Raw genomic sequence first — 566,073 nt, forward strand, 5'->3', positions numbered from 1 at the left:
CCAATATTTTTCTTGCCCATTCTGTCAAAGTAAAGTGTCTACACTTTATATGCTAACTCGGGGTGGGCAAACTATGGTCTGTGGGACTGTCTTGCCCGGCCCCCGAGCTCCTGGCCTGGGAGGCTAGCCCCAGCCCCTTCCCCGCAGCCTCAATTCACTCGCTCTGCCGCCAGAGCAAAGCTCTGGGCATCTGGGCTGCGAGCTTCTGGGGCAGCGCAGCTGCAGAGCCCGGCCTGACCCAGTGTCTGTGCTGCGTGGTGGTGGTGGCAGTGACAGACTTGAAGGTGGCAATTTTGCAACAAAAAACTTCAAAAACAGACTCCAAAGAGAGACTGCTGAACTCAAATTAATATGCAAATTAGATACAATTAACTTAGGTTTAAACAGAGACTAGGAATGGTTGGGTCATTACACCAATTGAATCTATTTCCCTATGTTAACTTCTCCTCACATCTTCTATGGGTCATCTCAATTATCACTTCAAAAGTTTTTTTTCTCCTGCTGATGATAGCTCATCTCAATTGATTAGACTCTTCCTGTTGGTATGACTACTTCCACCTTTTCATGTTCTCTGTATATATAAAGCTCTCCTGTGTGTTCCATTCTATGCATCCGAAGAAGTGAGTTGTAGCCCATGAAAGTTTATGCTGAAATAAATTTGTTAGTCTCTAAGGTGCCACAAGTACTTTTTGTTCTTTTTGCGGATACAGACTAACACGACTGCTACTCTGAAACCTAAATTATTGTTGTATGTAAAGTAAATAAAAAAATTAAAATGTTTAAGAAACTTCATTTAAAATTAAATTAAAATGCAGAGCTCCCCAGACCGGTGGCCAGGACCCGGGCAGTGAGAGTGCCACTGAAAATCAGCTCACGTGCCGCCTTTGGCACACATGCCATAGGTTGCCTACCCCTGGCCTAATCCATTTAATCTATCTGAAACTGGAGTTCTAGCTAGCAGATGTGGGTAAAGGTGTCTAAGCATTTACATTCTATTGCTCTGTTTTCAACTGCTCAGAACTTTACAAAACTGTTACTTTTTGGCCTGAAATTTACCAAAATTGGCCTCTTCTTGGGGATGATTTTTTTCCCTTGAAATTTTGAGCAAAAACAGTTCCGCCATTTTTAAGAATGAGAGGGGAAAATAACATTTCTCCCATTATTAAAATGATTGTGATTTTATTTTTAAGAAAAATCAGGTCTGGAACTGAAGTAGGCAGGAATAGGAAGCTAAAAGCTGGCAGGAAAATTGCCTTTTGGGAGAAGCGCCTTTCAAAATTGTCATGACATTTGGTTTGAATTTATCACATTTATGAAGATTTGAAAATTGTACTTTGCACACGTACAGTCTATTTCAACATTAGCACTTTACTATTTGAAAAATAGGCTTCATGGGGCATGCACATGGCCTTATTAGCTGTACAGTTTAAAAGTCAGTGAATCTGTGCATTACATTGATTTGAACAATAACAGGTGTGGTAAGGCAAAAATCAGTAAGCAATATGGTGCAATAATCAGTAAGATGCAAAGTCAGTGAAACTCTATGATATCCACACATGGCAGTTAGGACTTAAGCTTTTCGGCTGTTTGAAAAATCTGCATAGTACACTGAATTCCATGCAATTTATCTTCTTTGGAATAATTGACATGGGGAATATTTACACTGCAGCTGGGTGCGTGCCTCCCAACTCTGGCAGATAGACACACACTAGGTCTAACAATAGCAGTGAGGATGATGTGGCGTGGGTGGTGTTATGAGCTAGCCACCTGACTATGGGGTACAGCGGGCTGGTACTTGGGTGGCTAGTCTGTGTCATGAAATCAACACTACTATTCTTAGCAAGCTATCTCGAGCAGATCTATGGCATGTCTGTCTGTGCATGCTTGTACCAGATGTCCCATTTTTAAAGGGACAGTCCCGTTTTTTGGGACTTTTTCTTATATAGGCACCTATTACCCCCAACCCGCATCCCGTTTTTTCACAGTTGCTATCTGGTCACCCTAGTCTCAAATATTCTGTGTACCAAGGACTGCCTGAGAACCCATATGCTTTGCTTCACAGAGTCTCACAAAACCTGTAGTCAAATCTCTCTCTCTCTCTCCTCACTACACCTATGCCAGAGCTCAAAACCTAATTTTGTCTATCTCTATCCCTAGATCCTAGAATACTGATCTATCAGTCCTAAATACCAGAGGGTTACTAACCCTCCTTAGAGACAGAAAAAACAACCCTCTTGTTTTATATAAGAACCATTCATACATCATCTCAAAACATTTCACATGCCATGGAAATCAAAATGGGCCTTGAACTAGGAAAGTTAAAATATGCTCCCAACTTCGCCCTCTTGCAACGAACATATTTTTAAGACGGCAAATATAACAAATAAAGTAAATTTCATGCATGGTGCAATATGCCTGATTTCAATGCAATTACACCATGAATTAATTTGGGTATAATGATTAATTTTTTACCTCCCTCCCCCCACTCCCCTTGTATGAGAACTATAGAGATGGAGTTAAATATAAAAGGAAAAGAGACCAGGAATCCCCTGCAGACCACTGTGAGATTTTTTGAGCTGCGAGCATCTTTTTAGACATGCTAGAAAAGATGACGGGGCTGTGTTTTTTAATAAGAGTTACAAAGAAAAAACATTTCCGTTGTATCTTGAGAAATTTGCATGCACAATTCTCAGATGCTCAGCAGGTTTACTAAAAATGTGCTAATTATCTTATCAGAGGAAGCAACTATTTCCTCTACTGATATTCTGTTGCCTTGTCATGGGCACTGGCACTTCTAAATTGCTGTTAATATTATTATTTAAACCATGTGTCCGTTTGGTGTGCTGTTAAAGAAAGGATTTTATGTTCTTGTTACATGCCCTGTTACTCATCACAAATTCTGAGGTTGTAACTTGTTACTCAGATTATAGTCACTGGTGAATCATAGATTGTCCCCTGGGAGCTGGCAGACAGTCAAATTCTGACGCCGTTACTCTTTTTGAATTGCAGCACACTTCAGAAATAGTCTTGGTAAAGCCAGTGGAGCTACTTGTTCAGAAAGATGTTATCTAATTTGAGTCAGGGTGTTAGAATCTTTCCAGTCCAGAATATTTTGCACCTGATCCTGCTTTCCCTGGACATCTAATACTAAATGTGCCAAGATTTTCAAAAGCAATTAGCGATTTCCGGTGCCCCAGTTTGTAGGGGCTCTTCCTGAGACACCTTAAAGAAGGGACTGATTTTCAGAAAGTGCTGAGTCTCTCTGAAATGCCAGCTCCTTTAAGGTGCCTCAGATTGGACATCCAAAATCACTAGCCCCTTCTGAATATCTTGGACTGTTGGGTATGCAAGGAATAGAGGCTACACATTATAAATCTATTAACACGACATTTGTTCACTGTTTTGTTTTAAATTTGCAAGACCGCCTTTAATGGGACTTGGTATTTTATATAATTTCATCTAGACTCTCACACATTACACAATTAAACCTCACATAATCCCTGGGAAGTCAGGAAGCATTATCCCCCTTTTATTATTCCCTTCCCCATATGGAATACCAGTATAAGCACCTTTATACTGGTATAACTGTGTCCACACTGGGGTCTGGTCTACACTAGAAAGTTTTGTTGGCATAACTGTGTTAGTCGAGGGGGTAAAAAAAACAACCTCAAAAAACCACACATCCTACCCCATATAGCTCTGATGGAAGACCTCCCAGTGTAGACACAACTATGCCAGGAGGAAAGGGCTTTGGTCACATAAGTAATACTTTTCAGGGAGGGGACATTACTATGCTGGTAGAACTGCTCCTTCTGTCAGCATATACCGCCACGTCTACACTACCCACCAGATTTGTGGGTAGTAATTGATCTATCAGGGATTGATTTATCGTGTCTCGTCTAGACACAATAAATCGATCTCCGAATTGACGCCCATACTCCACCTCGGCAGGAGGAGTAAGTGGAGTCGACGGGGGCGCCGCAGCGGTCGACTTGCCACCGTGAGGACGGCCAGGTAAGTCAAACTAAAATACTTTGCGAAGCTGAAGTTGCGTATCTTAGATCGATTCCCCCAGCGTAGACCAACAGTAGGCTAGGGAGGTCTGACTGGATACCTATACAGATATAGCTGTATCAGCAGACCCTATGTAGTTAGTGTAGACAAGGCCTTGAGAGTGGAGGGGGAGTTTGCACCATTTAACTATATTGGTATATTTAAAGGGGTATAACTTTTTGTGTAGACAAGGCCTTAATGGCAGAACCAGGGAAAGAGCCTTAGCCACAAGTTATGTGCTTAGTGCAAGAATCACTTGGTGAAATTCAATGGCCTGTGTTAAGCAGGAGGGCAGACTAGAAGAACATTATGGTCTCTTCTGGCCCTAGAATCTATGAAACTATGAACCTAGAGTCCTGGCTCCACTTCCGTGCTTTAATTACCAAGCAACACAATGTGGTTCTCCTTCCATTTTCTTCCAATCCAGTGGTTCCCAACGTGGTGCCCGTGGGCGTCATGGCATCTGTGTGCGCCCGCGTACTGGCTGGCGGACAAGCATCTGCCAAAATGCTGCCAAAAAGCGGCATCATCAAGAGGCGTCACTGCCGAAATGCCGCTGATTTTCGGCAGCATTTCAGCGGCGACACCTCTTGATGTTGCCGCTTCTCAGCGACATTTCGGCGGATGCTTGTCCACCAGCCATGGTCCTCGGTGGCTCATTGTCTGGCGCCCACCAGCCGGAAAAGGTTGGGGACCACTGTTCTAATCAGTGCTTCTTTGTGCCACCAAACCTTATCAAGGGGAAATATAGGGATTTCGATACTGGAGCATCCCAGCTGTCCAGTTAATCTAGATCAGTGGTGCCTATATTTTCCCTGTCGTGCCCCCCATTACCAGTAATGGGATCTGTCTTTCCCCACCCCCAATTACTGCACAGTCGGCTCAGCAGAGGAGCTTGGGCTGAAGGCAGAGCTGGGGCAGAATTGGGGATGAAGGATGAGCTGGAGCTAGAGCCGGAGGTGGCCTGGAGGTGGATCAGGGGGTGGAGTGGAGCTGTGGGTGGGGTTGAAGCTAGGTTGGGGGCAGAGCAGGGCTGGGTAATACTCTCTCCCTGCCACCTGTGGGGGCTGGCCTGGGCCCCACCGTGTGCCCCCCCCCCAGTCTTCTTCCACACACCCCTAGGAGTGCACATCCCACAGTTTGGGAACCACTGGTCTAGATTAACACTGTCCCCACCAGGGGCCTATTCCCAATTCTTCAAAAAAATGCAAAAATTATTCTTAATGCATTGAACTAAGTGCTTGATATCATATATAATGGTGTGGAGGAAGGGGATTATTGCCTGGTTTTTGTAGCTAATCAGTTTTTGCCCTGGAACATGAGGGCAGATAATCATAACCTTTGTAACTTCTTCACCTAGGTAAGTTGCATGTTTTCTTATTCGTGTGTAGAGGACTGCAGTTACTTTTAACTACAAGAAGTCTGAAGGGTTTGCAATATTCCGTTAAGTTAAGAACAAAAGAAAAAGTCTGGTATTGGGTGCAAAATTTCTAAAATGACCCATTTAACTCCTAAACTAATTACCATGTTTACTTGTAAATTCTCAGAAATTGTATTCTGTACTATAATAATAATTAATAATTAACAACAACAAGAAGAACTCCTAGTTCTTATGTAGCATTTTTCATCAGTAGATCTCAAAGCGCTTTACAAAAGATGTGAGTATCATCCCCATTTTACAGATGAGGAAACTGAGGCACAGAGCGGGGAATCAGTTTGTCTATTATCACCAAGCAGGCCAGTGGCTGAGCTGGGACTGGAACCCAGGTCTCCTGAGATCCAGTTCAATGCTATATCCAGGAGGCAGCACTGCCTACCAAAGAACAAATTCTGAAATTTTGGGGGAGGATGCTGTGTATTTTTCATACATAACAAAGAAGTTGAGTCCCTGCTTTCTATGAAAAACTCAGCTCTAACTATAGAACCACAGTGTTCTGTAATAAAGATCTGATTCTTTTCCAGTATCTCCATAGATCTGGATCAGTTGATTTCCTGAGGCAATGAGTTCCAGAAGTTGATTAACACCTTTGGCATGGAGCATGGTTTCCTGTTGCGTTAGTCAGGATTACAACTTCCTGACAATGCACTTTCTTTTAGTCTTTGAATGTTTACCCGGCAATCAGACAAAAACCTATTGATTTTCCCTTTCAAGGAGCAGGGCTGGCTGTACCTTCCTTAGAGTGTGGCGTATTCTTCCCAAGTATGTCTACATTAGAGATTTGCACTGGTGTGTGACTAAATCCATTTACTTAGACTGGTGCAAGTTTTCTAATACAGCCAAGCCCAAAGCTTGTTTTTTGCTACTTAACTCTGGGTCTGGAAAACTACTTAGATGATTGGGAATTGAAAATTAGGCCTGTTAAATGCACAGTTGTTGTATCACTGTAAATGTGTCAGTTTAGGGCTGTGATTGTTTAAGTGACACCGTTTTACTAGTACAACCTCTAATGTGGATGCAGTTATATTGGTATAGCTTATTCCCCTTTCTGTACAGGAATAAGCTATACAGTGGTACATTTTTGGTGTGTAGACCAGCCCATAGGGGGATGAGGATAACGCTAGGATCTAATGTAATTCCTGATTTGAACACATTCACTTGGATTAATTGAAAGAACATTCTAGTTAGTAAAGGAGAAGTTCAAGAATGTCCTAAAGGTGGCTTTGGGGATGGCAAATATTAGCAAACTAACACACAAAAAGACAAAGAAAGTCACCGGACTGAGAACATTTGATCAGCCGCAGACCTGGTGCAAATGCTCCGTCTGACAGTCTGGGCCCATGATATGCCACATTCCCAGGGTCTTATCCTAAGGAGTTCTGCAGTCGATTTCAACAGCAATAGGAGCAAGCTCGTAATTATTATTGCAAACCAGGGCTCTTTCCGTTTGCACCTCAGGATGCAGGAGGCATCATGCCCAATTGAAAATAGCGTTAACGTTTTTGGTTGTTTCTGTGGGAGGTGTCTCTGTGTCTGATTTTGCTCCCAGTTATACCTCTGTAAATCAGGAGTAACTCCACTGAAGTCAGCGGAGTCACAACAGTGTAAAACTGGGGTAAGTGAGAGGAGAATCAGACCCAGTTGGCCTGATTCCCCATTGTTGTAGACCCCGTAAAGTCATCTACATCAGTGCAAAAGGGGAGCATATGCTACCGTTCTGATCTGGGTAGTGTTTTGCACCCTCTTTCCACTCACATTGCACTGGTGCAAATGACTTCATGAGGTTCAGGGCTACAGAGACTCAGAGCCTATTAAAGGCCATCTGCTCATTTCATTGACATCAAAACTGCCATTCATGTCAGGGATCAAGATTTGGGCCTACAAGCGTATGCTCCACATTTGTTCCTATATTCCTGAGCTTTGCACCTGGCAAACCTCTGCACCTTCATACCATTTAAGGTATATTAATGCAGGGGCTGTCTGACATTTTCATAGCATGTGGACCACATCTAAATAGACAGCTTGTCTCCTCCCGCCCATTCGTGATCACTGAACATGCCTTCAGCAACAGTGGATTGCGTAATGTGGAAAGGTACTGTGAGGAAAGTGCTCCTCTATTTTCAGCTAACTTAATACAATGTAAAACTGCTCCTGATTGTCTTCCTCGTCGAGTGTTGGGGCGGATGCACTGATGACCGTGGCATAGAGGTTGTTGCTAAGCTTGAGCTGAAGAGTCATAAGATGCTCGTTGATCCCCACAGGAAGCTACAAAAGACCATATAGTATGTCACTGAGAAATGACACTAAGACTGAGCGTGCATGGCTTCCAGTCCCTGTCAGTCCAGACTGAGGTAGGATCTTTTCCCCTCCACCCCATGGGCTCCTGTTTTCTTTTATTTCAAGAAATTGAAATCATTAGGAGCTGCTTATAGGTTATAGTTGCAACAAGTTCTAGAAGTCTTCACTTCCAGTGCCCTGCACTAATCACTAGATTCACTGTCTACTGCAGTTTTGTTAAAAGAATATTTTCCATCCCGCTTTCAGGTGGCCAGCCATGCTGTCCTTGTGCCTCTCGTGCTCCCATTAACTCCCCAAAATTCAGGGGTGTTTTGAGCTAGGGTTGTGGTTTGGGGCCCATGTTTATGTGTCATTCCCACTTTCACAGCTCACCAGTCCCCATGCAGGACATAAATTACCTGACCGCTTTGCCTTATGAATTTCAACTACTGCAGAACAACACTGATACCCATAAAAGAGTCTTTTGAACCCAGTTCAGGATGGCGAGCATGTTCTGCATCAAGCACTGAGAGTGGGAACATGTTGATTATGCCACCCCCTTGACACAAACCTAAAACCTGTCCTACTGAAACCTCCAGTGCTTGTTTCTCTTTCAATTCCTCTTCAGGAATGGGCAGAAAGGATGTGCTCATTTCCTTCCTGCCTGCCTGAGCACTGAGTGAGTTTAATTTTTAAGGCCCTCACTAGTCTGTTTTTTAGCTACTTTTCTGGCCTTCCAGCTTCATGCTCTCTTATGTCTCAGGGGATGGGGCTATTGGTGCCTTAGTCTTGCAGGGAGCTTCAGAGGTAATATCTGTGACTGCACTTGTGACCCTGAATGACTTAAGCAGTACCGTGGAATTAGCCTCCTATAAAGCAGGCCCTAAAAATTTTATATCAGAAGTGCTTTTGACACAAGGCAACATTTCATTTGATGTTTTATCATTGGAGTTATTTTTACTCTTCTATAATTATTATTTAGTCATTTAATCTGTATTTAATATTATAATGTTCTAAAGAAGCTTGGAGTGCCATTGCATCAGGACCAGAGTTCCTGATTCCAGAAATTTGTCTCAAACTTTGGGCAAAGTTTGAGGAATAAGGGCTTGTCTACACGGCGAGGTTTTACCACTTATACCTGTGAAAAATTGACAGCTGTTAGGCCCCTAGTGTGCTGAGACTACAGACTGTCAAGCTGATTTAACAGTGTCTCTGTTTTTCCTTATACTCCCCAGTCTGTCTATCTGTACCTGTCTGTTGCCACTTACCTTATACTTAGATTTGAAATGCTTTGGGGGGGGGGGGGGACTATCTTTTTGTTCTGACTTTGTACTGCACCTAGCACTGCAAGGTCCTGGTCCATGTCTAGGACTCCTAGGAGCTACAACAATACAAATAAGTATTTGTACAAACACTTATGCTCAAATAAATTGGTTAGTCTCTAAAGCGCCACAAGTCTGCCTGTTCTTTTCACGGATACAGACTAACACGGCTGTTACTCTGAAACAAATAATAATAAATACTATCCCAGTATAGTTAAACGGATATAGTGGTATAGCTCCCAGAGTACTCTGGAATGAGAGTCTTTTTTCATTTTAGTTTAAACTTCCTCCAAAGTGACATAATGTAACTGATAAAAGGCCCTTTGATACCAGAATAAGAGTGTCTACATGTGGAGTTAGACTGGTACACTTATACCTGTCTAAATTCCCACCCTGGCTCATATTGGTGTAACGTTCCCATGGTAGACAAGTGACTTGCTGCTTTGGATCAGGATTTTGGGGCCATATGCTCTTCCCTCTAAAATGTTCTCACTTGTAATCCCCTTGTATTTTAAGTTCAGATCTGGATCTGAATACTGCTTTTCAGACTTGTCTCTAAAGGACGGGTAGACAGATTCATAGACAGACAGACTGGTAGATAAATGGATGTGCATAGCCATAGGGATGGATAGATGGTGTGCCCGGGGATGGATGGGTAGATAGATACTTTGCAGATGGATGGAAGGGTGTGCACGGGGAAGGGGAGAGAGAGAGAGAACTCGGGATTCTCCAGCCAGGTATCATGGGCAGGTATCCAGGGGAGATTGCTGCCTTCTGAGTCATTACTCACTGAAAGCCCCCTGCATGAATAAAAAGCTCTTGTATGTGTTTCAGAGTAACAGCTGTGTTAGTCTGTATCCGCAAAAAGAACAGGAGGACTTGTGGCACCTTAGAGACTAACAAATTTATTTGAGCATAAGCTTTCGTGGGCTACAGACCCACTTCATGGGATGCATGTAGTGGAAAATACAGTAGGAAGATATATATATACACAGAGAACATGAAACAATGAGGGTTACCATACAAACTATAAGGAGAGTGATCAGTTAAGGTGAGCTATTCTAGCACTAGAAAAGGTTCAGAAAAGGGCAACTAAAATGATTAGGGGTTTAGAGAGGGTCCCATACGAGGAAAGATTAAAGAGGCTAGGACTCTTCAGCTTGGAAAAGAGAAGACTAAGGGGGGACATGATAGAGGTATATAAAATCATGAGTGATGTTGAGAAAGTGGATAAGGAAAAGTTATTTACTTATTCCCATAATACAAGAACTAGGGGTCACCAAATGAAATTAATAGGCAGCAGGTTTAAAACAAATAAAAGGAAGTTCTTCTTCACGCAGCGCACAGTCAACTTGTGGAACTCCTTACCTGAGGAGGTTGTGAAGGCTAGGACTAGAACAATGTTTAAAAGGGGACTGGATAAATTCATGGTGGCTAAGTCCATAAATGGCTATTAGCCAGGATGGGTAAGAATGGTGTCCCTAGCCTCTGTTTGTCAGAGGATGGAGCTGGATGGCAGGAGAGAGATCACTTGATCATTGCCTGTTAGGTTCACTCCCTCTGGGGCACCTGGCATTGGCCACTGTCGGTAGACAGATACTGGGCTAGATGGACCTTTGGTCTGACCCGGTACGGCCTTTCTTATGTTCTTATGTATGAGCTATTATCAGCAGGAGAGAAAAAGAACTGTCTGTAGTGATCATGAAAATGGCCCATTTTGAACGTGTGTTTCCTGGGGGAAGAGGCCCTCTGCTGGGCAACCCTGAGAAAAACCCTTTCTGCTTGACAGGCTCCCGTCTCTTGTGAGGCGCCCAGGTGTGATACCTGCAGGGGGCGCCAACATCTCACGTTTCTTCTCCATCCCCCTGGGGCTTGTGGCTGTGGGTTCTCGGGGGAGGGGGTGGGGGGGAGTCACTCAGCAATGCACAGCTCACCAACGGGCCGCCACCTCTGCGCTGGCAGCCCAGGCTGAAATGCAGCCCCCAGTGAAGCCAGCTGGAGTTTGATTGCAATGCAGGGGGGGGGGGTGGAGAGGGGGGTGCGGGAGAATGGCTCCGAGCGCCTGTTGGTCGGTGCGGAATGCGACTGGGACCCTGCAGCCGGTCCGAGAAGGGGGAAGGCCGGGGGGGAGGGGGGAGTTCAGTGCGTGACACGTGTAGCCGCATCGTTATTCCGCTGGAGATGAGCTAGTCCCGAGCGAGACGCCGGCGGGAGCCGGGCAGCCCCCGGAGGCGGAGTGCTGGAGGGGATGCTGAAGATGTGCAGAGTCCGGATCAGAGCCAGGACGATGCCCCCGGAGCACGGCGGAGCTGGGCTTCCCCTTGACGCTCTTAACTCGACCTCAGCAGCCTCTGCAGGGGCCCGTTTTGCGTGGCCCCTGTACTTTGAACCCCGTCCACCCCAGGGACCCCGGAGTGCGCTTTGCCCCCGGACACCTGGTGCCTGCGCCCAAGGAAACGCTCGTGGGACTCAGCCCAAGGGCAGGAGGGATCCGGCGCGTCCGGGGGGGTGGAGCCTGGGGGGAGGGTCCCTGGCATGGATCATGTGTCCCAGGCGGGCAGTGCGGTGGGGAGGGAAACCCGCAGCTTAGGTGGGAGTGGAGGCGTGGGGGGCGAGGAGGAGCAGTTTATTAGGTGATATGAACTCTTCCAGAAATGTAAATAACAGATGTGGCCGGTCTGAAAGGAGACTGGGTGCTGCTGAGTGTGCGGGAAATGAGAGAGATTTTCTTTAATCCGTTACCTGTGTCCGCCCTGTACCCTGCTCTCTCTTTTACATCGACAGCATCTATCTAACTATATGTCCTTTCCACTGCTCCCTCGCCTTTGCATCTATCTATCTATCTATCTATCTATCTATCTATCTATCTATCTATCTATCTATCTATCTATCTATCTATCTATCTATCTATCTATCTATCTATCTCCATACACACCCCACTATCTATCTATCTATCTATCTATCTATCTATCTATCTATCTATCTATCTATCTCCATACACACCCCACTATCTATCTATCTATCTATCTATCTATCTATCTATCTATCTATCTATCTATCTATCTATCTATCTATCTATCTATCTATCTATCCCCAGACACACCACACTATCTATCTATCTATCTATCTATCTATCTATCCCCAGACACACCACACTATCTATCTATCTATCTATCTATCTATCTATCTATCTATCTATCTATCTATCTATCTATCTATCTATCTATCTATCTCCATACACACCCCACTATCTATCTATCTATCTATCTATCTATCTATCTATCTATCTATCTATCTATCATCTCCATACACACCCCACTATCTATCTATCTATCTATCTATCTCCATACACACCCCACTATCTATCTATCTAACTATCTATCTATCTATCTATCTATCTATCTATCTATCTATCTATCTATCTATCTATCTATCTATCTATCCTTTACTCTGCTCTCTCTCTCTCTCTCTCTCTCTCAGAGCTGCCCCCACTACATATCTCTCCTTTGCAGTGGAAAAGGGGGTTAACATTAAAAAGAAGTCTCTCTGCCTCTGGAAGTGTGTCTGTGTTTGACATAAAAGCGAGGTCGGAGGTTTGGGTTTCATTATAAACAAAGGCAGGCGGCAGCCGCGGGGTGAGACCCCCCCCCGGAATGTGCCGGGCTTTTGATGCCACCGGCGGATCCCCCCCCCCCGCCCCAGTCCTTTCTGGGATGCAGCCAGAAAAGAGGTCCTACCCCCGGCGTAGCAGGAATCCCTGGGATGCAGCGCCGGGCCCTCTGGGATCTGAATGCTGCTGCGACCCGAAAGGACAGAGCTCCTGCTAACGGGCTCGGACCAGGGGGCTGCGAGAAATTCCAGCTTCTTCTGAGCAGGAGAAATGTGTGTGCGGGGGGGGGGCAAGGAATGGGATGGTTAAAACACTCCGCTGGGACCCAGGCAACCAGAAAAGCACCCGCCTGGGGACAGGGAGGGGAGGGGCTTGAAGGGTTTCCAGCCTATACAGGGTTTACAGTTTGGTTCAGTATCTTTCAGGGGGGGGCCCCTACAAATTGTACAGCAGCACCCCTGGGCATAAGGGGCGGGGACTGAACTGGGGGGGATGGGGCAGGAGGGTTTAAATAGGAGGTGCTGGCCTGGGTGGGGGCGTTGGGATGGGGATGCTGGAATAGAGGGGCGGGGGGGGCGGTTGGGATGGGGCGGCTGACCCAATGCACCGCCGCCCTTCCGCCGTTTTGAGGATTCACCTTATTCCAGCACCCAGCGGATAGTCAGCGGGGCACAGACCCTCCCCCCTGCACGTGTTAATAGCCACAGCACCCAGAGCGCCGAGCTCTGCAGATGACTAGGGAGGCTATTGCATGGCGAGGTGCCTCTGGTCATCCCCGGTCTCTGTCTCGCCACTCTCTCTGGACCGTATTCCCGTGGCTGTCTCCGATCCCCTTCCCTTTCTGTGCTTATTGTTCAGACCAGGGGGAGCGGGGTTAATATTGTCCTGGAGGCTGGGGATCAGAGAGTGCGGTTAGCGACCGCTGGTTCGGATATTGCTGCTAGTGTGTGTGTGTGTGTGTGTGTGTGTGTGTGTGTGTGTGTGTGTGTGTGTGTGTGTGTGTGTGTGTGTGTGTGTGTGTGTGTGTGTGTGTGTGTGTGTGTGTGTGTGTGTGTGTGTGTGTTGAAAGTGCGCCACCCTAACCTCTTCCCCCACCCCAACGAGATCGAGTCTGTCTTAGCGATTCTTTGAAAACGCAGCGAACGTTTAAATCACATTTTGGAGTGAAATGAAAACATCTCTTCCCCCCTCCCTCCCTTCCTGGCTTCCTACAGCGATGCTTTCATTTTCCTTTCAATTCCAGGACCTGCTAAACCGAGAGCCACTTGGCAGCTGAGAGGGAGTTTTTGTGTGGGAAAATAATAATAATAATAATAATAATTAATAATAAAGACAATCACGCAGAAGTACAATAGACAGGAGTGATTTGGGGAAAGTAATTTAGAACAAGCCTTCCAATAACTTTTTATGACCAGATTCCTCAATTTTAGCCCCAGATCAATAACAGCCCCCATCCAGCGGATTCCTCAAGCTGTGGAGAGAGGCACATTTAGGGAGGACATTTGGGATAATGGGTGGGTTGAGTTTTTTTTTTAAGGTCTGCGGGCTGGAGTCCTGGAGGGGGCCATGTTTTATCTTCCATCCCTTTCCCCTGTACGTGTATATATACATATATAAATATCTGAACTTAAACATCTATACCCACGTCTGTACACACTGACATCTGTGCAGTATACACCTAGATCCAAGATTTTGTCTGTCTCCATCTTCCTGATCCTTTCCTTATCCATGTGGATCCATCTAGTGTGGGTGTACACACATCTACATTACAACAATTTATTTCCTGAAGCAGAAAAAAAATGATGAACAAATCCTGAACTCCTAATGAACTCATTGAAAGTCTGAAGGATTTTGCCCTATTGCAAGAGATTCTTTGCTGCTCCCAAGGACTAGACAACTTTACACTACAGATGTTTTGGAATTTGCTGGTGTGGTGTTTATGACGAAATCAAACACTATCTCGGTGTTTTCTATTCTGACAGCAACTCGCCTTCCAAAGAATGCAGGTTGCTCTTTGGTTTATTCCTATCTAACCCAGATGCTCCGAGTATTTCCCACTGTTGACAGCCTTTTCTTCAAAGGGGTGTCTTCGGTGAACTACCCATTAGGGTAAAAAATGAGCTCTCATCCTCCCGCATTTGGTTTGGGAAGAGGAAAATTATTTAAACAACCGCATCTCCATGAAATGCGGGGAAGTGGGAGCGGAAGGCAGAGCCTCCTGCTATCTGAAAAGATTGAGTTATTCTGTTCCAAGAATTCGGTGAAGGACAGTTTCAGATATGTATGCATATATAAACATATACACACAAAGATTGATTATATTATATTATATTATATTATATTATATTATATTATATTATATTATATTATATTATATTATATTATATTATATTCACCCTTACAATTTATTTTACCCATAAATCATTCCCTTAATAACAACAACAATAATAATAATTAATAAAGCCTTATTTTCCACAAAATGTAATTGTCCCACTTTTATAGGAAATAAGGCTATATCCCTCTCACTGCTGATATATCTCACTAGATGTATCAGCAGCAATGAAAGGGATATAGCCTCATTTCCTATAAGTAAGTAAGTAAGTAAATAAGTAAGTGTGTGTGTGTGTGTGTGTGTGTGTGTGTGTGTGTGTGTGTGTGTGTGTGTGTGTGTGTGTGTTTTCAAGTTATAAACCCCAGCCTTTCCTCGGGAGGGAAACAGTGAGAGAAAATAGAAAAGACCCAGGCTCATTTAGCTGATAAAATAATTTATAATTTTATCAAATCTCTTAAATTAAGGGGGGCTGGGTGCTTTCTCTCCTTATTTCCCTCCTGAGAGGAGGTTGGGGTTTATCATTTGAACAAACTCAATGACTTCTTAAAATCGATCAACAGCCGTGGAATAACAATCAGGCGTCCAGGACATGTATCAGGTAGCGTTCCAGTCTCACTATTTTTTAATTTGTAGCCACTTCGGCACATGTTGATAAACATTTTTTAAAGGGGACACCCTGTCTGCCGCATTTCGCCTGCAGCAGATAGCTGTGGTTCTTTGGACCATGTTCCTTTAAAAATCCCTTTGCCTTTTTATTTACAATAAACACATTTTTGCTAATGAAACCCTCGCCCACTTGCAATTTCCACCCCCTCTCTTCCCCAAACTCCATAAAGCCCCTTCTTTGCATATCTGAGCCCTGTTCTGTTGCGCTGGGTTCCCCTGAGGTCAAAGGGTCACTCTGGGGGCAGCAAGGTCATTGTATAGCCATCATGGGTCAATAAGCAACTGGTCAGGCTCTCAATCCACATCAGGCCTTGAAGAGGACTGGGAAATGGGAGAATCCATTCATAATAATAATAACCTTGTCAATCAATAACAGGCATGAGAAATACTTTGTAAAAGGTAAAAAAAAAACAACAACCCAACTTTCCTTTTCGAAGTTTGACAACATTAAACTTTGCACAGAATGTTATCTCCAGCACAGTTTAAAAAATGCTTCCCAACCGCCTATTCTTGCTGCTATAATAGAATTTTTCCCCCCAAAAAAATAGATTAAAAAAGATTAGGCATAAAGGGGAAAATAATTGGAGAGATGATTTTTCTGTGTGATTTACTCAAGAAAGGAATTATATACAGAGAAAATATTCTTCAAGGGGAGAAGGCAATGTGGCCAATCTTTCCTTTGCAAAAATATGTATTTATTAAAAATAATTAAATACGTGCTTTATGCCTTAGCATGCCCTTTTAGATTTACATATATTTTGTTTTGATTTTGTAGTACACTTTTAATTGCAAGCAATAGTTTATAGTATAATCTTGCACTAGGAACAAAAATGTAACTGTCCAACATTCTTTTAATCATAAATTAATAAGCAAAATAAAAGACTAGAATCAAGTCAATGATTTAAAGGAAATAAGAGACATTTATGAGATTTTTTCCTTCTGATCTTTGTGGACCAGATTGAAGAAACACAAACTAGGATTTCTCCAGATGAAGTTTGTTAGAGAGAGAAAGGTCTGTTTTTACCATTTAATAACCTGCAAACTTTTTTTTTATAAAATGAATGTTTCTGTCTAAAAGGTGCAGAGGCATGAATTTAAAAAAAAAACCAGGAAGATAAACAATTAAATCACAGTGTAATATGGAAAACCTCAAAGGCAGATAGAAAAATGATGCAAATTCTCTTCTGGCTTGAAGATTGATGCATGAAATCGTCTTGGGAATCTACAAACTCATTTTTCTTGTCTCTCTATTTTAGAGGTTTGCTATTCTTTGAAAAAATACTGTTCTCTCCATTGGCATCAAGAATAATGTTCAAAGGCATTGGGGGAAAAACAGGAGTTAAAAATGCAGGGAAAATTGAAAGTTCCCCCTTCGAAATTCTCATTGCTTGTTCCAAACGAGCAGAAATTAACAAACATTTCCACCATGTTTCTAAAAAACAAACGAAGGTTTTCCTTCAGGAAGAAGGATCTTTGTTGACACCATTAGGTTTGATCTAGTTAGGAAAACAAACAAACTTTTTTTAAGTGCTAGTGTTTATTACTGTATAATTCCCTTCAGCTGTTCTCTAGGAAATGGGGTTTCTTTTAAAAAATATGGCGAATGGCTATTTATTAAAAAATGAGATAAAGCAGAAGGTATTAAAGGGCAGACTGGGTTGTTTTAATTTACTTCCACGAATGATGCATTTTTTAATTCACAGAGCTTCCCTCTCCCTCAAATCACTAAAACATGCCGATGAACTATGAAGACAAATAAAACTCAAAAGATACATTCCTGGTAAGAATATAATTGCATATTCTAAACCATGAACTGTATTGATTAACTCCTTCGCTAATAGGTTTGAACATATCAAATCTAAACAAGAACAGGACCTGGTTAGCAAAACACAGCTATGGTTCTATTATTTGTTGCTGTTTATATCTAAGGTCTTGGTTTTTACTCCAAGCAAGGTTTTTAATGTGTTTGGAATGGCACCATTTGGTCTGAGGCAATCTGTTTCTCTGGCTAGGCCTTTTCCCTCCTTTCAATCCAGCAGTTTTGATTCTATTACCCAATCTTTATATTGTCTTGAAACACTGTTCTCCGAGCAAAGAGTAGGGGATAGATAATAACAAATAATGTGACCTCCACAAAGTTGTGAAGCAATTCTGAGCATGTGAAGAGTGCGATTTTACAAATAATTATCCTTTTCTGGGATATACACAAACAACAAAAACCCAAGCAGATTTTGCAGCTTTATGATTCGCCAAGAAGAAGAAGAAGAAGAGAAGGTGGTGGAGGAGAGGGAGTGTTGTCTACACATTAATACCTAAGACAAAAATGTTGTGGTAGCTCCCCCTCACCCCGCAGATCCAGGATATGAGAGAGATGAGGTGGCTGAGGTGATATCTTTTACTGGACCAACTTCTGTTGGTGAGAGAGACACCTTTTCCAGCTAGCTCCACAGAGCTCCAGTAAAAGATATTACCTTGCCCACCTCCTCTCTCCAAGAAAAAAAAAGTTATTCCAGTAATGGTCATGAGTTTCACAGCACAAATGAAATTACACAAGCACCCTGACACACAAACACACACAACGAACTAGGAGCTGAAAGAGTCGCCAAACTAGTCAACTTCTGTTGCTTCCACACGCAGATTACTGCTATGGAAATAATCAGAAATACTTTCCAAGAATTAATTTTAGAAGCTTGGTTCGATTAATGGGATTTATTGCAATCTTATTAAATGCTGACAATGCTCTTAAAGGTTCAAAACAAGGAAGATGAGCATTTTGCAGCTTGTCCTGATTAAATTGTTAAACGGACTGACTACAAACTGTCCGCCGGGAAGAAACTTTCTGAGTAAAATAGGCAGAGCCTGGGAATAATTATATTTTTGATGTAACATAAAAGGGTATCTTTACTGCTGAATAAGACTTGACAGCATTTTAACAGAGTATATGTGCAGCTGGTAGCATAAAGGTGAAAGCCCGCGAAAGGGGAGGTATTTAAAAAAAAGTTACATGCAGTTCAAGTGTGTGTGACACTTTTATTTAAGGAAACCTTTCAAACCCACCCGATAGCATTCTGAAAAGTTCTATAGCTTCACCCGAGCAACCCCCAGAACTGGCATGGATTTGAGGGTTTGAACGGTTTCTCTTCACTCACAATTTCTTCAATTTGTAAAATGTAACAGGAACTTTTTAAAAAATAGCCAGGGTATGAGGTGATTTGTAGAAACATTTTCATCCAAGACAGCTTAAGTACCTGTCAGTAATAATTGCCCCAGATCCGACTATTAAATGTCTTAAATCGTGCCTTATATTCTCAGACAGTGTTTAGCTTTTAGGGGTACCTGCATAAATGCTGTAGATTAATTCACACGTCTTAAAAAAAATCTTAAATAAAAAATCACAGTTGCAATATTTTCCTGGACCTCCATATTTAAACAGAGGGTTATTTTCCTGTCTCCTGGGATCTTCCCCTGCCGTAGGCCTGGGTTCTGTGCGAAACTACTGGGTGCTGAGTACTTTTTGAGAATACACCCAGTCATGTAAGTACCTACATGGGAACTGTTGTATGAAAACCTAGCCTCGGAAATCTCTGCTGGAAAGGAATAAGGTCACGTTTTCCCTGTTTTATGAGGCTCTTCGTGGACTGGTCTTGGCACTACACAATTTAGCTGCTTCACAAGATTATTTTCAGATGAAAAAAGGAAGACACATCTCCACATTTAGGGGGAAATCCTGGCCCCAATGAAATCAATGGGAATTTGGCCATTGAATTCAATGGAGACAGGATTTCATCCTTAGCTTTTAACCACAGTTTAGATTTGTTTTTTTTCCCCTTGTGTCCCTGAACTTTTTATTAAGCATTGGCTCTCTTTGTAAATTATTCACCGTATGTGATACATGCACACACACTCTCATCCAGCTGTGTTCTTGCTTGCACCTGTTTTTTTGGTTTTTGTTTTAACACATCTCCTCGGTTGGTTGGTTGGTTGGTTGAACTCCGAAGGGTGTTGAACTTGAGAGATCTGCAACTGAGTTTTCAGCTGTCCGAGCACAACAAAACAAAACAAAAAAAGAAACAATCGCCCACGTCCAGTTTAAATAACCAAAAAGGGGCGGGGGGAGTTCCAGTGTAAACAACACCAAGAGAAATTCCAGTTTTGATCTGTGGGTGTCTTAAAAACGACCATAACAGACACGTCTTGCTTTTCTATCACTTTGATCCAAGCCAGGTCTATTGTGTCCGGTCAGATTGAGAATTAAGCAAGAAAAGAGGTTTAAGCCTGCCCCGAAGTAGATTTCCTCCTCTTCTGGGATGATCCAGAAGAAAATCCCAGTGCAACTTTTTAACACTGATACCACTTACAGCTCTGTTTGCAAGGCTGATACCATTTCTGGGGAGCAACATTTCCCGTCGATGCCAAGCTTGCTGAGTTCGCTGCTTAAATTCCTTCGGTCCCCCACCCACTTCCAGCCCCAACCCTGAACCGTGTATTCCTTTGCACGACTGTGATTTGGTGCTAGGAGCGCCATAATCTTCTTTTGCGCTACTAAAGCGATCCTGTTTTATTCTGAAAATGTGCTGCACAGGGATGTAGCCCTGGCTGACAGCATTAACATATCTGAGGAGAGATTACAGAGCGGAGTCCAGATTCCGGCTGGATGGACTCCAGCTATAATTGGAAGCCTTCGGAGATTTTTTTTTTTGAGTTGTTCTGTCTATAAACCCATTTTAATAGCTGCCCTGAAGTTCACTTCATTAATTGGTGGCTGGGACTGAATGGGAGGGGGAAGGGAAGTAGAGACGTGTGTGTGTTTGTGTTTCTGTATGTGTGTGTTTGTAACTGTGTGCATGGGTGTGTTAGAAATATGCACGTCTCTGTGTGTGTATGTTTATAATGCAACGCTTACAGAGCACCTCTGCATACATACTTTGTTTTTGCACTTCCGTGGCACCAACCTTTGTGCATGATTTAAACCTCAACCTTCCTTCTGCTTATCAGCTCTCTCCTCTTTAGCACCAGCTTAATGGCACATGTATAAAATTTATCAGCACAAACTGGATGCTAAAAAGGGCACCAGACTGAAGCAAAGTCTCTCCTTTATTTTGTCAATCAACTGCAGCTGCGCATTTCCTTCTTCCCCAACTCCTCTCTCTCAACAGGGACAGAGAGGTGGTGGTGGCGTTGCCTCTATCGCATCCAGCAGTCTCTAGTGTCCCTTGCAAATGTGAATCTCCCCAAAACCTGGTCACTTTTATTGCTTCCTGCGGAAACAGGCAGACCTACCAGGTCTCAGGGAGAAATCTCCCAGCTCTGCTTTATGAATCAACATCACCCTGGCCCATTGTCCTTGCCATTCACGTGCAAGGGAGTGGGTGAGAGGAGGCAGAGATTGGAAAATTCACCCCCCCCACACACACACACCCGCACACACACACACTTTCCTCCCTTGCCCGGAATTTAGAATTTAGAACAAGGGAGGAAGGTGCTGGGGAGTTCTCTGCCCATCTTGCAAAGCACACTCCCTTGCAATGATTTCATCTTCTTGGCTGCCCAAATAACTGTTGCACGAGGACGAGAGATAGCCAGCGAGCAACCCATTTGGGGTGGGCGCCCGTTTCGAATCAAGAAGGGCTCGGGTGACCCTAACCCTAAACATCAGTAACCTATGAAAGCCCTGATCCACCTAATAATGGCCAAACCCTGTAATTCAGCGCTCCACATGACCCAGCGGGGCGGGGGAGGGGGCGCTCAGGATTGTGCGTATAATAATCGATCCGTGGCGATGCAACCAGTTAGCCTTCAAATATAAACGTCAACTAGTTTACAGGAGGTTAAAAATGTTTGTGTGTGTACACATCAAACCACAATGTAGTGTGTAAAACACCACGGTGTTTTGATGTGTACACACACATGCATTTATACATTCGGGGTGTGTACACACACACACATATAGAATATGGGAGTACGCAGATTGTCTGTGCACATACAATATACATAGACACCACGGTGTGCTGGTGTGTACATACACCTATGCAACATTTTATCAGCCCCTACAACATTGTGTATGCTTTAAGCTTGTCAGTCTATATTACCAAGGCTCAATTACTATACATAGAAACACACATTATAGATCAATAGATCAATAGATATAAAACTTTATCTACAACTAAAATATGGTATAATGAGGCTCAAAACCTGCCTCCTTATATCGCCCTAGATCTATTGTTTTATGGCCTCTGGCCTATCACGCCTGCCCCTCAGAGCTCTTTTCTGATTTTCGATCGAAGATCTCAGCCCCCCTTTGCCGCCAGGGGAAGTTTGTGGTGTGTTGGAAGTTCCCGTTTCATAACTGGACCCCTCCCTCGCAGGCCATGAAACTGTGAATTAGCCAGTTGGACAGGGCATATACCAGCTCCCCATCCACACACCCCTCTCACCTCCTGCCCGTCTGGGACAGAGCCCTGCTTAACACGTGGGTAGAACGGCTCTAGATTTCCGTGGAAACAAAAACACCAGAGATCTCCCTACTTATTTGCGAAGGGAAACTCCCGTCTGACTGACCTGTTTCATGCAAACGGCTTCTTTTGTGATCATCCCCGATTTTCCTCACTTCTCCCCCTCCCCGCACACACAACAAATTGCAGCAACAAGCTGCAGTATGCACTAGCTGGTCCCTTTCGGTCCTCTACGATCTTAACTAACCCTCTCCTCCCAGCCAAACAAAAAGAAGAATTTTGTGTTTGTGTTGGATGGCGGAGCTACACTCACAGGAAACTCGCTGCATGTACAAACCGGGGCTGAAGAATGGGACGTTTTCTTTTCTTAGCAGGGCCATTAGTTTGGTTAAGTGTGTACGTTATTAAAAGCAAACCTCCCCATATCGATTTGTGCTTAAAAATAGGAGGGTTTCGGTTAGGATGCGGGGTTTTGTACCGTTTTAAGTAACGGGTCAGCAAATTACATTTAAATCAGGCGAGATCAGTCCCAAATTCAAAACTACGTTGGGTTTATTTTCATTTTTCCCCCAACACAGATACTCAGGAATGCGGCCCCTCCTCCGAGGGGGTTGCTTTTAAATGAGGATAATTTGTGGTCGATCAGACATAGAGCTTCACAACTTAATACAGAACGAATAATAATTTATTGTATTATTCCATGACTCATACTGGACATGGAACAAAAAGCCGGGAAAGAATAAACACAACCTTTCATTGAAAGGAGGCTAAAGCTGGGACTTCCCTTCTCCCAAAAGTTTCCGAGGTAACTAAGCCCCCAAAATAAGTGGCCTCTGACAAAGAGTTCAAACTCCCTTACCAACCTCGATGGCGTCAGTCAAATAGCGCGAGCAGGTTTCAGGTTTAGAAAGAAATGGGTTCTGATGGGACGATTTCTCCTTTTGGGTAAGCATGGATGGCTCAGGGTTACTAGCAGCCAGGCCATCACATGCCAAAGAAACCCTGGGATTTTAAGTTTGCCGTGAAGTGAAGCCACGTTCCAGAATCATTAATTCTTTAAACATAAGTAAATAAATCAAACCGAATCCAGAAGTTTGGAAGAAAAAGAGGAGAAAAGAGGAGAAAAGAAGATGGGTGAGTGAAAAAGAAAAAGGAACGCATCTTCGCTTGTTATTAATTATAATTATTATTATTATCAAGGCTATCATCATTCAGAACAATAAATATAGTAACTGGCAATTAACAAGCATTCTACTTCAGTTTAAACGATGAACGGTTACAGAGTCAATCCTGAACTCAAAGCAGTAACTTTTCCTATTTTTTAAAATAGGTTTGGCTGAAAACCTAGGAAAATTGCACTTTAAAGGAAAAGGTAAAATCTCGTAAAATAATTCTGCATAAAGAGGCTAAAATAAATTCAGTATAAAACTACACATAGATGCACCTATAGCTGCTAAAAAGGTGATTTCTTAACAAGGAAGACAGCCTTAAAATTACCTTGAAAAAGCAGCATACGTGTTTTAAAATAGTGCATCTATGAATGTACGTGTGTGTTTTTAATGTTAGCATGCATATTTATATAAAGAAGCACATCTATTTTTCCGGGCTGTGTGCATATACAAATACATTATGCATATATACCATCTGCATCAAATGTACCTATAGGCACAGAGTCAAATCTGCCTCTCCCCATCTAATCCCGCAACGCGCTTATGTACCGCTTGATATTTGTCTGCCTGGCAGCAGCGTGGCTGTTAAATGAAAGGGGTTTTTTTTTATGAGTGTTTTACATGGGGGTGTGTGTGAAATGTTGGGGTTTTATGACATCACATGGCTAAAGTACCCAATCAGCTTCCAGGTTTGAGAAATTATTTGGTGGGGTGTTTCCTCTCATATACTGTACTCCGGGAGCTTGTCTTTAAGAAGGAAGCCCAGCGAAAGGTGGGAGCTACACGGATTTGTGTGGTCCGTCCCCCACCCCCCCTGCAAGATCCTATTTTCCTTCCACCACCTCCACCTCTCTCTAGCTTTATTTTTCTTAGCGGCTAACTGGCATCGCCCAGCGAAAGGGGGACCGGCTGGCTGGCTGCTTTTCGGAGAGAGGTTATTTTCGAAGCGGAAGGTGGGGGGAGTCTTGAAGGCGGCACGATGTTTGGCTTCATTATTTTTCTTTCTCCCTCTCTGCCTTTTTCGGCTGGGGAGGGGGAAGGGGAGCCATCTAGCCCCAGCGCAGGAGGAGGAACTGGGTATTTGGAAGATGTCACGAACCATTGACTGCAGCGTTTGAAAGGGAAATCCACGGCGGCGCTGCTTCCCCCCAACACACACACCCCTCTTCTCCCCTTTCTTTCTGCGGGCTGGAGTTTGTGATCGAGGAGCGGGAACGCAGATGCCCTTCTCCCCAATGACCCCTGGGGACCAGCCCAAGTGAATGCTCCTTGCACCATGTTCCTGAGCTGCGAAGGGACCTTCGGAACGGTGCCAGCCCCCGTGGGTTACAGCGGGGGATTCCAGACCGGCTACCAAGAAATCGAAGGCATCAACCTGGGCTACTTACAGATCAATGGCACCCAGATGTTTGCTTTGGCGCAGGTCCTCAGCGACCTGTTTAAGGACATCCCCAGGACCACCATCAGCAAGAAGATGGAGACCCTCAAGATCAAGAGCCGCCGCTGCGATCTCCGGGAGCTCCGCACCCTCAAAGCCATCCACTCCGTGCCCACCCGCGCGGTGAAATGCTCGCTCATTTCCAAGGCGGACCTGGAGGCGCTCTGCACCTCCTGCAAGAGCCTCAGCCCCAGGAGGAGGAAGAGGAAGAGGAGAGAGCAGCTGCTGCGGCCGGGCCCGCCGGATCTGTTCGACTGCCCCCGGCAGCCGCTGCGCTCCTCCTGCTGCACCCAGGAGCCGGGGAGCTGCGGCGAGCTGGCCCCCGCGCCCCATCACCCCCCGCCCGGGCTCTTCCAAAACTATGACAAAGCCACTCGGGGCCGGAAGGGCTACGGCCTGGGGGGCCGCGGGGGGCTCTTCGCCGGCGTGTTGAGCGCCTACCCCCGGGACCTCCAGCTGCTCCACTCGGCAGCCCGCGGGGCGCACGGAGCCGGGCGGGCGCCTCCCCAGCTGGAGCCCGGCCGGCCCAAGCGCTGCTCCAAAGGGCTCTTCCCCGAGGAGAAGGGCCAGGGGGCGGCCAGGAAAGGCCGCCTCTTCCCGGGCTGCAAGAGGCAGGGCACCTCGGCCGGCTACTCCAGCGACTCGGATTCCAGCCTGGACTTCGGGGGCTCCAGCCCGGCCACCTCCAGCGACTCGTCGGAGGAGGAGGAAGACACGTCGTGCAGCAGCGAGGAAGGCAGCTCCTCGGAGTCGGAGAGCAGCTCCCTGTGCAGCGGGGACTCGGTGCAGAGCACCCGCTACAGGCAGGCGGCTCTGCCCAGGTTCCAGCAGCTGCCCCACCCCCCCAGAGAGCCCAGCGGCGACGAGAGGCTCCCGGAGCCCCACAAAGCAGCCCTGCGCCCCGATCCCAACCTCCTGCTCCTCTCCCAGCAGCTCTGGGCCAGGACTCTGCGAGCGTCAACTTTGGAAAGTTTGAGGCCGCTTCCAGCCCTGGGAGCCGGGGCCCAGCAGCAGGAGCCGGAGCTAGCGTGCGCAAAGCAGGAGCCCCCCTCCTCCCAGCCCTCCCCGGGCTGCAGCTACCCTGGGGGGGACCCACCACAAAAGGCGGGAGGCTGTGGGGAGTCCGAGCCCTGCGCCAAAGGGGAGGATTTGCACAAAGATGCCTCGAACAATGCAGCCTCGTTAGGCCCCAGTGACCAAGCAGAGAGGCAGCTCGCTGCTTTAGCCGGGCGATCTGCTTCCCAAGAGCCAGCCTTGGGCTCAGCTCCTCCGCCCTCAGCTCAGGAATTCGCAGGGAGCCTCAGCCCGGCTCCCCAGAGGGTTTTAGGGGAGCCCAGGAGGGAGCATTTCGACAGGCTCATCAGGCAATCCAAGCTGTGGTGTTATGCAAAAGGGTTTAACGCGGATGGGAAAAGTTTGCGGCCCGGAGGGAGGACGGAGCCGTGCAAAGCGGCCGAGCTCCAAGGCTCCGGCTCCAAAAGCGCACCGAGCCCAAGCCCCTTGTCAAACAAAGCTTTGAGAGGCAATGGCTCGGAAAGGAATTCCAAGCGCAGACGCCTTGCCAGAGGCGCTGAGGCAGAACGGCAACAAAACTCTGCTAAGGGGAGGCCACAAAAGACTCCGAGGAGGAATGCCCCAAAGGGAAAGGCCCACTGCAAACGCCTGGCCAGCGCCGGGCCAGCGCCAGGCAGGAATTCCTTCAGCCTCATGGGCAACTTCCCCTGCACCCCTTCGCTGGTAGTGGGGGAGGATGGGGATCTGCGTCCCGCTGCCTCCCTGTGCGTAAAGAACTCCTGCGCGCTCTCCAAAACGCACCCGCTGTGGAGCTGGCAGGTGGGCGGCAGCGCTCTCCCCGTGCCCCCCAGCCTCAAATTCCGGGGCTATGGCCTGGAGGGTTTCTAAACGAGGCCGGATGAATGTTCGCCAGCCGGGTTTACATGCAACAGTTGAGGGAGGGGGCGAGGGGGATGGGAACCGGCTTATTCCCAAAGGCCCTAGGGATCTGAAGTGCCCAAATTTTCAGGAAGGGCTGAGCACCCCAGCTTCTCACCCACCCCGAACGCCCTTTAAGGTGTCCGACTACCCCAATCAAATGGACCCCCCCAAATCACGTTAGGAAACTTTGGCCACATATATCTACTGCTGGAAATTTGGAGAGGGGAAGGAAAGGGATTTCAACTCTGGTTGCAGCACGATTTCTTTTTTGGGGGGGTCCAGGTTTCGGGGGCTCTGTGCGAAAGTAAAACACCCGCCTGCCCCCAAACCAGGCCAGCGGGAGGAATACCTCACCCCCTTTACATTCGGTGGTTTATTCCAACCAGGGTGATATGGACTTGAACACTTGAATATTGAATGTTCAAGTGGTCCTGCCCTCCCTCCCCTCTCCAAGTTAAACGAGAACTGTCCCTCCCTTCCCATTCACCCCAAGTTAATTGTATATTGTCCCTTCCCACTTCCTCTGCGTTTGTGGGAGAATTTAATGCTGTCAGCCCAACACACATTAAACTGATCTCATCAAAGCTTTCTCTTTAAAAAAAAGCTGAAGCAAGAAAAGAATGGATCTAATTTCTCCTTTCCTTGATACATGCATTGGGTTAAAATAATAACGAGCACATGCCGAGAGACCGAATGATCTCGCCTATGGAAGAAATACCCCCTCTTTTGCATTAATCAATCTCATACGAAAAATTGCAAGCAGCAAAAGTAGTAAATAATCTATTTTATCTACCAAAGAGAAAAAAAATCCCCCCCACACACTAAAAGAACAGGGAGTTCTGTCTGCAAAAAAAAAACAACAGGCGGGTTTCAGAGGAAGTTATTGGAAACTGCTGCATGTAAATGAAAAGGAAAAAGGAGTTGTTTGCTGGATACCCTAAGTCGGATAGCCTAAAGGTAGCAGGCCTGGAAAAGCTTTATTGGCACAAGAAATAGGAGCCAGGAGCATTAGGGATAAAGTGCAGATGGACAATTTGATCTCTATTAACTTCCAAAGTGGAATGCGGAGAAGAATGTTGAGAGAAAGTTTCTCTTCTCTGTAAAGGAAATCATCTCTCAGTCTAACTCTTCTTACAAACCAGTGTCTTTGGAACGGGCCCTTTCGACTCTTTCTCATTTGATTTCACCCCTCTCGGACATCAGAGTTCAACTGGCTCTGAAATCTGTTCTGTTTTGGAAATGTTAGACAAATGAAAGCGAGCGTTAGGTTTTTTGTTTTTCTCCCACTCCTTTGCAGCGTAAAATATTTTCAACAAAACGCGGATCTGACCCAGTCTGAGACCATGGATTCCCTCACTTTCAACACATTGGTGTGAATGTTTTAATCCCCCCCCCCTCTATAGTGTTATAATTGACTCCAGCAGACATCCTATACACGGGGTTTAACTTCCAATAGAAAGAAAGAAAGAAAGAAAGAAAGAAAGAAAGAAAGAAAGAAAGAAAGAAAGAAAGAAAGAAAGAAAGAAAGAAAGAAAGAAAGAAAGAAAAAGAAAAGTTGTGGATCATTATAGAATTATAATCAAAGCAAATAGTCAAACCTGGCCACCGGTGATTTAGATTTTTAATGTCATTCCATCGTTGGTGGAAAACATTATGCATATTATAGGCCAAAAATATTTTCTCTCCAATAATTTTTTTCTGTTAGGCATATTGAATTATTTTGATGCTAAAAACATTCGTCTGTGGGTTTTTTTCTTTGTTTTGCATTTTTAATTGATTTTTTCCTCCATTGAAACAAACTGCGTGGGATTTCTCCTATGCCTGTGCAATAACTGTGGAAGGTTATAAAAATCTGCTGTCTGTGTGCGTGAGAGAAATACCTGTTCTGTTGGAAGTCTCTCTCCCTTCTGCAGTTCGCTCTTTCTAGCAGACTAAATCCTTGTCTGCAGGGTACACACGCGCACAAAAATGGAGTCTTTTATTCTTCGCATACATATACTGTGCTGGTCGTCCTGGCTGCCCGAACAGGGGATTTGAAAAGCAAAGCCCAGGAGAGAGGGAAAGAGGCACACATCGAGAGAAATAATCTTGGTTGTTTTCCTTTGAATGTCTTAAGGGGAATGCAGTTCTCCAACGCCTGCTCCAATCTGCACATTTTGCTTCTGGACTCTTAGCTGCAAGATCCAAAGCAGATTTTAAAAAATGTGTTTTCCAGGATTTGTTTGGGGTTTTTTGGGGGGGGGGGAAGAAAGGGGGAGGAATTTGCAAACAGATTTGTGGCGTTTGTTAATTACAAACCACTGTTGTTTATGCAAGAGCTTGGGATAACGTCAACAAAGACGCACACACAAAGAGAGGGAGGGAGGGAGAGAGAGATCAGTTTGAAATATTCAAAAAGTCTGCAAGAGGAGTGCATGGCTGCTGGGAATCTCAGGCTCCATTCCGAACGTGTTAGCTAGTTTTTCTTTAATTATATGCCTGGTCCTGAAGCCCTTGGACATGCAGATCTCCCAGTGAAGTGAAAATGAGAGAGAATTTGTCTTTTTTAACCTGGATAAACTGAGCAGAAAAGAGACACTTTGGCTATCAATGTTGCTAAAGCAACAAACAACAGTAACACAAATAACTCAGGAATATTCTCTAAGGGATATAATCACCTCAAAAAGTGTGTGGGTATATATGTGTGTGTTTGTGCCTGTGTACATATGAAACACACAGATTGCATACACGCACTATTGTCTATGCACACACATACATACATTATATAATGTGATGGAGGCTGTGAATACAATATACCTCAAAACTTCCTCTCTTCCCCACAACACGCTCGCCTTGTATACTTAAGCAACAGACACCCTGTTCTGTGCTAAAGAAATACGTTTCCCCCTACTCTTTGTTTACATGTTGCAAAGAAATTGATCCCAGCCAGAAACGTGAAATAATCTGCATAGCAATTCTCCATTTTCTCTCCCAAAAGGTTTTTTTTTAAAGGCTTGTTGCAATGCAATACAAAAAATAAAAAGGAGAAGCCAGCCGTTATTTGAAAGCGTGTGGTTTTAAAATAAATAAACAAGCAATTTAGTAATAAGATCATCATCATAAAAAGAGTATATGGTGCTTTATCGAAAAGAAGCAAACCCCCCTGGCTAAAAGTCACGAGCGCAAAAGGCCTGGGACGATTGGAATGTTGAGAAGCGTATTTGTATTTTGGAACAACAAATAATCCGATTGCACCACTGGAGTCCTTAAGGGTTAAATTATATAAGACTCCTTTATAATAAATTTTATAACGTCGCTTTGTTTCCAAAATGGGTGCAAAAGGAGGAAGAACCGATTTTTTGTTATTCCATTTTGTTTTCCTAAAAGCGTTGGAACAGATAGGAGGAAAATCAATGACAATATCTTCTTTAAAAAAAACTTTTATAAATGGCTGGCTGCCTTTTTTCTTGTTTTGTTTTGTTTTGTTTGTTTACAAAAACGCAGTTAGTTTTAGACTCAGGAAAATCTCAGCGTGGACATGGTGGGTTGCTGCATGATTTAAGGGTTTATTTTGGGGAGGATGGGGGCTTACTGGATTTTCAAAGGTTGGGCCCTTTGCTCTACCTCTGCATAATTGGATATGCAGTTTGGGAGCAGAGCACAGAACAAGCTCTCGGTTTTCATTTAAATCACTTGAACTCCGCAGGAATGGAGGTGGGTTAAATTAGACTTGACCTGCTTTGCTGATCAATCCAAAAAGGGGAGGGGGTGGGGGGAGTTCTGCACACAGGATTTAAAGGCACAGCTCTCCGTTTTTCCTGCAAAGGGGGGAAAAACCCACCACCAACTTGTCAATAATAACACACTTTCCCTCAGTCCAAGGAATTAGAGAATCGATGTCATTTCAGAGGTGCTGAGGTGGGAAAGTTTTTTCTCCTGGACATTGGTTCCATAGATAAAGTTTCTCTTTATATATAAAATTTATCCCCAGGAGGATTTTGGGGGAATTATAATCTAGGCATTTACCTCTGTGAATTCTTACACGAATCAGGCAGAGAACTGGCCACGTCTGAAACTGTCCCCCTGCTGTGATGAACTTTTATCCAACTCCAGAAACTGCATTTCCTCTGATTGCTTCCCCCCGCCCTTCAGTTTGAAACTCGTTTTAAAAATATATCAGGGGAGGGAGTTGTCTTTTTTTTCCCCAACCGTATATTGGACTTTTTCTTAACTTTATTTATTTAAAGTTGTTGTAAGTATATGACTATGAAAGAGTGCTACTCCCTGCGTGCAATATGGAATCGAGGCTGAGGAATAAATATCTTTTACAGAGCTAAGTTGTATATGGCCCTGGTTTGTGTATGTTAGGGAAGGGGAGGGGTTGATGGTGTGTTTCGCTGGTTTGTGAGTGTGTGTCTCTGTGCAGACAGAAGGTGTGTGCATATTTCTGGGTCTTTGCTTTGTTTATTGGGGGGCGGGTTGTGTGCACACACTTGGAGGTACGTGCCTACAGGAGGCGTTTGTCTGTGTCAATGGGTGTGCTGGATTTGTGCGCCTTTGTGTACACCGGAGGTGCAGGGATAGCTTTGGGTGTTTGCTTTGTCTGTGTGTGCCTGCATATTTGTGTGTGGTGTGTGTACGAAGAGCGGTTTGTGTGTATCCTCCGCACGAGCCAGCAATTCCATTGCTTATGTTTACCTTGTGTTTGTACGTGTTGTGTCTACGTGTGCATATGACTGTGAGACGGGTCTGCATCTGTGCTTGCCTGTCGTATGTGGATGTGTGAGAGAGAGAATGGTTTTATGGGAGCTTGGGGTCTATTTGATTAGCTTGTGTGTGTGTGTGTGTTTGTCTGGCTTGCATGGGTCCGATGGATTGTGTGCGTGGCCGTTTATGGAAGGCTTTCTCTGGACAAATGTCGCCTGAATGAAACATTTCCCCTAAACATTCCATCGCAAATCGGTAGCCACTTCCGCCTGATTTGTAGGCCAGCCACGAATACTCACAGAATCCAGGAATTTCTCTTCGAGGGCCAGGGGACTTGCTGCCTCGTCTGGAATGAGCGAAATCTTTTCCCCCGGAAAACCCACCAAAGAGCGAAAGATCTCGGTTCCCGAGACTAGCAGCGACAAATGTAAAAAAAACAACAAAACCCACCCCACGGTAATAATAAATAATATAATAAACAGTGACTCTCAGAACCAAAGAAAACACAGGGCTTCTGGTCTGGCAAGGGCTTCAGATAATATTGCCAATACAAACGCTGAACCTCAGATTCTGACCTGGAAAACGTCCATCCAGTTCTTTTGTTTCTCAGTGGAAAAGGAATCAGGCAATCGGGGGGCAGGGAGCCCGCAAATCTTGACGCGATTATGTATTTATTGGGGTACATACAGCGCCATCAGCCTTTGCCCCCCGGTAGGCAGGAGGTCAGGCTAGATCAGAACACTGATCCTTCAAAAAAAAAAGGGTGAACCCCCCCAGTCTATATAATTGCCAACAAAGATTCCCCCGCGCCCCTTCCTCCTTCAAAACTCCTTGCACGGAGCGAAGGAGTCAATGTCAAAGTTATTCCCCCCTCCCCGGTTTAAAACCTCTTCCCATCGAAAGGCAAAGCTCGGGAACATGCAGGGATCCGGATACGTTCCCAACCCCGTGCGAAAGGCCGGTTCTGCCGAGCGAGAACGCTGGGACGCTGCTGCGGACGCAGAGCCTGGAGCGGCAGGCTCGCCTCAGATCTCAGCCAAGCCAAATCACCCCCTGACTGTTATTAGCTTTTTAAAAGGGGGTCATTTAATAAGGATGTTAATTATCTGCACACAGCTTCCCAAGGGAAAGGGGGGAGGGGAGAATGCACCCACCAGCCCTCAGTAAATATTTTGAGATATTTCAAGTCAAAGGCTCATGGGGAAATATAGGGGCTAAGGGCAAGGTAGGGAGGTGGATTGTAGGGGGCAGTTTCATTTATTTAGTTTGGTGTCAGGTTGTTAATGATAAATTAGATAGCTCAGGGCGGGGCTCGGGAAAACACCAAGCTAAACACCCCTAGGATCTGTTGGGTGGGGGAGGATAAAGCTAGGAGGGGGGTTGAGGGATTAGATGTCACTATAGAGGCCTTTAATTTACCATGTTTACATGTAGTCAACAGAAGAGACTGAACAAGGGTTTATTGTGAGTTATGAGGGTCTTTCTAACTTCTATGTTTTCAATATGGCCCTATTTTAAAAAATGTAGTGGGTTTTTTAAAAAAAATTATCTGCACATTTTTCCTGGAGGTAGGAAAAACAAATCAACCCAACAATCACACTTTTGAGGCTCTCTCAGCGGTTGCATATCAATGGTAGAGTTGATGCTTTTAGCAATTGAGAGAAATTAGCCTAAATGAGGCCATATAGGAAAACACACACCCAGGAAAATAATATAAAATCAATGACAAAGGGGAAGGGGCGGTAAAGGTTTGTCCTCCTCATTCCTTAGCAGAAATCGGGGCTGCAAAGACAGGACAGTAACTTTTTAAACTCCCGACAACAAAACGCTGCAAACCCCAAAACGTGGCCTCTGTCTTAACACATAAAATAACCCCGCGGTCCTCAGAGCTGAACCGTCCAAAACGGAACATTCCTCAGCCGGAACTGGGCTCCCCGAGCTAAATGAGCCTTTTAAAGAAAAAAACGAAGCAGCAGCAATTAATTCAGAATCGTTTTTTAAAACAAACAAAAAAACTCCGAGTGGAAACCTTAAGAGCGGTGTCTGGCGGAGTTAGGGAGAAGCAACCGGAGCACAAGGATGGAAGGAAACTGATGATAGTTTGTTACTCCTGTGTGCAAACCGATTTGTCCCGTGGGCTTGTTTAAACAGAGAAGCGTCGCAGGGGAATTGACTGTAGTTTGTTACCGCTGGCTACACACGATGTCCATGTTGTACCGCTTGGGGTGTGGCTGTTCAGTCCAGGCTGTATTTAATTCTCACCGAGCTTTTCTGCTTGATTATGATGTATTTCGCCATTGCCCTTCGATCTCCTCCCTGATCGAGGAATTTAAAAGCAAAATTCTCCACAAAATTCAACAACTAAAATCGCCACCCCCTCCCGGCCGACGAATATTGCAAATAAATACCGCCTCTGCTCTATTTTATTACAAAAATAATCCGACCCCCTTCCGTGCACTGAATAGCTCAAAGCGCTCGCGGATTTTATGTTTCTTTCGACCCTTTCCGGGAGATCGTTAAGCCTTTTTAATCCATTTGAAATATTAAGGCGATTTCTTGTAATTAATTCATGACAGTGATTTTTTTTAATGTAAATAAATTGCTTAGGACATTTGGAATTTTGCACTGAAATGACACTTCATAAAAAGAAATACCATCAGACTCTGGCAGAAAATCAGTGCGATTTGACTGGTAAATTACAGAGAAATATGGGCCATATTTTTGCAGACCATCCTCCAGAGCATGGCAAATACGCCCCTTTGGCGTCAGTTAAGGGCTGCTGCATTTAGCCCTGACGCACCAGGGCGTCTTGCCGATGCAGAGAATGATGCAGTTTTTTAAATTATTCTTTAACTTCCCACTAAAAACTCACTTAGCGGGAAATATAAAGAAACCACAAGAATGTGTCAAGTATCAGAGGGGTAGCCGTGTTAGTCTGGATCAAGAATGTGGCTGTTCTGCTCCGTAGCTGTTTAAAGGTGGAGATGCCCTCAAACAACGGCAAAGCACAACAATGCTGGAAACAGGTTCTCCATCCAGGGCTGAACAGAAAGGAAGTCTCAAAGACTAGAGCTACAAAAATGGCCCTGTAGCGTGTAGCCAATTACAGAACCAGTTTCTCCTCCCTTGGTTTTCACACCTCAACTGCTAGAACAGGGCCTCATCCTCCCTGATTGAACTAACCTCCTTATCTCCAGCCTGATTCTTGCTTGCATATATATACCTGCCCCTGGAAATTTCCACTACGTGCATCCGGCGAAGTGGGTATTCACCACGAAAGCTTATGCTCCAATACGTCTGTTAGTCTATAAGGTGCCACAGGACTCTTTGCTGCTTTTACAGATCCAGCCTAACACCCCTCTGATAGGTGTTAGGAGAGGACAACACACATTTATAATAGGCTAGATTAGACTCCAAAGCTAGAGAGTGACGCCAGAGGGATGGATAGACAGACATCCAGACATGTAGAGCTGAAATCTAGCATGACTCCGCGTTCTTATCTAGGGGTGTTTCTTCTGGGTTGCTCCTGCTCTCAGACCTGAGTTTTCATTTGGCCTCTCTCTGTTTCTTTTGAGACTAACCCTTCGGATCATGTCCCGTCTCCCAGCTGCCGGCTTCCCTGGTTGGTGAAGGGTTAAACGTGCTCTCCTGGAGAAAGCTTTTTGCAGTTGCAAAGAGGGAGAAAAAAAAAATCCAAGCCCTTAAGGTTGATAGTGACAAAGGCCCTGGGAGGTGCAGTAGACACAAATAGGCATTGGTGCATCAGGTTTCAGCAAAGAAAAGAGCGAGGGTGGTTTTTTTGGCGGGGGAGGTTAGTTTAATTTGATCACTTACACACAGCTCCATTTTTTTTCCTGTACATTTGCTCCCGGTTTTGATACCGAGATGTCGTGTTTAAAACCGACTCGATTCTTGCATCTGTCCAAGTCTAGAAAGAACCTGGTTTTTAAAAAGCAACTCCCTTCTGTCTGAAACGGGTTATTTAGCTTAACCTGAACCCCTGGCCTGAAACGTGCGAGCCCCTTGCTATTGTTCACACAGGCACTGATAGGTGAATGTCTTCAACAGCCACGGAGGCCTCCTAATAGGTGGGAGACAATAGATCCATGGAAATCAGGCTCGGTCTAATCCTCCGCTCGCTACTTTGAGAGTTGCCATCGCCAAAGGGGGGAAACGAAAGATTAAGATAAGAAGAGGCCATTGTGATGGCTTTCGGAAATACACCTCCTGGAAGCACACACAATAAACACACTGTGGGCGAAAGCCCGTCTTCATTGAAATCCATGGGAGATTTGCCATCGATTTCAGCGGGGCCAGGGTATTCCCCTCCCCCCCCACACACACCAAGAATAAAATAAAACCAATCAAGCCACCACCCTTGTTGATTTGAACGGCACCAGGACCAAACCCAGCCCAAGACTTTGCAAGAGGAAAGCTGGTTTCGCTACAGAACTACTGGGGGCGAGACGTTGTCATAACACTAGGGGAAATCATAGGAGCTATAAAGGATGAGAGAAGAAAATCTGTCAGGCCTCAAGAACGTGTGTAAATCCCTCACCACTGGGGCGACACTCTGCATGTTGCACCTTTTCCACTCCAAAGCGGCCTTGGAGGAGGTTTTGTGAGTGAAAATGGAACTGGTCCCTGGCCTCTTTGGGGAGTTAAATGACTGTTTTGTAGCGGGGCATATCAGGTTATACCCTAGACGCGTGGGTTTAGCTTTCTCCACAAGAGCTCAGAGCCAGGTTTTCACAGGACCAGGTTTAAACACGAGTGCAGCGCTTCCTGTGCTGGGGTCTTTGGAAAATCTGACCCCAGTCCTGGAAATATCTGGCTAACACATGTCTCCCTCCTGAGCCCAGAGTAGCTCCTAAGGCTGGGGCAAGAGGGTAGGGATGTAGGCAGAATCCTGGCGGGGAGAAACTTGGGACCCACCCACAATTTAGGATGTGATTTTTGTGTTATTACTATTTTAACTCGTGTTAAAACAGGTTAAGAGCCAGGCGCTGCCGTTTTAGCCCGAATTCCCATTGACCTCAAGGGGCATTTAGCTGGAGAAATGACAGCAGGGTCAGGGCTAGGTGGGGGCAGATTCACCGCTGAAGTGGAAGAATGTTGCAAGTATTTCTTCGTTTGAATTGGGGGAGTGGGAGAAAACCTGACCGCTTCTTCGCACCCTCCTCTCCAGGAAGCAAGGAGTGAGTGGGCACTGTGGAGCCCTGTGCCAATGTCTCCCCAATCCCAGTTTGGGGTGATGGAAGAAATCATCTCATCCCCCGCAGCCCTCCAGAATGTGCATGGATGGATGGGTGGGTGGTGTGTGTGCAGAAAGGGGGTATTGAGCTGGAGTTTAGTGGGTGCGATGGGGAGGTTTAAAGACAGAATGTCCGATCCTTTCACAAACCTGCGGCATTTATTTAATTGAACGAATTATTGTAATGACAGGAGCCGTGGAGACGTGGTCCCTGGGACGGAGGCAAAACTGCTGTGCAGGAGGGGGGCTGCTTTCCCCAAAGAACCTGGGGGCGCTGAGCTCTTTGGAAGCCTGGGGTAAAATCCTGGCTTTAGGGATGGGAATTTTGCCGTTGACCTCAGTGGAGTCAGGATTTCCTCCTTGCTTGTAAGGGGAAAATCTCCCCCCTTGTTTAGGTGCCTGGCTGGGAGCTGGGAATCTGGCCCTACAGCGCTAGCTGGCTCCGGGCGAGATTTCAGCTGCCTCTTGCATTCCCTTCCATGGGGGGTGCCTGCGCTCCAGAATGAGGTGGCAGGATTGGAAAGTCCAGTTGTTTATTCTAGCGATAGGGCAGAGCGGGGGGTGTCAGTTTTCTCTCTATCTTCCCCTCAAATCTTTGCAGTTTGAACTTTGTGAACTCTTCGCCTGAGAACAGCTGGGCTCGGGGAGAATGGCACCCCCCCTCCCCCAACTCTGAAACATCCAGCTGTGCTCTTTGGGTGGGTGGGGGTGGTGCGGAGGGAAGGGAGGGGGAGGGCCTGTAGGGAGCGGGAGGGAAGAGGGAGGAGGAATAAACCCTTTTCATTTGGTAATAGGCCGATTAACAATGCTCTCTGGGGGCTTCCCATCAAATTTATCACCCTATAATCGCAGAAGCCAAATAGTCATCTGTCTTTCTGCCTGGCCCATTCCTCTGTAGAAATATGGCCTGCTCGGGCTTCATACATACACCCGTGCACGGGGGCTGGCCGGGCCAAGGTCTCCCCCCTCGTTTTTCCGGCTCTCCCGTGTTAAGAAGCCAGGGTGGGGCCCGTTGTTTTCGTTGCGATTTTCGTGCATTTATTTATTTTGGTGCAACCACTTTCAAGCTGAGCCGGCGGCTGAGTCTGCAAAAGCGCAGCGCCTTGGTGAGGAGGACGAGAAAGGGGAGGTGATGGCAAAGACAACGGGAGTGGGGGTACATGGTCCTCTCCGGGTTGTTTCCCAGGGATTTAGGACAACACACCCCAGCTGAGAATCTGCCCTGCGCTGTGTGCCCAGGGGTGCTGAGGAGGGGCAGAGCAGGGTTCCTTGGCTCACCTGCCTCCCTTTGGAATACATCCTCCCTTGCAGCAGAGAGTTTTGGCTGCTCTGGTGTTTGTTTGGACTTTGGTTTTTCCTTGATTGCTGTTTTTTTTTTAACAGCCAGTCCATGAAACCAACTCTGCCACCTGGATTCTTTCAAGAGACGCCCCCGCACGTGTGGGTGAAACCCCTTTTGGGGGAGAAAAAGGGACAGTTCCGCCAATAGCCCTTGGTGACAGAGCATCCTCTGGTGTAAATTGTCCCAGCTCCTCATTTCTGTGGGAGCTGAAACAATTCAACTCAACCTTTTTCCTCTTTGAATATCAAGAAAGACAATTCAAATTCGAACTCTATCAGAGCTGATCCCCACTCCCTGTACCCCCGCCCCCAAATTAGCCCAGAGTATAAATAAGAGGGACAAGGTTTTAAACAGGTTTGAAGACACAATAACATGGGTATGTGTAAAAAGTTTAGAATATTTCTCTAGGTAGGTGTTTACACTCATATTTATGTCTACGTGCGCATAGAAATAGACACAGATATTATTGGCTAAAAGATGTAGCCAGTTGGTTCTTAAAAATGTTCAAGAAGCCAACTTAGCCAAATGTATTGTCCAAAGACAAAGCAGGACAATATGAAAAGGAGACACGCAGACCCTCCTTCCAGGAAGCAATTCTTGTTTCCCAGCGTGTTTGCCTTACACACAAGTGTGCCTCAAAGATCTGCATTTCAGCTAGTAGTGTTTATAGGATGATTTATGGCACAGTATGATTTTACAAGTTACAGCACTCCTCACTAGGCTTTAAAATCCAACCCAGAAATTCATAACAAGCCCTTAACTTGTTGTTGTTTGGTTCTGGCCTATTCTTATCTTTGGTTTGGATACTGCAGCTGGTGGTAGAGGTGCACCCCAACTTGTGCCAGACACACCATTCATGTATCCTGGCTGTGACAGGCTTCCCATTTTCTAATGCCAGAGCTGATTTCAGCTCTGCAAAGTGCTGGGGCATACTTGACATGGGTGAACAGAACTGTGGGAAGAGCATAATACATTCAGTTAACATAACTTCCTAACATCTATCTATCTATCTATCTATCTATCTATCTACCTATCTATCTATCTATCTATCTATCTATTATTCTTCTCCCACTCCTTTGCATCTATCTCTCTAGCTAATGTATATTATATTGATACCATGCTCAAAGTTTATGGGAGCCACGTTTGTATAATTTTGGTGGTGCCCAGAATGGGTCCAAGCAGAACTGTCCCATCCATAGGACAGACTGAAGCAACCGCCCCAGGCCCTGTGCTTTGCGGGGCCCTGTGCTTCAGGGAGATGCGGGGTACAGGGCGTCTGGGAGGATCGTGGGCGTCCTGGTGCCAGCAGCAGCGAGCAACCCAGCTCCAGCCTGCCTCTGCTTTGCCCTGGCAGCTCCCAGTGTCGCTCGGGGGACGGGGCGGAAGCCTAGGGTGACCAGATAGCAAGTGTGAAAAATTGGGTCGGGGGTGGGGGGTAATGGGTGCCTATGTAAGAAAAAGCTCCAAAAATCAGTACTGTCCCTATAAAATCAGGACATCTGGTCACCCTACGGAAGCCAGAAAGAAGCGGGGTGGGGACTCGGGGGAAGGGGTGGAGTGGGGGCAGGGCAGGGGCCGAGCAGGGAGGGCTGTGGCTGGGTCACTCACTGCTGCCAGTGCAAGGCCCTCCGCTAACCCCCCAGGCCACCCTGGACTCCATGTCCCCCTGAAGCCTGGGCCCCCTGAAAGTGCAGGGCCCCCCAAAGCACGGCCTCAGTCCGTCCTATGGACAGAACCCCTCTGAAAATATAAGCCCAAACATTGGTGGAGCCAGGCCCACGTTCCTGAATATTAGTGGAGCACAGGCACCATGGGCCCATATAACTCGCCCCCTATGTGCTCAAAATATTCATGAATTTGACGTATACTACACCTAAGATATAGAGAGGTGTAGATCTTCAATATCTTTTAAGTACACGTGTAGCACCTGGTAAATATCTCCACTAAATGTATAGTGTTGTAAGCACAACCTCTACTGCAGGCTCCCAGCTCCTTTCTCCACGCTGTATATATTTGTATTTACAGAGCTCTCGTGAGTAACTCGTCCCCTGTCACTCAAGGGACAGGAGAAGAGGGTGGCAAGGTCTTCTGTTAGGTCCCAGAAACTCTCAAGGAAACTGCGAGGGCAGGAAATTTCTCCAGGGAACCCCCCTCTGCATTTATAGGTGAGCTAAGGAAAGAGAAACATGTGTCAATGCAAAAAATATAACTGCCATCTAGGAAACTCAAAGGAGAGCCTCTCCTCCAAAAAATAAAACATCCCAAGGGGGCAGACCTGTCTCTTCTAGTTTAAAACAAAACCAGGCAGAGTCTTGGGGGTCAAAAGGGAGGGCTTTGCCGGACCTACCCCCAGACAAAGATCCCTTTGAATCGAATCAAGCTGAGAAAGAAAACCCTTTCCTGTGTGTTTTCGCAGGAGGGGAGAGGGGTTAGGGTTGCCCTGGAAGGTAAAAGGAAAAGCGATCCCATTTTTCCTGCTAACAAAGAGATCTTTATAAATGCTTGGAGGGGGGGGGGGAATCCCAGATAGGAAGGAAAAGATGTTGCTTTTTCTTTCTAAATTAACAATGCAAAAGGGGGTGGGGGGATTGTGTGTGTGTGGATGTTTGAGAGGAGCAGATGTGTGTTGTGTGCTATGAGGCTGTATCTGTCAACAAATGCACAGGCTTACTGCGGACAAAAGTCAGTGCATTCTAATTCCAGATGGGTTTTTTAACAATGATTTCAGATTCCGGGCCCCCGTCCTGCATAGCAAACCTTGCCTTCCCTGGAGAAAAATGCAGGACAGGAACAACCATGGCAGGATCTGGCCCAGCATGCTGGTGAAGAGTACTGGAGTGCGTAGATTTCCATCCTGAAGCACCATACAGAGAGAGCAGAAAGCCTCACCTGAAACTCTGGTTCACACTGTTTGTGCAGTTGTGAGCAATGGCTGAGAGAGAACAGACGAGTTTGGCAAAATAGCAATGGGTCTGGGAGCCCAGACTATCAAACTGACCTTTTCGTTTTCAGGACAAAGAGTTTTAGGTAGGGAGGGTTGGGCTGTTTTCTTTTCCTATTTGTGATTTGTCCCAATTGTGACTGTAATTTTTGGTTTGGGGTTTGAAGTTTTTACTTAATAAACATGACCAGAAAGAGCATGCGCCTTATAGGAGCTCTGTGCAATACAACAGGGCCCTGACCTACTCCCATCAGAGCAACAGGGGGTTTTTGCCATTAGCTTTAAAACATACCTTAGCCTGCCAAAGTCCACAGGAGGGACACACACAAAAATTGTGCAAGTGGGAGACTTAAATGCTGTCAGATCCCTTCCTTTGGTGTAACTTTTTCTAGGGGAAGAATGGTTCAGTGGCTAGGGTGTTAACCTAGGACTTGAGAGACTTGGGGTCAGATCTCTAGACCAGGGGTGGCCAACCTGAGCCTGAGAAGGAGCCAGGATTTACCAATGTACATTGCTAAAGAGCCACAGTAATACATCAGCAGCGCCCCCATCGGCTCCCAGTGCTTCCCGCCCACTGGCAGCCCTGTGGATCAGCGCCTCCCCCTCCCTCCCCGCACCTCCCGATCAGCTGTTTCATGGCGTGCAGGAGGCTTGGGGGGGGGGAGAGGAAGGAGTGAGGGCACGGCAGGCTCAGGGGGAGGGGGTGGGTACAGGTGGAGTGGGGATGGAGCCTGTGACAGAGCCAGGGGTTGAGCAGTGAGCACCCCCGGCACATTGGACAGTTGGCGCCTGTAGCTCCAGCCCCGGTGTCGGTGCCTAGACAAGGAGCCGCATATTAACTTCTGAAGAGCCGCATATGGCTCCGGAGCCACAGAATGGCCACCCCTGGACTAGACTCTCTATGTAACCTTTGGGCAATCACTTAGCCGTGCTGTGCCTCAGTTTCCCATTTCCACAGTGGGGAAAATAGCACTGCCATGCTCCACAGGGGTGGTTTCAGAGTAAATACTGGGAGGTGCAATGGTGGCGGGAACCATATAAGTACCTAACCTCCCGCCCCAGATCTATCACCTCAGCTTTGAGATTCCTTATTTCTGAGGCAAATAATTTTCAATAATAAAACTGTGTGGGGTACAGAATCTGGATGGATGGCTGAAGCCTGAATGGTAGCATGGCATAAATGACTGCACCAGGTGCAGGGGTAAGGGAGAATCAGACCCTGGGGCTAAAAGGAGTCGGGTCCTTCAAAATGAGGCTCATCTGAGAGGTGTGTTTAGTGCATTAGGTCACAAACTTGCATGAACAAAACTAAATTGGCTTTAATTCATGGAATGAAAGGTGTAAACTAAAACTGATTTAATTATTTCTGTCCAAGGTTGTGTGCTGATGAATCTTTCTACACCCAGTTCTTGCACCAATTTAACTACATTGGGATACGATGATTTAGGTAAATTGGTGTTACTCTCTAGTGTGGATGCAAATATAGCCATAGGAAAGTGTTTATATAAGGTGTTTATATAAGTGTTTCAATTTGCTATGCCAATGTCAACACTTTTAGACCGATAAAGCTGCTTCCACACTAAAGGATTTCATCAATTTAATTGACCCAGTTTATATCCCAGTTTATAGTCCAATTGGTGCAAGACCTGTGTGTAAACCAGCCCTTACTAGCTACTTACTACCTTGGAGGATCTGGGCCTTTGGATCTACACACAGATTGTTTTATATTGATATATCTCTCCGCCTAAATCAAAATAACTAAACTGCTTCACTACTAAGGCCTTGTCTACACAGGAAAATGGTAGCACTGGTATAGTTAAAGTGGTGCACCTTTAAATCTTAGTCCAGACAAGGCCTGTTTCATTTGGAAGCTATCTATGGTTCTCTGTAGCTTCTGAGCCCCTTCCAGCAGTGCACTAAGCGATGGGACTAACATCTGTCACATGTTGTTTGTTCTGTCATCCTCTCTCCAGGGGGAGAAGCGTGTGCAGTGGAGTGCCGTGTTTTGGTAGGGTTTGAGGGGGTTAGTTGTTGTTTTTTAAAAATACACGTTGCTCTGTTAGAGAAGGGGAGGTCACAGAAGTGCACCCGGCACTTGGAGCAGGAGGAGGAGAGGTCTGTGACGGTCCTTAGGATTTAAATTGATTTAGTGGCAGTGTGGATACTTTGCCTTTCCAGTATACCCGCACCAGGGCAGTTACTGCTCTGTTTCGAGGCCTGGACTACATGCAGTTTTTGTATTGATTTAACTACTTTGGTTAGGAGTGTGATTTTCCACTAAATCATTTGAATGAGAAGTTCTGCAGTTCTCCCTTGCATAGAAATACCTTATTCCCCTTGCAGCAGTAATCTACACTGGTACCAGTATAACTACCTCCACATGTCGGGTATTGTGCCACTTTCACTGTTCTGGGCTAGTTTGGGACACTTTTTGTGTGTAGACAAAGTTTGATCACTTAATAGTTTGAGGGGGGGAAGACGCCAGAAAGAGCCATTGCAGATGCCTCCTGTACTATCCTGAAAGAAGCCCTTATCTTCAGACAGGCCTCTTCCTGCTTCTCTGATTGTTGTTTCCCTTGACAATTTGGCGGACATGTCCCCATGTCTTAAGAGGCGACTGCACACCAGGGTGAGTTCAAAATAAAGCAACAACAAGATTGTGGATTGTTTTCATCCAGCCATTTCCCTCGGCGAATACTGGGAAGGGAGGGAAATTTCTTTCAGTTTTGATTGAAGAAAAAAAAAAAGAGGTGAAAAAAAGTTTTAAAGCAATACCTTTGGAATTCTCTCCTCCCCCTTGGCCACAATTCCTCAAATCAAGGGTTTGTGGTTCTTTCCCCAGAGCGATATTTAAAGCCACTTAGCTCCAAATCCTTGGAAAATGGGATTTTATTTGATAGCAATGGGATTATAGATATATGTAGAGAGAGAGAGAGAGAGAGTGAGCTACAGCATCGGCACAGCTGAACCCACACACGAGGGCTGAGAACTAGGAGACTGAACTGCTGCTGGGAATCTTTGCACCCCAGAATCCACCTCCCTCAGGTGGGGTCTGTCCCGCAGATCAGCCCCCTCCCTCCCCCCCCGAGGTGCAGCTCTGTCACTGGCTGCTAAATGCCTCAGTCTGTCCCCAACTGCCAGTCGCCATTTCCCCCCTCCCTGCTTCTTCCCACCCTCTATTGTTCAAATCCCAAATCTTTCCCCTGCTCCTCTCCCTCTTTCCCTAGCCCCCTCCCCAATTCAAACTCCTGTCTCTCTCCCAAGACTCCTTTGCAAGGAGAGGGGAGAAAAGAAAATGACCCTCTCTGGACTCTGCAACACAAAGGTTCCTAGTTATTACCCCAGGATTGGCCGAACTCATCCACTGATTTCAGCCAGTTCGAGTTAACAAAACACAGATGGTGTCAGGGAATGTCTTAACCCACCCGCCCCCCTTTACAAGGTTCCCAAACACCTGAATTTATGAAGCATTTAATCATCCACCCCCCTATACTACCACCCCCTCCTTTCAGCTGCAGATGTTCAGCTGGGGTCAGTGTTAATACAAAAGGGGAGGCGGAGAGGGGGGCTGTTTTAAAAAAAATAATTCCCCATGTGGCCTGCTCTGGGTTATTTTCCTGGTGATCAGGCTCTACAAAGTGAGCCTTATTTAAAAAAAAAAGTGAAATGATCCCTGCACGCCCAGAGTACGGAGGGAAATGGAATCAAGACGCGCCTCTCACTCCACACCCTGGATTTTCTCAAACAGGGCAGATGCGGGGTTGTTTCCCCAGTGGATTGGGCCTGATGCGGGTTCACAAACCCGAGTCTTTGGGCGGTTGTGTTTAATGACCCCTTCAAATCCCAGCAGCTGATCAGGGAGTCAAAAAAACTCTGCAGCTCACACGGTCCAGGCGGAAGGGAGAAAGGGTTTGAAACAGTCCCAGGGATGAAATAGTTCATAGGAATGTGGACTGTGAGAAACTGCTTTCTCCAATTTAGCACTTTTCTGGGTGGGTGTGTGTCTGCTTGCCTGGGGTGGGGGTGAGGGCGGGTGATGAGTGTCCATAGAGGAGTTAGCCGTGTTAGTCTGTATCCACAAAAACAACAAGGAGTCTGGTGGCATCTTAAAGACTAACAGATTTATTTGGGCATAAGCTTTGTGGGTAAAACACCCACTTCTTCAGATGCATAGAGGGGTGTGTCTGTGAGTGCTAGCAGGGCGTCTGCTTTGTCGGCAAAAACACCAGCCCCACCCTGGATCGTGGGTAGTTCCTGGCGAGGGATGTGATTGGGGCAGAAGCCATAGGGTGTAGGGCTTGATTCTACCCTAAATCTGACACACATACCCCTTAGTCCAGGCGAGGAGCTCGCTCCTAGCGATTTCTCTGACGCTGAACGGCCTCCAAAAAAGGATCCCACCCTGCCCCCAGCTGCTGCTGTGTCTAGAGTCACCCGACGTGCACATAACCCCAGAGCTACAGAGCCCCGCTACACAGAATCAGAGAACTGGCTTGGTGGGCATCCAGCTCTGGAGCTGCTCTTTGCAATCTGCATGGAGACAACCCAACACACCTTTAAGCCCTTGTATTGTGAGCGAAGGAGAAAGGCCCTCACTCACCTGTACCTCAGGACCTGAGAACCCCCCTAGTAGGATACTGACTCTAGAGAGGACCCTCAAAGGTTTCATTGGAAGGTTGGGCCCTAAAATTCCTTTGAGGCTCTGATCCCAGGTCAACCTAGAACCGACTCCAGTCTACCTACTCCCCCACTTTGTTCTGTTCAACCTCCCAAGCACCGACCCCTCCCTTCCAGCGGTGAAATACTGTCCCTGGGAAATCAATGGGAGTTTTGCCAAGATTTCACCCCCATCAGACACCTCTGGAGCTACAGAAATTAACCCAATGCTGGGAATTATCCTCTTCACAATGAGAAGATGGGGACCCTAGTATTTTTTTAAGAGACACTGTAAGGCTAAAATACAATTTCTCTCTTACTATAGACACCCGAAATTATTAAAGCCAAAGACATTTTTTTAAAAATCTTGTTTGTTTCTCGCCGTGTTTGCCCTTTCTCCCTCTCAGACTGGTTAGTCAGTTTCACACTTGTGCTTCTAGTCAGTTTCCGAAGGGTCCTGCACGAATAGGGGATGCAACAGACTGGGCTGCCGGAGAACATTTAAAAGCAGCTTTTTACTTGACTTGTCAAAAAATACTTGCAAAGCTTTCGGGGGGGGGGGGATATTCTGAATGTCGTGCCCCGTGAATCCGATCGAATCCCCTTGTCATTTCTAATTTCCCCATTTGCAGGACAAAAGGATTCTCCCCCCATTTGTCTCCAGCCTATCAGGAAAAACAACAACCACCCATTCTTCGAGCAATTCATACCCACAAGTTTTAACCTTCTAAGAGAAGAAGCTAATACATAGGACCCCGCTGCAAAGCCCAGGGAAGTTAATTTAAACACTCCCATATACTTTGATACCGCACCCCCTCGCCCAAGGAATAGTCTGATGCTGCAGGGGAAGAAAGCGAATTGAAATGCTCAGGAATGAAAGGGCGGGGAACTCAGATACCCGCTGCAGGAGTTTCAATCTCCTCCCCTGTGATCCCGCTCAGGGCTGGGGTTGGGTGCCTTTGCCTGGGAGCGTATTTGCCATGCACTCGGGAGGGTCTTCTTGTTCCGGGTGTATGAAAAGTTTCTCCCTCCCTGCATTTCATTTCATGTATGGGGGGGCAGGGAAAACAGATCCAACACCTGGCAGCCTGGATTTCCTACCTACAGGCAAAGAGGGTCCGGCCAGGTGACTGCCCCTCCTGCCGTGCTAAAGCGTCCTAATTAAACCGCTCCATCCCACTCAGAACTTGCCAGATTTCCCCTGGGAATTAAGGGGGTGGAATGAGAAAAGTTTCCAACTCCTCGGGAGAGGCCTGGTTTAGTATGTGTTTTAGCCCCCCCTAGTGACCGCGGGCGGACACTGCAGGTTTAATTTCTGGCTCCTAAGCAGGTTCAGTTGAACTAAGGGGGAGGGTGTCGTTTAAATAGGAGCCTTGATTATTTTTGACACCCCATCCCCGCTCGGTAAGTAGAGAGCTCGGACGGTCCCTTCTCCGCCTCCCAGCATAGTGCAAGCCCCGTGTAAAAAAATGTCTACAGGCTCGTTCCCTGGGAAATGGGACCCCCAGAGTGACCCCCAGAGCAACCCAGCTCTGTGCAGGGGGCTGGGACAACTTGTGTAGGGGGGTGCTGAGAGGCATTGAACCAAATGGCAACCCCCCTCTATGATGGAACCCACTTCAAGCCAGGGGGAGCGGCAGCCCCCAGCACCCCTAGTGCCAGCATCTCTGGCTCTGCGTGTCTCTCCCTGGGTTGTTCTGCAAAACCATCTCAATGCATCCTTGCACTTGCCTACCTGTCAGGCTGTGGTTGCTGCCAGGGTTAGCCAAGCAGTAACTCCTATCACATTGGGGTGCAAACATATCCCCGGGGCCCTGGCTACCAGGCACCAGTGCTACATTCACCCACAAGGACACTACCTTTAGACAGCTCTTGTCTCCCTTTGCCCCAGATCCTCGTAGCGTACCCCATTCCTTCTGCACATACACCCCCTTTCCATTCTGGCTCCCCTTGTCCACTCCCCCCAGAACCGTCCCGCACCCCGCAGCTCCCCATCTTTCTTGGCTCCTCCCCATCTCCTTTAGGCCAAGAGCGCAGGGGATTTCTCCCACCCCCTCCCCCAAGCGGCGGGTGCCCAGCCGGCACCGTAAGCTCAGCATGGGCCTGGCAGAAGAAATAGGTGGCTTCCTTTAGGGCTGCCTGCTAATTTCCCCATAGCTCAGGGGGGCCCTCCATGCTGTATGTGTGTTGGGCAGAGGGGCTGAGAGCAGAGCCAACGCAGGCTGGAGGCAGGGTGGGGAGCTGTATGGAAGGGATGGGGGATGGGAGAAAGACTGGATACTTAGACTGTAAGCTCTTTGCGGCAGAAACCACCCGTTTGTTGTATGTTTGTGCAGTGCCTGGCGCTCTGCGTCCTGGTTTGTGAGTGGGGCTGCTCGGCACTCCCACAACGCAAATAATACATAATCATTAGCGCTGTCAATTAAGCGTCGTTAATGCAAGTGATTAACACAAACCAAAATAACTAGATTAAAAAAAAATAGTCACGACTAAGGGCAGTTTTAATGGCCCTGTTAAAAAGAACACCCATTTAAAGGTACTGTAAACATACATTTTCAAATATATTGATTTCAATCGCAGCACAGAATGCAAAGTGTGCAGTGCTCTCTTTATAGTCTTATAATAAAGTTTTGTGAGGTTTTGTGAGGCTGGAAGTGATATTCCCTGGCTCCTCCAATATAATTTCCTGGCTTTTTCCTTTTCTGCAGCTGGGAGTCTCATCCCCAAACATTGTCCTGACTCCTGCGCCCTTTGTGGTTCCACACTGCTTAGCTGTGACCAGGTGAGTGGAAGGGACTCGTAACTCCTCCATGGTGGCCTTTCCACCCATCCCCTGTAAAGAGAGTTCAGGCCCAGGGTCAGTTGATTTTATTATTTATAAACCTGAAGACCCCAATCCTGCAATCAAATTGACAGGGGCACGCCCTTGCAGCCAGGAAGTCTGCGGGACACCATCCAGGGAGAAAGTCCTACCCTTCCATGCAGTTCCGGTCGCAAACCTGGGGCCTTCGTAAAATTGATATATATTTCAGCTCACATGAGCTGAATCCTACTCTGCATAATCCAGCTGTCCAGCAGCAGCTTCTCCTTTGATTGTGAATTATTCTTTCCCCTAGGTTTGAAGGGACAATTATGATAATTTATTGATGACACTGTATTTGTATGGCCCCCATTACGGGGGATCTGGGCACAGTGCAGCCTTTGATGTACTATCCTCACATCAGCCCTGTGGAGGTAGGACAGTGCTGTCACCCCCCCTTTACAGAGAGGCCCGTGGGCCCATGGCAGAGCAGAGAACTAACCATGCAACTCCCAGCAGTCTGACCATTGGCTTCCTTCCCCACTACAGTGTCTGCCTATATAGTACAGGGCACAGAATGTCACCCTGCACCGAGCCCAGCACCTATAGCATAGCTTTCCAAAGGAGGCCCACTCTTGTATCATACTGAGGAGCCACACACTTTCCTTTAGCAATTTACTCTTTGTCATTAGATGCGTGCAAGCTCTCTGGGGCAGAGGCTGTCTGTTCTATGCATGTACAGCTCCAAGCACAAGGAGACCTCTTGGTGCTAGGCCAATAGACCGATAAAATAATAGGGTTAGCACTTAAGCTAGGGGTATGTGAGAGTGGAGTTTGGGGGAGGCAGCGTGGTCTATTAGTGTTTCTCAAGGACCGGTCCGTGGACCCGCGCCAGTCCCTGAGATCCCCCTGACACAGTATAGTTAGGCAGCAAGCCGGTCCCTGGTATCAAAAAGGTTGAGAACCACTGGTCTATTAGATGGGAGAACTGGACAGGGGGTGAGAGGACCTGGATTCTATTTCCAGCTCTGTTGTGTGACTGCTTCACCCCCTCTCCCATCCCAGGCCATGTCCATCTTTACTGTTTAGAATGGGAATGCTTGCGGGCAGGGACTGTCTCTATATGTACAGCACCCAGCACACCGGGCCCCTGGTCTCAGCTGGGGTCTGTACAACGCCTGACACAATATAGTCCTGGTCCATTTCTGCAGCTCCTGAGCTCTACTTAGAGGTTCTTCCTCAGAGGTTTTTAAGGTCAGGCTTGAGAAAGCCCTGGCTGGGATGATTTAGTTGGGATTGGTCCTGCTTTGAGCAGGGGGTTGGACTAGGTGACCTCCTGAGGTCCCTTCCAACCCTGATATTCTATGATTCTACAGTAATACAAATAATAATTGATAACAATGGAGTTCTTTTTCAATTAAATGCAGCAGCTGGTGGCAGCAGCAATGGCCACAAGGTGGCATCCTCTGCATGGCTTGTGGGAGAGACTCCTAGGAAAAGGATGGAGCTGGGTGAGGGTTGGTCATGGAATTGAGGGCCGGCTCTTTTGCTCTGGGTGGCATTGCTGGTACAGTCAGGTTTTATTTGCTCAGCAGTGGAAATGTCTCTGCCTCATTCCATTCACTCAGCAGAGTGGTAATGTTGCAGCCAGGAGTCCGGCAGCACCTTAAAGACTAACAGATTTATTTGGGCATAAGCTTTCGTGGGTAAAAACCCCATTTCTTCAGATGTGTAACACAGGGGATGGCCGGTGTGGGAGATACCTGGGCGGTGGGTGCTTCCCCTGCCCAGCTCCCAGGCATAAGCCAATTCCCAGCTGCTCTTGGGAGGAAATTCCCGTCCCCTCTGGTTATTCCTATGGTTCAAGACTGCACGATTGGCCAGGTGCATAATGTGCCTGGGCGTCTCTCTGGGAAACATCTTGGTCAGGCCACGTCTGGAGGCAGGAGCCTAGACGAGCGGGACCTTTGGTCTGTTCCAGCGTGGTCCTTCATCTGTGCCACTCCTCCATCACTCCTGGCAGTGACTCCTGCTGGTGGACAGGCTGGCAATGGCTGGAGAGGTTGAGATCTCCCTGGGAGCGACTCCTGCTCCCCAACAACCAGCATTCCCACACCGGACCCCACACACCAGACCCCTCCTGCTGGGGCAGACTGGAACTGGAGTAGCTGCTCAATCCCCACCACAACCAGCGCCCCAGCTGGGAGAGACTGAGACTGGAGGAACCAGGAATGTTCTCCCTCAACCATTTAATTTACCTCTAGTTAAAATATATCATTGAAATGGGGTCTGCGGCATGAGCCGATGGAGGGGAGGCAAATAGGCGGTGAGAGGTGGAGATACCCGATTGCTCCCCTTTCCCCCTAGCTCTATCCCCTTCCTCTTGCTTCTAAGCTGCATCGCGCAGCCTGCTGCAAAGACCCAATGCCATGGAGTGAGTGGTTCCCACTCCGTGGGTGGTGACAAGGGCTGAAACAGGTTGAGCACCTAGGTGCGGCAAACAGCCAGGGGGTAGCGGGTGACACATGTCATGATTGGCCTCCTCTCCCAGCTGGAGTTGGGAGAGCAGAGCAGCCCCACCCTCTGTCTCAGCGTCCCTGCTGCAGGGGCACAGCCTGGCTGCTGGTGCTGCGGGGAAGGCTTGGGACCCAGAGGGGAAGAGCCCTTTCCTGGTAATGAACGACGCTGTGGTGCTGGCGTGGGGGCCTCCGAAGTAAGCGCTCAGGGCCTGTACCTCCGTGAAGGCTGGGAGGGTGGCGTCCCCCCAAGGCGCAGCTCCAGTCGCTGCCCATTTGCCCACCTGCTGCGTTAGCAGAGGCTGGGCTGAGCATTGCCGAGCTGAGCGACGAGGCGGGGAATCCTCCAGGGCAGGTTTCACCCGCCTCAGGGACCCACCATCAAAACTTGAGAGTAGCCTCTGCTGGTCGATGTCAGCCATATGACCTCCCCTCCTGGGCAGGGAGGTAGCCATTGGCCTGAGTCCACACACAGCCCACCTGTGGGCCTTGCAGAGCCTCTGGCTGGCCCTGCCTCTTTCCTTCTCCATTTCTAGAACATAATGGCTGTACTGGGTCAGACTCATGGTACAGGGTCCTGTCTTTGGACTGTGGCCAATGCCAGACGCTTCAGAGGGAATGACCAGAACAGGGCAATTATCGAGTGATCCATCCCCTGTCGTCCAGTCCCAGCTTCCGGCAGTCAGAGGTTTAGGGATACCCAGAGCATGGGGTTGTGTCCCTGACCATCCTGGCTAAGAGCCGTTGATGGCTCTATCCTCCAGGATCTCATTTAATTCTTCTTTGAACCCAGTTATTCTTCTGTCCTTCACAATGTCCCCCGGCAACAAGTTCCACAGATCCACAATGCATTGGATGAAGAAGTACTTCCTTTTGCTTGTTTTAAACCTGCTGCCTCTTATTCTCATTGGGTGACCCCTCTTCCTTTCTACCACCTCATTTCTCCCCCATCTCAATTGCCGCTGTCCCCACCCCCACTGTCTAGCTCCAGCGCATCAGAGAAATCTACGTCTCGGGGCTCATTGGCACTGGAGCTTTCAACCATCAGTGCCCAGCTGTGGCTAGAGCTGCACAAGTGCCAACAGGTGGAGCCACTTTTCGCACTGCTCTGTTTTCACGCTGGGGTTAGGCTGCCCCAGTGCACAGAGTAGCTGTGCCTGTCTGCACTAGGGCTTTGCATGGGTGCTGCTGTGTAGGTGACCAGGCAGCGAAGGTAGCAACCGGGGCAAGCCCCCAGTGCCTTCGGCATTTCATAGGATGCCAATCGCCGCAGCAGCTACACGTGACGTACCAAAGTCCATCCCCTGTTCTTAATTCAGCCTCTGGTCTTGGAGGAAGTGGGCGCCTGACCAAGCAAAATCCTCAGGAATCTAATGGTGCAAATTAAACATCTCAACCACTCACTGAATTAATGTGCCAGTTATTGCAAAATTTAGAAGAGATGAATTATTTAGAGCCATCTACCCAAGCTGAGGAACTCCCCAGTAGGCTGGTCTCACTGAGACTCGTCTTTTGAGCTGTTAGCGAGAGCTGGGAGGGAAACAGTTTTCCCAGCCTGGGAGAATTTTTGAAATAACAAACTTTTCCCCCTTCCTGAACCAGGACAAAAAGCCTTAATCTCGACAATTGTTGTGAACCAAAAATCCTCCCCCCAAACCCAGCTTGGGTCAGTGGCCACGTTTTGTTCCAATCACTTTTAAACATTTTGATTTCGACTCTTTAAAATCTGTCTACTAGACACGAACTTGGATTGCAAAATAAAAAATGATTTCAAAGCACCACATGGAATTTTGCTGTTAAAAAAAGGTCAAAACAGGGTATTTTGACAAGTTTTGCCATTTTTTTTCCATCCCAAAAATGTTCCAAATGGAAAATCGGTCAAATTGACCCAGTCGCAGGAGCAGTTTTGGTTTGGACGAATTGGCGTTTTCAGACAAAAAAATGTTTCCTTGACAACTTCCCAACTGGCTTTACTGTCAGCTGCTCACCGAACTGTTTAATAATCAGTCCGGGTTTATTAGACTCTCACCGCCACTGCTCCAGAAATTGCAACCTGTTGCATGGGGTGGCCATTCAGGCCATTGAGGTTTGGCCCGGCTGCGACGGAGGGGGAGGCTGGGCCAAACCTGAGTGATGCTACAATCCCACAGCCCCATCACAATGACACTTCGTTTGGGGACCCACTCGAATAGGGGGCCCGGTGCAAGCTGCCCCTTTGCCCTGCTCCCCATGTTCACGTGTACTGACCACCCACCTGCTATGCCCCGGCTTTGGATGAGCGAGTGAGTGCGCTCTGGTGGCAGGTCCTTTAGCCTCTCTCTGGGTTCTGCTAGAGGAGCTCCCCAGGGGGAGCGCAGGGGCCTTCTTGTCCCAAGTCTCCATGTGTGTCCACGAGACATTGCCGGGTCGACTGCATCCTGTGTAACTTGCTACTTACCCACCACACTCGGCCCTCTTCAGGAGGAGAAGGTGCCACAGCCACAAGCCAACGGGTCGAATTTGTGGGATTCCAGGATCATGTGTAGCACACAGAGGTCTCAGTCAAGATCAGAGCCCGATTGTGCTGGGCGCTGCCGCATACACATGGTGCGAGACAGTCCCCGGAGAGCGAGAGAAGGCAGGCAAAGGAAGGATGATTATCTCCATTTTACAGGTGGGCAACTGAGGCACAGAGAGATTTGCCCAAGGCCGTGCTGGCAGTCAGTGGCCGTGGAATTGAACGCAGGCTTCCTGCATCCCAGCCGTAACCGGCAAAGCTGCCCTTCCTCTCCACAGAGCTGCGGTGGGGATGACATTACCCCACTGGGTCCTAACCACGAGGCTGCAGGCAGCCTGGAAAATGCCGTGTCCCCAGGTTTACTGATGGTGTGGGAGGGGTTCAGTTCATCCCCACTTATTGGACCTGGGCAAATTCCCTGATTCTCCCCCACCCCCCACCCCTGCAATGAGGCTTCTGAAATAAAAGCCACGTCGAAACCTGGAATAAAATTAATTAGGGGGAAGAGGGAAAGTCATCTCTTCTCGAGAGCGCCAAATTCCATCACTATGGAAACGAGAGGAGAAGCCCGGTAGCTGGCGCTCTCCTGGGGCCTAGAGGCTGGCGGTACGGGGCGAGGCGCCGTCTCATCTGTCTTTCTTTTGCCTTTTCTCTCCTTTTCTGGTCCATTTGTTTTTCTCCTCGTTTGAAATTTTGTTCAGTGATTTTAGCATTAGCCCCAAGTGCCAGACCGGCAGCTCTGGGGACCCGGCCCTTTGTTCATCAGCAAAGCAGGTAGAGCAGCCAGAGAGAGAGACTCTCTCTCTCTCTCTCCCCGCTCATGTCCAGGGAGGGCTGAATTAAAGGAATCTGCCGCTTTAGGCAAGCCCCCTGGAGCTCCACCCCTGCACCATGGCTCCGCCTCTTTTTGGGGTGGCAGCAGGTTTCAGAGTTATGCTACCTGGGGCAGCGCACACCTCTCGGAGCTCCCGTTCCAGGCTGTCTACAGACTCAGGCAGGCGTCCGTTACACTTGGTTCGGGTTTCCAAGTTTTTTCTTTGCGTCCCCAGGGGCTAGGAACAAACAAAGCTCAATTTTCTTTTTAAGACAATGGAAGCTGGGATTCATCACGTGACTCGAGGAGCTGGGGCCCTAGACACAGGCCTGTTGTGGTAACGCCTCACCCCAGCCCTGTCCGGTTTTGGCGTGCTGCCCTAACGAACCAGGATCTCCAGAGCCTGAAGCAGCCTCTCCAGTGACTCCCAACAGGAGATCTCCGCAAGGGGTGTTTGGCAACGTCCCTACTCAGTCCTGGGCAGCCCATTCCCCTGCTGTACGTGTGTAGGTGGTTGGGCTGGAGAGTCGGTCCTGGCTTCCTGCAATACCCTGGACTCGGGTAACGCCTTTCTACCTGCGGGGCTCGAGCTGCGAGGGAACGCAGCCAGGCCGAGGGCGGCAGAGCAGGAGGTTGGCCTTACAGCTAAGGCATTGGTGGGGGATGTGGGATCAATGCCTCCCTCTGCCCCCAATTCCCTGTGTGATCTAGGGCCAGGCAGCGAGATCCCCCGCGGTGCTTTTGAAAAACCCGCCACCTGCCTATCTGCATCTGTGGGCACCTAAATAGCTTGAAAAACCTGGCCCTGGCTTTCTCTGGGCCTCCCTTCCTCAGCTCCTAGTCATGGCCAAGCTGAGACAACGCGCCTAAGGTCAGAACGGGGGAGTTCTGTGTCTCAGCCTCCCGCCTTGGAGGCTGGTACGAGAGAATGGCTAACCCAGCGCAGATTCCCCCGAAGGCTCCTTGCTTCGCTGCACCCCGTGCATGTCCTCTGCCTTCCAGGGAGGCTGGACCTAGATCAGCCAAGGGAGAGATTCTGTGGGAAGGGCAAATCAATCAATAGGGGTGGCTGGCGTTGCATGTGTCCTCCCACCTTGGCAAGGACCTGGGCCTGGTCGCCTCCAGACCTGGACAGGTAAGAAGCTGGCATCCATCAGCCCTAAGAGTCTCCACTTGCCATTCAGGTTATCCTAGGCCTGGCCGGGCATTCATAAAAATACCTGCTAGTTCCCAGCCCTCCATGCTGCTGCTGGCTGCATCAACCCTCTCAACTTTTGGGAGCCATTGGTTCAAATCCTGCCAAGATCAAGTTGGCCCTTTATCATTCCAAGTTGTTGAGCAGAGAGATTTCATGTGGGTCTTCCTGATCACCGGAGCAGGAGTTTTCCTTTCTGCACTTAGGCAGCCTGTCCCCTCCACCCCAGAGGTGGCTGCATTGCAGTGACTCTGCCTAGAGCTGCCAAAGCATTTGTGGGAGGGGAAAAGTGCTATGTCAAATAAAACGTAATTAGTCCGAAGTGGAATGTTAATTGGCAGCCTTAATTCCAAGTGTTGCTGGCGCCTCCAGCGTTCAGACTGTGCTCAGGGGTGCAAAGCTAATACGTGGGTCACGTGACCGTTGCATAGGTAGGGGCTGTAATACAAGGGACTGGATGGTATCTGGGGGAAGGAGGATGGGCTTGTCTGGTGAGTTGGGAGATCTGGGTTCCCATCCCCCATCTGCTTTTTCTGGTGCCTCATTGTGCGTGTACCTAAAATGGAGTTAATGATACTGAGCTGGCCCTGGCTTTGCTAATGAATGTGCCCCGAGACCCTGGGATGAAAGGGGGCTGCATTCGCTGTGTCCCCAAAACACTCTCCCCCAACCTGGCTGCATTCCAAGCCAGGCTGTACCCTCTGGGGGCTCCATTCGGGCTTGACAAATCCGGGAATAGAAGCTGGGTCTGGTGCATCGTGCCCCAGGTATACAGCCTCAGGTATTTAACGAGCCCAGGGTACGTCTACACGGCAGCTGGAGCTGTAAGTTCCAGCGTGGGAGACGTGTGCACACTAGTTTGGATTGGGATAGCGCACTAAAAATACCAGCCTGAGCAAAGCTAGCGTGCATCTGCCTGCCTGAGCTGGATATTCCACCTCCAGCTGCAGTGTGGACGTGGCCTAAGAAACTTGCCTGGCTGCCAATACCATAGGCTCTGAGCACCTCACAGTCTTTACTGGGGTTATCCTTAAGCATCCCTGGGGGGCAGGGCTACTTTCCCCCTGTTACAGATGGGGAACTGAGGCACAGAGAGACTAAGAAACTTGCCCAAAGTCATCCAGGGTGGGGAATTGAACCTGGGTCCCTGGCTAATGACCAAACCCCAGCCCCAAAGACATTTGCCCAGGGGATAGTGATTGCAGAGTCTTGCCTTATCATCTGGTGGCAGCCTGCCATCTTCCTGGGCACGTTGTGTGCCTTCTCCCCCTGCCCAACTGGTCCCGTCCGGAGTAAGTTGGGGTTCTTGCTAGTGCCACGGTGGGGTCCTCTTCTCCAGGAGAAAAGTGGGACTGGGCTCCGTGTGTTCCGGTTACCTGCGTGCCTTGGGATCCACACGCCAGCACTGGGGCTGCCAGGCGGGGTCCCAGCCGCTGGGGTCCTGCCCTTTAGTGGGCTAGTAACAGGACGCCAACCCCGCTCCCACCTGGGAGCGCAGCACAAGCCACATGCCAGGAATTCAGTTCACTCAGGGAGCTAGCAGAGATCCTTTTGGTGCCATGGGCACGGATGACGTGTCCAGCCAGCATCTTTAGCCAGGCAGAGAGAGCATGTGCAAACACTGGGGGGGCTGGGAGAGTCCATGCCATCCTTGCAGGAAGACACAGATGGTGTGTGCCATCTGCCCTGGCTCCACCGGCCAAGGAGAGCGGGTTCTCCTTCCTGCCACCCTCCACCTCTATTGCTGCCCCCGGGTAGCAGGCAAGCAGCAACCTGGCACTTGACTGGGGGCATCCATCCCCTTCCCATCTCATCTCCATCCTCCAGCAGCTGGTTTCTATAGCAACCTGGTACCTGCCTTCCCCCACGGCCCTGCCTTGCACCTGATTCTAATTCACCACATTGTTCTCCTGAGGCCATGGGGCTATAAATATCTCTCCACACACACTCCGAGCAGGCCGGGCGGAAGGGCAGGGTGGAGGGCCGGGGATGCACACACATCTGGGGAGGGGGCAGGGACTGACGCTGGGCTGTAGCAGCGCTCCTCCACGTTCACACAACACACTCTCTCTTGCACACTTACGGGCCTGCACGTGCAAACGGGTGCACAGGCTGCACCCCTGGGGAACTTTCACAGCCGGCTTTGTGCCTGGCTGCCACTAGCTTTGGACGTGAGCTGGGATGGCCCTGGACTATGGAAGTCCTAGGCAGAGGGCAGAGCAGGGGTGAACGGAGGAGCCCACCCTCTGGGACAGGGCTTTCTTTCCAGAGACACTACATCCTGCACTGACTCTGCATCCCCGTTCTCCGGTAGCAGAAAGGCCCTTGGCTGCTTTACAGATAGCCTCAAAGTCAGAGCCAGTGGGCCGGCAAGTCAGGAGCCCTGGGCTCCCCCCGGCTCGGCTGGGTGACCATGGGCAAGTCACGTCCCCGCTCTCTGCCTCAGTTTCCCCTCCCACCCTTTCTGTCTGTTGTCTGTTTTGAGCAAGGGCTGTGTCACTCTCGGGATGGACTGGCCCTTTCGTGGAGTTCTCTCTGGGGGGGTTGGTCTGATTTCTTTTCTCGGTGCTACCGCAACCATTACATCGCAAGCAAGGCGCTGACAATACAGTTGGTCAGGAGAGAAAGACTCGGCCGCCCTAGGTGTTTACAGACTAACCACAAGACACACACAGAACTATTCTGGAAGGCAGATCGCACAGACCCTGCACAGCGACTGCCAATGCCCCACCAGCTCGGGTTGGCCCTTTAAGGGACTAATTGTGCTTAGTCCCCACCAGAGTCTAATTAGCTGCCATCCAGGGGCTGGGGCTGGGGAGCAGCCTGCAGACTGTTAGTTAAAAGCCAGGCAAGCAGCTCAACTGGGAGTGAGACCTGCAGAGACCAGGTGAGTTCCTGGAGGAGGCAGTGGCTGGTTTGTTTCTGTGATCTGGTGCTGAACTGGTTTGAGCTGGAGAAACAAAGCTCACCCTGGCAGGAAAGAGACTGAAATCCTGCTGCTGGCGGACGTGTTACTTAATGCACCGAGTGGTGAGCCAGCCCCAGTGTCTTACAGACTCTCTCTCGATTTGTACTCACGGGACCCTTGTCTCAGGATGTCTACACAGGGGGGAGTATGTTTGTAACTAGGGTTAGCCCCCCACTGTTCACTAACTTGTGTTAAAATAGCAGCGAGACATGGCAACTCAGATGAGCAGCTTGACTTGAAGCCTATATGGGAGCCCATGGTTGACCCTGAGCCGCTAACCTGAGTTAAAAGCTGCGTTGCCGTGTGCTAAGAACACACTGTGCATTGCAGTGGATGCACACCCACAGTTGTGGCCTCTAGGTGCTACTGTAACATACGTAGCAGCCTTGCTAAACTCTCCCCATGGCAACCCCCTTCGGCTGATGGATGAGCCCCTTCCTTAGGGGACAGTTGCTCCGTGTAGCTGTGAATCCCTCTAGGTGGACACCACTGGCATGTAATGCTGAGGCCTGGTCTACACCAGGAAATTAGGTCTAATAAGATGGGAGGGCCAGATGGGGTCAGACCAAAGGTCCATCTAGCCCAGTTTCCTGTCTTCCAACAGTGACCGATGCCGGGTGCCCCAGAGGGGATGAACAGAGCAGGGAATCATCAAGTGATCCATCCCCTGTCGCCCATTCCCAGCTTCTGGCAAACAGGTATTTCCCTCACCCGCCTTGTCTCTCTAGGCTCATGGGAAATAGTCCTGCTTGTCTCTCCAACAGTAGAAGCTGGTATCACTCGATGCAATGGTGCAAGTCTGCCATGGATCCCTTTGTGGTGATGGCTGGAAGGATCGGTTGGCTGCACCCCCCCAGGGTGCCCGAAGCCCAGCAGCCAGGAGGCGTGTGTCCGCTAGTGGTGCGTGAGAGAGCGTCTAAACGAGCATTGCGGTTTGCCAGGTCTTTACTTCCCACCTGCCTCCCACTCCCTCATCTCAGCAGCTGCAATGTCTTTCCGCCCAGCCAGGATCGGAGCCCGGGCAGCTTTCACAGGGCCGCGTATGGATCGCCAGGAGAAGAAATTCGTCCCTGAAGGAAATGGATAAGAGTCTTGTCCCTGCTCCCCCTGCAAAGCTGCCTCTTCTCTGAACTCTGCTGAAAGTCGTAGCGTCTTCCACTTCCTCCAAACGCTGCAGTCTTGAGCCTCTGCAGCTGGGAACCTTTCACCTCCACTACAAGAGCAGCCACTCAAAGCTGCAACGTCCTGGATAAAAGGTCGCTGCCGAGTGCGGTGTGCATTTGAACTAAGTACCCGAGCCAGGCTGACCTGATGTCTGCATAGAGAGATGGAGAGAAAAGGCTGCCCTTGTTCTCTGCCTGCTTTATGTGTCGTTCATCCTTTCCCATCAACCCCCCTCTCTCTTTAACAGTAACCCCCAGCTAGCATTTGTCAGCCGTACATCTCAAAGTGCTTCCAAAGGAGGTCAGGACCATTATCCCCATTTTACAGATGGGGAAAGTGGGCACTGAGAGTGACAGGGAGGAAACTGAGGCACCAAGAGTGACAGAGACTTCAGAGCCAGGAACCCAGATCTCCTGAGTCAAAGGCCGCTGCTCTATCCACTAGGCAATCCCCCCTTTTCTTAGCCCAATCTTTTCTCTTTGCCTATCACATCATCTGGATTCGGGTGACCCCCTTCCCCTCAGGGCTGCACTACGTACGGATGTGTTCCCCTGTCTCATCCCATTCCGGCTGCACTGGAAGAGCAGGTGCAGTCTGTCTCCTGTAGCTGGCTGTCTGTCTGTCTCCTGCCTGCCTTCAGTTCCCAGGCTCTGATCACTCAGTCTGCGGCTCGTTAGACTGCGCCTCTGATTTGCACAGTTAATATTTAATCGCAGATCAACCCGACAGGTTTCTCTCTTCAGCAGTTTGTAACCTAATGATTGTTTTGTTTCTGAATGCCGGCGTCACAGGAGGCTGTTTGCTGATAAGTTGGGGGAGGAAATGCAGTCTTCCGCACGCACCTCAGTTCTGTTGCGGGGCCTTGGTATTTTTTTCAGCAATGTTTTTTCATATTCAGGAGGGTGGGTTCTTCCTTTCCCCCCAGCACACACACCTGACTGTTTGATTCTTGACTGCCCCAGGGAGATTAGATACAAACAAACTCACTTCACACAGGCCGCCCCACAGCCTTTGGCTAGCTCTGCCTTCTAGGGTGGGTTGGGCCCCTTGATTAGTACCTGCTAGCTCATTATTACCCTGTGAAGTCAGTCTATCCCCCTCCTCCCCACAATCATTCTCTGGAAGCTTCACTCAAAGGTTTCTATGGTGGGGAAGGTTTCGGTGCTTGGGGTCTGCCCCGTGTCCCCGAATAAGAACCCAAATGGAATCTGCTCAGTCCTCGAGGAAGCGTGGGGAACTGTGTGCAGACTCGCAGGCATTATGCGTCTCTAGGCTCTCAGCTCTCTGGGGTGAGAACTGTCTCTTTGTTCTGCTTTTGTACAGCTCCTAGCGCACTGGGGACCTGGTCCATACCTGGGCTCCTTGGTGCGACTGCAACATAAATAATAAAAACTTGAAATCCGTGATGCAAAGGAGGGGTCTGCTCCGGGCTAATCTTTAAACTGAACCCAGACTCGAACCAAACCCAAGCCCACCCGACCCGACCTGAGTGGGTCGAGTCATTTTCCAAACCAATCCCAGACCTTCCCCTGGACCTGAGTCAGAGCCGCCACTGCCTCCTGGCCACGGGGTTGTATGTCCTGCATTTGACAGCCCCTGCTGCACTGCGTGTGTGCCACACAGGAAGGGACGCTGGCCCTCCTTGGCACGCGCACTCTGCTGTGCACCCAGCGCAGCGCCAGCCAGGTGGTGGCAGCTGGCAGGAAAGGGTCACACAGCCCCCACTGCAGCGACCCCCTTGCCAGGAGGAGAGGAGGCGACCCCCGGACAGCTGGGTTGTTTTCTGACCCACCCTGAACCCGACACTTGTAGTCAGGTCCCGGTCGGGTCGGGTTGCAGGGCTCTAATGCAAAGCAGTTGTGCTCCCAAGAGCTCCCTCTACTGGCAGTGATGCTATTTTACCCATGAACCCCAGCCATGGGCTTGATTGCACTAGGTGCCAACAGAGGGTCCCTGCCCCAGAGAGCTTCCAGACTAAATAATAGAGGAAGATCCAACCTGCCTGCCTCCTGCATAAGACCCGCCTCCCCTTTGGCAAACACTGCTTGAGTTACACTGGCGTTTGCTTTGTATAAGCAGGGTCTGTCGCTGTCTCTGGGTATGACCCTGGAGCTCAAGCATAGGTCGCAATGGCAGATGTTCTTGCTAGATATAAGAACACCCGGGCCACCTCCTTCCTTGCTTCGGTTATTAGAGGAAACAAACTTTCATTTTAAGCAGCGACCGCAGCCAGCATTTAATTAGCTGCGGCTGGCAAGCCAGATCCTGATAGGATCGCATTCAAGAGGAAGGTGATTGGCATTTCTATCCTAATGGCATCTTATCAGGGAAGCCTGTGCAGCAGGGAGATATGCAGGGAGCGCAGTGCAGGGTCAGTGGTGTCCTTATGCCAGCACAGAGCCCTGCTGCAGGGTTTCTTCACTTGTCCTTTGGTTTTGAGGAGCTGTATTTGTATGTGACTGATACTCTAGGAAGTGACGCAGTGAGTGCTGGACAGAGGCAGATAATGTACCTGCTTCCCACAGCGTGCCTCCAGTTTTGACCCATAGTGACCCCTGTTGTGCCAGTCCTGGAGTAGTGTCAGTGCAATGCACGATTAGACTGCAGCGCCCAGCCTCGTCCAGGCCTCTGTGTCTGCCCAGGCAGGGACTGAACCTGGTATCTTCAGTGCCAAAAGCCCAGGCCTCCACCAGTTGTGGGAAAGGAGCAACTCCCTTAGTTGGTAGCAGTGGTAGGCTCTTATCCTCTATATGGACCAGTCACTAGAGGGTGATATGACCCACTTGGCCAGCCTGTTAACAATGCACCTCAATCCTGACCCGCAGCACTTCCTGCTAGTCCATCTTCAGGCCTTCCTTGAGCAGAGCCTGTGAATCACTCTGACTGTGTGGTGACTTTCGTAGATACAATAGCTATCGAGTCCTCTCTAGATTGGGACCATCCAATCCTGCACTTCCCTTCAGCCTGCTTGCTCCCCCCGCCCCCAGCCTTGCAACCTAACCTTCTGCCTTCCACCACTCCCTCCCTTTCGGTGCAAGTTTTCACCACACACTTTCCAAAGCCCAGGCATGATCCACTGGTCCCATCTATTTGGGCTACTCTGGGTCACCCCAGCATTTCATCTCCTGGCACTGGTGCCCTGCAATGCCCCTTCTGGCTCTGGGGGTTGGCGTGCCCTGGATGCTCTGCTTTAGTTTCCCCTTGACTGAGCATGGGACTCGGACTCAGCAGATGTAGGTTCTATTCCCAGCTTTACTGGTGGCCTTGGGCTCCTTTTCCTCACATGTAAAATAAGGATAACGAGCCAGCCCTCCACTTGTAAAATGCTTGGGGATCTCCCGATGACCAGCATTTGATCAGAGCGAGGGGCTGTTCTCATTAGTGACATACGCTGCACTGAACGTTGTGTTCACAACCTCTGCTCTGACCAGCCCAGCTTCTATGGCCTGGGGTCTGTGAACCCTTGTCAGCTAATTCCCACCGGCTGCAGCAGCTCCAGCCCCCTAACGCGGAGCTGCAGATGCTCAGAAATCCGGCTGATGGGCTGGAGCGCAACCTGCTTCTGCTTTCAAGGTGTAATTTTCTAGCCATTCCCTGAGAGGCTGCAGCAGCTCGAGAAAAACACAGTGGGAGAGATTGCTGCTCAACCAGCCCCCTCCGTGCTCACAGGGGCCTTGCAAATTCCCCCACGAAAGGATTCATTTATGTCCAACCGGCCTCCCCCACCCATCTGTTCTCTTAAAATCCCAGCAGCGTGCCTCTCCCATCCCAGGGGAGCGAGGCCAGTGCAGGGAAGCCGGAACGCTTTGTTCACGGTGCAGGGGAAGTACCAGGAGCATAGGAGGGAGCTGCCTCCTAGCAGAGAAGTGAAAGGGGATCATTTAACCCCACTACAAGATCTCCATGTTGTTTCCCTGGTGGGAAGGCAGTGCTGCCTAATGGGTAACGAGGAATCAAGGGCTCTTGGGTTCTATTCCTGCTTCACTGTTGACTTGTCGTGTGACCTTGGGCAAAGTCGCTGCACCTCCCTGTGCCTTGGTTTCCCCATATGCAAAAGGTGGATAATACCAGTCTCCTATGGGAGGCAGGGGCCTTAATTCCGGTTTGTGAAAGTTTGAAGTGTTGTTAGAGGCAGGGCCAGCCCTCTGTTTCCAAACAGTCTCACAACCTGGCGATCACTGGGTTTTTCACTGCAGTGTGGATGTACCCTCAAGGTATCTGACTAGGCTTCAGATAATCCTGGCTGGACAAAAGGGAGCTGCTCCCGGTGCTTCCCCTCTCTTGGTTTCTGGAAGGGGGAGCAGCTGCTGGCATTGGGGGAGCTCTGAGTTTGGAAGGGGATGCTTTAGAGGGAGGGCGAGTTTTAATAGAGCTGAGGTTATGGGTAGTGGTAAAATCTAGGGCAGATCAGCAGACTTAGCAGGGCCCTGTGCATTCCTAAGATGCCCTGCTCCCCAATGGCCAGCCCTGGCTGGGCGGTCGGGGAAGGATTTACTGCCAGACGGGGGGAGATTTCACTCATCTCTGCAATCAGCAAAGCCGCTCGTTCTAACAAGAAAATCCTCTTAAAACTGCAGGAAGAAAGACAACCTTGTTAAGCAGCTGGGTTTCTTTGCTGCACATCAGATGGCCGCTGGGACAGCTCAGCTGGAACGGGGGAGCCTGGGAACAAGGTGGAGGCAGAACTGAAATGCCCTGATTCTGCTAATGGCAGGGAGGGAACTGGAGCCCTCCGGAGCAGGAGAGGAGAAGGCCCCGTTCAGGGAGCGGGCGGGGCGAGAGAGAGCCGGCAGGGAGCAGAGAAGGGCTGGAGACAGGAAAAGCCATCAAGGGGTACAGGAATCGTGCCTGGACTCCCAATGCCTTGGTGCCGACGGGCAGTGCCAGTCTGATCCCTGGCAGGGGGAAGCTGGTGTCAGCTGGCCATGAAGGGAACTCAGCTGCTGGGGTCCTATAGCAGGGAAGGGAGCTTTTATCATGGAGCAGGGACTAAGCTGAGTCCAGCCAGGGAATGCCGGGCGGGGGGGAGGTGGAATCCTTTTGAACGTATTGGGAAGGGGGCGGGAACTCGCTGGGCAGACCCTGCCCCATTAGGGTGGCTTGTATTTGCCAGATGATTCAAGCTGCCTCTGTCTTGCCCGTGCCAGGAAAGAGCAGACCAAGGCTGGCAGTTGGCTTCCTTTTGTACCTGCTCAGCATCAGCTGTGCCACTGAAGGAAGCCAAGGAAAGGCCAGGAGGCCTGAGCCTGCCCCGTTGACTTCAGCGGGAGTTTGGCGCTCGCGGGGCTGAGCGAAGGATCACCCGGAGCCTGCGTTCAACAGAGAGGGCTGTGGGTGGCGTATGTGACTAGGGAGGACCTGAGGAGGCCTGGAGGCCGGCTCCCAGGGAAAGGGGGTGAGGAATTCTTTGCTGCTCTGTAACAAGGTGGCTTGCCCTGGGGCTGGGCTGGAGAACTGGGGCCTAAGCCAAGCAGAGTACAGAATGAGCCCCACCTGGGGGCAATCAGGCCCCTCCCTAAGGAGCAGAAAGTGTCTCTAGGGAAGAGGGAGGAGCCAGGCTGAAGTGGTGATAGAGCCCACCGGGGAAGAGCTGCAGGGGGAATTTGCTAGGGGGCTTAGAGTAGGAAGGAAAGCTTGGCCTGCCAGCTGGGGAAAGACCTTGACTAAGCAGGGAAGGGACTGGGAGAGCCAGGGGGAAACTTAAGAAGGCTTGAGGTAGGCGGTGGCCTGTGGCAAACCACAGCACTGGTGAAGGAGCAGGTCCAGCTGTGCAGTACAGAGCTCTGGGCCAGAACCCAGGCTAAGGAGTGGGGCTGGGTTCTCCTACCAGCCCCAGGGTTATTGAGCTTGACAAGGGGGCTCTCGTCTGAGCCCTAAGATAGGCTGGGGAAGAGCCCCAGAGAGGGTGGAACTCAATTGGGCTCACTGTGACCCTGGGAGGGGAGGACGTGGGATGGTGGCCGAGTGGCCGGAAGAACAATGGCTGTCGCTAGCTGAGTTGCAGCAGCTTTTGTGTAAGGAGGGCAGCGTGCTGCAAGAGGCTGTCGAGGAGCTCACCCTATCCCAAAGGGTTTACAGCGTATCTAGTACAAGGCGGGGAGGGTCGGTCTCTGTTGGGGAGATGCTCCCACAATAGTTTATTTGCATTACCATGGCACCTAGCGCAGGACCCCATAGTGCCAGGCGCTGCGCAAACAAAACAAAAAGACGCATGTATAGTGCATCCAAGGATTTCAAAGCACTTTGCAGACTAACTGAGCCTCTCAACCTTTCCCTTAAGATCTGGGGTATTCTTCTATGGAGGGGAAAGCTGAAGCATAGAGGTGCAGCGATTAATTCAAGGCCATACACTGATTCAGTGACAGATGGGAAGAGAACCCAGGAGTCCTGGCTCCCAGCTTCCTTGCTCTAACTCGTAGCCCATGCTGCATGGTCCAAGGGCAGAGAAATGTACCGGCATGACCATACAGGTATAATTATACCAACGTTACTTCTCTTCTCGTTTAGCGCATGCTCCTTCCAGAGTGACATAAACTAAACCAGAAAAAGTCCCTCATGTTCTGAAATAAGTGTCCACATGGGGCATGATCGCAGCATAACTAGAGTGGTGTGAGTAATGCTGGTTAATTTCCCTGTCTAGAGAAGCCTTTAGTATGATTGTTGTTTGATAGAGGGCCTGACAAAACCTCTGGCTCGGAAAGTCCAGAACTTTGGGTGTATTTGGAAATCTGGGCTGGGATATGAATTTTCTCGATAATGAGCTGGGGATCCAAAGTCCCCTAAACATGGGGCTTTTCTGGATTAAGGTCGGCATTTTTGCCATGTCAGCCCTTCTCTTGCTGCATGTTAATACAGGAAAGAAATGATATGAACGGGCCAAGTGGAGGCTGCAAGTTTGGACTCTTTGAGATGCAAAACCAGTCCTGCCCCTTCTCTGAGCCAGTCCTGGTTCCTAATGCCCCTGTGTCCCTCCCCCAGCCCCAACCCAATACCGAGCTTTCTAGCAGCTCTCAGGTTCCCTGTCCTGCCATGACCTACTTGTGCTGCCTGGTGCCTGGAGACCTTTGCTCGCTCCGTGCGCCAGGGTAAAACCTGTCGGGATGGAAGTCTGCGTGCTAATCTGGAGTTTGATGCACAGCACAGGTCAGTGATTTTTTTTTTTTTTTGTGAAGAGGACAGGGCTGTAATGGCCTTGATTGTGGTACTTGTGTTGTGTCTCCTGCTGCTGCCTCCCTCCCCTCCCCGAGTTAAGGATCTGGGTTTGCAGTACTTCCCCCAGCTCCCCTTGCTGAGGGAGCTCTCTCTCCTTCTCTCTCCTCCATACAATTCAATTCATTTTGCCTACAGGCCTAACAGAGAGCTGGGGTAGGGGCCGGGTAATGTTCTTTCAGAGCTTGCTGTGTACACGTGAGCCGCTCCAGCTCTGCTGCTCCCAGTGGAAATCAGACATGTGGACAGGCTTGGAGGTGGACTGTCGGCGTCCCAGATGGGAAGGGACAGCAAGAAGGCAGTCGGTCCCTTTGTGAGACAATACCATCTATGTGAATGTGATAGCCCCGGCTATCAACATCTGCCAATACATGTATTATTTAACTGGTATTAAACCTTCCCCAGTTACTGAGGAAAATACGCTGCCGTGTCCTCCCATGCTCAACCCTATATGGAGCTGGTGGCATAATCTATCCAGGGTTTTCAAGGTTTTCCATTTGATAGTCTCTACATCCAGCTCAGTTTCTATAGCAGTGATGTCCGTTTAACTCCCCTCCCCCAGCCCTTCATGCAGGAGGATGGGCTTTCTTGAGGTTAAAGCAGATGGTTCTGAGTCCTGGGTGCTGTTCCTGTCTTTGCCACTGAGCCTATGTGATCTTGTCCTCCCATCCGCCGCTCTGTGCTTCAGTTTCCCCACGGAGCCTGGGGGAGAATCAGAACATCGCCCCTCAGGAGCTGAGGCTAAACTAGCTGAAACCTGTTGAGATCCTGTCTGATAGGAGGGGCTATTGAAAAGCCAGATCCTGCCACCTTTCATCAGGGGGACGGTTCCACTCAGCCTGAGCAAGTGGGGAAGAATCTGGCCCTGTGGGATTAGAACTTCAGTCAGTGCCTGGTGCTTTGACTCCACAGGTGCAAACGCCCTGGATGTTGGCAATGAAAGTACCTCCCTTAGGTCAGCGGCAAAGAGTTCTGTGGCACCTTATAGACTCTCAGACGTATTGGAGCGTGAGCTTCGTGGGTGAATACCCACTTCGTCAGATGCATCCCACGAAAGCTCCTGCTCCAATACGTCTGGTAGTCTCTAAGGTGAACTCACTGCCGCTTTTACGAATCCAGACTAACACGGCTACACCTCTGATATTTGACTCCCTTAGGTTAGTGGCTCTCAACCTTTCCAGACTACCGTACCCCTGTCAGGGGCCTGATTTGTCTTGCATACCCCAAGTTTCACCTCACTTAAAAACTACTGGCTCACAAAATCAGACATACAAATACAGACGTGTCACAGCCACACTAGTACTGAAAAATTGCAGACTTTCTCATTTTTACCATATAATTATAAAATAAACCAATTGGACTATAAATATTGTACTTACATTTAGTGTAGGGCATACAGAGCAAGATAAACAAGTCATTGTCTGTGTGAAGTTTTAGTTTGTACTGACTTCTCTGGAGCTTTTTATGTAGCCTGTTGTAAAACTAGATAAACGTCTAGATGCGTTGATGTGCCCCCTGGGAGACCTCTGTGTACCCCTAGGGGTATGCGTATCCCTGGTTGAGAACCACGGCCTTAGGCTGCGAATTCTTCCTCCTTAGAGGATGCGTAAGCTGATAAACTTCCTGAAGTAAAGAACCTGGTGGATTTCAGGAGCGTGTGTGTGCTGAGTGGACAAATGTGCAAATCTCCTTGGGGAGTGTAGGGGATGTATCTGAGGCTGGATGTATGTGTGAATGTTGCAGGGGGGAATTGGGTGCATTATGTAACTGGAAGTGTGTATGTGTGTACATGGAGATTGGGGGGATGGGGCTGTGCTCGTGGGTAAGCACGTGTGCACAGGGGGACAGATGCGTGTGGGATGTGTGTGTGTGTATGTGAAACTATATATAAAAACATGGGCAAAGCAGACTCGGGTGCTTCAGAAGCTCTGAGATCTTGCAGCAAGAAAGTTTGAGAAGAGGTGACTGCGAAGCCAAAATGTTGTGGGGAAGGGATGGGATTGAGGGGTTCTGTCTTGTGGAGAAAGACTAGTGGGTCGAGGGAGGCCCTTTCACTTGTGACGTGTTCCTGCTCGCAGAGGCCAGGGGCAATACCCGTAAATGATGTGTATTTCAGTAGTGCCCCAGTGCGGGATCAGGGCCGCACTGTTCTAGGTACTGTGCACATAACAAAGAGAGTCCTTCTCCCCCAGAGAGCTTATCACATCCGGGCAAGGGCATCAGGACACCTGGTTCTGTTCCCTCGGCTGCCACGGACCTGCTGGGTGACCTTGGATGACTCCCTTCTTCTCTGTGCCTATTTCTCCTCCCGCTGTCTGTCTGGTCTCATTAGGTTCTCGGCTCTCCTGGGCACGGGGTCACCCTGCGTGCACATGTAGGGCTTAGCATACAGATCTGGGCTGCCAGATCTACTGTGATACAAATCGTAAGGGAGGCTACTACTATGGGCGAGGACGTAAGCACCTGACCCACTCTGCCACCGCGTCCCCTCGCTGCTAGCTAATACTCGTGTGACTTCTCACACACATTTATGCCTTTTTAAATATATATTTTTTACCTTTAAAAGGTGGCAGCATTTCAGCAAAGGGCACAGACGGGTGGGAAGAGTCAGTGCATCCGACGGCTGGCCTGTCCTGTCTGAGAAGAGCTGATGGGTCTCTAGCCAGATGTTCCTGGGCAACAGCCCATTGCATGGTGCCACCCTCGCAGCTGGTGCTCATCAGCTCCCCAGGTTAGCAGTCTGAGTCAGGAGAGGTTCTGGACTGAATGGAGCCTGAGCTCACTTCTTGGCTGTGGAGGAAGCGGCTCTGGGATAGGGCAGAGGGTGCTGGTGGGGAGGTTTTCACAGCTGGCTCTGTATTAGCTAGAGCAGACAGGCCTCCCAGGTGTGTGCTGCAGCGGCCGAGACTGCCCTGTTTTACCTGCAGGGGACACTCAGCCTCTGGCATGCTCTGTGACACCCACCCCCCGCTCATCTTACCCTCCCCCTAGATACTCCCACCCACCCAGCTATCTGCAGGTTGAGACCAGCCTGCCCTTCCCACATTGCCAATGGCAGGAGGGTCCTGTCTGGGTGGGTGGGTGGGGGGCCTCTGGTGTGAAATTGTTCTAGGCTGTGAGCTAGCCAGGGCAGGGCCTGTGAGTGCCTAGTGCAGTGCGGGGCGGGGGGCTCAAGTGCTGCCACAGTAGAAATAATTAGTAACGCATCCATAGATCTCTTGTTGCTCTCCGTTGTGCTCTCCCCAGAGGTGGCTGCATTTCAGTGGGATTAATCTCTTTTGCGGGGTTTGTTGTGAGGCTTAATTAATTTAATGACTGAAAAGTACTTTGAGACCCTTAGATTAAAGGCACCATAAAAAGAGCTAAGTTTTACAATGAACTGGCTGGTACATGTCTCACCGCCACTCTCTGATGTCATTGGAATTGCTCAGCTGTGTGCCACATGCCCTATATAGCTGAGGGCGAGTCGCCTTTAGCTTAGGTGTCTGGGGCTTGTGCTCTTCGAGCAGGAGGATCTGGAGTCTGTCCCCGCGGTGACCATGAAATTCTGTATTTGAGAGGGTCGGTGGCAGCAATCCCTCTCTGGCCCTGGCAAGCTAGCGCCCCAGACAGCCGTGCCGTGAAAGCGGAGCCCTCGCCCGCTCTCAATTTATCGATCCCTTGTTTCCTCTACGGTTTGACTTGTCCTAAAATGTGCTTTTGCCGCACCCTGCCCCCTCCTTTGCCTTCTCACACGTGAGCCGCCCACCCCGCTCCCCAGTCGGGCAGCTCCTCTTTCATTTGCGCTCTCTCCAGTTTTCCCAGGGCTGTTACCTGATACGTGTAGCGGCTCCACCCTGTACAGAACAGCCAACACCGTCCGCACCCAGCTTACCCTGGCTCCTGAAATTACAGGTGCTAGATGCCGAGACCACAGCTGCTACTTCGGCCCTGCCACCGATCCCGGGAGCAGCCTAGAACTGGGTCAGTCCTCGACCTCGCAGCTGGTGAGTAAATCGCTGGCTGATTAGGGTCTGGTTCAGAACAAAAGGGGGTGGGAAGAGGAGGCGCTGAGATGAATGCGGGCAGCCAGGAATGTGACTGGAAGGTGAAGTTGATGGTACTTGGTGGGTTGTGGGGGATGGAAGGTGAAACTGTGTCAGCTGGAAAGTGAAGCCGGGGGTCCCTGTGTTCTGGGCAGGCTGTGGGTGGGAGGAGCATGATGATAAGTGGCTGGGGGACTCCCTGAGAAAAATGGAAAAAGTGTTGAGTCTATTTTTCTCCTCTGTTTGTTTGAAGGGAAGCTGGTCCTTGTTCTCCCCAGGAGGGTGATGGTGGCCCACCTTTTGGTCCCACAGTTTGATTTAAAATGAAAAAGCTGCCGGGAGGGGGGGCTCTTGTGGAGAAGGGGGGAGTCCACTTAGCTGCCTGCACTGGGAAGGCAGCACAGCTGAGGGAAGCTCTTAAGAGCTGCTCGTGGGCCATTCAGCTCTCTCCTTCCATCCATTTTTCCATCCTTTCCTCCCTCGGTTCATCTCTCCCTCCTCTCCTCTCCCGTGAGACAGGCTTTCAAACCAGCTCTGCAAAGGGTCCTTTCTTGGTACTTCCCTTTCTGCTGACAGCAGAGGCTTTTCCATCCTCTGGAGTGCTGCCACACCATAGAATTTTAGCACAGTATTTGCTTTCTTAAAGCCCCAGCTCCAGGAGTCATGTGCTATGTGAGAATCTCAGCTCGAATTTTTTTTAAAAGAAAGTTTCTAGCCATCATAGCAGCAGAAAAAGCTTGGCAATGTGACACCTGAAGGCTCAAAAATGAGGCAAATTATTAATTGTCTTTAAAAACCATGAGGTTTTTTTTTTTTAATCTTGCAATTGGGGCCTGACTCCTGAGTTTTGAGCATTTAGGGGTGGCAATACTGCACCTCAGCCATCTGGCTTGGGAAATGGGAATTCCCCTTGTAATTCCTAGCTGTGTCTGCCAGAAAAAGCCTGGCACCATGGTATCGTGGCACTTGTGTTGTTGCTGGTCTGTTCCGTACCAATCAGTGCATCAAGTCAGTCCAGTGTTTTCATCAGCAGTCACTTCACTCCAACATGTTTTTAATGGCTTTTTGAAAAGAGAAGATGGCCTCGTGGTACCCTGTGCATAAAGTTATTGGAAGGAGACCAGCGTAGGTCCATAACCTCTCTGCTGATGAGGATAAAGTGCTTGTTTAATACACTTTAGCTTTCAAATATTTCTCCTTAATGCGTGTTTGAAACGACTCGAGCTCAGAAAGGGATATGGAACTTCGCCGCTTCTCTTGGATTTGCTACGATTAAAGCGCCAGCCTTTTTGTCTTTTTTGATGCTGAAGAGTCTTGGAACTTTCAGCTGGCCGTTCTCCTCTCCAACGTGGAGGGTGGCCCCGTCACATCTCGAGGGCTCAGGGATGAGGGTTTTTTTGGTGGAAGCCACCAGTAACTATGCTGGGTTCTCGTATGCAGACTCTAGGAGAAGCCATATCCACCACCTCCAAGAAGCCTGGATGGTGCCAGCTGTCATGAGGCAGTGTGAACAGAGCAAGAAAAGGTTGCTACAAGGAGGAGGGAGAAGAATTGTTCTTCTTAACCTCTGAGGACAGGACAAGAAGCAATGGGCTTAAATTGCAGCAAGGGAGGTTTAGGTTGGACATTAGGAAAAACTTCCTAACTGTCAGGGTGGTTAAGCACTGGAATAAATTGCCTGGGGAGGTTGTGGAATCTCCATCATTGGGGATTGTTAAGAGCAAGTTAGACAAAAACCTGTCAGGGATGGTCTAGATAATACTTAGTCCTGCCTGGAGTGCAGGGCACTGGACTGGATAACCTCTCAAGGTCCCTTCCAGTTCTATGATTCAATGGACTATGACTCAGGAGACCTGGATTCTATTCCTATCCCTGCCACTGCCTGTTGTGTGACTGTGGGCAAGTCACTTCCCCTCTCTGTCCCTCAGTCTTCCCATCTGTAAAATGGAGATAACGGTACTGACTTCCTTTTGTGAAGTACATTGCGATCTACTGATGGAAAAAATGCTATAGAAGAGCTGCTGGTGGTGGTGGTGTTTGTTGTCCAGGCACAGGGGTATGACTGAAGGTTCGGTGGAATAATAATCTTAAGTTTCTTGGTGACCTAGGGTGACTGTAACATTCTGAGTGTTACTGTATGAGCATTTCGTCTTAAGGTACCTGCATTACCTTCCCATACGACCCTGATTAATATCACTGATGACATGAGTGTAGCAGAGTCAGTTTATTCATCGAGATTTGTCTGTAACCTGACCCACTATATATCTTAACAAAGTTCTGACAGGGTTGGAAGTCTGTGTTTGGGACCAGGGAGGGGCTGTGTCGGGACTGAGAGGCATCAGCTCAGCGACGTGGGGGAGTTATTACAGCACCCGTTAGACTTAGCCCCGACTCTCATCAGCATTTCCAGCTGCTTGATTTTACGGATGCCCCAACCATGCCAAAATGCCTCTAAACCCTCGTAGATGGACCTGGGGATTGAGTTGCTGATGAGGGAGTAGTTTTTGGCCAGGCTTGTAAATTTCTCCCTGCTTGTCTGTGAAATGCAAACTTCCCTGGGCAAGTCGGCCACCGGCTGGGCTTGCTGCATGTTTGCCTTGTGTTCCATCAGGGTGTGAGCCCCCCCAGAGGCTGGGAGTCTGCCCTTTGCAATGTGACTGCCCCAAAGGACGCTCCCTGCCCCACAGACATTCAGAGACGCCCACTCAGACTCGGCCCCTAGCACAGCCAGCTAACACCAGGCCACGGCTGCCTCCTGCACACTCGGCGCGGGGGCTGGCAAATGGCATTTCAAGCCTCTCGGAGAATCCTGGCATGGGGATTCAGTAGCCAACAGCGTGAACTTCTCGGCCAGGATCATGCAACGTTGGCAAGAGGCTTCTGCAGTCGGAAGCTTTGCTCGGGGCTCAGTATATGCCACCCTGGCCCCTCTCGTCCCAGGCGGCCTCTGTGGGATTTGGGGAATCTCAGACCTTCCCAAGTTTTCTTTTTTGGGGGGGTGGGTGGGAGGGGTCAGAACTTGCAATTAAATGATAGATTTTTAAGGCCTGAAGGGACCATTAATTCATCTAGTCCGAGCTCCTGTACAGCGCAGGCCAGGGAATCTCAGCCACTTACGCCAGGATTGAGCCCGTTCACGTAGATTCCAAATCTGTGGGTTGCTCTTCAGTTTCAGCAGCACCTCGGGTCTGTCTTTCCTTCCCCTTTCCCATTCCCTCTCCCCAGCTGGTTTTCCACCTCTTCCTTTTTTCACCCCCCAACCCCCACCTGCAAACACCCCCCTGCCCTGTGGGGCTGAAACTCTGCGTCCCTTGCTGCCTTGTAAGAGCCCATCTCCTGGGGACGGGGAGCAATTTCAGGCTAATGAAGCTGGCATGGGAGCGAAGGAGAGAGCCTCCCAGCCATGGCGGCGTAGGAAACGCAGGCCCATAGCTATAGGGCCATTGGCCCATTAAGATAACAGGTGCCCATGCCTGAGCTGTCTATGCTTCCTCCTGGGGACAGCTTCCCCCCTCCTCCCCGACAGCCCAGGCCCACAGCACTCTGCAATGGGGCATTTCTCTGTCGGGACTCACACATCAGCTCAATCAAGATGCACTTCAGTGGAGCTGGAAAAGGCTTCAGCCCCTCAGAGGTTCTCCTAATGGAGCCAGAGATTTCACTCTCTCTGTGCCCGCTGGGCACTCGCTCTCCTGACTGAGCAGCTAATACATCCCCATCGCGGGAAGAGTCCTCCAGCCGGGGGAGCGCAGGGGCTCCTCTCAGGCATGCACGGGAGCTGGTCCGGAGCTGGGAGCTCGTCCGCAGCACTGGCTGGCACGGGGAAAGCAGGTAAGGATGTGGGTCCTCAGACGGCTTTCCCCCTCCTCGCTCTGCCTTGTGACAAGCACTGGCTGGGTGGGAGCCCCTGGTTCCTGCAATCCCAGCGGCAGCCGTCCAGCAGCATTGGCTGTGGGGATGCTCCCCGCTCAGCAGGGGTCACTATGGAGGATGGTGGCATGGGGAGACAATCTCTGCCACCCCAGCCCTGCCCTGGCGTGGAGGCCTGACTAGCAGGGTCACAGGCGTGATTATGTAATGTTCGTGTGCTCTCAGAGGTGGGCTTTCATTGATTTCCTTTTGGCGAGGCAATGTGACCTAGTGGATAGGGCTGTGGAGTGGGAATCAGCAGAGCTGGGTTCTCTGCTGGCTCTGGGGCAAGTCACTTCATTGGTTTTTTCCCACCCCCCTCCCACGCTTTATCTGTCCCCAGTGCGTAATTTGTAAGGAAAGTGGTGCTAGGACTCAAGCCCTTTTTATTTTTTACCTGCGTAACGGATGCGGCAAGCCTAGAGGTGCCGGAGCTCGGCCCTGGCCCAAATTAAGCACCGTCTGTCTCATCGCTTTCAATCGTAATCTCTTTAGGGCCAGGGCTGTGTCTTGCTAGGCACACCACCTGCCACCACGCTGCCCCAATCTCATTTGGGGGTTCTAGATGTGACTGTAATGCTCTGAATAATTAGTATATATATCAATTCCCATCTCCCCCCGGGGGGGGCATTCATGGAGGCTTAGGCAGGCAGTGTGCAATGGATAGGCCATCTCTGAGACATAACTGACAGCTGTCAATGCTATCCGGGGAAGCGATCAACAAAAGGAACTTTTGCTGATGTGGTTTCTACCCCCATCTTTTGCTGAGATTGTTCCTGATCGATCTTTCGAGCTAAATCGGTAGCTGTCTCCTATGAGAGGCTGGTGAGAGATTCTGAGCATATAACCCCCGCTTCCCCATGGAGAACACATGAGATGTCCTTGCACCCCGCAGGTATGCGATGTAAATGTGAAGGCCGTGTCAGGAGCCCATGTATGTAGGGGAGATCCTATGCTGGCTAAGAAGAAAGTGGCCCATTATTAACAGTTTGCAACTCGTGCCGTGTGGGAGAGCCGGGCGGTGGGATATTTATCATTGTCTCAGACATGGCCTTGCCTCCTGGCTCCTGCTGCCTCTGCCGGAATCAGCGGTAATTACACGCTGCCCTTATTATCATAATATCCTCCTGGCATTTAGACTAGACACCTATCTCAGAATAAAATGTAGGGGCCTTTAAGCGAGAGGGACAGATCTCCCAGCACATTAATCTATCATGAGCTAATGTGCTTCTCCCGTTCGATCCTTTGTACATCGCCGAGCCGAGCGCGCACACACGCACGCGCTCCCACTCTCACGCGCTCCCTCTCTTGCACTCCAGCCTGCGGTCTCCCATGGTTGGCTGGGCCTGAGCCACTGGGAGAAAGAAAGGAAAAGATCAGAGAGCGAGCGAGGAAAGCCCGGGCGATAATGGGAAATACACCCTCTCAAGGCATGTCACTCTCACTATGTGCACCCATTCTTAAGTAGCAGGTATTTTTTTTTATTTGTGTGTTTGGGTTTTTTTTTCCTTCCCCTCCTCCCTCCAACTGCTGGTACGGTGTGGTGATGCCGTGGGGAGCTGGTGCTGCTGATGCCGGAGTGGTTGGCTTTGAAGCTGAACAGAGGAAGATCAGGTGGGGGGTGGGGGAATCTTGGTTTTAAAAGGGGAGGGGGTTAAGCCCCCTCCATGCAGTGACAAGGTAGGACTCTCCGGCTACCCGCTCACCTGGGGGGAATGGCTGCAGATGTGGGGGGACTGGGCTACCAGGGGATGCTGGCTGTCAGATGAAGGCAGCAGGGGGTGCTAATCTGGTGCTTGTGGCCACTGCTGGTTTTCAGTGTTGTGCTGTTGTCAGGGCTGCTTGGCTCCAAGGGGATAAAGTATCTATAGAACCTGCTGTCCTAGAAACCTTGTCGGAACGAGGAGTTGTTGGTTTGGGTTTTTTGGGGGGGACCGGGGGGGGGAAAGGAAGGACGTGTGCTTTTCTCTCTTGCCTTACAGCAACGTGGTTTAAGTGCTGTGCTGTTTGCTGGGTTCCGAATTTTCCTTTCTTTCCCTGGGCTGGCGGTGATGCCGTCTGCTTCATTAAATAACAGAGACAGATGGGGTGCGGGAGGGTGGGGGCTGGCTGGCTGGCTGGTTAATACCTGGTTTCTTGGCTTTTTCCAAGGGGGTGGTGGTGATCAAAGGCAGTGTGCAGAGCAGGCAATCCGGCTGCAGGTCGCCCGGGTGAGTTATTTTAAGTGTCCTTTAAGGAGGTGGAAAAATATGGCCCATCACAGGCTTTGGGGGGGAGGAGGGAAACTTAAAATAACTCAAGCTGCTCGCCCCCTTCGCCACCGTGACTCGCGGTCGCTTTGCTCCTGGCGTGTGTGCAGAATAGGAGAAGGCACATTGTTCCCTTCACTGCGTTGTGTGCGAGTCTGGGCGGTGTCAAGGCCGGGGTGTTCTTCACAAAGGGGTGTGTGTGTGTGTGTGTGTGTGTCTGTCTGTGAGCACGCAAACTTCACCAGCAGGTTCCCAGGATGTTGCCACACCAGCCCCAGATTGGAGCGGTCGGACTTGCCGGCTGTGTGTGGGTTTGGTTGGAACCCCCAGCTCTCCTCCCCGGTGCTGAGGGGGGGGGCAGTAGGGGACGAGGAGATGGATTGCAAGGTGGGAAGAGGTGAGGGGCATGCTGGTTGCTAGGGCCCCCGTTCTTTCCTTCTCTGCTTGGGTTTTAGCTCTGGGGTGTCTCTGTCGCTCTCTCTGGGCAGGTTCCCAGGCAGGCAGCGTTTTCTTTCTTTTGTTCCCTGGTCTTTTCCCCCTGGTTGCTCGAGCTCTGATGGAAGTTCTGTCAGCCCGGACCTCTGCCTCTGAGGCCCCACGGCTCGCCCCGCCAGCAACCCCTCAGTGGTGGGGAGCAGGCAGGGAGGCGCTGCCCCCCTCCCCTCAGAAAATAGGCTGCCGTAGTCTGAGGCGGGGCAGGGTACATGAGATTCCCTAAAAAGGTGGTGGTGGGGGGAATAAGCAGCAATTGCAGACCCCCCTGAGTGAGACCACTCACTGGGGCATCGTTTGGGGTCAGAGCTGGGAGAATATTCCCCCCTACAGTTGGGATTGTCCCTCTGCCCCTGAACTGGTGCTGGCCCAGCCCAAGGCTCCCCGTTCCCTGCTGCTCCCTCGACACGGCTGATGGCCCTGGCTCCTGATGTCTGTGCCGGGTAACCCGGCTGGTGCTGCCCTTTCAGGAAAGCGGCACGCTGCCGAGGCGTGTTTACACCAGGCATGCAGAGCATAGACGCTCTCGCATGTCCCTATCGGTCCCCTGCTCTCCCAACCCCGCTGGGACTAAGAGCACAGTGCCCTGGGAGGCCGGAGCCCAACCCCCAAAGCAGGCCCCCCTTGCCTGGAGGATGTGGGCGTGCCAGTGTCACACCGACAGGCCCCAGTCGGCGGCGGGCGGGATCGAACCTGGCACTTCTGGAGCTAAATGCCCGAGTCTGTACTGCGTGAGCCAAAAGCCACGTGGCTCTTAGCTAAGGCTGTAGCAGGCTCATTAGTCTCGACGTGGTCTCGGTGCCACTAGAGGGGACGGAGCACCACACCCAGGAGGTGTGTGGGTTACCCCAGTGCCACGGCTGGCTGGCCCCGGGTGCTTCTCCCAGCCCGGTTGTCTTCTTTCCTTCTCCTCCTCCTCAAAGATTATTGTCCTAGTTATTTCCCCAAAACTGTCCCTGGAGCTCCCAGCCTTCAAAGACCTTTGGAAATGTTTCCATACTTGCTTCTTGACAAGCCCTGGATTCCCCGGGAACTAGCTTGTGGACTGCAACCTGCATGGGAGCCTAGTCCCCAGCCCCGCCCCTTCTGCTTGAGGCCCCGCCCCTTCCATGCCCCCCCGCCCAGAACCCTCACCACCACAGTTGCCGGCCCCCACCCCAGGCTAGTGCCCCCAGCCTATGGTACCGAGAAGGGGGCTGGTGGCTATAGGTGCCAGCTAGTGGCTTTGTGCAGGGAGAGTCTTATTCACTGTCCAGCCAGGAGTAAGAGACAGAGACTCCTCCCTCCTGCTCTAGGATTGGGAGGGGGTCATGTCCGTTCATTCAGTCCTGGGAGCCCCCAATGCGGCCCCACCCCAGGGCCTTTAAAAGTCTGCTTTTACCCTAGTTCGCAGAGCCATTGTCAGCAATGGGCACCCCTGAGCTGGTGCGGCTGAGGCCAATTGTGTAACTCTGTGGCTTTGAGAGGCAGGATGGTGGTATGGTTTAAGCACTGGACTGGGTGCCAGGAAATCAGGGTTTAATCCTCAGCTCTGCTACTGACTCCCTGTGTGACCTGGTAAAGTCACTTAATCTCTCTGTGCCTCACTTTCCTCCCCTGTAAAATAGGGGATAATAATCCTTCCTTCTCGCCCGGTCTGTCTAGTTAGACTGTCAGCTCTTTGGAGCAGGGGCTGTCTCTTGTGAGGAGCATGTGGGGCATCGATTGTGGTTGGAGGCCTCTGGAGTGACTCTGATGCAAAGAACAGCGGTAGTAATTTGCTCCATCTGCACTAGTAGTTATGTTTTCTCCATGCCAGTTCATGGGCTCATTGCTGACGGCTCCTGTCAGATTCCTAGTGTAGCAAGGGGTCCTGGAGTCAGTAGCTTGAGCTGCAGCGAGAGGGGTAGTTTGGCTTTTTGTCCCTTCAGTCCTGGGTTTACCTGACTGCGTTCCACTAGCAAAGCCCCAGCCGTCCACCCGCTCCTGGAGTGAAAGGTCCATTCCCTTTCCCAGGGTCACTTCTCTCCAGTAATGGTCTATCTTGTGCTGAGGAACAGAACCTCAGGGGATACCACGCGCGGCTGAGGTAGCTTATTAGTATCAGATGTTTAGAAGACCCTTTGGAGCTAGCCTTGGTACCAGGCATCTGAGTGAATCCACTGTTTCAAAGAGTCTCATCGTAACCCAGCACAGCTGCCTCTGCCTTTTGTGAGGGTAGGGAGGCCTGAAGCCCCAGCAACCCAGGATTTAATTATAGAAACCGATTCTTTGCTGTACATCGATCTGTCCTGCGCTGTCGTTGTCAGAGCGCGCACAGCTGCTTCCCACCCTCCCCCAGGGCAATGACCTCCCAGCACACACGCTAGCCTCTGTGCTGCCAATCGCAGGCCAGGATGGGGAGAGAAGAGAGCCGACCTCCTGTGCAGCTGGGGGAGCTGGGATGGTGGGGTTGGGGGCGGGGAGAGGATTTCCTTTTAGGCTCAGAGGAGGAGGCAGGTGGGAGATGGAAATTGGCGTCCCCAGAGTGCTGAGTGGATAGTGGGCGTGTGTGTGAAATGAAAGGTGGCGGTACTGAGTAGGAAGTGGGGTGTGTCTGGGATGACGGGGAGCGTGGAAGGGGGTGTGCTGCAAAGTGGTCAGGCTGCATAGGTGTGCGCCCTGTAGCAGACAGGGTTGTGCACTGCATAACCCTCCCCTCTGTCCCGTTCCCGCTCGGTGCTGCACTGACAGACCCATGGACAGGCTCCCTCCCCCGGGCCCCACCGAGGAGAACGTGTCCTCCCCTCGCTTGTTTTTGACAGTCTCCTCTGTAGAAATTGCCTCTCTCGCACGTCCTCATCTCCCCACCGCTGCCCCCTTTGCAGCCGCTGCCTGCACACCCTGCCAGTCGCCCCCGGGCGCTCGCTGGGACCGTGAGATGGGCCTGTCCTGCAGGGCTCTTGGCTGGCAGGATCACAGGGCTCGGGTGAGTGGGCAGGCCCTCGCCACAGGCCCTTCTGCCTGGCTGTCTCTTTAATCTCTCAGGGATGGGAGGACAGCCTTGTCGGCTTGACGTCTCCCTTCGATAGGCCGGGCCTGTTCCCTGCTATTTCACAAGGCCGATCTCTTCCCTGATTTTTGAAGGACTCTCACCTCACCGGTCCCCATAGGGGGATGCCCTTAAATGGGATGTAGCTGAGATGTTGGACTGTAATCAAAGCAGTCTGAGGAGAGCTGAGGCTTGTCCCCTTGGGGGTTTGGCTCAGGGGAGGCGAAGGGGCCTCTGCCTGCACCCGAGGGTGTTGGAACTGTGGCTGGGAGCTGAGTTGCCTAGTCTCATTGTGGGGTGGGAAGTTCAGCTCGATCCTTCTTGGGTTCTTATTCCATTGAGGAGAGGCTGCGGCGGCACAGCAGGGGACGGAGCCAAACTGCCCTCTGTGTGGTCTCTAGACTGCTTCTGTTTGTGCCAGCCGAGTTCCTTTATCCCTGCTGTGCCGCATGGTTTGCACTTCAGCTGGAAACCTGTTTGACAATGACTATAAAGCCATCAAATCACCCTTGGGCCGGGGGAGGTGGGAAACGCACCATTTCAAAGTGCAGGGAGCTGGAGAGTAAATGAACTTTGCAAGCCCATTGGAGAGGGCCGTAACCCCCTGCTGTCTGCAAGGTTTCCTCTCCCCGTGACCATCTACTTCACTGCATTCAGGTTCTTGTGTTGTGCCCATCGGCTTGAGCTCTGACCGTGTTAAGCAATGGGACTAGCACGTCACACATAGGGTTGGTTCTTTCTCCTTTCTTCCCTGCTTTTACAACAGCCCTTTTGGGGGAAGTGGCAGAGTGTGGACCTGGCCTCACCCCGTTGAGAGCTCTGGGCGTGTTGATCGCCTGGGTCATGCCATGTTGTGTGCGGGGCTGAAGAAACGAGGTTCCTGAAGGTGGTTCGACTCCGGCTCTGCAAGGCGAGAGAGACCCCCACCCACAGCCACCCTTATGCTGTGACCTGGTGCCCCAGCCAGATTTGCTCCTGCAGCTGGACTACACTTTTGAACGCTTCCTCGGGGCAGGCGCTGTGTTGGCAGGGGTCGGAGGCCATCTTACAGCTCCCTGTCCTGTCCTGACGGCGCTAGCACGAGAGGGAGAGGCCACGGGTGGGAACAGGGTGAGCCTTTTCCCCGGGCTCTGTCCGGTTTGGAGCGGGGACGTGGGTGTGGAATTGTACCAGGTTCCGAGGCTGTCGGGGTTTACGCATGTGCTCCCCTAAGGGGGAAGCTCATGTCTCCTCTTGCAGAACTGGCCCCCTCTGCTAGGGAGAGGGGAACACGTGGGCTTTCTCGCATCCCACCCACCCCCTCCAAAAACCCAACCCCGTCCTCCTGCCCTTTCCATGCTGCCAGCTGGGGGCGGAATCTCAGTCACCTTAGAGCTCCCCTTGTTCAGCCTGAGCCGGGAGGCTCCCCCCATATAGTTCATAGAATATCAGGGTTGGAAGGGACCTCAGGAGGGATCTAGTCCAACCCCCTGCTCAAAGCAGGACCAATCCCCAGACAGAGTTTTACCCCAGTTTTGTAAGTGGCCCCCTCAAGGATTGAACTCACAAGCCTGGGTTGAGCAGGCCAATGCGCAAACCACTGAGCTATCCCTCCCCCCACATGTTCTACCCACAAGGCTGCTGGCGGCCATTAGAACTCGGGGGCCCCCGCGTGAGGCTGTCGCTGGTTGTTGCAACCCTGCCGGCCCCCGCATGCTGGAATGCTGCCCTCCCCTCCCAGCCCTGCCCCCACCCGCGTGGGGCTGGCATCTCCACTTCCCCCCGCGGTCCCCCATGTTCCCCTGCACCTCACTTTTTTGACAAACTTGGGCATTTGTCCCATTTGCTCAAGTCAAAAACAGGACAAATACCCCCTTTTGCGTGCCCCCCCCCAAAGTCAGGGCTTAAAAAAGGGACTGTACTGGCCCAAATGGGATGTCTGGTCACCCTGTATCCCCCAAGAGGATACCTTCTCCCAGCAGTGGCGAAAACCCAGGGGGCTGGAAGGGGTGTGTGTGGGGCTTGCTTTTCCCTATCAGCTGTGCTTGCCAAGGTCCTCATTAAAATCCTCCCCCAGCCACTCGCCTACTGGCAGGGCTGGGGCTGCAGGTGCGATGATGCTCAATGAGACACTCAGCAAAGGAGCTTAAATGCTTGTTTAAAACGAATTATTCATTTGCTTCGATGGGGGGTTGGGAGGAATAATGAAATTTTGCTGTCAGCTGTTTTTGTTTTATTTTTTCCCCTCCTGCTGCACGAGTTCCACTCTCCAAGCACAGGCAGATGAAGGGTTTCTTAATTTCCTTTCACACAGATGGGCTGCTGGGGCGGGGGTGGGGAGGAAGAGGAGGGAGTGGAAAAAACCAACTTGTGTGTTTTTGGGGGCTTTTTTTGTGTTGTTTTTCCCCATGCCGTCATGGTCTGATGACATGAGGGAGGGTGGCAAAGGAGATGATGCAAATGACTCCACTGCCTCTCCTAGCTTCAGCCCTGACAACCCAGTAGCTGCTCCCTGCCCCCCAACCAAGGGGGAATGTCACTGGGCGTGGAAGGGGGGGGAATCCTTCCTTCACTTCTGCCATGGCTCCACTCCCATCCCGCGCCCCCTATGCTCCCGCTGTCAAGGAGCATAAAATCCCGGTCACGTCTTGTCTGGGAGACCTTTCTGGAAAACCCATGAGAGCCGTGGCCCCCTCTCTTGCTAAAGTACTTCTCTGGGGCCCCCCATGGCTGTCATGTCAGAGCCCCTCACGGTCTGTAGTGTGTTTCTGTGCTATCTTCCCCCATTTTACAGATGGGGAACTGAGGCACAAAGACTCGGCTAGACCTACCTGCGCTGGCTTCAATTTAGTTAGCACTGGTAAAAGTAGCGGTGAAGAAGCAGTGGCACGGCCTGCCTGGACCCATAGGTGCGTTCCCAGCCCTCACTGCCACATCTTCTCTGCTACGTTAGCTGGGTTAAAGCTAGCGTGGCTGGGCCTCGCTGAGCCGCAGCAGAGTCGTACGGTCAGGGACTTGCCCAAGGTGACGCAGGAAGTCTGTGGCAGAGAAGGGAGCTGAATGCAGGGCTCCCATCCTGACGGCTGGGCCATCCATTTGCTCCTCAGTCAGTCCTGAGCCGAACGCCCCAGCAGGGTGCCAGGGGAGGTCACTGGGCTAGCAGAGAAACTGTAAAAGAGGCTCTGATGAATACCATGTTTGAATCTCCCATGGCACTTTTGTGCAGGAGCATGGCCCTTAACACCCTGATTCTGCCCTGATTCCAAGGGGAATTCGTAGGCTCCGTTACAGTTCCTTTCCTGTTCTCAAACGTCACTGTAGTGATGCTGGTAGATGTGCACCACCTAAGCTGGACAGCAGGAGCCGCAGCGGGGTGCGGCTGACTCTTGGTCACCGAAAGTTTCCTCCTTGTGGTTTTATTCTAGGGGTCCTTAGAGCACCCAGCAAGAAGAACAAAGCTCCCCCCGAAAATCCCCTAGCCTAGCTGTCATGGTGCTGCTGCCCCCTGTTGCCTCAGGAGCTCAGCGCCTCAAATATATTTATCCCTATAATGTCCCTGTGGGGTTATCCCCATTGTACAGCTCAGCAGCTGAGGCACTGAGATACTAAGTGACTTGCACAAGGGCCCACGAACCCATGTCCCAGACTAAATAGTGGACCATCCTCCCAAGCCTAGGATATGACCCAGCCATATAACGTGGACTCCTGTCTTCTCCGGAGGGAATTGACCCCTAAGTTGTGGGGCCTATTCCTGGTGTTAGGGTCCTCCCCACCTTTGCAGAGCTGGCTGCATGCCCCCGCAGGAACCACCAGCCCTAGAGGTGTATCCAGGGCAGGAAGGGGTCATGGCAAGCACATTCCTACACCCTAGCTGTTCCCAACTGCCGGAAGAGCCCCTGCTGCAGCCTACGGTAGGGGCTGAACTGACGGGAACGCAGACGCTTGCTGCAGCAACCGAGGGGTTTTCTGTCCCCCACCCCCCTTCGAGGGGCAGCGTCTGGCTAACATTCTTCCACCCACCTGGTGCTGTCTACACCGGGGCTTAACAGCATGAATCTTCTGCACCCCTGAGCGACGTAGCTGGGTGGAGTGAAGTTTGAGGTGTAAACCAGGTGGGGTCTGTGGTCTGGAGCTCTTTCTCCTGCTTTCCCTGGGGTGGGAGCTGGATTGGCGTTGTGACAGGGGAACCCTGAGCCGGGAGGAGAGCCCATGCAAGAGGCCGCGGTGGAAATAATCCAGCTCCCCTTAGCCTGGGGCGCTAGCTCAGAGCTTCAGCAGTCAGCCCAGCAGCAGGTGTGGCGTGATGTCTCCCGTGTTCATAACCACACAAACGCAGCTGCTACGTTTGTGCGTGAGGTGCCCCTCCTGGAGAGGGCAGAGAACGGGGGCTGGGGGGTTCTTCTAGGTAGCCAGGATGGCTTTGGTGGGGATCAGGAGAAGCAGCGAGTTTGCCAGCCTCCCTGTTTTAATTGGCTCCCTAGATTTATAGGCTTCCACCTTACAGCTTGTCGATTGGCTCAGGTCCAGGATCCACCTTTGAGTTTTCACGTCCCTTCCACGGACTGTGGCATCCGTATCCTGCTCCAGATCGGACCTGGGACTTGTATCCTCTAAAGCCACTGTCCCCTCTCGCTACTGCCATATCAAAGCATGGCCTCTCCGTCACTAACCCATTTAAAACCAGAGCGGACAAAGTGCCCGAGGTAGAATCCTGGCCCGGCTGCAGGGGGGATCTCAGAAGTCATCAAAATCTCATCCCGGGTGCTCTTGCTATTGTTCTCATTTAACGACCTACTCACTGGGGGAAGGTGAGGGCAGGGGTGGGGGGGGACCCTAAAGCCCCAGTCCACGGTCACAGGGTAAGGCAGAGGCAGAGCTGGGAACCAGAGTGGGATGTGGGAGAGGGCTCAATTCCCAGGGCTGCCACAGATCTCCAGTGTGACCCAGCGGGAGTCACTTAGGGCCATATTTTCAATTGCGCCAAAGTGATTTAGGAGCATAAGTCCCCATGGCTTCCGGTGGGATTTAGGCACCTTTGAAAATGTTACTTGTGATCTCTCTGTGAAATGGGGATAACAATACCTCCTTGGTATGTCTTCTCTCTTCACATTGTGCGCTCTTCAGGGCAGGGTCTCTCTCTCGCTGTGTACGTACAGTGCCTAGCGTGGTGAGGGCTGGATCTTAGGGAGGAAGTGGGGAAAGGCTCCGGCAGCAGACAAAGGCCTTTCACTGCGGCATGGCGCTGCACGGTAGTGCCTGTGCTCTGCACGCTGCCCTACGTGTAGACATAGCCTTAGTCAGGACCTCTAGGCACTGCACAATTTCGGATCCCCTGCTCTCACCTAGTGGAGAGCTGGGCCCCGCAGCCATCTCCTAACCTTGCGGAAGGGCAGGAGTAGTGCCACTCTCTGCCCACCCGCCTCCCGGCCCCCCCATTCCCCGCTGTCTCCGCAGGCTCTGAGCCGGGCTGAGTGACACAGTAATAGGGGGCGAAACAACCACCTGTCAGTTGACTTTCTTTCCGCGGCTGCCATTACGCTTGGCAAGGGCAGAATGGAAGATGAATCAACTGTCCCTTCCCCTGTTATTTGGAGCAGCCCTGTCACGGCACTCGGGGCTTTCCATCTGCCCGGGCGGCTTTATGCTAACGAGCCAGGCTCGCGCTCAAAATAAAAGTCATTTTAGATCTTCATGCATGGAAACATCCAGCACTTTCCTCCTACTATTATTAGAGTCCAATCTCCGGGGTGAGATGCGGGGGCTCGGATGAAGCATCTGACCCCAATGCAGAAGGCGGGCCGGCCCTGAATGTGTTTGTCTAGGCCCACAGTGTGATGCCAGGGTCTCTGCAGCACCAGGAGCTGACAGCCACCCGCATGGGAAGCCAAGGTTTTGAAGTGACCAGTGGAGTCTGGCCCTTCAGGACAGCCACATGGGGGGCTGAGCGTGTTGGAGGTGACCGTGTTACCTGGAGGCTTGGCTAGGTTAGACCTTGATTCTCTTCCTGCCACTGACTTTTAGGCAAGTTGCTTAACCTTTCCATGCCTCAGTTTACCCACCTGTAAAACAGGGAGGATGCGGGGTGTGTGCGTGAGTTTATAAAGCACTTTGAGATCCTAAAATAAAAGACCCTGTGGAAGCTCAAAGCACGGTGTTCTCATGAAACAGGAAAGTGGATGCACAATCAGCAAGGCAAAGCTCAGAGGAAATCCCCTCTCAGCGGCAAACCAACAGGCCCCAGTGGCCATTGCTAAGCACCGTGCTCAGCCTTTGAATGGTTCCTGTTAAGTCTTTGCTGGTTGTTTTCCGGGAAGGAGAGAAACCAGCTGACTGCATGCGAAGCTCTGCTCCCCCTGCGATCAGTGTCTCTTCTTGGCAAGAGAGGCAGGAGGCTGGGGAATGGTGACTTCTCCAAGGAAAACCGTCCATGTCGGTTGCTGTGGGGATGTTAACCGGCTGGAAGAAGAGGGGATGGCTGGTTTCAATTCTGCCCTTATACAGGCAAAACTCCCCACTGACCTTCAGGGAGACCTTTGCCATCCCCAACCCCACACCATGCAGCCGATATCCGGGTCCAGGAGAACCGAGAGGGGTTCTCCACCCCACCTGTCACCGATAGGGATCGCTGCTCCTGTTCTGTGTGCAGCATTTCCTTTCCCCAGGAAGCAGAGCTCTCCAGGGCACGACCACAGCCTGCTGGCCCAGAGAATGAGGTGCTGCGCTTAGGAATTTAGCCAAGAGCTCCCACGGGGCAGTGCTGGTTAATGCTGCGAGGACGGTCCAGCATTGTAAGTGATTGTGCCAGTGTTTTCCTTTGGTCTGAAACTGGTTTCCACAGCACGGCACCCTGAAGAGAGGAGACGGTTCTTCAGGCTGCCCGGCCTGTCAGGAGACAAGGACAAACTGGGATCATTTGGGCATCTCTTGCCTAATCAACTCCCTGCCACTGCAGTGGCCTCACGTGTCGGTGGCACCGTGGGGCATGTCGAGAATGCAGCGGGGAGGCGTGATTCTCAGCACAGGCAGACAGAGAGCAGAACTAGCAGCGTGGACAGTGCAGCGCTGGCAGTGGTTTGGGCTAGCGACCCGAGCTCGGGCCCAGGGGGTCGGGCAGGCTTGGACTCGGGCAGCTAACCTGAGCTGCTGCCCGGGTCGCCATGTCCGCACCGCTATTTTTAGCACACTCGAGTCTGTCTGGCCACACTGGGAATCCGGCTGCAGTGTAGCCGTAACCTTGGTCTTCCCTGTTCTCTGCCTGTGGCACACGGCCGTTTATTCTCCTGAGAGCTGGAATGCTTCAGTCAAAGTCATTGGGTTTCAGATGGGGGAATCTGGGTGAAATGCAATGGCCTGTGATGTACAGGTCAGACTAGATCTATTGCTCCCTTCTAGCCTTGAATTCTGACGCCGTGAAACTCTGTCCTAGGACGTGCTGTGGGAGTGGGACTGACTGAGGTAGAGAACCAGGCTGGTCTTGTCATGAAGGCACCGTGCTGGAGCTTGGAAGATCTGGGTTGAGTTTCTGGCCCTTCCATCAACTCGCTCTGAGACCTTGGGCCAGTCACTTAATCCTTCTGGGCCTTCATTTTTCTTATTTGTGCAGTGGGGATGTAAACGGGTCCCCCTTGGGTGTTTTGCCCACCTGTGGGAGCCCCCGGTTATAAACACTAGGTGGAACCCCCTCAGGCCCCATCTCTTGTCCTTGCAGGTGGACTCTGTCCTTTCCAGGCCTTCTTATATTTCTTTACGAGAGGAGAACCAAAAAGGAAACCAACGTTCCAATGCGGCTGAGAATAAACTCTTCCCGGGGCGGCTCCAAAGGAGGAAAAGGCCAGTGCTACCCCTTGAATTCAGGAGGGGCCTACGTAGCGGATTTACTCGAGTCCTTCTGGCTGGGTCACCGAATCCGGCTCTCCCTATCAGGCGTACCCTGGGGGTTCGCTGCACTCCTCGTAGGGCTGGGGGGGAGGGGTCTTAGGCATGGGAGCTCATCCTGCTGTTTCAGGAGCCAGTCCAGCTGCTTCTGGCTCCGGACGTCCTCCCCCACCGTTGATGGCAGCCAAAGGCCTCCTCCCTGCCATTCATGATTGCATAGCACAGTGTGGATGCGGTAACACGGCTGGAGACCTGGTCCGGCGATTGTAAACCCAGGTTCACAGTACAGTGTGGATGCTCAAACATGGCCGTGAAGCACCGAGTCCACAAGCCCCCCCAGCTTGGTTGTCTTAGATTTGAAACTCTTCAAGGTGGGGACTGTCTCTCACTCTGTACGTACAGCCCGCTCCCCCCCCCCCCGCAATGAGGTCCTGATCTTAGGGCTTGTCTACGCCTAAAATGCTACAGCTGCAGTGCTGCAGTGTGGACGCTGCCTACTCCGATGGGAGGAGTTCTCCTGTTGGCACAGGTAACTGACCTCCCCACTGACCTGGTGCTGTGAACATCGGGTGTTAGGTTTGTCAGGGGTTTGGCCCCTGAGGGGCCTAGTTATACTGGTGTAAAATCCTAGTGTAGACGGGGCTTAGTGGCTGCTATTGTATTATATATAAATGAATAGTTGCCTGTCATGCTTTGGCGTTGTGTCTAAAGAACCTTGATTCTCCTGCTGATTCTGCTCTGGGGTGGGGCAGAGAAGGGCCCAATTCTGCCCCTCTTCATCCCCCGCACGCAGTGCTGGGAAGAAGCGCATCGAAAGATCAGATTCTACCCTCTCCTCCCCTTATTGTGTCACTTCACAGCAAACGCTGGTTCCTGGCCATCCACCCGGCAGGCCCGTCTCCTCTTGTCCCCTGCAGCGGTGTCCGCGGAGGGTTTCAGACGGCGGGACCCTTTCCAAGGCACCGCTGGGGCGATTAGGACCGTTTTGCTTTCCGGCACTGCCTGTCTGTTTTCATCTTCGCCTTCAGTTCAGACATCTCCCCCGCTGAGCATCCCCAGCACCAGGCGACCTCCTGTTTGTGGCATCGCAGCAGGGATGGAGAGCGTATGCAATGCAGGCGACCTCAGTCTGCAAGGCCAGTGGTGTGTGCAGGGGAGGGCAGGCCAGGAGGGAACCAGCTTGGATGAGTCAGCAATGGTGGGGGTCAGCAAGGAGCAGGAAATGGAGCAGGACTGCGGTCGGCGCAGGAAGAGAGAGCCAGTGGGCTGCGGTGTCCGTCTCCCTGCAAGTATCGGTCCAAGCTGCCCCGCTAGCAGCCGCAGCTGAGCGATGGCTGCACGGAGACCTTGGCCCTGCCCCGTGGTGCGAGGTGGCTGCATCGCACTGGAACCACGAGGGGAGGCGGGTGCGAGGGGGGTTAAGCGTCGCACTGAGCGCTCGTGGGTGCGCCGACGTTGCATTGTAAACCCAGGTCTGTGGGGCCCGGGCTCGCAGACACGGTGTTTCCAAGCCTGTGGTGGAGCGTCCCCCCGCATGATGAACCTGGGTGTCCAGCTGCTGGACCCGGGTCTCTCAGCTGTGCTGACGCATCTCTGCACGGACTTCCTGACTCCTGTCCCCCAAGGGCTGGGCTCAGCCAGGGCGGTGCAGGATCCCGTGTAAAGGCGGAGGACGGGACTCTGAGACGAGCCCGATCCGCAGCCAGCCTTGGTTTGGAGAGAGGGGGAGGAATTAACTGCTACTCTGCAGTGAGACTGGGGCTGGGGGGGAGGGAATCAGAGAAGCTTCACCTGGAATTTGGCCTGAGCCATCCCCAGGAGACCTGCCGGGCCGTGCTGCCCACCAGCCGCTGCTAGGATCAACCCAGGGCTGTTCAACCCAGGGCTGTAAATGCTTTAGATGAGGAGGGGGGAATAATACCTGAAGTTTGTAGGGGCTGATTGTTTGCATGAAGATCCCCCCCAACGCCCCCGCAACCCCCCCATTCTCTAGTCCCGTGGAGCGGGGCCGACACACGCTGGGTTTTCAATGGCCCCAGGAGCTTACGCCTCTCGCCAAGGAAGCCACTGAGCCCCCAGGGTTGAGCTCGGGTGATTAGCCCCCCCACACACACCGGCCGAGCTGCAGCGTCCACACCCCGATTTTTACGGCTCGAGCTCCGAGTCTGGCTCCCAGCGGCCGGGCAGCCAGAACAGAGGCCAGGCGGGAGCCGGGGGAGAGTTCTGCTAGAGCTGCCCTCCCCTGGCCAGTCCCGGCGCAGGGGGAGCACTGGGCATGAGGGGGATACACGGAGCTCATGCTGCTGGGACACAGCCCTGAGACGCCCCAGGGGTTCTTGCAGCATCCAGAGCAGCCTCGGCTCCCTTGGACTTCAAGCCCTGCAGGGAGGCCCCAAATCTCCCCCCCCATCCCAGCCTGCACTGGGCTCACTAGCATACCTAGGAAAGATTCTCTAGGGTGCTGTGGGGAGGGAGGCCTCCCTAAGGGGGAGGCCTCCTCCCCCTGCCCCCCCACTAAAAATCCTCGGGCTAATCACCAGACTGGGGCGGTGCAAATTCCCAATCCCACTGGTGCCTGGTTCTCCCACTGCAAACTCTCTTCCTTGCTCTCGGCCGTTGGGCTCCCGGTCGTTTATATTCAGCTCCATCCCCTAGGCCAGCGCAGCCGCGTGAATCCTGCCATTGCTGCTGCTGACCCTCTGATGTGAAGCGCGTTTGCTTTATGGCTCTGGTGCTGCTTCCCAGCTGCCCTTTGATTTAAAGAACGGGGGGGGGGAGATAGGGGGTGCGCACCCGCTTGTGCAAAGGCCGATCTGAGCGCCGAGCCGTGCGAAATAGCCCTGCCACGGTCGTAAAGCCGAGGAGCAGAGAGAGAGCGAGAGAGAGACCCACGCTCGTGAGCGCAGGAGGCGGCACTGGCAGTGCCTCAGGACTGAGGGAATCTGTCTCATTTCGGGGAAATTAATGATTCCAACATAATTTGAAAAGCATTATATGGCTCATTAAAAACACATTGCCCAGACCAAACAGAGCGTCTGCCGGCTCCTGGGCCTGTCAGCCTGCTTCCCAGCCCTGCCTCTCTGTGCCAGGCAGGGGCATCCCCCACTTCCTGCTAAATGGGGGCGGGATGGTGGGGTTGGGGGCTCTCTGCCCACCCTCCCAGCCTGCTAAGGAGCAGGGATGGGAACGGGGCTGAACTGGGAGTTAAAGCTGGAAAGGGGGGACGGGGGGTGTTGCGTCCCCCAGCGTCATTCCGCATGGTGACATCACAACGAACGTGCCCTTTAGGGGAAGCGAAGCCACTTGAGATCAAAGGCCAGTGCCCCACACACCCGGCAGGGGTGGTAGCCAGACAGCCACAGCCGCTGCACCCCAGGTCGTCCCCCCCTTTGTACCTAGAACCCCCTTTTGCCACCCCCCCCCTTGAATCTTGAGGCCGGCCCTTCAGTGCTGAGTCATTGAATTTCCATGTGTGCCTTGGCGTAGGGGAAGGGCTGTGGGGGCAGCCGGAGCTCCCTGTGACACAGGCAGGGGTAACGCCATGGGTCAGGCCCTACCAAATTCACAGCCATGCAAAAAGGATCGCGGACCATGAAATCTGCTCTCCCCCCGTGAAATCTGGTATTTTGTGTGCTTTTACCCTATGCTGTACAGATTTCACGGGGGAGGCCAGCGTTTCTCAAACTGGGGGTCCTGACCCAAAAGGGCATTGCGGGGAGAGGGGGGGTCACAAGGTTATTTTGGGGGGGGTCACGGAATTGCCACCCTTACTTCTGCGCTGCTGCCTTCAGAGCTGGGCGGGCGCAGAGCGGTGGCTGCTGGCCGGACGCCCAGCTCTGAAGGCAGCGCCCCGCCGGCAGCAGCAGCAGCGCAGAAGTAAGGCTGGCAATACCATCCCATGCCACCCTTACATCTGTGCTGCTGCTGGTAGCGGCTCTGCCTTCAGCGCTGGGCTCCTGGCCAGCAGCCGCCGCTCTGCACCCGCCCAGCCCTGAGGGCAGCGCTGCCACTAGCAAGGTAGCAGTACCACAACCCCCCCAACAAGAACCTTGCGCCCCCCCAACTCCTTTTCGGGTCAGGACCCCAACAATTGCAACACCGGGAAATTTCACATTTAAATAGCTGAAATCATGAAATTTACGATGTTTAAAATCCTGTGGCTGTGGAATTGACCAACATGGATTGGGTAGTGCTGTAGCCATGGGGCCTGCAATCCGTGCTCTGGCTGCACAAGGGTGTGAGGGGGCCCATGTGACGTTCCCTGACCGGAGCCCTGTGGGGTGGGGGGGGGAATTGGCTCTCCACGCCCCCTTCCCAGTGCAGCCACAAAGCGCCCGTAGCAGCCGCCTCGGGAGCGCTGGGTGGGCAGCCGCGGGCGGGAGTGCTGGCGGCTCGGTCAGAGTCAGAGCGTTTCTCTCCCGGTGCCTGGCTGCTGCGGTGCTGATTTCTCTCCGAGAGGCTTTTAATGGTTCCCGAGGTCTCCACAGGCTGAAGACAGCCAGCGATTGCTCCCCCCGCACGCCCCCCCTCCTTCTGCTCGCTTGCGCGCTCTCCGTTCCCTGTGTAGGGCTGGGGGTGGGGAAATCAGAGAAGAGAACAATTTGGGATTTTTCAATCTTTCTTCATCCGCTGCACTGCGTGAAAAGCAAAGCCTCTAAAGGACACTCAAGGACACTGCGAAGGAGAGTCCCCCCCTCCTCTCACATCCCTCCGTTCCTGGAGGAATGAAGAACAACGCCCAGATGCTGCCCCACTAGACGCACTCCCCCCCAGCCCCCATGTCTCCCTGGCTTTAGCCCTTGCAGGTCCCGGACTGCGCCGTTCGCTGCCGGGGACTCACCTCTCCCGAAGGCGAGCACTGGGCTGCAGGGGCCAGGAAAATGGTGGGCTTGCCTAGGCCCCGGGGCCCCTCGTGTTGTTTCTCTTTCCCTCCTGCCACCCCCCGGTCAGACCCAGGCCGTGCTGTGTGGAAAGGCAGCGGCCCAGAGCTCGGATCGGCCTCCTGCTGTGTATTTGGGTAAACAGAAACTCCTGACATTTGCTTTGTGATTGTCCGTGGGCGAATTCCCCTTCGCTTGCATCTTGGGGTGGGGTCGATGGTGAGGCTGAATGCAGAGCCCAGCCCAGCTGCCTTGGCTCGGGGTCGCAGCCCCGTGGCAGTCGTCGTGGAGGGGAGTTTTGCAGAACCGTGAAACCCAGCCCAGCGATGGGGGCCGTGATCCAGCAACGCCCTTCCATGGGATTGCTACACGCCTGCTTAAAGGCAAACGTGCGCTTCAGTGCTTTGTTGAATCAGGGCCCGTAGGAGGAGGGCTGGGAGCCAGGACTCGAGTTTGTTGCTGCCATTGGATCGCTGTATGACCCTGGGCGAGTCACTCAGCCTCTGTGCGCGTCCGTTTCTCAAGCAGGAATAACTCAGGGCCGGGGGGTGACGTTTCATTCACAATTATTAGCCCTCTCCCTTTAGGATCCAAGCCCTCCGAGAAGGGGAATCCGTGTTCTTTCCATGTCACCGGTGGGGAAACTAAGGCACAGAGCAGGGAAGGGACTTGCACCTAGCGGCTCAGTGGCGGAGCTGAGCCTGGAACCCAGTTCTGACTCCAGTTTGGTCCCTCTGTGACTGCACTGCTCTTTGAGACCCTTGGCTGAAAGATGCAATAGCTGGGCACAGCGGCATTACTGCAAACTGGAAATTCCTGGACCCGTCTCTCCTTTCCCCTCCCCAGCCAAGAACCAGAACGAGCTCATCCCCCGTCCCCCCGCCACACACACACGGTGAGTCGCCGTGCCAGCACAGATCCATAACAGGTTAAAAGCAGAGGCAGGGCTGTATCACTCCATTCCTGCCGCAAAGTCAGGGAGAGAAAGGCACAGGACGGGCTTAGGAGCTCTCCGTCCAGTTTCCCACTCTGCCACCCGCTCCCTGGGTGACCTCGAGCAAGTCCCTTCATCTCTTGGTGCCTCAGTTCCCCGTCTGTGAAATGGGGATAACGATTGTTCTTTCCTCCCACCCTTTGTTGGTCGAGTGTGTTTGGACTGTAAGCTCTTTGGGGCAGGGGGTGTCTCTTTGCATGTGCAGGTACGTCCCACAGTGCAACAGGGCCCTGATCTCAGTGGTTGGCTATAAGGTAAAGACCTTTGAGGATCAGGGCCCGAGTGCTATTGTAGTAACTACGACAGCTGCAACTACTCTCCTAGCACATTATCCCGTAAATGATTAAACCTGACCTACAAAACCGAGCAGGGTCGCTTAGGGAGCCGTTCCCATTGTCGGGTTGGGGTTTTTTCCCCATTGTGTTTTGTTTGTTTACACGCTACTTTGCAAAATCCATTCACGAGCCCGGATTCTCCCAGTTCCTGGTGTGACTCAGCGAGGTCTCACCTATGCTGTGGCCACAGCCTCATCCGGGCAGGACCCAGTTATAAAAAAGCTGTAGGGTAGAAAAGAGCAACATTTTGAAGCCTGGATGCATGAAAATTAGGCATCTCCATGCTTATCTATTCCAGTTACTACCCTCGACTTACCAGTGACCAGCCAAGGGCTGACCGCCCTTGACACTGTGTGCAAAAAATTACAAGAACGAATTAACCCCATCACCCTCATCCCCAGCATGATAACTCCAGCAATAACCCCCAGCGAACACAATTTAACTTAGCCCCTGCCTTTGCCTACAGAGGGCCTGCTTCAGCAAAGCACTTAAGCACATGCGTGTCTCAGAGAGGTTTTTAATGGCTCCCGAGGTCTCTACGGGATGAAGACAGCTAGCAATTTCTCCCCCCATATGCCGCCTCCTTTCTCTCACTCGCATGTTCGCTCTGTTTCCTTTCCACTGGATCTGCAAGGAGGGGGAAAGAAATCAAAGGAGAAAGAAATGTGGATTTTTCAATCTTTCCTCATCCACCTGCTTAAGTCCTATTGAAATCCGTGGCCTTGTCTTCTTACCTTATGTTATCTAACAGCTGCTAATTAACCTGAAGTCAAATCTTAGTGAGGACAAGGCGGTTTGTAGCTTTCACACGTAATAGCAGGTCAAGGGAAAGGCTACGGGAGAACCTACCATTTACCTGGACCTGCTAACGGGTTAAAACTACAACTGCCTCGTTTCCACTAAGATTTTACCCTGTGTTGGTTCCCACGTGTTAACTAGCACATGCTAAGAACATACCCCTTTGCCTAGCGTGGGACTTGTGTGGGCGGAAGTGCCTTGCTCAATCAGGATGGACTTAATTAGTTGCTGATTTGTAGCCAGAGTCCCACCCCGCCTTCCCTGCCTCTGGCCCAGGGAGGAAACTTGGGCTGTTATGGACCAGAACAGCTTTAATTTTTGCAGGGCTAACGAGTGCCCACAACGTCCGCTGAAATCCCCAGGCACTCGCACCTTTCAGAAAAATCCGGCTGCTTTTATTTAGGTACCGACCGGCAGGGACCCAAGCTGGAAGGTTTAGAACCTGGCCCGAGCCTTGGCGCTCCCAGCTCTGCGCTAGAACCTGTCTGATGATTTGTGTTACATTAACACCTCGCGGTCCCAGCTGAGACCAGGGCATTTGGCTAGGGGCTGCGCAATCCGAGGCCCTGCCCCAAATAGACAAGGCCCATGAAGGATGGGAGGAGAACTGGAGGCATGAAGAGTGGAAGTGACGTGCCCAAGGTCATGCAGCAGGTCAGTGGCAGAGGGGGGATTAGCATCTAGCTGGTCCCGCTCCAACTCCCTACCCTCTGGGCTTTGCTGCCACTGTAACATATCTGGCATATGGTCACCGGCTTGGTTCTGGTTGCAGTGTAGATCGGGTCTCACTCGATGTCACAGATCAATTGATGTATGTTGTCCCGGTAAAGGGGGTTTATCACGCTCCCCGTGCTCTATTCATTGGCCTGGTTACGCCGTTCCTGGGGGGAGGGAGGGGACTCCCGGAGAAGGCCCTGGCCTGCTTTGCCACTTGTCTGACCCACAGGGCCATGACCCAGAAAGGCAGTGATGGAAAGACTGATGCCCCTGCGAGGACAGCGGGGATCAAGTGGGGGGGGGGGGGAGGGGAGTGGAGGAGGGGAGAGAAGAGACTGTCAAGCAGCAACAGCAGAGATGCACAAGGCGAGCGGAGCTGGAGCCAGGTGCAGCCCCCCCCCTCGCCCCCCACCGCTGCCAGCCCTTAAAGAATGAGGCTCTTATGAGAGCCGAGGCCTCCCCCTCCCTCGCCCCCGAGCCACACAGCCTTGAACCACGCAGAAGGGAGAAGAAAACAACAGCCCCGGTCCCTAAACACAAAGGATCAAAGGGAGGACTGGGGCAGTGTGTCCCATGCGCCTGGCACGGCTTGGACTCAGCAGCAGCCCAGTCAAAAGGCTTTTTAGTCCATAAGCCAATCAGGAAGCTGGGGGGAGAGTCCTTTAACCCTCCCGTGTTTCCACCCTCAGATGGGGTGTGTGTGCCCACCCAGAGTTCAAAGAAGAGCCTGCTTGACGCTGGGGATTCATTTGCTCATAACGATCATGCCAGGGAGAGGCCAGCTCGGAACGATACGGGGATCAGAAAACCAACCCGAAAGCTGCGATTGCTGAGTGGTTGCTGGGAGCCACAGGCAGAGTTTGTCCTGCAGAGCGGGGCCTGCGGCATGATGGCTCCCGATGGTGGTGAGGCCGTGGGATCTGCCGTGATGATAACCATGCCCGGCTCGGCAAATGGCAGGAGCCAGGCGTCTGCATGTGGCAGGATGGAGGCGCGCGAACCCGGAGGGTGTAATGTCACCTGTCCTGAAATGTGCATCGTCTCCATTCCGACCGTGTGTCCCGCACACGGGCGCCAGGGCAGACAGTTAACCCCCATGGTGGGGAAGGCAGACGCAGCCTTCTGTGAGCAGCAGTTTCTGGCTGCTAGTTTAGGCTTAGCCATGTCCCAGCTCCAACTTGGGCCTCTCCATGGTCCGTGCCTTCTGGGGCACCGCTGTGGGGATTCCCAGAGCATCACTGTCCTGCGAGTTCTCCTCCGCTGGAGAAGGGCCTTTGAAAGAGACCTGCTCAGCCTTGGGGCTGATAGGGAAGCCAAGGGAGAGGAAGCTGGAGGATTTATTACAGAGCTTGTCCAGGCCTTAAGGGAGTAGGGGATTGTCTGGTATGTTTTGTGAAAGTGGCTTATTCATAGTCTCCCCTCCGGGGATGTGGCAGTCGGGGCGTAGGATCGTGCTCATAGCCGGGAGTTTTTCCTCTCAGTTCGGTTCTTCTTTTGCTCACCACTGTGCCCTGGTGTTAATAGTGGATCTGCAGGCACTTGGTCCCTGGTGCCTCTCTGTAAGGCAGGGCGTGTGGCCGTTTCATTAGCTTCTTGCAAAAGCAAGCGCTGACTTCCAGTGTGCATGTTTCTGGGCCCTAACCACAGAGTTGGGGGTTCAGTGATTCCCTCATTCCCACTGCCAAAAAAAGAGGCCTGAGGCCAGATCCTCCACTGGTGTAAATCGGCATAGCCTTGTTGGTTTCAGTGGAGTCATACCAGCTGTGCCAGGTGAGGTCTGGACCCAGCGGCGTATTATCACCTAGGCCAACAAGGCCTAGGCCTAGGGTGGCAAATCTGCAGGGGCGGCAAATTTCCTCGCACCCCCTCCCCAACTCCGCCCCTTCCCCAAATCCCTGGCCCGCCTCCTCCCACCTCCCTCCCAGGCTTGGCACGCGAAAGTGCTGGGAGGGAGGGAGAAGCGAATAGCGACGCGCTTGGAGGAGGCGGAGCAGCGGTGAGCTGGGGCCCGCGGGCGCGGGGAGTAACCTGGGTGGGGGGCCGGGAACCGCTCCCCGCCCCAGCTCACCTCCGCTCCACCGCCACCATCCCCCGAGCGCGCCACAACTCCCCTTCTCCCCCCTCCCTCCCAGGCTTGCCACGGGGGAGTGGAGGTGAGCTGGCGGGGGGGGGGGGGGGGCGGGGGCTAGGGATGGCAAATTTGTTAATCTGCCACTGTCTGGACCCTAGTTTTTAAAGGTGTTTATTCTTCACCTCTGGAGAGTTCTGTGTGTTTCTAACCTTAGCCCCCAATATATGTGTGTGTGTGTACACCCCCCCCAAAGCGCTTGTGTTCATAGGTTTCTGGCTTTCCTCCATGGGCCTGGCTGTGTCTTCGGGCCCACTGCCTGCTCGGTGACTCCTTGCTGCGACTGTGTGAAGGGATCAAAGCAGGCCATTGACTCTCTGGCTGTTGATGTACCAGCGGAGCGTCTGAACCCCGGCTCATGTAGCGATCTTCTGTTTGTAGTGTGTGTGTGTGTGTGTGCGGGTGTTTTCCTAGGTGAGGGAGCAGTGCTCGCTGTGTGTGGACAGGAGGAGGGAGCTGGCAGGCGTGCGAGTCGTGTCTGTGTGACTAGTGGTAAATGGATCTCTCCACCCGGGCTTGGGCGTGTGAATGGTACCACGTCTGTTCTGTGTGTCTGTGCATACGTGTGCCGTGGTCCTTGCCCGCTCATTACATGTAGTCGGTGATGAGCTGGGAGCACGAGACGCAATACTGTAAAACTACAGTCGTTCTCTCCTTCCCGTCATTCGCTGATTTTATTTGAGTATCAGATCCTTTCTCCTGCTGCTCTTGTGTTTTCTCTCCGTTTAGCCTGATTTATTCATTTATCCTCTCCACCCCTCCATCCCTGGCAAACTTTGCCTTCTGGGTCGTGTTCATTCATGAATTTCCTCCTTTCCTGTCCTTAACCAGGGCTCCATCGAGTTGCAGGTGGAAAGAAGCCAGGACTCTGTTCCCTTTGTTTAAAGTCACCAGGTTAGTAAATATCGGGGGGAGGAGGGCGGGCAGTGTCCCCCCCGCCCCTCTTGTTGAATGTTTAATGTTTCACCTCCACTTCCCTCTCCCCACCCCCAAACTCTCAGCTGACTGTTGCCGTGTCACTCGGTGCTGAACCCTTCACTGGTCTCGGCTACACTCCGTGGGAAGCCTGAGGGCAGGTGCCCCGGAACAGTATTTTCAGATATTAAGGCAATGTGAAGCCAGCACCTGCTACTTGTTGATGTGGGGGGAAGAGCCTGGAATGTGGGATTTTATGGGCATAGGCCTGGATTTCGGTTCCACGAAAGCCACCACGTCCCCCCTCCCGGGTGGAGGGGGCAAGTCGGTGGCGGGTCCCTGCTTGGAAAGTCATCTTGAGTTCTCCCAGCTATAATTGCCCTCACCTGGGCTCTTGTCCCAAGGGCCGGTTCTGGTTGGCCCACCCTGTGGCCGATACTGCTGCTGATGGAGCTCTGTGTGGGGATCTTCTGGAGGAGGGCGGAGCGGATACAGAGAGAGAAACCTCTAGCTCCAGTTGGCGTCGTGTGAAGAGGCAGAAGCCTTAGCCAAGCAGTTGTGGCAATGTGCAATGCAGGGAGCGTTTAAAACAAAAATCAGAAGAAAGCGAAATTCACCGGAGTCTGTTCAGCAGCAACCCCTGCTGGGTCTGTCAAAATAATAGATTGTATTTGTAAGGCGTCTGTCGGCCTCCAACATTCTGGGTGTTCTGCCTTGCGAAGAGACGGCTACAGCAAAAAGTTTGAATTTTTTTTTTATTTATTTAAGTGAAAACTGCATTAGACTCTTGTCAATCAGGAGCAGGGGCTAGGATTTTAAATAATAATAATGTGTCTCCAAATCCATCGCGTCGTGCTGCTGTGTCTGCTGGCAAAAGACACGCCTCGGTCCCGCGGTGCTCCTGCGCTTTGCGCAGTCTCTAACGGGCGGATCTCTGTGATCTCACCCTCTGAATGTCTGCAAAGCGGGAGGTAAGAGCTACAGTCCTCCTCACGTGGCTTCTTGCCCTTTGCCTCGTTTCTCTTCAAGGGTAGATCCAGAAATGACACACGCCAGCTAGCGTCACGCAGTCATCGTTCGTTGTATGTATCTTAACTAAAGCCTTGGCTAAAATCCTGGCCCTATTGAAGTCCCCATGGGAGTTTTGCTGTTGACTTCGGCGGGACCGGGGACTTCACCGCTTGCTTCCTCAGGGGTTTTAGCCGCTTCTGTAGCTGCACTAGTGTCAATACTGGGTCTCAAGTATCAGAGGGGTAGCCGTGTTAGTCTGGATCTGTAAAAGCAGCAAAGAATCCTGTGGCACCTTATAGACTAACAGACGTTTTGCAGCATGAGCTTTCGTGGGTGAATACTGGGTCTGTCTACACGGCAGTCAGAGATGCAGCAGGTGTCGACACACCTGAGCTTGCTTGGATGTAGCGAGCTCAAATAACAGTGAACCTGATTGTGACTGGTGGGGAAGGACTGGAGGTACAACAAGCAAAGCCAGCAAAATGCTGGGGGAGCCAGGCCTCCTTGCATGAAGATAGTGGGAGGAGAGTCCAACCCTTGGAGGGAGGTTGGAGAGGAGGCTGTGGGCTGGGGTCTTCCCCTGTCCCGAGTTCTTGGTCGGGGGCACGGCATGTGAGCCACTGAATCTAGGCCGGGTGTCTAGGGCAGGCATTGGTTTTGCTTCATACTTGGCTTGTGACCTTCTCAGGCAATTTCTCGCCTCAATTTCCCCATCCATAAGATGGGGTGAATGTGACCTAGCCGCTGCGCTGGGGCTAGTTGTTTGGGGGCCTGTTTGAAATGTCGCTGTGCTTAGGCTTGCCCTGGGTCTGCGTGGGAGACTGAGAGCGGGGGTCGGTTTTTGCTTTGCTGCGCTCTTGAAGAAAGAAGGGAAGGACCAGCTGCGTGGGTGCAGAAGCAATACTGGCCCCTAGTCCACAGCTCCGCCCTCTGGACGGAACATCCAAGACAACGGGACAGCGGGATACTATTTACTGTTGTCCGTGCAGACGGCTTGTAATGTAACCCATTATCCTGACATGTGCGTGGGGCTAGCCGGTTAGGAGAGCAGTGAATGCCTGGTCCCAGTGTCCACGAATCACGCTCACCCTCAGTTGGGGTCTGCAGGGGTGCAGCTGCACTGCCAATCCCTCCCCTCCCCACAGCAGCGAGTCTCAGAGCCAGGTCAACTGGCTCAGGCTCGTGCTACGGGGCTAGAAGTAGCCGTGTAGAGGTTCCCGTGCAGGGTGGAGCCCGGGCTCTGAAACTCAGCAAGGGGAGCGGGAATGTCTGCGTAGCTATTTGTAGCCCCAGAACGCGAGCTGGAGTCAGTTGACTCAGGCGCTGAGACTCCCTGCTGCATTTTTTTTCTCCAGTGTAGACATATCCTAGGGCTCTGTCTACCTTGCACACTAAGGTTTGAGCCCAAGCCTCGTTTCCATCCACACACAAATCAGGCTGACTCAGGTCAGCGAGCGCTCAGGAGAAGGGTCCTAGGACCCTGCTAGGGGGAGGGTCAAACCCAAGCCCTGCTAAGACTCGGCTCCAAGCCCTGTCATTTTGCAGTGTAGACGCAGACCTGAGTCGGACGTTCTGCTCAGTGCAGCACGGACACATCAGTGTGGCTGTGAGACCCGGGTCCAGAAACTGTAAACCTGGGTTTCCAAGCTTTAGCAACATGGAGTCCCCAAGCCCAGGTACCCTAGACCTGGGTTTATAATGCAGTGTGGACACACCTTGCATGTTACCGTAATACACCTAATAATAATAATCCAATCGATGCATTGGCTCAGTGTCTCTTCCCTTGGGCGTGACACGTCCCTGTGCTGTAACGCATCGTCCTGCCCAGAGGCTGGGCCAACCCTGCGTGCCCACTGGCTGCATTGTGGACGCGAGGAGGCTCAACAAACCCAGCCCACTTTCTCCAATCACCTGAGAAGCCAAATGAAAAAAACACCCACCAAATGCACGGTGGAAAACAAGTCATTTTCCAACCAAGCCATGTGCTGACCAGCTCACAGCACCCTTGCTAATAAGCCCCGTCGGCCTGTACTTCAAAGAGACGGGGGAAAAGACCTGCTACGTTTTTCTAACAGCCCTGCCGCAGGGTGTGCATCTGCCTCTTTCCTAAGAGGCTCATCAGCTGCCTACCTGGCCCCAGACCACTGGCGGAGCAGATGCCTAGATCTGGCAGTCAGCAGGAGCTGGCAAGCTGAGAGTGCCCTGGGCTGGTCATGGGTGGCAAGGGCGGTGGAAAGGGAAGTCGGGTGGAAAAATTCCACTTCTTGCTCCCCTTCATCCCAGCAGCTCGTTAACAATTTCAATAATTAAACGCCACCTGATTTGTGTGGCTTGGTCTCCCATTTAGGAGGCAGCCCTCTTGGCTAAATTCGCTGTCTTTTTTTTATGGCGCTCACGTTGTTCTCGTCCAAGGCAGATCCTCCTTTTGGCCGGGATGAGTAATTGGCTAGAAATGAACGAAGGCCGTCAAGAGCTGATTGCACCTTATTACCAGCACGCTCAAATCCCAGTCCGGGAGCCGGGCGAAGGGCTCTGGCAGCTTCGCAGCAGCATAGCTGATACCTCTGCAGCCCATGGTGCTTGCTAAGTGGCCCAGTCCTTCAGTGGAGGCTAATGTGAGCAGCGGTGTATGGGACGAGGTCTTACTCTGACCCCACTTGGCTGGTTGTGCTTGTGGATAATGATGAGATCTGTGTGAACGGCTAGGATGACGTGTGGTGAAAGCATCTTAAGAGACCTTGGGTCAGTTCCCAGCTCTGCCACAGACACCCTGTGTGACCTTGGGCGAGTCACTTAATTGCTCTGTGCCTCAGTTTCCCCATCTGTACAGCACAGATAATAATAATCCTTCTGTCATCTGTTTGGCCTGTCTCAGTACAGCGCCCGACATAATGGAACTTCAATCTCCATCTGAGCGTGTGGGCGCTACTATAGCACAACTAGTATCAGCATCAGTCCCTCCTTTGCTGTGATGGCTACTAACCCTGGACAGTGGCTAGGCCGCTGGTATAGGGAGAATCATGGCCTATCCTGCTGACTAGCATTGTCTCCTTGTCTCCTTCCACTCCCCTGTCTATGTGTGTCCATCTTTGTTGTATACCGACTGTAAGCTCCTTAGGAAGGGACTGTCTTTTTGTTCTGTTTGTGCAGCGCCGAGCACGGGGGAGCCCTGCTCCAGGATTGGCGCTTCTAGGCACTACTGCAGGACAAATAATTGATTAATAGAGTCACAGACTTTAAGGCCAGAAGGCACAGGCACCGACTTTCTCATTTCCCCAGGGGTGCTTGGCTGAGAGGCTTCTGAAACGTTTACCCCTCCTATTGCTTTCATAAGGGCCGGGGCATTAACCAAGGTTTAACTCTGGGAATGTTCCCATTAAGGACTTCAGATTCCCAGTGCAGTTTCTTTAATTCCCTGCCCTCAGCATGGCTGTGTGCCCTTAAACCGCTGCCTCACTGGGACGCTGACCGGAGAGGGTCAGGGCCAGCCAGCCCCTTGGGCAGCTCCATCCTTGGGCACCTTCGCCCGGTCTGCAGAACATGCAAGAGCCGGGGAGAGTTATGAGATTGTTTGGACGGCCTTCGGAGACGGCTGAGGATCGGCACCGGAAGGGTTAAAGTCGCCCGCTGGAAGCCAGCGATTAAAGGCTAGGAAAGCAGGCCTTGTGGTGATCGACTCCAGGAGCCCAGTCTGTTTAGCCTAACAAAGGCAGGTTACGGGGTGAGGCGCCTTCATGGGGAACAAATAGGGACAGTGGCCTCCTCAGTCTCACAGGCAAAGGTCTGACACGATCCGATGGCTGGAAGTTGAAGCGAGACCAATTCAGACTGGACACAAGAGGCGCTGGATATTGGAACGACTTCCTCCAGTGGGGCGGGGTGGGTGCTCCATCACTGGCCATTTGGAAATGAAGAGGGGCTGGTTTTCGAAGGGAGATGCTCTGGTTCGAACCGGAATGAATTCAGGGAAGTCCTCTGGTCTGTGTGACGCAGGAGGTCAGTCAGTGATCACAGCGGCCCCTTCAGGCCCGCTGGCCTTAGGAGCCGGGTTCTGGTCCCTAACTTGCTGTTTGACCCAGTGTAGCCAGCTGCCGGGTGGGTCTCAGCTTCCCAGTGGGCGGTGGGAAGCTTTGCTGAGTCCTGTTGGCAAAGTGTTTGGAGGCCCCAGGGTGGCTGGGGCTGGAGCTGTGCCGAGTAATGATGCTGAGGCTGTGGGACAGGAGATTCCCCTCTTCCCCAAGCGCTGGGAGCATGTGTGGGGCCCGTCCTCTGGCCTGAACTGCTCAGGGATGTTGGCCCAGCCCTCTCCTTTCCCTGCACGCACGGAAATGGGGCATTAATGCAGCTGATCCCATCTAATCGCCCTCCCCTGGCGAGCGACCCAGGGAGGAATAATTCACAGCGTCAACAGCTTCTTAATAACTCTGTGCTTCAAGTCAATTTCCAGAGCGCTCGTTTGCCTTTTAATTAAAATTACCATTTTCCCAACAAAGAAAAAAAAATCAACAAACCAACAACAAGCCGGCCTAGCCTCCCTCCTCCTCTCCTTCCTGATGTGGTCTAACTGCAGCATCCCGCTGGGACCACCTCCTGTCGTCTGTCGCATCACGGGCAGCCAGGCAGGCCTCGCCTCTCGGCTCCTGTCTGTGTTACTAAAAGAAATGCAGTGACTATAGGTGCGTTGGGCCAGATCCCCGGCTGGTGAAAATCAGCGGCGTGATGGTTATTCACACCCAGCTCCAGGACGGTACATACAGCATCAATTTAAACTAGGCCGGCCCAATGGTTGCAGCAGTAGCCTAGGGCTCGGGTGGACCTGGCTTCACTTTTCTGGCTTGCCCCAGATGTCTTGCGTGACCTTGGGCAAGTCACTTAGCCTCGCTGTGCATTACTTCCCTATCTGCGGAATGGGGATAACAGCGTTCAGCATTAGGCAGGGGGGTGGCCTAGAAATCGTTCGGGATAATAGGGGTTTCAGGATCCTGCTTCTCGCAGCCCTCTGTGGCCCATGTGTAATGCAGTCAAATAAAGCCGTGTCTTTTAAAGGAAGAATTGGAGCTAAATTCTGCTCTGCTGTTTGTGTGAGTGAGGTGCCCCTCGGACTCCACCCGAGGCGGCTGTGTGCTTATCTGAGGGCAGAACTGTGTGATTGGGGAAGAATGAATTTCCGGTGGTAAATTGCAATAGAAAGCCAAGCTGGTCAGAGGGAGGGCGCCGCAGGATACAGGACAGCCCACCCCAAGTACTGCAGAAATCTTGACTGGAGCCTCACCGCCACCGCTGCGATGTAGAGTTGGTTCTGCTTAATAACAGCCTCGTTTCTGCTTCCCAGTTTCAGAGGGCGAAGACTATCAGCCCTAGAAATCTAGCTCCCTCTCTCCTGCTGACGCCCCTGAATTCATCTCCCTCAGTAAACTCCGTTGTTATTTTTAATTGGCTTCTCTAGACTCTTGGCTGTGACTCTAAGCATAACACAAACCCCAGGCCGCCCCGGATCGTCCCCGGGGGAGTTCAGGGAGTGTGTCCCAGGCATGGGGGTGCCTCTTTTAGGTGGAGGAAGAGGATGAGAGCTTGTGGTGAGCCGGGATGGGTGAGGTTAGCCCTGGGACCGGCCGAGTAGAAGTTAGCAAGTGAATGAAGTGGCTGAAGTGGCTCAGCGGAGGTGTGGCCACACGACCGACAGCCAGAGGACTGTGCGTTGACGCTGGTTAGAAGAGTGCTGAGCTCACTCTTTCCAGCTGGCTGCGCCATGGCTGTCACCTTTCCGGCAACCTTGGGGAGGGTCTCCTTCCTTATCAGCGCCTCTCCAAACCAGAGCGGAGGGAGAGACGGTGTTGCTGAATCACATCCAGAATCTGGGGCCGGGGCGGGTTCCAGATTCCTATGGCCGACATGAGGGGAAAAGCCAAGACAGCCGGTTCTGAAGCTTGGTGTGACCAGAACCCAGGTGTGCAGGTGGGGGTCAATGAGGGATTAGGACATAGAACAGCGAGCGGCTGTAAGACGCTCCCCTCCTGACCTGCTCGTGTTTCACACCTGCTTTGCACTGGTGTCCGTGGTGACACGAGGTGCAGGATGATGGGGACTCAGGCCCGCCGTGTTGTAGGTTAGATTCTCAGGGCTGCCGGGGGGGCAAGTGGGGCAATTTGCCCCAGGCCCTGCAGGGGCCCCCACGAGAATATAGTATTGCAATTTTTTTTTAATGGAAGGGGCCCTGAAATTGCTTTGTCCCAGGCCCCCTGAATCCTCTGGGCGGCCCTGTAGATTCCCAAGGGCTTTTCCCACTTCAGGTGCAGTGTCTCTTTCACCATGGCCATGCTTTTGGCATGGGTGTAGTTTGGGGGGGGAGCCAGAAGGGGGAAGGGAGGTATTACCCCCAGCTGCAAGCCTCGGGCAGGTGTGGAGTTTGCACCCTGATGTGCAGCTCCATTGGCTTGACTGGCGGCGACCCCCCCAAATATAGAAGTCAAACTACACCTATGGATTTTGGGCACGCTGCCGACTCCCAGACCCCTGGTCTGTAGCACTAGCGCTAACTGTAGGCTGGATTGAAAGGATCTCTCCCCCTCTCCCCAACTCCCCTAGCCTGCTTAGCGGCCCCACTTCCACAGACTGCTGTTTGCGCTTTCAGCTGGACAGCTCAGCCGTTCACCGGCTGACGCCTGGCGACCTGTGCTCTGTGCTCCTCATCCTGCTGACACGTTGTCTAGGCAGCTTCAGGCCACGTCCAGGATCTCTTTCCTCTAATGAGAGCTATGTAGGGCACTTGCCACTACGGTGAAGGGGAGTCAGAGCGAACCAGCCGGGTGGGGGTGGCATTCCAGGAAGGCCAAGCAGCCTCTTGGCTGGGGCAGAGATTGAAACGGGCGGTGCTTTTCCTCTCCCCCCTCCCTGCCAGGGAAGGAGCACAGCACGGGTCCCACCTGTGTCTTCTAAGTGACAAAGCAGCTGAGCGTTCCCGCACCCAAATGCATCCCGAGGTTGTGACAGCGCTCGTCCGCTCGAGGTCGTTCCGCTCGCCGGGTTGCAGATATCACATAGGGCATCTGACATGCCGGTCGGGCCGTGGGCATCGCAGGTGCTGAGAGGTGATGCACGGAGAGTCCTGGGTGCTGGGATGTTGTTTATTAAGACGGAGACCAGACTTACAGGGGGAAGGAAAGGGTGCTCTCTCTGGAGGAATTTGAGTTTTCATTTGAGCTTAGAAAGCAGCCGTGCTTTCTTCAGTTCTAGATTGTGCTGGTTTCCCCCTGGATGTGCCGGTATCTGAGTCTCCTTGCTAGGAATTTGCTGGTCCCCAGGGCCCCCCAGCCCTGGATTATCTGAGCTGCTCACGCCCCGTAGGAGGTAGGGAAGTATCGTTCCTCTCACTTTACTGATGGAGAACTAAGGCACAACGAGGGACTTGCACCGTGCCACATGGGAAGTCCATGGCAGAGCTGGGAAATGGAACCCCGTTTTCCTGAGCCCCAGGCTTGGGCTTTAACCACAAGGCCACGCTTCTTCCCACTGTCACTAAAACTCTCACCACATCCGGCCGGGGCTCTCCCTGCAGCAGAGCACTGGGCACAGCCTGCGTACAGAGGCAGCATCTAAAATCTGGCAGAGCCAGAGGTTCACACTTTCAGCCTCAGCATCGGTTGTTTGCAGGTCCCAATCAAGCCTGCCAGCCTGGGGGTCACACCCATTTTGCACAAGCGGGTGCCCAGCTGCCTGATCCGGTGCGTTTGCACGGGCTGGTGCAGTCGAGCATGTGTGGACAAGGAGGGGGAAGGGGAAATGCATCCCTAAATGGGTGTTACTCAGAGTGCTGGCGGGCCTGCATCTCCTTTTGTCTTCGGCAGGGAGCTGAGACCAGCACCCTGGGTTACACCGGAGCCCGGGATCAGAGCAGCAGAGTGAGCAGTTGCAAACCATAGAAGGGCTGTGGAAAGGGTGGGGGAGGGGTAGGATCAGAGAGGAGCCCCCTCCCCCCCCCGTTCCATATTCAGAAGTATCTGCAATTCGACACTGACAGGTGCAGGGCTGATGAGCTTCAAATCTGTCAGTGCTGTTGATGTATCTATAATTACTGTCTGATGCGCCGGAATTAGACTGAGCGCTGAGTAGCTTGATGCAGACACTGGTGCCCTTGACTGCCAGGGTCAGGTTTAGCCGCAGGGAGACTGTGCATGGAATTGAACCCCCAGGGGGCTGACCCCCCCCACACACACACATTAGGGGAAGGGCACCTGGTGGTTAGTGCATAGAGTCACCCCCATGGGGTGTGGCACCACCACTGCAATAGAGAGAAACCCCAGGGTATGGCTGGGGGCTCACAGGTGGCAAACGGGATGTTATATTGAACTCGTCCCCTTGCCAGGTGATGTGCAATAGATGCACTGGACGGTCGCTAGGCTTTGTCGGAAGTGGCAGCCCGGTCTCTGCCTCTCCCTCACTCTCGGGCTTCTGGGTGGCTCATCCCTGGTCTTAGTGGACAGCTGGTGGGTCTAGGAGACCAGCCTCTCCTGGGGAAATCCTTGCTCCCCGGAGGCGTGGCTTGTCTTCCCCCCCTGTCCTCGGAGCTGGGGATCCCAGCACTCCGCGAGGAAGCTGCAGTTAATAATAATGCTGATGACAGGGCTGAAGTTTTACCAGCATCTCAGGAATTAAGCTCGGTCATTCTGATTTTGCACATGGAGGGAAAACGGACACGAGGGAGAGGATTTGAGAAGCACTCGGCAATGGCTACCTCTGCTCCCGCTGACCCGGGCTGGAGCAGTGCGAGCCCAGGGCTGGAAATCCTGCCGGAGCGGGGAAATGCTCAAGGTCTCACAACGAGGCAGCTGGGACTAGAACCCAGGAGTCCTGAGTCCCTGCACTACCCACCACGCGCGCAGCATGGTGTAAATCAGTGTAGCTCCAGGCACTCCTGATTTCCACCCGCTGAAAATTTGGCCTTTGGCTCCCACACTCCCCTTACTGAGGAGCCGTATGAAAAAAGCTCCCTTTGGCCAGTGGCTTCAGATCTGTGCATGTTTGGTTTGTTTCAGGTCACCGGTCAATCTGCACAGGGGGCATTTATCAGCCACCCATGGTTCTAGCCCAGCTGTCTCGTAGCCCCCGCCATACTCCTCTGTACACACAAGCCTCCTCTCGCCAGCCATTCCTGACTTAAGTGAGGGCTGCCCCACCCTGTGATTAGGAATTGAAGCCCTTATCGTGGGCCAGGGCCTGTAATTCACATCACAAAACCCAATACATGGGAACAATTCGCCATCATTAGCAGGAAGAGAGAGTCCGGAACCTCAATTAAGCTATTTGTAAATTGTTAATTTAAGCATTTCGCTCAGATGCCTTAAATTGCTCCCTCCCGTGGCTTACGAATGGGTAAAGAGCGCAGAAATATAAATGGAGCAGTGGGGAAATGGCATTTAGTTACCGTTTTCGGCAGCGGTAATAATACTGTAGCTAACAGAGCTTTGATTTAAAGCAGAGTAAGCCAGAAAGATCAGTGCACGAGCAGAGCCTGGCGAGAACTGGGACGCCTGGAGGATGGGGACAGCTCAGGATCCTTCAGCAGACTCCGAGGCCAGGCTCCCCTGACTGTTCCAGAGGTGCTGAGCGCTCCCAGCTCCAGCTGATGGAGCTGTGAGGTGCTCAGCACCCCTAAGTGACTCCGAGAGCATGAAACCCCCAAGGTCAGAGAGTTCCCTGCTGGTTAAGGAGCTAAACGGTCCCTGCATTGACCCAGGCATTCTTTGTCAATAAACCCAGGGTAAAGATTATCCCAGCCCCCCGTTGCGCTAGGCGCTGTACAGACGTAGCGAGAGACAGCCCTTGCCCCAAAGGCTGGCAGGAGAAAACAGAGACACAGAGAAGACAGATGCCTGCCTCCAGCCACGCACAGAGCCCAGGGTCTGGTGGCCTAGCCAGCAGGCCATGCTTCCTTTTGTATTGAGTGTATCAGTGCTTCTGTATTGTATTAATACAGGCTTCCCCCCTTACTAGAGACTCCCCTGATCAGGAGGGTCCCGGCCATCGGACCCCACGGACCCAGCCCACTTTTCATTTCCAAGAGCTGGTGATTCGTGTCGGTTTATGTAACAGAGGCCAAAACACTGCAGTCTTGCCTAGCTGCCTGGTGGAAATCATGGTCATTTATAACTGGGGAAACAACTCCACGGGGTGCGTTTGCTTCCCAGAGCGGCTGGGAGGTCACCTCGCCCGGTGGCTAAGTGCCTCTTTTGTCTGTGTCCCGGGAAGTGACTGTAATAAACTGTCTTTCTTTTACCTCCGGAGCTATTGTGTTCCAACCAGTGCACCTGTTCCGCTTCACCCCCTCCTCCCTCCCGTCTGTTCTGTGATGCTCTGACTCTTAATGATTGCGAGCCAGATCCTCAGCTGGTGTGAATCGGCGCAGCCCCACTGACGGCAATGGAGTGGCACTGATTTATTCCAGCGGAGGATCTGTCCCTGCATGTTCAAAGTGCTACACGCAGGGGGGCTTTAGCAGCAGGGCTCCCTGTTAAATCTGTCGGGGAGCTTCTGACTAAAAACTCCTCCGCAGCTCTTTGAAAAGCTACCCGGTAGGGCGCCTTGGCTGAAGAGGAGGGGAGAGTGTGCGGAACCTGTTCTGCCTGGTTTGGCACCCTGAACGCCAGCCCTGCACGCACTTGCTGAGTGTCTGCTGGTAGCGGGAAGATGCTTTCAATCCTAGCTCCCAATCTGGTTGCAGTCAGGCTGGCGGAGTGAAGGGTTGGGGAGATTTCTCATCCCCGCCCTCCCCATAAAGCAAAGCCACGCCTGGAAAGGATATATTTTTCCCTTCCAAGTCCTTTAAGAACATAGCTTGAGTGCAGACGGCTGAGTCTCTCCCCCGGGCTTCTTGCCACCAGCTTGCAGAGGACTAGCACTGCCATCGCTCCAGTATTTCAGTCCAGGGGTGGGCGGGTCAGCTTGTTAGACACTGGCCGCTCTCCCTGCTTTACACACATCTCATCCTGAAAGGTGAGTCCAGCCTGCCGTCAGCCTGCCCAGATACAGCCTTGCTCTCGTCCTGGTATCCTTCGCGTTCCCCTCCGATGCTGCAGAGATCATGGCTCCAGCCACGTGCCTGTCATTCCTTCGATATGGCCGGCATCCCTTGTTTGATTTCTGCAGGCACAGAGGTGATCAGTTGATTTACGACTTAGAAAAACCTTTTAACACTTCCCTCTCTAGATTGGGTCTATTTATTTTGCATCATCAGGTTCCTTGGTGCTGTACGAACACCGAGGAACGCATGGTCTTTGTCCCTAGGATATTGCAGTCTGAATTAAATAGATGATCCACTTGAAACACATTAACACACCAGATGACTGGCGAAAATCCAGTCTCAAAGCAGTGTTAAGAGATTCGATATAGGCTAATTATATCCTTCACAGATTAGCATTTAAACCCTATGCTGCCTGTAGGATCCGCAGCCCATAATTAATTCTACACCACTTCCAAGATGATTGGGCAGAGGTGCACTTCTCAGCATGCATGGTCTTGATCATGCACTTTCTTCCAGTAGTATCTAGAATGTTTGTGTGTTCTGAGTTTGGTACACACTTCCTGCTTCCTGATCACTGGATGATTCCCTGTTCTCTTCACTCCCTCTGGGGCACCTGGCACTGGCCAGTCGGCAGACAGGACACTGGGCTAGATGGACCTTTGGTCTGACCCGGTGTGGCCGTTCTTATGTAAGGGAATCTATTGCGGGTTACGCAGGACACCAGCAGATCCTATCCCAAACCTCTACTGGAGCCTGCCATAAAACGATGAATCATTCCCTCCAATCTGAACAGCTCAAAGTGCTTCAGAAACAATAACGAATTAAGCCTCCCAAGCGGGTAAGGATCTTCCTCATTTTACAGCTAAGGGAGCAGAGGCAGATATGCAGTGACTTGCCCAAGGTCATGCAGTATGTCTGTAGCAGAGCTCTGGGAATTGAAGCCAGATCTCCAGCCTTGCATCTTCACCGTGGGACCTGCACAAGGTGGGTTCGAGGTGATGCTCGGTGCAGATCCTGGTTTCTGTTCAGCAATGTGCTTCAGGGTGCACGCCGCCTCTCTGGGGCTCCCTGTCTATTCATGGCCCCCCTTTGTGGGAGCAATATGGGGAGCAGTTTCTAGAGGCAGGGCTTGGTTACCGCGTCCCGGCGTTTTAGCCCACACCTTGCCAGGTGACGATGATCTATAAGGTCAAACAGTGCAGCAGGCAGGCAGTGTCCATAAATCCCATTTCCCCGTGTTACAAACACAGGGCCAGATCCTGAGATGGGGTGAGCACTAGCCTCTCCCATTAGCTTCCTCCCTCAGAAGAGTCCTAGAGCACCAGCCTGCTGTCTGCCGGGCAGAGGGGGGATTATTGCTGGGGCTGGCCTACTCCCCACGGCGACAGGTGTCAGCGTGGGAGAGGGAAGGCACCTCTGTGCTCTGCTAAAGCTTCCCTAACATGTGGCCCAAAGTCCCTTCCATCCACTGCTTCTGGAGCCTGTTCACACGAGCTCTGACAGTCGCACTTTCCCTGCCCAGGTCTCCCAGCAGGTCAGTATCATGATTTCTGTCTTATGGACGGGGAAACTGAGGCCCAAAGAAAAGAACTGACCTGTCCACAGGGGTAGAGCTGGGATTAGGAGCTTGGTCTCCCGGCTCAGTCCACTGGGCAACACTGCCCCTTAAGCATCGCTGGAAATAAAAAGAACCAAGATTTTTTATATAAAAAGAAGGTTAACAAGGCTACCCCTAGTTTCCTTTCAGAATGAGAGATGAACAGGAGGGTTCCCCTCCACCCCAGATCGATACCCACTGGCCCTCACCTTCTCCCGATAAAGCGCTTCCCTCTCTCCGTGTGAGCTCTGGCAGGTCTCTTTCTCTCCGTTGCTCAGCTGCCCACACCAAGCCCCCTTTCTCTTGTGGACAAGGACAAACGCACCCTCTCTCCCCGCTGCGCCGATAAGGCTCTGCCTTACTATGCGGGGTGCGTTTGAAACGCGGCCTGTCACATTCATTATCATATTCCCCTCGTCCTGCTGTCACTACACATGAGTGCAGCCTTCAAGCCAGTGAGTTTTCAGGTTATCAGCTCCCGGGTTTAAACAAGGTGTTGTTGTTATTTATCTCGCGGCTCCTGACATGGAATGGAATCTGTTTTTCTGTGCGGTTCGCCTCGCCGTCTGTCTTGTGAGGTGACAAAACAGCGCCGGGCAAGTGCGTTTTGACTCCCATTGTCTAGGACCTGGGCAGGAGCGGAGATGAGGCCACAGAGGGTGCACAGCACGAAGACCAAGAGCCCTGGAGCACAGATGTGTTGGGGACCCTCTTGATTTGACCCTGGCGCTGCCGTTTTCACATTGTCATTGCCTAGGGTGCTGTCTACACTACGAGGGAGGGCAGTGAGTCCCCTGCTCCTGTACATCGAGGTAGTGAATATAAACAGCAGTGTAGCCATGGGAGCACTGGGAGCCGGGTCCGGCTTCAGGCAGGTTTGTACTCCTCTCACTGAGCTAGCAGGAGGACGGGAACACGAGGTAGGGAATCACCCATCTAGTTCCTAGTGTGGACGACGTAGCCTGAGAAACACGCAGGGGATATGGCCAGTGCCTTAGAGGTTCCCGTCGAGATCCGAACCCCACAGTAGTTTATCCAGCAGGAAGCGTCTCTTACAGCCTCAGTAGGCCAGGCAGCCAAAGGGCAGGGAGAAAGGAAGGATTAATATCCCCATTTCACAGATGTGCACAGAGAGATTAAGTAACTTGGCCAAGGTCGCGCTGGGAGTCACGGGAATTGAGCCCAGATCTCCTGGGTCCCAGTCCAGTGCCTTAACTACAAGACTCCAGCAGAGACCTTTCCTCTCCTGGTGACGGAGCAAGAAGAGGGAATCCCAGTGATGAGTGAACCCAGAATGCTCCTGGATGCAGTTAAGAAGCCCTGGGGGTGCATGCAGGGGAAGAAACCCAGGACTGAATGAAGAATGCCTCCTTTTCCCCACCCCCCCACACAAAAGAGGGTGTTTCCTTCACGGTGAGTTCCACCAGCCGAGTGGTACAGCTTGGGAGTGTGTGAACAGGTGTGTGTGGGGTGGGGGAATCAGAGTCCGAACCCCACTGATGTCAGTGGCATAACTTCTACAGATTGTGAGCCACCTATTAGTCATTATTATTTGTATTGTCACTCCTGGGAGCTGCAGTGCTGAACCAGAACCCCATTGCGCTAGGTGCTGTACAAATACAGAACAGAAAGACAGTCCCCTCCCCACCCCAAAGCGTTTACCATCTAAGTGGTGTGTAGCCGTGTTGGTCCCAGGATAGGAGAGAGACAAGGTGGGTGAGGTCCTACCTTTTATTGGTGAGAGAGTCAAGCGTTCGAACCGCACTGAGCTCTCCTTCGGGTCTGGGAAAGGTACCCAGAGTGTCACAGCTAAGCACAGGATGGAAGTGACTGTTAAGCATAGGGAGTTAACACCCTCTGCAAGAGAGAACCTTTCCCAGACCTGAAGGGCTCTGTGGCTCTCAAAAGCTTGTCTCTTTCACCAACAGAAGTTGGCCCAATAAAAGATATGACCTCACCCACCTTGTCTCTCTACACCAGGGGTCGGCAGCCTTTCAGAAGGGCTGTGCCGAGTCTTCATTTAGTCACTCTAATGTAAGGTTTCGGGTGCCAGTAAGACATTTTAACGTTTTTAGAAGGTCTCTTTCTATAAGTCTATAATATAGAACTAAACTATTGTGGTACGTAAAGTAAATAAGGCGTTAAAATATTTAAGAAGCTTCATTTAAAATTAAATTAAAATGCAGAGCCCCCCGGACCGGCGGCCAGGACCCGGGCAGTGTGAGTGCCACTGAAAATCAGCTCGCGTGCCGCCTTCGGCACCTGGGCCATAGGTTAGCTACCCCTGCTCTACAATCTAAGTGTAAGTCAAGAGACAAGACCGTCTAATGGGGGAGTACGAGGTAAGAGTGGGACAATATTGGTCAGCATGATAGACGGTGGTCATAGAAGGCTTGATCTTGTACCATTGAAGTCAATGGGAACGTTGCATTGGCTTCAGCGGGAGGCAGATCAGGCCCTCGGGGCAGGTTTCTGCAGCTCAGGGCCGGGATGCAGCTCCAAGGGCAGCCTGAATTGTGTTGCTAAGGAGAGGACTCCCCCAGGTTACATCCCCCGGCTGGTTTTGGATTCCCTGCTCTCTGTTTGAGAAGCAAACTCCAGCTCCCGAGAGGGCGCGCGACTCAGGCTCTGGGAGCTGCCTGGCCACTGGCTTAGTCCCGAGGGCAGATACAAGCCTCACCGGGCATCTTTAGCTGCTGGATCCTTTCTTTCTACGGGAGGTTTTGGGGGCAGCGGGGGAGGGTGAGCGTATTGGCTCTCAATCTGCCTGGGGAGGGGAGCTGGAGCATATGCTCTGGATCGTTCCATGAGCTCAGCCCCACCCACCACCCGTATCCAGTTGGCAGGTCCCAGCTCCAATTGATGACTGTCAATTCAGCTACAACAGCAGGCCCTGCCAGCTCCCCCTGCCAATGCTAACCTTGGCAGATGTTCCCGTCATCCTACTCGTTTGGAGCCTTGATTTCTCTCTCCCACAGATCCCTTTCCTCTGCCAAAGACACCGAGCCGCCTCTAGAGCGGGCATTGCGTCTCCACGGCACTGCTGAGCTTTAAGGACTCTTCATGATTCAAAAGTGCACGGTCAGCCTTCAGCCATCCCGGTAGCATGTGAAATGACATAGACCCCTGGCTATGGATGGAGAGCCACTCGGCCATACAGCATTGAAAGGGGCTTCATGGCTTTATTGGGCTTAGTGTCACTTCCTGACTGTTTCCAAGAGGAGCTAATCCTGCTGGTTCCAGAATATTGTAGACCTCTGAGATGCAAAAGGCCTTATTGTCCATAGATCCATCAGTCCGTCTTGCAACTGAGGCAGGATCGTTCCTGTTCAGGTGTTTGGCCAGTCGTCTTCCATGCGTCCCAAGCGATGGGTCATCTTCCACTGACCCTACGCTGTTCCCTGGTTGGACTGATCTTGCCATTAGCAAATTGATCAGCCTGGGTCCCCCGGGTTCTAAGGATTTACCCCCTCTGTCCCACTGCTGCCCCCCGGCCGTTTTACACCCTTGAGGCATCATGTCTGCCTTCCTCGTGGCTGTTGAATCAAGACATACTGGTAACCACTGGGTCCTCAGTGGGAAATCCGAGCCCCACTGAAATCAGCGGGGCCAGAATTTCACCCGTTTGAGTCTTGCCTCCATAATTCAGTCCCCTCAGCCCCATCAATACGTGTTTTGCTTTAGTGAATTCACTCCCGTCAACCTGCCTTGAGGATGCTCAGAATTGAACGCCCTGATACCGAGTTCCACCTCTTGAGCAGCACAGCCCGGGGGGCGGGGAGGAGGCACCGGAGGTTTGGTGCCTTGGGAACGGCTCCAACTTAGGTTTCCTGCATCATTTCCCTACAAAGCTAGCACCAGAGCAGGCAAAGCACAGGGTAGGCCAGACACTCCACCCCCGGTACAACCCAACCCCGCTGGCTGCGGGGGAAGAGATGGTATACAGCTCTTGTGCCAGCAGTGGGAAAATTCCTAGATGGGGGTCTTGGCAACAGGTATACAGGGACTGCACCCCAGCCCAGAACTGGGGCTGAAATCTGTATTCCAGGCACATCCCTTTCCTAAGGGAATAGATGCTCTTAGCACAGGCAGACCTCTTTTGGCCAGCCAGGCTCGAGGGAAGGCTAGTTCTCAACCGGGAATCTCTTTGTTCTCTTTCAAGACAAGCTGGAGCAATCACAGTCCCTTTGGGTCTGCGGGGGAATGTCCTGTCTCTGCAGTCTGGAGGCAGAACTCGCATGAAGACGTTGCCGTGTGTGGTCCGGCAATTGATATTAATGGGGTTTTCGAGCTTCACCCAAGCCTGAGCACCAGGAGGGGAATTTAAAGCACAGCAAAGAGACAGCACCTTTCCCCAGGGGACACTGATAAAGGAAAAAGCCTTTCTCAGGCCAGTTGGTGGCTCAGCTGCATGGGTGTGAGACATGAAAGGCCACTTGTTGGTGTCGTGTGGTCACCAGGGCACTGATGCTTTGAGCACCAGGCCCTGCTCCAGGGAAATGGATTCCAGCCCACCCCTTTCCCTTCCACCAGGGATGCTGAGAATCAGCTCCCCGGAGCGTTCTGCATTCGATACACGAGCCCAGAACCTCCTTGGGCCCGTTTCCCGAGAGTAAGGGGGTTGACTCCAGCGCTCTCGGCTAATTCTTTTCTGCCTCCCTAAACTTCCTCAGCAGTTTCAGTGGGATCTGGGGGTTATTCTCCGCTGCTGGAGCTATTAACCGACCGTTGCTGTGCACTGCTGAATGGCAGTTGTGTTCTACCCCAGAGGTAGCTGCACTTCATTGTGGGGGAAGAGGGTCCCTGACTCTAGTTTCGGTAACATGCAGGGTGTTCTTGGTGCCTCATACACACCAACATACATCAGCCTATCTGCTGTGTATCCTGAGTGGTGCGAAGCTCCTGCAAATCTGGGCAGAGCCCAGTGGTAGGCGCTGTGTGATCACAAACAAAGGCACGTCTCTTGCCTTGAAGAGTGTACAAGGACAGGACAAGACATGCCGAGGAAATATAAGGAGGTGGCCTTTATATTGCAGTGGCACCCAGAGGCCCAACTCCGACTGCAGCCTCTTTGCGCGAGGGGCTGTGCAGAGACGTGGTGAGAACCAGCCCTTGTGCACTGCTGAAGGGCTCACAGTTGAAACAGACAAAGGGAAAGGAAACAGAGCGAGACAAAGTGACTTTCCCAAGGTCAGGCAGCAAGCCGGGGTCCTGAGTTCCCCCCAGGCGGGAGCCCCACCCTCTAGCCTACACTGCCAGGAAAGGTAGCATTACTCCTACCTGCCAACACTGCGAGAGGTGGCCCAAGCCGGAGAGTTGAGCAGAGGGGGGTGGACTTGTTTCTGCAGCATCCAAAGGAAGCCACAGACCAGCTGATCCCGACCAGCTAATACCATCCAGTTGCCAATAATGGCTCCCCTTTCCCCACAAGCAAAGCAAAAGGTACTGCACACCGTTCTCCCTTGCGCCCCAGATATGCAGGGCATTTAGATTCCACTGCCGTCTGGAACAAGCCCTTTGGACTGCGGCTGAGAGCAAAGCCGTGTCTGGTAATGCAAGTGCAAATGCAGAGAGGAAACTCTGATGGGTTTGCTGCTTTTTACCGGCCTCTCCCAGGAGGCCACCTTGTTTGCACATGGCTTATCTCCCAGGCTGACCACGTCCCCGCTAGGGCAGAACGTCACCGAAAAACAGGCTTGTTGTGTGCACGGAAGACGGTCTGTTTCTCGCCTCTTTCCACCCCACTGACTGCCTCATCTCGGATGTTCTTTAATGGCCCCTGGGCATGCTTGGTTGCCAGGTTCATGCAGCGGGTCTTGCTTCAGCTTGATCCCAAGCATCTAGCACCTTGGCAGGATGTTTTCTCCTTACCTCCCTGCCAGCTCCAGAGCAGGTTTGCAGGAAGCGGTGGCTTTGCCATCCCTCTGGGAGCTGGAAAGATGTGCCCCCTCACAGCAGCCCCTCCCGCTTGCTGCCCCCCACCCGTCGGCATAGCCATGCTAGCGAGATGGGCAGAGCTGGGGTGGGTGCCAAGGCAGAGAGACTGGGCGGTTGTGTGGTTACGGTGCGGCATGTGGGCTCAGGAGATCTGCGTTCATGTCCTGATTCTGCCACCAATGCCCTGTGTGCCCTTGGGCAGGTCCCACTAGATCTCTGGGGGCCTGTTCCCCATCTGATGGGAAGGCGAGATAAGCTAAACTGGAACAGGACACCCAGAATAAGCGTGTCCGCACATGGAGTTAAGCAGGGTTAGTGCCAGCAGCCTGATCACGGTTGACATCTGTAAGCGTGACTAGAATACAAGCGATACCATAGCTATGTTCCTTGTCTAGATGGCTACCCAGCCAACAGGCGCCTGCAATGGGTCGCTTGCGGGGAGTTCCCATTGTGTTCTAGGGTAGCTTTGTCAGCTGTTCTCAGGGATCTCTAAGGCAAGAAGTTGGACGTTCTCAGGGCAGTTTGTCACCCACTCTGGCTGGCAGCGACCCTGGAGAGGGCATGGACTGACTGAGCCATGGAGGCTGAAATGACTCCTCACCACCTAAAGGTGCTCAGGACGGAGGCATGTTGGCAGGCGGAAGCCAGCCCTGCTGCTGCCTGTGTTGTACCTGCTCTGTGGGTAACTACAGGGTAACATCAGAGCTGCCAGTCAGGCCGAAAGCGTAGTTCAGTGGTTAGGGGGCCAGGGTGGATCTGGGAGACCTGCATTCAGTTCCCAGCACTGCTGCAGACTTCACGTGAGGGGAGTTGCCTTACCAAGTGGGGGGTCAGTTCTAACGAGACAATTCAATTAAAGTGGAAGTGAGCTATTATCAACAGGAGGAAAATCACTTTTGTAGTGGTAATCAGGGTGGCCCATTTCAAACAGTTGACAAGAAGGTGTGAGTAACAGTAGGGGTAAATTAGTTTTTATAGTGACCCATCCACTGTCAGTCTTTATTCAGGCCTAATTTGATGGGGTCCAGTTTGCAAATTAATTCCAGTTCTGCAGTTTCTCATTGGAGTCTGTTTTTGAAGTTGTTTTGTTGAAGAATTGCCACTTCGAGGTCTGTTACTGAGTGACCAGAGAGGATGAAGTGTTCTCCGACGGGTTTTTGAATGTTATAATTCTTGATGTCTGATTTGTGTCCATGTATTCTTTTGCGTAGCGACTGTCCGGTTTGGCCCATGCACATGGCAGAGGGGCATTGCTGGCACATGATGGCGTAGATCCTTTACGGTAGCACCTAGGAACCCTAGCTGCGGTGTGGAGTCTCAGGAACGGAGCCTCAGCTCTGCAGTGTGATGCCCTGACGGCTCCCCGCTCGTTAGTCTAGTGGGCTGGAAGGTCGGCTGCCTCATCTGTAAGCTCGTCAGGGCAGGGACTGCCTCTTCCTACGCGTTCGTGCTGAGGCCCTGATCTCTACCAGGCCCTCTGGGCACTTCCGAAATACAGCCCATAATAGTCACCGTACAAATGCATTGCACGAGACAGGCCTGGCCCTTAAGAGACGAGAGAGACCAAGCGGGGGGGGGGAAACCGACTTGCTCAGCACACGTAATAAGGCGAGCTGGGAAGGGAAGCCAACGGCCTGGATTCCCAGCCCAGCACCCCCGCCACATGGTGACGCTGCCGCGCCAAGGAGAAGGGGAAACCACCCGTGTCCCATGGAGTCCTCGGCTAAGCCAGAACCTGCACTGAAATGGGGGTCAGCGGATAGTAGAACAGCTGCCATTGTCTGTGCCAACAATGCCTCATCCCCGGGCTGGTTTGAGTCCCCTGGCAGTGAAACCACGACTGCAGTTCAAAGCCTTCGAGCTGTTCAGTTCTACCCCTGGCACCGTTCATCTCTAGAAGGCGGGATTCCCCCTTCCCTTTCCCTTCCCCCCCTCGCTCAGCACGAGTCCCCGCTGCTTGCGGAGTTTAACAGTCTCCTCCCGGCAGCACGGCTCAGGACATTGCCCGGATGGAAGCAGGAGCGGTCGGGTGAGGCCCGTGTGTGGAGCACTTGTATGGCAGGCGCGATGCAGACGCTCTCTTAGTGCTATTTATCCTGGTCATTATGGTATTTGGTTGGGGACCAGCAGAGAACAGGGCCCGCTTGTGCTAGGTGCTGTACAGAGAATGAGACATCCCTGCCCCAGAGAGCTTACAGTCTAACGAGCGTTCAGCTAGCACCGCCACTGGTGGCTCCACGATTCCCACACGAGGGTCACTGATTTCAAACGCCGCTGAGTTCGGCATGTTCTAGCACTGAGAGAAGGTGAGGGCTTGGAGTCAGGACTCCTGGGTTCTATTCCCACTGAGACGCCGGCTGGTCTCGGGCAAATAGCTTCTCCTCTTTGAGCCTCCTAACTTGCAGATCACTCGAGGTCTCTGGCGGAAAGGCTCTCTGCTATAAAGCGCAACTCACTCATCTCAGCACTGGGTTATCTAGGTGACAATCTAGCCTAAGAGCAGAGTTGTAGGATAGGATTCAGGATACAGGGCCAGGGTCTAACTTCTCCCAACGTGGCCTTGCTTTTCCCCTGACATGAGCGTGCCTGATCCTTACAGAGCAGGTTCTGCAAACAGCACCTCTGCACGCTGCTCGGCCGCACGCCCCCCGGGTGCAAAGAGAGCCAGGCTTCTTTCGGAGGTCGTTTTAACTCCGCTGATTGTCTCGGGCTTTGCCCTTAGTCAGAAAGCTGGGGTGGGGGGAGGTTAGGGGAAAGGGGCTGGTTTGCCAGACCTCTGCCCAGTCCTAGAAACACAGGGATAGATTTCCAGCCTCAGCAGCATGCCTCTCTGCTTCCACCGCCCGCCGGGTGCAGACACCGAGGGAAGAGGGGAACGGGTGGGAAAGAGGAGACAGAGGTTATCGGGTTGGGGAAAAGGGGAGATGGCTAAGAACATGCCAGGGACAGTGAGAGGGAGGTGGAAGGCTACAGAGAGAGGCAGGAGAAGTGGCCGCAGAATCATAAGCCTGTTATCTGTGGATTTCTCTGCCGTGGATTGTCTTTCAGTGCACGCCACGCAGTCAGGTGCACCCAGGGAGTGTGCAAACCAGGGAGTGTGCAAACCGTGCCACGCTCGGCACTGAACTGGCAGCCTCCCCCTTCCCCCTGGGAAGGGCCCGGACAGGGAAATGAGAGGTGGACATGGTAAGGGAAGCAGAACCGTACCGCCGCAGCAGTCCAGTTAAAAGGCCACCTCCGAGCAGGTGAGCGCTGTCTGAACAAAGGCTGCTTCATCGGCTCCCGGCTGGCTGATCCGCAAAGGGCCCTTCGGCGGGTTTTAAATCTGCGCAAACTGGTTTTTAGAGAGATGCTGAGGCCGCTTTGTTTTCATCTGGCGATTTGATCCTTTCAGCAGGTCGTAATTCAACTCTTGTCTGTTCCTTCACCTGGCCTGTGTGAAGTGTGTGTGTGACCGTGGGCATGTGGCTTCTGTGCTCTGCTGGAGTCACTGCTGCTGCTGCTGCTGCTGCTCGGGTCTTTGGCTGGATTTTATTAATTATTATTATTATTTTTATTCAATTAACATCACCGAGCAGCTCCCCCCCCCGCGGCTGCTACGGGGGAGGGGGGTGGAGACTTCCCAGGCGATCCAGGGAGAAGGGGAGGAGACACTGGTGTAGAGAGACCCTCCTGCAGTGATCTCGTCAGACCCCATGGACTACGCAGGGTCAGGCCTGCCACGTCCCTGGGCTGCTGCCAGGAATGGGGCTGGTGATTTAGTAAGAGATGCTTTTCCCCCCTGGATGGGCGCTCAGCCCCGGGGACGGCCGCTGCGCTGCTGGAGCTGGCATCTTCCAGAAGAGGCATGATACCAGCGTCCGGAGCGCCGCCAGCCGTTCAGACATCCCGCGGGAACGGCTTCGGCCCTGGCCTCCTGGGTGAATTCCAGCAAGTCCCTCCTGCTCCGCCTGCTTGGAATTCACCTGCCGTCTGGAGCCGATGCTGCATCCTGCACTCGCTGGCCTAAAGCCTTGTCTGGCATCGCCGGGCCCTGTTAGACACCTGCCGCATGCTGCCCCTTGACTGCGCTTCTGTGGCAGGTGACGAGATGCTTCTGTGCCTGGTTTGCAAAGCGCTTTGGGACCCTTGGTGCTGACAGGCCTGAATGCGAGACGGGGATTAGTCGAACAAGCGTCTCGCCCCCTGGGAGCAGCTACGGTCCTGCCCGGGCCCCCCAGCCCTAGAGATCTACTTCTCCTGAAACTCCCCAGCCAGCTCTGCTCCCTGGGCGGGTTTCCCCCTCCCAGGCACGGGGGCCTGTGCCCACAAGTAGAATGGCCTGAAGCACCGGGGGTTGCGATGGGCAGTGGAGGGGGGGGTTGGATGGGCTGGATGCCCTCCCCGGTTCAGGCAGAGCTGGGGCCAGGCTGCTGAGTTATATCCAATTCAAATCCTCCCAAAGCTTGTGGCCATTCAGATCTGGGGCTTCGTCTGGAGTCTGTTTTATCCCGGTTGAATGGGGAGAGCCCCTCAGTGGCAGGGTTGTGAACCTGTGGGGGGAGGCAGGGAGGCCTGGTGGGGGGGACACACCCTCGGGGGGGAGGACGGGGCACATGGTGGGGGCGGAGCATTCCTGTGGTGGGGGAGGAGGAGCAGGCAAGTCGTGGAGTTCACAGGATTCACATGGGGCGTGAGAGTCATTCCCTCTCCCTCTCCCTTGGGGCAGGGGATGCCCTCGGTATGTGGAGGAGCTTGGCAGTGCCAATGGGAGCAGAGCCTGGCTCAGGCTGAGAGCCCACTCGCCCGCCTGCAATTGGGCTCTGGACTCCATGCCAGGGACGCTACCCTGGCATTGCTGCCTGGTGCTCACAGCTGTCCCAGGCCTGCTGCTGCACCTCCTCCGTTTCCAGATGTGTCGGGCATGATCCGGCGGTTCAGCCCCCTTCTCCCTGGCCCCGCTGCCCGGCTTGGCAAAGGGAACTGGCACTGGCTCTGGGCAGCAGTCTGCCCTGCCCTGGCCGGCCCCACTCCTCAGCACAGCGCTGCTCGGACCCGTGCGCTCTGCTTGGATGTGGCTGCGGCTGGAGGGCATTTGCAGGATGGCAGGAAAAGGGCTGAGTGGCCTGTGTTGGGCAAGTGGGGCTGGGGAACCAGCAGTTTGCTTTGGCTCCTCCAAGATCCTCATTCCCCTGGTTCTCTCCCCCACACTAACCTCAGAAGCCCCCCAGGTCCAGCCGACCTGGCCTGGAGAGACTGAATGTGCTTCTCCTGGGTGAGCCAGGATGGGTCACCGGACTCAGGATAAGACCTGTCCAGCTGACTACACTGGTTCCTGGGACCCCTCCCAGTCCAGGAGCCTGGGACCCTATTGGCCCCGGGAGCACCAGTTCCTTCCTTCCTTCCCCAGGGAGAGAGCTCAGATGGAGACACCGACTCTGGCTGTGCGGAGGTGGAGGCTGGAGCATCAGCCTTTCAAAGGTTCAGTCTGAGCCACGCACTGGACTGCCCCTGCCTTGGCGTCTCTCCCCTCCGCGTCAGCACACGCAGGTGAGGGCGCGTCGCACGCTGGTGCCCCGCGGGGAAGGGCAGAGAGGGTGGGTGCAGAGAGGCAGTGGCTCAGAAAAGGACGTTGTATGCTGGTTTGCCAGACTCCGGTGCAGGACACAGCTAGCTAGAGCAGCCTGGGGGTCGCTGGCCCTGGCTGTAACCCCGGGGGCCGTCCTGGCCGTGCCCATATCTGTGGTGCGCACTCCACCCATCTGTGAGTTGAGGCCACTCCAGAACAAGAAGTTCCCCGCAGAGCCCTGGGCCTGTGGGCACGCCGATGAAGGGCGATGCCCTCCGCCGTCTGTCCTTGGCACCGAGGCATCTGCTGAACGGACGGCAGAGCTAACAAGCAGGTGGCATTGCCTGCCTGTCACTCCGTCCCCACCCGCGTGCTTGGCCTCCCTCTGTTTTTCTGCAGAGCCCACAGAATGACATGTGAGAACAGGCGCGGTGGCTCCACAAGGATCCCAGAGTGCTTTGGGGGTCAGAGCGCCGATCCTGCTGCCTTTACTCCGGCAGAACCTCCCTGGGGACCAGGCCTCATTGAGAGACTCAGCGGGCCTGTCTACAGCCTGCAGCAGCAGGTCTCAGAGCCGGCTCCACAGACCGGAGCTCAGAGGCCTGCAATGCGACGCAAAGAAAAGCCCCGTAGATGTGGCGTCTGGGACTGGAGCTCAGGCTGTGAAGCCCACCCCACTCCCTTGGCTACAGAGCCCCAGCCTGCCTGTCTGCAGAGCAGACCCAAGTCTGTGGACCTGGGCTCTGGGGCTCGCTGCTGCTTGCCATGTAGACGTCCCTAATAAGGGCCTCGGGACTTGGCACTCTGATAACCCGTCGGACCAGTTTCAGCCCCGGGAGTTGGGCCTGCTTGGTGGGAGGGCTGAGTGAGACCACAGGCTTGGTCCTCCAAGGTGAATTCACCGAGTCCCCCAACGGGCCTCTGAGCGTTACCCCCAGTTCGCAGAGGGGGGAAATGCCCCGAGAGGCCTTTGAATCACTGCAAGTGAGGAGCAGCGCTCGCTGGGAACAGATCCCAGGAGTCCCAGCTCCTGGGTCTTCCATCTTGTCAGACCTGGCCTAGTTCACCTGCCGCTGACATGCAGCCGCCTGGGGTGTGGAGCACAGCAGCTGACTAACACCCCAGGGGAACGCACTTCAGGGCAGTAAATGAAGGAAGATTCTGCACTGAGCTGAAACTATGGGGAGGGAGAGGGTTAGTGAGGCAGAACGCCGTGATCTGAGCTGGGATTCGGCCAGGCTAACTGTGCCCAAAAGCGTCGGGGACCCGCAGTGGCCACAAAGGGTTGCAACCGCAGTTTGGGAACTTAATATGATGACAGGGGCTGGGCACCTGCAATGCCCTTGGGCGGGGGCTCAGCGTTCTCCGGCTGCCACCCAACAGATACAGCCGAAAGTGCATGAGCAAACGCAGAGGCACGTGGCCTGACCTGCAGAAAGGGGCCACTTGTCACTTAACAGGCCTGTCTGGAAAGGCCCCAGGGAGAGATGGCGGCCCTGGGAAAAGTAGCCCTGTTAGTTGGGGGATGGGGAGAATAGGGACACTGGTTTGTTGAGGGGTGTATCAGGGAACTGGCATGGGGGGGGCTGTAGCCAGTCTGGCTCTCCTGCGCAGGACAGAGCCATGGTGTAAGAGAATTGGACCTGGCTTGCTTTGCTTTGGGGGAAAAGGGCTCTCAAGGGGAAAAATGGTCCTGTGGTTATGGGGCTGGACTGGTCCTTGGGAAATGGAGGTTCAATGCCGGCCTTTGCCCCCAGGGCGAGTCACTGAAGCTCTGTGCCTCAGTTTCCCCAACTGTAAAATGGGGATAATGATCCTTCCTTTCTCTCACCCTGGGGTTGGGTCTGGTTAGACTGTAAGGTCTGTGGGACAGGGACCATTTCTTGTGTGTTTGTACAGCCCCTAGCACAATGGGATGCTGAGCACAGCTCGCGCCTCTGGACATTCCTGTAATGTCAATAGAGAGAAAAATCCTGGTGTGGTAGGATGTGAATTGACTCAGTGTGAGAGGGCGGGATAGTTAGTTTGTACAGGGGAGGCAACAAGTTTGAGTGAATACGGCACTGACTAGAAGGCAGGACTCCAGGGTTTCTGTTCCCTGCTCTGCCACTGACCTACTGTGTAACCTTGGCCAAGTCACTTTCTCAATGCCTCAGTTTTCCCATCTGGACAATGGGAATAATCCCCCCCACCCCGGAGTGACCTGAGGATTAATATTTGGGAAGCGCTTTGAGATTTCAGCTGGGATCTGCTGTGTGCAAAGTATTGTTGTTCACTTCCCTCGGGGTGTTGGTGGGGGCCGGAGGCAGGCCGCGGAGGAAGCCCATCAGGTTGCCGTGAGCCTGGGGGTTGGATTATCCCTTCTGCTGCCTGCAGCACACGCATGGCAAGACTCCGCCTGCGACAGCGAGCGCAGCTGCAGACTCATGGAGGGCCAGCGGCACCTAGCAATGGGAGCTCCCCCAGCACCGCAGCCCCCAGGGCTCACATGCAGCATCTTGGCCCTGATCTCTGCAGTGAATTGTTTCAGCCTGGGAGGGGGTCATGCCGCGAAGGCCGGCGTGACCCCCAAAGGCCAGGGGTGTTTGGAGCAGGGGTTTCAGGCTGGGCCTGCCCACGCCAAGCTTGGGAGGGAGGGAGAGAGAGGAGCTTTGCACGGCTGTGACAAAGCAGGAGAACAGGGCACTTCTCCCCCCAGCCCCATATGCCCCCTCCCCAGGCCTTTCTCCCAAGGGGCCAAGCTGGAGCTCAGCTGGAGAGGAGGGTTCTGCAGGCCTGCGGGGACTGTGTCTTTAAGAGCACAGAGCCTGCCTTGAATGCAATCAGCTCCGCCTGGGTAGCCGCGCTCCCGTTCCTAGCACACACAGCTCCCCGCTGTTGGCCAGGGGGTGGCGAGGCTGTGGGCACGCAGGCAGCGGGAGGCCAGGGCATGGGTGTGCACGGACGCCTGGCACCCAGCCCGCGTGACTCCTTCGACGGAACACACTGACATTTGAGGAGGACAAAAGAAATACCCAAAGAAACAGAGGGAGCTTTGAAAGGACCGGGAGAAAGAGAGACGCAGCAGGCGAATCTAACGGGGCAGAGGGGGAAAGTTCCTGGGCAGGGAGAGGATGTGAGCAGAAGGGCTGGCCGGGAGCCGGAAACATGCCATGGACGCTGGCAGGGAAAGTGGGGCAGCAACCGGCAGCCATGGAGACAACCTCGCAAACACCCTGGCAGATCCCCCCTCTCTAGCTCAGCGACGGGAAAGGGGACTGGAGGCCAGCTGGAGCCTGGCTTCTGCACTGGCTCCCTCCTGCATTGACCGGCGAGGAAGGCCGGCTCGCGCCCTCCCACCCGGCTTTCTCCAAGGATCGGATGTCGATTGAACGTGACAATCGCCGCGTGGTTAAACGCCACCCGATTCCCGGGCATGCACTTGCTCGAGGTCAGTGCTCATGTAATCAGGTTTGTGACAGCCCACCTCGCCGGTCGCTTCCCATGAATACATGCTTAATAATGAACCGCTCCTGTCATTAATTAACATAAACAGCTAATGGACCTCGAGATGTCTCCTTAGATTTAACTTGACAGAGATGGCATGTTGCTTAAAATGCCAGGCGATTAGTAAAACCATAATTTAATTTGGTTTGAACATATGCGACGAAAGGCGTGTGTGTGTGTTTGTCTCACAGAGTTTGGGGTCTTGCCTGGGAGCCGTCCCCTGGTTTCTCTTCAGCCCCATGCAACCGTGGTTCGCATCCCCACGGCGCTTCCTCCGCAGCGTCGCTGAGGTTTGTGTAGTGGACACGGAGGACAACCGAGCGCAGTCCCCAGCCCTTGACACAGCGGCCCCCCTCCGTCGGCTTTTCTCAAGACTAAACGCTCCCTGGTTTTGAACCTTTCCTTGGCCTGCAGCAAAGTTACATTTCATGGGGGTGGGGGCGGAGGAAGTTCTGGGGAAGGCTCAGCTGTGGGGGACGGGGCCCCTGGAAACGCCCAGGTGAAACTGACAGCTCAAGGTGAGCTCAGAGCGAGTAGATAGCAGCAAAGACCGTGCCACGTGCGATTCCAAATGGGGTTGGCTCTGTCCTGGGGCGTCTACGGCTGAAGGTCAGGCTGTTAGGCGAGTAAGGGGGAGGCCGGCGCAGTTGCCTTTGTCCTTCTTTTGCTTGGCTAACCCTAGCTGGCTGGACAGCTAATTGCAGCTCGAGGGAAGGACGTGGGTCCAGAGCCAGGTGGATTCGGTTTGGTTTTAGCTTCTAATCATGCACCTTCCCCTCTGCTGTCCCCTGCAGCAAGGGTTATTAAAGGCTGGAAGGGGCCGTTGTCCCCTCGCGTTAAGGGCTGCTCATCAGGGATGGCAGATATAAGAAGGGACAAGATCTGCTTTGGTAGCAGTGTTGTTCCTAGGAGCCCTTTGCGATCTCAAGGGCTACATGCCACCGGGACAGGCTTTTCCCTAGCATCTGAGAGCGCGCGCGGGAGAGAGTGCATTGATCTCAGAGCAGTTCTTCAGGCTTGCTGGCTGCTCCAGACAGCTGGCTGCTGTGCGGAAGGGATAGCAAGCGATGTCTGCCCCCGGGGGGGAAATTCCCACCGGTTCCATCACGGCTCGCTCTCGGTGAACGGGCCCAGGAGGGGTCACCACTTTTGGTGGCCGCTGCAATGGGTCATGGAGTTGCATGGCAAGGCGGCTTTGCGGCGTCGGGGTTGCCCCACAGGGACATGAGGGGGAGAAGCGTGGCTGCAAGGCGTTCCTGAAGCGGGTGTATGTCTGGAGGGGGCGGGGGGAGACCATCGCCTCCATGGTTCCCCAGCGCTATCTCCACCACCATTTAGACTCACCTCCCTGTGAGCGCTGGGGAACCTTCCTGTCTTGACGTTATGGCCCTTCTCCAGCTCACCAGGCCCTGCCTTTCACATTGGATTTCTTACTGTGCGGTTGCCGGCCTCCATCACCCGCTTGCCTGCTTCTCCCATTCGTGCTTGGGAAGGTCATGCCAGCAGGGGCAGAGGGTGGAGAATGTGTCCTGATGTAAACGTGCCCCTTACAGATGGAAGGGACAGGAGTGGGCCCTTCCCCTAGACCATCTGAAACACATGCTGCAGTGCCCCATAGCTGAGATGGGGTTTAAGATGGATCAGACCACGTCTTTCCCATCAAACCCACCCGCCAAGTATTTCACTGGCACTTGCCAGAGGCAGGCGGTATCAGACTATCAGGGTTGGAAGGGACCTCAGGAGGTCATCTAGTCCAAAGCAGGACCAATCCCCAACTAAATCATCCCAGTATAACAGCAAGTAGGCAGCAAAGCCGCCCCAACCTGCCAGCTCCCCCCTATAAACCAGAGCCAGTTCTGCCCACTCCTGTCTGTACCAGTGCCGAGCTCATCCCCCAGCTAAAACCAGGCCTCTCCTGCCCTCCCTCCACTCAGCATCACCCGTCCCCATTTTACTGATGGAGAAACTGAGGTACCCAGCAGTGAAGTGACTTCCCAAGGTCATGTAGCGAGGCAGTAGCATAGCTCTTCCTGTCTCCAAGCCCCGTGCCCTAGCCACTGAGCGATGCTGCTTCCTCATCTCATTATCTGTATTATGGTAGGGCCTAGGAGAGCTGAACTGAGTTCAGGGCCCCATTGTGCAGGGTGCTGCATAGACACCTCGTAAGAGATGGTCCCTGCCCCAAGGAGCAAACGGTCTCACTAGAGAAAGGGTGGGAGGAAGGAAAGCTACTGATCCTCACTGGGGAGCTGGGCGGTCAGAGAGAAGTGGCCAGGCTGTCAGAGGAGCCCCAGGCTGCATCTCCAAGTGCTCAGACAGCAGCACCCACCCTTGAGCCCAGATACTCAGAAAAGCTCAGCTCCCATCTGGGCACCTAAACCAGGGCCAGGTTTTCCATAAGAGCTCCGCACCCAGTGCCTCCCGCTATGATGCTGCTGGTCAGGTTGTCAGAAGGGCTCCTCCGCTCCTGATGTGCTGAGCTCTTGCAAACCTGCCGGCTTATTTTGGCACTTCCCTGGGAGCGGAGATCTCTTGCAAACCTCCCCCAATGTCACTTGCCCAAGGTCATAGGGGAAGTGTCTGGCAGAGCCACGAAACTGAACCCAAATCTCCTGTGTCCTCATTCGGTGCCTTAGCACAAGTCCCCCCCTTGCTCGGCTTGAGACCCAGGGGGCTGCTCTAGTGCAATACAGAAGCTGGCTCGGTTGGCCCTAAGCTCTCTCTGGGTATGTAGATTGGCTGGTCCTTGCTTGCAGATGCATTTGCTTTTGATGAAGTGCAGCTGTGCAGTCAGAGCCCCCTCGTCAAGCTGCTGCCAGGCGGCTGTCAGCGAGCGCTTAGCGTGACTGTGCTGACGGCTGTGGATTAGGGGACGTGATTAGCTGGCCTGAAAAATGTGCACCAAGTGCATTTGGACAAAAAAGAAACGCTCCTAACCCGGTGCGGAAAACCACCTTCCCCACCGGAGGGGGGAAACCCGCCATGCCGTGGAGGAGACATCTCCAGGCGCCTGTTCCCTGCAAGTGCTGGCTTCCTGTCTTGATGTGAACTGCTTGCCTCACCCTGCCCTGCTCTTCACATTTCATTTCTTGCCATGCGATCGCTGCCTCATGCCCTCACTTGTCTGCCGGCCTCCCATTCGTGCTCGGGAAGATCACGCCAGCACGGGCAGAGGATGGTCGTGGGGGTAGGGCCCTGGCCAGGAACTTGGGATCAATTCACTGCCTCACCCTGTGACCTCGGGCAAATCACTTCATCTACCCTGGGCCTCTGTTCTCCCACTGTGAAATGGGCATAACACCTGCCAGCAACGCTGTGAGGCTAAACTCCAGGAATGCTTGAGAGGTCCTCATGGGAACGAGGGATTTCCAAGGTCTTAGCTAGATCCAAATGCCTTCTTGTAAAGGCATCAAGCTCTGCTGTGCTGTGACACCTTCCCTTCGCTCTGGAGGGGGCCGGTGACTGCTGACCCCTCCCTGCTTGGCCTGTCTCTTCCCGTTGCATTGTGTCCCCAGCTTCGACTCGGAGCTCTCTGGGGCAGGGGTGCCTTTGTGTGCCCAGACACAATGGGGCCCAGCTCCTGGATGGGAGTCCTGAGCTGCCACCGTAATAGAAACAACAAGCTGCCCCCTCTCCCCTGTGGCCAGCTGGAGGTTGGTGAGAAGCGCTTGTGAGTCTGTGGCGTGTCCCAGCACCGCTGGCATCTGGGCCAGCCCCTGGTTGTTCCCATTTTTCTTTGTACTGGAACAGGGACAGCGGCCTGGCTCCAGTTAGTGACTCCGTTCGGTCAGAGTGTCCTTAGGGGAAGGAATGGCCCTGTCGGGAATTGATTTTCCATCTCTGTGTGCATCCTCTCCAGCCCCCTCCCTCCCCTGCTCTGTCATCTCTTCTCTTTTGATCCCTCTTGTCTTTTCCTCACCCGCCCGGCCGCCTCTGCTAACCAGGCTGGATGCAGAGCAATGCAAGGCCCTGCCCTGCTATGGCGAGATACGGCGCATCCCGTCAGCTCTTTGAGGGGGCTGATCCGGCTGAGTTCCCAGCAGCAATCCGGATGCCCCAGTTCCCGCTCAGCCACAGCCAGTCCGGATTTGCTTGCCATCAGCAGCCCTTGTGGAGTTTAGTGTGGCTGTTCTGGGCTCCTCATTCCCCTGCAGGGACTCTCAGTAAATTTCCCTTCATTTTTTTTTAAAGCATTCCAGATCCGCCTCGGGAGAGGCAGGGCTGTTAGAGAGCAGCCGTGGGGGTTAGCGGCTCGAGCAGAGAATGGGATCCAGGAAACTGGCATTCTGGTCTCACCTCTGCCACTGACTCGCTCTGCCACTTCAGCCAAGTCACTTACTGCTCAGTTTCCCCACTGCTAGGAAGGGGATAATACCGACCTCATTTATAGAAGCTTGTCAGTCTCTTAGAGATCATGAGATGAAGGGCACCATAGAAACCCAGATTACTCCAGGTCCCCAACCCCGTAATGTTAGCAGTGCCCCTGCATGGACCAGCCCCTCCCCCCCCAAGCCTGTGTTTTAAAGATGAGCTGATGAAAAATGGATAATAACTAGACAAACAGACCTTCCCCAGGGGACTGATTGGGGTGACTCAGGCCTTTCAACTCCCCCAGAGCATTTAGTGTCAGACCATTTTACAGGTGGATCAGAGGGGCCACCAGCGTTCCCTGCCTGGCTTCTGAAAGGAAGCTCGAACCCTAGCTGGATCCAGTCCAGGTTTCGGTAGAGATGGCATGGACCAGATCCAAACTGGTGGGAATGGTGAGAGTGATGGAGTTCCATAGGGAGCACTTTATGGGACTTGTGTATTACTGAAGGTACCCTGCCAATCCGCAACAGACAACAAAGCTTCCTCTGACCTCAGTGGGGCCAGGCGTCCACCCCTAAAATGCTCTGATTTGTAAAGTAGTTGCAAAAGGACTTTGTCCAGGGGTCTGGTCAGGGGGTCTGTAACGGGTCAGGATTCACCGCCGTGACGCCTCCTGCTGGCCATCCTGGGAACTAGCTCTCATTTCTCCAGAGCACCCTCATCTAGTGGTGTCGCCCATCGTCACTCTCGCCTCCACCTCTAGGACCCACGTCACTCCCCGGACCACAGCCTCCTCTTCTGGACACAGCCCTCCAATTGTGCCCCACTCACTTCTTTCCCCCTTGCCGGGGGACCCACCACTCCCCTCAGAGGCAGGTGGGGGGCAAAGGCAGGGACAGGACCCAGGCCCACTCGCTACTCTGGGTCCCAGCCCAGGGACCCTATAGCCGGCAGCCACATACTGTCCCTCCTCCTCCTCCACCATCTGTTTCCCCGGGGCCACTTCCTCACAGCCCCAGCACCTTCTGCGCCCTTGTATCAGGCCTGAGTCTGGCGCTCCCTCTCCCCTGCCCAGCACTGCTCTGTCCATGGTGCTGCCACGCTCAACCCTCCCAACCGGGCAGGTAGCCAGTCCTCCTCCCTCAGCCTCCAGAGAGAGACTGCCCTGCTCTGCTCAGCAGCCCTTCTTATAGGGGCCAGCCTGGCCCTGATTGGCTGCTCCACTAAGTCATCTCCTTATTGGCTGGTTCAATAAGCCCTCTTCTGATTGGCTGGGTTCTGCACCGCCTCCCCTTCTTCTGCCTGTGGGGGCAGCTACAAGCCTGAACTAAGAACTTTGCCATCACTGTATGGGATTGATTCCATTTAACCAATCCTAGCTCTTGTCTCTGTCTTTTTCCTTTTATGAATAAACCTTTAGATTTTAGATTCTAAAGGATTGGCAACAGTGTGATTTGTGGGTGAGATCTGATGTGTATATTGACTTTGAGTCTTTGGGATCGAGAGAACCTTTTTTCTTTTATTGGGGTGTTGGTTTTCATAACCGTTCATCCCCATGACGAGTGGCACTGGTGGTGATACTGGGAAGCTGGAGTGTTTAAGGGAATTGCTTGTGTGACTTGTGGTTAGCCAGTGGGGTGAGACCAACATCCTCTTTGTCTGGCTGGTTTGGTTTGCCTTAGAGGTGGAAAAACCCCAGCCTTGGGCCGTAACTGCCCTGTTTGAGCAATTTGTCCTGAATTGGCACTCTCAGTTGGGTCCCGCCAGAACCGCATCGTCACACCAAGTAAACAGGGTCGCCTGGGCCTGCTTGCCTCTCTTCCGTCCTCTGGCCCCCTCTGGCTGGAACCGTCTGGTCAGGTCACTGGGGTCCTCTCTTTGCAGCCCGTTGTCCTCCCACTGGCCAGAACCATCCGTGACTCCCGAGCTGGGCCTCCGGGTCACCAGGTCACCAGTCGCTGGGGTCTCCATTCTCCAGGCCACTGGCTGGGGTCCCAAGTTCTGTCGTAGGTCCTCTGTAACAACAAACTCCCTCTCCCACCACCTCATCAAACCAGTAACACCCAGGGACACCGAGTCCCATCCCCTCTGCAAACATTGGAAAAAACAAGGAAAACCCAAGGAAACCCCCCTCACTTCGTCAGAACCTCCTGTCACAGTTTGGCTAGTGGGTTGCCTGTGTTTCCCAGTCACGGCTTGGAGCCAGGGCCGGCTCCAGGCACCAATGCCCCAAGAAGGTGCTTGGGGCAGCCAATGGAAAGGGGCGGCATGTCCAGGTCTTCGGCGGCAATTCGGCAGCAGGTCCCTCGGTCCCTCTCGGAGGGAAGGACCTGCCGCTGAATTGCCACCGAAGAATGAAGCGGCGGTGGTAGAGCTGCCCCCGAAGTGCCGCCGAACGCGCCCTGCTGCTTGGGGTGGCAAAACCGGTGGAGCCGGCCCTGTCTGTAGCGCCAGCAATCAGCATTCCTGGTGCTACGAGGCCTGAGCCTGGGCCTGGAAATAAGGGACCCCAGGGGGTGATGGGGAAAGCTGGCAAGTGCCCTAAGCGGAGGGGAGAAAGCGCCAATCTCCAAATCCCTCCCTCCTCCAGCAAGAAGACGGGGCAGTGGAGGCTCGCTGCTCCACCTAGCTCGCCACCCTCTTTGGAAACAAGGTTGTGCTTGCATAGGGCAGCATGTGTGCTGAGTTTTCTCGAGCCTCAGCTGTAGGCCAGAGCAGGGGCGACTGGGCTGGGAAGGCGGGAAGTTGATCCCGAGCATCCATTGATTCCCACTGAGGGCGAAATCCAGCTTTTTGGATCCCCATCTCTCGAAGGCACAACCTGGCGGAGATTCCATGTCTCCTGCCAGGAAGGGATGACGGAGGCTGAGCCCCCTGGAAGGGGGCGGGCCACAGCGCCAAAGCCGCTCCTGCACCGTTGCTGTGCATCCGACACCCCAGAGAAAGGGCCACATAGGGCCTGGCCGGGCTGATCTGTGTTGTCCGTGGCTGCCGGGCAGCGAGCCGAAAGCAGAGCCACGCTGCGTCCCGCAGAGCCTGCGAACCACCACACCCGGCCCTTGAATGTTCCAGAGAGACAAGCCACTCGAAAGCTGCTTAAAGTCCCCATCTCCGCCCTGCAAGCAAGGCCTGCCGCAGAGGCCTGTGTTCGCTCCTGCGCCATTCTGCGTCCCACCCCTGCCGGAGAAGGGCCCTTCCAATGGAAACCTGCGAAAGTGTCCCCCACCCCCACGCCTGCACTTCCACCCTGCCGAGCGTTAGACTAGCAGACCCTGAACAAACCTGTGAGATGAGGGTGGAAGTAGCTACCCACGTGGAGCAAGCTGTCAGGAGTCTGAGTGGAAACACTAAGCCGAGGAGACAGGGCAAGGCTGAGACGCCAGGCTTAGGATGGACAGGGCTGGCTTCATGCTTTTCGCTGCCACGGAGGCTGAGCAAGCAGACCGGGCGCTCTGCGCGGTCAGGGCTGGGGGCATGGACGCAGGGAATCCCGCCTGTTGGAAAAGCCTCTTGGGAAGGCACTTGACTAGTCAGTGCTCAAGTTTGTCAAGGGGGCACAGCTGTGTATTGCAGGAAACCCAGCACTTGGAAAGAGCCTAGCCTGGCAGCTAGGCCTTGGAGCTGGGCGCCAGGACGCCTGGGTTCTATCCCCAGCTTGGGGAGGCAGTGTGGTGGCTACAGCAGGAGGACTGGCCGCTAGAGTGTCATGGTTCTGTGCCCAGCTTGGAGGGAGTGTGGGGTAGTGGTTACAGCAGGAGGCTGGCAGCTGGGACTCTTGGGTTCTCTTCCCAGCTTTGCCAGTGACTGGGGGAGGTAGGTTAAATCCTTCCCCTTCCTCGGCATCTGGGAAGGGGGGTAGTGCTGCCCTGGGAGATGGAAGTTGCTGTCATTGTGTGCTACCGGCTGTAGGGGATTTGCATTCCATGAAGGGTTTGACAATCAGACGAGAATTCTTCCCGCTCGCTCTCCCCACCCAGCTGGGTTCTAAACTGAAGAGCTGCACGTGGATTTTGTGCTGCTGAGAGGCGCCAGCTGCAGAGCAAAGGCCTCGAACCACAGAGCAGATCCAGCCAGGGCAGCACTGGGGCCCCCACATCACCCACCCGCTGTGCCTCCCCCTGCTCAGGAAGGATCCGGCCTCTACAGCTGAGGAGAGGGCAGTATCCAGGGCCTTTTAGTCCTTGGCGTCTCTTCTGAAGCTGCCAGTGAGGAGGCCCAATTAATCTAGCCACCTTTAATGGCCAAACACTCAGGAACTGGGCTCAGCCCCATCAACTTGTTGCATGTAGGCTGTTGAGCATCTGGCAGATGGTAACCACAGTGGTCACTGACTGGGGGATTTCTTCCCAGTGCGGGGGCAGCTTGGCTCCTGAGCTGGGAGTCCGGATACCTGGGTTCTATTCCTAGCACTTCCACAGGCTCATTGCATGACCTTGGGCAGGTCTCCGTGCCTCAGTTTCCCCCAAAGGTAGATCAAGCCCCTTTCTTTGTAAAGCGCTTTGACATCTCTGCATGGGGGTATGATTTCATCAGTGTCGTTGCTTCATTGTCACCGGGCCTTCCTGGGGAGATGGCATCCTGTCTTGCCCTGGCCTTTGGAGATGAGAGGAGGCAGAGCAGGGCGGGGGGAGGAGATAAATGTCTGTGAAATGGGAAGGCAACAGATTTAAAAGGAAACACTTTTGTACACAAGGCAAAATTAGCCTGTAGAACTCACTGCCACAAGATAGCGAGGCCAAAAGCTTAGTAGGATTAAACAAAGGAGGAGATATTTATAAAGACAATGAGCGCATCCTCGGTTACCACAGAGAGGCTAACAAAAGTGTGTCTAAGGGCTGTAAACCCTCATGCTTCAGGGCCTAAGGTCTCCACTAACTGCTGGGGATCAGGAAGGAACTTCCCCAGTGGTCATGTTATTCCATAGTTGTCCTCTAGGGGGATTCTTGCACCGTCCCCTGCAGCATCTGGCACTGGCTCTAGCTGGAGACAGGATCCAGCCCCTGGTTTGATCTGGCCATACCTGAGTTGTTCCAGGAGATGCAGCCCCTGATCTCCATTGCTTTAGGAGCGAATGGATTATGCAAGACGTCTGTGAGCTTTCATTCTTCATATTGCTCTTCCCTCCTCAAATAAGACAGCCCTGGGGCTCAGGGGGCGGGGGGAGGGTTGTGTTTGTTTTAAGGACACAAACTCTCTCTTGATGCTCATGTGCTGGGACAGACCCATTCGAGCAGGCAAAATATACATACACAAGCCTACGTGCGCGGCCTCCGCTCGGGCTCACGCACAGAGCACAGTGAGTTCACTGTGGATGTGCAGCCAAACGCCCCTCACAATCCCAACCCCCTGCAGACACCCATTCACCTCCCCCACGATGCACACTGTGGTGTGGGGCACCCCCTGCAGTCCTCGAGCAAAGGGCGCGGTGGCGGAGCCATGTAAGGATAGGCTGCTGGCTTGGCAGTGATTGTGGGTGGTTGGGTTTGTGCGATGGGTTGGGCTGGTGGGTTTTTTTGGTTTAATTCCCTCCTTGTGCTTATCTCTGCCTGGCAGGGGGATGCGTTTGCTGACAATTCTCCTCCAGTGCAGGCGGCCGCTGTTCTCCCGACTCCGGAGCCCTGGCCTTTAGATCAGTCTCCAGGGCTGCTGCTTCAGAGATAGACCTGGGCACAGCCCGGTTGGCTGGATCTCTGCAGCGCAGGGGAGTGACTCCTGAGGCTCAGAGATAAGGATCTATACAAGCCGGTCCCAGGGGATCGGAGCACTTCAGATTTCAGCTGGGCAACAAATTTTACTGCCGTCGCAGGCGCTTGGGTGCACCTCCCTCCTTGACTTCATACGCATTATTCTTCCGGGGTTTTCGGTGTTGCCCTAGTGCCCAGGGCCCCGTTGTGCGAGGCGCCGCCTGGGTGGTGGTGTGCTGGTGATGGGGTGTGATATTCAACAGGCACGCTGGAATCAGGCTGCACAAGCACGGCTCAGCCTGAGTCCGTCCAGGCGCCGGGAAATGGGTGGCGTCTTGCGGTGAAGGCACTCGGGGTCTCTGGGCTCAGTTCCCAGCTCCACCACAAATTCCCTGTGTGACTTCGGGCGAGTCTGGGCCTTGGTCCCCACTCTGTGAAGATGCTGCTATTTCCCTACCCCAGAGCAATGGGTTAGTGTTAGCAGGGTAACGACCTGAATGTTTGCAATAGAGCCTTAGTAATAGATAATTAGCCCCACTGGATACCAAGAGGATCTGTGTGGACAGAGGGTAAAATTGTCTGGTTCTCAATGGCCAGATTTATCACAGGCCAGTGCTTCTCCACTTCTGCCATGCCAGGGCCTCCCTTTCCCTCCTGGAATCCCCTGCCAGCTGGCTGGGATCTAGCCTGGACCCCCTCCCGTTTAGTAATAAGGGCAAGGCCACGTGGTTTCCATCCCTGACACCTGCCCCTCATCTGCTGGGGCTCCCGACCCCCAGGCTGAGACCCCCTCCCTGCTCTAGGGACAAATTGGAGGCTTTTATGTCAGGTTTCCAGCAGAAAGGAGACTGCGGCCGCCGAACCCAGCGCCAGGCCACGTTTCTTTGCAGATTGACTTTAAATAAACAGCTCCGGCTGTTGAAAACCGTTGGCACTAATCAGCTCCGTTCAGCGCGTGGCAGGGTGATGGGATAATGGGAGCTCGCATTCCTCATCTGATTCATTTGCATTCTAATTTGCTCTTCAATATGTTTTTTGATTGGGGGGGGAAAAAAGCCTGTCGGTGAGACCCAGGCGAAGCTTTGTGGCGGCTGATAATCGGGCAGCGCAGCATGGAGCATGCTCAGTATGGCCCCGCAGCCGCACCGGCTAACCCGGGTCCGAGCATTGCTTTAGGCGGAGAATTTCTGATCAGCTGGTCAATCAGCAGCAGAGTGGACAAAGCACTTGTCAATGTCCGACGAGGACCACTCCTGCCCGGGCAAGGAGAGACGAGTGGGTGTGTCCGGTATTTGGTGCAGTATCTCGCAGCCGTTCCTGGATCTCTGCTCATCACGTTCCTGCGATGGAGGGACGCGTTGTCCCCCTTTCACAGATGGGGGAATGAGGAATAGGGTAGATTAGTGACTTGCCCAAAGAGCTCATCCCACGTAGCCTGCCTCCCAGTCCGGTGCCCTGCCCCTCCAGCCCAGCCTTCCTACCCTGGACTCAACGGACAGTTAGACCCATTCTAGCTGCAAGGCTGCGGCCTAGTCTCAGCCACTGTGGGATACTGTTCTGGCCATCAGCCAAGCCCCTGGAGAAGACGGTTTGGCAGGAGCTGTGTGTGAACAGTTTCCCACCCCAGGTCCCTCGTGCACACAGCCCAGGGGCTAAGGGAGGGCAGAGCCCAGGCCTGACGGGGGCTAACCCCAGGGTGCCGGGCAGTGCTGAGGACGAGCACTCTGGGGTGCCATAGTTCGTCTGGACGTTGTCCTCTGGAAGAGGCGGCTGTGGCTAGCCGAGGTGAAGCTGAGAACGTGCTCGTTAAGATGCTGCCGCCCTTCCCCGGAGTAGCACCTTGTTCTGGGAACAGGCCCAGTTCACCACTGCGGGGCACCTCGGGTAGCCATTTGCACAGTGGGAGGAGGCTCCGATAGCGCTTGTGTAAGCGGTGGCACGAGGGGCAGGGCCCGTTGACTTCAGCGGCCCCGCCCAGCATGAGCGAGTCCGGCTACCAATCTGCGGGGTCCTGCGCGCAGGGCGGGCTGAGGCAGACGCTCGGTAACCGGCTGTGGCTGACTCCCAGCAGCGGGACGAGCGTTACTATGGATATCTCTCCTGCCGGGCTTGTTGCCTGAGCTGCCGTCCCAGAACGCTTGTTAATGGCGGTAATAAAAATACTTCCTCCTTTCCAGGAATCGCAGCGGGCGGAGAGGGGCTGGGTAGCAAAACAATCTACTCCTCGAGGGAGGGGCACCAGGAGGGGCTGACAGCTCTCCGGGCAAGGCTCCAAATACAAGGGGAAAGAGTGCGAGGTGGGTTTCGAGGAGGGCATTGCAGAAAGATGCTGTCCTGTGCAGGGGGCAGCTGCAGGGTGTTTCTGGGGCTGCATTTTGGGGAGGGCAGGTTCAGAACGGGGGGGGTGCCTGACAGTAACTTCTGCCTCCTGCCCAGTGATTGGCAGATCCAAGCTGTTTAACCGTGAAGGGAAGGCCGAGGTATTCCTTTGCCTCAGTGCCCACGCAGCTTGCTAATGAAAGGAGACGTTACCACATCGCCCGCAGCCAATCTCCTGCCAGCTGGACTGTCTGAATCGACTGCCCTTTCCGGCAGCGTCTCTGCCCCTTGTCTCAGTGCCAGTTCCTAATGGGCGCCATCTTGCCAGCAGTGCTTTGACTGGCGTTCCCCAGGATCATCAGCCTTCCAGCTCGTCTGGGTGGGATCCAGCCTGTGCCACCGTTGATTAATGGTCGCCAACAATCCTGCCACTGATGCTGCCCGAGGTAGATCGGAGAAAACCTGGGTCACTTGCATGGAGGGGCCCCCCGTCCCTGCCCTGCCCTTGTCGAGACTAGCGGGCAGAGGTTGGCTGGTAGGAGAGCAGGGCCCCTAGCAGCTGGCTCTGGCCCGGAGGGCAGCTGCCTCCTCTGGTAGCAGTGAGTGGGGCTAGCAGGTCCCCATTGGCCGGCACTCCAGCCCTGAGCGTGAAGGAGCCCGGGCAGGACAGGACAGATCCCCTAGTGCCTGTGGGCTGGGCGGGGGCTCACTCACTTTCCATGGGCAGCGTGGTGCGCCAAGTCCCTGGGTCATTCCCCACGGGCTGGCACTGCCCCGGTGGAAGCATCTTTCCACAGGAGGCCGTGACACACTCGAGCCCCGGACCGTTCCAAGAACCGCGGGGTGCCCCTTGCACGCTCGCAGCACGCCTGGCACCCACACGCCCACGTGTATCGCAAGCAGCACCCACGGGGGCCAAATCCTGACCAGGTCTGACTTGCTTTCCCCAGCTCTAAACTGCCGTCCTGTTTGATGCCAACCCGGACGGTGTAACAGTACAAGCGGCGGTTCCTCCCATTTCGCCATCTTCCCACAATGCACGGCTCCTGGGAGCCCTGGGACGGGTACCCCGTGGGGATTGCAACTGAAGTGGCTTCAAATGGCTCCAGCATGGACATAGGGTGAAACCTCAGCAAGGCAGAGCGTGTCTCAGCCTAGCTGGGGTGGGCTGACTGGGCTGATCTGCTCTGGGGCCCTCCAGCCGGAAAAACCAGCCAGGCCAACTCAGTCCTCCCCACAGCTGGCTCTGCCCTTCGGCTTGAACCACCAGGCAGCTGGCTTAGCCGCGCCGGTTAGGCAGCTTTCTGAGTGCAGGGCTGCTCGAGCCGGTTCTGCCAAGCTCGTTCCATCGGGAGCGGCTCTGTTCCGTCGGGCAGACCCAGCACCAAGGGAGAGGCACCGGGTGAGCCCTCTGGCACAGACGCGGTTAATTGCGGCCCATCAAAACGCTCCAAGTCAGGGATCTGCCCCTCTCCCATCGCTCCCTCACTCCGACCAAGTTCCCTCCTCTCACGTTTAACCAGACGGGCCGCGACGGCGCAAAAGGATCCTGGCACAGGACGGTCGGCACAGGCGCCTCCATGACCCTGCAGCAGCAAAGTTGCACGGAGAAAGAGAAAGCGCTTCCCGGGCTTTGGAGGGTTCGGTGGTGCAGGTGGCAGGAGAGGAGAGGGAGCTGGGGGGGAACCAGCTGCAGGGTTGCAGGCAGCACGGCGTGGAAGGGGTTATCTCCAGAGCAGGGAACTCCAGCCGCTGGCACTGCATCTCCACAGCTGCAGTGGTTCTGAGGGATACGAGTGCATTGCTTTCTCTTTCTTGCTTCCCTAATGGCGGGGCAGGGAGGAATCTTGTAGCTCCGAGGGGTTTCGATCTCTCCAAATGCACTCTCTCCTCCGTGCTGCGTCCTTCCCCTTTGCCGTCTGTTCGCTCCCTTGGACAATTTTTCATGTTCTGCTCGCGGACGCTGCTTTCATGGCCCGCATGAGCCTCGCTGCCTCATGAAGATTTATGAAGCTGCAGTAATAAACTGTGTTGGAAAGATCCTCTCGCTGATCATCCCCACTGAGCGGCCCCTGATGACATCCCACCAGGGACCGTCTGCGCCGTCCCTCCCTGGCACATCTCGTGGGGCGCTGGCGCTATGGGGCTAGGTGGCTTTTTGGTGGGATCCTCCGTCGTGTCCTTTTGAGAGGGCGGGGAGATGTAAAAGGACAGCGATCGCTGGGGCTGTGCGCACGGTTCCCGAGGACTCAGCGTCTCTCTGAGGCTTGCAAGGAGCAGGGCTGGCGCTGCTGCCTGGCGTTCAGGCAGAGGGGGCCATGGCTGTGTCCCCAGCACGTGCCCCATAGGACCCTGGGGCATGGCTCCCCTGCGACGGCTGGGGAGACACCTTGGTCAGCAGGTAAGGGCGATGGATGGATGAATCAGAGGAGAGTTCGGGAGCTTCCTTAACCCACCATCTGCTGGGAAGCAGGGCCAGGACTCTCCCTGGGATTGCTATTGTCGTCGTGGGGATTCTGCTGCTTGCCAAGGAGCCTCTTTCCACCCTGCCAAGGGAGGGAGTGCGTGTGTGGGGTGGGGGTCTCCCTGCCCACCCCCCCCAGGAAGGTGGGGGTTGTGACCTGGAAGCCATCCGTCCTTCACAGCAGCACCCCCCCGAAGCCAGCTCAGCGCTCATCCTGGGTTAGCCAGCGGGTAAGCGAGCGCTGCCGGGACGTGGGGGGACCTGCTTGTTCCTGGGCATGTCCCGGGAGAGAGAGCTGGAGGAGGAACCCCCCGAATGCACACAACAGCACCACGGGGGCGCTGTGAGTCGGGGCGGGGGCATCAGGCCTGCCTGACTGGGGGAGCTGGGGGCTTCTGGAGGAGGCTTGAAGCAGAGACGGCTGAATGCTGGTGGGACCCCCGAGGGCGGGTCTCTAGAGGAGGGGCACCAGCCCCCGAGAGGATCGTGTGGTGGGTAACTCCGTCCTGTCTCCCTTCCCTGCCCCGCTCCGGGAGGCTGGTTCGGGGCCCATTGGCCGTCGCGCGGCAGGGCCGTTCTGGTGCTGTCAGCCAGGCAGCTCCACTGCGCAGACTGGCCCCAGCGCCGCCTCCTCGGCGATCGTCCCCCAGCGAGAGCCTGGACCAGCCACGCGGCTGGGGGAAGTCTGGGCTGGGGAGCAGGACGGCCGTTGGGAGCCTGTGTCGGGGAAGGGAGCCATGGATGGAGCTGGGAGTTGGAGGTCACCCCGCCCCCTGGTTTCGTGGCCAGGCGTGGCAGAGCCGAGCCAGAGGCTGAGCCATCTCTTGTGGCGTTTGTTATGTTTCTCCTCCTTTCTCGTCAGGAAAGGGTCGGCAGAGCCCTGGGGGCGGGCCCCGAGGGCCGGGTGATGCTGCCCAGATCAGCAGAAATCAGCCCTCACTCCACGGGTGCTGGGACCTGGGCGGGGGACGGCTTCCCCCACCGAGGGCTGATCAAGCCAGATGTGAGCTGCGAGGTCGCCACACAGGGCACCTGGCTGTGCCCTGTGTCTCCGGAGGGTTTCTCACGCTCACAGCCAGCCCTGAGCATCCTCCCCCAGGCCCGACGATCGCTCCCGGCTTTGGGGGCAGCAAAGGGTTAACGGCGGTCAGGACTCACTAACCGAGCCTGTGACGCTACCGCCCGGGTGACCTGCAGCCAGCGCTGGGCTGGAAACGGGGACCCACTGAAAGGCTGAGTCCCAGCAGATGCCAGCGCTGATGATGTCCCCGGCCCTGAGGCTGCAAGGCTCCATGCCTGGGCTGCCACCCGCCTCGTCTCTGCTGCACCTTTAACGAGGGCCCCTTCCGGGCCGGGCTCCATTCTCCTGTTTTCTTTGGGGGAAGGAATGAAAATATCCCCCCGGTCCCAAGAACCTCCCTACCCTGGGAAGCCCGAGCTTCTCCTCTCCCCCTTGTCATCATGCACGATTTATCACGGCTGGTAGGGAAGCCCGGAAGAGCGCTGAGCGGGGCCCCATTGTGCTAGGCTCTGTACAGACATGTTGCAAAGGCAGCTCCCCCCCCCCCCCAGCTTGTGGCCGCCGCGGCAGGCTGGTGCTGCACGGGACGCCTGGACTCCAGGCCGGTTGCAACCCAGCCCATGCACTGGAGCCCTGGGCTGTCTGCGCCAAGGAGAAACATCCTCTCCATAAACTTTTTTGCTTAATTATTCTCAGGGTGGCGGCTGCCTCAAGTTGGCCGTGCAGCCAGCAAGACCCGGCCTGGGCAGGGCACCATTGCCCAAAGGGCTTGGCAGGCAGTTGAGAGGTATTGGCTGCTGGGTGGGAGAGGATGGGTCCAGTGGCTGAGCAGCAGAGGTGGTTTCAGAAGCTGGAGGTACCATTTCCCTCCATTCAAGCTTATACAACCATCAACTGGGCCGACTTTGTGGCGCACTCATTAGCTGCAGCACCCCCCTTCCCTGCTATGTTCCCACTTATCCCACCTCCAGGACCTAACCTGGGGTCAGTTTCAGGAAGCCCTGACAAACTAATGTGCTGGGGTCAATCGCTTTCCCCGCTCTCTGACATGCAGCCACCTCTAGGGTGGAGCATGGCAGCTGTTTGGAACATCTCACAACCGTAGGATGCATGAGCTTGAAAGGAAGAAAAGAGAAATTCTGCTGGGCAGGGAGGATTTAGGTCAGTGGAATGTAATTACCCCGGTTTCACTTTGGCCAGGAAACACGGATAACACCCTTGTTCTTATGGGATCGTGACAGACCACATGTGGGTTAGTTCCTTTCTCACAGCCAGGCCCCAGGGGTCTCCCATCCACATACAAACTCAGCCTGACCTCGTTTAGTCTGGGAGAGCTGCAAGGCTCCCCACACAAAGTGGTACAGCCACAGGCCTCTGCAAGCAGCTTTGGCCGTGGGGAAAAAGATGGGGAGGGGTGGGAATAATATGGGGGGCTTGGCCTGGAGATGGCACCCAGGATCCGATGCCTGCGGGGGTACTGCCCCCTCCACTTGCTCATCATCCTCTGTCTTTGGAGACGAGGGGAGCTGGGATCTGGAGGGGGGAGAGGGGCCCTCGTTGGGATTATCTGCCGGAACTGTTCGCCCGGGGCTGCTCCTCTAATGGCCGCGCTGGTGGGTACCAATGTGTGGCTCCTGGGTTAATTGCACCGACAGACCTTTCCCTTCGGTTCCAGCAGCCGGACCCCCAGCGAGAGCCCTTGTGCATGGGGGGGGGTCTGCAGGGAGCTGGGGTGGGGGAAGGCCTGCCGAGCAGAGGGGCCCCCCAGCCCTGCGCAGCATGGCTCTGCCCTGCCTGCGCATCGTGCAGGGCTTTTTAAATAACTCTTTTTAGCAATGGGGAGAGAGCCAGCAAGCTGGCGCGTTCCACCAGCAGAGCGTGTAATTAGGGAGCCGGGAGCTGCATGCTGATGCGCTGGCGATCGGTGGGTGGGAGCTTGGCACGGTGCCATTCCCTAGGGCTGCTACTGAACTGCCAAGCAGGGAGAGGCGTCCCGGACTGCAGCACGAGCTCGCCCTATCGCCGGCCAAAGGAGGCAAGCACAGGGCAGGCTGCAGCTCCATTGCAATCCCATTGCCTCCCGTCCATTGCAATCCTACCTCCTCCCCCAGCCCCCACAACCGCCCAAGGAAGGGGAGAGGGTTTCCTGGCAGAAACGGCAGTGTTGCCTCCAGAGCGGCTTGGCTGCTATTGCACGATCGTGGGCTCTCTCGCACGCTGCGGGTGCGCTCTCGCATGCTCCTGCTTCAGCCACGCAAGCGGGCCTCGGTAAGGAGGCTGCATGCTGGAGTGGCTGGAGAGGAAGGCTAGGACACCTGGCTTCTCGTCCCGATGACGCTGGTGACTTGCTGTGCAGCTTTGGGCAAGTTGCTGCCCCTCTCTGTGCCTCAGTTTCCCTATCTGTGAGACAGAAGGAGAACCTCCCCCTGCCATGGGGCGGTGCAGGGACGAATTAGGTCGAGTTTAGAAAGGACTTTGTAGTGGAAGTGCCTGCTGGGACTGATAAGTGATTATCCTGTGAGGTTGGCCACCTTTCCGTGGTATCTCCCGAGGAGGCTGTCTGTCGTCAGCCGCTCCCTGCTAGCTGTGCACTCTTTGCAGTGCTGCAGCATCTCCCCACACTGCTGGATCCAGGCTCTGCGTTTCTCTGACCCGGGCTTTGATTGTTTATTGTAGGGCCTAGTCCAGTGCGGGACCGGGCAGCTCCTCCCTCTCTAACTTCTACAATACAGGTTAATGACAGGGAGCCCGGACTCCTGGGTTCTGCTCCCAGCCCTGCTGCTGATTTGCTCTGTGACCCTAGGGAAGCCACCCCGTCTTTCCCTACCTGTTTCCCCACCTGAGGATGGGCTGAGAATAGGTACCCGCGTCCCAGGGGCGCCGTGAGCTTAGAGGCATTGTCTGCAAAGCCCTTTGAGCTCCCCGGCGCAGGAGAGGGGCCGGTCTGATGAGCTCTAACAGCGCTCCAGGCTGGGCACTGCTGCACAGGACGTGACGTTCGTGTCTAATGAACGGGGAGCAGCAACCAGCTTCGTACCAGGACAGAGACCTCCACTCACTGCATTGCCCCCTGCATCCGCGCGAGACACCCCAAAGGCCAGCTGCCCGTGGAGCAGACAGCGCTGGGGACGCCTTGACAGCCCGGCTAGTCCTCCCTGGGCTGCCTCTGGCCCAGCTGGGTATGGCCCCACCGGGGAATGGCCAGGTGACACGTTCACTGTAGGAGCGGGCGGTGGAACAACACTGGGGAGCTCATGAGCTCATCAGTACGGATCCAATGCCCGGCCTGGCGCTAGGGGGCACTGTACGTTGGGGGAGACAAGGGGGGGTTAGTCCTTCACTGGAAGCGGTAAAGCAAGGCTTTGACACGAGGTCACGAAAGAGCCCGTGGTTCTCTCGGTCAAGACCGCCCTGTGCTGGAAGATCTGCCACGCCGGAGGAAGCTGGGGCGCTCGGTCTCGTAGCTGGGAGTCGGGGCGTGGACCTGCCCGAATCCCAGCCCGGTAACTCCATTCCCCGCCCGGTTCCACGCAGGAGACGCGGCGATGGAGGCAGATTCTCCCGGAGGCTGGAGTCCCCGCTGGACTCTCCCTCTGGAGCGTGTCATAGGCCAAAGCTTCCCCCGGCTGCCTCGGCTCGGAGGTGCTGTCACCAGCCATTAGATCTGGCACCAGCCTGCCAGGTGACCCCTGGCTTTTCAAGGCCAGGCTAGCTGGGCAGCCGGGCTGGCTTTTCCGAATCTCTCTCCTGAGCAGCTGGGGGTCGGGCCCAGCCCCAGAGAGCTCCAGAGAAGGCCGTTCCCCTGACCATTTTCCAGCGGCCCAGTTGAGCGAGCTGCAAGGAGGCCAGGGTGAAAGCCTGTCAGAGGGACCCTGCTGCAGCCCAGACTCGCTGCCTGGATGTGTCCTCTGGGGTTAGGCAAGGCAGGCTGGCTGGGTGGGATCGAGCAGGGGAGGGCGGCGTGTGGGACATGGGTGGGTTGCAGTGGGGGGGCGGAGAGCACGGCATCTTGCAGTGAGCAGTGTCCTGGAGAGAGAGGGGTCAGGGGCCAGGAGGGGCTGCTGTGGAGGGGTGGGCAGCTCAGCAGGCCGGGGGGGGGGGGAAGGTGCTGAGGGAAGGAAAAGAAAGGAGATGTCGGAGTCACCTTAGCAGGACGGAGTGTGGGGGGGATTTAACAGACATTCTGGAATTTGCTGAGGGGAGACAGGCCCTAAGCTGCCCTCCCCTTTCAAGCCCCAGGCGATCTCCGCACGCAGGGAGTTCCGGTCATTAATTACCACTCGCGTTGTGTAGTAGGCTCGGCACAACTTCACTGGAAATTAAAATCACGATGTGCAGCCAATGAATTACCCATGGCTGCAAACCGGCAACCCCCCCCACTACTTTCTGTGTGATTGCCAGTCCCCCACCCCCATGCTATCCTTCTCCTTTGCAAAAAGAGGGGCTAACGCACTCTGCAAATGACCATTGGCTGATGGGGCGATTGACACAGAAATGACGTGTGGTCCGGGGGTCCCAAACACTGGGCCAGGAAAGCTGAATTCAGTTGCCTGCTCTCTGCCTGGGGGACTTGGGCCAGTCACTTTGCATCCTGTGCCTCGGTTTCCCCATTTATGAAAACAGAGTTAATTTATCCTTCCCTCCCTTACTGGGGTGTCATGAAGTGCTTTGATGTTTGGAGCTCTCTGGGTAGAAATGGCTATAGAAATATCAATCTATCAGCCAAAGATGAAGGAGGGCTGGGCTGATGGTTAAGGCATTAGCTGGAGACTCAGGGTTCAATTCCCTGCGTGACTTAAGGCAAGTCACTTAACAGCTGTGTGCCTCAGTTTGCCATCCCTAAAATGGATATATCAGCACTGCCCTACCTCACAGGATAAATACGCTATGGGTTGTGAGAGGCTCGCCTACTGCAGGAATGGGGCCATGACCAATGTTCTTATTGCAATGCAAACACTGCCCCCTAGTGGTGAGAATCACTGCTTGCCTATGTATTATAGGCACTATACTGTTAACAGCTGGTGGAGATTCTCCTTCAGCCCTCTATCCAGCTGTCTCAGCCAAGAGCCTTAAGCTGTGTTCTGAGGGTCTCGTGTTTGTGGGGGCCGAGCGCTCCAGGGGATCTCGGAGGGGAATGCTGTCCCAGCTCAGCCTGCAGAGGTGTAGGGGCAGGTCCCCGCTGTGCATGGAGAGGCGCCCTGCAGTCTGGATGCTTCCGAGACAGGGGCAGTTTGCTCTGGGTTGAGAGGGCTTTCCTGATCTGAATGCTGAGAATCTGCTGCTGGCGTGTGCGGGGGGGGGACTCCCAGTGGTGACAGGTTCTGGCACTAAATCTCTAGAGCCCTGTCAGCACCGGGCGAGCCGGGGAGATGTGAGATCTGCTAGAGACAAAGACCCAGCAGCAGGCAAGGTGAATCCTGAGGACGAGCCTACAGAGAGATCTGGGGCACGAGGGACCTCGGGAAGGGGAAGGCGTCTCCCTGGGCCTAGGTGAGCAGGAAGCGTGCGCCTGGCTGGGGAAGTGCGAAGAGGCGCCTGTCGCCGGGTGGGGAGCGCGTTGCTTCCACCAGCTGGACCTTAGCCTCAGAGCGGTGCCAGTGGCCCGAAAGAGTCCCCCTCCCTCCCCCATGCACTGCCCTGCATTTCATTTTCTTTTTGGTCTGTCCGTTTGTCTGTGTCCTTCTGTGTGTCTCTGCTCCGCAGCAGCGCTCGGGCCCTCGTCCGTCATGGGTCTCTGACTGGTTTTGGTTTCAAGTCGATCGTCAGCCTTTCATCCTGAACGTTGTGGTGTCTGTGGTTCCCCTGCCCTGTCCCCCTCTATCGCTGTCCCGGGACGGCGGCCCTGCAGCCTTCAGCCTCCCCTCTCCCCTCTCCTCTGCTGCAGTCTGTCCCAGGACAAAACCCTGATTGCAGCCCCTGACCCTCTTTCCTCCCTCCCCAGGCCAGAATCCCCCCATGACCCTGTCCCCTTCTCCAGAGCCTGAAACCCACCCAACCCCTCTGTTTGCACCTCAGACACCAAGTCCTCCTTTGGGGGCCGAACCAGTGGCAGGGAGGGGAGCGTAGGCAGGAAAGGGGCAATGCCTTGGGGGTGGGGGGGCTGTTGCTGGCGTCTGGTCACCGAGGACAAGCCCAGGACTTTTCATGCGGCTCCTATCCGAGAGGCGATTTAAAGAGACACTGTCAGATGCTTTAACCACAGGTTTAGAACTCACCTCCCTTGCTGGCTTAAAACACATCCCCCTTGGACGCTGAGATAATCTCCTTCCCGAGTCACTTGTCCCCCCCACCTTTACCCCCTCCTCCCACCTTGGGTACTGGGCTCTTTGGAGAACCTGCCCCTTATTTAGCTGCCTCAATGGGAGCCCAGCTCGTTTGGAAATGGGGGGCGAGCCCTAATTCCCCAGCCTGGGCAGAGATGAAGGAGGGAGCTGAACTCCCCACCTGCTGGGCGTCTCACTGGGGCCCCTCTGTGTTTTATTGATGCCATTTGCTGCCTGGCAGCGGAGCAGCGAATGAATCCAACCCATTCTGAGAGACTGACAAAGCGGCCAATGCCTCCTCGTCAGGTGTGACCCCCTCCCCGTCTCGACCACTGGAGAGCCCCCCTTTAAATCTGACCCATCTGAGAATCCAATGAGTGGAGTGCTCTGTCTCCTGGCCACCAGACCGAGGGGGTGCCATAAACCGGGGTGCATTGCATGGCCAGGAACCCAGGGTGGAGCAGCCTGTGCTTAGTATTTGCCTTTAGTGCCCCTCCGCCTCTATTCAGCTGCTGTGGGGGGGTCGCTCTGCCTTTAGCCAGGGCCAGTGAGGAGCGCTGAGCAAGGTGGGACCCGGGCTTCAGGCATCGGCCTTTCACCTCTGGAGAACGGGGCTGCCACGTGAAGGAAGTCTGGTGGTTGCCAGCCAGGGCCTGCCTTGCCCATGCCCTGCCCCTTGGGTAGCAATCAACATGGCCACACAGTCTACACTGCAGCTGGGAGGCTGCTTCCCAGCCTGGGTAGAGACCCACGCTAGCTCATGCGGTAACGGAGAGCCAGGCCCCTAGTCCCCATCCCCTGGGCATTGTACAGCCACCAGCCGTCCAGCCCAAGCTCTGCTCAGGGGCATCCCAGAGCTGAACTAGCAGGGTCTGGCTGGGGTACCTGGATGGAGGATCTGGAGCGTGGACCCTGTCCCCGGCCAGCCAGTGCTGTCAGCCCCTCACTTCAGTTCCTGGCTGCCAGCCCTGACCAAGCAGCTCCACGACAGGTTTCCTGCCCCGCCCTGGCCCCTCTCGATGGTCGCCCCAACGACCGAGGCATCAGGCCGAGGGCTGGCGGAAAGGTCCCTGACCCCAGCTCTGCTCTCTCCTCTTCCCCCACCCCGTGTAGATCCCGAGAGGACTAGCACACACATGATCTCGGCGGACGATGCGGAGTACCCGCGGGAGTACAGGACCCTGGGGAACGGGACCCGGCGCTTCTCCAACGTCGGGCTGGTGCACACCTCGGAACGCCGGCACACGGTGATCGCCGCCCAGAGCCTGGAGGCCCTGACGGGACTCCAGAAGGCCGAGATGGACCGCAAGCGGGACGCCTTCATGGACCACCTGAAGAACAAGTACCCGCAGCACGCCCTGGCCATCCGAGGCCAGCAGGAGAGGATCCGGGACCAGGTAAGGGGCGCTGTGAGCTCTAGCCCAGGCCTGGCGGTGGGGTCTGGCAGTGGAGTCACGTCATGCATAAAAGGGCTGGTGGGCTCGCTCGGGGTCTTGCCAGCAGCCGTAGGCTTTCCCCAGGCTCGCCCAGGGTTGTGAACGCACTGCCTCTCTCTAGGGGGGCACGTGGGGGTGGGAATTGGACCCCAGGGGTGGGCTGGGGGACAAGCATTGGGAGCAGATTTACCTGTGTGAGGAGCTGGAGGTGTGTGTGGGGGGATTTGATCTCTGGTGGGGCCTAATGGGCATGCAGCGGGGGTGTATTTATCCTCTCTATGAGGAACCAGGGCCATGGAGCCCCCCCACAATGGATCTGTCCTCCGGGGGAGGGGAGACCCCAGCCCAGTTCTCTCCAACCTTCACTTGGGTTGGGGCTGTGAGTAGTGGCTGGCGAAGGCTGGAAGCTAAATTGGCTGAGAGCCGAGCCCCGCTGCTCCCTACCTAGCCCGTGGCGGTCAGCACCAATGCCCATTGCACACCTGGACTCTGCGTGGCCCTAAACACCCTGCTCGGGGCCTCCTCCCTCCAGAGCACTTCTCCCCTCCCTGTGGGTGCAGGGGGAACCTCGAGAACTAGATCACACCGGCCAAACCTTTCACCACAGCCCCCGCCTCAGCGACGAGCCCCAGGCTGCCCCTTAGGGAGGCGTTTCCGGCCCCCTGTTTTTATTAACCAGCCCCATAGCCCTCCTGCCATGGGTAGCCCCAGCGTGAGGCTGGGAGCCTGGAAGCCGCAGTGGTGGTGGGTGTAGATACGTATGTGTGTCTCACAGGCCAGATTGCCAAGGGCTCAGCACCCAGATCTTCCGCCCGGCTCAGTTTCCGTTTATGCACCTAAATAAGAGACCGATTCTCCCAAGAACCCAGCACCCCAGGGGCACCCGATGTGCTGAGATTTTTGGAAACTCTGGCTGTGACTGGGGGAGAGAACCCGGCCCCAGGCGTTTCTACAGCTTGCTTAGAGATAACAGGGCTGAGACAGGTACTGAGGGTTAGTCCTCGTTTGGACAGGCTGTTACCAGGACCTGGGGCTTGAAGCCTAGAGTGGCAGCCAGACGGGAGCCTGCACGGTAGCTCCACGCATTGTAGAATTGATCCTGTTCGTGTCAAACCGCCTCATGCCGTCGGCGGGCTTGGAGTGCGGGGGGGAAGGCCCGGTCTGGGTCTGGTGCGGGGATTCCCCGCTGAGCTTGAGTGGTTCGGTGCAGGCGCTGAGCATCGCTGCTCTGGACTCAGGCCGCGCCTCTGATACAGCCTGGTCTGTAATTACCTGGGTGTAATTAGCAACTGGCCCCCAGTGTGGGCCAGCAGGAGGGGAGAGCAGAGCCGCATCTGCCGGGATCTCCGTAGTACAGGCTGCGTTCTAGCTCCCCCTTATCCGCAGGGCAGGGACAGCATGGGCAAACTCCCCCACGGCCATGCACCGCAGCGGGGAGGCAGTGTGACCCCATGGGTAGCGCGCTGGCCTGAGACTCAGAAGACATGGGTTCAGTTCCCAGCTCAGCCACTGGCCTGCTGGATGGCCCTGGGCAAGTCGGTTTGCCTCCCCGTGCCTCAGTTTCCCCTGACACTGACCTCCTTTGCAAAGCCCTTGGAGATCATTTGGTGAAAAGAGCTAAACAAGAATAACAACCCTGACCATCTGCAGGAGATCAGCTGCCCTGATCTGTTCAGTGCTTGGCTTCTGTGCTGAGCTTACCGACAATGTGGGGGTGGGTGGGTGGTGTTACGGCCTCTAAGGAGTGGGTCACAACCCCTGGAATGGAGCTAGGTGCAGCAAGCTGTATATCCCATCGCACATTCCCTGAGCCCTCTGTCCCCGCCTGCCCCAGTCCCAGCTCGGCACACAGTAGCTGGACGTACGGTAGCGAGGGAACGTCTGGTGCTTGCTGCGTTTCAGCTCTGGGCTAGCGACGAAAGGAGGGAGGCTCTCCCCTTCCGCAGCCACTCAGTGCTGTCACGGTGGCACACGCAGGGTGGCTGGTTTGTGACCCTCTCACAAGCTCTAGTGCAGGGCACGGGCCTGGGACTCTCCCTAGCGCCGAGCTCGGGGGATGCCGCAGCAGTTCTAGGCTGCAGAGCTGCCCGCCGGTGGTGCTGCCATAAGTTAGGGCTATTTCGGCCCCTGACTAGCCTAGAAACCCCAGGGCACAAAGCCCCCTTTCCCCCACGCTCAGAGCTGCGACTGTGGGTCTGGCTACACTGCAGTCAGAGGGGTGGCTGCAGCACGTGTCGCCCATGAAAACAGCAGTGGCACCTCAGCAGCACAGGCGTCCCGGGCGGGGTTGTCTGGCCCTTGGCTGCTTTCGTTACGTTTACATGCTCAGGTTCGTCTACACGTGCTACAGTCGCAGCACAGAATTCCAGCAAAGGCGGCCGCCCGCGCTAAGGAATCATCCATCCGTGTCCCGGGCGATGGGAAGGCATGAATCACCTCTCAAGGGCCCGGGTACCCCCTGAGCCCTTTGTGAGCTCCCCACCGCGTTACCGTCCTTTCCAACACAGGTGCTTCCTCTGCTTAAGGGGCCTTCAGCAAAGCCATTTGAAAACAGCACCTAGATGTGTAGCAGAGGTGCGGAGGGTCCTTTGGGACACCAGCGTTCCAGGCACCAAGCTGCCGTCATGTCCCGGGGGGTCCCAGTTCCTCCTGCTTTGGTGGGGCTCACCTGGGGATTGCTGGCAACGCTGCCCTCCCTGCCAACCGGTTCGCTAAAAGGGCCCCAGGGGGGAATTTGGCAGCTGCACCTGGTGACTTCGGGTATCTGGTGCGACCCTGCGTGCGTCAGCAGGAGCCTCTGGAATCACAGCTCAGGAAGAGAAGCGGCTTCTGCAGGGGGCCTGAACCCGGCCAAAGCAGGGGAGCGGCTGGGCTCGGTGGATTCATGCTCTGCTCTCTGCTGCGGTGAGTGCAGGCTCTGCCCTGTGCCACCAGCTGCAGTCAGGCCAGGGGGTGCCCTGTAGGCGGGACGGGCAGCTGAACCCCTAGCAATGGGGTGGGCAGCAGAAGAAGGGGAAGGAGGTGAATGGGGCATAGCTGGAAATGGCAGCATCCCAAAAGAGAGTGGAGGGCGAGGGCATCTGCTGCTTCCGGATTGGCTGAGAGTTCGTGTCCTCCCAGCATGCAGCAGGATAAGGATCAGGGCATGCTCCCCATCAGCCCCGGGACTGACGCTAGCCAGCAGGCCTTCGGTAGCAGGGCTGGATTGTGTCCTGCCCCTGCACTGCTCCAGCGGGCCCTGGGGCTGGGACGGCGGCTGCGAGCTTGGCAGGATGAATGAGAACCCGAACCCCGCCGGTCTCTCCCCGCACCTCAGCGAGTCTGCTCGGGCGGGGGGGAGTCCTGGCACGGCAGGGGGGCTGCGGGCCAGGACTGAGGGGCATTCGCAGACCAGGGGGTGGGGTGGAGGGAGAGATGCAGGCGGAACGGCAGGTGGTGCCAGGAGTGAGGGGCATCGCCAGAGCTGTCTGGGCTCCAGAACCGGAACAGCAGGCGGCGACGCGGGTGAGGTGCATTGGCAGAGCTGCGTGTGCGGAGGGGAAGGGATTCAAACACAGCACCTGTCCGCACTCAGTTACCAGAGCCAGACTGTCAGCGATGCCCTGCTCCATGCAATCATTCATTCCCAAATGAAAAGACAGTCCCGACCCTCCGCCCCCCAAGAGCACGGGCCTTTCACCTGCCTTTTTCACCCGGTTCCTCCCATTTGTGCTTGAGAACCAGCCAGGACTCTCTCCCAGGGCTCTCTCCTAAGGGTTCCACCTGGAACCTACATGCCTCTTGCATGGACTGCAGCATCCATTAGAAAGTGGTGTGGTCTTGTTAGGTCCTGTTGTATCTCAGCGTCATAAAATCCCACCCCCGTCTCACCTCTTCCAGGGGCCATGGGACAGGGCATGCGACTGGCAGCAGGGTGGGGTTCAGAGTGGAGCTGGTGCTTCCCCTGCTCAGTCATCTCTCTTCTAAGCTGAACAGTCCCAGTCTTTTTAATCTTTCCTCATACGGACGCTGTTCCAGGCCCCTAATCATTTTTGTTGCCCTTTTCTGTACCTAATACATCTTTTGTGAGATGGGGTGACCAGAACTGCACACAGGACTCAAGAGGTGGGTGTTCCGTAGGTTTGTGTAGTGACATCACGATATTTTCTGTCTTAGTATCTATCCATTTCCTAATGGTTCCTAACATCCTGTTCGCTTCTTTAACTGCCGCTGCGCATTGAGCAGATGTTTTCAGAGAATATCCGCAATGACTGCAAGATCTTTCTCGACTGGTAACAGCTCATTTAGACCCCATCATTTTGCATGTATAGTTGGGATTCTGTTTCCCAATGTGCATCACTTTGCATATATCAACACCGAATTCTATCTGCCATTTTGTTACCCAATCACCCCGTTTTGTGAGATCCCTTGGGAACTCTTTGCAGTCAGCTTTCGACTTAACTCTCTTGAGTCACTTAGTATCATCTGCAGACTTTGACACCTCATCATTTACCCCCTTTTCCAGATCATTTAGGAATACGTTGAAGAGTGCTGGTCCCCCTACAGATCCCCAGGAGCCCCGCTATTCGCCTCTCTCCGCTGTGAGACCTGATCATTTATCCCCACTCTTTGTTTTCTGTCTTTTAACCACTTACCGACCCAGGAGAGGATCTTCCCTTGGATCCATGGCTCCTTACGTTGCTCAAGAGCCTTTGGCGAGGGCCCATGTCAGAGGGTTGTTGGGAAAGGGAGATGATAGTGGTCCCCTTTGTGAAGCGCTTTGAGCTGATGGAAAGTGTTATCTAACGGCGAGGCATTATGATCATTCTATTCCCAGGCAGCATCTCAGGGAAGGGGAAGTTAAGGTCGTAACTCTGTATCAGGAACTTCAAAAGGGGAAAAAATATTTTATAGACACCAGCATTCAAACAAACACACACACCTAAAGATAGAACATTCCACCTTTGGTCTGCCCCCATAGCTCATTCAGCCTTTACTCTGCCCTCATGTCCATGCCGGCCCTGTGCATCTTCCATGTAACATACACATCTGTCTATGACCCGTGTGACAGCTAGGGGACAAATCAAACCCCAGATGCCTTGCCAGGAACCTGGAAAGCTGAGGGCGATCTTTGAAATTCCGGGTCCTTTGCCATTTTGTCTGACAGCTGTATTATTCATGATGTTTCTTTCTAGTAGTGCCCAGAACCTGAAGCTCAGATCTGTACGCTTTTGTGCTAGGTTCTGTATATCCATGGCAGCCTGCTACAAAGAGTGTACGGTCTACATACACCAGGCAGACGAAGGAAGCGTCACCATCCCTAGATATGGAGGGGGAGCGGAGGTACAGAGGGATTTAGTGACAGGTTTCACCCACGGGGTCTGTGACAGACAGAGCTGGGGATCGGACTCAGATCACTTGCGCCCTGGTCTAATATCTTGCCAACACAAGCAGCCTGCCACCAGCCAGCTGTTGTAGGCGCTAATGCAGCCTCCGCTTGGCTAATATTTCACTGTGTTTTCCAACAATAAGTCTCTTTCTTTCCTGCACTTACCTCCCCCAGACCGACATGCTGAGGAATTAATGGCACCCTGGACTTTAAAGAGCCTTTCTTGTGGTTTATGATCTGGCTGCAATGATGCTTTTGGCCTGTGCCAAGTTTCCTGCCCGAAGCAAACGCATTGTTCCTTTTAAATTGGATCATCTGTTTTGTCCCAAGCCAGCTAGTTTCAAGGGGGAAACTGCTGGGTCTCCCATGCTCCAGACGGCTGGCAGACCTGGGCGCTAACAGGATGCTGCAGATGCGCAGATGGCAGGTTTGGGAGTGGGCAGAGATCTCTGAGCGTGCTCGAGCTGAGTACAGCCCGTCGGCATTGCCCAGGGCTCACTGGGTGGGCCTGCGGGATCTGAACTGAGTAGCCTCAGTCCAGTTCCCAGGGCACAAGTGTGTCTCCATCACATAAACCACCCCCACAGTTGACACTATTGGGTTGCCCTGGTTGGAATCGGCAGCAGCGTTTCTCGGGCATGGCCAGTCCTCTCTCCCCTACGGGGTTGCCCCAGGGTTGGACTGAGGAATGCTTGCCCTGCTGCTCATCCTCTGGGAATCAACCAAAGGACTCCAGTCCCAAGCCCTGTCAATCCAGCCCTGAATTCACAGCTACAACGGCGGAAAGGGACCAAGGGCGGTGAGCAGAGGGGAGCTGGAGAAATTCCAGCTGGGATGAAAGCAGCCTGGGCAGAAAGAAATAGAGCATTATAGGACAGCTTGGGCTCCTGTCTCTCCAGTCAGGAGGTTGATGTGGCAGTGGTTTGGGCTGCATCGAGTCCTCCGGGTCTCTGTTTGTCTTAATTCCCTCCAGATTGAATCTACACGTGGTGGGCAGGGGGTGTAGGACACCAACTTCTTTCCCTCTGTCGAAGTGGTTTCCTTTCCAGTGTGCCACCCTCCTGCTGGGCCCGGACCCACAAATCAGTTTGGATCAGTGGCTATAACTGTTAGGTTGTGAGAACAGATGGGTTTTGACCCTGACCTGGCCGTTGGCCAGCACTCCCATGGTACTTCCAGGAGACCAGTTGGGGTCACTGATTTCATGGGGCTCCATGCAGGACTCACTGGGCAAGGTTCTCTGGCTTGTGTTCTGCAGGAGGGCAAACCACGTGATCAGGCTGGCTCCTCCGGGCCTTAAAAAGCTGTGGGTGTGTGATGTCTTGGGGGCCTAGTGCAGAGGGCGCAGGACATGGAGACGTGGCTTCTGTTCCTGGCTCAGCCATGGGCCTGCTGGGTGACCTGGGGTGTGTCACATCCCGGCTCTGTGCCTCAGTTTCCCCATCGGTCACACGAGGATCACGAGGCTGACTTTGTTTGTAAAGTGCTTTGAGGTCTGCTGGTGACAAGCGCTAGATAAGAGCTAGAGATTTGTTTGTGTTTGATCATTTAAAACACCGTCTCCCGGTGCCCCTCTCCACCCTCCCCTTGTTTGTTACAACTGCCTGTCGTGTATCACGCTGAATGGGATGGTCAGGCCTCTGGGGGAGGCGCCATGACTTCCTATGTCTTTATACAGCCGCTTGGGCCCTACCGTAATAATCTCTCTCACCACAGAACTGGTGCAGCACCCTGCACCTGGAGTGACGCCACCCTGTGGGGGGAAAGGGCAGTGCAGTCTCCATGGCCTCTCCACAGAGACGCCTAATAATTAAACCACGATTTGAGGACTTCAATAGCTCAGACATAGGTTAGGGGTTTGTAACAGGAGTGGGTGGGTGAGATTCTGTGGCCTGTGTTGTGCAGGTCAGACTAGATTATCATAATGGTCCCTTCTGACCTTAAATTCTATGATTCTATGAATTTAACAACCATTGGGATTATCTTTACGGCCTTCCCCAGGGGACTGAACCGAAGAGCTACCCTCCTCATTTCACACAGGACCCAAACAGTCCCTGTTGACCCAGGCCGGATTCAAGCCGCAGACCCAGGGCCTGTCCTCCTCTGCTTCTGGGGAATCCGTGCTGCGGATAGGCTGGTGTAGAGATCTGGCTTCGTGAAGGAGAGTGACATGGCCAACTCTGAGTATGCAAAACTCATTATTCAGTCTCCTTGAAATCATAAGATTAGCTTAAAAGTCCCCCCCTCCCCCAGGATACACTTTGGGTTCTTCTTATTTGCCCTCTGGGGCGTGAGCCTTTGGGCATCATGAATTCAAGCTTTTCTCTACAACCACAAGGGCTAGAAACTTCCTGTTAAAAAAAAAAGCAAGCTGAGAGTCTCTTGCAATCACATGACTCCAGGAGCTGGGGCTTTAAACCCCAACTTGTGACAAAATCGTGAGGCTGGGCGCATGAGTGCCATTGGGACTTCTGCCCCTTGTCCCCCATGCAGAGTGAGAGTAGCTGATATGCTTTTGTCTATGCTCCCCAGACTTGAAAATCTGGGGTTGGGGCAGTGCATAATCTGTGACGAGCCCTTGCCTCTAAAACTGATTTCTGTACTTTGGTCCGTAGGTGCTTGCTTGGACCAGCAAGACTCAGTGCTTCTCCCATCTTCTCCCCTAGGGGGCACCAGTGGTTCTGGGTTGCAGCTTCCCTCTGAGTCGGCTGCTCCATGAATGGTCTGGTGTTAAGGCAGGAGAAGATTTCTGGGCATGCTCGTAAGAGCCAGTGCATCAAAATCAGAGTAAGGGACCAGCTGGAGAAGTTAGGTTTAAGCCTCTTCTACATGGTGTGTTTACAGACTGTGACTGCTGTTCACCAGTGTTATCACACGGCTTCTTCCGACCTGTGGGGACAGAAACCACCGTATGCAGGAACCAGTGCTGAGCCCCGGCACCTCTGGGCTTGCTGCATCCGTTATGAATGTTAAAAAATGGCTTGAGCTCCAGCACCTCTTTCATTACATATTAAGCACTGGCAGAAACTATTGGCCAGATCCACAGCTTGGTGTATCGCAGTGTAGCTCTGCTGAAGCCAAGGGCGCTCCATTGATTTGCCCCAGCTGAGGAGTTGGCTGTGTTCTTAGCCACTTTTAGAATATGCTTTCTCTGCCTACGTGAACAAGGAGAAAATCCAGATTGTTCCCCCAGTGTGTTCTCTGGGGCATCGCTGGGGCCAAACAGACCCCTGATGAAAGCAGTCTTTCTGTCCACAGAGGCCTAGCAAAGCCAAGCCTCTTCCTTATTATCTCCAGCCTGCTCGGTGCAAGCAGTGTTAATTATTGATCGCTGTTTTATCATCATCAGTCCACTGTTCAGGCTGCACTCATTAGACATTGTACAGTGAGAGTCATGCATCGTCTTTGAATCCATTCCGTTCCGCACTGGAGATACAGGCCTCCCCTTTCTAGTCAGAGGGAGCGATTTCTTGGTAAATAACTTGAAATGTTTCGGTTATTAACACAATAATAAAACCACCAGCATTTGTGGAAAGCCCCACCTGCTTGGACTCAGGCACTGAATGATTTCTGAGGATTGTTATAATCGGGTGGAAAGATTTTCTGGACTCTAATGGTCTGTTTTTTAAAAAAAAAACAAGACTATGTAAATCCATCACAGAGGGGGAAACTTATCCTTGTGGGAAGAGCCCGCAAAAGGTGCACTGTAGCCATAAAGCCCAGGTTTTAAGTGAGATTTAGGTAATACTTGAGGTCTTCAAACCACGATTTGAGGACTTCAATAACTCAGACATAGGTTAGGGGTGTGTTATAGGAGTGGGCGGGTGAGATTCTGTGGCCTGCACTGTGCAGGAGGTCAGACTAGATGATCATAATGGTCCCTTCTGACCTTAAAGTCTATGAGTCTATAATACAAAGACCTTCTGCTGGTGCACTGCCCAGGGGTGAAGCACAGCCAGAGGCAGTAAAATAAATACAACCCATCCTTTTGGGGGGGGGCAGAGTGCTCCCCCATGGGGTGGTGCACAGATTCAGAGGTTCCAAGGCCGGCAGGGACCGTTGGGATCAACTCGTCTGACCTCATGCATAACACAGGCCAGAGAACTGCCCCCAAACAATTCCTAGAGCAGATCTTCTAGAGCAACGTCCAGTCTTGATTTTCACCTTGCCAGTGTTCAGGAATCCACCACGACCCTTGGTAAATTGTCCCAATAGTGAATTACTCTCACTGTTAAACATTTACGCCTTGTCTCCAGTCTGAATTTGTCTAGCTTCAATTTCCAACCATTTGATCATGTTAGAGCTTCCTCTGCTAGACTGGAGAGCCCAGTATTAAATATCTTTTTCTATGTAGATACCGATAAGCTGATAACCACTGAACATTACTCCCCGGAGTCCTGCCTGCCACCCCCTCTCCGAGGCAGAAACCAGCAAACAAAGAGATGGTCGCATCCGCGTTGGGGGAAAGAAAACAAGCATTATTCATCTTCTCCCAACGTGTTAAACAGTTGTGAAGAGTAAATGAAAATAGCGGGGTTGGAACCAGTGGATGCCAACCTTTAAATGACATTGAGTTGCAAACATGATCGAAGCCTTTCTGAAACATTACAGACTTGCTCATATTTTTAATATATTAGCCATTTGGCAGGGGGAGGCTGCTGGGTAATTTAGAGCCCAATTTTAGCTTGTTGTTTAAAATATGATATACGAGAGAGTTTACCAAACCGGATCTGAATAGAAATGTTTTGGAAATGTCAGTGTTCCATTCAGAACGGCAGCCCCCAAAGCATAACACTGTGGTGCTGATCACGAGAAATGGAAAGTGAGAGCAATATTAATATTAATCATATGTATGTCTATCATAGAGAAGGAAAGGCGGGTGCACACAATCCCTGCAACACCCAACAGGCCGTCAGCAAGTCTACAGCGAAGGCCAAGGCTGCAGCGAGCTATTTGAAAACCCAGATGGGCGAGAGCTTTAAATGGCAGGTTAACAATAAACAGCGGAATGAGACAGGGAAAGTGAAACTGACTAATAGACCAGATTAGCCCCCCCGTCTTCCTGTCTGTCTGAGGTTTGGATTGAGTTCCCACCCCCGCAGTACCAAGTGCTGCCCGCAGCTGGAGGAAATGCGGGAAGTAAGCAAACACCACGAAGTTTTGATTTTTTTTTAAATTCCTTTTTAATGTATTAATATAACACAGTCAAGAAATGGACCAATCTCCCTCCAGATGTGTCCCTTTAATACAGCCTGAGGAAGGGGTTAGTATCATTGGTTATTGTGTGTGGTACCGTAGCAGCTGCGAACGAGGCCCGGTTGCACTAGTGACGGTCCCTGCTCGGAACAGGTTACAGTCTGCGTCGATCAGATAAAGGGTGGGAGCGGGAAAAGGCCCGGTGACAGAGCTAGGGTTAGAATCCAGGTCTCCTGACTCCCAGGCCAGGGTGGGCCTTGTCCGTTCGCTCACGTCATCAGCACTGTCTTTAGCTGGATGTGGGCTCAGAATGGCAGATGCGTATCTCCACTCACAAACTCCAAAAGAAGGTTGTTTTTGCCTCACGCAGCAGGGAGACGCTGAGTCCATCCCCACGGTCAGCATGAAATTCCAAGCGGGTTCCTTCGAGACAGCTGGAAATAGGGGGACCACCTAGCAAGTGTGAAAAATCGGGATGGGGGTGGGGGGTAATAGGCGCCTAGATAAGACAAAGCCACGAATATCAGGACATCCGGTCACCCTAGCAGGAAAATGTGTTGGCGCAGTGGCTAATACCCTCCGAAACATGGCACTTCCCACGTGACGCCCTTGTACTGTGAACCGCCCATCAGCCAAATGGCCTTGCTTCAATCCGAGTGGGGTCAGAAAATTACAAATGTGTATAATAATAATAATTGCCAATGAATTGCAATGGGTGACCCTTTCCCCTCTCCCCTGCTCGTGACTCCCAACCATCTGAATTGCTTTTAGAATGGGCTTGTCAGCTGAGATCTTCCCTGGCACGGGCCAGCCGGGAACACGGTTGTGCAGACGAATGATAAACCCCAGAAAATAGAGGATTACAAACATCCCCCAGACTGTTACTCTGTCAATACAGACACACCAGCAGTAAACCCCTAAAGCTTCCCCTCTTCTGACGCCCTGCAGGTTGCAGGCCGCAGCGTGGGCTTAAATACAGGAGGTGGCTAGAGCAGAAATGTGCGATTTAATAGACTAAATAAAAGTGTATAAAAGCCTGGGATTTAAGCTCGCCCAGTTTTGCTGCAGAATAAAAAAGGCTGAGGCGGAGAGTTAGTGTACTGGTGGTGTTCTGACAACAGCAGATTTGCAGCTGCCCAGAATAAATCCGACTTTAGAATAAATAAATATATATCAGCAACCGTGGCCAAGCTAAAATATATATGTGAAAATCCAGAGCTCTGTCCTGACTCCTGGGCTTTCTGTCTTGCAGAAGGAACCCAGAGCTAGCCATCCGCATGATTTGTTTGCTGCCAAGCTTTTAGGGGCGCGGGGGGGCGAGTTAAACTCTTTCCCATGCTAAAGCTTTCAGGGTTTGCTTGGCCGCTGCTGGCTGGAAAACAGAAGGATGGTCTTGTGGCAAAGGCTGGGGCTTGCATGCGGACACTCTGGGTCTGATTGCTAGCTCACCTGGACAAGTTCCTGTGCCTCAGTTTCCCCATCTGTAGAATGGGGATAATGATTCTTCCCTCCCCTCCCAGGGCGGTTGTGAGGGCAGATTCCCTGAGGTTTATGAGATGTTCATATACTATGTGGAAGCCAGAAAAGGGGAGGGACATCTGCCTAGACCAGTGGTTTTCAACCTTTTTTCATTTGCAGACCCTTACAAAATTTCGAATGGAGGTGCAGGCCCCTTAGCCGTGGTCTGCAGACCCCCAGGGGTCCACGGACCACACGTTGCAACCCACTGACTTCGATCATGAGCTTTCTGGAGCAGGGACCATCTGTCTGGTCTGTGTATGGACAGCACCTAGGCCATGGCTAGGGCTCCAGGGTGCTACCGCAATACAGAGAGTCGATAATCCTCATACAGCCCCCCCCCACCCCATCCTGAGCTGGTGGGAGTTGAACTTTCAAGGTTCAAGTGTGTTTGAAAGTAGGGGGCAAGGAGGCCACCTACTGCTAGTGTGTGTGGGTGGGGGGAGTACGGGAGAGACTTGTCTACTGTGTTAACAGAGAGCAGGAGGAGGGGTGAGGCCCCACAGAACACGCAGCCCCTGCTGCTCCCATAACTGTTAGCAATTTTTTGCATGAGCTGTTTTTAATGGTACTTTGCCCTTCTTCAGAAGGTCTGTCATTTACGGAGCTCCTGGTGCTTTACGAGCAGCCGTTCAGCCTCTGGTTTGTTCCCAGCTCGAGGTGAGAGTTTGGTCAAGTGCTCGTAGCTCAGGAGAGAGTCAGGACTCTCCTGGGTTCTGCGCCTCGGTCTGTCATTTCGTTGCCTTATGCCTCAGTGTCCCCATCTGTAAAGTGCAGCCCCAAGCATGCAGACACTATTATTACTTAGTATTTGTGTTACTGTAGCCCCCAGTCATGGACTCCAGTGTGCCAGGCGCTGTACAGTCCCAGGACACAAACGCGGACTCTGCCCGAAGGCGCTTGCCCCAAGGAAATGTCATGGAGTCAGCCCCCCCAAAGACACATGATGGCTAAAAATAATCAGTGATGCACTCTGTTTATTTGCCAGGTGTGTGTCAAGCCGCTGGGAGGGTCACACTTCCACACATTTCTCGAGCTTGTGAAAAAAACTGAAAAGCAAGCTGAGATTTTCACCTAATCCCAGTGACTCCAGTAGCTGGTGCTTTAAGAAAGGGAACGAGACTCGAGAGTTGGGCTCTGACTGAGCTCCCGGTTGGCTGTGGAGATAAATGCACCACTGGGTTGTAAAGCTCGGGCGATTCCTCCGGAGCACAGAGCAGAGAGAGGTCATTTCCCATGCAGCTGGCTGGGTCACCCTGATCACCACTGGGGTGTTACCGACTCTTAACCCCCAGGGGCTTCACTGCCTGCTCCCCGGGTACCTGGGCTCAGAGGGGCAGCATTGCACGGGGACAGTGAAATGGTGGAAGTGAACATTAGCTGCGCAGCCCTTTGAGGAGGCATGGAAAGCGGGAAGAGCTGCTGGGATCCTGGTAGGGTAATACAGCTGCCTACCCCACCTGCAGTTTCTCACCCTCTGGGGTATCCTCTTCCCCACTCCCTATATCACATGGCCAGTGTGTGTGCGCCTTCCTGAGCTCTTACTATGGGGGTGCTGCCTGACCTCCCAGCACTGTGGGGCACCCGCCAACGGGAGGGACACTGACCCTTGCGTATCACCCCCTTCCCTGGGTGGTCCCTTCGTTGCTTCTCTGCTCCCTCTCTCCCCCGTCTCTTTTCCTTCCCCACTGACGTAGGGTCTCTGTCTGGCACTGCTGCATGGCACAGAGACACCGGGATCATACACATGGCCCATCGCCTCCCCTCCGTGACGTCCCTTCAGAACGCACGTCATGGTTCAGACGGAGGGTCCCCCGTCCGTCTGTAATCACAGCAGGCGTGGGCTGGTGTCTCTCCGGAGATACAGAGGCGAGGCGTAGGGTGCTGCTGAGGGGACCAGGGCAGCCTAGGGTGACCAGATAGCAAGCGTGAAAAATTGGGACGGGGCGGGGGGGTAATAGGTGCCTATCTAAGAAAAAGCCCCAAATATCGGAACTGTCCCTATAAAATAGGGACATCTGGTCACCCTAAACAGCCCCACCTGGGGCTGGGCCGAGGTTCGTCCTTTGTGCCATCTCTTGGGCCGTGTGGAGGCGTGGAAAGCGGGAAGAGCTGCTGGGGCATTTGTGGAGGGAGCTGGTTGTGGAGTTAGTGGTCAACATTCGGAGACCTTGTCAGGGCGGGAGGCAGCCCTAGAAATGGGCCCTGGTGTCAGATCCAGCTCACGGTAGGGGGCCTGGTCGTGTGTGGTACAGCCGTGGAGACGGGCCCAGCTGTGTAGAACAGCTGGCCTGGCACTTGTCCATCTCCCGACCCTTCCGAAGGGATTGGACTGGTGTGAGACAGCCACTTGGACTCAGGCAATGCACTGGGTCCTGCTCCATGGGGGTGGGACTGGTACCACTGGGACCCTGCCCCTAGGGACACGTGGGCTTGGGGGCTACCAGGGGTGGTGAGCCGTGGCACTCGGAGAGAAGGGGAAAGAGGCAGAGCCCCAGCGAGGAGGCTGGCAGGCACCTTGCTCAGCTGTCTGTGCTCCAGGGTGGGCAGTTCCAACCGCGAGCAAAGATTTTGGGACGCGCAGAGCAGATTTCCGCCCCCTGCCAGGCTGGGCCGACCACCCGCAATGGAATATCCGGCTGCTAATAAGCTGCTGCACTTCATTATCAGCGCGTGCCAGGGGGCCGGGCCGAAGCATTTAACTCTAGTCTCTGTGGCTTGTGCGCTGAAGGCTCTTTTAAGATCTTGAAAGCACCAACTTGGGTTTCTCCTGCATAATTTTTGCCTGCATTTGCACGGCTGTCATGGTGCCTGCGCCTGCCTCCAACTGCTCCAGCGTCCCTGGGTGTGTTCTTCTGCATGCGTGTGTGCATGACCCGTTCTTCGTGCAGACCCTTGCTTGGGACTCTGGGCAGGGTCTTTTAAAACCATCCCAGCCCAGACAAGGTGAGCCCAAGCTCTGCAGTGACCCCTGCTGGGAGAGCTGCAAGAGCGACGATTTCCCCCCCCTAATGCCCTGCAGCAACGCTTCTGGGGCAAGGGGGGCTGAGACTGGAGGGGGAACCAGCTACCCCATAGCCTGTGTTCTTATAGCATTCCCTACAGCGCCCCCTGCTGGGGGAGGCTGGGATTGGGGTTGCCAGAGCTCCCCCCATAGCCAGTGCCACTGCACCACCCCTGCAGTGCCCCCTGCTGGGAGAGGCTGGGACTGCAGAGGCCGGGACCTCGCCCACCAGCCAGCTCTCCTGCACCATCCCCAGCAGGGATAGTCAATAGGTGAGCCACGGGCCAAATCCGGCCCGCCAGATGCTTTTGAACAGACCCCGAAATCTTTTTATTTACTTGTCCTTGTTGTTATTTGTTAATTATTTTCTCTGGCGTCTGGCTCTTGACTGGACCTTGCCCAAGAAATTTGGACCGTCACCAAAAATAATTGCCTAACCCTGCCCTGCGGCGCCCCCTACATGGAGAGAGCGGCACTCTCCCGCAGTCCCAGCCAGTGCTCCTGCCCCATCCCCTGCAGCGCCCCCTGCTGGTAGAGCCAGGTGCTTCCCCCCCCCCCCGCCTGCACCATCCCCTGCAGCACCCCCTGCTGGGAGAGTCAGGCGCTCTCCCCCCCTGCACCATCCCCTGCAGCGCCCCCCACTGGGAGAGCCAGGCGCTCCCCCTGCCCCTGCCCCATCCCCTGCAGCGCCCCCTGCTGGGAGAGCCAGACACTCCCCCCACCCCATCCCCTGCTGCGCCCCCTGCTGGTAGAGCCAGACACTCCCCCCACCCCATCCCCTGCAGTGCCCCCTGCTGGGAGAGCCAGGCACTCCCCCTGCCCCTGCCCCATCCCCTGCAGTGCCCCCTGCTGGGAGAGCCAGGCACTCCCCCTGCCCCTGCCCCATCCCCTGCAGTGCCCCCTGCTGGGAGAGCCAGGCACTCCCCCTGCCCCTGCCCCTGCAGCGCCCCCTGCTGGTAGAGCCAGGCACTCCCCCCGCCCCATCCCCTGCAGCGCCCCCTGCTGGGAGAGCCAGGCACTCCCCCCGCCCCATCCCCTGCAGCGCCCCCTGCTGGGAGAGCCAGGCACTCCCCCCCCCCCACCCCCGGCCGCGCCCCCTGCTGGGAGAGCCAGGTGCTCCCCCTGCCCCATCCCCTGCAGCGCCCCCTGCTGGGAGAGCCAGGCGCTCTCCCCCCCGCTGCACCATCCCCCGCAGCGCCCCCTGCTGGGAGAGCCAGGCGCTCCCCCCCCCCTCGCACCATCCCCCGCAGCGCCCCCTGCTGGAGGCGCCCCCCCCCCAGGCTGCCCCATCCCGGCCAGGCTTTGCCCCCGGGCCGCGGGCAGGGCAGGGCGGGGCGGGGGGCTGCGGCTGGCTGCCCCCGCTGGGGAGGCGGCGCGTTTCAGCCCTGCCCGGCTGCGGAAAGACAGGTGGAGTCCCGGTTGCCATAGCGACCGTGCCCTTATAAGGGAAGCCGCCCGGCCGCCTCGCGCTGCAAAGGGCTGCGGGCGGGCGAGCGGGCGCGCGCTGGGTGCCGCGGATGGAGCCGGGCGCTGCGGGTCCAGTCCGTGCACCCGGCGGGGGCGGGGAGCGCCGCCCCGGGGCCTCCCCCCGCCCCGTGCCCCGCCGCCGCCGCCGAGAGAGCCGCGGCGGCCGCTGCTGACGATGGATTTATAGACACTGCAGCTCCCATTGTGCGGAGCCGGCTGCGCGGCGGCAGGAGGCAGCGCCGGACCCGGGCCAGGTAAGGAGCCCGGCGGCTTCAACCCGCCCCCGGCGCCGCCGCCCGAGCAGGGCTGGGGGGGTCCCGCTCGGTCCCTGCGCGCGGCTGGGTCCCGGCTTTGCAGCGCGGGCGGGGGGGGCAGGCAAGGAACGGGGGTTCCCCCCCGGCTGCCAGCCCACCCGGCCTCCCGCCCACATGGGGTGCGCTGAGCTGAGCCCTGCGGAGGGGTCTAACCCCGCCCTGCGGCGCCCCCTGCAGGCAGGGGCTAGGGGCAGGCCGCTGGGGAGTCCTTCTTTTAGCCTGTCGTTAATTAGTGCCGCAGCTCAGTGGCGGGTGATGGGCTCCCACCTTCCCCCCCCCCCGCCCCATCCCTTTTTAGAGCTAGAACCAGGCGTCAGGAGACTGGGGTGTCCTGAGCAGGGCTGCTGGGGGGTGGTGCCCCACAGGGGCCCCCACAAGAATATAGGATTGCAACTTTTTTTATGGAAGGGGCCCCCCGAAATTGCTTTGCCCCAGGCCCCCTGAATCCTCTGGGCGGCCCTGGTCCTGAGACCCTGCAAGGCCCATGGTGTCGAGTCCCCCACTCCACCTCCCCACTCCTGCTAGGTCTGGCTTCAGAAGCCACCCACCTCCATTCGGCCATCTCTTCCGCCTGTCTGCCCCCCAGCTCCCTTCCGCTCTCTCCGGCTTTGGCAGCTGGGATTGCTAGAGTTTAACGGGTTCCTGGGGGGGCGGGGAGGGGGAATAAAGTTGAGGGAGGCCAGAGCAGGCAGTCGCTGTCCTGCAGATTGGGCTCCCTCAAACTTGCCTGGCCTGTTGGCAGGCCGGCCTCCTACTGAAACCGCCATTAGGTCCCCCACGAGGTGCACAACCTGTGCCCACGCTGAGCTCCGGATTGGCCATCGGGAGCCAGGTAGATTGAGAGCCAGGGTTCTCGTAAGATACCATCCATTTAACCACACTCGGGGATGCCAGCCAATCTCCTCTCTGTCCTCTGGCTCTGAATTCACTGGACTGGAAAAGCTGCCGAGTTAACAACCAACCTAAACTCCGACCCTTGTTAATGCAGGCAGCTCTGCCTGGATGAACCGGGCATGCAAAAAGCCATCTGTAGCATTGGCATGAGACTGGCATCCATCTTGTGGCACCCTGCAAACGCAAGCCAGCAATGTCCTGGCCTGTGAGCTGCTCTGTACAATCAAGGGATATTGGGGGGGAATGGTTGCCATCCCCTGATGATCCTGTATCTCCCCCCCTCGGTTCAGGCCTGATTCAGAGGGGCACTTAGGGATCTCCCTGTCAGACCCCGGGGAAGCTGAGGCTTGGCACAGTGTCTGTATTTTTGACATGAAAAGCAGAGCCGTGCTCCCTTCGCCCCCTCTCCTCCTGGAAATCCGTGCTTCCCTTTATCACAAACAATCCTGATCGGGTGTATAAGTTTAGTGGCAATGGTGCCCTGCTGTAGAAACAATCCAAAGCAAATCCTGCTCAGTGGGACTTGCAAGAGCATAAAAGAGACAAGAATCGAGGTGTGTTATTTCCCTTCCCAGGGGCCTCCATCCTATTGCTCCTTGGAGGTGGAACAATGTGCCATCACAAACTGCTATAGTGTGGAAGGAGTGTGTGGGGTGTCAGGAGGGCTTGTGTGCATCGGGATCCCCGGAAGTGCAATGCTATCTGGCTCTATTGATCGTTCCCACTGCGTGCAGTTCCAGGCTGATTAAAAAAGCCACAGCCCAGAGTTCAGATGGGAATGAGGTCATTGGGAGTTGAGGGTCATGTGTCACCCTGTTTCTCACTGGATTTTGTGTGTGCGGTGCAGCGGTGTGGGAGGAACAATTTTAAGTGATGTAAAAGTGGATAGTAAATGTGGTTCCATTAGTGAAACTGATCGCAGCCCAGGGGAGGGCATTACCGAGCGGGTGGGATTAATCTGCCAGGGAGACACTGAACAAATCCCCATTAGGAATGATATCAGACTTCATTCCAGTGACAGGCAGGACGCGTCTGGCGCATTCTTGGTAGCGACAGTCAGAGCCAGCCATTCGCGAGGACGGCTTTCGCTTTGTGCTTTTGAAAATTTTGTTACCAGATTTAACGGGAGGATTATGTCCACACTCCATCAGGGCTCTAGGTCTGGAGGGTGTGCATGCGTGTGTGGCACTGGTGCTCCTGCCCTGAACACATACCACGCACAAGGACATGTGTATGCATGCACACACAACACGCATTCTGGCTCTATGCGGAAAGTTTCCAACCCTGCTAACGCAGTGTCTGTTTGTGGGGTTACCAGCACTAGGTATTTGCTAAATGGGCTGCTGGCTGGTGCTCTGTTGGCAGTTAGACCAGGGGATACAGCATTAAAATTCCCTGCAGCAGGCGGTGACCTATCTACCGTCAGGTTCCCACCCACAGGTTCAGCTCCACCATTAGCAATGCAGGAATCTCCTTTGAACTGGGGCCTAGTGTATGGGGGGGGGCGGGGGCGGGGGCAGTCTCTAGGAAGGATGCTAGCAACCAGTGTGTTTAAATAGGGCTGCGCCTAGGATGGTTTCTTGGATCAGTGGGAATGGTTCTTCTCCTCCCCCCCCCCCCCCGCCCATAGGAACTGTTGTCCTAATAACACATTATGGGGACTCTGAAAAAGGGGGCAGGTCTCTCGCATGGCTGGGTCACAGACACAATATAATCCCTGCCCTCCTTCAGGAAAACCTGCTAGTGCTAAGCAAGGGTCTTAAAACACAGCTGTGGATAGAATCATAGATCTTAGAGGTGAGAGAGACCAAACAGAACAGCCAGCCCAACTTTCCACCAATGCAAGGGAATCCCAAGTGATTTGGGCTTCTTACCTCTGTTCCCCACTCTAGTGAGTGTTCCTGGCAAAAGGCATCAAGGGCACTTGGGAGAAACAGGCTGAATCTCTCTTAAGCAAGTGGACATCAAATCAAGGGTGGCCCTTGCCATGCATGGGTTTGCGGGCAGGTGGGGGTGAGGCACACGAGGTATTGCAGCCTCTTGCAAGCAACCAAGTTCTACCTTGTCCTTGTCAATCTCCCTTGTGTTCAACCAGCTGCATTTTGCAGTTGTCATAGCTGCGCTGCAGTTTGATCTGCCCGGCTACTTCCTGGTTTCCCTGCCCAGCCGGAGGCGGCTCTGCTGACCTGCCCTACCCACTGCAGGTGGAGAGGTAGTCCTGCAGGAGCCGATTCACTGATCCTTGCACAGTGGTTTGTCTGGGTGTGAAGTGAATGTAGAAGGCTCCCCGGATTACACTGCTTCGCACTGGTGTATCTGAGCGCCCCCACTGCCTGCAGGGTAATGAGCAGGGGCTCCTTCTGGTTCCAAGGGTGAGGATTCCTCAAGGAAGTGAGTCTGTTTAAAGTCATGTGGGTGGTGAGGTGGTCACATTCTTGGGTGGGGAGGGAGGGAGGGAAAATAAGCCGTGCCATGGACAATTGACCCTTGGCTTATGTGGCCTGGCCTAATGGCCCTCACCGCTTAACCTACCCAAGCGCTGGAGGAATATAGGGTTCTCCCAATTGCACCAGGCAACCAGTCTATCAGGTCCAATATTCATCAATTTCCAAAGCTCCTTGCCAAAGACTCACTGGAACACTCAGACTCCGGTGCAGCCCCTGCGTTTATCATGATGATTATTCCTCACATATGCGCACCAGGGAATCGATAGAACAGGTGCACACGACCCCTGCCCCAGAGAGCTCTGCCCTAGGAGTGCACCATCTGCAGCCTGTGGGAGTAGCAGACGAGGACGGCGGAGATGACTGAGGTCAGGTGGCAGAGTTGGGGCAGTGCAGTCCCATGGTTATTCAGCCCAGGTTGTGATGTGCTCAGCTTGGTAGTGCAGTGATTTGGGGGCAGGTGGGGGGTCTGTTTTTGTAAGCAAATGCATTTGTTGACTTGCTTCATATGGGCATCATGGTAGAAGCAGGGCTTGACTAAAGCCGGGGTGGTTGCTTCATGCCCACAGATGGGATTTTCAGCAGCACTTGTGTGTTTCAGGAGCACAAGCCACACTGAGTGTCAAGGGCACCTGTGCTCCTAAGTCACTTAGGTGCTATTGGACATCTCCGGCTATAACTCTACCGGGAATTACAGCTGCTGAATGAGGGGCTGTAGGATTTATAGTGAGAGCTGGAGAGGGGTGTCTAGGGTAGGTGGGTAGAGTATGATAGACATGTTGGGTTTTTTGTTTGTTTTGTTTTGTTGTTTTCAATAGCCCATCGTGGTTTGGTTTGGTTCAGGGTCTTTCCAGTGCCCTGGCTGGAGCATAAATATTCCACTCTAAGTTGCGCATGGAGGATGCCTCCTACAACTTAAAAACGAGTTAATTAAAAAAACCGACCCCCCCCCCCCCGCCAGCTGACCGTGTCCCTTCTGTTCAGGGAACTGTGCCATGGGGCGTCTTAGCGGGAACGAGACACACGCTCTCCTGCCCTGTTTATCATTAACAGAATCATACTAAAATTGCAAACCACGGGCATCCTGCTGTGATCAGCCCAGCGACTCACTCAGATTTCATTTCCCTCCTGTTTTTACCCTGGGACAATTGCTAGGACTGGATTTTTGTGTGTCTCTTCCTTTTCTACAAATGGTTTTAGCTGCATCCCCTGACCCCGCTCCTCTTCTCGGGTGTGTGGGTGGCTGTGGGGTGGGGTGGGGGGATTGAGCTCCTAGTTAGTCTGTCATTTTACAGCCTTGTGGACATGAATTTCATTGTAATTATAATTTCTGCCTGTGTAATATTTCATACCTTCTGCATCGCTCTGTCTGCCGTGAGCAGCCTGTTTCATCCGTTTGTAACAAGGCTGTCTTTCAGATCCTCTCTGACCATTATCTGCCTTTGATGCTTTTGAAGAGCCAGAGATATGTTAATTTTACCTTTCCTCTCCCTCCTGGCCTCCTCCCCTCTGCAAAATCCCTCATCCTAGCCAGCTGCAGCATTATTTGCTCCTGGGCGGGGGTTGGGGCGTTCGAGTTCTGCTGGGTGCTATCGCATTCCCCGGCCAGCGTGACTGAGTCATGGCTTTGGTGGAGCCGTGCAGAGGGAGCTCTTCTACCCGGAGTTGGCTGCTTTCCTGGACTAGGACAATGGGCGCCTTTGTTGACCTTTTAGCCCTGATGCTCTTTCTAAAGACTCTCCCCCTCACATTAGTTAAGAGCAGAGCCCAGTTAAATAAATACCTGCCATAGGGACAAGGGGACAGTGCCCCAGGAAGGCGACAGAAAACCAGTCCGATGGCAGAATGGATCAGGCAAAAAACTAACTTGTGCTGTGAGACGAGGTGCGTGAGGCGATCTCGTTTATCGGCCCAGCTTCTGCGGGTGGGAGGGCCGAGCTTACACAGAGCTCTTCGGGGCTGCCTGGGAGAGGTACTCCCAGGTACAGAGTGTTTAGCTCAAGCAGTTAGTTCATGTTCTAAGGGACCATCCAAGCTAACAGCTCTGCAGTCGTAGGACAAAAAGGGGGTTTAATGGGTTACAGATGGTTGTAATAAGCCATAAATCCAGTGTCTCTGTTCAGCCTCTGATTTTTAGTGTCTAGTAGAGTAATGAGTTTAAGCTCCCCGGCCTGTCCTTTGGACGTGTGGCGTGGCTCTCCTTCGAGGCTGAGGAGTGATCGCTCGGACATGGTGGGATTGCTTTGGGGAAAGCACTTGCCCCAGGAGACAGGGTGTTCTTGTCTCTGACCATCGTGCCGTGTGAACCGTAGCACCAGGGGCCCTAGGGAGCCGGACAGAGCCCTCTGAAATGAATACATTTAAATCGCGACAGTCCATTCAGTCCGCTTGGCCCTGGAGAAAGGAACCCGACTGACAATCCTGGAGGTTTCTATTTCTCCCCAGGCCGGGTGCAGCCTGGGCCCCTCCCGACCACCCCATCGACCTGCTCCAGTCCTGACCTGGAGGGCCGAGCTCCATTTCCAAACCCAGTCCTGCTGCCAACCAAGGGACCAGTTGTGCCAGGGTCGCGGAGTGAGACCTGACAAGCTCACTTCACGCAGGACACCAGTTGGCAAGGACTTTGGCTGCATTTGAACTGATGACTTAGAGTCCAAAGGCCCTTGTTGAACAGGTTTGGATTCTCCATTTGGCCAAGGTTCCTTTCTTTCCTGCCATCCTTTTATTCCCCGCCCCCCCCCAATTTATTTTTTATATTTGTCCCGGCACACACTCCTTCTTTTCCCATCCAGCCTCTATCTGTTGTCTCCAAGATATTCCTTTCCGGCAGCCAGGGTCTGCTCATCCCAACATGCTGCTCTCTTGTTTCGGGGGCTCCGCTCCCTCCGTGCCAAGGTAAACTCACCCTCCAGGAATGAAGCGCGTACCTGGAACTCCAAGAGAGAGCTGGCTAATCTCCCAAAGTGCTCAGCTGCAGAGGCGACTGGGCTGGAAGGAGGGGGTGACAAGACATTGAGGCTGTATTGGCACGGACTCTGTCACGTTAACTAGATCAAATGATTTCCAAGGTGTTCTCGACTCAGGCTCGCTCTCCTGCCGTTTGGGCTGCCGACCCGATCGCTGCTGGTTTAATGCGGAGTGACTGTGTATGGCGGGGAGGGGATTTGTGGAGCCCGCATGCGATAAGCTTGTCCACTCATGCTAAAACAATAAATAATATAAACCCAGGCCCGGCAGGGAGATAGGATCAGTAATATGAGGGGCTGAGGAAAATTACTGAGGCTCTTCCACTGCAAAATAACGAGGCTGCAGAAGAAAAGCCATTGCATCAGCGCTTCACCCATCCTCTCTGCTGCCAACCTGACCCTTCCAGACGGGTCATGGCTGGCTCTCCCGGAACCTAGACGTTCCAGCCAGCTCAGGATCATCCCCTTAACCCCCCACCCAATCACCGAGCACAGCATGGGCGGCGGATGAACCCCCATTTGGGGAGGCCTGGCCCTGCCCCCTGCCAGAGCCCTGAGTCCGTTTCCCTTCCCTCATGGCTGAAAGAGTCCCTGCTGGCTTCAGGGGAGGAGGCGCCCCGGGATGGAGCATGGGCAGGATCCCGATACCTGCCGCCCATGGAGCACAGAGGCATTTCATTACCCAGCGTCATAGTCTCCTTCCTGAAAGTGGGCACGTCAGAGGTTTGCCGGCCTAACAGCCGGGAGGTGCAGTGGAGAGGGCACAAGACTGGGACTTGGGAAACCTTGGTTCTTGCCACTTGACTCGCTGTGTGACTGTAGGCAAGTCATTGCCCCCTTTTGTGCCTCAGTTTCCCCAGCTGTAAAACCCAGGCTAGTTAGTGGTTCCAATCTCCCTCTGCAATGAGTTTTGACGTGTGTGGATGAAAAGCGCTTGGTGGTATTAACTCCAAAATTTTAGGGGCTTTTACTGATGGTCGGCTCTGGGGTGACAAATTGGAAGGCTGAGGCCACCACCTCTTATGCCTCTAGAGGTTCTGATACGCTGCCTGTGGCTGGGAGATCCCAGTGACCCCATGTTGTAGAGACCCACTGTGACGGATCAAAACAGGCAGGAATGGGAGGCGGGGGGCGTGTGGTCCCTTGGATGGCTGGCTAACATCACCCGGACTCTGCCAGGGCTGGGCAGAATGGAATTCTACTCCCACCTCCCCCTCTGGCTGGCAAGGGCTGTTCTCCCGCTGCACCCACCTGGCTGGGGCTAAGTGTTGAATCCAGTCTGTGGCTTCAAAACTGAGCTGAATGAAGCAACCACTTGAGGGGACCAACCAAACCACTTGTTAAATGGACTTGGGCCTTGCGATGAAGGTAGAGCCAGATCACGCTCTTGTCCGTTGGAGGTTAGTTTCGGGTGATTCAGAGACGCTTGCTTTAATAAGGGAGGACTCTGGGACACACTTCACTCTGTAAGGCAGATACCGCAGTACCCGGCATCGGGGGATTCAGATCTGGGCTGCCGAGGGTGGCCGAGCATGTCCTATAAATTGCTTCTGAGTGCGGCCCAATTTGAAACGTGTTTAAAATTCTTGAATGGCATGTTGATCCCCACCTGTGATCAGGTACCTGCTACCATCCTGAGCTGCCTATATGGAGGAGACACGCTCTTAAATTTGCACTGGTGTCAGAGCATTGATGTAAGTGTGTGGATGTGGGATAACTACCCCCAGTGCAAAAGCCTAGGAAAGCTGGATACATGTACAAGTGGGTTCCAGGATAAGTCATTGTGGTGCAAGCCTCATATTACATCTGCGCTGGGTTTACACTGCCCTGCAGGGAACCCCAGGACAGCCAGGGCTGTACACTGTGGAATGTTGGCGTTGCCTTTCCAGTTCTCTCCCCTCTCCGGGCAGTCCCAACACAGACGTTTGTGTTAATTAGTAGTTCTGGAGGATTAAAAAAAAACATTTTGTAAGTTTCGGGCTCCTGGTGTTTGGGAAAAGCTTAACAGGGTAGCTTTGGTTCCTGATGCTGGCCGATCTAATAGTTCCTGGTAATCAGGACTCCTGGGTTCTACTTCTGGTTCTGCCTCTGAGTCAGAGTGCGACTTTGAAAGACTTCTGTGACTCAGGTCTTATCTGCATGAGAAAGCTGCACCCATCTAACTTAAATCTGATTTAGTTTGGCGGGTGCAAAGCCTTATTTAGGTTAAGACGGGCTTGTGTCAGTAAGGAGCTGATTGAAACTACGCTGCTACAAGCAACTCTTAAGCTGAAATAAGTCTGTGCGGGGTTTTAAGTCAATTTGACTAAACTGATTTGCAGAGACACCTTTAGTTCAGCGGTTGCTAATTTGTGTGTAGACCAAGCCTCAGTTTCCACATCAGTAAAATGGGGCAATACACCTGCTACCTAACCTCCCCAGGCTCTCTGTTTGCAGAAGGTTTTGAGACCCTTGGATAAACACTCTCGATATAGGCACAACGTTTTCTACTTTCTCTATATCCCTAGATCCTGCTGGTGGGAGAGTTTAATCAGCTGTCAACATTTCCAGGGCTTAAGGGCCAGTGAAATATCAGCAAGGGTCCTGCCTTTTAGAAGGGGAAGCATCTTACCTCTTAGGGTACCTCTATGCTGCAGTAAAAGTCCTGCAGCATGGCTGTGGCTGGCCCAGTCCAGCTGACTCTGGCTCTGCGGGGCTCTTGCTAAAGAATCCAGTGTAGACATTCGGGCTTGGGCTGGCGCCCGGGCTCTGAAACCTGTGATCCAGGCTTTGAGAGTCGGTGCCGCAGGATTTTTATTGCAGGGTAGACATACTCGTAGCTGCACCAGCATAGACGTGTAGAAATGAGGGGCTGGAAGGGACCTGGAGAAGCCTTCGAGCCCTCTGGAAAGCATGGGGGTGATGGGCAGCCTGGGAGAAGAGTGGGGAGAGGCGGGGGGGGGGGGGAAGGCAGGAGAGCCAGGACCATTTGCCAGCTGGTGTGCCCTCCCCTCTGGAGCTGCTGTGTCAATGGGGTGAATGCTATGAGGCCTTGGGTCAAAATCCTGGAGTCTTCCCCTCCTACAGGGCGATTTCCATAGATTGTCCCTGTAAAGAGAGCGCTGCCTCCTTCCCCCACAGGATAGGTGGCTTTTACAGGCTCCAGGAATGCAGAAACTCCTTTGTTCTGCAGGGAGTTTGTTTGCCTGCAGGGAGTTTGTTAGCTTGGAGGCAGTCCCAGATTGGCTTATATGGCCCCAGTCTGGGCTGTATTGACACTTGCGACACTGGCCAAGGGTTGCAGGAAGCCTTTTTTGATGCCTGTGTCAAGCGTGTCCACTCTCACTCCGCAGAGGGGTGTGTCTGAGCAGTGTTCTAATGATGTTCTCCATCTGTATTTTCAGTTACCGGGTTTTGTTCGTTTCCCACTGGACTTGTATTGTCCTCTAGGAGCAAACAGGCCTCAGATACCCACCCCCTGCACAGGCCGTGCCAAATCTGAGCCACACCAGTACCTCATTGAGCCGTGGGCTGGGCAAGCGAGTGCACCCCAGGGTGCTTGTGTCCCAGCTGGCTGCCCTTATCTGGATTCCACCCCCGCTCCCGGGGCTAGCTCCAGCCATGCGTGCGTTAGAGCCAATCATCTCCTCTGCTTCCTGAGAGCAAAGTCACACTATCGGCATCATGCGGTGCCTTTTCCGTGTCACTATCTCTGCTAGCCAGGGCCTTGGGGGCATAGAGGGATGATCACTTCCTGGCCCTTAATCTCCTTGGTTAAAGATCAGGAACCAGGTTCCCCTTGGGCACCTATCGCTGCCGGGCTGTGCAGCTGGAAAGCACGCCCTGGGGTTGTGGTAGATGGGGCTGGCATGCTGGGGAATGCCAGGGAATCCTTAACTCTCCCCTGTCCTGCTTCCGCTGCCAGACTGCACGGACAGCAGGGGACGAGCATTTAGTCTGCTGCTTCGCTCCGGACTGGGCCCACGTGATGAAGGCAGCCTTGGCCAAACCCCAACGCAGAGCCCGGGGGGCCTTGGGTACTCTCCCTCCCCCTCTCCGCTGCCCTTTCCTGTGCTAGCTCAGTGGGCACTGGGTGCCAGATCTCCTGTGGGGACAAATCCGGGCTAACCAATAAGGGCGTTCAAGGGAGGTTTAAAACCATCTACTCTCCCCTCCCTTAGTCGTCAGCTGGCCTCCTATAAATAAGGCCCCACTTCATTCGCAATATTGTGGTCCCCGCAAAATTTGGCTTCCACTGCAGTTTGGCTTTTAACTCGCTTATTTTGCACAGTCCACAGTTTTGCACACATTCTGCGTGTGCAGTTGGTATTGCACTACCACTCAGTGCCTATAAAAGGTAAATGGCTAAAAGGACCCAACTTGATTTCTACAGCAGTTAAGACTTTTTTAGTCTTCTGAATTTTGTACTGTACCAGTCACTTTTTTAACTACTGTAATATAGTTGCAGCAAAATGTCTGGTTATAAAAAAAAAAAAAATTCGGAGGCATAACAATACTTGTGTGTTTATATCCTTCCAGCAAATTTTTCTTATATGAATAAGTCTTCTCTGACTTACCGCTATTAACGGTCCATTATTACTTTTCCATGATTTTCCATGTCTTGTCCGCATCTCAGCCGCAAGTATTTGAAGCTCACCCTGCGATTCAACTAGGGCCTTATCTTCAAGGACATGTCTACACTGGTGCTGGAAATGACCCCTCCAGTTCCAGTGGACGCTAAGAGAAGGATCCCATGGCCTCTGGTTTGCTTGGCTATCCAGGAACTTGTGTGCTATAATTGAAGGCCAGCGCCTGTCGTTCGCCAAAGCATGTCGGCTGGATGCCAGCAATGCTCCTAGCCTTGCAAACGCTCTAAAGGAGAACCAACTACTTCTGCTCTGGTCCCTGCTCTCAGGATCAGCCCTGCAGGGGTTGCTGGGGACAGAAGGATGCATGGGGGCCGGAGGGAATCCCTTTAAAAGAAAACTTCCCTGGAGAGAGACCCGCCCAGCAGGGAAGCCAGCCAAGGAGGGCAGTGCCAGGTGCCTTTAGAACAGGGTTTCTCAAACAGGGGTCCCCGCTTGTGTAGGGAAAGCCCCTGGCGGGCCGGTGTGTTTACCTTCCCCGTAGCGGCTCCCAGTGGCCACAGATTGCTGCTCCGGGCCAATGAGAGCTGCTGGAAACGGCAGCCAGTAAGTCCCTCGGCCCGCACCTCTTCGTGCAGCTCCCATTGGCCCCGGGCAGCGATCCACAGCCAGTGGGAGCCGCGATCGGCCGGACCTGCAGACAGGGCAGGTAAACACACCGGCCTGTCCCGCCAGGGGCTTTCCCTACACAAACGGGGACCCCTGTTTGAGAAACCCTGCTTTAGCAATATCTGGCATGAACTTAGTGGGTCATCCTACTATCCAGGCCTGGCATCACAATGCCCCCTCCATTCTTCTGTTTGACTCCTAACCTGCATCGAACCCTCTTGTGTGTTTGTCCCCTCTCGCCTGGCTGCATGTTCCCCTGGTCCCCCAACTCCCGCGCCTCCACCCACCAAGAGGCAATAGCAGCATGATGCTAAACAAAACACGAGGGAGGGGACTTTAAACAGAAACTAAACCAAGCTTCATCTGCCGGTTTAAAGTCAACTGTTCTCCAAGCAGCATCTTAATGGTATTTTTTTTGTTTTGTTTTGTGTTTTTTTTTTGTTTTGTTTTTGTTTTGTTAGCAACCCAACTACTGGAGCTTTAAGGTCAGTATTTCTGAAATTTTTTTTCCTCACGCTTCTGTTTAAAATGCATGCGCTTTTTCACCCTTTCTCCATTTCTGTGTGCGCAAGTGGGGGGTGGGAGTCAGGGATCTCTCATGTTCAGCTAGTTCTGGGGTGTGATTCAGGAGCAGTTGACGCTTGTGAGAAGGATACAGCTGCTATTGCCAGGTTCTGCAGGATGGGCTCTGGTGTGTCTGAGTCACCTGCGGCTCCGTTACACCCCTTTAAATCCACAGGCAAAGCACCGCAATCGGTGTCTGCTCTGGGTTTACACCCGTGTAGCAGAGGGCAGAATCCTGGCTCCTTGACTCTGGGAAAAGAGCAGCGAGTGGAGACAGAGGTTCAGGCCATTCCAAGTAGGCTCAGGAATCCAGTTCAAATTCCTCACCCAGGTGCTAGGTCAAGGTCCTAGACGGCAGAGGATAATTCCCATCCTCAGCCTGTTCCTAGTCCATCCACAGACTGGAGGGTTCCAAATACAATCCCTCCCTCCCCTCTGATCTGCGTGTCACCATTTTCACCACTCCCCACCCCCACGTGCAGCCTGCTGAGCGCCGATCGGCTTGCACGATTACACCGCACTGATCGGCTTCACTTGCTTCTTGTGCACAAGCATATTGTGTTTGGGGTTCCAGCGGGGTGGGGGAAGGGAGACCTTTTTAAATCCCCTCTCCCACCCCCAAATGATTTGTGTGTGGCTGGGGGTGGGGTGGCTCGAACCCATGTCTGAGCCTGGGTTTATGGTGCAGTAGAGACATACCTTGAATGAGCTGTTGAAAGGCCCCGGCCTCTGGCAGGGTTGGACCCATGTTATGCAACTAGCACCTGGTTTGTAACAGACTTGGAAAGAAAATAATAAAACCAGCCCTGAAGTACACTCGAGTTCGCAGCCAGGAAAAGTCTCTTTGGCTCCTCTGCTGCACTGTGGTGCCATGGGGGCCTTGAGTGCCAGGAGATGTGCGAAGCGTCTGGTTGTGAGCTGCCACACCAGGGCATAGGCAAGGCTGGTCAGTCCGCTGGGAAGCCGACAATCCGGGTTAGGGTTTAGGATCTCATCTGGTGGGTGTCAAAGCCCCTGATGTGACCAGTTCTAGGCGCTGTGGGATGGCGAATGTAGCATATTGGAACAGACCAGCCTAGGATCCTGCAGTGCCCTGTCCCTGACACTTCAGAGGAAGGCAATAATAATAATAATGCACCTGACCAGGTGGGTGGTGCTGCACATGGGAGGGGAGAGACGAATTCCTTCCTGGCCCTTCTAGCTGCCCAGCCAGTACCCTGAAGCATGAGATTGGAGTCCCCTTAGCGGAGATAACTAGGAACGTGGAGAGGCAACTTGGCCTAGTGGTTGAAGCAAGGCTCTGGGCATCAACTAGCTTGCTTGGGTGTGGCTTGTCTCTGCTCCATGCCTCCGTTTCCACCTCAGTAAAGCAGGGAGAACACCTGCCTCCCTTCTGCATGGTGCTTTGAGCTCCCCAGCTGGGGCTGTCTATGTAAAGCTGCCCATGGTGCTGTGTAAACGCTCGGGCTGGTGGTGTTTAGATCCTGAGTTGACTAGAATATTATCCGCTCCCTGCTTGCGTCTCCCCACCGGCTCCTCATCTCCTGCCACGTAACATTCGCACCCCTTATCCCGTGCTAAGGCGCTGCAGAGCTCTCGGAAACCTCCCCTCACGGTGATTCATACAGTGACCTTGAAGGGAGCAGCAGGGGAGCCGCACAGGCTCCCACTTCGACTGGCCCTATGGGCAGCGCCTCGCCAGAGCTCCGGGGAAGAGAAGGGCCTCGGTGGCGGTGTATTGCCTGTAGCTGGGCCCTGGCACCGGTGCAGGGGAAGTACCGCCAGTGTGACTCTGAGCCAGGCAGACTGAGCTAAGCTAGGGATGGGCAGTGCTGTTGCTCTGAGTCTCTGCCTGAGGCCGATCAGGCTTTTCTCCCTCTCTTGAAATCGCTGCTCCCCCACATCCCAGGGATCTTACGGGCTGGTGCGGAGCAGGGGGCAGGTGGAAAATGAGCAGCAGCGGGGACGTGATGTGGGGTGGAAACTCTTCAAGGTCATTCAGACCCTTCTTCCCACTGGAGCTCGGAAAACCGTGTGCACTGGTGCCGCAGCCCTCTCCGTTAACCTTCCAGGCAAGGTAACAGATGACGCCGGCGTTAAGGGTGCAGTAGGAAGCCTGAGGAACAGGCAGCGACAGAAGATCCCACCTCCCATAAACCAGCTCTGCCTCCAGGCTTCACCCACAGCGTCTGGGTCTCCAAGCAGCCTGGAGTTCCAGCTCTCGGCTGGTCGCTCAAGGCCGGTTTGGTTAAGGCCGTTTAGAGCAGAAGGCAATAGAAACGGTGATAGTCCCTGTTCCCCTCTGAGGAGTGACTCCTGCTTCTTACCCTCCGCAGGAGAGGAAGGGGCAGGTTGCTGCTCGGGCACTGGACGGGGAGTTCTGAGATCTGGGGCCGGTTCCAGACTCAGCAGATGGCCTAGGGTGAGTCACTCCAGCTCCCTGTGGCTGCTTCCTCATCTGTAAAATGAGGCTAATGATACATGCTCTGCGGCAGGGGGTTAACTCATGATGGTCTGTAAAGGGCTCTGGCATCCTTGGACCGAGGGCAAAGTCTTTATTTATTGTATTGCTCTGGGCATGGTCACCCCCTAAACCACAAACCCAGCATCCCAAAAGGCCCCTCCTGGCAGGGCTGAGGACCCCGGCTTCCCCACTCCTCACTGGCAGCGCCCGGGCCAGCCTTCGCCCCATTGTTGTTGTGCAGGGAAAAGTTGGCCCGTTTCACAGAATCTTTCCTCCCACCACCTTGCCTGATGAACTGTGTTGGCTGAGCGAAGCCGTGGCAGCCTGCCAAGGTCAGCAGTGTTGCCGGGAAGTCTCAGTGTGCCATCTCGGCTCGGGTCTGGCAGGGGTTGTGCCGTGGGAGGTGCCTTTCTGGAGGACACAGCCTGGGTCTTTGGGGCTGGCGGGTGATGTTCCCTCTCAGTTCTGGCTGGGAAGGAGAGATTTGTGGCATGGCCTAGCAGTGTCCCTGGCTGGATCTCCTAAGGGAGGCTGTGACCCACACCACCTATGGGAAAGAGCATGAAGGGTTAAATCACACTCTGCCATGCAAGGGACGGTCCCCAGCTCTCTGACCTCACTACTCAGAGGGGCACAAGCAATGAGGGCTCAGCCAGGGGGAGCTGCTCCGTCTGCCTAGAAAAGGATCTCCAAGAGCAGATGCAACAGGCTTCTCCTGCAGTTCCTGGGGATTTTCCAGCTGCCTGCTTTTCCCCCTGGCCTGCAAGAGACCTTTTGCACCCCTGAGCTTGCATAAACATAGAGATCACCAGGGCCCAGCCAGCTGAGATCTGGCGTGCCATAGACCCCCTGTCCCTAGCCTGTTGGAGGAGGAGGATGCAGTGGGGATGGGGGCCGTATAGGTGGCTACACCGACAAGGAGGCCCTCCTGCTGACATGCCCGCTCCTGCCCAGCATGGGGTCTCTGCCAAGGACCTGTCCCCCACCATCCTAATGCCAGGCCGTGTAGGGTGGAGCCAGCCCCAGCTCATCACACGTATGACTCATCCCATCAGTCAGGCTGCCCATCAATCCAACCTCTCTCCACGGCTGTTGTCACAGAGCTTCTGGTCTCCTTGTCCCACTGCATATTTCCGAGTCCCTCATCCGGCCAGCCTGGCAACCAGCGACCTTTCGGTTACCTAGCAACCGCAGCCCAGGCAACGGGGATGGGGCGAGCAGAGATGTCTGCCAGGGCCCTTAGCTCCTCTCGTCAAATAGTTTGGAGAGTTTGATCCTCTCGACGAACTTTCTCATCTCTCAGCCCAAGTGGCTCTGCAGGTCCTCCTGCCCCCTCCGGGGCGTAGCTGGCAATGAGGCAGTCGGCAGGAGCGGAGAGCTCATCCCAGGATTGAGAACACGGCTAGTGTGAATGAGGCTGGATCTCCAGACAGGGCGGAGATCCCACCCTTGGAGGACAGGGCATGAGCTTGGGGAAGCCCCCGCCCTTCCCCCATCCGTGCCCTGGGCTGCCAGGGGCTCGGGGTGTCTCTTTCACATAGAATGGGAGAATTTGGCTGGTGTGAAAGACAGAGGTGGCTAATTTTTGGTTTAGAGCGAAGCAGGATGCAGGCAGCCTCTGTGCAGGCAACCTCCATCCTGCCCTGCTGCTCCTCCAGTCCTGAGCATCTCATACACCACTCTGCCAATGCCCATCAATCCTGATCCACAGCACCCAGTGTTCACTGCTCTCCACACACAATACTGCCCCTTTAGCCTTCTCCTGCAACTGTTCTGGGCAGAGACTGCTCTTAAAGTCAAATTTTGTTTGCGATGTTGACAAATTCCTACTAAGGAGAGGGATGAGACCTCCTGAAACTCATGTCACTTGTGGCCTGAACAGCGAGCAGAGACAGGGCGCAGCACAGGTCCCTTTAGTCCTTCCTGGAAAACTCCCGTTGAGCCCCAGAACTTTTGGAAACTTCAGATGAAGCAGAATAAAAGTTACTGAAACACCCTGTTGGAGTGAGGAGGAGGAGGAGAGAGACAGTGTGCATTGCTGCCCTCTGCTGAGTGCAACTGGACTGTCTCAGCCCTGTGTCATGAGCGCTATACCGCTAACAGCAAATGGAGATTCTCCCTTAGCTTAAATGGCAGGGCCCTGTGCTTGCTGGAGCAAGCTGGGTTCTGTCCCACTTTCCAAACTGCCCCAGTCTGCAGCATAACGTCAGCTAGGAAGTCCTGTGTGGGCAGAGATTTGTTCATGGAGGGTAGGGGGGTGGGACTCCTGGAAGCATTTCCCATTCCGCTGGGGACTTGAGGTGTTTGCCTAGCCGATCCTAGACACAGCGGTGATATTTACTCGGCGGAGACGGGCAAATACCAAGCAGGTTTAGCTCCTGTAATCCTGCCCCTCCTGCTCCCGAATGCAATAAATGTTCATTCCCATGCCCTCCTGCCGGCCTTTTGTCTCAGCTGTGCTGCTCAGGCCTTTGAGGAGACAGGCTTTTATTGCAGGATATTTGGGGGGGTGTTATTATAAGAAGGTGAAGGTGTTTGGGTGCAGCTGCATGACTCGCGCCCCATCTGCTGGCTTGCCCAGGGATGCTTGGGGGCAGGAGAAATTTCCCCCCAGTGCTTGCCAGCCTGTCTGAGGGGGAGGGGCTCATGGCAATTTGGGGCTTTCCTGGGGTGGGGGGGAGAAATCCCCACCAAATAGGGCAGTAAGGTTGGTGCTATGGGTCTCCTGCCCAGGGCCCGACCTAGCACCAGAACAGAGGGAGCCCAGAGGGGACAATCTATATGAGTGAGGGGGACAGATCCTCAGTACCCCCTGGGGGCCAACCCTCCGGCCATGCCTCAGGGGTGGGTCCGTAAGTACTCGCCAGCCCAAGTCAGGGGCTGCCCACCCCCCTCCCCACTTTTTCTCTGATTTCCAGGCATCCCCGGGTAGGCTGCAGCAATTTGCTGTTTTCGGGGGCTGAAGCTGTGCGAGGGAGGCAGCGTCACTGGAGAGCAGAGAGATTTAATGAGGCCTCAGCTTAACCCAGCTGATGTAGGAACCTGCCAGGGTAAATGTCGACAGGACTGCGGAGGCAGCGGCAGCCGAGGCTGTAATGGATTAGAAGCCTGAGAGTGAGCCGCAGTCTCCTAGCACGCCTGGTGCTGGCTGCAGACGTGAGTGGCCTTGCCAAGTGCACTGGGCAATCCCACCGGGGCCGGGAAGCTGTGCCATGGGGGCACCCTGCCTGCCCCAGCCTTGCGGGATGAGCAGCCTGGGGATGGGGGATTCTCTCGCAGCTATCGTCTTCACAGAAGAATCCGTGATTCTCGATGGTTCTGTCCCCTCCCTCCCCCAGGGCTGGGGATCCCCCTGTTGGTAGGTTGTGCAGTGGGATAGGAGCCCAGGTTCGGGGTATCTCCGCACACACCATCGCTAGTGCCAGGACCTTGTCACGCCCCTGGGCGGGTTAGGGGCCCGTGTCTGTTGGTATCTACTCCCAGTGAATGGGAATCCAGGTCTGTGACTTCCCCCCACCCCACCATGGGGGGCCAGGGTGTCTCCTTTCTGCTGCACGTCCCCCACGAGGCCATCTCCCTGACCACTCTGGAGGAGTCACCAAGCCAGGCTCCGCTCTCTTGGGGACCCCGTTCCCTCTCATCTGGCTCATCCCCAGGGGTCAGGCGTGCAGGCCGGGGCATCTCCGCTCCCTGTTCATTCCCCGCTGAGGGCACTTGCTGGGCTCATGGGGCGTGAGCTGAGAGATGTCAGGAGAGAAGGGAAGGCACCCCAATAAAAAGCTGCTGCAGCAGCAGTGTGGCGGGGGGCTCCCAGCGGGGACGTGTGCCCCTGGATTCAAGGAGAGGGAGTGAGTTGGGAGGAGCGGGGAGCTGTTGGTTTAGCAATTATCACTGTGATCTGAGGGTCCCCATCTCGTCTCCACGGCAGGGCCAGGCCAGCTCATCTTCATCTCCCTCCTTCTCCCTGTGCTTGGCACTGCTTCCCACTTGCCAGATCTGGACTGCGGGAGAGTCAGGAGAGACAGCTCTGCCCCGAGAACCCTCTTTGGGGATGGCCTTGCGCTCGGGGGAGGGGGAAGCACCAGTGGCTCCCCCTTCCAGTCCTTTAGCTGGAGAGGCTGCGTGAGGCTGTTGCCTCCCTCTCTGCTCCTGCTGCGGAACGGGGAGATGGGCATCGAACCCGAGTGAGTTTGTCAAACGGTTGCCTGGTGACTGAGGCTGGGCCTGCTTGGGGGGCCATGTCGGTCTTGGGGTGGGGGCCCCTCTGCTGCTGTCTGACTAGAGAGGCCCCTGATGGGCTTTTGAAGGGGAATCCCAAAGTATCCTCCCCTGGGAAGGGAGGTGCAAAGATGGCAGCCTGGGAGGCCTGGGGGCTGCAGTGCTGCAGGATTTGGTCACGTTGCCCTCACCAGCCTGCAGAACACCCCCCCCCCGCCCCCCGAGCAGGCAGGTCGCGAGCTGTGGGGACGGGGCTGCTGCCCAGCCCTGAGCCACCAGCCCGTGGCTGTGAAGGGACCGTCACCAAGACGCACTAAGGTGGCAGGAAACCAGCTGCTGTTGCTATTCATGAGGCTGCAGAGAATCGAGGCTTTTAAATATTCAGCGGGTAGGCAGAGGAGCGCAGGGCTGCGGGTACCTGCCCGGGGGGGGATTGGTGCACAGAGGGGAGCGAGCAGCCCCCCATGCTACCTACTGAGAGGGCTCCGGTGGGAGCAGGGAGCCTGGGAATCCCAAGGCTGGGGTCAAGCTTCTCGTTCTTTGCATCTCTCCTGCTTGCTCCTCGCTCGCTCGTTCTTTCTCTCTCTCTCGAGTTCGTCTTTATTTCATTTTCTCTCTTGCTGTTTTTCTTGTTCTTTCTCTTTCCCTCTCGTTCATTTTCTCTCTTTTCTTTCCTGTTCCCTTCCCGTCCCTCCCTCTCCTCTGCTGCAGAGCTGAGCAGTTTGCCTGTGCACTGGCAGTGATGAGAGTGGACTTCAATGCTACCAGGACCCTTGTTTCAGCCTCTTTAACCTCTTTAATAAATACCTGGTGGGGCCCCTCCCAGGCTGGCGAGTCCCTGCCCACCTCCCTCTCACATCTGGCTCCCAGGGGCACATCTGTTAGCCGAGGCCCCTTGCGTTAGTCAAGGGGTCCAGTTTACCCACTAAGCCGATTTTTGCATTAATCCAGTTAACATTGAGATCGGGATTAATTCCGGGTTAATCAGGATAATCCTGACAAAATGTTGAGCATTAGACGTTGGCTGAATTATTGTTAGCCTGAGCAATGCACTTTGAATTCGGCAGCGAGACCCAGCCGGGGGGGAGGAGGCGGGCGAGGCTGTGATCCGGAAGGGGTGAGAAGGGGGAATGTTGGAGCCAAACTGAGAGCTTTAGAAACCACCCGGGGGGGGGACGTCTCCTAGGGATCAGCCTGCGCCCCCAAACTAGAATGGGCCCCGATCAGAACACCCCTGAACTGCAGGGCTCTTTAGCCTCCGCTGTGCTGCAGCCTGGGGCCCATCTGGAGACGTTGTGGGGGAAACTCTGCCTCCTGATTATTTCTCTCCCCCATTTCTCTTGTGCGCTTCCCGGTCCCCTCCAGGGCAGGAAGTAACGAGCTGGGCTCGGCATTCTCACTTCTCACGCAGTGTGGTAGTGGAGCCGTCGCGCATGGTCCACTGAGATCAAACCAGGCCTCGCCGCACCGAACAGCACCAGCTGTTGTCACGGGGGCTAAGAGAACATTTGGCTGGGGTGGCGACTGAGGTTGGGTGCGATGGTGAAATTGCTGACCCCCTCCCTGAATGTTTTCTACAGCATCTCCTCCCCGAGGGGTCGCCAGTTACTGAGCTGTGGCTATATAGGTACTTTGCTGCACTACAGAGCCTGGTCCCTCAGGCAATAGGGGTAGAGCTCAGATCCTGCTGCTCCAAATCCCAGCCCCCACCTAGCACTTGAGCTAAAGAAGAATTTCTGTTAGCAGTATAGGGTCCATGACACACCGTGGAGAGGTTCCGATTCCAGCCACTACGGGGTGTGTGTGTGTGTGCGCGCGCCAACCCCGATTTCAACGGTATTTATGCTCCAACTTCCAAAGTTAAGAGCCTAAATACCTTTGAGGTTCTGGGCCACAGTGGCTCGTTCATGACACTGTGCACGTCCCCACTGAAATGCGGCCACCTCTGGTGTGGGAGTAGCTGGCACAAAGCACACTGCATAAAGGGGCAGAGAGGTTTAGACCACCAGGTTCACTTCTCAATGGCCGGCCCCTCCCGGGGGAACGACTCTCCAGCTCTGGGACATGTGGGAGGAGGGTCGCACCTGCAGTAAATGGCTCGAGAACTCAGATGTCCCCTCTCCAGATGTGTCTTGACGTCAGTGTTTGAGCGGAGGCAGGGAGCTGAGTAATGAGATGGCACATCTGGTGCTTAAGCCTCTGGTCCTTGGCTTCCCTTCTGGAGGGGGCATTTCCAGGACAAAACCGGAGCTGCAGATCCCAGCCCAAAGGAGGGGGTGCGTATACCGGGCGACATCCCCACCCTGGTCCTGGGCAGGCGCTGCTGTCTGGGAGAGAAGTTTGGTTTTGAAAGCTGGCTGAAAGCCGGGGAACTGTATTCCCTTGGGAGCCACCGACAGACAGAACTAGTGACGTGAGGTGGAGTTAGTGTCTTGAAATCTTCCCTACAAGGCTGTTCTCGGCAGGCAGGGGATTTTGAGTATTATAAAGGGAACGCTTGGTAGATCCCCATCATTGTAGTGTCTCTCTGCACAGCTACACTGCATTGCAGTGCTGCTCTGCCGCTCCATGGTGCACTGCTACACTGCCCTGTACTGCCCCAGTGTACTGCACTGACATGCCGCACTGCACCACTACACCATGGTGTGCAACTGTGCTGCACTGCCACACCTCAGTGTATTCGTGCACTGGCACACCAAAGAGTACTACTGCACTGCCACACCCATGGTGCTCTGCTACACGACACCACCACATTGCAGTGCACCACCACACTGCCATGCTAGAGTATATGACTACACGGCCACACCACAGTGCTCTCTGCTCCATTGCCTTGCAACACTGCACTGTACTGCAGTGCTGCCGTGCTCTACTACACTGCATTGCCCCATTCCATTGCACAGCCACACCTGCAGTGCTTGCTACACTGCACTGGCGCACTGCACTGTGCTGCAGTGAGACAGTGCTCTGCAGCACTGCACTGCCTCCCTGCTCAGTATTGCTATGTTAGACTGTGCTGCTGCACGGCACTGTCACAAAACAGCTCCCCATAGCTGCAAAAATTGGAAACGGTTTCCCGATTTCCACCTCCCCACCCCCCTTTCTCTGCTGAAGGCTTGGCGGCCTTTCCCACGAGCACCATTGGTGTCTGGCCCCATCTCTATCCCAGAGCACTGGACTGCGATAGGACACTGGGGCAGGAGGTAGCTGCCTTGTTTCATAGGGAGCCTTCTAGCGAAGAGTCTAGGGGACATGGAGGGCCCCAGAGGCCGTGATGGGTGTGAGTGGACTGTGTGCAAAAGGCGTCCTGGGTGCCAGTATCCGTCACTCTGTGCTGCAAGCCAGGTAAAACAGGGCCGTGGGCTGGGATTGTCCCTTTGTCCTCCTAATACCTCCCGGGCCTTTGCTATATACTGTCTGCCTCTCGCTTCCCTAACGCTCACGGGAGCTTTTTAAATGCACCAGCAGGATTTAGGAGCACGTTCCAGGGTGAGTCAGTGAGACTTGTGCTCCTAAATCCCATGGCTGAAGCTGAGACATATGCCACCCCCCCGCCACCCCCCCACACACCTACTTCCTGGGAAAGGACCTACTAGCAGAGCAGAGCCAGCCCAGTTGTGAGATCTCCCGTTACTGCTCCTCTCCCAAAACACCTGACTGCACTGGTGTGCTATCAGAGCGCGTCAATAATGGAGAACAAAATGGTGTTTGTCAGAAGTGAACGAACCCCGTGTCGTGTGTGAGGCTCTGGCCTCGATGTGCCCGCTGCTGTGCTGCTGTTCCTTCGCAGCGGGGCCCCTGGCACCAGTGCCTGGTGGTGAGGGGCAGCTCCCCGGGCCAGGCTTATCATGGGAGTGTGTGTGCGCATTGTAGGGCTTAGACTGACCCTCCTTTAAGTCCCTGCTGTGCTATCAACTCTGTGAGATCTTGACAGGTTGCTTAGGCCCAGATCCTTAAAGATGTTTAGGCACCTAACCCTCATTGGTAACCTTGGGGAATCTGGGTCTCGGTTTTCCATCTGTAGAATGGGAATAAGGTATTAGTTGTTTTATTGCAGGTCTGTGACTATATTGTAATAGCACATTTTTATTGCTATTAGATGTATTATGGTAGCACCTAGATGCTGTCATTGACCTGGACCTCATGGTGCTAGGTGCTGTACATTTATATTGCTATTAGATGTATTACGGTAGCACCTAGGCACTCAGTCATGGACCTGGGCCTCGTGGTGCTAGGCGCTGTATAAACACACAATAAAAAGCCAGCTCCTGCTCCAGAAACCCAACAATCTAAGCACGAGACAAAAGACAACAGATGGATATGGACAGTCAGGGGAGTTCAAGGAAACAGTGAGACAACACTGGTCAGCGTGGCAGGCAGTGCTCTCTCCACCCCAGCAGCCCTGCCGGGGCCAGTGTTTGGGGAGGTGTCGCAGCAAAGGAGAGTTTTGAGGAGGGATTTGAAGGAGGTCCATGAGGTGGCTTTGCAGCTGTTTGGGGGGGGTGACCCCCAAGCCTGAGAGGCTGCAGGGGAGAGAGTGGGGGATGGAGGCGGGGATCATGAGCCCATCGGAGGTGAGCAGCATTGGCGGCTTCATAGCAAATGGGAAATGCTAGGGAGGGTGGAAACCAAGCCCTTAGTGGCCGTGTCTGGGATACGGATACTGCTTTGCCACGACCTGGACCCCAAGTCATTTCACACAGGTACCCAGACAGGCAGCAGCACCTTGGACTGGGCGGGAGGTTTCCTGTGACATTTCGTGAGGAGGGAGAGAAAAAACATGCAAGAGAGGAAACATTTGGGGCAAAATATTTGTGAGTCCTTCCCCCTCCCCTTTATTTGCAACCAGCATTAGGGGCTGCTTGACATTTTAATTTCAATTAAAAGGGTGGATTTCCTCCTGCTTTTTTGAACCACCTCTACTGACAACTTTCTTCACTGGCTGGGCTCCCTTGCTGGGCTCAAGCTGCCAGCCTAGAGCTGGAAGGCTGCTGAGCCCAGCATCAGCCTCCAGGGCTCCCCAATCTCCCTGCGCAGGGAAATGGGCGATAAATAACCAGGTTTGTTCAGGCCGCGTCCCAGCTGTGCTGAGATCGCCCAGCTCCGTCAGTCCCATCCCTTTGCATTCTCCGCATTCTGAGAGGCCCGGCCTTCAAAGCAAACCATCCCTGACACCCACCGGGGAGAGGATGTCTCTGGGGGTGAGATTTCACACCAGGTCAATATCTCTTTCAAATGGATGAAACTGAATAGCCTCTGGCCTGCTTTGGCTGGGGCAATCCGGGCAGGAGCAGCAGGGGAGTCACAGCTGGGGGGGCAGCGTAATGGCTTTTCCAGGTGTCGAGGAGTAGGGTGCCCAGCAGCTGTTTTTTCCATCACCTTTGTGCTCTGAAATCCTGCTTAAAATGCCACTTAACAAGGAAAAATATCTAGGCTGGGCGGAAATAAAAAACCTGGCCCTGGGCGCATGGATATTAACCTTCAGCTCTTTCCCTCCTTAAAATGGTTTGCAAATATTGACCGACTAATCCTGCCAGCTCCCCTGTGCATGCCCGAAACCAGCTGGAGCGTAAGTGCCACCGCCGCCCTCTGCAGAATGGTGTCAGAACTGCACAGCTGTGTGTCATAGTCTCCAAGCGGCTACTGGAGTCTCCTCCAGCTCAACCGGGTCGAGAGTCTGTGCTTTTAGCGCAGGAGGATTCAAGTGCTCCCCGTGACATTCCCGGCAGCCATGGGGGGGTTGGTGCAGTGTTACCATCCTTGTGTTACCAGTGGGAATGATGCCCCGTGTCGGAGCTGGGTTCAGAACTGTGCTCAGATGGCTGGAACGTGCCTGTCTCGCTACAGTAATTATATGGAGCCCCTCACAATCGTTGATCTATTATTTGCCCTCACATCCTCCCTGGGGGGCACGGCTAGGGTGTGTCCCCATTGGACAGGTGGGGAGCTGAGGCACAGAGAGGCTACGGGCTTGCCTACGCTACGGGGACTCTGGCAATAACCCTGCAGCGTGCAGCAGCAGAAGGGGGTTTTTCCTTTGCTGTAGGAACTCCACTTCCCTGAGCAGCAGTAGCGTTTGTCCATCGACCGAGCCGCGTCTATACTGGGGGTTAGGTCAGCTTAGCTGTGCCGGTGACCAGATGTCCTAATTTTATAGGGACAGACCTGATGTTTGGGTCTTTTTCTTATATAGGCTCCTATTACCCCCACCCCATCCCGATTTTTCACACTTGCTGTCTGGTCACCCGATGTGCCAGTCGGGGGGTGGCTTGTTCACCCCTCAGGGGGATGTAGCTACATCAATCTAAACTTTAAGTGTAATCCAAGCTTTAGTCACTAGCCCAAGTTTACCCACCAAGTCAGGGGCAGAGCAGGGAACTAAACCCAGAACGTCCTGAGAGCCAGGCGGGTGCCCTGGCCATCAGGCCATCGTTCCCCTCCCGCTCCGGCTCCTTTCCTGTGGTTAATAGGATCATTTTGCTCCTTGGGCACCTCATGGCCCGAGCAGAATGCTGCCTGACCTGCTTCAGGATGCAAGAGAGGGAAACTCCCGTGGGCCAGGCGGCTGGGAGAACGGAGCAAGGGATTTCAAAAGCGAACGGGGACCAAAGGAGGGGGAGCCGGGGGGCGTTTGATTACCCGATCGAAGTGCGGCAGGTGACCTGGCAGGAAGAGAGCAAAGATGGATTTGGGACAGTGTCTGCTCCGTCTCCGTTTTAACTCCTGCCTCTGACGTGCTGAGCACGAGACCAGGATGTAAATGTTGTTCGTGGTCCAGTGGCACCTGGTCCCAACCGAGATCAGGGCTCTGTTGCGCAAGGTGCTGTACAGACCCCCCCGCCCCCCACAGAGCTTGCCGTCAGAGGCACCAGCAGCACAAACTGGCCCAGGGAAGTGGCAGAGCTCAGAGCGGAAGGCAGGTCTCCTGTGTCACACTCCAGTGCCTTAGTCACTGGACCACCCGAGCCCCCTCCCTGAGTAATGTGCCGGGATCGGTGGCTTCGGGGTGCTAGGCCACAGGCCCATCCCTTGAGGTTTAGCCACCTACTGAGCTGCCAGCCAGATCTTTTCTCTGAGGCCCTGGAGAGAGGAGCACAGCTGGAGACAGGTCTGTTCTCGTTGTCTCTAGAAGGGCCCAATCCTCCAGGGATGCGGAGCTCCTGGGTCTCCTTGCCGGGCTGAGGACGCTCAGAGCCTCACCAGATGGGTGGGGGGCGTAGTCAGATGCTGGCTTTGCTGACGGGAAGGGGATTATGGGGAGTTAATCCAGCTCAGTGTCTGACCAGGAGCTGGAAAGTGTTTTTATCTACCCGGGAAATAACTGGTTGTGCCATAGGGCCTGGCTGGGCCTGCAAAGCATGGATGAAGCAGAGCCCATTTTCGTGGGCTGCTGCCCCCATCGGCACCCCGGCAGTGGAGACACAGATAGTCCCAAAGCTAGATGTGTTCGCTGGGCAGCGGCTGGTGGAGCAGAGTGGCCGGCAGGGCTCTTTAAAGGGCTCCGTCCGTCCACGCAGGGGCGATTTATTGCCAGCCCAGCTGTTCGAACACATTTCAGGCCATTATCTCTGCAAACTGTGACCGAATGGAGCATGAAAAGGGGAGTTTGGGGACGGGCGGCTCCAGTGCTGCGAGCCCCAGCCCCCCCGCAGCAGCTGCTCCCATCTCCCGCTGCTTGGCCCGGGCCCAGCCACCGGATCCGGCTCGGGGGCTTTGCCTGATGCCAGTGGGGTCTTTGGGGGCTCGTCTGTTCCGGATGCAGAGTCAGGTCTGTGTTGCCCCTCACTGCTTTGGGGTGGGGGACTTGGGGCTAACCCGGTGGGGGCTGCTGCTAGGGGCTGGGATCCCAGCGACTCTGCGGTGACCGGCTGGGCTGGGGAACGGCGAGGGCTGAGATTGGGAACCAACGTACGGGGGGGGGGGTGCGTAAAGGGAGGGGTTTGCGCCCTGCTTAGTTTTCCTTTCATTGCTAATTTAATTCTCAACAGCTCTGAAATACAAGTGGACGCAATATATGTGTGTGGGGGGGCAGGGAATCTGGGGGATCCCCCCAATGTCCAGCAAAAGCTGGTTCTCCAGTACAGACTGTGCTATAGCAACTGGGTGCCCCCAAAACTGTCCTTAGCATCTGCCCTGGGAGAGCCAGGGGTCAGGACAGGCTCAGCGGAGGCGAGGGCTGCAGTGCAGACAGGGTCACCAGATGTCCTGAGTTTATAGGGACAGTCCCGATTTTGGGGTCTTTCTTATAGAGGCTCCTAGTACCCCGCACCCCCATCCCGATTTTTCACACTTGTCTGGTCACCCTAAGTGCAGGTGTCACTGTTGCACCTGTGCTGATCTTTTTGCTCCGTCTCTCTGGCTCTGTTCGGAGCATGGGCCTTGCTGCCTGCAGTGGGGAAGTGCACGGAAACGGCGAAGCAGTGGGACCTCCCAGAGACCACGCAGGCCTGGCCCCGGAATAGCACCATCCCAGCCAGCTGCTCTGTGCCCGTCTGTCTCCTGCCCGACCGCGGGGAGGCAGTCAGCACGGTTGGCACTGATAGTAGGATCGCGGGGCAGCCTGGTTAACCCCTCGCTGGGCCGAACGGGTGTCAGCCCCTCCCCAAGCTCTTGGCCCAGGCTCTTGGCAGGCTCCGCGGCTGAGCATTTCCTTGGCGACCATGCCAGCTAGAGACTGACGTTCGGGGCTAAATGAAAGCTCAGGTTGTGGAGGACAAGGTGGCCGCTCGGAGAGGTGCCCGCTGTGCAGTATGGGCTTGGGCCAGCTGCTCCCGAGCCCTGGCTGGCTCCTTGTTTGGCAGGCACAGCCATTGCCAACTGACTCTGAATTGGGACAGCCTGGGTGGGGGGCGGAGGGGAGGAGCAGGGAATGTCCCTACCCTGGGGGTGTGCCGAAGGGCAGTCCCGCATTGCTTTGCAGGGTGGGTATCTGCCCCCAGGGCACATGCCTCTCCCATTTGCCCTGCAGGACCAGGCTGGAGTGAGACTGGCTAGAATATATTAACTGCCACAGGAGCTAATGGGAGCTGGCAGCCAGCGGTGGGGCGCTCGCAGATCCCCCGGGGGCGGGATTGCAGCGAGTGCAGTGCTGGGGTGGGCTGGCCGGGCAGGCTAAGCCTTGGGGGAAGGGTCTCTGTGCGCGTGGCAGTGAGGGTGGGACCCTGGCGTGGCACTCGGGCTGGGAGCTCAGAGCCGCCTAGCTCTGCTAACCTGCCCCTCCCTCTCTCCCGCATCAGCCTCTAAACCTCCTCACTGCTGCCCCCGACCCCGGTCCCTAGCCCCATGCTGCCCCTCATGCACAGAGCAGCTCCCCTCCCAACCCTTCTGCAGCCATCTAGGTGCCGATGCCTCCGCGCCGCCCTGCGCCTGTCGCCCAAGTCCCCTGTTTCTCTGACTCATGGGGGCGTCAAGCTCTGCGGGGCCTGGACTTTGCCTTGGCTGGGTTTGGGGCCAGGTGGGCTTCCCAGCGCCCTGGATCTGGGCTGCGGCGGGGGCGCCAGAGGGGGGCGAGGAGACAATACCGAAGCAGAGTGGCTGGCGAGCCTGATGCTCTGTGTCCCTCTATGCTCCCCACCCATCACTTGAGCTGGCGGGACAATCCCACGCCCCACCGACCCCCGTTTATCCCCTCCAATTGCACCCCAACTTACAGCCTCCCCCACAAGTCTCCTCCGCCCGTGTGGGGGCCTGTCTCTGTTCCTCCAGCACGGCCTGTTTAACACAGCAAGGCCATGCCAGCCCTGGCAGAGGGGAGTAGGGCTGGGGAAGGAGGAAAAGGAGGGTGGGGGACGAAGGAGGAGAGAGGCAGCCTTACCTAGCCAGGCAGAGAGAATGAAGTTGTTTCTTAGCAGACAGGAGAGAATTGTTGGAGGTTTTGGAAGCGAAGCGAATGGCTTAATTGTATCTTTTTTTTTTTAACTCTGGGAAGAAGAAAAAAAGACACAAGCGACCCCCTCCCCCCTTTGCATAAGAGGCTTAAACAGCGGGGAGAAGCCAGCAGGCTGCAGGAGACCAGCGGTGGGAGAGTTCTGTCTCTCTCACCACCCTCCAAAGGCCAGGTGTGTGGGGGAGAGCATTGCCCGTGTATTACACAGGCCCTTGGTAACTAGGTTCCCTGGGAGAGGAACAGCCAAGGACGTCTCTACTCTTGGAAATTTCCCAAACTAGCTATTTCTAGAATAATTATTTTATCGTGGTAAATTTCCACCTGCTGCTCTGCTGCCCCCAGTAAGTGAGCTGAACCTGGAGAGGAAGGTGGGTCCAGTGGTTAGAGTGACCCCTGGGAACTCTGAAGACCCAGGAGCAAGGCCTTACTCTGCCACAGACTTCCTGTGCAGCCTTGGGCGAGTCATTTAGTCTCTCTGAGCCTCAGTTCCCCACCTGGAAGATGAAGGTGATAATATCTCTGTTCCTCGCAGGGCTGTAGTGAGTGCGTTCAGATAGTGTGTATGTAACCAGATAGAGCTTGTGCATTCTCTGTACAGACCACACACTTTTGTATTACAAGGAGTAGCATGGGGCACCCCTGTTTCCTGATGTCCGCCCTCTAATGCCAACTTCCAAGAAAATTCCCCTGTGTGGTTAGACTGCGGAACTCACTGCCACATGATCCAGTTAAGGCCAAGAATGTAGCAAGGTTCCAAGAGGGCGTGGATAACCAGCATCGGCAGAGTTACAATAGTTAATGCAGAAAGAAGATATTAAAGCTCATGCTTCGGGGCTTGAGACAATCTCTGTTAGGGATCAGAAGGAGGCCTGTGTAAGGGGTAGATTATCCCACCTCTGCGCACTGTGGGGTTCTTACCCCTTCCTCTGAAGTAGCTGGTTCTGCTCACTCTGGGAGACAGGGTTACTTCAGCTCGTCATATGCCTCAGTTTCCCTTTCTGTAAAATGGGGAGAACATCTATTTAATGACAGAGTGCTTTGAGATCCTTGGGTGATGGGCAGCTCTTAGATCCCTTGTTCCCCCGTCTCCGACAGCCTGGAGATTGGAAAGCGAGGGACTGGAGCTCTGGGCCAGGGGTGGCGATAGAGGAGCGAGTTACATTTTGCTCTCCATCCATTATCCTGGCCTTGCAGCTTCTGGTGCCCAGCGTGGGGTCAGAGGTGGCAGCGAGGGGCCCGGGAGTCGCCCTTCAACTGTGCTGCATCTGCCGTGGCAGCTGACGGCTCCAAGTGCCAGGGCAGTTGTGTGAGTGTCCCACTCCTGCTCCTCCAATGAATAGCAAAGCAAGGTCCCCGGGCCCCACCTGCAGACTCTCCCAGCAGCTGCAGGCTGTGGGGCGGGACTCCTGTCCATCTGTCCACCCAGCGCCTGGCGGATCTTTGCACAGTGACCGACTCCCTGCCACCCCCAGGGGAAAAGCCAAGCCGGCGACACCAGGGCCAGGCACACCGGGCCGCTCCTCGGCCCTGCACGTCTCAGCCCATCTGTCCCTCTCCCTCTGGGGCCATCACTCCAGGGAAATCCGGCCTGGCTGGAGCAGCTGTGAGATCTGCTGGCCAAGGAGGAGCAGGCTGGGAAATGGCCATTCCTCCCTTTAGGGGGGTCAGACTGCCGGGGGGAAGGCGCTGGGCTGGCTCCCCAGTCGCCTCTCCCACACAGCACAGCAGGGGTCAGCCCTGGCTGGTCACAGCTCCCCTTTCGTGCCCTGCCTGGGCCTCTCTTCTCCGGGTTCCCACCCTCAGCTCACCGGGGTGGATTCATCCCACTGCCCTTGCTGCCTTCCTGGCTTCAGGATCTCTTTCCTCCCTGCTCCTCTTGTGTCCCTTCCCAGCTGCCCTGGCACTTCCTTCCTCTCTCTCTCCTTCCCGCACCCGACCTGGGGCCCGGCGGACACTGGGTCAGTCCTGACTCCTTGCTGGGGGAGGACTGAGGAGCCAGCCTGTGTGTGTTCTCCGCTGTCACAGGCAATAATCTCCCTGACCTTGGTGCCTCTGCCAGAGATCCCCTGCCCGGCAGCGCAGCCCCCCGGCGTCAGACCCTCCCAACAGCAGCTGACTGGTGGCCTGGACCAAACAGGCTGTGGTTTTGCTTAGAGGCAATTCTGTGCCCTGCCCTTCCTTGTCCGCTCTTTAGCGAGATGCTTCTCAAATGCAGACGGACGTGCTGCCTCTGTTGTGGCGGTGGGGTGCCAGGCAGTGCCAGCGCCCCGCTTTGCAAGGGGTTAATCGGACGGCTATTCCCGTTCCCATGAGATCACAGTTTGGCAGGCAGCTCGAAGCCTGGCCAGCCCTGGCTCTGGGCTGTGCAGCAAATGAAAGGCAAGACGCTGCCTCCTTTGCTTTCCGTACAGGGCTCTTGAATTAAAATCTCTGCCGCGGCCCCTGCCATCCCCGGAGTGTGTCACTCACAGCACATCATCGCTGGGGCATAACGCGCCCTCAGCACAAACGCAGAGCCGCACCCACCACCCCTTTGGCCGGGGGGACGCAGTGGGACCTATTAGCCCTGGGTGGGATGCACGGGTCAGCCCCCGCAGGTCACTGGGACAGAAAGCTGAGGGGTACTGGACCGCTTGCTGTCACGGGCTGGCTCGCAGACAGGATCAGCACCCCCAAGTGAGTCTGGACTCTCTGAAGGACTCAGCCCGTCGGCTGCTGAAAATGTCATGGGGGAGCTGCAGGGAGGCCGGGGTGTTCACAGGTGTTTAGGTTCCTGGCTCCTCTTGATTTCAGTTGCTTTATAAATCTGGCCCTGGCTGGGGGTGCTGAGCCCCTGAAAACCTGCCCCCCAGCATGAGGCCACTTAAATCCCACTTAACTCTTCAGATCTGAAGTGGGAGGTAACTGACGCCCAAGCCTTGTGCATGGGGGTGAATTTCATCCCAAACTCCCACAGCACTTTTTGGTGTATCTCGTGCCCTGATTTCCGCACAGGGAATTGAATTCTCTCAGCCGACATTCCCCCCCCACACACCCCGCAGTTCACTCCGCACCCTGAATCACAGCCTAGGGTGCAGGAGCCGCCGTGGCCAGCCTGCGAAGTGACTGGCTGTGTGTGCTCCTATGTGAGTGCATGCACGTAAGGATAAATAACCACGCTGCTCTGGTAGCACGGCCGGAGGCGGCTTTGAAATGTGCTAGGCAGGTAGATAAGCTTTTCCCTTGCCTTTGGGAGGAAAGGCACTTGATAAATAGAAGGGGGTGATGATCATTACCCCATGTTCAGCACTTGACAGGCGACCCTTTCCTGTCTCACCGCTCTGGGATCACACGTGATATAGAAGCACTGTCATAATTGTGTCACGCTTTTACGTGGCGCTCTTCGTCAGGCAGGGGCTTGAAGCAGGACTCGCCCAGGGAGGGCCTCTGGCCTGCATCAGACCAAATGGGCATAATGGCCCCTTTTGGGCTCACCGGCAATAGATCTCAAAGCACTTTGCAGGTGAGGAAACTGAGGCACCAGACGGTGCAGTGATTTACCTAAGGTCGCCCGCCAGAGATGGGAATAAAGCCCCAGGCTCCCGAGTCCCAGTCCAGTGTTCGATCCACTAGGCCACACTCCCTCTACTGCAGTGTATCGTGTTTCCAACGTGAAAGCTTCTGCTCCCGGTATATATCACCCCCCTGCACGATAGCCGAAGCCTGATCCCCCCGAGGTAGATCAGTGCCCGGAATGGCCCCGTTCTCTGGGGGGTGCTGTGACTTTTTCTCCTTCCTGCCCCCAGCGAGTCAGCACTGTCCTGCTGAGGGCAAGGGGCCGGGTGCCATGAGCAGGGGGATCAGCACAGTTCCCCGAGGGTGCCCCGAATGGCTGGCACCCATCTGCCCCGCTGCTCTGCAGGGTAGTACGCTGGCGGAAGTCGGCTGTTTACAGAGCGAGCTGCTCCCCTGCGACAGCTCTGCGCTGCTGCCACGCACGCTCCCGGAGCGTCCGAAACCGGTTCTGACAAGTCTTGGTTATGACCCGGTCAGGGCCGGATCCGGCCCCCAGCCATGTAGCTGGGAGCTTTGCTGTTAATTTCACTGGAGGCACGATCAGGTTATCATCTGAAGTGATAACGTGGCTCCATCTTTTTAGCTGGCAGCTTAACCGCGGTGCCAAACCGCACTGAGGAGCGGGCGCGAGGGGCGGTGGCATCTGGGAGCAGACAGCTCATCTCCACAGGGGCCAAGGTCTCTGACAAATTGGGGAAGGGGGTGGGTAGGCAACAGCAGACCCTGACAGCGTCTGTTTTAGGCCCCATCCACACGATGACTGCAGCTGCCTCGGGATCAGGTCACAGCAAGCCCCCAAGTTCTGCGCCCAGCCGCCCGTATAAGAGCCATTGACTCCAGTGGGGGCAGAATCACGCTGAAGGCCTGGATGGGCCCCGCGCTCGTGAAGGCAGCTAGGGCCTGTGACCCAAGAAGATACGACAGGGTTGTACCTGGGGGTGGGGGAGATCACGGGGTCGCTGTGGCTGTCAGGGGCTGCTTCGGAATCTTTGCATCAGCTGGCGGCAGGGGTGGGAGCCGGGGCGGGTGGGGGGCTGCCCTTTAATAGATTATCGCCTGGCAGGGTAAGTCATTAGCAAGGCAGAGTAATAAACAGCCTGTTCCTGCTGAGTGAATGGGAGGTCAAGGACGGAGCTGCAGCGCTAACTGCAGCACTATCAGGGGGAGGGAGAGCTCAGTGGTTTGAGCACTGGCCTGCTGAACCCAGGGTCGTGAGTTCAATCCTTGAGGAGGCCATTTAGGGATTGGGGCAAAAATCTGTCTGGGGATTGGTCCTGCTTTGAGCAGGGGGTTGGACTAGATACCTCCTGAGGTCCCTTCCAACCCTGATATTCTATGATCTGTAAAGTCAAAACTCACCGTCCTTTTTCAACTTGGGTGGGGTGGCAGCAGCTGCCCTCCCTGGAGACTGGCTGCCGGCCTCCCCTCTGTATATCCCTGGTGTGGGACCGACGTGATCCCACGGCTGCCCGGCTGGTTCCCGCAGGCGGCTCGGCTCCTGCTCTCGCTCTTGAGTGGGAGTCATCAGGGTGTGTCTGCCTCTTGGAAAGCAGGGCCGCCAAGAGCAGCTTCGGGCCCCGGTGAAAAATTTTTTTGGGGCCCCACAGCAAGTGCGGACCGACTAAACAGGGCCGGGGAAGCTGGGCCCCGGGCCCCCTTCCGGATCGCTGGGCCCCGGTTATTTGTACCGGCTTCCCCCGTCGGCCCTGTTGGAAAGGAGAGCTCCCAGCAGGGTCCTCCTGCGCCCGCCCCAGGTGGTGCCGGCCACTGGCCCTGCCCGCGGGGAGGTGCTGTGGGCGCAGAATGATCGCAGATCCAGAGGTCCTGCAGTGCAGGGAGCGAATGGATAACACCCCGGCCCCTGTCCAGACTGAGCTAAGCAAAGGGCCTCGTTGGGGGTGGAAAGCTAACGCGGCTGCCAGACAGGAAGGATGGGTGAGAGGTGGGGCTAATACGGGTCCAGGGGGTGTGACTGCCCCCCTCCCCCAGTGATCTTTAGGTGTGTGCGTGGCACATTTCTTACAGGGCTGGATAGTGAGCTCACACCAACTCACCCTGCGCAGCCGGGCCCACCCTGCTCCCCTTCACACTGGGCTGGGATTAGGGCTGCGGACCGAAGTGGAGGGTGCTACTGCGATGGTTGAGACCCCCTTGGTGGGGTGAGGAGGAGGCAGGGTGCACCCACTGAATCGGGAGGCCCCACCAGTGACCCGTCACCCCTCTGGCTGCAAAACCTGGCTCCGCCACTGGGCTGTGGTTAAGGCACCAGGCTGGGATCCAGGAGATCGGGGCTCAAGCCTGGCTCTGCCACAGGCTCCTTGCGTGACCCAGGGCAAGTCACTTCGTCTTTGCACCTTGTTGTCCCCTCCCGCCGCCCAAGTGACAGTAATAACCCTGCACAAGGGTTCTGCAAGGCTGTGTTCATTCTCGCTGGCAAAGGGCTTCGCCACTGCAGTGTCAGAGCAAGGAGCCGCAGCTGGGCTGCCCGAGGCCCATCTCAGTACCTTCCCTGCAAGGGCCCGTTCCTGGTAGCATCGTCGATCTAGCATCAGTCGCCCGGCGGTGCGGGTAAGGTACACGTGGAGTAAATGCAGCCGTAGAGGTGGCCTGTCCCGAGAGAGGTTGGGAGTGTTGTGTTTCGTTGTCTAGCTGTGATGTCATCGCCCCAGCCTGATGAAATAGGCAGGAGGTCAGACTAGATGATCAAAATAGCCCCTTCTGGCCCGGAAATCAATTAATTTTCAAGCTACCGCGTTTTTTTAAAAGATGCTGTAATTAGCCTCTTTGGATGGGGTTAATTACTCCAGGTCAATTGAAACCTGGGCAGCTGTGGGAAATCACCTCCCCCGGAACAGCTGGATGTACCACGCCCTGCTTGTGAACCCCCCCCACCCCACCCCTCAATCAACTGCTGCCTCCCCACCGAACTATCTGGACTGATTTTGAAAGCATGTTGAGCTCGCCAGACACCCTGAGCGGCTCCCACACTAAAACCCTTAGCAACGCGGATGCTAGCATGGCAACAGCAGTCACTCTGCTAACAAGGCCTGTATTGTCATGCAGATAGAGCGCCAGTATTTTCCCCACTTGGTTCAATCTATTTTTATTTTCTTCTCCAGACAAAATAAGTGGGTGGGGAGGGAAGCTGGCTTGGGCGCGTGCAAACCCGCCGCCCCTCCCTTCAAAGCCTTCCCGAGCCTTGTAGGTGTGACAGTTCGGGCCGGGCTTGGGTTCACTTTAGGGGAGTCTGGGAGCGCCGAGGGGCAGGGAAGGAGCGCAGAGGGGCTCGGAGTGGAAAGCAACGGCTGGGAGAGTGGGGGGCCAAGGGGCAGAGAGAGGGACGTGCGGCTGGAAAACGACAGTCAACACAGCGACACCAAGCACAGTCAGGGTAGCTGGCACGCAGGCAAATCATTGCCGGTGCCTATTGCCCGCTCCGGGGGGCAGAGTTAAGGTTGTGTGGGTGTTCTGGACGGGCGCAAGATACCTCCAGGCAACCTTAACTCTGTGTTACCAGAGGTTTTGGGTCTGGGCTGGCACAGGTGGCTCTGGGAGGCAGTACGGCCTAGTGCAGTGGGTAGCCTGGAAAGGTTGTGAGCCTTCCTCCTTCCTCGTCAAACTCACCCACCTTTGTGAACCATCTTGAGATCTAGGGAGGAGAATCAAGAAGTGCTTGGAGGCCCCGGGCTGAGATCAGGGCCCCATTGTGCCAGGCGCTGTACATATACCGAGAGAGGCAGTCGCTGCCCTAGAGCAGTGGTCCTCAACCCGGGCTCCGTGTGCAGAGATCTTCCAGGGGGTCCATCAACTCATCTAGGTATTTGCCTAGTTTTACGGCAGGCAACATAAAAAGCACTAGCGAAGTCAGTGCAAACGAAAATGTCGCACAATGACTTGTTTGTGCTGCTCTATATACTAGACCCTGAAATGTAAGTACAATATTTATATTCCAATCCATTTATTTTGTAATTATATGGTAAGAATGAGAAAGTCGGCAACTTTTCAGTACTAGCCTGGCTGTGACACGTCTGTATTTTTACGTCTGATTTTGTGAGCCAGTAGTTTTTAAGTGAGGAGAAACTTGGGGGTACGCAAGACAAATCCGACTCCTGAAAGGGGCCAGTGCTCTGGAAAGGTGGAGAGTCACTACCCTAGGGAGCTTACGATTTCGATAGGGAAGCCAGACCAAGTGGGAGAAACAGAGCATCATTATCCCCCATTTAGAGATGGGAAACTGAGGCATCCCAAGATTAAGGTCTGGATCCCCAAAGGCATTGAGGGGCCTAATTCCCATTGAAACCAGTGGGAGTTAGGAGCTGAAATACTTTGGAGGACCTGGCTCGAAGTGCCCAAGGAGACACAGGAAGTCGGTGGCAGAGTCAGGGAGTGAGCCCCCATCTCCTCAGTCCATGCCTTAATAACTGGATCACCCTCCATATTTCGGGCTTAGCTAGAAAAGCCGGCTGGCTGGCTAGCTTCTGAAATAGAATTGGCCTCCAAACAGGCCTGATTCTCCACAGCCTTGTGTCTTGTGGCATCGCGTACCCCGGCGTGACGTGGGCGTGAAATGCTACTCAGTGAGAGCGGTGGCACTTCACCGTGCACTCCCGCTTTCCTGGGCTAAAGGACCGCACCGGGGCGGGGCGGGAGAAAAGGGGAGGGGGGGAGTCTTGTGGATTCATCTGGTTTGGAGAGAAATGACGAGAGCCGCTTGTAAGCCCTGCAGCTGAGCAAGGATGGCCCACCTGCCGCGGGAGCAGACGGGGCATGGGCTGCGCACACTCAGTTCTGACCGTGGTCCAGGTGATATTTATCTTGGGGCGGGAGGAACAGACCAACGACTTGTTCCTGACGGGGCCTCTTGAGCGTTATTCGCCCTCTTGCTCGTGACGATGGATGGGAATCTCAGCCCCCGCCGTTGCCCCGGGCCTCCCAGCCCGGTCACAGATTGGATCTTGTCCTGTGTACGTGTGCTTGTGAGCAGATACCCAACGGCAGCTCTGACGCGGAGCAGTGAGCACGCGGCTGTGCTGAAAGGAGCCGTGTGGCCCCCACAGCCGGCCTGGCCCAGATATGGCTGCCCACTGGGTACCAAATATCTCCCTCACACTAAAATCCACAGGGCAGCACAGATACAGTCCATCCCAGCGTGCCCAGCTCCCGTCCCTGTCCCCGGCCTACCTCTCTTGGGGCCGGGGCCAAAGCCCATCTGAAAGACTCCCATTAGCTCCCCCTCCCAGCCAGCAGGATCAGGCCCTTCGAAGTGAGAAACCGTTTTCTCGCCGTTTGCCGTTTAAAGACCCGTTTTGCCGATTGTTTTGTTTCAATGTAAATTGCAGCCAATTTTCTGGCAGTTATTTACGGAGAGAACGTTTTCAACCCATAAAACTTCCTCACGCCCCAGGATTAATTAACGTTTCCAATTAATGCTTAATTTAAATGACGATTATGGCTGTTATCATTTCACATGGAGGGGGTTGGTCTTAAAATAGAGCTGCTGTCCCTTCTACGCCCCCTTTCCTACACCTCAGGAGCTGTTTGTTCTCTGGGTTTGATGCGTCTGCTGTTGCTTTGCATTTCTGGAGATCAGCAGCCAGCCGGTTTCCATGTTGAGTCAGAGCCGCGTGGCAAGGTCCCGGCGTCTCCGCGGGTGCAAGCCACAGCAGGATTCAGCAGCATGGCGTGTGTCTGTCTTCAGGGACGATGGGAGCAGGACTCCTGGGTTCCAGTCCTGGCTTTGACACAGACTCATCGGGGCGTGTCATGTGCTCACTCATTTTGGATGTCCAATTTGAGACACCTGCTTATAAACTCTCGGGGGCGGGGACTGTCTCTGACTCTGCGCATGTATAGCGCCTGGCGCAACAGGGACCTGATTTCAGTTAGGGTCTATGCAGCACCTGGCACAATGTCTCAGCTGTCTCAGCTGTAATTCAAATCCTATAATGTCCACAGAAAGCGAACCCATAAGCAATGAGAATTCATTCCAAAATCTGTATGGACATTTGTGGAAACGCTTTCCCCTATATTCACCCCAGGGCTGATTTCCAGAGGTGCTCTGCATCTGCAGCCCCCTAGGACTTCAGGTGCTCAACACATCTCCGATACAGACCCTTGAGCCGATGGGATGAGCGTATTCCTGGTGTGGGTAGATTTCTTTCCCTGGGGACCGTGTGGGGTGCAAAACGCATTGCCTTAGACGATGCATGTACCTGGTATGCTCTGTTCCTATATGCACAGCATACCGCATGCAGGGTTTACTGACATTTGTGCAGAAAACCCCTGCCCGCAGGCTGAGCCTTTCAACTGGGGGTATGTGTTTGGCTGTGAAATTGGACTCCTGGCGTATTAAACTTTTACTGCTGTAAACCCAATCCCTTTACGTCCGCCTAACTCATGCAGCCGTAACCTTTGCCGCTGCTTTGCTCCCAAAATAAGCCGGGCATTTAAGCCTCCTGGGAGCCAGTTCCTTGCCGTTATGGCTGGCGACCCTCCTTTAATTGCTAAAATTATTCCGAGGCCCCCGGTTCTGTTGCCAAGTGGCCATTGCCGTCTTGATTGTAACCAGTGAGATAGAAGGACTCAGAGGAGCTTGGAGTGCAAAGGGACTGTCTGTAAATTACGTAACACGTAACTGGGTGATTTTTCAACGGCCCTGGTAACACAGTGTCACCCTGAAACACACATGCCAAATGAAGGAGCTGCTAAGGAGGTTTGAGACTGCAGCCTGCCCGCTGCGGGCGGAGGGCGAGCCAAGGACACAGCAGATGGTCGTACATGCTTCACACAAGAGATCAGGGAGGGTCTGCACTGAAGTCGAGTGTAGAGTCTGGAGCACGGGGCACAGAACAAAGCAGTCCCCTGACACTGCCTCCTTGGGTCAGACCGAGCCCACGGCTCACCAGTGCTGCCTGGGGTCTCAGGAGGCACTGTTGCCCCATGGGGGTGTAGAATGGGACACCCTGCCCCGGGCACCCCATCGCTCCGTGAGTTCTAGCTAGCCCGGGGGGGGAGGGTGCGGGGGACGTTCTCTGACCGCTCGTCTCTTCCGTTCCAGACCAGAAGTTCCCGGCACTCCCAGGGCTCCCAGCCCGCCCTGGCCGATCAAGCCAAACTCTCCTTCGCCTCAGCGGAGTCCCTGGAAACCATGTCTGAAGCCGAGCTGCCCATTGGATTCAACAGGATGAACCGGTTCCGGCAAAGCTTGCCTTTGTCCCGCTCCACCAGCCAAACCAAGCTCCGGTCGCCAGGTACCGCAGGCCGGCTCCCACTGGGTCTCCCTCGGGGGCGTTTTAACCCGTCGCCCCATCAACACGTCCACACCTGCCATGAGAGCTGGGGCTGGCAGAGTCCATTGGTGGGACGGGGGGCTGACTGTGTGTGCTCCTGTCTCCCTCTAGTGGCTGCCTCTGCTGACTACAACAGCCTGCTACTTACTGACAGCTGAGGGAGCTACTCCTTTAGCTCCAGCGCTAGGGGGTTGTGCCTTTGATGACCCATGGCATTCATACGTGTAAGGGAGCAGGGATCAATGGTAGGGTACCTAGGAATGACCACACTCAAGTGGATCAGACCAGGGGCCTATTGTCAGTATTGTGCCAGCTATTGTGCATTTTGGCATTGAAGGCATTTATGGGTGACTTTGTCCGTAGGGGGAGAAACCTCCTCCTAAAGCCCCCATCAGCCAGGAGCTGGCTGCTCATCAGGCCAGCCGTTGACTTTTCTGATCTGCAAACGCTGGTCACGTATTGTTCCCCGGCCCAACAGCTCCACTGCATAGCCACCAACAGCCCAGGGCTCCGGTCAGGCAAACCCAGGCCACTCCCCCTTTCAGCGTCCAGAGAACTCCTGCGGCTGTAAGGAGCGGATGAGATGAGGGTTCCTTCCTGTGGGGTGGCAGCAGCTGGGATCTGCCAGGTGGCAAGCGCCGGAGATCGTTGTTGCTTTTCGGGCGTGGCTGGGGAAGGGTTGAGACGCAGAGTGGGGTGGGGAAGGAAGATGGGGATCAAAATGATCCCTGTGGACCGGCCAGGGCTAGAAATCAGCTTTGCAGTGGTGTTGAGTGCAGCCGCAGCCCTGGCGCCGTTTGGGGAGGGTTAAATACGGCTCTGGGTGGGAAGTTTGCGGCTAAGCCCGGGTCACTAGCACTTGGTTTTTAAGTAAGATATTGGACTTTAATATATGTCACTCTTCCCTGGCTTGAGCAGTGTTTTACTGGCACTGCTCTGGACGTGACTATAGAATAATAACAATAATATGGGGTCTATAGACCCCCAAGGAGATGCGGAAACTGAGTCACAGAGCCAGGAATAGCACCCGGGTCTCCTGATTCCTAGCCCCTTGCCCGACATACTGGGCTGCTGCACTGTCAGTCAGTGCCTGCTCAGAGCTGTGTTTTTACCTTTTCTCCCCTTCTCTCCCGTCTCCGTTTCCAGGGGTCCTTTTCCTGCAGTTCGGGGACGAGACGAGGCGCGTCCACATCACCCACGAGATCAGCAGCATGGACACGCTGCACGCCCTCATCGTCCACATGTTCCCCCAGAAGCTCACCATGGGGATGCTGAAATCGTCCAACACCGCCATCCTGATCAAGGACGAGTCGCGCAATGTCTTCTACGAGCTGGAGGATGTCAGGTGAGGGCCCCCGGGAAGGGGGCGGGGGCCGCAGGCACGCTCAGTGGGGTGGGGAGAGCGGGGTAGACAGAGGTTCTCTTCCAGCTGCGCTCAGAATTCCAACTCAGGTTTGCTCCCTGCATGGTGACAGCACCAGTGTGTTTGCCAGGCCAATTCCCAGATGCTTCGGAGCAAGGGAAACTCCTCTCTTGTGCACATGCCCTGGCTGATCGGCGTGGCCCATCCCTCCCTGACCCCGCAGCAGACGGACGTCCTGGCGCGTGAGATTTGTTTACTCCCATTGTAGCACGGAGCGAGAGGGCTGCTGCTGCAATCCGCTCGGCCATTGGGGTGCCCAGCTCACTGCTTCGCCTTCTCTTTCAGGGACATCCAGGACAGAAGCATCATCAAAATCTACCGCAAAGAGCCCCTCTACGCCTCCTTCCCAGCCTCGCACATCACCAACGGGGACCTGAGGGTAAGGAGAGGGCGGGTGAGGGGGGCTGTCCCACCTCTGGGGGAGGGGCTGTCTCAACTTGTCCCATCTGGGAGGGAGAAGAACTCTTCATGGGGCCAGGGCTCTCCCATCTCCAGGTTGGGTTTGGGGGAAGAACGGTGCCGGCAGATGCGCGCGCACACGCACGGGCTGTCAGAAGCTGGAGGGCAGGCATGGCTGTGAGCACAGAGGCCTTGCTTGGGTGGAGAGCCAGGGGGGCTCGGGGAACACGGGGGCCTGGGTGTGTTTGTGGAAGGAGTTACGGGCTCCCATTTGTCAGCCCCAGCTGCAGCGCCGTTAAGTGTTGCTTTAGGAGATTGGATGGTCTGAGCCCTGGCAGCGGAGTCATAAACATGCTGATTAGGGTATTAATCAGAGTAAATTGTTGTGCTCCTGGAGAGAGGGCGAGGGAGCTGCAATCTGCCAGGGCGTGTGGGATGCTGCTGATCTTCATTTCTCGGGTGCATCAAGGTGAAGGCCCAGGGAGGACTGGTTCTTCAGGGGTTGGGTTTGCAGCAGGATTCCAGTCTCATCCTAGGAGGGAGGGAGGGAGGGCTGGGTTTGCACTGGGCTCTGGTGGCCTGGTCTTGCCAGGAGTGGGTGGGGGTGGGGGGTGGGTTTCTGGGTTTACTCCAGGATCTGCCTTCTGGCCACTGCCGCCTCTACTGACCCTCCCCACTTTGTGTGATCTTCCCTGGGCTGTAAGTCCCTGTGGCAGTGTCCTGATTTCACAATGAATGTGTGTATGTGTGTGTGTGGGGGGGGTGATTATTTGGCTCTGCTGACAGCATGTGTGTGTGTGTGCGTGTGTTTGAAAGCGTGTGTGTGTGTGTGTGTGTGTTTGAAAGCATCGATGTTTACCAACAAGCTGCTCACGCCCCGCAGGGCTTCCCTCCAAGCCTCCAATCCCAGTTTTCCTTTGCGAGAAGCAGCAGCGTGTGAGTGAGTGTGCGCGCGCGCGTGCGAGATCACCCCCACACGACAGACTCTAGGCCTGGTTCTCCATTGCCCTGCCCCCTCTGCAGCCATTTACACTAGTGCCAAGCGGGTGCAAGCCGTGGCCATCCGGGGGCTGGCAATGGAGGATCGGGCCCTTCCTTGCACATGGCCCCGGGCTATGGGCTGCAGCAGAGGGGCGGGAGCTAGGCAGGGTCGGTATCCCCGCCCTCCTGTCCTGTGCCCCTGTCTTCCCAGGCCCTTCCGCACCACCCCACGTGCCACTGACCATCCCCTGCCGCAGCTCGGTGTGTGAACTATGAGCCGCCAGCACATCTAGGGGGGTCGCCAGGGAGAACGGGGGGGCAGCGGGGGAGGAGAGAGGTACTGTCACATGCACGTGCAGCACAGCCGCAAAGGCAGCTCATCTCCGAACAACCCCCTTTTGCGGGTCTCCGGGCCCCGCTCTGGAAGGGTTCTGCCCAGGCAAGGCTGCCCCAGATGGTGGGCCTGGGGCTTGCCCCACAGGAGGGGTGACACTTCTCTCTTCCCTGCAGCGGGAGATGGTTTACACCTCCAGGGAGTCGTCCCCCACCCGCCGGCTGAACACCATGTCCCCAGCTTCCCACCTCACCTCCGGCTCCCCTCCGCCCGTGCTCCAGTCTTCCTCCCCCTCCCGCTCCCGCATGTCCTACAGCGGCGGGCGCCCGCCCTCCTACGCCGGCAGCCCCGTGCACCACAGCGAGCGCCTCTCCAACCTGCCGCCCGCCCCGGGCGTGTCGCCCAGCCCCAGCGCCATCCTGGAGCGCCGGGACGTCAAACCGGACGAAGACCTGGCCAGCAAGAACATGCTGCTGGTGAAGAACGAGGGGCTGTACGCCGACCCCTACGGCATGGTGCACGAGGGGCGGCTCAGCATCACCTCCACGCAGTCCCTGGCCGGCATGGGCGACCCCTTCGCCTACGCCGGGGGGCTGTACAAACGGGGCTCGGTCCGCTCCCTCAGCACCTACTCGGCGGCCGCCCTGCAGACGGAGCTGGAGGACAGCCTCTACAAGCCCAACGCCCAGATCTACAGCGACGGCTACGGGCCCAGCCTCGGCTTCCGCATGCCCCCGTCCTCCCCGCAGAAGATGGCCGACGGCCGGCTGGTGGACGTCCAGCAGGGGCAGAGCCCTCACAGTCCCTACTCGGGGCCGCCCAGCAGGTCCTCGCCCGTCCGCCAGTCCTTCCGCAAAGACTCCTGCTCCTCCGTCTTCATGGAGAGCCCCGTCAGCAAGCCCCGCAACCCCAGCTCCTCGGGGCCCCCCGAACTCTTCCCAGGCCCCGGGGATCGACCCCTGTCAGGGTTCGGCCCTCCCGTGCCCGCCAAGGATACGGAAACAAGGTAAGGGGCGGGGCTTGGATCGGCAGCTTCCCAGCAACGACTGACTCCTGGGTTTGCCGTGTCGGTCAGATGGGGAAACCGAGTCACAGAGAGGAGACAGTCGTACAGCAGTGGCAGAGACGGGAATTAGACGCAGTAACTGGCTCTGAGCACTAGAGTATGATCCAGCAATACAGAAGGCAGCAGAGTTTAGTGGTTTGAGCTGCGGACTGGGCCTCAGGACTCCTGGGTTCTTTTTCTTAACTCTTTCCTGCTGTCGGACCTTGGCTAATGCATCAGGCAGGTTATGGAGGTGGGGGAATCTGGGGTCTGGGTCACTTCTTGGTGCCGCTTGGTAGAGAAAAACTTCAGTGGGATGACGAGGAGGGAGGATGGTCTGGTGGATAAGGCTCTGGGCTGGGATTCAGGTAGACCCAAGTTCAGTGCCTGGCTTTTCAGGGGCGCCCTGTGTCACTCTGAGCTGGAGCTTTGCTGCCGCTCAGCCCCCATTGTGACGCCGATGGCCGTGTCTGCACCCACGGCGCTGCATAGTCAGGGGCTGAGGTGGGAGCGAGCCGGGCAGTCCTGCCGGGACGTCCATCCAGCTCTTTGCAGCACGCTGGCGTGAGTCAGTGGCCATGCAGACATACCCCATTGGAATCCTGGCCCCTTATCACTCTGTGCCTCAGTTTCCCTGGCAGCCTGTCCCTATCCCAGCTTATCAAACGAGGGGCCCCACACAAGAGGGAGAGATTCTGTCTTCCCCACCCTGTGTATGAAAAGCCCCCATTGTAACAGGAGAGCTGCATTCAGGCAGGTAGCTGGTATGGAAATAAGCCATTATCTTGCCTTTCATCTCTCTGCGCCTGTCTCTTCATCTCCCAAGCAATGATGGTCTCATTTGTTGTTCCCAGGGCCGTGAGCTGGGCTGCCAGGGGAGGGTGGGGGGAGCCCTTCAGGATCTGTCCCGGGGGAGAGAGATGGGGGAGGATGGAGGCAGACAGCAAAGGGCAGCGGAATTAGCAGCGCTGTCCCGTCACGGGCTGCTGTACCAGCAAGCGCCTGCGCCAGGACCCTCGTTAAATATTGCCCGGTCTCTACTGCCAGGGATGGGGGGGGGAGGCTGGAGCAGAGAGAGAGAGACGGAGGGTTGGATCCCAGCTGGCGCGAATGGACGTGGGGAGGGAATTGACCTCAAGGGAGCTCCACTGATCTACACCAGACAAGGGTCTGGCCCTGAGACCCCAACAGGGTTCGAGCACCTGGGGTGTGGATCCAGATGGGGCGTTCTCCTGGGCAAGGCCAGGACCCTGGGGTCCACAGGCCCTTGGCCTCCCCTGCGGATACCCGGCCCTGGAGGGTCCGTCTGCTGGAGCCCGGCTCTAACCCAGCTCCTTTGCCCCCCAAGGGAACGGATGGAAGCCATGGAGAAGCAGATCGCCAGCCTGACGGGGCTGGTGCAGAGCGCGCTGCTCCGGGGCTCCGACGGCGACACCCCCAGGTAAGGAAGGGGGGCAGGAAGCCGCTGATCCTGCCCCAGCTTGGCGCAGGTGGCAGGTTGGCCGTGATCCGGCCTTTCCTGGCGACCTCAATAGCCACGAGCTGCATCCCGCAGTGTCCTGCAGGGGGCGCCGGGGGCTATTTTATAGGAACGCGGCGCGTTCAATGGAAGCGCGTGGGGATTGGAGGCTTCAAGCCGCGCCCAGCGATGCGGCTGCCGAGAGGAAACCAAAGGGCGCGGCGCATCGCTCTCATCCCCAGCGGCCCCGGCGGATTCTCCAGGGGGGTGGGGAGAGCGCCCCAGACACACGGGCCATCTGCGAATGAGGCCCTGATCGCCGCTCCCCCGGGATGGTCACCCAGGGCTGACAGCAGAGCAGGGCCCGGGGACCAGGCCTGTGCCAGGCTCTTAGGAATGGTGCTAAGGACCACGCCCACGGGTCCATGGGGCCCAGCACCAGCTCCTGCCGAGCAAGGTTCCAGATTCCCGCTTCGGGGCAGCTTTGGCCCAGCGAGCCTCTTCCTCTGAGCCAGGAGGGTCGACAGCCCTTCCGAAGTGCTTGGTGTCCCGTCCTTTCACTGTGGATTTCTCCGGCTCTGGCGAGTCTTTGTTCTGCCTGGACTCGCTCCATTCCTGCTAAGCTGCGGGCTGCTATCTTGTGGCAGTGAGTTCCACCGGCTCGTGGCGCCCAGCGGGCCCGGTGCTGATGGACACTCAGGCCAGTGCAGGCAGTTCTAACAGTGCAAGGGGGCCTCAGAGTGGCCGTAAATCTCACTGGCTCCCCACTCAAGGCCTCACGGCCCAGGGGAACCCCAGCATGGTCAGCTTGGGACGGGAGAGGCGAGATCTCCCTTTGGGACCGTTTGAGGGGAGAGATTAGGAGGGGGCAGCATGACCCCAAAACGTCTCAGTTAACATCCTTCTCCGGGCACCTCCCCCCCACTCGTGGCTTAGCTCGGTGACCTCCCACCTTTGCCAGCTCTCCTGGGCCGGGGCTGGGGGTGTTTAACCCGCTCTCACCTGCCGCCCTCCTCTCCATGCAGCGAGAAGACGGACGCCACCAACGGAGGGACCCCCCCGTCAGCATGTGAGTGATGGAGCCGCAGCCCCAAGCCCCGCCGGTGCACTGGGTCCTCCCACTCCGGGGGCTGGGGAGCCGCCATTGGGGTAGCTGGCCCCAGGTCGGAGGGGAGCGCGTGGGATTTCGGGCTCCAGGGGCGTGTGGGAGGGGCCTCCAGGGCTCCCCTTCCTAGGCCGGTGGCGTCGTCCCTCGAGGATGGGTCCCCGTCCTCTGCCCCCTGCCCCTCTCTCCAGTGAGGAACGTGGCTTCTGAGGGAGCCACTGAGCAGCTCCACAGAAAGACCCAGGAAGCCTGGCCCGGCCCCACCCCACACAGCAGCTCCTCCCCCACCGGCCCATCCCCACCCCACCCCACACAGCAGCTCCTCCCCCATCAGCCCATCCCCACCCCACACAGCAGCTCCTCCCCCACCGGCCCATCCCCACCCCACACAGCAGCTCCTCCCCCATCAGCCCATCCCCACCCCACACAGCAGCTCCTCCCCCACCGGCCTGGCCCCACCCCACACAGCAGCTCCTCCCCCACCGGCCCATCCCCACCCCACCCCACACAGCAGCTCCTCCCCCACCGGCCCATCCCCACCCCACCCCACACAGCAGCTCCGCCCCCCCCGGCCCAGCCCCCCCCCACCCCACACAGCAGCGCCTCCCCCATCGTCCCCTTCCCACCCCACACAGTAGCTCCTCCCCCACCGGCCTGGCCCCACCCCCACACAGCAGCTCCTCCCCCACCGGCCCCTCCCGTCGCCACCCCACACAGCAGCTCCTCCCCCACCCGCCCTTCCCCGCCCCACCCCACACAGCAGCTCCTCTCCCACCGGCCTGGCCCGTCCCCACCCCACACAGCAGCTCCTCTCCCACCGGCCCATCCCCACCCCACACAGCAGCTCCTCCCCCACCGGCCTGGCCCGGCCCCACCCCACACAGCAGCTCCTCCCCCCGCAGCCTGGCCCGGCCCCACCCCACACAGCAGCTCCTCCCCCACCGGCCTGGCCCGGCCCCACCCCACACAGCAGCTTCTCCCCCACCGGGCCGCCCCCACCCCCACACAGCAGCTCCTCCCCCCCGAGCCCGTCCCCACCCCACACAGCAGCTCCTCCCCCACCGGCCTGACCCCACCCCACACAGCAGCTCCTCCCCCACCAGCCCGGCCCCACACACAGCAGCGCCTGCCCCACCAGCCCGGCCCCACGCACAGCAGTGCATTCCTCGCTTGGTGCTCTAAAATCCCCTCCTTGCCCACACTGGGAGCACCCAGATGATTTATTCTGTTTCTAGGGGCTCTTTGGCAGCTGGTTTCTTGCTGCCTGGTCTCGATACAATTCTGGGCACCAAACCCACTCGCCTTTAGGCAGAAACAGGGCTGGGTTTAGCCGCAGGACCGGGCCGGGAAGTGGGTTCTGTGGAAGGTGGGAGAACCAGATTTGCAGACCCAGCCATGGCGTGGGGTGTCTCTTGCTGGTGGGGACCGGTGGGCTGTGGAAGGGACACCAAGGGGAGGTGCCTTATGTTTATGTAGGGTCTCCCCTCCAGACTGCAAGCACCATGTGTGTCTAGAGGGGGGAGCAGAGGGGGCAGAGAACGAGGGAGAAGGGATGGGAGCCTTCCCCGGACTTAGCACGGCATTCGCTGTCCTGCTCTGTTCCTGCCCTCAGCCGCCAGCCGGAGCTGCACAGGGACTCCGATCTCTGCCCCTTCGCACCCCTCTGCCACCAGCACCCCGGCCGGGCAGCCGACGGCCATCACCCGCCTGCACATGCAGCTGCACCTCCACGACCTGCAGCAGAACGCCAGCGACCTCCGCAACCAGCTGCAGCAGCTGAAGAAGCTGCAGGTGAGGAGCGCCAGCCCGGGGCGCCGTCCGGGAGCGTGCCCGCCGGCTCTCATCGGGGCACATGCGGCTCAGGGCCAGGCGAGTCGGGCCTTGCCTCCTAGCACAGAGCTCCTGGCCCCAGTGGCAGGGGGTGGGGACGGTCACCCGCAGGCAGAAATGGCCCAGTCTGCAAAAGGACCCCCGGAGTCAGGCCTACGCTGCAAAACAAAGTGTGGTCTTAACCCGGGTTCAAATAGCAGTGAAGATCCAGCCACGTGGCTTTAACCCCAGGCTCCCCCATCACTCACGCTGCCGTGTCTGCACTGCTCGAAGAACACCCCTTTGTCACAGCGTAGACAGACCCTAAGGAGGCAGCTTGTCCTCCATGTGCCATTGTGTCCTCCGCCTCTTGTCCGAAACCACCATCTAGCGCCTGTGGTGCTGGCGATACGAGAACCCGCCTGAGACCCGCCAACGCCCGTGGGCCACCAACGAGCCGTCCCGTGGCAATAGCCCCTGTGGGGGCAGAAAGCGCCGCAGCCCGTTCACCAGCCCTGAGCCCGCTGTCCTGCTGCTCAGGGCTTGGACGCAGCAGCTTCTTGGCCTGGAGCAAAGCAAAGGAGCGTTGGTTGGCAAGGGGGGATTGGCTGTTCCGTGTCCAGTTAAGATCCGGGGTAGCGGAGCAGCGTTCCCCCACAGCCACAGCCGGGCCCCCCAATCTCCCTCCTCTCTCCCTGCTAGCTCGTACCCCCACCCGCAGCTTGCACCAGAATCCCACCCTGCCTGCTGAGCGGTGCTGGCCCTGGCACTGGACGGCCAGGCAGATGGCAGCTCCCCGTCAGGAGCCAGGGATTTTGGTGGCCAGGCCCAGCTTTTCTTGGCCTTGTCTAGCGCCAAAGCTAATTACCAGGGACAGATTTGGGGGGAGCGGCGGTTCCGGCTGGCGCAGCAGAGATGGGGGAGGGGGAAGCAGTCCAGTCGGACCGGGGATTCCTGGGAAATACATCAGAGATCAAAGTCCAGCCTGTGCCACACCCACCCACCCGTGTCTGTCTCGCCCTGACCCTCCTTGGCAGACCCTGCCACAGCCAGGATTGCCAGGCGAACCAGCGGGGCCGAGCCCGGTGGCTTTGCCCGGGGAAAGCACGCAGAGTGCAGGGGCTGGGGAACCATCTTTGCCAGCTGTTTGATTTCCAGGCTGACCCGCGGGTGGGCACAAGAGCCGGCCTGGTAGTCGTGATGAAGGGTGGTTGGTTGCTCTCCAGTGGGACGGAGGAAAAGGGGATCCCCGGCGAGCCCCCCAACATGTGTGCTAGGGCTGAGATGCACCCACCTGTCACGCTGGGGGGTTAATGTGTAATCGACTTGTCCCCGCCAATGCCACCACCACGTTCTCCCCCGTGCAGTGACAGCCTCATGTTATCCCCAGAGATGGGGTCAGCACCTCACATGCATGGCCCTGGGGAATCCCCCCCCGTCCCCAGCTTGTGCTGGCAGGGCACTTGGCTGCTGGGTGGCAGCCCCCCAGGTTCCCAGCCAGCCTTGAATCCCTCCCACCCTTCGACCTCCTATGTGCAAACGGGAGCTCCCTGTCTCCTGTTCTACTAGGAAAGACTCCCTTGCTGAGCTGGGGTCCTGGCTCCCCGTGCCTTGCTCCAACCACTAGATCACACTCCCGGCTAGAACTGGGAATAGACCCCAGGAGTCCTGGCTCCCCCTGCCCTGCATTGCCATTCTGCGTGTTCGGATCTGTATTGGGGGGCGGGGACAGAATCGGTCGGCTTTTCCGTTTCCTCGGTCTCCCTGAAGTATCCCCAGTTCACGCCCTCCCGTCCCTTCTCTGTCCCCCCACCCCACCCCGCCTCTCTGACCTCACAGCTGCAGAACCAGGAGACGGTGAAGACGATGCTGCGGCGGACGGAGACGGAGATCAGCGTGCGGGTGACGGACACCATGCGCAAGCAGGAGGACCCCCTGCAGCGCCAGCGCAGCCTGGTGGAGGAGGAGCGGCTCCGCTACCTGAACGAGGAAGAGCTAATCACCCAGCAGTTAAAGTGAGGGCGGGATTGGGGGGGTGGGGCGCCCTATGCCTGTCCCTGACTCTGCCTATGGCTCTGCCTTCTCCGAGTGGGCCTGGGGACGGCTCTGGGAATTAAAGTCTGTGTGGCCAGCTCCCCAGCTGGTATAAATTGGCCATAGCACCAGTGGGCCAGTTCGGAGAGGCCGCCAGTCGGCCTTCATGCCGGTGCCTGATCCTGAATAGGTACCAGAGCTGCTAACGGCCCAACGGGCACAGCCCGGGGCCTGAGCTGCCAGCTGTGCGTGCGTGCCCCAGGAGCCCTGCCCGCACTCACCGATCCAGCCCAGCTGCTCCCCTTCCCCCAGCTCCCCCTCGTCCTGGCCTGGCGCGGCGGACGGGGGAGTGACATTCGCACGCTGTGCTTCCAGTGACCTGGAGAAGTCGGTGGAGAAGATCCAGAAGGACAATCACCGGCTCGTCCCCGTGCAGGAGCTGGAGGAGAAGGCCATGGTGCTGAAACAGCTGGGGGAGACGCTGACCGAACTGAAGGGTGAGAGGGGGTCGGTGAGAAGAGAGGGCCGAGGGCCGGGGGGGGACCCAGCAGTGCGTAGGTCTGGGGGCTGGTAGGATCATGGGCAGGATTAGCTTGCACTCCTGAATGGTATCCAAGCGCATTCAATTGCACCCGTCAGGGATGGCCTAGGTTTGCTTGGTCCTCAGCGCCGGGGGCGGGGGCTGGGCTTCATGACGGCTCAGGGTCGCTTCCCGCCCTCCATTTCTGCGATTGTGTGGAGGTGGATGCGGGGCAGCCGTGGAGATGTGTGTGTGCCGGGCTCCGTATTCAGGATGGTTTGTGTGTGCGTTTGCAGGTGCACTTGTTGTTTTAGTTTATGTAGGAGGCTGTGCCCGGGGGCATATGTGCCGACAATTACAGGTGTTTCTGTGTCCACATGTACAGCGGAACCAATGAGAACCAGGCGTCCAATCCCCTTAGGCAGCTTTCAAAGCTTCACCCAGAAGGTGTTTGGACCTTTGATTTTATTGTGGGGTTGGCTTGTGGTTTGGAGCTGGCAGACGTGAACCTGGAATTGCACACACATGTGTGTTTGGTTTGTTGTCTGTGGAAGTTTGCATATGTCACATGTGTGAACCAGATGGTTACCAGGTGTGTAAGTTTGGCTGCGTGAGTCGTGTTTGGGAGTTGTATGTGTCTGGGTTGTAGGTGTATTTGCATGTCTGGGTTTGTGTGTGTGTCTCCCTGCGTTGGTGTGTTCACGTGCTTGTATTGTATGTTTACCTGTGAGTTTGTATGTATTTGGGTTGCGTGAGCTGGTGTGTGTGTGTGTGTTGTGTGTTGCCTCCCTGTGTTTGGGTGGCGTGTTGCCTGCATGTTTGGGTTGTGTGTTGCCTGTGTGTTTGCACGTCTCTGGGTTGCAGGTTTGCATGTATTTGGGCTGCGGGCTGGTTGCACGTGTCTGGGTTGTGTGTTGCCTGTGTGTTGGCGTGGCTGCACGCCTGCCGGTGTGTTTGCGGCTCTCCCACGTGACTGCCTGCGTGGCTGGGTCCCGGTTTGCTCTGCTAGCTGTCAGAGGGAGTGCCGGAGACGCTGCCTGAGTGGATCTGACAGCTCATGGTGCTTGTGGCTCTGCCTCGGCCTCCCCTGCCGCCAGGGGCCTGCGCTCAGCCGTCCCCCCAAGCCATGGCCCATCTCTGGGCTGGAGTCCCCCTCCCCTCCTGTAGCAAAACCCCCATTGAACATGGCAGAGTTTGTGCTTCCCGGAGCCAAGCCAGCTGCTAAGCGTAGGTGTGTTAAGAGCTGCCGCGGGCATGGGAGGGCATGGGAGCGATGGGAGGGCATGGGAGCGATGGGAGGGCATGGGAGTGGACGGCCAGCGGACAGGGGGCTGGGCTTGGCCTGGCCTTTAGATCAACCAGGGAGAGCGCCCCTCCCCCATCACCCCCACCTGCCACGTGGATGCGGAAGGTGGCCGGCAGCCGGAGCGAATGGGTGGAGCACAAGGCTGGGAGCCAGGAGCCCCCTGCGTTCGAATCTGGCCCCGCCACCGACTCGCTGCACGTCCTTGGTCAAGGCTCCCCGTGCCCATGGCGGGTGCCCCTCTCCCACAAGTGCAGATAACAAGTTACTGCTGCCCCACTTTCAACCAGGTTTGACCCACTAGCTCCGCCCGTCACCCCGAAAGCAGTGACAGCCCTGGCCAGCCCCGACAGCGAGAAAGAGAGGGTCCAAACAGCCCAGCGAGCAGAGGGGGTGTAACCGCCGCCCTGTGCTCAGGGTGAACGTAACAAACAGCAGGAGCCTCCTCCCACCCGGGGGAGGCTGCCCGAGCATCTGAACCGTGTGGCTGGTGGGGGGTTGGCTGGGTCAGGGTGGGGGCGTGGGAAGCAGGAGAAAATTCAGAGCCGCAGAGAGAGGAGGCACTAGACCCAGTGTCGCCTCTCTAGGTGTTTCTGTGAGTACAGGGTTACCGTATTTCAAGGTCCCGAAGAGAGGGCACTGCCAGGGGAAGGCAGGGGGGACAGTTTCTGTGGCAATACCATCCCAGGCCCCCCTTACTCCTGCGGAACGGCCTTCAGAGCCAGGTGCCCGGTCAGCAGCCGCTGCTCGCCAGCCGCCCAGCTCTGAAGGCGAGGGGAAGAGGACAAGTGAGGGAAAATGACAGACATTTGTCCCTATGTCAGAAATCCCCCGGGATGGAGATTGGAGGGCCAGAAAAGAGGTGGCGTTCAGGGAAAGCCGGACGTACGGTAACCCTGCGTGAGTAGGCAGAGGGTGCTCTGGCCCTGCGTCGTGTGCGTGGCGGGGTGTGCCCATGGCAGGGGCTGTGGCGGCTCTGCCTGCACAGGGAGTGCCCATGAGCTGCTGCTTGCAATCACGGGAGCTTTTCTCCTAGGACGGACGGGGAGGAGGGTTTTCCCCTACGTTCTCCCAGCCGTGCCAGGCAGACGTGGGCAAGGCATAGCCGGGTGTGTCTCTGGGTGCAGGGCTTTGCGTTCCCATGCAGCGGGGAGGGGCCTCCCTGGGCCTGCTCTGACCCTGCTCCTCCCCCGCCCAGCTCACTTCCCCAGCCTGCAGAGCAAGATGCGGGTGGTGCTGCGGGTGGAGGTGGAGGCCGTGAAGTTCCTCAAGGAGGAGCCGCACCGGCTGGATGGCCTGCTGAAGCGCTGCAAGACCGTGACAGACACCCTCGCCCAGATCCGCAGGTGAGCTACTCGCAGCCTGGATCCACAGGGGAGTCCTGCTACCCCACCCCAGGGCGGGTCCCGGCTCCCTGGGCCCAGATCCTGGTGTGCCCTCCCAGTCTGGATCCACAGGGGAGTCCTGCTACCCCACCCCAGGGCGGGTCCCGGCTCCCTGGGCCCAGATCCTGGTGTGCCCTCCCAGCCTGGATCCACAGGGGAGTCCTGCTACCCCATCCCAGGGCAGGTCCCGGCTCCCTGGGCCCTGATCCCTGCTGGGGCAGAGGGAGGGGTCTGGTTCCTCTCTCCGCTCCACCAACGATCCCATTCTCAGTCACCCCTTTGTCAAATTTCCCAGCCAGCCCCTTCGCTCCCCGTATCCATGCCCACAGCCGCTCTTCGTCCTCTGCCCTGAAGCCTGCGCCTGACGGTGTTTGGGCAGCTGGGCTCAGATCCTCCCAAGGGATTTGGGCACCTCAATACCTGGTGTCTGTCCGTGCACCGATCAGAATAATCTCACAGGTCCCTTGAGCTGCCCCGTCTGTCCGTCTGTCTCTATCCGCTCATTGTCTTTCGTCTTTGAGTGGAAGCTCGTTGGGGCAGGGGCTGCCTTTTTGTTCTGGGTTTGTACCGCACCTAACACGACGGGTGCTCATCACACCCTCTAGGCACCCCAGTAATTACTGGAATACAAACGATGATCATTAGTGCTGCCTGGGAAAGGACGATTTAGTCCTGGTGGGAAATTTCAATTGAGTTTTGAATTGTGAAATTTTGTGTGTGCGTTTGACCAAAAAAACCCCAAACCCAACAGCGGGATGGGGAGGGGAGGGGGTTGAAAAACCTTTTTTGGTTAAAAAAAAAAAAAGTTTGTTTTGAAAACTGAAAACGCCCCATTATTTGGCGGTTGTTGATAAACGTATCGACCCACACGGAACCGTTTGATGTGGTTGAAAATGTGTTTGGCAACAGGTTACAGCACTTCCTGGCTGCGCTGCCCCCACCCCAGCCCCCCAACTCCCCAGCCCCCCATGGGGACCTCTGAACTCTGTTCCATTGGCAGGCAAGTGGATGAGAGCGTGTGGGCTCCGTCCAACAACCTGAGCCAGTCCCCGAAGAAGGTGGCATCAGAGACCGATTTCAGCAAGGGTCTGGATTTCGAGGTCCCCACCAGCCCCCCGATGAACCTCCATGACCTGACCGCCTCCACAGATACCCTGGGCATGCCGGGCTTCGGGCAGAGCGGCCCCCAGCCCCCCAAGAGCAATAATCCCTCCCGGGCTCCGGAGATGGTGCCGGCCAAGACCCAGACGGGCCCCGAGATGCCCGGCAGGAGGAGTGCGGACAAGGCCGTGTCCGTGGAGGTGAGAGCTGGGGTCGGGGGAGAGCCTGGCGCTCCTGCGGTGTTGTCTGGCCTGTCGCACACCCAGGAGAGGTTCAAGGCCAGGCCTGCAGGCCAACCCTGTTAGGAACTGAGAATAAAGTGCTCCGGGATTTTTCCACTGCAGGGCTTGAATCAGCCCTGTCACTCTGGGGTGTGTGCTGTAGGAGGCGCCATCTCCCCACCTATCAACATTCCCCACTGAAGCAGCTGTTGTCTTCTCTGCTGCTCAGTAGCTCCCCCGCTGGCTGCCTGCACAGGATAGAGCAGCCTGGGGGCTGCTCTGACATGAGGCGGCTCAGCGTGAGCCGAAAGGGAATCCTCTGGGAGAGAATCTGCCCTGGAGTATTGATTGGGGCCTCTTGATCCTTTTGAAATTGGTTTGGAAAAACCGGGCAGTGCTGGGTTCAACCTTTAGTCCTGGAGTCTATTTATAAGGAGACCTAGAGCTTAGAGCAAGGGGAGGCCAGGGAGTCAAGACTTCTGGGTCCTGTCCCCAGCTCAGAGACGGAAGTGAGGGCTCGTGGTTAGAGCAGGCAGGGCTGGGAGTCAGGACTCCTGGGCTCTGTTCCCAGCTAGAGGAGGGGAGTGTGAGCAGAGAAAAGTGGACAAGGAATCAGGCCTCCGAGGTGCCATCCCCACCTCCACCACTGACTCACTGTCACCTTGGGCAAGTTGCTTTCCCCTCTTCATGCCTCAGTTTCCCCAGTGATGATTTCCCCAGCTCACAGGAGGGGGTGTGAGGATGATCCAGGTGGCAGGGACCCTTCCTCTGCAGGCAGAGTCACTTGCTGGGATCATCGAGATGGATCTCACTGATTCCCAGCCGGCGCCGAGGCCTGGGGCCTGGGTGGCCCCTCTTGCTCTCCCGGTCCCTGCCTGTGGCTCAGTCTCCTGGGATGTGAAATGCTTTGGTCTAACTCGTTTTTGGGCTTAATACAGGGACGTGTGCGGGAGGTTTTCTGGCCCAGGCTATACAGGGTCAGCCTAGATTAGGAGTTCTCAAATTTCACTGCACCGCGACCCTCTTCTGACAACAGAAATTATGACAGGACCCCAGGACGGGGGACTGAAGCCTGAACACGCCCAAGCCCCACTGCCCCGGGGCTTTGGCCCCAGGTTCCAGCAAGTCTAAGCCAGCCCTGGCGACCCCATTAAAACAGGGTCCCGACCCCCAGCTTGAGAACTGCTGGCCCAGATGATCCCTTCTGGCCACAGACTGTATGAAACCCTCTAGTGACTCAAACCCTTTGGAACAGCTATTCCCGGGCTTCCTCCCAGAGCCCCCCAGCCTGTACCCCGGGATTCTGTGCAGCTGGGGGTGGAGCTGAGTGCCCCAGATCCTCGTACGGGTGCCACCTGTTCCCTGGGACGGGGAAGGCTCCCCCGGCCCGGCCCCCCATGCAAGCCGCAGCGAGCTCTGCTTTCTGCCGGCAGGCCGCCGAGCGGGACTGGGAGGAGAAGAGGGCAGCGCTGACCCAATACAGCGCCAAGGACATTAACCGCCTCCTGGAGGAGACCCAGGCCGAGCTCATGAAGGCCATCCCCGACCTGGAGTTTGCCGCCAAGCACAAGCAGGCCACCGGCAGCGCCGCCTCCACGCCGGAGCACAAGCCCTCCAAGCCGCAGCATGCACAGAAAGCCACCGCCAAAATCGACCCCAACGGCCGCAGGGGCTCAGGTAGGGGACAGGGCGGAGCGGGGGAAGGGGTGGTCAAAAACCAGGGGTGCCCTTGGTAACACTTCCCTGCCTCAGCTCTGAAGGTGCCCTCCCAAGTCGCACCCCCAGACCGCACCCCTCTTCAGCCTCTCTGCTACCCGCAGTGAGTCAGGACTCCTGGGTTCCATACCAGGCTCTGGGAGGGGTGTGGGGTCAGAGCGGGGGGGGGCCAAGAGCCAGGACTCCTGGGTTCCATTCCTGGCTCTCGGCGAGGAGTGGGCTTTAGTGGGGCGTCAGGATGCCTGGGTTCTATCCCCAGCCCTGGGAGTGCCGTGCAGCCTAGGGATTCTGCTCACACCCAGCTGCTGCGTTGATTCCTGCGGGATGCTAGCTCTGAACCTATCCCCTCCCAGGCCGGGGCAGCCGTCTCCCTGCGGCCCATCAGCTGAGGAATTCGGCCAGAAAGGGATTGAGGGGGACATGAGCATGGGCACAGGTAGTGCACCCCTGCAGGGCTGGTGTGTCACACACACACACACACACACACACACACACACACACACACACACACACACACGGCATTAGCAAATCTATAAGGATGGCTGAGGCTGCAGCGCCCTCTCTTGGCCAGCCTGGGAAGTGCAAGAGACTCTCCCTCCCAATGCTGGCATGTGGCCTGCTAGGACCATCTGCAGTTCAGACCAGCCCCTGGCAGCTCTTCCAAGCTGCAAGCAGGACCTGCTCTGAGCGCCGCGCTGCTCCCTGGTGGAGAACCGTGCTCCGTGCAGGAAACACGGGTGAGCCTAGAAACTCAGCTGGGTTGGCATCAGGGGGGTTGAATGCGGTTTCGGAGGGTTTCCCTGCTGCCTTAACCAACGGGTCCTTAATGGAAGGGCTTTGCACCAGGTATGGGAACTGCTGCATTTCTGTCCACCGCCTGTAATATGGACTGAATTTTAGAGCTCATGGTGCTGGCTAAGCTGCCCCCAGATCTACTAATGCACCCAGAGCCCCGTTCCTGCAAGGTCCTGAGCACCCTGTCAGGTTGCGGAGGGCGATCAGCACCTCGCAGGATTGGTCCCCTGATCCATGGCTAGCCCAGCCCTAGGCACGTCTGCCTCTCGGGCTGCGCAGGGCCGGTTGTGTGGCCGACCGTGCGCTGGGGCCTACGGGTGAGGTCCCCGGCGCCCTGTAACCCGACCCAAAAGGGGTCAGCAGCCAGGCCCTCCGAGCCAGAGGCAATCGGCGTGTCCTACGTAAGCCGCTGCCCTGTTGCAAAAGCCACAGGGATGTTCCCATCACACCCACGCCCCAAAGAGCACACGTCCTTCCTTATTGCACCGGCACATTCACAGGTGGGGGAACCCCCCAGGCTGGGCTGCCCCACACCCGCCTGAGCTGTGGACCCCTGGGGATTCTGCTGTGCCCCGCTCGACCGTAGGAGAGTCCCTGGCTTGGGGTGGATCAGGGAAGAGCCGGGCCTTGCCTCTAACAGCCCAGTTGTTTCCCCAGACGAGCTGACAGTCCCCAGGTATCGGACCGAGAAGCCCTCGAAATCGCCGCCTCCCCCCCCTCCTCGCCGGAGCTTCCCTTCCTCCCACGGGCTGACCACCACCCGCACCGGCGAGGTGATCGTCACCAGCAAGAAGGACTCCAGCTTCATGAAGGTATGGGGCGGGCTCCCCGGGGGGGGCGGGGAGCGGGGAGCCCCGGCTGGCCCCGGACGCCCAGGGATGATCCCCCCGCCCCCTCTCGCCCTTGCAGAAGGCGGAGTCGGAGGAGCTGGAGTCCCAGAAGCCCCAGGTGAAGCTCAGGCGGACGGTGTCGGAGGTCACCAGGCCCGCGTCCACCCCGCCCATCATCGCCTCCGCCATCAAGGACGACGACGAGGAGGACCGGATCATCGCCGAGCTGGAGGTGGGTGCCGAGGGGGGTGGGAGGGACACACATGATGGGAGCCCGCCCAGAATGACCCCCCCCTCCAGTCACCTGGGGCCCGATCCTGCACTCGCTCAGGAGGAGGAGCACTGCCATCACCAGAAGCAGGCTCGGGCCCCTGGCACACAGGCAAGGAAGCACTGCCGCCTGGGGGAGGCACTGGGGAGGGGCAGTCGATCAGGTCACAGTGTAACCGGGGTAGTGGTCTGGTCCTAGCGTCTCCGCTCCTGGCTTCACGGAGGGACAGCTGGGCTCGCCAGCAGTCAGTGGGTTCGATCCTCCAGGGGCCCAGCAGGCTCAGTGTGGGGGGGGGGGGCACCGGGCTTTGGCAGAGCGACCCCACCCCTTCACTCCAGGCTTCCGGCCGGTTTTGGAGAAGGGTAGATTGGAGTCCCCGCGCCCGGGATGGAAACCCTGAAGTCCAGGTACCCTGAGACAATCCATTCAGACACCGTGTCCTGGGGGGCACCAGAAATCTCCCCCGAAAGCTGGCGCTTGCCCCATTTCCACACATCAGACAGAGTCGAGGGCTAGACGTCCGGGACACTTCTTGGGTCCTATTGAGTTCCCCCGTGGCTGGCTAGCACCGGGGGCTCCCTGGTCCAAACCCACCGAGTATCTAGTTTGGGCGTCCAGCCCCGCTTGAAACCCGTTTGCAGACACCCCCATCGGACCGAGTGCCAGGGGAGTGGATGAGCCAGGCCGTGATGAGAGCGGCAGGCAGGAGAAACGAGCTCCCTGTCCCAGAATCAGAGCCACCAGAGCCCCTGTGTTCCCCTCGGGCTCCGTCCCAGGCTGGGCCGGGGTTCTCCGTCCCCAGGGGACTGGGATGCCGCAGGGCACACGTCGTTCCAGGGGAGGAGCGTCTCTGTGGCCAGGTTTCCGGCTGTCACTTTAACACCCCCACACCAGTGCACAGCCGAGAAGAGCCGCTGTCTCGCCCGCAGCGAGCTGGCGTCGGCGCGTCTAGGACGAGGCCAGGCTAGGGAGCGGCAGGCCCGGGGCTCCCTCTGCCCGTCTTATTTCTGCTGCACAACCCACCGTGTTCTGACTCCCCAGGTGTTTCAGAGAAGCTCTGGCTCCCCATTTAACCCCAAGTTCCGCTGCGACCGGCTCGCGGCCGCCGTCTCCCCCGCTCCCGCAGACTTGTGGCCCAATGGGGCCGCGCTGGCAGCCGAAGGATGGAAGGTAACAGCTTGTGCCCGATCGCAACTCCCTCTTCCACCCGGCTGGCTGCCGCTGCACCTCTGCCCGGCCGCCTCTCCCTTCGGCTCCCCCCTTTCACGCGCTCTCCGGATTAACAAACTAACGGCTCCTCACAGCCCCCACATCACTCCCCGACGCTGGCGCGGGCTGGACTGACAGCACGGGACTGAGCACTAACCACCAGAGCGACAGCCCCTGGCGCCAGGCTCTGCACCCACGTGGGTGGGGCACAGGTGTGCGTGTGGAGGAGGTGCCAGCTCCCACCGGAGGGGGATGGAAGGGTCTCGTCACTGCACGCAGGATGCCTCACTGGAACGAGGGCTCTGGGGGGCGATGCATGTCGTGCCCTGGGGACAATGGCCTCGCCCCTGGCGCATGATCTGGTCTGAGCTGTGCAGGGGCCTAGCCGGGTGGCCAGCGGTAGGAGACACCCGGGTTCTCCACTGGGTCAGGGTCTGGCGCTTGGAGCTGCGATGGCCCCGTTGGGTCGGGTGTGGGTGGGAGAAGACGACCGAGGGCTGGCTGGCTGGCAGGCGAGAGCACAGAAAGCGGGAGGCTGGAAGCGGGTAAAGCCAAAGAGGGCGTGGCACGGGGGGGGCCAGAGGGTACAGAGAGGGGAGAAGATGGGCCTGGGGGAGCTGGACCCTCGAGCCTGGGGGTGGGGAAGAGCCGGGGCGAAGAGAGGGAGGGAAGGGACCGGGGGAGAGGGTAGGATTCTGCCCAAGAGCCCTGGGCATGATCCTTCCAGGCCCAAGGCCCGTCACACCCTGGGGATCCCGCCAGCCAGCAAGAGAGCTGGGCCCCTCCAGGCCGCTGCCGGCTCAGTGCTATGCAGAGCCAGTCGCTGCTGCAGAGAGTAACTCTCCTCCAGGCCTTCCCTTTGGAGCTGGGAAGGAGACGGTTCCCGGCAGATTCCAGTCCTAGGGGCCAATCCTGCCTGCAACCCAAACAGCTGGGTCAGCGGAGCCCTTGGGCATCCGCCCTCCCTCCCCATGGCTCATCTCCTCCTCCGCTGTCCCCCGCCGAACAAGGGTCAGATCCAACCAACCTGGGACTCACCCTCTGCCCCTGGCTCCGTGCTGGGAGGTGCTCCAGGAGCTGGCCAGGGGGCAGCATCCCAAAACATGCCCCGCGCCCAGCCGCCGCCTCGCCCTTTATTGACGGGAGCCATTGGCAAGGCCCACTGCTCAGAGCATGGCAGCCAAGGAGCTCCACTGTACCAAGAGGAGACGTGATGCCGCCCTGCGTGTCCCCAGCCCCGGCTGTCCTGCTGCCCTCTGCCCCTCTCTGTCTGTCGATCTCTTTCCCTCTTCTGCAGTCCCATCTCCCGCCGCGTCCCACTCCCGCACACCAGCAGCCGCGCTCCCCTTCTGCGCCAGACCGGCGGCTCTGTGCTGCCTTTCCTGCCCAGCGTGCGCTGCGTGGAATCGAGGGAGCTGAATCTCCAGCTGCTGGGTGGGGGCGGTGTGGAAGCCAGCCCCTGCCTCTTTCTGGCAGGAGTGTTTAGATCCTGGGTGGGGGGGGTTGGCTCAGGCCCAGCTCTGGTCCTGGATGTCGGTGCCTGGCCTTGTCGTTTTCCCCTCCTCCCCGCACCTGCCTTTGCTGGATCCTAGAACCCCGGAGGGTGGTGGTAGAATGAGACCTGCTGCGTCGGGGCACCCCATGCGGGGCCGTTCCCACACCACGAATCCCGGGAAATGGGGCGGCCCCAGCCAGGCCCGGCGGGAGGAGCAGAATAACCCGTCTTGTTGCCCTGTTCTGCCACTAGGCTGCAGCGGCCAGCCAGCCCGATGCTGGAACAGACTCCAGCCGCCAGCTGTCAGTCCAGGTAAGCGCTATGGGCGGGGGGTGTGGAGGGCCTGGGCAGAGTCCCTTGCTAGCCCCCAGCTGCAGACAAAGGAAGTCCTGCTAGCCCAGAATCCCCTACCCCTGAAAACACTAACACCTCCCTGCAGTGCACAGCTCGGCGGGGTCCCAGGCCCCTCTGCCTCCAGAATGTATTAGCCAAGCGGGTCAGAGACACACCCCTTGTGTGTCCCTAGCCTCTGACTGCCAGAAGCTGGGACTGGACGATGGGCTGGATCGCTGGATAATTGCCCTGTTCTGTTCATTCCCTCTGAAGACAGGACCATGGGCTAGCCGGACCATTGGCCTCACCCAGCCTGGCCCTTCTGATGTTCTAATGTAATAGTATCGGGCAGGATAGAGGCTGACTCGGCTCTTTCTCTGGGGATTTCTTCATTGTAGGGACCCACTGCATCTCCTCCGCAGTGCGTCTTTAACCCTGATTTCAGCTCTGTCGGCAGGCTCTTTAAACAGCACGTTGGCTACGTGTTCCCCAGGGCAGCAGCTATGCTGGTTAGGTGCCTAACTCCCATTGGCTCCTCTCACGTACCCAGGTGCACTGTACACTCCAGTGGGCCTCTAACGGCATCGAGAGGTGCCCCAAAGAGGTTACTGAACCCAAGCCCTCCCTCTTGAGTTGTTCTGCGTCAGGCATGGCCCAGCGCTCAGGGGCTGCAGAAGTGGCTGGATAGTCTGGGATTATAGACCCAGTGGGTGGATTGTGAAGTTGGCAGCCCAGGCTAGGCAGGTACCTTCTAAGAAGCACTCAGCTCTGTTCATTTGCATGGTAAACTTCTCCCACTTCCCGCCTGCTGTTAACTGGTCTGAATTTTCTCCATAGGAATCGGCCTCTCCAGCCAGTCCGGCTGTCCCCCTCCCTCAGATTGTGCTCACCGAGTGGGTGTCCGACCCGCCTTCGCCTGAAGCAGAGCTGGAGGTGGCTGCAGAAACAGGCAGCCGTCAGTGCGCTGACCGGTCCAGCACCAGAGAGGTGGGAATGGAAGGAGCTCCACATGCTGAGCCTACACAGGCCATGGCGGAAACCGAGAGAAACTTGGAGGGGTTGGGGATCTTGCCAAGCAACCCTGAGAACCAGGCCGAAGGAGAGGAAAACTCTCTCATCCGGGTGCGATCTGATTTCTTAGAGCAGGCTCTGTCGGCCCCTGGAGGTGCTCCAGAAGGAGAGAGAGCATTCGTCGTAACAACCCCCCCGACCCAGTCTCTGTCAAAGGGTGGAGGGAACCCCTTGGTTGAAGAGGGAGGAGAAGAGGTTGGGACATTGAATGCCGGAGAGGAAGGCAGCTGTGAGACTATGGCCTACGGGCCAGTTGTCCGTGTGGAGGACAGACCCCTCGTCGATCTCGTGAAAGAAGCCGCGGACCCTGAAGTGGGTTCCGAGAAGGTCTCCTCCATCACGGACGAAGGCGAAGGGTCTAAAGCGGCCGTGGGAATTCCCGGCGCTGTCCCAGAACCCAAAGCCAGGAGAACCAAGCCAAGCTTGGAGGGGATGCCCCCCGCTTCTGAAGACCCCCGTGAGGCTAGCAAGCAGGGGCAAAGGGAAGACCTCACTGGCTGTCCAGCCTCAAAGTGTCCAACACCAAGACCAAGATCTTTCCCAGGCAAAGATCCAAACCACCAGGTGTCTGAACAACTCACGATACAGCCTCCTGAGGAGCACTTCAGTGCTTCATCGAGATCCAGTGAGCACAGAGCCACCTCCGGACAGAGAACCCTAGACCGACTTGCGGATGGAGAGGAGACCAAGGCAGCCTCGAATACCGGAGGGTCCCCAGCAGAGAGAGAGCACGAACTGGACCTAGAAGGCAAAACCAAAGAAGAAATGTCTCCTCTCGGCTTTGCAAGTCTAAGCAGCCACGAGATTTGTGAATGCACATACCAAAGACTGGACAGCCTTGAAGAAACTATCCGTGAGCTGGAGGTGACCATTAATGAAATCAATATCCACCCGTCAGCTGAATTTATATTCCGGAGAGAGCTGCTGGGACAGCTGGGGACTCAGGATGACAGAGGGCTAAAGGAGGGCTCGGGGGATCTTGAACACAGTTGCTGGCATGCCAGGACCGTGGATTCAGGACAGGGTGAGGCTGATGCTCCCAGGAGGTCATCTCTGAGCGGGACCAAGCCACCTCTGCACCCCAAGCCGCAGCTTCCGCTCGACAGTCCTAAGGTTTATTTTTTGTTATTCCTCTTGTTGTGCTCTACGCTCGGATTCCCTCTGACGCCTTCTCTTCCTCCGCCTCTCCCCGGCCCCACCCCCTTCCTGAGAATCCAGCTTCCCCTAGAGCCGAGGTGTAAAAAACGTCCCCTCCTCTTCCCCCGGCATTCGGACAGACCCTGCGATAACTGCAAAAGGGGGGGAGAAATAACGGAGACGGGTGGCACGTGAACCGGAAAGGCAGCAGGCCCTTTGCAGACGAACTGGCCCACCTGGCATCGCTCTCTGTCTTTCTCTCGTGAGCCTTGTGGCGGATTTTTTACACCTTGTCCCCCCGCTGGGTGTTAGCGCTGAATTAGACCACAGTCAGCAGTCTTCATCCATTGCCCCCGCGTTCCAGTGCCATCCGGTAGGGGAGGGGTGACTGGCTTCATGGCATGGCACAGACCTGGAAACAAGTGTGTCAGTTAACCACTGAGACCCTGGCCACCCCTCTGCTTTGGAACTCGAGTGCTGGCTGCTGGGTGCAAATTCAAACTGTAGCTGGACGGCTGGATGTCAAGTTTGCTGATCAACCCCAAGGCAATAAAATCAGGTCCAGATAAGAATGGGAGGGACCCAAGAGACCTGGGAAGAGAAGGCAGATGACAAGGGAGACGTTCCACACAGGGCCTTAGCGGCAGGTTTGAGGGGTAATTTTAGCATAGGATGAGCACCGAGAGCCAAGTTCTGCTGAAATTTACATCTTAACCTGTGTCCATCCGGAGTCACCATATTAATTTCTGTGCCGTCATTCCAGTTTCATGCCCGTGGGATCGAGGGCAGGATCAGGGCCCGTTTAAAGGGCCCCTGCTCTGCATTGTGCTAATCAGAGTATGTCAGCGCTGCAAAGAAAAACCTGCGACAACGAATCTCGGCGCCTGGCTCAGGCTTCGGGGCTAAAATCAGGGACGATGCTCTCGCTCTTGCTGGAGCCCGGGCTCTGAAATCCAGCGAGCGCAAAGGGTCTCAGAGCCCCGGCTCCAGTCCGAACCTAAACAGCTACACAGCTACTTTTAGCCTGGCGAGCCCAAGGCAGTTGGCCCAGGCCCTGAGACTCACTGCCCCGGATTTTTCTTTGCCGTGTAGACGTACCCCTAGGGACGCCACGTTAGATCCCCTCCATTTGTAAGTAAAAGGATGGAGACTTTTCCGTGTCTCTCACTTTTCTGACTAACTGCACTTTAAGTGGCCTTGCTAAGTGGCAGATGGTCCTAATTAAATCACAGAGCGGAGCTCCTGAAGCTGCCCAAATTGGTTGCAAATGGAATCTGCAAGGACCAGGCTTCTTGCTGAACAGCTGACGGGGGAAGGGGGTGGGGAGAACTCCGCCAGTCAGAACTCAGCTTATTCCTTTATTAACCCTCAGCTTTTATGAATGAACAAATCCCTTTTCCCTTCGTAGCAATTATACTGGGCCTGGTTCTCGCTTACGTTAAGGCCCCTTGACGTCGCTGCGCCTGTGTAAATGGATGTCGCTGTCGTTTGCTGCCACTTCAATTCCGGTTACACAGATGGATTGGTGTAGAGGGGCCACAGGCTCTGTCTACACTGCAGACGGGTGATTGCAGCTCGTATAGACGTACGCGAGCTAGCTTTAATTCAGCTAGCTTAGGTTTGAGTAACAGTGAAGCTGCGGCAGCACCGGCTAGCTACCCAGGGTCCCTTGCATGCTGCCATGGCTTCACTGCTATTGGTACCCTAGCGCCGGTCACATCTCTGATGGCCGTATAGACAGACCCTGAATATAAATGAGAATGAAGCCAGCAAGTTTTATTTATCGCTACAGTACCAGGACCTGTGGTTGCCTGGATGCGTCACAAAACAAAGGTCTTGAAACAGGAGGCCACTTAGCTAGGGTTTGGCTGAATCGGTCACTAATCAGATGAAAATTCACCCCCGATCATCCTAAATTTCTGGGCTGTTTGAGACCCAGATCCAAATCGTAATAGCTCACCCTTGTCTGTAATCACTGCAACAGGCAGCATATCACACCAGAACATAGCTGGGCAGTGTTGTTATATGTTCACAGCATGCACACAGAGAACTTAGACGCAGACAGAAATACGCCTGCTGGAAGGTTGCAGCGTAGCATGACTTTATATCTTAGAATTCAGAATTATAACCCACAAGAGCCCAAAAAACAGAGAGCGAGAAAGCAGGCTGCTCCCTAGAACAGCGCGTCTCAACTCACTTCACTTTAGGCTGGGCTGGCTGACACACTGCACTTCTCTTGTACGGCCCATTTAGCCTCACTCATTTACTACTCTGCTGAATCTAGTGTCATGGGCCTGATTTTTGTGTCATTGAAATGATGGTCCATCCATTTACAGCTCCTGGGTTAGGATGCTCAAGCCTGGCCTAAATTTCAGCTCAGCGCACGTCCTGCTCAGCATTCCTTTACAAAGCCCAGATGGAAAGGCTCCGTTTATGCCACCCGTGGTAGCTGGTCCCAGATCTGCTAGTGTCTTTCCATAATAACTGTAGCAACCTGCATGGAACTTGGAGAGAGGAGCACAGGTTGCAGGATGGAAGAGTTTGGAAGAGGCACCAGAAAGTCAGTCTGTGTGCACGTGGCTAGAATGCTAGCATGCACTCCAGGAAACAATAATAAGGAACTACATGAGGCAAACGATTGCAGTGATTGGTTACTAGCTATTCCTTGGGTGCAGCCTTGATATCCACCCGAGTTACAGGACCTCTGTCTGCTTACAGATTAATCTTTTCTTTGTGCTGCCCTTCTCACCAGCTTCTGTATCTCAAACTGTACGTGGATAGCTAATAAAAACTGCTTTATTCCCACTGTCATGATTCCCACCTGGAAATCTGCCTCTGTCTCAAAGCATCTCTCTTTCTTTCGCTTTCACATGCATCCTCTCATCGAGCCGGGATGCATTCCCTCTGCTTTCGGTTTTCCATTGGTGTCAGTGGTTTTTCCCTAGTCCCTGCTGTCACAGAGCTTGTCCTGCGTTTCCCAGCCCTGAAGAGAAGTGTTGTGCACACTTGAAACCTTGTCTCGTTCACCAACAGAGGTTGTTCCAATCAAATCTCTCTCCTATTCTGGGACCGAAAATGCAAACGCGAAGTTTCCCGTTCATTTCTGAACGTATCGAACCGTGTGTATAACTGGGACCCCCCGGGGGGAGGGGGATTAGGGTGATCTTGGTGTGGAAAGAACAGGGGGGAGTTGAGTTATTGATCGAAGATGGGATCTGGCAGCAGCATCAAGATCCAGGTTTGGGAAAACCCCCAAAGTTGAAGCAACAAAGAATCCTGTGGCACCTTATAGACTAACAGACGTTTTGCAGCATGAGCTTTCGTGGGTGAATACCCACTTCTTCAGATGCAAGTGACCCCAAAGTTGAGGGACTTTTGGAACCTGTTTTTTGGCTCAGACGTCTACTAGGGCTTGGAGCTGTTTGCAAAACGTGGGGTCTGGATCCAGGCTTGGATTTCAAACCTCCCCAACAGTACAGGGTATTTGGCTCTGCAAGTAGGTTTGGGCCCATCTCAAGCACAGATTTTTGGCCAACAATTTCTAACACGGCTGCCTAAAATTACGCACCCAATTCCATAGGTTGGCACCTAAATCAAGGGCCTGGTTTCAGAGGTGCTGAGCACCTGCAGTTTCCATTGTCCTCAGCTGGAGCTGTGGGTGCTCAGTACCCACTGCGAGCACATTCGTGTGCCTCTCTAGGTATCCCTGTGTGGGCACATTGGCTTTTACCGTTGTGCTTTCTGCATGGGGCTGCTGGTGCTTCACATCACACTGGAGAGGAAAGGTGCCAGGATGGATTCTGATCTCAGTTACCCCAGAGTAAATCTGGAGTAACTCCATCAAATTAGCTAGAGTAAATCTGGAATCACGCCATCAAATTGGGTGAGCAAGGGATGCAGCTCCACTCCGGTGTCAGGTCCTCTCCTGCTCTGACATCCCAGGTATGTTCTTCCCCCAGTCTCCGCACTCGGGCGTTTGCCGGCGACGCTCCCAGGAGACAAGAGTGTCAGGTCCCTGGTTAATTTGTATCCCAGGGTGCTGAGGGACGCTGCGTGGGTGTGGATGTCACACAGCACGGGTGGATCTGAGCGGAAGCCACCATGCGTGGTGGGGATCCCCCCGCAGCCCTCAGGAAACAAGCCCCCGCGCTCACTGGGAAGCACAGGGAAGTCATTTGGCAGGCTGGATGCTGCATGGCAGAGGCTCTGGTGGCCTGTTTCCAGCATAGGGCAGTACTGAAGGGATGTGTTTCCAATGCCAGAGAATCTCAGGGTGCTCACCCGCCCCCAAGAGAAATTTAATCCCCAAAATACCAGGAGGCCCCTTAAGACTCACTTGTTTTCTGTCTTTCTGATGGAGAGTAACGATGTGGTAACTGCGTACGTGCGCCGCCTTTTGAACATCTCCGTCCTTTGCCGCCTCTTTCTGGTGACCCCTCTCCCAAGACACATTCTGCCCCAAAGTTTGCGGGGGTGGAGAGCCAGGGTTTTGGTTTGGCTCCATGTTACAGACCTGGGGCCATGGGCAAAGCTTGGCTCCCGCCCAGAAATGCCCACGCGTTCCGGACTGCCTGGGTCTGAGGCTATGGTGAGGGGCCTCACTGCCAGGCTATGGTGAGGGGCCTCACTCCCCCGAGGCTCAAAAATCATGAGTCAGGCCCACCAAAATAGCTGGACTTTTTCTTTAAATGCTACATTTGAGGTCCTTTGTCTTTTTGCCTTGTGCTTTTGAGCCACGATGTCAAACATCAATCTGCAGCCCCTGCTGCCTGGTGCTTCCCGTTGTTTCAAGCCGAAAGCCCAGCTCCTCTCGTCGTGCTGCGATGCTCGGAGCCGGGGAACTGATCAAAACACCAAAGCTCCCGTGACTTTGAAGTGGCGAGAGCTGGCAAAGCTGGAACTGCTAACAGTGCCCCGGGCCAGGAGCCATGGGCTGGCCCAGGTGGGCTGTATCAAAGCAAGGTTCTGGAGAGGGTCTTGTTGTGCCAGAAATGCTGCCAGGAGCTTGGGGTTGTGGGGAGAAGCCTACTAGTGAAAAGCAGCAAACGCAGGCTCGGTTATGCTCGCGGGCCCAGTGCACTGTTCTATAGGAGCCTTCCCGTGGGTGCCAGCCCCTGCCCAGAGGGTCTGCGTTTACCACTCAGTCCACGTAGGGGTGAGCTTTTCTAAAGCGCTTGGGTCTAGATCCTGATCAATAGCAGTTCGGGGCCTAAATACCTTTGAGGATCGAGGCCGTAATGTTGGCCTACGTCTGCTCCGACTGAGGGACCGGTTTCAATGCGGGGCAGGTCGGTGTGGAGCGCTGATGAAAATCTCACCCCTGTTGGCATCGCAGGGGCCCTCTGGATCTCACCCACAAAGTACTGCGAGATCTGCCCCCGGGAAGCAAGGCCGGGAGTGCCGCTGGCCGGCCCCAGCCCGCTGCGAGCGTTAGTCTGCGGGATTTAACCCCCAACCCTGTGTGTCTCAACAGAGTGGCGGGGTTTCCATTCCAGCCATGAAGATGGTGAATCCGGCCTCCAGGCTGAAGCAGAGCCAGCAGGGAAGCCCAGACAAAAGCAAACACATCAAGCAGAGGATGGAATACATGCGGATCCAGGGACAACAGCAGGTAGTTTCTCTCGAGAGCAGCCGCAGGGGGACACACACAGAGCCCTGCTTTTCTTGCTGTGTCTGCGGGGGAGGGAGGGATAAACTTGCCCGAGAGGCTGGCAGCACACGTTTTCTGTTGCTCCCGGAGCCTGCCTGCCACAGGTGAGGGGGGAGGTATCTGTGTACCTGGGGGAGGCAGCTGCCTCGGGGGAGGTGAGATGTGCAATCAGCTCTGCTGACCCCGCAGCACTAAACTAGGCACTGAGCTGAGCCCGGCAAACTCGCGTCACACGTGGTCTGAGGGTCGAAGTAGGATTCGCCTCTTCTGAGCTCCCCAGCTCCATTTCCACCCTCCTCCCGTCGGCTGGGGAGGGCCAGGCCTATCAGTCACCCTTTTCTAAGGAGAGACATTGATCACTTTGACCTTAGATCCTAGACAGGCTTGAAGCCCCTTCAGAGCCCACTGTGCTCGCGATTGCAAGTGGGTAACCCCCCCTGCCACTCTCCCATGCTCCCCACAAAGTGATCTTGTGGGTCCCTGAATCCACAAAGCCATGCCGGGTGGGCCCAGTCTGTGTCCACAGGAGGCGTCGTCCTCTGGTGTCTCCTGGTGCGTGCAGCTCTCTACTGGGGAGAGGAGCAGCGATTTATGGCCGGGGACGGTGGGGTGTGGAGCTGACATTCATGCTGGGGAGACTCTCCTGTGGAACGAGGTGTTTGGTTGCTCGGCTGTGTTCAGAGTCCAACCTCAGAGCAGTTTGATGTTGAGCTCAGCGAGGAATCGGTAGCCCATTGATGCCCATGCCAGGCTCCACCCACAAACATTAGCCAGACCCAGTGCTCTCTATTAGCAAGATCCCAATGGATGCTTCCTAAGGGGGGGGTGTCTCCCTCCCTTCTCCGGCCCCCTCCAGATAATCCCGCTCCCCATGCATCTTCGCCCAGTGCGCTGCGGGCTCCCCCAATACACACTGTGCCCATTCACGGCTCTGCAGTGGGGTGGGGGGGGCCATTGTGGCTTCGACCTCCACAGCAGCTCTGGGCCCGCGTTCTTTCCGAGGGGGACACGTGAGACGGTGGGCGAAGGGGGTGGGGCGCCGGGAGACCGTAGGCAGGGGGAAGAAGATTTGGAGTAGACACCCCCCCCAGGGCGCCTCCCCACTCCCCGTTCCACACGGGCTTGTCTGCGGTAGCATTGAGCGTGCAGCTGGGTTCACTTGCTTCTGTTGTTCTTGCCGACGCTAACAGTGCTCACAGTGGCTGGCCAGCTTTCTGAGGCCACAAGGCAAGGTAACAAAAGCCAGTTTCTAGCCCTTAAGCCTCCCCGACTTTCCCCTCCCCGACTGACACCCCGATCCTCTCCTCGCTCCGCACCCCTTCTCTGCCAGATTGCCCCCAGCACCCATGCTCAGCCCTAGCTGAGCGACAGCACCCTGGGGAGGGCCTGTCCCATGTCCCATCCACTCCCACCCACCGGCTGTGTTTCAACCCCTCCCCCAAGCCTACTGAAAAGTCCCAAATTTTGCTCGTTGGGGTGTAACAAAACCCAGTGGGTTCAAGGGCGGGTTCCCCCCCTTCCCTGGCCCGGCCGCCGTGGCCGCACTGGATTTTGAGCCACGTCACGTGAGCAAAATGGACCCGTCCCCGAAAGGATCCGAGCTGCTCCCTTTGCACGTTCCCCCCCCACCCCCAGTGCTAACCGGCGTCCGGGTGCCGAGAGCCCAGCACAGGTGCTGTTTGTCAGTTCCCGGGAGCGGCCTCCGGCCCCAGCCACCTCCCCACCGAGAGGCAGCCCCCAGCCCCCCGTGGTGCCGTTGAGCTCCTTCTGCAGGGTGGGGGTGTCTGTGCATGGCCAGACTCCCTGCCCTCCCCCCACCACTCAATCTTGCAGCGTTACACTGGCCCATGACAAGCAGTGTTCCACCCCCCCCTCCCCAATATACCAAATCCCTTCATCTGTTCCGTTCTCATGACGACGCTTTGGGGGCTGATTGCCCTTTGCGGGTCCATGGGCGCCTGCCTCGTTTGTGTCTGGCCTGGCGCGTACAGGACTCCAAAGGACCAGTCAGGAGCCGCAGTTGGGGTGCGGGGGTGGGGGGGATCCTCCCTAGGTATGGAGAACCGACAGGTAACACCGCCGAGGCAATTCACCTAGCCCCACCCCAGCACCCCGCTGCTGACCAGAGTAGCTGGCAGGGAAGCCATCATGCCCTGACACCAGGCCTCTGGCACTGGCCACTGTCAGATGACAGGACGCTGGGTTAGATGGGCCATCGGTCTGACCCAGCGTGGCCGCTCCTATGCTCTTCTGTCCTCTCTGGATGCTAGCAAATACCTAGGGCCACAGGTGCCTAAGCCCTCCTAGACCCTCTATTCCATTCCCTGCTGGTGCAGGATTGTGCCCCCGCACGTGCCTTGGCCAATCTAGGGTCTCAGGGCTGTGATTTAGGCAACCGTCTAGGGCAGCGTTTCTCCAGTCGAGAGCCTCCCGGGGATCACAAAAAAGCACAAGGGGGGACGGGGGTGTCATAAGACATTTGCTCATTTTATTACAGTCTAGAGCAAAGAAAATCTCGCCCTCCCACGCCACACTTGCGGGGTGTGTTCCCTGGCAACCCCTCGCCACGCACACGCAAGAGCGGCCAGTCCTGTAGCACCATTAGCACCGACACAGGGTTTTTTTAAAACTCTTTTGTAGTTGCAAAAATTGTTGATTTAGTAGAAAGGGGCTGTTAAGCTGAAAGACCCATTGGGAAACGCCGGAGGGTTCTGGAGCAGGGCGTCTACATGAGCTAGGTGCATGATCCCATGATAGGGGACCGCAAATTCATGGGAATTTGGCACCTAGGTCATCTAGGCGGCTTGGAAAACGTCCAGGGTGCCGTCCAGAGGCCATGCTGTGCCCGATGCATCGCGCCATTGGGACGTCTTTGCAGAGACCCAGCCTGACTTTGCCCTACCCTGATTCCCCCCCACTCCCCCCGTCCCTCTCAGCCAGAAGCTCGGCGGCTCCCCAAGTCCATTCCTCCACCACCTCGAGATTCACACACTTTGCTCTGCCAGAACCTGCCCCAAAGCCTGCTGTGGTCATAGGGCAGCTTTCCATTGCCTTCAGTGGCCTCTGGGATTGCACCCATGGGCTTTCCTCGTGCCTTTGTCATACTGGCCCTTCTCTGCGTGTAGGGGCCAGCTGCACCGCGGCCCTCTCTCCCCTTCCATCTACCGACTCGGGGGCTGGGAAGTCTTATAAGAGAACTGATGGGTTTGCCCCTTTCTAGCAGGTTACATACAGCTGCCGAGACCCTTGGCGTTTGCTGTCAGTCCCAGGTGTCCCTCACCAGGAGCTTTGCTTGGGCAACATGGACTATTCTAGTTCAATGCTTCATAAAGTTCTGGGGTGCTGCCTCCTTCCCCGCGCTTAGGCTAATCCAGCTTGGGCGGGGACGGCAGAGACCTACCCCATCCCCCATTACCCGTGGCTTCGGAAGCTGCTAGATTCCAACACAGGTCACGGCACGCTCCCCCCACCCTCCCCAGCCAAGCGATGCTCCCCGGGGTTCAGCTGCGGCTGTGAACGACTGTCCTTTTCTTTTGCACCTGTGGGGCGGCTCTGATAAACAGCACCTCTGCAGCAACCTCCCCGCTCCTCACCCCCCTGGAAATCCTGCCTTCCCCCACGCAGCTGTGATGCAACTAACTTGAATATAGTCATTGTTCTAACACGCTGTGCATGCCCAGTCTAACATTTCAATTCTTGTTCCCCCCCACCCCGACCTTTCTCTCCTGTCTCCCTTTGCCTGCCTGCCTCAATGTGTGCGTGTGTGTCCGTCTGTCCGTCTCTCTCTGTCTCTCGCTCGCCTTCTCCTCTTGGTGATGCTCCTTCCCTCATCCAGTAACCCGTGGAACCAGATCATCTCGTACTCTGTTTGTGGTGTGGACCTTTTCCCAGCTGCTCGACCTCAGGCCTAAATCAATGCTGCTTCTGAACAAATTCCTTTTTTAAAAAAACAAAACTGTTTGATTCCCCCGCCCTTCCTCCTCCTCCTTGAATCTTGCTTTTCTTTCTAGGCCGCTAGATCATCTAAAGAGGCTAGTGGGCTGAGTGAGACTTCCAGTCCAGTCTCAGAAAAAACTACTCCTGGCAGAACATCCATCCCTGTATTGACTTCCTTTGGGGCAAGGAACTCATCCATTTCATTCTAACGCTCCTTGCCAACTTCTCATTCAACTGTTTTCCTCCTTCCTGGGGCCTGGCTTCTCTCTTCCCTACACTCCTTCCTTGGACTGTCTTCTTGAGGCAACTTCAAAGGTCACCAGATGTCCCTCTAGCTTTTTATTTTAATTGTCCTGCTCCACTATGGCCGACCTCCTGTCCCACTTCCTGCTCCAATATGGCCGACCTACGTGTCCACTTCCTGCGCCAATATGGCCGACCTGCCACTTTCTGTTTCTTCCTCTCTTTTTTTTGTTGTTGTTGTTCTTTCTGTTGGTGGTTTGTTTGTTTATTTTTTTCTCCCCTCTCGACACCTCCTTTTTTCCACCCTGGCATTTTTTGTTTATTTAAGAGCGCTAAGAACTTCACTCCGCCCGTTCTACGAGCGTCAAGCAACGAGGACGGTGCACAGCGCCAGAACCTGCCACGCCTTGTTCAAGGGGGACCAGAACAAAAGCAGAAGGCCATTGACAGGGGGAGGAAGGGTGTGGGGGGGAAGCGGCTTCTGAAGACGCCTCAGAAACCCTCAGCTCTGACTGTTAATGCGGCTGCCACTCCGTTTTTCTTTCCTTAAAGTTTTTTAAACAGCTGTAACTGTGATTAATCCTGTAGGAAACTGTGCTACAGTCTTCTAGCCAAGGTTTCATGGGTCAGTGGTGTTTTGACTTTGGGGCCTGTGTGTGCAGCTATTCTGTTGGGCTTTTGATTGTTGACTTGCTGAAAGGTCAGTGCTGTATTGAAGGCCACCAGGGCTCATCTCGCAAGAAGCCAGCGGGTCAGTGTTTGCATTAGCTTCGCTGTCTCTTTCTTCCAAGGGTTTCCAAGGGAAACACCTGAGCGGGTTTAGTCGGCGAGATTGCCTAGTGCTTCGCAAAGGGAAAGACCAAAGGTCAAGGCATGTCAGTGGCAGGGAGGCAGAATGTTGCTCCAAGAGATGTGGCTGAAACGGGTAGAGAAATGGGAATGAGACGGGGGCCGGTTCCTGAAGGAGTCAGGTTTCCCGTCATCTTAGTTTCATAATGTAGCACTTTAAAGGTTTGGTCAGTTCCTTCCTGTAGGGAGAGAGAGAAACTGGCGGAGGCAGCCTGGGGCTGCGTGGAGCAGTGGGGGTGATGCTGAACGGTGAGGCCAGGGCTGGGTGGCACGGAAAGGGCCGACACCGCCAGGCATTGATCATGTTGGACTGAGGGACGTGGGAGGGGAGTGCAATGGGATGGGGCAAGGCAGAGGAACGCAGGCGGGAAGGGCGAGGTTGTAAGTCCTGGATCTCGACTGGGGGAGAAGGGGCATGACCCCAGCGAGGGTCATGGCTTGTAACCGCCCTGCCCTTCCATATTGTCCTGCACCGGCAAAGGGTGAGCGCCACTGTAGTAAGCAATAGCCTGTGTGCCCAGATGGGGGGTGTCGATGCCGAGGCTGCGAATGCTGCTGGAGTTCAATGCTCCTGTTCCGCGTTCTGGCCTCTGCATGGACTCACTGGTAAGTGGGAGTCTGGCATAACGGGGCCTCGCCTTGGGCTGAGGTGGGGGGGCGGGGCGGTGGCAGTCCCCCACTGGGCCCTCTAAAATCGATAGCAATCGGCTCTAGTCAGGCAGGGCCGCAGGGAACACACCAGGGGCTAGTGGCTGGTTGCACCAGCAGCAGCACCCCCAGGGGGTTGTAACGCCCAGGTGAAGGAATGCAAAGTACAAACAGGCGAGGAGCTGCCCTTGCACCGTGGCGGTAACGAACGCACTGTCTAGCAGGGCGGGGGCTCGTTAGAGGAACCCGAGGGAGGGTAGGCCCAGTCTGGAGCCACGGAGAATAGGCACACAAGAGGGGCCCATGGCCTGGACTCAGATTGGGACGGAAGAGGTTTGTTAAAGTACAATACATACATGTGCGTGTGGGGGGGGGGTGTGAATGGGGGGAATGGCCAGTCACTGGACAAACAAAATGTAAGCACAGAGTATATCTAGGGGAATCGAGGCGAGTTGTGTGCGTGGGGGTGGGTGTGAATATCCAAAACGCTATATTGTAGAGTGCAGCTCATGTGCAACCAGAGCACGAAATCGAATCACTTCTTTCGTTGGCTAGTTTGTCGTCCGTTTTCAGTTCCTTCTCTTTTTTTTTTCCTTTCTTTCTTTTTTGTATAGCGATCATTTTTGTACGAAAAGAACGAGCCTTTTTTTGAATAACAAAGAGAAAAGAAAAAAAAAAGAAAAGAACCATAATGCAATTTCTTTGGATTGCAAAAAGCAACTCTTTACATTTAAGTGAAGTGTCTTAACATTTTATATTGTTTTAAAAATATATTTACATATTATATATATATAATATACGTAATATAAATATATATATAAATATTTAAAAAAAGAAGAAATAAAAGAACTCTCTTCACGGCTGGTATATGAGGGGGTGGATCTTCTTCCCTGGTGAGATTGTTGCTTTAGAAATGCAGCTTTAACCCTAATGCTCAGCTTTACCATCCTGTTTCCATGCTTTTCCTAGACCCCTCCCTGTTGCCTGTCACTCTTACATTTTGTGTGCATGGTGGGAGAAGCTGGCATGCATGTGCAGGGAGCCACTGGCGCCTGGGTGTGACACCAAGCACCAGGACGGGTTGTTGGTAGCAGGGATTGAACCTGTGACTTTGGGATTGTAAAGTGTGAGCTGTAAAGCCCAAGTCTTGGGGCTGAAGCAGCCTTGTTGCCTGCTGGGGCATGGCCACGGGGGAGGTGTCACAAGATGTAGGCAGAGTCAGGCACACAGTGGGCTGATGGGTCATTTTCCCCCCCCTGGGAGGAGCCAGATAAAAGGAACAGCAGGGGGTGGAGTTTAGTGGGGGACTTAGCGCCACCCGCTGGGCAGGGAGGGGAAGGAGCTGGTTGTATGTCTAGATTATTTCCCCCTTGCCCAGCATTGTCCGAGCCCTTCCCCACCCCAGGGCCAGCATCAGTCCGACACCCCTCTCCGAGCCCGTGGCCCTGGGCCCCGGCTCGTAGCCAGACCTGCTGCATGGCTTGGCCTCGCACGGTGGGGCGAAAGGCTCAGGCGTGGCCTGTCGGGACGAAGGAGGAGCCGGAGCCAGGCTCAACAAACAGCAGTTGCGGCGTTAATTTAAAAAAATATCAGTACCAAAGTGAACCATAGTAGCAAAGCTGCGGCTCCTGCTTGCTCGCCTGGCTCCCCTCCGCCACCCACCCCCAGGCGCCGTCCTGCGGGCGCCCTGAACCTGCTTCCACTTCCTGCCTAGGGCCAGGCCAAAGAAAGCCCATCCCTGCAAAGGCCAGGAGGTGGCAGGGGCACGGCGTGTCTCATGGCCACTAGTGACCGACGGGTCCCAGGATGGGGGTGTTCCCAGCTCAGAGCCGAGCACCTACTATTAAGAAGGGCCAGATGCCCTGGTGACGGCCTTCCGGCTCCCATGGGGGTGGGGGGGGCATAGCCCCAATGTGCCTCAAGGTAGGGGGCGGGACCAGGTCTATGCTGCTGGGGGCCAGTGCGTCAGGTTCGGCGTGTGCGTAGAAAGGGTGGGGAGGCTTACAATAGAAATGCTGGCATAGCCTGCACGCCTGTAGCTAAGGGCTCCCCCCCCCCCAGTGCCCCCCTCCACTGGAGGGGGGGGTGTTTTTAAAACCCAGTCAGGTGAACCGCTGCCAGCCACCCACCCTGCCTTCGGCCTCACCTGGGCGTGTGTAACTCGATTCCCACCTGGCCTGGCCTGGAACGCAGCAGCTGTGTCAGTAAAGTAGCAAAAAAATGTTGCAGCCTGGGGTGTGGGGGTGGCAGATTTTTTTTTCAAAGGCACAACTAGGGTAACATGGTCAAAAGCAGCTAAGGCCCAGCTCCTCCATGGTACGCACCTAACGCCCCTTGGCTTCAGCAGGCGTTCAGCAGCTACCCACATTTCAGGGTCTGGGGCTTAGGCAATAGAAAAAAAAATCAATGGGCTTTTGAAAATGCTTCACGAGGCACATTACCCCAGGTGCCTAACGCCCATTGGCTTTTAAGGGGACTTGGGGGCCTTTGAACAGCTACCCCAAAGGTGCACGTGTTTAAATGTTTACAGCTGCTTGAGGTAACCAGCTGCAGGCTCCTGTGTGTTGCACAGGCTTTCCCCTCACACAGTGCCCACAGGGCCTTTTAGCGCCCAGGAGGCGATTTTCCACACCAGGCTCTGGCTTTGGAGGGAATTACTGGGCATTTTGGTTTGGTTAATTTCTATTGGCTTCGTTTCCTGGCGCGTGCGTGCGTGCGTGTGTGCCTGCGTGTGATCATCCATTTTCATGGCATTACTCAACTTGTGTGTGAGAGACCAACAATCACAGCGTGTTGACTTAAAAAAATAAACCCACTTTATTCTGCCTTTTAAATTTAAAAAAAAAAAAGACTAAAAAAGCACCACCCCAGTTCTGCATGTCTCCCTGGAGCCGCTGCTGCATGCCACACCTTGCTTCCGTCGTCTGAGACTGTACGTTGGGTAAAAATTTTAAAAGGACAAAAAAAGAAAACTTTAGATGCTGTTTTGGGGGTTTCTACAATGTCGTGTGTGTGTGTGTCTCTCTCTCTCGCATGAATTTTATTGTGAACTGTTTTGAAAAAAAAATACAAAACAAACCCCAGCTGGTTGTAAAGGACAGTTCTGGAGTCTGTATGTTTTTGTAAATCTTTTTCCGGCTTCTGTCTGTAGCGTAGGTCTGTGTATAAGCTCTATGGATGCCATGGCTAGTTCTGTGAGAAACGTGATCATTGTAACTTGAAAAAATTCCAAATGACAAAGGGTTGCTTTTGCGTTTGCCTTTTCCTTTCTTATTTTCTTTTTTATCAGAGTGTCTGGCTTTAATAAAACACCTTTTTTTTTCTCTATAGCACTTCTTCCCTTTAGACGTTGTCTTTTGTTAATGCCTCTTAACCAACCACCAGCCACTCCTCCCCGGCCTGGGGAAAGCCGGCCTCAGGGGGCCGCGATGCTGCAGGCTTCGTTCTAGCGCCTGTGAAGGGCTGCGTTCCCCAGGAGGCCGGCGCGGTCAGCGCCAGGTTGCTCATGGTGACGTGTGTGTGATCAGGGAGGGGTGTTGGTTTCTGTGTGAGTTCATGGGGGAGCAGAGCGCTAGGCTGGGTTCCCCCCCCCCCCGAGGCCAGGGTTACACGAGCACATTGACAGCTGTGCTGGGGTGGAGCCGCTCGACTTAATAAAACCACCTCAACAAGCGGCAGTAGCTATGGCGACGGCAGGGTTGTTGATGTACGCGGCCTTAGTGCAGTGGGCGGGAGGGCGGCCGCCGGGGCTGGCTTAGACTTGCTGGGGCCGGGGGGGGGGGGGGGAACTGAAGCCCGAGCACCCCCCACGCCCAGGACTGAAGTCCACAGGCTTTAGCTCTGGGCGTCGGGACTCAGAGCACAAGCCCCTGCCTGGCACTGACCCCCCCCCACACCCACCCCTACCTGGGGCTCAGGCTTCAGTGCCCCCCTCCTGGGCCCCTGTAGTAATGTTTAGTGTCGGGGGGGGGGGTGCTGCAAAGCCCGGCCTTGGAGGTTTTTAGGCCGTGTTGTGAGAGGCAGGTGTGCCCCCCGCCCCCGGCTCACAAAAGGGCTGGTATTGGGCAGGGGCGAAGCAGCAGCGTGTGGGCTCAGCTACATCTAACCCTCCCCCCCGCCCCGCAAGCCCCATAGCTGTGCTGGCCTAACCCCCGGACAGACGAATGCCTGTTGCCCTAGCTACCATCGCTTGGGGAGGTGGCGTTGCTACAGCAACGGGGGGGGGGAACCCAGCCATCACTTGAAGCATCTACATGACAGCGCCCCTAGTGTAGACAGGGCCTGAGTTACAACTCGGGCACTGCTCAGCCAATCCCTCCAGCTGGTCACCGTGTGGTGGATTTACTCGGCTCGCGTGCAAGTGTACGAACGTGAGCCCAGTGGGGCCGTGCAAACGAGCCCACAGCCCTCGTGTTCAGTGTCTGTACAGCGCCTAGCGCCGTGGGGCCCTGCTCCAGCACTGGGGCTGCTGGGTAATCCTGTAAGACAAGTAATAACGATAACGATGCTAACAGGGATTGCAGCGGCACCCCCACTGCCCCCTTTTTGCAGCGCCAGTCATGTGAGGTGGGGAGCCTTGATCAACCCCGACCTGGCATTGTCTTGCCCAAATGGGGGGAGTTTACTTTGTGGGTGCGTCCCCTATTCACCCGAGCTCTGCGCCTTTTCCCCACATCACGAGACGTCACTGAGCCACCATCACATTACCAGCCCTGCGGGACTGTCCAGAGGCCCTGAGTCAAGCAGGTGCACGAGGCCCACGAGGGGTATCATGGGAACTGCCGTAATGCACCACCCAACGAGCCAGCTCGCCCAGCACCAACCCAGGCAGCTGCTGAGTTCAGTGTCAGATACGCCCCCCCAAGCGCATGGTGGGGGAATTGCCTGGCCCACGCAGCTAAGTTCGGTTGCTAAAAAGCCAGCTGACCAGCTCAATAAAAGCAGAAAGTCTGTTCCTTGAATCCGCCAGTTTATTTCCAATATATAGAACTGTACGTTCCAAACCAGGTGGGGTTTGGTTTTTTTAGTTTTGCATATTCCATAGCTATGTCTGACCTTTTACAACACATCAAGGAAAAAAATGACACATGCAGGAAGGTTTTAAAAATTCAACACTGTTACAGCACTTGGTGGTTTTCTTCTGGGTTTGTTTGTTTTTTAAATGAGCGAAACTTCTTAAAAAAATCCTTATAAATTCTTTGTAATATGTTACACATTTCAAGACAATATTTACACGAAAAATGAAAACAACAAAACTTTACAGCAATTATTTGCATAAAGTATGAGAACGATGCATAAACTGGAGTAAGATTTTTTTTTTTTAATTTTTAAAATCCTCCCAAGGCCTCTCATTGGAATGGCTGCAGTTTGTAGCGGAAGATGCGGCGTGGCGTTATTTGGTAGCCCCAGCGCAGCAGAGGACAGCTAGATGCTCGCTGCAGAGCCAGTCTCCCTAGTTCATTAAGACAATCGCCTGGCATGGGGCTGCAGGTGGCTTTTTTCTAAACACAGAGACGGGTGCATTGGATTTGGCGTGGGGGAGGGTTGGTTTTAATTTCAGACTAAAAGGGACCCATAGTCTAGCAGCATGAAAACAGTTTACCATTTTCAAGAGGAAAAATATAAACAGCTGCATAGGACGCCAGCCGTTTGCTTGGTTGGTAGAAAGTGGGACTTTCTGTGCATGGAATCAATACACAGTTACCTGGGATGAATGATCTCACGCCAGCGTCGGCTCTCCTGACGCTGAGAAATGCAGCCTGTGACTCGCGGACTCAGAACTCTTCCATGGCACTTTGTTTGTAGCGAGAGACAGGCTGCCAGGGCCAGCCAAAGTCCAGCTTGTAGAAGATTCACCTCACCTACCTGCAGCACCCTCCCCAGTTCCCACTGGCTCCCTTAACCCAAACCCTGCCCCGACGGCGGCTGCATCGGGTGCGAAAGCTGGGCGGGTGGCACAAGCGCTGGGACGTTGGCGAGGTGACAGCAAACAAACCCCAAACGAGCTCCTGGCTGAAACCAGCAGGGGTGGGCGAGGGGAGTTTTGCAGGGTGGGAGGTTTGAAGGCTCCGGGCTCCAGCAAGCCCTGCATTCAAACCGAGTGAGCTCTGTGCTCTGGCCGCAGCTGCTCTATCCAGGGCACACGCTGGCTCCCGGGCCCACTGAGCACGGCGGGTGCATGGGCCCAGCTGTTCTGCGCAGGCGCGGGGCAAGGGGCAGCCAGTGAGTGCTGGGGAGGAACCAACCGGGCCGTGAGACGCAAACCCACCAGGCCTGTCACTGGGCACGTGGGGGCTAGAGAGGAAGCGAGCTGGTAGGGCTAAAAGCCGGGCTGGGCAGGGTAGTGACTAGGATTAAACAGCCTGGGGCACTGGCACTGCTGCGTTCGCAGCCACACGGCACCAGGTCTGGAGCATTAACACTGGGCTGCCCGCAGCTCGCTCCTCCCCGGCTGGAAACAGGCTCGGGGCCAGATGGCACAAGTGGGCATGATGGGTTTACCCCGGGCCATTTCCCCGGTCGGCAGGGGGCTGCCCAGCCAGGCTGAGCCTGCCAAAGACACGAGCCCACCCCCGCTGGCAGTGCCCGAGTCCCACCGGGTGGCCTAACCTCGCACGGCTCCGCTGCGGAGTCCAGGGGCAGGGGCAGGAGGCCTCGGGCCGCAGACAGCAGCTGAGGGTCGTGTCCGGGGAGGGACGGCAGCTGCCGAGTGCTCAGGGTTGAACTCCAGGCCCCAGTGAGGCCGGTGGGGCTATCGACTGCAATGGGGCCAGGATTCCTCCCTCCTCCCCGGATGTTCCTGGCTGACCCACGTACCTCTGCTTCCCTGCCACACGTGGGGTGGGTAGAACCACCAGCATCTACACGGGGGGCGGTGGGGGTGGGGGGCCGAGCATGAGGCTGGGGGCGTGCAAGGAAAACTCCCATGCTCGGAGGGGATTGGGCCACTGGAAGCACTGAACCAGCCGTGGCCTGGGCCCCCTCCCTACGCTTCCCCAGCCCCTGCGGCTTTGAGGCTGGCAAACAACCGCCCCGCCTGCCCCCAGCCCCTCCTCCCTGGCAGAGAGCAAGACCTGGCGCGGCCTGGCCCAGGGGAGGGCTGGGGAACAAAGGGCCCTTGGCATGAGGGACATTTCCCTGCATTCACGCGAGTGGATCCCGCACCTGGTGCCAGCGGGCATGTGGTCACTGAGCACGTGCCAGTGGCCCCAGCACACACACTCCTGCTCAGGTGCCAACGATGCCAACACACTTACACCGACCAATTACCCAACACGGGCACCCGCAGGCACGTGCTCCATGGGGCACAGCCACAGCACACACGTGCACACACACACGTGCAAATGGTGCACACACACAGGCGAATGGTGTACATGCACACACACATGTGCAACTGGTGCACAGGCACGTGCGCACTCACACGTGCAGTTGGTGCACACACACATGCGACTGGTGCACACGCATGCGTGCACACACACGTGAATGGTGCATGTGCACACACATGCACACACACCAGTGTTACGAGCCAGCAGGGAAACACTCGCGCTCTTGAGCAAAGCCCACGTGCGGGCGCTGTGTCTGCGCAGCCTCCTGTCTCCGTTCTACAGCCGCCTCGCTCACCCTGGACTGAGCCGGGGCGGGAGAACCGGCTTGGGAAGGGGCGGGCGGGACTGGGGTGCCAGGGACCCTCTGTTCAAAGCCACCCAACAGCTCCTTGCACACTAGGGGGCACTTTCTCTGAGCCAAGGGGGGCGGGGGGAGGGGCACAGCTGCGGCTGGATTTCAGAGGCATCAGCTCCTGCTGTGAGGAGCTTTGGGGGCTAGCGATGGTCTCATGGAGCAGGTCTGGCAGCCTCAGGGACCCCGCAGCCACGCAGGGAGATGTGCTGGGGGGGCCAGGAGGCTGGGGAGGGGTTGCCTGTCTCAGGCCAAGTGCTTCCCGTGGATGCGCTGTGCCCGCCCGTCCCAGCTGTGGGCTGGACCCCAAGGGCTGGGATCCTGGCTCTGTGGCGAGGCCGGGACGCCCCGAGCTGCGGACGATCTCTCCCCCCAGGCCTGGCCTGGCAATGTTGGGGGGGGGGAGGGAGTCTTAAAAAGGGAGACAAATCAAACAGACCCACGATTAAATCCCCAAACCGAGGGAGGGCGGTTCAATGAACGCTGCGCCCGAGCGCCAGCCAGGCAGCGCGGCCAGGGCAGGGCAGGGGCGTCTCCGGCAGCCTAGGGAGCCCCGTGACAAAGGCCAAGGGACGCTCAAGGGGCAGGGCCGGCAAAATCAGGGCGAGTGGCTGCTGGCCCCTAGGGGGCGCTCCAACCCTTGTGCGGCGCCTGGCTCTGGGTGGATGGGGAACCGCCCGGGGAGGGGTCCTCAGCCTTCGCCACAAGAGGCAGCACAGGGGGCGAGGGGGGGGAGGGAAGCAGAGACCGTCAGGGGGGTTAGAGACACTGGTGGAAGCGGAAGGAAGCGGCGCGGGTGGGAGCCGGGCCCCGGTCGCCAGGGTTCCCCTCCGGGCCCTTACTGTGCAGCTGCTCACCGGCGCCGCCCTGGTGGCTCAGTGCCGAGGACGAGGAGGGCCTGGCCTTGGTCGACTCCAGGCTGCTGAGGCCCGAGTCCTTGTTGTCTCTGTGCAGGTCTCTGCAGGAGGCGCTGGTGTCCGGGGGGCAGAGCTGGGGACTAACGGGGGGTCCCTGGCCCGGCGCCTGGTGCTCCTTCCACTCGTTGAAGTTGAGGTCCTTCAGGCCGCCGGGCACCACCACCGTATGGCGCCGCCAGGAGCTCTTCTTGCGCCGCGTCTCCGGGGAGTGGGGCTTGCGCAGACGCACGGCCAGCATGTCGTCGGCCGAGCCGCGCAGACGCAGGCGGATCTGCTCCGTCAGCGAGGGCCTGGCCGGGGCCCCGCTGCCCCACGGCTCCCCGCCGGCCCCCGGGGGCCGCAGGGACTCCTGGCTGCCCTTGGCGGACGAGTCGCTGTCCGGCCGGGGCCGCGCCAGCTTCCTGCGGGCCAGCGTGTCGCACTGGATGAGCCGGTGGGAGTTGAAGGAGGCCCGGGCGAGTTTCTCCTTTTCGCCGCTCTCCGCCTCGGGCCCCTGCCCGGCGCCCGGCCCCGCCCTCCCCGGCAGGAAGCTGCTCTCCGTGTCCGTCTCCACGTGGCTGAATTCGCTGCGCTCGTCGTCCGCCTCCTCGCCTCGGCTCTCGGCCACCGACTGCACCTCCGAGCACAGGCTGCGGTCGATGGTGGACAGGGTGGAATAGCCCGAGACGATGGACCGGGCGTCCGGCTCCCTCGGTCCCGCCTGCTCCACTGTGCCCGCTCGGCGGCTCGGAGCATCACACGTTGGGCCTGGCTCTCCGGGGGCCGCGCCGCCCCCCGGCCCCTTGGCCTCTTCCTCCTCCGCGCCCCCACCTTTGCTGGTGCCCTTGGTGGCTTCGTGCTCCGAGTCGTCGTCCGTGCTGCTCCCCAAACGTTTGGCTTCCCGCCGCTTCTTCCTCTTGCGGTTGACAGCGGCGATGAAGGAGATGGCGAGCAGCTCCTTGCTGTACTGATCCTTCCGGGACGCCCCCGAGCCCTGCTGGAGAGAGAACCACCCGGCTTAGTGCCACGGCCCCAGTCCCTGCCGCCCACGGCTCCTCCCCGGCCCCGAGCCTGTCTGTGCTCCTGGCAGCTTCACACCAAGCGCTCAGGCCACTGACCTGGCTGCAGCCGCCCTGCCGCAGCAGTGCGTTCTGGGAAAATCAGGGGCGTCATCCAATCGTGCTGTGGTGCATTCTGGGAAGTATTTAGGCCACTGTCCCATAGTGGTGCAGTGCATTCTGGGGAAATGGAGGCCGCTATCCCGGTCCTGTGCCCATCTCTCAGGACACAGGACTGCACGTGCCTTCCCACTCCTCCACCTCCCAGCCAGCCCGTGGACCCAGCAGAACTACTGGGACGAGCTAACCCCAGCCCTGCTCATGGAGTTAGGAACCACGTCACGTGTCGGCATGACACACACGTCGAGTGAACCAGAGTTAGAATTCTGGATACTGCAGAGCCGTGCACAGCCCCTCGTCAGGATCAGGGCCCGGCTGGGCAGATCTGCTCAGAGAAACTGGCCAAGACACTCCCTCCCCCAAAGGATCTAAAGAGACAAGGGGGAGAGGGGAAACTGAGGCAGAGAGCGAGCAGTGACACACAACAGGCCACGCCAGGAACAAAACTCAGTTGTCTTTGACTCTCAGGCCAGGGTCCTACCCACTGGGCCATGCCACCATCCTGTGATCTGCAAGGTCACCTTGAGGCTTTCTCCTGCCTCATCAGACCCAAGTAAACCCCTCGACCTCCCTCCCTCCCTCATACAGCGTTGGCAATCCCACAACCCCCCCGTCTGGCTGCTCTCGGGAGGACAGGACAGCATGGCCCAGGACTGAGGTGGGAAGGGCCATGCAAGCTGCTCTGTGCTTTCACAGCAACAGGATTTATTGGTAAAACGCCAAATTTCCACCCTGGGTTTCCTGCCCCTTTCGCTGGGCCAGAGGCCGAGGCCCAGCAAAGCTGGAGATTTTAGCAGACACAGGACGCCCCCGCCCCAGACTTCAGCGAGTCCCTCACACGGGAGGCCTTACCTTCGACTTGGCAGAGCTGCTATTGGTTGAATCTGTAACGCAAACGACAGAGCAGGGATTAGGGTGGGCAGGGGAGGTCTTTGCTAGCGGGTGGGGGGAGCTAGGGGGCGTATGGGCATCACAGCAGAGGGACAGTTCTCAAGGGCACCCCCAAGCTCTCCCTCCACGGGTGGCTCTAATCAATAGCACGATCAGCCTCCAGACTGATCCGGCAACTGGCAGTGGGGCGCTCGGGCTGGGAAATTAACCAGGCCCAGGAGTAGCTGCCGGGACAGCGGAATTTGGGGCACTTTGCATAAAGTCCCCAAAGCCCTTGGTTTCGTCAGATTTATTTTTCCCCCCTCGAAAGGAACAATTTGGCAAAACTGATGCGAATTTGTCAAATGTTCTGGTGCTGCCGATGCCAGAAAAAAAAGTTTCAGCCACAAATTTCCACCGAGCTCCGGCTGGCCAAGCCGTGGAGGCTCACGCGCCTCAAGGCAGCGGCTGCCCCCAGACTGGGGGGAGCTTTCCGGGATCTCTGATCTCACGGGAGGAGCTTCCAGGAGGGCAGCCTACAATGATCTCGGGGTCCCTCTGTCCATTTGCATGCGACCCGCGCGCCCCGGTCACACAACCGCTGGGTTAATCACAGCCCGTGGGAAAAGAACGGCCACCGCCACAGGGTAAAGAAAAGGAAAGGAGAAAGAAGAGCCACACCCGGCCGAGAAGCGCCCAGTGGCCGGAGCCCCCGTCACCCACCCAGCAGCCGGACGGGTCCTGCCAGTGGCGCTGACGGAATGGAGCCACGAGCCCGGGACGGAGGGAGGGATGGGGTGAAAGGTGACAGTGGCGCAATGGGAGAACACAGGAGGAGTGACCCCGCTGGCACCTGGGATTCCCCTGGGGATGGGGAGGCCCCAGGCAGGGTTATGCAGCGCCCACGCGCCCCAGTGCAAAGCGGGGAGCTCCCTCCTCTGATGCTGGGGACATCGGCTTAGACCCAGAGGGGCCCGATCCCCATTTCCACTAGGCCCCCTTTGCTCTGATCCCCCGGCCACACACGTATCACTGACCCTCCATGCGGTTCAGACTCAAGGCCCAAGCTCCTTCCGCGGGTGCTAGAGAAGGGGTCTCCTACAGCTGGGAGCAGCCACCAGGGGCGATGCCCCCCTCCCAATACTACAGCAGGGAGGTGCAGGGAGGTGTTTAGCAGGGGGACCACAGGCCGATCCCTGGTGGTGGAAACTCCAGCTGGAGTCAGGGAGCGACGCCCACTCCCAGCAGCTGGGGACACCCGGGGCGGCGGGACCCCAGAGGCTGTGTGCAGCGAAGGGCCAACGCGGCTCAGTATTGCCCACGGGCTGCCTGCTCCGAACCCGAGCCCAGGTCTCTCGCTGGGTCGGAGGAGGGGCAAGCCCCAGGGAATGCACAGGCGAGGGCCGTGGGGGGGACCGCGTGTTAATCTGCAATGTCTCACAAGCAGGTTAAGGGGGGGGGAGAGGATGCACCCGCCGCGCCAGCCCCCACTCCACCACACTGAGAAGCACAAGGACAAACACAATGAGCCCCGCACCCCACCCCGGCGAAGGGATGGGACTCGCGGATGGTGCTTATGAGAGGGGGAGCCAGGAGGGGAACGCTGACCCCTGGGAGGATCTGGAATCCCAGCCCCCGAACCTGCAGCCAGCCACCGCTGGGAAGAGCGTGCTGTGACCCATGGGGGCTGGTGGGTCAGCCTGGGCTCCTTGGGGGGCGCAGCCGGGATGGGGCTGGGCTGAGTGGCCACTGGGAAGGCTCAGAGGGGAGAGACCCAGGGTTGAAGGGGAGTCTCTGCACCCTGGGCAGGCAGAGGGATGGGAGTCTTCCAAGGGCCCACCGATGACCTCTGCCCCCTGGGGTGGGTGGCACCAGCTGATCTGACTCCAGAGGAATCCCCCGCACCCACTCACATGGCCAGGCTCACGCTCCTGGCATTCACAGAACGCTGCTGGCAGGGCTCCCCCTGCGCCCAGCTATGGTGTGGGTGGGCTGATGCCAAGGACCCGGGACACGGGCACCAGGACCAGCAGGCCTCTGACCCGATGCTGCTGGGTGCTCTCAGGCGGGCAGGTGGCAGAGGGGCTCCCCTGTGCTCCCTCACAGAGCAATGCCCAGAGAAAACTGCGTGTCAGCGTCAGGGCCCCCATGTATCCAAAGCTGCGGGTGAATGTGTGTGTGGGGGGGGGGTCCAGATCATTCATCCTCTGACTACAATGGTGGTGCAAGAGGGATGAACCACACCGGGGGGTGTCGAGCTGGGGGTCGTACGGGTACCGGGGGGCAAACAGGTACCAGGGAGCATGCCCCCCGCCCATGGCTGAAGAAAGGCCACGTGGGTCACGGGGTGACGTGCACTGCGGCCAGCGCCGTGGGGTAGGGGCGGGGGGCGCTCTTCCCAGGGGGAGGGCGCAGGGCTCCGGCTCCCCTCCTGCACCCGCTCTCGCACGATCACCCGATGGAATTAGTGCATGAGCAATGCACCCAAGCAGCAGCACCGTACCCGCTCTAGAGCTCCAGGAGATCCGCTGGAGGAGGAGGAGGAAGAGGAGGAGAAGGAGGAGGAGACAGCAGAGAGACGTTTAAGGAAAGAGCATAAAGAATCAATGTCATTTCAAAGCTGCTGCGCTCCGCATGCGCAGCTCGAGCCGGGGGAGAGGGACCAGGCACAGGACAGAGGCAGACCCGCGGCAGAGCTGCTGGGGCTGGCTGGCCAGTGAGGGAACAACGGGCAGCCCTGTGGTTTGATGGCTGTTACCTGGACTGTTCCGCGATGGGGCCTAGTGGGGGCTCGGGGACAGCAGCTAACATGGAGTATACGCAGGAGAGGACCTGGGGAACTCACTGACACTAGACCAGCACTTCCTGGCAGTAACACTAGGGGGAGCCCAACAGCTGTTGGTAACCAGCCCGTGGCCAGTGATTGGCTCCTTGTTGTTCCTGGGTGCCAGCCTCCCCATCACACCCAATCCTCAGCAGTGGGCGTGGCCTGAGGAAATGCCCCTCCTCCTGCCCGGGAAGGCTTGTGCCCGCTGCTCGACGGGCAGCTCCTGGGTCACTTAGGGCAGGTCCCCAGCTCTGCTGCGGATCAGCAGCCGCTTGAGAGGGGGGAGCCCAGGGAGGAGGCTCACGCAGGGGGAGCCCCAGCTTGCCCAGCCGGGGGTGCCTGATGGGGAGAGCCCTGGCCTGGCCCAGGGGCAGTGGCCCAGTAACTCCCGTGGAGGTGGACTGTGTGCGAGGTCACTCCTCCTCCGGTGCTGCCGGCTGAGCCCTGACGGCCCCACGACTGGCGCCTTCCCCCGCGCCCCCCCCGGTCCTGCCCCCTCACCTGAGGCGTCCCCTGGCACCACCGTCCTCCCGATGTTGGGGAGCAGGTACTCGATGTTTGGCACCGACTGCGCCTCCTTCTCGTCCACAGGGGTCTGGAACGGCAGCAGGGGGAGAGTGGTGAGCGGAGGAGCCCCTGGGCCCAGCCCCGACTCCCTTCCGCTCTGTCTGCCGAGTGCCCTCTGCCCTGCCAGCAGGGCGGCAGTGCTGGGAGAGCCCCCAGGCGGAGCTGCTCACCCTGGCCGGGTCCTTCCCCAGGGGCTCAGCGTTCTGGCCGCGGGCAGAGGGGGGCGCTGTGCACACATAGGGAACCAGCTGGCCTCCCCCCCACTGGGGTCTCCAGCAGGGGGCAGGAGAGAGGCTGCCCCCAGGCTGGCGTCGCGAGGGCCATGCAGGCAGAGCTCAGGGGCTGCGTTCGGGGACCGGCTGTCCCCAGAGGTGAGCAGCCCTCCCACGGCTTGGACAGGTGCCCACCAGCAGCCAGGGAGCCAACCCCCCTGTTCCCCCCGCCTGGGACTCACCTTCTCCCCCTTGTCCTCCTTGTCGCTGAAGAACCAGTCCGACTGCGGGAGCAAGGAGAGGGGACGAGGGTCAGACCACGGCAGGACAACATCTCAGGGGGAGGGGGGAGCAAGGGAGGCTGCGGGGGTGTGTGACTGGCTCCTGGTCGCCCAGCTGGTGCCAGATTCACTCCCGTGTCGCCCCCGCCCGGCGTGGAGATTCGAATGCATGAGTCCCAATCTGCCTCTGCAGCCTCTCCACCCCACAGCCTGGCGCCCCCCATCCCCTCCAGCCTGGCCCACTGCCCCGGGGCCCCCGCCCCCTGCTGTCTGAGCCTACACACCCCGCACCGCACTGGGAGCTGAACGTGGCAGATCCCGACTGTGCAGAAAAGTCCAACCCCGACCCACTGACGTTCGGCTTCCAAGGAGGCAAGTTTCCCTTCAGTCTGGTAAGACGGGCAAAGAGCAGGGGAAGCAGGGTGCCAGGGACCTACTCTGCCCAGGAGGGGCAGGGTGCCAGGGGCCCATCCTGCCCAGTAAAGTGCTGGGGGGAGCAGGTGGGAGCAGGGCACCGGGGGCCCATCCTGCCCAGTAAAGTGCTGGGGGGAGCAGGTGGGAGCAGAGCACCGGGGGCCCATCCTGCCCAGTAGAGCGCAGGGCTGCGCAAGGGGCCACCTGTCACTTACGTGCTGGATGAGGGTCTCCACGATTTTGTAGCGGTCTGGCATGTGCGTCACCATGTCCGTCATGTTGTCCTCGGACGTCCGGACCAGCGTGGGGCCGAAGACCAGGGCCAGGTTCCGGGGCTCCATCTGCAAACAGGGCAGGGGGTTACAGTCCCGGCAGCCAGCCCCACGCCTGGGTCCCAGGAAACCCCATCCCAGGGGTGCTCTCACCCCACTGTCAGCAGCCTGAGCGCAGCCTGTGCCCGGGGGCCCCGCTCTGGTATCGGACAGTCTCATGCCAAGGCCCTGGGCTGTAAGATCCCAGCGATAAAATCCCATCAACCCCCAGCCTGGGGGAAGGGCAGGCAAACGCCCTGTCCTGCCATCGGCCTCGCTGCACCCCGTCCCTGCTGCTCTCGTCACACCCATATGAACCAATTAACTAATGAACTCACAGTCACTTTCCCAGCACCGGTGGGTTAGGGTGATCATCCCCTTCTTACAGAAGGGGAAACTGAGGCAGTGGCCAACACTCACAGCCAGGGACAGAACCCAGCAGTCCTGACTCCCAGTTGCCTGCTCTAACCATTAGAGAACGCTGCCTCCCTCTCCACTTGGCTTTTGAGCCTTTCTTCCTGGTCCAGGAAAGGAGGATATCCCAGCCAGCAGGGCTCTAGCCTGGAGCTTGGGAGACCAATCCTCTTCTCCACCACAGACTTCCCGGGTGACCTTGGGCAAGTTACTTAGGGCACGTTTATGTCTGGAGCTGGAGGCGGGGCCCGCTGCTCGGGCAGACACACCCACGCTAGCTCTGATCACGGCAGACGTGTCGTGGCAGCCGCACAAGCAGAAAGAGGGGCTGGCTGCCCTGCGTGCAATCCCAGCTGAGACCCCAGATACCCGTTCGGCACCAATGCAGAGAACATGCAGCACTGCTCGGGGACTCGGCTGTAGGTTTTCACGTCCACGCCCTGCTGGGGGCCTGGGGCACAGACCACGGAGCACTTGGGCCCTGGAGAGCACCAGGCGTCCCGCACACAGAGAACCCGGGCTCTCTAGCAGGGTGCGGGGTCTGGCTGCGCCACACGGCCTGGCTGGCTGGGGGGCAGGTGGTGGCAACGGTACCTTGTTCTTCTCGGAGTGGTCCGCGATGGTCTTCAGGTGCCCCACCAGGAACTTGAGCGTCTCGTAGTATTGTCCCGGCAGGTCCCGGATCTGCGGGGGGCACAGAAGCAGCATGAATGCCTGGCCAGCCACAGAGAGGGACGGGGACCCCCACCTCCCCATCCCAGCCTCACTCCTTCCCCGCTAGGACCCTCCTCACCCCGGATCGGCCTCTCCGTTCTTCCTCTGCCGCCCACTGCACACACCTCCCCTTTTCCAGGCCAGAAGAGGGAGCAAGGCAGGGGGCTCTGCTCCCACCCCCAGCCTCAGGACAGGGCTGGGATCCCCTCACACGCTGGGCAGGCCAAGCCTACCAGACAGACTGGAAAGGCAGGGAGAGTCGTTCCTGGGGCGGGGCTGACTCCTGCTCCCCGCCCATGGGCAGGAGGTTTGGGGGCTCGGAGGGAGACCCCTGCTTGAGGGCTGTGGCCAGGGGACCTGCGGAGGGTTCCCCACGCCCCCGAGGGACCCGCAGCCCCGAGGGAAGGGCCCCGTACCAGTTTCCGCAACGTCTTCATCCTCTCGCTGGCATCTTCTATCCGGTTGGCTTCGATGAAGTCGTTGTACTTATCTGAAAGCCAGAGAGAGGCCGGGTTCAATGGCCCTGCCAGGCACGGCCCCAGTGGAGCGCACCGGGGCAGTGCCCGCTGGGCCAGGGCTGGGGTGAAGCCCGGGCGGGTGCCCTGCTAGAGACGCTGACGAGGGGCGGAGAAGAGAGGAGCCACCAGGCCAGAACGCAGGCAGCATTCGGCAAGGGCCTGGTGGGCACGCTGGGGCACAGGGGTGAGGAAGGACGTGGGGCAGCGAGGGGGCTCTGGGTGAGAGTAGTGACATGTACCCGGAAGGCTCTGAACAGACAGATGGAGCGTGGTGCTCAGGGAGTGCTGGCAGCAGAGGGCACTTGGGTCATGCAGAGACAGGGGGTGAAGTGGGGCAGTCTGTAGCTAGGGGGATCTGGGGGGTGCTGCATGGCCACGGGTTCCCAGGGCAGATCGCCAGGCAGCGAGCAGAGCCGTGTGCCAATGAAGGGGTCACACGTCCAGTAGGGAGGTGGGGGTGAGAGGAGGGGCTCCAAGTGGGGTTTAGTCACAGCGCAGCGAGTCAGAGGCTGCAGGAGAATGTGGTTACCACTGGGCAGGAGGGACACACACCAGAGCCAGCCGCACTCCAAGTCCTGATCCTAGGGGAGGCTGAGGAGTTTGGGGTGCGTGGGTGTGGGTGTGTGTGTGAGAGAGAGAGAGCTCTCTCCAGCTGTGTGCGCACAAGTGTGTGTGTGTGAGACCTGTGGATCTGTGTGTGTCCCCTCCAGCTGTGTGTGTGCGCGCGTGCGTGTCCCCTCCGGCTGTATGTGTGTGTGCACAACCGTGTGTGTGTGAGACATCTGGATCTGTGTGTGTGTGTCTTCTGGCTGTGTGCGCGTGTGCCCCCTCCGGCTGTGCCTGCGTCTGAGAGAGAGATTGAGAATGAATCCTAGGACTGGCAGGGACCTCGAGAGGTCATCTAGTCCAGGCCCCTGCACTCGTGGCAGGACGAAGTATTATCTAGACCATCCCTGACAGGGGTTTGTCCAACCTGCTCTTAAACATCCCCAGTGATGGAGATTCCACAACCTCCCCAGGCAATTTACTCCAGTGCTTAACCACCCTGACAGTTAGGAAGTTTTTCCTAATGTCCAACCTAAACCTCCCTTGCTGCAATTTAAGCCCATTGCTTCTTGTCCTGTCCTCAGAGGTTAAGAAGAACAATTCTTCTCCCTCCTCCTTGTAACAACCTTTTATGTACTTGAAAACTGTTACCACGTCCCCTCTCAGTCTTCTCTTCTCCACACTAAACAAACCCAATTTTTTCAATCTTCCCTCACAGGTCGTGTTCTCTTGACTTTTAATCATTTTTGTTGCTGTTTTCTGGACTTTCTCCAATTTCTCCACATCTTTCCTGAAATGTGGTGCCCAGAACTGGACACAATACTCCAGCTGAGGCCTGACCAGCGCAGAGTAGAGCAGAAGAATCACTTCCCGTGTCTTGCTTACAACACTCCTGCTAATACAGCCCAGAATGATGCTCACTTTTTTTTTTCTGCAACAGCGTCACATCGTTAACTCATGACATTTAGCTTGTGATGCACTATGACCCCCAGATCCCTTTCCTCAGTGCTCCGTCCTAGGCCATTTCCCATTTTGGGTGCGTGCAACTGATTGTTCCTTTCTAAGTGAGTACTTTGCATTTGTCCTTATTCTCTGTGCATGCGTGTGTGTCTCCTCCAGCTGTGTGTGTGTGTGCGCATGTGAGACCAGTGGATCTGTGTGGGTGCGTGTGTCGCCTGCCTGTGTGTGCTGGGGGGTAGGGCTATAGCCCAGACTCACCGTCTGTGAACAGGGGCTCCGGGAGCTTCCGGAAAAAGGATTTCAACAGACTGCTGATGACGTTGAGGTCCTGCCATCTCTGTATGGGGAGAGGAGGCGGTGCTTAGGGGGGAGGCTGCCTGGGGTGGGAAGGCCGAGAGGGCGCCGGGGAGGCTCCTGGAGCAGGAGCCAGGGGAGCCCTCTGCGGTGAGGAGTGTAACTCTTCCGGCCGTGCTCAGCCCCGTGGGACGCAGAGCGGGCAAGCCGGGTGTAAGTGGCACTGGCACCCCTCAGCGGGAGCACCCCACAAGCGTCGCCGCCCCCCTGGGAAAAGGAGCTAACAGGAAGATGCGAGGCAAAGCGTGTCCCTGCCACCCCTCACCCCCACCCCGGTGAATTCCCATTCCTGCCCCCCAGGGCGCTTGGGAGAGGAAACCTGCTCTGTGCCTGCTGGGTGTTATTACAGGGCAGAGTCCCCGGGACTAGCCGGCTGGGCCACTAGGGGTCGCTGCTGCTCTGCACAATGTAACAGCTGGCAGCTGCAGCCTGTTGGTTTGTGGCACTGGCACCCCGGGAGCTGGGGCCACGCCAGGCTCTCGCCCAGGGGCTGCTCTGCCGACAGGCAAACCTGGCAGCCGGGTCAGACATGAGTGGAGCTGCGACCCCGCTTGCCAGGTCACAATGCTGCTCCCTCAGATTTGGCCTGCCCTCCCCTCCGTCCTGATGGACGGGCAGCCGGGCCAATCCTGAGTGACTGGTGCTTGGCCCCTGTACTTATGCCAGAACCGTGGAGGCATCCGAAGGCTCGACGCGCCCCCCTCCGACAGAGCGGCGTGACCCTCCCCTCCTGCCTGTCCATCCCCCGCGCCGCTCTGGGGGCGGCCGAGGGAGGCAACGTGTCTTGAGCGGGCTCCGCACCTCGTCCTGCAGGTTGATCTCGGCGCCTCCCTTGTTGAGCTGCTCCTGCAGGCTGGACACCACGGCGTTGTTCCCGGGCACGCGGTAGATGCCCATGTACTCCAGCCCCTTGTCCTCCACCACCTTGCAGCAGGCCTCCACGATCAGCGGGACGTTCTGCAGGGAACAGACACGGCCTGAAGGAGCTGAGACCACAGGGAGGGTCCACTGTTCAGCATGTGTGTGTGTGTGTGGGGGGGGATCAGAGATGGGCACAGCTGGAGTGGCAGCTGCCAGATGTGAAGGGGGTGGGGGATCAGAGATGGGCACAGCTGGAGTGGCAGCTGCCAGATGTGAAGGGGGTTGGGGGATCAGAGATGGGCACAGCTGGAGTGGCAGCTGCCAGATGTGAAGGGGGTTGGGGGATCAGAGATGGGCACAGCTGGAGTGGCAGCTGCCAGATGTTAAGGAGGTGGGGGGGGTCAGAAATGGGCACAGCTGGAGTGGCAGCTGCCAGATGTGAAGAGGGTTGGGGGATCAGAGATGGGCACAGCTGGAGTGGCAGCTGCCAGATGTGAAGGGGGTGGGGGATCAGAGATGGGCACAGCTGGAGTGGCAGCTGCCAGATGTGAAGGGGGTTGGGGGATCAGAGATGGGCACAGCTGGAGTGGCAGCTGCCAGATGTGAAGGGGGTTGGGGGATCAGAGATGGGCACAGCTGGAGTGGCAGCTGCCAGATGTTAAGGAGGTGGGGGGGGTCAGAAATGGGCACAGCTGGAGTGGCAGCTGCCAGATGTGAAGAGGGTTGGGGGATCAGAGATGGGCACAGCTGGAGTGGCAGCTGCCAGATGTGAAGGGGGTGGGGGAATCAGAGATGGGCACAGCTGGAGTGGCAGCTGCCAGATGTTAAGGAGGTGGGGGGGTCAGAGATGGGCACAGCTGGAGTGGCAGCTGCCAGATGTGAAGAGGGTTGGGGGATCAGAGATGGGCACAGCTGGAGTGGCAGCTGCCAGATGTGAAGGGGGTGGGGGAATCAGAGATGGGCACAGCTGGAGTTGCAGCTGCCAGATGTGAAGAGGGTTGGGGGATCAGCGATGGGCACAGCTGGAATGGCAGCTGCCAGATGTGAAGGGGGTTGGGGGAATCAGTGATGGGCACAGCTGGAATGGCAGCTGCCAGATGTGAAGGGGGTTGGGGGATCAGCGATGGGCACAGCTGGAATGGCAGCTGCCAGATGTGAAGGGGGTTGGGGGATCAGCGATGGGCACAGCTGGAATGGCAGCTGCCAGATGTGAAGGGGGTTGGGGGATCAGCGATGGGCACAGCTGGAGTGGCAGCTGCCAGATGTGAAGGGGGTTGGGGGATCAGAGATGGGCACAGCTGGAGTGGCAGCTGCCAGATGTTAAGGAGGTGGGGGGATCAGAGATGGGCACAGCTGGAGTGGCAGCTGCCAGATGTGAAGGGGGTTGGGGCATCAGAGATGGGCACAGCTGGAATGGCAGCTGCCAGATGTTAAGGAGCTGGGGGGATCAGAGATGGGTACAGCTGGAGTGGCAGCTGCCAGATGTGAAGGAGGTGGGGGGATCAGAGATGGGCACAGCTGGAACGGCAGCTGCCAGATGTTAAGGGGGGGTCAGAGATGGGCACAGCTGGAGTGGCAGCTGCCAGATGTGAAGGAGGTGGGGGGATCAGAGATGGGCACAGTTGGAACGGCAGCTGCCAGATGTTAAGGGGGGGGTCAGAGATGGGCACAGCTGGAGTGGCACCTGCCAGCCCACCCCAGCGAAGGCGGCTGAGCCCCACCTTTGCCCTGGCAGTAAAGCCGGGCAAGGAGAGAGGACGGCAGCGCCGTTCAGGCCGGCTCAGCTGGGCCTCGAGCCCAGACTGGGAGGAAACATAGATGAGAACAAAAGAACGGCGGGGGGGGGGGCAGAGCCCCCGCAAAAGGGCACAGGGGCTGCAACTGGCTGAGCCCTCCCCACTCAGGGATCCCAGCAACGACAGCCGTCCCCAGGCCCCCCCCGCTTCCTGAACGCTGCGGAGGGGCCTTGCTGGCCAACGCTCCTCGGCACGGACCCCCACTCCCTGCATCGTGCAGGCTGCTCAGCCAGTGGGCAGCAGGCCGGGGGCGGAGTCGATCCCTAGGCCAGGGGTGGATGGTCCTGAGAGCAGCCCTGCGGGCAGAGCAGGGTGGCACAGCTGGGTAGATGTGCTCAGAGCGGGCGGGGCCGCGCCCTCGTTCTGCCCAGGCAGGGGGCCCAGCGCGGGCGGGGCCGCGCCCTCGTTCCGCCCAGGCAGGGGGCCCAGCGCGGGCGGGGCCGCGCCCTCGTTCGGCCCGGGCGGGGGGCCCAGCGCGGGCGGGGCCGCGCCCTCGTTCCGCCCGGGCGGGGGGCTCAGAGCGGGCGGGGCCGCGCCCTCGTTCCGCCCGGGCGGGGGGCCCAGAGCGGGCGGGGCCGCGCCCTCGTTCCGCCCGGGCGGGGGGCCCAGCGCGGGCGGGGCCGCGCCCTCGTTCCGCCCGGGCGGGGGGCTCAGAGCGGGCAGACGCAGGCTGGGACCTACCTTGTTGGCGGGGGCGGGCTGGCAGTCCTCCAGCCTCACGCCGAAGGCTCGCGGAGCAGGTTTCTTGTTCTTTTTCATGATGTTGATGCCCCAAGGGGCTTTCTGGGGGGCACCATCATCTAGAACCAAACTCTGGGTCAGTGTCCACAGAGTGAGACCCCGGGAAATAAAGACCCCAAGCACCCCCACACCACAGGCAGCTGCACACGCCCCACCCCCCAGCCTTTCAGCCCCCAACACAACCTCACATGCACACCCACCCCCCGTGCTGATCTGGGCTCTTCCAGACAGGATCTCGCCCCGCAGGAGCCGAGCGCCGGCCGGCTGCGCACGGAGCAGACGTCTGCACGTGTGGTGTGCGCTCCCGAGGGAGGCGCATGTGCAGTGGAGCGCTGTTTCTGGAGGGTGTTTTGGGGGGTGGGGGCAGTTAATACAATTATGCCCATTGCTGTGGGTCTAGGCTGGAGGAGGCCGGTCCCAGCAAGGCGCCGAGCACTGGGAGCTGAAAGCGGCGAGGTTTACGCCTGTCCTTTGCTCCCGGGAAGCTCTTTGCACCAGCCCCGAGAAAGCGCCGTCTGCCCCGCAGCCGAGCTGGTCCCTGCAGCGTGTTGCGCCTGGCCCGAGGAGCAGAGATCTTCGGCCTGGAGTGTCAGATCATCGTGTCGCTCCCCTGGGCCTGGCCATGGGGCACCGGGGGAGCCTTTGGATGGAGTGCAGGACAAGCGAGATGTACTCAAGGGAGCCTGCAGTGCCGAGGAGACGCGCTGCGGCGTTCTGTGCCGGCGGGCAGCGTTCTCAGGTGCCGACTGCTTCCCGCCCACGTCTCTCGCACTGTTGTGACCCAGCCGCAAGGCGACGAAGGCAGGGGAAACTGAGGCCAGGTCTTCATCCGCCAGGGTGGGTGGAGGTTCCTAGCCAAGCAGAGATGGCAGAACGCAGCGCTTGCGGATGCTGCTACGAGGAATCCGGGAGCACACCTGGATGGCGGGTGCGTAGCTTCAACCCACAGAGACAACGGCCCCCTGCCCAGCAGCATCACCTCCTCTTGCTGGGCCCAGCACCCCCCGGTGGTTCTTGGGCCCAGAGCAGATCTCAGCCGAGCACTGGACCACGCTGCAGGCAGCAGGCTGGCTGCATGTGCCGAAGGAGAAGCCACATCGTGGATCAGCTGCAAATGGCTGGCGCCTGAGGCCGGGTTATCTGACCTGGTCCCCTAACTGCTGCACGTAGATGTTGATCCACAATCTCACGCACCCCACACATCCCCATCGCCCCACAGAGCCCAGACCCCCAATGCAGACACCCCGCCAGGTGTACGCTCAATGCACCGCGACACATGCACAGCCCCGGGCAGCCACGCACGCTGCCCCCCCACGCCGGCGGCTGGGTGTACCTTTAGTCACGGCCATGTCCTGCCTTGGGGAGCGGGGGGCGCTCGTCCCTGTCTGCTTCAGGAACTCGGCCTTGATCCCCAGCCCGCGCGAGCCCTTGGGGGAAGAGTCTGGTTTTGTTCCAGAGGGGCTGCAGAGAGAGCAGATGGGGGGGCTCAGCCTCTCCTCTTGGCCCCCGGCCTCTCACCCCCACCCTCACACCGAGCACACCCTGGATCACAGCCACCCCTGCACAGGGGGGCAGGCTTTGGTGGCAAAACCGCAGTGCAAGGCATCCTGGGAGTAGCTATGCAAATTAACTCCACCATTTACCCACAGTGCTTTACACTGCAGTGGGCTCCCCCTTCCTGGGCACACCCAGTGCAGCAAGGGCAAGACCCTCTGCTGCCCAAATGTTACAGGAGTATCCGAGGGCACCTCCTCCAGCATGCGCAATGCAGGTTCTCCCGGTTCCTGGCTTGGCCTTCTCTGCCCCACTCTCAGTGTCAGTTAGAAATCCCCCCCCCAGCAGGCTCCCAGCTCTTCCGAGCTCTGGTCCCTAATGGAAAGTGCCACCAGTTGAATCCAACTTGGGTTCAAGTTCCTCTAGCTGCACCAGTGTAAACCTCTGGCCAAGGTGCCCTCAGACCGGATTCACCCGGTGCTTAACGTCGGTTTGGTTAAATCCGGTAATTTCCTGACACGAAACCGGCCGACGTGCTGCTCCGGTAGGGACGGCAGCCGGTTATCTAGATCACTCGGTGCCAATTCACTTCTGTGGCCAGGCCGGGCCTGAGCTCAGGCACTTACACGCTGCACCTTTCTGCTGAGGGCCCAAAGTGCTTTAAGGAGGCAGGTCAGTATTACGAACCTCATTTTACAGGCACAGAGCGTTAAGTGACTTGCCCCGGAGAACCCAGGAGTCCTGTCTCTCCAACCACCCACAATCCTCTGGATATTCGCCCACAGTGCAGCCACCCAGAAGGTTTGCTAGCTGTCTGTCCATGGTACTGCTCTAGTCCCCATCTCTGAGGTATCGACCCTCCCAGGCAATCAGCTCCTTGGACCCAGAGGCTAAGTGACTTGCCCAAGGCCACACAGGGCGTCTGTGGCAGAGCAGGGAACTGAACCTAGGTCTCCCACGTGGCAGGCTAGCGCGCTAACCACTGGGGAAGCTCCCCCCAGCAGGTCGGCAGCCGGCGCGCGGAGCCCTTACCTCACTTTCCGGTAGTCATTTAGCTTCTTGTTGATAAGTGCTTGGCTTGCAAACCCGGGGTCCTGCAGCGGCACAAAGACAAGAGGGAGGGGAGAGCGTAAGCGCCACGTCTGGCACCAGAGCCCAAGCGAGCGTCGTCTCTTCCTTCAGCCGAGCCCCTTCCCAGCGAGGGGTTCGTGCGGGGGCTGGGGGGCTCGCTGGCCCTAGCAGGGGCAGGCTGGAGGATTTTGCTGCTGATTATCCTTCTGATGGGCACAGCCAGGCAGGCAGGACCAAAGCACCAGGCGCCGAGTCCCGGAATACAGGCCTGCCTGGGAGCGGTGTACCGGGCACAGGCAGAGAGATCCCCCTTGGTACCGAAACCTCAGCCGAAGGGGCCCGACCAGCCCTCCGGGGCCAGGCACAGGCTCCCACCCTGCAGTGCCTGGGATGCCCAGCGCAGCAACCCCTGCGCACGGCGCTGTGCGCTCGTCCCTGGCTTGGGAAGGCTCCGGGGGTTCCCAGAGATCAGGCTCCTCAAAGGCGGCTGGTTAGACAGTGGGGCGGATGAAGCTGCACCCCACGTAACTCTGGGGAAACCAGCATCATTCCCTGCAGGGCATCAACCCCCCCCCCCACCCCCGTATCACACTCCTAGGGCACAGCTCGGCCAGAGCACGGGAGGCGCCTCTCACCACTCCCCATCCTAGCGATCCCCAGCCTCATCACAGCCTCCCCACTGACCCCGCATGGCGGGCTGGGCGTGGGGCAGGCCTCTGAATCCCAGGAGCTCCACCACTGCTAGGCCCTGCCAGTGAGAATACAGAGCGGGCCGGCGCCAGGGGAGAGGGGAACTACCACATGTTCCACACTGGGCAGGATCTTCCTGGAACCCTAAGGAAATTCAGCCCCTGCAGGGCAGCCTGAGCTGGGCACGGATCTTAGGGCAGCTCCCACCCCTCTAGTGCCCTGAGCTGGGCATGGCTCTTAGGGCAGCTCCCACCCCTGTAGTGCTCTGAGCTGGGCACGGATCTAGGGCAGCTCCCACCCCTATAGTGCCCTGAGCTGGGCATGGATCTTAGGGCAGCTCCCACCCCTCTAGTGCCCTGAGCTGGGCACAGATCTTATGGCAACTCCCTCTCTAGTGCCCTGAGATGGGCATGGATCTTAGGGCAGCTCCCACCCCTCTAGTGCCCTGAGCTGGGCACAGATCTTATGGCAACTCCCTCTCTAGTGCCCTGAGCTGGGCATGGATCTTAGGGCAGCTCCCACCCCTCTAGTGCCCTGAGCTGGGCATGGATCTTAGGGCAGCTCCCACCCCTCTAGTGCCCTGAGCTGGGCACAGATCTTAGGGCAGCTCCCACCCCTCTAGTGCCCTGAGCTGGGCACAGATCTTAGGGCAGCTCCCACCCCTCTAGTGCCCTGAGCTGGGCATGGCTCTTAGGGCAACTCCCACTCCTTAGTGCCCTGAGCTGGGCACAGATCTAGGGCAGCTCCCACCCCTGTAGTGCCCTGAGCTGGGCACGGATCTTAGGGCAACTCCCATCCCTCTAGTGCCCTGAGCTGGGCACGGATCTTAGGGCAGCTCCCACCCCTCTAGTGCCCTGAGCTGGGCACGGATCTTAGGGCAGCTCCCACCCCTCTAGTGCCCTGAGCTGGGCACAGATCTTATGGCAACTCCCTCTCTAGTGCCCTGAGCTGGACATGGATCTTAGGGCAGCTCCCACCCCTCTAGTGCCCTGAGCTGGGCATGGATCTTAGGGCAGCTCCCACCCCTCTAGTGCCCTGAGCTGGGCACAGATCTTAGGGCAGCTCCCACCCCTCTAGTGCCCTGAGCTGGGCACAGATCTTAGGGCAGCTCCCACCCCTCTAGTGCCCTGAGCTGGGCATGGCTCTTAGGGCAACTCCCACTCCTTAGTGCCCTGAGCTGGGCACAGATCTAGGGCAGCTCCCACCCCTGTAGTGCCCTGAGCTGGGCACGGATCTTAGGGCAACTCCCATCCCTCTAGTGCCCTGAGCTGGGCACGGATCTTAGGGCAGCTCCCACCCCTCTAGTGCCCTGAGCTGGGCACGGATCTTAGGGCAGCTCCCACCCCTCTAGTGCCCTGAGCTGGGCACAGATCTTATGGCAACTCCCTCTCTAGTGCCCTGAGCTGGGCATGGATCTTAGGGCAGCTCCCACCCCTCTAGTGCCCTGAGCTGGGCATGGATCTTAGGGCAGCTCCCACCCCTCTAGTGCCCTGAGCTGGGCACAGATCTTAGGGCAGCTCCCACCCCTCTAGTGCCCTGAGCTGGGCACAGATCTTAGGGCAGCTCCCACCCCTCTAGTGCCCTGAGCTAGGCATGGCTCTTAGGGCAACTCCCACTCCTTAGTGCCCTGAGCTGGGCACAGATCTAGGGCAGCTCCCACCCCTGTAGTGCCCTGAGCTGGGCACGGATCTTAGGGCAACTCCCATCCCTCTAGTGCCCTGAGCTGGGCACGGATCTTAGGGCAGCTCCCACCCCTCTAGTGCCCTGAGCTGGGAACAGATCTTACGGCAGCTCCCACCCCTCTAGTGCCCTGAGCTGGGCACGGATCTTAGGGCAGCTCCCACCCCTGTAGTGCCCCCGAGCCGTGCTCAATTCTCCATACAATTAAAAGAATCTCCCAGCTAACTTCCTCCAAAAGCCGAAGTGGTGGATGGCGCAGCCCACACCAAACCAGCAGGGGTCTCCCTTCTCCTGCCCTACAGCCCAAACTGCTCCCAACCTGTGCCCCGGGGAGGGAAGAGGAGCTCTCCTGGTGCGCTCAGCTGCTCGGAGGGCCCTGCGGGCGGTGCTAGAAGAGGCGGCTGCATTACACAGCAAGGCCTATATAAAGGGAAGTTCATGCCTGGGATCCCTGGAAATTCAGGTAATTATCCCTCTGCAGACCAGCAGGGGTCCCCATAAGCTAACGAACACTAGCCAGCTGCTCAGGACCCGGGCACTGCAGGGACAGTCTAGTGCCAGGGAAGGGATCTCACCAGGACTGACCCACAGGGAGCCATCAGCCGGGAATGGGGCTGATCAGCCAACTGGCTGGCCTGGCCTCCCCGTCTCTGGAGTGAAAAGAGGGGGCTGGAGGGCGGCTGGAGGGCTGCCATCACCCTGGCCCTGTCCTCCTCTCATCAGCCCCTGCAGGATGCCAGGCCCCCGGGAGAAATGGCTTCATACAGAGTAAAGAAGGGGGCACAAGCCCTGGATTGGGGGAGGGAGCAGAGGGATGCTGGGAATGGAGCTGCACCTGCCACATACAGCGCCCCCTGGACTGTGCCCAGCCAGAGGCTATAGCGAACAGCAGAAGATGAAGGAGGCTGACCCATTCCCTTCTTTGAGGGAGTGGTGAGGTTCCAGTGGACTACAATTCCCAGCATGCAGTAGAGGCCAGTCTCCTTGGGTGGAGAAGCATGGCATGCTGGGACTTGGAGTCCCAGTGCCCCCATCAGGGCAAAGCAGAGCATGGCATTCTGGGACTTGGAGTCCCAGGGCACCGAGATGGCATGCTGGGACTTGAAGTCCCTATAAGCTGATCCTCCATCCAGCAGAGGGCAACTGCGGGCCCCACGCTTGGACCAGCCCTGCCCTAGAAGGAGCAGCAGAAGGCAAACATCTGGAAGGAACCAAAGTGGTTAGTGCCGGGGCGTCTGCGGAGAGCCAGGGGCCTGGAGGGAGCCAGGAGCCCCATGCTGGCTCTCACCTCGCCCTCGGCCTTGCTGTTCTCCCTGACGACTTTGATCCAGGCCAGCATGTCGTCCCGATCCTCTGCCTGAAAGAGATATTCACAGAAGTCAGCGGTCGTCAGCCGGAAGACGTGCTTCCTCTTGGTCTCGCTGTAGGAAATGTCCACCAGGCACGCTCGGATGCTGATCGGCTGCTCCTCCTCACCTTGGGGCAGCGCGCAGGTCACGGCCTCCCGCCTGTCCTTGCACAGGTAAAGGGAGTGTGCGCGGAGAACGGCGAAGACGCGCTTCCACGGCCGGATGCCCCCGCCAACTTTCTGCAGAGGGAGAGGACGGGCAATGAGCGCTGGCCGGGAGAGAGCCGGTCTCCTCCTTGGCTGCCCACCTCGAGATGGGGCAGCGCCACCTGGCATTGACATGAGCACCCGTTCAAGGTGCTGCCACGCAGCCGAGACACAGGGAAAGCCTAGGCTATGCCCACGGCAACGCGACCCGGGCGTGCACACCCAGCTGAGATGCAGGCACTCGGAGCAAAGCCCCCCAGCCTCATAGAATCATTAGGGTTGGAAGGGACCTCAAGAGATCATCTAGTCCAACCCCCTGCTGAAAGCAGGACCAATCCCCAAATGGCCCCCTCAAGGATTGAACTCACAACCCTGGCCAATGCTCAAACCACTGAGCTGTCCCTCCCCCCAGAGCCTCAGCCCAGGAAATGCCACCCAGGATGCTGTTGCCCAGACTCAACCCCGACACAGACCAGGGGCACTGCTAGGAAAACTCGACCAGAGCAGCTCACGCCCCGTCTGTGCATTCGGCCAGGCAGACGGCAGATCCCCACAGGGCAGAGACACTGGAAGCGTGTAGCCCCTTTTTCCAGCATGTTCCTTCCAGCTCTGACCCATGGATTTCAGCCGGGGGCCCAGAGAGAAGGACTCCCGCTGCCTTCTGGTAGCAATCACCCCATTGTAATCACGGCAAAGCCCACCCGGAGCTGACAGCAGCGGATCCTGCAGGGCTCCAACAAGGAATGCTGACCCGGGGGCTTTGACTGTAACGAGGGAAATTGTGTTCCCCAATCAGAGGATCAAACCCACCCCCACCAACCTGGAACTGCCCTATGACCCCATGAGCCCTGCCCCTCCGAGGCATGACCTACTCCCAGTGTTCCCTCTCAATCCACCCACACCAACTCCCTGCCCTGGGAAGTGAACCCCTCTTGGGTGGTGACAGGGGAAGGCCTCCATTCAAACCCCTTCACTTACGGGATGCTGCCAAGCCCTGCTCCCATTCTCTACTCCAGCCTCACCCCCCAGAGACCCCACACAGCTGCTTGTCCGGCAGCCGCTGGTGCCTGACTCAGAAGGGCCAGGATTCCCCGTGCCCTGGGGGATGCTCGGAGGCAGCAGGATGGCCCCACCCTTCTTTGGGTCTCCCCCGGGGCACCCACCCGCCCCGTCCCAGCCCTGCTCTCTCTCAGCCGACCCACCACCACAGCCCTTGGAGTGTGTGTGGACCTGGCCAGATGCGATCACTGCACAGTGCAGATGTCTGGTGTCTGCCGCCCACAAGGTGCTGGCATTGGTGTGACTGGCAGGGGTGGAAGTGCTGCCACTGGAAACCGCTGCCTCTCTTGCACTGGCCAACCCCCCCCCCCCCAGCTGCCCTCACCTCCTGGCCAGGCCAAATGCCCCTTGCCAGAAGAATGCCCCTTGCAGAGACCCCTGCGTACGCCCAGGGACAATCCCGTGTCTGGCCAGCGCTCCCCACACGTATGGGGCATCGTTTGTGGGTATGAGACTTCCTCCACCCGATTAAATTCCAGTGGCTGTTCTCCTTCTCCCACTCCTGGGTTAGCACATGGGCCAGCAGGGTGCTTGGCAGAAGGGAGACTCTCGTGGGACCCCCTGGAAGGCAGGACTCCTGGGTTCTATTCCTTGCTGTGTGAGGGGGTGTGGCCTAGTGGTTAGAACAGGGGCTACTGGGAGGCAGGACTCCTGGGTTCTATTCCCAGTTCTGCTGCTGTCTCCCTGTGGGACGCTAGCCAATCGCTTCATGGGTTGGTGCCTCAGTTTCCAGTAACAATACCAGCCTTAACAAGGGTGCTTGGCAGCGCGGTTCATTCATGTTTGTTAAGTGCTTTGAGATCCTCAGGTGGCGAAGGGGATCACATGACACATCACATAAACATCTCCAAAGAGAGGTTCTTCTCCTCCGTACAAACATGCCCAGCACTCCCTGCCCCAGCCTGGGCTTCCTGTGCAGTAAACACCTACCTTCCCCTTTTTGGTGAGGATCTGTTTATAGTGGAGCCAGCCCTCTTTCCTCACGTCGCTGAAAGTCACATCCGAGAGGTCGGAGGTCGAGTGCCTCTTTGATCTCGTGTCTTCAGACATGCCGAGGCTGTCCAGGGACTGCAGGGGGAGAGGCGACCGGAGAGATGGGTGTATGGCCCTCACGGCTACTGCACTCAGAGGCAGGCAGGCACCTCTCCAGCTCTGGCACGCTACCCCCTCAGTCACACCACGGGGCATTACAGGCAGTGGCCTCCCACTGGCGAGAGCAGAGGAGAGCCAGGCCTCCCAGCTCCATCAGGCCCAGCACCGTGATAACTATACAAACACCAGGCAACCCTCAGGTTTGGTCTCCACCAGGATTTCAGCCGCCTCAGTGCAAATCCCTCGTGTAGACAGAGTTTCCACGGGGGTGGCAAAACTGACTCACTCTGGCTTGAAATCAGGCTGGCGCTGATGCAAGTCATGCTGCGCTGGAGTAAGCTGCGTCTGCATGAGAGGTTTAAACCAATGAGCCAAACCTGGGGGCTGAAATCCCAGTCGAGATAAGGCCATGCAGCTCCCACTGATGCAATCGTGAGCCTGTGGGGCAGCAGGTGCCCCCCTGCCCTACACCTCAAAGGCCTCATTTACCCCAGTGCAGAGCGGGCGTCAATGTCCGAGCGGAATTGACGTGCACTGGCGTGAAGGACTCTGCCAGGTGCAGGGAAATGCAGCGCATGGTCCAGCCTGCGTCCCTGCGCGTTAGAGGAGGCAGAACCCACCGGGCCAAACTCTCTGCTGGCGGAAGCAAGGAAAGCTCCCCTGACGTCAGTGCTGTTTGGCTCGTTTTACGCCAGCCCGTCCAGTTGATCCCAGGCGTCGCCTGCCTTAAGCTGATCAGTGCAGATTGTTGTTCACTGATGACTCTGGGCTGTGCGGGGGCGATGCACAAACCTGCGGTTTCCCGCTGGAGGCACCGGGTACAAGACCGGAACAGCACAGCTGGGACTGAACTGTGCTAGCCGGAGGCCGTCCGAGGCTCAGGAAGGACTCGGGATGGCACAGTGGCGGGCGGGGAAGAAATGCCCAGCGGCCTCAGGCAGGGCAGCCACCCAATATGAGGCCCCGGCTCCCCTCATGCAAACCAGGCCCCCGGTGGGTGGCATCCACATGGCTGGGGGTGCATGGTACCAGCGCGGCCTTGGTGGGCATCATTACAGCGGCAGGCAGAACCCCCGCCCCCTTCTTCACTGGGAACACCTACCCCGTCGGTGAAGAAGCTCCTCAGCATGCGCAGACTCGGCACCCGGCTTGGCATCCTCCTGCAAGGAAAGCAGCCGCCCGTGAGCCCGGAGCAGGAGGGGTGGCAAGCGTTCCCGAGCACAAGGGCGGTTCAAGGACAGGCCCCACTGGCCCCAGCCCCTTCTCGTGGTGGCTGGGGCATCTCTTCGTACGGAGCCGCGGGAGTCACTGGCTCCTTGTGGGCTGTGGAGAAGGCTCTGGCCTGGGGCTCAGGAGAGCTGGGTTTGAGCTCTGGCTCTGATGGAGGACAGGGGCAATTGGGCCTTTAAGATCCACAGATGCAAACCACACTCTTGTGTGAGCTGGGCATTAATCCCCCACCGCGAGGGCAGCAGCAAACGGAGGGGCTGGTTTACATCGTTCACACCCCGTGCTTTGGCGGAGCTGCTCCAGGACGGGCAGCATGGCCGAGCGAAAGGAACACAGGGGTATGTGGTCCCAAGTTCTAAACCCAGCTCTGCTACTTACTCACTGCGGGGCCTTGGCAGAGTCACTTAGGGCCTGATTTTCAGAAGTGCCCTCTCACATCTCTCAGGCCATGAATGCAAAGGCTGGCTTAGGGCTTGTCTGCATGGGGAGGCTACTGTGAAATCAGCTAGGGTGGGAACTGACCGAGGCCACAGCTATAACCCACCAGCTCCCCTAGGGACAAGCCTTAGGCCAGGCAGTGAACAACACCACACTTTGGAAAGTTAGTTGTGAAACAACACAAAGGATTCTGGGGTATGGTGTAACGTGGAGAACTCCTGCTCTCTCACAAACACAGTATCACGCCTTACGTCTTTTGTGGATCAGACCAGCTGTGTCCCACCCCCTGCCCTAATGGATCACACTCCCGGCCTGTCAAATCCAAGACTGGCCAATAGTGGCACTTCAGGAGGCACTGAACTCACTTGTCCTATAATGCCCAGCAGCTGGAGATCACACCCTGCCGTGTGCAGCTGCGAGGCCAGGTCGGGACCACCCCGAGAAGGGAAGAAGCCATTGTTTGGCTGGCATGCAATGGGGTGGGGAAGGGGTCACCCCTACCTTAGGATCTTCCCCTCGTCACGAAATGTGTTCAGACCATCGTCACACGACTTGGAGCGCTCGGTTGTTATGGCCAGGAGGTAGGAGGATCGGCGGCTGGCTTTGATGCTGCCTGAAAGGGAAAGGAAAGAGAAAGGGGCCATCAGTAAACACAGGAAGAGCCAGTTCACAAGGCAGTCGGTGCTTTACCAGCCTCGGGAATGGATTGGCTTGTCACGGTACTAAGGACTGGGGATCAGGACTCCTGGGTTCTATTCCCGTCTCTGAGAGGAAACGTGCCTAATGGTTAGAGCTCGGGGATTGGCAGTCAGGGCTCAGGGGTCCTGGCTCTGCCACGGTTTTGCTGCACAACTTCAAGCAAGTCATTTAACCTCTGTGCAGCAGCTTCTCTGTCTGTAATACGTGCGAGCAAGCCAGGAATGCGGGGAGACAACGTATGCCATGTCCCAGCATGCAGCAGGACCCCGGATCAGAATACCCCAGCAGGGCCTGCAGCTTTGCGGGCTACTCCAGGCAGCGTTTTACTGGAGCTCCTCATGGCTGACACACACTCACTCCCGGCTGCCTGATTTACGTAGCCCATTTCTCCCCATCAGGCCAAGGCCCTTTCCTACCTGGCTCGTCTGGCCCAGCTCCCCTCGGTGGGTCCAGGCTCATCCCCTACAGCAGATTGTCAGGTGCTCTGCATATACCTCATTTCCCAGGACATAAGCGACGGGGATCCCACCCCCTTCCCTGGGGAGGCTGCACCATGGCCCAGCAGGACCCTTCCCATGTTCACCCTGCATTTCCCTTCCCTCTGCTGACTCCTCATGACGTCCCCCCTCTGGAAGTTGGGGCCGTTCCCTACTTCTCTGTCGTTCTGCACTCTGGCTCCTGGCTGCTCAAGGCACAGGCCGCTCTCCGCCCTGAAGCCCTGCCTGGTACCTGGCCAGCGGCTGCCCCCGAGGGTGTCCCTGCCCCAGCGGGAGGGGCGGGTACTTACTGCAGTCCTGGGAGTAATGGCGGCTGATGGCGAAGGAGAAGGTGGGTGAGGAGGGGCTGCCGGTGATGGCGGGGGCAGAGTTCACGGCGCTGGAGACGACAGAGGAGGCAGGGATGTGCTTTGCCTTCAGGTCGATGCTGGGGCTCGTCGGCTCGTCTGGAAGAGTGGGGGGCACCGTGAACCAATGGAACCGCGGGGGGACCAGCCAGAGACCCACGCGGGAAAGGCTGGGGTCTCCCGCCCAGCGCCTCCCACCGGGAGACCCTCCCCCGGCCCCAGTCCCCGGAGCGCCTCCTGCTGCGAGGCTGGGATCTCTGCAGTCTGTGCTCCGCCAGCGCCCCCTGCAGCGAGCAGCCCAGGACCAGAGCGCCAGGGAACCCCTGGCTTCTGGATCCTCTGCCAGGGCCCTTCCCCGTGGGGGCAGCGCCAGTGCCCGGTGCAGGCTCAGCAGCAGGCACGCAAGAGGCCGTCCCCAACCCCTTCTTTACCCCTCCCAGGAAGGAACAGCCCAGTGGGTCAAGAAAGTCAGTGAGCAGCCCCTGCCCCTCCAAAGCTAGGGCTGCCTCCCCAAGCAAACCGGTCATCCCCCATGGCTGCCGGCGGCTGAGAAACCAGCCCTGCCCTCCACCTCCGAGGAGCCCCGCTGCCCCGAGAGCTGCAGGCCAGGGGGGCGCTCGCTGGGGCTGAGGCACAGAGCCCAGGCGGCAGCGTCCGTGCCGGGGGTGCCCCGATATCTCGTCACGGAGGTGCCGGCAGGGCTTGATGCCATGTTCTAGGAACACACAGCTGCTCTTCGCTGGAGCGGGGCAGGGGGATGGGAACGAGTGGGAGGGGCTGCATGCGGAATGAGGAGGGGGGAGAGGGCCCTGCCTCGATGCACCTGCTCCGCTGCCAACAAGGCGGGCTGTGTGCGCCAGGGCAGCCCCGTGCCGCCGCTTCCCCCAGGCAAGGTGGCCAAGGGGACAATGTGGGGCGGGGCCGGGCGCACAAACAATAGCCAGGCTTGTGAGGAATGCGCGGAGAACAACGGTCCCACAGTGCCAGGCTGGGCACGGCGCGGGCAGCGGAGTAAGGCTTCCATTGTGCCGTGGTCTCTCCCGGGTACGAGGAGACGGCATGTGCCAGGGAGAAAGGCCACGACGTCCCCCGAAGGGGGGCGCAGTGAGCGGAGAGAGGCAGGCAGGTTTCACCTTGGGCCCCACAGGAAAGCCTGGGGACGAAGCGGCTGCAGGGCAGGCAGAGGAGAATCAACCCCTTTCCCTCAGGAGAGGGCAGCTGCTGGGCTGGCACGGAGACGTCAGTCACCCCGCGAGCAGCTGGGCCCGCCCAGCTCAGGAGACACACCAAGGCGGCAGGGTCTGCAGGTTCCCCGGAGTCTCTGCCTCCCCCCGTCCCGAAACCCCCGAGCGGCCGTGTCTGGTCTGGCTGCAGCTGGACCAGCGTCGGGGAAACGGCTGGACTGGGAGTCGGGGTCGGCTGGGTGACGCTGGCCAGGTCCCTTCCCTCCTCTGTGCTTCTGTTTGCTCCCCTGCCCTTAGTCTGACTTGTGCGTTCCTTGGGGCCAGGGCCGGGGCCGTCTCTCCGCGCCCGTGTGCAGCTCTCGGCCGGGGCTCTGCCAAAGGAGGGCCTGGCAGGAGACCCCCCCTCACTACAAGTGTGGCAGCTTTCGGTGGAAAGGGGGGTACCAGGCAAGTCGGAGCCCCCTCACTGTGACCTCCCAAGGGGCAGCAAGGGACCAGGCAGCCACCGCTGCTGAAGAGCAACTCAGGCATGGGGGATGGTGCCTCCCCAGGGAGCCTAGCAGTCCCCCCGCGGAGCTGGTCTCTGGTCCTCTCCCGTCTCCTGGTGCCTGTTGGCTGGGGGAGTTCCTGGGCACTGAGCGCATGGCACACCGGCAGGCCTTGCCAAGGCTTTCTGCCAAGCCCGGGCTGGAGAGACGTACTCCTGGGAAGCCGGGCCTGCCCTGCTGAGACGGAGGCCAGCGCTGGGCAGGCGGGGACGGCTGCAGCAACCTCGCTAACCACATCCCTGCCCTGTCCAGGCAAGAAGGAATGTGGAGGGTGGAGATCCTGTGGCCAGCCCCCTCCCAGTGCTGCGTAGAGGGATTGGATGGCACAGGAGACCAGAAACGAGAGACGAAGCATTTGGCCTCTCGTTAGCTAGTCAGAATCTAGCACAGCCAGAGAGCGAAGTGTGTTGCCGGGGCTCAGCCCAGGTCCGTGGCACCCGGAGAGGCAGGACTCTCCATGTTGGGGGAGTGGCACGTTCAGGGCAGTGCCCGCCCCCCTGCCTCTCAGTCAGCCAGCTGATGGAATTCAGCCACAGGGGTTGCCAGGCAGGCACCTTTCACGGACAGCACATAAGGCCAGATCCTACCACGCCCCTGCAAGCAGCTCCAGCTGCAGGGCTCTGGGGGCGTGCCGCAGGTATGCCGAGTCTAACAGCATGTGGAAGGGGCAATGGGACAATCAGAGGCCACCTCGATGGGCTGCTCAGGCGTCCAAGGCCAGTGCCCAGCTTTAAGGCAGGTATGGGGACAGTCCCAGGCTTCCCGCTGCACGCAGAGACAACAGCAGTCATGGGATCCCAGCGGCCAGGCCCCCTGACCAGAAGGCTCCTTCCTGGGCATCCCTGACCCTTCCACCACTGGACAGACTGGAGACCCCTTCTCCCTACCCCAAGCTGGATGCTTCCTCCCCATGCCGCCCTGTGCTTTGCTGCCTGCAAGGACAAGATTTGTTTGGGCCTCATGTGACTGTCTGGATGACCACAGTGGGCTACCACGAGACCAAGTCAATGGCCCACCCGGACCCCTGCCACCCTTCTTCACCTGCTTCTCTTTCCACCCCGACGTCTCTGGCCCTTTGCTCTCCTGATCTCTGGGACCACCTAGCACATCCCTGGTGGGTTGGCTTCTCCAAACCAGAGACACTCATCCAAGCAGGTGGCTGCACCTGGCTTCACTGTGACCGTTTGCACCTGCCCAGCCTACAGTCGCATCTGCCTGTGCACCAGCTGCCGTTTACCCTCTGCGGGTCAGACCCAGCGGGTGACGCCTGCTCCGCAGCATCCACTACCCTGCAACCGAGGCTGCTTCTCACCCTGGGGCTGGGCTTTCGGAGGCAAAATGCTCCCTGGCTCGATACACAGCTGTGAGACCCCCACCGCCTTGTGCTCTGGTTGAAGGCACACCCTCCACAAACACACCCCAGTGCCTGGCGTTCCCAAACACTCCCCCCTCACCTATAAATGGAATGGATGCCAGGGAATCCTCTGGCACCGCCAACGGTGCCACCCGCCGGGCAGGCCGCTCCGCCGCCGGCTTGTCCCCTTTGCAGCTCGGCGGTGGGTCACAAATGTCCGTTTCCTTCATGTGGTCGGGGAAGATGAAGTTCATCTGCCTGGCGGGGGCCGGCGCCTTGCGGCCCGTGGGGGGCTTCTGCCTGAGGACCACCTCCTCTTTCCTCTCCTCCGCCTCAGCCTGAGGCGGAGGCGGCTGGAGAGACCTGGCGCCGCTGTCTTGGCTGGGGGTTCTTTGGTCCTTGGGGGTCTCGGGCCCGCTGCCCGGCGGGGGGTCCGGGCCAGGGGGGGCGGCAGCTGGCAGTGATGGGGACCTGTCCGGGTAAGGTGCTGGTTGGGTTTCTTGCCTTTGCGATATATTGAACACTGGAAGGCCACCAAAGATAGGGTCCCTGAAGGAGAGCGCGTGGAGCAGGCCAGTCCTGCGCTGGAAGGAGGGGCTGTAGCTCCTGTACCCGATGTACCCCGAGTCGTCGACGCTCTGCAGGTTGGGCTGGGAAGGGTGTTTCTGCACGTGGGCGGGGGGAGGCTCTCTACAGGAGCAGGAGGGGGCATACGGACTTGGTTGGCTAGGCTGAGCTCGGGCAACTTGCCCGGGGCCCGGCCTATAGAACTTCTCCGGCAGCCACGTGCATTTGTCCAAGCGGGGCGAGACCAGGGCGCTCTGCTCCAGCGCCTCCATGGAGCGCCCGGACCTCCCCAGGGAGTTGTCGGACCGGGCCCGGTAGCCCCAGCTGTCGTGGCTGGGCTGGAGCAAGGTGTCTTGCGAGGCACTGTGGGGCCAGCCTCTGGAGGCCGGGGTGTCTCCCAGGCGCTCCTGAGAGACGCTGCGGTACCGGGGCGGCATGGCGTACCTCCGCTCTTCCGAGGCGCTCCGGCGAGGCACCTGGCTGGACAGCCAGTTGGAGAGCGCCTGCTGGCACTCCAGCCGGCTGATGGCCTTGGGGCCGCCCAGATACTCCCAGGAGGGACGGCCTGGGCCGCCAGGCCCCATGCTAACATCCCGGCCATCCTTGAAACCGCAGGGAGTCCGATGGTCTGGGAGGTGCCTGGGGACCCCGTAGCAGGCCTGGCTGGCCATGGAGGAAGCAGTCGGGACGCCGTACCTCTCTGGCAAGGAAGAAGCAAGGGGACCTGCGAAGCTGGAGTTGGAGACGCGCGAGAAGGAGCCGGGGGCTGGGACCGGCCTTGCGACGGGCATCCCGGGCCTCGGCTGGGTCATTCCATACTGGATCTCCTCTGTGCGGTGGGCCGGGCTGGAATGGGTGCTGCCGAACTCCCGAGCAGTGTCGCTTCTGGCTTCGTTCCACGTGCTGGGCATGGGGCTGCCAAGCGCCGCACTGTTCAAGGGGGAAGATGGGCCTGAAGGAACAGGCCGGTAGGATCTGCCGTCCGCCTGCTGTCCCTGCAAAGGCTCAGCTACCATCGCCTCCCGGCTGGGAGCCCTGGACTGGAACGGGTAGGTCTTCCGAGGGTAACAGATGGGAGGTGGCTCCGGGATGCTCTGGGCTCCCCCGGAGTAGGGTTCATTGCCCTTCAAGTAGGCATCCTGAGAATAGGCCTGGAAAGGAGAGAGAGGAGAGGAGTCAGGGCAGCCGGTGTCCTGGCCCAAGAGACATTGGCACCACCAGGCATCCTCCCAACACCCGTCCCAGGCCCGCCACCCCATCAACACGGCCCGGGTTCCTGGGAGCCGACCAATAAACTCGATGGGATGGGGGTAACACCAGGACAGTGGCACAGCTGAGCCCACACGGGACAGCTGAACCAGGACAGGGCGAAACCTGAGCCCCATGGCGCTGTCATTCAAAACGAGGACACCACTGCTGCACCAAGGCCGTGGGAGGCTGAGCGCGAAGAGGCACTCAGCTCTGGGATCTCCCAGGCCCCCCATGCTTGACTCAGATGATCACAGGGTACAAACAGGACAGAGACCAAGCACCTCCTGCGACTATGAGGCACTTGAGCTTATGAACCCAACTGGGATGGGCACTGCTGGGCCCTTCAGGGATAAAGACTCAGGGAGACGGCTGAGGTGAGGCCACCAGTGACACCAAGCTGTGTGATGACTGCGGTGCCAATCGCTGGGCACGTCCCTCCGGCAGGACAGATCTCATCCCCCTTCTAGGGCAGGGCTGGCAACGCGCAGTGAGAGCAGAACCAGGCGCTCCTGCTGGAGGAGCGCTCAGCGCTGTGGGGGGGAGTGGGGTGTGCCATCACGGCACCAGGGGGTTGGGGGGGCTAATGCCCACTTAGGGCCTGATCTGCAGGGCATGCCAAGCGTGCCCACCTGCAGCCTAAGTCCACTGGGGCTGCGGCCAAGTGATTTCGAGGGGCTCATTGTGAGACACTGGAAAAGGGGCTGATTTTCAGGGGCGGGGGCTCGGCCTCAGCACATTGTGAAAAACCGGGTCTCTAAAGCTGGGCCTCTCAGAACCGCTGCTCCTGAAATCATCAGTGACCATCTCAGCCCAGAGCCTCGCTCAGCCTGGGAAAGGGCCGCCCGAAATCCTCCCTGCCGTGCAGATGTCAAACATTTCCAGACGTGTTTTCTGCTGGGGTGGAAAGTGACTAACACGCTCCGGTCACTGCCAGCTGCATTGCTCTCCCCTGCTCATGTGCTATGCTCACAGCTATGCTGGCTTCCCATGGTCTCCGGTTCCCTCTCCTTAAAATACTCCATGACGCACTGAGCTGGACGGAGCGCCAGGGTTTTCCTTCTCATCTTTCGCAGGCGTTTCTGAACTAACACGCCCAGCTGCAGCCCAAGAGTAAACCCTGCACTTCTTTACAAAACTGCCTTCTACAGCCTTTGTGTGAGCAGAGGAAGTGCTACCCAGTGGTTAAAGCAAAGGACTGGGCGTCTGGACATGGGGGTTCTCAGCCCAGCCCTGCAACTGACGCACTGCGTACGTTTGGGCAAGTCACTTCCCTTCTCCGGACCTCAGTTTCCTCACCTGCAAAATGGGGCTAAACCTGCCCACCTTTGGAAAAAGCCCTGAGACCCTCCAGCACAAGATAACGACACTAAGTATTATTGTAACATACACCAGATGTGGCTCTGACTAGGCAACCCCAATAGACCACCCCAAAACATCATCAAAGGCATGTCCTGAGTACAACCTGGGGCCAGCCTCTATTGTCCGCCCCGTGTCACAGACGGGGAGTGCGAGGAAGGGAGAAGGGCTGCCCCAGAGGGACGCAGGGTAAGAATTCTGGGACGAGGAACCTCGGCCCAAGGGGAAAGTGCAGCGAACGCCAGTGAGGTCTACGAACACTCTCCACGCCAAATGCCAGGCATAACTGCTGGACCTCCCTTGGCTAATAGAAACACAGAGCCCAGCAGCCGGAACTCCCCTGCCCCGGAGAAATCCACACTGCAGGGCGAGGAAGAAGGAGAAGACCCACGTGTGACGGGTGCCAATCCTGGCTTCCTGGCAGGCACCCACGTCCCACGGTGATGGGCACAGAGTAAGAACTTGAGCGGGACACACACAGAGGCCGCCCTGCCGGACACCACACCGCGATGCTTCCCAGCAGGCCGTCAGGTGAGACCGGACGGGAGGATGGGGGACACAAGGGAAACGTGGGGCATTGCCTATGTACACAACACACGCACACGCCACCCTGCTGGATACCACGCTGGGAAGCTTCGGGCTGGAGTACCCGGGACCCTGGCTGCTGCAGGCTGCACCCAGTGGGAGACGCCAAAGAGCCAAGCAATGATCTGGACAAGAAGAGGCCCCCTGTACAGCAAGAGTCCCCTGCTAAGCAGAGAGACCCGGCTAACTCGGTGAGCATGGCTGGGCTCGCAGGCTGAGGCCGGGTTCGGTGTGGTGCTCTAGCCTGGCCCCGGGCTCCCAGCCAGGATTCGTTCATGCAACAGCCATCCCAGGGAAGCTGGGTTTAACCCCCTGCACCAGCTGGGGCATTTCTAACATGTCTGGTGTTCTAACCCCCGGGCCTGAGGTTGGTTCCCAGAGTGAAAGGGTTAACGACAGCGACGATAAGAGACGCACTGCAGCCTCTTTCCTCCAGACGAACCCATCACAAGCGGATCGCAGGCAGGGCAGGGCTTCACCTGGAACGCAGCTGCCTCTGGGGTGGAAGGCAGCAGCCTGTCAACACGGCACAGCAAAGCCACAAGAATCAGTCTGGAGCAAAAGCGATGCTGCAGTGGAAACCGCCTGGCGGATTTAAGGAGGCCAAGCGCAGTCAGAGCTGGAAATCAGCCCGGGGAGAGCGTCACGATCGTGGCCAGGGAAGGCAAGTGTTTCCAATGAAGTTACCACGCTGGAAGCTTGCTGTCCATGGCACTCCCGGGCTCAGAGCGCTGCCCGCACAGGCCCCTGAGTGGCCACGGCTCCGCAGTCACCGGAGCCACACAGCAGCTCTCCAAAGGGAGGCAGCTCCAGCCACCCCACTGCATTGTCCCCAAACGACCCAACCCCTGGAATCTGCTCCGATTCTGACACCCCAAGAACCAGAGAGAGGGGAGGGAAACAGCCCCCCTCCCAAAGCTTCCTCTCTCTGGATGCGTGTTGGGGCCCCAACCCCAGGGTCCTTCCTGCCTCGTCACTCAGTCCTTGCGAGGCCAAGGGAGGGAGCAGTGCCCCTGGCTGCTCTCAGCCCCCCGCTGTCCTGGAATCCTGCTCTCGGGAAGGCTGCATTTCTGGGCAATGACAAACCAGCTCTTTCTGCTCCAAAAAAGGAGCGGAGCGGAGCAGAGTGGAGCTCCGACACGCTCGCCTAAAGGGGCGGCTGGAGCCCTGGGCTTCCTTCCCGGACTGTTCCACCTACTGAAGGCCCCCACCCCTCTTTTTAACCTGCTCAAGCTACAGCCAGAGAGTTAAACACTCGCCTTTACGAGCAGCCGGCTCAGCTTTGGGAGGTTTCCTCTGCACTGGAATAAAGGGAGTCATCACGGGAGCCCCCCGCCAGCGTTTCTCTCTACGGACGCCGTCTCTTATTCTAGGCTCGTACAGCGCCTGGCACAATGGGGCCCTGTTCTCGGTGGGCTCAGGCACTACCGTAATAAACACGTTCAATCCGAATAAGATAGACGATCGAACAATAATATAATACGCACCGACTACTGGGATCCCATGTAACACAGGCATCGGCAGCATGCCCTCGGTCCTCCCTCGATCCGGCAGCCTTCTCCCTCGGCTGGCCACTCCCCGGGCGCAGCCCTGGCCCAGACTAACATTTCCTTCTCAATTTTTCCTTTTAAGTTGTTTGGGGATTTTGCGACTGGGACGTCCTGAGGCGGGAGGGAGGAGAGGCCCCCCCCCTAAGCTGCAGGGAGCTCCTGGCTGAGGCCTGCCATTGGCTGCCCGAGCCGCACACCGCAGGAATGCACCGGGACGGGGAAACCCACACAAAGGTTCCTTTGGAATCCAAGCCGGGAAACAAAGCTGGCCCATGGCATCCAGCTCCTTTCGCACCTCCTGGGTCTCCTCCGCGGCCCTCTTCCAGGAAGGTCGGCTGCATCCCACGCACAGAAAGACAGATGCAGGCAGGCAGACACACGAAACTGCACTGCCCTTGTTCAAAAACCATTCGCTCCAAACACCCCCACAGGCCAGTGCCCTGGTCGAGGAGAGCTGGGCCAAATTCCTCCCCGGTGTAACTCGAGAGGATGTGCCCTGCCTGATCGCAGCCACGGGGACCCTGAGCCTGCCAGAGGTCAGCCCCAGACATATCAGAGGAAGGTGCTAAAGGCTCCAATCCCCCGCTCTGCCATTGACCTGCCGGGTGACCCTGGGCATGCCAGGGCCCCGCTTGGTGCCTCAGTTTCCCCTCCCAGCCATACTATGCGCCTGGGCAGCCCCCAGCACCATGGGGCCCTGATCTCTGTTGGCACTACTGTGATATACATGACAACGAAAACCAGGCCATTAGACACTACCCCCAAACCTGCCCGGGGAGCCGTTCCTTCCTGACCCCAGTGGCTAGTAGTTGCGAAGGCCCTGAAGCCGGAGGGTTTGGAACCCAGGGACTTCCCTGCCATTACCCAAGGGATGAATCTGTCCCATGGCTGCAGACGCACTGGGACTCCCCAGCCCGGGGCTCTGCGGGGCCCTGGGAGTGGCTCTCATGCAGGCCTTGGGTACATTTGGGGTTCCCCTCGCTCTGTATGGCCTCAGGGCAGGTGGATCACAAGAGCTCTGCCCGCCCCCCCCGGCGTACTGCTGACACCCAAGCTGCCAAGGGATGCGGACAGAACTGAGGATCTTTCTTGCCCAAGGAGACAAACTCTCCCCACCCCGTAGCCAGCATCCAAGAGTGGGGAAGAGGGGGAGGGTCCTGTGTCAATCATGCCTCAATGGCCTGATGCTGCGTCATGCCCTGGCAGCAACAGGCGCCGCACACCAGGCCGTGGGGTCAGTGGGCTCAGATGACGGTGTCCCTCCTCCATTCCCTGGGGACGGAGCAGCTCCCCGGCTGTACCAGGGCTAGCTCCGCTCCTTTAACACAGATCACCCCAGCCGTCCGGGCGACGGAACTGCAGGCCGCTGGGAGCATCTAGTCCGACCTGCCACATCCCACTGGCCATGGAAGCTGCCCAGCGATTCCGACACCCAGCCCAGCCACCCGCGGGCGGCACTAGAACATGTCTCCCAGAAACGTCCCCCATCTTCACGGCGGGACTCGGGGTGACGGTGAAGCCACCACATCTCTGGACAAGCTGCCCCTCACTCCCCCCCCCACCCCCGGCTCATTCCCCGCACTGCCAGACGTGCCTCTTCTCTGCAGGGTGATCTGGGCTGGTCCTACTTCCATCCCACCCCCGAACAGCCATGTCACGGCGACCGACCCCGGCCCAACACTTACAACCAGGGTCGGCTTTATTCCATCTCCCTCCTCACACGCTGCGCCCCCGCCCCGGGTGCCCCTCCCTCGTTCCACTCCCCCCCCACTCTCCCAGCGCGGTGGATGTTTGCAGCTGCAGCAAGAGGAGGTGGCCAGTCAGCCCAGGGCAGGAGACGGGAATGGATTTCAAACAGGGTCGAGGTGAACAGACCAGCAGCATTCGGAGCTGGCAAACCCCCAACCAGCCTTGAATTCAGAACACAGCACCCACACTGCTAATGCATGGGGCCCCAAGAAAACGAGATCCCGTTGGGGTGCTATTAAAGGGAACCCAACCCCCCCAAATTCCACCAGCCTCACCCCCAATCGAGGGTGGGGCTCAGGCGCGGTTCACGCCACTCGCACAGATGGCCGCTGCTAATCTGCTGGAGCAAGGCCCCGACACCAGGTTTGCCCAGATAACCCTCCCGCTGCAATCAGCCTCGTCACGCTGATCTGGCAGCCCTCAGCCTCCCACTGTCCTATCAGCCCCTTGGAGGCCACACGCACCCTCTTGGGCATGACACGAGCCTGGCAGCCTTGCAGAATGCCGGCTAGCTACGGCTGAAGCAGGGCTAGGCCAGTGTGCAGCCCGAAAAGCTGCTACTACACAGCACATGGCCCCTTGCTTTTCAGAACTGGATGCGTCCCTGTGCAGACTACAAGTCCCAGCATGCAACAGGGCCACACAGAGGCGTATGTAATGCTGGGAGCTGTTCTCTCTGCCGGCTGCCCCTCCACATGTAAGATGAGGGTGACTCAGGTGCACTTGACCAGTTGCCCATGTGGCCCACATCCCCGAGTTAAGCCATGTCCCCCCGGACTGTCACCTGCTCCAGTACCCCGGAGAGCGGCAGTGCTAGGGGCCCTGCGTCTCCCACCCACCAGGAACGGGGACGGGCTCTGTGCAGGGCGTGGCCAGGCAGGGTGCGGCGAGGCACACCCAGCTCACCACCGGGAGAGGTCAGCAGCAAAAGGCTCACCAGCTGGAGGACGTCCTCGTCTTTGGGCATGATGGAGAGTTCCAAGGCATCGTCACTGCAGAGAGAGGAAAAGGCAGAGCGCGTCAGGGTCTGGGTACCGCCTGCAGCCAGCTCCCCGCGTCTCCAGGCACCGAGCCCCGCAGGGACCAGAGGCAGCGACTGGACGCCAGGGCTCCGCAGCGGAGGTGGGTTCCAGACGCACGGGATAGCACTCCCCACCCGATGCTGCGTGAGTGGCTGGGAAGGAGGCACGGCCTGCAACTGGCAGGCGGCTCTGGGAATTACCCTCGAAGCTCAAGGGACTGAGGCGTGTGCTTTTGGTGCTGCAAGTCCAGGGTTCGGTCCTCACGGACCCGGTGTCTGGCTGGCTGCGGCCGGGGGGGTATCTGATTAGTAGGAGTTAACGCTGAAGGAACAAGGGTGGTGGGTTTTATTGATTTTTTTTTTTTAAGTTCAATTCCCCGGCGCTGTTTAAAGGCTGCAGATCTGCAGCATCGCAGCCCTGAGCTAGTGCACGAGAACTGGGCGGGAGATTCGCAGGGCAGCGGTTTTACTCCAAGGGTTTGAGCCAGAAGATCCCAGCAGCACAGGGCCCATGCGGGCCAGCGCAGCAGCAGCAGCAGCTCACACATGCAGCCTGGGACAGTAGAAGCTGCTGTTACTCCCAGAGGAGACAGCAGCCAAGCCGCCACGATGGGCCATTTTCCTTCCCAGGGGACAGGAAAGACTTTGTCCTCACGCCACATGCAAAGGACAGGACCTGTCACAGTGTAGCTACGCATCCCCCTCACCCCGCTAGCTGCATGGGGGTGCACAGGCAGCAGCAGCTCTCGGATCCAGCCCTGCGCTGGGCTGGGCATGTGTCGCTGCTTGACTCACAGGCCACACAGCCGCCCGCTAACCGGAGCGGCACACCTGGCAAAGGCGCCTGCTGCACCATGTCCCCTCCATGCCTGTAGCTCACCTCACCTCTCCCTTAGTCTGAGCAGGGCCCCTCCCCACCTCCGTGAGGCACTCGCCCACCCTCTCTCCTTCAGTCCCTCCTCCCAACTCGGCACTGCCAAGTCCACCATTGCGAACTTGCGTGGAGAAAAGGGCTGAGAGTCCTGACCCCTAGTCCCCCTGCTCTAACATACCCTCACAGGAACAGAATGGAACCCAGGAGTCCTCGCTCCGGTCCCCCGCTCTAACCATTAGCCAACATTCCCTCCCAGAGACCGGGATAGAACCCAGGAGTCCTAGCTCCGGTCCCCCGCTCTAACTATTAGCCAACATTCCCTCCCAGAGACCGGGATAGAACCCAGGAGTCCTAGCTCCGGTCCCCCGCTCTAACCATTAGCCAACATTCCCTCCCAGAGACCGGGATAGAACCCAGGAGTCCTAGCTCCGGTCCCCCGCTCTAACCATTAGCCAACATTCCCTCCCAGAGACCGGGATAGAACCCAGGAGTCCTAGCTCCGGTCCCCCGCTCTAACCATTAGCCAACATTCCCTCCCAGAGACCGGGATAGAACCCAGGAGTCCTAGCTCCGGTCCCCCGCTCTAACCATTAGCCAACATTCCCTCCCAGAGACCGGGATAGAACCCAGGAGTCCTAGCTCCCGGTCTCCTGCTCTAACCATTAGACCATGCTCCATCACAGAGCCAGGCCTGGAACCCAGGAGTCCTGGCTCCCCATCCCCTGCTCTAGCCACACGACCACCCCCTCTTCCTTTGGTGACAGCGGCTGCTTATTTCTTTCCCCACTAGCGAGAAGCACAAGCCATGGCAAGAAACTGCAACACAACCGCAGGAAACCCCATTTCAGTTTGAGAGCCAGTGCACAGCAGACAGCCCGCACCATCCCCCTCCCCAGCTGACTGCCACCGGGGATTTGTCCAAATGCATTTAGCACCCAGGGCCGTGTCTTATATTTAGTTCGTATCCAGATCACTTTCATTTGGTTCCTTCCCCGGGTGCTATATTTAGGAGCTATCTTGGTCAGGTCTGCCCCTCTATCTCCCCTGTCTAATCAGTCGTTACACACAGAGTGGAATACACACAAATCCAGGTCATTAATAAAATCCCAGCTCCAAAGAGAGACAGACACGCACACACCGGCTTCTTTCTTCCCTTCTCGGTGTGTGAGGGAGCGTGTGAGAACTAAGGGGGGGGGGTAGGAAATTCTCCCACATCCATCAGCTCAGCCGATCCAGCACCCGCCAGTAATCCACACCGGCTTTTCCCCAAGTGCCTGGCAATGGGGACCCACCTTCCTGGGGCAGGACCTCAGCACTTCGTGCAAACCAGGCCTCTTGGGGTGTCTCAAGGTGGCCGGCCAACAATCACTCATCGCTTTGGAAAAGCTTGGCCTAGGGCCCAGCTCCTCCAAGGTATTTAGGCACCCGATTAGCCCTGGCCCCACTAGGAGTCGGGCACCCACGCACCTTTGAGGATGGCGGATTTGAGTGTGAACATTCGGGCGCACTTCGTCTCAGCCCGCAGTCTCACCCCAGGGCGCATCCGGCCCCCCGCCCTGCGGCACAAGCATGCCCTCACCTGTTCTGGATCAGCGCTATGACCTGGGAGTAGGTTTTTCCGATGATGCTCTCCCCGTTCACCTTGACAAGCCGGTCTCCTGCAGAGGGAACAGAACCGCAGGCCCACACGTGAACGGGAGAGCAGCTAGCCAACCCGGAGCGAGCACAGCTGGCGGTAACCATAGCAACGTGCCGCTACCCGTGGGAGCTGGGGGCACTCGGCACCTCGCAGGAGATGGGGCAGTGGCGTTAAGAAAGCCCCCCTCTGTCCCCAGCAATGGCGCTGGAAATCATCCGGGAAGCGAGTCCTCTTGCCTTTGTTATCGGACTGCTCTCCTGCCTCAGCCTGTTGGGCAGACGACCCGTCCCCCTTGCAGTCCTGGCCCTGTTAACGAGCGCTCAGCGGCTGGGCCAGGGGGCCACGGCAGGGCGGGACCCTCAGCTGGCCTCACTCCGCCGAAGACAAGGGAGCGCCCCAGGTTCGTGCCAGCTGACGTCTGGCCCAGAGGACACAACACTCAGCGCCTTCCTTCCGTTTACTGCCGGGTCATGTTAGCCGGGCACATGCCATCCCCACCCTGAGCGCTGGCAGAACGGTTACTGCTGTCGCCACCGACGCCTGGGGGCCCAAAAGTGCCAGCCCCTGCGCTGCTCTGGGTGGGCACCAGCTGATTGTGGCAAGAGACAACCGCTTTCAGAGATCGTATTATAGAGCAATGGGCAAGGTGGGGGGAGAGAGAGAAAGCCCCTTCCCTCTGCCCCTAACCACAGCCTGGAGCGAGCGATCCACCCGGGCGGACAGGACATCATAGGGACAAATGTCACACAAGGATAAGGACGTTTTCCCCCAGGCTGGGAGCTCTGAGGCGAGGCCTCTCCAGTGAGGCTCCCTTATGGGGTTCCCTAGGTTCTGCTGCAACCGGGCTATGGCGACTCCCCTTCTTTCCAGGCAGTGAGCTCACTCCGAGCTGAGAGGTCTGGAGGGACCCTTTGCCCCAACGCCCCCTGCGGAGGGGGAGATTTTCACCCTCACGTGGCACAGCTGGCTTCCCCACTGGCTAGTGAACAAGCGTCCCCTTTCAGCCCGCCGCCGGATGGCAGGGGCATGCCCCCGGGCACTGCAGGGTGGCTACACGGCTGGCACACACCGAAGAGGAGCAGCCCAGGAGCATGGAAGGGGTTGAGAAGGTGACATCTGGGTGGAGCCAAGGGCTACGGACCCGTTAGGGGGATCTGCAGGGAAAGCCCCAGCCATGTCCTGTGCACCCAGGACACACTTCCACTCCCCACCCCCCATTAGTTAATTACCGCTTGAGAAGCGATTCTGACTCTGGCCCTGGCTCCACCACCAGTTCCCACCCCCCAGCTGTACGGAGCTAAGAGACATGCAGGAGGGAGGCTGGCAGGACTCGCTGGAGTTAGGAGGAATCAAAGCTTCTCTCCCGCCCCTCTGTGGGAAATGGCTTCACTGCTAATACACGGAGTGCCAGGCTCCTTCCTTCTCTGCTCCCACCTCCATCGGCACCTCCCCTGGTGTTCAGTGGGGTTCAGCTCATGCCCTGTGCTCTGCAGACAGGCGTCTGCCAGATTTGTCCCTTGGGGAGGAACGGCCCCTGCAGACACACAGGGCAGGCACTGAATTTGTGCCTTGATTCGGCCTAAAGATTGTCTTCTGCCTGCTTGTTTGTAACCCTAGAGACCCCAGCAATGGCAAGGGGTGTAGCCCTAGGGACCCCAGCAATGGCAAGGGGTGTAACCCTAGGGACCCCAGCACTGTCAAGGGGTGTAACCCTAGGGACCCCAGCAATGGCAAGGGGTGTAACCCTAGGGACCCCACCACTGGCAAGGGGTGTAACCCTAGAGACCCCAGCACTGTCAAGGGGTATAACCCTAGGGACCCCAGCACTGTCAAGGGGTGTAACCCTAGGGACCCCAGCAATGGCAAGGGGTGTAACCCTAGGGACCCCAGCAATGGCAAGGGGTGTAACCCTAGGGACCCCAGTCCAGAACGTGTGTTTGAATCTTTAACAAAGCCCTGTTCTCCCCCAGCTGTTTACCAAGCATTTGAATTAACTGGAAGGGTTTTTCGGTCTGTTTCCCATGGGAGCCCTCAGTCCATTGGATTTCAATCCCCTCCAGGAGCACTTTGGCTTTCCCAGTGCAGTCCCCCCAGGTCGCCCCCACCCAGTGGGGGGCTCCCTCACCTGTGCGGAGGCCAGCCTGGTGCGCAGGCCCAGCTTCCTTCACATTCTTCACAAAGATGGTGTCCATGGGCTCCAGGCGGCTCCGCTGGGGACCTGCGCCAGGAAAGGGAAGGGAAAGGACGTCAGAGACCAGAGCTCGGCACCGGGGGGTCCCTCACGGGAAAGATGGGTACACGCTGTATACTCACACCCTCACGCGTGCTCACTGGACACACACACGCAGAGAACTACGTGCATGAGCACGTGCATACACACACTGGATACAACACGCTCGTGTGTACTGGCTACACACGCAGAGAGCTACATGCATGAGCGCACACACACTGGATACACACACACTCGTGTGTACTGGATACAAACACACAGTATCAAGTGCTTGAGCGCACACACACAAGTCATACACACACAAGACACTCACATGCATACACACTGGCTACACACACGCACTGCCAGAGCCACACAGAACACACACCGCAATTTAAACAACCCCAGCAGGTTCCAGCACTGCAGCTCCACACCGGCAAAAACAGACCTCGAAGGCCAGGACCCAGAGGAACAATCTGGTCCTAGGGCGACACACATTATCTGTGAGTGGACCCCTGGTGGGACAAGATCCTCCTGGGCAGGAGGGAAGGAAGGTTTCAGCCCCTCTTCAACTGGTGGTTCTCAGCCTCTCCCCACCTGGGACCCAACCACAGCCCCGATTTCTTGCCACGACCCACCCCATCCCACAATCCGTTGGCTGCGAGGGATTGGGGTCACAGCAAGAGGCTGTGGGTGGTTCAGGGTTATGGGCAGGGAATGGCAGAGCAGGAAGGGGCAGGGGATGTGCCGGAGTAGCCTGTGTGCGCCGTGGTCCATCACCTCCCCCCCCCAGCCTCCAGATGTGCTTCGTCTGCAGCCAGTCCCCTCCCCGCAGGGCCGGAGTTGAGCGAGGGGCCAGAACTGGAAGTTCTCCGTCAAGCCCGGCGTGTGGCTATCCGTTCTGACTGCATCAGATCCGCTTAACTCAACTCCCGCCTGGAGGTGCAGGCCGGGTGCTGGGCTTCAGACTGTCCTCTGCACAGAGCCAAGAGCAGCTTCGGTAACTGTGTGCGGGCCGCGGAAGTCACGGCTCCCCCCACGTCCATGTGCCCTCCCAGGAGGGCCCGCTCCCCCCGCTGGGCCGCAGCAGATGCCACTCAGGCACGGACACTTGTACACCTCTAGGGCCCTGATCGGAGCTTGGTCTGGGATCTGTCTACAAGGCCATTCTCCCCCCTTCCCCCCATGACTCTGCAGGGCCGGCGCTCCCTGTGCAGGGAGAGGCCTCGGAGCGTGGGTGCTGCAGGACAGGCTGGTGGATCATCCCCAGAGCTAGGGGTTCGGAGGGGGAGAGCCCGGGACAGGAACAGAACTGAGGTGCCACAGAGCCGTAAATCTAAACCTTTGCTGTAAACCTAGGGCAAGGTCCAGTTCCCAGCCTGGGGAGTGATGCACGGCACCGAAACCTGCCAGGTGGCAGCTTTATCCCTTCCCAGGAGCAGCCGCTCTGCGGCCAGCACACAGCCGGGGCCAACGCAGAGCAGCTGGGGGAGGCAGGAGAACCAGCTGGTTCTGGGGTCTAGTCGGGAAGGTCCTAGCTAGGGGCGGAGACGTGGGGAAGTGCCCAAGGTACTGCCAATGGGGCATCACCTAATGGATTTGGGGATGAATAATGCAACCGCTAGTAAGCGGGGGAAGGGGACAGATACCCCCAATGGCTGGGATGTTAGAGGGATCCTACCACAGCATCTCTACACAGGCTTCCTCCTGCACGGTCTGAGATCGCCCCACCAGGCAGGGCAGCCTCCCTTGGCGTTGGGGGCACTCAGCTTGCCCATCTCCGAGTGCGACGGAGCTGCCACTCAATGGCTGAGCCGGCTCAGCTCGGGCCCAGGTTTAGTTCAGCAGATTGGCGATTCACGCTAAGGGGAGCCAGGTAACTTGGTCTGTGCTGGAAAGATCCCCCCTCCCTGCCCGGCCGGTCTGCTGCTACACTGATCCGCTGCTCAGCAGCCTGGTGCATTTCACAAACCACCATGGTCTGCAATCACGTCCCTGGCGGGGAGGTACTGAGTGTGGGCTGGTCGGTAAAGCAGGCCAGAGCACCAATCGGCTCCCTTTCACACACGGCCATCCGTTCGTGTCTGGCCACAAGGGGGACACACACACACGTGACACATACACACACATGCACACATGATACACACACACGTGCATAGACGATACAAGCGGCAGGGTGCCAGAGATAGGTGCTTACCTCCTCGGTTTCCATTCTCTTCCTCCTGCACAGGGAAGAGAGAGACACCAATGTCACAGAGGCTTTGGAGAAGTCCGGAAGAGCAGGACGAGGGACAGATCCCTCGGGACGGTTGATTAACACCAAGGGGGGAACCCAGCAGTAGGGGCGGCTCAGCGGACAGGGAGCACGGGTAACCTCTGGGGCACCGAAACACCAGCAAAGTGACCTGGCGCCTTCTTATCCTCCCTCTGCCGCCCCGACTGCCCAGAGGGTAAAATTAACTCTTGACACAGGATCTCCCTGGGCCGTCAGCACATCAGCTCAGCAGGTGCGGGGTGGTGGAGGGGTTTATTCTCCCTCACAGTGACTGTATAATGGCCACCCCAGCTTCCGGCCATGGGCGATTAGCCAAGGGGAGAGTGCCACAGCAGGTTTGCCCTTTCTGACAGCCTCAGAGGAAGCCCTGATCTGGCCATACAGCTGCCGGGAGGGTGGGCGCACACTCAGCTCCCACAAGCCTGCTCCCCGGAAGAAACAATCACAGCCCCCTGGGGCCATCGGGCTGTGGGCTCCGCTCACCCAGGGCCCTGGCCGGAGAATGAAGCTGTAATCTCCTCTCCCCCATAGGGGTCAGTGCCGCTCCAGGAGTTGGGGGGTGGGGCACCATGATCGGGCATCCCTTGAGCAGCCTCTGCTGGCCCCTGGGTGAAACGTAAAGCTGCCCCCCCCCCGCAAGGGTAAATCCTCTCACCCCACAACAGGAGCCTGTATCAGGAGGGGCGACCCTGGTGCGATTGGGGTGATCGCTGTGGGATGCCTTGGGCAGCTGGCACTGCTGGAGGGAAACAGAAGGTGCCAATTCAAACCCGCCAGGATTGGCTAGGTCTGGAGCAGAGGCAATAAGGGAGAGAGCCGCCCGGACCAATCGTGGGCTGGGAAGGACCGGTAGGTTGGGGAAACAGACATTCCCCCTGAGCCCTTCGGGGTACCCTGCCATTCCCGAGTCAGCCAAAGGGGTCACTGCAGAGCAATCGAAAAATCTGCACAGCAGCCTAAAGGATTTGGACGCCCAGCTCCCATTAAACTGAATGGGGACTGGGTGTCTAAATCCCCCAGGCAGCACTGCAAATCCCACCCCCCTCCGTCCCCAGGAGACGAGCTCCCTGCCCTGGGTGTGCTACCAGCTTCCGGCAGCCGGGGGAGGCAGGCTCTGAGCCCTCTCCCGCGTCCCGTCAGAGGGGAATCCGAGATGGGTAACGGGAGAACGAGCAAGGGAAGCAGAAGGGCTTCAGAGGGGCGACCGGGGCTATAAATAGCAGTGCAGACGTTCGGGCCAGGGCTCTGAAACCCCACGAGGGGGGCGGGTCTTGGAGCCCGGGATCCACCCGCAGCCCAAATGTGAACATTCCCCGCAGGCCGAGCCAATTAACCTGGGATCTGAGACTGGCGCCGCGGGGTTTTGATGGCACTGCAGCCGTCCCTCAGACAGCAGGGGAGACACACATGGGGAGATGCTGGCGAAGGGAGGCCTGGCCTGCTGCTCCGAGGTGTGACCCGGTGGGTTTGATTTGAATTCCTTTTTTCGGGGAGGGGGGGGCAGTGGGGAGAGACGTTGTTGCCAGGACTCAATACACCAGGCGGAACCTTGTGAAGTATTTTGGGTTGCAGAGCTCTTGTGAAGACCCAAAAAGGGAAACTGAGGGCTGGGTGCTGCAGGGCCGCCCCGTGCCATAAGGGGGCGATCTGGAGGCAGCGACCCCGGTTACAAGGGCCAAAACCTTGCCGCGTGGCTCGGAAGAAAGCGGATGGTGCCACCCTATCACCAGGCCCAGTGTCCACGCCAATAGAGGGGCTGGCAGAGGGAAGGGGAGCGCCCCGCCACGGGGGGCTGAAAGTCTCCCCCATCCGGAAGCGCCGCTCCGGTGATGCTCTCTGGAGGCCGGTCCCGAGCTGCGAGCGTGGCTATATTTAGTGCTGTAATGATTATCCAGGGCGAATTGAGGGAGGCCACGTGCCGGTTTCCGCCGGAGGGGCCGTCTTCACGGTGCTGTGTTATTTATGGCACGACGCGAGCTGACAAGATCTGGAGCTGGGAGGGGGGAGCGAAGGAGGCGTCTGGATTTTGGGAGACAGACGTGGGGATGGGCTGGAGGCACAGGGAAGGGGGGGGATCCCCGCGAACTCGGAGCTGATGTTTCTGATGATGGCTTGACCCCAGCTGGTCCCAGTCAGAGGCTGACACTGGGGGGATGCTCCAAGCTGTGCCCGAGACTTCTTAGACTCCAGCTCTGCTGGGCTGCCCTGAATGTCACTTTCCAGGTCGCCGGGAGGGCATGAGCTGGGTACACGCTTCCAAGAGTCGCATGCCAGATTCCCCACGTTAACCCGCGGCTCCGGGTCAATGGGAAGCGGGGGGTAGGGCCCTGTCAGGACATGCAGCTTGCGACCGTGGCAGGTAGGTCCCACATTGGCTGGGGGGCACAGATTGATCAGCCTCCAGGCAGGGGAGCCTGAACACACTGTCCCATCCTGCAGCCCAGGTGCCCGACCACCGCCCCAGAGGGCTCTCGGCGCGTGGAGACCTGTGATTGCACAGGGGTGGGGAGAAGGAAGGGGAAGCAGCCCCCCCCGAACCCGAGGGGGAGGAGTTTTTCCAAGCCCAGCTGGATGGGGTCATCGAGGTGGCAGCTCCCTCCCCGAACTGCTCAGCCAAAGCAGCGGAGCTGGCGCGTGCGGGGAGATACAAACACCCCCAGCTACCGAACTCCTGGGGCCGTGGGAAGGGAGTGGGATGGGAAAGTTCCCTTAAGCCCAAGGCTTCCTCCCCCGCAGCCCCACCCTGTTTCTCCCCTCCCCTCCAACCTGCCCTGGCTCCTGTGCCAGGCCAGACACCCCGGGGGCGTGTGGGTTTGGCTCCGCCGTGGCACGGAAAGGTGTGATGCCGGCGCTGCGTGGAATGCAGAGCTCCTGTCTCACTCCCTGCTGAGTCAGCTCCACCGAAACCTGCCCCCCAGGTCTGGCCTGGGGCCCGGCTCCCCCGCCCTGCTTCCCACCACCCGAAAGCCGGCGGCTGTGGAGCAAGCTGCATTTCCACTCCTTGCGTTGCTGCTTTCCAAAGCGGTTCTGATCCCGGGAACAGCTGCCCTTCGCTCCGAGCACCACCGGGGCGACCCTACGCCTGGAGCATCCCTAATCAATTCACGGGTCCCTCCTCTGCCAAGCACCCGCTTGAACCGTTATAGTCTTGGCCTTCACGACATCCTCGGGCATTGTTCTGCACCTGCCCTAGACAGGCTCATGCCTCCCTCCTGGGAGCTTGCGGGAAGCAAGGTCGGGGAGCCCTGTGAGGCTTCAAGAAACGCAGAGGCAGAAAGGAGGCCGGATGGAGGTTTCTGGATGGGTGGGGGCTGGTTACAGCAGCCTGGGAAAGGATCTGCTCAGCCAGGGAAAGTAGGAGAGGTGTCGTTGGTGTTACTTACGGGCGAGTAAAACACCCACCCTTCTGCACCTATTGGCATCCAGGGAAGGCGGGCAAGGAGATTGGGTGCTTGGGCTGGTAAATCTCCAGGCCCATTTTGTACAGCTGGGGCGACATATATTTTTAGTGTGGGCAGGAAAGTGGCGAGGTGAGGGGGGGGACGCTCCATGGTGCCCACGTGTGGGAGGGGAGGCAAAAGTGAGACCTCCAGGGTTGTGCAAGAAGTAGGGAGGATGATGGAGTGGATCAGGCACTGGGCTGGGACTCAGGAGACCTGGGCTCTGTTCCTGAGCACGTCACTGAATCTACCCTGGGGCTCGCTCCCCCAGCTGGACAATGAGGCCAGCACAGGGCACGGCGAGGATAAACCCCACTAGCGACTCAGAGAGCCGGAGATGGGGGAGGCCTGAAGGGGGTGGGGGAACCTTGGGGGCACTACAGAGTCAGGCAGGGGGCTACATGGACTCATAGAACATCAGGGTTGGAAGAGACCTCAGGAGGTTCTAGTCCACCCCCCTGCTCAAAGCAGGACCAATCCCCAACTAAATCATCCCAGCCAGGGCTTTGTCAAGCCAGGCCTTAAAAACCTCGAAGGACGGAGTGCCCCAGGGGGCACCGGGCTCTCCAAGACAGGTCCCCCTTTGTCTGAAGGACACTGCACAGAAGAGAGGGGAGAGAATCCAAGCGATTCCAGACCCCAGGCAGCCTTTGAACGGGCCTGGCAGAAACCTGCTTTTCCTTTCCAAAGCGACCCAGACAAAGGCTCGGCTGGCGGAACCCGGGAGCGCTGGCTCCGGCTGCGATGCTGAGTCCCGCCTGGTCAGCAGTTCCAGGCCAGACGCTGGAGCCGAATGAAACTGCCGCCAGCAAACAGTGCTGGGGTTGCGGGTTGCTCGGGACAGGCGCCTCGGTGCCTGGGATCCCCGCCGCTCGCTGGGCCAGCTCGGCAGTGCTGGGAAAGGGGGTGGAGGGGAAAGCGGCCAGGCCACGGTCCCACGCGGGAGGGAGTTATCGGGCGGTCTCGTCACACTCATGCTGCCAGTTCTGCTCCAGGCTGCCCCGGGGAAAGGCAGACAGGAGTCAGGCCCACGTCGGAGCCCTGTCATGCAGCAGGAGAAAAGCAGGCCTGTGTCCAGGGAAGGGATTTCTGAACAGCTCCCGGATGCAGCAAAGAGAATGCAGCCAGGGCTCGGCGTCAGCGTTTCTGGATGCAGGTTTTCAGGTCCTGAGCTGGGATAGAGCGGAGCGGGTTCCTGGGCCTTGTGCTCTGGGCAGTCGTGTCACGGTTCCACACCCAGCAGAGGGTAGAGAGCCAGGTCTCCATGCTGCAGGCGTCGGGATTTGGTGCGAGGCAGCCGAGGGACATGTCTCAATGTGAGACGACTCCAGATGCTGCCGTCACACAAAGCTCCGTTTTAACGGGCTCCTCACATCCATCCTGGACCAGGACGGGGAAAGGAGCTAACAGTTGGGTGCTATTGTCAGACGTTTCAAAGTCTGCAAATACGTGGTGGAAAGATCAAAGGCCACCTGGAGACGAGACGCTGTTTGATTCCCAAAACAAGTCGGGCGGCCGGGGGAGGAAATGACTTAGCAAAGGAACCGGCCCTGAGCAGCCAGGATAAAGCCCTGGGTGTACCTCCGTCCCCAGATGAGCCCCGTCATTAAATGCTCCCCACCCCAAAAGGTCTCAAGTCTCCAGCCAACAAAATTCCAAGTTGGCAGACGTTCATCCTGGAGTATTTTACCAGCTGCCCATGTAAGGCAACCTCCAGTTCTCAGGGACTGCCCCAGACACAGGGAGGTACCGTCCCACTCCGACTCCACCCAATCAGGTCAGCCGTTGGAGCAGGTTCTTTGGGCAGATTTCATGGCATGTACCTACCCCTCAGCACCAGCGAAACGCAGCCAGCCGTGAGGCGGAGGGTGGCAGTCGAACCGAGGACAGAGCAGAGAGGGGCAATCTGAGCCATGGATTTTGGCCAGGTCCTGTGTTGAGCACAAAATTAACTCCAGGACCTGGAGCGGCAGCAAAACGACGTGGGAAAACCACGGCGTGCCCCACATGCAACTGGGCACGTGCCCGTGGCCGCCTGGCTTACATGCCAAAGCTGTAAATACCTTCATGCGCACACTAGGCATGTAGTGTACATGTTGTTAACTACAGCGGAGGTTAGGGTCCCAACCAAGCTCAGGGCGGGGACGGAAGAGGCACCACACATGCAGCAAGAGACAGCTCCTTCCAATGAGAGCTTATCATCTAAGCAGTGGGAAATAATCTTTCCTTTCTCCATTGTACAGGCTAGAGAATGCAGGCTGAGATTAAATGACTTATCCATGGTCACCCAGGGAGTCAGTGGCAGAGGCAGGAACTGACCCCAGGTTTCCTGAGTACCAGCCAAGGGTCTTGACCCATAAGATCATCCTTCCTCTTTACACAAATACCTTTCAGGAGCAGTCCAAGTAGAATTGAGTGGTCCCTGGGGTTTTACAGCTCAGATTGTTAAGAGGTCCCGGAGGGGAGATAGAAAAGGCTTGTATTATTTCGGTGAGAGAGGAGCTGGGTGGGAGATGATTTATAGATAATGACTGGTTAACGAAGAAACCAGCTGCCATTTCTCTTGATCCTGCCACAGCAAAGGAAGGAGCTCCTCCATCCGTCAGGCAGTAAATCTGAAAAGCTGTAAATTTGCTACCAGTCAATCTGCCGGAGGCAGCATGTAGCAAACCTGTGGAATTCATCGCCACCGGCGATCAGCAAAGCAAACAGTTCGACGGGATTTGCACAGGGGGATTTACGGGCACCCACCAACAAACAGAGGCAGCTGAACAAAGCTAAAGAGTCAGGTCAAAAAATGTCCCAACAAATCCTCATGCTGCAGGGCCCGTTTGGGAAGGCAGGGGAGGCGCGCGGGGGGCGCCGGGTCCGAAAGGAAGCGCTGCGCAGCCGGTCAGCTGCACGGCCCCGGGGCAGAGAAGGGGCGACAGCTTCCCTTGAGGCATCAGGCCCTGGGCACAAGAGCAGACTCAGGCGCTTTTGCTTTGGCAGCTCCTGCATTGCTGTGATTTTCTGCCACTGAAACCTCTTCCTCCGCCCCACCCCCCAAGTCTGCAGCAATCAGCTGTGCCCCCACCCACTCTATCTCCCCAGGGACCAAGCGGGCGAATCTAGGAATCAAGCAGGGGATCCCTTCCACGGCAGGGGGCTGGATACACCCGCTCTCCCCACATTGTGCCGCCGCACTCCACGGGCAGAACTCATTTGGCCCCACGCAGGTCTCAGCTGAACCTCGGGGGTTATTTTGCACGAATTGTGCTGGGTGAAGCGTCCAGATCGCCTGCCCCAGCTGGCTGCTTTAATCACCATTTGCTGCTGCGTGTGCACCCTGCTAGGGAAGGTCAGGGCGGGCCCCATCCCTTGGGCTGTTTCAAGGGAGCCCATCGGCTGCGCCTGTCTAGCCTGCTGTTCAGCGGTGAAGGGGTTAAACTGTGTGTCGAAGGTGCAGTTCTCAGCCTGAACCGGGGGGGGGGGCACCAGCAGCTGGGTGGGGGGCTGGGATGCTCCCCGGCTCCCTGCCCTTCCACACAGCTCAGTCAAAGCCCCACCACAACTCCCCCTTCTGGGGACAGGAGCACGGGATTCCGGGATGCATCCCTGGGGGCGAGCAGCGCAGCTGGGGGAGAGGGTCCCAAACCCTGAATGCGGAAGCTGACTGGCTCCCCAGCTGGGCACTGCCATACACCCCCGTTCTGGAAACGCCGCCTCCCCCGGGCTCGCGCACACTCAGACCCGCGGCCGCCTTCTCGATAGCAATCGCAGGGCAAGCCAGCCCCCGGCGCTGGGATCGCCCCCCACACCAGCCATTTGGCCGTGGTACCTCTGGGCAGGCGAGCGAAGGCCCATCCACGCGTGCAGTGCCGCAGGTGCCAGGCCCACAGGCAGTGCCCTCGCCAGGTGCGGCTCTGCTCAGAGAGGAGCAAACATCAAGCCGTTCCAGGCGGCAGCGGGTCAGGCAGTCAAACAGCAGCGCTGGAGACGGTTGCGTGGTTATTCTCGCCGATCGGGTAGGCAAACGCCATGCTTCAGGGAGGCCTCCGCCGGCGGCAGTGAACAGGAAGGAATCCCCCCCACTTGGCATTGCACGGTAGGGGATACCGCAAAAGCAACATGCATCGGCCTCTCTTGGAGGAAAGATACCAGACCCGACGGGCCAATGCCCCAGTCAAATAGGAGGAAAATCCTCTGGGTCAATAGTCCTGAGGCAACCAACTATGCATCCGGCATGGGCCCCACAGTAGCAACTTGAGCAGCGAAGGGATTTATTTCGCTCCATTCTATAGCAAAACCTGCAGAGCATCCGGGCAGAGGCACCAGGGGGTTTGCAGGGCTGGTGGCCACTCAGACCCATCGGTTTCTCATTAGGACGGTAGCGTTTAGTGGTGGAGAGCTGGGGGGGGGGGAGGGGGCTTCTCCTTCAGCTGTGGCCCCATTCACTGGCCAGACACTGGAGCGGATCGATTTGCTCTTCCACTCCACAAGCAAAAGTGCGGGGAAATCTAAGCCAGCTTAGCTTTCCTTCCCTGGGCCGGCCGGGGCCATCTTCTCTGCCACCAGCTGGCTGGAGCCAGAGAGCATCCTGCCGGCAGGAGCTGAGAGGACTATGGATGCAGCACGTTCAGCCCCGGGGAGGAGGCCTGCATGCCTACAGCCAAGGCCTGGCCAGGCTCATCCAGGGGGAGGTCACCATGATGCAAGGCCTCTGCAGGTATTTAAACCAGGGGCGATGCTGGCGAGCGTCCCCGGAGGGCAGTGCGGGGTGGGTGGCTGAACCACGGGAGAGAAGGGGGAAGGGGGAACCAGCCACTTTGGAGTGACGGTGCCTGGGACAAAGAGATGGAATTTCAAACTGGGGGACTGTGGGGCACCTGCCCCCAGTGGAAATACGCAGAATTCAAAGCACGTGGGAGAGTTGCAAGCCAAGGCAACGGACAGTCTGAGCAAGAGAGTCAGGACGCTCCATGGGCCAGAGGGAAGGCAGCGCTGGGGGCCGTTCACAGCGGATTCAGAGACCCCCATGAGCTGAGTGCATCGGATTGCAGAGACTCAGAGATTCCCAGGAGGGATCACGGTCAGATAGTCAGACCCCCGGCCCAGCACAGGCTGTGGGGAGGGAGGGAGCCAGTGACTTCTTAAGCAGGCAGAATTTGAAGGGAGGCTGCTACCATATAACAGCTGGGAGGGAGCCAGGGAAATTGGCTTATTTGGGTTGTCTCCCCTTTGGGGACCCCGGTAACATTCACTCACATGAATCACCCTGGGGAATTTGATAGGGATCAACATCCAGGCCTGTCCTGGGGGGCCGGGGACCCAAAACTGCTGCCCTCTCCCCACTCCTCCCAACCCCCCCAAATACTGCTATCGTTGTACTCAGCAGAGGGAGGGGTCTTCCTCCCAGGTGACCGGCCCGTTCCAAATGGACACGCCCCCCAGGCTGTCGGAGCCAGGGGAGGAAGGCAGGGCTACCTTGACATTGGAGTGGACCGCCGACTCCGGGGGGTAGACGATGAAATGTCGGAGGGTGAAGCCGAACCCCCCCTGCGAGCTCTTCCGCAGCAGCACCGTCTTCGGCCCCACCCAGGGGAAGGGCTCCTCCAGGGGGGCGTTGTCATTCGGAGAGGTCCCATCTCTCCGGCCCAGCGGCGGCTGTCGGGGGCAAGAAGAAAACGGTTAAGGCAGCTCTCCACTTGGATTACTGTGTTCTTCCCTCCTAGCCCGCCATGTCGGCCCCATGAAAGGAAGGATGGCCTGGTGGTTACGGCACTGGGCTGGCACTCGGGGCACCAGCCTGCTGGGTGACCTGGGTTAATTCATTTCATCTGTCTGCCGCGCCTGGCACTGTGCGGCTCCGACTGCAGCTGGGCCTCTGGAGGGTAATTCATTATTGTGATGCATTGTTGGCGTTACGGTAACACCAATCCAAGATCAGGGCCTTGTTGTGTCAGGCGCTACACGGGTGTCGAGCAAAAAGACTGGCCCTGTCCCAGGAAACCCGTCTACATTTCCCACCCCTGAGCTGCTCCTGGGCAGTCAAAAAGTGTCCATGTCCCAATAGAAATTCCTGTCTGTACATTCGTTTATTCCCCTTCCCACACAGGAAGAGCTACACTGGCATAAGGACCCTGAGCAAACAGCTGGATCTACCCTAGGCAGGGGTCTATCCCGGTAACGAGAACGGTATCGCTGAAGTGACCCAACTGGCGTGTGCACACGCTCCCCACTGGCAGGAGCTGCGCTGGAGAAGGCTCTTGCACCGGCTGCCGGGAGCGTGTGTGAAGCTGGAGGGAGACGAGGCCAGTGCACGGACAGCGAGGGAGCGGGGGAGAGAATGCGACAAGTGCTGCGTGGCTGGCTGGATCGAGGGGCAGGGGCTTTTGAACTGGATCCCAGAGCAAATGAGGAGCCGGCGGGGCAGCGTGAGGAGGGGGACGCGGCTGGGGAAGGCCAAAGGCAGCGTGCGGGAGGCCGTGGGGAGGGGAACTGCTAGGACAGGGGCAGCATGAAAAAAACGTCCCCTTCCAATTACATCCCTGGTGAGAACCAGAGCGTGGGTGGAGCCAGGAAGGGGGCAGGGGGCGGGCACCACTGTGGGCGCTGGCACTCGACACTTCCTGGAGCAGATCCCACTTCCCAGGGCCTGGGGCTCGGCAGCCTCCGGTTCCTCCTTCCCTTCCTGCAGGCAGCCAGCCGACTCCTGCTGTCCTCTGCCACCGACTCCTCCTTGCCACCCCCCACGATAAAGCCCCGGGGCAGGGGGCTCCCCATCAGGCGCTACACGGTGCTGTCGCCTGACGGCAGCGGGCAGATTCTGATCGGACAATCGGCAGCTCCCAGCTGGTGGCCGCCGGGTTTTCAGCTGGGTCGCCGGACACGCAGGGAGACGCACAATCGGTTGGACGTCTGGGCCACTGAAAAAGCCAAGTGCACCCTGGCTGCCTGTGGCAGACCGAACAAGATACCAAGGGAGGAATGGGCGGGGGGGTGAATCTACCAAGTCTGATGGCAGCGTCTCCCCAGCAGGGTGTGGGAAGCAGACTTGCCGCAGCCCGGCTGGAGCTGCCCCGTTCAATCGGCCAACCAGAGGAATGCCGAGAGGCGGCACAGGGTGTAATCTGCAGGCCCTGGGGCTCCCTGCCAGCCCCCCGCCTCCCCGCTCCCCGAGCCTTGCAACACGACACGCTGCACTTCAGAGCCACGCTCCACCTTCGGGCCCCCGCGTGGACCCAGCCTCCTTTGGCTCCATGGGGCCTCGCCGCACGTCATGTGGCTCAACAAGGTTACAGGGCAAACCCGTCCCTGCGGCACTTGTGGCCATTGGCCAACGGATCCCTCCTATGGGGAAGGCTCTTCCCAACCCTCCCGGCCCCCCAAAGCTGCTCCAATGCCAGGCCCGATTCTGCAACCCTTCCTCCCGCCCCATTGGCGGGACTTGACTGGAATAAACCAACACTCCAAGCCCACGACAGGCCGCTGAAATCTCCCGCCTGCATGCGCCAATGGGCACAGAGGCCCAGCAAACAGCCGCTTCAGGGCCTCGTAAGTGTCCTGAGGCTGCCAGGGCGCCAATTCGTAACTCCTCCGGCCACTCAAAACCATGGGCTCAGCAGAGACTCTGGTTTTGTGGCTCATCACAACACCAGGTAACACACCCTGCTGCCTACTAACACAGAACTGACCACTCCTACAGCACGTGCGTGAACCCCACATACTCAATCTGTCCTACCTTACGTTCAGCTTGGATGCTCTGGTTACCTTCTCCAGACCGGAGGAAGAGCTTCCCCCAACAGAAGTTGGTCCAGTAGCTCCCCCACCCTGCCTCTATAACGAAGAATAAACCCTGGCTCTGTCCTAGCACTTTTCATCAGCAGATCTCAAAGCGCTTCACAAAGGAGGTCAGCGGCATTAACCCCATTTCGCAGTTAGGGAAACCGAGGGACAGAGAACGTGGGGACAACAGCGCTGCCCTGTCTCCCTGGGGCGTCATGAGGATAAATCCAGCCCAGGTTGTGAAGTGCTCTGAGATCCAGCGAGGAGAACCGGCTGTTGTGATTGTTCGGGTTATGAACTATGTAGTGGCGGGGCTTGCGAGACAGATAAACGTGGCGATAACTCCACTCCCGCCGCATTCCCCTTTTCCATCTGCGAGATGATTGTATTGCTCGTCCCCTGGCCCCTAAGAGAGACAGGCACAAAATAAAGAGATGGGATAAAATTAGCCAAAGCCCCCTAAGTGATTTAGGAGCCTCTCCCCCACTGACTTTCAATGGGAAAGCTTGGGGCTTGTCTACACAGGGAAATCGACCAGCAAAGCTACTGTGGAATAACATCCCAGGTGGATGCACTTATTCTGGAACAGCTGTAGTGTTTTCAGCTCGCACCCTACCTGACTCCAGAATCACTTTCCTGCACAGACAAGACGCGGGCTCCTAAGTCCCCTTGGAAAATGAGACTTCAGCTGCTTAGTCACTTGGGTGCTTTTTAAAAGTTTACTCCTGGGACCCAACTCCGCGTTGCCCTGCACGCTGGGCCCCATTCTCCACTGGCCTGTGTAGCCTAGTGGGTAGAGCACTGGACTGAGACTCAGAAGACTTGGGCTCTCGTCCTGGCTATGCCACCGGCCAGTCACGACAACGCCCTATGCCTCAGTTTCCCCATCTGTAAAACAGGGATACGGATTCTGCCTCCCTTCGTACAGTGTAATGTAAGAGCTAGGCAGTACTGTTTTCATTGTTAAACCTATGCAAAGTGGGTGCAGATTTGCCCTGGTGTGAATGGCTGCACAAGAGGCAGGCCGGCGGGGACTCGGTGCTCTTAGACCTGGCCGACAGGCCCAAGCTACATTGCAGGAAACGTGGCAGCAAAATGGGATTGGGGCCGAACAGCAGAAGGGGTGAAACATTCGGGGGGGGGGGGAACCAACAAGAGGAAAAGGGGAAGATTTGTAATGACTGGAACAGAGGTCGGCAGCTGGGAGGGAGTGGACTGGAAGGAGGTAAGAATCACGGTTCAAGAGGAAGCCTGGCCTGGTGGATACAGCTGGGACTCAGGATATCTGGGCTCAGCTCCGGTGCCTGGATCAGACTCCCTTTATCACCGCAGACAATTCAATTCACCACGCCGTGCCTCAGTTTCCCCACCTGTAAATGGGGGGAAGGGTGATCGCGTAGCTTCCTTGCAGGGGAGAGGCGAGCCTGAATAAACAGGATGTTTTAAAGGACAAGGAGAGCCTCAGCCAAAGGCAGAACAGAAGAGCCCAGTATTATCATAGAATACGACTTGGCAATTCCATAGCCGGAGGGACGCGGGCTGCTTCAGCTCCCAATAGCAGAGACCGGCACTCCCAGCCCTGCTCTCCACGCTGAGGGAATCGCATGTCGCCTCCTTGGCTTGAAGCGGTTTAATCTGGGACATTTGCAGGGATAAGCCCAGACCAGAATCCTGTGCCTAAGAGAATGGATCTGAGCAAGTCTCATGCCTCCCGCCAGGCTCAGCTTTTCACCCAGGCTTTGCCTGCACGGAGGATTCACTCTCTTGTGGCCAGCGTGAACCCAAGTGCAGAAAGGCAAAGCCACACGCAGCTGAGCCGGGCTCCAAGCAGGAGGAAGCTGTGCTGGGTGCAAATCGTGCCTTAGTGCCCGGCTTTATTGTGTGCCGTCTGCCTCGGCACGGCTCCCCTGCCGGCTGGCCTGCCACGTCCCCTAAGGCTGTCGCTCTGAGACACAGAGCCCCATCAGGCAGGGGATGCAGATTTTAATCGTGCAGAGCCAGCCGCCTCCTGCTCCCCCACGGGACTCCCAGTCCCGACAGAGATCCAAGCAATCTATCCAGGGCATAAAGGGCTTTCCATGCTCTCCCTTTCCAGACGAGCGCTTCACGCTCCGCTGCGGCCGCAACCCTTATCGGACATTCACAACACAGAGCCTTTCTTCAGCTCAGGCCGGCTCGTGAGACTAAGCCCCCCTGATAACTCTCTGAATAGCCCCCTGTGCCAGCCGCCCGGCACCCTCCAAGCCCGCGCTGTGCCAGCGTGGTGAGCCGAGATGGGCCATGGCGAGCCAAGCCATGTGACAAACAGCTGGATACCGACCATTCCCTCTGTGCAGAGCCTGGTGGGGTTGATTGTGCCAGGAGGCAGAGGGGGGTCTGCGATGGGGCACAAGGAACACTCGACCACACACAGCAGCACACATCATGCAGGCCTAACCCAGCTGCACTCCGGGGCTGTAACACCCAGGGTCAGCGCTCGAAAGGGAAAAAAAAACAGCCCCGGAACGGCAGCAAACCCAGATTCCTCCCAGGCTCGCTCTTGTCACAACAGCACCAACAATGCAGGAAGCAGGAGACAGGAGGGGTTATCGGAGGGCAGAGCTGCTGGGGTAAGCATCAAGGGCACCCGCGCTCTTCCAGCGGGCGGGGAGCATTTGACTGGTGTGAAACAGACGGACAGAAAGTGACCAGGGAAAGAAGAGGAGAAAGGCCAGGAAAGGAAACGGGAAAGGGGAAAAAAGAACCAGAGATTAAAGGAGAAGGATGTGGGAGGCACCAGCAGGTTGCTGAAGTGGCTCCTGATCAAGGCCACATCTAGAGGACCCCCTTCCCCCCCCCAGCCAAAAGTGCCTCCCAGGCATCCTTCTCCTCTGGCGTGTCCAACCAGTCGGAAAAGCCGAATATCTGATCAGGCCGCATCTGTGCACTAAAAAGCTCCTGCTGCTGGATAAGCCGAGACAAATCCTCCCAACGGGACACCCCTGAAACAAAGCAGCATGAGACAGGGCCCGAAGGGACCCCCACCTCGCCCCCGCAGCCCCCCGGAACGTACGGCTGCTCTGCCGACGATAACCTGGGGATGCAAATGCTCCAATCAGGCGGGCGCAGGTGGCGCCCTAGCGAAGATGGGCCTGACGCTGCCAGGGGGGCGGGAGCAACGCGTGGAGGGCAGAAGCCTATTTAATAAAGTGACTGCGTGCGAGCACCTGGCACTGCCCGAGTCTCCCCAAGGCAGAGAGGCGGAAGAAAGAGACACTCAGTCATGACGAGTCCATCTTCCCCTCCCCGAGGGGGCTGGCTCGGCCCCTATGTTCAGGGCTCTGCTCCTTTCAGCGTGCGCCGAGAGAGACAATCCCAGCAGCCAGAGGCTCTCCGGGGAAGGGAGCGTCCCGCCCGTGGGGCCCCGACTTCGATCTGGGTCCCTACGTCCTACAGGGATACAAATGCCCAGGATGTTTCTCTGGGGGGTGGGGAGGGCAGGGATGTCTGCACAGAGACCTCAGCTGTGTTTTTCAAATTGCCCAAGGGGTTTGCATGCCCAATCCTCGCTCAAATGCCTGGGAATTGAGCATCCAAATCCCCTAGGTGGCTTTGACAATCTCAGAATTCGGTTCCATTCCCAGATCTGTGCCTCGGTTTCCCCATCTGTAACACGGGACGAGGCATCGATAGGGAGACAGGGTAGTGAGGCTTGATTCACTAGCGCAGGGGTCGGCAACCTTTCAGAAGTGCTGTGCCGAGTCTTCATTTATTCACTCTAATTTAAGGTTTCGGGTGCCAGTGATACATTTTAACATTTTTAGAAGGTCTCTTTCTATAAGTCTATAATAGATAACTAAACTATTGTTGTATGTAAAGTAAATAAGGTTTTTAAAATGTTTAAGAAGCGTCATTTAAAATTAAATTAAAATGCAGAGCCCCCCGGACCGGTGGCCAGGACCAGGGCAGTGAGAGTGCCATTAAAATCAGCTCGCGTGCTGCCTTCGGCACGCGGGCCATAGCTTGCCTACCCCTGCCCTAGCATGTGGGAACCTCTCTGGGATCTTCCAGTGGACAATGCTAGAGCCGCACAAGTATGACTCACTCCCATCCCATCGCTCCTAACTCTACTAACTCCAACGGCCGACAGTTCCAGCTCCCAGGGGATGCCCAGCTGCCTGGAACTTCGCTCGACAAACCAATACTGCGGGACCCGGCAGGACCCTGTTTCAGGGACCCCGGGTCATGACAGCCAGCGCAGAGGCAGGCTCTGCTTTACCTGCATAGACACCTCAGGCTGCCAGCAGCCCCGGCCTGGCCGTGCATCGCCACCACATACAAACAGGCCTGGGCCAAACAGCCGGAGGCAGAAGCCAGCGCGGGCGGAGGATCAGTGGGGTCCTTTCCGAGCCCTTCTTCCTCCCCCACTTGGGGCTTCGTTAATATTCCCAGCGCTCCGGTCTGAGCGGCAGCTGAATAAAATCGCCTCTCGAGGCGGGAGGGCATGGGAGAGCGAACCGGCAATGGGCCGAGGGTGTTAAAATTCAGGCTCTGTCCTCCCTCGCCTCCTTACTTGATGTGTGAAAGAAAGAGCGAGCAGTGGGGGATGGGAGTGGGGGGGGCAGAGGGGAGGGGTACAAACCCCCTTTGTCTCTCCCCATGCTGCTGGACAATACAGCCAGGCTGTAGAAAGGCTCGTCCTGTCCTGCATGTGGGAACACGCTGCCCTCAGCTCCCAAGTGCCCGGCCTCCTACCCAGGAACGGTTCCCCTGCCTAGGGCCCGGTGCCAGCTCTGCACACACCACGGCCGCGGCGTCCTGTCCCGGCGCTGGCCAGAGGAGCGCTCGAGCTCTCCGGGTCACGATTCGCAGGCTGGGAAGATCTTCTCCTGCCACGACCAATCCAGAGGAGCCATGGCAGGACGGCTCAGGCCTGGCCCGGTGATCCGCCCTGGGCTCCGAGCCTGTCCTGCTTGAGAAGCTGCCTGCTTCCAGCCACTGGCCACCCTGACCAGGCCGCCATTCTGAAACAGGAGTGAGCGCAGCTGCCCAGCCCATCGCTTAATGCTTTCCAGACCGGCGTTATCATGGACAACAGTTAACCCGCTTCCCTCCCTCCTGCCTGCCGTTAACGATAATAATCCCTCGCTCTGACACAGCGCTGTTCTCCAGATCTCTGAGCGCTTGCCAAAAGGAGGGCGGGATCATCCTCCCTATTCTACATATGGGGAAACTGAGGCATGGCAAGGGGCAGGGACTTGACCCAAGGCCCCCCAGCAAACCAGCGCCAGAGCCGGGGAGAGACCCAGGTTTCTCGAGTCTCTATGCAGCACCCTAACCATTAGTTCACACAGCCACGGATCCTGCAGACAAGCCAAGACGGGAAGCAGTGACGAAGCGTCCTGGTCTCTGTCCTCCAAAGCCAGGCACCTCCAGGCCACTCCCACCCCAACTCTGAAGAGCAAAAATAAAGATGCCCAGCCTGACACATTCACCTGCGTCTTTCCCGAGCGACGAAGACAGGCTGCCTGTTGGCAATGAAAACCTGCATCAGGTTAGGGCCCCCCCCATGCAGTGCCTAGTATTGTTATTAGTTATTTGTAGTGTGGCAGCGAATAGGAGGCCTAGTCCTGAAACCGGTCCCCGTGGCACTAGGTGCAGTACAAACAAGGAACAAACGGCCCCTGCCCCCGAGCCCTCAGAGCCTAGCTCCAGAGCAGGAGAGAGAGCTCGCCGCAAGGCATCCTGCCGCCTTCACTCCAGCAGACCCTGCCCCACGGTACAAGGAATCCCCTGCCGCCCGTTGGGAAGCCCTGCCCCCTACGCACTGACATGCAATGACCCACTCCCATTCCACCCAAGCTGCCATCTTGGTTTCAGGACACCCTGGCTGTTCCGGGACTGGGCATCCCAGCAGCCCTGGAATAAACCAAATCTCTGGTTTTCGGGTCAGATGCTTACGAAAGGCCTGGAAGCCTGAGATCAGCCACTCGACAGCTCTCCCGGGATCCAAGCGAGAGTCCTGGAGCAACTGGGCCATGCTGGGTTCGAGATGCAGCTCGAGGCTAAACAAAGGAAGCCCTGATTCTCCAACAGTGAAAAGCACCAGGGGAGCAAACGCAATTGCACTAATGGCCGTGAAAGGCCTAATCCCCCCCACGTAGGCTTCTCCAGCCATCCTCCAGCTGCAGCCTCAGCTGCTGATTGGATGTGGGCAGAACCCCGCGGACAGGCATCAAGTGCTGGGTCCCCAGGGGAGATGTGAACATGGCAGCCCCCAGGCGATTGCTAGCCAGCTGTCCCGCCCCACTCAGGAGCCTCGGCAGGGAGAGAAGGGGTCTGATTCTCTGCTGCCTTGTGCGCTGAGCTGAGCAAAGGGGATGAAAAATATCTCCCATCCAGGTAGTGTTTTGTACCCACATTGCAAAGAGGAGAATTCGGCTGCAGGGGATCCACACCCAGCTTTCTCTCTGCCACAGCCCCGTTAACCAGAGAGAGAACCCACCGATCCAGCCCCAGGCCACTCATCCTTCCCCCGACGTCTGCCAGTCCCTGTAACTGCCTCTCAGCGTGAGGCTCCAGGCAAGGCGGGGGAGCCCTGGCCCCGCAGGGAAGGATGCGAGTGGATCCTCACCACTTTGGACCAGGAGTGCCCTGGCTCAGCTACTTTCCCCATCTGTGGTCTCCATTGTCTCGGCCGCCTGCTCGCTGGATTATTTTTAAGCTGACAGCTGAATGTGCCCTCGTGATTCTAACCAGTACGGACAAGCCTTGGAAAGAGAGCCCGAGAGAGGGAGCAGCACATGTGCTACCTGCAGCCATGACGACTCCCTCGCCCACCATGTCCACCCCAGACACACCAGCCTACCCATCGCAGGGACGTCGGCGGGGCTCCCACACGGCCAGTCCGTGGCACTTCGTTTAATTACACACCTGCCCATGGTAACAGCTTGCTAGGAGCTGCCTCCGGGAAAGCTCCTGCCCTTGTCTCTCACCCCCGTCCCCTCACCACCCCTCCCAGCCAGCAGATGCCAAGAGGAGGGGGGCTGCGGGAGTTCCTGGCCAACAGACCAGACAGCAGCCGGCCAGGGACCAAAGGGCCCCGTAGCATGAGCTGCTTTGCCCCTCACAACCAACGGGGCACCCCCAACATGGGCAATTCCTTCCTGCCAGCCTGCCCTTTGTGGCAGGGGGGCCCTTCCCCTCAGCCCATCTTTCCAGCTAGGTCTCTTGCTGCTGGCCATCGTGGGCACAGCCTTCAGACTGGGGCGGCTCCAGGCACCAGCGCACCAAGCGTGTGCCTGGGGCGGCAAGCCGCAAGGGGTGGCCTGCCGGTCGCTGTGAGGGCGGCAGGCAGGCGGCTTTCGGTGGCTTGCCTGCGGGAGGTCCGCCGGTCCCGTGGTTTCGGCAGCGGGTACGCCGAAGGCACGGGACTGGCAGACCTCCCACAGGCAAGCCGCCGAGAGCCGCCTGACTGCTGTGCTTGGGGTGGCAAAATACATAGAGCCGCCCCTGCTTCAGACCCCAGGTCAATTGTATCCCGAGTCAGTTATACCAGGGATGACTGGCCCCCTGTGCCTAGACGGGACCAAAGGGCCGATTCTGTAGCACTTACTCACTTCCCTCAGGGGGAGGGAGAGCTCAGTGGTTTGAGCACTGGTCTGCCAAACCCAGGGTTGTGAGTTCAACCCTTGAGGGGGCTGTTTAGGGATATGGGGCAAAAATTGGTTGGATGATTTAATTGGGGATTGGTCCTGCTTTGAGCAGGGGGTTGGACTAGATGATCTCCTGAGGTCCCTTCCAACCCTGACATTCTAAACAAGTAGGCCCACTGACTTGAATACAGCTACATCCGTAGGTACTTCTCAGCATCAGGGCTGCAACATCATAGCCATAAAGGATTAGGAGATGGTGCCTGTCTGCTCCCCTCGGCCAGTGGGTCTCAGCCATTCCCACTGCACGGCCCCTTAGATCACAGCAGAAACGAGTTTCACAGCACCCTGCTCATCTAACCACAGAAAGGTGGTTGCGACCCCCTGAAACATTCTGTGACCTTCCTCGGGGGCCATGCCCCGCCTCCCCCGGGCGAGACCCAGGCTGCTGCTCTGTAAACCATAGGATCAAACTCAGGGCCTCCTCAGCCCCTTTCCCCGGCGGAGGAACGGGGGAGGCGTCTCTAAAAAGGGATCGCATTTCGGGGAGACAGGTGGTTTCAAACAGGAACTCAGCCCATCGAACGCACGTCGGTTTCTCAGTAAGCGCCTACTGAACGCTCGTGTGTCCTCCAACGCAGGTTCGGCTCATCAGTGAGCACACAGGGCAGGCTGCCATTCCCCCCTGCTCCGTCCCAGAGTCGTAGCTAGAAGGCTGGTGTTTGTAGACACGTAGCCCAGCCCCATGGCCGGTACGTCCCCAGCAGAGCAGGCACAGCGAGAGACACGGGCAGGCGCGAATGCCAGGCCCCGGGAAGAACAAAACCTCCCGCCGGACAAAGCAATATCTGCCCTGCCAAGCCCATTCCCAACTGGGTGCTGGGAACAGGGCCGGCTCTCGCTCCCGGCCGTAGCAGGTGCAGCAAAGTGTCGAGTGAGTTTGCCGGTGTGCAGCTGTGGCCTGGGAGGAGCGGACACGGCTGGAGCAGCAGAACCCCTGGGCTGGGGCATTATGTGGCACATGCCTGGCGTGTTCCTGCCACTGGCCTTGCAACCTCTATCTGCTGAACATACTGCGGGCTCCATTTCCTCTCTCCCTTCAGTTCCTCCCCCTCGCTGCAGTTTGACAGAAAGAACCAGAGGACAAAACGCTCAGGAGGCCGTTGGGGCTGGGAAGGGCCTGGACTGGAACCTCTGCCCCTGACCAGCAGTACGGCCTTGGGCAAGTCCCTTCTCTTGCGATAAATAACTAAACTAACACACGTCCCACCTTGAGCATCAGGAAAGGCCAAGTTCAGTCCCTGATCTGGCCCCCTTCCCCCAGGCTCCTTCCTTCCCTTGCCCTGGGGGAAGCCAATTTCCCCCCCTTCTTTTTATTCTAACTGAGGACAGAAGCATCCCAAGGTGCTGTGACTGGCCGGGGCCCACTCCCCAACGCTGCGCCGCTGACATTCACCATGAGATGCGCAGATCTGCTGGCGATGGGAGTCACCCGCAGTCACCAAGGAAGGGCGATGAAAGAAGCCCCCCAGATTGATGCCCGACTCCCCAAAGGGCAGCGGGGCAAGGGGGCGATTCCTTCCTGTGGGCACGTCCCTCTCACCAGACCCTGAAAGTGTTACGCACGTCTCAGTTTTGCTCTGAACGTAACAGCAGCAACTTGAACGTCTTACAGCCCCTGTTCTAGGAGGCTCCCAGCACATAACTAATTCAGAGCCCATGTGAAGCTGGTAAATATTATCTGCGTTTTACAGATGGAGAAACTGAGGCACAGAGGAGGCAAGTGATTTGCCCAGGGTCACACAGCAGTGAGTCCGGACATCCCCAGCCCCCTGCACTAGATCACTCAACAAGGCTGCCCCAATGTTGTGTATAAACAACCCACATGAAAACTAATCACAGTAACGATTTGTGCAAGCCGGTCATCTCGACGCTGGGCACAAAGCCATCACTGACTCACTCACTACCGGCTGGCAGATCCCTGGGTTCACAAACACAGAGAAACCTTAACCCCCTCCCTTTATGTTCCTCTCCCTGCGGCCATTCATTCGCCTCTCGTTCTGTCTGCTTTGCACTTTGTCCCCCATTGTGAGCCGACTCGACAGCCCTCAGAAGGGACGGCGGATGCACGACCATCCAAGCACCCACACAGTGAACTTACAACCAGCCTCTCAGCACTGTCCTGGGCACGCACTAGGCGCTCCGGCAGCAGCTCAGGAGAGCAGGAAGCAATGGATGCCCAAGGAGACGTAGGTGGAACCCCAAACTCTGGGGTCCCTTTGTCCCCTTTTCCCAGCTCCCCACATCCCCTCCACACTTCACCCACTTTCCTTCCCAACCCCAGATATTTACTGTGGGCCGCACTCAGGCAAAACTCACGTTAATGCCAATAAACCCAGGATCTGCTCCATTCGCGTTTATCACCCACATTGCTAAGCCGGAGTATCTGGTCACCATTCACTGAGAAGATATGAACTGCGATAATAGGGTAGGGAATGACTTCCACTACCCCCATCCCACAAACCCAGATCATCTCCTCAACAGAGATAAGACCAGGCAGATAACCCGCCACGCGGCGTCCAACAGCAATAGGAACAAAGAGCCATCGCATGTTGAACCCTAAATGGATCCAATGGATCTCGACTGGGCAGAGCCAAAGACCTCCCTGATGGAGTGAGATCCAGCCGCCTGGATCTCCATGATAGAGAAATCCTGTCTCCAGGACTCTGACGCTGGGGCCGAGAGCCGCAGCACCCCACCAACTACAGCCGCTGGAGGGCACCAGGCAGGTTTCCTAAACAGCAGGGCCAGGGACCCTTCAGGACTTTTCAGGTCAAGGATCAAGACCGTGGTGGTGACCAGGAGAAGAGACAGGACGTGCCTTAGCAGAGGAATGGCACGGCCCTCCCTGCTGAAGTGCTGGAGAGGGATACCATGAAATACACCCCTGGAGATTGACCCCGCAGGCACCTTACCCCAATGCCACGCCCAGTCACCTCCCCCATACTCCTGGCAAAACCTGGGGCAGGAGGGTAAAGTCCCAGGAGCGAGAGACCCAACCCACTCCTATTACAGTGGAACAAAAGCTAGCAGACCTCCACCCAAGCTGGGGTCTTTGCCCCAGGTGCCACGTTCACGGGCATCACTCGTTAGTCCCAAGTGCTAATCATGGCACACAGCTGTACTTAGCCTCCAGTGACCCCTCTACTTCCTGGTGCCCATCCACTAGAGGTTTAGTAAGCATGCCCCCCCCAATCGTTCAGTACCCCCTAAAAGTATTTACATCCCCATAGGACAGTGAACTAAGGCTACAAGGACCGGATCCCCCCTCCCCAGGTTCCCCCACTCCAGGGTGAAAGGGGATCTGGGTGCGGTGACCAGGGCGAGCCGACGCGTCTCTCACCGTGTGGCGTGTCTCCAGCCGAGGGCGCGAGCGGCGTTTCTGCCTGGGGAGGGCGGCCCTGGCATGGTACCACCTGTGCTCCAGGTCGGCATTGTCGTTCTGCAGGCTGCTCAACCAGATGCAGCGGGGCTCGGGCGAGCTGCAGTCCACGCCGATGGGCTGCTCAAACCGCCGGCCATTCCCCGCCCGCTCCACGCTCCACAGGGCCTTGCCCACCACCGACATGTTCCTTGGCGCAGCCAGAGGACGACGGGGTCCTCGCAGCCCCCTGTGGGGTGCCCTGTCCCCGCTGCCCACGCCTTCTTCCACCATCCAGCAAAGGGGAAGGGAGAGATTCTCCCTGGAAAGTCGCTGACGGGGCGAACTAAAGATTCTTTTGGGAGAGGCAAGTGAGCTGAATGCAGCTCAGCCCCTGGTGCCCGTCCCCTGTAGATCCATCGGTGGAGAGGGAAGAGCCCAGGTTGCTCCCTGCTTCCCTCGGCTCGCCCCTAAACTTCAGCCGAGAGTCTGGTGTAAAAGCCTCCCTGGCTGCCAGCCGGAGTCAGCTCTATCGTCTGGTGTATCACAGATGAATGTTGATCGTTCCACTCCTGGGCATGCCAGATACACGCCCCCCCCCCCCCCGCCAAGGACGCTGTCCCGAACGCACACACGCCCCCGCCCCCACCGAGGGGAAGGCACTGAAACCCCTCGACGGACGCCAGAAAGCCAGCTCCCAGCCACACGGGGAAACAGCAGAGGCTGAGCTGAGGAGGCAGGAGCAGGCGGGCGGATGGACAGACAGACAGCGAGAGAGAATGCACACGCTCTGCCTGCAGCTGCTCCGGGCTATCAGGCCACCCAGCATCACCCCGCCCTCCCACCCCCTCTGGCGCTGCCTGGCTGGGCGACCCAGCCCCCTCCAGCTGACACAAGCGCAGGGGGGTGGAAGTTTCACTTTGCTGATACTTTTTTTTTTTAATCCTCCGGCTTCCTCCTCTCCCTCCCTCCCGGCCTCTTCCTTCCTTCCTCAACTCACTTCCCAGCCTGGCAGCCCTGCGCCCACCAAGAGGAGGGGGGCAGGGAGGGGGTGCAGTCTAGTGACTAGAGCCAGAGTCAGGACTCCTGGGTTCTCTTCCTGGAGCGGGCGGCTGACAGGGGGCTGACTCACCAGCCCTGATCCGTGCATCACTGTTTCCCCAGTTATGAAATGGGGTGATGAGCCTGACCCACTTCTGCCAGGTGCATTGAGGTCCTTGAATGAAAGGGGGCATTGGGGAGTGGACACAAGGCAGGGCAGAGCTGGGGAGCACGAGGGGTCACCCCAGGACACATTCTCAGAGCCAGGCGGCTCCCATCTCTACTTTCTCACTCTCTTCCCTTCATGTTCTCTCTCTAAGCCGAGCATTTGCCCAGGGACTGGCTAGCCAGTGCTCGGGAACCAGGCCTGGGATTCCCCCGTGCAACGGCCCCCAAGACAATGCTTCACCCACTAGGGCCGGGTCACCATAGCCCGTTTCATCCTCGGCCCCCCTTCGCGGTGTCACTGAGCACCCATCGTAATGATGACATGGACACTCGCCCACTAGCAATCGGCCCGGGAACGTTCCAAATCCTACCGCTCTGAGGTGCTGCCAGTCGGGAACGACTTTGGGTCACTTTCAGCCTCAGCCGGGTTCGACCCGGTGACCTCAAGGTAATGCTGACCAGGATTCTGATTAGATCCAGCACAGCCAAGACCTCTGGACTTGCCATTTGCCATGAATCATCCCCTGAGCCACCCTTTGCTTTCCAGTTCTTGTATTTGTTATTTTGTTATTGCCGATACTGGACCAGTGAAATAGCCGCATCATGCGTCTTTGTGGCCCTGGGGGCGCTGGAGGGCACCATTCAGCTCTGTCCCTGACAAACTACCGGCCACTCGGCAGGACAGAACCCGAGCCAGCCCGAGAGACCTCAGGATCTTGTCCCTTCCGAGTCAAAACCCTGGGGAAAACTCCCCACGGAGGCCCCGGCACTTGGAATGTTTCAGGGCAGCCCGGAACCAGAAACAGGGCCGGCTGGATCTCATTCATCAGGGTGTCTGAGGATCGCTGTAGGGGGGACAGGAAGGAATTTCCCATGTGCCCCCGCCCACGTTACTGCACTGCCATACCAGCCTAGTGGCGAGAAGGGTGGGGTTCCCCTTCCTCCGAAGCCTCAGACGTAGGCCCCAGCCAGCGGCAGGCTGCCAGACTGGACGGCCCAATGGTCTCCCCCTGTGTGGCAAATCCTGGCTTTATCCTAAAGCAGCAGGCAGGCGAGGATGGCAAGCTTCCTCCAGAGAGCCTGCGGGGGTAAATTACCCTGCCCCGAGCCCCAGCCCCTCCTCTTCACAGTGTCGTCCTCAAGAGACCAGCTTTTCAAGGAGCGGGAGGTGCCCCAGGCTGAGTGTATTTTGATGCCCCTGCTTCATGGGAGTAGGATTGCAAGGCAAGGAGGGGAGAGCTCAGGGGCTGGAAGCTGTCTCCTCCAGGCCAGGTCTGCGGTCCATGGGGAGTGACATTTCCCCCTCAACCCCAGAGAGGGCGCTCTCCCCAGATCCCCGCTGAGATCTTTCTGTGGAGCAGTGGGGAGGGGGAAGCACATTCAAGGACCTGGACACACGAGGCAGTGAGAACACAGTGCTAGGCCAGAGGGAGGGGTGGGAAGATGGGTTGAGCAGAGAGAGATCAGGCAGTCCCGTAGTATGATGAGGCTTTGAGAGAGGAGGAGAAGGAGATGATGCCAGAGCAGAGAGGCCAGGTGGCTAGGCTGGTACTCGGGACCCCTGGGTTCTATTCCCAGCTCTGCCACTGACCTTGGGCAAACCGTGCCTCAGTTTCCCCAGTTACCCTGAGCCTGTTTGGTCCATTTAGCCTGTGAACTCTTGGTGGCAGGGACTGCCTCTCCCTCTGTGGCTGACAACTCTGGCTACTGTAACGTAAAGAAGGTTGATTAGTCCCTGCTATGCTGGAGGAGGGAGATCAGCCCAGGAGGAGGTGGGGACATGGAAAACAGGTGACAGTTTGCAAAGGGGCAGGGTGTGGGGCCATGGGATCAGGGCAGGGACCGAGGCAGGGGAAGGGGAAGGACCGGGATGATGGAGAGGACAAAGGGGCTGATTGGAAGGGACGAGCAGTCAGGATGGGACTGTGCACGAGACGCACCCTCAGATCATTTCACCTGCAGCACGCTGGAAAGAGTGAGGGGCGGACAGGCTGCAACGGACAAGGGCAGGAGAAGACGGATGGCCTAGTCAATACAGCGCTGCCCTGGGGCTCAGGAAACCCGGATCCAATTCCCAGCCACAGACTCGCTAGGCCTAGGTTCCCCATCTGTAAAATGGGACTATCGCCTCTCAGGGGCGAGGTGCTCGGATACGAGGGCGCTGGGGGCCAGATAAGGACCTGGACAGAGACCGCCTGTAACATGGTGCTGCCAAGGGACCAGCAGACACACCCTGACTGCAGCCCCGGCCTGTTCTGCCACGGGGCTGGCCTGCCAGCTGCTCCCCCGACATGCACCAAACCCCTGGGCCCCTCCAGGCCTCTGGCCAGGCTAGGACGCAGCAACAGTCCCACCACTGCTACAACCCAGAGCCAGCAGGGCCTGGGCCCCAACACAGGGAGAGGACGCCTCACCCTGATGAGCATTAACAGGAAGGGGAAAGGAAGTGGCACTGCCCAGGCCACGCGGGCACTGATCACCCAGCCCCCAGCGGCCCCCAGGCCCCCTGCACATGGGCTCCACCTAAGTGGGGCACGGAGCTGGCGCTTGCAAACACAAGGCGGGGGGAGGATCGGACAGAAGCCCAGGCTGTTTCCATGGCGATGTTTGTTCCTCTCATTTCCTGTTTGCCACTTTTCAGCCGGACTTTGCCTTGGCGGGCGCTGACGAGGCCAGGGAGCGAGGCGGGGAGCCAAGGGGGAGAGGTCAGCGGCCGGGGCAAGGCGGAAGGGAAGGAGCGCGGCGCCCGGCCCAGGGCAGGACTGCCCCACCGCTGGGACTGGGGCAAAGGATCAGAGGCAAACCCAGCCCATTGTGGGGCAGAGGGGGCTCCGGAGGTGGAAGGTGGGTGGCCCCTCCCAGTGTGGGCAGCGTGGGGCTATGTGAGGAGAGGGGCAGAGCCAAGCCTCAGGCTGCTAAACCGGGGGGGACTCCCGCCCTGCAGTCCTCCTGCCAGGGCCTGGCGGGTGAAAGGGGCAGGGAGTATTTGGCAGTGAGCTTCCCTCCTCCCCCCACCTCCGAGGGAGAGAGAAGGCTGAGCAGGCTCACAGCGGGGGTGGGGGGATTCGGGCAGATCTCGGGCAATCGTCTGGCTTCGACGCTGAGGGTCCTGCCTCTCCCACTGGGTCAGCACCGTGCAGGACGGGCCCCCTTGCCTGTGGCCAGGCCCCACAGGAGCGGGTCCCGCGGAGCATTCTTGCAATTCTGGTGTCTGAGGACAAGCATGTGCGGCCGCTCCGGGGAAATGCCAGTCATTGTTCGGATTGTATCCCTCGGCCTCCAGGGGCCAGGGACTCAGCTGCCACCTCTCTGGGCTCGTCCTCGCCAGCCAACGCCACCAGAAGCCTCCCCAGGCTAGGCATGCCGGTGGGTGGGGAGTCAGCTCCCCCCACCACACTGTTACAAACACCCCCCGCCGTTGGGGTATCAACATAACAGGAGCTAAAGCAGCGACCAGCCAATCAGATTCATCTCACTTGGGGGCACAGGTGCCTGCTGGGATCTGAGTCGCCCCGACAATGCAGGTAGCAATTTACATAAAGGCCTGGGTTGTTGGCTGTAAGCAACGATCCCTCCTCTGCCCCAGCAGATCCCTCGGTGACAAGTGCATTGGAGACAGAATGGGTGCAGTGCGCTCAGCCCTACAGAGCAAGGGGGAGAATCAGAAAACGAGAGGGGGGGCCCGAGCGCACGTTAGATGTGGAAGGCGAGCGTGCCCTGGACAGGAGGGAGACGGGGCACAGGTGCTGGATGGGAGAGGGAAAAAGCTGTCGTGAGCGCGGCCCGTCGGATGGATGAGATCAAGGGGGAGCGTGCATGAGAGCGATCGGAGGGATAGAAGAACACAAGAATGGCCACGCTGGGTCAGACCAATGGCCCAGCTAGCCCAGTGTCCTGTCTGTAACAGTGGCCAATGCCACGTGCTTCAGAGGGAATGAACAGAACAAGTCCCTTGTCACCCAGTCCCAGCTTCTGGCAGTTGCCAGGACCGCCTCTGGAGCCTTTTTTAAAACTTGGTTTTCCATTAGTTACCTCCAGTCATCTGGTACAGAGACTGATTTAAGCAATGGGTTACATACCACAGCTATGGATGAGAGCGACCGAGGGGGAGAGCGCATGAGAGCATGTTGGAGGAGGAACAAGAACAAGGGGGAGCACGCACAAGAGCGCGTCGGTCGGAGAAGGAACGAGAGCCGGCGGCAGGGAGCGCGCACGAGAGCGCGTCGGTCGGAGAAGGAACGAGAGCCGGCGGCAGGGAGCGCGCACGAGAGCGCGTCGGTCGGAGAAGGAACGAGAGCCGGCGGCAGGGAGCGCGCACGAGAGCGCGTCGGTCGGAGAAGGAACGAGAGCCGGCGGCAGGGAGCGCGCACGAGAGCGCGTCGGTCGGAGAAGGAACGAGAGCCGGCGGCAGGGAGCGCGCACGAGAGCGCGTCGGTCGGAGACGGAACGAGAGCCGGCGGCAGGGAGCGCGCACGAGAGCGCGTCGGTCGGAGACGGAACGAGAGCCGGCGGCAGGGAGCGCGCACGAGAGCGCGTCGGTCGGAGAAGGAACGAGAGCCGGCGGCAGGGAGCGCGCACGAGAGCGCGTCGGTCGGAGAAGGAACGAGAGCCGGCGGCAGGGAGCGCGCACGAGAGCGCGTCGGTCGGAGAAGGAACGAGAGCCGGCGGCAGGGAGCGCGCACGAGAGCGCGTCGGTCGGAGAAGGAACGAGAGCCGGCGGCAGGGAGCGCGCACGAGAGCGCGTCGGTCGGAGAAGGAACGAGAGCCGGCGGCAGGGAGCGCGCACGAGAGCGCGTCGGTCGGAGAAGGAACGAGAGCCGGCGGCAGGGAGCGCGCACGAGAGCGCGTCGGTCGGAGAAGGAACGAGAGCCGGCGGCAGGGAGCGCGCACGAGAGCGCGTCGGTCGGAGAAGGAACGAGAGCCGGCGGCAGGGAGCGCGCACGAGAGCGCGTCGGTCGGAGAAGGAACGAGAGCCGGCGGCAGGGAGCGCGCACGAGGGCGCGTCGGTCGGAGAAGGAACAAGAGCCGGCGGCAGGGAGCGCGCACGAGGGCGCGTCGGTCGGAGACGGAACAAGAGCCGGCGGCAGGGAGCGCGCACGAGGGCGCGTCGGTCGGAGAAGGAACAAGAGCCGGCGGCAGGGAGCGCGCACGAGGGCGCGTCGCTCGGAGAAGGAACGAGAGCCGGCGAGGGAAGCGTGTTGCTGAAGGGCTGCGATCACGACTCCACAGGAAACACGCGTAATATATTTATTAGTCCATGTGTTCCATGCCACAGTTACAGCCCTGGAACCTCCTATTTGTGGCCCATCTGCATGGCCCATTCAATCACTAGGTCTCTGGGGAGATGGACAGCAAGGGGCCCGTTAGCACTGGCTCAGCGAGGTGGGCGCCACGCAGAACCAGACCAAGAGCTCGCTGCAGAGGGGAGGAAGAACGGAAAGGCCTTGTCACAGAGACGCGTCACAAGGCAAAGCCTCAAGGGTTATGGGTAGGGCCCTACCCGAATTCACGTCCATGAAAAATGCGTCACAGACCGCAAAATCTGGTCTCCCCCTGTGAAATCTGGTCTTTTGTGTGATTTTACCCTACCCTACACTGATTTCACGGGGGAGACCCGTGTTTCTCAAATTGGGGGTCCTGACCCAAAAGGGAGTTGCAGGGGGGTCACAAGGTTATTTTAGGGGAGGGTCACGATATTGCCACCCTTACTTCTGCGCTGCTGCCTTCAGAGCTGGGCGGGTGCAGAGCGGTGGCTGCTGGCCGGGCACCCAGCTCTGAAGGCAGCGCCCCGCCGGCAGCAGCAGCAGCGCAGAAGTAAGGCTGGCAATACCATCCCATGCCACCCTTACATCTGTGCTGCTGCTGGTGGCGGCTCTGCCTTCAGCGCTGGGGTCCTGGTCCTGGCCAGCAGCCACCGCTCTCCAGCTGCCCAGCTCTGAGGGTAGCGCTGCCACTAGCAAGGTAGCAGTACCGCAACCCCCCCCCAACAAGAACCTTGCGCCCCCCCAACTCCGTTTTGGGTCAGGACCCCAACAATTGCAACACCGTGAAATTTCAGATTTAAAATAGCTGAAATCATGAAATTTACAATTTCTAAAATCCTGTGACTGTGAAATTGACCAAAATGGCCCATGAATTTGGTAGGGCCTTAATTATGGCTGGGAACCCCCTTCCATCACTGTAGGCACCTACTCCTCTGGCTTTATCCAGGGCAGCTGGGGCGACGTGCATGGAGCAGGAAGCTCGGGACAGACTATCCGGCTCTCTCAGCTGATTCAGCCTTGGCAGGCTGCACCCTCCCTTTTCCTTTCCTTCCCCAACTCCCTCCCCCTCCGCGGCCCCCTTCCTCCCCACCCCACCCCCCCGGCCTTTGTCAGAAATGCTGGCTAAGCTAACATGACACAGTTGGCGGAGAGGTGTGCATCTCATGGGAGCTTCAGCCGAAGCAAGATGCTCTGTGCAGGCTGATGCCAGCTCACGAGGTTCCACGCGGCCGCTCTTACGCACCCCTATGCACATCGTGCCAGCCCCTCGACCCCTCCCATCTTCCCGGATCCCCGTGGAAACATCCTCCCAGCTCCCCCCACGGCCTGCCCTGCTCCAAGGTGGGCTGGGGATTGCTACACGGCCCTGTTGGGCGTCTCCCCGACATGTCCCAACAAGCTGAGTCGTGGAGCCTGAGAAACGAGACAGGCCACTGTGCAGCTGTCAGCGCCGCCCCACAGGGCTGGGCGGGACGGGAGGGGGGTGAGAGGGGCTTTTGTTTCCAACTGCCCAATCGAACTATTTAAAACCCCAAAAGTGACTTGCCACCTGAGCTCGCCTGCCCCCGTGGGCAGGTGGAAGCCAGCTCCACTCCCAGGCACCTGGCCACGTGCTGCTTTTCCCCTCTAGGTCTCGGGCAGGGTCACGCACAATCGGCTCCGCTCTCAGACGCCCACGGCTCTGGTTTGGAAGGTGCCCTGCAGGCCGAATGGCTCAGGCAGTTAAAGGACTAGAGAACTGGGCACCGGCTCAGACCCCGCCAGGGGCAGCGGTGGCTGAAACGTCTCACTCTCCAACCGTTATTGGGGGGGGGGGGGAGTCTTTTAAACTGGCGCAAAGTTCACCTAGAGACACTGGCGATGGGCCCCTTCTAAACACCTGTAACAGCGACACGCTCCAAACAGAACATACAGGGATGGATCACAAAGCCCATTTTAAAGGGGGAAAACACTGGCTAACAGGATCTTTAATACGGTCAAAGAAAAGTGAGGGTGGCTGGCAGCAGCCCCCCATTCACTACTTCCAGAGAAGGCCCCTTTCTCCAACTCACGGCAGCAGCATTAGCCAGAGGCGGCCGGCCAGGCGCCCCAGGTGGGAACCGAGTCCGACAGACCAAATGGCTGATCCTGCTCATTCTACTCCCATTTATTTGCGTCAACGTCTTTCCTAATACGCCCGCCTGGAGCTTTGGGTGAATGTACAGCAGCAGGGCACTGTCCAATAGACCAGCTCCCCCTCCTAACCCAGGGCTCTCCCACCGCCCGGCGGAGCAGGGGAGGGTTTACTCCTGTGAGTAAGAGCAGCGGGATCGGGCTCTGGTATCGTTCTGACAGCCCCAACTGGGAAAGGTCAGGTGGCGTTCAGCAGGGCAGAGCCTACCCGTTCCGCGGAATGCGAGCGCGACTGGCCTCCTGCCAACAGACTTCGCAGTTTCATACAGGAGTGTCCTAAATATACAGCCGAGCAGGGGCAATGGAAGAATACAGCAAGTTCCCAGAATGCAACACACACACACACCACCACACACACACCCTCTCTCTCTCACACACACACCCCCACCCCCCTCACACACACACACACCACCACCACACACACACACCCTCTCTCTCTCTCCCCCCCCCCCCCAACCCTATGGTGATCAGATATCCCAATTGTATAGGGACAGTACCGATTATTGGGTCTTTTTCTTACATAGGCTCCTATTACTCCCCACCCCCAGTCCTGATTTTTCCACACTTGCTGTCTGGTCACCCTACCGCCACCCCCTCTCTCTCTCTCTCACACACACACATCCCCTCTCTCACACACACACACACACACACACACACACACACACACACACACATCCCCTCTCTCACACACACACCACCACCACCATCACCACACACACCCTCTCTCACGCTCTCAAACACACACACACTTTCCCTTAGCTGACTCCCTGCGGGCGGCAGAGCCCTCTGCTGGCCCACTACCAGCATTTGTTCCCTTTCCGTGTGGAATGGGAAAACCGGGCAGGAGAGCGAAGTGACTGAGTGTTTATCACCCTCATCACATTTACCCAAAGCTTTGAGCTCGGCTTTGCCGTCAGCCTCCCCTGCCTCTGTCTAGCATCGACCACCCCCCGGGCTCACAGAATCTTGTGAACACACAAACCTGTCTCTGGCACTTACCCAGTCCCCTTTACCAGTATCTGAGCATCTCGCCGCCTCACGACACTCCTGTCAGGCAGGGCAGGGCTACTCTCCACATTGTGCAGGTGGGGAAACTGAGGCACAGAGCGACTATGTAACCTGCCCAAGGTCACCCAGGTCTACCAAGTCCTAGGCTGCTTTTCCTACCACGAACACTCACACACGTGCTTTACTTTAAGCACAAGACTAGCCCTGCGGGCTCACAGTTACCCATGTGGATTAGCTTTTGCAGGATCGGGGGCAAAGGCAAACAGAACTGATGGGGATGAGAGAAATACCTTTGTCCTTTGTTTTTTTCAGACTGTTTATGTTGTGCATTTGACAGCACTTTGCACCTAGACACTTGCACAATCTCTGCCTGTTGTGTTGCGTGGGTCTCTCGTACAGAATCAGGGGAGAGGAAAAGATTTATCATCGACAGGAAAACAGTCTGGGAAAACCACCGAAACTGGCAGAGGGAGCCAGGGCAGGTGGCCGGACAGCCTGGACGTCCCTTGCAACCTATTTTCAAAAGTTGACTTGATTTCCCATCATTGACTGGGCTCCTGTATCAATGGAACAGATGTAAGCAGAGGCCAGGCCACCCATATACGCTGCCCCCTCCCACCAATGGCCAGGCCTCGGCATGATCAAAAGGCATTCATTCTCCAGAGGCACTGCTGACCTGGCCCAGATATGAACCACCCCCAGGCCTAACAGAGCAAGGCTCAAGGTCGCATTTCTAACCTTCCGAGCCTTCCAGCGACCACACGCGCAGGGCCAAGCGGGATCTCTCACCAGGCCTGGATGCGACAAGCAGAATGAGCATTGACGGACCAGCCCTGAGCCTTTATACCAAACCATCCCTTTCTCCCCATCTTCACCTGACAAACAGGAACCCACCTAGGAAGTTCCTTTCAGCAGAAAGAACAAAAAATTCTCCCAGGAGGCAGCTTCAGATTTTATCATTCTTGTGCCATCAAGCTCAACGCATGCCAGAAAAGACAACCTTGCACACTACTGCCCTCTCCTGGTCTATCGGTTCCCACCGCCCGGCAGGCTCCTGGAGCCACTCCTATAATTCACTGATTAGTAATAATACTTCAGCACTTGTATTATTAGTCACTATGTACCGAGGCGACTATGCCTAGGAGCACCGGTCATGGGCCACGGCCTCTCTGTGTTAAGACACTGTTCATAAAAGGATCTGGAGATGAAACCTACTTTATTTAATACTTACAACCCCCAGGGAGAGATTTGCCCCATTTTACAGGTGCGGAAACTGAGGCCCGGAGTGAGCTAAAGTCACATGGCTTGGATCAGCTCAGAGGGATGGGGGCTTCCCAGGGGCGCTAGTGCAGAAGCAACAAGCTCCTTCTACAATCTCCGTCTCAGGCAGCATCCCCCATCCCTCTCGGGCAGCATCTCCAGCCTGGTCCTTTCGCTGCCACAGTCTGACACCAGGCAGGCAGCGGGTGTGCCGGGGCTGCTGCTTATTGCACTAGAGCCAAACCATTTCACCGTGTCCCTCCCCCCATCTGTATCTTGGATCCACCTGCGCCTGCAAGTTCATTGATACAAACAACAACAATCATCCAAGGATGCCCAGAGAATCTGTGCCAGAGCCCGAAATTAAACCCCAGAGTCCTAACTTTCAGCTCGGATCATGCCCGTGTCCCATGACAGCAGCCTGTGTTTCTCTGAGTCCACAGTGAGGAGCTGTGGGTCACCAGGGCTCTGTGTAACAGTACAGTCCCTGCAAAGTGCTTGCTACACCCCACTGGGGAACCCGCTCATTGGTGCTTCCACGCGACAGCTCCCGCGGCCCGAGCTGTCGTCCGCTCCAGCTGGGACCCGCCACAGAGTTCACAAAGCGCCTCTCCTCTCCCGCCACCGCCCTCCCCCCCCCAGAGCACGACACGTAAGAGGCCTGCGTGGATCTCAGGCAAGCCACATCCCGCCACCCTCCGGCGCACGTCCTGTTCCCTGAACATCTGCAGCTGGACCGGTCACTGCCAGAATGACTCCCACTAACCCCTGGCCCCAGCGCGAAGAGAAGAACGTCACGCTCTGGGAAAGAGAGAGGAAGTGAGACAGGAGCAGGGAATGGAAGCTTCTGATCCCAGACCAAGGGACAAGTGATCACGAAGATTCAACAGGGAGAGAGGAGACACGCCTGGTGCTATTTGAAAGCTGAGCTCTGGGACCTCCAGTCACTACCTTCCCCGCTCCCTGCCACTTCCATCCTAGGAGGATTTTGGCAGCTCCTGTCTCCGGCCCGAGAGGCACTGATCATATGACTGCAGCTTGGAATCCCAGCATTCAAGGACAGTTTAAGTCTAAGCCCAGGGGCTGTAAAGAGGGGGAAGTCAGTAGGGACACAGCGGAGTTACTGAATAGCAGAGATGGTGGATCGGGCTCTTCTATTTGTCCTTTTCCATCGCCCCAAAATAAGGGAAGCGTCGGAAGGCAACAAAGCCAAGACGAGGAAATTCTCTTTTTTTAAAACTCCAGGCACAATTGAACTGTGGAACTCACTGCCACTGGACGTTATCAAGGCCAAGAGCTCAATGGGTTCCAAGAGCGGGCTAGACATAGATATGGAGAATGAGACGATACACATTAGATAGTATAAAAACTGTTGAGAAGAACATCACTGCCAGGGCAAATGTCAACCACTGTCTGAATGTTTGCCCGCAGGGTAGGTTATTTCACCTAGGTCCTGGCATCTTCCTCTGAATCACCCGGACCATGTCCAGGAGAGACAGGATAGTGCCTGAGCAGGTCAGAAGTCACATCCGGTGCAGCAGTTCCTACACTGTAGCAGTTTGCAAGAAAGCAGCTGCTAACCTAAGATCACTGTCAGAACGGTGTGAGTTCCGGGACCCTGGATATCCTGCATGCAGCCAGGGCGGGACTGGAACCAGTCCATGTGATTTCAGGACTAGTAACTCTTCTCCTAGCTTCAGTCCTGGACCAGAGATGAGAAAGAGAGAAATCTTAGCTCCCTGGGAAGATGGAGGGGAGGCGATAAAAGCAAAGAAGGGAAGAAGAAATGGAAAAAGCAAATGACTCTCTGAGCTGGGAGGAAGGATTTCTCTAAATGGAACAGGCCGGCAAAGGATGGAGAGATCTGGGATGGAGAGATTGTTTTTGCCATCGGGGTGGGGTGGGGGGGTGGAGGGGAGATGGCCAAACACTAATCCCTCCCGAACTGCGAGCTGAGAATAGGGTCAGAAAAATGAGAGCTTAATAGGATTTCCAGGGCAGATAAAGCCCATGTTGAAACAATAACTGAATTTCAGACCTTATATGGGAAAGAGCTTCCCCACCTGGGCTCGTGGCAGCCGAGACAGGGGGAGGGAAGAAGGGCTCCATCCATCGCCTCCCTGCAGGGCCAGTACGAATTCAGACACTCGGCAGGGTTCTTGTGGATAACCCCGTGTCTCCCCCTGGTAAGGGAATGGTTTGTACTAGGAGGTGGAAGGGGAGTGAATAGACTCAGGTCAGTTTCAAGGGCAAACAGCTGGCAATGCTCTGCAGAGAAAGAGGCCGGGGTGGGATCCAGTGGACTCTAGCTCCTCTCTGCCGCGTGGGATCGCTGGATTCCGAAATGCGCCCCAAAGGCAGCAGCTTCCCGGCAGCTAATGGAGCGCGGCTCTGAAAGTCGAGGGCCTGGGTGCAGCAGCCTTGGCAGGTGCTGTTAACCCCTCAACCTGCCCGGCCGGGTTCCAACCTGCAATCACCACCCTCGGGTGTCAGGCGAGCAGACGCAGCCCTGCCTGCCTGACAGCTGAGGCTTGACACCGAGGAGTCAGCCAGCTCCTCCCACGCTCGGGGTCAGGGTCAGGGACTCCCCCACCCCCACCACCTCCCGCCCCAGCACACTGAAGGCTTTTCTCTTGCCCCAAGCTCTCTGGGATCAGATCCACCCAAAGGCGACTCCCAAGAATTAATCCATTTAAAACCAGCCCTCGGCCTGATTACGCCTCCATTCCCACCCCCTTGATCTCAGCCGCCCAGCATCCAGGGCTAGGTAAATCTATCGTGATTATCCTCCTTAGAGCAAGAACCATTCCAGGAAGGCCTCAGGGACATGGAAAGGGGAGGGAGGCAGGCGGTACATGGGAAGGGCTGGCAGAGGAGTGCCCAGAGAAGGGTGGGAGCGACAGGGTGTTCCCCACTCCGGGCAGGACACAGGCAGTCAGAGACAGAAGCAAAGCCAACGTGGCTGCCAAGGCAGAACAGGGCAACCATGACAGAGGCCTGGCGGGTGCAGACCTACGTCGATGGAGTGGCAGGAAAACATCTGCAGATAAAGAGCTTTGGGCCATAAAGAAGGAGCTGGAACATAAGAAAATGAAAAAAAGCCCGGAGCAGCACCCGCCTCTCTCCCTGCCCCAGGTCTCGCCAACTGCTCTGCCTCCTTGCATGGTCTGGCCTGGGGGCGCATCGATTTGGGTTCATACGCAGACGGTGCTTCGAGCGCCCAGAACACCTGGTAACGAATGGGGCTGTCCTGTGGGCCACCCAGCTGCAATGCCTGCATTTGTAAATAGCCCTGCGGCCACAGATGAAGCCCGGTGTAATGAATCTGTGCACCGCGGCGCACAGACACAGTTGCCAGAGAAATCTCTCACACACGCGCCTGTCTTGGGAAGCCCGGCCTAGAACCACCAGCTCCAGACTGAGGCGTCTATCACGTGGGCTAGAGGTGAACACCCTCCACTGGTAAGGGCAGTACAACTCGTGATCTCTAGGTCAGCTGCTGCAGGGAGCCAACACTCTTCAAAGCAGCACCTCACTGGTCCTCTGCTGCTCAGGTGGAGAGAGAAAGTTAACAGCCTGGGGAGTGGAGGTGTCTGACTTTTGTGACACCCAGAGTGTGGCTGGTAACCAGCCCCATTTGCAGAGAGATTTCGATAAAGGCCTAACTAGAGCTGGGCACATTCGGAATTTCTGTCCCACAGGAAATCCCAGATTTCAAAACGAGGTGGGAAAGTCAAAATCCCGGAATTTTGTGAAAATTCATTTCACCAAATGAAACAATCCCCTACTACCCTATTGAAATGTTTCATTTCCCCCTTTATCACTTTGCCGAACTATAAAATACAACGTTCAAGCAGGACTGTAACAAATTGATCGTTTCCTGCAAAAATGCCGACGACATTGATAAGTTCCCGCAAAACGCTTCAGTGTCACCCAATCAGCATTTTCCAAGGAGAACTCTCCCATCGGAAAATGTTCAGTCCCTTCGAATTCTAACACACCACACACCCCCCTACTGTTACCTGGGCGTGAGCTTTCCCCTGGCAGCCAAATGGAAATTGCTGATTGGCGGCACCGGAAACCTCCAGCCAACCCCCTCTGCTGGGAGGGCGACAGCGTGCCCACAGGCTGCATTTCACAATCAGTCGGTGGCATCTGTCCCATAGGAGTTGCTACAGGCTGCCCCTGCCACCATCCCCACCCGGGAAGGACAATATCACTAGGTCAAATCCACTATAGGCCTCTGTAGCAACAGACCTGTAGATCCCCCTGTGAGGTGCCTCTCTCCCCACACTGACAGTACAGGGAGCTTAGGGGCCCTGCTCAGAGGTTGTGGAGCCCCGTCACAACGTGCATCACGTTTCTGACGGACAAATCACAAGATGGGGTGTGACTCTGTTATAGACACCAAATCAGACCAGAGAACAGGATGATCAGCGCTTTAAACATCCATCAATAATGAGCAGAAGGAACGGAGAATACGAACCTGGCTATGGGCGAGAGTCATGCAGAGAGAGGCAAGCGCTTGGCGGCAGCCCGGTCCCGGAGATCAGCGCCCAAGTGTGGGAAAGCATTTGAATTCTCTTTAACCAAAAACACAGCGAAAGAGCTTTGCAGCTCAGCGGGGATTTGGGCAACGGTTTGTTTCTTTATTTAAAGCGTGGCGGCCCCTCTAATTACACCTCTTCAGGGCAGACGAGCCACTCCTGGAGTTTCCCCGACTCCTACACCCCAGGCCCAGGGAAAATACAGCTGGCACCCAGCGGGGAGCTACGCTAAAGGGGGAAGGCGGAGAGACTGGCACAGCAAACTAAGAGACAGGGCAGGGACAGAGGCAGGGCGCGCTGCTTCGGAGCAGGCGCTTTCGTTTGCCTTGGAGATCATAGAATCATAGAATCACAGAATTCAAGATCAGAAGGGACCATTATGATCATCTAGTCTGACCTCCTGCAAGATGCAGGCCACATAAGCCGATCCACCCACTCCTGAAATAATTCTCTCCCTTGACTCTGCTGTTGAATGCTCCAAATCATGATTTAAAGACTTCTAGTAGCAGATAATCCACCAGCAAGCGACCCCTGCCCCATGCTTCGGAGGAAGGCGAAAAACCTCCAGGGCCACTGCCAATCTACCCTGGAGGAAAATTCCTTCCCGACCCCAAATATGGCGATCAGCTGAACCCCGAGCATGCGGGCAAGACTCTCCAGCCAGACCCTCTAGAAAAAGGCTAACAATATCCTATCATTGAGATGTATTTACACACGTGCAGAAAGCCGGGGCTACGGGGAAAAGAGGCCAGAGAACCACATGGGAACAAGAGGAGCAGTCCTGGGGGACAGAGATCTAAGGTGAAATCCCAGCCCCAGTGAAAACAATGACGGAGCTTCCATCCGACCTAACGAAATCAGGATCAACCCACATAGTTAACGTGGTGCATCCAAACGAGGGGGAAATCACGTCCCCATTGGAGGGCAGGGCTACACGGCAGTCAGAGGTGTGACTGCAGCACACGGAGACATACCTGAGCTAGCGGTCATGTAGCGAGGGCGGCTAGAATATAACCCATGTGGCCACGCCTTTACAAGCCCACCTGGGACCCAGGGGCCCCCCTTGTATGGCTAACCCGCACTGATGTCTGTACTGCTACGGCTTCACGGCCATTGGTACCCGAGCAGCGACATTAAAGTGAGCTCGGAGGTGTCTACACGAGCTGCATTCACACCCCTCGCTGCAGTGTAGACAGAACCTCCAGTGGGGCCCTCGATTTCCTCTCTTGTCTAGATCGAGTTGATGACATGGGCTTAGACCCTGATTTAGTCAGGTTGGTGCAACCCGCTCGCATGGACCCTCTTCATTCGGTTTATGGCCGTCCTCACGACCAGCTGAGTCGCACTGGTGCCAGGTCTGTGCATGGACAAGGCCGGAGGCAAAGGGAAGGAGAGGAGACGACGCAGGAGAAGGGGAGCTGGGAGGTCTCCCTGGGGACCAGCTGTCTGAAAGACGAGCGCCTGGAATGCTGACAGGGAAGGTATTCCGAATACGCAGCCCCGGCCCCGCAAACACACCAGCTCTATGTACAGCACGAGGCTTTGCTGCAGCCTCAGCGTGGGGTGCGCCGTCTGGGTCACAGCAGCCCACGTGCCCTAGCCAGTCTGGAGTGGTGGAGGCTGGGTCAGATCACCCATTCTCCACTCCCCCGACCCCATGAGTCTTGTGAGGACAGGGCAGGCAGCCTGATGCTGGCGTCCCCCTGAGCTCCCGCATCCCCAGTGCTGCTCTACTGCCATTCACCCCCGCCGGCCCCTGCTAGGCGCGGCGAGAATGTCACTAACGCATCAGAGGGAAAGGCAGAACTGACTTTCTAACCAGCGTTCAACTCCCAGAGCAAGGCCTTTCAGGGTCTGTCTACACTGCACAGAGCCCAGGCTCTGACTCAAGTTTGAGCCCCAGCCCCGTCCACACACAAATGAGGTTGACTCGGGTCGGTGAGTACTCAGGGCCTGGGGCCCAGGGCCCTAGCGGGGTGGGTCAGAGCAAAAATGCCTCTCTCTCCAGGCACAGGCCCTTCCAGAAACAGTGAGCCCCATTCCGCTCGCACTTTCCATTTGCACCAGTGCGAGACCAGAATGGGCCCAGAACGCCTCCCCAAAACTCAGGGCTGGCCAAACTCTCCTCAAACAGAGCCACAGGAACCCCCCCTCGGTTCTTTGCACCACCCCAGTGCAGCCACAGCCACCTTGGACTAAGGCCCAGAGCCTCAAAGGTGTTTAGCCTCCTAATTCCCAATGAAGCCCATTGAAACAGGCACTTAAATACCTTCGAGGATTTGGACCTCAACACCTGTCAGCCCACAAGAACTAAGCAGAGTCAACCATTGGAGGGGAAACCCCCAAGGAAACACACTGGAATTGGCGTGGGCTGCTCAGTAGGTGGGGACCAGGCCAGATCATTAATACGGCTAACAAGCAATGGAGTGGCTACTTATGAGCCCCAAATGCTCTGCTAATTAGTGTACCACCAATGTAACCTGCAGATTTGCTTGTTTTGCATGTCAACTTCCTCATCAGGGGACGGACTCAGCTCACCGGACATAAACACACAATTAACAACTGCAATCAAATATTGACTGAGTCCCTTGCAAAGCAAACACACCGGCATCCCCACCCCCTCCAGGACTGGCAATCAAGAAGTCCAGAGTCCTCACCCGGGTGAAGGAAGGGGGATTCAACCAATTGAACACAATCTGGGTGCTGCTGAAAGATGCTGGCTTGACAGGTCTGAAGATGAAAGCTCTTGATCAACAGTGCAGGCAGCCTCTCCAGTGTTATTTGAATGACACTATCACGGGAGATCAGCATCCCATGCCAGCCGGGCGCTGCACACAGTAAGAGACAGTCCCTGCCCTGATGTGCCTTGCCCAAGATCCCCCAGGAAGTGAGTGGCAAAGCTGGGAATTGAAGACAGGTCACCTGAGTTCCAATCCAGTGTCTCGACAACAAGCCCATGCTGCCTCTCAACGCCCTGCCCAGCAGACCTCAGCCCTGCCTTGAGGAACTACTCTCCTAGGTAAGAGGGGAGTGGAGTCTCCACCGCCCATTGAAATCTTTCACCTCTCATCGAGACCCCTCCAGGAGGGGGTCGATGGGTGACAGGAGATGTGGGTGCCTACCTACTGCAACCTGGGCTGAGTCCATTTTTTTTCCAGGAGATTTTTCCCTTGTACAGAGAGAAACCCAAGCCTAGACTGCCACATGTTAGACCAGGACAACCCGAAGCTGAAACTGACCAGGCCAGATTGGCAGCATGTGAAACTGACCCAGTCCCCATTAAGTCAAAGGCAAAAGGCAAACAAACAGCAGCAAACTGGATTTCTGACATTCTTTCAGATCCGGCTGGGTGTTAACGCAGGGAAGAAAGTCGCTTTGTTCTTTTCAAAGACAAAAAACTTTTATCTTGACAGCGCCTCATTTAATGCTCCGCTGTCAGCCAGCGCTGGATTCCCATTTGGCTCCGTTCCCCGCTCATCTGCATCATGACCAAACTAATCTCTCTCCTGGCAGCCTCAACGCTTCGAATGTCAACTTCGGCTCAGCTGTGCTTTCGTTCCTTTCATGTTTAAAAGCAACAGCTCCCAGTTCACCAGAGTCTCGCTCCGACTGTTTGTCCAGAGAGCAGGGCTTGCTGGCAGAGCATCAAGAGAAACTGGGAATCTGGGCTGAGAGTGTCGTCCCATTTCCTGACCTTTCCTGGAAATGCCATTGCTCCATCACAGAGCAGCCTCAGTGACCGTGAAACCGTCTCCAACCCAGGGACAGCACGCTGCATCTCACCAGCCCTGGGGCCCGAAATCCCTGCTCACTGAACCAACCCAGGTTCTGCCACACGTGGAGAGAATAGTGCCCTGTCTAAACTAGGGGCGGGGGGGGGGGGGGGTTGTATCACTGTGACTACAGCAATACAGCTCCACTGCCCTGGTCTACCCGTAACATTTAGATTGACGAGCTACGTTGCTCGGGGCGGGGTGTGAAACAGTCACACCCCCTGAGCACCATAGTTAAGCTGACCTAACCCCTGATGGAACAATTCTTCCAAAGCTCCTTCCACTGACGTAGGAAGCGTCTACAGTACAGCACTGCAGTGGCATGAGAGCAGCTGTCCCACTCCAGCGCCTTTAGGGTATCTCTGCCCTAACACAGGGAAGGGCAGGACTTCCCCGGTACGTTCCGGGGACATGCGTATCGGCCCCATTTTGCATGGGCGCAGTGAGCCTGTCCTGTGGCTGTGCACTTACGTCACAGTATCGATGTGACATGGCCCAGAGCCATGCAGCCCGGATGGGTGCAGTCCTTGCCCCCAGCGATTGCATCGCGCTCCCCAGTCCAGAGCCTATTGGGGTGCACAAAAGCTGCACTCCCTTGATGGCCAGAGGCCTCCAGGACGTCTTTTTTTTTAATGAAAAACACACTGAATTCCAAAACATACATGAAGATCGATAACCCACGACCTCCACGTGCCTTCCCTGAAACAGGGCAGAACTATCCAGCACGACAGGCAAGGAAACTGGCTCATGCTAACAGGAGCAAGGTGCACTTAATCCCTGCCCTGGCTGATAAACAGGCCTGGCTTCACACTGGACAAATCTCTCGGTTTGCCCGTGTGCATCCAAGGATCCGACTCCAGGGAGGAGGGGAAATGCCTGAGTGCTGTCTCCCGCCGCCGTTCTCCTCCCCATGACTCCGTGGGCTGGTAGGTTCCCCCATCACCCCACCTCGGGGGCTGAGGTTTCCGACCAGGCCGCCCTGCCCCTGTAACGGAAGAGCAAGGAAGCAGAGTGTTTCCCCGCTGCGCCCCCGGAGCAAGGAAAAGCAGCGATGGCTATTTTAAACGGACGTCTTCCTGCTAATTAATGGAGCACGGGGCCGACGTGGGGCTGCTGGCTCATTGTTCAGTGCTAATAATGGACTCGCACATGCCACTCACGCATTCCGCAGCGCTGAGCTCTCTGACCCATGAATACAATGTGTTAATTTACAGCGCTGCCTGCCTGCCATTCCCTATCAGGCTCCGCAGATGGGGAGGGCGGGGTGGCTCAGGGACGAGAACAGGGCCTTGCTGAGTACAAACTGCAGCGGGAGCAGCTCAACCTCTGCAACAGCAAGCGCACGAGCCGGCCTGCACCGAAACAGAATGCTGGGCCGTGTGGATTCGCTCTCACGTGCCTCTCCGCCCCCAGCTGGAGACGATGCTCCTGTGCAAAGCCATGCCAATCTTTCAACACACCTCGGCCACGTGGCCTGTACAAAACCAGACAGTTCACGAGGAGGGCGATTAGGGATATGCCAGAAGCATCAAGAGGCCTCCACTGAGATCACGGCCCCGGTGTGCTAGGTGCTGTACAGACACATCTGTGCTAGAAGTGCAAGTGGGACTGTAGCAGATAGGCACAGGCGTGCTAGCTTTAATCCAGCGAGTGCACCAGCAACATAGATGTGACTACACGGGCTTCAGCATGGGTCTAGCATCTGGGGAGGTCTTCCTGGACCCCTTCCCCTGCAGTGTAGCTATCCCCTGAGTGAATGAGAGGCCCTGCCCCTAAGAACTTGCACTCAAACAGAGCAGACCAAAGGATTATGATCCCCATGGTACAGGTGAGAACCAGAGGCAGGGACAGATTAAGTGACTTGCCCAAGGTCACCACGGGAGGGGTTGGGGTTCTGTGGCAGAGCTGGGATTTGAATGGCAATAGCTGGCACTTACTTCAGCTGCTCAGCCTTTGTTATTTAAACAGGCAAAGTGCTATCAAGTGCTCCGAGTAAACAGCCAGAGAAGGGACCAAAAGAATCTTTCCCTCCTTCCTGTCTCTCAGGGAGAACCACCTTAGGTGTCCCTTGGAGCAACGTCGTTTCAGGCACAGATGTGATTGCATCTTGGCTGGGTCCCTTTAATTGGCAGCTGTTACACGCGTGGGTGCAGGAGCCCTGAATATTCTCCCCGGGCCTGACCCAACGCCCACTGGAGTCAGCGACAGTCCTTCCTCTGTTCCCAAGGGGGCTTCTGGATCAGGCTCACAGAGCAGCAGCTCCGCTCAGCGGAGAACACAGGTGGCTGCAGATTGAACAAGCATCTTTCTTCCCCTGTCCTTGCAGGGTTGCCAGGTGGCCAGAGAACCAATAATTGCAACCTAGTCTACGCGACACGTCTTAAATCTACGGCCCCAACAACAGAAATGCCTAAAAGGCTCCTGCTGCGTGTTCCCCTGGACGGTGACCTGGTCAGACCTTCCAGGCTAAGTGGAGTCAGGACTGCAAGGAGAGTCTCCGAGGAAACACTGGGGTGCTGCAGGAAGTGAGGCTGGCGATACAGCAGGTGGCGCTCTTCCCTCCAAGTTCACAGTGAGCTGGTGCTTTGGTGCCAGGCACGACTGCAGTCCTGCTCACTTACGGTGAACTCCCCTCCCTGGCTCGCGTGCTGTCTGCAGAACTCCACCCCAGAAGTAGCCGCATTTCAGCCGAGGTCGCTGATAAGTGAATTGGGGGCCGGCAGTACAAAAGGCGCTGGAAGAGCATGTTACTAGGCGTAAAAGCAGATCGTTTGTTTCAAAGGATCTTAAAGGAGCCTGTTTCTCTGGGGTCTCGAGTCAGGCACTCGGAATCACCGACCACTTTTGACAGGGTAGGTCTGTGTTCCCCTGATGGCCGCATGGCCGTCTCTCTCTCTCTCTTTCATTCAGAACAGGTCCTCCCACTTCCTCCCTCTCCTGTCTCCATTCAAATCTAGGAGATCCGGGAAGCCCTGAGCTACCCGGGACACCAAGAGGGAGTTTCTCTCTGAGCAGGAGAGGAAGCGGGCCGGAGCCTTCGAGAAATGGAGGAAGAGGGCCTGCCGGCTCGGCTGGGCTCTTCCTCAGGCTCCACCTCCTCTGCTGAGTTGTCCTAAAAACAGCCTTATCAACAGCCGGCCCTAGAGGAGGACCAGAATTCCGTTTCCTGTTTTTCCCGTGGAAACCCTCAAATAGAAGCTGGCCTCATTTTTGGTGGTGGTTGTTTTTTGGTGGGGGGGGTGGGGGCTAACAATGAGCCATTTCCTCTGACAGCTTGGAAAGGCACCTCGGGCTCAGCTCCCCCCAGCACTGCTGGCGGGAAATCCGACCCGGCAAGGCCAGGGGAAGGCTGACCTCCGTTCCCTGCCCCTCTCAAGGACACAAAGGGGGCGCATCGCTCTCCGGCCTGCTGCTTGAAGGGTCCCTTGGACTCCACCCGGGGCTACTCGGATGAGTAAAGGTTCCGGGATCAGGTTCAAGGTTTGGCTCGACAGCAAATAATGGGCTGAGAACAGCTGGCATCCAGGATTCTAGGCCATGCGATAACAGGGCTGGAGTTTCACAATGAAACTCTATGTAGCTGAATGAAGGTTACAGCTGCAGCCCCGCGCCTGTCCCACAGTTTGCCGGGAGATTAATGGCTCTTTCACGCCATTCGCTCTCCATCGCCCCACTCAAACTTGGCCTCCGGAGCAGGATGTCCCTGGAGGATTGTGGGATCGCAAACTGCCGCACTCCCGCAGCTTACGCTGATGCAATGGGAAATTCCAGGCCTCATCCTGGTCTCCTCTGGCAGCTCGGAAAGTTCCTCTCTCCTTTGAGCTCTGGCCCGGGGCCAGAGGGAGGGCAGCTCTGTGGCACTAGGTGGAGTCTCTCCTGTGCAGATGGTGCCCACCACATGTTTTCCATAGATTACTAGGGGCTAACATTCTTCAGCCCACACACATTTCTAATCAAAAGCTTGAGAACCTTGCTGGACTCTCTCCTGCTTTCTCTCTTTTCCGTATGACTCTGAAATTTTAAAATTATCTTGGCGCTCCGAGCGGCTAGATTCCCTAGCTGGTGTAAGCAGCATTGGGCCGGTGAAGTCAATGGAGCTCTGCCCGCGTACCCCCAACTAGGGATCTTGCCCTGACACCGGGGAATCCTTACCCGCCCGGCATCACTGCAAGACAATGCACTCAGCTACGTAGCCACAATAGGGCAATTGTCACAACAAGGCTGCTCGTCCCTTTCCCAACCTCCCCACGCACAATCCCATGAAGAGCACCACTGTGACGCCTTCCCCCCACCTCGCTGCCGCCACCCCCGCAAGCTGCTCACGCGACCGCATGCTTGTGACTCGCAGACCCAAGCAACGCCCCAGGTCAAAGCACAGCACCACGTGTGCTGTTAGACCCACCGACGTCTACCTGGGTGTGTTTTCAAGCTACCGAGCCAAAGGTCACCCAACCACGGCAAGTGTTGCTGTGTGAATTCACCGCAAGCAGCATTGATTTGAGTCTCATTTTTAAATATCTTAATTAAGGGGGAGGGGCTAGTCTCCCCTGGGCAGGTATACTGGGTTCCCTTGGAGAACCAGGCTGCTAGTACCTGCTGCAAACACCTGCACGCAGATCCCTTGGAGAGCAGACTAGGGAAGAGCCCATTCTCTGAAGCCAGAATATCCTTACAGCGGACCGGACAGACGGGTAACCCCCGGAGGTCATCAAGCCCGTCCCCTGGGAGCCAGCGCAGGCCTGTGCTCACCGGCACCGCCGCCAGAGTTGCGGCATGTCTCATTTCAAATGACTCAAGTCATGGGGTTTCCATCACTTCCCTTGGGAGATTAGTTCACAGCCTCGCTGTCAGGAAGCTTTTCCTAACACTCAGCTCAAATTGTCCCTTTGCTCGGTGTCAGCCAAGAAACACCTCAAATGCCAGTAGCACGGCCCCATTCAGCATGGGGAGACCAGTCCCTGGACGAGACCTGCAGTGTCGAGGCCCGGAAGAGTGGGACACACACAATCCCCTGGGGCGTGTGTGTTACAAGTCCCCGGTACACAGGAGACGGAGCGGTCACAGCCCCAGCTACAGTCTTGCCTGTTTAGCTCAAGCTGTAGCCGCTTCTGCTTCCTTCCTTCACAGTCCAGTTCTTGGTGTGTTTGCCAAGATGGCAGACATCACTCACACCCCAATATGAGCACTACTGGCTTTTCTAACTAGGACCCGCTCCCCACCTTACTGATGAGCCTCTGTGTTGGGCCCTGGAACACGCCTCCCATCGAGGGTATGTCTACAATTAGACACCCGCGGCTGACCCATGCCAGCTGACTCGGGGTCACGGGGCTTGGGCTAAGAGTTCCTAGAGTCCAGCCCGAGCCCAAATGTCTACACTGCAATTCAACAGCCGAGTCAGCTGGCCTGGGCCAGCCGCGGGTGTCGAACTGCAGAGTGGACATACCCTGAGAGTGCTGCTCCAACCTGCAACAGAGCTTGGCCGGTTCATTAACGATCTGGAGGATGGCGTGGACTGCACCCTCAGCAAGTTTGCAGATGACACTAAACTGGGAGGAGTGGTAGATACACTGGAGGGTAGGGATAGGATACAGAGGGACCTAGACAAATTAGAGGATTTGGCCAAAAGAAATCTGATGAGGTTCAACAAGGACAAGTGCAGAGTCCTGCACTTAGGACGGAAGACTCCCATGCAGTGCTACAGACTAGGGACCAAGTGGCTGGGCAGCAGTTCTGCAGAAAAGGACCTAGGGGTTACAGTGGATGACCAGCCCCCAGTGCAAACCACTAGTGTAGACAGGAAAAGCCAAGCCATGATCTGCACCCAGGTAAGCTGCACCTTTGTCTGTCTACATTTTGCATCGTCGCAACTATATTAGCGCCCAGCCGTCGATGGCTGTTACTAGGACACATCTCAGTGCAGACAAGACCTTCGCATATTTAACTGGGGCAGGTGCCAAAAACGTTGGGAACCACTGGACCAAACTTCATGCTGCACAGAAAATCCCTGTCAAAGACGTGTTGTCCAGGCAGTGAGAAAGAGACAGAGACTTCGTCTTTCAAAGGCAACCGGAATCAAAGCGCTCACCCACAGACCCAGATCAATGACACTGCTCCACAGGCTGCAATCTTCCCCAGCAGCCCCCCCATTCACCGAGACTTTACTTCCTTTGATAGTCCCCCGCCTTCTTCCTCCAAACAGTTCACTAGAGTGAAACACCACTAACCCCTCTCTGGTCTAGGCTCCAAGGAGCAGAACCACATGCCATTGCTGCATATCACCAAGGTCCTCAGAGGTGGGTTTGTTTCTGTGCTGCCGCAGAGCAAAACTGGAGGAGTTTTTAATAAAAATTCTGCAAGTAACCAGTCTGTATAGCAGACTGAATCCCTTCTGATGTCTGTCACAAAAGAAAAAGAGCCATTTGGGAAGTAATCGAGGTTTCTGAAAGAACACTGTCAGGTGAAAAAGACGGCCAATATTTTCCCCTTGGTGAACTTAGCATAAGACACCTGAACGCATCCTCGAACATGTAAGCAAGTGGCCTGATTTTCAGAGGTCGTTCAGCTCTCACCGGTCACAATGATTATTTAGGTGGTGTAAAGATAGAGTGAGGTGCCCAATTTTAAGCACACAGGTTTGAAAACCTTGGCTCGTATACATTTCTCTTTAAATTGGATCCCTGCCTCTGTTACAAGTGACCTCTTAGTTTAGTAATGGGACAACATCACTGAAAATCAAATCAATTTTTTCAAAATGAGTCTAAAAATCAATTTCACAGAGGACACTTGCTCCAGTGTCCCCTTGTTGACGTTTGTGCTTTTACGATCACATCTTCCTACGTCTCTTTTTTAAATTTCTCTCGCATCACTGTGTGAAAGTCCCATATGGGACAACAGCTAGCTGGCTACAGAGGGGGCAAAAGTGAAACTGACTCTAAGTGGGGTGCAGGGGGGTAACAAGAAATATTTTGTAAAAGCAGCAAAGAGTCCTGTGGCACCTTATAGACTAACAGACGTATTGGAGCATGAGCTTTCATGGGTGAATACCCACTTCGTCGGATGCATCACCCACGAAAGCTCACGCTCCAATACGTCTGTTAGTCTATAAGGTGCCACAGGACTCTTTGCTGCTTTTACAGATCCAGACTAACACGGCTCCCCCTCTGATACAAGAAATATTTTCTTATCTAATCCCTTCCATATAGAGTCTCAGGCTCCAGTCCTGTAAGCTGCTCCATTCAGGCAGCCCCACAAGGAGGGGGAAATAAGACTGGTCAGTTTCATGGCTGTTTCTAGTAAGTTTCACTTTCCAATTCACAGGCACTAGCCCAGTGCATTCAGCTGCGTTCCAGGTGCCTGTGCATTCGCACGCGCACACCCTCCAGCACTTACTGCTGGAAGCAGCGTATGCGCAGGGATGATGGGAAGGTGCCCATGCCCTAGACTGGCAGACCACACCCAATAAAGCATGTTAAACAGGCTTGGCTACCAGACTAGGAATCACTCGGATGGAATCCTGCTCAGCTGCCATGTGAGTGCATCGGGAGAGTGAAGGGACAGAGAAGAGACACTCTCTGCCCGCACTTTGCTCTTCCACTCCTCCCGCCCCAGCACCCTCATGCAAGACAAAGCGTAGGATTGTGCCCTCATCCCAGAAGGATGAATTGGTATCAACAGAGGAAGGCTTAGCAGAGGCCAAGAGAACCTCATGTGACTAGTTCTTGTTGTTCCTAATTCAAGGCTAATGAACCACAGTAAATATTCACGCAGAACAACACTACTACACCCAGGCTAAGCTCACTCAGCCAGGTACTGTGCTGGGGCACAGCTGAGGTTGAGAATCTGTTCTAAGCAGAGAAATTTCACTTGTCCTTACATAACTATAAAATTAAACATACACACAAAGACCACACATCTATTGTCTTTTGCCAAGGCCCGTTCTTAGTCTCCTGGTAAATAATAGTTTGTTTTTCATGCATTCGACACGGCAGCCCAGAAGGCGGCCTAAATTAGTTTTCAGCTGGCTCCAGATGGTGAGGGAGAGAGCGAGGCCTAGAGGATAGCGCACCAGATTGGGACTCGGGAGACATGGGGTATAGTCCCTGCTCTGCCACTGGCCTGCTGGGTGACCTTGGGCAAGTCACGTCGCTTCCCCGTGCCTCAGTTTCCCTGCCTGCAAAATGGGGACGGTGATACGAACCTCCCTTTGTGAAGTGCTTTGAGGCCTACTGATGAAAAGCCCAGTATTATTATTCTTGCCTCGGTTTTGGGGACACTAAAAATCACCCAAAATCTTTTGTAAAAGAAAATTTATGGCATGTATGCAGGCTGCTGGGGAGAAGCCCGACCCAGGTTTCAACTCAGAAACAGAGCACAGAAGACAGTATTCAAAATCATAGCGCTGCACCAAACTCCCAAACCATCAGCGAGTTGCAATCTGTAGCTCTACCCGCGGGTGGATTCAAACTCCAAGCAACACACGAATGCCAGAATTCAAGCTCACAACGGGACCCAAGTGCCAAGACACAACGCACAATTAGCTCTCTAGGTTAAGCACTAAACTAGTAAACGGCAGAGTTTTCTCAGCAAGGCACAAGTGCCAGGCAGGACTGAGCCTGCAGAGAGCATCTTGGGCTACGCATTTTAAGTCACATCAGCACAGCACCCGTGAGCTCCTAGCGCAGGGTTTCAAAGCCACAGTCCCAGATTGCGACAGCAGGATCACGCAAAAGCCCTGCTGGTATTTCAAGTTCATAGTAAAAACACCTGGTAAGAAACTCCGCATCTGTAGAGCAGCTACTGTAATGGGGAAAAAGAGGAGGCAGGTACACAGGAACCAGTGAGCCTTCTCCCGCTGCTTTAGCTTTTGTGGGCACTTGTAGAGCACTGCTGTGAAGAAGTTTGCAGCGGCAGCAATGAGAAATACTGTCACGGCACTTTCCACCTGAGGATTTCCAAGCACTTTTGAAAAGGCAGGCCGTTATCAGTATCCCCCTTTTACAGGTGGGGAAACCGAGGCAGCAAGAGATTAAAAAGTGACTGAAGCCAGCTTGTCAGTAGCAGAGCCAGGAAGAGACTCAAGGCCTCCTAATGCCCAGTTCCCTGTGCTCTGACCACTAGACCACACTGCCTCCCTTGGTGGGAGAGGGCCCTTTTAAACCACAGACAGCACCAAAAAAGAAAAGAGTGGAATACGGCAAAGGCTGGGATTTTGGTTCCTAAACCCCTTAGGCTCTTTGGGGGAAATCTCTGCCCTAATATACGCTGATAAAGAGGAAACTTCCAAGAGATTAAACACAAGCCATGGGTAATACGCCACACTGCTACCGAACAGCGTCTTCATTTCCAAAGCACTGCGCACACGTTAATGAATCCTGCGAGGCCAGTTAGATTAGGCCCATTCCATGGACAGAGGAGGCGAGTTTAACAACTCGCAACAAAGGAACAGGGACCGAATTCAGCCCTGGGGCGAGGAGGCGCAGCCTCCACTGAAACCTACAGGAGCTGGGCCAGCTTCATGCCAACAACCAGTCTGGCTTCCTGTCTCAAAGCCACGCCAGGCACCAAACTTCATCCACAAACACAAGAATCCGGACAAATGCAGCAAGAGGCCCAGACGTTTTTCTGCAAACAACCCTTCCAAAAATCCCAGTCTACAGCAGACGCAGGATTTCCCCAAACTGTCTCTCTCTCCCACCCCATGCACTCCCTTTCCGGTTTCTCTACCCACACCCATACCTTTGGCTTCCTCAAACATAATACCCAGCAGAAACAAATTGAGCAATGTGCATCTTTGAGAAAACACCTTTGCTGTGTCATGGCACGAGCACGGGGCGAAGGCATGACTCGAAATGGGGCCCGATCCTGCGCTCTCTGCTTCCGCTGAAGTCAAGGGACATTGACACGCAGCAGGTGGCCAGATCCGGTCCCCCGTGGCCAGAGGGCAGGTGAGGTGGTCAAAAGGGGTGAGCTACCCATGGTTTACCACAGGAATAACGTTGCCACTTTCTATGCAGTATTTTTTCCCCTCTCCGAAAATGGGAGCCCCAACTGGTATAAACTGGCACAGTGCCACTGAGCGCTATCTGATCTAGTCTAGCAAGGTCTGAGTTTCTATGACTTCGAGTCACAGCGGTCATGTGGGCAGCACAGGCTTTCAAGTCAACGTAGCTGCCCAGATTGACTTCAGCTGGGGATCTATTCCCGTAGCTCAAAGTAGGGGTGGGGGTGGGATCTGCTTAAAGCAGCGTCAGCTCACAGACCTCCAAAATTAAAAGCAAAACCAAAAACTCATCCAGCCGAAGGGGCCGGTTCTCGCGGATTTCGTGCCTGACTGAGCCGGATGGCTTGCCACACAGACCTCTCTCAGGCTGATGAGGAGCACAGAGCAGCCTGGAGTCAGCGGGAGACACAAAGGTAATGCAAGTTGCAGAGGAAACAAGAAGCGTGGATGGATGGATGGACCAAGATGGTCGACCGAGCTCCTACCTAGACCTGGTTAAGCCAACTCACAAACACCAGGCTGCCAGACCGCCCCCCCCCATGGGCAACCTCTCCATTCAGCTCCCTGCTAGCAGCCACCCAGCACACCAGCAGCACTGTGTCTGCTGCCAGTCTGCACCTCCCGGTGGAAGTACCAGCAGACACCGTCCCAGCCTCCCCGCAGAGTGCTGGCATCTGAGCCGCCAGCCGCCCTGCCCTCAGACTCTGCACTACCAACCTCCCCACCAGCACGAGCCCCCCCCCCATCCGCCCCACGGTACCAACCTCCCCACAGAACCAGCGGCAAAGTATACACCCCGGGCAGTCACTTTCCTCAATACCAGCCCCTCCGTCACCAACCGCTACGTGCCCAACTCCCCACCAGCACCCCACTGCCATCCCCTGTTGGGCCACTCCTGCCCTCCAAGCCAGCCCCAAACGTAGTGTCAGTCCCCCCGGTGCCTGTTGCCCATCCCATGCCAGCCCCCCAGTGCCAGCCCCAGGCCCCATAGCCCCCACAACCTAAGCCCCTCCAATGCCCCCTTAGGTCCAGTCCCTAATCCTCCCCAGCCCCCACGATGTCCCCCCACTTCAGCCTCCCAACTGCCCCCAAACGTCCCCCAGCCCCCCAAGGTCCCCCTGTCCCAGGCTCCTAACATCCCCCTAGTTACCCCCAGCCCCTCAACATCCCCCAGGCCCCCAATGTCCCTCCTGGAGTCCTGATCCCCAGCCCCCCACGTCCCCAGCCCCCCCACAACCCTGCTCCCCAGCCCCCCAAGATCCCCCCGTTCCAGGCTCCTAACATCCCCCTAATTACTCCCAGCCCCAGGCTCCCAACGTCCCCCCCAGTCCCTGGTCCCCCCAGCCCCACCCCACAGCCCTGCTCCCCAACCCCCCAGTCCCAGCCCCCCAACGCCCCCAACGTCCCCCCAGACCCCCAACGTCCCCCAGTTCCAGTCCCAGCCCCCCCACGCCCCCACAATCCCAGGTCCCCTCACCGCCCGCCCCCCAACGTCCCCCCCACGCCCCCAACGCCCCCACAGTCCCAGGTCCCCCCGCCGCGCTCACCTCGGGGCTGCGGGGCGGCGGGATCCCGACCAGGCAGAAGGCGACTCCATTCATCGGGGAGCCGGCGGCGCTGGGCACCGAGCGGGGCGGCCGGGCTGGGCGGGCGCGGCTCCGGCTCCGGCTCCGGCTCCGCCTCCTCCGGGCTCCGGCGCGCCAGAGACTCCCGCCCCCGCGGCCCCGGGCGGAGCGGGGACAGCGACCGCCCTGAGCCGAGCGGGCCGGGGGCGGGGCTGGCACGGCCAGGGGCTGACAGACACCGGGGCAGCCGGGACAGGGACCGACGGGGACAGGGACCGACCCCGGGACAGGGACAGAGACAGACACCGGGGCAGCCGGGACAGGGACCGATGGCCACAGGGACAGACCCCGGGACAGGCACCGACAGACACAGGGACAGAGTGAGAGGGACAAACACCAGGACAGGCACCGACAGACACAGGGACAGACCCCAGGACAGGCACCAATGGCCACATGGACAGACCCCAGGACAGGCACCGACAGACACCGGGACAGACCCCAGGACAGGCACCGATGGACACCGGGACAGACACCATGACAGAGTGACAGGGACAGACCCCAGGACAGGCACTGATGGACACAGGGACAGAGTGACAGAGACAGACACGGGGGCACCCCAGGACAGGGACCGATGGCCACAGGGACAGACTCAGGCATGGACAAACAGACAGACAGGAACACCCCAGGACACACAGACACAGGTTAGAGTTAGGGAACTGGCGTGGACAGACGGACAAACAGAGGGACAGGAACTGGCACGGCCAGACACAGGGTCAGAGTCACACCAGCACAGGCAAACACCAGGGCTGATGGACAGGGGCTGCCATGGACAGAGAGACACCAGGAGGGCGCTTGGGATAGGCAGAGCAGAGGCTGGCATGGACAGGGATTGGCAGGAAGGCAGGCAGAGGGACGGGTGTGGGGGGCTGGCACAAGGCAGGGAAGGGACAGACACTGAGATGGGCAGAGCAGGGACTAGCACAGACATAGAAAACGGGATGGCACGGTAAGAACCACACACAGACAGCCGCAGAGCTGGGATAAACAGAAGGCCTGGCAGAGACAGACCCTATTAGGGGGCCCCAGCTTCATTTCCCCAGAGAGAACCTACATCAAGCAGCAAAGAAAGGGTGGACAGCGGAGGGCACCGTTAGCCCTTCCTGCACCTCCCTGCCACCTGCAGCTTTGCCCAGGGTATACAAAACAACCCTGCAGGCAGGCGCTGAAATGAAACCCAGAGACAGGGTGTGCATGAAGACACTGGGCATCACAAAAGCTTCTGCTCTCAGCCCAGATGCCCAGTAGCTTCTGCCCTGCCACTTCCCTCACCCTACTCTGTAAATGCCTATTTGCATCTCGGCATCAAAATAATCATTAATCAGTTTTTAAGCATTGCATAGAGACATAAGAACATAAGAACGGCCAGACTGGGTCAGACCAAAGGTCCATCTAGCCCGGTAAACTGTCTTCCAACGGTGGCCAATGCCAGGTGCCCCAGAGGGAATGAAGAGAACAGGGAATCATCAAGCGATCCATCCCCTGTTGCCCATTCCCAGCTTCTGGCAAACAGAGGCTCAGGACAAACTAAACTCTCTCACACATACACGATTGCCAAGGAGAGTGAAATCCTCTCTCTTAGGATGGTGCAACAGAGGAAGGATGGTCCAGAGGTTACACCGCTTACCTAGGATTTGGGAACCTTGGATTTAACTCTCTACTCTGCCACACACTTCCCATGTGACCTTGGGCAAGTCACTTAATCTCTCTGTGTCTCAGTTCCCCATGTATTAACAGGAATGTTGTGAGCAAGACACGAGAAGTAATTCTTCCGCTCTACTCCGTGCTGATTAGGCCTCAACTGGAGTATTGTGTCCAGTTCTGGGCGCCACGTTTCAGCAAAGATGTGAACAAACTGGAGAAAGCCCAGAGAAGAGCAACAAAAATGATTAAAGGTCTAGAAAACATGACCTATGAGGGAAGATTGAAAAAATTGGGTTTGTTTAGTCTGGAGAAGAGAAGGCTGAGAGGGGATGTGGTAACAGTTTTCAAGTATGTAAAAGGTTGTTACAAGGAGGAGGGAGAAGAATTGTTCTTCTTAACCTCTGAGGACAGGACAAGAAGCAATGGGCTTAAATTGCAGCAAGGGAGGTTTAGGTTGGACATTAAGAAAAACTTCCTAACTGTCAGGGTCTTTAAGCACTGGAATAAATTGCCTGGGGAGGTTGTGGAATCTCCATCATTGGGGATTTTTAAGAGCAGGTTAGACAAACACCTGTCAGGGATGGTCTAGATAATACTTAGTCCTGCCATGAATGCAGAGGCCTGGACTAGATGACCTCTCGAGGTCCCTGCCAGTCCTAGGATTCTATGATTCTGAGCATAAAAAAAGGGGCTGATACATCACACAGGTATCATGAGGGGTTATGGAGGCCATAAAGTGGCACAGAGCAGTTAAAGCAAACGCATGTAGGTGGCATTCTAAAAATCTAGCCCGCATTGTGGGGGCTTAATAGCAGCAGTGGATTTTATTATGGTTTTATTTCATTTATCAGGCCTCATTGCCAAATCCCAGCAGCCGCTCGCCAGCACTCAAAATAACCCACCTCCCCCCTCACCAACACTGATCCCAGCACGGAAATGGAAATCAAAGGGGGAAATGCCACGGACAGTGGTGCTCATACAGCCTAAAAGAGCAGACAGCTTGGTATTTTCATCCAGGATTTCTAATTGCCCCAGGCTGCATTGCCCTAGGTACATTGGTTGGGTATCATTTTACTCCCAGTTTGCACTGGTGTAAATGTCTGTGCAAGGTGTGGGGCAATGGAAAATGGGTGCTATGTGCATAGGTTACAGTTACTCCATTTAGCAGGGTTTGAATCAAGCTATTCATTCCCCCAATTTCTCTTCACCTGATATCAGTGTGTCGCAGAATCCCCCAGGGCCCACACGACTGTAACGCCCATCACTGTAATGGAGCGGTTCTGGTTCACACTGGAGAATCCGGGACAGAACCCAGGAGTCCTGACTGCCAGGTCCCAGCTATAAACTGGAGCATCAGGGCCCCAGCTCCCATTACGCAGGCTGAGCCTGCCAAGATGTCATCTTCCTTCCTGCCAGAGCCAGACTCAGCTGAGCGAGCGCCCCTTCTTTTCCAAACCATCATCGCTCAGGCTACACAATTCAGCAGAGAGGAAATGGAAGGGCATGTGACAGGAAGAGCGAAACAAGGCAGGGGAAAAGAGGGAGGAATTGTGCCCTTGTCTGTCTGGATGGAGAGATCCAGACGGGGGATGGGAGAGCAAAAGCCACAAGCCCAGAGAAGGCTGGGCACTAAAGGCGACATTTGCCTACGGATCAGAGCAGACTGAGACTCGGGAGTCCTGGTGTCTGTTCCTAGTTCTTGAGGGAGTTCAGTCTGGGGCTTATAGCTGGGAACCAGCAGTCAGGACTCCTGGGTTCTGCTCTTCGATCTTGCCGCCTGAAGCTTTGGTCTATCTGGGTCCTGGCAGGGGAGACTGCTTGATTCTGTTCCTTGCAGTAGACAAAAGCCTGGCTTGGTGCTTGCAGCTGAGGACCAGGAGCTGTGGGCTCTGTTCCTGGTTCTGCCACTGCCCCATTGTGTGACTTCGGGAGAATCCTTTCCCCTCTCTGTATGCCCCGGTTCCCCCCATGGATAAAATAGGGATTATCGCTGACTCACCGGCGCGTGAGGCTCAGTTTATTAGCTGGTGGTTGCAAAGCACTTTGAGATCCTCAGATGGCCTGTGATGGATGTTAGATGGGGTGGGATCTGAGTTACTACAGAGAATTCATTCCTGGGTGTCTGGCTGGTGAGTCTTGCCCACGTGCTCAGGGTTTAGCTGATCGCCATATTTAGGGTCGGGAAGGAATTTTCCTCCAGGGCAGATTGGCAGAGGCCCTGGGGGGTTTTCGCCTTCCTCTGCAGCGTGGGACACGGGTCACTTGCTGGAGGATTCTCTGTACCTTGAAGTCCTTAAACCACGATTTGAGGACTTCAATAGCTCAGACATAGGTTAGGGGTTTGTTACAGGAGTGGGTGGGTGAGATTCTGTGGCCTGCATTGTGCAGGAGGTCAGACTAGACGATCATAATGGTCCCTTCTGACCTTAAAGTCTGTGACTCTATGAAAGGTGCATGAGAAGGTCAAATTCTCAGTGTTACTAGCAGGGCTCTCCAAGGGGGAGCTTCTAGTTAAGACAGAAGAGACCAGCCCTAGGGGCAGGGGAACCAAAGGCCTTTTACAACCGACTCCAGACAACAGCCGCGGCACCAGTTCGGCAATGAGCCTCCTGGTCTGGGTAGACAGCCCCCCTCGATCATTGCATCACCCTCCTCTCCACCGCAAGGGGATCAAGGCTCTAACCGCAGAAGAAGTGGGGGGGCAGAGTTGCCATGGAAACTCAGCATTCAAAGATGTAAATAAGCAAAGCATCTCAGGGAAGGAGGGAGGATGCCGAGAGCTGCGGATTTCTCTCCTTTCGTGTTTTTTATGCAGCACAGAATATTCAGAACTCTCTCGCTCTAGGCCTGTAGCATCGATTTAATAGTACAGAGCCAGATCCTCAGCTGGGGACGATCAGCGGCTCTTGGATTAAGTCAATGGAGCTAGGCAGACTCCCATCTGCTGAGGATCCGGCCCATCTAGCTGAAAAAGAGCTTCAAAGCTTGTCTCTTTCACCAACAGAAGTTGGTCCAATAAAAGATATTACCTCCCCCGCCTTGTCTGTCTAATATCCTGGGACCAACGCAGCTCCGACAACATTGCAAACCATGACACCTAGTGATACTTGATGGAGCAGCAGGGCTCTCAAAGCGCTTTACAAAGGTCAGTTGGTTAAGGGTACTGACCTATGACATGCTACAGACCATGAGGGCTTCTCGCCCTATTTAACAGATGGGGAAACTGAGGCACAGAGCAGGCAAGCGACTTGCTCGAGGTGATACGGCAATTGAGTGGCAGTTAGGAACAGAGGGCCGGAGGCCTGGTTCATTCCTCTAACCACCAGACCATGCTGTCCTCCAGTATCATTACAGTTAAAGCAAAGCAGGAAAGCTGGATTCGATTCCCAGCTCCCCAACCGCTTCATTGTGTGACCTTGGACAAGTCACTGCAACTCCGCAGGCCAGATCCTCAGCTGGCATAAATCAGCGTAGCTCCATGTATTTCAATGGAATTGCATTGACTTACATACTGAGGAGCCAGCCCTCTGTGCCTCGGTTTCCCATCTGTAAAATGAAGACCACAGTCCTACCTCACAGGGGAGGGGGGGGTTCTAAAACGTAATGAATTAATGCTTACAAAGCCCTTTGAGATCAGTGGATGAAAACACAATACAATAGTGCTAAGTATTAAGTATTAATAAGGAACAGATGAGCAGAGCAAATAGGTTCACAGCTCTTTTGACTACGCAAAGAGCAGCTTTCCTGCAGCTGCTTGTTTTCTCCCTTAACTAAACTGGACCCTCTTGTAAATGGTCAAAGATTTTAATCTTTGCCTCTCCCACACACACATATATATACACACACACACACACACACACGCAGCATAAACACAGGCGTCTAATATAAATTTTCCATGACACAATTAAGAAAGTTCATATCAACAACTATTTCCTCTGGGGCACTTGCAAAAATAATAATAAAACGACAGAAATGGAAACTTCAATTAGAAAACACAGCGTGCCGGTTTACGATCTTCTCTCTCTCTAGCCCCCTGTGTCCTGAATGAACTCACAGTCGTGTGGGCAAACAGGAGGATCAAAACACGCGTCTACTGGGGCGGAGATCACCTTCCAAACGCTGTATGGAGAGCAGACGTTTGGATAGGCAGTGTGGCCTAGCAGATAGGGCACTGGATTGGAAGTCTGGATGCCTGGTTCTATTTCACTGAACTTGGGTAAGTCGTTTCTTCCTATGCCTCTGTTTCTCGTGGTGCCCTCTGCTTGTCTTGTCTACTTCAAGTGTAAGCCTCCAGAGTACAAACCGCCGGTTACTGTGTGTGTGTTCAGTGCCTACCACGATATGCTACTGTAATCAAAATAATAACCAGAGTGATTTGCAAGCTATCAGTACCCCAGCAATGTTGAAATGCAGCCTCCTCTGGGGTGGAGGACAGCAGCCAACAGCAATTCACTGCACAGCACAACAGAGGGGGCAAAGAGACATCAGGGCGAACCACAGCTCCTCGGGAACATGCCATGGGATCTTTAACCTCTGTGGGGAACAAACAGGACGTTGGTTTTGAAGATCCCCTCTGAAAGATCACACACACACACTAAACGGCATGGAGTCCCCTGGTATCTGGCTCAGAAGGGAAAAGGGGTGAGTCAGCACCACCAGGATGGGAACCTGGGAAAGGTCTTCCTGGGCTGAAAAATTCCAAGGAGGTGGAAACCTCGGGGGGGGGGACGGACGGACGCGGGCTCGCTGACGCTGGCAGCAGTGGTGGGAAGAGTGTCGGTGTTTTAACCGCTAAGGGCCAGATGTTCCCGTGGTCAGCACCCACAATCGCCTGGATTTGGGAAAGAGCTCAGCTCCCATCTAGGGCGCCACAGTATGTGGGCGGATTTTCCAAAGAGCCGGGCACGTCGGGTACCAACATCTGTTCAGGACCTGGCTGTCAGCGTCATACCAGGAGCGCCGAGCGTTGGAAAATCAGGGCCCTCATTTAGGTGCCTAAAGGCTGAGCTCAGGCCCAGAGGAGCCTCCAAGGTATTTAGGCACCTAACTCCCATTGAAGCACCTAAACACCTTGGAGGATCTAGGCCCGAGCTCTTCGGATTTGGATGTGCTGGGTTCAGCCAGCGGGAGAGTTCCTGAAAGTCGGCAGCCGGAGGGTCCCCGGGGATCAGGAAAGTGGGACAGCTGCTGTGCAGGCTGCGTGGCAGCTGCCTTCCCCTCTGCACAGCCTCGGGGGACGCCGAGGGGTCTTTATTGACCGTCCCCTATTAACCACCTCATTAACGAACCCTGCCACCAAGTCCTGTTCCTCCCCGCCTCTCCTCCCCCCCAGCAACCGGCCTTGGCATCAGGAATCGCTCCCCTCCCAGCAGCTGCCAGCTGCAGGGAATAAACAGTCGGATACAAGTGACAAGTCACTTCCTCCCCACCAGGGCGTAGCCAGACGGAAAGCGCCCCCTCCCCAGACACACACGCTCGCAGGGAGCACAATGGAAGGAGTGGGGCTGGGGGAATAGTCCGCCCAGAACGTGGGGCTGCCAGCCACACCTATGAGCCTGGGGGTGTCCTACTATCAAGCCTATCAAGCCCATCAAGCTCCATTCCCATCTCTCTCCCCTCCCCCTGTTTTACGTCTGTTCCACATCCCCCCCATCCTCCTTGTCTGTCTCCCACCCCCTTGTCATCTGTCTCTCTCCCCGCTTCCTTGTTGCCGTCTCCCCCTCTTTGATGTCTCTTGGGCTCCCCACCCCTCCTGCCCCATTTTCACATGAGCTCCCCCTCCCGTGGGGGCTCAGAGCAGATGCAGCAGAGAGAGACACCTTACGACTCACTTTCGCGCACACACCCCGCCGGTGCCGCTGGTGACACGGGGCGGGGAACGTGGGGGTGGTGGGGAAGGGCAGGCCTGGAAAGGAGAGGGAGATGCAGGCACCCCCACTCGAGACATCACACATGGTCTGTCGGAGCTCAGATACTACGGTGATGGGCACCAGTGTGAGAGCCCTGACAGACAGACATCGGGGTACGTACAGTGACAGACAGACACCATTGCGGGCAGAACGCCCCCTCCCTAATGCTTAGCCTCTCGCTTTGATCACCTGTCTCTGTCCTCTCTCACCCCTCATCCCCCCACCTCACCCAGATCATAACAAGCCGAGGCAGCTGCATTTTATTTTCAATCCGAACACCCCAATCTCTGCCCCAACGTTGTTTCACCACCCGCCCGTGCTCCATAAACCGCCCCCGTTCCACAGCCTGGGATGGAAGCTCTGGGAGTCTCCCCCACCCTGCACATCCACACAGGCTGCTGGCCGTGCATGATGCTCTGGGAGCTGCAGTCCTGGGAGGGATCGATGCCTCCGATTGGATTTTCCCCCCTCAGCAAATATTGCTGAACGCTGCAGGCGGGAGAGGGACGGGACCTAGCAAAGCGGATCTGCTGGTGGCAGTAGGGGGATGAGCGGCCACATTTCAGCAGGCAGCCAATGTTCTCCTGGGGGGTGGGAGTGGGTCACTGGCATTGGGGTGCACAGGGTGGGGTGCACCATAGTAAGGGGTTGTGGTAATGGCAGTGATGTTATTAATAGCAGCACTAAAAGCCGAAGGCCCAGCGTTCACCCTCAGCAACACCGGCACCTCCCCGCAAGAGTGGATGGTTCAGACACAGGACTCCTGGGTTCCATCCCCAGCTTTGTGCTGACTCTCACTGATCAGAGGGGAAGCCACTTCATGGCTAAATGCCTCTTTCCCCCAGCAGTAAAATGGGAATAGCAGGGCCCTGGATAGTATGTAAGGGCCACTGCTGCCCTCTCCTGGACCGAATTAGAGAAGTTCAACTGTGTGTCATTGGCCATGTACTGCTAGCACCTTGTGGAGGTTCTTCCCTAGGCAGTAGACATCTGCACGCACCAGTGACATTAACATCCACGATTCCATAGCCCCGTTCATCCTGAAGGTTTCCCAAAGCTCCTTACATACTGTGAATGCACACAGGAGCCCCATACCCATTACTGAAATGCAGCCACCTCTGGGATGGAACACAGCAGCGGGTAAACCGCCCAAAGTAACAACAAATGCTGCGTACTGCTGAGACGGCCAGGAGATCTAAGGGAGGCCGGACACAGCTGCCCAGTTGGATTATAAGTGCAAGCATCAGCGGATAGGCCACTATCTGCAGACATGACTTCTATTCCAGTGGCCTGCTGCCAGGTGACCTTGGGCAAGTCATTTCCCTGACCTGTGCCTCAGTTTCCCCTCCTGCCCTGGGTCTGTCGTGTCTATTTACATGGTAAGCTCGTTGAGGCAGGTGCCTCTGTGTGCAGCACCTCACACAACAGGGCCCTGATCTCAGTGCGGGGCCTCTAGGAGCTCCCGCGATACCAATACTGACGAAACACTGACGTCACTTCCTGCAGCACCTTGCTTTGGGCCAGTCTCTTCCCACCCCGCAACCCTGCACCCAGGGGAGACAATCCAGTTAGGCAGGAGGCAGGAAGAGCAACACAACCAGGGCCTGCTGTTTCGAATGATTTACACCCTCCAAGGGACTGCAAGTGAAGCAGACCTCTGACGTACCCCGTCCACGCCCCCACGCAGGGGCAAGTCTCTGGAGTCTTATTTTACCCTCTTTCCCCACAAAACCAGATGCACTAGTTCGGGATGGGGGTGGGAAATGCCAGCCCGGCCAGCTCTGGCCCCATCCTCCCTTGAGACCCTTTTCAGGAAACTTCAGCACCGTATTTCAAACACGAGGAACAATCCAATCTGATCTTGAGCCCTTCCCGGAGCCCCGTCAATGGGGACTGCCCTAGACTGCATGGAAGGGGGAGCAGGGAGTCTGCCCAAATGCCACCTGCTCACATTTTCCATCTGTGAATGCCAGCCCCGGTGCCCCCTCTTCCCGTCCTTCTCCGAGACGGGAAATGAGATCACATCCTGGCCATCAATTAGCAGGCTAAGCCCACAATGGACAAACTCCCTCCTCCCCGACAACCCGTCCACGCTTCCCGCTGCTAATCATACCAGCGTGGGAGCTCCAGACACAGAGCCACAAACACATGGTGGGAAGTGCCTCGCCCTCTGGGAGATCCCTGTGCTATACCAGGCTGATTCATAGACCCCCCTCCTCTTTTCAATTCATGCGAATCCAGGAGCTTCGTGGTCATGGCTGTGGAGAGGCAGCATTGCCTAGTAATTAGAGCAGGAGTCTCAGAATTAGGACCCTGTGGTTCTATTCCCGGCTCTGTAAGGTATGCGGCCTAGTGACTGGGGACGGGGGGGCTGGGAATCAGGACTCCTGGGTTCTTGCCCTGTGGGTGGGAGTGGGAGCTAATAATTGTGCAGGACTCCTAGGTTCTATTCCAGACTCAGCCACTGCCTCACTGTGTGACCTTGGGTGAGCTCCTGCCCTGCTTTGTGCCTCGGTTTCCCCATCTCTAAAAGTGAGGAAACCCTCCCCCCCACTTTATAAACACACTTTGGGATTCCCCAGCTGGGAGGTGGCCTGGTAAGTCAGACTAGACGACCCCAGTGACCTTTCTGGCCTTGGAATTCACATCCAAGCCGATCTGACTGTTAATTATCTCCATGGCTCGCAGCCTTCTGATGGGTGCAGGCCGGGCCGGGCCGGGCCGTGACCTGAACGTAGCTCAAGGGCCAGGCTGTGCAACACGGGCGATGTCCCGGGACCCCTTCCAGACTCAGAGGAAGTGGGAGACTAACAGCCCCTCACCCCCATCTCCCCGATCGGCACGTGGCTTGGGGACTGTCGCAGCTTTGCAGGGTGTGGGGGTCGGTGGGTTTCAAAGGGGCGTCCCACTGAATTTCCCAGCGATGAAATCCCAGTATGGGAATGGAAAATAGAGTAGGTGTAACTGGCCCGGAAAGCTCTGCAGGGAGCTGGGTTGGGAGGTGTCGTCCCAAAGGAGAGTTACTTGCGGCTCAAATCTCTTTCCCCCAAACACCTCTCACTGTAGCCAGGCTGGGGACATGTCCCCATCGGGGGCGAGATGCAGCTATGGCAGGGAATGGCCTTGAGCTCCTAATGGATCTGTCCCATCTGGACCTGCTCCTGCAAGACGTTTAGGGTGACCAGGCAGCAAGTGTGAAAAATTGGGACGGGGGTGGGGGGTAATAGGGGCCTATACAAGAAAAAGACCCAAAAATCGGGACTGTCCCTATAAAACTGGGACATCTGGTCACCCTAAAGACGTTGGGCCTCTTGGGTGCCTGTGAGCGTGCAGAGAGTCACCTCTCCGGTGCTCTACTCCCTGCAGGAAGGGGATAGGCCCAGAGCTGCCACCCCAGCACAGGTGGGTGGGAGACTCCGATCGCACCAGGGCACATTCCCACTTCCCAGCTCACAGCCTCACCCTAAACCAGGGCCCCCCGGGAGGGGGGGCAAGTGGGGCAATTCGCCCCAGGCCCTGCAGGGGCCCCCACGAGAATACAGTATTCTATAGGATTGCAACTTTTTTTTAATGGAAGGGGCCCTGAAATTGCTTTGCCCCAGACCCCCCAAATCCTCTGGGCGGCTCTGCCCTAAACCACTCCCCCCCCACCCTACCCCACACCCGCTCTCATGGGCGCTTCAGTGTAGACAGCAGCAGCGTAAACCCTCCTCTGCCTCCGCCTCTTGCAGCTCAGAACATCCCAGGGCCCCTCTGAGCCAGGTGGCACCGAGACCCCAGAGCAGAAATACGAGACATACACAGTTTGGATTCAAGTCAAGATCCCAATCCAGGGTTTTGTTACAGCCCACTAGACACGTGGGGGTGCTGGGCACAGAGGTGGGGGTGCTGGGAATGCCTGGAATGGAATCTAGGGGAGCCCAGGCAACGCCTCCCCCAGCCTGTCTTCCCCAGGGAGGTGGAAGCTGGAGGGTGTCTCCTCGGCGAGGACATTGGGTCCCTGCTGCCAGGCACTGAGCAGGGCCAGGGTGCCAGGCCCGGAGCACGGGAAGAAGGGGTGGGGAACAGCTGACACGCATTCCGTGGAGAGAGAGGAAGAGAAAGGGCCCCCTCTAGTGAGGGCTCGTGTGAAGTGCCTGCCAGCAGGTGGGGGGGGCTGGGATGGGAGGGGGGTCCCAGTAATTCGACTGGCACCTGGGGGATTTGGGGCCCCTCAGCGCTGGTTTAAGGCCATCTCCCGTCACTGGCTTGCCAGTGTAGTTATACCAGTCTACTATCCCAGCAAAGCGCTCCTGGTGCGGACACAGCTTATACCAGCCAAACCAGAATGGGCAAAAGCACATGCCGATATTAGCTGCATCCACACTGGTGGCTTTTCCCAGCACACCTGTGTCGGCCAGGGATCACCCACCTCTTCACACCCCGACCCACATAACTACGCTGGCAGAAATCTGTAGTGTATGGACGTACTCTGCTCGGCGCCCCGCACAAGCCCTGATCTCCAATCCCTAGGCCCTATGGAAAATAGGCAAATAGTTAATACGAACAGCAGCAGCATGCACAGCTGGGTCCCAAGGGTTGGGAAGCCTGCAGCTCTCTCCTACCTCTGCTCCTATAGCGAAGGTGGTTGTGGCTAGTCAAGATCAGAAACCCCTGTTCTGCTGGGAGCTCTACAGAGCAAGAGGCAGTCCCTGTCTCAAAGCACTTACAGTCAAAATAGATAAAATAGGTCACGGAAGGATTATTGGCTCCATTTTACAGATGGGGAACTGAGACCCAGAGAAATCGAAGGCAGATTTTCTAAAGAGCTCAGCTCTCATCTAGGCACCTAAGATTTGGGGCGGGGAAGGTGGGGGGGGGACCTCAGCACCCAATGTGCTGAGCTCGTTTGAGCATCTGGGCACTTATTGACGTGTCAAAGCAGTGCCAGGCGCTTGTGCACATTCTGGCCCGTGGGCACTAAACCTGAAAGAATTTTTTTAAATCTCAGGCTTTGCCTAGGCGACAAATGCGTTGCCAGTACAGCTGCCCCCGTCAGCGCTCCCCAGCGTATGCTGACAGTGACCGTCCTTCTGGTAGAACAACACCCCCTCCCCGAATGACATTAGCGAGCCTGAAAAAAGCTCTTCTGGCAGCAGCATCTGCTCTGGGGGTTCTGTCGGCAGAGCTACCTCGGCTGGGGTGTGGTGTTTTTTCCCAGACCCGTCACTGACATAGCTACGCCAACAAAACTCTGTAGGGTGAGCCTGGACTCAGTTACCAGCTAAACTAGGCAAATGCTGCAAGGTAAATTTCACTTTTACTTCTGTTCAGTGTCTCTTTCGGACTCTCCTGCACTATACTGGGGGTAGCAATGCTTGAATGCAGGGCCTGAGAACCCGGAAAGGAAATTGACTAGAAGCAATAATGAAACCAAGCAGCTTATCTTGGGTTGAAAACTTGGCTTGTTCAAACTAAACAAAAACCGCTGACCCTGGGATTTTTAATATTTTAATCAATATTGTTGAAAATGAAGAAAAACAAAACACAGCCCATCATGATACCTGACACTTTTTATACCAGCATAGCTGCGTCCACACTAGAGGCAATAACAATTGAGGTGTTTCAGTAGAAAAATCACTCCCCCGATCGGCTTTAAATCCGTACAAAAACTACGTGTGGAGCAGACCTTAGCGGGGAAACCAGCCCTTAAACCAGATTCTCCATTGCCCCCCAGTCATTCACCCCATTTATAACAATCTGCACCTGCTTTGCACCAGAATAAACAGCTCCGCAAGGTTAACCAGTTGAGGCCAAGCCCAGGTGCGGGAGGTATATAGGGTGGGATGATAAAAACTACCCGTGCCTCATCTCGCCTAGGATTTTGCAGGGAGCTAGGTACGTCAGCGTGAAAGCCACGCCTTTTTCACAGGAAGAGAAAGCCCTAGGTCCTCTGTGCAGTGAAATGGTGTAAAATGGCATCAGATCCGAATGGTAACCTTAGCCTTGCGATGGTTTCAATACTGACACGCGGCACAGGTCAGTGGACAGTCAGGGCCTTAGGGGGAGCATTTCAAAATTGCCTACAGGATTTATTCATAGATTCATAGATTCCAAGGCCAGGAGAGACCACTGTGATCATCGCGTCTGGCCTCTTTTGTAGCACAGGCCAGACACCTTCCCTGAAATAATTCCTGACTGAATTAGAGCATCTATTTTAGAAAAAGATGGTTAGAGCACAGCTCCCAGTGAACGTCATGGAGGGGGACAGGCACGTTTTAACATCTCCGTCTGCAGGAATAGAATAACTGCTCAACGCATCGGCAGTCTTAAGACATTGATTCAAGAAACAAAACGCATTTAAAAGAACGTCATGAAAATATTGGTCTGAAAAACTGTGCGTGTGCACACGTGTGTAAAAGTGTAAGTGTAACACACCCTAAATTTGGATCCAGGCTGTTTCTCTACAAACAGAGAAGTGCAGATTCTGCTCTCCTTCACATCAATCAGATACTATTTAACTCCACTGGGTCAGACTCTTAGCGGGTGTCAATCAGCTACACCGAGAATCTGTCACGTTGACTTTAATGGGGCTGATTTACAGTGGGGTGACTGAGGCCAGAATCAGGCCCCTCGTGTGTGGTGAGCCCCGATCCTGCCATGCACTTAAATCAATAGGACTATTCCTGTGCTAAAAGTTAAGCTTGTGCTTCAGGGCAGGCAGGATCGGATCCAGAGCGCTCAGCTGGCAGAACCTCACCGGAAAAATATCCCCGTCGAGCCCGAAACAGGAGACGCGGATGGGGTGTGACCCCCAAAACACCCGGAGGCAATTTGAGACAGCAAGGAAAGGGTTACCATGGCTCCCTCCCCACCCCCTTCCGCTCAGCTCAAGAGCTCAGCCCACATGGGTGGCTATGGGAAACTCGGATAAACAAGAGAAAACCTGGCTAGGAGCTATGCTTGGCACCCCAGGGCCTGCAGGGCCGAAGGGAAGCCTCTTAAAGGAACCACAGCGAGGGTCCTAATATGAAAAATCAATGAAGGCAGAAGCGGTCTGGGCGGAAGCGTCTTCCAGCATTTTCTCCCTTCCCCCCCAGCACAGTTACAGACACGCTGGGGAATGAAAGGCCGAGCCCAGCTGCTTTATTGGGGGGGGGGGGATTTGCTCACACATTGGGGCATTCCTAAATGGAGGTGCTTTAGGGCTAAAGTGGCGCCACATTCGCATGTCGCAGGGGGTGAGCGGGGGACGCTCTGCAGGGACTCCAGGAGGACGGAGCCCTGGGGACGTCTGTTCGCTCCCTGGCAGCCCCAGAGCCATTCCACGGCTGCCATCAGCCATTTCAATTATTAGCGAGAGACGACAAGCAGGCCCGGCCGGAGCCCAGCGCTATCCCTGGCCGGGTTATATCACAGGATAACGCACCCCCAAGCTGTCCAATCGGCGAGCGAGCCGCATGCCAAGCTGTTTGATCTCACTGCCTAAAATTAACACAGCCTGCTCCAGAGGCGCCCCAGCCAACCAGGGCAAAGGGAAGGCGCCGGGGCGGCCCGACGGGGAACTGCCCTGCAGCGCAGCTGGGTGGTGGGGAGGTTATTTTTCCACCCTGGGAAGCAGGCCCTGGGACACTTCCAACCGGCAGCAGGGGAGCCGGGGAATTGTTAGGCTCTGAGCAAAGGGCAGCTGCAAAGGCCAATACCAGGGATTCTGTGAGAGTCCCAATTAGCCGACCCGCCTGGGCCGCACCAGGAACCTGGGTAATCGGGAGTCAACAGAAAAGCGAATTGGGCAGATGTGGGGATCCGGGTGCTACTGAATAGGCAGGAGCTGTCCTATCCGGACATGAGCACAGCAGATGCACTGATCTCTCAGGTTTAACCTGCAGCATCCCCTGCTATCCCACCCCTGAGTCCCCCGAATAGCTCCGTCAATGCCCTTCAATCCCAGCCCACAGCCTGCCCTGCTGTTCCAGCCCTGGGCTTCTCAGGCCCATCTATATCCCTCAATCCCCATCTGCAGCTGCCCCTGGCCTCCTCCCACCCATCTCTGCGATGTCCAGTGGGTGGACACGCATTCAGCACGCCACACACAGGCATGTACAGAGGGCCCCTATGCAGGCGTCATGCATGTGCTGCACATGCAGGCTCTCTATCCTCCCTCACACACACACCCTTCTCACACTCTCCCACCCCGTAAGGCTTTATCTTCACTGGGGAAATAGGCATGTTTTTTAAACATGGGATCATCAATGTGTTAAAATCCTGGTGTATTCGAGGCAAAGGGTGGTTTTAATACGTGTTTAGCTTGTCAAGATAAACCCTAGAAAGAACCCCAAATTCAGGCTGGCTTCTGGACATAGCAGACTCAGATTTAATTCCCCGCACCGCCACAGACTTCCTAGGTGACCCTGGGCAAGTTACTTAGCTGCTTGGTGCCTCAGTTTCCCCATCTCTAAAATGAAGGTGTTAGCACTGCCATTCCTCACAGGGGTGCTGGAAGGATAAATACATTAAAGATTGTGAGGTGCTCAGAGATTATGGTAACGGCAGCCATATAAGGATGATAGATCGAGACAGTGTACAGTTTACTGCCAGGGAGCACGGGGTACCAGAAAGGCAGGCTGGGTAGAGAACAGAGCAGTGAAGGCCTGGAGAGCTGAGAAGCTGAACCGCTGAAAATACACACACCTGCCTTCAGCTCAGGGCAAGGCAATCCAGCAAACCAGGAACGTTAGAGACGTCCTCCAGCCGGAGCTGGTTGGGACTCAGACTCTCTGGTTCTGGGGAAATTCTGACATTTTGGTTTGGTTCCGAATCGGAAGGGAAATGGGCAATTTCAACATTTCCTGGAAAACGGAACTATCCAAAAAATGTGACTCCAAAACCATTTCATATAGGAAAAAAGTGCAACATTTCATGCTGAAGCCAATTTTGAGTGCAATCGAGACGGGTCCATGCGACGTTTCGGTTTTGACAACCCTGCGTTTTCTGATGGAAAATTTTTGTCTGAAAACTTCCAACCAGGTTTACCTACTAGACACCATCTGGCCCACGTTCACCCTCTACAATTACACTTGGAAGAATTAGATTTTTATCAAGAAATGTCAGTTTTGCCAAACACCCCCAGGAATAAATATTTCCAGCAATAATACCTGACATTCACAGAGGGCCAATGGAAGAAGAATCCGGCTTGAAAACTTGAGCTTGACTTAAGGCTATTTACGTCGTCTCTTTTGGCACACGACGCTTGCAATTGGGGTTATAAAGCTTTAACTTTTGTAATCTTAAGGTCGGCTGCCATTAATTGTTGCCTGACTCTCCTCTGCTGCCTGTGGAAATTTAAATCAATCAAAATAAAAAAATGCTTAAAGATAAACACCGATATTATCGGTCAAAATCGAATTCTGCCCAGCCGACCTACCTGAAGAGGAGCTCTGTGTGGCACGAGCGCTCGTCTCTCTCACCAGCAGAAGTTGGTCCAATAAAAGATATCACCTCACCCACCTTGCCTCTCTCCTATCCTGGGACCAACACGGCTACAACCACACGGCAAGCCTATCTACCGTCCTGTTCTCTGCATCTAGCTTTCAGTGTTCCAGGTGATAGTGATTTTTCACTTTAGTACATAATTCCTGCCTCCGTCTTAGGGGTTTATGTGGTTGCCGCGGCCTCATCCCGCTCACTGGCAGGCAGTTTTCCTGATATTCAGCCAGTCCTGGTGCAGGGCTCCATTGTGCTAGGCTCTGTACAAACATGGACAGCCCCTGCCTTGCTCTGTTACAATCAGAATTTTCCTTTTCTTAACTGCCTCCTGTTTCTCCCAGTTCCAGGCCCCCAGAGAGCAATTCTGCCCAAAGCCCCTCCCTTCCAGATGGGTCTGGTGAGACAAGCCCAGCCCTGGGGACAACAGAGCCCTGGGTTCTAATTCCACTGAGCCACTGGATGTATTTGTCAAGTATCAGGGGTAACCGTGTTAGTCTGTATCCACAAAAACAACAAGGAGCCCGGTGGCACTTTAAAGACTAACAGATTTATTTGGGCATCTGAAGAAGTGGGTTTTTTACCCACTAAAGCTTATGCCCAAATAAATCTTTAAGGTGCCACCAGACTCCTTGTTGTTTGTATGTATTTGGGCATGTCACTTCCCCACTCTGTGCCTTGGTCTCGTCACATGAGAAGAAGGATGCTGATCGACCGCACAGGGGTGCTGTGGGGCTTGGGGCTGAGATTTTTAAGGGAACCTAAGGGGGTTAGACACCCAATTAACTGAGGGCTGGAATTCCCGTAGGTCTTTTTCAAAACCTCAGCTTAAATCGTGAGCACTTTGAGATCCCTGGATGGGGGTGCCAGGAGCGCAAGGTGTCACTGTGTAGAGGAGCTGAAGCAGGCATCGGACTCGGCCAACGTTCAGCCAAGCCATACTGGTTATGGGCTGGGTTCTGCTCTCAGTTCCCCTGGCATAAATCCGGAGCGAGCCCACCCAACTTCCCAGTTTACACTGAATGCAGAATCCAGGCCAGGGCTCAGCCTATCGTCCCTCACAGGCCAGCCCCTTCGTCCATCCTCAGGTGCCTGTCTGTCTGATCCCTGGGATAGGAGCCTGCCGCCCAGGCCCGACACTCACAGCCCTGAACACCCCCGTCATGCCTCCCGCCTAGCGGCTCCCAGAACCCCAGGGAAGGAAGCACAAACTTCTGCTTCCCAGGTGGCGTGGGACGTCCTGGCTATATCTGCGCCCAGGGAAAGCTGGGGTGCTAGCTGGGATATTTGGGGGGGCTCCCAGTGACCTGGCCATGCCACAGCAGTACCCGCAGGACAATCAAGCAGAGCAGAACGGGAATATGAAGTGCAGCAGTACAAGGGATTCCAACTGGCCTGGGAGGGATTGGGGGGAGGGACACGCATGGCCTGTGGATTCAGGTGGCGGGGGGAGAGGGGCAGTTTGCAGGAGAAGGGGGACGGTGGCAGACAGAGGCATGGCAGAGTGGGGCGCTGCTCTTTGGATTCAGGGAGGTGGGGTAGCGGTGGGGGGGGGGTTACTATCCTTCGGATTCAGGGGACGGGGGGGCTCTGCCTTTCATTTCCCACCTTACAGCTTGTTCCAGCAGAGGGGAAGGTTCTCGGGATTCATTCAGCAAAGTGACATTCCTGAGAAGAGGGAGGGCCTGATGCTCCCCTCCAAACCCACACTAATACCCCCCGCCCTGCCAGAAACCCAGAGATCCCACCCCACCCGCACCACGGAGATTCCCTGATGGCGGCTGCTCCCCCCGCCCACCCCCAGCTTCCACGCGGAGACAGGCCGAGAGAGGCTCCTCCGATGCAGAGATCCTGCCGCAGCTGCCTCTCCCTTCCCACATCCCGCCCCCCTGCCCCCCACCCCACTGCCATAAAATGGCAGCGACTGCTCCCCCCAACCCCTGTCAGTGGGAAGTACCCCCACCCCCAGAGCCTGCTCCATCACCCCGCGGCATGGCGCCCCCTGGGGACAGCACAGATGGGAACCGGCTGGCTTTGGGCAGGGAGGGATCCCTCGCCCCGTTTGGCCGCGGGGCAGAACCCGGTGGCAGGTGCTTCTCTCTCTCATTCTCCTCCCACAAGCCGCCAGAGACAGAGGCCAAAAATCAGTCTGAACGAGACCACGACCAGGAGCAACAGGTGCCACGTACTGCAAAGAACTAACCCCGAGCAATCGAAGCGGGGGGGGGGGGGGTGTGGGTGGGTGTGTGTGTGTGTGTGTGTGGCCTCCTTTCTAATCGGTGTGACCACGTTTCTACATGCAACAAGAATCTTTGTCTAAGGCGCGTGTGCATGTACATTACGACGGTCTCTGTCTCACGGTTACCAGGGATGGCTGTAGAGGATGAGGGTCTCTGATGGGTGTGAACAGGCACATGCGCCTGTGTGCAATGATTGTGAGGGTCTCTGGCCAGTGGACTCAGATGCCCGCAAGGCCTCCCTGGTGTAGCATCCTCAATACCAGGGCATCTCGGCAGGAAGTTTCCCTGGGTACCATGCTGACCATCCAGCTGTAATTCCCTGCATGGGGTCAGGCAGCCCCTGGCTAGGTGAGACCAGGAGGGGCCACTCGGAAAACAGCTCTGCTCTCCTCCCCCACCCCTCCCTGGCCTCTCCAGGAGGGAGAGTCAAGTGGCGAATCGTGGTTCTCTGAAGCATCCCCTGTGCCACAGGGCCCACATAGGTCCGGCTAAGCAGCACCGTGACCCATGTAACTCACAGAATCCCTGGTCTGCTGGATCATTCACCCAGAGACAAGCAGAGGGCACATGGCCGGCTGCCCTCCTCCTCCACCAGGCTGGGATTTTGCTGGGCCCAGAAGCTGAGCTGGCAGCGAGGGGATGTTTATACACCCCTGGGCAGGCAGCCCCCTTCCCAGTCGTCCCTTCGCTGACACCTCGCTCCCTCCCATTCCTCCCTAGACAAGCCCCCTCCCTCCCATCTCCTTCCATGCCCCCCCTCGATACCCCTCCCATACAACCCCCATGCCCTAGCACCTCCCACCTCCCTATACAAGCCCCACCTCCACTCCCCTCTCCATACCCCACCCCTCCCTTCGCTTCATACACACCTTTTTTTTTATTATCATTGTAATATTCTCTCTCTGCCACCCACCTGCTGTGTTCCCCCCCACCAGGAGGGGTACCGGGGGGGGGGGGCAGGGGTTGGACCAAGCACCAGCCTCCTCATTAGACCCAAGGGTGGCAAACCAGCCTGGATGGCATACAGAAGCTAGAGATCGGAGTCCCCTTCTGTGCACCCCCCAGGCTTGCAGTGCATTGCACCCCAGCCCCCTTGTACACAGCTCCACTCAGCCCTGGCATGGCTCTGACCTCACCCCACCCGATCCAGAGCCCCACCCCATGCACAGACCCCACACCGAGCCCCATGCACAGACCCCACACCCCCACGCAGAGCCCCATGCACAGAGCCCCACCCTATGCACAGACCCCAGATGGCCCACGCAGAGTCCCATGCACAGAGCCCCACCCCACGCACAGAGCCTAGACCCCCATGCACAGACCCCACACCCCCCACGCAGAGGCCCATGCACAGAGCCCCAATCCATGCGCAGACCCCAGACCCCCACGCACAGAGCCCCACCCTATGCACAGAATCCAGGACCCCACCCCAAGCACAGACCCCACCCCAGGCACAAAATCCAGGACCCCACACCACACACAGAGCCCCACCCTACACACAGACCCCCATGCACAGAGCCCCGCCCTATGCACAGACCTGAGAACCCCAGGCACAGAGCCCCACCCTATGCACAGACCCCAGACCCCCACGCACAGAGCCCCACCCTGTGCAGACCCCCACGCACAGAGCCCCACCCCATAAACAGACCCCCACGCACAGAGCCCCACCCTATGCAGACCCCAGACCCCCACGCAGAGAGCCCCACCCTATGCAGACCCCAGACCCCCACGCACAGAGCCCCACCCCATACACAGACCCCAGACCCAGGCTCCCTGCACAGACCCCCACCCCGCTCTGTTGTGTGCGCGAGCCTCCCCGGGAGGGGCCGCGGAGCCGCCCCCCGAGACCCCCCGGCCGTGCCTCCTACCTGCTCCATGCTGCGCCCCTCAGCGCGCCCCCAGGCCAGGCGGCGGAGGGAGGGCGGGGGGCAGCCCCCCGGCGCGATCCATGTGACTTTCCTCTGTCAGGTCCTCGGGTCCCCAGGAGCCGGCCCGGCTGCTGCGTCTGCTGCGAGCGCCGGTTCCCCCGCCGGGCGTGTGTCTGCCTGGCCCCCTCCCCGCGTCCCTCCCCTTCCCCTCCCCGGCTCGTCCCGGCACAGCGGCCACAGGCTGCTCCGGCAGCCGCTCGGCAGGGTCATGTGAGCCACCGCCCCCCTCCACTGCGGGGGGGGGGCAGCCCCCAGCCCTGCTGTGCAGCCCCGTGCACCCTGCAGCCGCCAGCCCCACACCTGGGCACCCCCCTACCCCTGCTGTACAGCCCCGTGTGCCCTGCAGCCGCCAGCCCCACACCTGGGCTCCCTCCTGCCCCTGCCACACAGCCCCGTGCACCCTGCAGCCGCCAGCCCCAATCCGCCCTGCCCCTGCTGTACAGCCCCGTGCACCCCGCAGCCGCCAGCCCCACACCTGGGCTCCCTCCTGCCCCTGCCACACAGCCCCGTGCACCCTGCAGCCGCCAGCCCCACACCTGGGCTCCCCCCCATCCGCCCTGCCCCTGCTGTACAGCCCCGTGCACCCCGCAGCCGCCAGCCCCACACCTGGGCTCCCCCCTGCCACACAGCCCCGTGCGCGCCCTGCAGCTCCCAGCCCCACACCTGGGCTCCCCCCCATCCGCCCTGCCCCTGCTGTACAGCCCCGTGCACCCTGCAGCCGCCAGCCCCACACCTGGGCACCCCCCTACTCCTCCTGTGCAGCCCCGTGCGCCCTGCAGCCGCCAGCCCCACACCTGGGCTCCCTCCTGCCCCTGCCACACAGCCCCGTGCACCCTGCAGCCGCCAGCCCCACACCTGGGCTCCCCCCTGCCCCTGCTGTACAGCCCCGTGCACCCTGCAGCCGCCAGCCCCACACCTGGGCTCCCCCCTACCCCTGCCACACAGCCCCGTGCACCCTGCAGCCGCCAGCCCCACACCTGGGCTCCCCCCCATCCGCCCTGCCCCTGCTGTACAGCCCCGTGCACCCCGCAGCCGCCAGCCCCACACCTGGGCTCCCCCCTGCCCCTGCCCCTGCCACACAGCCCCGTGCGCGCCCTGCAGCTCCCAGCCCCACACCTGGGCTCCCCCCTACCCCTGCTGTACAGCCCCGTGCACCCTGCAGCCGCCAGCCCCACACCTGGGCTCCCCCCTGCCCCTGCCCCTGCTGTACAGCCCCATGCACACCCGGCAGCTCCCAGCCCCACACCTGGGCTCTCCCCCATCGGCCCTGCTGTACAGCCCCGTGCACGCCCTGCAGCCTCCAGCCTCGCACCTGGGCTCCCCCCATCAGGGTTCCCCCCCATCCCCCCTACCCCTCCTGTGCAGCCCCGTGCGCGCTCTGCAGCTGCCAGCCCCACACCTGGTTGGCAGGACCCATGACCCACCCATGCCCCTCTCTCTGCTCCAGCTCCCCCATCCCCAAAACTCTCCGCCCCCTAGCAGCAGATCCTCCCCTTTTCCCCCTCCCTCCGTGCTCCCCTGGTTACCATTAGTTCCAGGCCCCCTTCCCTCCTGGCCTGGGGAGGGCTGGCCCGCCACCCAGCTGGTTGGCCGCTGTGGATTGTCCTCATGTGACTCTCCCCAAGGCGGAATATTCCCAGAGCCGTGCCAGGTCCAGGAGCGGGAACTGCGAAAGCATCAAGGGAGACACTGATTTAGCCCACATCTCCCCCTCACCCCTTCCCCCGTCCCCCAGGCAGCAGGAGGGGTGCACTGCTGGTAGGCTGGGCGCGATCTAGGCCAGAGCCCCTTCCCCGGGCCAAAGCAACATCGTGGAGCCCCAGTGTCTTGGGAGCAAGTCACCTGCCCTGCCCTGGGCCTGTGGGCGATGCTGGGGGAGACTCAGGGGATACTGACTCAGAGAAGTCCCACAGCAGGGGAAAAGGGGTGGGGGGATGTTTCTCTGTCCAGCTGTGCTGCCCGTCACTTGAGCTTTGCCAGGTATGCCTCAGATATGTAATTCCACCTCCAAGCAGGGGTGTGGGTCAATGTCACTCTCCCCATTTTTCAGGAGGGGAAACCGAGCGCGGGCCCATGACTAGCCCAAGGCCGCGCGCTGAGTCAGTGGCAGAGCTGGGGTTAAAAGCTAAGAATCCCAGCTCCCACTCCAAACCCAGGAACCCCTGGTTCCCTGCTGAGCCTGCTGTCCCCATAACCATTGGTTGCCTGGGGGGGGATGGGGAGGGAGAGGAGTATGAACTTGGTTTCATGCCGATTCTCTGCAACACCAGCAATTATCCTCCATGAGTAATTTGTTTGCGGTGCATGGCATGGAAGTCATCAACCCCCCTTGCCGAGCAGTCGTAAATATTTGCTTGGTAGCAGCACCGGTGCCAGAAACATTTGTGTTATTTGGAAATTCCCGAAAGTCACAAAAACTTGGTGCAAGCTTTGGCGTCCAGTGGACGAGGACTCTGCCACTATCCTGCTGTGCGACCTTGGGCAAGTCACATCCCTGCTCCGTGCCTCAGTTTCCCTTCCCCACTCTTGGTGTCTATTTGGACTGCAAGCTCTCTGGGGCAGGGATTGTTTCTCACAGTTTGTACAGCTCTGAGCACAACAGGGCCCTGATCTCGGTTAAGGCCTTCAGATAATACAAACACGGCCTCTGAAAGGGAAGCCGGACAGTGAACACCAACCACCCTAGCCGAGGCTCCTAGAAAGGGTGAAGTTGGTAGGGTGGAGGGAAGCGCCAGGAAGAACTGCTGCCACCATCAGCCTTGGCTTTGAATCTTTACCCAGGGCCCCATCCATATCAGAGTCAGTCCGAGCCACAAGCATCGCCATGTAGATAGACACGGGGGCCTGGGAGGCAGGACGTCGGGGGTCTATTCCCTTTCTTGGGTGGGAGAGTGTCATAGAGGTTAAAGAGGAGGGCACGAGTCCGAACTTCCGTGTACTGCTCCAGTCTGTGATTTAGTGGTTAGAGCTGGGGACCGGGTGGCGAGACTCTCGGGTTCTATTCCCAGCTCCAGGACAGAGGCCGGCCTAGTGCTCAGAGCAGGGAGAACCAAGTGAACAAATGCACCGGCTCTCTTCCCCTCTCTGCAAGGAAGTGTGGTTGAGTGGTGAGAACATAGCCGGGGAAGCAGAACGCCTGGGTTCTTATTGCTGGCTCGGTGTGTGACGTTAGCAAGCAGCTGCCTCTCTGGAAAACAAACGCTCCCCCCCTTGCAGGGGTGCTGTGAGACTTCATCGAGGCATGTGTGGAAAGGGCTTGGCAATGGGGTACAGGCCCAGAGCTACCCAACTGCAGCGTGAGATGGGGACGAGGCAAACTTCTTTCAGAACTAGTCAGTTGATTTTTTCAGTCAGCAAAGAGTCCCAGGCTGCTGGCGGGTTGATTACTAGCCACAGTACCTGGGCACTGAGAGAGCAAGGTCCTTGCACAGGGATGCAGCTGTGAATCTGTGCCAAGCGTGCACCAGAAACTGAATCGGGGCTTTAACTCTGAGTGTCCCAAGTGAAGCCTGTCTGCACTAGATTGAGGGGCAAGGGGGAATTTCTGCTGGCCTGGAACATGGGGAAGAACCGGTGCTGGCTTCCTGTGCCCACCTGGAACGGGCTCTGGGCACGGGGGAAGAACCAGTAGTGGATTTCTGGGCTGTTTGGAGTGATCTCTAGGTGTAACCCGTGGCATTCGAGTGGCTGCCAAATGCATTAGCAATGATGAGGCCTTTAAAGCAGAGCCCCATGCCACCCGCCCCACTGCTGGCACAGGAGCAGCCGCAGCGTGATGCAGAGTAAACAAGCCGAGTCTGCTGATTTGCTCTGAGCACGCTGGGCCATGTGGGCAGATGTGCTCCAACTGTACCCACCGCATTCCAGTCGGGAAATGGCCTCGGCAGGCCCCACGTGAGGAGCCATGTGAGAGGCAGTTCTCGGCGGTGGGAAGCACGGCTCTGCTAGCCTTTCCTGGCCCTGGGGTGGGCTCCAGGCACCAGGGCAGGTGCGACACCCATCACTGGGTCAGGAGGGAGGGGACAGGGATGCTGCCCCTCTGCACCACAGGGAAAGGGAGTGACAAACCCTGACTATGTTCTCACACACACAGGGTCTAACACACACGTAGACTCACTCACACACACTATGAAATGAGCCCAGACTGGACCAAGAGATCTGAACATTCCCAAGACGCAGGGAAGCCTGGCTTGGATTCTGATCTGATCCGGGCTCGGCTCTTCGCAGCAGGGCTTGTTTCTAACTCAGATCCCCAGGATGGGAGAGCCCGGGGTCCGGGCCGGCTCAATCTTCACTATTTCCCTGCTGGCGGAGGGGCCCCAGCGCCCAAGTGCCCCCGTGGGCGGCTCGGAAGCATTGGCCACGCTGCTCTCCTTCGGTAATTTATTTTGTCGTTTCCTGGAGCTGTTCTAAGTGCTCGTTTGGCAGGAGATTCTCTGCCAGGGCTCAGCCTTTGCAGTCACAGAGGGATGGGCAGAACCAGGGAACGGGACGCAGCAAATTCCTCACGGGCGCAGGCGAGCGTAACATCACAGGCCAAGTCAGTTCTAACTTTGCCTTGACACAGGCCTGTGTTCTCCAAGGCCCAACCTGTCCTACACCACAGCAGATGGTGGCTGACGTACGGATGCAGGAGCCAGGATGCCTGGGTTCTCCTGGCCTTGCACAAATCACATAGGCTGATCATTTTCAAAAGCGGCCACTGAGTCGGGAGGAGGGGGCTCAAATTTTGAGGGAGTCCAGCCTGAGACACCCCTCGGGACTGATCTTCCCGAGCGCCCCATAGCCACAGATCCGAGCTCTTCTGAACGCTCAGGCTCTTCTGAAGCATCTCAGTTTGGCCACCCAGAGGCAGTGGAAAATCTCAGCCAAGCTCAGAGGCAGAAGCCAGGCTGGGCACTGGGCATTCACAGCAGCCCAGCGGCATCGGGACCTTAGACCCCTGGCTAGACAAAGCCTGAGCTTAGAGCAGGTAGTGAGCGAGTATCAGGATTTCAGAGCAGGAGAGGAAGGCGGTTTTTGCCCGGGGACCGGGTGTGTGAGAAGGGGGACTGCTTCACAGGACAATCTAGGGATGGCTGGCTAAGCTCTGCAGTGCAACAGGGAGGCGATTATGCAGCGGGCATGTGCGGATGATAACACAGAGCAAGGGGAAGCCTATTAGATGCCGGCTGGAAGAATGCGGCTTTTGTCTCCCGGCTTATCTGGCTTTGAACCTCTCCAGGAAACGGGGAACTTTGCTGCTTCTGGATGCTAATGAGAGGTTAAAAATAAGATCGGAGCCAGGCGGCCATGTTGGCGTTTCTATCCGGCGGGGAGGGAGGGGAGAGGCCGGGCCGCGCCTCTGACAAAGGGGGCTTTATAGTGTGTGCGTGGGGGGGAAGGGGGCTGGAATCCGGGGAAGGCCGGATGGCTGCGATGCTGCGGGTAGAAAGGATCCTTCTAGGCATGCAGGGTGGGCACCAGCAGCTGTGAAGATGCCTCCTGCCCTGAGCCTAAACACCCCCCCTCCCTCCGCAGGATGCAGCAGCGCCGCATTCGGCTTTTCCTCCTTCCTTAGTGAGCAACACGGTTGTTCCTTGTCTTCAGGCACCAGCGAGGGCTGGGCATGGTCATGGGCACACAGGTGTGCGCCCACAAGTGCCCGCGTGGCATTCGAGGACAGCTGTTGGGAGGCTCCCGGGGCTTGGGGCAGTGGAGCCTTCCCACTGGCGCCTCCAGCCCCTAAGCGTCACCTCCCCAGCAGGCCAGGTCTCCAAGCACCTGCCCACACAAGCATAAGAACTTGTGGCCCACTGGGGCTAGGACCATTTATACCAGCTGAAGATCTGCCCTTTTCGTCCTATGCCAAGGAGCCCGGACGCTCGCCCTACCAGAGTCACGGCAGCCTGCCTCTTCCAGCCACCTTTGAGCCTCCGTTGCTCTAGCTTCGGGGTCAGAACTGCCGCCCATCACCGGGGTATTTGGTCACATTCCACGTTGCTAATAGCCACGCCCCTACGGGGGCTAGGCGGACGCTTGCTTTTGGGGTGCTGCCTGGGCTAGGGTGCTTTGGTGTGGGGCGAGGCAGCAAAGCTGTCTTGGAGGGGAAGATTTTACAGCCTTTCTGAAAGCCGGCCGGCCATCGCCCGCCTCCCTTCCAGAGGCTGATGAGACGACTTCGCCCTCTGCTCCCCCGGGCTGCAGGATGGGCCCCAGCACTGCACCCGCCTGGGAGGTTCATGACTGGCGATGCGCTCTCCAGCGTGCTGGGATCCCAGCCCCCACTGGGGATAAGGACAGTTACAGGGTCCTGGCTGGCCCAGTCAATGACAGCTTGCAAAGCCTCGTGGGGCTGAGCTGGGCGAAGCAAAGGGCTATTAGCTCCGACACACGCTGCTTGCTATTAGTTACTGACTACGCGGTCGCTTGTATGCTCCTTGGGGCAGTGAGTGTCTTTTTGCTCTGTTTGTACAGCACCTAGCACAACAGGGTGGTTCACAAGGAGGGATCCTGTGTGGTACCGCAACACAAACAGTAAATAAGAAGAATGCAGGGATTGCAGGCTTACCCAGGTGAGTCCCCACTGGCTATTCCACTCATGGCACCGGTAGCCTCAGCGCATCGGCTCTCAGAGGTTTACCCCAGCTGTCCAGGCACGCTCCAGAGTCAGGAGATGGCGGTAGCTACATTGCAAAGGTGCCCTGTACAGGAGGTTGGTTTGTTATTAAATTGGGCATGGGCCCTAGCTCCTCTGGGTTCACCAGAGCGGGTAAAGGAAGGCTGGGGGATGGGGATCTTTGTTTCTGCTTGTTTCTTACTTTAGGACCATCGGCTAAGTGCCTCAGAGCTTTTCTCCAAAACGTCCATTAGGCATCGGAGTCGAGGGAGCCTGGCAGAAAATCCCTTCCCCTGCTCAACAGCTCAGCCTTCAGTCCCTCGTGATGTCCCCCTTCCCAACTGGCCACAGAGCTGCCTAGTCCAGGAGCGCTCTGGCCAGATACGTACAGAGTTACCAGAGAGGCAGCGCCAGCGGGTGGGGCTGAAGAAGACGTATCGCCATTGCTGGCTCTCGTGGATTGCCAACGGCTTCCTCGTGGCTGCGCTTTGCACCCACTCGGGCCAGCTTCCCAGCTAGACAAGGGCAGAATTCCTCATGGGGAAAATGAAGTGGGGAAAAACCCTTATCTTGCAGCTGGTGTGGGGGGGGGGAGCCCACTCAGGGCTATTTGTTGACATGAATAAAGCAGCCAAAAATAGGGGCACAGGGTGAATCCTCCCTGCCCCCCCTCTCGCCTTCGCTCTGCCACAGCCCCAGAAGTGAAGGGACCCCAAATCCTACAGGAAGGTGGCACCGATGTTGCAGCAGCCCTGTGCCCCGGCAGGGCCTGCTACATGCATCACTGCCTTCAAGAGGGCAGCAGGCCCTGAGGCAGGGGCCATACCCTGGTGCAGGGAGACCCCTTAGCAGCCATTGCAGAGGAGGGTGTGGGCATGGGGAGGCAGGGCCAGGGCAGAGCTGTGCCTGGCCATGGGCCAGCCAGCATGGGTGGCACTTAGCGCTGCCCTCATCTGGGCCAGGGGTGACACTGGGTCCTAAAGACCCTGAACTGGGACGGCACCCGCCCTTGCTAAGTGGCAGGAGCAAATCTGCCCTTGTCTGCTGGGTGCACAGCCCGGCCCTATACGCCAGCTGGCAGAGCCTTTCTCCCCTCCCTCTGCCCCCTACCACCTTTGTCCGCTCTCCAACACACACTCAGCAGGCTGGGGGTGGGGTGGGGGTGAGGGGGGAATCCCAGCTCCAGCCTCACACTCGGAGCAGCAGATAAAATCCCAGGCTACAAAGTTCACAGCCTGGGAGACACTGTCTGGCAGGTCCATCAATGAGGCCCTTTGTTCTCACAGACAATACCAGGCCAAGGGGGCTACAGCCTCAGCAGGGAGAAGGAAGCTGAGATCCAGGCTGCCACACAGGCTCTCCCCCTTCACTGCAGAAGGCAGCAGTGGGGCCTAGTGGTTAGAGCAAAGGTCTGGGTGCCAGGAGGGACCTGGGTTCCAGTCCCGCTCCCTCACTGACCGTCACTGGATCCAATTTGTGCCTCGGTCGATCCAAACTGAAGCAGCGGGAGGATTCAGCTAGCAACCAGAGGCTGGCTCCTCAGCTTGTGTACGTGGAGTGGCACCAGCCCATGGATGCTCCCCGCACTCAGAGTGCTGGGTGCCCCCAGTACAATCCCTCTGCCAGGTCTGGGCTTGGCCCCTGCGCTCTAAAGGCCCCGCTCCCAGCCAGTGCCTCACAAGCCTTTCCTAGAGCAGGTCGTCTCCCATATTTAGCAAGGGCGGGGGGGGGTTCATGACTCCTGGATGGTGGCCAGGTTGAGAATCCCCTACTCTAAATCACGGGGGAGGGGCGGCAGTTTCCTACCAACTCCGCTGCCGCCCTGCTTTGTTTCAGCAAAGCATCAAGGCGGGTGCAACTCGGGTGCACCTTGCAACAGTCAGTCATTCACCAGAGCTGCGGCACCAACACAGAGAGGTGCAAAGTGCCCTCGTCGCCCCCTGCTGGCCCCAGAGAGCTCCAGCCCCAAGATCCCCCAGCAGCCCCCTGCCCGTGGGCCGGAGGGAAGCCAAACCAACAGCAGGCAGCGGAGCCCCCTCGCACCAACTCCTCTGCTGCATTTGGCGACTCAAAGCCTCGTTAATAAACCACTTCTGCCGGGACAGCCACGGGCTCGAGGGAGCTGCCAGGCGCTCACCTGCTCCGCTGCTGGGCTAACATAGCCACCCTGCCCAGGGGCCAGGCCATAAAATAGCATTCACGGCGGCCTCCATTAGCACAGAGGGGCAGGGGGGTGCCCTGGACAGCCAGGGCCTGTCTCCTACAGGCTAGGCACCCCCAAGGGGGAGATCTTGTCTGCACTTTAGCGTAACAAGAGCTGTGGGGCAGGGGTTGACGCTCTCTTCTGGGTCTGTACAGCACCTAGCGCGGCGGGGCCAGGGGCCGTGGCTGGCTCTTTGCACACCTACGGGCTGGCCAGCGCTTTCAACCACAAGCCAAATACAGAACAGCAACAGTCTGCACCTTCCATGGCCGGCACTGCTCTGGTGCCAGTGGCCCTCAGTTCTATACCTGGCTCTGCCAGGGGCCTGACTGCCCCAGCCAGACCAGATCCTTTCATCCTCCTCTGTGCCTTGGACTCCGCAGCTGTGCCCCAGGGCCAGCAATGCTGCCCTGCTTGGAGAGCTGGGTGTTGCAAGCTCCTCTCCACCGCAGCCTGGGTCAGTGGCCCAGGCGTCCCCGGGCGTTGGGTTCGGCCAGCACAGATTCCACGAGGCTAAGCCGGGAAGTGGGGAGGCGGGGGTGCGTGATGAGTGCCTTAGCCTCGCCAGCTCCCCCTAGCCCCCCTCCTCTCCAGCTCCTGGCAGCTGCTGGTGAGCCAGGATTCTTCTCCAAGCGCTCACCCCATTCTGTCGCTCTCCGGGCTTTGATCTGCCAAACGCCGCCGAGGCGTTCAGAGACGGGTTCTGACGGGGGCGGTGGGGGTGGGGAACAGCTCGGTGCTAAAACGGAGCAGGACCAAGGAGCAGAGCCAGCGCCTGGGGCTCTGAGGGCAGCATGGGCCCAGACCCAGGGGTGCTGTCGAGGCAGGGGCGAGAGTGAACTCCTAACGGAGGCTCTCACTTCTGGCTGCAGCAGGAGCAGCTGCCCTTAGGCAGGAGGAGGGTCAGGGCAGCCAGAGGGGGAGGTAGAACTCTGGCGTCCTGGCCCCCCCACAGGGGCCACCCTAGGGGCCAAGCAGGCTGCCAGGGGCCCGGCTGGTTTGCCAGTTAGCTTGCGGCTGGGATTTCCCAGCTCCCACAGAAAGTCAATGGGATACCGGCCCCTGCCCCCTTTCAAAAATCCCAGGACGGGTTTCTTCAAAAGCAGAGCAGGCTCCATCCCGGCCTCTCTCCCTCAGGGCCCAACTCCCCTGGGGTGACTTCACTGCAGCCCAGACACCCCCCATGGGCTCCAGCACCCAGCTCCAGCTGAGAACCCAGAGCCATCCCTGCCAGGCTCCGGGGGCTCGCCTGCCTGCCGGGCTCCAAGCAGCTGCTCTTGCCCATGGCTCCTCTCAGCAGAGCACGTAGGGCGACCAGACAGCACATGTGAAAAATCAGGACAGGCTGGGGGGTAATAGGAGCCTATATAAGAAAAAGACCCAAAAATGGGGACTGTCCCTATAAAATCGGAACATCTGGGCACCCTAGGAGCAGGTGAGGAGGCTGCGTGCACCTTCCCTTGCAATGAGGCTACCAAGCATTCAGGGCTCCCCTCTTGGCACATCCCTGTGGGCCGCAGGCCGGCCTCAGCATTGCTCCCACAGGACGGATGCCACGGGCACCATAGCACTTTGCTGGTTGGAGATGAGGACCGGTCTGGAGACACCTTCTTGCTCTCCCGCGACAGCCCTACGCCGGCCACCAGCCGCCGCCCCTCAACCATGTCCTCAGCAGCATTCAGCCAGGAAATCGCTCCGCCGGTAGCTACCGTTGTGTCCCACAGCTCGATTGGTTTGGGGTGGGAGGACACATGGGGGGCATTGCACCGAGATGGGAAAACCACACACCCCAAAGCCAGCCGCTGAGCAGGCCCCGTCAGGATTTCGGCATGCACCACGGGGCTAGGATTCCCCTCTCCATCCTCACATTCCCAGCAGGGACCCCGTTCCAGTCCCCACTCAGCCCTCGACTCCTACAGGGACCCGGGTCTCCCTCGGCCAGGGAATCTCCCCTCGCTCTGAGCCACACGGCGCACGAGCCAGGTGCCAGCCAATGCTGCCAGGAGTTAAGTTCTTGGTGGAAGCCCTTGGGCCCTGTTCTCCATGCACCAGCACACAGGCCTAGTTTGACTTCTAGATTTGGGGGGGCAGCTCCAGCTAGGCCAAGGGGGCTGCGCAGGGAGGCAAATTCCACACCTGCCCGAGGGCTTGCAGTTTTGAAGGGGGCTCACTCCCTCTGAGCCCCCGCTCTCCCCACAACCATCCATGCATGGCTCCCCAGCAGCTGTTCAGCTGAGCAACGGGATGCAAAGCTCCCCCCTGCAACAGCTGTTTCTTTTCCTACCCCTCTGCCAGCCCAAATTCACGTGTGTCAAGCCTGGCCGGGTCACAGCTGATGCACAAACGCTACCGGCAGTTGCAAAGATAGGGCACAAGATGGCGCACCAGGCCCGGCAGAGAATCCCACCCCCAACCTCTCCCCCACTTCCATGCTGTGCCCAGCCTCAGAAGTGGCCAGAGATTGATCCAGCCCCCCTGTCAGCCGCACACAGGGGCATGGACGCTGTGATGTGTTTTCTGAAGCAGGTAATCAGGAGCTCTGGACTTTGCAAATGGCTGAAGTCATGCCCAGAGAGCTGGGGTGGCAGAGGAGGGTGCATGATTTCCATTTAGCAACAAGAATTCACATCCATCCCACGCAGCAATCAGAGCTTCCCCCATCCCTGGCTGGCACAAGCAAAGGTCAGCTAAGGAAGAATCTGACCGCGATAGGCCACTACTGACCACACAGCAGCCACGCAGGCCCCTGCGCTGGGTCTGCTGCAGCTCTTCCTCCTTATGGAAGCCAGCTCAGAGAGACCCAAACCAGAGAGCACAAGGGGCAGGACTTGGAACAGAGGAAGGTGCCTGGCCTCAGTCGACAGATGCAAGTAACAAGACGCACGGAGGAGTGGGACAGTGAGTTGGGGCTCTCTCCCCCCAGCCACCAGTGGAAGAGCAGTGCTGGAGGCACAGTTCCAGCACTTCAGGTGCTGCTGAATTTCACAGCAGGAGTCAGATGACAGTGACTCCATCCTACTGCAAACACAGTAGGATGGAGTCACAGGGCAGTTTAAAGGGGGACAGAAAACGGAAGTGATCCCTGGTGAGGAGAGTCCTAGGAGCCCTGGAAAGGGAAGAACTGCCGTTACCCCGATTTCTAGGACCGGATCAGACAAGCCCACTTCCAGTCCAGCATCCTACAACCCCCTGCAGCCAGTGCCAGGGGCTCTGGAGAAAGACACAAGAAACCCAAACAAACAGCGATGGAGGAGCCTGAAGGATCCTCTTACCGCCAGGGGCGTCGCTGTTGGAGCACGTACCATGGGGTGTGTGGAGAGAACACCAGAGAGTTGTGTATTCCAGTCAGTGTGGCACGCTTCCCTTCCAAGGTGAGGAGCTTCCTAGAGCCCTTCCTAACAGGGCTGTTGCTTTACAGCTCCCGGAGTAAGGAGGCTCATCAATGCAAGAGCTGGACAAAGCCCCACACTGGGTGGGATGGGTTACAGTACCCACACTGGTGCAGGTTCCTGGCCGGGAGTGAAATATCTAAAGACACAGTCTGTGAAACAATTTCTAAACATTTTATTTCAAAGTCCCCTGTCCCGCCCCCCCGCCCTTCCAACCAAAAAACCCATTGTTCGAAACGACAATAAAAATATGAGTTACAAACACAAAAGTCAGAGGTCTCCCTCACTGACAATTTACAAAAAATTAGAATTTTACACCGGCTTCCTGGACAAGATCTGCAGCAGTTACTAATGCTTCCATACGAGAGGCCAAACATGCCTATTAATACAATATATACACACAACCTCCTTCTGGAACTAATCCACAGATACACCTTGCTTCCCGCCCGCCCACCCCCAAAAATAACCAAACACACTCAAAGTGCATTTGTTATGTTTATATCAAAAAACTATTTTTTTTTAAAGATTGGCCTGCAAGTCTGTTTACCATTTAGTAACTTTTTTTATATAGTTTATGAAAATAAATTATACAGCAACTATTTTAATAAATTAAGCCAAAAAAAAGACCAAAAAATTAAGCAAAGCTGCATTTCTGCAGGATGGTGGTTGAAGAGTCTGGGGCTTGGAACAAGTCAGAGCAGAAGCTTTTATCCACTTGGTTTACAACACGCGCCACACAGAGAAAGTTCCTTATTTGGATTACCCAAGAGTCAGTGTCTTTGAGCTATGCGAGAATTTTGCATGCTACTTTGATTGAAATTAATCAAGATCAAATACAGTAGATATTTGCCTATATAAGCTGCTTTTTTTTTTAAATAAAAAGGATAGGATGCTGTAACTCCAGTGTTTGTTTTATTGGTCACTGGTTTTAAAGTGACATGCAAGGGGAAAAAGGGGGGGAACCCCTTTTTTTTTTTTGCTTTTTTGTATTAAGGCTTGGAAGTTGTTTTGTTTCGTTTTTAGAGAGCACACAAGAGTTTGCCTGCATTTTTCTTGACTAGCACCTATAGTATTTTTCATCTGAAAGCACTTTAAAAGGAAGAATCTTTTGCCCCATTTTTCAACGGGTCAATCAGGCACAGCGTTTAAGAGACTTGACTAAGGTTTCACCACGGCAAGCCAGTGGCAGAGAGAAAGAACCCAGGTTTAACACCTAGCAGAGTATGCTATCCCCTTGGGACTCACCTGCCCCTAATTTGTAGATTAGAATTTCGGGTCTTGTCTACCCTGTTTTACCTAGAAGACGCTATAGAGCAACTAGGATTGTGGCATCAGCGGTCAACCAAGTGACACCTGCCTGAAAGAGGGAAGGGATTTCTGTTCAGGGTGTTTTCAAAAAAAACTTCCTATGAAATGCTTATTGGTTTAAAGTTCAACTGAAAGATGAGACGGCTGAATGCACATCTGAGACCTCCACTGAGTCCTCCAACAGGGAGGCCTAGACCGGACAGTGATTTTAATGGTAGGATACAAGCCAACCTGAGGCCTTATTTATAAATTGTGAAGAATCAAGAAAGGGCACAACCCAATTCCTCTCACACCCCGTATATTTAGCAAACTCTGCTGCCTGGATTCCCTCCTTGCCGGCCCTACAGTGAGCCAGAAAAATCCCACCGCTCGCCACCACCTGCACTAGAATTCTCCCATCCTGCTCAGATCCACAAACAGCGGTTGTAAGCCTCTGCAGCACTGAGCTTATGTACTTGTCTATCCTACAAGATACGCAACCACATACCTGGCTGGTGTTGCCAAAGAGGTACAAGCCCAATTGCCAGAGGTGCACAGTAGCTCAGGCCCCTGATCAGGAATGAACACTTTTGGGGTCTTCAAGCGCTGGATGTGTAATGTGGTGCCACGTGCCTGGAAAACGTGCAGCAAGAGTTGAAATTCCCTCCTTAGCATCAGAGGTCGCTATAGCCCAGCTGCATCACACCCAAACCAACCAGGATTCAGCTTTTGCTTTTAACCCCAGGAGCTGCTAGTTCCTGAAATGGCGACTGAAAACTTTCTTGCACCAGTACAACTTATGGCATGAATTTAAACCGATTTAGGTAAACCGGTGTAAAAAGACTGCCGGGAGCACTTCTTTCTGCAGACGAGTGGCTTACTGAGGTTTAACTTAAGTCAATTAGGAACAGAGGTTTAAACTGAAATGAAGCCATTCAAAATCGTCCACATGGCCTTTTGCAGTGGTTTCGCGATCAGTTTAAAAAACTGATTCAAGTTCTCAGTGCAACTTTCTCATCTTAGACTAAGCTCCTTGGGGCAAGGAACACCCAATTTTTTCAGCACCTAACACCGTGGCGCCTGGTGCGCCTACGCATTATGGCGATACAAATAATGAAACATGCACAAACAAAACTATTGAGTAAGTGCCTTTACAGTGGTAGAACTGCATGCACTAGGGGGCAGTACTGCTTTCACAGGGTGTAGAACAGGCCTGATTCTCAAAAATAGCCAAAATTAGGAGGCCCTGCTGACTAAGATCTTATCTAGATGGGAAAGTCATTTTCACTGTAACCGAAGGTATGAATTTAAAGAGATACAGTTAGAGCTGTGTAGTCCAAGCCCAGTGGGCACTTATTCCAATGGAAGAGAAGGTATATTTCAGTTTAACTTCAACCCCTTTCCCAGCAACAAACTAAACTGACAAAATCCACCTGTTCTGGTATAAGTGTCCACAGAGAGGGTTACAGCTGTATACTATACGCATCAGACAAGGCAGAAGAGAGCAATGTCTGTAAGGTGCTGAGCACTCTGCTTCCACTGACTTCACTTGGATTGAGGGTGCTTAGTCTCTGTGTAAACAGCACTACAGCGCCTCTTGAGATTTGCTTGGTTAAGTCAACCACTTTAACTCTTCAAGCCACTGAAGATAAGAGCTGTCTCCCTGTGTCATTTGACAGCAGGCACCAGGTCATAACTAGGAGGTGGGGAACGGGCTGGGCATGCAACACGGGGAGCCCTTTAGAGAAGAACCTAGCCAGAAGTTTCACAATGTGAACGAGACAATCTGGGCTCTTGCGTACTGAACTCACTGTAAAGGGATATGGGATGGTTATTTACAGTAAGTTCTGGGTTTGAAGACTGAGCCAAATATTTGAAACACCATTTGATTTTGAGCTCCGCCTTCTTGCACTGTTTCCCCTTCAGAGAAGAGGTCTTCACAATTTCTACACGCTCAGTTTTCAACTTAAGTATGGGAACCCCACAGTTCAAATCCGGAGCTCTCTGCTGACTCTAGTGCTGACAGCTGGCTTCCTAAACGAATGTCTCACTAGTGAAAATATTTGCAGTGTAACATCACTGGGGACATTCTTCTCTCTTCCTACAAAGATTCAGAGCTGCTTTCACACTAGGTCACTCATTAGTAAATTGCACCTGATGCTAAAAAAAAAGACAGTTGCCTTTTTTTATTTTAAAAAGTTTACTCCCCAGGAGCAAGTCAAGTTATCTCACTACCTATAGACTCTGCTGCTGTGAAAAGAAAGATGGCAACGTATGCAACAGGACAAATTTGGTGTTTGAGCTAGCTACCTTTAAAGGCACCTTGTCAACTTGAATGTTTGACTGGAAATTTTGTACCAGCTGTAGTTACAACATCAAAGATCAGCATGCTTGAAAAGATCAGGGAAGAGATTTCTTTCAACTTTAATTTGTGATTTGACAGCACTTTAATGTTAGTCAATTTCACTGTCCATCTCCCTCGTCCCATCAATAGTCAAATTCTCCCTTACTAAATAGGGCCCCAATAATCTGCAGCAGAAAAACACCCCTGGTTATAGGACTCTAAGGGGCCCCCTTGGGTCATTTCATCCAGTCCCCTGCTATCACAGGCAAACCCATCATAGAATCCTATTTATAAACTTATCAAACTTACTTTTTCTTAAAGGAAAAAAAAAGAGACCAGGACACTAAAGGACACCCCAAGTAACTTTAAGTTGATTGTGTCCCTTTAAATCTAGATAAGCCCACTAACCTACAAGGAAAACAAAATATTCCCATAAGAATGTGAAATGTTCCTCCCTACATGGGGACCGGGATCATTGACAAAATGGGAACTAGGAACAGGTCACCTGTAAGATCTCCATCCACAGGCCTGCAACATCCAGCAAGGAAGAACAGTGTCCACTTGGAGAGGAGATGGCTCTGTCCAGTCCCCTCAGACTGACAGTCTCTGAATTGGAGCAGTAAAAAAAACATTTACACCTGCTGCTGGAGCCTATGACATTGCCATCCCTCCAGCAGGAAGAGCTACCAGCTCAGAAACCTAGCCCTGAAGTGATAAGAGGTGCTTTCAATACGAACAAACTTCTTTTAAACATGAATTTCGAAAGTTCTTATTTACTGCAAGCCTGTTGGGAACGTTATGCAAGCAATATTAAAAAGAGGCAGCAGAATGGTTATGCAGTACGTGTGCCTCCCTTCGCTCGGCTATGCCTGAGAAATGTGGAGATTGGGTAAATTTATAGGGCAGGTGTGTGGCACCCTGTCACCCTTACACATAGTGTGTTGCTGCTATGCCTGCCTCCATTCAACACAGATCATTAAAATGATCTTGCGTAAGAAAAGAGATGCTTCAGATTAGCTCATTTACAGATATAGCATGCAGAACCCCGCAAGCCCGTGCTAACAGTTTGGTGGAGTTTCCTATTGTTGAAGGCAACTAAAGTGGAGCCTTACAAATTATACTTGTACAGAGTAATTTGTGGACAGGTAAAGCCTTGTTAAATTTCTCCATGGAAAAAGTACAGGCTAGTAAAATTGTGATAAGCTTCTGACTTTTGCAAGGTGCTTTCAGGATACCTGTTGGTAAGACGGAGGCTTCCGCTAACAGAGGTGCCTCCTATGCTCAGTAGCAGACAGCATTACATTCCATACCAAGGAATCCCTGGCACCAGGCAGAGGAAAATAAAGCATCTCTGACCAGCAGCTCAAGGATGCAAGCCACTGCCCTTGTTAGCCGACCACCATCCGGCTAGAATGCTCACCCGCTGCAGCGTTCAAGTTTCAAGTACCAGCAGAAATTGCCAAACAGCCCATGGGGGAAATTCCTTTTCGAGGATGCTTACTGCAGACCAAATACAGATGCAACAGCATTTCAGTAAGTTACGCTGCTTCTTGGACTGCTCTGGATGTTTTATGTATATGGCCTGACCTAGGACTCAATGGCTCAGCAGGAACAAGTCCTCAGTAGTTGCACAGGGCTTAAAAAAGGAGAGTGAAGTGGAGAATTAACATGCCAGAGAATGAAGAGGTCCGAATAGTTGAGATCAGCGTTTCTCTTTCAACCAGCCAATGCTGGGGTGTAGATTTGTGCGTTATCCTGCCCCCCTCCAAAAAAAAAAAGACACCCCCCCCTCCCCCATTCAGGGATAGTAGCTCATTCTACGGGTTATTTCAGTGCTTGGCCATTCCAAATACATTTCCTCTTTTTTTTCCAGCCTGCCTATTTAAGTATCCACCTTGCTTCCCCAAATCCAGCGTCAATTTGACAGCTTGAATCTTTTTCTGCTCCAGAAAGATCTGGGTGGGTGGTATGTGAGAAACAGCACAGACATCTTCCGAATTTAAGGGGGGTGCGGATAGGTCCTCCCCCCACTCTCTTTACAAGCAGATCTGCAAGACTCACAGACCCATGTTGATTGCAGGTGTTCCCCACGGCTGGCGGGAAACAAGGGACCATCGGAGTCCAACAGCCAGTCCCTCCATGCTCTGCATTGTTCTCCCAATCCAGTGCCTCACAGAGCTGTCCAATTAGAGGGAAGGTTAATGAGCTGTTAGTCTGCAGCTGCACATAAGTTTAGACATTTTGGAGGTGTCAGATCCTCCTTCACAGTCACTCCAGGGAAGCAGATTTTTTCCAGTGTATGAATTCGCTGGAGGTTGAATATTTAGATTCTCAATCCATGGCTAGGATGAGCGGTATCACAACTGGAGGGGCTACACATCAGGGATCGCTGTCACATACAGGCCACCTCCCACTGTAAAGGAAGACGCAATCAGTCTTGTGCATCCAAGCGGCACGGCTGGATTTTCAACCTGTGGCTCATTCGTCCCAATTTGCTGTGCGCTCCTTAATCTTAACCAGGCCCATGACTGTATGTGAACTGCAAATCTCCGGCTGGTGGGGGGACGTAGGGTTTATGAGAGAGAGATTAAACTTCTGGAGGCCTTGCTGGTGGGCCATGTTGTGCTATGGACCTAAAGAGCCCAGATTTCACAAGAGAACAAGACATGCTACAGCTTTGTCTACACTGCAATAAAACCCAAAGTAGCGAGTCTCAGAGCCCAGATCAACTGGCTCTGGCTTGCGTTACAGGGCTAAAAATAGCAACAGACGTTCCTGCTTGGGCTCTGAAACCTGGCCAGAGAGGTGGGTCTTGGGGCTTGAACTCCAGCACAAAGAAGGAACATCTACACTGCTATTTTCAGCCTCCATAGCTTGACTCAGGCTCCGAGACTTGCAGTCGTGTGTTGGGATATTTTTTGTTTTGTTTTGTTTTTTGGAGAGGGGGTAGTGTAGATGTTCTGTAAATGACCAGTCTAAGAGGGTATTCATCCCTCTCTGCTACCCCCTGCCCAAATAGGTAACCACCAACAGGCTGCAGATTCAGTAGCAAATTTTTTCAGATGAGGTATTTCTAGAGACTGCTTAAGCCTTGTTGTGGCTTCATCCGGAAGTTAAGCTGTTCTCATTTACACAGAAAAGGAAGAGCCCTGGCCTCCGGCCCGCTCTGTAGGAGCTCTTTGCAGAGAGCGAGGCAGATTTCATGCTACTCTCTAACCTCAATATGTACATCATTCCTTAAGGAACGGTGTGAATCCTAAAGGCTCATGAACTGCTACATCCAACGTAGGGGACACTCAGAACTCGGCGAAAGGACTGCCAGGTTAGATCACAGCCCGAGTGCCAGACACAAACATCACAACTTCCAGATCACCACGCTGCTGGGAGGGAAGGTGGGCAGCAGTCACGTTGAGAGGAATTTTTAGTTTAACTATACAGGACGCGAGATCCCTCCTTAGAAGTGTCTCATCCCCACCAAAGGGCAGACACTACATTTTGCTATGAAAACAACTCCTTAGCAGCTGTGAAGACAGCAGCAGACCAGGCTCCTTGAGATGAGAGGGCTATTACTAGCGCAAAATGCAGTAAGCCATGGAAAATGTAGGAGCCACATGGCAAATACAGTAGAAGCAACACTGTTTTAGCTCTCCTGTTACTGGCCCCATCTGCAGGAATTGTTCTGTGCTGCAATACTCCCAGATCATGTTCTAGTTCGTTACCAGAAAGGCTAGAAATACAGAGCATCACCCTCACAGGAAGATCAGGAAGCCGTCTCCAATTACGTTGGGATCATCCCACCTAACCCACGGTCAGGGTCAAAAATTTGTTCCCCATCTGTTGAGTCAGAGAGATGTCCCACAACAGCGTTCGCAATTAGTTGTCAGGATTCGACACTGCTCCTTTGATTAAAAAGCCATTTCATTCACAGCTTTTGGGCATAGCCAGCACAGAGGCCATAACAAAACTCCCCATGGCTCTGCAGTGCTGAGATTGCTTCAGTGAGGCAGGAATGCCCTTGGCTCAGGGATTGCTGGAATTTAGACAACAGCTTTGCCAGATTCCACAGCTATCACAGGAGGAACTGTAAAGGACTTTAGCCCAAAAAACTCTTGGGCTAGATCTTCTGGCATTTGCTGGGTGGCTGATAGCCTCTTGGCCCTCAATGCTACAAGCTATTCCACTGGCAGAAGGCTTCACAACATTTGAATGGACCACACACAGTTCCCCTCCTTGGATAGGATGTGAAAGCGCACAGGATCACTCGGCTACTCCAGGCTGGGCTGGGCTCTTGCACCGTCTCCTAGAAAGCACAGGATCTACGAAGCTGCACTGTTTAGAGCGCTAGCGCCTCTCCTCCCTCCCACCCCCAATTATTCTACATAGCTGCACACGAATCTGGCCCATTTTCCTTCTCAGCAGTTCTTTGGCCACAGCCACATGGATGGTAGCCAAAGAGCAGTTTTACCAGGATGGCTGGATTGGATGATCTTGCAGCGAGATCCCTTTCTTCCCTCACCCTTGAATCTGCGGTGTAAAAATCCAGCTGCTCTTAAAGACAATATTTCCCATGCTGAGAAATGGAAACATCAAAAATAAAAACATAAATCATAAACAGTGCCATGACATTCTCCGTTCTGCGAGGAGTCTGGGATCCAGTTCACTTGCTGTCAAAGGCTCCATCCCCAAGCCAGGAGCCAGAGCTCCAATTTCCATTCTGCTGTGCTTCTTAGGAGTCCTGAAGCCTCTTCAGAGGACAAAAGAGCTTGCAAGCAGAAGTCACTACTGCAGAGGCAGGCTTCCCCCTTCCTGCGCCTCCTTTCTGCTGTAGCTTTGCTTAGGCTCTTTGCTACAGGATCTCAGCAAGCAAATTCCTAATTGGAGAGAAGAGTAAGAGAATTAGTCAGCCTGTTTCACACAGAAGAATCCAATGCAGATCAGACTCCCACAGGAGAGCTGGGCTGGTACAGCATAGGAACCTCCATACCGACAGACCCAGCAATGTGGATAAGGAGTAAGCTAAAGAGGAAAAAAGGCTCCCCCCAGCCAGAGAGGTAGAACTCCATTCCTTGGCAAAATCCAAGAGAGTCAGTTAACAGCTCATTTCGTTAACCACTTGGATACCAGTATTGACAGCTTGTTCCTAGAATCCTAGCTCTTGGCTTCAAGGGCTTAGATTACAAGTAACTGTTTCCTGAGCTACCTCACACTTAGATTCCCCGCCCAATTATCAGATTGCCCTGCCCATCCCATCTCTAGCTCTCCTTTTGTCTCTCTCCTCTCCAAAAACGCCAAGCTAGCACTAGCCTCTCCCATAAAGCAATTGGTTTAGTCTGAGTATACTCCAGATCTGCTTAGCCAGCGCAGCTAGAGAAGCCCTTACCCAGCACCTTCTGGCCTGGCTAAGGAGCCAGAGTTAACTATTTACACACGGGGATTTATGAAGTGCGTCCTAGCTAGCACATTTCAGGGAAAACACACAAAAACGTTCTACAACACTCGCAATTGTTTTTCAAGGGCAAAAAAAGCCATTCCCATACAAACCCCTCCGGTCTCATGTACACAAGATGCAGAGATACTGAACGAAGGACTCAAAACCTTCTTGTAACAGGGCACGAGGCTTTCAGGGCACATGCAGGCCCCCCAGTACACCTGTCATGACCATGGGGAGCAGAGGTCACAGTCACATGACTAACTGCAGGCACATGACCTACAGGAAGCCTTACAAGGCTTACCTCATAGGCAGGGACAACAGACTGTAGGGACCCCAAGGGTGAGGGAAGCTCTAGTGTGGGTCCTTCTATCATAGCCAGAAAGGCTCAATGGGGGAAGGGTGCATCCTCTTCCCCCGAGATGGCGGAAGCTGGAAAGGCTTTGGATGGTTGGTACCCAGTACCATGCGTTGAACCGCCCTGGTTTCCAGCTGGATTTGGAAATGAAGAAACGGATGCAAGGACAATGTTTTCCATCACTGGCTCAGGAGTCGGTGCACCAGACTACACTTGCTTCCAACTCACAAGAGCCTGTGTACTGCAGGGCAAGCTGGACTAACCCTGCAACATTCCTTCCCCCTCTGCCCCCCCGAGAACCAGGAAGTTCTGCACCCACTTTGTTGACATTCAGAACTGAAGGGTTTTTACACTGTACAACAGGGAAGCCCCGGGGGGTTGGAACTCGCTGACGGTGTGGCTTTGTTCCCTCTAGAGGCTAGACCATACATAGGCAGTAGCAGACTCTCACCCCTTTTAGTTAATGGGCAAGGCCCTCAGCTCAAGCAGTGGAGGTTCAAGCTCTCAGATCCTGTGGCACCCAGTACAATCCCTGTTGACAACCCAATCAAGAGGGTCATCACGTTATTTCAGTGCACCGAATGTTCTCAGTGCACACGAGGTGTTGGTACTTGCACCACAGCATCAGGGAAGTTCTAGGGGGAGGCTGGTGCTTTGGCTTTTTTAAAATACAAGCTGGAACAAAATTCTGCACCAAGAGGTAGATTCTACAAGTCATGGAATTGTGCAGCACAGGATGACACTGGCTAGGGGAGACAGGTCCAACTTGCAGGCGGAAGCTTCCTTAATACCTCTAATCTCAGCAAGCAGAGTGAGCCAGAACTCCTAGAGGAGACCTAGCATCTGTCCTCATCGGAAGTGAATCTACCTCTTCATGGCAGCAGATTCAGTCTGATCGATTTTATCCATCAAGTAGATGGAAAATTCCTCGCAGCTTGAAAGATCTGCTTCAAAGCAGAGGCAGGGAGGATTTATCAGGCTGTCAAGCACTCCAAACAGTTCCCTGTGGGTGCAAAGGTGGAGAAGAAAATTCTTGCTCCTCCTGCTAAGCTTCAACATTGTTTACCAATCAGACAAAATAACCATTGGTATTTTAACTTCCACCCCAAGTGTTGACTCCGGCGGACGTCATTGCCACACCATGGAGCTCGGAGGGCAGTGGATAGCGGAGAGATGCTTCAAGAGGTAGGACAAGTGATCCCTGTTAGTGGGCCTGCCACAGAGCATTATCCCATAAGAGTTTTGGAACCCAGTGGAGTTCTGCCATCTTTGTGGATGAGCTATTAAAACACAGCTTCAAACTGCAGGAATCATCATCATAGAATCACAGAAAGGTAGGACTGGAAAGGACCGCAGTAAGTCATCTAGTCCAGTCCCCTGAACTGAGGCCAGACTATGTATTATCTGGACTATCGCTGACAGGTGTTTATCTTACCTGTTCTTAAACACCTCCAATGACTCAGATTCCATAAGTTCCCTAGGCAAATTTGTTCCAGTGCTTAACCACCCTTACCCTTGTATAATAAAAAATATATATTTTTTTTATTATACAATTAAGAAGAGTTTCCTAATGTATTATCTAAATCTCCTTTGCTACCATTTAAGCCCATTACTCAATGGATAAGGAGAGTAATTTATCACTTTATAACCACTTCTTACGTACTTAAAGACTTACATTTCCCCCCACCCCCTTCTTCTCTTCTCCAAAGTAAACAAACCCAATTTTTTTCTCCAAACTTTCCTCATAGGTCATATTTTCTTGACTTATTTTTGTTGCTCTCCTCTGCACTCTCTCCTATTTGTCCACATCTTTCCCAAATTGTTGTGCCCACAACTGGACACACTACTCCAGCTGAGGCCTTATCATTGCTGAGTACAGTGGAAGAATTACTTCTCGTGTCTAGTTTACACTCATGCTAATACATCCCAGAATGGACGTTTTTTCTTTTTGCAACAAGTATTACATTGTTGACTCATTTAGTTTGTAATCCACTATAACTACCAGATCCTTTTCTGTAGTACTCATTCCTAGGCGGTCATTTCCCATTTATATTTGTGCAATTAACTGCAGTACTTTGCATTTGTCCTTAATGAATTTCCATCCTTAATTCAGACCACTCTTCTAGTTTGTCAAGCTCATTCTGAATTTTAATTCTGTCCTGCAAAGTGCTTGCAACCCTGCCCAGCTTGGTATCATCTGCAAACTTTATAAGTGTTCTCCCTATGCCATTATCCAAATCTTTTATGAAGATAGCGAACAGAACTGGACCCAGGATCAGATCCCTGTGGGATCCTACCTAATATGCCTTTCCTGCTTGACTGACCATTGATAACGACTCTGAGTTTGTTTTTTCCAACCCGGTGGGCACTCTCCTTACAGCAGGTTCTCTGGGTTATATTTCCCTCCTGTGCTTACGAGAAGGTCATGTGAGACAGTATGAAAAACCTTACTAAAATCACGATAGATCACATCTACTGTTTCTGCCATATCCACAAAGCTTGTTACCATGTCCAAAAAGGATATTAGGTTGGGTTGACATTTGTTCTTGACAAATCCATGCTGACTGTTACTTATCACTTTATCATCTTTCTATGCACTTACAAACTGATTATTTGCTCATTATCTTTCCGGGTACCAGAGTGAAGCTGACTGGTCTATAATCCCCTGCGTTGTCCTTATTCCCCTTTTTATAGGTAGGTACTATATTTGCCCTTTTCCAGTTCTGGGCCATCTCCTGTCCTCCAGGAGTTCTCAAAGAGAACAGCTAATGGATCAGATCTCTTCAGCTAGTTTCTTAAGTATTCTAAGAGGTCTTCAAGTCAGCAGGGCCTGACAAAAGACATCTAATTTGTCTAAGTAATTCTTAACTGGTTCTTCCCCAATGTTAGCCTCAAATCCCACCCTATAATCTGGATATGATCAAGATTTAGTCATCCACCCACCTAGAATAGGCCCATGGTGGCCACAAAATCCTGAGCCAATTCAAAGGCGCCCTCGCCCTCTGGGAAGCCTGGAGACTCCAATGCCAGTGAGCACTGTGGTAGCCATCAGAGGCACATCATGAACACTACATTGCCTCTCTAAATCAGAGAAAGGCTAGACTGCCTCCCGCAGCCTTTGCACTGCTCTTGTTTTTTACCATGCATGTTAGATACAGGCCTAGCATCCACCCCACCCCTTATCAAGTAGAACTTGTCCCATCTGATAAAGTGCACATGGGGGTAGATTCTGTCGCCACTGCTCCAGCGATGTCTAAAGGCTGTTAATGAACCACAATGGACCAGGAGAGTGTCCCCACAGGTCAGACAGCATGTGGCTGCCATAAACAATCCAACGCGGCCCGTTCCTTGCAAGCTCCAGTATAGATGGCATGCTGGGATGGACCTTTAAGAGCTGGCACTGCGGGGATTTTTGACAGAGCTGCAGTCCATAGGGAAACTGGGATGGGCTACTGCTCTGCTCCAGGCGTAGGTTGTTTGGATCCCTGGAGAAGCTTAGAACCTGGAGGGCCCAGAAGTGCCATAAAGCGACCTATCCCCATCTCTCCCTGGTCTGCAGCGCACCTCTTGGAGACCTGGCACAGGATCAGACCCAGGAACCTGTGTCCTCTAGATTAAAAAAAAGGGGAAAGGAAAAAGGCAGCTTCACCTCCTACTCACGTTACAGTGCATTGTGCTGAGCTTTCAACCCAGTGCCCCAGCACTGTCAGCCCACGTGAAAAGGCAGCTGGGCTGAAATTTAATTTAACTGTGTATGCAGTTAATACCAAGCCTAATCACTGGCTCCAACTCAGATTTCTGGTGATCTCCCCTACCCCTCAGCTCCCTCCAGCCACTTCAATACCATTTAAAGTGTCATTAGAATTCCTCTGCATACACTGGTGTGCCAAGGAGCTTCGCAGGAAGATAAATTAGCAGAGGTCAGTCCACTCGGGCACTGGGAGAATAATCTTAGATTAATTAATTCCCCAGTTAATCACTTCTCTCTAACAATTTGCTTTTTGCAGCCGCCTGAAAAGAGTCTTGTAGAGAAGGAGAGGCGTCTCCCGAGCTTCCAGTGTCCTAACACCCGAGGCTGCAATCAAGCTTCCAGCTGCCCCCCTGCTAAAACGGAGAAAACCACTCCTTACTGACCAGGTATTTCCCTCCAAGTCTTCATTCCTGGACTGCAGCTTCCTTGTCGCTGCAGCAGCTGTGTGAGCTCACTCCCTGACCACGTGTGTGTGAGGGGAAAGCTCTGTATCCTGCACTGACTTCCGAAGTGTTCATCCCGTCCAATGTGATTTGGGTCCTGACTAGTTAGGAGACCACCTCTTCGCGCACAGTGCCAGAAGCAGGACCCACCACCACCAAAGCAGCTGGTATTCCCTAAGCCCTCCCATCCAAGCCCTATCAGAGATGAAACACACCAGAACATTGTTATCTTCCTGCACCCTAACCAAGAGACCAGAAGGAACAAACCCCAGGATAAACCCTGGTCAGCAAGAATGAGCCTTGACCTCCTAGCTGGGATTTCTTTGCACTTTCCCCACAACAACAGAATAGTAAGGATTTTTTTTTTTTTTTTAAACTGCATGGAATAACGGCTAGGGTGGCAGAGTGGATTTTACCGTCTGTGACAATGACAAGATGGGCGAGGCAGCCTCGCTACGTCAAGGATTCAGTCTCCTGCTTCTGTTTTGAGATCAGCTGAGCTTCCTTCAGCGACAGATACACCTCCTCTTGGGGGTCGTAGTAATAGAACTTCCGGATGTAGGAGATCAAAGGCCTGGAAAGGGCAGGGGCAGACACCTTAGCGATGAGTCAGAACATTTGAAGAGAGCTACAGATTCCTCCTGCTGCCCCACCCAAGGCCAATGGTGTCAACTCCGAACAGGAAAGCAAGAGGCTTTGCAGCCAGATGGCTCGCTCTTCTAAGACTCCACATTCATCCGCTAGCCACCACTCTTGTCCATTTGTTTGCTGTGCTACTGGCCATTGTGCCTGCTGTCCCTGCTCCAACAGCTCCTCACCTTGGCAAGCAGATGGCTGCGCCTGCCCAATGTCCCTCCCTTCCCCGGCTACACATAGATTCCCTCTTGCACTGCTCCATGGCTAAATGTTACAGCTGTCATGTAAGGTACCGACAGGCAAATGGAGGAACAGAGAAGGGGCTGCACTGCTAAGATTTGCCCTCTAGAGTCTAGGCCCAGAACCAGAAAAGTTCCCCCACCCACCCCGAGTCATGAGAACGTACTTGGGCAGTGGGAGCTCTGGAATGTGGTCTATGCGGACAAGTTGCCTGATCCGGAAGCGGCAAAGGTGCTGGAGGGATTTGACGTTGCTGAACCTGGAGACAGGATACAGGAGCTGGACAGGCGTTGGAGGGAGACCTTAAAACCAAAACAGAGGAGAACAAGGTAAGGCTTTATTAGAAGCGAAGTAAGTTATTTATCAAAACCAGGAGGGAGCAAACTGACCCCAGTGGGAGACGAGACCGAGGCACTGCTTTACACAGGGAAGTGGAAAGTCTCCAAGAGGAGGGAGCCATTGCTTTCAGCTTGCATGGGTTTGCTGGTCATGTTCTACGTGGATGGGAGCCAATCTCATGAGCAAATCCAGGGAGAACAGTCCCCTCTGATTAATACCCCATCAGTTCTGCCATTTCCAGCAGTGAAGCAGATTCAAGGATTGCGCACGTTTCCGACCAAGCTCTCTGGGAATCAACAGTAGCCGAAGCATCACTTTATGAAGGAAAGCGACAGGGCTTTGAAAACCATCACATTTCAAGGATGTGGACGTCACGGGGGAGGGGACGCAGGAGACTGAACTGGACAGTTTGCATGGTGTAACCAGGGAGCAGCTGTATCGGCCCTGGGAAGGGCAGGTTGGAATGAGCCTCAAACCATGGGGTAACTCACCCACTCTTGAGGCCAGGAGGCTGGGCATAGAGGCAGCAGCAGCGTCAAGCCCTGGGGGCAGGAATTGTATTGGATCACTGGAGCCAGCCCATGCACCGAACAGCCTTCTGAGATACCCACCCAAGCTAAGGGCAGGGACTGAACTCGCAGAGCTGAGAGGTCAGCAGCAGCAGCAGGACTGTTTTATCTGTCTTTTCAGAAGGATTCAGTACTAGTTCCTCTCTAACTCTCTCCTGCTGGCAGGGAGTTTTCAGACTGAAGCCTCTGAGGCCAGCAGAGCAGAGTGAAAGGAGAGAAGGCAAAAGCTCTTCACACTAAGATGGGCTTGCAACTGCTCCAGGCAGCTCAGGAAGCCGTGAGCCAGCTTTTGAGAAAGCAAAGAAAAGGAACCAATTGAGGGTTCCCCCCCCCTGCCCCCGCAAAGAGGAATAAGCCTCTGGGAGCTCGGCCAGGAACTACAGGGACACAGCGAGAGATTTGCATACTGCACTAGCCATCTGCCTCGCTGCTAGCAGCCAGATACACTAGAAACCCCCACATCAAGAGGTTAACAATATTTCTGCTGCAATATAGCACACACAAGTGTGCAGAGGAGATGTGGATGCAAGGCACTGACTCAGAGAGACTACACCAGATAGCCAGGCAACGGTGCTTTGTTTGTAAAGGGTCAGAAATCACTGCTGGCATAGGGGCTGCACAACCTGTTCAGATTCAGGGCTGCAGCCCAGTGGGGAGTCACAAGGAAAGTGTTAAGATCCAGGTGAGACAGCAGGGGTGAATGTGCAGTTTGAGAGAGGCAAGCAGTGCCATTCAATGACCGATCCCAGGGGGGTGAGCGGGGGGAATGATCACCTGTCTGGAGTAAGTTGCTTTTAAATAAGCTACTCTCCTTCATAGAATCAGAATCATAGAATATCAGGGTTGGAAGGAACCTCAGGAGGTATCTAGTCCAACCCCCTGCTCAAAGCAGGACCAATGCCCCGACAGATTTTTTGCCCCAGATCCCTAAATGGCCTCCTCAAGGATTGAACTCACAACCCTGGGTTTAGCAGGCCAATGCTCAAACCACCTTGTAGAGAGGAGGGAGAGATTTCAGGGAGAAACAGGGGTCTGGAAGGAAAGCATCTTCCAGGTCTAAGCACATGGGGACAAGAGTAAGGGGAGCTGTATTAGTTACTCCAAGCCATGGTGTGCGCAAATGTATCTTATTGACTCCCCGCGCACCGAGGAAGGATGGGCTTGTGGTTGAGAAACAGGGACTCCCAGCCGAGATAAATTCCCAGCTCTGTCTCCAATCCCATGTGTGATCTTGGGCAAGTTGCTTAATCACACTCTGCCTCCGTTCTTATCTAGAAGAGGAGGATATTACTGTATCTCCTCCTACCTAGTTTGGTCTGTTTAGACTAATCTCTTTAGGGCTGGGGCTTAATGTTATATATAAGGCCCTTTGTTTTCAGTATTTACCGATTTTCTCCAATTCCCAGGTTTTGAAAAAGCCAGAATTCAGGTTTTACTGATTTTCACCTGGATTTTAGCTTTCAGGACCTGGGAATTTTTTATTTTTGAGAATGCGCATGTGCAGAGGAGGTGCATGGGGCCACGCTGAAGGGCTGGGGTCAGCAGGGGAACAAAGGGCTGTAACCCCATGAGCACTGGCTCCCCTTCCAACCCCAGCCCTGAGAAGTGCGGGGGGCCCACACAGAAGGGTCAGGAGGGGGCTCTGCCTGGCAAGGGAAGCAGATGGGGCTGGACGCCCTAGGGAGCAAGATGAGCAGGGAGCTTGGTCCCAGCTGCTGAGACCGTGGAGCCCACTTCTGATCCTAGCCCTTCAATGTGGCCCCAGGAAGCAGGCGGGACCACGCTGAAGGGGGCTCTGTCCAGAAGGAGATCAGTGCTCATGGCGTGCAGACTTCTGCTCCCAGGGGCGGCTCTACATATTCGGCCGCCCCAAGCAGTCATGCGCGGGAGATGCCCCGGAGCCCCGGGAGCAGCGGACCTCCCGCGGGCATGACTGCGGAGGGTCCGCTGGTTGCGCGGCTTGGCTAGACCTCCCGCAGCTGCGGACGGTTCGCAGGTCCGGCGGCTCCAGTGGAGCTTCCGCAGTCATGCCTGCGGGAGGTCCAGCCGAGCCGCGGGACCAGCGAACCGGCCGCAGTCATGCCTGCGGGAGGTCCACTGGAGCCGCGGGAGGAGCGCCCCCTCCGCAGGCATGCCTGCAGCAGGTCCGGTCGTCCCGGGACTCCGGTGGACCTCCCGCAGGCATGACTGCGGCTGGTCCACCGACCCAGCATGCCGCCCCTGCCGGCAAATGCCGCCCCACGCGCGTGCTTGCCGCGCTGGGGTCTAGAGCCGGCCCTGTCTGCTCCCATCCTGACACCGACACCCCATCCAGCCGCATCCTCTGTGCAATGGGGAAGCAAGGGGGCAGGAAGCCGAGACATGGCAGCCGAGACCACCCGACCATTACATCTTGAGTACCTAACTCCCACTCCTGTGAGTACTAAACACCCCTCCCTTTCCTTCCCCCCGCTGCCCTTTGCTTTCTGTTTTTTCACCTATTTTCACCAAACAAATTCCCAGGAAATTAATAAAAACCCCAAAATGAAGGGCCTTAGTTATGCAGAGGGCCTAGCACAATGGAGCCCCAATCTCAGCTGGGTTCTCTAATTAGAACTATAATACAAGCTGTAAATTCACATCCTCGTCACCCTTACACTCTTCACACCGGTGTAGATATCACTACCATTCGCTTCCAGCTCTTTGCAACTTCCTATTTGAGTGTGGCTGAATGTGCGGATTCCTCACTCTGGCCATTTAATTCAGGGGTCACTGTGCATCCCCACGAATTTCTGTACCCCATTACTGCCCCCTTCAAATCAGTTTCACATTTATTCACTTTACAGAAGTATTTTCTTCCTTTCATACTGGATTTATCCCATCAGCTTCTGGATACAGGGGGAAGAGGGAGCCGGTGACAAAACACCCCAGCACACGAAGGCGAATTCTGCTGTCAGACTGCACTGGGGCAACAGGGAATCACGAGCACGCATACCGAGTTCGACTTTGGGGTGGAACTGCAGGAAGCCTGTTCCCTAGCAGGCCGTAATCAAACATGCCCTGACAGAGCCTCACTAATGCTCCCTTCTTGTGGCAAGCACGGATGTATTCCATCACTGCTGCCCCCCAAGGGACTCTGAATCTACAGTAGCTACTGCTTGAGGCTCATGTTTAGCTCAACTTGGAAATCTTCCCATGCATCTGCACTGCTTAATGTGTCTCTGCCCAGCGGGAGACAAGGGAGAACTAGAGAGCTGCGAAGTGTTGAGTTGCCCACAAGAAAGGGTTGCAGCATTGAGACTGGGGGAAAACAGTAAAGTTTCAGCAACTAGTTAACTGGGTACAAACCAGGCGCATGGTGTGATGTGCACCGTGGAGCACTAGGAAGTCTGTGTCGAGGGGGTGGGTCCATTGTCTAGTGGGTACAGCCACATCTGTAATAGCAGTGAGCTATCCATTACCATCGTGCTAGTGCTGAAAAGAACTGGCTAACAAGTGTTTCTTAACAGTGCAGGGATCTAGGGCTATTTACTGCTAATGATAGGAGTAGATACTTATGTCATTCATAAAAGTGGATAAAAAGTTAGAGATCACCCAGTAATCCCTGCACTTCCTGGGTGTGGGAGATGTTGATATGAGCTCCTGCCAAGGGGAAGGTTACTTCCACAACAAGCTGTGGGTGAGAGACTCTTTTCAGCCACACGTACAAAGCAGATGTGCGAGGACCTTTGTCATAGTATTGGTAAGAGCACACGAAACCAGAGCCCAATACACACAGCTCTAGGACTTGCCTGCCTGATCACAGATCAAACACACGCACACAAAAAAAGTTGTAAGTAGTTTTAGGTGCAAGACTCACCTGGAACCCTGGATCGCAGGAAGTAAAGGAACTTCCCGTTTTTCGAGTGCATGATTGCTCTCTTTATAAACTCCACCACAGACTGGCAGCGATCCTCAAATTTGGGGTGACACCACAGACTGAAGGTTCCTTCCAACAAGAAATGTTTCGTATTACAAAGGGGTTGGCAGGGAAGAGGAGAGAGACTCTAATCGGCACTGCTCACTCAATGACCAAGTCACCACCATCGCTGGCGCACTTGGCAATTTCAACAGACAGGCCAGCGACTAGGCTACCCTCTCAGAGCTGAATTAACATTGGCATTATGGCCCATGCCCACGTCAATGACAAGTACGCTTTTGCTCAAAAACACCTCTAAGCCCTTGTTGTTGTAAAGAAGCCCCCCAAAATGTGACCTGAGTGTACCTGCTGCAGAGATTTCTCCATGAAACTGCAGATAACCTTCAGCAATAGCTCTGAGAGGAGTGACCTGCCCAACTGTGTCTTGGGGGGGAGGGGTGCTCTAAAGGGCCCCAACACCACCATCCCAGCAGAAGAATGTGGCTGGGACAGAGCACAGTGAGCCCAGCCGAACCAAACAAATACATCCCTGCTGTTGGAGTAAGTACCGGGGAGCCTGTGTCTCTAGACCCTTTGGCCATCACCTCTACAAGTGGGCACGGTGTGGCCCCATGTTATGACACGCTTCAGTCCAACCCTGCCCTCTCACCCTAGAGGCAGGGGTAAGGCACACGGATAGTGATACTTTCTCCCTTGTTGCCCTGTTGATACAAGTTCTGCATTAAGCTAGGGTTGGAAGTGATGAAGCTGGGAAGAGCCACTATAGAGACAGCCCTCCCCCATCTAAGCTACTTCAAGATCTCTCCGTTAATGCGCCCGCATCCTGGCCCCCAGGAGAGCACCTGCCGAAATGCTGCTGAAATTCGGCGGCATTTCGGCAGGTGCTCTCCCGGGGCCCAGGACACGGGCACATTAAGATGCCCCCACGGGCACCGTGTTGGGGACTACTGCTCTAGCTCCATCACTTGTCACTTCCATTGGTTTATCAAAGTGCTCAGCTCTGCCGTTTTCAGAACAGCTGTAGCACATTCCGCAGGCAGCTCAGCCAATCCTAGTGCAAGTGTGGAGTTAATTACACAAACAGGAGTGCTGAGGTCTTTCTGTAGGGCGATTCCTGGGAACTGCTGCGAGTGACTGGACTGTTGGAGTGGAGAGGCAGCTCTGAGCTTTGGGATTCATCTTTAATATTCGCCTGGGCCCCAGCGGCCCAAATCAGGGTCTCATTATACTATGCACCGTACACAAAGACATGGGGTAACATTTTCAAAACCACATTCGTTACTTAAGAGCCAAAACCCCAGGCACCTAGGATCTTAAGTCCCATTGACTTTTAATGAAACTTGGGCTCCTCAGGGTCTGTCACTTTTGAAAGTTTTATTAATGGACTATGCGCCAAACAGTTTATCATCTCTGGCCCCACTCCTGCAGAGGAGCTAAGCACATGCTTAACTTTAACCATGAGTAATCCCATTTAAAAATCAATAGCACTCCTCACATGCTGATAGCTAAGCACACACGTTAGGTGCGTTGATGAGCCAGTGTCTAAGCAACTTGTGAAGGGCAGTTGGGAAAGGGGGATACAACCAGACATGTACACAGTTGCAATTGATTATGGCACACAGTGGAGGCAATGCCGAGTGAAGGGTAGCAGCCTTACAGAAGTACAGGAACGAAGCTCTGGTAACCGAGACCTCTCACCCTTGAGGTGTTAAACCTGAGGAGCAGCAAAGGAAACTTGCTCCAGCTCTTGCTCATGGTAGGAGAGAGTCACTCTACAAGAACTTTTGTCAAGAGGGCCTCAAATTACAAATTGCTACAGCATCTGCCCTTTCCAGCTTTATGGCAAGGGACACCGTCTAATGGGGAAGTGGGCTAGGCAATCTCAGAAGAAAAACCCTTTTTTATAGGCATGTCTTTAGAGGTTAATTTTGGTATCCACTGAGGTTCCCAAGTACTTTGGTGCTTCTGCACCTAGTTAAAGGCTGCTGATTTGTCACAGGGGAGTTGTAAGACCATCTGTTTTGATGGTACCTCCTCACAACATTGAGTATCTCAGGCATTTTGCTACCCTCCAGAACATTTTGTGCAGTCCCAACACAGAAAACCACATTTGAAATGCAAATACTTGGGGGCGGGGGGCACCGGGCAGTATCCTTCAGCAAGATGACAAATGAGGCAGGAAGCTGGTATGAGCAACATGCAAAGAGTTCTCAGAATAGAAAAGCCACAAGATCAAAGTTAAAACTTCAGCTTGGACATCGGCAGTTTGTACCAGCCAGATGCACGAACGCTGAAGTTCTGCTCCAACACAGTAAGTGCGAAAGTGACGAAAGGCAAAGTAACTCATCAGCAATGACATCCCATGATCACCTCCCATTTAACAGGTGAAACATCAAGACTAAATTGTCCCAAGGTTTTAGCCTTGCTAGTCTCCAACAACCAAAATAACTGAACTCTCTCATAAATTGCATCATAAGAGGACAGTACAATGATTGCACACTGAGCTAGGTCTTCTATGCAGGTCAGATTTGATTATCACAATGGTCCCTTCTGGCCTTAAAGCTCTATTAATGAATCAAGCTTTTCCTTCCTATTTTCTTGCACAGCAACTTTGTAAGTCCATTAGCTCCTTCTTAATAAGCTTCCACAAAGTGAAGCATGCAGAATGGGCATGGAGAAAAAGGGAATTTTATTATATTGCTCAGTTTCTCAACTGAGTGATGTTTGAGAAGGAGGGGGATGGAAAGATGCTGTTCAGAGGAGTTAAGGGATTAAATGGAGCATTCACAGCCCAAGACCCTCCCTCAGCCACTAAGTCTGTGATCGCTATGACAAGAATAGTCCACAGAGATTGGTGCAACCTAGGCTGGTCTGTGTGCTATGACAACTCGTGAGGTGAATGGCTCCTTATTTAGCCTTCCCTGTCGTGAGAGAGTAGAAAAGGGTTTTGTTTTTTAATAGGATCGATCACACATGCAACTTAGAGCCAAATATTCCCACTTAGGGCCTTCATTATAGCCTCTGGGATCAACTCACAACAGAACCCTCACTGGGGTCTGCAGTTTAGCACAGAAGCAGAGGGCAAGGTATGGCTGCATTCAGTTTCCCCTTTGCAAGCAGATCTCTGCACAATGCATTGTTCTGGGCTCCTACAGGCAGGTGGAGTCGCAGCGCAGAGCTGATTGGCAGATGGGCCGCAGTGAACGAGCCCATTCCAAGAACCTGGCTGCGCTTACCTCTGTAGTGCTCCATTCTGGTGTGATGGGTGATGCCCTGTGATCGAAAGCTTAAGCTCAGGATGTAACGAGGGTCGGAACTGTCTCGTACCAGGAAGGATCCGTCTGGTTTCCCCTTCAGCTTCATTTCTGCGTCTTCCCAGTTCATTGGTCCCCAGTACCAACCACACTACCAGTAGAGGGTGCAAAGGTATCTTCAGATTTCTGGTAAGCTAGAAAGGCACTTGCCCATTAACAGCTCCGTACTAAACGGAGTAACTCAACCATCAACGGATTCAAAGAACTGTCCGTCTTTTCTGCCTCATCCTAGCACCAGTGCACTCCCAGGAAGAATTAACAGTTTGGCATTGTCTGTAGCTGTTGGCAAAAGCACTGCTGAAGCATTTCTTCGACAAGGCTAACATTTCACCGCAAGAGGGCAATTTATACCAGGATGCCAAACTGCTCATTAACAACCCAGCCTACACTGGGGAAACAGCTGATGTGGGCCAAAGGTATCAGCCACAGGTCCCCCATAACTTGCTGCTGGGGAACACTTTAAGAGCAAACTTAGACATGGTTACAGAAAGTCAGACCATATTAAACCATTTTGTTCTAGCTATACTAGCAGATAAACCTGTTTTATCACTCATCCAGGAAGAGAGACAGTCAATCATTGACAGCAATGAGTAAATTTCCTAGAGTAAACAAGGCCATCATGTCCCTCTACCACATACAAGCAAAATCTCTTTACACATGTAAGCTACCAGAATAAGGAAGACATTACCCCTCTTCCAATTATATCCAAGTGCTTCTAAAGCTGGTGAGGATATGCAAGTGAGGAACTGATCACTGGCAGGGCTACCATTAGGGGCACACATCTTTCCTTTTGTCCTATCCCCATCTCACGCTTCCAAATGCATATGGGGGAATAATGAAGCCCATAAGGCTGATTTCTGACTTAACCCATGAACAGTCCAACAACGGAGAGCCTTTGCCCACTGGAGGTCTTGTAAGAGTGACCCCAGATCTAGACCCTGCATGAAGCCTTTACCTTTTCCAGTTCTCGCAAGCTAGCGGCAAAGCTGCTCGAGTCTGGTCGGTAGAGAGGACAGTGAAGATGCTGGGTGGTCTGGCTGTTCACTGCCTCTGTCGGTCTGAATGGGACGATCCGGGGAAATGCATCTGCAGGGAAACAAACAATGGCAGGCAACGGTCACTCATTTACAAGCAATACTGCAAAGAATAAGAGCCGCCCTCCCCAAACAGGCCCTGGATTCTAGAGGACAAAGCAGGCACAATGAAGCCATGGCATAGAAAAAGCAGCTTTACTGATGGATGAACAGTGTCCTTGGGAATGAGGACAGAGAGAGGAAACCTGGGTAGCAACTCCAAGAGAAACTAATTCACTGTCTTCACCACCTATTCACCTGTGTCCCCTCAGAGGCCTGTCCATGGAAATGCCAAGGCCTTCTCACCTTTTAAAACAGATTGGAGAGGGATGTTGTTAAAGTAGCTTAGGCCCAAAATTTGACAGCTTAAAAAATTAGACGCAGGAAGACAGGAAACGGAAGGTTAAGTGATAGAGCTAGGTAGCTACAGAGCCCTGTATGTGATTTTACTCCGGTGCTACAAAACAAGACATCTTTTGAACCTAGGGAGCCAGTGTTGAGCCCTATTCCCAGAACTACGCTAACACTAGCAGACAAGAGGCCCCAGTGATCACAGAAGACACGTGTTAGGCCATGCAGTGCCTCCCGCAGCCAGTTTAGGGTTAGAGGCTGTGATTCATGCACATTCCAGTTCTGCTGAGCCGAAGGGAGGAAGTGGAGATTTGAGAGTTGCCAAATGGAAGAGGGTAACTAAGCTATTATGAGCAATGCAGACAGCCACATTACATGTACAAATAGTTTAAAAAGGAACCTAGAGGTTTAACTCAACCATGTCCCAGTATGTAACAACATGGGTAGACGACCAGCTCAATCTTGCATTACCTGAACTGGCCAAGGGGGCAGCACCCAACCCTTGCTATCGTTCTGACAATCAATACAGACTTCAGTAAGGTCAGACATTTGCCAAAAAAGATTAGTCCAGATCTCTGCACAAAACAGCCTTGCCACTAAAACTAAGCTGACCTGGGGCATGGGGTGGAGGAGGCGGAGGCAGAGGGAAAGACTGCAGGGAAGACCCCATCGGACCCACTAGAACAGATGTAGGCAGCGTCCCACTGATATCATCTAGGAGAGAACAAAAGCAAGAGAGGTTGAGACTATAGGAAAGTAAGCGAGCAGCTACATCGCCAAGCACCTGCCAATGGAGCAGGAGCAAGCTCAGTGTTCAGCTCCGCTGGCAGTGCTGAGCAGGAGGGGAAGGGGTGGCACATTAGCCAACAGCTCAGCCTTTCACTAGCTTCTCTGAAAAGCAGATATTGATGTAACCTCAGAACTTGTGTCACGCAGTATCACCTGGACACACACCCTGCAAATCAAGAAGTTAGTTTCTAAACTGGGTATTTAGGGAGAACGTGGCTGGCAATACAAGCTAAGAACATCAATAGGTTTCTGAGTGTCTAACGGCAGCCCAATATGCAGCCACGTATGAGACATGCAAGTTTGCGTTTCAATCTCAGAAGCCAGGGAGTGCTGTTGAGTTAGCATGCTAAACCCGGGAGAAAGGGACCACCTCACAGTGTTCTACAACAACCCTCCCTGCCAGCTGATTCAGCAGCAGCACTGGATATGGAATTGGAAGAAATCCTTTGCTTGGGAAGGAGAGATCAGTTTATTGGAAGGGATCCTGTAAGAGCCTGCATTGTACTCCAAACTGGAAAAATAATTCCATGCCTACCACTTACAGCCACAGACATGACCAGGAAGGAAATTCTAGGGGGATGTATGTAGAGTACCTAGCAGGCTGAGGCTTCTCCGTGGCGGAGGTGGAGGAGTCGGAGGGTGAGGCGAGGTCAGTCCTCGCTGGGAGATGTCCACATCCACTAGTGACACAGTTTCACCTGAAGATTCATGGAGAGAGACTGGTAAGAGTTTGCACCTTCTCCAGAGCATGCAAAGGGAGGAGACAGTCAAGCAGCAAGGAGGTGGCTTTAGAAAGTTTTTGGAGGTCAGTTTCCATGCAGGTCAGAGGCCTCTGCTTCAGTCTCATATTAAATGCTTTCAAGTTGAATTTCCCCATTGCTCTGATTTTAAGACATTGATCAACTCTGCCCCAGCAGCCCAGGGGTCAGGCACTAAGCAACAGTCAAGCGCGAGCAAATGGCAAATACTGATGCAGGCTTCTGAACCCAACCTAAATTCAGCAGACACTGTAGAAAGTCTTTCAATAGCACAACAGACTCAGTCATTTTGAAGGCTATTACCAGGCAAGATTTCCAGGCTGACACAGCAGACAGTGTGTTTGGGCAACTGAGGCATACAGCAGAAGGGCGTTCCAAGCAAGGAGCTGGAGGGGTTGCATTTTGTTTTTTAACTCTAGTTGCTACATTAAACAAACCAGTGCTTGCCAATGCTTCCTAACGTGCGCATTTCATGCACACTCCTAGGTATTTGCTAGACACAAATGGAAAGACTCCAATAGCCAAAGGCACATCTGATGGAACAGCCAAGTTTTGGACTTAAAAACCCATTCATGTTTTTAGCTATTAAAGAGATTTTCCCACCAACCAGCCCAAGTGGAAGACAGTCAGCAATACTTCAATGGCAGTTCTTTGACCACGTTCTCTCTCTCATGATATTAACCCTCAATATGCTTCAGTGGGCACTTCTGATTTCTAGATGCAGATGCTGACCACCACAGCATTACAAAGACTCCCCTGAAGTTCTCTACGGCTTTAATGCTCACGAAATGGCTTAACAGGCCAATTGCATGCACTGGTACCTGTGGCCAGATGCGATAAGCCAGGGATGGGCATCTAGCAGCCCAGAGACTAGAAACAGCCTGCCAGATCATTTTATTTGGCCCATCACAGCCCAGCTTGGGGCAGGTACAATGGCCAAGAAGGGGCAGGATGAGGTATTATGCGGGGAGGGCCTCTCTTACATGTAGACATGTGGGTCAGGTGATGCTGTGGTGAGAGCTAATGGGCCAGGAGTCACCACTTCAGGGTGGGTGTGGGACTGGCTCACTCTTTAACACCTCCCAGGGGCTCCCACCTCCTAGGTGCAGGACCCAACCCCCAGGTCACACACCCAAGCCTGCCAAAGGGTTTTAGAGAATTTTGTGGCCCTCTATCATCTTAAAGTTGCCCATCCCTGCCAGAAGTCTTATAGCCAACACTCTTGTTGACTCCAAGGGGAGTTTGCCTGCCAACAGCCTACAGGATCAAGTGATTTTGGGTTAAACACCTGCTTACTGCTGCAGAGTAGCCCTTAAGATCAGCATCCTGCTTGAACCAAATAACTGGGAGAGCTGGTCAGGCTTTTAGGTTACCTAGCTGGTATCAACCTAGGTGCTCAAAGGTTCTGGACCCCCATTGCAGTGAACGTGTGTTAAAACACAGCAATAAAATCAAGGAAACATCACCAAAGCTAAACTAAACTAACCCTAAAGCAATCCAGCTGACAAATCCACAAGTTAGTCCCACTATTGGATTGGATTCGCATCAAATACTAAAAATAACCAAGCCTCATCAATTCTAAAGAGGATTCTAAGCAGGTGGCTGGCTGTGTAGTTTGAAATTGTTTAGCTGGAATTTATAAGTCAATCAAATCCATAACTTGGGGCCGGTTAAATATCTTAATATTGAAACTGAACCATCTGAATCACAACCTCAGAGCCAATTATAAAGCTTCCTTCCCTCGATTTCAATTCTCGTGGGTGGCTAACTCTCTCAAGCCCTCTCAAGATCTAATATTTGCATTGTTATAGCACCCAGGAACCTCAGCCAAGCACTATGTAAACAATGAACAAAAACGGATAGCCCACTTAACAGAAGTCTGGATAAGCAGAAGTTTGACAACTCTTGTTTACTAGAAATTACAGATGGCACTCTCAAGTCTCTGGATTTTTAAAACAGAACACGCTGAATAATTGTAGGAAACAAGATTGAAGGCGGTTTACTTGGGTAGCTTCTCTCTTTCAGGTGCCTGCCCCACGTGTGGGTGCTCACACCTGCGTGCCTACAGCCACACTTTCACTGCCACCCCCTAAAAATAAAGCTAAGTAAAACAAAAGAGAATAAAAATACTTAAAGTAACGGGGGCTGTAAACGCATCAGCTCTCAGTCTTGGGGACTAGAACCTAGCTAATTAAGGATCCAGCATTTCCCACTAGTGGACCTCCAGGTGCAGGGAGAAACGGGAAAAGGAAGGAGTGGCCTGGTAGTTGAGGTCCTGACTTCCCCACCCCAAGGTGAAGAGTTAAGATTCTTGAACTCGAGTCTCCCCATAGGTAGCTTATTGACCTGGAAGGCCAGGCAGGCTTCTGGCCTTATCTTTGATTTCCAAGACCTTTGGACAAATCAGGTACAAGGCCCCATGCAATTTGGTCCAAGCAGGTTCTAATTAGGTCATCCTTAGTGAGTGTCAATTTTTGGAAACGTCCCATTTAAATCAGCAAATAAAAAACTACCTGGTGTTTTGCATAAGAGAACCTGACGTCTACGAGCAGACAAAGATATCAATAATCCAGACACAAGACCATGCCAACTTCCTCAAATGGTCTCATGTAAGTGAAAAGGTCTTGAGATAACACTGTCTCCAGATTACAGAAAGTTTAGCTATTTAGAAGAGTTTTGTCAATCGGAAAAACCTGAGTAACAAAAACAGTCACAACATTCATTCACCGGCAAAATTAAAAAGTGATTTCAAACTTGTGATCAATTTAGTCATTTCCAGTTTCTTCTCTGCAGTTTCTCGGGAGAAAAGTTACTTTAAAACCCATCATGAAGAAGTCCATTAAAGTTTTAATTTCTTAAAAGGTTATACAAGGTTTGTATTCCCATGTATGCTCTCTCTCTCACACAGTGAAGATCCCAGGCCCTGGCAACAGCTGGGGAGGTGGTGGTGTTAGCAGTTCGGCTTTGTCAATCTCTGGTTTGCAGAATGAATGCACATTCTGCACATCTATGGGAAGCTAGGCATGTTTTGGAAAAAAAACAAGTGTGTGCTTAAAATGACTTCTGTGCGGGTCTCAACTCATGAGGAAATGGAGAAGATGAAGCGCTATGGCTTGAATTCTCCCCAATCTTTGTTTGTGGTGTTAGCTCAGCTCACTTTGATGGAACTAAAAGCTGGGAGGGGGCAGAATTCTTTTTTTTACAAGTTCCAAGCAAGGTAATAAAATTACTTTCAAGGTAGGCAGCTCTCGGCACTGTCACTGCTCAGCACAAAGGTCAGCCAGAACCCTATAAAGGGACATCAATATGTGCATGCTCCTCTTCCTCTCAGACACCAAGCCATATGCAATTTCCAATCCCACCTACCAGGTACTTTCAATGCACCCATCACCATATTAGCTGGGTTTCTATTGATACCTGTATCAAGAAGCAAATGGGATATGCAGGAAGCCCTTTGCTTTTATTGATAGCCAGTCTGATCTCAACCCCATACCAACCAAAGCTCTGGGCATCCTGAGAAACACTTAAAACCACAATACTGAAGTTGCTGCCTACATGGTCCAAAGCCAGCAGCCCCTCTTCTTCCATTACACATTCCCAGACAGCAATTCCACTACAGCACTGGCTCAGCCCTCCACCAAGGCCCATGCAAAGGCTGCTGGTTTGAAGCATCCCCTAAAGGTTAATGGATTTGGGCCGCTACAGACCAACATGCTGGGGAGAAGCATTCCAAAAAGGGCCCATCACACAGAATATGACCTCCAGCCCGTTTGCTCTTTTCCACTCAGAGATCAAGCTCTCACACCCACCTAACACCACCACAGCATTGGGTCATGGGGAGAGGTAGTTTCAGGCAGGACAGGCACAGGAATCTAACCCTTATCACCCAATGGATAAGACACTGGCTCACTGCAAGCTTCTCTAACAGCAGGCCTTGATTCTGGATTCGGTTGTGCACAGCAACTGAAGTAGAGCCACTTGACTATGTGCTTGTTGGTGCAGGAACACACTGTTGTGATTGCACAGTGCCTAGGACAGGGTCCTGGTATGTGACTGGTGCTCTCCATTACAGACATCTGCACCAATGCAACTGCACCAGTACAAAACCCAGTACAGAAGTGTTGCTTGCACCAGGGTGAAGATGCCTGCTTTTAAACATGGTAGGTCACACTGGTTATACTGCTGTGGCTACAAGTGCCAGCATGTCTAATGAAGGCAGCCCTTTGTGTGCTAGGATCACAGTTCAGACTCCCGTTGCCCTTTCAACAGGGGAAAATAAAAAACCATGAAGCAGAATGAGGAGCTGTGTTCCTCAGGGCTGGTCTACACAGACTTGCTTCTGATTAACTGTTCCTGTTAAGAGTGTCCCACCCAGGCATTTAATAAGGAACAGCTATTATGCTTTAAATTCATACCCTACCTTTACCCACATTAACTTCCCAGTGCAGACAAGTCTTATACTGGGTTCTTGTTTTAGGGGGTTGTGAGTTTATAATTCCTGGTGGATTGCATAGCTCTTAGTAGATGAACAGAAAGGAAGTCTTAATTATCTGTATTTAAATCTAAAGAGTAACACACCTAAAAGTGTAAAATAAAGTGTTTCACTTCATCTTTCTATTCTTACCTGTGAAGAGGGGGCTGAAAGCAACCGGAGAAAAGGCACTTTGAGTTCTTGTCAATCGGGGTTTCCTATTAAGAGAAAGAGCTAATGAATTATACAGGAAAGTAGCAATTCTTCCTCAGCTCTGGAAAAACTGTTCAGCTTGATCTTCTGAAAAAGTTGGTAGAGCCTAACACTACACTTGCAATGCAGTTTAAGACTTATGAGAAAATGTATGCAAATATTAAGCCAAACCTGCTTTAGAAAAAGTACAATCACCAATGCACAAAGCTAAGTCTCAGTCTTCATACCACATCTCTAAATAGATAAGTAACAAGTTAATTTCAGGAGGAAAGTCAGTTAGAGCAAATATACTCCAACTTGAGTCGCGCAGCCTATTTAAAACTGAGACAACGCTATGTTGAGCTAATTCTTTCCCTAGGTTGGCCATTACATCAAGATGCCTTAGTGAAACACGTACCACCAAGACAGAGTTACAGGTTACATGTGGCATGCCAGACCAGTTAACTCTGCATTGACACTCACGCCACGCGCAAGTGTCACATGAGGTACGCAGCCTTCTTGAAACAGTTTGAGAGATCAGGTGAACTGAGGAAAAGCTGCTCTCTAAGCCCATTCAGCTACATGGAAATGTAGCTAAAACATACCTCTGAGGACTCCTGTAAGATTTCCTTTCCAAAATTTACCTAGCACAAGGCTTACAAATTTAGCCACGTACTACCACTGCCCAGTGAAAATTAGCCTGTACAGTATCCTTGACTGAAGGATCCTAAAGGGCTTTGCACAGTTGGGTATTATCACCAATTAACATAGGAGAAACCAAGGCTGAGTAGCTGTGACTTGCTCAAGGATCCAAGTCCATTGCAGAGGTGGGAACTGAAACTCAGCAGTCTCCCTTCCAAGGCACTCCTCTAAAATCTAGCTCTTCGTGCAAGAGGTGATCTTGCAACAGTAAAGACAGAGAGTTAAAAAAGCGGTCAGAATTCTCTAATTTGATCCCTTGCTTTATACTTGAAAGTACTATTTATAGAGAGCCCAACCACAATGGTATCTGAGCACAGCCAATGCTGACCATGAACTGTTGTTTAAAAAAGCCTCCAACAGGCAGACCGGCTGGCCTACAACCTCACAGGAAGCAGTTTTTTTGTCCCACAACAAATAAAGAAACTAGCCTGTTTAAAGCTTGCTTTACAGAAGTTTAGTTTCATGCTAGAGGCTGCAAGACAAGGTTCCTGTGTTGGGGGTAAGAAGTACATGGCTGCTACTTGAGTGTTTCCAGGCAAATCAAGCCTGAATCGTGGCCTTTGTGCAAGACATGATCTTAAAAGTGTGCTACAGAATTCTAATAAGAGTGTCTACAGTGGTAGCTCCCAGTATCGCAGACAGCAAGCTAATACTAGAGCATTGTCTTAACAAGACTCTACCCAACTGCTGGCCACTTGAAAGATGTCCAATGCACTACTCCGGAAATCTCCCCACAGGCCAGATGAGTCAATTACTTAGTGCCATGCTTCACAATTTAAGAGCAGTGCCATCCAAACAAACATGTTTTTCTACATTCTGCCTTGCAACATTGACATGAAGATTTACCAACCTAGACATAATAAGCCCTTCTTTCCCATCCTTACCATGATGGAAATGCCAATATTTTACTTGCCCATCCAGGAGAATCTCTCACCCTGGGCAAATTGGATTTTACAAGGCTGACTTGGTAACTTTTGAGCTCTCTTCTTCACCTCCATTTTTAGATTTGCAAGGAGGAAGCGCTCTCCATAATCTGAATGCTTCCCTTAAATCCAAAATTCTGCTGCCATTTATACCCAAGTAACTTCATTGACTGATGGGGTAGCACAGGTGTGAAGGAAGTATTTCATTCTATTTTTGCAAATAAGGACAGTAGTGAGAAATACTCTTACCATTTAGATACTGATCACTTTTATGGAATCACTTAAAACCAAAATAGTTTGGCATTAAACCTCTAGCCATCTATTATTGAAGCCCGATTTTATCCTTAGAGGAATGAATAGCACGGAGCAGAAACATTTTAGACCTCTCTGTGCCATTACCAAAATGGCTACATTTTTACCCTACCATTCTATAATCATGTTTAAAAAAAGCACCATGTGTTATTGCTCACTTCTAGATCTGCAGTGGGGTCAGATCCAGAAATGATTCACAAGGACTGGACTCTGCTACATTTCACTATTAAACTCAAATGATCTCTTCTAACATTTCCTTTCCCTCTTCTCCTCAAGCACAGCAATGGTAATGATGGTGGAAAATATTAATAGTAATCAAGTGTGACCGTCAACAGAACACCGCTGCCTCAGTTTAACTTATTACAGTAGAAGATCCCTTAAGTGTCCCGAGGGAGCCATAAGTGGGCATTACGGTGAACATGGCAGTTGCTAAAGAATGCTGGTGATGGAATTTCCAAGCGGCTCACATGGCACGAACGCAAGTCTGAGCATCAGATGAGCCATATCAAATATCACAGATGACATGGCTAAGATGGGGTATCTTTAAATCATTAGAGATCAGAGGAGAAGACAGTGTTTTAGGTTCAATTGTCCATCAAATCAATAGCAGCTGAGACAATAGCCATGAGAACTCATTGTTCTGTAGTAAGTTAGGACAAGGTGACTTAAATCTTTTCCATTTCCAGTTTCTGTAATTGGTTCCAGACAGGCAGAGATGGTAATAAGTTAAATTGGCTTAGATCAAAGTCCTAGCCAGTCATCCCCACTGGGGTCATGTGACAAAGGGACTGTAAAAAAAGATCAAACCCTTGACCGTTGGGTAGGCAGATGCTGCTGGCCAGAGCTGTACGTGAACTAGCTATTGTAAACCGGCTACAAGACTTGGACCCAGGGGCGGCTCTAGTTTTTTGCCGCCCCAAGCACGGCAGTCAGGCTGCCTTTGGCAGCACGCCTGCGGGGGGTCCCCGGTCCCATGGAGCACCTGCGGGAGGTCCGCCGGTCCCGCAGCTTTGGCGTACCTGCCACCAAATTGCCGCCGAATCCGCAGACCTCCCGCAGGCAAGCCACCGAAGGCAGCCTGACTGCCGCCCTCATAGGGACCAGCAGGCTGATCCCCACGGCTTGCCGCCCCAGGCACGCACTTGGAGCACTGGTGCCTGGAGCTGCCGGTGCTTGGGCCACAAGCCTGCAACTGGATTCACGCAGGCAGCCTCTTATTGAAGTCATTGGGACTCTGCCTGTGCAGATGCAGTTGCAGGATCCATGCCTAACTCTGCACTCACACGTTTAATCTGAATGGAGCAGTGGTGCGCAATGGCTTCAGAGAGCCATTTCTGTGATGCAGCATTTATATATATCAATGCTTAGGCCCAAAGGCAGGAATGTTGCCATGGGTATCCCTATATTCAGTTGCAGTCAAAGTCCACCCCAGTTCATCAGAACAGACTATTAATCTTGGATAATGGGGTCAGTTTTCCTTTCAACTTTTGCTACATTTACTAAGCAGAGTTGCAACACGGTCCCTCGAGGAATCTGAATGCTATGGATTGCCTGGGCTGCAACTTCAAATACTGGGGATTCTGCTTAGCAGTAACATTTAAGAAAAGGTCGCACTAGGTAAACACCCTTCTGCAGTATAGAGACAAAACGTCTAAGAGTCAGTATCTTAGAACAGGAATTATTTGGGAAGGAGGAAGGGGCCGAGAGTCAGATATACTGACAGGAATCTGCCTGAAAGCTAAGTAGCAAGTCCAGGAATAGCAGCCTTTGACTGGAGCAAAAGTCAATTTTGAACTAACAGGAGAAGCTTTCCCCTTAGACTGCTACAGTCTCTTCCCCAGTCCTAAAATTAGTCTTCATGGAACTGGGTTTCCCTGCAAAAGCCCCGAGCAGCGATATAATCTGGGCAGGTCAGCCATCTGTGGCTCACTTTAAATGCCATGCCTATACTAGAAAAAAGTTTATTTTAACATGTTAGCTAACAAATGTTAAAACTACAGCATGCATTGTCTGCACCAGGGTTTTAACATGCATTAGCTGATTGAGGTAAACCCAAAGGGAGAGCATAGGCTTTACCTCAACCAGCTAACACGTAAACATGCCTTGTTTACACTAGACTTTTCACAAGTGTTAAAGATTCCCCTTTTTCTCCTAGTGAGGACAAGGGCAAAGAACCAGCAGTCTGCACAAAACACCGCTAGCCATGAGGAACCTGCACATATGGGCATCCTTGGGAGAGCAACTCAGCTAAGCAGTGCAGGTGAATTGGTATCTTGAGAAATGGTACTCAGCACACAAGTTAGGAAACCTAAAAAATCTTCTGTACTTTGAGGGAACTTGGAAGAAGGAGAAAAGACACCATATAACCCCAGACGGGAAGTTAAACTAACAAAATAGGGGGCAGAAGGAGCTGTAAGAACCCTGGTGCTGCCCCACTGCTAAAGCACAGAGGGTCCAGCAAATGTGGGCAATGCAGTACGTGGTTCCTTGAAAGCAGCCTTTCTTCCTTCCCACATCTACACAGAAGCAGATTGCGCACATAAGGCTGCAGGCCCTAACCCACTCTTCTTCACTGGCACGAGATAGCATAAAGCTCAACTCTCTAGTAGCTAGCAATGGATGCTCCACTATGAAGCCTCCTGGCGAGTAGGGGAACTGGAACAAAATAGCGATGCAAAACAGTGATGCACCTTCTTTCCTATCCCTCACAAGGAGAACTCCATGAAAAAGTGCCCATGTGAACAGAAGGCACAGTTCAAATCTAGACCTTTTTGAGAGGACTTGTGAAGTTCGATTCAGCACATTGAGCTAATCTTTGTTAAAATACTGCCTAATGTATGCAACAGAATCCCATGTTTCTGCGTGTAAGAGTTGGAAATTGTAAGAACAGTGACCATTGGATTCTTCCTTTTGTAGGAGAATTTATGTGGCAGTATGTTCTTTCTGATCGAAATCTGTTAAAATGTAACTGCTAATTTCACGCCACTTTATTTCAGTTCTCAGAAATCCTAAAGACTTCCAGTTCTGGTCAATAGCAAGAACAAGGAGTGAGTGAATAAACCACAAGTACATTAGCAAAATAGTGTCGTTACAAGCAAATGGAATCTCTCTGCCATCTAAGGTCCATTTATGGTAAATGGAGCTTGTAAGCCACAGTATAAAGCAGCTTCAACATCTCACATGTAGAGAACCACCACGGCTCATCTCAGGAGTGCATTAACAGTACTTAAGGCTCAAACACATTGACCAGCGTTAAGTGGTAACAAGCTGACACTGCAATTTAGCCAAGAAGTTCAGAGGCTAACTCATGACATCCCCTATTTAGAAGAAGCCAGTAATTTCAGTCGCTCACCTTACTGGTGTAGGCTGGGAAAGGTTTTTGGCATATTGGCTGCATAGTTACCACAATCTGGTGCTCTGGGCCACAATTCTCCAAAGGTTGTTTGCTACTCGCTCATGAGATGTTGGGGGATTTTCTTGCTCACCCATTATAAGTTCTTAAACTACGCCCTTTATATGTCCTCTCTTCGCAAAAGAACTTGCATTAGGCCAATCAATTCTCCTGGTCAAGGACTAGACTGTTTCCAGAGTCCATTAAATGCTGCTCCTGGGCTGACCAGAAACTTCTTGATCTCAGCAAGGCACTCCCTGCCTCCCCACCAACAAAAGCCAAGTAACGTCACCTCTACAGCATCCCCAGCCGCAGAAGCTGGGATGTAGCCTCTGCAGTGCAATGGAAGCTTGGAACTCCAAAGCCCACAAGGTAACATGGAGAGCAGAGAACAGGCCACCATGGGAGCCCCTTTTGGTCCCAAATACTTCACTCCTCCTGCTGAAGCAGTTTCCTTTTGTCCCTATTAACTTATGGCTGTCACAGGAACAAATACAAGCTCACTGGGTATGCAGAGCTCACATGTGACTATTCCTACTCCAGCGCTGAATATTATTGCTGAAGTCATATTGGAAGCGGCCCAGGAGAACATAAGGCTCATTCTTTTGACAACACTGTTCAGCTCTACAATTCTTTTCATCAGTGGTTCACAAGATAGGTGCTGACTTTAGAGTTCCAGGAATAAACAAAACAGAACAGTTCAAACACTGGTTCAAAACTCTGAAGTCACCTGTTGATGGAGACAACAGCACTGCTAGTATCACCAAGTCTACAATAAAATTTAGATTATGATACTAGTGCTTCCTAATTTTTGGACAAAGAGGGGGTTGTTTTAGTTGGTGTTTACGGGCCACTCTACATTGAATGGTGGCTTAGAATGTACGCTAACAGCTTATGCTAAAGACCCTGTTCCTCCTCATATTTAGCTGTGATGCTGGAACTATCTTTCCCAGGCCTGAAGAAGAGCTCGGCGTGGCTCCAAAGCTTGTCTCTCTCACCAATGGAAGTTGGTCCAATAAAAGCTAACACCTCCCCCACCTTGTCAATCCAAGTGCAAGACAAGAGACAGCAAATGGAAACGGACAAATTGATGGGGGTAGGAAACAATGAGACAGTACAGGCCAGCACAACAGGCTGCAGTCTCAGCACACTCCAAGCCTAGCCAATGTCAAGTTTTTTTTAGGCATGCCATGACTGCAGTCACTAACCGAAGAGCTGCAGTTAGAAAGCTCTAGCAGTAATCAATGACCTGATGAACTAAAGCCTTCTTAAACTAACAAGTTCTGCCCTGAGGATGCATACACCAGATACAACAACAACTCAAGAACCCAAAAGCCCATGGCTCATGCTCCTGGATATTTAACAACTATTCCTTCCCAGGTGCTGCTCCCAAAGCATTGTTGGGAGTGTATTCCTGCTTACACCTATATTTCATATACCTGACCTCTGTTGGTGGGAATGCTGCGCCCCTCTGAGCAGGGACTTAACAGCAACAAGCACGATATTGGCTATACATAACCCATGCCCTCCTTGGACGTTTGTGCTGAGAACAGACTCATGATGCATGCCTGCCCATGGAGCTGAACGGGCATGCTGTTACATAGGCATGCCAACCTCCTTTTGTCAATGACAGGAAAGTACCCTACAGCGTACCCCATGCCCCTCCTGGTGAATGGACACTAAGGCATCCTTCTGCCCCACACCATGGCAAGCACTTGCCCTCTCCCATACCCCCCTTTCCTTACAGTGAAAGCACAGAGGCTACATGCCATATTATATATCCCTCTCCCTCCCTTGCATTAAAGGTGTACACCCTGGCATACACACACCTCCCCAGTATGGCTTCTCTGGACCTTCGCAGAGAGAGCACAGGTCAGTGTGTAGCCTGGCCTCATTCCCCACACCCTTAGGCCAAGAGCAGGTGCACGGGTTGTTGCTACTCGCATGTGCCGCCACCACCTCCATACTCTTGACATCTGCACCCACAAGCCCACTCAGACCCTTGCCTGGAAAACATGACCCTACTGCATCAGGAACATGATGGGGGCACCCCCAAAGCGCTTGCTCCCGCTGAGAGGTCAGCATGATGCAGCGCAACCACTGCCCCTGTGACCCCTGACGTCTTGTGCAAACAGCGCCTCACACCCCTGTGCTTAGTGCATGGCTGCTGTAAGCCTCCCCCCCCCACCACAAACAGCCCCAGCCCACCCCCTCGGTGTCCTGCCCCAAGCCTGCGGAGTTCACCAGTGCCCTGCCCCCCCAACACCGGAGACCCCCCCAGTCCCGAGCCCTCCCCCCATTGCTGCCCCTCCCCTTACCTGCCCGAGTCCTGCTCCCGGCCCCTGGGGCTGGACACGTCGGTCAGGCTCCCAGCCGAGGCGGGCAGCTCCCCCGAGCGCCTCCTGCCGGCGGCGGGCTCCCCCCCGGCCGAGGAGCCGCTGCAGCTCTTGGTGCGGAAGAAGCGGCTGAGGCGGATTTTGAGCGAGCCCTTCCTAGCGGCGGGGCCGCCTGCCCCGGGCGGCGCGGCAGGAGGGGGCGGCGGCGGCGGCTGGGCCCGGCCCCCCGACCTCCCTCCCACGCCGGCCCCGGCCCGGCCCGGGCTGCCCAGATCCTCCTCGGAGCCGCTCTCGGCCTCGTCGGGCTCCAGCGCCTCCAGCACCAGCAGCGCGTCGCTGGTCTCCTCGGCGGCCGGGCCGCCCGGCGCGGGCAGCAGGCCGAGGCAGGGGCAGCCGCCGGGCCCCTTCCCGCGCTGCAGCTCCAGCGCCGCCAGCTGCAGCTCCAGCCCGGCCGGCGGGAGCCCCCCCCAGCGCGGGTCCCCCTTGGGCTCCAGGGCGCAGCGGTGCCGCGGGCAGAGCAGCTCCGAGGGGCCGGGCCCGTCCCCGCCCGGGCCCGCCGGGCCGCCCCCCTCCCCCGGCCGCCCCACGTTGCGGAACACCATGAGCTGCGGCGGCGGGCGGGAGCCCCTCAGCGGCGGCGGCGGCGACCCCCCCGCCGCGCCGCCCTCCTCAGCGGGGCCCTTGGAGCCGCCGCCCGGCTGCGGCCCGGCCCCATAGCCCAGCAGGCGGCTGAGCACCCGGTACGAGGCCGCCGCCGCCGCTGCTGCCGCCGCCTCCCCCTCCCGGAGCTCGGCCCGCTGCATCCCTCCGGCCCGGCTCGGGGCGGCGCCTCCCCCCGCAGCCCCCGGGACCCGCCGCCGCTTCCTTCCCTCCCTCTCCCTCAGCGGGGGCCCTGCCGCCGGCCACGCCCCCTCACTTCCGCCGCCGCCGGCCACGCCCCTTCGCTCCGGTCCCTTCCGCCGGCCGCGCCCCTCACCTGCGTCCCCCGAGCGACGTTAGCCCCGACGTCCCTAGGCCCCACCCCTTAATACGTAACTCGGCCTACGTCAGCCCCGACTCCAATAGGCCCCGCCCCATAACCGAATACAGGCCGCGCCCCCTTCCCTAGGCCCCAGCCCTGTTCCAGCCGAGGGTTGCTCCGCCCTGTCTCCGGTAGGCCACGCCCCTACCCCAACCTAGGCCGCACCCCTTCTCTTTTAAGCCACGCCCTCTGATTCCCTGCCCCACAGTCAGCCCTATGCGCCCCTACCCTTCCTCCTGGCGCTGGGCCTGATGTTTGTTGTGATGGGCGCTGCCTGTGGGGTGGGGCTTAGCCTGCCCTCTGATTTCCCCTATCCAGCCCGTCACTGTGGTTGCCGATTATGGCCTGGTGTGACACTGACCTAGGGTGATCAGACAGGAAGTGTGAAAAAGCAGGACGGGGTAGGGGGTAATAGGTGCCTATATAAGACTAAGCCCCAAATATCAGGACTGTCTCTATAAAATCGGGACTTCTGGTCACCCTACACCCGGTGTTCTCAAACTGGGGGTCGGGACCCCTCAGGGGGTCGCAAGGTTATTACATGGGGGGTCATGGGCTGTCAGCCTCCACCCCAAACCCCGCTTTGCATCCAGCATTTATAATGGTGTTAAATATTTAAACAAGTGTTTTAATTTATAAGGGGGGGAGGTCACACTCAGAGGCGTGCTGTGTGAAAGGGGTCACCAATACAAACGTTTAAGAACCACTGCCCTACACTGACTGGTCTCCTCTGATTGCCCCGTTATGTTTCCTTTTCCATCAACCACCTTCTCCACCCGTCTGTGGTCTTCGGCCCCCCAGTATTGCAAGTCATTCTGCAAGGGCAGCTCAATGCATCCTCAGTCACTGATGATCCATTTGCAGGATCAGGGCTTAAAATCTCCCCCACTATCCATTCCTATCTCTCGTCCCTGCTCACACCAAAAATATAACTGGGTTCAAAAAAGAATTAGGTAAGTTCATGGGGGACAGGCCCATCAATGGCTATTAGCTAAGATGGTCAGGGACGCAACCCCATGCTCTGGGTGTCCCTAAACCTCAAACTGCCAGAAGCCAGGGCTGGACGACAGGGGATGGATCACACAATTTGCCCTGTGTTGTTCATTCCCTTTGAAGCATCTGTCACTGGCCACTTGTCAGAAACAGGATAGTGGCTGGCTGGACCATTGGTCTGACCCAGCATGGCCCTTGTTATCTTCACTTAGCCTAGCTCACCATTCTCCCCATATCCCGTCACAGCTGCCTCCAGACCCCCTCCTCCCTCTCGGCTCTGTAACCTAGGCCCCCCCCCCCCCCGCTGCCCCCATCCCTCCCAAAGCATTAGTTAAGGTCCTTATTCGGTACCAGTAACATTGCTCCTCGATCTCATCTGCTCCTCACCAGGGCTAGTTCCTGACTCGGAGCCCCAAATGCTGCGGCTGAAAAGAGGAGCGTTCGTCAAGCACTTACAAGTCCAGCAGAGATTCAGCCCCTTCACATCTCAATGGAGCAAGTGCTAGAAAGGCAGTGTGACCTAGTGGGTAGGACGCTGCTCTTAAACTCCGGGGACTTGGGTCTAGTCCCAGCTCTGCCATTGGCCAACATGTGTGAGCTTGGCTGAAGTGGCATGGGCGGGAGAGGAGTCTGCTCGGCCCCCTGCCCACTCAGTGGCAGCTGGGAAGCGTAGACAGGAACAAGTGTGGTAGCCAGACAGATGCCAGGAGCTCAGAGAGGAGACAGGGCTGAGCGCAAGCACCATCCCTGCTGCCCATAGAGACACCCCCTTACCCAGCCCTTTGCTCCCCTGAGCAGTTCTCTATACAGATGCCCTGAGTCCCCCCACAGCCTGAGTGCGCCCCCAGCCCTTCCTCTGGACTCACCCCGAGCAGGAGTTAACTTCTTCCTGCCCGAGAGGTGCTGCACAGAATCTGGCCCCCAATAATTCCATAGACAGGAACAGACCCGGATCCTCCCCCCTGGGAGTTTGGTGCCGAGTTGAGGCTCTGGGGTCTAAGTGTTGATACAGTTTCTCTCCTGGCTGCTGAGCACCTGCAAAACACAACGCCTGGAGATCCAAACTGAGCTACGTAAAGGAGGAAACCAAACACGGGCTAACGTTAGCCCTGGCACTGGCAGTGCCAAGCCACGGGAGCACCACGGCAGGCTTTGACTCACAATAATTCACCTCCTTTCGCTGCACAATGACACAGTATTTTGGGGAGGTGTGAGCAGGGGTCCTCTAGAAACCCACCATTTCCTCCAGAACCAGAACCTCAGACCCCAACCCGATCCGCGGGGCCATCTAAATTCAGAGCCCAAATCTGCAGCCTGGCCCCGTCTCCAATGTTCTCCTTCCCGCCGCTGCCCCTCTGCAGAGAGTGCAGGACAAGGCTCCCTCATTGACTTGCACTGAGCCAGAAGGAGGCGCTAGCGATCAGGCTTCTCTTTGCGGGGCGTGGGGAGCGGGTCTAAGGCAGTGCTTCCCAAACTGTGGGGCGTTCCCCCCAGGGGGACATGGAGGAATGTTTGGGGGGGGTGCGGCTGGGCTTGGGCAAGCCCCCACGGTGGGGGGGAGGGAGCACCACCCAGCACCACTCTGCCCCCCAGCTTGCTTCTGGACCCGGCCCTGACCACAGCCCCATTCCTGGCCCCGGCCCCAACTGCGGCCCGGCTCCCAGCCGCGGCTCCGCTCCCGGCCGCGGCCCCCAGCTCCTGATCCCAACCGCAGGCCCACTCCCGGCCACCGTTCCTGGCTCCCAGCCCCACCTGCAGCCCCAGTTCCCGGCCGGGCCCCAGCTCCCAACCAGGGCTCCAGCCTTTCTCCTGACCATGGCTCTTGGGAGAGGGGGAGTACGGACCAGGTAAGAGGGGGTGCAAGGGGGAAAGTTTGGGGACCGCTTGTCTAAGGCGGTAAGCATGGCACAGTGCAAGGCCCTGCCGCCGGGTGCTACCACCCTACAAATTGGGAGTGGTCTCCTGCAAGTGGTAAGGCAGTTATGAGACTATAATAACATGAGCTAGTCCTTTAGCTCGGCCAACAGAGGCTCATGCTTTTAGCGCTGAAGGTAGGAGGTTCAAAACCTGCTATGGACCCAAGCAGGACTAGCTGCCTCCTCCACCATGCAAAACCTCTTGTGTGTGTTCTGTTGGAAGCAGATTGCACGTGACATCCAGCCAGGAGTAAAAGGGCAGGTCCTGGTGAATTGCAGCCCACGACAGTTCGCTGCACAAGATGCGCTAAGGTGATGCCGCTGCTGCAAAGCAGGTAGTTGAATGTAACAATTTGGAACTTTACAGAAAAGGGGCTGAATGGAAACCAAAGCTCAGCCCAGCCTTGCAGCTGGGGTAATGGAATGGAGAAAGCAATTCACTTTCACATCATTACATGTGATTTGAGTGAAGTGACCAGAATGCAAGAGCTGCATTTGGAGAGAATTAAGCTGAGCGCGGGGGGAGGAGACACGCAGCTTTTCTCAGCAGCCCAGATCCCTTTAAATGATGGTAGAAGTTAGACCCAGCAGCACCACTGACTGCCCAGCTGGCTTAGGGTTGGCACTCGAAAGTGGCCGTTTCAGCCCAGTTGCGTTTCTGGGAGAAGGATTAAGGGCAATTCTCTGAGGATACCAGCGAAGGAGGGCATGAAACAGCAGCAAAAGCAACTAGGGAGACATTTTCCAAAGCCCCCTTATGACACACGGCACTGGATTTTTCAGGGTTGGGTCAGCTCCCTCCGGACAAATGCTCTGCTCTGATTGCAAACTTCAATCTCCCAGGGCAGGCCACGTCGGTCAGGAACATGATCCCCATTTCACAGACAGGGAAACTGAAGCACAGGGTGGGAGGGTGAAGACTTGCCCAAGATCACCCAGCCCCGCTTGCTGGACTTACACGCCTAGACTTTAACCACTAGGCCATGCTTCCCGCTCCCATTAACTGCTTCCCTATAAGCGTGCAAAAGGGCCCCATGCCACATCATGCAGGGAGAAGTGCAGATTCAGTCAGCAGCCCCCCGGGGCATGTCTGTTTCCCACCTGGGACCCTGACTCCATGGAAAAGGGCTCCTGACGGTGCACGTGGTATTATTGCAGATACGCACCTAGATCCAGCAGCCCTCTCAGGGTGCCAAGCAGGACAGGCTGCTCAGTCCACGTGAGCAGGAGATAGGCACCAGACATAGACAAGGGAGATGCAGCATCTTCTTTGTGCTGAGGAGGCGCGTAGCTGCTTGCTCCCCTCTTAGGCCTCTCTCCTGCTTCGAGGCAGCATTGCCCAGGGTCCCTGTGCTCCCCATCACTTTGTAACTTGCAGGCCTGTGGGCCGCACTCTGCCCCTGCATCATCAGGACCAAGCCTGCCCTGTGATCTTGCAAGTCAGGTAACCCCTCTGTGCGTGGGGTGTCCTCTCTGTAAGACACGGGGCTGACCTGCCTCTCGAGGGGGCTGGGCAGCTGCATTCCTGTGTGTAGAGTGCTTCAAGAGCACCCAGGGACCGGTGCTTTGCTGCAGAAAGGTGTAAAAAGGAAAACCGACTTGTAGCGAGGATCTGGGTTTGCTTCCTGGCTCCCCCACAAGTTGTGCGGGGCCAGATCTTTCAGAATTGCTCAGACTATTAAGAAATGAGCTCTTCTCGAACCTCTGGCCCTGGCTGTGGGTGCTCGAAAAATCTCGTCCTTAATCGATCTGTGCCTCACTTTCCCCATCTGTAAAACGGAGACCATAATACTCCATTGCTCCTGCCCCTTGTCTGTTTAGCCCACCAGCTCTTCCAGGTGGGCCCTGTCTCTTACCATGTGTCTGCGCCAGGCCGAGCACCATGGGGCCTGATCTCAGGTGAGGCCTTCTAGGTTGTACTGCGACGTAGCTAGTAATTGCCCTGTGAATCCGGGGGGAGAGGTTCTCCAGAGAGGGTCTCTAGGGCCAAGGTCTCTCTCCTGCTTCATCAGAAGCCGAGTGATTCCACTGTGGTTTCTGTCACTGCCCCATGGCAGCGCCACCTTTGCTATTTTAATGTTCACCTGGGCATGCCTGCCCCAGGGCACAGTGTGGGCTTTCTGGCTGCGCATGCCGGCCCGGCCCTGCTGGGGGCCCCCATGGCACATGCAGCTGAGGCCAAGGGCTGAGAACTGGACACTTGGGGCAGGAGTGACTATGGGCATGTAGAGTTAATGGGGAAAGGGGATTTCTGTGATGTCACAGCGCCCTCTGGTGACACAAAGCCAAGTGGCTGGGCAAGGTGAAACCCTGCAGAGAGAGAGAGTGTGTGTGTGTGTGTGTGTGTGTGTGTGTGGGTCGGGGGAGTCCTCTTGTGGGGGGATGTTCAGCCGTCTTCAGCCAGGTCATAAAGCCTTTGGAGCTTGTGGGGGTTCAGGCGCATCCTTCTCCAGGGAACCTGCTGCATGGGACATCCTGGCGCATTTGCTCTTCCACGGATTTTGATGAGATCGGCGCTGCCGTCAGCTCCGGCAGGTGGGGGAGCCGGGCTGGTGGGCAAGCAGCCAAGCTGAAAGACTTTCCCCGGACGCCCCATCACCCTTCAGTTCAACATGCTTGGGCCTGACCCAGCGGCCGGCACTATGCGAGCCGATGACGGACACAGCTGGGCTTCTGCTAAGGAGGCTCTCTAGGGAACAGTTCGCACATTCCCACCTAAGCCGGTCCCCCCACACCAGGCCGTGGGTGGATGGTGCCAGTCCCAGTCCTCCTCCCCGTCAGCCTGACACCAGTGGGATTGAGCCGGTGCTGCTCAGTGGCTTGGGAATCACGCCCCGGCGAGCGCTCCAGAGCCCACTGGGCAAAAGCGTCGTCGTGATGGGCCCAGGGCCGAGCCTGCAGGCCCTCGCCACGGGGAAAGCCCTAGACACTCTCTCCAGCTTTGTCACTGCTGCCAATCCACCGCCTTGGCCCCGGTTTCGCTCCTTGCTCGTTGCGGGGATTCCACCAACAAGCCAAACGCCATTAGCTGCATGCAGGAGCCCCCCGGGTGAAGTCGATTGGCCGGACAAGTTCAAGCACAGGGGGCCATCGGGGTGTTAAAGCCGGGAGCGTCAGCGCTCGCGAGACTGCAGCAAAGGTCCTTTTCCACAGAGCCGAGGGCCTGGCTGATAAACGTGCCGGCCCGACTGAATGACTCAACGTGACATGACAGCGCCACCCTCGGTGTGCTGATGGGGAGTCAGCAACGGGAGCTGGACGCACGGGCTAGCCACTGCAGCACACGGCCACACTTCAGGGGATCTGGGTCCTCTTCCTGGCTCTGCCACTGACTCACTGTGGGACCTGCAGCAAGTCGCATTGTGCCTCAGTTTCCCTGCCTTCACAACGGGGAATGGGCTAGCTAGGCGGCAGATCAGGACGCAGGGTTAGATGGAGAGGAGGAAGCAGGAGCCACCAGCACTGTGGGCTGTCGCACTGGCCGAGCGGAACCATCCCCAGGCGAGAGAGATTCTGTTTAAGCCTAAATCAAAAGGCAGCAGCCTCTGCTTTCCCCCTGCTCGGGGGGTCCAGCACGTCATTCGCTCTGAGCCGTCGGCACAGCCACCCCGGCTGCCCAGTGCTTTGAGCTCAGCTCCAGCCCCACCGATGCCCTCCTCCTCCATTCACCCCATTGACTTGGATGGAGTCACTGCACCGGGCTGAGCGGGAGGAGAATCAGGCTTCCTGTCCACAAGGAGAGGTGCGGCCCCAACAGGGGTTTGCCACCTGCCTCTCACCTAAATCAAGTGGCTGCAGATTCATGGCCGGTCCCTTCACCCTGTAACTCTGATCCTGGGGCCCCGGGTGGGAGGGTTACACCATTCTGGGATCTCTGGCCCGGGTGGGAGGGTTACACCGTCCCGGGTCTCCTGCCCTGGGTGGGAGGGTTACACCGTTCTGGGATCTCTGGCCCGGGTGGGAGGGTTACACCGTCCCGGGTCTCCTGCCCTGGGTGGGAGGGTTACACCGTCCTGGGATCTCTGGCCCCGGGTGGGAGGGTTACACCGTCCCGGGTCTCCGGCCTTGGGTGGGAGGGTTACCTGCCTCCTCCTGGTTTATAAATAGCCACTGTCTGCAAGGGGCTCAGCCTATAGGGGCCTCCCAGCTCATCCCCCCACTCCCAGCAGCCATGCGTGCGCGTTAACAAGCAGTTGAGGCAGAAACTCTTGTCTGCAGGAGGGGAGGCCGCTCCCAGCCCCCGACCTCACCCTCTGGCCAGTGCCTTGGAGCATTGTGTATAGTGGGGGTGTTGAACCAAACCCTACACCCTGCCTCGGAGGGAACCCACTTCCAGCCAGGGCGGCGGCACCCCGAGTCCCAGCCCCCCCCGGATCGTCTCTCGCTCACTCTTTCTGTGTCTCACTCCCCCTTTTTGTCTGCTCCCCCCTGCCCCCGACACGCTGCCCGTCGCACACACGCCGCATGGGGACACTGGGTGCGTAGCAGGCGCGGCTTGTGAGTAGGGTGACCAGATGTCCCGATTTTATAGGGACAGTCCCGATTTTGGGGTCTTTTTCTTATATAGGCTCCTATTACCCCCCATCCCCTGTCCCGATTTTTTACATTTGCTGTCTGGCCCTACTCGTGAGCCGCGCAGACTGGCTGACACCCTCTCCCCCGCCCCCGCCCCCCGCCCGGCCCGGGAAGGCGGCGCCCGAAGGGTTACTGCCATGGAGCGGTGTGATGCGAACAGCAGTCGGTGACCTTATCAATGCCCAGCCTGGCCTTGGCGAAGCGGCTGAATGGGGAAGCGGGGTGGGGGCGAAACATTTTCAGGCTCCGTTGCCATGGAAGCCCATCGAGGATCTGCTTGCATCACAGCCAGCCCCAGATCTCCCTAATGGCACTAGAGCAGGAGGGAGAGTCGCTTTCAATCATTCCCTGCCGCCGGCCCAGGGTGGATTTCTCCATTGGGAGCATTAGTGGGCAGCGAGCCGCTCTGGGCGTGTGCGGGGGGGCGGGGGGAGCGGGGGGAGGATCTGCAGCGGTTTAAAAGCCTTCGCATTAGGTCCAGGCGTGGATGAGCGACCGGGGAGGGGTGGCGGAGAGGGCAGCGCCGACAGAGGTACATATTTTGGAGCCGGTGACGTCCGTTCCGTCGCCAGCAAAGGGGAGGGAAAAAAGGAGCAATTGAGAGAGTCCTGCATATTTCAGGCGATGCGGAGGACACTTGGGCCGGCATAAATGCACCCCGGCGCCGCTTCTCTGAGCAATGAGCCTGTCACCGCTTTGTTCCGCCTCCTCCACCGCCTAACAGTCCCACTTGTCCACGGGCTGGGGGGAGGCGTCTTCCCCCTGCCGACTTCTGCTGCCACCGCTGCTGAGATGAGCCCTGCCGGCTGCGGGGCGGCAGGGTCTCGGCTCTTTTGATCGTTCACCCAGCCATGGGGGTCTGGCTGTGGCCTCTGCTCTGGGGCTTCCAGATGGAGCTTGTGTGGGGCGTGGGGATCTTCCAGCCCCAGAGGTCGCCTCCCCCCAAGGCCAGGACGCCCAAGGCGAAGGAATGGACCCCGTCGTCGTCCTCTTCCTCAGCTTCCACTTGGGTGCCCACCCCCGACCTGGAGAAGGTGGACCTGGAGGGTTCTGAGGCCGCCTTGACTTTCCTGTACTCGGGGGACGCGGTGAGGCTCTCCCAAGCCAACTGCAGCCACCGCTTTGAGGTGCGGGACGGGGGCAGGGCCTCCAGTCCCCCGCCGGGCCTGCGCTCTGCCCTGCGGGGGGCCACCGAGACCCTGACCCACGCCACCAACTTCCTCAACATGATCTTCCAGACCAATGACATCAGGGAGTCGAGCGTCAAGGAGGACGTGGAGTGGTACCATGCCCTGGTCCGGAGCGTCGTCGAAGGGGATCCCCAGGTCTACCGGGCCGTGCTGACCTTTGACGCCCACCCGGCGTCTTCCAAACCCCAGCTGATGCTCCAGGCCACCAAGGAGAACAACGAGATCCTGCTGCAGGACCTGTCGGCCTCTTCCGAGAGCCTGCGGAACCTGAGCTGGGAAAACCAGTGGTTCAACGGCCTGCAGGCCCAGCGCGGCCTCTTCCTGCACAAGCGGGTCCTCAGCAACGACCTCAAGAGCCTGGACACCCCCAAGTGGAACCGGGGCGATAGCTACGTGATGGACGCCAGCCACGTCAAGTGGTCGCCGCCCTTCCTGGAGTGCCAGGAGAGCAAGTTCCTGGCCAGCTGGATGGTGACCCTGTCCTCCTCCTTCTATGGGCTGAAGCCGGACCTGACCCCCGAGTTCAAGTGAGTGGGGGCGATGCCTGTGGGGGGGGGTGCATGAGGATGAGGGTGGGGGGTGCTTGGGAAGGAGAGTTCAGAGCACTGCATTCCCCCTCCCCTCCAGCCCGCCGCCGGGGTTGGCAGATTCTCTTCTCGTCTCACTTCCCTGGGCTGCAGACTTGGAGGGATTCCCCCCATCCCCGCACTAAAGAGTGCAGAGCTGGGGAACCCCTCCCACCTAACGTACCTCCTGGGGTGCCGAACTGGGAGATTCCCCCCCCTCACCTAACATACCCCAACTGGGGGTACCAAGCTGGGGATACCTCACCTAATATTCCCCACCCCAGGGTACTGAGCTAGGGATCCCCTGACCTAAAATACCCCACCCCAGGGTGCCAGACAGGGATTCCCCACCTAACACACCCGCGGGGTGCAGAGCTGGGGGATCCCCCACCTAACATACCCCACCCCGGGGTGCAAAACAGGGGGGTCCCCCACCTGACACCCCTGGGATGCAGCGCTGCACAGTTCCCCCGTCCCTCACGCTCGGGATCCCTGCCACTGACACGCTCAGAGCTGCGGGAAATTCTCCACCCCACCTACACTTTGGCACAGAGCTGCAGAGGTGCCCGTCAGCCCAGCTAGCCTGGGACAGAGCTCTGGGCCCCCCCTCTCGTCCATCGCCCTGGGTGCGGATATGCAGGGCCCCCATGTACAAACCTCTGGGTCTCCACCACATCTTTCCTCCCCGCCCTTCCCCAGGGTTTCCAGTGCCCTGGACTCTGCTGGAAGACAGGCTGGACACCAGCTGACATTGTCACTGTGTATTCAGGTGGGGTGACCCCAGCAGACCCCCCAAGCCACAGCCCTGGCCAGCCAATCCATGGCTGGCCCCTGAACGAACCTGGCTCCAGGTGGTTATTGCAAGACGGGGGTTGAGGTACACCATGATGGATGGGTCGCTGATGGATTGGGAGCGGGGGGAGCCCTTTCACCCCCTGGCCTCAGCCTTCCTTTCTGCCATGGCTCTGTCTGATCACAGGCAACCCCAACACTCCTGCCAGACTCCAGGCATCCAACGTGTTCGGTTCTGCTCCACGTCTGGGGGTTACAAGCTTCCAGCGAGCAGCTCCGGCGCTCGGTGCCAAGCCCTCGTGCGACCCTTGGCATCCCCGTCCTTCCTCCCAGGCTCCCCACAGGCGTCCTTTGCAGGGAATCACGTAGGGGGAGGGGAGAAGCTATTTTCAGCCCCCAAGAGTGGCCAGGGACCAACTGAAATGGGAGGGGGCCTCCGACCTCCCTGTTTGCATCCCAGCATTTCAGATCCATCGGGGACTGTGTCAGAGCAGGGCGAGGGGGCCAGGCCAGGCCACCTGCTGAGCAGCACAGGGGCAGCAAAGGGTGAACGCAGCCTCGCTGGCGTGGGCTGGGCGATGGGCCCTATTGCTGAAATGGATTCCCCCCAGCAAGCCCCTGTCTTTCCATGCCATGAGCCGGACCAAGGAGCCAAGCAGTGGCTCGGCCAACGGGAGGGAGGGAGGGCAGGCGAGACAAGCCAGAGCGGGGCCTACAGAAGTGCAAAGACAAGCAGCAGGTCAGAGGCAGCACTGGGATTTACCTGGATCCCAGCCTAGCGTTTCCCGCACTGGACCATAGTGGCTCTCCTCCTACCCAGCTGTGGGCTATAGGGCCAGCTCTGGACTCAGAGCTTTTGGCGTTTGATGCCGAGGTGTTTCTGGAACGATGATGCTAAAGGGGGTTGATCTATGCCGGTGCGAAGAGACGGTAAACCTAGGATCACAAGAGGAGGAGCAGGACCAGAATGCTGGGTGATAAGACCAGAACATTGCCAATGCTTTATCAGGGCTTGGAGGTTAACGTTCTACAGGTCCCAGTCAGAGCCTGTTCTCTAGGATTTCCAGCCAGATGTAGGATTTATGCATTTCCGTCTAGTGTGTCACAACCCGGAGCCCAAACCAGAAGTTCCAATCCAGAGTTATGTCCAAATTCTCGTCTCCGGTGGGCCAAATCTGAGGACCTTCCCAAACTCCGGCTCACTGTGGATTTGGAGCCGGAATCCCCCCCCCCCTCCATTTGGGGAGCTGGAATCTAGTTCAGCCCATTATAGAGAGAAGAAGATTGGAGCTACATCCAGAGCTTGGAACTGGAGTCAGACGTCCTCAGGCCAGAAGGGCCCATTGTGATCATCCAGTCTGATCTCCTGCATAACACAGACCAGAGAACTTCTCCCAAATAATTCCTAGAGGGGATCTTTTAGAAAAACATCGTCTTGATTTTAAAATGGTCATGGATGGCGAATCCACCACGACCCTTGGTAAATTGTTCTGATGGTTAATGTCTCTTACCATTACATTTCCAGGCTGAATTTGTCTAGCTTCAATGTCCAGCCATTGGATTCCATTAGTCCTTCCTCTGCTAGGCTGAAGACCCCATTATGAAATGTTTGTTTCCCCCCGTAGGTACTTATAGACTGTGACCAAGTCAATCAAAAGATTGGTTTCATCTTTTCTTGGGGCGTGTCCTCTACAGGTGATTCTGCTCTCAGGTCCTGCCTTATTGGCTCGGAAGTGAGAAGCAATATTACCCTCTAGCCTTAGGATGGGGAAGGAGTGGGTGCTGATGGAGGCATGTATCTCCTTCTATTTGTTTTCTGAGGCTGGTTCCGTCTGGAGCCACCCAGAGTCTCAGCATTCTGCTTTTGCATGTAGCAAGGCATCAATATGTCCCCCTAGTCCTCCCTTCTATTGACACCTGTTTTCCTGCTTACAGAAAACAGAAACAACAGGTGGTCATTTACACTTGTCTTGGCACCCCCTGGCCATGAGTTTATGCAGGCGAATAAGTCTGATCTGAGCATACATCATGCCCTCCTGCTTGTTTCTGGTCACCTAGGGCCGTATGTGTCAGTTTCAGCTCCTATAAAGTCATGCCCTGCTACAGAGGTACCACTATGTTGTGTAACTGGCAGTGCCTTTTGTATAAATCACAGGGTACACGCACACGCACTCGTATACATACACAGTCACATGCACACAATCCCACACAGTCACACCCCCAGGGACTCAGAGTCACACCCAATCCCACACACGCAGAGTCACCTACATACTCAGGACCACACACACTCAGATACACACCCACCGATACACACACAGTCTCACAAACACACACGCAACCACCAGACAAGTATTCTTAGCACCGTTAAAAAAAACCAAACAAACCCACCTCTCCCCAGGGCTGGAAATGCACAGCCAATGGTTCTACCAGCAGACATCTCTCACTAGGGAAACGTGAATTGTTGAAGTTAGCCCTGTTGAAAAAAATAAATAAAAGGAAAATGGCTTCCCTGGTGGAGCTTAATACTTCTCAGAACCTGGACAACAGCTGAATAAATATACAGCCAGCCCCTTTCCAGCATCATCTAGCTAATCCGTCCGTCTAGAGCTCATACACAGCACGTTCATGTTGCTCTCTGGACGGCGATCAGGCCCCTTCGAGCTTCGGGTTTATTCCAGCTGCTGGGTCAGTCGGACACAACCAGCAGCAGCGACACTGCAGTTGTTTCAGTTTTACGGTGAATGAGGTTCCCCCTAGAGGATTTCAGACACTGCCTTGGCTGCCTGGGCAGCTCTCTGCACAAACCAGACTCAATTCAACGCCTCCTCCTGCCCAGCCCACCCCTTGGTTTATTTCCCCACCTTCCCTGTATTTCATGACATGTCCCACGTGTCCTTCCTGCGTTGCCAAATCCCTAGTCGCTGCTCGGTGTGGCCTGTGCCGCTGACACACTCCCTTAATAACTCCCTGACTCGTCCCTCCCCCCAACCCACTCTCTTTCTCCCTGATTTCCCCAAACTCTCCGTTGGACTGACTTTCCTCCTTGATTCAAGGGGCAGAGTCCCTGTTGGGAACAGGCAGCATGGTCTAATGGGTGGAGCAGCAGACTAGGCAACCAGGAGACCTTCATTCTGTGCCACTGACCTGCTGGGTGACCTGGAGCAAGTCACGTCCCTGCTCTGTGCCTCAGTTTCCGCTCCTACCTTGTCTACTTAGTTTGTACGTTCTTCAGGGCAGGGTCTGTCTCTTGCGGCGTGTCCGTACAGCATCTAGCCCAATGGGGCCCTGATCTCGCTTGTTGTAGTATAAATAATAATTTGGTGGGCGCTGCTGGTCCTCATTTGCATGCTCATGGCTGGTCTATTGGGCACTTCAATGGCCCGAATTAGTTCTCCTAATTGTGTTAGCGAAATGGGCGTTTCCTCTCACATATATCTACAAACCCCTCCTGAATTGTGATCACTTCCAGGTCTATTGAAGATCTGTCACTGTTTGAGAGCCCTGTAACGGGGAACCCTGCTGGGGCCCCGTGGCGGAAACGGCCATACGGGAAGCCCTTTGTGCTGGGATAAGGCCCTACCGTCCCCTCCTGCAGAACCACCTCCCTTCGGGTCAGTTCTCTGGAGAGAGGTTCCCATGGGCCTCGTTCTCAGAGGGCCGGGGGGGCAAGGAAGCCCTCCCAGCCAGCCGCTTAGTTCTGCTTCTCAGCCTGCAGCTCTTCCTAGGTGCTTATCTGCCCTCACCTTAGCCCCTCCCGGGAACCGACTGATTTTAGCCTCGCAGCATCCCGGGGAGGTGGGGACGTCTCCTTGCCACTTTGCAGGTGGGGGGATTGAGGCACAGAGAGATTAAGTCCCAGACCCTCAAAGGTACCTAGGCGCCCAACTCCCATTGAACCCCTAACCCTGCCCTACTTTCAGTGGGATTTAGGCACCTTTGAAGACCTAGGCCAAAGTGACTCGAGTGAGGTCACACAGGACATCTGTGTCTGAACCGGGACTCGCACCTAGTCTCGGTCCAGTGCCCGATCCATTAAACCACCCTTCCTACACAGCTGCACAGCACCCTCCCTCTCTCTCTCTCTCTCCCGCTTTCTGGGCAAAATTCATCTCTATGCCAAGGGCCCCAGGGCTTATGCCCCACTTAATAATCCCACCTAACCTCTCTTTGTTTGTTTACTACGATTACTATTGTGCCGAGCAGCCCTGGACCAGCACTGCATTGTGCTCGGCCCTGTACAAACCCAGAACAAAAAGACAGGCCCAGTCCCACACAGCTTGCAATCCAAGCTGCTCTTAAATCCTAGCCTGACTTAAATAGGGTATAAGCCTCGTGCTGACACCCAGAGAGAAGGCTGGGAGTCCCCGAGTGGCTCTAACAGACAACGCCACCTCCTGCAAACGATCAGGTCCAGCCCGCCACTGCATCTGGAATCACGCAGAGGGTCTGTCTTCACTGCAGTCCGAGGTGTGGCTGGCTGCGCATCTAGCCAGCTCCAGTAACAACAGCAGTGAAGCTGCAGCAACACGGGCTCGCCACTGGAGTACATACCCAGTGGTCCCGTGTGGGCTTGTACGGCCCGTGCTACCACTGCTTTGCTGCTACTTACCGGAGCTCAGCTAGAGCAGAGCTAGCTGGGCTATGGCGACGCGTGCTGCAGTCGCTTCTCTGACTGTAGTGTAGACAGACCCAGAGCCTTAACCATGTGGGATTTACATGGAGCTGCCTTTGCTGTCCCTCCCCGTTGCTTCTGCATTAGAGATCAATCCTGCAAGGTGCTGAGCACTCTGCGTCCAGCAAAAGCACATAGGCACATGCTTAGTTTTATGTACGTGAGCAGCCCCATTGACTTGGGTGGGAGAAAAGTATCCATTTGTCGCCTTTCATTTCATACTTCGCTTATAAACCTTTTGGGGCGAGGACCATTTTTGGGTTATAGCTGTGTACAGCTCCAGGCACACTGGGGCCCTGATCCCTGATGGGGACAGGTAGGCCCTACTCCGATACAAACAACCAATAGCAATTCAAAGACATTAAATCCCGAATTCTTTACTCAATTATTCGACAGTTTTTCCACAGTAACCAGTCACAGCGGCAACTTTGCACTCATTAAAGACCAAATAACTCATATATAGGTGCTGGAACTAGGGGTGCTGCTGCACGTGCTGTCTTGAAGTGGTTTCCATCATATTCAGGGTTTGCAGTTTGGCTCTCCGCCCCCCCCCCCCCCGTAAATATTGTTCCAACCCCCCTGCTCTTATGTCAAGTAGGTCTTTATACCCCCAGAAGGGAAAAGAGCCAGAGACTTCACTAAGTGCACTATGGATTTTGCTATTGCCGACGTATTGTACGTAGGGGCTCAGATACCATGGTGATGGGCAATGACACAAAACCCTAAGGTAGATAGGCAGATTTTACTCAATACTTTAAAAAAGCTCCTGCTGAATTCCCACAGGTGAATTTCACCTGAGCAAATATTTCAGGATTTCCCCCCAAGATTTAAAAAAAAAACAACAAACCCAAAGTCCTTAGTCTTGAGAAAAGAAGACTGAGGTGGGGGGACCAGGTAACAGTCTTCAAATATGTTAAGGGCTGCTGCAAAGAGGACAGTGATCAATTGTTCTCCATGGGACAAAATACAACAAGGTTTTACAAAAGGTAGATTGTGCCAAACCAACCTGATCTCCTTTGAGAAGGTAACAGATTTTTTAGACAAAGGAAACGCAGTGGATCTAATTTACGTCCATTTCAGTAAGGCATTTGACACGGTTCCACATGAGGAATTATTAGCTAAATTGGAAAAGATGGGAATCAATATGAAAATCGAAAGGTAGATAAGGAACTGGTTAAAGGGGAGACTACAAAGGGTCGTACTGAAAGGTGAACTGTCAGGCTGGAGGGAGGTTACTAGTGGAGTTCCTCAGGGATCGGTTTTGGGACCAATCTTATTTAATCTTTTTATTGCTGACCTTGGCACAAAAAGTGGGAATGTGCTAATAAAGTTTGTGGATGACACAAAGCTGGGAGGTATTGCTAACACAGAGAAGGACCGGGATATCATACAGGAAGATCTGGATGACCTTGTAAACTGGAGTAATAGTAATAGGATGAAATTTAATAGTGAAAAGTGCAAGGTCATGCATTTAGGGATTAATAACAAGAATTTTGGTTATAAACTGGGGACACATCAGTTGGAAGTAACAGGAGGAGGAGAAGGACCTCGGAGTATTGGTTGATCACAGGATGACTATGAGCCGCCAATGTGATATGGCTGTGAAAAAAGCTAATGCAGTCTTGGGATGCATTGGGTGAGGTATTTCCAGTAGGGATAAGGAGGTGTTAGTACCATTATACAAGGCACTGGTGAGATCTCATCTGGAATACTGTGTGCAGTTCTGGTCTCCCGTGTTTAAGAAGGATGAATTCAAACTGGAACAGGTACAGAGAAGGGCTACTAGGATGATCCGAGGAATGGAAAACCTGTCTTGTGAAAGGAGACTCAAAGAGCTTGGCTTGTTTAGCCTAACCAAAAGAAGGCTGAGGGGGGATATGATTGCTCTCTACAAATATATCAGAGGAATAAATACCAGGGAGGGAGAGGAATTATTTAAGCTCAGTACCAATGTGGACACAAGAACAAATGGATATAAACTGGCCATCAGGAAATTTAGACTTGAAATTAGACGAAGGTTTCTAACCATCAGAGGAGTGAAGTTCTGGAACAGCCTTCCAAGGGGAGTAGTGGGGACAAAAGACACATCTGGCTTCAAGACTAAGCTTGATAAGTTTATGGAGGGGATGGTATGATGGAATAGCCTAATTTTGGCAATTAATTGATCTTTGACTATTAGAGGTAAATATGCCCAATGGCCTGTGATGGGATGTTAGATGGGTGGGATCTGAGTTACTACAGAGAATTATTTCCTGGGTGCTGGCTGGTGAATCTTGCCCACATGCTCAGGGTTTAACTGATCGCCATATTTGGGGTCGGGAAGGAATTTTCCTCCAGAGCAGATTGGCAGAGGCCCTGGGGGTTTTTCACCTTCCTCTGCAGCATGGGGCATGGGTCACTTGCTGGTGGATTCTCTGCACCTTGAAGTATTTAAACCACAATTTGAGGACTTCAATAGCTCAGACATAGGTTAGGGGTTTGATACAGGAGTGGGTGGGTGAGATTCTGTGGCCTGCACTGTGCAGGAGGTCAGACTAGACGATCATAATGGTCCCTTCTGACCTTAGAGTCTAACTATACGGGTAGTTGAGCTCTGGAACAGGCTTCCAAGGGAGGTTGTGGAATTCACTGGAGGTTTTTAAGAACTAGCTGGACAAACCCGTCAGGGATGGTCTAGTCCCCGCTTCAGCGCAGGGGGCTGGACTGGATGACTTCTTGAGGTCCCTTCCAGCCCTACATTTCTCTGCTTCTCTGAAATGTCCTTCCCTGAGTTACTGCGAATACCTCAGATGATTAAACCTTTTACAAATCTCACTTTCCACCACTGCTGCTTCGTGTTCACCTTTTAGAGCCCATCACGCAAGTGCTGAAAACACGTCCATTTCACTTATGGTTTATAGTCCATTTCTATCGAATCTAATCTAGCTAGCTAGCTACATCATCCTAACCTGGCCATCTCCTAAGGCTATGGGTCATTTCTATGGATTTTAGGTTTCTTAAAAAGCCTGTGGTTTTTGTTGAGGGGAGGACTGGGGTGCTTTTTATTTTATTTTGTTTTTGTTTCATTGATTTATTTTATGGAACGTAAATCTAGGCGTTTAGGCCCTGATACTCCAGTGGACATCAGCACCCACCTCACTGCAGGATCAGGGGCTAAACCTGGCAGTGTTCCTTTAAGAAACCCTACTCTTCTCTAAATGGGGTTTATAATTAAAAGGGTGATCAATCTTAGTGCAGCACTAGTGGGAGATGCTGTAATATGTCCAGCCAAACAGATTAGGGATCTGATGGGGGATTCACCCGCACGTTGCCCTAATTCAGGCTGTATTCCTACCTCCCTTCCCTTGTCCCCCCCAGACCGCACCCCCACTCTGGCTGCCACCCAAGGCAGGTGATATAAATAGAAAGGTGGTTGTGACTGCCTGGATCGCTCAGCGTCAGGCAGTGCGGCCTCGGGAACAGCTGTGCCGAAGACACACCCACAGGCTGAGCAGTCGGTAAGCCCTAAATCTCATCTCCCTGCATCCAGGGCAGAAGCGCGCCGGGGGGAGCCCAGGAAGCCAGCTGGCCCACCGCCCGTAGAGGCAGGCCTGCTGCAGCCCATGCTGCTTGTCCTGCCTGTCAGGGTTTGTTTACAAAACAAACAACCCCTCGGGCGCAGGCAATTGCCCCTTCCCTGCCAGCTTCTGGATCCATGCTGGTTAAAAGACTCTCCTTGTCTCTGGATGGAGAATGACAAGGGAGAGAGACATGCAACAGGGAAGGGAGGTGGTTGTCATCCTGTGCATGGAAAATGGGTCAAAAACTGACTCTGAATAATGAATGGTTCCTGAGTAGAGCTGCAGAGGCAGATCTAAACTATCTATCAACGTATGCAAGACAAGAGCCGTCTGTCTATCTCCCCAGCCCATGCATCCAGCCACACTCTCTTTCTCCCCATAATTTGTCTGTTTCCTTTTCCTTGCTCTCTGCCGTCTCCTTCGTTGGATGGATCCTGGCCCTAGGATCCTTACCTCCATAGCTCCCAGGCCCAATTATCTTCTTCATCATACCAGTGCCACTGCAGGGAAGTCAGGGGACGAGAGTGATGAGCTTAACTGAGGGGAGGAATAGCTCAGTGGTTTGAGCATTGGCCTGTTAAACCCAGGCTTGTGAGTTCAATCCTTGAGGGGGCCATTTAGGGAGCTGGGGTAAAAGTCTGTCTGGGGATTAGGTCCTGCTTTGAGCAGGGGGTTGGACTAGATGACTCCTGAGGTCCCTTCCAACCCTGAGAGTCTATGAATTTGCCCCAATGGGGCCTATTTCTCCCATTTGATGTGTAACCCCCATAACCTTCCCCATCCTGTAACTACACACAGATTAAATCCATGCACACACTATGCATGGTGATGACAAGAACAATATTTTGCACATCGCTAGACCCTTTCATCTGAGCACCGTACAAACAGCGTGAAATCCCGCTCTGGGCAGAGAACCAGTATGATACATTAGCACCACTTAAATCCCCTGCCTAGGGGCAGGGTTCACCCAACGAGGACACCTTTCTTTCCAGCTCAGGTTTGCAATTTGCAGGTCACAGTCTGCTGAAATACGATGGTTATTTACATGCAGTGGTGCACACGGCTAATATCACTCCAGGGTGTATTCACGGGAGCTTTGTTTGTAAGACACCGGAGGTAACTGTGGTGATTCTCTCGTTCTACTCGGCGCTGGTGAGGCCTCAGCTGGAATCGTGCGTCCAGTTCTGGGCACCACTTCAGGAAAGATGTGGACAAATTGGAGGGAGCCCAGGAGAGAGGAACAAAAGTGATCAAAGGTTTAGAAAACCTGAACGATGAGGAAAGGTTAAAAAACGTGGGCATGGTTAAGCCTGAGAAAAGAAGGCTGAGGAGGGGACCTGTAACTTTCTTCAAATATGTTCAGGGCTGTTACAAAGAGGACAGGGATCCATTGTTCTCCATGGCCACTGGAGTTAGGACAAGACTGGTTAGTGAGCTTAATCTGCAGCCAGGGAGACTTCTTAGCTATTGCAAAAAAACTTTCTACCTTTCAAGGTCGTGAAGCTCTGTGAAGTGAGGCTTTCCAGGGACGTTGTGGAGTCCCTGTCATTGCTGTTTTTTTAAGAGCAGGCCAAACAAACACTCATCAGGGCTGGTCTAGGGTCACTTGGTCCTGCTTCAATGCAGGGGTTTGGACTAGATGATCTCTCAAGGTCCCTTCCAGCCTAACAGTGCTATGAGAGTAGCCACTGGAAATCTGAGCCCCATTGCGCTAGGGGCTGTACAAACTCACGAGAGACAACCCCTGCCCCAAAGTGCACAGGTTGAATAGATGAGACAGACAGGGGGCGGAAGGGGAAACTGAGGCAGAGAGAGGGGAAATGATTTCCACGAGGTCACGGAGCCCGTTAGTGGCAGAGCCAAGAATAAAACCCAGGCCTCCCATGGCCTTAGTGAAAGCAGAACGAGATGTCTGTGCCATTGGGAGCCCGTGTGGCCAAGCCCAGTGTCCTGGCTATTAGACCACATGGGCAGAGTCTGAGTTTACAGTCTCGGTCCAGGTGTTGTTCGAGGGACGTAGGCAGAAGGCAGCCTCCTTTCCCACCCTGGGCACCAGAACAGCTGTGGGGACCATTGCAGCTTCTTTGACCCTTAGTGCTCCGGCCCGGTCCCGTGGGAGGAACGAGGGGGAACCGAACGCTCCGCTTCCCAGCGCCTGCTGCACCCGACCCTTGCTCCTCTCTTCCAGGGGCGTGGTGAGGATGGACGTCAAGCTGCAGAACGTGGACATCAATCAGTGCGCCAGTGGCCCGGAATGGTTCACCGAGACGCACCAGTGTGATCTCAACAGTACACAGGTAACCGGTGCCTGGGCTCCTGGTGCTGTCCACACGCCTCCCTGCCAGGCACCCCTTAGCACCTTGTTCGCCCCCTCTGCCTCTGACAGCTCTTGCCTCCCGGAAGCCCCTGGGTAGGAGCAGCTGGGCCTCAGAGGCCCAGTCCAGATCCAGACTTTCCCACAGCCCGAGCTGGGATCTGGAGACAGGGGAGTTTCCAGCTCCCCAGGCAAACCCCAGTGTGACTGAAATCCCTCCCCTTGGGCCAGACGGCCTGATCCAAAGCTCAGTGGAGCTGTCGGAGGGAGCTTTTCCCTCCTGAGATCTCGCTTCCCTCCATCCCCAAAGGACATTCTCCTTCTTGGCAATGTCACTCCTCTTTCCAGAGTCTTTCCTCTCTCCTGCTTTCCGCTACTCCCAGGCTCCGATTACAGGATCTCCTTCACCGCTGAATATTATCCCCACTCCTGCTGACCCATCTGCTCAGCTTAGCTGCTCCCTGCCTCGCAGCCAGTGAGGTTTACTGCGCAAATCTGCACGTTGGTTTCTGTTTCGCCAGGAGAGCCAGCATGTCACCTGGCTCCCTACGAGCTGCGTGAACCCATCTCCGTTCCCAGACCATTGACTCCCCTCCATGGCAGCTCCCGCCCCTATCCCATGAGTTCAGATCTCGCAACTCTGCACGGACCAGCTGCTGGCTGCTATGCCCTCCTCTGGAAAGAGTTCCCAGCCGCCTGCCGTGGGCTGTTTGAAAAGCTTCTGGAATCAGAGCCATCTTCAGTGCATAACACCCCACCCCCACCCCCAAGAAGTGACCCCATGGGAATAGAATGATTTGTCTATTTTAGGTACCAATCTGCCACCCATGACCCTACTATCTGAACACCTCACACTCTTCCACATAGTTAGCCTCACAACCCGCCAGTGAGGCAAGTAAAACCCCATTGTACAGATGGGGAAACTGAGGCACAGAGTGAGCCAACGAGGCAGATCCTCAAAGGTATTAGGTTTTTAATATTATTAGGCATTTATTTGATTTCAATGGGAATTGGGCCCCTGAATAGCTTTGAGGGCCTGGGCCTAAGAGACTGGCCCAAAGTCACACTGGAAGTCCGTCCTGGAGGAAAAAATTGCACATACATCTCTGGTATTCCAGGCTAGAGCCCTAACCACTGGGCAACACTGTCTCTTTGGAAGAGGCAGGGGCGCCTAGAGGTCTGCCCTTAGGAGGCAGGAAGTCCTGAGTGCAATTCTGAGCTAGAACTGAAGCACTTGCTTGTAGGGTTGCCAATTCTGATTGGACATATTCCTAGAGGTTTCATCACAGGAGGTGATCTTCAATTCAAGATTAATCTTTAATTCCTGGAGACGCCAGGAAAATCCTGGAGCGCTGGCAACCCTACTTGCTTGCTGTGTGGTGCTGAGCACGTCCCTTTGCCTTTCGGGTGATTTCCCCATCTGTAGAATGGGGAGAATCATGTTTTCCTCCCTCACAGGGGTCACTAGCTAACGTCTGACCATACAAACGGCTGTGTTAGTTAAGGACGAATCAGATTTCAAGAGTTTTCTAACCCCGCCCAACCCCCTCCTCCCACCCTGAAGACAACACCAGTACAAAGTGTGACTTTTTCTGTAGGTCCTACAAAAATAGGCTGCTTCGTTGTGGTGTGGCAAGAATGCAGCCTGGAGATCTCAAAGGCGTTTAAGGGAGTGAGGCCCCCAGCTTCCTTTGACGTTCAGTGAGATTCGGGCCCCCAGCTCACTTTGAACATCCCGTTTGTCTGGAATGCAGATATTTTAGCATCATTAGCGTGCGCTGTTTTCCTCCCCGTCCCCTAGGGCCGAGTGCCATATAAATGCCTGGGTGATTAGATAGATAGAAATACCAGATTATAACCATGTTAAGGTAGGTCACATTTCGGGGCTTAATGTACTTGGCAGTGTCTCTTAGCCATCATATTGAGCATTCACCTCTCTAATACCCCTCCTGGCAGCCCTGGCACGTCCCCTCTGCTCAGCAGGGAGAGAGGAAGCCAGCAGCTTCTCCAAGCAGGCGCGGGATGGGGATCGAGATGGTTGCTTTAATCATTTGGGGATTAGGAGGTTCAGCGCTTGGGATCTAATGTCCAATCAGATCTCCTGCAGCCTCCAGGGCAATTTTAAATGACAAACGCAGCAAGATCCCACCCCACGCCCCTTTTGATGTAATTATCCATTAAAAAATAAATAGAAAGGAAGCGCGGCCGGCTTTGTTAATTAACAAATCTTGCCTCGTCCTGCTTCTCTTTTTGCTCCCTTCTCTCCCATGCTGGGTAAATACCAGAGACACACGGCTCTCTCGCTCTCTCTGTGTGTAATTAAAAGGCTGCCTTTGAATGACTGGAGCGCTGCTTAAGTTTGCAGGGTTAATGCACTCCGGTCGGCGGAAATCATGGAATCAGCACACAAGACAAGGCATCCAGGAGCAAAATGAGAGGGAAGGGATGGCGGAGGGAGGACAGGCGAACCAGGCAGGCTAACAGAGCCAAGGGTAATAATCCTGCCTCCATTAGCGTGATCTTTGCCACCACGACACGGCTCAGAGACATCCCCCAAGAGCATTAACGAGCCTGGTGTCCCAAGCCCCCACTCGCTATCAGTTTCTTTGCTCTGTTTCTGGCTCCCGTGGGGGATGGCGTCTCCCCATACCCACCGCATGGTTATTCGGCTCCACCTCACTTCCACCCATGGGCCAGCTACTGCCCCCTTCCTGCATAGCCACTGGTCCTGCATGAGCAATGTGCCAATTAGCAAACAAAGCTTGTGCTTCCCCTTATGAGCATAGAGGCCTCGACTGAGATCTGGGCCCTACTGTGCAAACACACGGGGAGAGACGGTCCCTGCCCCAAAAAACACTGAATAGACAAGGGGGTGGGAGGCACAGAGAGAAGTGAAGTGCTCAAGATCACCCAGCAGATCAGGGCTGGATATGAGAAGAGAACCCAGGTGATCTGATCCCCAGTCCAGTGTCCTACCTCGCGGGAACCTGCTGCACCGCTCCCGACTCTGGCGGACTGAGAGTTGAACCCAGTCCCTCGTCCCTGCTTTCCGGGGCTCGGCCTGTTGTCTTAGATTAAAGTTTCTCGCCCACGCTGCAAGCAGCTCTGCAAGCTGAAATGATGCCGACCCAGAGAAGCAGCACTCACGCAGGGAGCCCTAGGGAAAAGCAGAACGCGCACTGATGAACTGGCCTGAACAGACAGGCTTGCAGGGGGAGCGGAGTGGATACTTTGGGAGCCGCTGGCATCTTGCCTGGCCCCAAAAGGAGCACTGGGATGGGAAGCAGTGGGCCAGGGGGCCGGTCACCTCTACATCCCAGACCAGTAAAAGCTGTTCCCGTTGTCCGATGGTGTATCACTGGCCCGGGGAACGGAGCTGGTCGCCTCAGGCCACTTCCCAGGAGCCAGGTGTTCCAGACCGGGTTACGCCCCTCATTGGCAGTCCCGGCACCCCCGCTGGGTGACGGCTAAGACACCAGGCCAGAGCGGAGCAGCGCAGGGACTGTTGTGGGGGTGGCAACGGAGGCAGGGCTGTTTGAGCCAGCAATACAGCCGCCTGCACACAGTGGATGATGGGGAACACGCGTTGAGAGCCAGGTGAGCGGAGATGGGGGGAGCTTGTCTCTCTCGGCTGCCTTCACCCTCTCCTCACCCACCCCCTCTGGTTCCTTGGGCCTGCCCGGCCTCCTCTCCGGAGCCCCTGCCTTCAAGTCTGCCCTGGGGGGGGCACTCCACATGGGAGACAACAGATTGATTCCTCCCCCCTAAGCAATTGCCTCCTGGCAGCAGAGCAGCGGTCGATGCTGCTGTGTTAGGAACCACAGGGGTGGGGAGCGGGCGTGTGGGCGGCGGGGAGGAATGCAGTAGCTGCCAGCTCCTCGGTGGGTTCATAGCTGGGGCTCTCCAGGCTCCTGCCCTGCCCCCTGGTCTAGACCTCGCATGCAAAACGTCCCATTTCTCCATCGACATCTGGCCTCCGGCGTGGGATCTCGACGGCCCCAGCATTAACTGGGAAGCTCTTTGCAGGCTGCCCGGGCCCGGCTTTTGCCCTCACGGTAGCGGGGATTAGCGCTTGGCAGCATTACGCGTCCATTTAGCTTTTAGGAGGGGATTTGAACATCAGGCATCTGCCTTTAATTCTTAAATGTTTAACCACTGGCTTCCAGAAATAAACTTAAAGGGACAGGGGGACCAAACTGAGCGGGGGCGGGGGGAGGGAACCCCTCCAGGGACAGAGCTACAGTCATACCGAAGGAAGCCATCTAGATTCCCGGCCGGGAGGGGTCGGGGAGAGGCCACACATTCCCATTGAGGCTCCAGGTTCCCCCCAGAGAAGGGGATCCGTGTCACTCACATGTGGCGTGTTTTGTTTAGTGCGTCCCGCAGGAAAGCCGCGGCTTCGTCCTCGGAAGATACCTCTGTCTGTGCAAGCCGGGCTTCTACGGCACAAGCAGGGCCTCCGGCACTGGCCAGTCCGGTAGGTGGTAACCCTGCCTGGCCTACCCCGGTCGGAGCATCTCCTCTGGGTGGCTGGGCACGGCTCTTTCCTTGCGCTGCACCCACAAGGCAGAGCCGAAGCTTGGTACTTGGCTCCTCTAGCGTCCCATCTTACCCGGCCCCATAGCACGCGAGCACCTCCCCAACAACACCCCTCCCCTGTTTCACAGCAGCGGAGCTGAAGCTAAGTGACTTGCCCCCGGTTGCGCAGAACGTCGGAGGCTGAGCAGGGAGCTCAGCCAGGTCTCTCATAGCCAAGGCTGGTGCTTTAACCACTGCACCCTCCTTCCTCTCTAGCTTCCCAGCTGTGACTCCACAGCGCCCCCCGGCTCCCCGCCATCTCCGAGCCTTCTAAGCACCCGGCCTTTCCAAAGGGCTCCCCTTCTGGAAATGCATCCTTGGGTTTGGATCTGTGCTCTGCTTTGCTTTAACCTTGCCCTGATCTCCCGCCCAGGGCAGGAAAATACTCTCCACCAGCAGCCAGGGATGGGTGGGACTGTAAATCACAGGGCCAAGATTAACCCTACGTGGTTGGGCCAGTTTATGTCACACCTTGAGTTAAACCAACTCAAACTTGAGTTAAACAGTTCCCAAACTTTAACGACCTGTGACCCCCTTTCACTAAAATGTCAAGTCTCGCGAACCCTCGCTTAAAAATGAATATTTCCAGGGATATACTCAGGTAAAGGAGAAACAATTATCAAAGCAGTGATCTTGGAAATATAACATTTGTTTTTATGACATGCTTATTACACACTATTATTAATTACTATTTATCATTACAGTATTTTTATTACATTATGAAAAGGGCAACACTCTTCCAAGATCTCACTTTCATAGCTTCTATCACTTTGAATAAGCCTGTTCTAAGACAAGGCTCCTATGTTTCATCAAGGAGTATCAGATGTGAAGCAGCAGGAAGGGATTTAAGAAGCCAACTCAAAGAGTTCCTCCTGCACAAGCATGCAGGTCTTGAGCGGTCCAGGCAAATGACGCACGTTACAACAAAGCTTAAACTTGTTCTTCATAATCATTTTAAAAACAAGACTAGCTGCCTATTTAATTTTAAAAACAGCAAAAAACTATCCACCTCCCTTTCCATTTCTTATAAGGAGTCTTGGAGTTTCAATCTCCTCACTGTGCCACAGATGCTTGCTTTGAGCTGCTTAGCTCTTGGAAGTCCAGAGGCTCCAGGCTGCTGGCCTCGTGCTGCCCGGGGTCCCTAGGGACAGCTCTGGCTGCCATTAGGGATTTTTTCCCCCGAGAACCCCCTGTAACATTTCGTGAACCCCCAGTTTGGGAACCACTGAGTTCAACTGATGCAGCTCTGGCTCTGGACCAGGCCTTAGAGACGCGCTAGCCAGACAGAAGAGCGTCCCAATGATTGCTCTGCACCTTGATACCAGCGCCAAGAGGGTGCTACCAAGTCTGCGTTTCACACCTACACCACGCGGGTATAGATGACGGTGCGTGGTGTGGGGCAGCAGAGAATCAGGCCCATTGGGTGCCATAAACAGGAATGGTTTTGCTCCCCCCACCCCACAACACATAATAAAAAGCAAACAGGGGGGCCCCCTTGAGCTGCTCGGGGCCATAAGCGATTGCTTAGTCTGCTTACGCCTGGCGCCGGCTCTGAGCAGGCCTGGGACCGGTCACGTGCATCTGTTTTGTGGGAGGGGAGAAATCAAAGGCTGTGCAGGTTGTGACGGCATTTTAACCTTCCCCCGCGCCTCCTCTTCACCCCTGCAGGCCCACAGGAAAGCTCGTCCCAGTACGCAGGGCAGTACGGAGCCGTGGACTCTGGGACCTTGCTCGAGTGCCGGCCCTGCAAGGAAGGATGCGTGACGTGCGTGGACGACACCCCGTGTTTGATCCAGGAGGATTGGTCCCTGCGGGCTGCCGTCCTCTCTTTCCAGGCCTTCTGCATGCTGGCCGTCTTTCTCAGCATGCTGGTCTCCTACCACTTTCGAATGAGCAAGGCAAGGCACGCGGCGGTCACTGAGGAATGCCCTTTTACTACGGGGCCCCGCTTCTCTGCTACAAAAGAACCCGGTTCTCGGGCAGTCCTCCTCTCTGCAGCCCCTCGGTGCCACACTGTGGAGCCTCCGAGACCTGGTGCAAGTTCTCTTCATATCCCTGGAGAGAGAGGAAAGCAGGACGCTAATCCCGGCTCAGAGCCCACCTCACACCGGGAAACGTTTTCAGTGGTCTCTGGTTTTCGGTGCCTCCGTTTTCTGGACACCCGACTTGAGCCTCCTCGGCACCGAGTCCCTGCAGCTGCTGCTGACTTTGGCTGAAGCGGGATGGGGGGGGGTGTGTGCGCCCCGCCGCACCCCTCTGTAAATCAGGTCTTGAATGTCTCCAGCTGGGCACCCATAAAAGGGAGGTAGACAAAATCAGAGGCTGCTTCAGAAAACGTTGCTTCAGCCTCCGTGAACTGGGGTGATGCTATTGACTCTCCTGCCTCAGTGGGGCATGGGTGGGTCAGCTGCCCGTGTGCAATGGGCAGGGGGCCAGCAGAACCCCATACACACCTTAAGTCCCAAGAAAGCCCTGCCTGAGCCTTGTACTGGTGCCCTACCCAGGGGTCGATTTCCCCTCCAGCGCTCCGGAGCTGAGGACGAGAAGCCAGGTGCCCTCAGTTCTCTTCCCAGTGCTGCCCCAGAACCTGGACAGGTCACTTTCCCTACTCTGTGCCTCAGTTTCCCTATATGGAAAATGGGGTGATATTTAACTGCTTCAGTCATGTGGGAAAGGCAGGGGGTGGGACATCCTAATTGTTTGTGACCTGCTTTAAGGGCCTCATCCAGAAGGTGTTAGAGGTGGCAAAGTATTATTGTTAGCAGCTTGGTTTCCCGCCTGCCCCATCCATTTTCATTTAAAATAAAAATCTTCACCTGGCAAGATCAATGTTTCCACATGCGCCTGTTCATTTCCATTGACAAGGGCGCCTCCTGCTGGTGCACAGTCTCACCTGGCACACTGGATTAACTCCACTTTCATGCCACCTCCTTTTCCAATGGGATTATTTCAAGAGCCCAGGTCCAGAATATACATCTATATATTAGTTTTATTAGAGAGGGGTGCCACTGCTCATGGAGCTTGATTTTGGGGGGCTGCAGTAAGGATGTGGGGCATTTCCCCCCTCCAAGTAGGGGCACATTCAGGAAATACCTTCTCTGCATTCAGCTCCATCCTCCACATTGGCAGCATATGCTTGCTTGGTCTGTTCCCCCACCGCATGGATTCTCTACCACGTGTGTGTGTCTCTCTCTCTTTGTTTCCCTAGAGGATCCGGGCATCAGGAGTTATCCTGCTGGAGACCATCCTCTTTGGATCTCTGCTTCTCTACTTCCCTGTAAGTATCTGGCTTGCACTGGGCGGTCAGCACTCCATCCCTTGCCTCGAGAGCACCCTGACTCTTTAAGGAGCCTGGGCCGGATAGAAGGAGGTTCAGTGCTTTCTCTCTTCTCAGACCTTCCTGTCTGGTGATCTCCTTGTGCCATGGTACCTTTGATCCTAGCCAGGACAGAGAGAGAGACCCCAGGGGGCCAAATCCAGCCAGTAGAGTTATACCGGAGATGGATTCACCCCAGGAATCCCAAATGAAGGCACGTGCTGGGCAGCTAACCCGTCCCACCGCTCATGCCAGCGCAACTACAGGGCTATTTTTAGTGCACTGGCTTGATCAGAGCTAGCACAGATCCATCTACCCCAGCTGGGAATTATCCCACCAGACGTACCCTGAGGCTACCTGCCATGCCCTCCCACAGATCCATCATCCAGCAGAGGATTCAGAGGCTAGAACCATGTTTCAAGGCCTTGCACCTACCTGAGTGTCTCTAATGTCTAGTAAGAACCGTCAGGTAGCGGAGTGATACGCATGGAACTGTGTAAATTCCTAGGCAGAGAGGAGCCCTCAACTGCACAAGAGCATAGACATGTCCTGCCCCTCCTCCCCGGGGACCGGCTCTGATCCTCCTGTCCCATGGGACCCTAGTTCTCTGGGGTGGGGAGCTTGTCTATTGGTAGACAACATCACATGGTCCCCTGATAGGCCCCACGGTAGCTAGGAAAGACCATGTGAGGGTTTGGGTCCAGTGGCATATTTCACAGCCAGAGTTCGCTAGCCGGAGGGTATGCCTACACTTCGAATGCTACAGCGGTGCCGCTTTGGTGTGGACATGATCTACGCCGATGGGAGAAGCCACCTCCCCGAAAGGCAGTAGCTAGGTCAAAGGAAGACCAGGCCTGTGTGTTCCTGATGTTCTTCTCCCCCGAGAGCTGGGCGTGATCCAGCCAAGCTGCCTTTCTCCCCACCTACCCGGGTGTAGCTCAAAGCTGATGACAGGGCACCCCAGCCCCTGGGATCGGTCACAGTGCCCCTGCATGGGGGCGGGGGAACAAGAGGAGCCCCAGCACCTTCAGAGCCCCAAGGATCAACCTCTTCCCTTCGGAGCACAAGAGTCCGCGGCAGGTTTGCACGCAGCTGAGGGACAGGAAGCCGCCTAGGGTGTACAAAAGGCGGATGGAGAGTGTGGCTCAGTCTCCTGGAGGAACTCCCTCCAGGATCCTGGCTTCCTCCTCCAGGCCAGGGGCAGCAAGAGATCTGCCATCCAACAGGGCATGAGGGCAACTACGCTGATGGCTAATTTTGCAGGCCCGGCCACCAGCTCCCATGAAATCATCCTTCTCAAGAACTCAAATCCCTTTTCGGCCACTGGAATTAAATTAAATGACCTTAATCCTCTCTCTGTCCTGCAAGATTTACTGCTTCTGCCTTTCAAGAAAGCACCAGGGAAGGGGAGCGAGTCTTTTCCAAAGTAATTGATCCTTGGGTTTTTCAGCAAATCTCTCACACGTACGTACCCTCGCTCCCAAAATAAGGGGGCCGAGGGGAGTTACTTAGTTTAGTATTTGGTTAGTATTTGCTAGAATTCCCATTCTCCCTATAAACATCCAGTCCCTTCTGTGAATCGTGCTAGGGTTCTGATGCACAACACTGCACAGAAGACGTTGGGCCTAATTCACATTTAAACTAAGGCTCTGTCTAGACCAGGGGTCGGCAACCTTTCAGAAGTGCTGTGCCGAGTCTTCATTTATTCACTCTCATTTAAGGTTCCACGTGCCTGTAAGACATTTTAATGTTTTTAGAAGGTCTCTTTCTATAACTAAACTATTCTTGTATGTAAAGTAAATAAGGTCTTTAAAATGTCTAAGAAGCTGCATTTAAAATTAAATTAAAATGCAGAGCCCCCCGGACCGGTGCCCAGGACCCGGGCAGTGTGAGTGCCACTGAAAATCAGCTTGCGCGCCGCCTTCGGCACCCGGGCCATAGGTTGCCTACCCCTGCTCTAGACGAAGAGAAAAGATGTTTTGTTAGAACTCGGTAGCTAACCCAATCCAACAACCCAACTTTTGTCCGAGTCTAGATGAGCCCCAAACCCCTTTTTCCACTGCATTGGTGGCGTCCCAGGGCCTCAATGCGGCTATTAACATCACTGACACCCATTATAATGCCCCAAAATGCTGCCAGAGCAGTCTCAAAGGACCACAGGTGCAAATGAGACCTAGGACCCAAATCTCAGGTGCAGTCCAAGCTGAGGAAGTCGGAGCAGGCCCTCCCAGCTTCCCCAAACAGAGATCTGAGCTGCCCCGGAGTCACCCCTCTCCCCTTTCTGTCCAGGTGTTTATCCTGTACTTCAAGCCGAGCATTTTCCGCTGCATCGTCCTGCGCTGGGTGCGCATGCTTGGGTTTGCCATCGTCTACGGAACCATCACCCTCAAGCTCTACAGGTAACGCAGCCAGGGCAATGACCCATCAGACAGCACCACCTTTGAGCAGCCCTCCCACAAGCAGCTGTTTCATAGACTCCGAAGCCAAAAGGGGACCATTCTGATCAACCGGTCTCACCTCCCATCTGACATAGGACTGCCCCAGAAATAATTTCTAGAGCAGATCTTAATGAGCAACAGGTTTAAAACAAATAAAAGGAAGTTCTTCTTCTTGTCCTGTGGAACTTCTTGCCTGAGGAGGTTGTGAAGGCTGGGACTATAACAGGGTTTAAGAGAGAACTAGATAAATTCATGCAGGTTAAGTCCATTAATAGATACTAGCCAGGATGGGTAAGGAATGGTGTCCCTAGCCTCTGTTTGTCAGAGGGTGGAGATGGATGGCAGGAGAGAGATCACTTGATCATTGCCTGTTAGGGTCACTCCCTCTGGGGCACCTGGCATTGGCCACTGTTGGTAGACAGGATGCTGGGCTGGATGGACCTTTGGTCTGACCCAGTATGGCCGTTCTTATGTTATCTTTTCAAAAAACATCCAGTCTTGATTTTAAAACGGCCAGGGATGGAGAATCGGTAAATTGTTCCAGTGAGGAGCAGAACTGCTGCTTGGTTGTGTTCAATCCCCAAAGGAACTGGACATCATTTCCCTAATACATGGACTAAGTTTCACCACAGCTCAGCTGCCCCGCAAGTCCAAAAGCCACTTGGTGTCGATGACATCCAAACCACAAATACAAGCGTGTACGCACTGACGCTTGACGGCCTACCAACAAAGAGCATTGGCCAGAAATTCACAGCTGGCTCAGGAGAACCTGGCCTCCCTGCAGTCAGGCCATAGTGGGAAGGTAACAGATGTGAAAAAGAAACCCCTAAAACCCTGGCCTTGTCTACACTATAATAAACAAGAGATGTCATTGCCAGATGCTGGACCTTAGCTAAAGCCAGATGAGGCAGTTAAGAGTGGAACCCTGTCCACAGGCCCAGTTAAGACAAGATTAAAGGGCTGGGTCCCCCTTTTTAAGGTTTTTTTCTTGTCTTTTTGCCATATTTCTTCCTAAGCAGTTCTTCATAATAAATTAAACAAACCTAGATCATCAATTGTTTACTGCCCCTGTTTGCCAGAAGCTGGGATTGGGTGACAGAGCATGGCTCACTTGATGATAACCTGTCTGGTCATTTCCTTTGGGGCACCTGCCATTGGCCACTGTTGGTAGACAGGACACTGGGCTTGATGGACCTTTGGTCTGACCCAAAATGGTTGTCCTTATGTACCCAATTAACTGTATTTTTCTTTTTCTTGCCTCAACCCAAAAACTTTAAATAAGATCATGCCAGTACCTGAAGGTTCACACAGATCTAACACAAACCACCCAACTTTCTCAGGATCTCCTTCTTTCGGGTCACGTGCTTTGGGCTTATCACATAGACTAACAGTAAATTAAAAACCGTAATTCACCCAGTCCCAATGTCGGTCTATAGGCACACGGGCAGATCTTGCTCCATACACGAGAGGGTCATTTTGTTTATGATGATTATTTGTATTATCGTAGCACCCAGGAGCCACCTGGCCCCCAGTGTGCCAGGTGCTGTACAAACACAGGACAAAAAGACAGTCCCCCACCCAAAGGGTTTACAATCTCGCTGTTGAACTCACAGCCCCATGCTAGTTTGCAGTGACAGCAACTCCTCACTTAAAGTCGTCCCAGTTAACGTTGTTTTGTTGTTACGTTGTTGATCAATTAGGGAACATGCTCATTTAAAGTTGTGCAATGCTCCACTCTTACATTGTTTGGCTGCATGCTTTCGCCACAGCTGGCAGCCTCCCTACGTCCGCCCCTGTCCCCATAGCACCTCCTGCCGGCCAGCAGACCCCTCAGATCAGCGCCCTCCCCCCTCCTCCTGCCCACAGCTATCAGCAGGCTTGCGGTGTTTAGGAGGCAGGAGGAGCCCTGGCAATCAGGTGGCTTGCAGTGTTCAGAAGGGAGGGGGAGGAGCAAGGATGCAGCATGCAAAGTAAAGGTGAAAGAGGTGGAGGGGGAGAAGAGGCGGGTCGGGGGGGGGGGCTTGGGGGAAGGGGGGGGAGTGGATGGGCCAAGGGTTGAGCCCCCTGCCCCCGGCAAAGTCAGTGCCTGTGCTTGCAAGAACAGCAAAAGGTGCAGCCGGACAATCCATCCTCTTCCACTCCCTGACTCCACCACCTCAACCAAGCTTCATTCTCAGCAGTGATGATTGTAGTATTAAATTGTGTCTTTAAAATTGTTTAAAACTCAGACCTGTATTAAACTGCTTGTTTAAAATTGTTTAAAATGTATATAATGCCTTTTGTCAGGCAAAAATTTTTTTTCCCTGGAACCTAATCCCCCCTCCCCCCGCCCCCATGTACATTAATTCTTATGGGGAAATTGGTATTCGCTTAACATCGTTTCACTTAAAGTCGCATTTTTCAGGAACAGAACTACAACGTTAAGTGAGGCGTTACTGTACACCCGCATGGCCTCGGACCTGATACCATTAATATTTTAATCCCCTTCTATCAGGTGGGCTTTGCTTTGAGCGGCGTGACGGTGCAGACAAGATGCAACGAGAGTCCAGAGCACTGCGGGTGAAAGCCACCCGGCGGAAAGGGACCCCTTGAAGTCCTAAGTCCGCCATCAGCTGGCCGGCGAAGGAAAGGCCCTCGGAGATGCTAGTCACCTCCTCCCTCTCTGTCATGCAGGGTCCTGAAGGTGTTTCTCTCCCGCTCGGCCCAGCGAATGCCCTACATGACCAGCGGGCGGGTGCTGAAGATGCTGGGGCTGATCCTGCTCTTGGTGCTCTGGTTCCTGGCCGCCTGGACAGTGGGGATGTTGGAGAACATCGATAAGAACATCCCGCTGGTGATCCGCTCCCAGACCGCCAAGGGGCTTCAGTTCTACATCTGCGACCATGACCGGTGGGACTACATGATGGTTGTGGGTGAGACCCTCCGTCCGACGCGTCGGACATCACAAGAGAGGGAGGGGAGGGGGCCTTCAGTTTGCCCAGAGATGTCATTGTCCCAGAGTCTATAAAGGTCTAAGGGGACAGAGCCCCCAAATGGGGCAAGGTGCTTAAGAGACTCAGTGGGCTTGTCTGTAGGACTCAGGCTTGTGGACTTGCTGTTTCCAATCCCACACTTGAGAGTCCACCCTGCAGTGTAAACCTGGGTTTACAATTGCTAACACGTCCTCCTGACTCAAATCTGTGGCTTGAACTGCGTCCACATTGCAAAACGACAGGGCTTGGACTCTAAGCCACCCCACCTAGCAGGGTCCTAGGACTTGGGTCCTGAGCCCTTGCTGACCTGGGTCAGACTGATTTGTGTGTGGACAGAAGTGGGGGCTTGGGCTCAAACCGGAGTCAGAACCCAAGCTTAGTGTGCAGTGTAGACATACCCACTGCGACCAGTTCTGGCCCAGAGCAATTCTCAGCGAGGAGGCAGGAAAGCCACAAGCAGGTTCAATGTAAATCACACGGGGCTGGGTTTTCATACCAATGCTTACCCCACTCCCCAAGTGGCCCTGTTGACATGAGCGGGATTATTCCCACTTTAAGGTACCACTTGAGAGGAGCGAGACTGGCAGAACCTGGCCCGCAGTGAGGAGGGTCAGAATGGTCCCTGGAAACGTGCCTGGCTAATAACGGAAGGCCGCGCGTTAGCACTGAGACAGCCCTCATGGGAGAGCCCTCTGCTGCTGGTCCTCCACTCCACCCGCTGTGCTGTGGAGGTGCTATGGCAGGCCTCCTTTCAGGCTTCCCCACCTGCCTTGGCAACATGGCGATGTCCCGCACCAGGCACTGATGGGGAGACGCGGGCTCGAATGCACAATGTCTGGGATCTGCGGCAGAAGCAAAGTAGCAGATGCTATTGTACTTATTGCATAACCCACACCCGTTGGCTTCCCCTCCTGGTCTCTCTTGCGGGTTTACTTCCACGGATGCAGAGAGGGGGAAATAAAACAGAGGGGAGATCCAGGCAGGTCTCCGGGGCTGCCCCTCTTTCTCGTCCTGGTCCAGACGACTCTAATAATGTGCGGTGGTTCTGGGGATCACAACGCTGCCTTCAGAACCACAGTGATCCTGCCCCGCAATCAATCTGTTCCACTTGGCAACCACTGAGGGCTTGCGGCATACAGGCCAGTCTGGCTCTAGGCAGAGAGAAGTGCTCGGAGGATGGGCACGGAAGAAGGCTGAGTTGGTGCCAGCTAGCTCACCTTAACTAGACCATCAGCCGGCTGCCACCTGAGCTCCACGGAGCACGGCTTCGCGATATCAAAAATGAATGTCCTAGAGCAATGGGCCCTGGCCTTTATTGCTCATCTCTCTTTTTCTCCTGCCAGCTGAGATGCTCTTCTTATTCTGGGGCAGCTTCTTGTGCTACGCCACCCGGACGGTGCCCTCTGCCTTCCACGAACCTCGCTACATGGGCATCGCCCTGCACAACGAGATGATCATCTCTGCGGCCTTCCACGTTGTCAGGTGGGGATGGGAAAATCGCCCTGCCAGGGGTTCCCTTTGGCGGCAGGACCTGGTGCTGTCTCTGCCCGGGGTGCCCCACAGCTCAGTCCAGTTCAGCTAGAAAGGGAGCTGGAGGCTCACGAGTCAGCAATAAGCATAGGCCCGTTCCCCTCTCCCGCCAGGGCCGGACCTAGATTTTGCACACCTGCTGAGGCTTGTGCTGTAGCTATGGGTCACGCGGGCAGGTCAAGGGTAAGTGGGGACAGCACCCCCACCTTGCCCAGCAAAGGGGTGGGATAATTTAATTAGATGGGCCAAATGCCGGGGACTTTATTCATCTTTAATCAGGCTTTTCTCAGGCCAGACTCCCATTGGGACCGATTCCCTCCCCCTCAGCTGTGTTACATCCATGTAAAGCCACTGGTGTCAGTGATTTACACCAGGGTCCAGGAGAGGTGAATCAGGCCCCCGAACAAAGGCATTGTCACTGGCTGCGCAAGGAAGGGACAGAGCAAAGGGGATCTGGCCCAAAGCTTTTATGTGGTGCCTCTCTTGGTCCGGATCCAAAGTCTAGAGTGCCTAGGATGATTCCCAGCCTCCCGGCGGCCGTCACTGGGCCTTTTGCAAATGTGTGGGTAAGATTTTATTCCCCAAGGCCGTGGGGAAGAAAGACCAAGTCCGGCCCTCGGTAAATTACCTCCCCGCCTCCCCGTCTAGGTTTGTGATGGTTCCCTCACTGCATCCTGACTGGACGCTGCTGCTCTTCTTTATTCACACGCACGTCACCATCACCATGACGCTGGCACTGCTCTTCATCCCGAAGGTAACCGGCCTCCGGCCTCTTCCCCCAGCATTGCTCTCCCGGAGGCTGAAAACACAATCCTGCTTTCCCCTTCCACTTAGATTCCCCTATTTAAATCCTTTACAAGCATCCAGAGCCATCCCTAACAAGCTAAGCAGCCTGCCTGCTCCCTGTGAACTGACCAGCCTGCAAGGGATAACCATTTGCAGATGCTGCAGCATTGGAAATAGAGCGGCAGATTCGTCCTTGCACAGTCTGAGACAACAGGGGGGCCATTTGTACCTCCCTGATTCAGAAGCTGTAGGGGACGGTGCAGCAAGGACTGCACCATGGGGCTTTGCAGGGGGAGAGGTCAGACCCAGCCACTCGCCTTCCCTCCTCCAGCCTGCCCTGCGGTGCCCCCTCTGCCCAGGGCTGGGGTAGTGGTGCAGAGCTGGCAAGGGGTAGATAGTGCCTTGAGGGATTGCATGGATTGCAGTGGTGGGCAATGCATTCTGGGTTATCCGACTGCACAGAGAGCTGGGAGGAAGGAGGGCCAGTCCCATCAGTCACTCCAGTACCATTCAGGAGTGCTGCAAAAAAACAGGGTACCCAGGCCCCCAGCAGGGGTGACGCACCATTTGCGGCCCTGGCTAGTATCTGAGTGACTGACGTGCTTAGCGCCAACCACGCCGGTTAACTGGTGCAAAGCTGCAGCGAAGCCGGGGTCTATGTTATACTGCAGGGGCGGGGGGTGAGAGAGGCAGAGACAGACAGACAGACAGGAGGCTTCTGTCTTCACTGCAGTTATCTACACCCAGGTAGCTCCTCTCAAGTTCGCCTCGCTCAAGGGAGCGCAGCCACATGACAGCAACCCAGCGGCTGTGTCCACACCGGTGCTGTGTGCACCCATGTTGTTGTGTTAAGACTCCCGGGGGGTATATCGCAGGGGTCTTTGAGCTTCAGCAGGCTGAGCCGCTCTACAAATTCTTTCCCGCTTAACTCTGGGGCAACTTTTCTGGGGGAAGCCACTGGGGGAAGGCACTGGAGGATCAGCGGGAGGAACTGGGGGAACTGGGGGAAGGCACTGGAGGATCAGCGGCAGTCAAGCGGAGCTAGCCCGCGTCCACACTACAGAGAGGCCGTGTTAGCAACTGAGTTGCGCTCACTCGATCTGTAGCCTATTCCCTCTCTAAGGCCGGGCAACTGATGTTAATAGACCCACTGCGCTCAGGAGAAGTGTTCATGTGTGTGGATGGGACGCGAGCGAGGGGCGATGCTCTGGGTATAATTCTGCAGTGAAGACAAGCCCTAGGTCATTAAGGAGAAAGACAGGCAAGGTGGCTCCGGGATTTGCAAAGGCGTCCAAGAGGAGCTAGGTGCATTTGCAGACCAAACTCCATAGGCTGCCCTGACAGCCCCAGTCTGCAAGCAGCAATGTGCCCCCGCTCTCTTCCCCCAGTTCTTGCATGCCAAATCGCCCCTGCGGGAGGAGATCGCGGCAGAGGTCTACGAGGACGAGCTGGACATGCGGCGCTCGGGCTCCTACCTGAACAACAGCATCACGTCGGCATGGAGCGAGCACAGCCTTGACCCCGATGACATTCGGGTGGGTGGCACACTCAGGACCTTCTTTTGACGCTAGCTATGCAGAACTGTGCAGAGTAAGAGTTGCCTTTTGCAGTCTTTCTCCTGAAGCAAACCACAAGGGGTGGCGAGGGTTATACCTGCCCTGGGGCTTTCATGGATCTCCCTTCCCTCCTCGAGTGAGGGGTGACATCCCTCTGCGAGCATGGGACAGGGGGAGAGGAAGGGGGTGGAAGCAGGGGCTGCTTCGCCTGTGCTCCAGCAGCAACGCGTGGGACAGTCAGTAAGCAAAGCAGTTAATAAGGCTGACATCTACAACATCATCGTTAGTCTCCAGAGTCAACACTCTGAAATGGGGGTGGGGTGCCAAGTTCACACCTTTCTCAGGGCCTGATCCGTCAGCCCTTACTCCCAGGAGTCACCCCACTGGCCTGGTGGCTCTGTCTGCCTTGCTGAAGACCCAGGCACACAGTGCTGCAGGGGAGGGGTGTCACAAGTGGAGGGTTTTTCCTTTGCAGCTTGAGGAATCAGCAATGAGGGGTCTGGTTTTCCAAGGTGCTGAGCACCAGGTTTAAAAATCCTGCATGAACAGATGGGGCTGGTACAATGGATGGCTGTATCCCAGCTCAATCCAACCCCCCTCACCGCCACCCTCCCTTCCTTCCAACCCCTCTCCTATAGGAAATCCAGACACATTATACACCCCTGATCAAAAAGGAAAATGAACTCAGAGGCTGACGTGCAACGTACATTTCAGAGGTTCATAGTCACAAAGGGCCAGGAGGAGCCTTCCCATGGGATTTAGGCACCTCCCTTTGAAAATCCCACCCCTGGAAAAAACACCCCCTCAAAGAACTGGATGATCCAGTTTAATCAAGATTCGCTCTGTGATGTCCCGATCAGCCCAAGGACTGGGCTTAGAAACGCACGCTGGTGAGAGGGAAGGGGAAGTTGAGTAAACATGACTCAGCCCTGATTGGATCAGATTTATCTCATCTCACTTTGGGAGGTTGTATTGCTCTCCAGGATATGTGCTCCCCAGTATCAGCCCATCCTGGGAGCAACCAGGCTTGCTGTTAATTCCTGGGTTTGCAGAGAATACCTAGAGCTGGGTGGGAAATGGATCGTTTTCTGTGGAAAACTTGGGGCAGATGAAAATAAATTCTAATATGTTGGCTGAAAAACAAAAAAAGAGTTTGATTCTGAACTGCCCTCCGGGTGTCCCATAAACCCATTCTTCTACGTAGGCCTGGCCGGCTGGTTGGCTACAATTTCTCAAACTAACAGACTCGGTCCTTTCACTCAAGGAGCAGAGGCCTATGGTTTTAGCTCCAGAGCCGAGCCAACCAAGTGGTGTTATTACACTTCGATTGAGTAAGAGTTTTTATATATTTATCGGTGCTCCTTTCTTTTTATCCTCTCTCCTCTGCCTTCCCAAACTCCACCCAACGTGTAGGATGAATTAAAAAAGCTTTACACGCAGCTGGAGGTCCACAAAACCAAGAAGATGACCGCCAACAACCCTCACCTTCAGAAAAAGAGGAGCTCCAGGAAGGGCCTGGGTCGCTCCATTATGAGGCGTATCACCGAGATACCAGAGTCTGTGTCTCGGCAGTGCAGCAGAGAGGACAAGGAGAGCTCCAGCGGGGGTGGCGGCGGGAGTCGCTCCGGCTCCTACAAAAGAAGGCTTCTGGACTCCGGCAGCTCCAGCGTGAAGGTGAAAGATGACTCCTCCAAGCACAAAGCCTTCTCTCTGAGGAAGTCCCACAGCACCTACGACCACGTGCGGGACCCCAAGGAGGGCTCCTCGCCCCCCAGGCACGACAGCGTCTGCAAGGAACCCCCGCTGCTAGACACCTTGATGAGGAAAAAGCTGGCCAAGAAAGCCTCCGAGAGAACCAACAGCGATTCCCTGGACTCAGCCCCCCTTGTCTACAAGTCTGCCAGTGCCCACAACCTGTTGGCGGACAAGAAACCCCTTCACCCCAAACCCTCCCCCTTGCAGAAATCCCTCAGCGTCCTCACGAGCGCCAGAGAGAAGGCCCTGCTGTTGACCAGCCGAGCGTATTTGGAAGACAGCTGCGAACAAGCTGGAGAAAAGGAGGGGAAGGAGGGAGCTTCCACTCCTGAAACGCAATCCTCAGGGTGGGCGGATGGCGGGGGGGGCACTGAGCAGGCCCCAGAGGCAGGGAAGCAGCCGCAGAGCAACGACGTAGCCAAAGGGACTGTGAGCTCCCTCCTGCAAGACAGCTTTGACAGGGCCGCCGTTTGCCCCTGGGAGGGGGACGTTAGCCTGCCAGAGAGCAAGGCACAGAAACACGTCACATATGCCCCGATAAAAAGCATCAGCGTCGACAGCTCTCACCTGTTGGGGAGGGCGCCCCCTGCCGGCAAGAGAACACCACCGCAACCACCCATCAGGTACCAAAGCTTGGCTCATAGCCTCGAAAGGAGCGAGGTTGCCCCCTGGGACTCTCAGGAGCACATGCAGCCTGCCACAGGTGCTCCCGGCCAGGGCTCCAAAGATACCGGGGCGCTGATGTACAGCTGTCCATGGGAGGTGGAGGAGCTTTCGGGAAAGACGGAGAAGGCAGAGGGGGGAGGAGATAACGTGCAACCTCCGTCCACGCCTGGGAACAGCAGGCTGCCATTTGTACCTTCCTTTGCTGCGGAAATATGCCCGTGGGAACTGGCAGAGGAGGAGGTTTTCAATCAGAGTCAGCAGGACAAGACGAGCGAACCAGGAGGTGCTGAGAAACCAAACAGCTCTCTGGCAAAAGCCCAAAGCCTTAAAATCCTCCCCCAGAAAAGCTCCTTCAAGGGTTTAGGGTTAGCTATCAAAGCGTTTAACCGGGCAAGGGAGAAGAGCAGCATTAAAAGAAGAAAGGAGGACGAGGGGAGCCAGAGGGAGAAAGAGAGAGAAAGAGAGGCCAGCAGTAAATGCGATAAGCCCAAACTGGCTGAAACCTCAACGCTATCCATCGGCGGGACGGCAAGGCAAGAGGCCACAGCCAGAGGTCCTGAGGAAAGCAGGCAGATCAGTAAACAAGCCACCATCTGCCCCTGGGAAGAGGAGACTACAACCCCATCCCTGCAAAACAAGGACACCAGCAAAATGTTTGAAATATGCCCCTGGGAACTGAGCATGGAAGAAGCAGATGGTCCCCAAGATGGGTCGGCGCCAGCCAAAGCAAGCAGCGGAGCAGAAAGGAGGAGTTCAAAAGACACTGGAGGCATCATACGCAGGAAGCTGGAGAGGGTGAGGAGCCAATGGGAATCCACGTGTCCCTGGGAGACCACAGATTCTGGCGGAGCCCTGCAACCCCTGAGCGGGGATGAGGATAAAACACCCCGTCACTCCAACACGGACAGCAAGAATCCCGAGGCATGTCCCTGGGAAACCGCAGAGGTGATAACCAGTGTCAAAGATGAAATAGGCCCTGTGGACGTGACTGAAGCTCCACCAGTGAAACAGGATAAAGATACAGCTCCCAGAGGGGACAAGAGCATCCCGCTGAAAGCAGTGGCAGATCCAGGCGAAACACTGACCAAGGGGAGCAGCCAGCGAGAGGCCATCTGCCCCTGGGAGAGCTTGGACATGGAGGAACTGTCAGCGAAAGCTGACACAAAACACACTGATCTGCCTAAAGGGGCTTCAAAGAAATCCGACAGCGTCGAGAGCAGAAAAGCAGAGGTTTGCCCGTGGGAAACAGAGGAGGTCGAAACCAGTGTTAATGCTGAAACCTACCCCTGGGAGGTGGCTGATGCGCCATCAGAGAAAGGGACTTTACTAAGAAAAGTTGGTGTGGCTTCCAAAGAGGATAAGAACATCAAGTCAAAAGCAACAGGTCCATCTATAACACTGAAGAAGGGGAGCAGCCAGAGAGAATCCATCTGCCCCTGGGAGACCATGGATGCGAAGGAACCACCAATAAAACCAGTTTCCAAAAGTTTTGATCTGGCTAAAGTTGCCTCCAAGAAATCGGACAGTGCTGATAACAAAAAGGCAGAAGTTTGTCCATGGGAAAGTGCAGAGGTTGAAACCAGCATTCAAACGGAAATCTGCCCCTGGGAAGCGGCTGAAGCGCCATCAGATAAAGAGAAAGTAAAACAGGAGAGCAATGGAGCTTACAGAGCCGGTTCAAGGAGGACTGGAGATATGCCATCTAAGAAGTTAGAAACGGGGGGCAGCCAGCGAGAATCTGTCTGCCCCTGGGAGAGTATGGACAAGGAGGAACTCTCAGTCAAGCCTGCTACTAAAAGCCTAGATCTGTATCAAGCAGCTTCAAAGAAATCACACAGTGTTGAAAGCAAGAAGGCAGAGGTTTGTCCCTGGGAAAATGCAGACATTGAAGCCAGTGTTAAAACTGAAATCTGCCCCTGGGAGGTGGCTGAGACTCCACCAGAGAAAAGAACAAGGGAGAAAGTTGGTCTCTCCAAAGGCGACCAGAGCATCACCTCGAAAGCAGCAGCGGGTCCATCTAAAACGCTGGAGAAGGGAAGCAGCCAGCGAGAGTCCATCTGCCCCTGGGAGAGCCTGAGCGTGGAGGAATCCTCTGTAAAAATAGACAGTAAAAGCTTTGAACCATCCAAAGGCCCTTCAAAGAAATCCAGCAGTGTGGAGAGCAAAAAGGCTGATGTTTGCCCTTGGGAAAGCGAGGAGGTTGAAGCCAGCATTAAAGCTGAAATATGCCCTTGGGAAGTGTCTGAAGCTCCATCAGCTAAAGGGAAATTAAGACAGGACACAAGTCGGGGGGAGGAGACAGGTTCAAGAGGAACTGAAGACATCCCAGCTAAAAAGCTGGAGAAGGGAAGCAGCCAGCGAGAGTCCATCTGCCCCTGGGAGGACTCCTCTATAACAACTGACCTGGGCAAAATTCCGTCGAGGAAATCTGACAGTGTTGAAAGCAAGAAGTCTGATATTTGCCCTTGGGAAGGATTAGACCCAAAAGCGGTTGAGAAAGCAAGTTTGAAGGCGGAAATATGTCCGTGGGACGTCGAAGGAGCCTTGTCCAGTCAGGCAGTCGTGGAAACAGCCAGCACAGCTGTCACAGAAACTCCAACAGCCCAGCTGAAAAAATCTAAAAGTAAACCCATGGGCCAGGCCGAACACAAGCCGCTGCATCGCCTCGTGCCTGACCCCAAGCCCCCGAGAGGTTTCAGCAAAGGCCATAGCATGATGGCAGATGTGCTCCCCTGGGAAGTGGGCGTGGCGCCCATCGTGACCAGGTGTCTTAGCACAGGTAGCAGCACGATGGCAGACATCTGCCCGTGGGAAGCGGAAGCGGCTCCAACGGCGGCCGCAAAGGATGAAGTAGAAACCAGCAAAACCTCGGAGGCGCGTCCGCTGGAGGCGGGAGACGTCAGTCCCGTCCGCGCCACCCCCGCCGAAAGCAAAACAGCAGAAAAACGGAGAGAGGAAACCAGGGGTCCCAACCCAACCAAATCAGATGTCTGCCCATGGGACTGTGAGTAGCTTTTTCCATATGGGTGGGAAACGGATGCAGATGAGGTGAGAAGGCGGCTTCAACCAATGACTGCTTCAATTCTTAGCGCAGCCTACTGCATGTCCACCAAACCTGGATTAAGGACATGACTGAATCCTACACTGACAGTAGATGGCGTGGGTGACAAAATCCCAGACGCAAATATCCTTGATCCTCTCAGTTAGTGGAAATGAACCACACTTGGACTCTCTATGGGCCACTCCTGTCAGGGGACAGTTGCAATTTTCTGCCTTCACTGAAAACCCAAGTCAACTGTGATACTCTGCAGATTCCATCCGTTGTCTGTCAACACACAGCAAAGTTCCACAGTGTCCTCTTTGTCAAACCAGTGGTATTGGAAAGCGTTAAGACCGTCCTCAAAGCCAGCCCTCACCCACTTTCACCGGCCATATGTCCAACGAGCTCATCTAAAACTGGAACTCGCTAAACAAGAAGTCTCAGCTGCGAGCTCTGGCGAAATGAGGAGGGATGTGCATGGAGTCCTTCATCATGAGATTCTCCGTTTACGTTTACAGCTATGTCTCAGTTAGCTGATCATCTGGAAGTGCGTGGAACTACTTGGTGTGCAAACCAATGGGCCCATACAGGAGGGCAAATCAAACAATGAGAGGTCAATAAGCCTTACACCCAAAACGCTGCTCATACACACAGGGGGGGACAAGGCAACAGGGAAACAGTTGTGTCTGGCGTAATAAGCAGCACTTTGGGCAGACAGCTGGAGTCTAAGATTTGAAGATGACGGGTATCGAGAGACTTCTGCAATTGACAGGCTCGGACCCTGAACGGCAATGAAAAGCCTATTGTGCAGAGCCAAAGAAAACGTAATAGTGAGGTGGAACAAGGGGACAAGGTCAATGCAAAGATGAGGCCAAGGAGGAAAAGGAAGATGCTTTTCAAGTCAATGCCAACAGCCCAACTGATCACTCATCAAACACTGCTGCCATCTTCATTCTGGCGAAGGGTAACTCCAATGATCTAGTTCAGGTTCCAAAGCTCAAGATAAACAAGCTGCTGCTTATGTTCCACTCCAGTCCTGTGTCACTCTGCTGCCTAGATTTCAAATTAATTTACCTTTAAATTCCCCACAAAGGCCCTGAACCAGTCATACAAATTTTATGCATCTGAAAGGAGCCATTTTTGTTTCATTCCAGTGATGCTGGCTCAGTGCCTGAAAGTTATTTGTGAGTGAGTGATTCTCTTTTCTCTTGCCACAAATCTCTGCATGTCTTCCCGGGGAATAAACTAACCTTCAGGCCATTCCAATGCTTCGCTTTTAGAAACCTTGGTATTAACGAATCACCACCGTACCAGCAGTGCACCTGGCTAAATACACTGCACTGTTACACCACCGTCACGGGAACTCCAACTTAAGGGTGTTTATCGTCTTAACTAACCATGCCACTAACTTTCCAAAGCACTTTGTCATTACTGGTTACCGTGCGTGTTTGTGTGATCACACCCTGTGCAAACACGCCTAGGGCTACGATTCAGCTTCCCGGCACAGAAGGCTACCAAGCCTTTCCAGGAAGGGTAATCGCTTTCATCAACAGTGTTTTTCACTGTCAAGAATAGCAAGCCTTCACTTTCAGACTACACAGAGAAGTGTGTTTTCCTGGATGCCTTTATTGTCCTGTCCCCACCCTATCCCTGCCACCCTCCATCCATCTTTGGGTGGAGTTGGGAGATGTTAGGCCTGCTGGAAGCCCAGTCCCCAAAATGGCCTAATGCTCAGCAGCCCAAATAAGGGCCCCTGTGCAGAGGAGGGCATATGCTGGGCACCTGAGCAGCGTGGTGGGTCCTTAGGCCCTAGGCAGGAGAGCAGAAGTGCTGCTGGGCAAGGACCAAGGTGCGTCAGCAGAAGGGCGTACGGGAAGCCAGCAGTGCCTACCTGCCCCTTCTTGACAGTGCCACGTTCTTCCCAGGACCCACGTTTGCTGGCTCTCCCCACATGTGGGAATTGTACAACGGGAGGCGCACGCAGCTTCCTCCCCCTGGAACTTCCCATGGGAGGAGACGCAGTGCCTGACGCAGGCAGCGGCAGATTGACCGTGGACAATTATTGACCATGGACAGACAGAAATACAAAGGAAAGCTTTCCCCACGAGGAGAGAAATGGGGGGAGAACAGCCAGGGCCAGCCTTAGAGGTCCCCACCCAGCTCCAAGCGCCGTCCAGCAGTGGTTCGCTGCCCAGGTAGCGTAGGTCTGAGACCATTACAGAGAAAGTGCTGTGAGAGAGATGCCAGTTTTGTACCAATTTGATCTTGTCCCTTTTCCCATTCTCTCCAGGAGTCAGGGCTGCTCGGGACAGTAACTTCCCAGTATTCATTACCTCTGCCACCTGTCCCGTTCAGATGGGAGCAGTGAGATCAGAGACAGCAAAAGTGAATGTTTTAGCTTCGCCCCCCATCGCGTGGCTTTGGCCCTGGATTTGTCTCCTCTCCCCTCCCGTCCTTTACTTTCACTGTGTCCGTAGGGAGTAGCGACGCCGTAGCGTACGTGACTGTTTCAGCGCTGAATGTTACACGAGATCATCCGATTGTGTAAGAAAATGTACATACAGAGAATAAAGAGTTATCTATATCCACACGCAGAACTACTGGCTGTGATTTATTGCTGGGGTTTTCCCATCGCTTCTCTCTCAACACTCTGGTGTGGCTGAGGCTGTGGCTCAGGGATTATGGAATCATTGATTTCATTATAGGCCCAAGCAGTGCATCGTTTGACAAGCTGGTCTGCGTAACTTTCCCCAGTGCTGTTCCTCCAGTTAGGGGAAGCTTTTGCATACCCAGCCTTCACTGCAGGCCCTCTTGCCGTACAGAATTTAACACTGTCCTTTCACTAGGCGTGGGTTCAAGTGGGCGGAAGGTTGCACAGGGCAGCAACTGTGCTTCTGCTGACTGGCACTTTGGTGCAAGTGTCGATCTCTGTACAAGAAAACATGGTACTGGAGAGAAGGAGCATGGTCTTGTGAGTAGAGCACTGGACTGGAGATCGAGGGCTAACCCTGACTCTCCACTGGTCTCTTGAGTAAGTCACTTCCCCTCTCACCCTTTGTCTCATCTACTTAGATTAAGCACTCCAGGACAGTGTTTGCACAGCGCAGCCTTCAGCTGGGTTGGGGCCTCTAGGTGCTAAATAAAGTTACTGGAAGAGACACTACAGGATTACACAAGGCAGCAGAGCAGATACTAACTTGCAGGGTCTGTTTCACTGCAGCGCAGACTTTCCCCTGATGAGCACCAACCCGTTCAACGACGTCAGTAAGAAAGGAATGGGCACCTTTCACTCAGAGCCCACACGCTATGGATTCTTAACTAAAAACCAGAGCAGGGAAGGCACTTGGGTCTGGGTTTGTATCGTCGCGCCTATACCAGCAGCTTTGGTCACCACAGCCTCAAAATGGGTCTGAAACTGTAATTTTTCTGAGGTAGCTGGTCCCCTCCCAGCCTGTGGAGCTGGGGCTGTAGAGAAATTTCGCTCTAAGCCCTGAGCCCATGGGTTGACTATCCTCGGGAAGCTCTGTTTAGAAGATGGTCTTTTGGGAAAGGCGGAGGGATTTGGGTTAAAAAAAATCAAGGGATTCTGAAAGAGGTTCCATTGCTGGCTTTGCTCCCAATGGAGAGAGCGGGGCCTTGGCTGAGATGTTAGAAATACTCCACTCGCAGGAGATATTTAAGAATTATGCAAGAATAAGTAGTTACGAGTCTCTTCCTGCAGGCTCCATATGGAACAGACGGGACCAACTCTCCTCTGAGGCAGAAGGAATAATGCTCTCAAATCCCACTGCACATGGCCCCCTAAAGAGGGCCAAGTAGCAGACCAGGGGTTCTGGCATCTGCTAAAACATGAACAGTTGTATTGTTAGTAAGCGCAAAAGGAATGAGTCTGAGGACAGGTCAAGCAAGCACCCTTGGCTTCTCCCCCAAGAGACCAAACATGCAATCTGCAGTGTAGGCACTTTCCAAACCCTGCACTCTGGGAAAACCTGGGAGACTGAAGAAAATGGAGGGTCTCCTGCCTTAGGTTCACGCCACTGAGAAACCAGGAGGGGCACTTACGCATTTGTAAGAAACGTTTCTATTTCTAAGCCAACAAAACTGGCTTTAGGTTGCGAGCTCTCTGGGGCAGCACCTGCCACCACGGGGCCGAGTGCTAAAGTAAAATAGGATGTGGCCAGTTTCTAAGAACGCTGTATTCCCAGTAGGTGTGGGCATCGTTCCTCGAGCTGCAAAGTTTCAAAACGCAGCTACATCAGGACTGGGATTGCTCTGAGGACTAGGAGCCAGTGGTATTCTAGCGAGTGCTGCACCTTGTGACCTCATTCAAGTCACTTGCTGATCACCCTCTCCTTCGGAAAGCCAACTAGGCCGCCGGAGACTTAGCTGGGGTAAGCCCCGAAGCCAGTACTTTGCTACTCTCCCAGGGTGGGTGACAGGGCAGCTTCTATTCACTAAACAGAATACCCCAGCCAGGCTGCGCTGCTGCCTTCACACCACTCCCCCAGCGCAGTGAGACACAGGCGGAGCAAGGGGGACGCTGCTCCCCAAGGCAGCCCTTGCAAGCAGAATGCCAACTCAGAGCAAAAAGGGAGGAAGGAGCTACATGTACAGCCCAAGGAGGGGGCAGGAGCTAACTGGAGCTGGTGGGGAGCCTTTTACTTCTCTCACAGGGAGACAAGAGTGAGGCAAAGGGAACATAAGAATGGCCATACTGGGAACATCCAGCCCAGTGTCCTGTCTTCCGACAGTGGCCAATGCCAGGTGCCCCAGAGGGAGTGAACAGAACAGGGAATGATCACGTGATCTCTCTCCTGCCATCCATCTCCACCCTCTGACAAACAGAGGCTAGGGACACCATTCCTTACCCATCCTGGCTCATAAATTCATGGAGGTTAAGTCCATTAATGGCTATCTAGTTCTCTTTTAAACCCTGTTCTAGTCCTAGCCTTCACAACCTCCTCAGGTGAGGAGTTCCACAAGTTGACTGTGCGCTGTGTGCAGAAGAACTTCCTTTTATTTGTTTTAAACCTGCTGCCTATTACTTTCATTTGGTGACCCCTAGTTCTTATATTATGGGAACAAGTAAATAACTTTTCCTTATTCACCTTCTCCACACCACTCATGATTTTATAGACCTCTATCATATCCCCCCTTAGTCTCCTCTTTTCCAAGCTGAAAAGTCCTCGCCTCTAATCTCTCCTCATACGGGACCCGTTCCAAACCCCTCATCATTTTTGTTGCCCTTTTCTGAACTTTTTCAGCTGACTCAGGCTGTCCTACTGGGAAAGTGGGGCTGCAAAAACTTGTGTGAGAGCAAATATGTCCTCCCAACCCCCGCCCAACATAGCCACTGTCAGCAATATACCATCATCCATCTTCATGATCGGCAATCTGATACAGACCTTCCAGAAGCATCGACGACAAAACCTAATGCCTCTTGGCCTGCAAATGGCAATTGACACAACTTTCCGAGTCAACGAGCCAGTGGAGTTTTATTACGTTACAGGCGCAGTATTACAAGCCCATCCGGGAGCTGCCCATTTCCGGGTGCAAGCCGGGTGGATGGCAATCGACAGCCTGGTTTCCAACATTCGAGCGGGAGAGTTTGACGCTCACCTCCCACACATTGTTATTGTGAGTATCGGGGCACAGAGCAAGGGAGGAGAACAGGGGGTTCAGAATCACAGAATGGCACCACCCCCTGAGGCAAACTAGGGGAAGGAAAAAAGAAAAGGATGGTCTGTGCTATCACAGCGGGACTTGCAGAGCAGATTAAGGGGGCAGCAACGGTATATAAAGACAGTGCCCCACACTCCACACCCATAGACACTCCTCTGGCCAATGAAGCAGGGATCAGTCCTGGCACCGAGAGTTGCTTAATGAGCAATTCTGAAGATGTGGGATCACTGGTTTCCAAAGCAAAACTGATACAGTTTGAGAGGCAGCACGTTAGACGGCGTGTGGTCCAGGGAAGAGCCGAACCACGCCAGGCAGCATTCTGCTTGTTGTAAGTTTCCCTGCACAGACTTCTCTGCTGGCGTCTCTGCTCAGTTGGAATGGAGAACCACAGTCGCACTGCTTGCTGATCACGCAACCGAAGAGCAGTCCCGTCTCTAGTCTATTGCTCTCTCACCCCCGTCACTGCCCCATCCATCCGCCGTTATTTGTACCACTGCGTCTATTTGGGCTTTGGAATTTCATACTGGATCTCATCAAATTCTTGTGAGGGGTCCAGGACAGGGCCAGGGACCGTCACCGTCTGAGAGAACAAGACACCGAATTAGCTTGCCACCAGACTGACTGCAGAGAAGCTCTGTGCTGAAAGCCCCTGAGCTAACAGAAAAACACCTTCCCAGGCTACAAAGGCAACCACAGAGTTATGGCACTGCACAGCCCTCGAGCAGGAAGGTGGCCAGATGGTGCACGTGTGGTAGGAACATCTGTGCCATTTCTCTCGTCTCACCAGCCTTCCTTAGCTGGAACCTGTCTGCTGTAACATGTCATTGCCAAAGCAGCAATAGCCCATGCATGTCTCCGCCAGGCCACATGCAGCAGCAGCAAGCCCGGAGAGTGTAAATGGCCAAAAGGGGTTGACTTCCTCCTCCAATCAACTCTCGGATCAATAAAAATCAGTGTATATAGTGTCTTCCAGCTGAAGACCTGAAAATGCTTTACAAACCTTAACTGATTAAGCCTTCCAACACCCCAAGATGGGGATAGGTCAGCATTACCCCCATTTTACAGATGGGGAAGTTAAGTCACTCACTAGAGGATACACAGCACGTATGTGGCCGAGCCAGGACTAGAAACCCAGCTCTCCTGTGCTTTAGCCACAAGATCATCCCTTTCCCTGGGCCTCCCACGCCATTCAAACCCCAAAGCTCCTAGTCCCCATTCCAACCAGCCGCACCAGGCAGTGGCTCAATTATATCTAGCCCGATGTATTATTATTTGCCCGAATCGTTGCAGAAGCTACTTAGCGATATCCAAATTGCACCGAATGGCAAGAGGGGCTGGTGCACGCACCGGAGAGCCTCCAGCAGTGAAGCTGCGAAGATCCTGAAAGAGCAGCTTTTGAGCGCAGGACTTGAGGGGTGGGGGTAGTTTTGCAGACTCATCACATGGTCTATGAAGCAGGAGTGGGTGCCTGCTCTCAGATGCGTTACCTTGATAATGGGGTCCTTTGGCGGAGCCCAGGCTGGCACTATCTTGCCGTGTACCCTCCAAGACCCATAAACGTTGACCAGGTGCCTCTCGAATACGACATACTCCAAAACATCTTTCGGCACCTGCTCCCCACCGTACATCAGCCGTCCAAACTGGTCATAGATAGCCAAGGTCTGTAGGGAGAACCATGAAACCTGTCATGCGGACATCAAACAAGGGCTGGCTGTGCGACACCAGGCAGAGAAGAGACCGTACCTGTCGGGTGTGCATGCGGACGGTCACCTGGCCATACAGGTTGCCCTTGTTCACCATATCTGGGCACCGAATCTGAACCACCCTGGGAGGCTCCAGCGACTCCACAAAGCTCCAGCGGATGGTTTTGTATCTGTTCCCACGCACCATTTCCTAAAGAGAAAACGATGTCACTTAGCAACACGAAGACGAATTGGTCGACGGGCTCCAGCCCTCAGGGGATAGAGAAGCTCCGAATTCATGAAGGAGTAAGTGCACCGTCTATGCTCACGTGGCACGACGGTGAGACGCAGAACATGAGGGGTTAACTCCGGGCCCTCTGGTCGCAGTGCTGAGCACTGTTACAAAAACTCAGTATCACCGGGGCACCATAAAATGCGCTCAGCTTTCCAGGGGGATATGGATGAATGCCTTCCGGTATCACCATTACCCCAAGACAAAGGAACTCAAAGATATGGTCTAGTTTACATGCTTCCTTAGCACTGTTTTAACGGCATCTTAGGGAAATGAAAACAAGCTTGCTCTTAGCTGAACTGGGCCTCCCCCTTACGTTTCCAATGCAACAGGAATTAATGTGGCTTTGTTTAACTTCCCTTGACTGCTCAAACAGGGTCCCTCTGTTAGTTACCAGGGCAGAGCCAAAGAGGCAGCTACAACTCTCTCTGGGCCTGATTCTGTTGCCACTAAAATCAACGGGGGAGTTTGGTATTCTCTGCAATGGGGGCAGCAAGCCCATTGTGGAGAGCCGGCAAAAATGATGTTCATTGTTCTCTAAAAGGTAGATCAAATTCTGGTCCCGTAGCACACAGCAGCATCCCTTCAGCTCCAGTCAGATCCCAAACTCATGTGTTTACAAGACACTTCCACACTGATCCCGAGATAAACATGGAATGTGTGCTAGAAAGTGCCTGGTCCTTAACTCCCAGCTAGACTTGTGTTCTGCCTCATTTCTGAGTACAAAGAAAGAAAGGAGACTGCTGATGGTTCAGCCCGTTAGTGGTTTCTAAAGGACATGCTGACTCCAGATAAATATTTACCGGGTAGCAGCGTTCAGTCACCAGGGAGTGAAGTTTCTGCTTGTTGAAACTGTAAAGTGAAATACACCACATTACTCAGATGCACGTGCTGAAAAGACACACCCAAGAAGCCCTGCTTCCCACACATGTTGTATATAATCCACTGGCAAATGCAAAGGGCTGAGCTGTGAACCAGGATTTCAAATGAAGGACAGAGCCCAAATGGAACCAGGCCCCAAAGGCAATGACATTTAACAGCAGGACTCCCTCGGGAAGCCAAATATGTCTCAACTGTTTTACTGGCGGTTAAAACTGTAACTAAGCAAGACGCAATTTTGAAATGTGTTTTGCTTTATCACTGGAAAATGGTGCAAATTAGCATGACATTGTAACACTTAGGATCAAAACAATCCCTCAGAGGCCTGATTTCCAGAGGTGCTGAGTGTTCACGTGTCCACCAATTTCAGTGAGAGCGGCAGATGCTCAACACATCTGGAAATCAGGCCCCAAATATATTTGCCATCTCTTGTTTCTTGCTGTCCTTGTCAGCTGGAATTAAAGGAGTATCGGCCTGTGGCATCTCAGCCACCTCCTATTCACGGAGGTAGCAGCAGGAAAATACGTAGCACCTGAGAAATATAGAGGATCTACTAAAAAGAAAGGAGGAAAGAATATGGCACATAAGTGGGCAAAGGGAAAGCCCTGAAAAACCACAACACCCAGAAAGAACAACTCTTACTTTGTCAGGCAATTGTGAGCTTCAATGAATATCTCCTGGGCCTTCTCGGGGAATGTTCTAGTGCTGAAGTAAGTATCATAATCTTTTACCTTCCGGAGTCTGCAAAGACAAGTATAAGAAATGTTTTATGATGGGAGCTGGTCTGACGCCCTCAGCATCCAATAGCTTACAGCAAATACAGTGCTCTCGAGCAGAGTGCAATTCAGAACCCTCACATCCTTCAGATCAAGACAACTTCACTTGCGGGGGAGGGATAGCTCAGTGGTTCGAGCATTGGCCTCCTAAACCCAGGGTTGTGAGTTCCATCCTTGAGGGGGCCACTTAGGGATCTGGGGCAAGAATCAGTACTTGGTCCTACTAGTAAAGGCAGGGGGCTGGACTCAATGACCTTTCAAGGTCCCTTCCAGTTCTAGGAGATTAGGTATATCTCCAATTATTTTTTTTTTATTTGCTTTAATCCCAGCTTCCATTAAGAAGTCACTGATTAGGGACTCCCTGATGACACAGAGTCTCCTCGTGCCCATGAAAAGCTATTACATGGGTGGAGTGTGTGGTCTAGAACAACCATACAGCATATAACATTGCAACAAAAGTCAGGCAATTTGCCCCGTAACTAGTGCCTTGCGCTTACTCCCAACAGCAAAGACTCATGTTGAAGTTTCCAGTCAGCGGCTTTGCAAGTGAGCAGAGGCCGTGGACACGGAAGGGAAGTAAAGAGGAAGGATAACCATGTGATTAACCTACTGGAGTGGGAATCAAGAGTTCTGGGCTCAATTTTCAGCTCTGCCACTGACCCCCTTGTGTGACCTTGAGCATGTCATCTAATCCCTGTACCTTGGTTCCCCGAAAGGGGGATGATAATACTTCCTCTCTCCTCCCACCCTTTGTCTTGTCTATTTAGATTGTAAGTTCTCTAGGGCAGGGACGGCCTCTCACTCTGTCTACACAGTGTCTAGCAAAGTACAGCACCAATCTTAGCTGGGGACTGTGGACACAAGTGTAACACAAACAACAACAACAAACGGGAGTCTAGCCATCGTCTGTCAGGAGGCAGCACATCATGGACACGGTACCCTGAGGACAAAATACTGATGAGTAAATCACAGCCCCACCCCCCCAAGATTATTTGATGGCATCACAGAAATAGCAGAGTTAGCGGCACTGACATAGGACAGTACAGCAATAAGGCGAGATCCGGGTGGAAAAACTAAGCACCCTACTGTTGCAAGCAAGGATTTGCAGTGGAACTGCTGCTACACGAGCTTCTGAATGGAAGCCTGAGATACATACGCTAATTGTGAAGCGGCACTCTGCTTCAGCTTCTCCACTCTTTGCCTCAGCCCCTCCTTTGACAGAGAAGACAAGCGGGCATCACCCTCAGGAGGCACATAGGGGTCAAAAATTCCAGCTGCATTAGAGAGAGAGAGAGAGAGAGCAGGAAGAGATCAACACCATGGCAACAGGTTAGCTTCTTAAAGAAACATGAAAGTCTCAAGAGAACAAACAGTTAAAATACTAGATAGTCAAAGAGAAGTAAGAAACTGGGCTGCCTGTTTAGTCCCTAAATATGCTTTTATCCCAAAATCTAAAGGAAGGGACAGAGGTACAGAGGGGATTAAAAAGATCAGAGGATCGATAATAGTAGCCAATCACTGATACGGCACTGGCCCCGAAACAGCACAGGTTTGGACCTAAAGTTATTAACATCTATTGGCTCTTGGGTGGCCCCTGTGAGAGGTGTTTCGTGGGTCTCAATCCAGTCTCCACAACACAAGAACCACCACCACAATCATCAATAACTGGCCCCCTTCATGGCGGATTGGGGTTGAATGGGTCAGAGAGACTGGACTCCCCTCTCAATCCTAGAAGCAGTCCTTGCAGATTACAGAAAGGCACATTCCTGTGGGGGAAACGAAAGCTTGCCATGCACTATCTATCCCATCTCTGATCCATTAGTCCGGCACCATTCAGCAGCACTAAACAGAAGTTAAGTATTGAGGGTTATTCTCTCTACGTAGAGGCAGTGAGTGTAATCAGAGCCAACGGCCCCATTTTGAACCAATGCACTAGACTGAGAAAGGTTCCAGATTTGTTAGGTTACTGGCCCCACACTTCTGCCTACGATTCGTTCTCCCTCTATCCCACATCCAGTTCCCACCCCTGGAAGACACCAACAGCCTTTTGATCCTGTTCCTACCTGTGCAGGTAAGAGTGATGGGGCGTTCTGGGGGCTCATAAGGGATCACAATGCCTGCAGCCCTGGCTTTCAACTTCTCCTCCTCCTGAGTCATATGCTTGGCACTGACAGAAGGAGGGATAAAGTGCCGTCGCTTTGTTCTCGCAGGGACCAGAAGCAAGGTCTGAGTCAGTCTGGTAGGACTGAGTAAGGGTTCTACACCCTGAGGAAAAAACGCAGATAGTCAAGCCCCCAGCCTTCCTAGCTGCCCCCTCACACACCCGCTCCCCAGCTCACCACAGCCTCCCCCCCAGCTCAATCTGCATCCCCCCAAACCCCACAGCCTCCCCCAGCTCACTATGCACCCCCAGTTCTACAGCCCCCAGCCTCAATCTGCATCCCCCCCGGCTCACCGCGCGTCACCCCCCAAGCCCCGCAGCCCCCCCCCCGGCTCACCGCGCGTCACCCCCCAAGCCCCGCAGCCCCCCCCCCGGCTCACCGCGCGTCACCCCCCAACCCCCCCTCCCCCCCCCCGGCTCACCGCGCGTCACCCCCCCAGCCCCGCAGCCCCCCCCCCGGCTCACCGCGCGTCACCCCCCCAAGCCCCGCAGCCCCCCCGGCTCACCGCGCGTCACCCCCCAAACCCCGCAGCCCCCCCCGGCTCACCGCGCGTCACCCCCCAAGCCCCGCAGCCCCCCCCCGGCTCACCGCGCGTCACCCCCCAAGCCCCGCAGCCTCCCGGGCTCACCGCGCGTCACCCCCCAAGCCCCGCAGCCTTCCGGGCTCACTCTGCGCCCCAAACCCCGCAGCCCCCCCCCGCCCAAGCGGCTCCACCTGCAGGCACCGCCCGAGCGGCAGGAGCCGGGACAAACCCCGCTGCATGGGGGCCGCCATCTTGGATCCGCATTGCATGACGGGATGGCTGGCTGGCTGGCTACGGGGTCAGGGGGCGGAGCCTGTGCTGAGACTGGGGCGGGCGGAGGGTGGAAAATTCCACGGGCTGCTTCCTGAGTGGGCGGGGCAATAATCCCAAGAGCCCCCCCCCGCTCACTGTGCGGGGAGAGTCCCAAGCTCGGGGGGGAAGATATGGAGCCCCCCCAGCTCAGTGTACACCGGGGGGAGAGGGAGGGAGCTGAGACCCCAGCTCAGTGTACACCGGGGGGGGGGGGGAGAGAGAAGAGAGACGCCCCACATCCCCAAGTTCCATGTGCACTGGGGGGGAGGGATAGGGAGCCCCCACAGCTCTGGGTGCACAGAGGGAGCTGAGCCCCCAGCTCAGGGTATATGGGGGAGCTGAGCCCCCACTGTGCATGGTGTAGGGTGACTTTGTGTTCGCCATTTTGTTTACTGCTAAGTTGTTTAACAAGCAGGGAGATAGGGAGCCTTCCTCCCCCCCAGCTCTGCACCAAAGCTAGCTCAGAAAGTGCTGAACCGATCCATGTGCCAGCACAGGCCTGGCTGATAAGCCAATGTGTACCAGTAAGATAAAGACCCTATACTTTTTATTTGCATCATAAAAGCATCTTTTTAATCATAGTCAAATGACACTGGCTAAGAAACTAAAAATGGAAGCTCCTGGGGCAACAGACACATGCTGCCTTCCCTACACCCCCACATTGTGTAGGGTGGGCTCAAAGTTTTCTTTCCAGACCTAAGAACATTTACTTCACAAACTGGTCCAATGAATAGATCACATTTTAACTCCACAGGAGCAGAAATGTATCATTTGTTAAGTCTCTGTGACCAGTTGTTTTTTCCCTTAGAATAAATTTTCCTGTATAACCGCAAGGTAGTGCTATCAGAGAGTTAGCCTCTTCATCTCCTTGAGGGGTGAAATCAGGCACTTCCATCTTTAATCAACAGGCCTGTTCCAACAACTCACCCTCTTTCATATGATGCTCATGTGATACTTTCGTAGCCAATAGCTTAGGGACAATGCTTCAAAAGTCCATTGGCTTCCCTCTAGGTAAGGAGAAACTTCTCTCTGTGGCATAGTAGGCAAGGGGAAAAAGGAGGTTGTTACAAGGAAAAGCAAGGTGCATGCTTAGTTATGTATTCTTTTTATCTTCCACCTGTCATTAGGTGACAGATTGTTAACAAAAGGCATATGGACTGTCTGTCCCACTAACAAGAAAGCCCATGTGCTTGTGCATTAGGAATATTGGTAGTTGGGCCTCTGGCCATTTCAAAGTAGCCTCAAAGCACTCAACTCCCCCACCCTTCTCTTAAATCATACTTTCTTCTACTAAAGCCGAGCCTTTTAATTTCCCCCAGGCCCTCTGCATTAGTCATCATAACACCTCTGTTTTCAGTCATTTCTCAGCTCTCTCATCCACTGGCTTGTATTATTTAACACTGCAAAGCATCACCAGTTAGAGTTTGTATACAAGTAAAATATAAAGTGTTGTGTAAAAACAAAAAATCTTTAGGGCTCCTGGAATGTAATGCTAAAACATTTAAAAATGTAATTGTTGCTTGGCAGGTACTGCTACAAAATAGCTCCAAACATGAGCAAAAACATTGAGGGAGGACATCTTATTTCTGATAGTCTATTGAAGGGGGAAAAATAACACCTCACAAAGTGGGGAGGTCTTTCTATATGACAAATGCTTGACCAACAAAGGAGGGGCATCTATGAAACTGTTTCACCAAAAAAGATTTCAGGGAGACTAGGTGGGTGAGGTAATATCTTCTATGGGATCCACCTTTGTTGGTGCTCCAATTTTGGTTGGACATATTCCTGGAGGTTTTGTCACAACATCTTTAATTAAAGATTAATCTTGAATTCCTGGAGACTCCAGGACAATCCTGGCAGGTTGGCGAGAGAGATCTCCAGCCCGGAAGAGGAGCTCGGTGTGGCTTGAAAGCTCGTCTCTCTCACCAACAGAAGTTGCTCCAATAAAAGATATGAAAGAGACAAGGTGGGTGAGGTGATATCTTGGGACTGACATAGCTACAACCACACAACTTACTAAAAGATTTCAGGCAGTTAGCAATATTCCCCTAAAATCCAGGCCAGTTCTCTTATCCTCCCTGTCCTGCATTACAAGTTTATAAACTTTTCAAAGTTTATATTTTAAAACTCTATTTGATATGATTAAAAACTGGATGTTTAGCAAAAGAACATGAAAAGACAGTTTTAAACAGGAAAAAAAGTCAGGACATGAAGAGGAGGAATAGAGCGGAGAGATTGGGGGCTCTTTCTTTATCTAAAACTGAGTGAGGGGCAACAGCCTTATCTCTGAACATTTCTCTGGTGTTTTGTCTCTTTAAAACAAAAATATATATTTTTTCCATTGCAGAAGTCCTCAGTTGTGGCTTATACACTATATCCCACAGGTTCAAGCTTTATTTACAATTTACTAGTAGTGATGACTAATAACAGTTTGTTTGGTTGGGATTTTCGTATTCTGGTCAATTCATTTAGGCAAAACTCTGAAAAGCAATTGAACACTATGTTTGTAAATAACTCCTTTAAACATTTAGAAAGCTATGACATGTCTTGTTACAATTTAAAAATAAAAACAAGGGGGGGTGTAAAACCCTTCACATAAGGATTTTGTATAATACTGCTTTTCCCCAGGAACAATTACATTCCTATAAACTGTTGTGACCGGAGCTGCACTGATTTCACCAGCTGAGATTCTGGCCCACACTTTCTAGCCCACACTCGCTGGAGGGGGAAGGTTTGGCTCTGGGAGAAGCTGCTGGAGAGGAATCCCTGGAGCTTTGCCCTCATTTGTTTCTTGGCGAATACTGTGCTTGTGAAAGGGGTCGGCTTAGCAGCCCTGGGTACTGAGGCTCCCCCTATGTACTTCTCTGGAGTGCCACCCTGGGATGCATTTCTGGGGCTCAAGGGATAGCTGGGCCTTTTAAATCAATTCACTCCTTGGCCTCTACTGAATACGCCATAATGAGGCCCAGGTACCAGCTGTACCTTGGTGTTTGTGCCAGGGGCACCTGCCCATATGACAAATTGGGGTGAGGCCACTAACCTAGAGGGTGACAATGCAGCAAATTTTGTTCACGACTCCAGATTTACCCCGGTCTAACCACAAGCAGATCTGACTCCACGTGCCCTATAGCCAGTTCCCAGTCCCCTGACATCCAGAAGGATCCCAAAGTGCTCTGGAAATGACAGAATTCGTACTCCACTCCTAGCACGGCTCAGCTCCCAGCATGCAGAGCCACCTGCACCAGAGTGCACACTCCCCACACCCAGGGCAGGCAGACAGCTCTGATGTTCCAGGGACATGCAGGGAGCAACACTTACCCCACACTAGTCTTAGTCACTGGGGCGGGAGCGCCTTCCAATTGGTTTGCAAAGTGGGCTCTGCAACTTCATGGTGTCACAGGGTTGCTATACGTTTTGCCAGCCGGGATCCTGAAACATGTCAGGAAACGTTAACCACAACAGTTCTGATTCAGGACACAGGCTGAGTTGCAGACGCTCAGCTGCTTTAGAGAGCCAGCAAGGAGATGCGCAAAATGTGACGAGAGCCCCATTTATACACCCGGCCATTCAGCCGCTAAACACACTGCTCTGATTTACAAACCCTCACTTTGGAGGTGGAGCGGAGCAGCTTAGGGGGATAGGTATAGGGCCAGCTGAAGGGAGAGCTGGGCTTCGGAGCCCTGCTATTCAGAGAGAATGAGCATTTCACTCAGCCAAATCTTAAAACCATGTATTTACCTGCATCCCCACAAACTCGGGGGGCTTTGAGAAAGTGGGACATGGATTCAGACCATCCCGACTTTGGCAGCTGAGAGCCCAAGCCACCACTCCTCTTTTGCCCACCTCCATTTCAGTCTGTGGGGCCCCTGGTAGGACGTGGGGGCCAGAGGTCACCACAAGCCACCTTTCTGGTTGCCCCCAGTCTGGGGCTGTGCGGCACAATCCCTGCCCAGCCCGGTGTAAGTTAGAGCAGCCTCTGGTCCTCATTCCCATGGCATCCACTGCCACCCCCCCCCCATGCAAGTCCTGTTCTAGGGGCTGGGAGCAGGACCTCACACCAGCTGTGCACTGAGCAGGGGAGGCCCCAGCACCGGAGGCCTTCTCAGGGACTTTGCGGGGAGGCAGCTGAGTACCCAGGCTGCTGCAGAGCAACGTAAATGGGCCTTAGCATAACTGAGACTCAGGCCGATTAAATCCAAGTTGGAATGGGCAAACTTGAACCCAGGGGTGGCTCCAGGCACCAGCGCACCAAGCGCATGCCTGGGGCGGCAAGCCGTGGGGCACCCTGCTGGTCCCTGCGAGGGCAGCAGTCAGGCAGCCTTGGGCGGCATGCCTGTGGGAGGTCTGCTAGTCCCACGGATTCGGCGGCAATTCGGCAGAGGGTACGCTGGGCCGCGGGACCAGTGGACCTCTTGCAGGTGTGCCGCTGAATCTGTGTTACCAGAGGACCTCCCGCAGGTGCGCCGCCGAAAGCTGCCTGACTGCGCTGCTTGGGGTGGCAAAATACATAGAGCCGCCCCTGCCTGAACCAGGGCTCCTCTGTTTGGTTCTTGCCCAATATTCATATGTAATGGCCTGAGAAAGGGCGTGGTTCCTATGCTACTCATCACATGAGCCGAATGAGACAAGCTGGGCCAAATGTATCCCAGGTGCAACAGCTACAGTGGAATTGACTCATGATCATAAAAAATTCCCATGGCTATTTTTTTGGGGGGGTGGGGAGGGGGAAGAAGAGGTAGAGTAGGTGTGTGAACCTCAGCATCCTGAGGAGATTCCAGTTGGGCAAGTACCTTTATGCTGACCCTTACTCCCTTTTCAGGGCCAGTTGGATTCATTTTCGCTTCTGGTCATGAATGACTGGGTTGCAAACAGCTGCTGGGCTCTGTCAGAGTCACCAGGCCAACGGCCCCTTTGACCCCTCCTGATCTGGCCAAGTGCACCCCACACTGCCCAGGCCTCCAGCCATCACCTGGCTCGGGGTGGAATCACCATTCTCCCACTTGTGATTGAACTGTCCCATGGTACTCACTGTGGTGACCTCAGCAGGTCTGACTCAGGCTCAAATCCTGCTGCTCTGGTCTCTCCAGGGCTGTGATAGCAGAAACCAGCGACCAAACAGCCAAGCTTAGAACAACATCATTTCAGAGAAATGCAGTCATCAGCCAGCCCCATATGCCTGCCTGCTTACCAGGTGTCTAACCATCTTCCACCTGGGGACACTGAAAGAACTAGCTTCCTGTAGACTCTCACAGAGCCACTGTGTCCCTTGTCTTCCTATCCGAGCTCAGGGACAACTCCCTGGCAGTGGCAATAAATTCCCCCGCTCTTTTACAGCTGTTAATAGCCCTTTTGATCTTTAGCCTCCCAGCCTGGCAAAAACAGCTGGGTCATTTCAGCCTAGAAGCAGGCCAATCTAGTTACCCTCCCATTTGCTGAGAGGTTGCTTCTCTGGGACCACTGGCTTGCCTTCCTGTTCATCCTTTCCTCAGCTCCCTAATAATTTCCTCAGCTCCCATTTATACAAGAATGTTTTCTAACTATTACAGGGTTACCACCTCTAGAGCAACCCATCATGGCTGAGGGCAGATCTGCCACACTCCTGTCTCAGTTTCCCTCTAAGGATCCCAGAAATAATCCACAGAGGCTGTCTTGGAGCTAATGACACCCCAGCTTAGGGCTGGTTTCCTAACATCATTCAAAACAAGCTTCAAAAAAGTAGAATCCATCACCCAACACAAAAGTTCATACTCAGCTCTTGCATTTTCTGCTAGTCTGGGGGCTCTGCAAGCATCACCCTCAGGCGTTCCTATCTGGAGTCCTTCTTCCCCCACCTAGGAGAGGATCCAAAATTCTCCCTGGGTTGTTTTCTCTATGGCTTAGAGATCCCAGGCAAACCCATTCTTCTAGTCCTCCCCTGGTAGCTCAAGATAGCCTACAGGCACCTTACTACCCTGCCACCTTCTTTAAGCCTCTCCTTTATTTATCCCAGAGTCCTGATTGTATCAATTACCCATCTTGATTTTCCCCACCTGGGGAAAGAGAATTAACAATGTCACAGGCGGGGCTAAGACCTGTTTCCTGTTAAAGAACCAGCCACCCTGTGAGGAGCCCCAACAGGCAATAACTTCCCATCACTGACTAGGTCGCACACAGTGTTCATAAACTTATTATCATCACTGTGTTACATATCAGCTCCATTGCTGTCACTGGCTCCACCCCAGAAGTGGCTGCATTTCATAGCTAGGGATCCAGTTTGTATCAAAGCAGGGGAGGAAAGATGCAAAGTCATTTTCATTCCTGGCCTTCTTGGCCCGGATCCCTCATGCCACAGGCATTCCTCCAGCAGCTCTACCTTCCTCACTCCGTCTCAGGCGTGCAGAGCTCAGCAATGTGTGCTCTGAGGGAGGGAAGAGAAGCAGCCCTGGAATGTGCTCTGGCTGCTCTTGCTACAAGTTCTCTCTGCCTGCTGCTGAAAGTCCTGGGGCAGCTGGAGGAGGAATAAGATGTTACGAGCAAGGGAGGGGACCTGACTAGGCATCGGGGAACCAGTTTCGGAAACATAAGACCCTTCCAAAAGCAGCTTGCTTTGGGGGTGGAGCAGAATGGATGGGCAAAGCTGGGGGCCTGGCTCTCTCGACCCTCCCCACCACCGAGCAGAAAAGCTAGAAAGGGGCAAAAAAATGATGACGTTTTGAATTGCCTAGGCTGGGTCCTGGTTCTGAAAAGCCCAGTGTGCCGCCTTCGGCACAGGGTGTCCACTCACATTGGCACTCCGCCCGGGCAAGGATCAGAGCCATGCCAGCTACAGCAGGGTGTGTCTGCAGTTCTAGGCATGGGTTCCACAGGGGACATTGCTTCCCACACACACGATCCCTGGCCCTGCGGAACGGGGAGGCCTGGCTGGAACCGGGCTATTGACAGCGATGTTGACACATAACTGTAACCGGCAGGGTGTGTGGAAGGAGGATTATTCACCCAGGCTGCCTGTTGCTCAGCGGGCCAGATTCTCACTTACCCTCGGAGGCCCCCTCAAGCTGCTCTGACAGTGCAAACAGGGTAAAAAGAACTCCCTGAGCCTCCCCCCACCCATCTCTCTGCACCAACCTTGCCCCCAGCCCCCGCTGTAGGGGGTAAGTCGGGGGCATGCCTATGGTGCGCTATGGTGGTTCTGTTGCCCAGGGCCCATAGGGAGCTGTGGAAATCGGAGTATAAATTAGAACAGCTCCCCTTATGCCAGGGTGCAGTCAGGGCCTGAGTATTGGGAGCGCTGCTTAAAGCTACTTTCTCCCGCTCTGCTGCCCTTGTCCCTGCCTCAAGCACAGGAATGGAGTCACTGAGAATCCAGCCCACTACTTCTAGTCCTACACGCCTCTCCTCTTGGCCACGTTAACTCCCCTGGGATCCTGAGCTGCTCGTGCCAAAGCTGGCTCCGAATGTTAATCCTCCCTGTGCCATCAGCTCCAAACGCTAGGCAGAAGGAGTCAGCGTGCCAGCCCAGCGTCCCAGTCTCAGGAGTGCTGCTGAGTTCAGTGCAGGGGGTTCTGTTTGGCTCCTGGCTGGCTCCCAGGACTGGACTGAAGGACATGGGTCCTCAGCTGGGTCCAGAGCTGGACTCATTCCGAGGACTGGAGCTGCTGGAATGGAGCTGTCGACTGCTGCCACCACTGCTCTCTGGCTCGCTCGCTGCAGTTCAAGTCTCAGTTGATGATTTACGACATTCACGAGTCTGTAAGGGGGAAATTCTTTATGGCTGATTATCCACTTACGCAGAGAAAGCAGCAGGGAGGGCAGAGAGAAGGGAGGAAAAAAGCAAAGGGCACTGGGCAAGAGTCTGTTGATGTCAGCGGAGTTACCCCAGTTTGGACCAGTGCAAGTGAGAGTATGATCAAGCTAATGGTTTCCGCTTTGCTCTAGAAAAGGTGTTGTCCCTAGATGTGAAAGGGCAGTGCGGGACATCACAATGGAGAGTGTGTGGGCAGGTGGGAATAATCCGAGACAATGCACTGGAGGGAAGACGGCATCACCCCAGCACTAGGGAAAACAAGTGCAGATGTGCCAAGTGTGGGTTCTAGATGTCTCATGCTTCAGTCTAGATTTCTAGTAGATTCTAGGCTTCTTGTGTGCTTCTGGTTTCCTATGGGTTCCAGGTATCTCATGTTTCTTGTGGGTTCTAGTCTCCAAATAGATTCTAGGTTTCTCATATGACTCTGATTTCTCATAGGTTCTATGCTTCCAATGGGTTTTATTTTTTTCATGGGTTCTAGAGTTCCCATGAACCCTAGGCTCTTTGTGGCTTCTGGGCTTCTCCTTTACACACACCACAGGGCCTTAGCTGTATCTGCTCTGCAAAACTTTACGACGGCTCCAGATATCCACAGGTACCGGACAGCCTACCACTCTTGGCATCCATTGCAGCAGGAACAGCATTGCTCTTGTTGCTCCTTTCAATACCATCTTTCTGCCTGTCCCCAGTGCAGTTCTGAAAAGCAGGGGCGTCTCTTCCAGACTCTAAAGCAACTCTCTTACCAGGCTGTTCAGTCCCTGACTAGCCCCGAAACACAAAAGACAGCACCTGGCCAGTACTTCGCTTCACAAACTCGTGTGGGCTCTTTCCAAATCAGTCCTGATCTCAGAACCATGAGAGAAGGTCATCTGTCCTGACCCATGCTAAGCTTCCTGGCTGTTGGTTGAGCTGGCACGTTCTCGTTAGGTCATCCCTTTTAGCCATCTCTAACTGGCTGCCTTCCCTTCGGTGGCTGGCAATGTAGCAGGCACTTGAGAGCATGATGGGCACACTGAATACATGAACCAGAAGAAGCTCCTTGCCAGAGTGCTCATCTGGACGGACGGAGAGGGAGGCCAGCGCTCCACAAGGGCCTGCGGCTCTAGTTCTGAGCCTGTTGTGTTGGAGGAAGACCGATTATTAGAGATTAATAATTATTATTTTTAGAGATAGGGGCCTAAGAATAGCCCATTGGCACTGGTACAATAATAGTCAATGTCTCCCTCTCTCTGTGTGTGTGCAATAACTGTGGGCAACTTCCCTGACCTTTCAGTTAACTAGCAACCTCTCTGTGCATGGCAATGCCAGTGCTAATGCCAACGCCGGTCCCTCTCAGAACACCGGCCCATGCTAGCAGATTTGCTCTTGCTGGGTTGGGAGTGCCGAGTGGAGATGCATGAAATGAAAAACTCCACAACAGAGCATGTGGTCATTTATTTTCCTCACTGGTGCTGTTTCCCTCTACCCCGCCCGTTGCATATGGACACCTATTCATCCCACCAGGGACTAAACAGAAACTCTCTGACTCATTTTTACTTGGAAACCTCTGGTATGAGCCCAGGTCCCCAGAGGCAAACGGCTGATGTGCTAAATCAAAGCACTGCGTCTGTTCCTGCCCTGCCCGCCTCACTTTCCCTCCAGGTTTAGTCAGTTACCATCACAGGCAAGGGAGTGGGAGAAGGGAGTTTGCCCCAGTGTATTTCTTGCTCTTTGAGCTCCAGCTTTGTTGTCTGTGCAAAGGCTGTGAGACTAGATCCAGCCCTGGCCTAGAAGCAATGCTTAATTTGTAATGAAAGAGGTGGTCCGGCTCAAGCAATTAGGTGTCAAGGCTCAAGCAATTTTTTTATATTCATAACTGATGCAGCAGGCCCAGAGGTGCCGGGGCTCTGAACTGCCAAGCCCAGAGGTGCCGGGGCTCTGAACTGCCAAGCCCAGAGGTGCCGGGGCTATGAACTGCCAAGCTCAGAGGTGCCGCGGCTCGGCCTTGGCAAGCCCTGGCACAAATTAAGCCCTGCCTAGAAGCAGATGCAGGGGCACTTTGGATCCCTCAGTTTGTACTCAGGCACATTCCCCCACTGAAGTCAACGGGAGCTTTGCTTGAGTAAAGCACTTCAGGATCTGGCTCCTTCACTTTGCTGGCTTGACAAGTTGTACAAGTGCCCCTGGCGCATCACAGATCTGTGCCTAGGACTTTACAGTGCTGCTGGGCTAGAGAGGAAAGTGTGTCATCCAGCGTGGGTGTCAGGACGCCTGGTTCTATTCTGAGCTCTTCCACGGAGCTGCTGCGTGGCCATGGACCAATCACTCTGGGCCCCAACTTCCCTATCTGTAATAAGACCTATTTCACAGAGGGGTGAGTGGCTCAGTTTCTGTCTGTTAATTACAACTTTTCGATTGCGTTTCGCCCAGGTGCCTGTTTTACATTCTCACACCTTTTCTGTTCAGGAGGCTCCATGTCAGGAGGCTATTTTCCGGTGCCTCTTTCTTTTCCCCTCAAAGTTATACCGAGTTTTTCTCCATGGCTGTTTAGTGGGACTTCTCCTGCTTTTAGAGAGCTTGGTGAGGCATGTTTGCATAGCACTTTGCAAGCTGGCTGGGTTTGTCTCACAGTTTCAGTCCCTCCCTTCTGCCACATTCATTACCGAGTCCATCCCCTTTGGGTTTCCGGCATGCTCCACTGGCTGGATTCTCAAGGGCTCAGCACTCACAATAGGGACTGGGTTATCAGACACTCTGATCTGGGCACCGAAATAAAGGCCGGATTTTCCAAAGTGCTCAACCCCCAGCAGCTCTTGTTAAGATTTTCTAAATAGCTCGGTACCCAAAGTGGTGAACCCTTTTGCAAACCTGCTGGTATAGTTAGGTGCCAACATGGGAACTGAGCTCTTCTAAAATAAGGCCTTCATTGTGGGTGCCCAGCATGGTGGGGGAAAATAGCCGCATGTCACCCCAGATACGGTGTCCCGTTTGTGATACATGCTCCTATCTTTGGCAAGAGCCTGCCTGTGTTTTGTGCATCTGACTGTAGTAAGTCTGCTAGCCTGGCGCTGCTGTGCAGGGATCTTAGTTTGCGGTGGGTATTTAAATTTCTCCCTGTGTCAACGACCTCCCGATTTTATCTCAAGTCTCACGGTAATTGGTATTTTTCTTAAAGCCCCAGCTCCTGGTGTTAGCTGGATCCGTAAGAATGAAAAGTTGCTAGTCCTCATGGTTGCAGATAAAAGCATGGAAATGTGACCCTAGTGTATTAGAAAGGCTGAAAAGTCAGAAGGCGAATAACAAGAATCCAAACTGCTTTTTGTTGTTGTTCTTATTAAATCTCATGATTTTTTATAGCCAAGCTTATGTCCTTTCCGCTCAGCGGCATATGCTTTCAAAATTGACCTTTCCCAGGAAATGTTTCCACCACGGGCCGACCTTGCCTGGAAAACGGCATGGGGAGAATCAGTTGAGAACAGCCATGCTGTGATGTTCTGCAGCTTGCGATCAGTTTCGGTGACGTCTGGACCCGACACGCTGTGTTGCTCTTTGATGACAGACTGAGGGATTAACGGGGGCCTGCTGGAGCCCTGGAGGGATACGCCAACAGTGACAAACACCGCAAGGCCAGCCAGGACGTAACGGCGACCTCCTGGGAGCTCTGAATCAACGCGCCTCCCGTCCTGTTTCTTATTTCAGCGCACATGCCGGCAGGATCGTTCCTTGCCCAGACATGCTCTGGGGTTTGCTTCGGGGACTGTTGATCTTGGCCGAGAGGAAATGTTTCTATATCAAATAGCTGGCTAATGCGTAGTGACGGGGGCACTGTTGGGCAGGAGCCCATCTTGTCTCTGCCCATGGTATGTTCTGTGCCAGTGACTGTGTGAGCAAAGCAGGCTGGGAAAGGGGGCACAGAACCGTGCAGTTGATTTGGAGGGTCGACAGTGGGGAGAGGAGAGGGTTGAAAGTAGGAAGTTTAGTTTAAATCTGAATAATCAAGAGCTGAACTCATAATCTTTACAGAGCAAGGGAGTTGCCCAGAGCTGGGCATTCTCAGGGCTACCTCAGAAATCCCTTCTCTGACCTGCACGCGCACAGGCTCCCCCAGAGGAGGAGGAGCAGCAACTAGGGTGGGAGGAAGGTTTTCCTCACAGGGTGTGAATTGGTGGTAGCTGAACGAAAGAGACAAGGCACAAGGGTTTTGCTTTCAGTTTCATGGCTGCAGCTCCTATGAGATAATACTTGTTATAATAATGAAGGAAAGATGCTTAGTGACTGAGATTTTCTAAGATACCTAAGGGGTTTAGGCACATGGCTCCTATTACTTTAAATGGGAATTGTGTGCCTAAATCCCCAGGCAGATTTTAAAATCTGAGCTGACATGATTTTCATTGTCGAGATCCCTTACAAATATGAGCTGATTAATCCTCCCAGCCACATGCCGCATGAAGGTAAATCAATGTTATCCCCATTTTACGTGTGGGGGAAACTGAGGCACAAAAGGTCTCAGAGCTGCGATTGGAACCCTGGAGTTCCTGTTCTTTGGTCCTGTGCTCAAACTGCTAGGGAACCAGAGGGGATGAGTCATCTAACTCTGCAGATGAAAACACCTGTAACCCTGCAGCTTCACCACTGGTACTGTGACAGCCTCCATCTTGGCCGACACCCTGGGGATTGAACCAGGAACTTCCACAGGTAAAAGCATGAACTTCTGCAGCTTGAGCTAAAGAGCCAAGACTCTGTAACACTCATTAGTGGGTTACACAACCACACGTGGGGAATTGTGGGGTGGGATCTATCCAGGGCCGACAAATCCTCTGCCTTCACAGATTGCCTCTAACAGACGTGGTAACTATCCTGTGAGATCACCTGGCCCGAACTGACCCTCAGTTTGACCACCTGTGAGCTGCTATTACAAGCCATTCATGACCGTGGAGCGCAGAGATTGCTGGAGGCTATCTCAGCCATCTACTTGGCATGGCTACATCGTAGCTGTGTCCTCCCAGGGCTGGAGGAAGAGGTGTTCTCTACCTCTCCTGCATAGTGGTTGACAGTGACTTCCCGATGCAAAGCCCTAAAGTCAGTGTAACCTTCTCCCTGCAACAAACGACTATGCTAGGCTGTAACTGGCTACAGCTGTTGGATGGGAACGGGAAACGTATCCGGTGCAGACATGCAGACGGTCCATGGAAAAGAAGCTGGAGGGCCCTTGTTAAACAGAAGAATAGTGGTAGTGCCCCAGCTGGGGCTGCAATTGTTATGTCCTAGGGGCAGCCGGTGTAGGAAGCAATCACTTGAGGCCAGAGAGCAGGCAGCTAACCAAAACCTCCATTTTATTTACAGATATACAGAGAGCTCACTCAGCCGGTTGAAACCGGCTGAGCTATCCCTTAATAGTCTAACTCAGTTGCCATAGTAACAAAACCCATGACAACCAAATACACAACAGCAATGAATGCAGAAACACCCCCAATTCCCCATAAGGTTCAAGCTTCCTCCGCACGGTGCTGATTAGGCTGCACCTCCAATTGTTCACTGCTCCCGCTCCCTCCCCCAACCCCGGCATCATGCTCTAGCATTTCAACTGTCTCTGTGACATAGCATCCTGGGACCCCCTTGAAACTGCAGGTTTGGCTTCATTGTCTGAACTGTCCTAAAACTGAGCAAAAGACCCAGGGCTGGCTGTTGAGTTCGGCTCCTGCAGGCACAGCCACGCCTGTCACTACGATTGCATTTCATTATTTGTATTGCATCGTGGTAGGTGCTGTACCGGCACAGAGTAAGGGCATGGCTACACTAGAGAATGCATCTGCAGCTGTAAGTTCTCTAATGCAGCTGCTCTAAGATACCGGGAGAGAGGTCTCCGTAGTCCGGTTGGCTTCACTACTGCAACCCCGGTGAGCGTCAGTAGCTACAGTATTTTGGCGGGAGAAGCTCTCCCATCGACATAGCGCTGTGCACACCAGCTTATGTTGATGTAACTATGTCACTCGGCAGGTTGATTTACTCACCCCCCTGAGTGACATATGTTATGCCAACATAAGCTGTGGTGTAGACATAGCCTCAGAGACAGACTCTGTTCTGAAGAGTTTACAGTCTAAATCAGGGATCGGCAACCTTTGGCCCGCAGCCCGCCAGGGTAAGCACCCTGGCAGGCCAGGCCAGGCCGGTTTGTTTACCTGCCACATCCGCAGGTTCGGACGATCATGGCTCCCACTGGCTGCACTTCGCCGCTCCAGGCCAATGGGGGCTGCGAGACGTGCCGTGGGCCGAGGGATGTGCTGGCCGCCACTTCCCGCAGCCCCCAGTGGCCTGGAGTAGGGCCGGCTTTATGAAGGGCGGGGCCCGATTTGAATACCCGGCAGCGGTCTGGGGCTTCGGTCGAAGACCCCCGGAGCGGACCCCCCGCTGCCGAAATGCCACTGAAGCCCTGGACCGCCGCCGGGTAAGTTTTTAAAAAAATAAATAAATAAAATTTAAAAGGCGCCTAAGGCGCGGGGCCCGATTCTGGGGAATCAGGTGAATTGGCCTAAAGCCGGCCCTGGCTTGGAGGGGCCAGTGAGAGCTGCAATCGCCTGAACCCGGATGCGTCAGGTAAACAAACCAGCCCGGCCCCCCCAGGGTGCTTACCCTGGAGGGCTGCATGCCAAAGGTTGCCGATCCCTGTCTAAATAGATAAGACAGACAAACGATGGGAGGGGAAATGGAATGGAAGTGACTTGCCCAAAATCACACAAAAATTCAATGGAAAAGCCACGAAACCCCGGTCTCCTGGTCCAGCATCCTCTCCACTGGACCTTGCTATATCCCATTGTAAGAGAGAGAGGACAGAGTCCTAAAATCATAGTTAGCCAATACAGAAGATCCCTCCCAGTCTAACTCACAGAGGAATGTTTGCTGCAGGAAGTTACAAAATAGCCTTTCAGCGGCAAACAGCGAGATTTTATACAAGAGCAGCTACAATGCATGCAGATCACCATTCCATCTGCGGATCCAAGGGCCAGGCAGCTTTCTTCCCAGACTGACTGAATAACGATAACTAATTTTGATTGATATTTATCTAACTGCATCTGGGGCATTAAAATACATGAGAAAGCAGGGGTGCAGAGAGAATCAGTGCAAACAGGTTTTTAAATGCAACAGCTGGAGGCAACTGGTGCTCAAGGGCAACTCACAAAGGGGCCTATTGAGTTATTTCCTCATCTGTTACTGCGTCCAAGAAAAAATGTCAAACTTGTGCGTGTTTCTGTAAAAATACCTGAGATTCCAACTGTGAGCTGCTTTTTCCATACCTTCAAGGCAACATTCGCCAGTTGCCTTGAAGCGCCCCATTTTCACAACAGAAGGAGGAGCAAAAAAACCCTTGATCTCTTTTGTTCGCCAGATAAAATGATGAACTAACAGTGGCTGCTGAGATTCTGGGTCAATTACAGCTCATTGACTTCGGTGGAGGAGTTTAGGTCTTTTATGCAAGGATGATATTTAATCCTCGATCCCTCCTTTGTCCAACAGCTGCAGAGGGATTACCTGCCCGCTTCATTTTAAGTGGTTTCTTGCAACATGTGTTAACTCTTTATGCTTAACAATCTGTCCCAATTTGTATTGAACTGCGAGACTGGTTATCTTTCCCAGACCTGAAGATGGGCTCTGTGAAGCTCGAAAGCTTGTCTCTTCCACTAACAGAAATTGGTCCAATAAAAGATATGACCTCACCTACCTTGCCTGTCAAATCCTGGCACCAACACACAGCTACAACAACACTGTAAACAATGCTATACATTTGTCTTGTGGAACCACACAGCTGATTTGATTGGGAAGCAACATTGGCGGCGGGTGGAGATGTTTCCATAGGTTTTCTGGGTGGAAGGATTCTTCCAGCGGTTCAACACAGCCAAGACCATCTCATACTGTACCTATGGGAGAACCATAGCCATGGAAAGAATCTATCATCCCTTTTATCAAACTCAAGCCAAGCAACTACTTTGGCAACCAGATTCAAATGCAATCTGTCTGCAAATATTTGTTTCCATTTGGAGAAGATAAATTGCTTCCTGTGCAGCCGGTCTATGCGGGTTTATCCTACCTTTCAGCAAACCTTTGGTAGTCACTCAGAAACCACTGTGATTAGTGCAATATCAATACATAGCTAGCAAATAAGTCACTTTCAAAGGGATACTTGAGACCGGAATAAACTGTTCAAACGGACGAACACCCCTGGATGTAAACCAGAACAAGAAGCTGACCCGTTCCAGGCTTTAGATCTAGACCCCAAATGCCCTTACTGTGTGCCAAACCAAAGTTTATTCCTTCAAACCCTTTGACAACATTAGGCAGCCCCTGTCTGAGGCAGGAACCCATTTAGAAGATATTTTTATGTGAATTGTAATGACACATTTGAAAACAAAGGTGATCTGGACAGCAACAGGACGGTGGCTCTCTATCCGGGTATCTCTCTGCAGCCAGTCCTCTCTGCTAGGGACCTTGGCATAGTTACCTAGACCTTCGTTATGCCTAAGCTCATTCATTAGGCTCCTGCTTTGGGCTGCCCTTCCAATAGCACCCAGAAACAAGTGGTGTATCTGTAATGGGTTATTCTGGTTCTCGCTGTCTGCCTACTAATACGAGCAAGTGGTTCAGGGGATGTAGGGTGACCAGATGTCCCGATTTTATAGGGACAGTTCTGATTTTTGGGTCTTTTTCTTATATAAGATCCTATTACCCCCTACCCCCATCCCAATTTTTCACACTTGCTGTCTGGTCACCCTAAGAGGATGGGTAATAGGATATGGAGCCTTATACCTTTGGTCATCAGTTCTTATTCAGCAAAAACAACGAGGAGTCCTTGTGGCACCTTAGAGACTAACAAATATATTTGAGCATAAGCTTTTGTGGGCTAAAACCCACTTCTAAGGTGCCACAAGGACTCCTCACTGTTTTGGCCTATACAAACATGGCTACCCCTCTGAAACCAGTTCTTATTCAGTACAGCACGGTAGTTGCTGCCAGTCATTGTCTGTAGGCTATTCCCTGCCCTAGTAACAATGTAAGCAATGCAGTGTCTATACTGACACTGCATCGACCTAACTACATCAACATTGACTCTGCGCCTGCTCCTGGTGTAGCAGGCCAGTTAAATCGGTGGGAGTGAAATTTTAGTGTAGACACTTCCATAGTTAGGTCAGCATAAGCTGCCTTGCATAGCTGCCTTGCATTGACCTAACTGTGTAATGAAGACCAGGACTCAGAAAAGCAGCCAAGGAGTGAATGGGCCATGGAGACAAACTGATGCTTTCACCACAAGAGTTGGGTCAAGACGCTGTCTTTTCCAATGTGTTTGTACAGCACCCAGCACAATGGGGCCCTGATTCTGACTGGGCCTCTGAGCACTATGCTGATATAACTAATAATAATTAATCAATCTAGGAATAATGTCAGGCTGGGAAAACGTGTACTGCTGCTGCCCATGCTGTTCCTGTTTGGGATACAGGAGTCCAGTAACCAAGGCTCCCGCTGGTACCTTTCACCAGCACTGAATTTACTTAATGACAATTAACTAATTAATTAAAAACAAACAACCCCCCCCCTTTCCTCCCCAGCCACCTGCATTGACAACTTGTATCTCAAGTTTTAGCACACTGGGCCTGATCCTGAACTACGTGGCTTTGCTCTTGGTTTCAGTAGGTGCAAAATCTGGCCCAGCATGAATTGAAACAGCTGCATAGAAAATGGGTTTTCTGATGGCAAAGGTAATTTGACTCCTCTATACAATGGCATTAATGGGTGGTGCTGCACAATTATGGCCCCTGCACAGGCAACCTTCATACAGCTGATACAATGCACTATGGCTGGCTGGCTGCCGTGAAAATGCATGAGGCCATCTGAGATGTTCAGTTCTGGGCATCTGGACCATGAGACTGGAAAAGCAATCCTGTTTAACTTATTAAACAGGTATAGAGAACTTATTAAATACCATGCACACCTCCAGCCATTCTCTTCTGTCTCCTTGCCTGTCCTCAGGGCCTTGCAGCCAAAAAGAAATCCCAAACAAACCTATGCTCATCAGCTGTTTTTGAATTATGCTTCAAGATGGTCTGTTCTTTTTCCATGCCCCAGATCCTGCTGTAAACTCCTCTGGGTCTCAGCAAATTAATGCTCTCTTTCTCTCTGTGCTAACTTATATTTTAAACAGTGAGATATCACTTTTAACTAAAATAAAACCTTCTGAAAAATCCAGTTGTGGTTTCCAAGGATAGAAGGAAATTAACAACAAAACACTTTCCCTGCATAAGATATTTTGCTCCCTCTTAAAATAAAGGAGGAAATAGAACTCAAAAAGAGATTTTGTTTTTTGGCATTTGAGATTTTAATCAGGTTAATGTTTAACACTGGGTGTACCCATGGAGGACATCTGGGCTCTATTTAGTGGACCTAAAATTACTCTCCCCAGTCTGCCAGGAACAGTGGAAATTAACATGCAGGGTGGAATGGAATGTCCTCTGTCACTTAAATGTGAGCTAAGGAACCCCAGTGATAGGATATGGAGGTGGGGTTAATTTATGAGACCTGCACATCCTTCAGCTGAGCAGAGGTCCTTGATTCAGTGCAGGCCCCAGCTTAATGGGCAGAGAAAAGGGCTGTATGAAACTGAGCCACCACCAATAATAAAATAAATTCACTTATCCTCCTGTTCAGCACTGGTTAACCTCAACTGGTGTTTTTTTCCTCAAAGCCCCAGCTCCTGGAGTCCTGTTATTTCATGAGCTGCTTGGCTCTCATTATGGTTGTGGAAGAGGGTTGCCACCTTTTAGGTACAAAACCTGGGATTTTCCTGAGCCCATAAAACTGGACAGCTAGCCACGCGTACAACGCACCTTAACAGATTGCCCGGGACAGCTACCACCAAAAAAAGGGTGGGGGGACCCAATCCTGGGAAAACCTGGACAGGTGGCATGCCTGTTGTAGAAAAACACAGGGAAACGTGTCCCATTCACAAATCAAAAGGCAAATAAGAACAACCCCAAATGTATCATTTTCTTTAACAGCCCAGTGGATGTAAAGGCGGGTTCACAGCCCCCAGGGGCCGGGCTGACGCTGTTGGAAGGGTGGGGGCTGGGGGGGGGGGACACACGCCCCAGAAGATGCTGCAGTGGCCAAGGCGTGACCCAGGGAGGCGCTCAGCTCTGGAGGGAGGAGGGGCGGGTGGGTTGGCTCTAGCGAGGGGGGGGGGCGCTGCAGGTTCTAGACATGGGAACCTCTGCCCCACGAGGGAGGGGGGATTGTATCCCCTCCCCGCCACACCCACCCCCCCCCTTTCCCCACGCGCACGCGCACGCGCACGCGCACGGCCCCGCCTTCTTCAGGCGGGGCGCGAGAAGGCGCCTGGAAGCGGGCGCGCTTCTGACGCAAACGCGCGCGCGCGCGCTCTCGTTCGGAGCGGCGGTTTCCAACGGCGCGCGCGCGCGCGCGCCCTCCCGCCGCGCCTCGTCACGCCGTTGCGTGCGCCCTCTCGCCGCGGTGCGTGGCGCCGTCCCCCCGCGCACGCAACGTCCAACCCGCCCTTGCCCTCTCCTCTCTCTCTCTCTCTCTCTCTCTCTCTCTCGGCCCCGCCCCCCTCACGCGACCGTACTCACTCCTGTGTCGGGAGCGCGCCGGGCCGAGCCGTCCTTCCCTCCCTCCGTGTGTGTCGCTCGCTGGCCGGGCGCGGAGCGCGGCGCGCTCGGTGGGTCCCCGCTGCCTCAGGCCTCCGCCCCCTCGCCCCGCCATGCCGGAGAAGCGGCCCTTCGAGCGGCTGCCGGCCGAGGTGTCCCCGCTCAACTACGGGCTCTGCCTCAAGCCCGACCTCGTCGACTTCACCTTCGAGGGCAAGCTGGAGGCGGCCGTGCAGGTACGGCGGGCCGGGCAGGGCCGGGCTGAGGGGAGAAGGCGGCCGGGTGGGGGCGGGGGCGGCCGAGGGCTGCGTTGTCGGGACCCGGTGGGGGTGGGGGGGGCCGTGCAGGTGCCAGGCCCAGACAGAGACAGGAGGCCGGGTACGGGGGGGGGAGGGCTGGGCTTTGGGTGAGGGGGGGCGGGGTGACCACGCGCTGCGGCCCCGCCCTAACCCGGTCCTTACGACTGAGGGACCTTGGGGTCTCCCGGGGGCGGGGGGAGCGCTCTCCACGGTGGGGGATCGTGGGGGGGGGAGGCTGGGGGGATGCTCTTCCCCGGTGGGGGATCGTGGGGAGGGGCTGAGAGGGGGGGCACCTTAGGGGCAGTGTCTGAAGGTCAGCCTTTAGTTTCCCCCTTTGGGGTTCTGTGTTGGGAGGGTCTGTTCCCTGCCATTTGCTCTTGCTCGCCCACTCCCCCGCATTTCTTGGATATTTCCCTGTCTGCTTCCACATTTCTCCCCAATGTTTCCTTTCAGATCCGAAGAATCCAACATCCAGTGGTAGGTAGTAGTGCCAGTACTAGGCAAATTGGTTGACACTGTAGTAAAGAGAATAGGAGTACTTGTGGCACCTTAGAGACTAACAGATTTATTGTAGCATAAGTTTTCATGGGCTACAGCTCACTTCATCCGATGTAGCTGAAGCCCACAAAAGCTTATGCTACAATAAATTTGTTAGTCTCTAAGGTGCCACAAGTCCTCCTGTTCTTTTTGCGGATACAGACTAACACGGCTGCTACTCTGAAACTGTAGTAAAGAACATGATTTGTTGGGGAAGAGTCAACACAGCTTTTGTAAAGGGAAATCATCCCTCACCAATCGGTTAGAATTCTTTGAGGTGGGTCAACAAACATGTGGACAAGGGAGATCCAGTGGATATCGCACACTTGGACTTTCAGAAAGCCTTTGACCAGGTCCCTCACCAAAGGCTCTTAAGCAAATTAAGCAGTTGTGATAAGAGAGAAAGTCCTCTCATGCATCAGTAACTGATCAAAAGACAGAAAACAAAGGGTAGGGATAAATGGTCAGTTTTCACAATGGAGAGAGGTAAATAGCGGTGTACCCCAAGGATCTGATCTGTACACCAGTGCTGTTCAACATATTCATAAATGATCTGGAGAAAGAGGTAAACTGTGAGCTGGCAAAGTTTGCAGATGATACAAAATTACTCAAGATAGTTAAGACCAAAGCTGACTGCCAAGAGTTACAAAGGGATCTTACAAAACTGGGTGACTGGGCAACAAAATGGCAGATGAAAGTCAGTGTTGATAAATGCAGAGTAATAATATATGGAGATATACCTATCTCATAGAACTAGAAGGGACCCCGAAAGGTCATCGAGTCTAGCCCCCTGCCTTCACTAGCAGGACCAAGTACTGATTTTGCCCCCAAGTGGCACCCTCAAGGATTGAACTCACAACCCTGGGTTTAGCAGGCCAATGCTCAAACAACTGAGCTATCCCTCCCCCTACGTATAGGAAAATGTAATCCCAGCTATACATACAACATGATGGGATCTAAGGTAGTTATTGCCACTCAAGAAAGATTTTGGAGTCACTGTGGATAGTTCTCTGAAATGGTCTGCTCAGTGTGCTGTGGGAATAAAAAAAAAGCTAACGTTAGAAACCATTAGGAAAAGGATAGATAATAAGACAGTAAATATAATGCCATTATATAAATCCATTGTGCACCCACTTCTTGAATAGTACATGCAGTTCTGGTCGCCTCATGTCAAAAAAGATGTATTAGAACTGGAAAAGGTGCAGAGAAGGGCAACAGAAATGATTAAGGGTATGGAACAGTTTCCATGTGAGGAGAGATTAAAAAGAGTGGGGATATTGGCTTGAAAAAGAGACAGCTGAGATGGGATATGATAGAGGTCTATGAAATAATGAATGGTGTGGAGAAATTGAATAAGGAAGTGTGGTTTACTGCTTCACCTAATGTAAGAACCTAGGGTCACCCAATGAAATTAATAGACGACATTTGTTTTAAACATGAAAGTTCTTCACACAATGCACAGTCAAGCTGTGGAACTCATTGCCAGGGGATGTTGTGAAGGCCAAAAGTATAATTGGATTAAAAAAAGAATTAGATAAGTTCCTGGGGGATAGGTCCATCAATGGTTTTTAGCCAGGATGGTCAGGGATGCAACTGCGTGTTCTGGTTGTCTTTAAGCCTCTGATTTGCCAGATGCTGGGACTGGATGACGGGATGGGTCAGTTGATGATTGCCCTGTTCTATTTATTCCCTTTGGAGCATCTGGCATTGGCCACTGTTGGAAGACAGGATAATGGGCTAGAGGGACCATTGATCTGACCCCATATGGCCGTTCTTATGTGTCAGGGTTTGCCCCAGTCAGTATTCCAATCCAAAAGGTGCTGCATTTGAATGGTATTGTATGCATTCAGTCTCTGAAGCGGCTTGGAATTATCTGGTTGGAAGCCTTTATGTATAACTTTACAAATTCTTCTTTTTCCCCTTGGTTAACACCAGGTTGGAAGGGACTGTGGGCCTCAGTATCATACAGAGCAGACATGTCAGTGAAACAAGAGGCTACGCTACCAGTAAAAATGTGTAAACAACCCAAAACACTGAATTTCTCACTTTTTCTGAAAGGCAAAATCTTTACCATGCTCAGGCTTTTCCCTCTGAAATTAGTTTGAAAATGATGCACATTTGTTAGGTTCTTGCTGGGCTTTCTTTCAAACTGGCACAGTTTGAATGAAAAGAGAATGAAAAATATTTGAGGAAGATTGTAAATACCTTGTTTGAAACACACCCATCCCAAAATCCTTTGTCATAAAGGGGAGTTAAAACCTGCCTGTAAACGTAATCCTATGTGAGTAATAAGGTTGTTAAATATAAGTATAGGGGGGAGAAGACTGCTTCACCAGACAAGTTCGTGGTGTCTATGGAGATTGGGATTGGGAGTGGGTGAAAGGCTATGAATGATAGTAAATCTTGTGACTTGGCAGGAAGATGACCAATGATGAGTAAATTTGCATCATGAGGAAGAAATATTGAAATTCTGTATTTGGTGGTTCTTCTTTAGCTCAAGTGCTAGAGATGTGCTGCTAGGATCTTAGGGTCTTGCTTCAAGTCTAGGGCTGGTTTTGGAATTTTGAAAGGCCTTCATTGAGTTTGTATTTGGTGGGTTTGTTATCCCCTTTGAGGTGCTCTTAAGGTTAGGGTACAGTTCAGAGAGCACTGATCAGTGCATTTAGAGAGAATGCATCAACTAGTGAAGAAAAAATGTAATGTGAAGTAATGTGAATATTTTGAAGATGTGCCTATTAATTCTCTGAGAATCCTAGATATTTGTCTAGGCACCAAGTTGCAACGGATTTCATACATAGACACTTATTTTTGGGTCTTGAGTCTTCCAGATTATTTGGATTGAGAGTGATAACTGGACCCTCATCACCGGCTCCCGAAGGGCTAATATCAGGATTTATTAACAAGAACCCCAGTATTAGCAATGGCTGTGCAGACAGTAGTTTGTGCTGTGGGGTTAAGGAGAAATACTTTCTGACCTGGAGGGTGTAACATTTACACCTGGATGAATCACTGAGTTAACTGAGTTGTTTATGAAAGCTTGTGCTATTGTGTACCTCAAGTGTCTATGTTCTGCCATTTGGTATCCTCAGTCGTGAGCTGTAGAATCAATAATAAATATATAATTCAACTATCCTTTTAAGTGTCAGATTAAAGGTCAGCGTCCAATCTGTGAAATTGTTTTTTGCATTTGTAGCAGTAAGCAGGATATGTTGGTCTTTTGCACAGTGTTTCTGTTGGTGACCCTGCTGCCCAGGGCATTTGAGGCTCAAATATGTGTTGCACTTGAAGTCTTGGCTTTGGAACATCAGACTTTTGAAAACTTTAACCATGTAAACTGATTAATAACATTTTTTTTCATTTACTCCACAGAAGTAAATATTATACAGGGTCTTTTCATGTAAGCATCAGAGAGTAGAACCTTTTAGGATTCAGTAGTTAAGATTGTGTGTCAATTGTTGACTGAAGCAAATCATGCAATTTCAAAGTCTTGAAAATTACCAGTCCTTATACACCTCTACCCCGATATAACGCTGTCCTTGGGAGCCAAAAAATCTTACCGCATTATAGGTGAAACCGTGTTATATCGAACTTGCTTTGATCCGCCGGAGTGCGCAGCCCCGCCCCCTCCAGAGCACTGCTTTACCGCGTTATATCCAAATTCGTGTTATATCGGGTCGCGTTATGTCGGGGTAGAGGTGTATGTAATTTTTAATTTTGGCACTTTAGGTTTGCTTGTTACCTGCTCTCTTACCAGGAAACTACAATGTTATGATCTGTCTCTTGGTAAAGCTCACGTTTATAGCCAGGTGAATCTAACATCTTTTTCAGAGCAGTGATGGAGCTTGTTAACTTACTGTTTAAGTTATAGCTATTTTCTGTCTGGTTATTCAATATGACTTTTAACTGCTAAAATTTAGGCATTTACACAAATACATATATAATTCAGAAGTCTATAGAGCTCCGTAACAGTCATATAAACTGACAATTTATATTACATTACGCTTATATCACACTACAAATGGTGATTCTTCAAAGCATCTTGTGAGGTGGTTCATTTGTTATCCCCCATTTTACAGATGGGGAACATAAGATGGGCTAACTGATACTCCTAAAGTTAGAGGATATGTCTACACTGCAGTTAGACGCCCAAGGCTAGTCCATGCCAGCTGGCTTCATCTAAGGGGCTGTTTAATTGTGGTGAAGATGTGGTGTAGACCTACCTTGGAGGGTCCTAGAGCCTGAACTCCAGCCCGGACCTGAACGTCTATACCACAGTTCAACAGCCCCTTAGCCTGAGCCCCACGAGCCAGAGCCAGCTGGCATGGGCCAGCTGCAGGTTTAGCTGGAATTGAAACTAAGGAGGTCTAGCTCCTGGTTCTGCGTTCAGTCCACTAACCACACTTCCTCTCAATAGTCCAAACTGTTGTAAGTACCTTTTTGTAACTGTTTTAAAAAAACATAATTAATGTTTATTCAGAAAAAGATATGAACTGCCAGATAGTTAAGTCTCCAGTTCATGGAAGTCTCCCTTTGTAACTCTATTTCTAAGGATCCAGCCATCAACTCAGCACAGTCATTACACAATGTCTAGGTCAATTGAAGTCTATTTTGTTTCCACGTCCCAAAAGGCTTAATGCTGGACCAGGAACAAAGAAGGGATATACTAGCATACCGTTCTTCAGCAGCATCAAATTGAAAAGGCAAATCTGAGTTAGCTATCAACAAAACTAATCAGCTGACTCCTAACATTCGACTTCTGTTTTAATCCTATAAATTAAAGTTTGCAATGCTGTAGTGCCTCTGAACAATTACCTGTCCAGTTAAGGGTGTAACAGCTCAGAGCTTCAGACAGACTTGGGCAGCATGATTTTGCTGGTTTGCACATACTGGAAATTGTAAGCCATTATACTAAACATAGAGAATATACGCTCATGATAGTTCAGTTTTGTTATGTATAAACTGCCAGCAAAAGTCTTCCTGGCTGCACAATAGGTATCTTCTACCTAAAATGCTAGCTGTACAATATAAAATGTGTGGACCTTTTAAATCTCTCCTTTCCCAGTCCCTTTAATATGTCTTCAGGATATTCTGATATATTTAGCAGTGTTTTAGCCCGCATCTGTCGCTTTTTATAGCTTGCTTTTGCAGTGTCTGCCAGACTAGGGGAAGGCATGCATAGTATCTGATCTTGTAGTAGGCTGATTAGGGATTGATTGATTGTGAAGTGTTGCATTTAAGACTCTGAAGATCCATCTTTAGGAGTACAGTGTTTGTAGACCATCTCTTTTGGGTAACGACTTAAACTTTTAGGCTATAGCTACAGTACGCAGCTTTTAGCGGCACCATGCTGTTAAAAGCCGTGCAGTGTAGCTGCTGTTTGTCGGCAGGAGAGAGCTCTTCTGATGACAAAAAACTTCCATCCCCTATGAGCAGCAGCGGCTTTGTCGGCAGGAGAGCGTTCCTGCCGACAAAGCGCTGTTCACACTGGCACTTCTTGTCGATAAAACTTTTGTTGTTCGAGGGTGTATGCTTTTTTTTTTTTTTAACATCCCTGAACAACAAAAGTTTTGATGACAAAGTGCCAGTGTAGCCATACCCTTTGAGTCAGAGTCTAGTATAGCAGTTTGGATTTGTTGTACTTTAATTTAGATCTGAGTATGAAAATTAAAGGCAGTGCACTAAGTTTGAATCCATTTATATTTCACAGTCAGGGGTTCCTGCTATTACTCTTTCCATTCCTCCTGCTTTTCAAAATTGGCAAAACTCCTTAATTCTCAGTTCTGTGCAGTGCTATAATTCATCAGACTAAACGGTTATCCTTTGTTATACATTAAAAAGACACTTGCATAGGGATTGTGTAAACTTAAACATTTCTGAAGTGTGTGAATACTATAGGAAAATAATAGACTCAAATGCTGATTGAAATATTAAATAGCTTTTTATAGCAGAGCAATACTGTATTCAGTATTAGTAGATTTACTACCTGACTACTATAATCCAGTCTAGATATAGGTGAATAAAAATGTGGTTACCTAGATAAGGACTAATAAACGTAACTGCCGCTGCTTTTCTCTCATTGACATGATTGAACTTTCAGTTTTAAGAAAGATCTCTCTGCATATTTGTTTATATTCTAGGCTCTGAACTAGTTTTCATATTCTGGAGAGTAAAATACTAATCAAACGTTTGGCAGACTGAGTACATGGTTGTCGGAATGTTATATTTAGAATAACCATCGGACAACTTTAAATTACAAGGTTTTATTTGTCAAGTGTTGACAAACTGTACAATACACAGAGTCCATGCACCAAAGATTTTACAAGCTAAGATCTTAGTAGTATTAAAAAGGGGGTTCTGATGAATAAACCTTGAGACTGAAGTTCAGATCCATCAGAACTCCCCAGATGTCGTGTTTTTCAATTGCTGTAAATAGTACAGAAATCCTAACGAGGTATCTTCCCCTCTACTTTTCTGCTGCTTCAGTACCTAATCAAAAATTTCTGAACATCTTCAACTCATGTTTGGAATAGTTATTAAAATATCTATGTTCACAAGTTTTGGACTTTCAGAATTATGGTTCAGGTGAGGTAATCTGTAACTGAATTTTCCTTGTGCCCCACCTATTAGTGTGTTAAACATGGACACATCTATGTTAAATTTGATCTGAACACCAGAAAGCCTTGGCGATGGGAATTATAAAAAAAAGTGTAGGGGGGGGCCCTCATTGCTTTTTGACCTTTGAAACTAAAACTATACATGAGTATTTTAAAATGCATCTGAATTAAAGATAAAAACGACATTTTCAGAGTGAAATCTTGGCATACTGTCTAATTTTTCCCTTGTAATGAATTGTGGAATGGCTTGACTTTTAAAGCTTTGGATGCAGTTGGGCTTTCTGGTTGGCAAAGTCCAGTAAATGCAGTTCAGACTTTATTGATTATTATGTAATGGAAACTATAAAAGGATTCCACGAGCCAACCTTCCTTGATGGTTAAGTTACTTAGCCTCTATGCAGTAATTGTCCATGGGTTCGCTGCCTTTATTCCCTTATTACTCAAGGACTCAAATTGTTCAATGATCACTATTCTTTGTGCTAAGGTAGTTTGATATGGATGATAGCCAGAGCGTTAGCCTTTACCCTTTTCAGTTCTGAATGAGGTGCCTGATATGTCTAGTTCACTTCTATTCCAATGAAATTAGTCATTTTTGCAGTGGGATGAACTTTTTATTTTAAATTGCTGCTGGTTTACATGAATATTCTGACTTCAGTTAAAGTATTATCTCTTAATTTTCGGATCTTTGCAATGTCTAATCTGGACAATGAAAAGTAAAATTTCATGTAGGCTTAGTCTCTGCATCTTTTTTTGAAAGTGAAATTTATAGACCCTTCCAAATTAATTGTGGATTCAAATATGAGCAAGTAGATACTCCTCTTCAGATAAGTACACCATTTTGAAAATGAATCCCGCAAAGAAAGCTTAAGAAAAGAGTTAAATTTTTACTGGTATTTGAAGAGGTGAAATTGAACTGGCTTTGAGTTTGAGTTCAATAGGACAATTATAACTATTCTTCCTCCGAGATCATGGAAAAGCAATTGTTGTTTCCATTGAGACTTGATATATCTGGGATATCAACAACCCAGTTCAAGTTGGTAACAGAGAGGAGGGGAAACTTGTGCTTCAAAACATTAAACTTTGATCTCTCACTCGGGTGGATGGAATTCTCCTCTCCAGAGAAATAAGCTTGGGTGGGGGAGCGGGAGGAAGACTGGAGTAGGGCTTCACCTTTCCCTACAGCCAGTAGCAAGATAGTGGACAGACTGTTGATCTGTTCCAGGATGGGCGATTCCTGAGGGATCTGCTGGGTATTTAAACTCCGACACCCATCTCATCTCAGTTTTATTGCAAGTGTTTTTATTTTGGTTATTGTTGGCCCTGTAGTTACTACTTTTCTATTCTCCTTCTTTTTCTTGTACTGAATCTCCTTGATCAGCCTGATCTGTTTGAAGGGCGGCTTAATTATGTTGTACAGCTGTGGGGAGCAAGGGTGACACTTCACATATTTATAATCTTGGAAATGAATGTACCGCATCCATCAAGAGTGCTTTTTGCCTTCTTAACTTGATTGTATTCATGAATACAAACTACTACATGAGCAGAATATCTGTCTTCCAGAAAACAAACTTCTCAAGCTTATAAACTGTTTTTTCTAAGTATTAACTTAAATACATAGTTTTTATTAAAAAGTATTAGTCTCCACAAGGCACTATGAATGTCTGTTAAATTTAAGATTTAGGTTCTGGTAAGGGTAGAATGGTTAAATGTTGAGTGTTTTGCATGGATTTTATTTTCATTTTGCCTTGCCTTTAAGGATTGTTGAAGACTTGTGAAAGATTTAGTTGATTCCTACTTATTTTTAATAGAACGGGGGGAGGGCTTTTAGGCTGAGAACCTGCTTTCCTCTTTGAAGATTTTTTTTTAACTGTGCTGTGTAATTATAGCATCACGGGTGTACTCTATAATTCTTGGTGCATAGTCATATTGATTTGCTGATTTCACCTGATATTTGTGGGGGCTGATAGAGTAAACATCACATGTTAACGGTTAACCTGATTCCTATAAATGTTTTCCAGCACTTTGCACCCTTTTTGTAAAACTGGCTTGGTTTGCAGGAGGCAAGGGAAATCTAAAAATAGTGCATCCTCACAAAGATTTGACTATGAAGTTGTCTCCAATCTATCCTAACCTCTACTGTATTCAGGCACTGCGTTCTAATGAAGACAGTTCTGTGTGCTTAGGGCTATTCAGCGCTTTTAAAGCCAAAGACTTGTTATTAACTTTGGTATTTTCTGGACTTTGGACAGCTCTTTCATGCATCATTCCACTTTTAAGATCTCAACTAGCTTAGTCCAAATAGGTTGAATAATAAGGTACTTCCAATTTAGTACCATTTAGAAAAATGTTTTCACACTATCTCGTTTTTTCTGAAAACCAGATTGACTGTGTCCCTTGATTTTTTATTTTTTTTAAAAATCTAAAAAATTTCCTTTCATAATCTCATGATGAAAAAACTGTGTTGGTTATGAAGGTTATATTTATGGGAGGGGATGTAGAACCTCCTGAGTTGGATACTATGTGGAAAAGATAAGCTCTTTGCCAGATCTAGATCATGTCACTTTAGCTGTTACATTTGTTTAGTTTCAGTTTCATATCATGGAAATATGTTTCTTGGTACTTTGGTACCACATTAAAATTACTGGGTAATATTGTTGGGTTATTTTATGCCCAGTGAAATTAAAGGGCAACATATCAAAATCTGACAGAAGGAAATACTCTCTCTGCACAATATACAGTTCTGTGGAGCACACTGCCACAGTGTGATTTAGGCAGAGCTTTGTAGTATTCACAAAATAATTACACATTTATTAAAATATTTATAGTTACATTAGTTAGGTTAAAAGTGTGTAAAGAATATTATCCCCTTTTTTACATTGGTAGCCAGCCATTTTAAAAATAAAACAATGTGTATACAGACATAAGTTCTCAGAAGATAACTTTTTACTAGAAGTTAAAGGCTACCCTTTTAGCAGATGTTCCTGTGCTATGAAGTTCTTGTGTAATCTTTTAAATATTGTTGACAGTGTAAGATGTTTTAGCTCATCTTCAGTAGTTATACTCTCCACTTCTACTCTAATCCATTATTGCTCATTACTAGCTGGGAAGATCTCTAACTTCTCTAAGTGTTTATTATTTGCATGGGGATAGTGCTTAGAAACCCCAGTAAAGAACTAGGGTCCTCTACAAATTTAATACAAATCCCTGCCCCCCAAGTTTATAATCTAAGTAATAATAAATAGGTTGAAACAGTCTGAATGTAATGTAAATATGCATGTTCTAGTAAATTATTTTATGGAAGAGAGGATATGGTGGTATATTTTTTCTTAGTAGCTACTTTGTTGCAATATTTCATCTAATTCCAAATGACTGATGTCAGATTAAATGAAGATACAAAGTGAATACCAAATAATAGATAGTGTTAAAGGGGAATGTGTATGAGCCTTTCATGACACTTGCTGATAGAACTTCTTTTGCAGGTGAGACAGGCAACCAATCAAATTGTGATGAATTGTGCTGACATTGACATTATTACAGCCTCCTATGCACCAGAGGGAGATGAAGGTAAGAACTACTCTTGATGCAGTTTGTTACATGTTCCCCCACAATGCTTATGACACTGGAAGTTCCATCACTCAGAGTTGAGCACTGTCACAAGATTTTCTTAGCTGTTGCGCCAAACTCTAGTCTACTTTAGTTTGCTGTGCATAGATTTTAAATGTGTAATGTAGTGGATGTTCTTAATTTGATTTGCAGATTCTTCATTGGGACTCCTAGTTCTGAAATGGGGGGGAAAATACAGAGAGAAAATATGGTAAATATTGGGTAGTAGGCAGATACTACTTTGCCAGCCCTGAATAGGAAAGTGGCAAAAAAGAAGAGGTAGTCTCCCTCTTTCCTTGTTGGTGGATTCAGAAGGGATGCATAGAAAGAAGTCCTATTATTTCAGCATTTATTTAAATGGGTGAGTGAAAGAGCTGAGATTAGAAATAATTTAATCCTTTGAGTTTAGGCGTTAGTCCAGAACTGAAGTTTAATTCCACTGTTTAAAAAAAAAAAAAGTCTATTTTAATTTTGCACAAAAAGGGAAATTGAGTTGCAGCTGGAATTCTACCCTGTTGTGCTTTAGCATTTCAGCTCAAGGGATGTTTAAGGTTGACTGTTCTGACACCTTGTTATCCATTTATGTAACATGATAGTGAGACATGGTTTGTACTGTGAGGCGTGTGCAGTTCAACACAAGTGACAAAACATGGAGTAACAGTGCAGGTAAGGGAGGTGTTGTAGAATCAATGGTCAGATCAATGTAGGAAAGATTCATGGGCAAAGGTGGGAAGAAGTCACTCAGTAGATGCATGTGAGAGTGTTCCAAGCATAGGAGCAACATGATTAGAAGGCATGAATCTAAGTGGATATAGCAGACAACAGGAGTATTTAGAGGTCCCAATTGGGAGGAAATAAGAACAGAGAAAGGTGGAGATGAGATTACATAGGGCCTTAACAGAGAGGACTGGAACTTTCAATTGATATGAAAAGACGGGAAGCTAGTGAAGAGATTCAAGATTGTCGAGGTGGTGAGAGAAGATTTCAGCAATGGGATTTTAAATGGATTGGAGGGTGGAGAGAAATTATAGTAATGAAAGCCTGAGATGACCTAGGTGTGGACAATATGGTCCTTGATATAGAAATGCTTAGCTTACTATGAAGTAGATTTACAAAATAAGGAGAATTAAGGATGTTTTAATAACTTGGTTGTGAGCTCTTAATTTTTTTTTTATGGAGTCTTTAATAGTACAAACATGATAGCAGCTGTTTGGCTCACTGTGTAAGAGTACATTTTAAATCCTCTAGCCCGTAAAAAAGCTCTGCAGAACTTTCCGAAGAGAATGCTATGATAGTGATGTAATGAAGCATTCCCTTGAAATTTGGTTATAAATAAGATGAACTACCGTGGGTTTAGATTTGGAAGATGTTCCTTTAAATAGGTTTAAATTTTCCTACAGTGTCTTCAGTTGTTGGATAAATGAAAGGGAGTTGGAGGGATGGGACCTATTACATTTTTTTAACACTTAAGAAAAATTGAAGCTTAAAATTCTCCTGACTTGGTTTAAGCTTATGTTCTTTTTGCAGTGATGTACCAGGAAAAGATTTACTAAAGTGTCCATTATCTATGTCAGACGTGCAGGTTTTTGTGTGACCAGAGGAACATCCATGAGCAGGCTTTGTTTTTAATTTGGTTTGATCTTTGTCTTCGGTGTGGTGACATTTTCTGCAAACATCAGGAAAGTAATCAGAGGACCTCCCAGTGTTGGCTGTGAACAGCTGAATAGTGCCCAGGCAGATAGGGATCTGTGCAGTAAGGAAATAGCATTCAATGGGTATGTTTTGAGAAAGTTGAACTTCATGCAGGAAGTGCCGTGGGCAGTGAAAGAACAAGACTGGTGCAGGGAGCATTGTCAAGCAATTTGGAATCTGTCCATTCAGCCTTGATGGTGGGAGAATGCAGTGCTAGCTGTTCCAGATGCAAGGTTTAATTCAGGCTGTGGGGTCATATCCTGGCTCTCCAATCCTCCATAATTTTCACAAACATTTTATCCTCCAGGACAACAGCGTACACTGTGTCATTAGCGACCTTCAGTCTCATTAAACACACTGTATTGCTAGGCATTCCTGAAGCTATGCATCATGCTGGTGGTGAGGAGGTGAAGAGCGTGATGACAATAGCAGAGGATGTAGAATTTATCCTACCTAACAAAACCACCACGTGGACATGATGCCTCTTGAAAAGTCTGTTCAAATACTGGGGAAATGGCAGAAGCAAGCAGGAAAGGAGAAATCACGTCCCCCAAAACCTTGTCTTCCCACAAAATTGAAGTGAAGCCCAAGAGATTTAAAATTTTGCACCACCTGTTTTTAGTTATTGGCCCCTCATTTGCCATACTCTGAAATGAACTTCATAGAGTTTCCCTGTGACATTCATTTTATACTGTTTCAGTGTTGGTATCCTTACTGGATAGCTTGGAAGTACCAGTAGCAGAACTTAGTATAGAAAATTAACCTTTAAAATAATTGTATGTTCTGTCCCTCTGTTTTCATAATCAAGTAAAATAGAAAAGAAAACTTCATCCTGAGTTTTAATTACCTTGACTGTGGTAAACTGTGGCAGTGTAAATACATAGCTTTGTTACATAGAAAATGTATTCCTAATAAGGTTTATTCTTATACTCTGGCTATTTCTTTGTAGGGTTAAGGCATTTAATTCAGTTTGGCAGGCTGCCAAATAGCAATGGCTTTCCAAGTAAAATTGCATGGAATTGGCAAGCCATTTGTAGAGGTTCTTTTCTGGCACCTGTTGCTGTTACTTAGAGGTCTGTCTTACTAGTGCTGCTATTGTGATAAATACCATGTAAAAGCAATACATATTGTTTGATTGACCACAAATACAAAATGTTGTACTAGAAAGGGATGCAAATATAAAACAAATCAATTGAACTTTTGCTACTAATACTAACATTTTACAAGGGTCAATATAAATATTATGTATTAGATTTTAAAACAAGAATGATAGGAATCTTTGTAAGATCAGTAAACTTTCTCCTTTGCAGGCTGCAGTGAGGAATTGCTACCCATTTTAATTCTATAACTCGGGGAAGAATTTCTGCTTGATGTACATGTTGTTAAATGTCAGACAAGATAATGTCTTATCTCGTTTTAAAGTGTGGCTCTACGCTGAAAAGTAACAGTGTAGAAATAGCACCTTCTTTCTCAACAAATCTGCTCCCCTTGTGAATAGAGGCAGGTTTGCTGACTTCAGTGAAAACTGTTGTTGGGTTTTTTATTACTAATTCCTATAAGCCCTGCAGAGCTAGGTATATGGGAGTTGGATTCAAGTGTGACTTTATGCAAAGGCATTGACTACTGAAATATGAGAATTCATGATCTTACTAGAAATAGTAATTGAAATTCTGTCTGGTAGCTGTGAACTTGCCACATAGACCAACTAACGTTACACTGGAACCATGATGCTCAGTTTAGAATTACTCAGAATTTTCTGTTGCAAACTCTTCCTTCACTTCAGTGATTTTTTTTCATGACTGGATCATTTGTTGCCTTCTAGATTCCTGGGCCTATACTTTTTCTGGTGTTTGTGTAATGTTTATTATACATGGCCATCTACCTCTGGTTAAGGTGAATAGTTATGCGTTAGCCATATTACCTTTGTCCAAATGAGTGGCCATGCTCCACTAAAAAAGGGATTAAGAAAACAAGTAGAAGTAGTTGGCTCTACAAGTAGTAGTAAATTTCAGGAGATTGTATTTTACTCACATTTAATATTGGATATTAAGTAGTTTGATTTCCCTGCAAGTCTGCATTTTAAGGAGGTGTGAAATTATCTGCTGAAGTCATGATTGGCTAATTATTTTTCATCTTCATTTAACTTGGAGAGCATTTTGGATGTTTCACAGATTACAAGCAACTTGTTATTAAAGACATGAATGTTGAGGTGCTCGGAGGGTAATAATCAGCAGTTTCACATGCAGAATTGCAAACAGACGTAGTGTTATCTGTTAATTTTACCAAATAATTGAGTGAGCACTACCCTTCTATTTTAGCATTGCTATTTTTCTATATACAATTTTTGAAAAAAATGTTGCCAGGTGACTCCTTATTTAAATTTTTGCTGCTTGATGTTTGCCTTTTCAGTCTTTTCAGTCCCACAGGAAGTTAGTGAGCAGCCACTAATAGGATGCAGGACCTGATTAAGGCTTCCTAGATCCCCAGCTCCTGAAGTCACTCTGATTACATCAGAATCTCAGTTGTCATTTAAAAACAAAAATTTAAGTTTCTAGTAGTTGTGAAAAGCTTGGTAATATGCATTTATATCTGCTTGAGTCTGTATTTAATTTGAACTGAGAGATGTGAACCACCTTGTGCATTTCAATGGAGTGTTAACTTCAAAACCTAATGCTCCGAAGGGGTCTATCAACACCACCCTTTCATAGAATCATAGGACTAGAAGGGACCTTGAGAGGTCATCTAGTCCAGTCCCCTGCCTTGTGGCAGGACTAAGAATTATCTAGACCATTCCTGACCGGTGTTTGTCTAACCTGCTCTTAAAAATCCCCAGTGATGGAGATTCCACAACCTCCCTAGGTAATGAATTATTCCAGTGCTTAAGCACCCTGACAGGAAGTTTTTCCTAATGTCCAACCTAAACCTCCCTTGCTGCAATTTAAGCCCATTGCTTCTTGTCCTGTCCTCGGAGGTTAAGAAAAACAACTTTTCTCCCTCCTCCTTGTAACAACCTTTTTCATACTTGAAAACTTACACGTCCCCTCTCAGCCTTCTCTTTTCCAGACTAAACAAACCCAATTTTTTCAGTCTTCCATCGTGGGTCATGTTTTCTAGACCTTTAATCATTTTTGTCACTCTTCTCTGGACTCTCTCCAATTTGTCTACATCCTTCCTGAAATGTGGTGCCCAGAACTGGACACAGTGCTCCAATTGAGGCCTAATCTGCGCAGAGTAGAGTAGAAGAATTACTTACGTTTTGCTTACAACACTCCTGCTAATACATCTCAGAATTATGTTCTTTTTTTCTGCAACAGCATTGCACTGTTGACTCATATTTAGCTTGTGATCCACTATGACCCCCAGATCCCTTTCCGCAGTACTCCTTCCTAGGCAGTCATTTCCCATTTTGTATGTGCAACTGATTGTTCCTTCCTAAGTGGAGTGTTTTGCATTTGTCCTTATTGAATTTCATCCCATTTACTTCAGACCAGTTCTCCAGTTTGTCCAGATCATTTTGAATTTTAATCCTCTTCTCCAAAGCACTTGCAAACCCCTCTCAGCTTGGTATTGTCTGCAGACTTTATAAGTGTACTCTCTGTGCCATTATCCAAATCATTGAATGGCCACAAGGGATGTGTAAGCATTTTCGTGAAGGAGAAAGTAGTACTTCTTTTAACTAATTTAGTTGCATAGAGTCCAATGAAATTTTGTGAAAATCACCAGAAAACTCTCCATAAATCACATTGCTGGAGGTCAGTGATTAATGCTGATGACTGAGGAAGTACAAGATGTTAACTTCTTCCATCTGTGAAACTTAAACTCCACAAGAGGGTAGGTGAGGAGCCTCAAATTCTCTTTCTACTCTGGCAGATTGCTTGGGCACACCTTTAATGAAAGGCTGAAGTTTGTCCACACTGTGCTAGCAACAGTGTTTAAAAATAGATCCCAGCACAGTTTTGAGAAACACTGTGCTTGTCAGGATTCCTAGTATGGTGGTTCTGAGCTTGCTCAAACCACTTTATTGATTCCCTTCCCTGGGACAGATTAACTTTTGTGGTTAAGTGTGAATATAAATAACGTTTAAAATATGGAACCCGCTGACCCCATTTACCCACTTATTAAAACAATATTAGCCATAATCCAACTCCCCCTCCCCTGTTCTCTGACTGCCCCGACCCCTATCCACACCCCCAGACCCTGGGACTCCCATGCCTATCCAACCGCCCCCTGGGACCCGTGCCCCTTATCCACCCCCCCTGCTCCCCGCCCTCTTACCATGCCACTCAGAGCACCAGGTCTGGCAGCCATGCTGCCCGGCCGGAGCCAGCCACACAGTCTAGAGCACCGGGGCAGGGTGGTGGCTCTCGCAGATGTGCTGCCCGGCAGGAGCTCTCAGCCCTGCTGCCCAGAGTGCTGGTGGCACAGTGAGCTGAGGCTGCGGGGGAAGGGGAACAGCAGGGGAGGGGCCGGGGGCTAGCCTCCCAGCTGGGAGCTCAAGGTCCAGGCAGGATGGTCCTGCGGGCCAGATGTGGCCCGCGGGCTGTAGTTTGCCCACCTCTGTGCTAGATGTTCTGCAGAGCAAGAAGAGACGGGTCGTGTCCTGAAGAGTCTGTGTTAAAACCACTCAGATAACATGTTTTTTCTGCAAGTATTGGTGGGGTCATAATATAAATATAGGCATCGTGGTGAGTTGCTTCAATTTTGAGCTCTGTTGGCCAAAATCTGATGCCATTGAATGTGACAGCAAAAATTCCCAAGCTGATTTCAGTGAGGGGGAGAATGTGACTCTGTGTGCCATTATAAAGCCCTTGGATATTTTCCTAGGGAATTGAGTGGAAAAACCAGAACACTAAACCTGCTTTTTACAGTTCGTGCTGTTAAACTCAGTAACTGTGGGTATTTAATATGTTTGATGCAGCAAACAGGATGTAGAATGTTTTGAAAGCTATTTATGTAGGTTCTACATTAATTGTATCAGAGTTGTACTTAACTCATAAATCACCAAGAAGGTTATTTAATTTTTAGCTCAGAAAACACCACTGAAAGTCTTGTTTTCACTAGGGAAAAGTGTGTTTAATGCATCTTAGTGACCTCAGGTTAGCCTGTGAGGGATCGGGGATGGGTAGAGCCTAGGGTTTACCTCAGCCAGCTAGCATGTGTTTAAAGCTATAACTGTCGTCTCTAGTATTTTAATGCACCTTCTCTCCCCCCCCCCCCCCAAGTATGGACAGTGACCCCAACTGAGTGTAGGGGGAATCCTCTTTTACAATCAGCTTGATTCCAACATGTATAATTCTATCTTTGGTATTAGTCTATGTTTTCTCTCAAAGACAGTACACTAGATTGAACATATTGCGTAAAACCTTTGGCCAGGATCTAGATTGTTGTAGTACATGCCTGTAAATTGGAATAATTAATTAATTGACATATCCACCTGGATACTGTGCAGTTTCAGGAATTACTCTGTAGAAGTGCAGTACATTATTTAAAATACTGGATGTTCTTTATGGAAAACTGATGTTAAATATGTAGTGCTCCATATTTTGGAAACTTTACTGGATCTTTTGTTAATGCCCTTTTTCAAAAGAAACTGAGAACTAACAACTTACGCCTGTTTTCTCATGCTACTTGGTCCAGTGTGTATACTAGTGTGCCAGTGATGAACTCACCACCTGGCAGTGCCAAACCCTCTAAAGTTAGTAGACTGCCAAAATTGTGCTGTTTCCTTTAGGAGCCTTTGTATTCAGCTCCATCAGGAATTCCAGCAGCCTCTTGCAGCACTTACATGTTTATTACAAGCAGTTCTCTTAGGCACTTACAAAAATATTGTAGGCAGTATTCTAAGGCTTAAGTATTTGTGGGCTGCATAATCATTAATTTATTTGTACTTTGCTGGGTATTAAAAAAATCTTGCAGTCTTGAATGGGCATCCTTCAGATCCTTAAAAATAGTGCAACTTTAAAGTGTGATTTTTGACTTGATAGAAATGCAATTATCTCTTGTGTATTTTAACATAAAAATGCATATGGAAGCCAGAGCTTCAGGGGCTGGGAAGAGACATTTGATTTGACATCATCAATAATTCTGTTATGTGCATTTTTGAAACATTAACTGAATAAATTCTCTTTTTGTTACCCTCATAGATTTAAATCTTTCTGCTATTTTAAAAATGTAAGTTAACCAGAGGAAGTTTGTGATAGCAAGGGAGGCTGTTCTTGAGTCTTGTGATACTTAAGGCCTTATTTTCAGAGTTGCAGAGAGCACCCACAGTATTCATCAAAATCATCCCCTCTGAAAAATCAGGTGCTAAGGCCCTATGTACATTACAATGGAAACTAATGTTGGAAGTAACCCTGTTTAAACATAGTGTTAGACCCCATGTGCCCTACACAATTAACCGTGTTTAAGTACTGGTGTGAAACACGTTTATACATGCAGATAATAACCAATGTTTCTTCCTGTGCAAGCAGAAAAATAAAACGGTGGGGTGGGGGCTGTTTTGTCTATGTATCTATCATGGTTAACAGTTGCCCAATGTTTTTCATGCACAGGCAAGAAAAGTTTTAAAACCACACCACAACAATGTGCTGATGCTAAGCACAATTGTTTTGTAGTGATTTACAGCCTGCAGGGGGGAAAATAAATTAAATTAAGAAATTAAATATTTGATGTCAAATTTGGCAACAATCTGCATGCCTTATGCATGCTGTCAGGTACTTCCCGAGGTTCAGTAGGGCGGTGCTGTGAATCTGCAGTGACATTGCGTTCTTGACTTCATGATCAGGCCTTGCCACAGCCCTATATGGAGAGCGTAGTGTTGTCTCACTGAGCTCGGGATCAGGAGATCTTGCACTCTGGTTTCTTAGCTCTTTATTTTAGCCTCAGTCCTCAAGCTGACACGCAGTTGGTCAGCTCAGCATCACTTGCTGGCCCCTGTGGTGGACAACATACTTTCCAGGCAGCCTGACAGAGAAATAGCTGAGGCAGATGTTCAGCTCCTTCCTCCTCATTCTACAGATTGCTGGTGCTCTATCTTGTTACGCCAGGTTGTTTTCTGTTGGAATCTAAAGATAGCAGGGTTCAAAATTCAGTGAATCTTATTTAGTGATGCAATTGGCAACCAGTTTTGCTCCCTCATTTTACCACGAAGCTCATTATTGTGCCTTGTTCTTCAGACCTCCATACACTCAAAAGTCCAACAACATTCTGTCCAGTATGCTTCAACCTACAGCTTGCTGGGAATGGCTCCTTTGCTTTCTCCACCTTCTACAGAACTAAGAGACTAGAGGAACCTAATCACTTATCTTTTTTTTCCCTGCCTGTAGTTGGTGAACCTTTGTCCACAAGGCATTGTTCAAGTCTTTCTTGTGTCTTAATATCCCAGACCTGTTTTCACTTGAATTCAGTGGTTTGAGCAGAAGAGGATAGACAATTTAAAATAGTGGAAGTGCAAAGTGTTAACTATTAGATTAAACTTTCAACACATCAGTCCACTAAACTATCATTTTTCTCTTGGGATTGAGTCACTGCTATATTTCTTTCCACTTATAATTGTTTTATAGTGAGGGTTGATTATCTCACTATTGCAATCAATGCGGATTAAGTCCTGAGTAAAGTATGATGGAGCAAGCAGGTAAGACTGTATGCATTCATCCAATTTTTACATTTTAATTTTGTCAACAGAGATTGGTATTTACTCTGCCTGACTTTCAAGCTGAAATAATGCACCATTTTAAAAAATGGAGCAACATGTTCTCTCCCCTAATATTTTATACTAGAGTAAACTAAAGCACATTTTCAGTAAACAGTATTCCTGAAAAAGGAGTTCTTCCTGGCAGTTCCTGGCTTGATAAAATGAACTTGAGTGTTCTGTGGCTGTATCTAAAAATGCATGTCTGAAAAATACCATCTTGCCACAATATATGACCCTAGAAAGAGGTCATTCTGTAATACTTCAAAATTAAACTCTGTCGTTTCTAGATGTAGTTCATAGTGATTCAAGGAGCCATGTAATGAGAGAGGATACTGTGGAATGTTCTTCATTTAATATGTTCATATCTAACATAGCACAGTCAATTTCTTCTATCACCCTTTTCCTTATTTCTGTTGTCCTTTAAATATTAATACTTTAGAAGATTAAGCAAATGTGTATTAGTAAATCCACAACTATGCCTCGGTGTATATAATGCTGTATAGGCACATGTGTTGAATGGAAATTTACCAGCTCAGAACATTGGGAAGTATTAAAAATAGTGTTCGTCTGTTGATTAGGTACAGCTCTGTGTTTCTCAAAGCTTGTTAGTGATGGGTTATTTGTGTGGACCAGGGGTGGGGTGAAAGAGGATCTAGGATATCACCTTAAAAGCTGTAGCACTTTTCCTGGGTGAGAAGTGCTGGACACAACAGTTCTCTCCAAACACAAAGTGCTACTCACTGAATTGGTTAGACAGGAGGAAGCAATACAAGGTGCTTCCTCAGCACTGAGCACACTGCAGCTCGGTGGATGAGCTTAGTATCGGAGTGCTGATTTCCTCTATATGTCAGTCTGGCCTGGATTCGTTATTTAACAGTAACCATTTACAGTGTAGTGCTTAGCAGCTCCAGTTGGACCTGGGAGCCCCTTGTTAGCTGCTTTACAAATCTAAACAAAGGCAAGGTCCCTGTTCCTGAAGACCTCTGAGTTTCATTTTCAAAGTATAAGAACCAACTTTGAAAAATTGGATATTGGTTTTTCAAATTGAGATCTAGAAGCTTCTAAAACAAACTGATTTTTGTAAATATGTTTTGGACAGTTAGGTAAAATTAAACAAATCTCTATTGGACCAACTTTTCTCTTTGTTCTCCGTAACACTGCTGCATCTCATGTTAACTGAGAGATCTCAACTGGAATTTCACTTTGTATCAGGAGAGCAGTATTTAAGTGCTACCAGCATGCCTGATGCTGAACAAGAGGCAGACAATCCTCACCCCAAATTGTTTATAATCTAAACATACCCCTCTCATTGCTCTAGTTGTGAAACAATTAGGTTGCTCAGCCTTTGCAGATCTGTGTGAGTGCAGCATTCCAATGGAGTGTGTGTGGGAAGAGATTGAGGTAGCAGCTTGGAGTGAAATCAGTGTGTGGGAACCCTATGACCCCCACATAAACATGCTTAAATTGGTTTTCTGAGGCATGAGAATAGAGCATTGAACCTTGTCAGTAAGTGTGGTATTTCTTTGGATGTTTAGGTTTACATTGTTCTATGTTAATTGAAATCTTGATTAGTGATTACAGCATTTTGCTAAGTTCAGCTGGATTCAATTCACTGAAGTGTGAACGTAAAGTGCTCTTGAATTAGGGAAACATTCTAGGCTCTTGTTTGAACCAAGTGCTCTTTCCCTTTCAGAAATACATGCCACGGGATTCAACTATCAGAATGAAGATGAGAAAGTTACTCTCTCCTTTCCCAGTACTCTACAAAAAGGTAAGAGGTGCTTCCAAAGTCTCAGGGCATGTCTACACTACCAAATTAAATCAACTTAAGATAATTTGACTGCTGCAGTAATTAAAGAGGGTGTTTCACATCCACACTGTGCTTGTTCTTTCAGCTGTGCGCATCCTCACCAGGCATGTTTCCATCAACTTAACTGTGTGGGGCATGGTGGGGCAATGACAGCTGGAGCCTCGCTGTCCTGGGACTGAGAGCTCACAGTTGGAGTCCCCATACTGCCAAGAGGTGTGGGGAGCTCCAGCTGTCAGCCCTGGGACAGGTGAGCTCCAGCTGTGAGCCCTGCAGTGGGGCTGACAGCCAACAGGTGATGTAAGTAACAGTGTCAACACAGATACTGCCTCACCTCACCTCACCATACTATTTTATTTTTTTACAGTGCAAATATTTGTAATCAAAATAATAATACAAAGTGAGCACTATGTTTTGTATTCTGCATTGTAATTGAAATAAATATATTTGAAAATGTAGAAAAACATCCAGAAAGATTTATAATAAATTCAAATTGGTGTTCTATTATTGTTTTCCAGTGCAATTAAAACGATAATTAATTGTGACTGTTTTTCTCTCATGGTTAATTGTGAATATTTGTTAATCGTTTGACAGTTCTAGTTAATAGTGAAATTATCTAGTTAATTGAAAAACTCCTTTGTATAGAACACCTTATAAGAAGTGGGTGAGGGTCATAGAAAGTGGGCCTGGTTCAGGTTACTATGACTCTCCTTCTCTGGCTCTGTCTTGGCTAGAGTTGCTTTCTGTTCTCAATTCCCACCAAACAGGTAGCTTAATTGTTCACTGAATATTTTGAGTGTCTTGGCTAGACAAGAAAGAGAAAACAAGAAGAGGACCAAGAAAAATTGGTGACCTGGGAATGACAGAAGTTGCTTAAGACTCAGCCCTCTTCTAGAGTCTTGATTCCATAACTAGGGATTAATGAATGTTTGTATAGTGTTTTAAGCATATAAACCACAGTGCAAAGTGCTAAGTGTTTGTTTGTAAAGTGCCTTAGTATCCCTGAATAAAAGATGCAGTAAGGGCAAAGCACTATAATGTAAGACTGCTCTATTTCAAGATTTACTCACAATACTTATTCCCTCTCTGTCATCTAGACATAAAGTAACTTTTTGAGGCCAGTTTCAACCTCAGTATTGTTCAAGTAGTTGTTGGGGTTGGTGACATCATTGGATAGTTTAGGAGAGGAATAATTTCACATCTGACATGAGTTAAAATCTATCCCAGGTTGGTAGGGACTGGAAAAGAGCTGGTTATTGAGAGGCTTATATAAAATGAGCATTTGGATTCACCCCATGTCCTGGAGGGGCTGATGTCCATCTCGCACAAATCCATACCACTGTTGGCTCTACTACTAGGCAGTCTCCTCTGGCAGCCCATGCAGAGAGGCCCAAGACTGAATGGGTATGAAAAGTAAACCGAATTATCTTCTGACTTGATGGGGAGAAATCATTTAAAAGGTTAAGATACATTGGTGGGACGCTGCAGATGCTCATATTTAAGAGTTTGTGTTGACTGAAATCACATGGCCTACTGGTATTGCAGCGTTTAAAGAAATCTTTCTATCAAGCCATGCACACTGTCTTAGCTATGGAATAATTTTGTCATTGCCCAACAGAAGTGGTTCGGTGTTGACAACTCCAGGAATCTTTCAGCAGATCCTCTGTTTGATATTGTCCTCTGTGGTTAGGCACATTAACTATTTTGCACAATAATTAGTAGATTAACTTGTAGTTCAGTGGGAAAAAATGTGCAGGTGATGGTTGTCTGCCTATAGGTATCATGGTGCCTAGTAATGGCAGCATTGTAGGGGAGGGTTCCTGTTGATAGCGGCAATTTGTATGGTAAAATACTAGTGTCTGGGTCAGATGGAAATACTCCTCTTGTAGAGATGTTTAAATATTTCACTGACTAAAAAAAAAAATCTAGTGCAGGTTACTATTTGCCTAGCTGTTAAAAAAAATCAAGATTTGAAAGCTACAAAATTTCAACTACTTTAAAAATTCCATATTTCATTCTCTCGTACTTCATTGTCTCAGTTCTTGAAGTTCCTTCCCTGTCCCCTCCAAGAAAGATTGGGTAGCTGCAGCAGGCTTCATGTTTCATGTACAGATGCACAAAGTCTGATTCTATGCATGTAGGACTTATCCAGTTGGTCTAGTTTGTTCATTATAGTGAGCCAGTAGAAGATTGAAATTTACAAGAATCCTATTTGTTCAATTATATTTGTCAGTAGCAGGTTGAAATTAAAACACAATGATGGGATTAAAGGTTTGTAGGTCCTCTTTTCTAGAATTCTAGTAGGCTTTTGCAAGAGTATATTTTAAAAAAAGAACAATTGTGCCTGTGCCTTAAAAAATACTGTCAGTCTAGCTCCTTAGTTACATTATAATGTATCAGTGGTTGAATTGCACTAGAATAAAGTTTAATTTGTATTGACACTGCAAATGACATTCACATGACTTGAGACCTGCTCTACAAAGAACATTCTCACTGACACACTAAGTAAACATTGCCTGTGATAAAGTTACTTTGATGTGTCCGACTCTGGACCTATAGAACTAAAAGATGATTCTGTGATTGTTTGCTTTTAGTAATAGTGAAGTTTGCTCTTGAACACCTGAGGTGATTCTAATCATCTGCCTGCCATTGGGAGTTAGGCTTAGGAGCTATTTATGTGAGAGATTGTTGATCTGTTCTCTTGTTACCCAGAAAGGGCTAAGCTGAATTAATGTAGTGCTCTCCAGGCTTTGAATATACAAACTCCTTGTTAACTGTGTGGCAGTTCTGTTTGCTGAGAGACTTTTTTAGGTTGGAATTTGACACCACAGTTGAATAAGGTGTATATTTCTATCTGTGCATGCGGATTTGTAAAGATTCTAAGCAGACACACATGTTACTGTGCTCTGTTCTGTAGGTTATTGGCATGTTGCCTTTCTTAGCAAGATCAGGTTCCCTTTTGTGCTGAGGCATCAAGGGCAGAATAAATCCTGGATGTCAGAGTGCAGGCAGCTCTACCTTGACTACTGTATTAGCTTTTCATAAGATTCTATTAATAACCACTTAGGCACTCCATATAAATAGGCTTTCTAAGCCTACCTGGGGAGTGTAGAGTTAAAATTAGCATCCCATCATGCATCCCTCTCTTGTAATGGTTGCAGTATCAGGTCCTTACCTTGGGTAAAAAGGTAGAGCTTAGTCTGGTTGTAATAAAGTAGAAAAAGTGAATACAAGCAGAAGCCTCACAGGTACTGTACCAGTCAAGTGCTAAATCTCCATGGCTGGTTAGATTTTGCTTGTATTACTCCTAATGCTTGGCTGCCACTAAGCAGTGTTCTATGCAATGCTGCCAAAAGAGGGGAGGGTTTGAGGGGTGCTGGCGATGGAGCGGTGGGTGGGGGAGGAATTGGAGGGAAGAGTTATTTCAGAAGGGCAGTGAGCCAACTAAGTAGCCTGGCCTGAAAAAACAGACTAAATAAATGTTCTGTTTGGCACCTCCAAATAACATGTCCCATCTGTTCTTTTTTTGTCACAGGGACAGGGACGTTAAAGATAGACTTTGTTGGAGAGTTGAATGATAAAATGAAAGGTTTCTATAGAAGTAAATATACCACCCCTTCCGGAGACACGCGCTACGCTGCTGTCACTCAATTTGAGGTATGAGCTGTATTTTTGTTTTCAGAAAGGGTCATTCATAATATAAGATTTACTCTTGGGAGAAGATTTGGGGACAGTTTTTCTAGTCTCAACTACACGCATGGCCTGATTTTTTTTTTTTTTTTAGAATCCATATTTTCCATTTCTCATTCTCAGCAAAGTAGAAGGTAATAAAAAATAAGCTTTGTACTGTGACCTAAAAGTCAACAAATCCAGGGTCTGGCAAATTCCTCAGTCAAAGTCTGTCTGTATATAGTATACGCGTATGTATAACAGCTGCAGTGTTAGAAACAAATTCCTTTAACAGATGCTTTGAACCAAATGTCCATATAAATTGCCTTTTGAAAGTACACTAATATTTTAGTTAGACTCTCTGACTTACTCCCAATATCTTAATGGCACTCAGATTGTGTGCTATCTTCTGTCTCATGTATTCTATAACTCTTAACATCGTTAAATTGTAATACCATTCTTTAAACCAGTGGTCTCCAACTTTTTGCACACAAGATCACTTTTTGAATTTAAGGGCAACCCAGTTCTACCCCTTCCCTTCCCTGAGGCCCCGCCCTGCTCACTCCATCCACACACACACACACCCCATTGCTCTCCCTCCCTCATTCACTTTCACCGGGCAGGGGTTTGGGGTTTGGTAGGGGGTGTGGGCACTGGGCTGGGCCCAAGGGGTTCACAGTGTGGGAGGGAGCTTCGGGCTGAGCCTGGGACAGGGGGTGAGAGGTGCAAGCTCTGGGAGGGAGTTTGGGTGCAGGAGAGGGCTCCGGGCTGGGGCAGGAGGTTGGGGTGCAGGAGAGGTATGGGGTGCTGGCTCCTGCCAGGCGGCACTTACCTCAGGCGGCTCCTGGGCGGCTGCGTAGCGGAGCTAAGGCAAGCTCCCTGCCTGCCTGGGACCCATGTACTCCGGGGAGGGCGTGTGGCTCCGCGTGCTGCCCCTCTCTTCAAGCACCCCGCAGCAGCCATTGGCCACAGTTCCCCGTTCCCAGGCAATGGGAGCTGTGGGGGTGATGCTTGCTGGCAAGAGCAGCACACAACAACCCCTGCCTCCCGCTCCCCCGGGGCTGCAGGGACATGCTGGCCGCTTCCGGGAGCGGTGTGGGGCAGGCAGGGAGCCTGCTTTAGTGGCAGCCCTGCTGCACTGCCGAATTTTTAGCGGCTGGAGATTGCGATCTCTCCAGGATCGACCAGTCGATCGCAGTCAACTGGTTGGTGACCACTGGTTTAACAGTTGTCTTAGTTTGTTACATAAACAAAAATGTGAAGCACTTTCCTTTATCTAATGCACATAAAACATACCGTGGTGTGTGCAGTCTAATGAGATGATGCAACCAAGGGGTCATGTGTGCTTTCTGTGGATGTCTGTGCACCCTCCCTTTCACATGACTGAAGCATTACTTGGGTCATGGCTGTGCTGAATTTTGCTCAGGGACTGTAAACTTCAGTGGCAATGCAAGATGAATTTCTCTTGCCTTTTTTTTTAACCTGAGAGTGAATTAAACTACATGCTAAGAGAAAACACACTAATCCAAGGGCCAAGGAACATGAACAAGGAAACTTTTTCTAGAAGAGACTGACCCTAGCTTGCCAGGCTATCAATAGAATGTATTTTATGGGTTTCATTGTGATAATCTCTGTGAAAGATTTGTTCAGTTAATGCTCTTATTTCCTCAGGCCACTGATGCTCGCAGAGCCTTCCCTTGCTGGGATGAACCTGCTATTAAGGCAACATTCGATATCTCATTGGTCGTCCCTAAAGACAGAGTAGCTTTGTCAAATATGGTAAGTGCTTAATGTGCAAGTAATGAACTCAGTTTTTAATAGCAACTGGCTATGTAGCGGTTTTGTTTGCAAGTTAGTGATATGTTTTGGTAACATCCATTAATAGGAAGATGGATTGTATTATTTGTCATTACTAAGCAGTTATACTTGATTGAGGGAAGCTTTTTTTTAAAGTAGATATCCACTGCTAGTTGACGCTAGTACAGAAATTTAATATGCTGCACATGCCAGAGAGGGTTGTTTATTAAAACGAGTCCTAACACATGGCATGACATGTGCTGCTCAGTTAAATGAATGAAAAAAATAAAACTTTTGCTTGTTTAGAAAGCTACATAGAGATGCATAGCATTTTATACACAAATAAGACCAGTCTCTGCCCTGGAGAGCTGATAATTAAAGTTCAGACGTAACAGGAGCGAGTGGTAGCAATTTCATCGCAGGTACAAAGGGGGTATCTTCACATTCCCCATTTTGAATATGGTGTAAATCTTCATAATAGTCATTTGCCACTGAGAAACGACCCTTCAGTGTCTCATCCTACAGGCTCCTATTGTTGGGATGACTGTTTACTAATAAAGGCCATTTTCAGTGAGGACTCAGTTTCCTCTGCTCAGGCAGCTTGATGCTGTAATGTGTTAATGCAAGCCAGAAGTCTCGTCCATCGACCATTTTGTTGCAGCCATCCTTTCAGTGTTTGAACAAAAGAATCACTCCCTGAAAACTTCTTAGGAGAAACTGGCTCCTGGTGTGAAATATGACTTGCGGCATAAACTATAGAAAATAAGTATTTGTTTTTCAGTTGGACTATAAATGTAATGAGCATTTTAAAGTTGTAATCCAGTGTTGCTTTTTATGGAACTAATCCGATTCCTTTTTGTGTTTGTTGGAAAGAATGTCACTGATCGGAAGCCATGCCCTGATGATGAAAATCTGGTGGAAGTGAAGTTTGCCCGCACACCTGTGATGTCAACGTACCTAGTAGCATTTGTGGTGGGAGAATATGACTTTGTAGAGACCAGGTCATCTGATGGTGTGTTAGTCCGTGTTTACACTCCTGTTGGCAAAGCAGAACAGGGAAAGTTTGCATTAGAGGTAAATGCGCTTGAAGTGATTTCTTCACTATTTGTATAGTCCCCAGTTGTGGGGAGCCTACGGTCTGGCTGAGTTCTATCAACAGCACAATTAATGTGAAACTTGTCATGCTGTTTTGGTTTGATTAGTGACACGGAGAAACGAGGCTTGATAGTAAATTGAAATTCATTACATACAAATAAAACATGAAGTCATAACAAAAATCTAGATTCTGACCCGACTGAGATGATTTAGCATTATCACCTTTTATATAAAGTCAATGTAAGGTAGTAGAGATTGGCTGAAGCCTGGAAAAAATTGGGGTACTTCCAATGTTGGTACTCTGGCATTCCTGGAAGTCCCACTTTTTAGAAGTGGGATTTCTGGGGAAGAGAGCCAGTGTGTGCTGTTTTCTGGACTACTTACAGCCATGTGGAAATGTCAGTTCTGGCCTATCATTGTGAGTTAGTTCAAAATGTTTACTAGGTTTTTCCTTTTATTTTTTTATAGGTTGCTGCTAAAACTCTGCCTTTTTATAAAGACTACTTCAATGTTCCTTATCCTCTTCCTAAAATTGATCTCATAGCTATTGCAGACTTTGCAGCTGGTAAAGTAACTCACTTTATTGCTGAACGGTATTGATTTTCTTTGAATTTTAAACATTTAGGAAGAGGTGTGTATCAATGTCAATAAACCTTTGTATTTATTTTATAAAGGTGCCATGGAGAACTGGGGCCTTGTTACTTATAGGTATGCTGTTAAAATACTGTCTTTCCCCCCTTTGTTCACTAATTTTGGAGGCAATCAGACTGGTTTTAGGGAGATACAATGATTGGGCTTCATCCCAAGTAAGGTTGAGTAACTTCCTCCAACCTCTAGCTTCAGTCTTGAGTAATTTAGGCTTTTACACCAGAATGTGCTGGTGTTCACATCTCAGAAGGGCAAGAATGAGCTTTTAAGGCTACTGGCCAAGATCGTCTGAAAGATTTTAAAAGCATCTGGCAGCAGCAGCTTCTGCAAAAAAAAAAGAAAGTGTTTTCTTGGCTACATTTCCCCCCCACCCTCTCCCCAATAGTTCTGTAGTTATTTACACAGCTTAGAAAACTGTTTTTGATTTTTGCATGTTCTAGCCAAGTCGGTAAACTACTGCAACCCCCATAGGACAAACATGTGGGTTGAGTAATTTAAAAAACTTTATCTTGCCTTCCATTTTCAGTTGCTTGATCAGATGAGCAAAATTTCATGCCTTCTGCTTGATAGTCTCGTGTTTGTTTTGAGCTGTTGGAAGGTGCTCCCTTCAGCCTCTGCAACATGGGACTCTCATTAGCTCTAGGTTAATTAGCATTGAAGTGAGATTTCAGGATTTTTCTTTTTAAATGTACCCCATTAATTTGGCCTTACAAAATTGTCATGAAAAATTACTAGCCCATGCATAAAATCTACTTGCCCACTCTACCATGCTGACGAGAACTGATATTTTATTCCCTGTGCAAAAATTATTTGCCCTGGGAATTTTGTGTAGAATTTTGTAAGCCTGCTTTAATGCTAGTGCTACATTCTCCCCTTGCGTTTAGATTGGCAGTCTTGCCTGTTACCTGTACGATAGATAGAAGGCTGGCATAATGTGTGGGCTATATTTTATCCCAGACATTTTTCCCCCTTGAGTCGCAGGAGTCTGAAAGTCTCTTCTGATTGACCTATTGAGCCATGGTTGTGACACAGGTGTTTGTAGCTTTCTTTAGAGTTCCCCTATTGGATCGCAAGTGAAATGAATGTCTGTGTGTGTGTGTGGATATTCATATGCCTCTGAGATGGTAAATGTAACACAGCTGATGATTGGGCACGTGGATGAGTGGTGACTCCTTCTGGGTTGAGTGTGGGAAAGAAGACTTGCTTTGCATACATTATGAAGTGTGAAAGCAAATTGCAGTCAAGGTGAGACTTTTTCCCCTGTTTTTTCTAGTCATGTAGCTGGACTATTTTTTGCAGAGTAAAGTTTTTCTCCTGTCCGGGTTTCTTGCCCTTGATTTCGTGCATACTTTGAGGAAGTGTTGCCCCAAGTCATCCTAACAGCTCTGAAATTTAATGTAACTGTTTTATGTGCAAACTGAAACAACTTCTGTTTTTCAGTTGTGCGGATCATGTTTGTAGCTTGTTTAGGTAATTCAGACTTTTAAATCTTCTTTTTCCCAGATGTGTGCTGCTCAATTAATCTCTCCTTATTTCTTAAAAAACAGGGAGACTGCACTGCTGATTGATCCCAAAAATTCCTGCTCTTCGTCCCGCCAGTGGGTTGCTCTGGTTGTGGGACACGAACTTGCTCACCAGTGGTTTGGAAACCTTGTCACTATGGTATCTAATATTTTAAGTATTTTTATTATTTGTATTACCATAGCACCTAGGAGCCCCAAACGTGGAACAGTACCACATTGTGCTAGGCACTGTACGAACACAGAACAAAAAGACTGTCCCCACCCGAGGACCTTGCAGGCTAACTAAGATGAGACGTATCATGTGTTTAGATTGTCATGCTCCTCCTAACTAGGGGCATTTGAAGAATCTAGCCATAAAGTATCATGTAAAAGGGAATAGACATGTTGAGTTAGATGCTTTAAAAAGCTGTCTTCAAAGTGGATTTTAAAATACCTACTTGACCAGATGTGCCTGAAGAACAGGTGGATAAACAGAAAAATGCTAATTAACCAGTTCTAGTTCACGTGTGCGTGAATTAATGTTAAGAAGTTGACTGAGTCTGTTTGAATGTAGTCAGAGAGTGGGAAGAGAACAGCAGGTTTCCATGGAAATGAGCTAAGCCACCGTATTAGATTACTTTTAAAGTGATAAATCCTCATTTTCCTTTCTGGTAGGGATGATTCACTGTGTCCTCAGCTACTTTTCATACTAAGCAGGCCTTCTCAGTTTGGGACACGGACTGTATTATTCTAATCCATGAAAAGTTGCCTGGTAGTAGCTGACATAGATTATTTTGGGTCTATAGGGAACCAGTCTTCTGAAGATTGAAGCTGAAGTCATTTAGATGGGAATAAAAGTGCAGGAGAGGCAGCAGGTGAAAGGTGCTAATAAACTCCCCACTGTGCTTACAAACCTGAAAGCCATGTTTACTGAAGCGTCTGCTGACAAATGGCCTCTGCCTGTCCTGGTTAGATCTTTGCAGTGTTGTTGTAGCCTGATGCTCCTTTCTTTCCTCTGACACCCCCTCAAAAAAAAACCCTGCTAATGGGTCTTTGGAAGCCAACCCTGTTAAATGTTAGAAAGCCTATTGCATTGCTAGAAGAAGTGTGTGTTTGGTAATTTAACTAGAAGCACTGCAGCAAAGAGAGCACAGCTTCTGGAGCCAGCAGTTTCCTAGCCATATTTTTTAGGCTGCCAAAACAGAGGTCATGACTTGGGTGGAAGAGAGATTTATATGTCACTTCACCAAGGAAACCAGTAAGGAAGTGGTTCTCAGACTTTTGCATAGTGTGGCACGCATCATAATAGAAAGTCGTCTTTTCCCTTTCATGATTGCACAGGTCACCTCCCTGTGTGATTCAAGTCACATCTCTGTGACAGCAACAGCAACTAAGGGGAAAAGTAATATTAGGATAGTATTTAATGTATTTTTTAGCTTTTAATGCAGTTGGGCAGCTGGAAATTACCGGCATTGTGTGATCAACCAGCTCTTTGTGGATCACTAGCAAGTGCTTTTGGGACCACTGGTGACTCATAGACCATTAGTGGTCTACCACAACTTGAGGGCCACTACAGCAAGGCATTTAACAAAGCAATATTACTTGTTTTATAAGGGCTTTTCTACTTTGATAAAAAGTTTTATGTTTTCTTTCCCTTTTGAAGCTTTATGCCATTCATAAAGTTTTTTCTTTTAACTTTCAATTTTTTTGTATTTGAAATAGGATTATGTTTTGTGAGGTGAAAGGCTTTCACTTTCCCATTGCAGGTAGCTTGTTGCACACAGTGAACAAAGATACTATCACTGCAGGAAGTGTCAGTTACATCGTGGTTACAGTGTGCCAATGTTGGATCTTACCAGATAGCCAACTCTTTAACACTGACGATGTTAAACTAATTGGAATCAAAATAGTTCTGAGAAATAAATGGATGCCTGAGCAACAAGACTGGAATCTCATCTCCCCACCCCGGTCTTTAGTTTTCATTGGGGTAGGCTAGCAGCTTGTTGCATTTAGCATGTGACTGCCAGCTGCTTATACGCCATTAAATTAATACAGAAAAAACCTGACTTGTTGGGAGTTTGAAAGTAAAGTTGAATGTCTTTCATTTTTCACAGTTGCATTCATCCTTTGGCACCAATACTACATTGAAGTTCTGGAACTTTGTCTTGGAAACAGATTTAATCAGAACTATAATGAAAATTGGATAGTCTCCACTCTAAAAAATAACTGGGTAGCATGGACAGTGAAATTATTCCTTTTCGAATTTCCTCTGATGTTTCATTCTTAACCGGGAAGTAGAATTGTTGTGTGGCTGAATTTCTATTGGGTTGAGTCTGCATCACTTTCCAATTTCTTCTCCTTAAATAGACCTGGCAACTTAATCAAACACATCTGAATTTACCTACCATTGTTTTATAAGTAAGAGAACTATATCTGAAAGAAATAAGAGGATGGGAAAGCCTTTTCCTCTTTTTTTTTTTTCAGTTTCATATGGAGTCGGTTTCCTTATCTCCCTCAGTACAGTAGGCATTCTCTCTCTTAGCCAGGCATGGGGAAGGAGGATGCATCTTAAAATATAGGACATGTAATTGTAAAGCTGCAAAAATTGTCAGCGAGTGTGTCTTGGACAGGTATAATCCTGAAACTACTTTAACTTCCTTTTTCCAAAAAAAAAAAAAAAATTACTAGATTTCAGGTTTTCAGTATCTGTTTACAACAGTATTTCTCCCTCAGGTATCCAAACTCCTTTTCCATTACCTGTAAGGACATTAATACAAAAATTCCAGTGATTGACGGAGGCCTTTCCGTAATTAGCAGAATGTGTGGATTCCCCAGCATTTGGCTACGTTGTTGAACTGTGGCCTTCCATGCCACAGACAGCTTCCCCAATCTGGTCTTCCCTTGTCAGCTTCCTGTAACTGTTCCCTCTGTGGCTCTGTGCTCAAATCCAGCCTAATATGCAGCTTGTACAGCAATTTCTTTGTACCACCTGCAGCTTTGCCCTCTCTATTTTGAGTTCTTGGAAGCACATCTCACCTAGCAAACAGTTGCTAGGTAGGTCATTCTGCACTGGGTTCAGTTCAGTCCACAAGCTGTTAAGGCTAAAGGGGATACTGTTGTGTAACCAGTCTGCTGTGTGTTCTATTCCACTTCCTGAATGTGACGTCTCCATACTGGGGGATTCAGACACCATCTCAGTAGACCTTTCTCTCTGATTTGCGGTGAACTGGGTCGTTAATAGGTTATTGTCTGTAATGCAGGCTTTTTAGTTGAGTGAGTAGGAAGAGTGTTAAAATAAGTGAAACTAGTGAAATAAAGCATTTTATATTCAAATACTCTTTTTTTCTTTCCAGGAATGGTGGACCCACCTCTGGCTGAATGAAGGCTTTGCCTCCTGGATTGAATATCTCTGTGTAGACCACTGCTTCCCAGAGTACGATATCTGGACTCAGTTTGTTTCTGCTGATTACACACGAGCGCAAGAGCTTGATGCCTTAGACAACAGTCATCCTATTGAAGTGAGCTGTAACTCCCTGCTATTGGCATTATTTGTCTCTTTCAGTTCAGCTGGGAATTCTGGGTAGAAACCTTCCACTAATAGCTAGAAAGGAGGGAAATGTGCAAGTATTCACAATGCAAAGGAAAATCTCAAATTGCTTTTACATCTAGTAGATTTTCTGGTAAAATAGGAAGGCCTCTTCTAGTAAAAGTAGTACTTAAGGGAGATCTGAAAGCTCAAGCAATTGGTAATGGTTTAAAGACCCTTTCATCTTGAGCTGGATTTGAGCTGGCAAACTAGTGACCAAAACTCATGGTTTTTGTCTGACGATGGCGAAATGAGTTGTTGGGTCTCAGTCCAGTTGCTAGTCAATACTTGCCTACATTAGAAGCAACCACCACTAATTGGTACCTTTTGAGTCTCAGCAGTGAGGGAAGAATAGATCAGAGGGCAATAACTTCCCTGTAATCCTTAGAGGTGGTCACTCTGGTTCAGAATTTGAGGCCCATTAGCAGGACAATATGAGGAAACTCATGTTGCCACTGCTTGTGCGGTACCTGTTCTATGAACAAATAAGAATGTAGGTCTTCTGGGCTGTCAGTCTGGCCCCTTAGCTTAAAAATGTGCATAAAATGCCATTTAAAACTTTGAAACTTAGGCTGCTGATCTGCTTAGTATTTGTACAGGTGAGGTGGTAGCTATTGGAGCTATTCATCTATATTATATAATATAAATGACACAGGGATTTAATATGTTTAGTCAAGCTTTCAGATAATCAAGGAAATTCTTACTGTATTAGATATCAGGGGCATGATCCTGCTTTGCATAACTGGGAATTTTGGATACTTGTGGATGTACGGCAGGCACCCACAGGCAGGTACCGTGCTGGTACTCTTAGAAGTTTGCTGTTCTCATTATCTTATCAGTAACCGGTTTTCATTATATTCTTTTTTTACTTTGAGCTGAACCAAACTTAATCAAGTCAAAGTGTGAGTGTTTGAGTGTAGATCATGGGCCACAAAGGACTAGGGCACAACCTTCAGACCTATTTATTAGGTGCTGGAAGCTAAGCACAAGACTGTCAACCTATAAACTAATCCTAGCACTGCCATCTCAACCTATCTTGTTGAAGAGGCACATTAGGCAGGCTTAGTAAGAGATTTGGACATGGAGATAGGCTACATGAACTTCCTCTGTAGCTGAACTATTAAACAAGATAATTGTTTTAGCGTTGGCTATTGAGACTTTTTTGTTCTGTTCATTTGAACTAGAGTTGCAGACAAGATGTTGCTTGTTCTAACTACACATTGTACTGTAAACCCCAGGTCAGTGTGGGCCACCCATCTGAAGTAGACGAAATATTTGATGCTATTTCTTATAGCAAAGGAGCATCTGTAATCCGAATGTTACATGACTACATTGGAGATGAGGTAAAAATGCTCAATTCTATTGTACACAATTTAATGCAGATTATTAGTAAAAACTCTTGTTGAACAGTTACAGATGTATGTTTGTGATTTCTGGATGCTGAACATTTATATTCCTGAACACTAATTTTCCCACTCAGTTTTGGGGAGTCATAACTACACTTCAAGAGGAAATGTAAACACCCTGAATAAATTCAAGGGGGAAGTAAGCTATTGGGATGACATAGAAACATGATTGTTTAAAAGTTCCAAATGCATTTGAAACTTGAATGCCACCTACCAACAATGCTACAAAGCCATTTTTCTGCATAATGTCACATCCTAGGGGAGTGGCAGATAAGTAAAACCTGTGCTAGGGATCCTTGGCTGTTGTGTGGAAGTAAGTGCACTGCACTGGGAGGGCAATAAGAGCCTCCTTTCTGGTGCAATTACATGTTTAATTGTATGTTTCTAGGATTTTCGGAAAGGAATGCATTTGTACTTAACCAGGTTCCAGCAGAGGAATGCAGCTACAGGTAATCAGCAGTTATTCTTGTACTTTATCCGGGAAAGCTCAACTCTGGAGAATTCAGTTTTCAGCAGTATTTTGGGTTTCTAAAATACCCAGTTTCCCTGCTGAGTTGTCTGTGATGCAAGGAAGTCAATAGACTTGTACTTGAGGTCATGTAATGAGTCAGTAGCTCAGCGTGGATTAGAACCCAATATACTCTTGGCTTTCTCACAATCCATTTCTCTAACCTCCGGAGTACACAGGCACAGTGATCCAAAAGAGCTGCTTTTACCCCCAGTAAAGCTGCCTGTCCAATAGTCTAATTCAGAATTTTTGCCCTTGAGGCTTTTTTCTAATGAGCGGTTGGTTTTTCAGAGTAAGTTGATAATTGGCCATTAAGGCTTCAGCAAATTTCCGTTTGCAGAACTGATCACGTGTGGGATTAAATGGATCAAATGAGGTTGTGTCCAGCATATCCTGGCACTTAGTTCACATGGCGATTTACTGTGTATCAAAGTTAAAATGCTGAAGTGGAATAAGGGGTTCTCTGTGTCACTTAGGTATAAGTGATCCAGATGTTCGGTAATGCTTCTGGGCATAATATGTGAAAGTATGTAGAGAAGAGAGCAGTTGTTTTTGAAGCCTGTTACAGTTCTGAGTGTTTTATTACTTACTCCAGACATTTTGATGATAATGCATTACAAACGGTGCTCTTTGGAATCCTAATGAAGAGGTTGATGTTTTCCATGGGAGGTTTAAACTGCTGCTTATTCTAACTGCGTGATCTCTGTTATAGTGTAACTTTACAAAAATGGAGCATAAAACCCCACAGGGAGGCATCTTTAACTTCTGATTAGGTATATTTGTGACAATAAGAATAAATAAAATGACACAAATTAGACTCTTGATGGTGCCAGCATAGTGGCCTTACCAGCATTTAATGTGTGTTTAGATTAACATTTGTGTGTGTGTGTGTGTGTGTTTTGGGTGGGGGGGGGAGGGATTTGGGAATCCTTAAACTGATGATTTTTCTTCTACAGAGGACCTTTGGGAGAGTCTGGAGAAAGCCAGTGGTAAACCTATTGCTGCTGTAATGAGTACATGGACCAAACAAATGGGATTCCCACTCATTTATGTGGAAGCAGTGCAGGTAAATTGTAATGATAAAAACAGAACATCATTAGATGCTTTGAAATTCCAGTTACACTAAATGATGTTCCTCTTCACTTCAGAACAAAACATTTCCTTTTCTTAAGTGTCCTGGATCACTTTTAATAGTATCCAGTCGTTTCAGAACTTTCTTCTGTTTGATCAGGAGGCAGTGCAGTGCTTGCTTTTGTTCAGTGACAAAACCTGCTCCTGAAGGGAGGGAGAATGCTGTTAGATTGAACATAAAAGTTGCATGCTATCGCACTGTTGGGGGTGGGGAGGATGATCGTATATTCTTCATAATTTAAAATTAGACTGGACAAAGTATCTTAAGTAGAGGAGCTTCTGTCACATTCCTTGGGGAATGCTGTTCACAGTGATATGGAGTTCATTCCCCTGATGCATCCAGCTCATGTGCTTGGAGGTTAGACATTAAGTATCCTTTTTGTTCTGAGTGTGCATTAAGTATAGGGGAGAGAATACCTGGCGTGACTCACTTCTCATTCCAGTTTAATTACAGTGACAGGTCCTGTCAATCTTCCTTGTGTTAATGAATCAGCTGTGGATTAAGATGCATGGCCAGTCTTGCTAGTGGGCTACAAGCCCTATGATCCTCGTAGTGTATGATAAAGGTAGATGTGATCCATTAGTAAGTCATTTCTGAGTTAAATTCAAAGTAAATCCAGCAATCCTGTGGCTGAATGAATGATGTGAAGGGCTGTATTAGCTCAGGTTTCTCAAAGGAAACATACCATCCAGGTTTATAGACCGGGATGTAGAAGCTTTACTGACGTTACTCCAATGAACTTGAAATAGTCTGTGCCCTCTGGGATTAACAGGGAGAAAATTGGTTAATGCAGGTGCTAAAATTTGAGATTGGGGAAAGAATTCCTGAAAGAGTGTAATGAACTGCCATCATAGACTTCCTGTTTCTGAAATGTTACAGCCAGAAGACTGATCTGCCCTCAATTGCTCTGAAGTCTTTTGTGGTCTCTAGTGACCAATTTTCAGTTTGCTGTTTTTCTCGGTATCGTTGGCAGTATTGTAAACATTCAGAGAGAGACTGTCTCAGACACCTGCAGGAATGAGGAGCTGAGATATGTGGTGTTTGAAATTACAGTGTTGAAACACTGCGTATAAATTGGTCTCTTGACCTCTAATTCTCTCTAGTTCATCATACCTAATATACATTAAGAATGTTATAATGGGGCAGTAAAATTGGCAAATTATTCTCTGAGCAAGTGCATCATTAAAGTTAGCTGCATCACACTGTTAGGAGAGGATTACCGGATATTCTTCGTAATTTAACATTAGACTGGACAAAGTATCTTAAGTAGAGGGACTTCTACCACTTTCCCTGGAAACTGTTCTCCAGTTTAATAATCTCACTTTCAGTAAGTGTCCCTCTTTTTAATGTCATCCCCTTACTCTTACTTTTAGTTCATACCATCCTATACAGTGTCTTTCCATCACTGATGTTACACATTTCAAATACTTGTTGGATGATTCTCACGTCCCTGTCATTAGTAGTTCCTTAGCCACTTAGTCACTTTTTATAAGCTAATGTTTCTATCACCACTAATTTTTCCTTTTTCTCTTAAAATCTTCTAGTGCTGAGGCACTTATGACTTAATACAATATGGTAGGTCTCACTAACACTTTATAGACCACTATCTTCTACTATACTCTGGTGTGATGAGCATAAGAATGGCCACACTGGGTCAGGTCCATCTAGCACAGTATTCTGTCTTCTGACAGTGGCCAGTGCCAGATGCTTCAGAGGGAATGAACAAAACAGGGCAAGTTCAGGTGATACACTTCCTTTGTCCAGTCCCATCTTTTAGCAGTTGGAGGTTTAGGGACACCCAGAGCATGGATTGCATCCCTAACCATCTTGGCTAATAACTTCCTGGAGGACAGTTCCATCAATGGCTATCTAATTCTTTCTTGAACCCAGTTATACTTTTGGCCTTCACAGCATCCCCAGGCAATGAGTTCCACAAGTTGATTGTGCATTGTGTGAAGTACTTCCTTTTGTTTTAAACCAGCTGCTTATTAATTTCATCAGGAGACACCCCAAGTTCTTGGGTTATGTGAGGGGGTAAATATCGCTTCCCTATTCACCTTCTCCATACCATTCATGATTTTATAGATGCCTCTATTAACGTTCACCAAAGTTGTATTTGCCTTTCTTAGTGCCATGTTGCACTGCAAACATGTAGCCAACTTGTTTTTCATGTTCTATGGGAACCATAGTGGACCATAACATCTTGAGGAACATTTACTATGGGTGCTTCTGTCACCTCCTCTACTTTAATTCTGATTATTGGGGCTTTAACCTACACTACTTTTCAAGCCCTATACTTTCATGTTTAGAAGCACATTTAAATGGAAAAGGGTGGACTTTACTTTGGTTTGACACTGTTTAAAATGGAGAATTACTCATTAAGGGAAAGTGCTATGTGTAGCCATTCCGTCACACTTTAAATCATTGACAATCATCCCAGGCTTCTTTCTTCCTGCTTCCTGCAAGCTTGAACCCAATTCTCCACTCTGAAGCAAAAGTGGCAAAGCAACTTTTCAAAGGAAAATAAAGGATGAATGAATAACCTGTCTCGAGTCATCCCAGTGCTGAATGAGGATCCCTAAAAACTTGGCAAAGCTGGCATGCATTAGCTTGGAAAAAGTGCTGCCTGACTCAGGCAGGCTTTGAGGACCAGCACTGTGTAGCTAATGTGCCCAAGCTCCAGTAGAGGAGAAGTTCTCTCTCCAGTAGCTATGCTGATGGACCACTTCCTGCCATAACTGACGAGCCTTTGATTGCACTTCTGAGTGTGTTTTTGTGAGCATTTAATCTCCAAGATTTGTGCTATATAACCAATTTGTCAATCTTTCAAACCATTGGAAGCCTCATTTCCCTTCAGACCATGGCAAAGCTGTCTCTGCCTCCACTCTTCATTAGTATTTTTATTACCTCTCTATTCTAGGAGTCCACCTGTAAAATGTCATTGCATGTAAATGATACTTTTTCTTCCAAAGCCTTTGACCCTAGCCCAGCACTGCTGTAACAGGCAATCTTCCGAGGATATGAGTGCTCTTGTTCCTGTTAATTACAAGAAGCAGGAAATGACTTCCTGATACTATTCTTTTCAGATTAGTCCTTCCAGGCACCAAATACCTGTTCCACTTTTCTGACTTGGCAGTTATCACCACTGCTGTAGTTGGGATTCTCTTGCATCTGATTTTCCTAAAATGAACATTTTTTCTTTGCCTATTTTTTTCCTTTTGTGTCTTGTCTTTACACTTGAATAGCTTTACAGAATCATACTATACCAGGGATTAAAATATATGGGCTTCTTTCTATCACCTGTCGTTTGAATATTTTTATCTATTGGTTTCTAGAATATATTAGATAAAAGTGCTTTTCTGCACTGAAGACACTTAACTGCCACGGTTACAGTTTATCAGTCTTGGAGTAAGTGAGCCTGTGAAGAATGACCCTATTGTACTCCCAGTAGGCTTTCAGCATTGGTACAGATTAAGGACATGTTTGAATTTCAGCTGCTTTGATTCTAGTTCTCTGTGCCTGCAGTTATGGGACAGGCTGGGGACTTCAGATGAGGGACTCATACCTTAGTGACAACTGGAAGCCACTCTTGATAATGGAGCTGAAATCCCCATTCATCATTTGGGGGAATAATAATCAAATTTAGGGGTGTTTCTAGTGAGGTTCTGCAGGGATCGGCACGAGGCTCACCACAGTTCAACATGTTCATCAATGCTCTGGAAGTAAATGTAAAATGGCCGCAGATAAAATTTGCGGCTAACCCAAAGATTAGTGGAATGATAACGTATGACAACAGGGCAGTGATACTGAGGGATACTGGATGGCTTGGTAAGATGAGCCTGTTCCAACAAAAATGTGTTTTAATATAGCCAAATGAAGACTTATACTTCTAGGAACAAGGAATACAAGCCATGCCTACGGAATGGGGGACTGCAGCCTGGAAAGCAGTGATTTAGAGGTCATAACGGACCAGCTACTCAACGTGATCTCCCAGTATGATGCTGTGGCAAAAAGGGAAGTAGTGAGTTAGGAGTAGGGAGGTGATTTGAGCGCTACACAAACACTGGGGAGACCTATACAGGAATACCGCATGCAGTATTAACCTTTGGAGCAAAGGGGGATGTAGCAGCTTCTCAATCTCTTGGTGTCTTGATTTGTAGACTGGATGCCTTTTTAGAAGATATGCTTTTGCCACACACAAGTTATTGTACTTAATATAAGGGTAAACTGGGTAAAATGTAATGGCCTGTGCTATGCAGAAGGTCAGACTAGATGATCTAGAAGTCCCTTCTTGCCTTAAATTCTATGGATCTTTAAATGTGCTGGGTCTCTGTTCTGAATCTAGTGACTGACACCCTAGTATCCATTTCCAGTTGTGTTGCTTGCTAGTTAAAACCTCTGCCCCAAGTGATTGAGCAGGGGAACTGGACAAATAACATTTTCCAGTTATTCTGAGTTTTCATGACAATGTTCTTCCATCGTGGAAGTTTTTGAAACCGATGCCACTCCAGCATTTATTTTCCATTTTTAGCAAGAAGAGGACAAAGTTCTGAAGTTAGTCCAGAAGAAGTTCTGTGCCAGTGGACCATATAGCGGTAAGATGAAGGCTAATTGCAGGAGTCGAGCCGTGCATCATATTGTATGCCGTGCCAGCACTTCCGTGACACTCAACTCTTGCACTGTCTGATTGCACAGGCAGGTGCCCTTTTAGGATTTAGATATTTTTTTAAATACTTGTGAAAACCCAAAGTTAAGAACAGCCCTAGGTGTTCTTGCATTTTTAGAGTATGTCTGTGCTGCAAAGAAAAACTCAGCACCGAGTCTCAGAGCCCAGGTCGATTGACTCAGCCTGGGTGTGGGGTTAAAAATAACAGTGTAGACGTTTGGGCTTGGGCTGAAGCCCAGGCTCTGAAACCTAGGGCAGGGAAGGACTCGGAGCACAAGTGTCTCCACTGCTGCGTTAGCCCCAAGCCTGAGCTCCACAAGCCTGAGTCAGTTGACTCGGCTCTGTGGGTTTTTCCTCAGCAGTGTAGATGTATCCTGAGTCTGCATGTTATCATCACATGTATGGGGGAGAGACTTGTACCTGTAAAATGCTTTTATATTATCATATTAAGATGTTTAAACCTTTGTTCAATATCCAGTCTAGGGCCTTGACTGCCATCTTAAAGACCTCATCTTTAAGTAACCGAGTAAATTCTCCATGTATAAGAGCAAGCACAAGCTTGTCGTTTATAATTTCAGTGCACCTCTACCCCAATATAACGCAACCTGATATAACACGAATTCAGATATAACGCGGTAAAGCAGTGCTCCGGGGGGCGGGGCTGTGCACTCCGGCAGATAAAAGCGGGTTCGATATAACGTGGTTTCACCTATAACATGGTAAGATTTTTTGGCTCCCGAGGACAGCATTCTATCGGGGTAGAGGTGTCGATACAAATGCTGGTTAGCTACTGCATGTACAGAAATTAAAACGTTTTATTTCAGAAGTGATATATGGACTCCTGTTGTCAGATTCTAAAATGATCCTTTTCTCTCAGAATCGTTGCCATTTTTCTGACTGTCAGAATAAGCTGACTTTAAACTGTTGTGTTCAATTGGCCACTGAAACCTGCTGGAACATCAGACTGAACCTCTGTGTCGAGTAGTGTCTGCTACCTCCTTTCCTCAGGCTTCATTTTTTCCTTTCCCTTGTTTAGGGGAGGACTGCCCTCTATGGATGGTCCCCATTAGTATTTGTACAAGCGATGACCCCAGCTGTGCCAAAATGCAAGTGCTGATGGACAAGCCAGAGCTGACGTTGGTTTTGAAAGATGTTAAACCAGGCCAGTGGGTGAAGGTGAGTTTGTGCAGAAGGGAACATGTGCATGAGACTTAAATTCAGCCTAATTGAGATGTTCCATTATGCTTCGTTCGGACTATTTGTTTTCCTTTCTTACGCTTTTTTGTGGCAAGCTTGCTGTGCTTCTGGTGGGTCTTGTTGGTTCCATTACCCGGCATTGGCTCTGCTCCATAGTGCTTGCTTAGTGAGGTCCTTTCCCTTGGAGGGTTTGCTTCCAAGAGCGTTCTAGACAACGTAAACTCAAACCATTTAGGAGTCCAAGCTTAGAAAAGCTGAGCGATGCTATTAAACTGAGGCAGCTTTTGAATTGAACTGTGGTGGCTTCTTGTGCCTCCCCATAGCAACCACAGCTTAACTCAGCCCATCCTGGCCAAAAATAGTCCTGTTTATCTTTCATGAGTGTGTAGAGTTTTTATTGGCTATTACCAGGCCAATACAGATCTGCAAGTGAAAAATTCCGCGTTAAGGTCTTCAGTAGATAGTGGTGCGTGTATCAGAATCTAAATGTCAAAACTGAAAAACACTTACCTTGTTGGATTGCTGTCATATGAACTATTTAGGTTAAGGAATAATCATTCTTAAGGTAGAGAAGTACTTTGAAAGGTGACTCCATGAAATAACATTATGGGGGCCAGTCTCTCACTGATTCCATATCAAAAGGGCACTGTCCCATTCTCAACCTTCAGCTACTAAAACACCTTAATCAGGAAATCCAAATTCCATATGGTAACACTGGCATCGATTATCCCATCTCTCCCCCATGGGGCCTGGTTTGTGGCTCTTCCACATCGGCATTCATCCGGCCCACCAGAAATTTCTCCATTTCCTGAGAAAGAAGGAAACCAACTCAAGGTGAACTTGTAAGGCCAGCAGGTAACAAAAAACATAATTGTGTTTGTAAACTGAGATCATTTGATATGGACTCAGTGAGACACGTCTGGAACCCTACAGTGTCATTTCAGAGTCACTTTTCAAAATAGAACTGCAGGGGGGTGCTTGATCTCTGGTCCTGTGGCATTCAAGGATTGTTATATTCGTGGTGTGTTGGGACTTGACAGATTTGACTTCTGCTTGTTTCAGTTGTGTTACTATCTTCTTGAGAAGAGATTTTTCATTCATCTTACTGGCTAGAGTAGAAACACTGCATCCTTGGACTTCAACACAGGGAATTCTACGAGGTGTAAAGTAGGGAGTGTAGGGCCCTGGGTGGGATCCACCAAGATTAACCTTCAGATGTGCCTGTTAAGAATGAGAGAAGCAGAGTTGAGATCATATTGTCCCAAATATCACTTCCTTGCCCTTCTGAGAAAGAATCACCATCCTTTGTTTTGCTTCGCTAAATCAACCCACTGCCTAGTGCAGTTACACCTGCAGAGGTATGAGCTTCCCTCTGTCCTGTTTGGGTGATAAATTCAAAGCCTGGCTGAGCTCATTTACCAGCCCAGACGTGTGAACACCCAGCTTGAGTCACTGAAATGTAATATTATTTCAGTTGACATGCAGTTTATCACATTTACTTACCACACAGCACTTTTACACAGGACAAAGGAGTTTAGTTGTCTTTCTGCAGGGAATAGAAAGAGATCTGCAAAGGTGATTTGGATGGTTTCTAAATATTGCACTGGCATTGCCAATATCAGAATTGAATTGAGCTGGTTGTGGAGTGACATTAGATACCACATTTTTGTTCTTCCTCTGTACTTAGATGTGTTTCTGCACTGCAGTCCCCTTCACTGATTCCTCCAAGACCCAGAATGCTGCAATCTGCCTTCAGACATATACAGATGCATGTCCACGTCACCCCATTCTCAAACAGCTCCACTGGCACTCTGTTCGCTTTAGGCTTCCATTCAGAATTGCCCTCCTTGTTATGGAGTTGATCCAGTCTACCTCATGGAGCTAGTTTCTTTCTGCTCTCTTCCCCACTAATTTTAAATACTAGCCTCTGTCTCCCCCACAAACTCACCACTGATGGTGCAAGAGCTTTCACCTCTGCAGCTCCTGCCATTCTGGATATCTCTGCTTCAGCACACCTTATTTCAGATCTGTTCTCCCTTGTTCATACCTCTTAATTTCTTTTTCCCTCTGTGCTGTGCAAAATAGTTATGATTTTAAATGACTGTGTGGCTGATTCTGCTGCATGTACTGACAAGGACCATTTGAAAACTGTTTCCATATACTCCAGAAGGACAACAGTGTGCTTATTTATTCAGTGCTGGTAATGTTGGTTTTATTTTGGTGTATTTCAGTTAAACCTGGGAACAGTTGGGTTTTACCGTACTCAGTACAGCCCTGACATGCTGGAGAGTTTAATACCAGCGATCCAAGACCTCTCCCTACCCCCTGTGGACAGGCTTGGGCTGCAGAATGATCTCTTCTCTCTGGTGAGCAACATGCTTCCTGCCCTGTGTTGTCCGCTTTACAGCTGATTATTAACGAGAACTCCAGTTACTGTAGCTATCAGTGTCTGAAGAACCAGGCTCTGTTCCTGGAGTCAAAGCACCTTTGGGATTACTGCATACAGAGGATTATTAATGAGCTTTGCACGTTAGAACTTGTACTATAAATTTAAATCCTGTAGCACGAACCTGAGCCTGCAACTCTGTTTTGCTGTTTCCCGCAGGGGTGTTTCAACCTTAGTGTTTTTTATAAACAAATAGTATATGAAAACTTCCCTTGCTTCTCTCACCCGAGTCAGGATTAGTTCCTGATCCCTAAAAGAGTTTTGAGCAAAGGGCTTGTTGGAGAAGCTTGTCAACTGTCTTCCCTCTGGGGACAGAATCCATTTTTATGTCCCACATACTATACACTTTTTTTTTTTAAACTGCATAGGGTTTGAGCATTAGATATGAAACAGTCGACCTCCCCCTTCTCCTTCCCTGAAATTGGCTGGATAAGGTCCTCTTTTGCTGAAAGAAATGACTGGTGGTTTTGGATACAGTGTCATAGCACAGATTTGCATTAAAGCAAGGTGTACAAAGCAAGTTTTGAATATCACCTTTCGAAGATACAAATGTCCCATGAGGTGGGCTCTTGGAGCAGTTACCTCCTGTAACTGAAGTCATACTTTCTTATATTGCCAGTCAGCAATCAGCTGTGGGATTTAAACACGGTTTTGAGACTACATTGACTTCCTGCAACTTTGGAGATAGAAATAGTCTTAAGCTTGTAAAGTATGCCACGGTTTAGCTGCTACAGTTTTTAAGGAGAAGCTGTCAGTAGTTTTTGTCTGTAGCTTAGGTATTGTAAACTGCTCGGAACAAAAATATTTTCATGACACTTTCTAAAAATCAGTTATTTAATTCTTTTCTCATAGTGCTGGAAACAACAATTTTGTGCTAGCGCACAAGAACTGGGAAATGAAACTGACTTCCTTAGTTTCCCTGTCCCAAGTGAATGAAGGGCAAAAAGTAAACAGCAAAAATGGTAACAAGTAAAATTTAGATGTTTAATCCAAAATGAGGTTTCAGTGGACACAGAATCTGACAGGGAGAAAGGAAGATCTGAGGGGGGTTCTGTTTTCAGCCCTAACACAAACATACTGTGACTTTGAGAAAGTTGCTTAAGCTCTGTCCCTCGGTTTTCCCAGTATTATCCTTAGCCTCCTTTTTCTAAAGTGCTTTGTCTGCAGTTCAGATGCACTCTGGGTGCTGTGTATTATTAATAAGAAGGCAGGTGAGAAACTCTCAGTAGACCCATCTTGACACCATCTTTCTCCACACACAAGTGCAGCTCACATTCAGACCCTGTAGACTGTGAAGAGGAAAGAATGTTAAATAACTGTGTGTTGAACTATTGACTGTTTCAAATCTGTTTGGAGATGAGATTAATCTGTCTCTTTTCCTCTCCCAGGCCCGAGCTGGAATCATTAGCACTGTAGATGTTCTAAAAGTCATGGAGGCTTTTGTGAATGAGCCCAATTATACTGTGTGGAGCGACCTGAGCTGTAACCTGGGGATTCTCTCAACTCTCTTGTCCCACACAGACTTCTATGAGGAAATCCAGGTGTTTGTGAAAGATGTCTTTTCACCCATAGGAGAGAGGCTGGGATGGGACCCCAAACCTGGAGAGGGTAGGAGAGGGTTTTATGCTATGGAATTTAATAGTGGTTTTGAAATACTGCTATATGGTGAATAGGTTAAAAAAAATGTGGGTGTGCAAAGCATTTTGAGGGGTGGAGCATTGCTTCTGGTGTGTTTAGAAAAATGTTCCTCATATTTTCCTGCTGCAGTTAAAACCAGCTGACATGGTCAAATCCATCTCACCATGTTTCTCTGCACCTTGAAAGGTCTCTTACCCTAGCTATGAGTCTGATAGTGCAAAGATTGCAAGGCCAATGAAAAGCTTTATTCCTGCACTACTTGTCCTGGACTAATCTGAGCCATGTTGTAGCAAAGCACTGACAGGTATAATGCCCATTTGAGCCTAACTTCAGTGAGGCCAGATTACAGATCTAACTATTTGCATCTAGCCTGCAAAATCCCCTTCTCATGAACCTCTACTCAAAAATCAGTGCACTCTCCAGCAGAACCAGGGGAGTGGAAAAGATCTAGCTTTTTTACACCGCTTCCAAGGATGTGGGAGAGAAGATGATTGTGCATTTATAGCCTGCCCTAATGGCTGTAGGTCATGAATGGAGCTGCTTAAATATTGTCCCAAATTAATTTTTCTCTCTTCCTTACCCTTGTTTATCAGGTCATCTGGATGCACTTCTGAGGGGCCTGGTTTTGGGAAAACTAGGAAAAGCTGGGCATAAGGCAACATTAGAAGAAGCGCGACGTCGGTTTAAGGACCATGTAGAAGGAAAACACATCCTGTCAGCGGACCTGAGAAGTCCTGTAGGTTACTGTGAACTCTACTTCCGAATGGAGTCAACCCCATTTTCACTCTGCCTCTTGTTCTGTACCAAACTCTTGTATTTACAGTGGCCAGAATTAGTCTGAGTCCCGTACTGCAGCACTGCCTGACTAGGTTTTTGTCCCTAAATTAGGTTTGTACAGAGCAGATCTCGCCTTTTGTTTTTGGAATTTTGCTTCTCGCAAGTTTGCAATAATAATTGGAGATATACCAATCAATACCAATCTCCTAGAACTGGAAGGGACCTTGAAAGGTCATCAAGTCCAGCCCCCTGCCTTCACTAGCAGGACCAATTTTTGCCCCCAGATTCCTAAGTGGCCTCCTCAAGGATTGAACTCACAACTCTGGGTTTAGCAGGCCAATGCTCAAACCACTGAGCTATCCCTCCCCCCTCATTGCTTTGGAACTTATTAGTGAACTGATCCCCATCCCCTTTGGCAAGCTAGCAGAAATCAGTATATCAGAATTAAGGTTGCTGTGCCCTATATTGAATTGTGGCTGGCTCCTAGTCAGTAATTCACAGTTTAATCCTTAAATTGCTGGCTTTCTCCAGGCAGCTGACTGAATGCTTATAGATGTTCAGTCTCATGAGGACTAAAATGCTTTATTTAACTGAAATAATTGGGCTTAACATAGGAGTGTTTGGATAAAATTCAGTGGCCTGTGATATATAGGAGGTGAGACCAGATGATCTAATGGTCCCATCTGGCCTTAAACTCTGTTAATCTTTGTATATATATCTGTCACCAGTGAGTTAATGTAGTTTAAGAAAACATTTACTCTTTCACTAGTATGCTATTTAGCTTGTCTAAGGGAAGTGCCACAAAACCCCTAATTACCCCTATCACCAGATCAGGGGTTGAAAATCATATTGGTCTGAGGTCTGGGAGTGACTAGATCAAAGGATTGGTAACAGTTTTAAGATCAGATATCTTGTGAATTACCAGAATCAGGAATGGCATGTGCCTTATCCCACTGGAAATCACTTCACTGTCATTGCTTTCTTGCGACTGCCTCCTGGCACCGCTGTCCCATGTTTAATTTCCAACATGATTTTAGCAGCCAAAATCTCTCTCCCTTTTATAGTTAGATTAAAGCTTGATGGCATTTTTTAAAGTATTGATTTCTAGCTTTGAGGTGTCCTGAAGTGTGACTTGAAGCAGGAGGGCAAGGCGTAAGACAGATCTTTAAAGTTCACTATCTTGTACAGATATTTTCAGGACCAGTAAACTTCTCCAAGATCTGGTCCCAGACCACTGATGAGAGAAATGTATTATTGCAGGTAGCTTATATTGTAAGAGAACTCCTACGAGTACTCTTGTGTATAATATCTTACCTATAGCCTCTTCATCCATGTTGCCATCTTTTCCTCTGTCTTTCCATTTCTAAAAGCCTGCTTTTCAAAGAACCTTCCTTGTGTTCTCTCTTAGGTATATGTAACCGTTTTGAAGCATGGAGATGGTGCTACTTTAGACACTATGCTAAAGGTGAGTGTGCTCTTCTTGTCACCTCAAGATCTGTCCATTTATAAAGCCAGGAACTAAATGTTCTTCCTCACGAACTGATCTGTGAGGCAGTTGGTCTGAAGCTAGTGTTGCTCTCATCTTCTGCAGGTGATGTGGAAACTAGTTTGCCACAGTATTGTTTGGTTACAAATAGTGTTGAGGTGCCATCTAGTGGGCTGCTATGCCTGTTTCCTTAAAACAATGTGCCATTGCTCAAAGGCGTTTGGTGCCTGCTTGACCCTATGTAAACCAAGTGCTGAGTAGTCCAGTGCAGATTACCAGTTGGCTATGTGCCCCATTGCTGGGCAGATAACGTGGAGAGCTGTGGGAGTATTCATAGCCGTGTAGTACCACATGTCCACTTCAGAATCTCCTCTACTTGAATGCCAGCCATGCAGCTCCAATATATTGCGAATGATTTACCATACAGGGTAAGAATCCACATAACGATTGCTCCTAATCTGTGCTGTGTTTAACTTTGCTTACTCTTGTTCTCCGAAGCTACACAAACAAGCAGATATGCAGGAGGAGAAGAACCGAATTGAGCGAGTCCTCGGAGCCATCTCTCAACCTGAACTGATCCAAAAAGTTCTGACCTTTGCACTTTCCGTAAGTTATCAGAGGGGTTGGTGCTTGTCTACCTCATGGGAACAGGGCTATTATAGAGCACCTTGAGGTGGTAGGATGGATGGCTCTAGGGTAGGGTGAAGTATCAACTGCTTTTGAAAAGGACCCACCAACCTTTGGCCTTGTTGCCAAATCTTCTAGAGTCGTGCTGTATCCCATGGTTAATGTGGCATGGTTCTCAAGGCCCCAGTGTCAGGCCCAAGAGGGGTATAGAAGGAAAGTGTGAAGGGGTGTCACCTGTCTTTGTATTTTAATGTTCAGCCCTAGACTGAGGCTGTCTGCCCTCCGTCCCCAGGGTTAGTCATTCTCCTGTTTAACTAGTGTCAGCTCTTCCTCCTGGATTGGCTTCTTGTTCTCTACCTTAAAAAGCCAAAAGGTGTACAGCCTGGGAGAACAGAAGCTGATAGATGCTGCCTACAAGAGCAACCTCTGAAAAGTCCCTTGGGAAATAAAGCAAATGGTCTGTTTCCGAGGACACTGGCTTGAATGTTTGCTTCCTCCTTGTTTGCAGGAAGAGGTACGTCCCCAGGATACCGTGTCTGTTATCGGTGGAGTGGCTGGAAGCAGCAAGCAGGGGAGGAGAGCTGCCTGGAAATTTGTAAAGGACAATTGGGAAGAACTTTATAATCGCTATCAGGGTGGATTCTTAATATCCAGACTAATAAAGGTGTGTGCAGTTGCCTGGGAACTTTGGGCATGTCGTTAATAACATCTAGACAGTTCTAATTAAAATGGTTCTCCGGGCTTAAAAAATAAATATTCTTATCTCTTTTCAGCTATCGGTGGATGGATTTGCAATTGATAAAATGGCTGCAGAGGTTAAGGTAAAACATAATGAAAGAGTGACTAGCTTTCTTTGACAGGCACAGGAGTGGAGTAGCTTTCTCTCTTGACTCTGGCTGTGATTTTGGCCAGGGCACTTAACCTCTGTCTCTCAGGCCTTGTCAACAAGAGAAAGTTCCACTGGTTTAAGTAAATTGGTTTTTAACATGACTTATTTGAACCACTGCAACCCCCCTGTGTGGACGCTTACTTTGGCTTAGTTTAATCTGATGCCTATTCAAGTCAAACTAAACTGCAATAAACCTGGTTTGAACTAGAATAAGTGTCCATGTAGCTTTTTGCACCAGTTTAACTAAATTGGTTTAAAATCATCCCACTAGGTAAACTGATGCAACTTTTGTTATGTAGACTAGCCCTGTTTCCACCATTTGTAAATTGGAATTAAAACCTCCATATGTCAGAAGTGGTGGGGTGGTTAACTATCTAATGTTCATCTTTTTACGATGTAAAGTGCCACGTAAACTATAAAGCAAATTGATTCTAGAGAGGCGGTAGTACCACTATCATTAAGATGGAGATTAGCTTACTGTTTAACAGCTGATTTTTCCAACTCCTCTAAAATTCACATATTTGGATTGTCTTGGACATTCCTGTACCTCATAGGGATCCAGGATTAGTGGTCTAACTCTGAGGTCATTTGGCCTATGGGGTTCCCAAGATACGGTCCCCTTAAAATAATCACGACATCAAAATGTTGTAACTTTTTTTTGTGCGTGTACCTGGGGCTCAAAATGATCTTGCTCTCTCAGGACTGATCTCAGCTAATGTCTAGCTCCCACTTTCTCTCCGGAAAAGCAGTGTTCAAAAAGTTAGAGTCCGAGTTGGACAGCAGCGTGGTTTGAGCCAGAGTCATTTGCCAGCATACAGCTACACTGGGGCAAGCCAGAGTGTTTGCAGACAGTCTGATGTCAGAGCAGGTGACAAGCTTGGGCCATTGAATCCAACCAGCACCCATCTACTGAGAGTCCGTGGCAGCTTTCTGAAAATGTGTTGGGGACAATATTTGCTCTTTGCCTGCAGAGGCGCCTTCTGGAAAGAAATGTCAGATGTGAAAAATGTGTCACATGGCCCTTTTTAAAACCGGTCTCGTCTTAGCCCAGTTGGTCCCAGGGTATCGGAGAGACGAGATCAGGGAGGTAATATCTTTTATTGGACCAACTTCTCTCACCAACAGAAATTGGTCACAGCTCCTCCTTTATTAGAACAGCCGTGGCAAACCTCAAATGAGATTTTTCTCCCACAAACGCTATAGAAGAATCCAACCGTCCACAAACTACAGTAAACATTTTAAAAATTACACTCCAAGCCAAAAGACAGTTTGTGTAGACCTTTCTCATCCCTGTTAAAATGGAAAATCCCTAGTGCAACCATAACAGGTGGGGCTATTGCCCCATCATAATCAGCAGATTCTCCATTTCTTGATGTCTTCAGATCAAGACTGGTTGCCTTTCTGGAAGAGATACTTAAGCCAAACACAAACGATTGGGCTCAATATAGGGGTACCAGGGTGAAATGTAAGGACCTGTGGGATACAGGAGGTCAGACTGGATGATCTAATGGGCTCCTTTAACCTTAAATTCTACGAATCTTTAAATAATATTGCTGTCACACATGGCCTGGAGTAGTGTTTAGTTTTGCAAATTGGGGTCATTTGGTCAAGGGATTTCTCAGATACAGCCCCCCCCAAGAAGCTGGTTTTAATACTCAGATTCTTCTAAAACCCAGACGCATAGTAAGATTGTCGTGAAAATGGATGTGCCGGAGCGGGGCTGGGTTTGACTTTGGGAGATGGGGGGAAGAGCACTCAGTGAGATGAATGAGCCACGTCACATCTCTGCAATCCTCCTGTCCCCTACACAAAACTCCGCCACTTATCCCGAGAAGTGAACAGAGTATTTTGTGGTGCCATTTCCGTCATTATCGATACTATCACCTTGCTCACGAATGTGCTAATTCTCAGTGGCTCTCCTCGTCAATAGAATGAGTTAGTGAGGTTCTGCTGTCGTGGGGAAGAGCTCACTAGTATGCAAAGGAATGGAGTGATTATTCATCCTTATTTTGATAGCATCCTCCGCTTTAATTCTGAAATGCCAAGTGACAGTCTTTAATGGAGAGTTCTCTGGCTGGAATTATTTCCATGTGGTCAACTTCCATTCTCCCAGGGAGTGGAGAGAAGGGCAGGTCTGTGTGCAGCAAAAATGTCTCAGGCCTCCGTGCTCTCAGCAGTGCCCATTCTCCTCTGGGACAGAGGCCCATTTAAAAGCAGCATGTTAGCGAAGGTATTTGTAATCCTAAAGGGCCTCGGGTGTAATTTAGTGTCTTCCAAGTAGCCTAGTGACATTCACACCTTGGATTTGTTTCTCATTTGCTGCCCTCCCATGATGAGATGGCAGCTGGCCCTGTCTTCGTTTAAGCGCAGTTTGCTGTCACAGGGAGTCAGTACGTAGCGGTGGAAGGCTCTGTCTCAACCAGTTTGCAGGAATAACGCTGTGGATTTTCCCAAGCAGAGCAGGCATTTTGCTGTTCCCCTGCCGTACCTGTGGTTATACAAGTAGCCTAGCAAACTAAGAGACCCATCCTGGGGCCTCACTCACCCAGCTACGCTCAGTGACGTCGTCATCCCTTCTACATGAAGGGATGAGTTACTCTACATGAGTAAGGGCCCCAGGAGCGCGAGACGTTGTTTTCGTAGAAATACTTTCTACCCAACTGGTGAATTTGACCATTTAAAAAAGCATATTTTTGTCTATGGCTGTTACCCCTGTATGGATGATTGTGTGTGTTTTATTCAGGCCTTCTTCGAGACTCACCCTGCTCCGTCGGCAGAACGCACTGTCCAGCAGTGCTGTGAAAACATCCTGCTGAATGCAGCTTGGCTGAATCGGGACGCCGAGAGCATCCACCAATATCTCCTGCAGCGCAAGGCCCCGCCAGCCATGGTGTGAATCTGTGCATGTGGCTGCTGCAGTCCTACTGCCTCGTCAGGGGGAGAGGGAGGAGCTACCCAACAGAGGGTTCATATGCCAAGAATTTGGAGTCTTTTCTCAAAGCAATGGGGATTGGACAATGAATGTAGTTAACTGGTTCCTGCTCACACTCCAGAATTAAATTCTATTAAAAAAAAATTATCAGCAATTCAGCAAAAAAAAAAGTCTGTAAATATGATAGTAATAAAATAGAGCATAACAAAACTGTGAAACTTCCTCAAGCCTTGTCAGTGGTTAAAATATTTAACACCCCCTTCCTACACTCTTATTGACAGATGTTCTGTTTTTTTACATCCCCTAAAATGGAAACCAGAGGCTCTGGGTCAGTGGAATTTTGTGATGAGTCTGGGGCAGGAATGGGTTAACACCTCTGTGTAAGACAGAGACGTAGTGCGCGTTGTGTGGAACAGTTCACTATGAAAGGCAGGTAGCTGGTATAACATACTCTGAATCTGTGCATAAATTCCACTTGCGTGGTTTTTTGGGAGATTATTTTCCTGCAACCTCCAATCAAATCCAAGGATAGTAGGTGCCCCCCCACCCCATCCCTTCTGTGTCACCTCTTGGCAAAAAGAAAAATGTTCTGTTGCTCTTTGGTTTTTCTCCTTGGTTCCACTTGCTGATGTCCTTCTTAGAGATAAAGGAATTGTTAAAGAAACATCTTTCACAGCCACATTGAATAAGAGATCAATTCATGCAATATTTTTTTCCTTATTAAATGCACCCTTAAAATGCATGTGAATGAGGAGCTAGAGTAGTGTGTGACTGGTTCCCCGCGGGCACCGTTACTTGTTTAAAAGATCTAGCTTGTCCAGCCTCCTCACAGTCATAGCCACACCTGCTTTTATTTTTGTTCCTTTGCTGTGATGTTGATGGTCATTCAGGAGCCTTAAATTAGTGATAACTGGTGTGACTTAGATGAAGTCTAAGCTGTGTGCCATCATTGACTTCACCAAACGGCATGGCCTACTAATCAGACACCACCACCTAATGAACGAACGTTTGAGTTCCCACGGTTTTTTCTTTTAACAGGAATTCATATTTGGTGTGGCTTAACTGTGTTTCAGAAGGTCATCAGACTAACTGTCCGACTGCTTCCCTGAAATTTTTTGTGCTATTGTTTTAAAATAAAAAATTAAAACAGTTGGCGTTAATAAAAATGTCAATGTGAAATCGATGTCCTGCTTTTTGTGTTCTGTTCAAGGCCCGACGAGGCGTTGCTGCTTCAGATTAATCGTCGCAGCTTGGAAAGCTGCTTAAATGTCCATAGACGCTGTTGGTCATTTGTCCACTGTGGCTTTAACTGTCCAAAGGAGCACTTGTCCTTCCGCCTTTTTGTCCCTCCTGCAGCCATTGGTAGGGTATTGGGGTGGCTGGATGAGCTAACCAAATGGAGATCAGAAGACCTGTATATCTTGTATAGCATTTTGCATACAGCCTATATCCCAAACACGAAAGAACTAATAACCGAGGGACAGAATTTACGAGGTGTAGACAAGGGAGAAGAGATTCCCAATCTCAACTGAAAACATGAAAAGTTGGGGTGGTAGCGATGCAGGAAGATGGTTAAAGTGGCAGGAGCTGCAGAGGAGCTTTTGTACCAGCAGAGGTGAGATTATCTAGCAGTGCAGAGAAAGGGAAATAAAATAGAAACTAGTTGTATAAAGACCCCTGGCGCAAGTCATCACAGGCTTTAAAAACCAAGGAGGGAGCTTGGAGCTGAATCCTGAAATGGAAAAGGAACCAGCAAAGGCGACAGAATTGGGTTAATGTGGCAGGGAGGAGAATTTTGCATAAGCTATAGGCAGGAAAGCTGGGACTTAAAGCTACAGAAGAATGCTCAAGGCACGGATCCCTTGAGCAATGATGCTGAGTCAAGGCAGTGATGTACATGGGTAACAGGCAGCTTTATTGCTATGTGGGCTCTTGGTCTGCAAAACGCCAGCATCCCTAGAATTGGTGCGGCTATATGGTCAGAAATGTGATTTAAATAGGCAGTCGGTCGGCTCCCTATGCGTTCTGCATCATAGCGACTTAATTTACTGACCAAAACAAATTTTTTTCGCCGCATCAGGGCTGCAGCGCCAGTGTAACTGCAGATGAGCAAGCTGGTTTCTCTTCTGCCTCTTGTGCGCTGACAAAATAACCTGCCAAGTTCTCCTTCCAGTGTGAGTGGTGATGTATGAAGAGAAAAGAATGCTGTTTGGGTTTGTGACACCAGATGCAGCTGCTAAGTTAAGACCATCTCATTTTGACTTGTAAACGAAGCATGTTTGATTTGCAAGTTATTGAGGTAGAACAACAAAAAATAACTTTGTGGTCACTGTTCAGTTGGCTGACTAACAAACTGAAAGCTTGGGTCTTTCTTCTGGATCCAGGAGAATGGAGCTAGGTTGGATCCCGGATGAAGATAAATCTCATTTATTTTGTCCACGTCCATCCAATCATCCTGCAACTTGGCACAAACTGGCACCCTGTCTAAAGAGATCCAGGCTAGGAATGGCAGGAGTTGCTGCAGATCAGGCTTTTGGTGCCTTGGTGGAGCTTGACCTGAGGCTTGGGCGATGAACAACAGGAGTTTTGCCGGTTAGGAGTGAGGTGTATTTTGCTACGCTGTGTGCAGCCCGTGGTTGGAACATCAGGGATGATTATAGGTAACCTCCATGTCAGCTCATTAAACAAGGGCTCCACTGTGTTGTATTTGGAAGTTAAGCCCATGAAATGTTACACAGAATTATTTGTTCTTTTTTTTCCCTTCTAGTCTGTTTCACTCTTTATCCAACTAGCTCCCCAGTGAGATCTAAATTAGGCAGGAAGTCGGAGACCTACCGCACGGAAAGCAATAGTAAAAGCTTTCCTAGCCTGCTTTGGAGAAGTTTGCTTCCGTTCCATCCCATCACTGGCCTGGCTGCTGCGAAATACCCCCAAATCTATTCTCCCTGCAAGAACCTTGGTACTAGGCTGACTCGCATCCCAAGATGGTTTGTGGACAAATCTAGAACGAATCTGTTACCCCACGTTTCAGTGAGGGAGGATTTCTGAGGGTCTCGGCTGACAATCTGGGTATATTCTACGTGCCTATTAAGGCCTATAGCTCCTGGTCGTGGCTGCATCCCTAAGAGCAAGTGAGAAGCAGCGTGTGACGTGCAAGAGTGGAACTCCTGGGTTCTAATCCTGGTGACTTTGACACTTCGGATGAGTAATCCTATGCCTCGTTTTACCCAGCCTTGGGTACCACACTTGCCCCCTAAGCAGGCTGAGGTTTGAGTTCATCTTAAACACTAAGATGCTGTCGTGAAAGGTTCCTTACCCCCTTCCCATGTTCCTCTGCATACTGGAGTGGAGGGCTATGGAAATGGTGCACCGGTGCCTCAGCCTCAGGGACTCTGCTGTTGGTTTCTGCCCCAGACTGGTTGTGCTGTGATTGCAACCATCCACATCCTATGTGGAATGTCCCTTTAAAGGTGCAGGAGCTTTGCGTGTGCTAGAAGGCAGGTGGGCTTTGCTAAGCTCCATGAGCGAACCAGCCCCACTTGGAAATGGTGCTCCTGAGCCCTGCTTTGGTTTTCTGACAGCTGTGCCAAAGCTGCTCATTTGAATCCCAGTCAACCGAGGTGCTGTGTAGGTTTGGAACAGATGCTGCTCCTAGCACAGAGCTCACTTCCTGCTCTGCGCAAAGGGAGGCGGGGCTTCCCTGAGCACAAAGCATCAAAGCAATAGAAATGTGCTGGTTGCTTTTCTTTGGGTGGAAGGTTTAACCGTCTGATCTCTCTACACCTAAGGCTACCAGGACCTAAGAAAGTTAAATAATATTTTAAAATAAATTCCCTTGATTATGCCATAACCCCCCAACTTAGATCATTAAAACTCAGCTTTTAAAAAATACAGACCTCAAACTCTTTCCTTCCTATGGTTTGTTCGCTTTTGCCATTTTCTCAGCTTGGACCATGAAAGTAGCCTAGTTTCAATTTACCTACAGTCCTCCTCAATTTCCTTTTCAAGTTCTCATCCACCTGCACTTCCATGTCTGGACTGCAAATGCTTCAGAGGATGATTTTGGTTTCAACTCTCCACTGGCATTTTTAAAATGTCATTGAAATACTTACATTGGTTTCAAGTTTTATGTAAACTTTTTATAAAAATGGAGAGGTTGCATTTGACTTGAATTTTTGTTTACTTAGGAATCCACTGATGTTTTTCTACTCAGTACGTCATAGCCTATCAATTCTGCAGCGGCGGCTCCAGGCACCAGCGCTCCAAGCAAGCCGTGGGGGGGTGCCCTGCGAGGGCGGCAGTCAGGCAGCCTTCGGCAGCTTGCCTGCAGGAGGTCCCCGGTCCTGCGGATTTGGCAGTGATTCGGCGGCGGGTACGCTGAAGCCACGGGACCGGCGGACCTCCTGCAGGCACGTCGCCAAAGCCACAGGACTGGAGACCTCCCACAGGCGCGTCACCAAATCCACGGGACCGGCGGACCTCCCGCAGGTGCGCTGCCAAAGGCAGCCTGCCTGCTGTGCTTGGGGCAGCAAAAAAGCTAGAGCCGCCCCTGCAATTCTGCTACCTCATCTGAAGCAGATAGATACAAGCAGGCCTCAAACTCTAGATGCAGACTTCTAGTTGGTCCTGTCTGGGAAAGGATGCCAACTATAGCCTTCATTTTAGCCTCTAGGACCCTGATCCGAATGCAGCCAGTCTTGGTTGAGATCGGGAATTATGATCACCTGACAGTTTGATAGTCCATGTGAAGTAACTTGATCAATTCAATTTGGAGTGGGCAGGCATCTGCATGATAAAATACACTGTGCTTGTTAGCCGAAGTCTGAGCTCTTGGGAGTAGTCGTCATGGCTGGTACCAGTAAGACGCTTGTGCTACTGAGCCTAGGGCTATCAACCCAGCTCTTTTCAAAAAGATTAAATTCACAGTGTTCGAGCCTTTGGACAAGGAGCTTGACGACTTTTTGAGCAATGTCCCAGTCTCTAAATCTTACACAGAATGTGTCGTCCCTGCAGGCGGCTGGGTACTCATTACATGAACATCCTACTGTTCATCTGAGAGACTTTTCACTAGTTAACACAATCTGCCTTAGCCCGTGAGAACCCCCGCCCCCTGAACTCCGTGGAAAGTGGGGAATACGTTAGCTACCCCAATTTATTCCTTGCACCCCTCCCCAGGCTCAGAACTATTCTAGTGACAGTCCGGTAAAGGCAGGGTTGTGGCTAGCTCAAGTCTAGTACACTTCCCTTGACGCGAGGCTGGAGGCCAGGCAAGAGGAAAGCGTGCTGCAGCTCTTCTAGCCACAAGCACGGGGGAGCGAGCAGCATTCTGCTCCGAGAGTGCAAAGGATCATAAGGCACAGGCAATGCAACGTGGCTCGGGCACTAGACGCAGCATTAGGCAGAGCAGTGGGCAGCGGGCTGGCTCGGAAGGGATGTTTGTCCTCACCTAGCTGGGTTCAGCCGAACCCAAAGGATCTGTTCATTCAAGTGAAGCTGCAAGTGCGTGAAAATGCAGCTGTGCAGGTGCAGTCTCCAAGCTGCTCTGTTGCCCGGGAGGGTGACGATGTGCTGCTCTCCCAGGGGCTACGCTCACTGGTTTGGTTTATGCCAAGCACCAGGCCCAGGGCCTCAAAGGGATTAGGTGCTTCAGCGGGTACGTCTACACTGCAAAGAGCCCAGGCCAACTGACCTGGGCTGGTGGAGGTTGAGTGGCAGGGCAGATGTTCCTGCTGTGCTGGAGGCCAGGGTCTGAACCCAGCAAGGGGTGCGGGGGGGGGGGGGGGATGTCTCAGAGCCCAAGCTCCACCCAGTAGCGCAAGCCCCAGCCACTCGAGCAGGGCTCTGGGACTTGCTGCCACGGGTCTTTGTTTGCAATGGAGAGGTACCCACGGTCGGTCGGAGCTTGGTAGTCTGGAGCTGGCTACGGTAGCCGCTGAATGTCCCCTGGCCTGCCACGGAAACGCCTCCTCATCCTGCACTGGAGGTAAAAGACCTTGGGCCGCTTCATTAATGGCAAGTGAGAGGGAAGGAAAAAGGTGACCATCTACCTGCTGCTTAAACTCCTCCAGAGGGGAAAGGACAAACCTGCTCTGTTCTCCGTTCAGCGGGTGGGGAAGTGTGTGTATGAAATCCCAGGGCACAGCTTGACCCCGCCGTACTGCTGATCCTGTTTATGTTACAGGGCTGGGCTGACTCCAAAGGCTTGTCTACACTTGTGTGTTAATTCCGCTTCAGGTAGGGTGGGGGGGACCCAAGCCTAAGGAACCACCTGGCATTGCAGGAAGTAGTGTGGGTAGGTCAATAGGTTGGGGCTATTTTCCTCTGCCTCAGCCCTGCCATTGCACAAGGGGTAACGGTGGGGAGGCGCTTTCCTTTCCATGAGACACATACACGGGAGCTCTGACTCATGTGTGGGTCTTAAAAATTCCCTGGAGCTTTTCACCAGTGCCGGGTTCAGTGCTGGAGTCCTGCTCTAATCCAGTTTGGGGTAATTACATCCCCCCACCCTAAATTCCACCCACATTCTCAACCAGCTGTGGTATCCTCCTTCACTTCCTGTCCTAAACTCAGGTAATATCCCTTTGCCTGGTTGAACTCTTGGTGCGTTCCACCCCAGAAGTGGCTGCGTTTCTGGCTATGCCTACGTTTGCTTCCTCGCTGTTGCACCTTCTTCATAGGCGGGTGTGAGTGTAGACACAGCTCCAAGTGTCTGACCAGCATTTTCACTCCTGTCCAAACCTTGTTTGTACTTCAGGAGCATGTAAGGGGCCTCACCTGCGATCAGGCACTCAGCCATGCTACAAGGAGCTAGGAAGAGAGAGTCCCTGCTCCCCAGAGCTTTCAATCTGTGGTGTTGGACTGTCAAAGGAGCAGCCGAATCCCACTGAATTTCAGTCCACGTCATTTAAGAGCATAGCCAAAAAGGTGGCAGGGGAAGGGACTTTCTCACAGTTACACATTAGAGCCAAGAATAGACCCTAGCTCTCCTGCCATGTACACCGACTGCCCTCTCCACTCCACCACTCTGCCGCCTTTAAGCTGAGCCTCTCAAAGCTGTACCCACGTTTAGCCTTGCAATGAAGCTCGCCCCTTTTACAGCTAGGGCAACCGAGGCACCGAGCAGTTCAGTGACTCATTCAAGGTCACGCGGTGAGCTACAGTTGGCAGGAAAACCCAGCACCCCCACCCCAGGCGTCTGCCCTAACCACTGAACCGTGCTCCCGGAGTTAGGAATAGAACCGAGGAGGCCTGGCATTCCCAGTTCTCGCTTGAACCCCTCCACCCCGATGGAAGTAGCGTGTCCCCAGAGTACCTGTGACTGGGTTGAGCGTTGGTCTAAAGGTCAGCTGTTTATCTGGAGGGGGATTCCAGGATTTCCCTCCCTGCTTCAGCTAGTCAGTGTCTGAAAACAGGCTGATACAAGCCCGTTGCACCACGAACGCGGAGCACACCATTTATGGCAGTGAAGAACAGGAGCGTGCATCCATCACAAGAGAACAGCCCCAGCTGCAGTCAGGCCAATCAGAGCCGATGCTGCAATCTCAGTTCTCTGCTCAAGCCTGATTTTACATTAGGTTCCAGTGCTTTGATTTCTACCGGGGGGGGGGGGCAGATTTGTACGGGGCGCCTTAGCCCCTCGCTCCTTGGCTGTCCTGCAGGAGCACACCCCGAGGGAAGGCCCTGCCGTAGGGCAGGCGGATGCGTCGAGCTGTGCATAACACCGAGTTTCATAAAACTCCAGCCGCGCGTGCCGAAGGGTTGGCGTTTTTCACACGTGCTCTAATGCTCGCGCTTAGCCAGAGCCAGGCCACCCTATGGTCAAACCCAGCAGCTGGGGCCGTTTCGGGTGGCACCGACGTGCAAGTTATTGGCACTGCGATTCCAACCCCAAACGGTGCTGTCTGAGCTGTTTCACCTTGAGCCATTTGCCTGGCTAGCGGAGGGACCCCAGAGAGGAGGCTCCTTCCCCTGAATAACATCTCACAGCCGGTTCGTGAGTTGAGCCGCAAATAGGACGTGGTCTTAGCCAGTGTAGCTGTGAATTCTGCACAACCCTCTGCCCATTCCTGGGGCCCCGTCTGACGATCTCAAAGCACTTTACGGGCATGAACTCTGCCTCCTAACATTCTGACCAAGGCTCAGCCCTGAGCGTATGTCATCACGACAGAGTTAACCTGGGTCTGGGCACCTAGCTTAGCCCATGCAAATCCCCTGGGTCCGAGTGCTGCTCTGCTGTGAGCACCGTGGCTCAGCCAGCTGGGATGAGGGTCTCCCAGGTGGCCCCGCTGCTCATGGGCTGCGTCGACATGCAGCAGGCCATGGGGAAGATGTGGGTGAATCACCAAAGTGGTGCCTATGAACTGGGGGGAGCCTTCTGGTGCAGGATAATACAGCCCTGAGGGAATTGTGCAAAGGCTCCGGAAGACGACGCACCCGAGAGAAGTAACTGGGGTTATAGCCTGTGTCCACACTGAGGTTAAACCAGAACCTGAGCGCTGACCTACACCCCTAGCCGGGCAAGCCAGCCTGCCTTCAGAGCACCTCCAGAGCAGCTCAGATTTTCTGTGTGCGGACCTGGGTTAACACTGCGGCAAAGAGTAGCCAGACCCTGTTTTACAGATGGAGCCTGAGGCAGAGAGAGCCACAGGGACATCCATTAAGGCAGCGGCAAAGCTGAGGCTAGACCCAGAGGTCCCAACTCCCGGCCCTTCTCTTTTATTTCCTCCCTTTTGACTATATTAAGCTCAGCTCCACTCACCAGCTGTATGTAATACAGTCCAAATGGGCCGGGGGCCAATGGATATTCCCTGTGATGCACGTACCCTCGCTGTAAGACAGCCTCCTTTGCGCTATTGCTAGACTCGTCTCCCTGACTGAGGCTGTTGCTATGGGCGCTTGAGATTGCTCTGCCATGCACGAGCTGGCTAGGTCGTTAGTCCCCCGTCTGCCGGGCAATAGCTACTTCGGTGACTCACCCTGAAGTACAGCAGGACTGGAAGTCCGTGGCGTTGTCTGGAGGACCAGATTCTTCCTTTCCAGGGCTAAACTGTTGGGCAGCGTTACTGGGAGGCTGTCAAACGGCTCCAACGGTCCACCCCAGAGGGAGGTCACATTTCAACACTGGCTGAGCAATCCCTATGCAGCATTACTCAGCTGTTACACAACCCCCGCATTCCACCCCAGAGGTGGCTGCATTTCAGCGCTCGGCGAGCAATCCCGGCACAGCGTTGCTCTTAAACACCTCAGAGGTGGCTGCCCTTCGCTGGTGGGGTGAGTGATACCATATTGATTTGTTACAGTTTGAAAGCACTCTGGGATTCTTCAGGATGAAATGGCAGGTAACGTTAGTCCTCAAGAACCACCTGTAGGACACCACTTGAAGACGACTTGGGCGCTTCAGCTTGGAGCGGAAATGAGCAGCCCGTTTCCTTAGCGGCAGCTCACGGAAGCATCGCACACAGAGGCCCCTGAGCTGGGACTGCTGTATGTGTCTGGCTGCAACTCCGGGTGCGGAGTTTGCCCTACGACGCCCTCTGTGGCTTTGGGCCCAGGGAATGAGAGGGGCCATTAGAGACAGCAGCTGGGAGCGGAAAGGGGTCTTTGGGAGTGGGTGAGGCCATTAAAAGGGACAGTTGGATATGGTGACTGGCAGGGCAGGCAGTTGGGAGAGGGTGGGGCCAGCTGGACATGGCAATTAAGAGGAATTACTTCACACAACGCATTGTTAACCTGTGGAACTCATTGCCAAGCGATGTTAAGGCCAAAAGTATAAACAGTACAAAAAAGAATTGGGTGAGTTCCTGGAGGATAGATCCATCAATGGCGATGAGGGAGGCAATACCATGCTCTGGGTGTCCCTAAGCCTCTGCCTGCCGGAAACTGGGACTTGATGACGGGATGAATCACTTGATAAATTGATCTGTTTCTGTTCATTCCCTGTGAAGCATCTGGCACCAGCCACTGTGGCAAGACAGGCTACTGGGCGAGATGGACTATTGGCCTGATGCAGTATGGCCGTTAATTCAGAACTGGAGGTGCGAGATGAGAATGGCAGGTGGAATTTGGTGGTTGAGACGAGGGCACCGTTCTTTTAAGGTCTGTCTGTCAGCCACGTTGCTCTGGCTCAACTCAAATGGCAAAGAAAACCTGGTTCTGGGGTGCCGGTATTGTTAGCTTTTAGGGACAGTGTCCCAAGTTCACAACTTCACAGATCACAAGGCCGGAAGGGCTCATCGTCTGCCCTGCTATATTAAAAGACAGGCTGGAGGCCTCCCTTGAATTACTTCCTGTTTGAACCAGAGCAGATCTAGCACAACATCCAGTCTTGCTTTGCTGCTGAGGCTGCACTAGGGGAAATGTTTAAGTTCTAAGAGGAGCTGGGGCTCGTCAGAAGCAACGAGCGAGGCCGAAGAGCCACTTTTCCAGCCAGCGGCCACTGCAATAGAGGAACTCACAAGGAGGAAAGCAAACAGGGCCCTTGTAGCAGCCTGCGTCAGGAGCATCATAGAGTGAACAAAGCCAATGGCAAAGGTACCTCGGGAAGCTGCTCGCACTCAGCAGACAGGCTTGTGTCTGTCTAATCCATGCAGTGAACGATCAAAAGAACAATGTTAAAGACTCAAAAGACGGACTCTCCCAGCTGGCTGTGCACCGCTGGGTTCCTGCCACCTTAGTAAATGGGGTGGGGGTTGAGTTGACATGGGATATTCTAGGGAAGGGGTCCTCAGTGTATCCCACTCTGGGAACCCCCTTCCACTTGGTAATGCGGGGAAGGCTGAGAGGTTGCAACCCCCAGGAGCCCGCTAGCGGAGGTCAGTACACAGGCTGGTTGGGAATTTTTCTACATACTCTTTTTTCATTGAAACACGGCAATTCATCAAAACCGTTCGCCAAACAGTACCGGGCTTGATGAATTCCCGACTGGAGAAACGACGTGGAGAAACGAAGGTCTGAAATTGTCAAAGTGTTTCATTTGGACCCTGTTTGAAATGAAAAATTCCAATTTCCCGGTTCTGAATCCCCCTTTTCAGTTTTGAAATTGCAGCTAACGAGGCTGAAAAGAAGGTTGAAAAATAGGATGAAAAAGCCAAAATTTAAACAAAACATTTTGAATGATCCAAAACAAACAAAAACTCCGTCTTCAGTGGGCAAATATTTTTGACACTTCATCCCGATTCAAGACAGGAAATTTCAAACTCTCGAAAATATTTGTGGGATGGTAAAACCGATCCCTGCCAAGCTCTAGCAGCTACTGAGGAACAAGAAACTCCCTGCCACCAGGGACAGTGTGTGCTGCCCATCGACAATACCCCCAAGCCCAGGGCTGACCAGCTCTTTTTTACACTCTACCAGTGCACCCATCTGCCAGGGTCAATCATTTAGCAAGGGGCAAGTTATCCAGTGGTTAGAGCGAGGCACTGGGAACCCAGGACTCCTGGGTTCTATTTCTGGCCCTATGTGATCTTAGACTCACTGTGCCTCAGTGTCCCCGCCTGTAAAATTAGCCGAACAAGCCCTGTTGTGAAAGGCTTAATGGCTTGAGAAGGTGACTTGGAGGTCTATGCAACAGGTTTTAAACATACACACTCCCTGGATCCCCAGGTTCATATCTTGAAAGAGTCAACAGTCTTTCAACCTTCACAGAGAAATTGAATTCCATGGAGTTTATTGTGCATGGGACCTTAAGAGGAGACCTTGCAAGCTGAGACCTGATCTGCTGCATATTGACATTAAAGATCCCAGGGCTCTTTTCAGAAGAGTAGATTCCCCCCCCGGTATCAACTAAACTTTTTCCTCCCTCTCTTAGCCTCCTCTCCAGAGGTGGTTGCATTTCAGTGGCACATAGTTTGTAAAATGCTTCCCATTCCCAGAGAGCCTGACATATGTGTATGAAGTATGGTCAATTACAGGGCCCGAATTTCATGTCAGACCAGGAGAATCATGTCTCATTCTGGCTGCATCAGAAAAGACCTAATATACATCTGCCAAAAGAGACTGGACTTTCCTTCTCTTCTTCCTTCTTGTCCGAGCAATTAAGCCTGCTTTATCCCCTCTCTGTTATTAGCCTTGGGGTGCTTCCTAACTATAGCAAGAGAGAATCAGTTGGAACATATCTAGCTAACTTCCCCTTCTCCACACGGCATTTGTATTTAATACCACAACAGAGCCCGATTGTGTTACTAATTACTCTTTCTCCTGCAGAACAAGCCAGCATGAGACTCTCTTCACCTTGATTTAATTATTCAGCTGCACCTTTGTTCCCCTATTTTCCTTTTCTGACCGTTTTTATTTTCCATCAGTGCATCTTGCAAGTTTCACTCAGGCCTTGTCTACACCCAGAATGCAGCTTTTACAAAGGTGCTTTATACTGGGATAGCTATTCCTGTATCGCTCCAGCGGTCAAAGGCACCTTTCTGCCAGCATAATCCATGCCAGGGATTGTACTGGTACAACTATTTCTATACAATCACCACCACTCGAACTGAAACATGTGTATGGTACCAGTACAAAACCTGGGTGTGGCCCAGGCTGCATGATTATGATTTACCACTTCTATTGTGGGAGCACCTCGGAGCCCCCGTCCGGGACCAGGACCTCAGTGAGGTAGGTGCCTTAATTTCTGCCTTGCCTTCAGAGCCGTTTTTAGGACAACCAGTCTGGAAATTCTGTCAAGCCCAAAGCCTCTTTGGAAGCTGGGATCGTCCAAGGGGTTTATTTTCTGGTTCTTTGGGCTTGTGGCACGTACTTGGGGGGAGGGGAGCAGCCCTTAGCTTCCCAGGGGCCAGCGATGAAGGAGCAGTAACTGCTTTCAGCTCTGTGACTACAGCATTGAATTTCAGTTTGATACCTGGGCGATAGCCCAATGACACATCTTCTCAGGTGTTAGCCTGGGCTTTCCCGCAGACTGGGCGAATGCTGAGGCTCTGATGCTGTCACAGGTGTAGAGAGGACATGGGACGTGACACTACTGGGAGGACACTGCTCAGGTGGACAGGTCAAGAGAGAATACTAGGCATTATGCGATCTCAGGCAACTTGCTTCATGTCCTCATTGCATGAGTCAGCCCCCAGCCCCAGATATGGGGATAAGTAGAGCGTGGAGAGTGAATTAATTCATGTTTATAAAACATGTTGAAAATGTGAAGCACCGTAGGTCAGCCTGCGCCTCAGCTACTCAACCCTGTTTTACTGGGAAGAGGCCACTGAGATAATTATTCCTTGCTCCTTAGCTTGTATTTCCACCAGGACAGCCGTCACTATCAGCCACAAGGGACAATGGTGTGTCCTAGCTGGCAAACTCCTCTAATCCCACCAATACCCCAGTGTTCGTTATCTATACTGAACCATTAGATAGAGCCACAGACAATGCTGGAGGGAAGTCTGCTGCATTCACACCATTCTCTTATCTCTTCCGTTGTATGCCTACGCTGTTTAAAATGCCCTCTGAACAGGGGAGGGCTGAAGATGTCCTAAAAAACCCCTCAGCTCCCCCAAAAAGCTTTCAAAGAGCTGTGTCTTACCTCCAGCCCTTCCCTTCATGGTGGTTTTAATCATCCCTAGGAAGGACTTTATTACAGTTAGCCACAAACCCTTTTAGTCCATTTCCCATAGTCCCTAGAACCCTATTATGTCCTCACAGTCACAGCACCCTCCCCTGCAAGCCCAGTTCCCAGAATGCTAGCCCATCCCCCTGTAACTACAGTCGCCTACAGGAACCTAAAAAACAATACACATTAATTATTAGCCCCTAGTTCTTTTCATCAGTTGATCTCAAAGCACTTTCCAAAGGCGGTCAGCATCATTATCCTCATTTTACATATGGGGAAACTAAGATCTGGCAGGGATAGCAGAGCCAGGAACAGACCCCAGTCTGCTGTGTCCCAGCAGTGCTCCACCCACTAGCCTGTAGTATCTCCAGTGATCCATTTAGTTCAGCAATAGGTCTCCAAGAGTGGACTGTACCTACCAGATGTTTCAAAGGAATGTATGAGAAACATTGTGATGGACAATGACGGGCAACCTACCCATGGCAGCGTCTCCTTAACCCCAAGCAGTGAGTGGCTGACTAATGCTATAGATCAGCCATTATAGACCTTGCTCCTATTGACCCAGGCCAACGACCTTGAGCTGCAGACCTGATTGAAAAGGAGAGTATCCACAGCTACGTTAGCATGATAATTACATATGGGCTGGAAATCCTCTTGCTTTAGAGCATGTACTAGCCACTAGCTGCCTGAGCTTAGGAAGAAACTTCCCCCGTGGGCAGAGGATTCCAGAATTGTCCATTATGAGTTTCTTACACCTTCCTCTGTAGCCTCCGGCACTGGCCCAGATGTAGTACTCTGAGCTAAGAGGTGAAAACATTATCTAAAAGTTGTATTTGATCTGATCCCCTAGCAAGTCCTACATTTCTAAAACCACGGTCCCCTCCAGACACAGCGCTGTTTCTTCTGATTTAGAACAGGGCCTCAGTCATTCCCCTATAGTGCAGCCCCAGCCCCTAGAACCCACTTGTTTCACATCCTTTCAAATGGCCCCAGCTCCCATCCCTTGTAATCCCAGCCACATAGAGCTTCCTTTATGGCCTCACCCCAGCAGCCCTTTGCACTGATGGCCCAACCCCCTCTAACCTCCCAGCAGCCCCTGGCCCTGATGGCCCAAACCCGCTGTAGGCCCCCAGCAGCCCTTGATAGCCCCACCCCCCTCTAGCCTCTGGCCCTGATAGGCCCCACCCCTCTCTAACCCCCCAACTGCCCCTGGCCCTGATAACAACCCCCCCCCCCCCGAGTCCCCTGATGACCAACCCCCCTCTAGGACCCCAGCAGCCCCTGATGGCCCAACCCCCTCTTTAGCCCCCAGCAGCCCCTGGCCCTGATAGGCCCCACCCCCTCTAGCCCCTGGCTCTGATAGGCCCCGCCCCCCCGCGGCCCTGCTGGCCCCGCCGGCCCCGCCCCCTCAGGAACTTCTCCTTGCGGCCCCGGCCTCTCCATCCGCTTCTCTTGGCCGCCCTTGCTCAGCCCGGCCAAACGGGCCAATCGACGCGCGGCGCCGGCGCCCCGCTCAGCCAATGGCCGCGCGCGCGCGCCGGCGCCGCAGCCGGCCCAATGAGCGCCGCGCGTGCTGGGCGCTGCCAGCCAATGAGTCTGTGCAGCGGCGCGGCGCGGGCCCGGCTCAGCCATATCCCTCCGCCCGCGCGGCTGCCCGGGCCCTTCCCACCCCCCGCCCGGCTCCGCCTAGTCGGTGCGCGCGCTCCCCCACCCGCGCGGCCCTTTCTCCCTCCGCCGCCCGCCCGCCACAGCCGCCGCCGCCCGCCGCGGGGTCCCCCACGCACCAGGAGCCGAGAGCGCGAGCGAGCGAGCGGGACCCCACCCCGTGCCGGAGACGCGCCGCCGCCATGGAGCTCATCACGATCCTGGAGAAGACGGTCTCGCCGGGTAGGGGCCAGCACGTGGGGGAGGGACGGGGAGCGGCGGGCGGCAGCCGCCAGCCCCGGGGAGGGCGCGGCCGGGCCTGAGGGGGCGGCCGGGCCGGGGGAGGGAGCGGGCGGGCGGGCGTCTGCCCCGGCGCGGGAGAGGGGGCGCGGAGAGGGCCCCGCAGCGGGGATTGGGGAGGGCGGCGCTGGCCGCGGGCTGGGGCCGCTCGGAGGCGCTAGGCCGCGGGGAGCCCGTTTGCCCCGGGCCGGGGGAGAGGGGGGTGGCGGTGGCGGCCCCGGGCCCGGGCAGTGACTGACTCCGGCTCCCCCCCCTCCCCGCAGACCGCTCCGAGCTGGAGGCGGCGCAGAAGTTCCTGGAGCAGGCGGCGATCGAGAACCTGGTGAGCGCCCCGCGGAGCGCCCCGCCCTGCCCCGCGCAGGCCGAACCGCCATCGAGGGCGCAGCCCAACTTGCCGGCTCCCAGCCGGGGCGGCGGCCGGCCAATGGGGACGCGCCCGGGAGCCGCGCCGGCCAATGGGGGCGCGGAGCCGGGCCGGGGGAGGGGGAGGGGGGAGCGCGTTAGGCTGCGCGGCGCTGCGTGTGCGGCGATGGGGCCTGCGGACCATGTGGGGAGACTAGGGTGCGCCCGGGAGAGGCCCCGTAGCTGGGACATTCCCCCCCAGGGCCCTAGGCCCTTCATTCCCCCCCGCCCCCTCCGCAGAACCTGATCCCCCATCCTGCCCCCTACCCCTGCCATGCTGGGCCTTTACCCTTCCCTGCCTGCTCTCAATCCCCCCAGTGCCCCCCTAGGCGGGTCCATTCCTTCTGCACTTCGCCAGGCCTTCTGATTGTCTTATTCTTGGCCCTTCATTTTTCTCTTTCCTCTTCCAGCGTCTGGATCCTATTTACCTTTCATTCTAGTCCCCTTTTTACTCTTAAAAGGACCTTCACTCTCTTCTGAACTAGGCACTTCTCCACCCACTTGTCTGTGGCCCAGATGAGGTGGAGATAGAGGATGAAGGTGTTACCAATGTTGGGAGCCCTGTGGTCCACTGCCCTGGGTGGCGTTAGAGCACATTTAGAATGTATTTAAGAGAAATGACAG

At 53.7% G+C, this 566,073-nt stretch overlaps 8 protein-coding genes and 2 long non-coding RNA genes across 25 annotated transcripts in view; 5 read left to right on the top strand and 5 right to left on the bottom strand.

Moving 5' to 3' along the window:
• The first annotated feature begins 24,227 nt into the window (after positions 1 to 24,227).
• LOC123356590 (elongin BC and polycomb repressive complex 2 associated protein) lies at positions 24,228 to 26,659 on the top strand. Its single transcript, XM_044999961.1, has one exon. It carries the CDS (start codon positions 24,596 to 24,598, stop codon positions 26,657 to 26,659), a length of 2,064 nt encoding a protein of 687 aa, XP_044855896.1. The 5' UTR covers positions 24,228 to 24,595.
• Positions 26,660 to 65,805: 39,146 nt separating this feature from the next.
• SRCIN1 (SRC kinase signaling inhibitor 1) lies at positions 65,806 to 246,146 on the top strand. 7 transcript variants are annotated; one of them, XM_044999461.1, is made up of 25 exons: positions 65,806 to 65,995; positions 69,301 to 69,465; positions 70,629 to 70,720; positions 98,957 to 99,019; positions 150,812 to 151,095; positions 180,001 to 180,024; positions 207,281 to 207,473; positions 208,659 to 208,857; positions 209,221 to 209,314; positions 210,826 to 211,655; positions 213,043 to 213,135; positions 214,179 to 214,222; positions 215,871 to 216,049; positions 217,907 to 218,082; positions 218,477 to 218,598; positions 221,123 to 221,270; positions 222,310 to 222,610; positions 224,065 to 224,308; positions 225,800 to 225,954; positions 226,052 to 226,204; positions 227,285 to 227,413; positions 229,200 to 229,259; positions 230,118 to 231,464; positions 236,962 to 237,099; positions 241,646 to 246,146. In XM_044999461.1, the coding sequence occupies exons 3-25, from the start codon at positions 70,636 to 70,638 to the stop codon at positions 241,865 to 241,867; spliced, it is 5,283 nt and encodes a 1,760-aa protein (XP_044855396.1). In that variant the 5' UTR covers positions 65,806 to 65,995; positions 69,301 to 69,465; positions 70,629 to 70,635; the 3' UTR covers positions 241,868 to 246,146. The 7 variants fall into 7 exon arrangements, with proteins under 7 accessions (XP_044855396.1, XP_044855399.1, XP_044855400.1 ...); XM_044999464.1 differs by lacking the exons at positions 65,806 to 65,995; positions 69,301 to 69,465; positions 70,629 to 70,720 and adding exons at positions 75,877 to 76,139; positions 76,820 to 76,878; XM_044999465.1 differs by lacking the exons at positions 65,806 to 65,995; positions 69,301 to 69,465; positions 70,629 to 70,720; positions 98,957 to 99,019 and adding an exon at positions 75,877 to 76,139.
• A 1,695-nt stretch (positions 246,147 to 247,841) lies between these two features.
• On the bottom strand, positions 247,842 to 369,280 carry ARHGAP23 (Rho GTPase activating protein 23). Of its 9 annotated transcripts, none has more exons than XM_044999475.1 (25): positions 317,207 to 317,794; positions 303,872 to 304,051; positions 294,888 to 294,912; positions 292,607 to 292,699; positions 290,422 to 290,500; positions 287,885 to 287,939; positions 279,990 to 281,607; positions 276,747 to 276,902; positions 275,762 to 275,873; positions 274,695 to 274,752; positions 273,431 to 273,568; positions 271,175 to 271,474; positions 267,478 to 267,539; positions 266,285 to 266,412; positions 264,892 to 265,010; positions 262,355 to 262,510; positions 261,458 to 261,536; positions 259,592 to 259,665; positions 259,056 to 259,145; positions 257,952 to 258,077; positions 257,284 to 257,325; positions 256,764 to 256,857; positions 255,939 to 255,963; positions 253,418 to 253,449; positions 252,293 to 252,384 (listed from the first exon to the last, which is right to left on the bottom strand). In XM_044999475.1, the coding sequence occupies exons 1-23, from the start codon at positions 317,516 to 317,518 to the stop codon at positions 255,944 to 255,946; spliced, it is 4,116 nt and encodes a 1,371-aa protein (XP_044855410.1). In that variant the 5' UTR covers positions 317,519 to 317,794; the 3' UTR covers positions 252,293 to 252,384; positions 253,418 to 253,449; positions 255,939 to 255,943. The 9 variants fall into 9 exon arrangements, with proteins under 9 accessions (XP_044855408.1, XP_044855406.1, XP_044855407.1 ...); XM_044999476.1 differs by having other exon boundaries at positions 252,337 to 252,381; XM_044999473.1 differs by lacking the exons at positions 255,939 to 255,963; positions 317,207 to 317,794 and adding an exon at positions 369,203 to 369,280 and having other exon boundaries at positions 247,842 to 252,384.
• A 17,598-nt stretch (positions 369,281 to 386,878) lies between these two features.
• SOCS7 (suppressor of cytokine signaling 7) lies at positions 386,879 to 420,160 on the bottom strand. The gene is made up of 10 exons (XM_044999191.1): positions 419,340 to 420,160; positions 411,655 to 411,719; positions 406,866 to 406,970; positions 406,096 to 406,197; positions 405,015 to 405,145; positions 403,982 to 404,150; positions 400,686 to 400,814; positions 396,106 to 396,241; positions 395,480 to 395,637; positions 386,879 to 389,954 (listed from the first exon to the last, which is right to left on the bottom strand). Exons 1-9 carry the CDS (start codon positions 420,158 to 420,160, stop codon positions 395,517 to 395,519), a joined length of 1,779 nt encoding a protein of 592 aa, XP_044855126.1. The 3' UTR covers positions 386,879 to 389,954; positions 395,480 to 395,516.
• An 8,152-nt stretch (positions 420,161 to 428,312) lies between these two features.
• GPR179 (G protein-coupled receptor 179) lies at positions 428,313 to 466,174 on the top strand. 2 transcript variants are annotated; one of them, XM_044999837.1, is made up of 11 exons: positions 428,313 to 429,579; positions 440,831 to 440,939; positions 445,331 to 445,433; positions 447,203 to 447,432; positions 448,743 to 448,811; positions 451,140 to 451,249; positions 453,962 to 454,200; positions 455,604 to 455,742; positions 456,439 to 456,544; positions 457,965 to 458,111; positions 459,546 to 466,174. In XM_044999837.1, exons 1-11 carry the CDS (start codon positions 428,714 to 428,716, stop codon positions 463,563 to 463,565), a joined length of 6,138 nt encoding a protein of 2,045 aa, XP_044855772.1. In that variant the 5' UTR covers positions 428,313 to 428,713; the 3' UTR covers positions 463,566 to 466,174. The 2 variants fall into 2 exon arrangements, with proteins under 2 accessions (XP_044855772.1, XP_044855773.1); XM_044999838.1 differs by lacking the exons at positions 428,313 to 429,579; positions 440,831 to 440,939 and having other exon boundaries at positions 445,190 to 445,433; positions 453,996 to 454,200.
• Positions 466,175 to 469,061: 2,887 nt separating this feature from the next.
• MRPL45 (mitochondrial ribosomal protein L45) lies at positions 469,062 to 475,917 on the bottom strand. The gene is made up of 8 exons (XM_044999141.1): positions 475,781 to 475,917; positions 474,968 to 475,169; positions 474,061 to 474,178; positions 472,771 to 472,869; positions 472,053 to 472,101; positions 471,019 to 471,168; positions 470,763 to 470,936; positions 469,062 to 469,855 (listed from the first exon to the last, which is right to left on the bottom strand). The coding sequence occupies exons 1-8, from the start codon at positions 475,856 to 475,858 to the stop codon at positions 469,775 to 469,777; spliced, it is 951 nt and encodes a 316-aa protein (XP_044855076.1). The 5' UTR covers positions 475,859 to 475,917; the 3' UTR covers positions 469,062 to 469,774.
• Positions 475,918 to 478,144: 2,227 nt separating this feature from the next.
• Positions 478,145 to 482,187, bottom strand: LOC123356180. Its single transcript, XR_006575293.1, has 4 exons — positions 481,650 to 482,187; positions 480,931 to 480,990; positions 479,220 to 479,330; positions 478,145 to 478,381 (listed from the first exon to the last, which is right to left on the bottom strand). It is a non-coding gene; the product is annotated as an uncharacterized LOC123356180 (long non-coding RNA).
• Positions 482,188 to 495,268: 13,081 nt separating this feature from the next.
• On the top strand, positions 495,269 to 550,740 carry NPEPPS (aminopeptidase puromycin sensitive). Its single transcript, XM_044999535.1, has 23 exons — positions 495,269 to 495,547; positions 506,241 to 506,325; positions 517,443 to 517,520; positions 521,092 to 521,213; positions 522,897 to 523,004; positions 523,896 to 524,096; positions 524,586 to 524,682; positions 524,792 to 524,825; positions 526,313 to 526,427; positions 529,621 to 529,785; positions 531,092 to 531,196; positions 531,648 to 531,708; positions 532,724 to 532,833; positions 537,431 to 537,494; positions 538,602 to 538,741; positions 540,994 to 541,128; positions 542,597 to 542,816; positions 543,440 to 543,582; positions 545,032 to 545,088; positions 545,608 to 545,715; positions 546,245 to 546,400; positions 546,510 to 546,557; positions 549,369 to 550,740. The coding sequence occupies exons 1-23, from the start codon at positions 495,425 to 495,427 to the stop codon at positions 549,519 to 549,521; spliced, it is 2,628 nt and encodes an 875-aa protein (XP_044855470.1). The 5' UTR covers positions 495,269 to 495,424; the 3' UTR covers positions 549,522 to 550,740.
• LOC123356341 lies at positions 538,735 to 557,022 on the bottom strand. Its single transcript, XR_006575332.1, has 3 exons — positions 556,870 to 557,022; positions 539,273 to 539,983; positions 538,735 to 539,185 (listed from the first exon to the last, which is right to left on the bottom strand). It is a non-coding gene; the product is annotated as an uncharacterized LOC123356341 (long non-coding RNA).
• A 7,733-nt stretch (positions 557,023 to 564,755) lies between these two features.
• Positions 564,756 to 566,073, top strand: part of KPNB1 (karyopherin subunit beta 1) — a 32,494-nt gene continuing 31,176 nt past the window's right edge. The window contains exons 1-2 of the mRNA XM_044999640.1: positions 564,756 to 564,990; positions 565,311 to 565,369. Coding sequence (XP_044855575.1) covers positions 564,951 to 564,990; positions 565,311 to 565,369 — 99 coding nt within the window. The 5' untranslated portion in view covers positions 564,756 to 564,950. The remainder of the gene's footprint in view (positions 564,991 to 565,310; positions 565,370 to 566,073) is intronic.

The sequence above is a fragment of the Mauremys mutica genome, chromosome 25 (genome assembly GCF_020497125.1).
Source record: "Mauremys mutica isolate MM-2020 ecotype Southern chromosome 25, ASM2049712v1, whole genome shotgun sequence".
NCBI classification, from domain to species: Eukaryota; Metazoa; Chordata; order Testudines; family Geoemydidae; genus Mauremys; species Mauremys mutica.

Bases quoted from the DNA above. Each gene is read 5' to 3' on its own strand.
- SRCIN1 (XM_044999461.1), top strand. From the start codon at position 70,636: ATGCCGAGACCACAGCTGCTACTTCGGCCCTGCCACCGATCCCGGGAG. The intron at 151,096-180,000 runs GTAAGGGGCGCT...TTGTTTTGTTAG, and splicing joins AGGAGAGGATCCGGGACCAG to CAACCCAACTACTGGAGCTT. The intron at 208,858-209,220 runs GTGAGGGCCCCC...CTTCTCTTTCAG, and splicing joins TACGAGCTGGAGGATGTCAG to GGACATCCAGGACAGAAGCA.
- GPR179 (XM_044999837.1), top strand. From the start codon at position 428,714: ATGGGGGTCTGGCTGTGGCCTCTGCTCTGGGGCTTCCAGATGGAGCTT. The intron at 448,812-451,139 runs GTAAGTATCTGG...CTTTCTGTCCAG, and splicing joins CTCTGCTTCTCTACTTCCCT to GTGTTTATCCTGTACTTCAA. The intron at 455,743-456,438 runs GTGGGGATGGGA...CTCCCCGTCTAG, and splicing joins GCGGCCTTCCACGTTGTCAG to GTTTGTGATGGTTCCCTCAC.
- LOC123356590 (XM_044999961.1), top strand. From the start codon at position 24,596: ATGTTCCTGAGCTGCGAAGGGACCTTCGGAACGGTGCCAGCCCCCGTG.
- MRPL45 (XM_044999141.1), bottom strand. From the start codon at position 475,858: ATGCAATGCGGATCCAAGATGGCGGCCCCCATGCAGCGGGGTTTGTCC. The intron at 475,170-475,780 runs GTGGAGCCGCTT...TTTTTTCCTCAG, and splicing joins CGCTCGGGCGGTGCCTGCAG to GGTGTAGAACCCTTACTCAG. The intron at 470,937-471,018 runs GTACGGTCTCTT...TTCTCCCTACAG, and splicing joins TCCGCATGCACACCCGACAG to ACCTTGGCTATCTATGACCA.
- SOCS7 (XM_044999191.1), bottom strand. From the start codon at position 420,160: ATGCAGCGGGCCGAGCTCCGGGAGGGGGAGGCGGCGGCAGCAGCGGCG. The intron at 406,971-411,654 runs GTAAGAATAGAA...ATGAATCTTCAG, and splicing joins TTTCAGCCCCCTCTTCACAG to GTGAAACTGTGTCACTAGTG. The intron at 406,198-406,865 runs GTACTCTACATA...GTTCTCTCCTAG, and splicing joins GAGAAGCCTCAGCCTGCTAG to ATGATATCAGTGGGACGCTG.
- NPEPPS (XM_044999535.1), top strand. From the start codon at position 495,425: ATGCCGGAGAAGCGGCCCTTCGAGCGGCTGCCGGCCGAGGTGTCCCCG. The intron at 517,521-521,091 runs GTAAGAGGTGCT...TTTTTGTCACAG, and splicing joins TCCCAGTACTCTACAAAAAG to GGACAGGGACGTTAAAGATA. The intron at 523,005-523,895 runs GTAAGTGCTTAA...TTTGTTGGAAAG, and splicing joins GAGTAGCTTTGTCAAATATG to AATGTCACTGATCGGAAGCC.
- ARHGAP23 (XM_044999468.1), bottom strand. From the start codon at position 317,518: ATGGTGGAAGAAGGCGTGGGCAGCGGGGACAGGGCACCCCACAGGGGG. The intron at 271,475-273,430 runs GTAGGTGTTTAC...CTCCCTCTGCAG, and splicing joins TCCTCACCAAAAAGGGGAAG to AAAGTTGGCGGGGGCATCCG. The intron at 259,146-259,591 runs GTACGGGGCCCT...TGCCCCCCGCAG, and splicing joins TGAAGACGTTGCGGAAACTG to ATCCGGGACCTGCCGGGACA.